Raw genomic sequence first — 576,716 nt, forward strand, 5'->3', positions numbered from 1 at the left:
GGCTCGATCGTTTAACCAGCTTCCTCTCTCCACCTCACCTTAGTTTGCCGGCTTTCTTTTTTGGTGACCGGAACACTTTCAAAAGAGCCGCGCATGCACGGCTGCTCAGTATTCAATCTTCTGCTCTGACCCACCGGAAACAGGAAGTTGCAGCAGAGCTGAAGATTGAACTTTGAGCAGCCGCGCATGCGCGGTTCTTTGAAAGCGTGCCAATCGCCAAAAAAGAAAGCCGGCAAACTAAGGAGAGCTGGAGAGAGGAAGCTGGTTAAACGATCGAGCCGGCGTGCGGGTGGGAGCTACGGGGAAGGAGGGGGTGAAAGGGAAAAAGTTTATTTTCCTTGGAAATAGATTCGGAAGTGACCTTATCAAAGAAGACCAGCACCAAATGTACAAGAAATCCCTTAAACAATGTCAAAAGAGCCCAAAATAGAAAACTGCTACTGCCTTGAGACTCCATTATTGAAGGAATCAACTTGAAATCACAGAAGAGACAGGAAAAGGTTAAATGCCTCATGGAATCCTCAGGTACAAAACACAAACCAAATTGTGAATGAAATCAGAGCAGACAATAAGAATTATAAAATTGATGTCATTATCCATCTGGAAAAAAAGGCGTACTAGAAATAATGCCTCAGCAATACAATTTTCAGAAGTTCTATTTGCTCATGGTAAGGGAAAAGAGAGACTGCTAGTGATGGTGGGGGGACTGATAGAAGATATGAAAGAAGGGTGGTAGAAAGGAACAGATGGTAAAGGAGGGAGGGAAGGGTGGTGGTGGAAAGGAATAGAACAGACATTGAAAGAGGGTAGAGAGGAACAGACCCTGAAGGGAAATGTGGAAGGCAGAGTGGGGAGAAGATGCTGGAAAGAAAGAAGACAGATGCCAGACTATGGGGGAGTGGAGGGAAGAAGATGGGTGCTAGACCAATTGTGGGAGGGGGTGAAGGGAGAGGCACAGTAATAGCAAATGGAAGACGCAGAGAGAAGACACACAGTGGATGGAAGGAATTGAATGAGAAGATGTGGAAAGCAGAAACCAGACAACAAAGGTAGGAAAAAAAATTCTATTTATTTATTTATTTTTTGCTTTAGGATAAAGTAGTATATTAGTTGTGTTGATAAAAATTTATAAACAAAGCCCTGCCAGCTGAACATCTCTTTCTCTAGTTCAGCAGCAGGAACTTTGATTTATAAGAAAGGAATAAGCTAAATATTGCAGTACTAAGGCTTATATGGATGCTGCGGGGACGGTGACGGGGCGGTGAATGGGATGGCAGTGGCGGTGACGGGGCGGTGAAAGGGATGGCGGTGACGGTGACGGGATGGTGAAGGGAATGGTGGTGACAGGGCGGTGCAGAGGATGGTGGGCCGGGGACGATGCTGTGACGGGGACAGATTTTTTCCCCGTGTCATTCTCTAGTTCTCAACCCAGTCCTCAGGAAACATCTACCAGTCAGGGTTTCAGGATACCTGCCATAAATATACACGAGAGAGATTTGCATACAATGGAGGTAATGCATGCAAAATTTATCTCATGTATATTAATTGTGGGTATCCTAAAAACCTGACTGGCTAGGTGTGTCCAGGGGACTGGGATGAGAACCCCTGCTCTACAGGAAGACACTACATAAAGGGAGTCTGGTGAAATTGCTACTTGGAGGTAGAGGCAATATGAGTAAATTCTTGGGACTGAGATTAGCCCTCCAGTCAAAAGCCAAAAGACTATACATACTTTTCAGATCACATGTACATCAAGCTACAGGGAAGAGGGATAATGCAGGGTTGGGGAGAAGGGGGCTGTATATAGGAAGGTGTGGCTTCCTTTTGTTTGAGGGGAAGATTCTCAAAACTTTGGCGTGGTCCAGCCAGTTTAGCATTCATATATTTTAGCGGCAGATTATCAAAATGGCTTACCATGGTTTTTTGCTCTTGGCTAAATGCGAACAGAATACTAGGAATGATCAAGAAGGGGATCACGAACAGATCTGAAAAGGTTATCATGACGCTGTACCGGGCCATGGTGCGCCCTCACCTGGAGTACTGCGTCCAGCACTGGTCGCCGTACATGAAAAAGGACACGGTACTACTTGAAAGGGTCCAGAGAAGAGCGACTAAGATGGTTAAGGGGCTGGAGGAGTTGCCGTATAACAAAAGATTAGAGAAAATGGGCTAACTGAATCTTTGCACTTGTGTACAGCGGCAAGACCTCTCTATATTGAACATGTGCATAGACTAGGCCAAAGGAAGGAGATCCAGGGAAAACCACATGTGGTGATCTGCCGCCTTCTTAATTATCACCATAAACTGGACATTCTGCAGGCATTAAGACAGGGTGGCAAGCTGTAGTATGAGAACAAATACTGTGAAATAGTCACTCTGTAAGTCATTTGCAGTAAACTAAATCAAGTATACATCAACTGCTGATAGAACTTATGCTCACATGAAGGCAGATACCACTGCCTCACCATCCAATCATCGCATTGTTCAATACAGTTTCAGATTGGTAATGATGGTAAATATTAAACTTGCTAGTGCCACTCAGGCTATAAGCTCTACATCTTTTGTTAATGGCTTAAAATTGCATTGAAAATTGCAAAACTAGCAGTACAATGCATTGGAATGCTAGGAAGAAGCGAATTTAATGGTGAGAATGGTAGATTTTTGACACTTTATGAGACTACATTACCCAAAGTCTGAAACTTTGTAGAAGTGCATTGTCGGTTCCCTGAAGCAGTTCCGAAATGTGTCACGTCAGAACCAGCGAACTTTAAGCTAAGTTTTGCAATTTTCAATGCGATTTTAAGCCATTAACACAAGATCTAGAGCAGGGGTGTCCAACCTTTTAGCTTCACTGGGCCGCATTGGCCGAAAAAAATGTTTCTGGGGCCGCACAAACTTTCAAACGTTGCTACATGACAGATGAGGGAGCCGGCAAGACAGTAAACACCCGGGGGTAGCAGAGGAAAACACTGCATCGCCCTCGACCAGGGCCGCACAAGATACTTCACGGGACCGCAGGTTGGACACCCCTGATCTAGAGCTTATAGCCTGTGTGGCACTAGCAAGTGTAATATTTACCATCGTTACCAATCTGGAACTGTATAGAACAATGCGATGTTTGGATGGTGAGGTGGTGGTATCTGCCTTCATGTCTCTGAGCAGAAGTTCTATCAGCAGTTGATGTATACTTGATTTAGTTTACTGCAAATGACTTACAGAGTGACTATTTCACAGTATTTGACATATCCACTTTTAATCACTCAACATTTATAATTGGCTGAGTTACCTGCCCTTTCTTTGATTTTTTTTACATAGTATGAGAACAAGCAGACCCTCTGCTTTCAAGATTATTCAGCAGTGGTGTTTCAAGCTCGGCAGCGTTTTTCCCCCTTGTGTTCCTGTCTGGCGCAATGACAGATGTCCTTCACCCTGCTTTATCCAGCGAGACTGAAGGTGATTCACCAGGGGAGACTGCTCCTTTTTGACTTACTTGACCAGGCTCAACAATTTGTGAATGATCATATGCCTGAAGGAGCGGTGTGACCACAGTCTGTGATCATCTGGCACTGCATGGCAGTACTTAGTGCCCCATAGATCTTTTTGGGGCTGGCTCCCTGCTGGCCTGGAGCGTGGAGGACTGCTCTGGAGGGACTTTGAACTCCTTTTTCTTTTTTTCCCTCTCTTCCCTTCTGCGTGGGGTGCCTTTAGTTTTTTGCTCTCCCAGTGGGGATTTGCGTGTGTGGCTTGAGTGAGTCGGGGTGCCATGGTTGAGAGGGTAGAGTGTGTGTTGGTATGGTTGGACATGATTGTTGCTTTTTTTGGTTTTCCTGTTTGCCTCCTCGATGCTGTTTGGTAGGGGCACATGTGTTTAGCCTGTTGGAGCTGCTGTTGGGGTGAATTGGGTCCATAATTGCCTCTGTGGAGGGTGTACTAGTTTCCTGGAAGTTGCGCCACTTATGGTGCAGAGCTATTCTTTGGGGGAGGGGGGTGCAGAGGGATGTTTGGTGGCAGATTTAGTCGGGGGTGGGTTGGGGGCATGGATGGGGTTTTCAAGTGGGCATAGGGCCTGGTAACCCATATGGTAAGGATTGGTCTGGATGGTGCTGGTTGGGACTCCCTCTGGACCCCCCTGTGGTGTTAATTTTCTTTTTCTATTCCTGTGAAGGAGTTCCACCTTAGCTTGTTATGGACTTTAAATTAACATCATGGAATGTGGGGGGCATACACTATCCAATCAAATGTTCTAAGATCTTACAGTTGTTGAACCGCACTCAGACGACCATAGATTTTTTTGCAGGAAACAAGATTAATCTCAGCGGAGCAGGCCAAGTTATAGTGGGTGGGATGTAATTTTGAGGCCCCAACTGTTCATAAGAAAGGGGAAATATTGATTTTGATACGGACAGGGACGCCACTGGAGACCCACTGGGTGGTGTGGGATCCCAATGGGTGCTATGTCATTGCTTCTATTACTCTTAGTAAACCTTTACTCCTCTGTAACATCTGTGCACCTAACAATCCAAGCAACAAGTTCTTTTGGAATCTACAGAATCAGCTTTTGGCCTTTGGAATGGTGCCCATGATCTTGGGAGAGGATTTTAATGAAGTTCCAGACCCCTACTGGACTGCTCATCTGCAGTGGGCAGAGAGACATCTAAGTTAATTATGGGACCTTCTTTGCTTTCTACCAATTTAAACATGATGGATGTATGGCGAGTGCTGCACCCTTTGGAACAGGACTATTCCCATCTCTCCTGAGCACGACACCCTTTCCTGCACAGACCTTATTTTGATCTCCTGCCAGCTGCTCCCGGAGGTGAGGGGGGTGGAGATGAGACCTATAGAGATATCAGACCATGCTTGGGTGCAGTTACACTGGTGCTGGGGGGATTCTAGGGGAGAGCAGAGTACTTGGAGATTTCCTTGATATTTATTTAGAGACACACGATTTCAGGAGTATCATCTTAAGAAATGGAAAGATTATCAATACCATAATTAAATACACTGAGATGATCCTATCCTTTACTGGGAGGTGGCGAAAGCAGTATTAAGGGGGGACATCCTAGCTTATGTGGCTCACCAGAAGTGGGTGAGGCATAATGAAATCTTACAGTTAGAACGTAGGGTAACTAGTTTGCTGCAGCAGTTTGGAGTTTCTGTGATGTTGCACCTTAAGGTGCAATTGCTGGATGTGCAACAAGCGTTAAATTAGATTTAACATCTTTTTTTTTCTTCTTCTAGGTGTAAGTTCTTCCGCACCACAGAATGGCTGGGAAACATCGTGTCACCAAAGCTGCTGCTCAGGTTACAACTTCTGTCTCTATGCAGACAGAAAATATTACCCAGGCAGAGGGAGTAGTTCCATGTACAAGCTATCTTCAGCTTGAATCCCTCATGAAGGAAGTAAAAGAACTGAGAGAAGAGGTAGAAAGATTGAGAAGCATCTGTAAGAATGAGATGTACACTGATGAAATGGTTCATGAGGTGTCAAAGATTTCCAGTAGTGGGGAAGAAAGAGGCTGTGCTGAGGGAAGACAGCTGGACTCAGATTACGGAACACTACAAGATTGGTACTGTGACTACCCCTGCCCTTGAACTGAAAAACCAGTATGCTGTCTTGGAAGTGGAGATGAGAGCAACCCAAAGAAAGGAAGGACCAGAGCTTGATATCCCAAAAAGTACTGGATCCGTAACCACTAGGAGGCGTAAGGTAGTGGTAGTTGGCGATTCCCTTCTGAAGGGTACAGAAGCATCCATCTGCAGACCAGACATGATGTCACGAGAGGTATGCTGTCTACCTGGAGCCAAAATCCAAGATGTTACGGAGAGCATGCTGAGACTCATCAAGCCTGATGACTACATCCGATGCTGCTCATCCACATTGGTACCCCAGTGAACATGTCAAGAGTGATTTTGTGGCTCTGGGAGAGAAGGTGAAGCAGTCAGGTGCGCAGGTGGTATTCTTGTCCATCCTCCCTGTCAAGGGTAAAGGCCAGGGCAGAGAAGCTCATATCCTGGAGATGAATGCTTGGATACAAGGATGATGTCGTCGAGAACATTTTGGCTTCCTAGACCATGGGATGATCTTCTAAGGGCTGCTGAGCAGGGATGGTGTGCATCCATCAAAGAAGGGAAGAAGTGTCTTTGCCAGCAGGCTGGCTAATCTACTAAAGAGGGTTTTAAACTAGAAGTGATGGGGCAGGGTGATCAAAGCTCCTGGGTGATTATAAGCCCTCAGGTAAGTAAATCACTTAATACCTCTACACTGATGGGAAAAGGGGGCAATGTCTGGAAAGCAGAATATACTAATGCTCGAAGTATGGGAAACAAGATTCTGGTTCTAGAAGCTGTGATGAAAGAAGAGGAGTTGGATATAGTGGCGATCACAGAGACATGGTTCATAGAGAACCATGACTGGGATGTAGTTATAATCTGTTCAGGAAAGACAGGGTAGGAAGAAAAGGAAGAGGAGTAGCATTATATGTTAAAGGACATATTAAAGCCACACAATTGCAGGATCTGCAGGGCAAGGATGAGGCACTGTGGATCAATTTGGAAAGAGGGAATGGTGAATATATTTAAATTGGTGTGATATACAGGCCTCCTTCACAGATGGAAGAAGTAGATAGAGATTTAATAGTAGAACATAAGAACATAAGAAGTTGCCTCCACTGGGTCAGACCGAGGTCCATCTCGCCCAGCGGTCCGCTCCCGCGGCGGCCCATCAGGTCTGCGACCTGTGAAGTGGTTTCTGACCACTTCTGTAACCTACCTCAAGTTATATCTGTACCCCTCTATCCCCTTATCCTCTAGGAACCTATCCAAACCCTCCTTGAACCCCTGTACAGAGTTCTGGCCTATCACATTCTCCGGAAGCGCGTTCCATGTGTCCACCACCCTCTGGGTAAAAAAGAACTTCCTAGCATTTGTTCCAAACCTGTCCCCTTTCAATTTCGCCGAGTGACCCCTAGTGCTTGTGGCTCCCCACAGTTTGAAGAATCTGTCCTTATTCACTTTCTCTATGCCCTTAAGGATTTTGAAGGTTTCTATCATGTCCCCTCTAAGTCTCTTCTTCTCCAGGGAGAACAGCCCCAGCATTTTTAACCTGTCAGCGTATGAAAAATGTTCCATACCTTTTATCAGTTTAGTCGCCCTCCTCTGCACTCCCTCGAGTATCGCCATGTCCTTCTTGAGGTACGGCGACCAGTATTGAACACAGTACTCCAGGTGCGGGCGCACCATTGCGCGATACAGCGGCATGATCACCTCCTTCGTCCTGGTTGTAATACCCTTTTTGATGATGCCCAGCATTCTGTTTGCTTTCTTTGAGGCTGTCGCACATTGCGCCGATGGTTTCAGTGATGTGTCGACCATCACCCCCAGGTCCCTTTCAAGGTTACTCACCCCTAGCAGTGTTCCCCCCATTTTGTAGCTGAACATCGGGTTCTTTTTCCCTACATGCATGACCTTGCATTTCTCTACGTTAAAACTCATTTGCCACTTTTTTGCCCAGTCTTCCAGTCTCGTTAGGTCCCTTTGCAGGTCTTCACAGTCTTCCGTGTTCCTAACCCTGCTGCAGAGTTTGGTGTCATCAGCAAATTTGATAACCTCACATTTTGTCCCTGCCTCCAGATCGTTAATAAATATATTGAACAGTAGAGGTCCCAGCACCGACCCCTGTGGAACTCCGCTCGTGACCCATTGCCAGTCTGAGTATTGGTCTTTAGACATTCAGAATATATCTAAAAAAGGGGAAGTCTTGCTAATAGGTGATTTTAACATGCCGGATGTTGATTGGGGTATCCCTATTGCAGGGTCTTCTAGAAGTAGGGAGATTCTGGATTTTCTACAAGGAGAACTGTTCCAGCAGTTGGCAATGGAATCCACACGGGATGGGGTCATACTGGACTTAGTGCTTACAAATGAGGAAAGTGTTTCTGGTGTTACAGTGGGTGATCATCTTCCATCCAGTGATCACTGCATAGTACAGTTTAATATTAAGATGGGTATAGAGAGGGCTCATTCAAAAGCAAAGGTTCTAGACTTTTAAAAAACTAACTTTGTTCGGATGGGGGTTTACATCAAGGAATTATTGTCCGGGTAGGAATGTCTGGAAGGAGTGGAAATGCAGTGGTCAAAACTGAAGGAATGATTGTAGGGGCAACAAACCTTTTGTGAGGCAAGTAAGTAAAAGTAAGAGGAAAAGAAGGCCACTTTGGTTCTCAAAAGTAGTAGCTGAGAAGGTAAAGAATAAGAGGTTAGCTTCCATAAACTATAAAAGATCACAGAAAGAGGAAGACAGGTAAAAATATCTGGAAAAGTTAAGAGAGGCTGGTCTTGCAATCAGGAAAGCAAAGATGTAAATGGAAGAAAAAAATAGCTGACACGGTAAAACGGGGAGACAAGACATTTTTTAGATATATTAGTGATAGGAAGAAGTGCAAAAGTGGCATTTTGAGACTCAAAAGTGATGGAGAGGAATATGTAGAAGCTGATAAAGAAAAGGCTGAATTGCTTAACAGATATTTCTGTTCTGTGTTCACGGCTGAAGCACCAGGAGCATGATAGCAGAAGAAAAACATGAATAGGGATGGAGGAGTGGTACACCCTGATCAATTTTCAGAGGGTTGTGTTCGTGAGGAGCTACCTAAAATAAAGGTAGACAAAATGATGGGTCCGGATGGTGTACATCCGAGGGTGCTGAAGGAACTTAGGGAAGTTTTGGTAGCTCCGCTGACTGACCTTTTCAATGAGTCTCTAGAATCAGGAGTGGTACCGAAGGACTGGCGACGGGTGGATGTGGTCCCTCTCCACAAAAGTGGAAGTAAGGAAGAAGTAGGGAATTACAGGCTAGTAAGTCTGACTTCTGTGGTAAGCAAATTAATGGAAACACTTTTAAAACAGAGAATGGTCAAGTTTCTGGAATACTGTGGATTATAGGACCGGAGGCAACATGAATTCACTAGAGGTAGGTCTTGTCAGACAAATCTGATCAATTTCTTTGACTGGGTGACCAGAGAATTGGATAGAGGATGTATGCTAGGTGTGGTGTATTTAGATTTTAGCAAAGCCTTTGACAGTGTTACACACAGACTTCTAATAAATAAACTGAGTGCCCACGGGATTGGTCCAAAAGTGACGGGCTGGGTCAAGAACTGGTTGAGTGGAAGGCAACAGAGGGTAGTGATCAATGGAGATCGCTCTGAGGAAAGCGATGTTACCAGTGGTGTGCTTCAAGGTTCTGTTCTTGGGCCTGTTCTTTTTAACATTTTTATAAACGATATTGCTGAAGGGGTGTCGGGTAAGATTTGCCTCTTTGTGGATGATACAAAAATCTACAATAGAGTAGACACGCCAGATGGTGTGAATAACATGAAGAAAGACCTGACGAAGCTTGAAGAATGGTCTGAATTTGGCAGCTAAAATTTAATGCTAAGAAATGCAAAGTCATGCATTTGGACTGCAAAAACCCAAGGGAACGGTACAGATTAGGGAGTGAAGAGCTTATGTGCATGACAGAAGAGCTGGACTTGGATGTGATTGTATGTGATGATCTTAAGGTGGCCAAACAGGTTGAAAAGATGACAGCGAAAGCTAGAAGGATGCTAGGTTGCATAGGGAGAGATATTGCCAGTAGGAAAAAGGAGATATTGATGCCCCTGTATAAGACTTTGGTAAGACCTCATTTAGAATATTATGTATAATTCTGGAGGCCGCACCTTCAAAAAATTATAAAAAGGATGGAGTCGGTCCAGAGGAAGGCTACTAAAATGGTATGTGGTCTTCATCATACGGCGTATGGGGACAGACTTATAGATCTCAATCTTTGGAGGAAAGGCAGGAGAGGGGAGATATGTAAACCGCCTAGAAGTCTCACGACTATGGCGGTATAGAAGAATAAAGTTATTATTATTATTATTATATGATAGAGATGTTCAAATACCTACGTAATGTAAATGCGCATGAGTTGAGTCTCTTTAATTTGAAAGGAAACTCTGCAATTAAAGGGCATAGGATGAAGTTAAGAGGAAATAGGCTCCAGAGTAATCTAAGGAAATACTTTTTTACAGAAAGGGTGGTATATGCATGGAACAGACACCCAAAAGAGGTGCTGGAGACAGACTGTGTCTGAATTCATAAGGGCCTGGGACAGGCACGTGGGATCTCTCGGAGAGAGAAAGAGATAGTGGTTACTGCGGATGGGCAGACTAGATGGGCCATTTGGCCTTTATGTGCCATCATGTTTTTATGTTTCTATCAAGGAGCTCTAAAAGCCTCAGCTTACTATAAATTTCAATTATACCATTTTGACAATAAAAGTAGCCACCTAATGGCACAATTGGCCAATCCTAGGGTGGAGCTGATGGGCATTACCACGCTATGTGCCTGATTTTAAAGCTAAATGGGATCGAAAGGTGGGATCTCTTCACAAAGGGAGGTAGGGGAGGGTCATTGGTGTGGGCAGACTTGATGGGCCTTGGCCCTTATCTGCCGTCACTTTCTATGTTTCTATGAGATTCTCAAGGGGTATTGCATCATAAAAGTAAGGACATTTGTGAAATAATGGGCCAATTTTTACGGCTGTGTATGCTTCTGAAGCCCAGTAGAGATCAGACTTTGCCAGAGTCCTATAGGGACATTGGGTCAGGGGTGGTTTGGGCATACTGGATATCCGTTTATATAATCAAGCTTGTCTTTTATGTCATATCCTTGACTGGGTATTGGGTACAGACCTATTTACTGATGTAGTCTTAGAGTGGGATTATTTTTATCCTTTGCACCTGCTATATCTTTTACATGCACAATTTTGGGATGTCTCTTTGCCCATTTGGAACAGTGTGTTGTTCCAACCCCTTTGGGCAATGTGGAAACAAGTTCTTTCTTTTTGGGGGTAAGATCCACATGTTAGTGTGCTAATGCTGTTGGTAGGCAAGGCAACCTTTCCGCCGGGACTCCCACCCTCCATTTTTAGCCAGTGGAGGACAAGGACAATTATGTCACATTCTGCAGGAGAAGGGTACATTACTTTCTTATGAGACCTTGATTGCTAGAGGGATCCCATCCTTGGAGGCGCAGTATGCTTATCAACAAGTCCGACATTATGTGGGATCCCTCCTGGTGGGTTCCCTGTCTTGGGAGTTTGGAGTTAGATTTGAGGAATTCCTCGAGGCGTCAGTGGAGACCAGAATATCAGTTTCCTACTTCCATAAAGGCTTGCTTAAGTTACAGTCTCCTGGGAACTTTTCCAGGGTACTACAGCACTGGCAGAGGGATCTAGACTGGAATTTAACACTGCCAATATTGCTCTAATGGGAATACCATTGGTGGTGGGTAGTGTAGAATTACAAGAGTGTCATTATCGTACTACGATGCAGGCTTATGTCCCTCAAAGCCAAGCTTATTATATGGGAAGTGTTGACACACAGCTTTGTATAAAATATCATTCTGCTGCAAACTTCTATGTGCATAGTCTGTGGGCGTGTTCAATGGAGTGATGTTGCTTCCTTTTTGGGGAAAACTTTAAACACAGCAATTTCTCTCTCTGCGCCTAGTATGCTATTTTGTCATTTCTCTTTTACATATGTATTCAGCTCTGGAAAAATTGTTCTTGAGCATGTGTTATGTTGTGGGAAAGAAATGTATCTTGAATTATTGGTTGTCTGAGCAGCCACCTTCTATCTGGTATTGGAGCAACAAACTACATGCCCTGATGCGGTGGGAAGCGAGAGTTCCCAGAGACGGCGTAAAGCTTTCCTTCAGGTGTGGACTCCCTATCTGAATGTTCTGGCTCTGAGAAGTCAAAGTCTGGTCTTGAACACTTTGTAATTTTTTTTGTTTGTTTAACATATGGGTTGCTGTCTTTTTTGTTAGATGATAGGAGGATTGGGAGGGGGGAGGACCGAAGGGAAATGTGGTCCCATGAGAACTGACAGGCAGCCATTCGGAGTGCAGTGAGGGACCAAGCAGGCACACAAAAACCGCGCACCTGCCTCGTGCACCACTGTGCTGCTGACGCTGCTGGAAGAGAGTAGGGGAACCGAGGCTGGAGCGCAGAAAGTGCGCTGGACCGCTGGGATGGCAAAAAAAGGTACCTGGAAGGGGGAGTGTGCCTGCCTGCCTGCCTTTGCCTTTGGGCTGGCTGGCTCATAAACGTGAACATACCAATGCTGAAGACTTCCATTCCAATATGCTGATCCAGTGTAAGGTAACTATACAAAAACTTCTGCTGTGGGAGGTCCATATGTCAGCTGATATGCAGACTTGTCACAAGTGACAGCTTATTCTGAAGGTCGTTTGTCATTTTACAATACTGGTCCTCAACGTGTCCAGTAAGAGCCTTGTGAGTGAATATGGTATTGCTGGTTTTGAAGACCAGTGACTAACTGAATGAATTCTGGTGACTTGACCACTGAGAAGGCTTGCATGTCCCCAATAACAACATTTGTGATGAGATCATTGACCCTTTTCTGTGACACAATCATGCCTCCATTACTGATCCATGAAGCAGCCAAAGTTTGCTGTCTCCTTGGCAAAGATTTTGATGTATCTGACGAAGAACAGCTTGCTGATCTTTTCAACGAAGGCTGTTTATAATGCGCAGCTGGGTGGACATTTTGCAGGTGCTTCTTAAAATTTGCAGTAATATTGGTTCTATGGGGACAAATATTGTATGTGCATAACACACACATCTGTGCCATTAAAAGAAAAAAAAGTCTTCCTGTCCTGAACAGCTGAGTGGCAGGAGGCTGCTTTGGGACTTCCCCTACTGCTCAGCTGTTAGGGCTTCCTCTGTTGGCTTTTCGCATGTGTGAGAGTCGCTTTCTCGACGACCAATCAGATGGGATTACAGTGAACCTTCATGAAACTCATTTGAATGCAAACTTGTTGGAAAGTTGATTGCTGTTTTAAAATCAGATAAAAAAAATCAGCCCACAACAACCCACATAGTCTTAACAACTATTTTTAGTGCATCCGGGCCACAGTCCTTTGTGCCCACACTCACAGCAGAGCAGACAGTCTCTTCATGTACACACACGCCCAGGATCCCAGGAAGATTGGCCTTAAATACCTCCTTCGGAACTGAACCCTCACCCTTCTCTCACGCTTGCTAACAGAGCAATGCATCAAGGACTTCTGGGGATTTAATGAATCCCCTGATGGCATGCTTCCTTTGCCTGAAATTTGATTGGTGCAACAGGCAGAAGCTACTACTGTAGCTTCTGTCTGCTCAACCAATCAAATTCAAAGTAGTACTGTCAGGGCCTTTGGGGGATTTAGTGAATCCCCAGTGTGCAGCCATATTTTTGTTGTTGTTGTTTACTTTTTGCTTGATGTAATTTGATTGGCTGAGCAGGCAGCCTGTTCAGTCAATCATACCGCATCAAGCAAAATGTACAGTAAATGAAACAAATCAACAAATGAAAATGCATAGCTGTGCAGCTGCGGATTCACTGAATCCCCTGAAGGCACCCCATAGTGTAAGTTGCATGTGTAAGTGGCAGTCCCACCATGTTCCACCCTCTTGACATTTAAATGTGCTCTTACACAATAGCACTTTGCTGCCACTTACATACGAAAGTTTATATTTAACTCCAAATTTGGCACATACATGCAGGCATCCAGTTATCGAACTTCCCTTTTAACCTATTGCCATAAGTACCAACTTAGATTGTAAAACATCTGGAGACAGGAAAATATTTATTCCAACTCTACTACTGAAAAAAAAAGCAAGACCTAAATCCAAAACCTTTAGCCTGATGCATGCATTTAAATGAATATAGTCATGGAAGAAGACAGATGACAATATCTAAGTCTTAATGCTAAAAAACGCAGGGTAACGTATTTAGGCTTCAGTAACCCGAGGAAATGGTACAGTTTAGATGAAGAACCTTTGCACATATAAGAGGAGAAGGACTTGGGTGTGATTGTATGTGATGGTCTTAAGGTGACCAAACAGCTAGAAAGGGCATGGTGAAAACTAGATGCATGCTTGGGTGCATAGAGAGAAGAATGGCCAGTAGGAAAAAAGGAGATGATGATGATGATGTCCTTATAAGACTCTGGTGAAACTTCATTTAGAATATTGTGTACAATTCTGGAGATTGCACTTTAAAGAAGATATAAAAAGGATGGAGTGGGTTCAGAGGGTGGCTACTATAAAATGATCAGTGGTTTTCGTCATAAAGCATATGGGGACAGACTTAAAGATCTCAATATTGAAGAAAGGCAGGAGAAGGGAGATATGACAAAGATGTTTAAATACCTACATAGCATAAAAGCATAGGAGGTGAGTTTCTTTCAATTGAAAGGACGCTCTGGAATCAGGGAGCATAGGATGAAGGAGAAAGATTGGAGAGGAAAACAGTGACATAGTTTAAAAAAAAAAAAAGCATGGGATGAACACAGAGGATCTCTAATCAGAAAATAATGTGTACATATTGAAGAACTAAGGCTGGTACTGGGCAGACTTGCACGGTCTGTGTCCCCTGCATGGACATTCAGTTCAGGATAGACTGGGGAGGGCTTCGACGGCTGGGATGGTTTAGATGGGCTCTTTAGTGAGCTTTGAGTTTCAGTCCTAGAAATATCTAAGAAAAGGGGCAATTTAAATTAAATCATTAATTTATAGAGCGCATACGGTTGGGCAGACTGGATGGACCATATGGGTCTTTATCTGCAGTCATTTACTATGTTATTTCCAAATGCTTTCACCCACCCACTTTCCTCTTTGTGTCCTGAGGCAGAGTAGCAGAAAAAAAAGACAATGGGGGCCGCCTTCTTGCACTGAAGGACATTGCTTTAGAGCTTAAACAACTGTGCACCTGAGCACAGAAAATGTGGGAAGGATAAGTGACCCTTTCAAAATAACTCAGCAAAGAAGTAATCATCTCGGTCCTGTGCAGTTGAAATCCTACCACTGGCTCTCCTTTTAACTTAGAGATAGCGACAACTAGCTCTGCAGTACTCGGGGCCTTCCTAAAGGAAAAGTGGAGGGCCAGAAACCCCGGAACTTCGTGAGGTGCAGGTCGCAGCTGTAAACTACAACACCCACAAAGCTCTGGGCTGGCGACTTCCGGCAACTTCGGAAGGCGGTGGAAAGCCTGCCTGGCGGAAGTAGCCGAAGCAGCACAAGGACAGGCGGAACTCCCGGAGGCGGGAAGCTCCTAGAGTCTGGCGGAAGTTGCCGAGGCTTTACGTCAGCACGGACGGGGAGGGTGCGGGGCGGTCCGGGGGTGGCGCTGCGTCGTGTCGGGAGGAGGCGGGAGCGGTGGCGGCGGCGCCATGTTGAGGAGGAAGCGGCTCCTGTTTTGGTCTCGGGCGTTGTGAGAGGAGCGGGGAAAGAGAGACGGGAGCCCGGGGAGAGTCCGGCGGTGCTTCCGCCCCGCCCCCCCCTCCGCGCAGAGGGGCGAGGAGAACAGAGGGGAGCGATGTCCGCCCGCAGTCCGCTGCCTACCGTGAGCGAGAGCGACCAGGTGAGAAACCCTCCTATACCGCTTCCGCCTGCCGGCACCGCGGCCTCAATGTGCTGTTTCCTCCTCGCAATACGTCCACTCCCGTGGTGCATTCTCTCCTCGCCCCCTCCCTCCATGCTAGCGTATGGCACTCTCAGCCCCACTGCCCACGGTGAGACCCTGATATAGCATGACTGACCCCCATCTCCACATACCACTGTGTGAGATCCGTGTATAGCTCCACTAAGGCCCCCTCCACATAGCCCTACATACCACTATGACACCCGTGTTTAGCACTTCTAACTTTCATTCCATCACTGTCCACTGTGAGATCTACGTATAGCACAACTGAGACCCCGCCCAATATATCACCACATACCTGTGTGTGCACTACTTACCCCCTCACATACTTGGCTCTCCCCCACATCCTTACATACCATTTTATAGTGCTACTAACTCCCACATCTTCCACTCTACCATTGCCCACCCAGATATAGTACTACTGATCCCTCCACATACTGCTGCCCACCTTGAGACTTGTGTATAGAATTGCTAACCCTCCTCACTTTGAGACTCGTATACAGCCCTACTGACTCCCCACATACCGCTGTGCATTTCGAGACTTATGTGTAGCACTACTCCTCCTCCACATACTGATGCCTACTTTGACACTCGTGTATAGTACTACCGATCCCCCATATAGTGCTGCCCACCTTGAGAACTGTCTGTAGCACTACTGACCCACCACCTACATTATTGCTGTCCACATTTTGAGACCCCTGTGAAACTACTGACTCTCATCCTTATATACCATTAAGTGTGAGACCCATATAATACCACTGATCCTCCTAAATATAACCTCACATACCATACTGTCCAGTGTGAGATCCAATGTGACACTACATAATACAGATGCTCATTTTCCCTCTATAACACTGTCCACCATGAGACTTGTATTTGTATGGTTGTACTGATTCCCTTCCCTTCATTATACTTCTGCTCACTGTAAAAACCTGTGTATCCCTATTGATCTCCACATGCTTGCCCACCTTAATCCAGTGTGAGACCCATGTACAATATAGAACTACTAACTCAATTCTCCTTCTGCTGTTCCACTGCTAACTATGAGACTTAAGACCTTTTCTCATGTTCCTCAAACCCATCTATGACACTGCCTAGTCTACTCTATACATACACAAAAACACACATTCCCTACTACTAGTAAGGACTTCAGGGTATCTGCAATTAACATGTTTGCATATGCTAGAAATTCAGTGTCTCCAATAAACAGGGACAATGTAACAAAAAGAGTCAGGAAAGTAGCTGAGCTGTAATTAAGAAACTGACTCAAGTCAATTAAACCAACATATGAGAAGAACCCGTTGTACTGTAACGTTGCTCAGAGACATATAACTCTAAAGAGGGGGGGTTACCCCCTCTTGGGTGAAGAGTTTTTCATCCAATCATAGCGTGATATATGGTGTGACTTTTTTGAAAATATCTCACTCTCGGTTGGCGGGGTCTCCTGAAGCAGACGCCGAAACGGGGCCGCCTCGGGACTCTGAGAAGTTGCATTTTTGCACACAAGCTAAGTACATTCTCACACCTCTAGTACAACCTGAATGCAATCATTTTTTGTACTCTTCAAAAGTGTTGAAAGCAATATCGTTTAAAGAGTTGAATACAGTTATTAAGTAACTTACACCTTCAAGAGTTGGACCCGTTTCTACTAAATATCACGCTATGATTGGATGAAAAACTTCACCCAAGAGGGGGTAACCCCCCCCTCTTTAGAGTTAGTTATATGTCTCTGAGCAACATTACAGTACAACGGATTCTTCTCATATGTTGGTTTAATTGACTTGAGTCAGTTTCTTAATTACAGAAATTCAGTGTCAGCAAATTTCTTATGCATGTTCATTGTGGATGTCCTGAAATCTCAATCTTGCCCTAACAGCTCCACAGTCAAGAAGTCCTCTGATCCGCACACTATCCTAGCTAAGTACTTGATTACTTCTCTTTCTCTGGCATAGTTCTTCCTCACTTCTGCTTGTCCTCCACTTCTCTTGTCTTCTTTCCCTTCTGTTCTTATACTCTTCTTCCCTATTTAATGCCATCTGTTTTTTACTTTACCTTTTTATTTCGTTTTTATTTCTGTACCCCCAGACCCTCCCTCATGGATGGGGAAAGGTAGAACAGATTTTGCCTCTGTTAGTTAATATTAATTGTATAAGGTTATTTATAATTGGTCTTAAGAAGTCCTTTGCTGCTGATATGGATAGTCCACTGGATGCCTGTTTGAAGGATTGAATGTAAAAAAAAAATCATATCCTTTTCCTTCTTCCTCAGCACAAGGGCATGGAGACTTGGTTTATATTAGAGGGCATCTTGTATCTGTACAAGTTGCAGGTTAATGTGTATTACATTATGTTAAAGAGCGTGAGGACAGATCTGTGATTTGAACTGGCTGTATTCAGGGCCTGTGTTTTTTGGCCTATTATACATGTCTACACGTGATTGTGTCTTGAGATACTCTTTTAGACTTGAGTTCTTATTTGTATCATCTCTACTTCATGAAAAGGTGTCTGTTCATACCCCTACCTCACCAGCCATTCCTGGGTATTTAGTAAACAGAATGGGTCCTCCTTCATGGGGAGAGGGAACCTTGTCTTGTGTCTGCACATATCTCCTGTCTGAGTATTCATAGAGCTGCGTTAGCCTGACAATGCAACCTCTGGCTCTAAACCAGTCCTTGAGTACCCCCTTACCAGTTAGATTTTCAGGATATCCACATTGAATTTGCATAAACTTGATTTACATACACTGCCTCCATTATATGCAAATGTCTTTTATGCATATTCAGTGTGGATATCTTGAAAACCTGACTGGCAAGGGGGTACTCCAGGACCGAGTTGAGTAACACTGATCTAAACAATCTGTTAAGCGGGACATTTTGAAGCTGTTTATGCCAAGAGTTGTGTTCAGCTGTGATGTACACTGCACCTTGGATGGCTGCTGCAAGGTAGGAGAGTAGAGACTTTGATCACTTAACAGTCAGCCAAGCTAATCTTCTTGCAACTAATAAAAATGTCCTGGAGTGGAGGAATAGTCTAGTTATTAAAGCATAGGGCTGATAATGATGGAAGACAAGTTCAAATCCCATTGCTGTTTCATGTGATCCTGGGCAAGTTACCTAACACTCCATTTTGCCTAAGGTACAAAATTAGATTATAAGCCTTCTGGGGGACAGGAAACTACCTAGTGTATTGGAGTGTAACTCACCTTAAGCTACAGTTGGAAAAAAAGTTGAGCCAAATAAATAATAAAGAATACCTAATAGTCAATGTCCTGGAGGAACTCCTTTGATAGAGACACACCAAGTGAATGCCATGTGGTTTCCTGGATGTTCTTAAAAACAAAAAACTGAATACTGGTGTATTTTCATTCTCATTAACTCAGAATATGTTGAGGTGAGGTTAGTGTGAGTTAACACATACAAACAGGTTTCCTTCCCCTCTCTCTCTCGCAAAATTATTTCCTGAGTAACTACATTCACTTCCTCATTTGTGAAATGAAAAATATATAATGCACTAACCCATAAAAGTAAAAGGGTTTTTTCAATGACCCAGTCTGAAATATTGCACAGAGCAGGGTAGTCCCCAACCTGTCTCCCATGAATATATTGCAGAAAAAATTGTATTTCCTGGTTAAATGATGTGAGTGTATATAGATCAGTCTGTAATCAGTTGGTATTCTCTGGTTGAGGTGATGGAGGTGAGGGTATTAGTTGTTTAGATACACCCACCAAATAAACAAGCACATTAAGAATAGTTGCTAAGATCTGCTACCTTTTATGTTAAGCTGCCTGTGTAGACCTGCTTGTGTGTTATAAAGTCAGACATGTCTAAGGAAATACAGCATCCTAGAACAGTTATTAAGATTATATTACAGTACAGTAATTTTCTCTGGTGCAGAGTTCTTTGCATATTACATATAGGTACTTTCTTTGTCCCTATTGGGCTCAAAATATTTGTGCCTGGGGTTATACAGTATGCAGTTAAATGATTTCCCCTGCGTCACAAGAAGCCACAGTGGGAATCAAATTTGGTGTGTCCCACCCCCCCACTTCTTGTCCCACCATGATAACCATCAAGTTACTCTCCCGCTTATCAGTTCACAGAAAGGAAGGTGGAAGTAGGCCCCTTAGCTCATGCCTGTTGTGAGTAGCTGCATCCAGAGTTGCAGTTGATCATTTTTTTGTTAGCATCCTGTTTGTGGTTAGAACTGCTACAAGGGCTGTGGAGCTAGATCTCAGTATGTCACTTTCTACCAAACGCCCATGGAACTGTTTCCAGCAGACAGGTGGAAGCCGGTTGTAATTTTACCAGTGCAATTTAGTACATGTTGTCAGCTTAATTATTTCCAAGGACTCTGTTAGGGCAATGAAGCAGACGTGATCTACCCACTATGTTCTTCTGTTAATTTTGTGATAGCCTTGATGGCAAAAGAAAAACCTTTGTTGATCTGCTCTTAGTCATAAGAAATCCTAGAGATTTGTAGCAAATGAGGGGCCTGGAAGACCAGTGGGAACTGTTATGTTTTGGACTTGGAAGAGCTACCAGCAATGGTGATAGGAAGTTGGTATCCTATTTTTCTGTGCCTTTTCTGGTAATCTTTTGGTCTTCCTGCTTTGATAAAATGATTTAAACTTCCACAGTTTGTCATACAGAGTCCAAAGCCACTTTACAGCCACAGTACTTTTACTAATAGACTGGTAATGTTATGAAAAGTTCTGTTGTTTGTGAAATGGCATATTGGTGGTTCAGTTGAGACTGTTTAGTACACACAAATCGGGGTCCAAGGATTAGAGGCCACATATAAATGAGCCTGTGAGATAAATGAAATTATTAATTTACTTCTAGTAATATCAAAGGTTACCTCTTCAGAAGGCCTGTTGCATGACGAGAGGCTTTATGGCAAGATGTGTATAGGATTACTATGCAAACCCCCAAAGCAACCAATATAAACAATGATTAAACTATCACCCATTGTCTATCTTTTGCAAAAACTATAATGAATGCAGAGATTAACAAAACTTAAACCAAACGAGGCCCTAGTTAAAATCTTAAATGGTTTAACACTTTTACATAAAATATGAAGTCAGTTTTTCACTACTATTATGTCTTATTTCTGTAGTGCTACTATTCATATGCAACACTGTACTCAGCTTATTCCTAATATTCACTATAAGTTGAATATTAATGTCTATGCTTTCAGTATTCTTTATCATCCATGTCATAAACCTTTCAATTGCTTGCAGGACTTTGGAATCTATAACGTAGGGTTCACAAATTGCATAATCGCATTCCTTGCTAGCAGTATAGTTGGTTGTGGCACCTCACAAATTTTGAAGGATTTCTTTATTTGTGAAATGCTGAGCCACTGGGTCTGCTTTGACTAACTCTAGCTATTCCTTAATTCTTGGGCTTGAGGAGTTGCCGTATGGGGCTGGAGGAGTTGCCGTACAGCGAAAGATTAGAGAAACTGGGCCTCTTCTTCCTCAAACAGAGGAGATTGAGAGGGGACATGATCAAAACATTCAAGGTACTGAAGGGAATAGACTTAGTAGATAAGGACAGGTTGTTCACCCTCTCCAAGGTAGATAGAACGAGAGGGCATTCTCTAAAGTTAAAAGTGGATAGATTCCGTACGAACATAAGGAAGTTCTTCTTCACCCAGAGAATGGTAGAAAACTGGAAAGCTTTCCTGAAGTCCGTCATAGGGGAAAACACCCTCCAGGGATTCAAGACAAAGTTAGACAAGTTCCTGCTGAGCCAGAACATACACAGGTAGGGCTAGTCTCAGTTAGGGCGCTGGTCTTTGACCAGAGGGCTGCCGCGTGAGCGGACTGCTGGGCACAATGGACCACGGGTCTGACCCAGCAGCAGCAATTCTTATGTTCTTACAGTTGCTACAATTTCTCTCCTTTGTTTCCAGGATGATTGCTTGACTTCTGTGTAAACTCTTCAAAGCTGTAGTCTGATATGTCCTCATTAGATGAGGTGTCATCTTCTGTGGCTGGAGAATTGAAAGCTTCACCAAGACCTTTAACCCAACAATTCTCAATAGATTTGCTCTTAACCACATCCCACGTGGTTTTAACTAAATGAATGATTTCTTTCATGTTTAATTCCTCCAAGAAGCTGCTAATCAGTGATCTCCAGTGCATCTGATATAATTAGTTCTCACCTGTAGCTAGTCTTAAAATTATTTTATTCTTTGGTCCAGGGGCTGAAATTGAGAGATTGCATTCTTCGGCAGGAACATCATGTGGATTAACTAGCTTGGGAAACAAGCGAGTTAGCAGGAATATGAGTACAGCAGTGATCAAAGAGCAGTTGGGCCTTGGTTTCCAGCTTTTTTGCATTCATACTTGCATACTTCTGGGGCATAATATTTATTAAACTATGATCAAAGATATCCATGGTCATCCAGGCAGTTTTACATCATTGACAAGGATGTTCCATTTATAAGGTGAAAATATCTAGGTTTGCTAAATTTCCCGATAAGTAGAGAGGTAAGTTTGACTATCAATGTTATTGATGCAAAATAGTAATGTTACCCGATCTTCTTAAAGCCAGCGGACTTCATTTCATCATATTAGAAGCTCAGAGTTCTATCAGCTAGGCGTTTGGCAAACAAAGCACTTTCATCCTAGTGGTAAATTTGTTTCTTTATATTGACTGCTTTTGCTAACATTTTTCAGTTGTGCTGGAAATGCGCTTGTAGCCACGTCATCTGTAGACTGACTGTCCCTGGAAATCATCATTGCAGTTATACCAAATGGCTTCTTGAACAACCCAGTCATCTTTACTGGCCTGAAAAGATTCATCTCCATTCAAATGGTTAAACGTTTTAGGTTTGGCCTGCACATTTGGGCCGCAGATCAGTATTCCTTCTTCTCACTGTTGAGTGAACTGTGTGCTCATGGCTGCATCCAAATCAGCAATAGTGTGAAATGTGGACTTATATTTGCCCAGTTCTCAAGGCACAGAAGCTTGCATTTGCCATGATTTACGGTACTTTTTTGTAGCAGCCAACTTCTCTTCAATTGAATACACTCATAAGTGCTTTTGACTTGCCATTTTAACTAGCTTCACTATTACTTTATACACCAGCCTATTTGAAGTCACACTCAGAAAGGAAATAGAATCTTGCTTCATGCATTTGTTTCCATGCAAGGCCACAATTTTATATATCTTTTTCTTTGGTGTTGATAGTTAAATGTTTTGTTCAAGATGATTCTCTTAATACTTACGCCCTTGTACTAATTAGAACTGTGCCTTACTCTCTTAAATCTGAGATTTACAGTCATGCCTTGGCTTAAGCAATACTGTGAATTGATGGATCACGTACTGTTGAATCTTGACTGTACAATTGGCTGGGAAAGCTTATTCATTACATAGGTGGCTAATGATATTCATCCAGTGATTAAAAAGGCTACCATTGGCAATTGTTGCTGTAGAAATTGCATTATCCCAGGACAAGCAGGCATGATATTCTCATTGTGGGTGACGTCATCTACGGAGCCCCGATGCGGACAGCATTTCAAGCAAACTTGATTGAAGATTCAAGCTTGCTGGCTGCACCACGCATGTGTGCCTCCTGCTCCACTAGAGGGCGCATCCCCTCCAGTTCGATTTTTTCCGCTGTGCTAAGAAGACACGTTTTTCTTAGCGCTGCCCTAGTGCCTTCTTTGCACCGCGATTTACTACCTTTTTTTTTTGTTTCCTTTCTTCGTAAAAGTCGCTGTGCATAACGAAAAATTTTTTCTTCCTGCTCATTGTGCTTTTCGCACCTTTTTCTCGCGATCCAGGGGCTCCCGGATCGCCGCGACTGCGAGGCCTGATTGGCCGCGGCTGCCCGGAGCGCTTTCACAGCACGTCTCCGGTATCGGACCGAGGATCCGAGCGAGAGCCCCGCTATTCGAGGGAGGCTTCTCCTTCATTCTCAGCCAAAGGGCGGTCTCGGTCACCGTCCCCGCAAGGGGCCACGGGACCCCATCGACCATCCTTCACGAGGTTCGTCTAGGACATGGGACGTGCCCTTGACTTGGACCTACAATCTGACTCAAGGTACTCCAAGGAATACCTGGCGGAGCTGGATATGCCTTCCCCACCCCGAGAGTCCCTCAGGCTACCACTGAACCCGGTACTCGGGCAGACCCTTATCAGGAACCTCGAGACTCCTTACATGGTGACGGCGGTCCCATCCAAAATGGAGTCTAAGTACCGGACGGTTTGAGCAACTACAGCTGTCCCACCAATCCCTGTTGGTGGAATCATCTCTGAAAAAAGCTCACCCCTCGAGGGTGTCCGCGGCGGTCCCCCCTGGACGCGAAGGCCGGACACTGGACAAATTCGGACGCCGGTTGTACCAGAACTCTGATGACCGCCAGAGTCCTGAACTACACCTTCACTTTTTCCTCCTACCTGAAGCACCTCATTGGGCGGCTCGCCTCCTTCTCGGAGAGCTTACCCAGCCCTCGCCAGACAGAGTTCAGCCTCCTCCTCGAGGATTTTTCCAACCTCAGGCTACACTTGTTCCATGCCGCTTACGACGGCTTCGAACTATCTTCCAGGGTCGCAGCCTTCGCGGTGGCCATGCGCCGGCTGGCATGGCTATGACTCGTCGATATGGACCCCAACCTGATTAAAAAGGCTACCATTGGCAATTGTTGCTGTAGAAATTGCATTACCGTATTTTCTCGCATATAACGCGCGCGTTATACGTGGTTTTTATGTACCGCGCATACCCTTGCACGTTATACGCGTGAGCGCGTTGTACAAATTTTTTTTTACATAGTTCCCCCCGACGTCCGATTCACCCCCCCCCCCGCAGGATCGCTTGCACCCCCACCCGAAGGACCGCTCGCACGCACTCCCACCCGCACCCCCCCCCTGAAGGACCGCCCGCACCCCCACAGCCCTCCCGCCCCCCCCCCATCATGTAGAAGCTCCTACCGGTGTCCTGCTGCTTCTTCTTGGCGGTCCCGACACCCGACACGATTGGGGCAAGAAGGAGCTCAAGCCCTCTTGCCCCAGCCAACCGCGGCACCCCCGACACGATCGGGGTAAGCTCCCTTGCCCCCCTGACTCCCCGACACGATCGGGACAAAAGGGAGCCCAAGCCCTCTTGCCCCGCCGACTCCCCAACTCCCCCGACAATATCGGGCCAGGAGGGAGCCCAAGTCCTCCTGGCCCTGGCGACCCCCCCCCCCGCTAGTTGTTCGGGCCAGGAGGGAGCCCAAACCCTCCTGGCCACGGCGACCCCCTACCCCCACCCCGCACTACATTACGGGCAGGACGGATCCCAGGCCCTCCTGCCCTCGACGCAAACCCCCCTCCCCCAACGACCGCCCCCCCCCAAGAACCTCCGACCGCTCCCCCAGCCGACCCGTGACCCCCCTGGTCGACCCCCACGACACCTCCACCCCCCTTCCCCTTACCTTTGTGTAGTTGGCCGGACAGACGGGAGTCAAACTCGCCTGTCCGGCAGGCAGCCAACGACGGAATGAGGCCGGATTGGCCCCTCCGTCCCAAAGCTCCGCCTACTGGTGGGGCCTAAGGCGCCTGGGCCAATCAGAATAGGCCCGGGAGCCTTAGGTCCCACCTGGGGGCGGGGCCTGAGGCACATGAGCCCAACCCGACCATGTGCCCAAGGCCCCGCCCCCAGGAGGGACCTAAGGCTCCCGGGCCTATTCTGATTGGTCCAGGCGCCTTAGGCCCCACCAGTAGGCAGAGCTTTGGGACGGATGGGCCAATCCGGCCTCATTCCGTTGTTGGCTGCCTGCCGGACAGGCGGGTTTGACTCCCGTCTGTCCGGCCAACTACACAAAGGTACGGGGAAGGGGGTGGGGGGTCGTGGGGGTAGGCCAGGGGGGTCGGGGTCGGCTGGGGGGGGCGGTCGGAGGTTCTGGGGGGGGGGCAGTCATTGGGGGGAGGTGGGTTTGCGTCGAGAGCAGGAGGGCCTGGGATTCCTCCTGCCCGTAATGTAGTGCGGGGTGGGGTAGGAGGTCGCCGTGACCAGGAGGGTTTGGGCTCCCTCCTGGCCCGAACAACTAGGGGGGGTCGCCAGGGCCAGGAGGACTTGGGCTCCCTCCTGGCCCGATATTGTCGGGGAGTTGGGGAGTTGGCGGGGCAAGAGGGCTTGGGCTCCCTTTTGCCCCGATCGTGTCGGGGAGTCGGGGGAGCAAGAGGGCTTGAGCTCCCTCTTGCCCCAATCGTGTTGGGGGTGCCGCGGTTGGCTGGGGCAAGAGGGCTTGAGCTCCCTCTTGCCCCGATCGTGTCGGGGAGTTGAGACCGCCAAAAGGAAGCAGCAGGACATCGGTAGGAGCTTCTACATGATGGGGGGTCGGGAGGCTGTGGGGGTGCGAGCGGTCCTTCAGGGTGGGGGTGCGGGTGCGGGTGGGAGTGCGTGCGAGCGGTCCTTCGGGGTGGGGGTGCGGGTGCGTGCGAGCGGGTCCTTCGGGGTGGGGGTGCGAGCGGTCCTGGCGGGGTGTGAATCGGACGTCGGGGGGGGGGCATCAGGCTTTCAGGGTGGGGACAGGACTTCAAGGGGGAGAGGAGAGTCGGGGCGGGCGAAAGGATTGTCGGGATGGCCAGAGGAGAGTCGGGGCTGGCTAAAGGAGAGTCGGGCAGCATGTGCGGTATACAAAAATTTCTGTACATAAATTTGTGGTTTTCGCGTGCTATACCCGTGTGTGCGTTTTACACAGGTGCGCGTTATCTACGTGAAAATACGGTACTGTGTGTTTGCTAGTTGTATAGAAACCTTGGGAGAAGATGATGTCTCAGGTCACATGTCTTTTGGTTCAGGGTTTTAAAATTATTTCTTCCATCCTCCACAGTCATCTAATTCTGGGGAAGGAAGTGGTGGTAGTAGTTTGCTCACTGGGGCACCCAATAGGAGAGTGGGCAGAAGAAATCCTAAAATCAGTATCATCATGTAGTCAGAGCTGAGATGCAGGGTTGTTAAGTGTCCTGGCTGTGGTCACAGGTGTGTTTCAGAAGCAAAGCACTTACATTTGAATGTAAAACATGTATAATATATTTATCTTGTTTACATGCCTTCACAAATCAGTGAAGACACAGAACAATAAAAATCACATACAATATAATAAAAAAATTAAATGCATTTGTTAAATCATGTTTATTAAATAATGTAACTTTAAATAATAGGCGTATAGAGTCTATATTACCGGTGTTCTTTATAACTAATGTAAATTGATTACCAGGTTCTTTAGTTAATTCATCCAGAACTCTTAATTTTTATATTCTCTAATCTTAATGTTGTTCTTTCTAATAAATATATAGATAAATATATGAATATATAAGTGCTCGGTGTCTTAGCTCCTGCATGTGAGCCACAGCGAGATCATTTCGGGACCATCATTGCATTTATGGGTCCCTTATTACACAGTGTCTGATCTCAAAACAAAAAATCATCCTGCTTGTGCTTATATATTTTGCTATATTAATCAACCATTAAAGTTTTGCACTTATCTTGTTCGGCATGGATGGTCAAAACTCGTGGCTCTGCAGTCTTGCTTTTCCAATGTGATTTAGTAGATAAATATGTGCAATCTGTGCAAATATGCAAACTAGTGAACTTTCTCTGCTCCCCTATTATCTATATATTTATTTATTAGAAAGAACAACATTAAGATTAGAGAATATAAAATTAGAGTTTTGGATGAATTAACTAAAGAAGCTGGTAATCAATTTACATTATTAAATAATGTAGCCATCTTTAATAATATAATTTAAAAAATAAATATCAAATACATTTTTAATACAGCCTTCCTTCCTCCCACATTCATAACCTAATACTTTCTTTAAAACTTAACCAACAACTTATTTCTTATCCATGAAACTTAAAGATGTTATAATCACTTTGTAAAAAGCCAAGTTTTAACCATCTTTCAACATTTCATATAATTTTCTTCAAATTGGATGATTGGTGGCAAAGAATTGTACAAAGGAAGATCAAAAGTAAGTAAAGACTCCTTGTCTTATACACTGTAAATGGATGAAATCGGATATAGTAATGTTAAAGTTGATATTTTTATTTTGCTTTATACTCTAAATTGGGGGTTCTCAGCTCAGTCCTTGGGACATACCTAGCTTCACCAAGTCTGGTTTTCAGAATATCCCCAGTGAATATGTATGAGCTAGATTTGCACATAATGAAGGCAGTGTATACAAATCTAGCTCATATGTATTCATTAAAAATATTTTGAAAACCAGACTGTCTAGGTGTGTTTCAAGGACTGGGATGACGACTCCTGCCCTAAATGCATTCTATTACATTGGGAGTGGGTTTTTTTTTTTTTTTTTGTTACGTCCAAAGAAAAGGTTCAGTTTTCTTTTAGTTCTTATTGAATATGGTTTGGTTATTTTTATTATTTTGATCTTTTATTAGCCTTGTTTTGCTTCTTCTCAATTATATTGCTCTTAGAGTTTTTCCCCTACACTCCAGCCCTTTGTAGTTAAAGAAAATGTAATGCAGGCTTTGCTTAACCTCCATGCTCCACCCTGTGTTTTAGAGAGTGATGACCAAAAGGAGGATGCTGTATCCTTGGGTCTGCCAGAGAGACACTCATTCCTTAATAAGGTGAACAGTAATAAATATTGTTTGCTAGTTTAGTAATATTATTATTCTTTTATTTCTTATATACCGCCAAAGCCGTAGAAGTTTGAAGCGGTTCACAACAAAGAAGGGCTGGACAATCAGCGAATAGTTACAGTCAGTGAATACAGATACAACAAAGAATCAGCAAATATGGTTTACAACAAGAGGGCTGGACAATCAGCGAATAGTTACAGTCAGTGAATACAGATACAACAAAGAATCAGCAAATATGGTTTACAACAAAGAGGGCTGGACAATCAGCGAATAGTTACAATCAGCGAGTACAGGTACAATAAATATGTGTGTGCGGGGAACAGGTTAAATAAGAGGGGACAAATGTAAGGTGGGCAGGGTGAAGAGGTAAGACAAAAGAGAACTTGAGGAGCAGGGGTAGGGAGAAAGGACCTGGGTTATGATTCGGTTGAATAGGTTAGTTTTTAATAATTTCCTGAAGTTTAGGTAGGATGAGGAGCGCGAGATAATTCCGCTCAGCCAGTTATTTAGATGACCTGCTTGGAAGACAAGTGTTCTGTTCAAGTGTCTTTTGTATCGGCAGGCCTTTAGAGTTGGGTGGTTGAAGAGGTGGGTTCTCGCGGGCGGGCCTGGAAGGGGCAGTAGTTAAGGAAAAATGGGGAACCAAGTATAAGGGGGCCATACCAAGAATGGATTTGAAGCAGAGATAGGCAAACTTGAACTGGATTCTTGCTTCCATGGGTAGCCAGTGGAGTTTTTGATAATAGGGAGTTATGTATTCCTATTTTTTCAGCCCAAAGATCAGTCGGATTGCCGAATTTTGGATGATGCGGAGTCTTTGAATGGTTTTTTTGAAGGACCCCAGGTAGATAATGTTGCAATAGTCGAGTAGGCATAGGATGTAGGATTGTACCAGTAATCGGAATGAGGTTGCATCGAAGTACTTTCTGATGGTTCTCAGTTTCATAAGGCGGAGAATGCCTTTTTCTGACCAGTAAGTCCGGTGTGAGTTTCAAGGGTGAGGTTGCGGTCCAGTGTCACTCCCAGAATTTTTATGGAATCTGTGATAGGGAAGACTTGACCGTTTAAGGAGATTGTTGAATCTTTGATTTTGTCGTTTGGACTCGCCAGGAAGAATTTGATTTTTTCAGAGTTGAGTTTTAATTTGAAATGATCATCCATATGTTTCGATTTGTTTTAGGATGGATGCCAGGTGATTTGTTATCTCAGGAGTTATGATGGTTAGAGGAAAAACTAAGGTAATGTCAGCGTAGATGTAGAACTTGATTTTCAAGCTTTGAAAATAGGTTCCAAAGTGCAGCCAGGTAGATGTTGAATAGTGTGGAGGAGAGGGGAGAGCCTTGTGGGACTCCACATGCATTTACCCAGCTGAAGGAGTGTGTATTGTCATTGTAAACTTGGTATGATCGTTTACTTAGAAAACCCTGGAACCAATTTTTAAAACATTGCCCGAGATGCCGATTGACTCCAAACAGTCTAAGAGGATGGTATGATCAACTAGGTCAAAGGCGCTACTTAGATCAAACTGAAGGACTAGTGTTCCCTGGCTAACAGGTGGTGGAGGGGAGTCTAATAGAGAAGCTATAATGGTTTCTGTGCTGTGTCCAGGACGGAAACCCAGACTGGTTATCATTTAGAATGCCTGAATTTGTCCAGATAGGTCACTAAGTCTTGGTTGACCAGCCCCTCCATCAATTTAGCAAAGAAGGGGATGTTAGCGATGGGTTTTGTAGTTGATGTCAGGTTGATGGGTTACTTTGGGGTTTTTTAAATCTGAGAGATTAGGATCTTGGCCTTGGTCCTCAGGAAACTGCGTGCCAGAGAGTAAAAGGGAAGAGATCCAGGTGTGTAGTTTGGCCTTTGAAGGTGGCCCGGGGCAACTTTCATTACATAGGTGGGCAATGTCAGTATGCAGTAGGAATTAGGTATTTTGAGTAAAGCTTGCAGAATTGTTGCCAGTTAGGATTGCAAAGGTGTTTCAGAACAGATCAGCCCTGGGTTCGTCGAAGGTGTTGAGCTACTGGGTAATTTAATGGTTGGTTGTGTGGATCGATAGACGACTTGAAGATTTTGGTGTAAAAAAAGTCAGCCAGGGCATTGGCTGGTGATGGGGAGTCAGAGGTAGTATGGGTTAGGGTCTGAGTGTCATAAAGGTTATTGACTATTTTGAAGAGGTTTTTGATGTCGGGGTTAGGGGAACCGATTTTTTGCGCGAAGAAGTTAGTGCGTTTGGTAGTTATGAGTTTTTTTGTATTCTTTTAATTTTGTTCTCCAGTTGGTTCTCTCTTTACTGTCACCAGATTTTAGCCATAGTCTTTCTAGCTTCCGTAATTCCTGTTTCACTGATCCTATATTTGGCGGTCAAACCAGCCATCTGAGTTTATGTTTCTCTCATTTTTCCTGTTTTAATGGGGGCCATTTTGTTTAGGATCTGAGTGCTTGTGCTGGTCCAGGCTTCGCCATGAATGAGTTGGGGCCCGGGTTGGAGGAGATGTCGTAGTGAGACCAGAATTCCATTGGGTTGATAAGGCCTCTGGTGGTTATCATTTTCTTGGCTCTTTTTGCCAGTTTGGGGTTGGGTGGATGATGTTTTGCTTGCCAGTTAAGTCGGTGGTCATACCATAGGGAGTCAGTCCAAGTGGCTAGCTCCCAGAGAATCTTGAGGTGGAGTTGTTCTATTGGAGGAGAATGTTGCTAGGTCTAGATGGTGACCTTTGTGATGGATTATTTCATGGGGCCGGTACGAAGAAGTCTAGAGAGGTGATGAGGGAATAATAGGTCTTTGGTGTCACTCCGTTCGGCCTGTTCTAGGTGAATGTTCAGGTCACCGATCAGTAGGTTGTAGGGACCTGTAATTGAGTTAGTGAGGAGAAATTTGGAGAAGTTGTCTTTAGCGGTGGGCCATTTCTTAGGAGGGATGTAAAATAGAGTGATGATTAGGCTATCTTCTAGTTTTTCTTGAGGTTGAGAGGCATATGCTAGATCTTTGCTTGTTAGGTTATGTGTACCATTTGGCTTGGGAGATAAGAGGGTTGTAATTTTTACTTTGCAAGGTTGTTGGGCATTTCTGAGAGAACTGTCATTTGTCTTCAGATTTTTCTAATCCACTTCAAAGACCAAATGCTTCTGAGATGGGATGTGACTCTTCATAGGGCAACTTATAAATACAACTGAACAACCCTCATTATGGGCTCTAAAGTGACTGACTGGGTTAGAAACTAGTTGAGTGGAAGGCAGCAAAGGTTAGTGGTAGATGGAGAACAAGCAAGAGACGAACAACAGAAATCTGTTGACCAACAAGAAGGGCAAATAGATAAAATTAGAGGAACAGGAGAGATTGGGAAAACAGGTTGCAGATCGAAAAAGATGCACCAAAAAATGAGGAAGAAAGGAACAGAAATCAGGGACTGGCAAGCCCAGATAAGGGATGGCAAGAGGAGCAAAAACACATGTAAAACCAGCTGAGAAAGAAAAAAACCGGGACTTAAATTGCTTGTACGCAAATGCAAGGAGCCTAAAGTCTAAAATGGGAGAATTAGAAGTCATAGCCAAAAAAGAAGACCTAGACATCATTGGAATAACGGAAACATGGTGGAACGAGGATAACCAATGGGACGTAGTACTGCCAGGGTACAAACTCTATAGAAGAGACAGGACCCACAAGAAGGGTGGAGGAATAGCACTATACATAAAAGACACCATTCCCTCGTCCGCAGTGGATATAGAACCAAAGGCGGAAGGATTGGAGTCATTATGGGCTAAATTACCATGAAAAAAATGGTCTTGAACATAAGATTGGGTCTATACTATCGTCCACCTGGACAAACGGAATGCAAACGACAAAGATCTGGCAGCAGAATTGAGGCGGGAAGGCAACAACAGGAACGTGACAGTAATGGGAGATTTTAACTACCCCGGGATAAACTGGAATATTGGAAACTCGAACTGTGCGAGGGAAACAGAATTCTTAGAGGCTGTGAGATACTGCTTTATGGATCAGCTTGTCAAAGAACCAGCAAGAGGAAATGCCACTCTTGACCTAATCCTCAACGGAATTGGGGGACCTGCAAAAGAAGTGGAATGTAGTAGGACCACTAGGAAACAGCGATCACAACATGATTCAGTACAAATTAGGAGTAGGTACAGCAAAAGGGAAGAGAACCACAGTGACAACGTTCAACTTCAAGAAAGGGAACTATGATGCTATGAGAGCAATGGTAAGGAAAAAACTCACAAATAGCTCAAGGAAAAGAGAAACTGTAGAGCAAGCCTGGTCTCTATTCAAGGGCACAGTGCAAGAAGCACAAACATATGTACATCCAGCAGATTTAGAAGAGGGTACAAAAAAAACCGAACAAAAGACCCCCGCCATGGATAAACAATGAGTGTGAAGAAAGCGATAGGAGACAAGAAAATTCATTCCGGAAATGGAAAAAAGGATAAAACTGGGGAAAACTGGAAGGAACACCAGAAAACGCCAAAGAGAATGTCACCAAATGGTTAGGAGGGCGAAAAGAGAATACGAAGAGAGGCTGGCCAGGGAGGCAAAAAACTTCACATTGTTCTTCAGATATGTTAAGGGGAAGCAAACCGGCGAGGGAGAGGAAGTAGGACCGTTGGATGATGGAGACAAAAAGGGAGTGATAAAGGAGCAAAAAGAGGTAGCCGACAAGTTAAACAAATTCTTCTCGTCAGTCATCACAAGCGAGGACACATCCAGTGTACCAGAACCCCGACGTGATCTTCCATGGTGATCAAGAAGAAAAACTGTCAAACAATAGAGGTGAGCCATGAGGATGTCTCCAACAGATTGATAGATTGAAAAGCGACAAATCACCAGGCCCGGACGGAATCCAACCCTAGGGTACTAAAAGAACTAAGAAATGAGATAGCGGGAATACTCCAACGAGTTTGCAGCCTATCCTTGAAAACTGGAGAGATCCCAGAGGACTGGAAGATTAACAAATGTTACACCTATCTTTAAAAAGGGGTCAAGAGGAGACCTGGGAAACTACAGGCCGGTAAGTTTGACATCGGTTCCGGGCAAGATAGGTAGAAGCACTGATAAAGGACTGTATCTGTGAGCATATCGAAAAAAATGGGCTGATGAAAGCAAGCCAACATGGCTTCTGCAAGGGAAGATCGTGCCAAACAAACTTACTGCACTTCTTTGAGGGGGGTGAACAGCCAGTTGGGACAAAGGGGAACCCGTAGACATAATTTACCTTGACTTCCAAAAGGCATTTGACAAGGTACCCCATGAGCGGCTACTTAGGAAGCTGTGGAACCATGGGGTGGAAGGGGACATACACAGATGGGTCAAACACTGGTTGGCAGGCAGAAGACAGAGGGTTGGAGTGAAAGGGTCCACTACTCGGGCTGGAGGAAGGTCACGAGCGGAGTTCCGCAGGGGTCTGTACTGGGACTGCTGCTGTTTAATGTATTTATTAATGACTGGAAACGGGGACGAAATGTGAAGTTATAAAATTTGCGGATGACACTAAACTCTGTAGAAGGGTTAGAACTACGGAAGAGTGTGAGGACCTACAAAGGGACCTAACAAACTGGAGGAGTGGGCGAATAAATGGCAGATGAACTTCAATGTAGGGAAATGTAAGGTCATGTATATAGGGAGAAAGAACCCGATGTTCAGCTACCAAATAGGGGGATTAGTATTAGAGGGAAGTAACCTTGAAAGAGATTTGGGTGTATTGGTGGATACAACAATGAAGTCAACGGCACAATGTGCAGCAGCCCGCGAAGAAGGCAAACAGAATGTTGGGTATTATTAAGAAGGGTATTACGACCAGAACAAAAGAAGTCATCCTGCAGTTGTATCGGGCAATGGTGTGCCCGCACCTGGAGTACTGTGTTCAGTATTGGTCACCGCACCTTAAGAAGGATATGGCAATACTTGAGAGGGTCCAGAGGAGAGCTACACGAATGATTAAGGGCATGGAAAACCTTACATACACTGAAAGATTGAAGAGGCTGGGGCTCTTCTCCCTGGAAAAGCGAAGACTCAGAGGAGACATGATAGAGACCTACAAGATCATGAAGGGCATAGAGAAAGTAGAGTGGGATAGATTCTTCAAACTTTCAAAACATATAAGAACAAGAGGGCACTCGGAAAAATTGGAAGGGGACAGATTCAAAACAAATGCTAGGAAGTTTTTCTTTACCCAGCGTGTGGTGGATACCTGGAATGCGCTTCCAGAGGATGTAATAGGACAGAGTTCGGTACTGGAGTTCAAGAAAGGATTGGACAATTTCCTGCTGGAAAAAGGGATAGAGGGGTATAGATAGGGAGCTACTGGCAGGTCCTGGACCTGTTGGGCCGCCGCGTGAGCGGACTGCTGGGCACGATGGACCTCGGGTCTGACCCAGTGGAGGCATTGCTTATGTGCTTAAAAGGGTGTTATCAGTGGTGTGTTGCAGGGATTGGTTCTTAGTCCATTTCTTTTTAACACCAGTAAAACAGGAGTTCTGTATCTTGTCAGCATAGCAAGTTTCAGATTGGGCTCTGGTGTCGTTCACCTTGGCCTCTTCACTGGAGACTAGCTCTACTCTCACTTCTTTCTTTTATAGGGCAGTAGACCCCCCTGTTACACCCCCCCAACCTGATTGTAGGCCCTTTTGATCTATAAATTCTATTGGAAACGTCAGAAGACTTGCCTCAAATTGTATTTATTTTTTAAATTTCTATCCACCTATAACCTAGGTGGGTCACAAATCTAAAACATACATAATACAAATGTAATCTGATCTCCCTGTTATAGCTGTTTCCCTGGGGATTGATTTTGTGGTTCACAAGGCTGGTGAGTTCTATTTTCCCTTGCAGGATGAAACTGTTTTTTTAATGTTGTCCCTGCCTTCACCTTTTTCTCCTGGCCCTAGGTTTTCTTATGGGATGGAACATGGATCTCGTCACATATGTTTAAAAAACACACACACACTCACTCATGTGAAAAATTAGGACACCCCATGAAATATTCAGTTCTTTCTTAAGAAATGTTCACATATTGATGTCAAATCTTTTTTTTTAATTTTTGGAAAAGAAAGTGATGTAATTGTAAGCAAACAACAAAAATTGTCCTTGATTTATTCATGAAACAAAAGATATCCACAAAAATGTGTATTCTAACTGAGGAATAAATTAGGACACCCCCACAGATCCTCCCACTTAAAGTTGCTCAATTCACACACAGGTGTAGCACATCAGATGCACATAATTAGAACATCATTACTCAGCATTTTGAAGGAGGTTTGCCCTACTTAAACCTCAGACATTTAGTTTGGTATGCTCATGACTGCTGCGATGAAAGTGAACGCCATGGTGAGATCAAAATAGTTGTCTGAGGCCTTCAGAAAGAGATTGTAGCAGCTTATAAATCTGGTAAGGAATTTAAAAAGATCTCGAAAGAATACTGGACCACAGTGAGACCTGAATTTGAAAACTTCATCTACCAAAACTCACTAACAGCTGAATATAACCTCATCCTAGGAGACCTAAACCTACACCTAGAAGACACAACCTCCACACCAGCAAATAACTGTCTATCCTTCCTCAATGCCTTATCCTTCCAGATCCTATAACCCACAAACCACCCATGAAAAAGGTCATCAACTGGACATTGCTGCATTCATGGTCTCACCAACCATCCAATCCAGCAATCCAAACTCCTAACGGAACATGGTCCCCATCCCTATGGTCAGACCACTACACTTATAACTTCAACATCAATTGGACCAAGATCAAACACACACCTCAATCAAAAAAACCACATATACCTCACGAAAACATATCGACCCAACCATTTTCTGGTCAAATGTAGACGAAACTATCCAAGACTGCGACCCAAAAAACTTCATCTCCCACTGGAAAAATGTAATCCACCAACATCCTTGATGATCGGCACCCCTACAAACCAAAACCAGAACCAGCAGGAAATCAGACCAATGGTTTGATAATGAATTACTCCAACTCAAAAGACAGTGTAGAAGATTAGAAAGAAATGGAGAAAAAAGAACCAAGATCAAACAAAAACCGACTGGAAAAAAATCAACAAACAATACAAAAATCTACTAAGAGATAAGAGGAAAAGCTACTATACTAATCTCATAGGCACGGAAACCCAAGATTCCAAAAAAATATTCCAAATCCTGAAAGAATTAACAGACACCAAACCATACACTACCACCACGAACACCCCTCCACCATCACCCACCCTCTTAGCAGAACACTTCAAGAACAAAATTACCAACACCAGAGCCACTCTCATCCTTAACCCATCCCATCAAAACCCAATCACAATCCACCCTACAGGAAAAGAGGCAACCGCAGCAGACAGAATTTGGACACAATTCCCTAACATACAATGGTCAGAATTCAACAAATTCTACAAAAAATACAGCCATGCCTCCTGTGACCTCAACCATTGCCCCTCATATCTCCTTACCACCTCTAGTGTAAAATTCCGCACCATAACTCTACAATGGATCCAATTCACGCTCACAGAAGGCACATTCCCTGCTGACCTCAGCGAAATTGTCATCACCCCAATCCAAAAAGACCCAAAAGCACCACAAAACCTCCCATCTAACTTTAGACCTATAGCCTCAATTCCGCTATATGTCAAAATTATAGAAGGCCTAGTAGGCCCAAACTCCTCACCGATTACATAGATGACCAACAACCTACTCCCACCCCATGCAATCAGGCCTTCAGAACAAACTTCAGTACAGAGACACTACTAGGCTCCCTTATGGATACCGTCAGACAACAACTTAGTTAAAGGGAAAAAAATGCTTCTCATACAACTGGACCTAACGGCGGCATTCGACTTAGTAGACCACAACATCCTTCTACAGATCTTAGATGCAATAGGCATCCTCAGATAAAGTATACTCTTGGTTTGAAGGATTCCCTAAAAACTCATGAACCTACAGTGTAAAATCAACAAAGAAAAGTCAGAATCCTGGTCAAACCCCTGCGGCGTACCACAAGGATCTCCACTTCCCCTACCCTCTTCAATCCTCTACACTGCCTCTCTAGGAACGCATCTGGACAATCTGGGCATAACCAACCTATAGTTATGCGGATGACACTCACCATCCTCATCCCATACGATCATTCTAAACCCCCCATGACAGACAAACTTCACCAAACACTTGAAACAGTCACAACCTGGATGAAAAATCACAAACTTAAACTCAACCAAGACAAAACCAAATTCATCCTCCTCGAAAATGACAAGATCCAAACCACAATCAACCTAGATATAAACGCAATCAAATATCCCATCCAAACCACCATAAAACTACTTGGCATGACCATAGACAGATGCTGCACTATGCAACCGCAAATAAATAAAACAATTCAAAAATCATTCGCAGTCATGAGAAATCTGAGACAAGTCCGAAAATTCTTTGAAAGAACACAATTCCAACTTATAGTACAATCCCTAATACTAGGTATATTGGACTACTGTAACATCCTCTTCCTTCCATGCCCTGCAACTATGATAAGACAACTCCAAACAATCCAAAATACAGCTTTGAGACTCATCTACTCATTGAAAAAACATGACCACATCACCTGAAGCCTTCATCAACTCACATTGGCTCCCAATCCAAGAAAGAATCCAATTCAAATTCTACTGCATATTATTTAAAACCCTACACGGAGACAGCCCATCATACCTGAACAATCGCATCATCCAAGCACCCACTACCAGACACAGAAAAACGCACTCCCCATTCATACCCCCCCAAATCAAGGAAGTAAAAAGAACAAACAACACGACGGCCTCCTAGCCACTCAAGCCGCAAGGCTGGACAACCAGATCTCCAACCTTCTGATGACCACCCCAGACTATAGGACGTTCAGAAAAGAAATAAAAACCACACTTTTCAAGAAATTCCTGAAACAGCAATAACCCACAGACCTCTTAGTAACTTTAAAAACTGACATTTGATCTACCCATTACTGCACTAATAATAACAAAAGAATCTCCAATATGACCACCTATTAACTCTCTTACAAACCACCCCACCCTCAACAACCCGCTAAATGTTCATAAGATCTACAACTTACCTCTCTAGCTAATCATTGTAACTCTGTTTTTTTAAATTAACCTTTTGTAATCCGCCTTGAACCGCAAGGTAATGGCGGAATAGAAATCCCTAATGTAATGTAATGTAATGTAATGTAATTTAACTAGCCATTCCACGGTCCGGAAAATAGTGTACAAGTGGAGGCCTTTCCAAACAACTGCCAACATGCCTAGGTCTGGCTGTCCAAGCAAGCTGATCCCCAGAGAAGGCCGCAAGATGCTAAAAGAAGTCTCCAAAAACCCTAAAATGTCATCACGGGACCTACAACAGGCTCTTGCTACTGTTGATGTGAAAGTGCATGCCTCTACAATCAAAAAGAGACTGCACAAATTTAACTTGCATGGGAGGTGTGCAAGGAGGAAACCTTTGCTCTCTAAGAGAAGCATCAAGGCCAGACTGAAGTTTGCCAGAGAGAATGTAGACAAACACCAGGACTTCTGGAATAGTGTTCTATGGACAGATGAGTCTAAAATTGAATTATTTGGACACCAGAAAGATGGACATGTTTGGCGTACACCAAATACAGCTTTTCCAGGAAAAGAACCTCATACCAATTGTAAAGCAAGGAAGTAGAAGTGTCATGGTTTGGGGATGCTTTGCTGCAGCAGGACCTGGCCAGCTCACCATCATAGAATCCAGCATGAATTCTACCGTGTATCAGAGGGTACTTGAGAACATATGAGATCATCTGTAAGAAAATTAAAGCTGAAGCGGAACTGGACCCTGCAACAGGACAGTGACCCAAAACATACCAGTAAATCCACCAAGGACTGGCTGAAAACTAAGAAATTGAGAGTCCTGGAGTGGCCGAGTCAAAACCATGATCTTAATCCCATTGAGATGCTGTAGGTGATTTGATATGGGCTGTACATGTAAGAAACCCCTCAAACATCTCACAGCTCAAATAATTCTGCAATGAGGAGTGGGACAAACTTTCCTCAGACCGATGTCAGAGACTGGTAGATGGCTACAAGAAGCATCTCACTGCAGTTATTTCAGTCAAAGGGGGGTAACACTAGCTATTAGGGTGTCCTAATTTATTCCTCAATTAGAATACACATTTTTGTGGATATCTTTTGTTTCATGAGTAAATCGAGGAAAATTTTGGTGGTTTACCTGCAATTACATCACTTTCTTTTCCAGAGATAAATAAAAAAAAAAAAGATTTGACATCGATATGTGAACATTTTTTAAAGAAAGAACTGAATATTTCATGGGGTGTCCTAATTTTTTTACATGACTATGTATGTGTGTTTATATGTATCCTGTTTTTATCAGTGACCAATCCATGTTACAAGAACCCAGCAGAAACCCAAATAGGAACATTTCATGCTATTGATGCCAGGAATTTCTCAAAACTTTTTTTGTTTTTGTTTTGTTTTAAGCTAATTGTTTATGAATGGTTATGTTATGCATGCTTTTCTGTAAGCCGCTTAGTTTTAGGCAGGGTACAAATGTTACAAACAAATAAACCCAGACATGCTAACTGCTATTACAACATCTCAGGCAATGAGCTCCAGTGCTTAACTATTATTTGAGTGACAAAATATTTCCTCCTCTTTGTTTTAAAAGTATTTCCATGTAATTTGAGTGTCCCCTGGTCTTTGTACTTTTTCAGAGTGAAAAATCGATTCTATATCACTCAAGATTTTGTAGACCTCCATCATATCCAAGATGAAGAGCCCTAACCTTTTTAGCCTTTTCTCATATAAGAAAAATTTCATCCCATTCATAATTTTGATTGCTGCTCTTTGAACCTTTTCTAATTCTGTTATATATTTTTTGAGATATGACAACCAGAATTGAATGCAGTAGTCAAGGTGAGGTCACACCATGGAACGATACTGAGGCATTTAATATTCTTGGTCTTATTTACCATCTCTTTCCTAGTAATTCCTAGCATTCTGTTTGCTTTTTGGCTGCTTTTTCTGGTGGTGACTCCCAGTGTGGAACCCAGTATAATATACCTATTAGGATTATTTGTTCTTATGTGCATTATTTTACATATTTTCACATTAACCATCACCCCCTTTTACAAAACCATGATAGTGGTTTTTAGTTCAGGCCAGTGTGCTGAATGCTCTGCACTTCTCCCGACACTCAGAGAGTTCCTATGAGTGTCAGGAGCAGCGCAGAGCATTCAGCGCACCGGCCTGCGCTAAAAACTGCTATTGCAGTTTTGTAATGGAGGGGTGGGGTGGGGGCAAAATTCCATCTGGCATTTAGATGCCCAGTCTCACCAAGTCCACATACAGTTACTCATGATCTGCTAGTGATTTATTTTTATTTATTGGAATTTATTAACTGCCTTTATGAAAGTTCACCTAAAGTGATGGACGACAGGCTTAGCTTGACATAAACAGTTTACATTGTGTTAACAGTATGACAATAGTAAAATATAAGCAATGATATAATCTTGGAGGTAGGCAAATTAAATCCTAGTAATAGTAATGACACAAAATAGTATCAGAAATACACATATTAAAGTAGAACAATAAAACAGAAATAGAGAAAATGATGACATATAAGGATAAGGGACATATGGCCTATATAGACTGCCCATCCATATCATCTACTATCTCTTCCTTTCTCCTTAAGAGATTCCACATGCCTGTCCCATGTTATATGTTGACAGAAAATAAATAATCATAATAGGCAACATGGAAGAATATTCATATGATACTCAAGATGTCAGCATAATGCAGATTAAATACCTGAATAAGCAACAGAAAGAGGAGAGTGTGGTGCAGTGGTTAAATCTACAGCCTCAGCACCCTAGGGTTGTGGGTTCAAACCCATGCTGCTTCTTGTGACCCTGGGCAAGTCACTTAATCGCCTAATTGCTCCAGGTACATTTGATAGATTGTGAACCCACCAGGGCAGACAGGGAAAAATGCTTGAGTACCTAAATAAATTTATGTAATCTGTTCTGAGCTCCCCTGGGAGAATGGTATAGAAAATTGCATAAATAAATATAATTGAGACATATAAATAGACAAGATGGGTGGGAAAAGGCATTGGGATAAATAAATGGCTGGCTAATATTGTCAAATTATATGGACAGTTGACTGGAGGGGAAAGCATGCAGTCCATGAGGAATTATTTTCAACCCCTCAGCATGTAAATGCATGTGTGCATATTTTGGGAGGGGGTTGGAATGTGTGTGTGTGTTCCTACTTGCTTGTATGTATATATGTGTATGTGTGGGTGTTTGTGTAAATGCTTGTGTGTGTATGCTTTCTCTTTGTCTGTGGTTTGGAGAAAAGATGAGAGAGAAACGCAATTTGAAAGGTGTAATTCCTTAATCACAGTGTTACAGTAATTCAGTATATGCGTACTGCAGCTGTTGAAGCTGCTTCTTCCATAGAAATGGATTGTGGCATTTTGGAGGGTGTCAGGTCAAAAGCGCGCTGGGACAAAGGCTCGTGCAGACAATTGAGCGCAGTGCAGAGGTGCGCGCCGAAGAAAATTACTGTTTTTACGGCTCCGACGGGGGGGCGTAGGGGGAACCCCCCTACTTTACTTAATAGAGATCGCGCCGCGTTGTGGGGGGTGTGAGGGGTTGTAACCCCCCACATTTTACTGAAAACTTAACTTTTTCCCTGTTTTTAGGGAAAAAGTTAAGTTTACAGTAAAATGTGGAGGGTTACAGCCCCCCAAACCCCCCACAACGCCAGCGCGATATCTATTAAGTAAACTGGGGGGGCCCCAACAAAAACCCCCCTCGGAACCCCTAAAAACTGTAATTTTCTTCGGCGCGGGCCTTTGTCTTTCGCCGAGTTGTCTATGAACCTTTTGGAGGGAATTCATTTATATTCTGCCTTTCACCAGATGCAGAAACTTCACTTGTATAATACAGAAACTTCCTCAAGATCACTTCCTTCCTGTGGCTAGAGTTGCCTTTCAGTCTTCCATCTTCACTGGCTGGATCCTACTTGCATTCTCTGCTGCTAGTTATAAAGGATGCAGCCAAGGCAGGCTGGGAGTGGAGGAAGATAGATAAGTAGTAGTAGTAGTTTAAATTTGGGTAATATATTTCAGGGTAGATATGATTTAAATTAAATCAATTTAAATCACTAGTCAGAAAGGCTTGATTCAAATCATGGTTTTCTCATTGTATTCACTGCTATCCAGTACTGCCCAAAAAAGGAATATTTGCTTGTTACAACTCTTTATTTCTTCATAACAACTGTATCAAAATGACAGTAACATGCAATAATAATAACAAATATATATTTATTCAGATATGACAATTCCTTAAGGCAATCTTTAAGAAATATGATAAAATCAAAACATTTACCAACCTGAAAATCCTGCCTGTTCAAACATGTTCCTTTTGTTATCTTCATCAAAGCACGTCTCATGATGTTTCATTTGGGCCACCTGGCCTTGCATTTCTTTGTTGCAATATTTGCATTTTGCAAGTATTCCTGCATTACCCATAGATAGAAGAATTAAAATATTCCCAAACTGGATCTCTCTTATGGTGTGCTCCAAGAAGAGAATAATATGATAAACCTCAGGCTTTACATGCAAAGATTCCAAGACTTGTGGAATATTCTGCTCAAAAGGTTTCACTTTAATTTTTACTGCTTACTCCTACCTTCTTACACAGCTTCTTGTGCAGACATATAAACTTAGCATTTAAGGGGTTGATTCTGTGTACATCAGTTTGCAAAGGAACAATGGGGGTCTTTTTCTCAACTGTGTATTTTATAATATTTTTGCTGTAATAAAGCAGCATGTTATCTCTGCAGACACAAATTCACAGTTTTGAGAAATACAAAACCAAGCATCTGTGATATCTTCTAGGTAGAAAAATTGCCTGTGACATTATGAATGGATTAATGGAATAAATTTATCAAAAAATTTAAATGTTGTTTGAATATACAACCTCATGCTACGCAGTTAAAAACTAATCCTTATTTCATGCTGAATAACTTTTGGACTAATATCTTAAATAGAAAACTATTATAGAGAAAGTTTTCCTCAAAAAATAATTTTATTAAAAAAAAAATGTTTTATATAAACTGATTTTTTAATTATTTTGAAATAATTGATTTTTATCCACCCTGATATATCTGAACATATTTCTGTCCTTCATTCTGGGCATTAATGTAAAATTCTGCTGACTTCTGAATAAGGCCAGAAAATTAGAAATCCTAAACTCCTGAATCTTAAGCACATCTCATAAGGTACCCCTAAATACATGGATGTAATGTATGTGTAAAATTTTGTGGGGCCAGTGTGCGGGGTGGTGAAAAAGTTGCAAGGGGTAGTTTGTGGGTGTTAGGTGGTTTATAGTTTTTGTTTTTGGGCGGGGGACAGTTTTCAGGGTGGAGGATATTTTTTTAAAGGTGATATGGGGATAATATTTAGGAGTGGTGCCGTTTACAGGTAGTAACTTTAGTGCATGGGAACAGTTCAATGCTAGTGTAGTAGTTGCAGGGGATATATTTTGGGTGTGGGGGCAGTATATAGGGTGGTGTGGCAGTTGTATGGGGAGTTTACACAATAGTGTGGCAGATTTGGGGGCAGTTTGGAAGCTGGGGCAGTTTGTGAGGGGTATGTTTTCAGAGGATGGGCAGTTTTGGGTTTAGAAAAGTAGGGAATTCTGCTTTTTAAACTGCCTTGTTCCGTGGTCTAACTTCTACATTTCATTGTTTTTTATGCCACAGAAGCTGTAACTCCTTTACCCATAGAAATACATTGTGCCGTTTCTTTTTTTAGGTGGGGGGGAGGAGGGCTCATTTCTCTGGAACTGTTGGTCCAGTTTGGCCCATTTTAGAACTCTGTATGTTTTGATTTTCCCCTACATGCAAAGTTTCATCCCATTCCATTAATTTTCTACTACAGAAACTGGAACATCCTTCTATAGGAATGCATTGAGTCATTTTTATGTTTTCTTTTTTATGGGGGGGAATACATCTTTGGAACCCCCCAGTTCAATTTGTCCTATTATCACCTTTTTTTTCTTTTTTACCAGTTTTTCCCTCATAGTAAGTTGCAATCCCATTCTTTTAAATCTTCTGAGACTTATTTTGCCCCAGATGGACACATTCTTGACCCCCCTTTGTATAATTTTTTTCTGATTTCTATTGGGTTGGAAAGAATAAGGTATGTGGAACTGTCGTAGAAGATATGGAATGAGTGGATAGTCACTACAGTCATTAAAGGCTTGGAAAAAAAGCCAGGCTTTTCACCTACTTCCTGAAGTAGAATCTTTTTAGATGTAGCCCCTCCGGGAAAGAGATCTAGAAGAGCAGTGTTTCTCAACTCAGTCCTGGAGTACCCCCTTGCCAGTCAGATTTTCAGGATATGAATATTCATAAGCTTGATTTGTTAGACTGCTTCCATTAGATACAAATTTCTTTTATGCATATTTCAATTGTAGATATCCTGAAAACCTGACTGGCAAGGGGGTACTCCAGGACCGAGTTGAGAAATGCTGATTTAGAATGTAGGGGCTATTCTGAGTAGGCTCATATGGGTGTCAAATCATAGTTTCCTTTAAGGGTACAGACAGTGGTGCTTTTAGATGCCTCAAAGGTATCTAGAGGTCTAACTTATTCTTTATGTTCTCTGGCCCATTTTTTCTGAGGGCCTTGAATATCAAAGATTTGTTTTTATTTAAACTGACCCTGTAAAGTACTAGTAGCCAATGCAGTTTGTGCAGGATTTGACATTACTTTGAACAACTTTCTCATCTGAAAATTACTTCACTCATTGTTCCTTTTTCCAGATAATTTATAATGTTAAAAAAAAAATACTGGTCTCAGGACAGATCTCTGGGACCACTCCACTATTTACCTCTCTCCATTGAGCATTTATCCTTGATTGCTATCTTCTAGCCCAGGGCTGCCCAAGTCTAGTCCTCGAGATCTACTGGCAGGCCAGGTTTTCAGGATATCCACAATGAATATTCATGAGAGAGATTTGCCTGCATTGCCTTTCTCTCATGCATATTCATTGTGGATATCCTGAAAACCTGGCCTGCCAGTAGATTTTGAGGACCAGACTTGGGCAGCTCTGTTCTAGCCAGTTCCTAATACACAAAAGGACATTGCCTTCCATTCCATGACTCTTTCATTTCCTCAGGAATCTTATGAGAGATGTTGTCATATGCTTTCTGAAAATCCAAATATACTGTAGAGCCCTATCACTAAAGTGTGGTAGTTTTTACAGTTAATGGTTGGTTATGATTTGCTTTATTTGACATATTGCTTCTCCTTCAGACAGTAACAAGGTAGTCCAAAATAAAATTCAAATTGAAAAGGGAAAGGAACATCAATATTTTATAGGAAAGAAAAAAAGCAATAGCAGTAGGGGTAAGGGAGGAAAGGTATAGGGGGAGCTACAGAAAGGATACCTAAAGGATTTATTTCAAAATTAGTCATAAGAAGAGAAAAAAAGAAGAGACTGTGGATTCTAGTAAAAACCTGTTAGCAACGCTGTTGCTCATCTGTATAGCAAAGGTTGTTTTGGGGTTTTTTTTTTTTTTTTTTCCCAAATAAATGAGTTTTCAGTAAAGATCTGAATCTTAGGTAGTAGAGTTCAAGTTCCAGAGAGGGTGCCATGCGAAGGAAAACTATTTCTTGTAGACTCATAGGGCCATTTTTACAAAACCGCAGTAGCAATTCTGCCTAGGTAAATGCACTGAAGCCCATAGGAATTGAATAGCTTTGGTGCATTGCATCTCTACTGTGGATTTGTAAAATGGGCCCATAGAGTACCTGTCAAATGGTAGGAATATTTGAGATTCTGATTGTTCAGAGCGAAGGATAGGTAGATTTGCTTAAATGCAATACTATATGAGTAAAGATAATAACTTTAAGCCAATGATGGTAAATGAACATAGGTGTGATCTGATTGAACTGGTTGACATGAGAGAGAGAATACGGATTGAACATAAGAAAATCTGTCTTGCTACTTGGGACCTGGGTTGGCCACTGTTGGAAACAGGATATTAGGCTTGATGGACCTTCGGATTGTCCCAGTATGGCAATTCTTATGTTCAATCTGTATTCTCTAGCTTGCTACTTGGGACCTGGGTTGGCCACTGTTGGAAACAGGATATTAGGCTTGATGGACCTTCGGACTGTCCCAGTATGGAAAATATGCTGCTTATCCTAAGAATAAGCAGTGATTTCTCCAAGCCATCTCAATAATGGCCTATGGACTTTATTTTAGGAAATTATCCAAACCTTTTTTAAACCCTGCTAAGCTAACTGATTTCACCACATTCTCTGGCAAAGAATTCTAGAGTTTATACATTGTGTGAAGAAATATTTTCTCTGGTTTGTTTTAAATCTACTACTTAGTAGCTTCATCACATGTCCCCTAGTCTTAGTATTTTTGGTTAGAGTGAACAAGCGATTCACATCTACCCTTTCTACTCCACTCATTGTTTTATAGACCTCTATCATTTCACTCCTTAGCTGTCTCTTCTCCGTGCTGAAGAGCCCTAGCCATTTAGCCTCTCATAGGGAAGTCGACCCATCCCTGTTATCATTTTTGTTGCCCTTCTCTGTACCTTTTCTAATTCTGCTATATCATTTTTGAGATACGGCGACCAGAATTGCACACAGTATTTGAGGTGCGACCAAACCGTAGAGCGATACAAGGGCATTATAACATTTTCATCTTTGTTTTCCATTCCTTTCCTGATAATTCCTAACATTCTATTTGCTTTCTTAGCAGCCACCGCACATTGAGCTGAGGGTTTCAACGTATCCTCAACAATGACACCTAGATCCTTTTCCTGGGCAGTGACTCCTAACATAGAACCCAGCCTCAAATAGCTATAGTTTGGATTCCTCTTTCCCACATGCATCACTTTGTACTTGCTCACATTAAACGATATCTGCCATTTTGACACTCAGTCTTCCAGTTTCACAAGGTCCTCTTGCAATTTTTTTACAATCCTCTTGCAATTTAACAACTTTTACATTTGCTGATGACACAAAGTTGTTTATCTCACTAATTATTCCCATCTCTAGATCATTGGTAAATATGTTAAAAAGCATTGATCCCAGCACAGACCCGAATTGTTTGACGATGGCGAAGTTGAGATTGGGGAAGAGCAGTGTAAATGATGTTGAAGTAATCCTGACAGGATATCAGAAGTGCATTCAGTCAGATTTTCTGGGAGGCTTCATCTAAGAAGGAGTGAATTATTCTGAACTATCTAAGCAAACAAACAAACAAAAAAGTTATGGCAGAGCAGCAATGAGATGGTCAAAAGAATTTCTGTTGAGAGAAACAGTTTGTATCTGTAGTGAGACATAAGGGAAATAGGGGTATTGTGTAATTTTGAGGAGAGTGAAGGAGCTTTTCAGTAGCCTGTAATCCAACAGGTGATGTTTTTTGATGGGTTGAGAAGATTCTTGTGAAGTCAGGAGATTTCTATTAAAGCAGAGTCATTTGGTCAAGTCATAAGAACATAAGAATTGCCGCTGCTGGGTCAGACTAGCGGTCCATCATGCCCAGCAGTCCGCTCATGCGGCGGCCCTCTGGTCAAAGACCAGTGCCCTAACTGAGACTAGCCCTACCAGCGCACGCTCTTGTTCAGCAGGAACTTGTCTAACGTTGTCTTGAATCCCTGGAGGGTGTTTTCCCCTATGACAGCCTCCGGAAGAGTGTTCGTTTTCCACCACTCTGGGTGAAGAAGAACTTTCTTACGTTCGTACGGAATCTATCCCCTTTCAACTTTAGAGAGTGCCTCTTGTTCTCCCTACCCTGGAGAGGGTGAAGAACCTGTCCTTGACTACTAAGTCTGTCCCCTTCAGAACCTTGAATGTTTCAATCATGTCCCCTCTCATGCAAGAACTATCAAGTGCATAATGAAATGCATGAAGGCCCAGGTTCTGTATTAGGATAGGGGTCTCAAAACGTTGTTTAAAAAGAAGGGGGGGGCAGTATAGCACCCTGAGAAACACCGCAGAGACCAAAAGCATTTCAGAGTAAGAAGAAAAATGAGATATGCTAAAAGTGTGGTTGTTGAGGAAAGACATAAACCAAAAAAGAATAGAACTTGAGAGACTGATGTCATGGGAGTCGTAGGAGTAGAATGCATGTTTTAATGCAAGAATTAATGTGCAGCTATTTGCAGAGTGTGCGTATGTAGCATCTGTCCTGCATTTACTGTACAGGCCAGAAGCCTACCGCATCACATGGCACTGTGTTGCATACAGTTGCAAATAGTGTGGCTGTATTCATGCTTTCTGCCCTTGCACGTAACATGGTGTGGGACCATATATATACGTTACTGTTTACTGCATGGTAAACTCTGTGTTAGCTGCTTAATGCAGTTTAGGATAAGGGTTCCAGTGTTAATCAACTCACCTTTTTAAAAAATATTAACACTTTCAAACCATTTGGATTGTTAGGTTAGTTTTTCTTTTCTAAATCTGTAAGCTCTGCTTGTTAAGCCCTTATGGCCATTAATTTTGTTTTTCAGAAGGCTTTTATCATGTTGCTTTGTACTGATCTTAACCGCCAAGCTGTAGTTTCCCATATTTGTCTACTCTCTAATCCAAAAGTGTCATAACTGCCTTTAATTAATACATTACAGTACAGTACAGATTATCTGCTGCAGGTTTGCATTTTCATATTTGAGGTCATTTAGAACTCTTGGGTGTATAACACCTGGTCCTTGTGATTTGTTAGGCTTTAGTTTCAGTTTGCTCTATTACATTTTCCAGGTTCATTGGGATTTGCTTTAGTTCTATTAGAGTGTCTCCTGGTATGTGTATCTTCCCAACATTTGTGTTCAGTGAAGATCAAAGCAATGATTTAGTTTAGTTTATCCTACTGTAGTCTGGTGTTCCCTATGTGCCCTCTATTAATAATCTAATGGTATAATATAGTTTTCTTTCAATGAACTTGTAAAAGATTTTTCTCCTTAGAGAAAAAAAGAGTTTTATCAGTAACCTCACTGGTATTAGCTGGTGGCCATAGTGGGAGTGATATTTATTTTATGGGCGATTCTCAGCATAATGGCATGCAAATTAAATGCATGCTATTTGTGCAGAGAACCGCCAGTAAAGAGTGGGAGGAACTGTGCCTGGCACTTACTCAGAAGAGAATTGCTAAGCACAGCATCTCCCTTCTGTCAAAGCTGCTCTCCCTGCCCTGGTCAACTGTCTCCTTGAGTCCTACCAGCGCAGCTGATTGACACCATCCCTCCTCATCTGCTGCTGCCCACCTCCCCCATACAAGATTGGCAGGAGAGATGCCCACTTCCTCCTGCTGCCTTGGTCTCCAGACCCCCCTGACTGGAGGGATGCCTACTCCCTTTGGCTGGCAGGCTTGCCTCTTCAAAATGGTAGGCCTTCCCCTTCCCGTTGCATCCTGGGATGAACCAGGGAGGGGCCTAAGGCCTTGATTGGCCCAGGCGCCTAAGGCACCGCCTATGGTAGATACCTTCAGCATCTTGGCCAATCAGCCTTAGGCCTCTCCCTGGCTTACCCAGAAAGCACAGGGGAGGGGAAGGCCTGCCATTTGAAGAGGCGGGCCTGCCAACCGGAGTGGGTAGGCATCCCTCAGGCCAGCCTTCGTTGCAAAGGTATGGGGGTAGAGGGTTGTTGGGGGGAGCGTGGGGAACCCCAGCATCGGGAGTGAGTGGGCATCCCTCTTGCTGTCCTTGAATTTAAAAGTGTGCGGGTGGAGTGGGGGACCCAAGTGGCAGTGGGAGGGAATAATGGGCATCCCTCCTGTCATCCTTCAGTTTAAAAGTGTGGAGGGTATCGAGGTTGTAGGAGTGGTCTGAGCTGTCAAGCCTTACTTTCCTGTCAGTGCCTGAACCAATCAGCGCTCAGACACTGACCAGAAAATAAGGCTACGACAGCTCAGACCCTGCTGGAGTGAAGGGTGTCAGGAGAGTGGGCATCCCTTTAGCCGTTCTTGAATTTAAAGGTTTGGGGGTGTTGGGTGGTTATTGAGGGAGCAGGGGACCCCTGCAGCGGGAGGTGTGGGCATCCCTCCTGCTGTCCTTCAATTTTAAAGGTGCAAGGATTGTTGGGTGGTTGTGGGGGAGTTCTGAGCTCTCGAGCCTTACATTCCTGTCAATACCTGAGCCAATCAGCGCTCAGACACTGACCAGAAAGTAAGGCTATGACAGCTCAGACCCTTGCAGAAAATTTTGCCCACAAATGTGGCCGAACAAGGTTAGGGAATCACCAGGCGATGATACAGAATCACTTGGCGTGCTCCTTTAAATATTGAGTCTATTTTACTACCATTTTAATATTAGCTCATTTTGAATTCAACACCTTCCCTCCGGAACAAACCCACAAGGGTGATTGTAGTCTTAATGTAATTGCTGTCCTGTCAGCAGGATCAAGCCATCCCCGGATTTGACCAAGCCAACTGGGAACCTGCCATCTGATCCGACCACTTTCACCTCCACCCTGCTATTAACCCAGACAATGCCAACAATAACCAAATCCCAATGACAGAATACTGGGAAGAAATCACAACCCACTTGGAGCCAGCAAGAGAAGATGCTGAACAGATAATAGCCTCCTTGGAACGACTTTCCTCCTCAGACCTCGACAAGCTAGCTCCAATCAAGCACATACAGTTGAAAAAGAAACAACCCATGGTACCTGAAGGAACTACAATCCCAAAGACTGCAAGTTTGCAAGCTGGAACGGGCATGGAAAAAGAAGCAAGAGAAAGAACATTACATCAGCTGGTGAAAGGAGATAAAGCAATACAAGCTAGCGGTGGCTGAAGCCAAAAGAAAATACTATGACACACTAATCAGCCAATCCGAAAATTCAACCAAAAGTCTTTACAAAATCTTCAATATACTGATCTCTACCGAAGAACTAACCAGAAACCCATTCATGCAATGCCCAGGTGAAGATGACCTCGTACATTACTTCCAGAACAAAATCAGGTCTATAAGGGAATCATTTAATCACACTCCAGAAGCCTACACAGCATCAGACCTAAGGCAAGCTGAAGGGCCAATGGGAGTACCAGCAGACAGAAATTGCTTGCCTACTAAAAAGACTGGCAAAGAAACGCTGCTATCTCGACCTCTGTCTAGATAACCTACTAGACCACGTACCTAGAAAATTTATACATTGGCTGACTGATCTCACCAACCTATGCCTGATGAAAGGGATCTACCCTACAACACTGTCTGCCATCTCCCTGACATCCATCCTCAAGGCCACAGGACTTGACCCAAGCAAGGCAGAGAATTACAGACCTATAGCTGGAATACCATGGCCAGAAAGCTGATAGAATTCAGCATCAACGCACAACTATTCAAATTCCTCCACCAGATAGATGGCTTCCACGTACCCAACACGACTTCAGACCATGTCACAGCACTGAATCACTCCTTGAACTGTGGGAGTGTGTGGTGTAGTGGTTAGAGCTACAGCCTTGGCACCCTGAGGTTGTGGGTTCAAATCCCGCACTGCTCCTTGTGACCCTGGGCAAGTCACTTAATCCCCATTGCCCCAGGTACATTAGATAGAGTGGGAGCCTGCCGGGAAAGTTAGAGAATAATGCTTGAGCCTGAATAATTTGTAATCCTTATAGAATTGTAGGATATGTGGAATATAAAATATAGAAATAAAAAGGATAAGTGTCCGAGGCTTGTGCAGTTAAGGCAGAGCTTACAGGAATGGGGCAGGGACAAGATCAGTGACAAAACTTGCGGGGATGGGGAAATTGAGTTCTTGCAAAGACAAATTTGTTCCCATGCTATTCTATAGTATATTCCTTCCCTTCACACATGCAATTTCTATGCATATGAATTCCACGCTGTTACCCATGTAATGCAGAATGTTCATTTTGTTTGATTCAATTCCCTTTTTAACATATAGCGCAACCCCCTCCAATTTGATCTACTTTATCATTGTGATATAATTGTATTCCTCTCAGAAGATTGGGTGGAGAAGCGTTGGATGCAGTAGCATAGATTGTGCAGGCTCCCGGTTTCCATATTATACATCCACTTACAGCTGCTTAGTTCTATGGCTGTAACCCTGAAGGTGGTGCTTGGGTGAGATCTTATATATAGCCCTTGCAGTTGGTTCTGTTGCTTCAGTGGAATCTTGACCTCTCAGGACTTCCTCTATCCTCTGCCTCTTTTGCTGTAGGAGTGATTCAGTCTGTTGCCATGGATGCAAATCTCATCTATGTTGTGTAGCACAGGGACTTGGTTCATCAATCACCTGTAGACTCTGTTAGTTTGCGTGGCTCTGCTTGAGTTCCTGGAACTCGCTTTAGGAAAGATGGTCACGGTGATGTCTGACAATGCCACTATGATGGCCTATCAGCAAGCAGGGAGGCAGCAGGAGTTGGATAGTAAGTAGCCTTGGAAGCAGCATGTCTCTGTTGGGTGGTTAGAGAGAAACCTGCAGGCCCTCTCAATGGTCCATATTAGGGGGCATGAATAATGTGCAAGGGACTTCCTCTGTCCCTTTCTCCTGGATCTGGGAGAATGGGTTCTGAGGCAACAGGTCTTTCAGCTCATTCGGGACTGCTGCCCCCCCTTGCTGATTGAGATGATGGCTTCTGGAGCCAATGTAGTGTAGTGTTTCTTTAGTCATTGAAGGGAGCTGGCCTCTCAGGTTAGATGCCCTAGTCCAGCCATGACCGTTAAAGGACTCTCTCTGTATGTTTTCCCTCCATGGTTTCTGATGGGCCATCTTTTGCACAGAATTGCATGTCATCTTCATTTGGTCTTGTTAGTGGCTCTGGATTGGTCAGACCTTAAGTGCCTGTTGGAGGACAGCCATCTCCCATTGCCCAGAGGTCAGGGCTTTCTCCAGCAAGGTCCACTAGAAATGGAAGATCCGTATCTCTTCTGGCTTATGGTCTTGCCCTTGAGGGGAGACTCTTAGAGAAGAGTGGGTTTTTCCCCCACAGTGGTTTCTATGCTTTCAGAAGTCTTCCACATCCCTGGCCTATGTTAGGGTTTGGAAAATCTTTGAGTCTTGGTGTTTAGGTCTGCCCTCATGGAGAGCAGGTCCCTGATATTTTGTCATTCTTATAGCAAGGCCTGGACGAGTTTGAGTCAAAACCTGAACATTTTAAAGCAATTGGCTCACAAGGGATACTGTTATTGAATTGATTACCTGTTCCTATATTCAGCATATATAAAAAAAAATTGTGGAGGAAAAAAGTTTGTGTTTTTACATTTGCAGCATATAGATGCAAGCAAGCCTTGACAGTATCCTAATTGAACTAACTGACTTTTAGATTTTTAAGTAACTGAAAACTATTCTGCTGCTTACTGTTGCCTCCCTTTTTTGCTATATCTCATTTCTGGTCCATGCCTCCTGTATACAATGGTCATTTTTGCTTGAATTTGTGTTTGTTGCTACTTTTTCCATGTTGTTAAGTCCTAGTTAAGGCATTTTCTTTGTGGTGGTGTATGACAGTTGCCTGAATCACAGCTACCTCTTCCAGAAATGTCATTTAACTTCCTGTTATTCCACACCTAAAAGAATGGAGGCTGGTATCTTTCATTCTCCAAGTTTAAATGATTAAAACTTTTTAATGGAAGAAGCTTTTCAGTGTTTTTTGTTAGTATGTTTATTTGTGTGTGTTAACTCAGTAGTTATCAGCCCAGTCCTTGCAGCACACTAGGCAAATTGGGTTTTTAGGATTTCCACAATAAATATGCATGAGGGAGATTGCATGTCCTGCTTCCTTAGTATGCAGATCTCTCTTGTGCCTATTTACTGTGGATAGTCTAAAAACGTGACTGGTTACATGTGCCTTGAGGACTAGGTTGAGAAGCAGTGTTATACAGTAACTGTATTTTATGTATGCGCTATTATACTGTACATCACTAAGATTAGATAGACGATTCAAATATTAATACCTGTAAATGAAGATTTAAAAAAATAACCTGAAGTAATTTGTAGGAAAAGCAGAAGAGATCCGTTCATTTACTAAGCAGCTTCCTTTATAAGAGTTGCTGTTTGGTATCATGGTGGAATTTGACAGGCCTCCTGCCACACACTTCAGTGAAACAGAAGTGTGGAGGTAGAGGCCTGTTTTGCAGAGCCAAAATAACTTCTATACTTAGAGCCGCCTGCACTTGTAGCACAGAGAATGGATTTAGCTGTCACAATTCTGTATTTTCAGCAAGAAGAAAGATGTCGAGCTTCTCTTTGTGAGATTTTTGGGAGCTGGGCATGTAAAATGCTCCCAGATTGTGAAAGGGCTGCGATCCTGGAGCAGGAAGAGAATCAATAGCTCTCCCATTCACACTAAGATTCTGTCAAGCACTAGCAACCCATTAAATCTTCCTTTGTATTGACTGCTCCTGTGCTTCAAGTTAAAAATTAATTCCAGCTGATGCACGAGCCATTGATGAGTAGGGATAATGGTATGGCTTGAGTAGTTGCGGAGCTTAGCTATGCTATCTTTTCAAATGCCTTACTCAACAGAATCTTGCCAAGCTCAGAAAGTGTGTGTGTGTATAATCACATGTACGCATGTGCTTAACCCATTCCGTGGGACACATCTTGCCAGTCAGATTTCAGGATACCCACAATGAATATTCTGAGAGATTTGCATCCATCTGTATATGTAAACAGCTTAGATAATTTTGATAGGCAGTATATAAATACCTAAAATAAACAAATAAAATTATAAAAATTAATTGTGGGTATCCTTTAAATACTGGCTAGGTTTGTTTTTGAGAGCTGGGTTGAGAACCCCTGGTATATAGATGTACATACACCCAAATATATAACTTTTTTTCTATAGATACTGTTTCCTAGTAGCTTTGTAGATAGTGGTTTTCAGTTTCGTTATTTGTTGCTCCTTTTAAAGATGGAGCCTTTGTACAGCAAATTGAATAAAGAGCTCTGCATATCTTCTGTCCTCACAGGTTAGCATTTGGTTGTAAAATCCTGTTGGGCACAATGGCATCTCCAAGCTGAAGCTCTTGTTTCTTGTTTTGGGAAATTGGGTTTTGCTCCTGGGGAACAGGTGAGCTTCCAAGGGCATTGGCTTGGCAGTGTCTGTAAGAAGCCTTGTTCTTCCACACCAGTCTATTGTAATAATTCTGGCTGTTTTTATAGTTGATAGCTTTTATTGTGGCCCTCATCTGCAGCAACAGAAGGTTTGTATGTACGAGGGCTGTTCAAAATGTATCAGACCTTAATTTTTCTTGCGTAAACAAATAAAGCTATGGAGGTGTGGTTTGGTGCACATATGTAGGCGACCCTAATGCTCATGCTTGAATTTTTTCCCGCCTACAGAAGCTGTCAGTCACCAGCAGACCGCCGATGAGTGAGGAAGTGTTAAGTGAGCGCTGTCCGATTTTCATTTTTGATAGAATGACAGAAAAAGTTGAACGCTACTGCATTAAATTTTGTGTAAAGCTTGGCAATTCCCAAGTGGAAACGATCCGCAAGATTCAACAGACTTTTGGGGACGAAGCAACGGGCACCACACAGATAAAGGAGTGGTACAACCGCTTCATAGATGGCCGCACATCAGTGGAGAGTGAGGCATGTTCTGGTAGGCCCTCAACATCCAGAAATGAGATTGTCATTGACCAAGTGAGGACCCTGGTGATGCAGGATCGTCGAATCACCAAGGGGTACAACCAAGAGGTTCTGCGTTGCCTTCGTAATGCTGTGAGACACAAACAGCTGAACCTATGGACAGTGGGCAATTGGCAGCTCCTTCACGATAACACACCTGCCCATTCTTCACATTTGATACGGAGTTTCCTGGCCAAACACAACACACCTGTGATTCCTCAGGCTCCCCACTCTCCCGACATGGCTCCGTGTGACTTCTGGCTTTTCCCCAAGCTGAAAACGCTCCTAAAAGGGACCAGATTTCAGTCAAGAGAAGACGACATGCAGAATGCGACGGACCAGTTGCGAGCAATCTCAAAAGAGGTGTTCCAGCGCTGTTTCTGACAGTGGCAGAACCGTTGGAAGAAGTGTGTGGCAGCCCAAGGGGACTACTTTGAAGGAGATATTAGTATAAGATTGCTGTATCTGAATACGAGTATTTTTTATGAATAAAGGTCTGATACTTTTTGAACAGCCCTCGTATATATATGTTGTGTGTATATATTTTTAATAAGTCAATTATGAGTGTAACAAGGCACTTCTCCATGCCTCCTCATGAAAGGATTCCTGGGGGCTAGGTCTTGTGCATCTGGAGTAACCTGGGCTTATGTGCTGCTGACATACGAGTATGCTGGGGAGATCTGTATAAAAAAAAGAAGACAAAAGAGGCGACCTGTGATGTTCAATCTGTTTATTCACTGTTAAGAGATGTGTATGACATATTGGTTTGGTATCTTCTGGACAAGAGTGGCTTTACCCAATAGGCAGTGTAATGATGGATATTGTATGAGCAAAAGGTGACTAAAAATCATCACACATGGTGAGTAGATAGTGCAGAAATAGTTGGAGTTGTTTGTGCCCTGTGTGCTGGTATTAACTTTATCTAGCAGCGCTCTCTAACCTCTCTCTGTGCTGCTTTCAATTTTGGTTAGAGTAATTGCATGGCTTAGAAATTAACTGTGGTATGTGATGTAGCCTATCAGTGTGGTTACTAGGGGATATGTTGCTTAAAGGCTTGTATATTCTGTATGAATATATGGAGTTTTTGCTAAAAGCTTTTCGTCATTCTTGCTGTTTGAGACTAAGTGTTAAAGTTGGCAGTGGAAGTGAGGCAGTGCAGGTGAATATGGCACCTCATTAAGTTTAATATTTATTTCCAATCCAAATGTTGGCTTTTCTCATAGTCTACCCCTGTAAACAACAGTGCTGATAGTATCCCATGAGTAGTGCCTGGCTGCCTTTACATGACAGCAGGGGGATACCTTTTTATTCCTAGCCACTCAGGCCCTGGAATCCCATCAGTCTGAGATCCATTCAGAGTCTGTCTAGCAGAGAAAGGGTATATGGCAGGAGAAGGGACTCATAGTTTCTATTCACATGGCATTGCAAGCTTGTGTGGCCACCATTGACCTTGTACAAGTGTGACTGTCTTCTGGAAAGGTTGAGTAATCCTTTCACCAAAGATGCTTAATGTGTAGCTTGGAAAGTGTCGGAAAACTTTATAGGGAACATCTTAGTGTTGGCAATAGCTCCCTGGGTACTTCCTCTGTATGTAAGGATCTGGGAGCCATTAATGATGGGCTTTGAACACTCTCTTGCTTTTCATTGAGAAATAGTGAGGTCGGATTACATAGCCTGGCAAAACCAGTCAGGCTGGTTCCTGCTGACTACCTGTTTTCTTGCTGGCCCATCCTGTAGGGAGAGTTCAGGCCCATGAGGTCATATTTACAGTGACGCTGTGGGCTGAGCGCCTTTCACTGCTTTCAAAGTTACTAGGAGATGGAGAGACCTCTGCTTTTCTACCTGGATGCATTTCCCAGAAGCAAAAGTACTCTGAGGACTTCTTTCAACAAAGGTTTGAATCTTTTATACTGTTTATATTCAATAGCATAATGTGGTTTGCATTTTTGTTACTTTAATAAATCCCTTTGGCATATTTAGATAGACTGTGAGCCCACAGGACAGTCAGGGAATTATGCTTGAGGACTTGAATAAATTCATGTAAACTGTTCTGAGCTCACCTGGGAGAAAAGTATAGAAAATTGAATGAATAAATACATATATTGTACAAGTGGATTCTAAGGAATTCCTTCAGATTCTCTTTGGGGCAGTATCTCCAAATTGGTTGGTTTTACACATAGCATGATGGTAATGGACCATACGCCCAAGCTAGGGTATGTGAAATATGATTTCAGTTTCTCAAATATGCTGCCAGTAAACTCTCTAATTCTTACATCATGCTAAAGAGCTTCCTGTGGAATAATGCAATACATATAGGCAATTTATTAAGGTATGCATAAAATTTATTTTAGTTAGACCTGTGAAGCTTAGCATGATGAGAAATATTTGTGTATCTTTGTGTCACATTTTCTGGTCTTCTAGTGTGGTTTTCTTTGTCTCCCATTTTTCTTGTTCATTGCAACATGATTTTATCAAACAAGAATCTCTGCCAGTCTGGTTTGATATGTTATTTTTTTATGTTGGATTTAGCTCGTGTCTTGTTTCAGTAGTAGGTCAAGATGAGTTATATTCAAGTACACTAAGTAAGTTTCCATCTGAGGAAATGGAGGTCTTAGTGATGTGTCTAACATCACAAAGAGCAGCACCAGGATTTGAATTGGCTTCTCTGGTTGTCATCCCAGTGCAACTACTAAGTTACTCATAGTGGCTTAGGAATAGTTTTTCTTCTGTCCTCTGGACAGGAGGCTTGTCACAAGCTACAGTAAAGTGGCTCAACTCATCCACTGGCTCAGTCCTTAGTTACTTGCTCTTCAGATCTGAGTCTTTCCTGGCCACTCCTTTTCCAGTGTAAGTAATTAACTGATCCTGGAACATCTGAGCTGTTGTGCTGAGGCAGACCAAAGGTTAGTGTCACTTATGAGAGTGAAATCAAGGAGTGGAGTGATACATGGTTCCAGAGAGCAGGAGAGGTGCATTGGTGGAGTTGTGTGTGTTGAGTTGGAGGGGGTTGTGGAAGTGAGTGCATTTCAGTACTGGAATAGCAGGAAATCCTGCAGGTTGGAGTGTGATGCATTAGAAAATCTGAGTTTGGTGAAATATCTTTTATAGGAATAACAGGTTTCTGCACAGCTGAAGTGAGGTCAGGGCCAGGTTTTGCATTGTTCAGCTGCATAGGGAACCAGTGCCCAAGGATATACCACTCAACACCTTTGAACAACATGTGGGCAAGAGCAAAAAGATGGGGTAGAGGAGGAAGAAGCAGCAGCAAAAAGTAGGAAATGCTGGGTAAGGGGAGCAGCAGAAAGGGGCATGCTGTGCTAGATATGTTGGCAACTACCAAAAAGGAAGAGGCAATGTGCTGGAACATCAACAAGTTGAAGGGCTGGATACTAAATTCAGTTTTCACCAAGGAAATCAGTTAGCATAGAGCCAACTGAGGGGCCAATGCAGAAATGGTACGACTTGTTTCAGGGTTATGGCAAGAAAGTGCGTTTAGTTACCTGCGCTACTACAGAATCCACCTTAGGCTGATCAAACATCTGCTGACACACCTGTGCCAAGGATATAGCCTAGTCACTATCTTGGCTATCTTTAGTTAGTCTTCAGGAACATCCCAGTGCTTCATGACTAAAACCTTATATCAGGATTTCAGGGAAAAGAAGAGGATTGAGCTCTCACTATACTGAGGATAGAGCACAGAGCCTGCTGGGAGTGCAGCTGTAACTCCCGCAGTGAGTCAGAAATGAGCTTCACAAGAGCTGAGGACTTGAACAGCCGGCATATCATGGGGTCATCCCCCTGGTCGAGGGCTGCCACCATATCTTGCACACTCGCTACTGCTTGTCTTGTGCTGCGACAGCAAAGGCATACAGATAGACCCTTCATCCTCTGAGAGTCTGTCCGAAAGGTCCACCAGATCTTGGCCAGCCTCTGATACTGAGACAGGCACGTCCTGGAAGCCCAAGCTCCTTCACGCACTTCCTGGCTCATTGTCAGACTCCCATGGGAATCCTGGCCATCCAGATAAGCTCTCCACATCAGACTGACAAATTTAGTAAAGAATGCTGTACTAGGCAGCGCTGAGTCCCTTCTAGGTGACTCCATCTTCTCTTAGGCTCGGCAGCTTACATGCTCTTTTGTTTATTAAGCTGCTATTCTGGAGCTCTGGAAGGAATTTTCTTCCAGCAGACAGGTCCTCTAATGTCTCCTCAGCCCTAGAGACCTGAGGGGAGACTAAGTCCAAAGCTCTCGCCCTTCCTTCACACACCACATGGCGCAAGGGCACTCTACTGGCAACCACCCAGTGCAAATTTGACTTGAATTATAGGTTAAAAATAGCCTGGGAACTCCTTCCCTACAGGTTTTGAGATGATCTGAAGGTTCTGGAGAACTTTGAAAAAAAATTGGGAAATCCAAGATGGTCACCGTGGTAGCATTTTGGCACCAGAAATGGCCTTAAAAGGCTTAGCAGAAAAAAAAAAAATGCAGAAAATAGGATTTTAGTGGTGGGAGACCCTATAGGAAGTGGCAGAAACCCATAAAAACAGGATTTACAGACCTGCCACCCCCCCCCCACACACACACATACACACAATTTTGCCCATAGGTTGTAAAAGCCTTACTCACTATGACCTGTGCTGTGGATTTGCTGCAGCCTGCCTAGCACTCTTTAAAAGTAGCTGGATCTGGAAAAGAAATCACTGCCTCCCTGGAACTGTCCTCCAGTGCTGAAGGATCGGTTCCGGATGCTAGGAAAGAAGCTGAAGACAAGAATGCAGAGGCTAGCATTCTCGGAGATCCTGCCAGTACCCAGGGCCAACAAGAAGAGGCAGATGGAGCTGCAAGCAGTCAACGCGTGGATGTGGCGCTGGTGTGAGGAAGAAAGATTCCACTTCGTACACAACTGGACGACGTTCTGGGGGAAGAGCAAGCTATACAGGAAGAAGGACGGACTCCACCTAAGCAGAGACGGAACGAGGCTTCTGGCAAGCAACATCAAGAGAGAAGTTGAGAAGTTTTTAAACTAGGAAGAAGGGGGAAACCGACAGTTGACTGAGAGAGAGTCAACAGTTTGGGAACCAGTATACCCGGAGGATACCGTGCAGGAAGATAGAGGGGATGACTCACCGGATCACAGGCAAGACAGATCGAAAGGGACACAAGAGGGAAGGAAATGCAAGAAAGGAGCAGGCCCGCAAACTCAAGTGTATGTACACGAATGCAAGGAGCCTAAGGAATAAGATGGGTGAATTAGAAGCTATGGCACAAAAAGATAACGTGGACATCATCGGCATCATGGAAACATGGTAGACTGAGGAAAACGTCTGGGACACTGTGCTACCGGGATACAAACTATACCGCAGAGACAGAGTGGCTCAAAAAGGTGAGGCATTGCCATATACGTCAAAGAGGGAATTGAATCTACTGGAGAAAACACACCACAACCAACGGATAAGTTAGAATCTCTATGGGTCAAAATTCTGGAAACAAATGGACTGGAAACGAGGATCTGCATCTAATACCAACCCCCAGGGCAGTCTGAAGAAATTGATGGAGAAATGACGGACGAGATTAAACGCAATGGCAAAGGAGGCAATGCAGTTATCATGGGTGACTTCAATTATCCGGGTATAGACTGGAACCTAGGCACCTCCGGCTGCGCTAGGGAGACCAAGTTCCTGGATGCTTTAGGCATGCCAAACCTTTTAAAAAAAAAAAAAAAGGGCACAAATGTGTGCATTACACACCAGCGCAGGGGATACCCAGGCATAAACAAATACTACAAAAATCAAGAGATCCAAGCAGAAAAAGAGAAATTTAAAAAAAGGGACCTTGGCAGCCCTATAGAGACGTATCCCCTAACGTGTTCAAAAGATGACTGTGCACTCTCTGGGACAGGGATCATAAATATGGATCCCAGATAGTTTAAAAAAAACGTCCTTCATTTATATGTATGTTGCGCATGTTGCACTTCCCAAGCAATCAATCTAGCAATAGGAGCTCACCAAGCCCAATAAGAAGGGGCAGAGGAAGTGGTTCATGCCTGCAAAATTGTTTTGCAGCCCAAGAGACAGACTTTTTGAATCCAAGAGAGAGGGTGCCCCGCCGAGAGAGAGTAAAAGCCCCTGAAAAGCCCAATAAAAAAAGAATGGGATCGCAAGGTATCACCCGCCTTAACACACGGCATATATATGCACAAACTCTTTTCCAAAAAACATGGACCACAGGGCAGGTCCAAGAAACATGAATATAATTAGTGCTGGCCAAAGAACACTTAGCACAAACATCGCTATTTAGAGAGCCCATACGATGGAGCTGCGCTGGAGTGATATAAGCCCAATTAAGGAAACGATAATGACATTCACAGAGAGAAGCGCTGTAAACAAGATGAGGAATACCACGCAAACTGGCCCCAACATCCCAAGCTTGAAGAGAGAGCCCAAAATCCTGTTCCAAGTTGCTTTTAAAGATGAAAAATTCAGGGGCGAGCCCAAAAAAAGCAAGGCTCTATGGATCCTGGCAATAGAAGGACGATCTGGGTCCACATCATGAAAGTACTTGCGAAGCTTACAACCCACCGAAAAGGTCACGGGATCAACGGCTAGAGAACCAAAATAGTGTTTGTTGATGGAAAGCAAAGCAAGGCCCCCATCCTGCTAGCTCTCCCTGGAAAAACTCTTGATAAGAAGGGAAAGCACCACCAGGGTGAACAATGTGCTCAAAAAAAGTAAGTCAAAACTGCTTTAGTGATGATCATTAGACGATTGCTGACTTTAGTTTTCATCCAGGGCACTAGTTAGCATAGAGCCAACTGAGGAGTCAATGCAGAAATCTGAAGCATGCCTATGCCTAACATGACTATTTATTTTTTTCATCAAAACAGGACATCTATTAATATTCAGACACCCCCCCCAATCCCACCCTAGCCCCACCCCCAATTTCTTCCATTCATTTTTCATGTACACACAATATCTTATTAATTCATAATGGTAAACATAAAATTAAAAAAAAACAACACAAAGCACACTGTACGCAGAGAAAATGTTAATTATAATTTACGAGTTTTGGATTTTTTTCAAAGATGTCAAGGCAGATGACTTTAAAATATGCAGTGTCACCTCAGTAACTATAGAAGAATAGACAAATATAGTGCAAAATATAGACAGCAGATCTAAATTCTCAAAACGGACACATTTTGATCATTAAATTTAAAATAAAATCATTTTTCCTACCTTTGTTGTCTGATGATTTCATGAGTCTCTGGTTGCACTTCTTTCTGACTGTGCATCCAATCTTTCTTTCTTTCGCATCCAACATTTCTTTCACAATCCAGCCCCATCCCCTTTGGGCCCAGGTCTCTCTCTCTTTTCCCTCTTACCCTCCCCAGATCCAGTGTCAGTTCTCATTTGTACCTTTGTTCCAAGTCTCCCTCTCTCTCCCTCCTCTGTTATGATCTTAAATCTCCCTGTTCTTACCCAGGGTTTCTCCCGCTGGGTCGCTCCACCTCTGTCTGAACTTCCCATAGTCCTGCATCTGCTTCCTGTCTTTCCCCTGTGGTCCAGGCCTTTCTCTCTCTAGTCTTTCTAATCTGCTTACAACCCCACTCCCCTTTCTCTGCCTCTTTCTCACCTTCTTTCCTCCCTCCTTCCCTCCCAGCAGATTTTAGCTTATCTCTCTCCTCCTTTTCTTCTTTCAGATCTGGTATCCGTCTCCTCCCCTTCCCCTCTGCTCAGGCATCTCTCTCTCTGCTCCCTTCCTTCTGTTCTTCCTTCTCAATTTATTTTCTGCCTCTGTCTAAATTCTTTCTTACTATTCAGTCCTCAATTTCCCTCTTTCATTGTGTACCTTTAGCTTGCCACCTCTTTCCCTCACCCCTTCCAGTATCTAACTCTATCCTCTTCCCTTAATCCAGCATGTGCCCTTTTTTCTTTCTCCTCCCCACTTCCTTTCAGCGTCTGCTCCCCCTCTCCCCCACTTCCATTCAGTCTGCCCCCTCTCCCCCACACTTCCATTCAGCATCTGTCCCTCCTCTCCCCTACACTTCCATTCAGCATCTGTCCCTCCTCTCTTCCACACTTCCATTCAGTGTCTATCTCCCTCTCTTTACCCCTTCCATCTACTGTTCACCCTCTGTCTCGCCCCTTCCATTCTCTGCCCTTTCCATCCAGTGTCCATCCTCTCAACTTAGCCAGCTGGCAAGTAAGCAGGAGTGCAGGAAATCTGGCTAGGGGCATTTATGATTCTTTTGACAAGGTGTCTAAATTCTGTATTTTGAGTATTGAATATGGAGACTCCTGGCTCTTTGCATCAAACTTAAGAACTGGCAGTTCAGGAGCAGCTAGCCAGCATTGCTTTTCCAGGATAATAAATTTTTGGAGATAAGGTGGAAGGGGTTGTGGTACTCATCAAAAAGCATACTGACACTATCAAGTCTCCTCACCTCTTGCTCCTTATGTACTCTTTACCTCTTGGAGGAGTTCTTACTGCTTTGAGAAAAAGGTACACTCCTGCTTCCTGATCTCAGTAGCAGGCCTCAGCTTGCTCACTCATCTCAGTAGCAGGCCTCAGTTTGCTCACTCACGGCAACAATGGGCTCAGAAGTCCAAACAGGCTCCCCATTCTAAGCAGGGGATGAGCTTTTGACTGGTTCCCAGGAGAACATACCTTCTATAAACGTGGTTGTACTGGATAAACCTATTGGTAAGAGAGAGACTGAGTTTTTCCCAGAACTGATGGGTTATTCAAATTGTCTGGGTGGCATACTCAGTTGGCATCAGATTTCTCCAAATTGCCCACTGAGGGTGTCAAACTTTGGTTTTTAGCACCAGGTGTGCATGCAGTGGAACTCTCCTCCCTTCTCATGACCCATGCAGTGGAACATATTCTACCAGGGAAAGAAGGAATGGCAGTCTATTCAAGTACTTCCTCATGCCCAAGAAAACTGAGGTGGGGGGAATAGTGTCCCATCTTAAACCTAAGGGATCTGAACAAATATCTCATCAAGGCAAACAATTGGATAAGCTCTCTGGACTTAAAGGATGGTTGCACCCACATTCAAATACTCCCAGCTCTCCGGAAGTATCTCAGATTTTGATTAGGGAGATACCACTACCAGTACTGTGTCCTGCCATTTGGCCCAGCGTCTTCTTCCTGGGTTGTCACAAAATGTATTGTCAGAGGGTCGCTGCACAGACTGGAAGTTCATGTATTCCCTTCTTGGATGATTGGCTGGTTAAGAGCATATCCAGGGAAGGTGATGTGTATCAGTGTAGAAAACTGGGGTGTTGGAGCTACTAGGATCTGTTGTCAACTACCCAAAGTCACAGCGACTCCCTGTTTTGTGATTGGAGTTCATTGGAGCCACGCTAGGTATGGTGCATGCTAAGGCATTCCTGCCTCTGGCACATACAGAGGCCCTAGTAATCACTGTCACTCAGGTTCAGGACAGCCACCAAATGCTGAGGTTGCTGGGCCACAAGGCTTCCACTGTTCATGTCACGCTTCCATTTGAGAGGTGCCTAATGGACCCTAGCTTCTCAGTGGTTTCAGGCCTTAGTGAACCTAATGGATGTCATTTCAGTAACTTCACCCATTTACTCCACTGATGGATAATTCAGTTCAGTGTGACCCTGGGACTTTCATTACAGATTTCTCCACCCCAGACAATTCTGACTATGGATACATCTGTTCTGGTGTGGGGAGCCTATGTAGATAGACTTCATGCTTATGGAGTCTGGTCTGCTGAGGAGTCCAGTTATCAGATCAACCTCTTAGATCTACAAGTGATTGGAATGCTCTAAAGCAGGGGTACCCACACTTTTTTGACTCACGAGCTACTTTTAAAATGGCCAAGTCAAAATGATCTACCAACAATAAAATTAAAAAAAACACAACGCACACTGTACGCATAGAAAATGTTAATTATCATTCCTATTCCGGGGTTTTTTCAAAGAGGTCAAAGCAGATGACTCTATGCACTGTCGCCTCAGTAACAACCATACAAAAATAGACAAATACCCCCCTCCCTTTTTACTAAACCACAATAGCAGTTTTAAGCATAGGGAGCTGCGCTGAATGCCCAGCGCTCTCTCGACGCTCATAGGCTCCCTGCGCTACAAACCACTATTGCAAAATATAGACAGCAGATATAAATTCAGACACATTTTGATCACTAAATTTAAAATAAAATCATTTTATCCCAGGACAAGCAGGCAGCATATTCTTTACGCATGGGTGACGTCACCGACGGAGCCCTCGGTACGGACCTTTTTAACTAGAAAGTTCTAGTTGGCCGCACCGCGTGTGCGCGAGTGCCTTCCCGCCCGACGGAGGAGTGCGTGGTCCCCAGTTTCTTCGTTTCCGCGGAGCGAAGAAGACGCGTGTGTTTTTCAACGGCCGTTGAACTCACTTTTTTGCCTTCCTGCTCGCGAAATTTTTTCCATTTTCTTTCCTTTTTACCTTTGGGTTTCTTTTTCTTTGATTTATCAAAAAAAAAAAAAAAAACACTTTATTTTTTTTAACCTTTTTTCGTCTTTGCCCCGGCGGGGCCTGTTGCCATTATACAGGCCTCGGGGTTCGATTTTGCGGAGGCTGTTTTTCCCTTCATGCCCCCGCAAGCCGGTTTTAAGAAGTGCCAGCGGTGTGCACGCCCGATCTCCCTCACTGACCCACACAATTGGTGTTTGCAGTGTTTGGGTCCGGAGCATCGGGCGGACTCCTGCACCCGCTGTGCCACTCTTAAAAAGCGAACACTCAAGAATCGTCAAATCCAACAAAATCTTTTGTTCGGCACCGGGTCGACGATGGACTCCTCGGCATCGACAGCGGTACCATCAAAATCGGCACCGCCTACTTCGACACCACCCGACCCCACATCGGCGCCGCTGGCGCCAGGTAAGCCGGCTAAGAAGCCTCCCTCTTCCCTCGAGCGTCCACCAGCCACAGTGGCGACACCGACCTTGCCGGCCTCGCGCCGACCCCGAAAACGCTCCGCCCCGATTTCGGTGAGTGCCTCGTCATCGGCCTCCTCATCGCCGGGGCGTGGAGCGGCACCTAAGGAACCGAAACAAAAGAAAGCGGTTCCGGTGCCACCCCTGGATGACCAAATTGTGGCCATCCTCCAATCTCAACTACAGGAACAGCTGCAACGTCAACTCCAGCACCTGTTACCTACTATCCTGGCTCCGCTCCTTTCGGTACCAGACCGGCCCGAGCCCCGTACCGAGCCACCGGTATCCACCCCATCGGTACCAATTAATACCTCCATGCCGATTCTTTCGGCTGAGCAACTTCATGCCCATCCTGTGGTTCACTCCCATACCACTACGGATCCGCCTCGGGACCGGGCGGGGCACCATTCTTCCCGGGACCGGGATCGACGCCGGTCCTCTTCTCCCGGTACCGTTTCGGTGCGCTCTGGGAAATCTTTATCCAAGACTCACCATACCGAACCTTCCACCCCGGTGTCTCGACATGCGCACCCAGAGATCCGGGACCCAGATTTATGGGAAGAGTCCCCCCCCGGTACCGAGGAGGATCTCTCCTCATCCGATGAGGATCCCTCAGCACCCGATACCACCTCCAAACCTGAGCAATCCTCCTTCTCCAAGTTCCTCAGGGAGATGTCAGCAGCTTTATCCCTCCCTCTGGAGTCAGACTCCAAAAAATCCCAAGTCTTTCTGGAGGCTCTGGATTTTGAACAACCTCCTAAGGAGTTTCTTAAGTTGCCCGTACACGACATCCTATGGGAGACTTTCTACAAAAATTGGGAGAACCCCCTTACAGTACCTGGGGCCCCCCGCAAGTTGGATAACCTCTATCGCGTTATCCCAATTCCAGGGTTCGATAAGTCCCAATTGCCCCATGAGTCTCTTCTTGTTGAATCCACCTTAAAGAAGATTCAGGGCTCCAGTGTCTATGCCTCAACCCCTCCTGGCAGAGAGGGTAAAACCATGGACAAGTTTGGCAAGAGGCTCTATCAGAATGCCATGCTGGCCAACAGGGCGAACAATTATTCATTCCATTTTTCATTTTACATGAAACACTTGGTTCAACAGCTGTCCGCCCTCCAAAAGTACCTTCCGGAGAGAAAGGTTCCACTTTTTCAACAGCATATCTCTGGTCTCCTTCAGTTAAGAAAATTTATGGTCCGCTCTATCTATGATTCCTTCGAGCTCACCTCCCGTGCCTCTGCCATGGCTGTAGCCATGCGCCGCCTGGCCTGGCTGAGAGTCTCAGATTTGGACATTAACCACCAAGATCGTCTGGCCAACGCCCCCTGTCTTGGGGATGAACTTTTTGGAGAGTCCCTGGATTCCACCACCCAGAAACTCTCTGCACATGAAACCAGGTGGGACACCCTGATTAAACCCAAGAAAAAGGCTCCGCCTGCCCGACCTTACAGGCCTCAATCCTCCTATCAACGTAGGTTCTCAGCCAGGCCACTCAACCCGCCTTCCCAACAACCTCGGCGGCCCCGGCAGCACCAACACCAGGCACAGGCTCGTTCTCAGTCCAATCAACCCAACAAGCCTCTTCCTCCTGCTAAACCTTCTCAGCCCTTTTGACTCTTCTCTCCAGGGCATAGCCAGTCTTCCACCTTCGCTACCTCTCCCACAACCAATCGGAGGTCGTCTCCTCATATTCTTCAGCCGTTGGGAGGTCATCACATCGGACCAGTGGGTCCTCAACATCATCCACCACGGCTACTCTCTCAACTTCCAGACTCTTCCACCGGACAACCCTCCCGTAGAGTCTGCTTCTCACTCCTCCCAAACCCCCCTCCTCCTGAGGGAGGTTCAATCCCTCCTTCTTCTCAATGCCATCGAAGAAGTACCTCCGGAACAAAGGGGTCAGGGATTCTACTCCCGCTACTTCCTGGTACCCAAGAAGACGGGAGACCTCCGTCCCATTCTCGATCTCAGGGACCTCAACAAGTATCTCGTCAAGGAGAAATTCAGAATGCTCTCCCTTGCCACGCTTTATCCTCTTCTTTCTCAACACGACTGGCTATGTTCCCTGGACCTCAAGGAGGCCTACACTCACATCCCAATCAATCCGAATTCACGCCGCTACCTGCGGTTCCAGGTACAACACCACCACTATCAGTACAAAGTGCTACCCTTTGGCCTCGCTTCATCACCCAGGGTATTCACCAAGTGCCTTATTGTGGTAGCGGCCTTCCTCAGGTCTCACAATCTCCAAGTGTTCCCCTACTTGGACGATTGGTTGGTGAAAGCACCTACGTCTCAGCTTGTGCTACAAGCTACTCATCACACCATCTCTCTCCTCCACCTTCTGGGGTTCGAGATCAACTACCCCAAGTCGCATCTGCTTCCCACCCAGCGACTTCAATTCATCGGAGCAGTTCTGGACACCACACTAATGAGGGCGTTTCTCCCCTCCGATCGTCAGCGGATCCTGCTCCATCTCTGTCGTCAGGTGCTCATGTATCCCTCCATTCCTGCCCGACAGATGATGGTCCTCCTGGGTCACATGGCCTCGACAGTACATGTCCTTCCTCTGGCACGTCTCCACCTCAGAACACCTCAATGGACTCTCGCCAACCAATGGTCACAGACTACGGATCTTCTTTCTCATCCCATCTCTGTGACATCGTCTCTTCAGCAATCTCTCCAATGGTGGTTGAACTCCTCAAATCTTTCCAGGGGTCTGCTCTTTCATCTACCCCCTCACTCCATGATCATCACCACAGATGCCTCCCCCTAAGCGTGGGGAGCTCACCTAGGAGATCTACGCACCCAGGGACTTTGGACCCCACAGGAGCGTCAACATCACATCAATTTCCTGGAACTCAGAGCCATGTTCTACGCTCTCAAGGCCTTCCAGCACCTTCTCTGCCCTCAGGTTCTTCTCCTGTGCACAGACAATCAAGTTGCCATGTACTACATAAACAAGCAAGGCGGCACCGGATCTCGCCTCCTTTGTCTGGAGGTTCTACGCATCTGGACCTGGGCCACGGCCCGCAATCTCTTCCTCAAGGCTGTCTATATCCAGGGCGAACAGAACTCCCTGGCCGACAATCTCAGCCGCATCCTTCAACCTCACGAGTGGACGCTGGACCCTTCAACACTCCACTCCATCTTTGCTCGCTGGGGCACTCCGCAGGTGGACCTCTTTGCAGCACCTCACAACCATCAGCTGCCCCACTTCTGTTCCAGACTCTTCTCTCCTCATCGTCTGGCCCCAGATGCATTCCTGCTCGACTGGAGAGACCGGTTCCTTTATGCCTTCCCTCCACTTCCTCTGATGTTGCGGACCTTGTCCAAACTCCGCAGGGACAGGGCCACCATGATTCTCATCGCTCCTCGGTGGCCTCGACAACACTGGTTCTCCCTCCTGCTCCAGCTCAGCTCCAGGGAGCCCATTCCTCTTCCTGTGTTTCCTACTCTTCTTACACAGCAGCATCAATCTCTACTACATCCCAATCTGTCTTCCCTCCACCTGACAGCTTGGTTTCTCTCGGGCTGACCTCTCCTGAGAATCTAACTCAGCCTGTCCGTCTCATTTTGGACGCCTCCAGGAAACCGGCCACCCTCCAATGTTACCATCAGAAGTGGACCAGGTTCTCCTCTTGGTGTCTACGGCATCATCACGATCCCACCTCTTTAGCGGTGGAAACTGTACTGGAATATTTGCTCTCGCTGTCCAATGCTGGCCTCAAATCTACCTCCATCAGAATCCACCTCAGTGCCATCACTGCGTTTCATGAGCCTATCCTCGGAAAACCTCTCATGGCCCATCCACTGGTTTCCCGGTTCATGAGAGGCCTCTTCAATGTCAAACCACCTCTGAAGCCTCCTCCTGTCGTCTGGGACCTGAATGTGGTTTTATCAGCGCTCATGAAACCTCCGTTTGAGCCTCTTGCCACAACTTCGCTCAAATTTCTTACCTGGAAGGTGCTTTTCCTCATTGCCATCACCTCTGCCAGGAGGGTTAGTGAGCTGCATGCACTGGTCGCCGATCCACCATTCACTGTTTTTCACCATGACAAGGTGGTTCTGCGTACCCATCCCAAATTCCTTCCCAAGGTGGTCTCAGCTTTTCACCTCAACCAGTCCATTGTGTTGCCTGTCTTTTTCCCTAAACCCCATTCTCATCCTGGGGAACAGGCGCTGCACACGCTGGATTGTAAGCGTGCCCTTGCCTACTACCTTGACCGTACCAGGGCTCACCGCTCATCTCCTCAGCTCTTTTTGTCCTTCGACCCTAACCGTCTAGGTCGTCCTGTCTCCAAACAGACGCTTTCCAATTGGCTTGCTGCCTGTATTGCGTTCTGCTATGCTCGGGCCGGTCTCTCACTGGAAGGTGCTGTCACGGCCCACAGAGTCAGAGCTATGGCTGCTTCCGTGGCTTTCCTCCGTTCCACGCCCATCGAGGAAATCTGCAAGGCGGCCACTTGGTCCTCAGTTCACACGTTCACTACTCACTACTGTCTGGATGCCTTCTCCAGACGGGATGGACACTTCGGCCAATCTGTGTTACAAAATTATTTTCCTAATGGCCAACCATCCCTCCTCCCTCTCTGTTAGCTTGGAGGTCACCCATGCGTAAAGAATATGCTGCCTGCTTGTCCTGGGATAAAGCACAGTTACTTACCGTAACAGGTGTTATCCAGGGACAGCAGGCAGATATTCTTACGTCCCACCCTCCTCCCCGGGTTGGCTTCTTAGCTGGCTTATCCTAACTGGGGACCACGCACTCCTCCGTCGGGCGGGAAGGCACTCGCGCATGCGCGGTGCGGCCAACTAGAAATTTCTAGTTAAAAAGGTCCGTACCGAGGGCTCCGTCGGTGACGTCACCCATGCGTAAAGAATATCTGCCTGCTGTCCCTGGATAACACCTGTTACGGTAAGTAACTGTGCTTTTCCTTGTCTGGTGAATTCATGAGTCTCTGGTTGCATTTTCATCTTCTGACTGTGCATCCAATCTTTCTTTCAGCCTGTATGCTTCCTCTCCTCCAAACCTCATTCCCTCCCCCAACTTTTCCTTCCTCTCTCCCTGCCCTTTCTTTCTTTCTCTCTTCATGCCCCCTTTCTTTTTTTCCTGTTTCTCTTCTTTCCTTCTGTCTCCCTGCCTGCGCCCCTTTCTTTCTTTCTCCCTGCCCTTCCCCAAGCCACTGCCACTGCCATCGGGGAACAGGACCCAAACTGCCACCAATGGATAACAGGCCCCAAAGCCGACGCCGACGCCATCCCAAGCTCTCCCTGCTTCGGGCTGACCAGCATTCCTTTCCCCGACGTCAATTCTGCCGTCGGAGAGGAAGTTCCGCCCAGCTAGGCAGCGATTGGCTGGCCCGAACTTCCTCTCCGACGGCAGAATTGATGTTGAGGAGAGGAAGACTGATCGGCCCGAGAGATCGCCAAGACAAAGTGAGTCCTGGGCGATTGACTCACTTTGCCTTGACGAGCTACCGGTCGATCGCGATCGACCTATTGGGCACCCCTGCTCTAAAGGCTTTCAGAGATTGACTGATGAGCCAAATTGAGATAATCTGGTTGCCATGTATTAGGTGAACAAGCAGAAGGGTATAGGATCCTATCCTTTTTTTTGAGGAGGCTGTTGGAATGTGTCATTGGACTACCAGATACAGCATAGTGCTATGAGCCACATAGCTAGAGGAGAAAGACAACAGTGTAACACAGCGGTCTCAAACACGCGGCCTGCGGGCCACATGTGGCTCTCCAAGTTTTTTTTGCGGCCTGCGGTCTGGACTGGATCATTCCCTTCCTTTTGGAGCAGCAGCGGGTCTGGCCGGTTCGTTCCGTTCAAAGCCGCGGGTTGGCGGCTCCTTGCACTATTCGCTCCTGCATCAGAAGCCTCTCTGACATCACAACATCAGAGAGGCTTCAGACGCAGGCGAGGATCTCGCAAGGAGCCGCCACCCGCGGCTTTGAATGGAATGAGCCGGCCAGACACGCTGCTGCTCCAGTGGCGTACCAGGGGGGGGGGGCGGTCTGCACAGCTGATCACCCTCCACTGTTCTTCCTAGTGCGGCTCGCGGCCCGTCTAGGGCAGGGGTGCCCAACTGCTTCCCTTACCTTCTCACCGCCGGCACCATGCTCTTTAAGCTCCCTGCTTCTCTCGCCACCCGACCTCAATTCTGACGTCGAGAGGACGTTCTGGCTAGCCAATCGCTGCCTGGCTGCCCGAAACGTCCTTTCCGACGTTAGAATTGACGTCGGGTGGCGAGAGTTGGTCGGCCCCGTGGAGATCTCGGCCTGTTCCCAATGGCGGCAGCAGCAGCCTATTCCCCGGTGGCGGTGGCATGGGGAGGGCAGGAAGGAAGAAAGAAAGAAGGGGGGGGGGGCAGGGAGCCAGAAGGAAAAAAGAAAGAAGGGGGGGGGGGACAAGGAGACAGAAACAAAGCAAAAAATGGGACAAGGAATCAGAGAAAGACAGACATAGAAAAAGTTAGGGGAGGGAATGAGGTCTGGAGGAGAGGAAGCATACAGGAGGCTGAAAGAAGAGAAGAAATATTGGATGCACAGTCAGAAGAATAAAGTGCAACCAGAGACTGATGAAATTACCAAACAAAGGTAGGAAAATGATTTTATTTTCAATTTAGTAATAGAAATGTGCCAGTTTTGAGAAAGAAAAGATATTAAACTTTAAATGTGAGTGCTGCAGAAAAAATAGAGTACTTGGAGGGCCGCAGAAAAAATAGTTAATGTCTTATTAAAGAAATGACAATTTTGCATAAGGTAAAACTGTTAAAGGAAAGTTTTTTAAACTATAAAGAGTTTAACCTCATGCAAAATTGTCATTTCTTTAATAAGACATTAACTATTTTTTTCTGCAGCCCTCCAAGTACCTACAAATCCAAAATGTGGCCCCGCAAGGGGTTTGAGTTTGAGACCACTGGTGTAACAAGATAGGCTGAGCAGGGTCATACAACCATATGAGTGTTTTCTTAACATGGGTGTTGCCCAGAAGATCTTCTGAGAGTGAGACATCCCCTCAGTGGATCTCTTTGCCACTTATCTCAACAACAAAGTCCTTCAGTTGTGCTCCAGATTCGGGTCACAGAGCACACTAGCATCACATGTCTTCCTCCTCACTTGGGGGAAAGATGATCTGTATTCATAACCTACCATTCCTCTGATCAGGAAGACTGCTAAAACTCAAGCAGGATCAGGGGACCATGAGCCTCATCATGCCTTAACTGGCCAAGGCAGATATAGTTCCCTCTACTTCTGGAATTGTCCTCCAAAGAACCATGGAGGCTGTCTTGCTTTCTGACCCTTATCACACAGAACGAGGGGACTCTTCTGCACCTTTACCTCTAGTCTATGATCCTCATATCCTGGATGTTGAAAAGCATAGAATTTGTCTCCTTGCAACTGCCTGAGAGCGTCTCCAGGATTCTGCTAGTTTTCAGGAAAGATTCCACTAATATGCATTAAATGGAGACTCTAAAGAAAGTGCTGCTTATCCTTGGAAAAAGTAAAGTTCCTCTCCGAGGACAGCAGGACTAATATTCTCACATACCCTTTCACTTTCTCTTGGAGTTGTTGTATTTTCTATATGTTATTGGATCAGTCTGATGGTTATCCCAGGACAAGCAGGCAGCATATTCTTAACGCATGGGTGACGTCACCGACGGAGCCCCGGTACGGACACTTTTAACTAGAAAGTTCTAGTTGGCCGCACCGCGCATGCGCGAGTGCCTTCCTGCCCGACGGAGGAGTGCGTGGTCCCCAGTTTCTTCGTTTCTGCGAAGCGAAGAAGACGCATGTGTTTTCAACGGCTGTTGAAAAATCTGATTTTTGCCTTCCCGCTCGCGAAATTTTCTTCTTTTTTTTTGTTCTTTTCCCTTCGGGTTTCTTTTCCGTTCTAAAAACAAACAAACAAAAAAAAACTTTGCTTTTTCTTTTTTTTTTTATTTTTCAGGCCGGCCCCGGCGGGGCCTGTTGCCACCATACAGGCCTCCGGTTTTGATTTTGCGGAGGCCGTGTTTCCCTTCATGCCCCCTCAGCCGGGTTTTAAGAAGTGCCAGCGGTGTGCACGCCCGATCTCTCTCACTGACCCGCACAATTGGTGCCTACAGTGCCTGGGTCCAGAGCATCGGGCTGACACCTGCACCCGCTGTGCTACTCTTAAAAAACGTACATTAAAAAATAGACAGATCCAACAGAATATCCTTTTCGGTACCGGATCTGCCATGGAATCGGCCGCGCTGTCGACGGCACCGACTACTTCGACGATGCCTGATCCTTCCTCGGGGTCGCTGGCACCAGGTAAGCCGGCTAAGAAGCCTTCCACTTCCCTTGAGCGCCCTCCTGCCACAGCGGCGACGCCGGTCCTCCCGGCATCACGCCGACCCTGAAAACGCTCCGCCCCGATTTCGGTGAGTGCCTCGTCATCGGCCTCCTCATCGCCGGGGCATGGAGCCGAAAAAGAAAAAAGCGGTACCGGTGCCTCCTCTGGACGACCGCATTGCGGCCATACTCCAAAGCCAATTGCAGGAGCAACTACAGCAACAACTCCAACACTTGTTGACAGCAATGTTGGCCCCACTCCTTCCGGTACCGGACCGGCCCGAGCCTCGCACCATACCACTGGTGTCGACACCATCGGTACCATTGAACACAGTCCATGCTGGTGCTTGCGGCTGAACCACTCAATCCCCCCGTGCAACCACGCTCTGACGCCGACCCTCCCCGACGTCAAGACCGACACCGGTCCCCCCGAGACCAGGACCGGCACTGGTCTTCCTCCCCCGGTACCGTCTCGATGCGCTCTGGCAAATCTCTCTCTAAGACTCGCCTCACTGAGCCATCCACACCACCGTCCCGTCCTGCGCACACCGACGTCAGGGACCCGGACTTATGGGAAGAATCCCCACCCGGTACCGATGATGTGGCTTCATCAACGGACGAGGAACCCTCGATGGTCGATACCAGTTCCAAACCTGAACAGTCCTCATTCACTAAATTTCTAAGGGAAATGTCGGCGGCTCTTTCTATCCCGTTGGAATCCGACTCTAAGAAGTCCCAGGCTTTTCTTGACGCCTTAGACTTCGAACAACCCCCCAAAGAATTTTTGAAGTTACCCGTCCACGACATCTTAAGGGAAACTTTTTACAAAAATTGGGAAAACCCTCTCACGGTACTGGGAGCCCCTCGAAAACTGGATAGTTTATACAGGGTCATTCCTATCCCGGGGTTCGAGAAACCTCAACTACCCCATGAATCCCTTCTAGTGGAGTCCACCTTAAAGAAAACCCAGGGCTCCAGTGTTTATGCCTCCACCCCTCCTGGCAGAGAGGGCAGAACGATGGATAAATTTGGCAAGCGCCTTTATCAGAATTCCATGCTTGCCAACAGGGCTAATAATTACACCTTCCACTTCTCCTTCTACATGAAGCATTTGGTGCAACAACTCTCCTCCTTACAAAAGTACATCCCTGCGTTTCATGAGCCTATCCTTGGAAAACCTCTTACGGCTCATCCCCTGGTTTCCCGGTTCATGAGAGGCCTCTTCAATGTCAAACCACCTCTGAAGCCTCCTCCAGTCGTCTGGGACCTGAATGTGGTTCTATCAGCCCTCATGAAACCTCCGTTTGAGCCTCTTGCCACAACTTCACTCAAATTTCTTACAGGGAAGGTGCTTTTCCTCATTGCCATCACCTCTGCCAGGAGGGTTAGTGAGCTGCATGCACTGGTTGCCGACCCACCTTTCACTGTTTTTCACCATGACAAGGTGGTTCTGCGTACCCATCCTAAATTCCTTCCCAAGGTGGTCTCGGACTTTCATCTTAACCAGTCCATTGTGTTGCCTGTCTTTTTCCCTAAACCCCATTCTCATCCTGGGGAACAGGCATTGCACACGCTGGACTGTAAGCGTGCCCTTGCTTACTACCTTGACCGTACCGGAGCTCACCGCTCGTCTCCTCAGCTCTTTTTGTCCTTCGACCCTAACCGTCTAGGTCGTCCTGTCTCCAAACGAACACTTTCCAACTGGCTTGCTGCCTGCATTGCGTTCTGTTATGCTCGGGCCGGTCTCTCACTGGAAGGTGCTGTCACGACCCACAGGGTCAGAGCTATGGCTGCTTCTGTGGCTTTCCTCCGTTCCACGCCCATCGAGGAAATCTGCAAGGCTGCCACTTGGTCCTCAGTTCACACATTCACTACTCACTACTGTCTGGATACCTTCTCCAGACGGGATGGGCACTTCGGCCAATCTGTGTTACACAATTTATTTTCCTAATGGCCAACCATCCCTCCTCCCTCTCTGTTAGCTTGGAGGTCACCCATACATTAAGAATATGCTGCCTGCTTGTCCTGGGATAAAGCACAGTTACTTACCGTAACAGGTGTTATCCAGGGACAGCAGGCAGATATTCTTACGTCCCACCCACCTCCCCGGGTTGGCTTCTTAGCTGGCTTATCTTAACTGGGGACCACGCACTCCTCCGTCGGGCGGGAAGTCACTCGCGCATGCACGGTGCGGTCAACTAGAACTTTCTAGTAAAAAGTGTCCGTACCGGGGCTCCGTCGGTGACGTCACCCATACGTTAAGAATATCTGCCTGCTGTCCCTGGATAACACCTGTTACGGTAAGTAACTGTGCTTTATTTTTATTTTTATAAATCATCTTTATTCATTTTCCATCAAATAAGGACATACTATCACATACATCAAGCAAAAAACCACCAAGTCATAAAGAACAATACAAACCAAACTCATGCATAATGTAAGTAGACAATAAACAGAGTATGTTCAGGAGCAAATAGGTCATAGCTATTATTAACTGCACTTCCCTCCCCATTGCTCATGGATGACTTCCATTTTCCGTATGAATATTTGATTCTGTCCTGATGGCTCTCTTCTTTTACACCCTCTGCTAATTTTGCAAAACAGGTAAGGCTGTAATCATGCAGTCTGTTAGCTACAGACAGTGCACTTAAAGGCCGCCTTGTGTGCTGTTCTACTTCACATGCTGTGTTGTTTTTAGGGAAATCAAGCAAAGCTTCTTTGGGTGAGGCTGCAGTGCACAGTCTTTTTGTGTCCCTGTGTCCTGCCCTGCCTTGCACTGTTTTTGGGTGTCTTGAAAAAAGAAAACCAACAACTCTTTAGAAAGAGACTTCTGTTTCCCTTCTATCCTGGCCATATACCAAGAAACAGTGAAGAACACAATCCTTGTTTGAAATACAAATGCACAGAGCATGGGTGCAGCATGACCCCCACAGTACACTCAAAAGTCCATCGATCATATATGAGCTTGAAGATTAGAGCCAGATTGAGAAGAGCAGTGACTGCTTTTCTCCTCTTCCAATTTATAACCACAATAATATGTAAAAATATTTTTCTTCTTTAATACTCCCATTTAGAATTACTTGTTTGTCTCCCAGCTTATCTTTGACTGTTGATTTTCTGTACTTATGCTTGAATGATGTTTTTCAAGCAAGTGAGTAGGGTGAAAGGGGTAGACTTGGGTGTAATCTAGGAAATATTTATTTGTAGAAAGGGTGGTAGAAGTCTGGAACTGTCTCCCAGTGAAGTGGTGAAGACGAGGAGGGTATCTTGAATTCAAAGAAGCATGGAAAAAGCAAAGAATCTAAGGGAAAAGAAAAGGTGGTGTCATTTTTCTGTTTCTAATTTGGCAGAAGGTGAGCCGGCAGAGTACTTACCCCTCTCTTTGGAGATGATTTGATGAATGCTCTCTCTCTCTAAAATCTCAGAATTTTGAGCAAGTGTGTTTAAGGGCCTGCATTGCGCATGTGACAATAATGGGATTTGAGCTAGCAGTGTTACTTTCTTTTCTAGTAATATTGGTTTGTTGGTATGACTAATCAAACTTCACATTGCTCACTGTAATCTCAGAATCAAGTAGGGCTGTGGATTATTCACATTAACTAATGTGATTAATGCAGCATTTTTTTCCCATAATTTTAAATTTGTTTTGATTACATTAACTTTGCTGGGCAGATCTCTGCCTTTCCTTCTTTTCTCCAGCTTCTGTGGGTCTGACATTGTGACGCACACTGATAACTGCCTTCCTCCACTCCCCCCAACCTTTCTACAGCTGCCTGCTGATGCAACGTTCTGTTTCTGTGAGGGCTGAAACATGGTTGCAAGAAGACTATAGGGAGAATAGTAAGGCAGGTAATGGTATGCATTGTGATATTGGATCCATGAGAGGTAGGGAAGGCAAGGCTGTGGGGACTGGTTGAGGAAAGCAGGTATGTTTTGCGCTTACTGCAGTAGCAAGCTCACAATTCGCTGCATGTATTTCCCCTTCTAACAGGGAGAGAAGATGGCAGCTGTAGCAGCAATGGCAGGAGCACTGGTACTGTAGCTCTGCCTTTGTTCCAGCCCTGCCCCCATATTCTCTCTTAATTGCTGATGGCTGTGTTAGGTGAAATATTGGTCCAATCCTGGACCAGTTAATTCATGATCAAAAATTTGTAATTGTGATTAAATTTTTTAATCGTCCAACATGTCTGTTGCTACGCCACTAGGATGATAGCCACCTCTGCCCCCAAGCTTCATAAATTGGAAAATCTCTACCCTCAAGCAAAAAAAAAAAAAAAAAAAAAAAAAGAAAATAGGAACCTGTAGGAACCTCTTCTATATCTCCTTCTCTAGCTTGTTCATAAATTCTGTTAAAGAAGAATATGAATACGGGAAAGGTAAAGGGAATATTCCTTGTCATCAGCAGCAGATGAATCCAGAGACAAGTTGGTTATGACTATCCACCAGTAGGTGGCGATAGAGAACACTTAACTGAGCTCTGTTATATATGGGATGGTAAGCCAGTATTTTTTGTCTCTAGCAGGTGTATGGATGGTCTTTCGCAAGCTCCTGGTCTTCTTTGCTACTTTGCTCCTGTTCTGAGTTTCTCAGTTCAGTGAAGCTGGGTGTGTTTAGGCTAAGCATTGCCTACTTTAGGAGGTAACCTGGCGGTGCCAGGTCCCTCCCCCACCCTCCTTCCATGTCGCTGCTTCATTCTAGGGCAGTGGTGTCAAAGTCGATCCTCGAGGGCCGCAATCCAGTCGGGTTTTCAAGATTTCCCCAATGAATATGCATGAGATCTATGTGCATGCACTGCTTTCAATGCATATTCATTGGGGAAATTCTGAAAACCCGACTGGATTGCGGCCCTCGAGGACCGACTTCGACACCTGTGTTCTAGGGGGTTCATAAAACTATGGTAAAAATTCAACCTTATCAGAACATGCCTCTACAAGTCTGAATATGTTAGAACTACCTCATGTAGATAAGATATGGTTAAAATGTGAAGTAGTTTGGGACAAATTCAGAGGTCACTCATGGTCCTACATTATCCTCATAATACGGCTGGCTGTTCATAACAATGTGGTTAGTAATGGTTGGATACTATATAGCTTTTCTTTGAAGCTGTTATTGACAACAGTTTTATTGTTATTTGAATAATAGCAACTTAGTACTACAGTATAATCTCGTTATAATGGACTCACTTATAACGGAACCTTGTCTATAGCAGACGAGGTCCACTGGTCCTGGCTGAGCGCCTTTATAAACATGCAGAAAATCATTGCATATAGTGGACTTGCATATAACGGACATTCGGATATAACGGACAACTAATTTGGTCCTCAGAGCCGCTTTTAGCTGTAGTTTTATTCGGCTATAACGGACATGCAGGCTCCGCCTACAAGGTGTGTGGCATGCCGGTGATATAGTATCAAAATGCAGCCCAGAAGAAAATGACAGACTAGAAGCAGTGCTGAAATATTGCTGCTAGGGAAGGACACTGATGAACTGTCCAGTTCATATCTTTCAACCAATGGGGATGTTCTTTGATTGATGATGTACTTGCATACTAACAAAAAGGCTGCTTTGTAAGAGGCAACTCCTCTGACCTTTGGAATTTTGACAGCACGCAAAAATACCACATCAGCGACTAAACTAGAGGTCTGCACGGGAACGGGGATAGCGGGAATCCCTCGGGAATCCCCCCTAACCCATGGGACTCCCACAGGGACCCCCCTCTAGCCAATGGGACTCCCACGGGGACAGAAGGCTTTGGAAGCAGGGTACATCCATATAATATAATGGACACGTCAGCCTTAGTAAAAGAGGTGGTTTATAAGTTAATTACCTGAACAGAAAACAAAAAAAGGGTTCCACCAAAGAGATTCCACAAGGAAAACAGCAGCGCAAACACAAAAGAAACTGTGGAATTGATGATCCTATCAGAAGTAATTGCTGCTTTTTATGGGCGGGGATGGAGGTAATTCCTTGTGGGAATGGATGGGGACAAAGAGGATCCTGACGGGGACAGGTGGGGACAGAGGATCCTGGCGGGGACGGGTGGGGACGGAGAGGATCCTGGTGGGGACGGGCAGGGATGGGTGGGATTTCTGTCCCCGCGCAACTCTCTAGACTAGACTCAGGGATTCGCACTGAGAATATGTTTGAGGTTATGGTGGATGATCATTCGGCATCTAGTGATCGCTGAACAGTGAGGTTCAATATTAAAATGCGGGAAGAAAGAATTTGCTCAAGTTGAAGGTTCTATACTTCAAAAGAACTAACTTTGTCAAGACTGGGGAATACCTCAAGGAAGAGTTAGTTAGATGGGAACAGGTGAATGAAGTAGAAAAGCAGTGGACAAAACTGAAAGAAGCTATTCTATAGGTGACAAACCTTTTATGTTAGGAAAGTACATAAAGGTAAAAGGAAAAGAAGTCCGCTTTGGTTCTCAAATGTAGTGGAAAGGTTAGAGAAAAAAGGTTAGCTTTCATAAATTTCACTGAAAGAATGGCAAAAATATGTGGAAAAGCTACAAGAAGCAGGAAAAGCTATTAGAAAAGGAAAAAGCAAATGGAAGAAAAGATAGCTGATATGGTAAAATGGGGGGGGGGGGGGAACGACAAAACATTTAGATATGTAAGTGATAGGAAGACATGTCAAAATGGCATAGCGAGGCTCGAGGAAGAAGGGAACAAATATGCAGAAACTGGTAAGGATAAGGTTGACCTGCATAACAATTATTTCTGTTCTGTATTCACGGATGAAAGACCGGAGAAAGGTCCACAGAAAACAAATGTGGTAGGCCAGGAGAGATTCACAGAAGACTGTGTTTGTGTGGAGCTAGCTAAATTAAAAATAGAAATAGAGATGGGGCCTGAAGGGATACATCCAAGGGTACTTAAAGAACTCAGAGAGGTTCTGGCGGCTCCTTTGTCTCATCTTTTCAACGCTTCATTAGAGTCTGGTGTGGTCCCAGAGGACTAGAGCGGATGTGGGCCCTCTGCACGAGTGGAAATAAGGAGGAGTTTGGGAATCACAGGTTGGTTAGTCTGGCCTCGGTAGTGAGTAAACTAATGGAAACGCTTCTTAAGTGGAGGATAATGAGATTTCTAGAATTGAATGGCATACAGGACCTGAGGCAGCATATTTTTACGAGAGGCAGGTCTTGTCAGACAAATCTGATTAATTTATTTGACCGGGTGACAAAACAGTTGGATGTGGGAGGGGCGCTAGATGTAGTGTGCTTGGACTTTAGCAAAGCTTTTGACATGGTGAAGCATAGACGATTAATAAACAAACTTGAATATATTTGTTGTTGGCCCTAAAGTGACAAACTGGATTAAAAGCTGGGCAGCAGTAATGGAGTTTCTGTTTTGTCACAGTAGTCATCCTTCAAAGTGGCTGCCTCCTCACAGTTCTTGCACTGTGAACGTCGGAGTGATCTTCTTGACAATGCAATTTCATTTACATCATGGCCAAGTGCTTTGCCAACAGCACTAATGTCAAAAGTGGTACCCCTGTCTGGCAAATTAACATGATCTAATGCTTTAAATTTTGATTTTCCAAGGTTGCGTCAACAATATTCACCAGACATCTGTGGTACTTGACAAAAATTTTGACTGGTCTGGCCTTTTATGATGACAGACTAAATAAGTAATGAAGTAAAGTCCAAGATGGTGGCAAACCTTCAGATTCCACAATCCACAAGTTCAGAGAAACATCTCAATGCCCTCCTGAGTCACTCTGTTTCATTGGCCTGACATCATGCATAACAAAGAAAACTTATGTCTACTTTGGTGTACTTGACACAAAAGAACAAGAAAAGGCTTAATAATTTCTGGTTAAAGATCCTGCAAATTGGAGCGATGATCTACCAGTATTTGAAGCAGTCTGTATCAATTACAGTAGTCAACGACTCTACTGAAAGAGCAGTTGCTTTAATGCAGCAGTATAATTCAAGTCTTACAAAAGCAGCTTCTCCTTCGTCTTCCTGTTCGCCACAGAAAGACCTATCCAACTTGCTCCAAAGCCAAACTGATAAATACTGACTGAATGTAGGACTACAGTTCAGTGTTCGCACATAAACATTTTGTATTTACTGTGGAATAATGACAGGGTAAAGGGGATGGGACTTGATATACCACTTTTTCTGTGAGGTTTACACAGAGTGGGTTTACATGTGACAATGAAATGTTAAGTGATTTGCCCATAGTCACAAGGAGTTGCAATGGGAATCGAACTCGCAACCTCAGGGTGCTGAGACAGCTACTTTAACCATTAGGCCACTCCAGTCATTACTGAACATTGAACAGTGCATAATAAATCATGAGGCCAACAAGCCTATTTTCAGCTGTAAGTAATACAGTATGTATTTTAACTTCTTTCCATATACATTTGCTCACAATTCAGGTTTAGATGGAAAATTAATATAAATTCTGTAATTGCATTTTATTTCTTAAATTAAAAATCATGAGTGACTTCTAAATGTTCACCAAAAGTCTTATAATTTGGTATAGTTAACAGCAGCCAAACTGAGAACAAAAATAGACTTGTGGAGGTCATGTCCCATGAACTTGATTTTTTTTTTGGACCACCCTATTGTGGCCACAGTTTGGAAGGAGCTGAATTAGTTCTGAGCCACTGCATACTCTTCAGGCCTGTCCCTTTACAGTGGTGAGTACACCTTTTAATTTTTTTTTCCTTTTTATCTTGGCTGGGACTATAAAGTGCTGTTCTCTTGCTGGAAAGTGCAGCAACATGGCATGGTTTGGGATGTCCCTAAAGATCAGAGCCTTCAGATTTGGCATTTGTGGTGGCAGGGCTATTGGGTTCCCACACAGTCTTGTAGCTCAGTCACTGGCACCCATGACCAGTTTGAAAACCCGTGTTTCAAGCTTTGTACACTTCCCCCTCCCCATTCGCGGTTTCGGCAATTGCGATTTCACACATTTGTGATTTTTGGGGGAGGGGAAAAAAACATAGTTTAGCCTTCCCCCCGGCGTCCCAGCCTTACCTGATGGTCTAGCGGGCTTTCAGGGCAGGAGCGATCTTTCTACCCTCCTGCCCAGTGTAGATCGCCAATAGGAAATGGCTGTGGGGAGTTCCCGTAGTCTCTCAAGACTATGACAGGAACTCCCCACAGCCATTTCCTATTGGCGATCTGCACGGGGCAGGAGCATAGGAAGATCGCTTCTGCCCCGAAAGCCCGCTAGACCACCAGGTAAGGCCGGGATGCCGAGGGGAGGGAGGGAGGAGTGGATGGGTCAGAGCTGGACCAGAAGATATTCGCGGTATTTCACCATTCGCGGTCCGGCTCTGCCCCTATCCCCTGCGAATCCGGAGGGAGAACTGTAGGTGAAAACTCTCCCTGCTATTTTATCAGCCAGCTAATTTCAATGTCTGCACAGCTTGTGGTGCCTTTTTCTCCTATGGCTTCAAGTTTATTTTTACTCAGACACTTCTGCCCTCAGACTCTTTGGGTTTATCTTGGGCATCTTTTAAGGTCTCCTCCTCCAAGAAGACACCTGGACTCTATTCTTGAGCCCAAGCTTTTGCTTCTTCTTTCCAGAGCTTTCTGAAGGGGCATTCTGTGATTTCTCTTGGGCTTTTTTATCAGCTGGTGTTTCTGCATCCAGTTATGCTGCCTGACTCTAACTCTGGACCTTTTGTAATAATAATGAAATCCCCTGAGAGAGGGGTTATTGAATTGGGGTTACAAAAAAAATCACACATAGTATATAGACATACTAAAACTACAGATCTCACAACAATGTAATCAAGTAGTATAACCCCTCTCCCAACTCTACAAACCCATACCAACATTACTTCAGAAATCCCCCATAAAACATTTAAAATTTGGCTTCAACTGTGTGAGGACAAGGATTACATTATATTCTACATTTGCTACCTGCCTATACCAGACTAGATCAGGCAGTTTCCAAAGAGATGGAATGATCAGTACAGCATGATTACACTGAATACAATCTAAAATAGTCATCTCTAATACATTTTACTGTCTACTGAATTACATTACATTACATTACATTAGTAATTTATATTCCGCCATTACCTTGTGGTTCAAGGCGGATTACATCCAAATTAAAACAAGAATTACATTCAAAATTTGAAGGAATAGAATAAGCGATGACATACAATTTTTAAGGTAATAAAAACGTTGAGTAAAGAGTTACCAACGGGAAATAGAAGTCTTTAGGAGATAAGAATAGGGTGAATTATGGGGTTTTAGATAACGTTTGGTAAATAGAAGAATATTAGAGAGTACTATGGGTATAGAGAGTGTTGGATGTTGGGTTGGGATTGGTCGTGCTGAATAAACAAAAAGACAAAAAATGGAATACTTATCATAAAATCCAAGTGAATAGTTTGTAAAAAATTATAGTAATTCATAAATCACTGTGAACAATTAAAACATCTCTAATAATTTCAAACCATTTATCAAATAGGCAAGAAAAGAATATAAAATACTCCTAGTAATAACTTGATCTAGAGCAGTTGTTCCCAAACCCTGATCCTGAAGGCACTCCTGCCAGTCAGGTTTCCAGGATCTCCACAATGAATATTCATGGGAGAGATTTGCATGCACTGCCTCCACTGCACACATATATCTCTCATGAATATTCATTATGGATATTCTGAAAACCTGACTGGCTGGAGTGCCTTCAGGATCAGGTTTGGGATAACAAACAACAAATGTTGTTTTACAGTTAGTGTATATAATTAAAATTATAAGTTAGGGTGACAGATGAAAAAAAACCCGCACAAACATACAGAAACGAATGGTATGATGGTATAGAAATTCAATTCAAAGAGGATAGCAAACCATAAAGGGATAGCACGATGAGGAGGGATCCTGGCTGTAAGTGGGTTTATGAGAAAATAAATTATAGATTATAGGCATCTTTAAATAGAAATGTTTTAAATTTGCCTTTGAATCTGTCTAAAACGGTTTCTTCCTGAAGTTCTGGGGGCATTGCATTCCAGAGTGTGGGTACTGTAACAGAAAAAATTGTTTTTCATGTTGAGCTGAATAGTCTGATTGATGGAATGGTTAAGAGGCGTTGAGAGTGTGTTCTAAGGGTTCTCAATGGTTTATAAGGGATTAGGACACTGTTCAGGAAGTCTGAAAGATTAGAGTTATGTGTTTTGAATGTTAGGAGTAGAATTTTGTATGTTATTCTATGGTTTATGGGTAACCAATGCGCCTTTAAGAGAAGTGTAGTTACATGATCATATTTTTTTGCATTTTCGATGAGCTTTATTGCAGTATTTCGAATGATCTGTAGATGCATGATCTCTTTTTTGGTGATACCTTTGTACAAGGCGTTACAATAATCCAAATGTGATATGACAAGAGAGTGTATTCAGTGCAATGGAGTCTAGAATTTTGGAGAGTGAATGTGTATGTCAAAGCCTGTGGATACAACATTTTTGTACAATGGAGCTAATCTATGATAATTTATTGTTCAGAATGACTCCCAATAGTTTCATGGATGATGTGTGAAACATGATAGTATTTAGGCAGATGGGGGATTGTAAGTGAATTCCTTCTTTGAATGGGAATAACATTGTAGTGGTCTAGTGGTTAAGATTTGGCGCTCTCACTGCCAAGGCCTGGGTTCGATTCCTGGCCAGGGAAGCCACCTTGCTCTCTATCTGTTCTCTATACAGTGCTGCGTATGCCTTTCAGCACTATAGAAATAATAAATAGTAGTAGTAATTTTGCGATGATAAGTGCCAGCATATTTTCCCGCAACCATTGATTTATTTTTTTCCATTTTAAGGTTGTTGATTTTGACTCTGGTTGTCATTGGTGTCTAGAGGATGAAGGAGCTGGATGTTGTTGGTGTGTGCAAATGTAGTAAAGCCTGTTGAATGACAAAGTTGAGCAGCGATTCCAGAAAAATATTGAATAGTACCTTGAGGGAGTAAGCAGTTGTTTCCTAAGTCTGTTTAGTTTTGGGGTCATTCAGTGGTATTGCTTATTCTAAACTTTCCATGCCCTTTCATTATTTTTTTTTCACATTCATTCTTAGCACATTTGAATGTTTCTGAAAGCTTTACCTAATTTGTCATTTCCCAGCTGAAGAGGTACCGTATATACTCAAATATAAACCGAGGTAATCTTTCACCCCCAAAAAGGAGATAAAAAAAGTTGACTGGAATATAAATCGGGGGGAGGGGAGTTTATAGTCAAGTGGCCTGCTAACATAGTAACATAGTAACATAGTAGATGACGGCAGATAAAGACCCGAATGGTCCATCCAGTCTGCCCAACCTGATTCAATTTAAATTTTTTTTTATTTTTTTTTTCTTCTTAGCTATTTCTGGGCGAGAATCCAAAGCTTTTCCCGGTACTGTGCTTGGGTTCCAACTACCGAAATCTCTGTTAAGACTTACTCCAGCCCATCTACACCCTCCCAGCCATTGAAGCCCTCCCCTGCCCATCCTCCTCCAAACGGCCATGCACAGACACAGACCGTACAAGTCTGCCCAGTAACTGGCCTAGTTCAATCTTTAATATTATTTTCTGATTCTAAATCTTCTGTGTTCATCCCACGCTTCTTTGAACTCAGTCACAGTTTTACTCTCCACCACCTCTCTCGGGAGCGCATTCCAGGCATCCACCACCCTCTCCGTAAAGTAGAATTTCCTAACATTGCCCCTGAATCTACCACCCCTCAACCTCAAATTATGTCCTCTGGTTTTACCATTTTCCTTTCTCTGGAAAATATTTTGTTCTACGTTAATACCCTTTAAGTATTTGAACGTCTGAATCATATCTCCCCTGTCTCTCCTTTCCTCTAGGGTATACATATTCAGGGCTTCCAGTCTCTCCTCATACGTCTTCTGGCGCAAGCCTCCTATCATTTTCGTCGCCCTCCTCTGGACCGCCTCAAGTCTTCTTACGTCTTTCGCCAGATACGGTCTCCAAAACTGAACACAATACTCCAAGTGGGGCCTCACCAATGACCTGTACAGGGGCATCAACACCTTCTTCCTTCTACTGACTACGCCTCTCTTTATACAGCCCAGAATCCTTCTGGCAGCAGCCACTGCCTTGTCACACTGTTTTTTCGCCTTTAGATCTTCGGACACTATCACCCCAAGGTCCCTCTCCCCGTCCGTGCATATCAGCTTCTCTCCTCCCAGCATATACGGTTCCTTCCTATTATTAATCCCCAAATGCATTACTCTGCATTTCTTTGCATTGAATTTTAGTTGCCAGGCATTAGACCATTCCTCTAACTTTTGCAGATCCTTTTTCATATTTTCCACTCCCTCTACGGTGTCTACTCTGTTACAAATCTTGGTATCATCTGCAAAAAGGCACACTTTTCCTTCTAACCCTTCAGCAATGTCACTTACATACATATTGAACAGGATTGGCCCCAGCACCGAACCCTGAGGGACTCCACTAGTCACCTTTCCTTCCTTCGAGCGACTTCCATTAACCACCACCCTCTGGCGTCTGTCCGACAGCCAGTTTCTGACCCAGTTCACCACTTTGGGTCCTAACTTCAGCCCTTCAAGTTTGTTCAACAGCCTCCTATGAGGAACTGTATCAAAGGCTTTGCTGAAATCCAAGTAAATTACATCTAGCATATGTCCTCGATCCAGCTCTCTGGTCACCCAATCAAAAAATTCAATCAGGTTCGTTTGGCACGATTTACCTTTTGTAAAGCCATGTTGCCTCGGATCCTGTAACCCATTAGATTCAAGAAAATATACTATCCTTTCTTTCAGCAACACTTCCATTATTTTTCCAACAACTGAAGTGAGGCTCACCGGCCTGTAGTTTCCTGCTTCATCCTTGTGACCACTTTTATGAATAGGGACCACATCCGCTCTCCTCCAATCCCCAGGAATCACTCCCGTCTCCAGAGATTTGTTGAACAAGTCTTTAATAGGACTCGCCAGAACCTCTCTGAGTTCCCTTAGTATCCTGGGATGGATCCCGTCTGGTCCCATCGCTTTGTCCACCTTCAGTTTTTCAAGTTGCTCATAAACACCCTCCTCCGTGAACGGCGCAGAATCTACTCCATTTTCTCGTGTAACTTTGCCGGACAATCTCGGTCCTTCTCCAGGATTTTCTTCTGTGAACACAGAACAGAAGTATTTGTTTAGCACATTTGCTTTCTCCTCATCACTCTCCACATATTTGTTCCCAGCATCTTTTAGCCTAGCAATTCCATTTTTTATCTTCCTCCTTTCACTAATATATCTGAAAAAATTTTTATCTCCCTTTTTTACATTTTTAGCCATTTGTTCTTCCGCCTGTGCCTTCGCCAAACGTATTTCTCTCTTGGCTTCTTTCAATTTCACCCTGTAGTCCTTTCTGCTCTCCTCTTCTTGGTTTTTTTATATTTCATGAACGCCAACTCTTTCGCCTTTATTTTCTCAGCCACTAGGTTGGAGAACCATATCGGCTTCCTTTTTCTCTTGTTTTTATTGATTTTCTTCACATAAAGGTCCGTAGCCATTTTTATCGCTCCTTTCAGCTTAGACCACTGTCTTTCCACTTCTCTTATGTCCTCCCATCCTAACAGCTCTTTCTTCAGGTACTTTCCCATTGCATTAAAGTCCGTACGTTTGAAATCTAGGACTTTAAGTATCGTGCGGCCGCTCTCCACTTTAGCCGTTATATCAAACCAAACCGTTTGATGATCGCTACTACCCAGGTGAGCACCCACTCGAACATTAGAGATACTCTCTCCATTTGTGAGGACCAGATCCAATATCGCTTTTTCCCTTGTGGGTTCCGTCACCATTTGTCTGAGCAGAGCCTCTTGAAAGGCATCCACAATCTCCCTACTTCTTTCCGATTCCGCAGACGGAACATTCCAGTCCGCATCCGGCAGGTTGAAATCTCCCAACAGCAGAACCTCCTCTTTCCTTCCAAACTTTTGGATATCCACAATCAGATCCTTATCAATTTGCTGCGATTGAGTCGGAGGTCTGTAGACTACACCCACGTAGATAGAAGTTCCATCTTCTCTTTTCAGAGCAATCCATATTGCTTCTTCCTCTCCCCAGGTCCCTTGCATTTCGGTCGCTTGGATATTGATCTTTACATAGAGAGCTACTCCTCCACCTTTATGACCATCTCTGTCCTTCCTAAAAAGATTATATCCCGGTATGTTTGCATCCCATCCATGTGATTCACTGAACCATGTCTCTGTGATAGCAACAATATCTAGATCTGCCTCTAATATCAGGGCTTGCAGATCATGAACTTTGTTGCTTAGACTGCGAGCATTTGTGGTCATCGCTTTCCAGCTATTTTTCAGCGATAATCTCCTTTTTCGTATGGATTTTTGTGTCGTTTCACTTTCCGTTGCAATACTAAGAAATGAGTTGCTGATATTGCTTATGTTGCAACCTTTACTACTATCACATCTTTTCTTTTGCCGGGGGTGGTCTCTATAATTGTCCTTCGTACATACACCACCCCCACCTTCTAGTTTAAATGCCTAGAAAAATATTGTCTAAATTTCTCTGCAAGGTTTCTTTTTCCTGCTGTAGTAATATGTAGCCCATCAGTGCAATATAGCTTCTTGTCCTTCCATGTATTTCCCCATCCTCCTATGTACCTGAAGCCTTCTTGATGGCACCAGGCTCTGAGCCATCTATTAAAGTCCTCTGTGTTTTTCATTCTTTGCTCTCCTTTTCCATATGCAGGCAGTATTTCAGAAAAAGCTAAAGTCTTTACAAAAGGTTTCACGCCCTCACCAAGCTCCCGAAAAGCTTTCTGTGCTGCAAGTGTGGAGTTGTTGGCCAGGTCATTTGTTCCCAGATGGATAACAACATCAGTGTTAAAATCCTTAGTTTCTTCCTTAATTATAGTCAGTATTTGCCTGGAACTCCTGGTAGCTGAGGATCCTGGAAGACATTTCACTATTTTGGACTCCTCGCCCTGTGTTCCAAGGTTAATGCCTCTGATGATGGAATCCCCCAACAGTAATAGTTTTCTGTTTTTGGCTTTTTTATTTGTACTTAGGGTGTTCTTGTTCTCTTGAGTTTCCTTCATTGGTTCCAGTCCCACCTCCCTTCTGTTTTCCTGAGTATCGCAGTGCACTAGTGGAGCGAAGGAATTCTGTAGAGGTAATATTAGTGAAGGTGGATGTTTCTGTGTTACATGTCGCAGTCTTCCTGAGCCTACTGTGACCCATTTATTCCTGGGCTGTTTTATTCTTTGAGGTAGAGGTGGTAAGTTGGTATGATTTTGTGGAGTGATGGAAGCTGCTTTAATTGTATTCAATTCCTGTTTAAGTTTGCAGAGCTCCTCCTTAATACTGGCAAGTTGAAGACAGATGGGGCAAGCCTTAAGCCTCCAAATAGTATGTCTTGGAATTAAAGCACCACAGTGATTGCATAGAATAAAGGTCATCTTGATTGGTTGTGAAGTCCTGATTATATGGGTCTCTATATATGAATAGTGGTCCCTGGGGTTGGTGGGACTATAAGTAAGACTACTAGTAAGGCAGAAATATAGGCTCTATACCACCTAAAACACAGTATTTTAAACAAAACTGCAGGAAGAGGAAATAAGATTTAACAGAGGAAAGAGAAGGATTTTTTTGTTCTTTTTTATATTTTTTTTAGTAAGAAACAGGGAGGAGAAGAGAAATTAAGCAGATATAATGCTGAAAACCAGTGAAAAGAGCAGAATATGAAATGTTGAGTAACTTAGCTTTTAGAAGTTCACAGGGCAGCCTTGTTTCAGCAATGTCCCAAAGATAATGCAATTAACCTTAGAAGTAAAACAGAGCCCCTCCCTTCTCCACCTAATCAGTCACAATGGCTAAAAACTAGTGAGTCAGAAATATAGGCTCTATACCACCTAAAACACAGTATTTTAAACAAAACTGCAGGTTCTATCAGTGCTACCCTAAAACACAGGATTTATAACAGGATTTTCCCTACTTTAGTCACCCTGAGCCACAGACACCAGAAATATAGGCTCTATACCACCTAAAACACAGTATTTTAAACAAAAACGCAGGTTCTATCAGTGCTACCCTAAAACACAGGATTTTATAACAGGATTTTCCCTACTTTAGTCCCCCTGAGCCACAGACACCAGAAATATAGGCTCTATACCACCTAAAACACAGTATTTTAAACAAAAACGCAGGTTCTATCAGTGCTACCCTAAAACACAGGATTTATAACAGGATTTTCCCTACTTTAGTCACCCTGAGCCACAGGCACCAGAAATATAGGCTCTATACCACCTAAAACACAGTATTTTAAACAAAACTGCAGGAAGAGGAAATAAGATTTAACAGAGGAAAGAGAAGGATTTTTTTTGTGCTTTTTTATATTTTTTTTAGTAAGAAACAGGGAGGAGAAGAGAAATTAAGCAGATATAATGCTGAAAACCAGTGAAAAGAGCAGAATATGAAATGTTGAGTAACTTAGCTTTTAGAAGTTCACAGGGCAGCCTTGTTTCAGCCTTGCACCTAGCCCTCCTTTCCTCCCTCCTTCCCTTCCTACTCAGCCCCAGATGCCCACTACAGGCCTTCCTGAAGCCCTGGTGATCCAGTGGACATCCTATCCTGGCTGACTGTAAACCACCCCACCTCCTTGACTCCTGCAGACCTTACCTTTTAAAGCCCTGGTGATCTAGCAGTGAAACGGGACAGGAATGATCTTCCTACACTTCTGCCCCATGAGCGCCACGATCAAAAATGCCTGCCGTGAGTTCCTGTTGCAGTCTCATGGGAACTCACGGCAGGCATTTTTGATCATGACTCTCATGGGGCAGGAGCGTAAGAAGATCGCTCTGGCCCTGCTTCACTGCTAGATCACCAGAGCTATAAAGGTAAGGCCTGCAGGGGTCAGGGAGGTGGGGTGGTTTAGAGTTTGATGAGATAGGATGCGGGAAGGATCGCTCCTGTTCTGGCTCACTGCTGGACCACCAGAACTTCAGGCAGGCCCATGGGAGGCCTGCAACAGGTCCGAGTAGGGTGGAGGGCAGGCACAGACCCAAATATAAACAGACCCCTATTTTTGATACTCTTTTTTGGCCCCAAAATCTTGGTTTATATTCAAGTATATATAATGTAAATAAATTGAGCATCACCAACGTTTATCCTGCCTGAAAGCTCCAAGACAGTTTGAATCACAAGGCTGGCAGGTGTTCATGGCTGGTTTAGTTTTTTCATTGTGTGTTTCTTGCTCATCCTAAGGAAAGAATCTGTTAATGTACAGGTGTGGCTGGAAGGCTAGTGCACTTTTTTAAAGACACACCCCTTGATGCAAATATATTCCTGGGGAGCAAAGAACTGCAAAAACTTGAACCAACTTTCAGAAGCTGACATTTCTTCTTGTGTACATTCCAGAACCCAACTAAACCATTTTTTTTTTTTAAATTCCTGCATACTGTTCTGACAGCTGACTTACACACAGCTGCTGAAATAAGCACATTCCCACCTTGATATTCTTACTTTATTTTGTGATTCTGAATTTGTGTTTTAAAATGAATCAACATTCAGTGGCCATATATGTTAAGGGATGATAAGCCTTGAAAAAAACCTTCTGTGGGTGAAACATGTTGGCTCCTATTTCCCTCAAAAGAAGACCACAATTAAAAGCTAAGTACCCTTGAAATATGCTAGAAGGGTTGTTCAATCAAAATTAATAAATAAAGTTTGTGAGTAAAAATTGATAATGGCTCCAGTGAGGAGGTAGTACATAAAGCCTAGGGCTGTGAAAGCTTTTGAGTCCAGGTGGTACTTCTGAGGAGCTAAGGATTATACATTAGAGGTGAGGAGTTTGAGGTATATATTGAGCTTGATATATATCTTGGTAAGAGTTCGATTGGTGATCCTCACAAGAAACATTTATATATAAAATTGAAGACCGTTGGATAAATTTAAAATGATGTGAGCATGTGCAATTTGGAAGATGGCCTTGGAAAATAAATCTTCAGCAGCCTGTTTGACACCATAGTTGATAACTGTGCCAGTGTGTAATGCAAAACTGAAATTATGATTATTGAATGGAATTTTGTTGGCAAAGCCCTTAAATATCGATAGTCTGATACATGAATGAGCATTGCATGTATGCAAATCTCACGCATAAACTCTTCTGAGCTGGGGCTGTATATTGCATGTTAAATGAACATGCTGTGTACGCCTTTCAGTGCTATAGAAATGATAAATAGTAGCAATATTAGAGATGTCCTGAAAATTTGACCCATGTAGCCCTCAAGGAATGTAAGTGAATATCATAATGTTAGGGTAATCAGAAGGCTAACAGTCAGTTCAAATGTTCATTGTGTCGAGAAACCCAGATCCTTATTTATCTTTTGTGTCAAAATAAAAAAGGAGGCGGCCTAGCTGTTATTTATCACAATCCCATTTCCCTCCAACCAAATTTCTCTAACCAAACTACATACTCACACCTTGAAATTCTTCAATTCACTATAAAATATTCCCTCTCCTTTAATTTCCTTCTTATCTACCTCCCCCCTCCAATAACAAAAACAATACTCTCATCTCTCATCTCTACTATATCAGATTTTAATATCGCCTACCCTAATTCCATAATATTAGGAGACTTAACATTCATTTTAACTCCCCTAATCATCCTAATACATCTGAATTTTTTAACACTGATCTCTGACCTATCACTATCTCCCCTCATCTCAATGCCTACCCATCTTGCAGGAAATACTCTAGATATGGTTCTTTGCCCCACACTGAACAAACATCTCTTCCAAAACTTCCAATTCTATACTATACCATGGTCTGACCACACCTTGATTACATGGCACCAAGATTTCCAGCATCAACCAATCAACACAACAACAGAATAAATATTATACCCGCAAGACCAATGATTTAACTCAATCTGCAATCCTAGCTTCTTTTGATCTAAATATTGAAGACTTCTCTACTCTTTCTATTTTAGAACAGTTTTTCAGTTTGGGAAACCTCACCAAATCACTATTAGACTCCTTGGCACCCCAAGTCGAAATACACCTAAATTCAAAACAAAATCATAAAAAACAACAACCCTGGTTCAACCAAAATCTCGCCTTACTCCGTAGACAACTTCATTCTATTGAAAACAAATGGCGCACATCCCGACTCAATAATTTGCTTATTACATATAAAGAAAAAGCCTTTCAGTACAAAAAAACTATACAACAAACAAAAATAGAATATTTTTCAAAATTGATTACTTCTACTCGTAACTCTTCTAATCTCTTTAACATAGCTCAATCACTTTCTAAATACTCCAGGAAAAAAATCCTATCTCCCTCTACCCAACCTAACGCTGACGAACTATCACATTTCTTTGACAATAAAATTAAAAATATTAGATCTCATCTCGGACCTTTACTTCCCGATTCCTCTTCTCAAAACTCTAACGACTCTTTACAACTTTCCTTCAGCACCCTCTCAAATTTCAAAATGCCTTCATTAACAAATCTCCATCTTATCTTACAATCATTAAACACATCCAACAATCCCATGGAAAGTATCCCACCTTCCATTCTCATCAAATTTTTTTCTTTCTTTGGCCCATTCATTTCAGCAATGATATCCAAATCTTTTTCTGATTATACCGTACCAAAAGCATGGAAAACAGCCCTTATTTTTCCCAAACTCAAACAATACAATTTAGATCCCTCATTACCCAAAAATTTACCGCCCCATCGCTAATCTGCCTACGATCTCTAAATTAACAGAAAAAATCATTCATTCCCAACTCTCTGAATTTATCGAAAAAAACCCATGCTCTACATCCTTGCCAAACAGGATTCCGCTCATCCCATTCTACAGAACTATCGCTATTAGGCCTTATTTTCTACCATTCAATACTATCATGACCATCAAAAATCTGTGGTTCTTATTTCCCTAGGATTTAGCAGCTGCCTTTGACACCATCGATCACTCTCTTCTGATCAATAGACTTAAGATTGCGGTATTTCAGGTTCAGCTCTCTTATGGTTTACATCCTTCTTTAATGAACGTCACAATATAGTACATTATAAACAATACTTCCTCTGCAGCCACAACTCACTCCTATGGTGTCCCTCAAGGTTCTATCCTATCCACCACTACTATTTTAATATTTTCTTATCTCCTCTCCTTACATTAGCTCAATCCATCGGATTTTACTATTTTTGCATACGCCGATGACATAACAACTCCTCCACCCAATTAATACTTTAAACATTTCAGACATCAAAGACATTAATAACAAACTAAACACCATATATGATTGGTTGTACACAAACAAGCTTTCCCTCAATCTAAGGACAAATCCCGAAGTTTGTTACTTCCTATCAAATCCACAGAATTTTTATTGGACATATCTCTATTAAATCTACACCAATCCAAATGGACACTAAGATAACACTTTTAGGTGTAATCATTGACAGGGATCTTACCTTTCATGATCATATAAGTTCAGTGGTTAAAACTTGTTTCTATAAATTACGCATCATCCGATCTCTAACTTCTATCCTTGAAACTAACTCAATCACTATCCTGATACATTCATTAGTAATTTCTCATCTCGATTACTGTAACTCTCTTCTAAATGGCCTCCCTCAAAAAGAAATTCGTCGTTTACAACTAATACAAAATACTGCAATAAAACTTATCCATAAAGTAGGCAGATACGACCATATCACCCCTCTTTTAAAAGAAGCACACTGGCTCCCTATTACTCACCGCATCACCCTTTAAAATTATCTTACTATCCTTTAAAATAAAACTTTCTCATCTGCCCTCTTTCCTTGACAAACTTCTCATTCCCTACTGTTCTTCACGCACTCTGAGATCAACTGATCAAAAACTTCTTTTTATCCCCTCTATCAAAGACTTCTACAATACACGTAAAGTAAATTTCGCAGTAACTGCCCCTACCCTCTGGAATTCCCTGCCACAGCAACTCCGCGACGAATCACGACTTGACAAATTTAAGACAGATTTAAAAACTTTTTTATTTCGTGATGCTTTCGCTAACACTTAGAGCCATCATTCCATTATTTATTTATTTTTATTTTTTTATTCTATTTATCAATAATAACCGCTTTCTTTAAAGCGTCCCTCTCCATTATGTTTTACCCCTAACCCCACTATCTCCATTTTTCTTCTCAAATATGTAACTTCACCCTCCCTTCCCTTCTATCCTCACTGTCTAGTTCGTCTGGTAATGTTATTTGTATATACACAATACCTTTTTTTTTTAGTTTCTTTTAGTTTCTCTTTCTTTTAAATATATTGTTAACCGGCCAGATATTAACTTGATGGTTGGTATATCAAAATTAATAAAACTTGAAACTTGAAACTTGTCATTCAAAATTGTATGATTATTTTTTTTCCTTTCAATATCTTGATCATTAAAATCATTGATGCAGTGGTCTGGTCCTTAAAAGTGCTCTCCCATGGAGGTATCACTTTGGTTTTATCTGTTGTGCCTAATCTTGTGTCTGTTCTAGTTGATTCTTCAGCAACATTTGGTCTGTCTTACCAGCATAGCATCCTTCTGCACATTTTCTGCACTGAATAATATGTACTACAATAGAGGGGGAATGAGAGTTGGATGTCTTTCTAATGTGGTTAATTAGGGTCTTGTGTCCCGGCAGAATTGCCATGCAGTATATTGAAGGGACTTGAGCCATTCTCTTCTGAGTTATTGCTAGGAGTTCACTTATTTTTGTTTCAGATTAAGTTGATTCTCCGCAGACAAGCAGTGGGAGATGTTGACTTACTAGTGGGCTTTTCCCATTGTAGGTGACAGGTGATGCCAATGTGTGGAATTTTAGAGAAAGCCAGCACTGGTAGAACAGGGAAGATCTTTCAGTGACTCGTCTTCAGGAATAGGGGTTAAGACTTTTCTCTGTTTTCCAGTTCTGGATTGTATGTTACTAACAAAGTTACTCCTTTCTTATTTTTTCCTTTTTGTACTGCAGTAGGTTTGCCCTGAGTATGTTAAATAAAATGGCAGTCTTTCTGGAGATAACTTTGTGATTTATTACTTTTTGTTTGAAGGATTCATATAGGGCTTTGAAGTTTTCATCCTTGTCTAATTGGTCACAGTATCTACAGTACCTTGATATTGTATGGCTTTGTGGTAAATAAAGGACTTCTCTGTTGTGAGGGTTGTAAGCTGGAATTGTGAAGGTAGCTACTGCTGCAATGTCCTTTTATAGAGGTTTATAGATGGCCATTGTTGACAAACTGTGGTGTTGAAACTTAACACTTTTTGTGAAGTAGTTCTGTTCAGTCTGAATCTGATTGAAGAATGGAATGCTTTAGAAGTTGTGAAATTTACAGTCTTAGGAGTTCAGTAAATTTATGAACCAGAGGTTCTGAAAGTCTTCCCAATTTGTGGTTTGACTTAATCATTCTTGTACGGAGACATTGAGCAGTTTTGCTAACATATAATTTAGGGCATGGGCATTGGATAACAAACAACAAATGTCGTTTTGCAGTTAGTGAACTGACGTAAATGGTATTATTTTCCATCTACTGGATTGATGAACGATTTGATTTGCATAGTTTGATCACAAATACTACAAGAAAGACATTTGTAATGACCAAGTATAGCATTAGGGCTGACTTTTATTGGTATTCTTGGTGAAGACGGTCTCAACAGATCTTTCAAATTCAGCTGTCTTGAAAATGCTATTCTCAAATTATTTTCTTCAAAGACTGGATTGGATTGGATGACTGTCCAATATTTTCTAATAATATTTGATACTTCTGTGCCTTGTGAGCAGAAGTGTAAAACACAGGTCTGAATCAGATCATCGTTAGTCTTCTGCCTTGGGGACAATAAAAAGTCCCGATTGTAGTACAGTGCTCTCTTATATACTTTTTTTTTACAATGTTGTTAGGATATCCTCTTCATATGAATTTCTTATGTAACTCTTTAGCTTGGTGTTTGAAAGAAGAAATGGATGAACAATTATGCCTAATGCATAAGAATTGTGAAAAAAGTAAGCTATTTTTTAATCTTGATGGATGGCAACTCTCATACTGTAGGAGAGTATTCCTATCAGTAAGGTTTCATGAATGTTGATGTCGTAAAATGATCGCTTCGCTGAGTGATTTTCAGATCCAAAAAATTTAACTCAACTGATGAATAATTCAAAGTAAAGGTCAAATGTTCATCACAAGAATTCAGCCAGTTATTAAAACTTAACAGCTGGGTCTCATCGTCTTTCCACAACAAAATAATGTCATCAATATAGCGTTTCCAGCTATGGATCAGGTGATGAAATGGTGAGCTTGAAACCCAAAATTTTTCAAACTTGCCTATATACAGATTTGACATGGAGGTGGGCTAATGTCGCTCCCATGGTCACTCTGTTGATTTGTAAATAGTATTGATGATCATATATGAAAAAGCCAATTACTTTAGCAGGCAGACCCTAGACCCTGGAGAGTGGACATTATTTTCAGCAGTGTTTCCGGTCCATTGTTTTTCGATGGGGTCAGCCAGCCTTTGATCTGAGGGCTATGGTGAGGAACAGGAAAGTGGATCAGTTCTTCAGTTGAAGAGCTGAGCCTGGAAGTGAAGGCCTAGATGCCTTATTCCAGAGATGTCCAACCTTTTGGCTTCCCTGGGCCGCATTGGCCGAAAAAAATGTTTCTGGGGCCACACAAACGTGCAAACACTGCAGCAAGACAGAAGAGGGAGCCGGCAAGATGGTAAACACCCGGGGGCAGCTTAAGAAAACACTGCATTGTCCTCGACCGGGGCCGCACAAAATACTTCATGGGGCCGCAGGTTGGACACCCCTGCAAGTCCAACCATGGCCAAAGAGCGAGCTCTTGTATGTGTTTCCTCCATGATACATGATAGGGCGAATACTTCAGAGGATAGCAAACTGCCCAGGGAGAGTGGTACTCATAGCACCCGATTGGCCATGCAGTCCTTGGTTTACAGACCTAGTGCGTCTTCAGAGGGACAAGTGTCTCGGACTGCAGGTGCAGCCCAATCTTCTATCTCAGGGCTCAGTTGTCATAGAAGATCTGGATCACTTTGGTCTTACTGCATGGCTCTTGAGTGTGCAGGATTGGAATGCAAAGGATACTCGGATGTAGTCACTGCTTCCCTCTTCAGAGCCAAGAAGCCTATAGTGGTCTCCGCTTATGCTAAGGCATGGGAGACGTTTCAACACTGGTACATGAAGGAATAGGTGGAGCCATTTAGTGCTCCGATCTCAGTGCTGCTAGCATTCTTCCAAGCAGGTTTCAACGATTGGCATCTCTTGGGGTCCAAGTGGTAGGCCTCTCATGCTTTAGATCCTGTGAATGTAAAGCTCCTCTGGCTTCGCATCCAGACATAGCCAGATTCATAAAGGGGGGTCACTGAGGCTCAGACCACCAGTAAAACAACTGTTTCTGTTGAAGAGCCTTGCCTCAGTCAGGCTCCATATGAGCCTATTCAGGAGGCATTCTTATTGGATCTTACCATCAAGGCTGTTTTCCTTGTGGCCATTACATCAGCAAGACAAAGTCTCAGAGCTGCAAACCTTGTCATGCAGAGAGCCCTTCCTCAGGATCACGGAGGCGGTAGTGTCCTTACGGTTTTGTCCTTTTTGCTGAAAGTCGTTTTGGCGTTTCATGTCAATCAGGAGGTAAGATTACCAGCATTCCATACCACAAAGTCAAAGAAAAAGAACGGGATTCTGAGAGAGCTGGATATGAGGAGAGTCATCCTATGTTATTTAAAGGTCACCAATGAGTTCTGACTGTCGGATCATCTATTTGTGCTCACCAGTCAAGCTAGATGTGCTAGACCAGCTATTTTAAGATGGATACGGAATGGATGGCTATCTCATCAGCATATATTGGCTTTGGCAAACAATCATCAGTCTCCTTGAAAGCACATTCCACAAGAAGAATAGCCTCTTCATGGGTAGAAGCTTGAGTGATTGCGCCCAGAGAGGTTTGCAGGCCAGCAACCTGGTCCATTCTACACATGTTCTCCAAGTTCTACAGAGTGGACGTAGCAGCATGGGAGGACACACCGTCTTTGGGCATTCAGTGTTATGAGCAGGCGCAGAGGTCCCAACCTACATTTTTTGGACTGATTTTGTATGGCCCTACTGTCCAGAATGACATCCCTATTGCACTAGAAAAAGAGATTAGTGTCTTAGCTTGCTAATATCTTTTCTAGTAGATAGGGCAAAGTTCCAGAATGACACAGCTATCAATTATCTCTCTGCCTGCCTACTGTCTCAATCAGAAGTTCAAGTCAAAACTAAGATTTTGATGTCAATCAGACCTTAAGGGTATAAATCATTGGGGGAATGTTTGAGTTCCATAAATGTTTCTGATTGGTATGGTTATTTCGATGTTTCGATTTGTTCATTTAAAATGTTTAGATCACTATATTGAAATATATTGGGAACTACAATTTATTATATTAGGCATTCAAATCTAACACTCCACCTAATATCAATGCCACTTTCATTTTATTTATTTTGTTTTTTCATCTCTGCTCTGCATAATTTATCACATTTACCCTGTGATTATGTGATAAATACACTAATATATAAATAAATACACTAATATATAAATAAATAATTATAAATGTAAAATGCTCAGTGCCTCCACCTTGCTAATGCAATTCTGATCACGATAGTTTAGGAACCGTCATTGCGCTTTACTGTTCCTTTCCTTCCCTTCCATTAATCATATACACAATGATTCACACGTTACTCAAACAAGCCAATGCTAATATTAATCTTGCAATTCTTAGTGCAAACTTGAAACATTCAAAACGTTTCCAAAGCAGTACTTATCTTATTGTTGAAATCCTGTTTGTGTGTGTTCAAATCTTTTACTATCGCGTCTCACTAACTGCATCAATATCCATTCATGATAAAGTGCCTATCCAGTGGTTAATTAAAATAACGTCATGATTGCAATGGATTCTCTGAAATCAGTTTTAGTCTTTTACTGCCCTCCAAACGTTCTGCTAATTGTTCTTTTTGTAAATTATGCGGAACAGAGATATAGAAATCCAAAATAAATACTGTAAAATGAAAGTGGCATTGATATTAGGTGTTTAATATGTTTGTTATACTTTCAGAGCAGAACAGTTATCCCAGGACAAGCAGGCAGCATATTCTTAACGCATGGGTGACGTCACCGACGGAGCCCCGGTACGGACACTTTTAACTAGAAAGTTCTAGTTGGCCGCACCGCGCATGCGCGGGTGCCTTCCCGCTCGACGGAGGAGAGCATGGTCCCCAGTTTCTTCGTTTCCGCGGAGCGAAGAAGACGCATGTATTTTTCAACGGCCGTTGAAATATCGGATTTTGCCTTCCCGCTCGCGTTTTTGTCTTCCTTTTTCTTCTTTTACCTTCGGGTTTCTTTTTCGTTTTAAATTCCAAAAAAAAAAAACAACAAAACTTTGTTTTCTCTTTATTTTTCGAACTGGCCCCGGCGGGGCCTGTTGTCACCATACAGGCCTCCGGTTTTGATTTTGCGGAGGCCGTGTTTCCCTTCATGCCCCCTCAGCCGGGCTTTAAGAAGTGCCAGCGGTGTGCACGCCCGATATCTCTCACTGACCCGCACAATTGGTGCCTACAGTACCTGGGTTCAGAGCATCGGGCTGACACCTGCACCCGCTGTGCTACTCTTAAAAAACGTACATTAAAAAATAGACAGATCCAACAAAATATTCTTTTCGGCACCGGATCTGCCATGGAATCAGCCGCGCCGTTAACGGCATCGCAAAAGTCGGCACCGACTACTTCGACACCGCCTGATCCTTCCTTGGGGTCGCTGGCACCAGGTAAGCCGGCTAAGAAGCCTTCCACTTCCCTTGAGCGCCCTCCTGCCACATCGGCGACGCCGGTCCTCCCGGCATCACGCCGACCCTGTAAACGCTCCGCCCCGATTTCGGTGAGTGCCTCGTCATCGGCCTCCTCATCGCCGGGGCATGGAGCGGCACCTATGGTACCGAAAAAGAAAAAAGCGGTACCGGTGCCCCCTCTGGACGACCGCATTGCGGCCATACTCCAAACCCAACTGCAGGAGCAACTACAACAACAACTCCAGCACTTGTTGCCCACACTGTTGGCCCCACTCCTTTCGGTGCCGGACCGGCACGAGCCTCGCACCACACCACCGGTGTCGACACCATCGGTACCGTTGAACACCTCCATGCCGGTACTCGCAGCTGAACCACTTCATCCTCCGGTGCAACCACGCTCTGATGCCGACCCTCCCCGACATCGAGACCGACACCAGTTCCCCCGAGACCAGGACCGGCACCGATCTTCCTCCCCCGGTACCGTCTCGATGCGCTCTGGCAAATCTCTCTCTAATACTCGCCATACTGAGCCATCCGCACCACCGTCCCATCCCGCGCATACCGACGTCAGGGACCCGGACTTATGGGAAGAATCCCCACCCGGTACCGATGATGAGGCTTCATCAACGGACGAGGAACCATCGATGGTCGATACCAGTTCCAAACCTGAACAGTCCTCATTCACAAAATTTCTACGAGAAATGTCGGCAGCTCTGTATATCCCTTTGGAGTCCGACTCTAAGAAGTCCCAGGCTTTCCTTGACGCCCTGGACTTCGAACAACCCCCCCAAAGAATTTTTAAAGTTACCCGTCCACGACATCTTATGGGAAACTTTTTACAAAAATTGGGAAAACCCTCTCACGGTACCGGGTGCACCTCGAAAACTGGATAGTTTATATAGGGTCATTCCTATCCCGGGGTTTGACAAACCTCAACTACCCCATGAATCCCTTCTAATGGAGTCCACTTTAAAGAAAACCCAGGGCTCCAGTGTTTATGCCTCTACTCCTCCTGGCAGAGAGGGCAGAACGATGGATAAATTTGGCAAGCGCCTTTATCAGAACTCCATGCTTGCCAACAGAGCTAATAATTACACCTTCCACTTCTCCTTCTATATGAAGCATTTGGTGCAACAACTCTCCTCCTTCCAAAAGTACATCCCTGAATGTAAGGTCCCGGTTTTTCAACAACAACTTTCCAGTTTGCTCCAACTCAGGAAATTTATGGTGCGCTCCATTTATGACTCTTTTGAACTGACCTCTTGAGCATCTGCCATGGCTGTTGCCATGAGGCGCTTGGCCTGGCTGAGAGTTTCTGACCTCGATATTAATCACCAAGACCGCCTGCCAACGCACCTTGTCTTGGTGATGAACTCTTTGGGGAGTCCCTGGACTCAACTACCCAGAAACTCTCGGCACACGAGACCAGGTGGGATACCCTGATCAAACCTAAGAAGAAAACTCCTCCTGCTCGCCCCTACAAACAGCAGTCTTCCTATCAACGCAGGTTCTCGGCCAGACCTCTCAACCCGCCTCAACAACAACAGTCTCGCCGGCCTCGTCAGCAGCACCAGACTCAGGCACGTTCACAGTCTCACCCACCGACCAAGTCTCTCCCGCAGTCAAAACCATCTCAGCCCTTTTGACTCTTTTCTCCAGGGCATAGCCAGTCTCCCACCATCCTTGCCTCTTCCTCAGCCGATAGGAGGACGTCTTCAACTCTTCCTCAACCGTTGGGAGGTCATCACATCAGACCTGTGGGTCCTCAACATCATTCGCCACGGCTACTCTATCAATTTCCAGACTCTTCCACCGGACAATCCTCCCATAGAGTCTGTTTCTCACTCCTCTCAATCCCCCCTCCTCCTGAGGGAGGTCCAATCCCTCCTTCTTCTCAATGCCATCGAAGAGGTACCCCCAGACCAAAGGGGTCGGGGATTCTACTCCCTCTACTTCCTGGTTCCCAAGAAGACAGGAGACCTCCGTCCCATCCTCGATCTCTGGAACCTCAACAAGTGTCTGGTCAAGGAAAAGTTCAGAATGCTCTCCCTTGCCACGCTTTACCCGCTTCTCTCTCAACACGACTGACTATGTTCCCTAGACCTCAAAGAGGCCTACACTCACATTCCAATCCATCTGACTTCACGTCGCTACCTCCGATTTCAGGTACAGCACCGCCACTATCAGTACAAAGTGCTACCCTTTGGCCTCGCATCATCACCCAGGGTGTTCACCAAGTGCCTTATTGTGGTGGCGGCCTTCCTCAGGTCTCACAACCTCCAGGTGTTCCCGTACTTGGACGATTGGTTGGTGAAAGCTCCTATGTCTCCGCTTGTGCTACAAGCCACACAACACACCATCTCTTTCCTCCATCTCCTGGGGTTCGAGATCAACTACCCCAAGTCGCATCTGCTTCCCACACAGCGACTTCAATTCATTGGAGCAGTTCTGGACACCACTCTGATGAGGGCGTTTCTTCCCGCCGACCGACAACGGACCCTGCTCCATTTCTGTCGTGAGGTGTTCCTTCATCACTCCATCCCAGCTCGGCAGATGATGGTCCTCCTGGGCCACATGGCCTCGACGGTCCATGTACTTCCTCTGGCATGACTCCACCTCAGGACACCTCAGTGGACTCTAGCCAACCAATGGTCACAGACCTCGGATCCTCTTTCTCATCCCATCTCTGTGACATCGTCTCTTCAGCAATCTCTTCAATGGTGGTTGAACTCCTCAAATCTTTCCAGGGGTCTACTCTTTCATCTGCCCCCTCCATGACCATCACCACGTATGCCTCCCCCTATGCGTGGGGAGCTCACCTGGGAGATCTTCGCACTCAGGGTCTCTGGACCCCTCAGGAGCATCTACATCACATCAATTTCCTGGAACTCAGAGCCATGTTCTATGCTCTCAAAGCCTTCCAGCACCTTCTCTACCCTCAGGTCCTTCTTCTGTGCACAGACAACCAGGTCGCCATGTACTACATAAACAAGCAAGGCGGCACCGGATCTCCCCTCCTCTGTCAGGAGGCCATCCGCATCTGGTCCTGGGCCACGGCCCACAGTCTCTTCCTCAAGGCTGTATATATCCAGGGCGAACAGAACTCCCTGGCCGACAATCTCAGCCGCATCCTTCAACCTCACGAGTGGACTCTGGATCCTCCCACACTCCGCTCCATCTTTGCGCGCTGGGGCACTCCGCAAGTGGACCTCTTTGCAGCCCCTCACAACCATCAGCTGCCCCAGTTCTGTTCCAGACTCTTCTCTCCTCACCGTCTGGCCCCGGATGCATTCCTGCTCGACTGGACGAATCGGTTCCTCTATGCCTTTCCTCCACTACCTCTGATGTTGCTGACATTGTTCAAACTCCTCAGGGACAGAGCCACCATGATTCTCATCGCTCCTCGGTGGCCTCGCCAACACTGGTTCTCCCTCCTGCTCCAGCTCAGCTCCAGGGAGCCCATTCCTCTTCCTGTGTTTCCTACTCTACTTACACAGCAGCATCAGTCTCTACTGCATCCCAATCTGTCCTCGCTCCACCTGACAGCTTGGTTTCTCTCGGGCTGACCTCTCCAGAGAACCTGTCTCAGCCTGTCCGTCGTATTTTGGATGCCTCCAGGAAACCGGCCACCCTCCAATGTTACCATCAGAAGTGGACCCGGTTCTCCTCTTGGTGTCTACTTCATCATCACGATCCCGCCTCATTGGCGGTAGAAACTATACTGGACTATTTGCTTTCTCTCTTCGACGCTGGCCTCAAGTCTACCTCAATCAAAGTCCACCTCAGTGCCATCACTGCGTTTCATGAGCCTATCCTCGGAAAACCTCTCACGGCTCATCCCCTGGTTTCCCGGTTCATGAGAGGCCTCTCCAATGTCAAACCACCGCTGAAGCCTCCTCCAGTCATCTGGGACCTGAACGTGGTTCTCTCAGCCCTCATGAAACCTCCATTTGAGCCTCTTGCCACAACTTCACTCAAATTTCTGACATGGAAGGTGCTTTTCCTCATTGCCATCACCTCTGCCAGGAGGGTTAGTGAGCTACATGCACTGGTCGCTGACCCACCTTTCACTGTTTTTCACCATGACAAGGTAGTTCTGCGTACCCATCCTAAATTTCTTCCCAAGGTGGTTTCGGACTTCCACCTCAACCAATCCATTGTGTTACCTGTCTTTTTCCCTAAGCCCCATTCTCATCCTGGGGAACAGGCATTACACACGCTGGACTGTAAGCGTGCCCTTGCATACTACCTTGACCGTACCAGGGCTCACCGCTCGTCCCCTCAGCTCTTTTTGTCCTTCGACCCTAACCGTCTAGGTCGCCCTGTCTCTAAACGGACGCTTTCTAACTGGCTTGCTGCCTGCATTGCGTTCTGTTATGCTCGGGCCGGTCTCTCACTGGAAGGTGCTGTCACGGCCCACAGGGTCAGAGCTATGGCTGCTTCTGTGGCTTTCCTCCGCTCCACGCCCATCGAGGAGATCTGCAAAGCTGCCACTTGGTCCTCAGTTCACACATTCACTTCTCACTACTGTCTGGATGCCTTCTCCAGACGGGATGGGCACTTCGGCCAATCTGTGTTACAAAATTTGTTTTCCTAATGGCCAACCATCCCTCTTCCCTCTCTGTTAGCTTGGAGGTCACCCATGCGTTAAGAATATGCTGCCTGCTTGTCCTGGGATAAAGCACAGTTACTTACCGTAACAGGTGTTATCCAGGGACAGCAGGCAGATATTCTTACGACCCACCCTCCTCCCCGGGTTGGCTTCTTAGCTGGCTTATCTTAACTGGGGACCACGCTCTCCTCCGTCGAGCGGGAAGGCACCCGCACATGCGCGGTGCGGCCAACTAGAACTTTCTAGTTAAAAGTGTCCGTACCGGGGCTCCGTCGGTGACGTCACCCATGCGTTAAGAATATCTGCCTGCTGTCCCTGGATAACACCTGTTACGGTAAGTAACTGTGCTATTTGTAGTTTGGGGAGCCTTTCTGTACCTCTTCTTATCTGTTCCTATATAGGGCTATTGCCTGCTTTGGTACAAACTGAAGGAAGCAGCAGAGCCTTCTGGAGAAGGTGCAGTTGAAAACCTGGAGTGGATTCCTTCTGCATTACTCGCAGGCCTGGGGAGAATACCCTACTGTCCAGAATGACACACACCTATCAACTAGAAAAGGTATTAGCAAGGTAAAAACCTAATCTTTTTCATGAGAGATGTTTGCATGTACTGCCTTCCGTTAGAGAATTTTCAAATAATCCAGGCACAAACTTTATCAAAGAATATTTTATGTTGTGTGGCAAACACTAATTCACATATAATGCCCCACAATCATACATACAGAAGTCTAAACAAAGCAGACTTCAGCAGCTTCGCTCATAACTCTCACTTCCAGCATATTATGAACATTTTCAAAGCCAGCCTCTTCATCAGTCAGTAAATGTTTTCACAAGCTCTTCAATATCAAAACATCAAAAAACTATTTAAATAATAGCTTTAAATAGTACAAAAATATTACTCATCTCATGGAAATTTTCGGGGGCTCCGACATGAATCCACGTTTCGCATATCGCTGTCTCAAGGAACTTCCCCTATAAAACACCCAAAATTAACAATCTTTTCAACACCTACTTACGTCAGAATAATAATAGACATAAATATAACTTAAAAATAAATACTATCGGCTCATAAGCGATACCCGGACTCTCTGACCATGGATCAGTTACGCATAGTAAGGGGAGAGTTAAGTCAACTTCAAATGGAAGAGTACAATCATGTGAGAGATTTCAGTCATGTCTTTATGAGCATAGTAATAAGTGTAGTGCTCAGCTGGCTCGCTATATCAAAATTAAGCAGGCCCGGAGCTCTATCACAGCAATTCGGGGTGAGAGCGGTAATCTGCAGGTTATGGATAAAGCTATTGGTCGCTCCTTTTTGGATTACTATAGGAGCCTTTACAGTGCTGGAGGGGACGAGGGAGATGGGGCAGTTTCCCGCTTTTTGGATAAGGTGTGTATGCCTGAGCTATCCCCTGATGATCGAGCACTGCTAAATGAACCGGTCAAGTTGAGGGAGGTGATGGGTGTTATTCGGATGGCTAAACTGGGGAAATTGCCCGGATTGGACGGGTATACGAGTCGTTTTTGTAAGAAATTTGTGGAACAGGTGGGTCCTTTGTTGGTGAGAGTGGTGAACAGGGTGCAGACGAGGGTTCTTTTACCGGGCACAATGGAGGAGGCAGGGATCGTGACTCTTTTGATGCCAGGGAGGGACCCGTTGAATTGTGGTTCATATAGACCTATCTCCCTATTGAATGTCAATGCAAAACTTATTGCAAAGGTTCTTGCTTTGCACTTGGGAAAGCTGCTTCCCAGTTTGATTCATATGGCTCAGTCTGGTTTTATACAACGGAGACAGGTATGTGATAATATCCGGCGCACTCTACATTTAATGTGGAAAGTCAAGAAGGGATGGGAACACGCGGTTTTGATGGTGGTTGACGCTGAGAAAGCTTTTGATTGAGTGTTTTGGGAATTTTGTGGGCGGTGATGGGAAAATTGGGCATGGGGGGGTACATTTTGTGTATGGGTCCGAGCGTTATACTGAGCACCCAGAGCTTGTCTTTGGATTAATCAGGCCTACACTGATTTTTTTTTTCTATAGCACACGGCGCTAGGCAGGGTTGTCTGCTTTCCCCTTTACTATTTGCTCTATCAATAGAACTGTTGGCCATTATGATACGGAACAATCCGTTGTTGAAGTGGATTTTGGTAGAAGGCATTGAGCACTGTATAGCCCTGTTCGCTGATGATATACTCTTGTATCTGGTAGACCCAGAACAAACAGTGCCTCAGTTGTTACATATTTTTGAGGACTATGGGAGCATTTCTCGCTTTAACATAAATTTAGACAAGACTTAAATGATGAATCTCACCCTGGGGGAGCCCTGGATTCATGCTCTTCAACATCAATCCCCTTTCAAATGGGTTTCCAAGGGTCTTAAATATTTGGGTATTTACCTGCCCAGGGATCTATCTCATTTATATGAGGTTAATTATGGGCCAATTTTCCTTTTGTTCCGATCTCCAACGCTGGCATGGGCTTTGGCTCTCCTGGGGGGGTGGGGGCATAGCGGTTTTTCAAATGAATGTACTTCCCAGATTATTATTTTTGTTTCAGACTTTACCGATCCCCATACCCACTTGGACGTTTAAGATCTTACAGGCAGAATTTCGGAAATTTATCTGGCAGAATAGAGCACCCCGGATTTCTCAGGTAAAGATGTGGGTGGATAGAGCACCTTGGGGGGAAGGGGTTCAACTTATTACTCTAAATCCAAACCTCATATGGAAATAGATGTCCCCTCTGCAACACTGACAGGCCTTAATCACATACATCGACCAAACACACAGCATGTAGCAACAGGGAAAGCACAAAAAAAGAAAAAGAGGTGGAGAAAAAAACCTCAGTTCAGCTTCATCTGGCAAAAAAAACTCCACCTCTCAGAACAAACCCTGCACTCAAAACCAAAATGTAGAAAAAAGCACTATGGTAGCCTCCAGAGGGATGTCAAATAGCACGCCGGGACACACAGCCCACAACCGTGATAATGTGGTTAGATGAGCACTATAGCAATACAGTCCAGGATCTTGCGTAGAAAACAGGAAGAAAAACAACTTAGTTGCTTCGGCATCCAGGATTCAATCAGTCCCACACTTCACCTCCTGGGCCCCACAGCCGCTGATCCCGACGGGGAACCCTCCGTTTCGCTTCGGTCGCTGCGTCAGGGGTCTCAATTTCACTGCTGTTCTTACACACTTTCCAGACCCACCATGCTTTACAGTGACAATAAAATATCCTTTAGTTGGGTTAACTCTTGCGGAGTCCTGCAGGGCTCTCCCCTTTCCCCCACATTGTTCAACATCTACCTTGCCTCATTGGGGAACCTACTACATAGCTTAAAGGTTAAATTTTATATCTATGCTGACGATATCACCATTGTTATTCCCTTTACTTCTCTGACCTCTGAGATAAAGATTCATCTATCATCCATTCTAAATAAAATCGAACGATTGGATGACCGAATTCAAATTGAAGCTCAACACCGACAAAACTAAATTTTTCCTGGCAAGCCCTAATGACAAAATCAAAGACTTCTTGATCTCCCTGAATGGTCAGGACTTCCCTGTTGACCACTCCATTAAAATCCTGGGAGTCACCTTGGACCGCCACCTTACTCTAAATGCACACACAGACTTACTAGTTAAAAAATGCTTTTCGGTTCTTTGGAAACTCAGAACCATCAGCAAATACTTTGATGCACCACCCTTCCGCTTACTGGTTCAATCATCCATCCTGAGCTTGCTCGATTATTGCAATATTATTTACTTGGGTTCCTTCAAAAAAAAACATTCTAAGACACAGAGTTATTCAAAATTCGGCAGTTCGACTGATCTTTAGGCTGAAAAAATGGGAACACATAAGCCCCTACTATAAAAGACTCCGTTGGCTGCCCCTAGAGGCGCGAATCCTATTTAAGTTTGCTTGTCTATGTTATAAATCAATATTTGGTCTGGCTCCCACTTACCTGGTTTCCCACTTAAATCTGGCAAATTATCTTAGGCCCACACGAAGAATTCATCTGTTCACCTATCCGACAATAAAAGCTTAGGCTTTTATTATATTAGATATATATTTTTAAATACTATCTAGTCTAGACACCCTGATAATGCTTTTCTCTATTCTTTAAGGTGGCAGCATCTTTAACCAACTTTCTATATACTCATTCAAATCGCGTGCTCAGCCTCACCAACCACAGACTCATTACAAGTATTCAGAAACTAACCAATCATAGCAATGGCATCCATTCAACCCAAATGGAGTAACTAAATTTAAATTAAAGATCCAACTTTGCTCTTTGTACTGTAGGTCCAAAATTTCTCATAATATAGGAGATTTAGTGAAGCGTGATATTTCTGAACAAAGGATCTCTGTGGAATTTTTGGTTTAACTTTCAAAATTAGTTATTAAAAGAAATTACTTCTAGTTTGAAAACATTGTTAGCCCCCTCAGCTTCTCTCTATATGTCTAGATTTGAATCTATGATTGCATATCCTTCACAATTTTTTCAATCAATACATTTCTGGAATAGGTTTCTGTATATTTTTTTGTTTGGTGTGGCCCTCTGGATGGTTTAATGGATTTTGTTAGATGGCTTAACTCCCAAGATACAAACTTGAAATTTTCAGTGAAATATCATAGTCAATTTACTTTTTGAATTTGAAAATTTTTAAACAACAAAATATGCTATTTACTACTCTTTTTAGGAAGCCAGTGGATAGAAATAACTACCTTACATTATACAGTTTTCACCCCTATCATCTTAAATTCAATTTTCCTATTAGTTTCTATGGCTTAGGCGAGTGTGTACCACTTTGAAAGATTTTAAAGAGCAAGTTCAGATTTTGGAGCAAAGATTTGTAGAACGGGGATACCCTAGATCCTCTGTTAAAAGAGCTTATTTGAGAGCGAGATTTGCTCAGCATCATCTTTTTATTGAAGCCTGCAGGGCTACTCATGTTTGAGGGTGGAACGGGCTGGGCCTTAGTGTCGATTTAAGACAGCAGTGGGCCAAAACTGAGTGGTGAATTTCAACTGCAAATTCACTTTCAGCTGAAGCTGAAAAAATGGTTTGTTGCTCTCTCGTGATGTGTGCAAAAATCCAACTGTCTGGAGGTCATAGCAGTTTTAAAAGATTGCAAAAAAGAACTTAAAGATAAATGAAAAGGTCTTGTGAAAAATGCAGGGAATATATGTTGGGGCTGGGTCATTCCAAGTCAAGTGGTCCAATTTCCCTTGAGGTGCTGGAATAGTTTGGTCAAAAACACGTGAACTGGAATTGTATCATGCCTCAGTCACTAATAACACAGAAACTGAAACTTTTAACCACCAGTATTTGACTGAGAATTGATGAAGGGTAGATTGATTGTTTCCCAATGGAACCCCTGAACTGGATCCTGCACAATAAATGAGTAGTTTTCGGTAAAATCTATCAAAATAGCCAGGTTTTCTTTGACCGATTTTAGGATAATGAGAACCTGTAATCAGACATACAGTATACAGTAAAACCTTGGTTTGTGAGCATAATTCGTTCCAGAACAATGCTTGTAATCCAAAGCACTCATATATCAAAGTGAATTTCCCCACAGGAAATAATGTAAACTCAGACGATTCGTTCCACAACCCAAAACTTTTAATACAAAATACATGTACTGTATTATATAAAGTAAAACAAATAACCTGCACTTTACTTTTGAATAGAATCGTGGCTAGTGTGAAAGAGAAGAGAGAATGAGGGTTACTGTGTAGGACGACTTTCACTATAACTAACAGAATCATTGCTATCTTTTGGCTCACTGGAATCTGTTTCTTTCTGTGTGACTTTAACAAGGAACCTATCCAATGACAGTTGCTTTTGCCTTCTTTTGAGGATTTCACGGAAATGTGACATTGCATTGTCGTTAAACAGATTCATCACTCGCACTGCTATAGCCTTATTCGGGTGGTGCTTTTCTACCAAATTTTGCACTCTTTCCCACATTTTAAACATCTCCCTAATCTCATTTGAAGTGAGAGATGTTTGTTTACCAACCATCAAGATCATTGCGTTCCGAAAATTCAGCACTGTTGAAAACAAAGGCCAATCCTAAATACTGTTGACTCCACCTAAGTGCACATTGGTTAAGTGCACACTTCGGTTATCCTCAGCCTACCACCACGGTCCTGTTTTTTTACATTAATGTCAATGGATGTAAACTCTGGCTAATTGCAATTCTGATAGCACACAATCCGCTTATGTGCACTGATGTTATAGGTCCCACCTCTATGCGTTCACGTTACATTCACTACGGTTAAAAGCAATCATGGTCTCACATGGATGAGCCATGTGTTTCGGTTCAGAAGTCTAGCCCTGGCCAGGTTTTCGAACTTTCAGAACTGCACCATGGCGTCGCGTGGAGAAAAATCTTTGTCTTTGACTGAACATGTCCAACATGCTGGCCAAAAATCATTGTCTTTGCTGAACGTGTCAATGTCTTAAAGAGACTTGCCCAATGGGAGAGTCAAGTCTATTGCAAAACATTACAGTGTTCATCCTAGCCAGATTTCTCAGATTCACAAAAAAAAGCAAGCCATATTGAAAGACTGGCAAAACAACAGCAATCCTACCAGAAAATGGAAGAAATCTGGGAAGACTGGAGACATTGCACAGGCGTTTCTGCAATGGTTTGCTGAAGCTAGAAGTTGTCAACTGCCAATCAGTGGGCTTCTGCTGATGAAGAAAGCAGCACAGCTATCCAAAGAACTGGGCATAGAAGACTTCAAAGCAACAAATGGATGGCTAGAGAGCTGTAAAGTTCGTAACGCATAAAATTTAAGAAGTAGTATGGCGAAAAATAAGATGTGGATGAGTTTGGTGCAGAAAGATGGGTCATGGAAGTGTTGCCATCAGTCATTGGTGGATATGAACCATGCAATGTTTTCAATGCTGATGAGATGCACCTGTACTGGCGTGCCATCCCTGATGGAACATTGGCTTTCAAACGCAGCAAAACTATTGGCTTCAAGGTGCCAAAGAAACGATTGACATTGCTGCTCATTTGCAATATGGATGATAGTGAAAAGCTCAAGCCACTGGTGATTGGGAAGAATCAAAATCCTTGGTGCTTCAAAAACATTTAAACGCCTGCCTGTTAAATATGAAAGCAACAAAATCACATGGATGACGGCGACACTGTGGATTGAATGGTTGCAGAAGCTTGACAATCTGATGAGAAGGCATAGGAGGCACATTGTAATGATGTGTGATAACTGCGCAGCATACAGCAATGACGTAAGACTAACCAACATCAAACTCGTGTTTCTGCCACCAAACACGACCTCTTTGATCCAGGGTATAATTGCCAACTTCAAACGTCATTATAGGTCGCTTGTCTTAAGATATGTGATGGCAGTGTTTGATGCAAGCACGGAATCCAGCCACCGAGCTGCTGAGCTCGTGAGAAAAATGACGGTGCTTGAATCTCTTCACATGGTACGGGAGGCGTGGAGTCAAGTCTCATCAACGATTTCAAATTGCTGTCGATGGGCGAGCTTTGTTCACACATCTGATGAGACAACTGAAGCTGACACTTTTTCCATTGAACTCCCAGTTGGACTCTCGCCACAAGAGTTTGAGCTATATGTTGCCATTGACAATGATGTTCCCACATCTGACAGCACTAATTCCGATATCTGTACAGAAATAAAGGACACTGCAGATAACCGAGTGTCTGATGAGGATGGAGGACAGGATGTGACCAAATTTTGCAAATCCTGCCCCGTCTGCCAAAAACTGTCCTTAAGTAAACCTGCCCGGGCCCCGCTCATTCCCATTCCCAAGGTGGAGGAACCGCTAGCCAGGTTGGCCATGGACATAGTAGGTCCGCTGGAGAAAACTCCACGGGGACATGGTTTTATCCTGGTGGTCATGGATGTGGCCACCAGATATCCGTGGGCTTTCCCGTTGCGGAAGACGTCTTCGCCTGCCATCATGAGGGAGTTAAGAGGACTGTTTTGTACAGTAGGGTTTCCAAGAGAGGTCTTGACGGATCAGGGCAGTAATTTCCTCTCAAAGGAGATGGAAAGTTTTTGGCAAGGGTTTGGTATTCTTCATATAAAGACATCGGCCTACCATCCCCAGGCCAACGGAATGGTTGAACGTTTTAACCAAACGCTCAAACAAATGCTAAAGAAGACCTTAGGACAGGAGAGGAAATATTGGGATCTTTTCGTCCCCTTGGTGCTGTTCGCAGCCAGGGAAAAGAACATAAGAACATAAGTGTTGCCTCTGCCGGGTCAGACCAGGGGTCCATCGTGCCCGGCAGTCCGCTCCCGCGGCGGCCCCCCAGGTCCACGACCTGAAAGTGTTCCCTACCTAACCTAAAATATCCATACCCTATTCGCTCAATGTACGGTAAACCTCTATCTGTACCCTGTTATCCCCTTTGCTTCCAGGAAGTCATCCAGTCCCTTTTTGAACCCCAGAATTGTACTCTGTCTTATTACCTCTCCGGGAAGCGCGTTCCAGGTGTCCACCACCCTCTGAGTGAAGAAGAACCGCCTTGCATTCGTTGTGAATCTGTCTCCCTTTGAGATGTTGTATGGTAGAACTCCCCGAGGTATACTGGACATTGTAAAGGATCAGTGGGGGTCACCGGAAGGGGCAGAAGCCAATGTTATTTCATACTTAGACCAGTTGAGGAAACGGCTAACGCGGGTGGCCCAGATAGGTAAGGGTAACTTAGAATGGGGTCAACAAAGGCAGAAGTTTTATTATGACAGGAAATCCAAAACCCGTCACTTAAAGGTGGGGGATAGAGTGTTGATTTTGGTTCCCTCGGATCCACATAAGTTTCTGGCCGAGTGGAAAGGTCCAGCCACTATTGTGGAGAAAGTAAATCAAGTGGATTATCGGGTCCGGGATGAAAAAAACAGGATCCAGACATACCATATCAACCTCTTAAAACCCTGGCGGGACAGAGAGACTGTGGCCCTGATGGTTGAACAAAATCAGGACGATGACTTAGGACCCCAAATAGCAGACCTAGACCAATCGGAGGGTGTCAACATAGGGACTGATCTGACAGATAGGCAGGCAGACCAATTGAAAGCCCTAGTCCAGAAGTTCCAGGATGTGTTTTCCCCCATTCCTGGGCGTACCGAGTTAGTCAAACATGAGATAATCACTACCCTGGGCAAGATAGTAAGGGTGAAGCCTTATAGATTATCCGAAGGGAAGAAGGACTTAGTGCAAAAACTGGTGGACGAAATGCTGGCCTTGGGGGTGATCGAACCATCACAAAGCCCTTGGTGTAGCCCTATCGTTATAGTGCCCAAGGCTGATGGTACCCCCAGGTTTTGCATAGACTTTAGACAGCTCAATGAAATTTCACAGTTTGATGCCTTCCCTATGCCGCGGGTAGATGAATTAGTGGACCGATTGGGGCAAGCACAATATCTCTCTACCCTAGATCTAACCAAAGGCTATTGGCAGATCCCCCTTGCATCTAATGCCAAACCTAAGACAGCCTTCAGTACCCCTCATGGTTTATATCAATTCAAACGTATGCCGTTTGGACTTCATGGTGCCGCGGCTAATTGCCAAAGAGGAATCACAGAGGTGCTAAGGGGGCATCACCAGTATGCTGAGGCCTACTTAGATGATATTGTGATATACTCTTAAAGTTGGCCTCAGCACCTGGAACAGGTAAAGGCTGTTTTGGAATCGTTGAGGAAGGCGGGATTCACGATTAACCCAAAGAAATGCTATTTGGGACAGAGGGAAGTTAAGTACCTGGGGTATGTCGTAGGGAGAGGTCAGGTTAAGCCCCTGGTTGACAAAGTGCGATGTATAAAGGACTACCCTTTGCCAAACACTAAAAAGCAACTCCGGGGGTTCCTAGGACTAGTCGGGTACTACCGACGGTTTATACCCGCATTTGCCACCAGGGCTTCAGCCCTCACGGATATGTTAAAAAAGAGTAGTCCGGATGCCCTCTGGTGGGAGGCTATGGGTAGGGCTGCAGTGGAGGACCTCAAAAAGGCCTTATGCACGAACCCGGTGCTTAAGGCCATGGACTTTACGAAACCTCTAATCCTGCAGACGGATGCCTCTGGGACAGGATTAGGGGCAGTACTTAGTCAGGAAGTGCAAGGGATGGAGCATCCGGTATTATATTTAAGTCGGAAGCTACACCCCAACGAGAGGAACTATGCCACAGTGGAGCTAGAATGCTTGGCCGCCCGGTGGGCGATGCAAACCCTTGAGCATTATTTGCAAGAACGTGAATTCACTTTGGTGACGGATCACGCAGCGTTGAAGTGGCTTAACACTATGAGGAATAATAACGCTCGCCTCACCCGATGGTATTTGGCCCTTCAAACCTTTCGATTTAGGGTTGTGCATCGACCAGGGAGGCTAAGTACAAACGTGGATAGTTTATCGAGAATACAGGAGAACCCTGAGTCCCCGTTAAAGCACAAGGACAGCCAACAACCAAAGGTGGGGGTATGTCACAAACCCGATACTGAGGTCAGGTTTGTGCCTATGAGAATACAAAAACCCCTAATCTTTAAAAGGGCTGATCAATGTGGCAGCAGTTCTAACAGTGGAGAACAGGATTCTAGCCCTGATGAGAGTGCCCAAGAACAGGAGCCCTGGGGGGAGGGGAAGCAGGATGAGTTTGATAACTTCCCTGAACCTAAAACAGTCCCTGGTAAAAAGCACTCTGGTAGGCAGTCTCTCAATCAATCTAGCACTCAGCTGCTGAGACTAATTGAGCAACACCAGAAGGCTCAGCAAAAGCCAACCCATTCCCCTTTCAGGATAGGGCGTGGCTTTCTCAGGTCTGGTCATAACCAGCAGTCCAAGCTGGGAAGATTCAGTCTGGATCCAACCTTGGAAGGAGACTCATGGCCAGGTGCTGCTCCCATGGCTCAGCAAGGGAATGAGATTGAAATGAAGGACCTGAGTGATTTTCCTCTGACAAACCTGCCTGAGGAAGCAATGGATTTTACCTGTGAGCCTGGAGAAGACTGCATGGAAGAAAGTTAAGTTGTTTTTCTTTTGTGTTTGTTTTTCCCTGACAAAACTGATTGGTGTTTTGAGGCACCTGGAACTTGTGCTGGCTGGGACTGTGTGTGTGTGAGCATTTTTGTTTAGACTCCCCCTAAAGAAATTCTTCTATTCCTGGAAGGACTGTGAACTCTGTTTTGTGTTTTTGTTTTTCTTTTTTTCTTTGGTGATAAGGACAAGTTATCTATTGATTGTTTTCCAGTGGGAGTTGTGGGGTCTGAATCCATAAAGATCCTAGGTTGGGATAGAGGGGCCATTTTCTGGCAAGTTAATTAAGTGGATTCAACAACTCCCCGCCCCTGCCAGCTTGTCTGGTTTACAAGGGGGAGAAGCCTGTAGCAAACTCAGGCTAACACAGTGTGATGACTGCAATAGACTGACTTTAAGTTTCAATAACAAGGACTACTTACCCTGAGGAAAGGGCTGCTCATGTTTGGCTATTGTACCTGCTGGACTTCTGAGCTTCCCTTTTGTTTTTTTTTACTTTTTGTTTGGACATTAACACAGTGACTGTATTACCACGCTGTGGTTAAATAAAGTATTGCTATCTTTAAAAGCTCAGGTATCCTGATCATTTTTGTGTTTCCTGACATTATCACCACCAGCAGGGCCTTTCAATTCGCGAAGGCACGTCCAGGACTATGTTTGTGCGCAGCACCCGGTAGCCATTCTGACTAGCCAGTACCGGGTGTGCGACAATATTTAGCATTCCAAGTCATCATGACTAATGAAACACCTGCAGAGATTGTTTCCTTCTCAGATGTGCTGAAGTCCCTACACTTGCTGCGTTGTTATCTGGAGATAAATGGATGTCACGACTATGGACAGTTTTACAGCATCAGTAGTCAGATACACATCCTGAATCGTGCAATCTGCGTGCAGAAAACAATGACTGATTATTTCAGTAGAATGTTGGTTTAAAAAAAGGTTTACAGTGTATTGCATTAAACGAACATGTGCTGTTTCTAAAACTGAACCATGTTAAATTGTATTTGATGAATAAATGTTAAATTGTATTGCTGAATAAAAGTTTTATTGCATTTGACTACAGCATACTGTGATTTTTTATTACTAAAAAGCGGTACTCCGATTAAGCGCACATTCCGTGGCGGTCCGGTCTGAGGCCTTGCACTTAAGTTGAGTTTGATTGTATGTGGAAACGAATGCTATGACCTTTTCATGTGCAGGAGTAAAATTGTGGAATAGCCTTGTTGGCCAAATTCGAAAATGTAGTGATAGGAGTTCATTTAGGAAACTGTTGAAAACACAACTATTTGTTGATGCATTTCTTGAGGATTTGACCTTTGTAAGGATTGAATCTTTATGCTTTTGCTTCTATTTGTTCTGACCTGTTTTAATATTTTATGTATGTAACCTTTTTTGTAAACCGTTTTGGAACAAAATGGAAAAGACATTTAAAAAAATAAATAACCTCTTGTTGGTGTGATGCAGATCCATTAGTTCATCGGTGGTCAGCTCCTGGCCATGTTCCTCCACCAGCTCTTGGATGTCATCCTCATTCATCTCCAGTCCCATGGTTGTCCCCAAGGACACATTTTCATTGAGCAAACCCCTCCAAGTCATAATCGAGGACACAATCAGACCAGAGTTTTCTCCAAGCAGAATTGAGGATTTTCTCGGTGACCCCATCCCAAGCTTTATTGATGATCTTGAGGCAGTTAACGATTTGGAAATGGTTTTTCCCAAACTCTTGAGGGTAAGGTTTGTTCCATTGATTACCTCAAAGCATCGCTGAAATAGTGCTTTGGTGTAAAGCTTTTTAAAGTTCAAAATGACTTGCTGGTCTATGGGCTGGAGTAGTGGAGTCGTGTTGGGAGGAAGGAACTTGACCTTAATGAACTCAAATTCCTCCAGTAAGTCATTCTCAAGGCCTGGAGGATGAGCAGGAGCATTATCCATAATCAGCAAGACTTTGAGTGGCAGATTCTTTTCTAAAAGGTATTTCTTCACTGCAGGACTGAAGACTCGTTGATCCACTCAAAGAACCATCTCTTTTGACTACACCGATTCCTTTATTATTAGGCCTGAAGTTTGACACTCCTCTTGAAATAGAGTGTGCACATCATGTGCCTTCTTGAATATCTGCAAACCAGAAGACTCCTAGACCTGTGGTAGCTAAAATCTTGTGATTTCAACAATCTTGCAGGTTTTAACCATAGCAAAAGCGCATCAGCAACTGCTTTATCAAGGAAAGAAATTCCTATTTGCTCCTGATCTTGCAAACACTACTACTGCTCACCAAAAGCAACTTTTTACAACTGTGTCAAGACTTAAAAGATATTGGCGCCAAGTTTGGCCTCATGTATTTTGCACATATGAAGATCAGATATTACAGCATGTACTACTACCTATAACGATCCTGCTGAATTTCAGAAATTTATTGACTTTATCAAGATGCAGTAAATGTCTCTTTTAAAATAAGCCCATAGATCCATGGATAATTACTGTGAGTACATATATCCATGTTATGAAAACTTCATTCTTATCTTTGGATGCTGTTTGGCATTGGCCCTTATTTCACTGCAATCTCGGACCACAAATATAAGCACACCCATATTCCTGGGACATTTTCAGAGATGTGCTTTTTTGGTTTATTCTCTATCTCAGGAATATCTGTATACATTTACAATACTTTCTTTAGGTCTGTTCACTTGTATACATTTAAATTACTAATTCTCTATGGTTTTCTAGTTTATCCCAGGACAAGCAGGCAGCATATTCTCTACATGTGGGTGACGTCACTGACGGAGCCCCCTAACGGACGTTTTCCCAAGCAGACTTGCTTGAAGACCTTCAAGCTTGCGATTGGCCCACGCATGCGCGCGTGCCCCTCCCGACCTAGGGCATGTGTCTCCTCAGCGTTGCCTCAGTTCTATGTTTTACATGGAGCCAGAAGCACTGCTCCCTTGCAGCTCGCGATCTCGTTGTTCCTCTTGCACCGCGGCTTTCTTTGTTATTTTCGTTTGAGTCGCTGTGCTCGCGTCTTTATTTCTTATTTTCTTTCGTGTTTTGTTTTTTTTGACCGGATCTCCGGTCTTGCTCTGGCCGCTTGGCCTCGCGGGGCTGCGGCCGCGTTTTTTCTTATGTCCCAGCCTCACACCGGGTTCAAGAACTGCACTAGGTGCAACCGGGTTATCTCCATCACCGATCCTCGTCATTGGTGTGTGGAGTGCCTAGGTGCGGAGCACCGCGCTGAGTCGTGTCCGCGTTGTGTGACTTTGCAGCCACGGGTTCTCCGTCGGAGGGTGGCCAAGATTCTTCAGCTTTTTGGCCTGATGGATCCTGAGGGACAGGCCTTGAGCTCGGCCTCGGTACCGGTGTTAAGTGCCTCAGCCTCAAAGTCCACCTCAACCGCCAAGGCTCTGGCCTTGGCTCCTCCTGCTACTCTGGCCTCAGGTAAGTCTCTTCTTTCCTCCTCAGGTGTGCCGGCAAAGAAGCCTACCTCTGAGTCTCATGCAAGTGCCGCCTCGTCGGCCTCTTCGAGGACTCATTCTAAGCGTGCCTCCTCACATCGGGAATACTTTTCCTCGAGGTCGCCCCCAAAGGAGCGCACTGCTGCATCTGTGACCCAACATCATTTGGTCTCGGTGCCTATGTTCGAGGACATGCTTAAGGCTATCCTTACATCGCAGCTTTCCTCGGTGGTGAGCCAACTGGTCCGACCTTGACGTCTCTGACCTCGGTCTCAACCCAGCCCTGGTCTGACCAGCCTGAGCGTCCTTCTCTTGTATCTCGGGGTCATGCCCACAAGACTCACAAGGGTTCCCTTGAGTGATTCTTCGTCCCCGGAATCGGAGCCTGTGATTTTCAGGGGGCCCGTACAAGGGATCCATTTTTCATTCGCTACTTTACCGAGGTTTGCCCCTTCTAAACGGCTGCGGTCTTCTCCTCCCCTTCGGGGCAGATCTCCGACCTTAAAACCTTCCAGGCACACTCTTGTCCTCGAGTTGGACTCTTATCCCAGGACAAGCAGGCAGGTATTCTCACTAATGGGTGATGTCATCCGACAGAGCCCCGATACGGACGTCTCACAAGCATATTTTGCTTGAAGAAACTCAGAAGTTTCGAGATGCCCGCACCGCGCATGCGCCAGTGCCTTCCCGCCCGATGGTCCGGGCGTGTCTCCTCAGTTCTTTTCTTTCCGCGGAGCTGAGAAGTTTTACTTCGATTCTGCGCTGACTGAATTCCCGTTCTTTTGCCTTCTATAGCCGCGGTTTTGAGTTTATTTTACTCTTTATCGTGTGTTTTATTTCTTTTTAAAAAAAAAATTTCTTCTGGCGATTCGACCGGGTCGTGCGCGTGGCTCAGGCCCCGCTCCTTTGATCTTGTGGCGGAGCTTTTTCGGCCTATGTCCCAGCCAATTACCGGTTTTAAAAAATGTAGCAAGTGCAAGCGCGCGATTTCGCTGACGGACCCGCATCGACGCTGCCTGCAGTGTCTTGGTCCGGAACATTTCCCGAAATCGTGCCGGCCTTGTTCCACACTCACAGCGCGGGCGTTTAAGCGTCGCTGTTTCTTTTGGGAGTCGATGTTCAAGATGGAAGCTGCGAAGGAACCTTCAGCTTCGACTTCGGCTGGCGCTTCGCCTGCACATAAGAAGTCCGCTGCCACTCCTGCTACACCGGGTCTCCTGAAGCCGGCTTCGTTTGTCCCGGTTTCGACCCCGACTTCGGCGCCGGTGCCTTCCTCCGTCTCCTCGGATCTGGTACCGCCTTCTCCCATTCCACCCGTGGTTATTAAAGTGCCGAAGGCTTCAAAGCAAAAGCACTCGACCACGAAGGAGCACGAAGACAGTGCAGGAGGGCCCCCTTTTGGTGCGGATCCCTCCATATCGGCTTCGTTGCAGTCCCTTTTGGAGGTTCAGTTTGTCGAGCTCATGCAAACCATGGGACCCAAGCTGATTGCCACGATCCAGGGTGACCTCCCGGTTCCGATTCCGGGGGGCGGACCGCCCCCTCCTCCTCGCCGGTCGTTCTCGCTGCTTGGCAAGGAGGAGCGGCGGTTGGCGGCTGGCCTTAGTGACATGCCTCCTTTAGAGCCCATTACGCCTCCGGACGAAGAGGTGTGGAATCCCTCTTCGGGTAATCGAAGCCCTGGGCATCGCAAATCACAGGAAGAGTTCTTCCGCACTCCTTACCAGGCCTGGACTGCATCTCGAGAGGCGTCGAATCTTCCGCCTCTTCGCTCCACGGCCTTGAGTCCCATCTACTCGCTAGAGGCGTCGGGGAACTATGCTAAGCATCGTCATTCTAGATCCCCCTCCAGACACCGAGAGGGGCATCGGTCCAGACATTCATCACGGCACTCCTCGCGGCACTCTACAGTTTCACCGCAGAAGAAGCTGCCGCGCCTGGGGTACTCTTCGTCAGACATGTCTCCTCCGCAGGGGCCGGAGTATGAGGAACCGTATGTCTCTTATTCCCCCTGTCGATCCCAGATCTCTCTGTGGATCCCGAGGCCTCGACTTCGTCCAGTCCTTCTCGGAGGCCTGTGCTGGCGGATCAATTGTCTTTTTCTTCTTTCCTCAGGCAGATGGCGGATGACCTGGACATTACCTTGGACTCCGGTTCTCGGTACTCCAAGGAATACCTCGACACCATGCATTTGCCTAATCCTCCCGCGGAGTCTCTCCGCCTGCCTCTGCACAAACTTCTCGATCAAACGTTCATGAGATGTTTTGAAACGCCATATTCCATTCCTGCGGTCCCTGGCAAGTTGGATGCACGATACCGCACGGTTCATCACAAAGGGTTCGAGGGCTCTCAACTCTCTCACCAATCCCTGCTGGTCGAATCCTTCCTCAAGCGGTCTCATCTGTCTCAGGTGTATGCCTCGGTGCCTCCGGGTCGCGAAGGCAGGACAATGAATAAGTTTGGGAGGAGAATATACCAGAACTCGATGATGGCTTCCCGAGTTCTGAATTATACTTTTCATTTTGCAACTTATTTGGAGTTCTTCCTGACTGTGCTTCAGAAGTTCACACCTTACATTGAGTCTCAGGCTCGCTTCGAATTTGAGGAAGTAGTGGCCTCGCTGTCCCAGCTACGTCTCCAGTTGATGCAATCCTCTTATGATGCCTTTGAGCTTTCGGCACGGGCTGCCGCCTGTTCCGTGGCTATGCGTCGATTGGCATGGCTTCGGACCATTGACATGGACCCGAACCTCCAGGACAGACTTGCCAATATTCCTTGTGCGGGAGTGGATTTATTTGACGAGTCCATCGAGACTGTGACGAAGAAGTTATCTGACCATGAAAAATCCTTTCAGTCCATTCTTTGGCCCAAGCCTAAGCCTCAACAGTCTTGTCCTGCTAGACCGCCCTTGATTTATCAGCGGCGTTATACTCCCGAGGCAAGCTCCGTCTGCGAGACAACCGGCGAAGAGACAGCCTCCACAGAAGGCTCAACAAAAGCCTCAACCGTCTACTGTCCCCAAGGCTCCTCAGCCTTTTTGACTCTCTCTTAGGGAGCATAACCAGCTTCGTTCTGCCACCCCTTGTTTTTCCTATTGGGGGTCGCCTCCATCATTTTTTCCATCGATGGACGGCTATCTCCACCGACCTCTGGGTCCTTACCATCATCAAGGAAGGGTACTCTCTTCAGTTCCATTGGGTCCCCCCGGACCATCCTCCAAGAGAGTATCCTTCCAACTTGACACAGACCGCCCTTCTTCTTCAGGAAGCTCAGGCTTTGCTCCGGCTCAGGGGCGTCGAGCCGGTCCCTGTGGACCAGCAAAACCGGGGGTTTTACTCCCGGTACTTCCTTGTTCCGAAGAAGACGGGCGACCTGCGACCTATTCTGGACCTCAGGGTCCTCAACAAATTCTTGGTCAAAGAGAGATTTCGCATGCTGACCCTCGCTTCTCTCTACCCTCTCGAGCAGAACGACTGGTTATGCTCTCTGGATCTCAAGGAGGCCTACACTCACATCCCCATTCATCCGGCCTCTCGCAAGTTCCTCAGATTTCGGGTGGGACATCTACATTTGCAGTATCGAGTGCTTCCATTCGGCCTGTCCTCGTCTCCCAGAGTCTTCATGAAGTGTCTGGTGGTAGTGGCCGCTGCACTCCGGAACAGGGGTCTTCAGGTCTTTCCCTACCTCGACGACTGGCTCATCAAGGCCCCCTCGGCTCCAGGGGTCATATCGGCGACCCTGACCACTATTTGCTTCCTGCAGAGTTTGGGCTTCGAGATCAACTTCCCCAAATCTCATCTACAGCCTTCCCAGTCTCTCCCCTTCATCGGGGCGGTCCTGGATACCATTCGACTCAGAGCGTTCCTTCCTCCTCAGCGCATGGATGCTCTTCTTCATCTATGCCAGTCTGTGTCTTCTCGCCAATCCATCTCAGCGAGACACATGATGGTCCTCCTGGGCCACATGGCCTCTACAGTTCATGTGACGCCTTTTGCCAGACTTCATCTCAGGATTCTTCAGTGGACCCTGGCTTCTCAATGGACTCAGGTGTCAGACCCGTTGACTCGACACATCATAGTCACTCCTGCTCTTTGGCAGTCTCTGCTTTGGTGGATGACCTCTTCGAATCTATCCAGAGGTTTGCTGTTTCACACTCCTCCCCACCAGAAGGTTCTCACAACAGATTCTTCGACCTATGCATGGGGAGCTCATCTGGATGGTCTTCGCACTCAGGGATTCTGGACCAGTGCGGACCGACTCCATCAAATCAATCTTCTGGAGCTCAGAGCCATCTTCAATGCTCTTCAAGCTTTTCAACATCTGCTTCACGACATGGTGGTCCTCATTCGCACAGACAATCAGGTCGCCATGTATTATGTCAACAAGCAGGGGGGTACGGGCTCGGCCTCCCTCTGCCAGGAAGCTCTCAGAGTCTGGGATTGGGCGGTTCGCCACAACGCCTTCCTCAAAGCTGTCTACATTCAGGGGAAGGACAATGTCTTGGCGGACAACTTAAGTTGTCTCCTCCAGCCTCACGAATGGACACTCCATTCCCAGCACCTTTAACAGATCTTTGCACAGTGGGGGACTCTCAGATAGACCTCTTTGCGGCTATCCACAACTTCAAACTGCCTCAGTTTTGCTCCAGGATTTACACTCCTCATCGCCTCGAGGCAGATGCCTTTCTGCTGGATTGGGGAACTCGCTTTCTGTATGCGTTTCCTCCATTTCCTCTCATTCAAAAGACTCTGGTCAAGCTGAAGTCCGACCATGCCACCATGATTCTAATAGCTCCTCGGTGGCCCAGACAACCTTGATGCTCCCTTCTACTTCAACTCAGCAGCAGAGAGCCATTCCTTTTTCCAGTGTTTCCTTCACTGCTTACTCAGCATCAGGGATCTCTACTTCATCCCAACCTGCAGTCTCTCCACCTGACAGCTTGGTTCCTCTCAATGTAACTCCTCACCAGTTTTCCCAGGCGGTGAGGGATGTCTTGGAGGCTTCCAGGAAGCCTGCTACTCGTTAATGCTACTCCCAAAAATGGACTAGATTTTCTTCATGGTGTGTTTCCAATTCTAAGGAGCCTCAGCGAGCCTCTCTATCTTCTGTATTGGACTATCTTCTACACCTGTCTCAGTCTGGTCTCAAGTCTACATCTATACGAGTCCACCTGAGTGCTATTGCGGCTTTCCATCAGCCTCTACAAGGGAAACCTCTCTCTGCTCATCCTGTGGTTTCCAGATTTATGAAAGGACTTTTCCATGTCAGTCCTCCTCTCAGACCTCTTCCAGTGGTTTGGGATCTCAATGTTGTCCTTTCTCAGCTTATGAAACCTCCTTTTGAGCTTCTCAACAAGGCTCCACTAAAGTTTCTCACTTGGAAAGTGGTTTTTCTAGTGGCCCTCACGTCTGCTCGCAGGGTCAGTGAGCTTCAGGCCTTAGTGGCGGATCCACCTTTCACAGTATTCCATCATGACAAGGTTGTCCTCCGCACTCATCCGAAATTCCTGCCAAAAGTGGTCTCTGAGTTTCATCTCAACCAGTCGATTGTACTTCCAGTGTTTTTTCCAAAGCCTCATTCTCATCCTGGAGAGTCAGCTCTTCATACTCTGGACTGTAAACGTGCTTTGGCTTTCTACCTGGATCGCACCAAACCACACAGAACTGCTCCTCAACTTTTCATCTCCTTTGATCCAAACAAGTTGGGACGACCTGTATCGAAGCGCACCATCTCCAACTAGATGGCGGCTTGTATCTGTTTCTGCTATGCACAGGCTGGATTACCCCTTCCCTGTAAGGTCACAGCCCATAAGGTCAGAGCAATGGCAGCCTCTGTAGCCTTCCTCAGATCGACACCGATTGAGGAGATTTTTAAGGCTGCCACTTGGTCCTCGGTTCATACTTTCACCTCTCATTATTGTCTGGATACTTTCTCCAGAAGGGATGGACAGTTTGGCCAAACAGTGTTACAAAATTTATTCTCTTAAGTTGCCAACTCTCCCACCATCCCATTGAGGTTAGCTTGGAGGTCACCTACTAGTGAGAATACCTGCCTGCTTGTCCTGGGATAAAGCAATGTTACTTACCGTAACAGTTGTTATCCAGGGACAGCAGGCAGCTATTCTCATGTCCCACGCACCTCCCCTGGGTTGGCTTCTCTGCTAGCTACCTGAACTGAGGAGACACGCCCGGACCATCGGGCGGGAAGGCACTGGCGCATGCGCGGTGCGGGCATCTCGAAACTTCTGAGTTAATTCAAGCAAAATATGCTTGTGAGACGTCCATATCGGGGCTCTGTCGGATGACATCACCCACTAGTGAGAATAGCTGCCTGCTGTCCCTGGATAACAACTGTTACGGTAAGTAACATTGCTTTCTGTGCATTCCCCCTCAAGGTGGATGACCACCTCTCAGGGGCCTTCTTTGAAGATGGTGGAGGAATTTTCCTTTGCCCTGTCTTCTCCGGGGCTCCGCCAGGTGGCCCCTCGGACTCCGGGGTCCTCCTCAACCCCCATGATGTGGGGTTGTTCCTCGACACCCCCGAGGCACTTTAGTCGAGCCTCCTCGATTTCCCATTCGCGGGACTCCGAGGCTCCAGCATGCTATTTGAGGGAAATTTCTCCTCCTTTCTCTGCTGCCCTCAGATCTCGATTGGGGTCTCCTCAGGAGGATGAGTCTTCTTCTCGAAACTTCTCCTTCACTCATTTCATTTCTGACAAGGGCAAGGCCCTCAACCTGGACCTCCAATCTGAGTCTCGTTATACCCAGGAATTTCTGGTGGAAATGGGTGCTGCTCATCCGCCCCATGAGGCGCTTAGCTTGCCATTGCACCAGGTTCTCCAGCAAACATTTCTCCGGAACCTGGAGACCCCTTATGCAGTCCCGGCTATTCCCTCCAAATTGGAGTCCCATTACCGGACAATCCCGGTCAAAGGGTTCGAGAGTTCTCACCAATCCTTGGTGGTTGAATCTTCCTTGAAGAAATCCAACCCCTCTAAGGTATACTCAGCCGTCCCTCCAGGCTGGGAGGGCCGTACGATGGACAAGTTTGATCGTCGTCTTTATCAAAACTCAATGATGGCGAACTGTGTCCTCATCTATAACTTTATCTTCATGTCCTATCTCCGGTTCTGTGTGGAAGCCCGCCACTCGTTCCGGGCCGATGTGCCGGATTCTCGTCGTCAGGAGTTTCATCTCCTCGAGGAAACCCTCTCCCAGCTCCGCCTCTATATGTTTCAGGCGGCCTATGACGCCTTCGAGTGTGCTCGAGGGTCATGGCTTTTGCGATCGCCAAGCGTTGCCTCGCTTGGCTCAGGATTGTGGATATGGATTTGAATCTCCAGGATCGTCTAGCCATTCTCCCTTGCGTGGGTAATGAGCTGTTTGATGATTCCATAGAGGCGGCCACCAAGCGCCTCTCAGAACACGAACGGTCCTTCACCTCTCTGGTGAGGCTTAAGCCGAAGACCCCTCCGGCTCGGCAATACAAAATCCCTCTCTGGAGGTATCTGCAGAAATCTACTCCTGCGTTCTCTCTTTTTCCTTCGAAGCGGCCGCAGCAACAACAGCAGCGTCAAGCTAAGGCCCAGCCGCCAGCTCCAGCGAAGCCTGGGCCGTCTTTTTGACATTTCCGGTCTGAGCCTTCAGGCTCCCTTCCTCCTGGAGCCTTCTCCCCTCCCCATCGAGGGTCGTCTCCATCATTTCTATACCCAGTGGGAAAGTCTTACCACCGATAGTTGGGTGTTTTCCATTATCCGGGAGGGGTATTCCCTTCACTTCAGTCACGTACCCCCAGATCTTCCTCCAAGAGAGTTTCCTTCTGCCCGGTCTCAGCTGCCTATCCTTCTGCGGGAAGCTCAGGCCCTTCTTCGCCTTCGGGCGGTCGAGGAGGTTCCTCCGAACCAGTGGAATATGGGATTTTATTCCCGGTACTTTCTGGTACCCAAGAAGACGGTGGATCTGCGTCCGATTCTGAATCTCTGTGCTCTGAACAAGTTTCTTGTCAGGGAAAGGTTTAGAGTGCTTACCCTTCCAACGTTGTACCCCCTCTTGGACGAGGGGGACTGGCTGTGCTCACTGGACCTCAAAGAGGCGTACACGCACATTCCGATACACCCGGCCTCTCGCCAGTATCTGAGATTCCGGGTGGGGGATCTCCATCTCCAGTATCGTGTTTTTCCCTTCGGCCTGGCAGCCTTTCCGAGGGTTTTCATAAAATGTCTCGTTGTGGTAGCTGTGGCCCTGCGTCTCCGCGGCCTGCAGGTGTTTCCCTACCTCGACAAGTGGTTGATCAAAGCGTCCTCTCGTCATGAAGTTCTGCGAGTGATGAATCAAACCATCTTGCTCCTTTAGAGTCTCGGCTTCGAGGTGAACTTCCCCCAAGTCTCACCTCTGTCCGTCTCAGTCTCTAGAGTTCATCGGAGCGGTCCTGGACATGGTTCGTCTCCATTCCTTTTTGCCTCGGCCTCGCCAGGAGGCCCTTGTTCGTTTATGCCAGCGGGTGGCCCATCTATCCTTGGCCCCGGCTCGGCTCATGATGGTCCTCCTAGGTCACATAGCCTCCACGGTTTACGTGACTCCTTTTGCCAGGCTTCACCGCCGTATTTCTCAATGGACTCTAGTGTCCCAATGGAACCAGGATCGGGATCCTGTCTCTTGACTCATTGTCGTGACTCCTTTGTTGAAAAAGTCTCTCCGTTGGTAGATGCTCTCTTCCAATCTTTCCAGATATTTTCTGTTTCATGCTCCTCCGCAGAAGGTCCTCACGACGGACTCGTTGGCCTATGCTTGGGGGGCTCATCTGGACGGTCTTCGCACTCGGGGTCTTTGGTCCAGTGCCGACTGCCTTTGTCACATCAATCTGCTGGAGCTTCGAGCAATTTTCCTTGCCCTGAAAGCTTTTTGTCATCTGCTTTGCGACCGAGTGGTACTGGTCCGCACGGACAGCCAGATCGCCATGTATTATATCAACAAGAAGGGGGCACGGGGTTCCTGTCCCTGTGCCAAGAGGCGATGCAGCTCTGGAATTGGGCCATCCGCCGCAACATATTCCTTTGAGCGATCTACATTCAGGGCCAGCACAATTGTCTGGTGGACAAGTTGAGTCGTCTTCTGCAGCCTCACGAGTGGTCCATCCATTCCTTGACCCTGCATCAAGTGTTTGCTCATTGAGGGACTACGGACATCGATCTGTTCGCGTCCCCCCTCAATCACAAGTTGCCCCGCTTCTGCTCCAGAGTTTACACCCCTCTCAGGCTCGAGGCGGATGCTTTTCTGCTGGATTGGATGAACCTGTTTCTGTATGCGTTCCCTCCATTCTCGCTGATCCTGAAGACTCTAGTCAGGCTCAAATCCACGAGTGCCACCATGATTCTGATAGCTCCTTGGTGGCCCCGACAGCCGTGGTTCTCCCTTCTGTTGCAACTCAGTTCCAGGGAGCCTCTTCTTCTGCCTGTTTTTCCTTCTCTGCTTACGCAGAGTCAAGGTTCTCTACTTCATCCCAACCTACAGTCTCTGCACTTAACGGCTTGGTTCCTTGAGACTTAATGCCCCTGTTTCAGTTCTCCCAACCTGTCCTGGAGGCATCTCGGAAGGAGTCCACTTGCCAATGTTACTATCAGAAGTGGACCCGTTCTTCTTCCTGGTGTGCTACTCGGCAGCAGGAGCCACTATCGGCCTCCTTAAGGAATTCAGGTAATTAGATATTTTTGACATTTGATACTGTGGTTTAACTCAATAACATTTAAGGAGATAACATGTAAATCCAGTATTTAGGATATCAATAATAAAATCAGTATGATATAGCACAGTTACTTACCGTAACAGATGTTATCCAGGGACAGCAGGCAGATATTCTCGCAACCCACCCACCTCCCCATGGTTGGCTTCTTTGCTTGTTATCTGAACTGAGGCCACGCTGAGGAGACGCATGCCCTAGGTTGGGCGGGAGGAGCATGCACGCATGCGCGGGCCAATCACAAGCTTGAAGGTCTTCAAGTAAGTCTGTTTGCGAAAACGTCCACTGGAAGCTCCGTCGGTGACGTCACCCACATGTAGAGAATATCTGCCTGCTGTCCCTGGATAACACCTGTTACGGTAAATAACTGTGCTATATCATACTGATTTTATTATTGATATTCTAAATACTGGATGTATATGTTATCTCCTTAAATGTTATTGAGTTAAACCACAGTATCAAATGTCAAAAATATCTAATTACCTGAATTTCTTTCATCCGGATGTTATATTTCTACAAGAGACCCTTTTATCTTCAGCAAGTTGTGCTAAGACCTCTATCAAAGGATTATCTAATCACTTTTTCTCACCTGCAATTCATAAGAAAAATGGTGTATCTATTTACATTAAATCCACCTTACCAACATCAATAATTGCACATAACAGCTGATACTGAAGGTAGAGGTTTCTAGTATATGTCAAAACTCTTGCTTTCCAGGCAGGTCAACAGAACGGTTGGCTGGGTAACATCATTAAGCACTTCTCATCCTATCTTAGCTTTAGAAAACTAGTTAAAACAAACCTGTTTAACCAATTTGTAACCAAGAACTCTTAAAGCCTTATCCCTGTATTCTACTTACATGTACTCGATGTCCCTACATTGTGACTATTACTCTGACTTTCTCACTTTGTACATGTAGTCTCCCACTCTACATGTATTCGATGACTTCATTGTAATTATTTTTGCTGATTGTCCAGCTCTTCTTGTTGTAAACCGCCTCGAACTACTATGGCTTTGGCGGTATATAAGAATAAAATTATTATTATTATTATTTTTTTCCAATTCTTTATTCATTTTAAAAAACTTACAATAAGTGTAACATCATTTACATCATTTCAAACTCCACTTACTCTTTCAAGATTTCTCTGCTGCTGTTTCCACGCGCCATAGAACTATGGCACCCTTTTGTAACAAATTGTACTAGGGTACGATATGTATCAATCTCATCTATCCTGCTAGGGTCCGAGTGCTTTATAATAATAAGATGCTCTATATGGACTTTCCTAAGGAATTAGAGCTTTTTGTCAACAGCTTAAATAAGGATCTTCAGATAGTGGACTGAGACCCCTATTGTAAAGTAATTTCCCCACAAAATGCTTAATAAGTAATATTAACTAAAGAAAAAAGTCCTCCATCGCTTTCTTCAAGAGCTGGCTGGGGAGTTGGACTATGTTGCTTTGGCCAGTGCCTGGTCTCTGGACTTACAAGTGACAGTGTCAGCATCCATGTTAAAGCGGAGTTTTAAATTGGGGTCCTCTGTCATGGTCGCAGCGATGGAGAGGGAACGTTATTACAAATTTCTGGTGCGTGCCTACTTTGCCCCTGTGCGCGCCTATAGAGCACGTCTTAGCCCTTCTACGTGCTGTTCCAAGTGTAATGCTCCTAGGGCAACCCTTGGGCACATGTTTTGGTTATGCCCTGGTATTCGGGCTTATTGGAGGCGCATAGGCCTCTTGATCCAGTCCCTCTGGAAGTGCTCTTGGACACCTACAGTGACTTTTCTTTTTACTTTAAAGTTCTCTCTGGTCCCGGTTAGACCAGGCATGAATGCTTTTGTTCAACGGGCCATAATTGTAGGTATAAAGACCATCTTACAATGCTGGTTATCGCCACAAACACCTACTGTATCTCACTGGCGGATTCATATGATTCATATGGTGGGATATGAGCGCCAGGCCATTCCTGATTTACATTCTAAGCAGGGTACTTTGTTCCTTCATTGCTGGAGGCCATTTTGTTCTACTTTAACACCCATTGTGAGGGCACGTTTGCTTGATTGAATACTCACCTGATTGTTTCTTACAATGACTGTTCCTAGGGCGGGGGAGAAGGGGGGGAGGGTTTGGTTGATGAGGTTTTTTGTACATTGCTATTGTCTGGCTTCTACTTTGTATTCACATGTTCTTTAGAAAAATTTTAATAAAACAGATTTAAACATAAAATAGAGTAAAACTGAGCCCAGATGTGGTGACTGACTGTGTATAAGCAAACTGAGCTGTATCCTTCTAATTTTGTTTGAATAAAATGTATTGCTGATTCAAAAAAAAAAAAAAATAGTATGAAGAGTTTCAGCCTCTGATAACCAGAGCTGGGATTGTGATATCATAATGCCTCATTCCACCAATAAAAGCCAACCTCAAAAAAAAAAAAAAAAAGTCCTAATAGTGTCACTGAAGAACAGAGTGCATGGAGCAGCAACGGGAAAATAATGAGTGAACAATAAATTATTAATTTGTGTATGAAGACCTCAGTGTGGATTGTGAAGTCAGATAATCAAATCAACATTCAATATTACAATCCGTGTGAGGGCACCAGCCCAACACACCACACCATCATGGAGTCTTCATGTGTGTGATGAACAAATCAACGTTCAATATTACAATTCGTGTGAGGGCACACCAGCCCAACACACCACACCATAAGAACATAAGCAGTGCCTCCGCCGGGTCAGACCATAGGTCCATCCTGCCCGGCAGTCCGCTCCCGCGGCGGCCCAAACAGGTCACGACCTATCTGAATCACCAGAAGGGGCTCCCTTGCCACCTTGGTTTCTCATTGAAGTCCTATCTTCCCATCGTAGTCCTAACCCTCCAGTCTTGCACATGCACGACCTGTTGGGTTTCTATACTTATTACCTGGTTAGCTTTCTATACCTGTGTTACATCCCAGCACCTCTCTCAGTATCCCACGATCCCTTTATCCCTCAGGAATCCGTCCAATCCCTGTTTGAATCCCTGTACCGTACTCTGCCTGATCACTTCCTCCGATAGCGCATTCCAAGTGTCCACGACCCTTTGGGTGAAAAAAAACTTCCTTGCATTTGTTTTGAACCTATCTCCCTTCAGTTTCTCCGAATGCCCCCTCGTACTTGTTGTCCCCTTCAGTCTGAAGAATCTGTCCCTATCCACCCTCTCTATGCCCCTCATGATCTTGAAGGTCTCTATCATATCTCCCCTGAGCCTCCTTTTTTCCAGAGAGAAGAGCCCCAGCCTATCCAACGGCGTATGGGCAGTGTTCCAGCCCTTTTACCAGTTTCGTTGCTCTCCTTTGGACTCTCTCAAGTACCGCCATGTCCTTCTTGAGGTGTGGCGACCAATACTGAACGCAGTATTCCAGATGTGGACGCACCATCGCTCGATACAATGGCATGATGACTTCCCGCGTCCTGGTTGTTATGCCCCTCTTTATGATGCCCAGCATCCTGTTGGCTTTTTTCGAGGCTGCTGCACACTGTGCAGATGGCTTCAGTGATGCATCCACCAGCACACCCAAGTCTCTCTCAAGTCTGCTGTCTCCCAACAATGCCCCCCCCCAATTTGTAGTTGAACAACGGGTTCTTTTTCCCTATATGCATGACCTTGCATTTTTCCACGTTAAAGCGCATTTGCCATTTGTTTGCCCAGTCTTCCAGCTTGTCCAGGTCCCTTTGCAGGTCCTCACACTCCTCCCTGGACCTAACTCTACCGCACAGTTTGGTATCGTCTGCAAATTTTATAACCTCGCACTTTGCCTCCTTTTCCAGGTCATTGATAAATATGTTGAAGAGTAATGGCCCCAGCACCGATCCCTGTGGCACACCGCTCGTGACTCCCCGCCAGTCAGAATATTGGCCCTTCACTCCGACCCTCTGCAGTCTACCCGACAACCAGTGCTTGATCCATCTGTGCACATCCCCTCCCACCCACCATCATAGAGTCTTCATGTGTGTGATATTAAATAATAAAAAAGTGTAATGACACCAGTGTTTAACAAAAGTAATTATCCTTCCTGGACCATAAAACGAGCTTACCACCGAGCCCTATATGCAAATCCTGCTCTATTACTTCAAAATCAATCTAGAGCTCCCTTGGAAAAACAAGTTTTTGTATTAACACACACTGATAGATCAGCGAGGCTGGCAGCAAGCATCCGCCAACATTGGCATGTATTATCTGTTCATCCAACTTTCAGCAGGGGTCCTTGAATTGCTTACAAAAGAACAAAAAATTTGGGTAACTTATTAAATTATAAGAAGTCCAACGTTCAGTCACAGGAAGTTCCTAGACATGGTCATTATCCCTGTGGTTCTTGCACTATGTGCGATACTTCTTTACATTGTGTTACCTGGAGCAATCCTCAAACCAACAAAACATATACTCTCAAGCAACAAACCTCTTGTGCTACCTCTTGGGCTGTTTATGTAATCATTTGCCCTTGTCAGATGCTATATGTGGGCCATACCTTTATATGCATCAAGACCCCTTTCATAAAACATAAGAGCAATCTCCATACTGCCACTACTACAGCCCCCATGATTCCCCACTGTTTGCAATTTAATCACACGTTTGAACAGCTCAGATGGTTCATTATTGAAACTCTTCCATCTAATTTCTCTGGTAACAAAAAACGATATATCCAATATCGTGAACAATATTGGATCTTTGAACTCAATTCCATTTTTCCATTATTTAAATTTTGACCTATGACCTTTTGTGATGTTTTTCTGACACTTTGTTCATAAGCCGTGCACCCAGTTTGGCCTCTCAACTGCCTCCGCCGAGTGTTCTTCCCTGCGATCTGCTGTTGCGTTGTTTTGAGCTCGCAAAATCTAAAGGTTCCTGAAGAAGGATGTTTATCCGAAACTGAAGCTCAGTTGAACCCTTTACTTTGGAGTGGCCTCTTTCTATTTGCAGCTTCTCCATGGGCTTTCTCTGCCCTGCTATGCTTTGGGAGCCCTGATGTTTTTCATTGAGCCCCGATTGAGATAAGTGATTTCTCTTTATGTTTGTGCAGTACTCCTGTTTTACTGACGGTGTTGGAGCAGCTCCGGTAAATGTACACTAATGAGTTATTATTACGTTTGTTAAACACTGGTGTCATTATACTTTTTTATTATTTAATATCACACACATGAAGACTCTATGATGGTGTGGTGTGTTGGGCTGGTGCCTCTCACGCATTGTAATATTGAATGTTGATTCGTTCATCTGACTTCACAATCCACACTGAGGTCTTCATACACAAATTAATAATTTATTGTTTATTGTTCACTCATTATGTTCCCATTGCTGCTCCTCGCACTCTGTTCTTCAGTGACACTATTAGGACTTTTTTCTTTAGTTGATGTGGATGTTCTAGAATATTTGGGTTTTGGCAAAATTAATAAGTAATAAATACTAAGAAAAGAACTGAAATGCATACTTGTCAAATACAGATATATAAAAGTCACAAACACTAACAACCAGTAGCCAACATATGAAAATAATGTTGCAAATATATGCATATATACAAAGGCACAAACACATATATTTGCACATCTAAAATAAAAGATACTATTGTGATATTATATAAAAGTGTCATAGAAAAGGAACAAATTCTAGATCCTGCTTCAAGCCATATGGTTAAGAAGTATACAAAGATGGTTCTTTGTTCTGCACAAAGTAATAATTGATCAAAATCCCCTCCTCTCCAATGTTTCATAGTTTTGAAGGAAACGAATATCATCTACTGTATGTTGTTTACCCTATCCAGTGTTCAACTAGGGGTGCCAATTTTTCTTGTCTAAAGACGCAACTTCTATGTTAAATGATTCTTGTCCAGATCATTCTTTGTGTTTCCTGCATATAAAAAGGTTACATGGACACGTAAGCCCAGATTCTGTATAGGATGCCCGATTTCAGAAGCCAACGGGTGTCCTATACAGAATTGTGCCTAAGCCCGCCGAAAAAGAACGCAATTCTCTAACTGAAGTCCATGTTACAGACGCCGGTTAGAAAATCGGGTCACTGCTGAGCTTATCGTAGGTAGGGATCTCCCTGCTGCAATACGTTTAGTAGCCATGGCCGCCCGTCCATCCCAAACAATTGTCGGCATAAGGGATCGCAGCAGGAGGGTTAGGGTGCTGTCACTAAATCATATCAGTAATAATACCCATAGCATAAGTTATTCTCAGAATTTGTGCAGTGCACATAAGATCTATGTGGTGATTTGCAGAGACACATAATCACATTTCCTGGTTCTTGGTGTTTACAGACTAATCAAAACATAAGGTTCAGTGAATGATTTTGATTGAAATGTGATATAGGCACTGTTAAATATTTAAGAATTTGTTTTTGTAGTGTAGGGATGGAGGAACTTTATTTCTTGGTTTTGTAGTTCCTGTGTCTGGACAGAGGGGTATGGTGAAGGAGGCAGGTTGCAGTGATACTCTGAAAGTCCCCTCCACCTTTTCCTGAAGACTATGATTTAAATATAATTTTTGGGGGGTTGAAATGTAATTTCATATCACCCAGATTTGCCTGGGCACACAGCTGCTTGGTGCTCCATGCCGCTGGCTGCAGGGAGTGATCTTGGGCAAGATCCCAAGCTTGCTCGTAATGAGGAGGAGCTTAAGCTAGTGAGCTCCCACCCCAGGGACAGGGAAGTAACTCCTTGTGAGAGCCTGTACTGTGCATAGCTTATACCAGACCTGCTAACACCGAACTCCACCGCTCCCCATGACGGCAGCACTATGGAAACGAGTTAAGTTACTTGTGAGTACTTGCAAAGGTTTTGGAGGTTTTTTGTGACAAATTAGTGTCTCGCTTACTCTGCCCTTGACCTGCTTTTCTCGGTCACACCTGTTTGACTTCAGGGGAGACAATAGCAAGCCCTGTGTGTGTGTGTGTGTGTGTGTGTGTGTGAGTAAAAGAGGTATTTTTCATTTCCAGGTCTGGCTTTTTTTTTTTTTTTTAATTCCATTTTGTCTGGAATTAGATTGATTTTAGGGTGGTGATGCTCCCAGGAAACCTGGCTGTGCTGATATTCTTAGATATGTAAACAAAAAGAGTAAGCTGACTTTCAAAATTTATTTTCTGGTAAGGAATTTTGTTCAAGATCCTTTGCATCACATATCCTCCTTGTTTTCCCCCTTCTCTTCCCCCTCTCTCTGCTTGGAAGAATAGTTAATTAGTAGGTGTCATGAAATAGTAAGGCTAAGTCTCATAAGAATGTCATCTGAATAATGTTACTTGGAAAGCTGAACTTTTTTCACCAGGTTTCTGCCTTCCTGTACTTGGCCCCCTGGATGCCCATCAGTACTGGGCGGGTTTCTCTGTACTAAGCTGTATATGAAATATTAGAAGGTTGGAACAGACTGACATGCTTAGGGAATGCAGGGACATGTAGAGGCACTGCAAAAGTTTTCTCCCTTGAGTAACAGTGCAGTCAGTAACAAGCTGAGTGTTTCACAGCTGGCCAAATGTGAAATCTTTGTCAGAAAGAGAATAAATATATATGGTCAAATTAATTATATAGAATTGTTTTTGAGCTTGGGAGGTGAGGGAAATAAGGGGGCAAGTCCAGGCAATATCCATTGGTTCCATGCTTGAAACAGGCAATAAAAAAATTAAATTACTGGAAAGAAACAGGTCTTGAGGAATTGTTTTTACCTTAACAGTTAGAGAATCAATGGCTCACTGGTAGTCTTTTGTACCTCCATGATGTGTATTAGTTTCCAAGTGAGGTGGAAAAGGGAAATGAAATCTCTACTAGTCATGGCCTGTCTCAACAGTGTGAGTCTATCATCTTGATTGGAGTCTTTATCCGTATATGCTTAATATTGATGACAGTGGTGGTAGTCATGTATACCTTACTAAATAGTGGATGTTGGCAGATAAAGATCATTTGATTCTTTCTTTTAGTCTTTGTAGTTGCTTTTTGTTTCCACTACTCTAGCTAAGTTCATTTCCCATCTGTCAGCTATATAACTTAACCTACTGCCCCTTCTTTTTGTACTTACAGTAGTTGGGAGGTCAGTCAAATAAATTTGCCTCTGGTGCTTGGTTTTTATTAGATGCATTGCCTGTTTCCTTAATCCAATTGTAATGCTTATAAAATAGCTTATGCACTTGGAAAATATATCTGTATGACTGCAGAAAGGTCCAAAGCAAATGTGTTGTAGTGTTCCTCCCAACCTCCACCAAGTTGTACTATAGGTTTAAAAAAATGCTCTGCCCTGTTATTTTGTCAGTGGAAATGAAGGATGTCTTGGATGAGAGGTGTGTACTTTAAGACTGCCCATATTTTCCTCTCTGAAATATAGAAAACTTCCAGATATTTGAATTTCAGTGAATCAAGCTTTCACTTTGTTTGCTGGAATTGGACTGTGAATGATAGGCTCAGATTTAGACAGAGACAATGTTTAGGGTAGGCTTTGACAACTTTCTCTGTATGTAGGAGCTAGTGGATGAGAGATATTGACTTTCTGGTCATCCCCAGAGAGGCTGAAAGAGTGGGTGGAAGGGAGTCTGTGACAAAGCTAAGTAGCTCTCCAGCAGTTTATAGGGGTTTCCTTTCCAAAGTTGGCTGCATTTGCTTCAAAGCCTGATTTACTAAGACTGCTTCTTGTACAATCCCACTTTATTCCGGGACCAGTGGGTTGTTTACCTCCTCCTGCCAGGGATCTGTAGGAAGCCTCAAACATTTGAAGCTTTTACCTCCTCCCTCTCACACCTTACCACTGAGCATGCTCCTCTGGACTCCAGTCAATTCCTACAGGCCAGATTTTAGGAGCTTATCTTTTCTGCTCATGTTTCTTTTGCTTTTTTCCCCAATAATTTCAAAACTTTTCGGTCGCAGTTTCGCCCTTATGCTGTGGAGGTTCCCTTCTTGGACATCCTTGTGGCAGGAGATTGCAGACTATTGGAGAACGTCTGCTTCTAGAGGGTTCCCTGCTCAGCATTAAGCCCCCCTGCACATCAAATTGGAGCTCAGGGACCGTTCCCTCTGGAGCTTGCTTACCCCAGGTTCGTCCGCTAGTGGGTAGAGTGCAGGTTGAACGGTGCCATGGAGGTATGACCGAGATCAGAGACAGACTGTGTTCTTCCACCAGATGTCTGCGACGTGTGCACAGGTGGCGGAGGTCTCCAGCCATGGTGGTCTGGCCAGTGGGGCAGTCAGAAGACTTGAAATCCAGATTTCCAGTTTCCTGAGGTTCAGGATCTCCCTGTATGCTGTGTTCAGCTTTGCTTGCAGCTTCTATCAGACAGCACATGTAACAATAAGTAAGAGGATGACAGCCTGAATCAGCAATTTTTTTTTGGGGGGGGGGGTCTTCAAAAGGGTTTTTTGGGTAGTTTCCCTGCATGCCCTACCCCTCTCTACTTCTAAAATCCCCAAATCGCTATTTTCTGAGGGTTCCTGTTCATTTCCCGAGCTATTTTTCTTCAAAATAGGCACCCGTGGCAGCCATCTTGGATTTTTCCTGATTTGAATTAAAGTATATTTTTCATACTTCTAAGTTTCCTTTTTGCAAGAAAACTTCATAGATGGCCTCCCCAGGACAGGATGGGATAGATTCATACCTCGTTTGCGGTGGATGTCTGTCAGATGCGCAACCGTGCTCCACGTGTGCTGCGGCCCGTGAGAGGGGCGAGGCTTGCATGGATGCGGTGCCTTCTACCTCCGGGAGGTCCTTCAAGTGCCTTCTGCCTCGACTCCTGTGAAATTGGCGCCTGGGGCCCTGGGGAGTGCAATGGCAGCATTTTGGCGAAATGCAAATATGGATTTAGTGAAAAACTTCACAAGTCTTCCAAGCATTCCAAATCTGGGAAGCTGAAATTGGCGCCTGCCACAGGGGAACTTTTTTACCTGGATTTTTTGAATATGAATTATCAGGCATACTTAGTTCAGAAGTCTCTGCCTGTTTCCCTTCCTCCGGCTTCTGGGCTGGTCATAGGGACTCCTGCTCCACTGGACCTGGGTTTTCCCCCCTTGTCTTCCCCCCTTGTCTTCCTGCGAAGGCGTCAGAGTATAAGACGGTGGTACCCGCAGTTGTGGCAAGCACTCTTTCGATTCCTCTGATTTCGCTGGGTGGTACTGCGGCGGTTGCGGATGTTGCAAATCTTGTGGATCTCCATGTTCCAAATTCATGTGGGACCCGTGATTTGGGGGTGATCTCACAGTGTGCAGATTTTTCAGGCCCGCACACCTTATGGATTTAATTTCTGAATCTCTGCAGGAATTGAAGCTGCAGTCAGATCATCCAGTTACTGCTGAATGTTCTCTCATGAGTGATCAGAGGCCACAATCTGCCTCTTTTCCTGATAATCCTGATGTGGTTTGTATCCTTTCAGATATCTGGGTCAATCCGGAAGGTCCCCTGAAATGCGCTCGGGCCATAGCGAGGCTTTCTCCCATGGTGGATGGTTTTAACAAACGCTTTGTTTTTCTGAAGGTGGATTCCTCAGTGGCTCAGGTCACCAAGCACACATCCCTTTCCATAGATGGAGAGGTATTCCTGAAGGATGTTCAGGACCAATGCATGTATTTCATCCTTAAGCGTCTGTTTGACTCGGTTGTGGCTAGTGTCAAAGCGGTGACAGCCTCATCTTTTGTTGCTTGGGCATGTCATTCCAAGCTGCATCATGATCCTGACACTGGTGCTGCATGATTTGGATTTTCTCATCTCTGGAGTGGATTACATGGCTGATGCCTTGTACAACATCTTGAAAGTTTTGCCAAGTTTGGCACCTACTCTTTTTCGGCTTGCAGAATGCTCTGGATCAAGCAATGGTCTTGTGATTCATCTTCTAAAGCTACTTTGAGCTGGTTGCCCTTAGGGTCAGCTCCTGTTTGGCCTAGGTCTGGATGACCTTATGGCCAGTGTACAGGATCGCAAACCCAAAGCATTACCTGGGAGCAGGCCCTGACCTTCCAGGAGTTCAGGGCATTCTAATTTTCGTCCCTTTTGGTGTTCCCGTCCGTACTCAAGTTCTTCCTCAGGACAGAGATCCTCTTTGTCTGCCAGAATATGCTTCAGCATGACTAACCATTAGCAGTCTGCGACAAGATGGCTGGTGGCTTTCGCAAAAAAAAAAAACAGTTCTGACGTGAGGCCGCCGTCTCCACACATCTGGGGGGAGGTTATTGGCCTTTCTGGCGGAATGGGAGTCCATCACTTCCGACTGCTGGGTCCTCCGCTATGGCCACAAATTGGAGTTTCTCTGTCCTCTAATCGAGTATTTTCTGGATTCCCCTGCAGGCTGCCCCGAGAAAGTGGTTCGGGTGCAGGCCACGGTCTGCAGACTTTTGGATCTTGCGGCAATCGAACTCATGCCAGAGCGAGACTTGGGCTCTGGGAGATACTCGATATGCTTCATCATTCCAAAGAAAGGATCCGACGACTAGAGACTGATTCTGGACCTCAAGGCGGTCAGTGTGGCTCTGAAAGTGCCATGCCCTCCGCATGGAGATGGTGCGCTCAGTGATAGCATCAGTGGCACAGGGGAGTTTCTGTCCTCACTAGATCTGACGGAGGCATATCTCCACATTCCCATTTTCCCGGACCACCGGATGTTTCTGCGGTTCCATGTCTTGGGGCAGAATTTTCAGTTTGCAGCTCTCCCCTTTGGATTGGTGATGGCACCCTGGACCTTCACCAAAGTGATGGAGGTGGTGGCGGCGACCCATCTTTGCTCCCTGGGTGTCCTGATTCACCCATATCTGGATGACTGGTTGATCAGAGCTCCCTTTCTGTCTGAGGGGCATCAGGCGGTGTGTCAGGTGGTACAGTTGCTGTAATGTCTGGGCTGAGTGATCAACATCCAGAAGTCACATCGAGCCCTCCCAGGATTTGGAGTACCTGGTATTTTGGGACAGAACAAAGTGTTTCTACCCGTGTCCTGTCAGTAGAAGCTTCTCCAGGTCATCAGAACCTTCCTTGGTGACAATCAATGTGGTCCCATGGGCAAGAGCTAGGCTTCATCCGCTGCAGGAGGCTCTACTGTCGCGCTGGAATCTGCAGCAGGACCCTTACTTGCGCCCCTGTCTTGGTCGGCAGTGGTGCGCAACAGTCTGGAGTAGTGGTTGCATCCTCTCTCGCTGTGCAGGGGCCTCCCACTCCGGAGCTCAGATTATGTGATCGTGCCGACGAATGAGAGTCTCAAGGGCTGATGCAGGGCTGGTGGTGCTCTTGAAGCGCAAGTGGTCGATCAATCGCTTGGAACTGCGGGTGATTCGACTGGCCCTTCTCCATTTCCAGGATTGTTTCTATCATTGAGGTGTACGGGTGTTCTTGGACAATGCCAAGGTTGGTGGCTTATGTCAATCGTCAGGGGGGCACATAGAGTCCCTCTGTGAGCGTGGAGACTCAGCTGCTCTTTTGGTGGGCAGAGAGGCACCTTGTGGCACTGTCTGTGGCAGGTGTGGACAGTGGTCAAGCAGACTTTCTCAGTCGTCAGACGCTGGACCCCGGAGAGTCGTCTCTCTCTTGAAGAGCATTCGATTTTATAGTGCACTAGTGGGGATACCCCAGGTTTGATCTCTTGGCGACTGTGGCGAACAAGAAGGCCAATCGATTCTACAGTTGTTGTTGAGAGGCTGGCAGCGAAAGCTGAACGCTCTGGTTCAGCCCTGGACCTGGGAGGTTTTTCTTTATGTTTCCCCTCCTTGGCCCATGATAGGGTGGCTCCCGATTGGCTGAGGTGACCTGGTTTAGCTCCAGGAGGATCGGGGGCTCTGGTTGCCTTGTCATTCTCGCCTCGTTACATAGGGCCAGTTGCGCTGCAGGATCCGGACCGCTTTGGTTTTATGGCATGGCTCTTGAGCGTGCGACCTTGATGGGCTAGGGCTATTCGTCAGCAGTGATTGCCATGTTGCTTCACAGTAAACGGAAGTTCACGGTAGTGACCTATGCGAAGGTTTGACGGTGAAACCAAGTATGGTGCGCACTTTGACGGGAGGACCGTTCTCTTCCATCGATTCCTCGGGTCCTGGAGTTTCTGCAGGATGGCCTGAAGAAGGGCCTTGTAGTGGCTTCGTTCTGTGTTCAGATTGCAGGTCTTTCATGTATGGGCCCTCTTGCTTTGAGGAGCTCATTGACTAACTAGCTTCTAAGTGACCTTTTAATAATCATGAGAATCTCTTAAAGTTATTCTTTCAAGTCTCACTTTCAATTTTTATCCTCCTTTTAAATTTTATCTTATTAAAATTATTATCATTACCCTCCCCTTATGTGCCTTCCCTATATGTTTATTTAACCTTTATTTAAATTGTAACTTCTTCCCTATATTTTCCTTTTGTTTCCAGTTTTGTCAAATTTGTCATTAACCTTGTTAGTATTATCTTCTATGATTTTGTTTTTACATTGTAATTTTATCATAATGTACATCGCTTCGAATTTAGATGAAGCGATTAATCAAATCTGTATTAAACTTGAAACTTGAAACTTGTACATCCGGATGTGGTACTTTTCTGCGGGGTGTGGTTTGGCTGTGGCCTCCTTTGAGCTTTCCTTGTCCGACATGGAATTTAAATCTGGTTCTGCGCTCTCTGGCTCATCCGCCGTATGAGCCTTTGGAGCAGGAGTCTTAGATGGGTCTCACGATCATGACAGTCTTCCTTGTGTCTATAACTTCAGCCTGGAGAATTTTGGAGCTTCAGGCTCTTTCCTGTGTATTACGGATTCCGTGGTGATGCTGAATACTGTTCCTTCCTTTCTTCTGAAGGTGGTTTCCGCTTTCCATGTGAATCAGGAAGTCCGGCTTACTGCATTTGCTTCCTCTGGTTCGAAGGACCAGGATCGATAGTGCAGTTCCTAGATGTGCTCAGACTTTTTTGTTGCGGCATTTGGAAGTTACCGAGTTTCATTTCTCTAACCACCTGTTTGTTCTGGTGGGTCCTTCCCGTAAAGGTAGTCCAGTCTCTAAGTCTACCATTGCCAGTTGTATTCGCTTTGCCATTTCAGTGGCTTACATGGCGGCTGGGAATAAGCCTCCCCTCCTCGGGGTGCGGGCTCATTCAACCAGAGGAGTGTCCTTCTTTTGGGCTGAGTCGTCTGTTGTGTCTCTGGATGAGATTTGTAGGGTGATTACGTGGCCCTCCTTACACACCTTCAACAAGTTTTATAGAATTGATGTGGCGGCCAAGCAGGATGCCTCTTTTGGTTCCTCTGTGTTGGCAGCAGGCTTATCAATCCCACCCTGACTTTTCAGGACTGCTCTGTTATGTCACACTGGTCCCAAAATAAAGTTGGATTGTACAAGAACTAAAGATTAAGTTCTTGAATTTGCTAATCTTTCTTGTAAATCCTCATTTTATTCTGGAAACCCGCCCTGTGTCTTCTGATTCGCTGACTGTCTGCTTTACAGGTACTGGTAAGCTGGATTTATGTTTCTGACCAGCCTTTTTAAGAGTGCCATATGACTGTGTTTAACACTTAAATTGGGGGGTTCCCTAGTTCAAGCACCCCCTTCTGACAGTGCAAGCTGTGTCTCCTCTTTGCATTGCTTTGTCATTCAGGTTTCAATGTTTCATAACCTGTTTTTTCGTTTTGCATTGTTGCATATGTTTATATGAGCAGAATTGATTTGCTTGTCGGGAGTTCCCCGTTTCTCTCTCGTTTGTCACCTGCTATGTTTGGCCTTTATCATTTAATAAACTGTTTTGAAAAAACACACCAAAAAACGCGGGCTTACACTGCGAGGAAGGGTGGGAGAGTCGGGGCAGGCAGGCGATTAAAAAAAAAAAAAAAATTTGATCACCTAATCATATATTCAAGGCGATGCACAATTTAAAAACAGTTTATAACAATATACAGGGGAACAAAAGTTCATATAGCAAATACATGACTTTCAAGACAGACAGGACCAGTATGGGAAGTGGGATAGAAATAGAATAATTGGAGGCAAATGAGATAATCAAGGAAAATCACAAAAGGAGGGTTTTTTTGTTTTTACAAAAGGAGGGATTTTTGGTTTTGTTTTGTTGTTTTTATGATGTCTAGCAGTCAAAAGCATCCTGGCTGCTTAAAGACTGACTGGAGTCCAGATGAGCATGTTTAGTGGGTAAGCTGTGAGAGGGAGGGGGTAAAAGTTTCAAATGTTTGAAGCTTCCTATAGATCCCTGGAATAAAGTGAGGATTTACAAGAAAGATTAGGTAAAAACTTAATCTTTCATTTCCCATTCTGTAATAATATGGAGTAAAAGCTTACCAAATCAAGCCTTTACTATGTTGTTGCTCCCCTTTTCTCATCCTCTCAACCTTCCCCTGATAGCCTCCCTATCTCAAGTCTCCCTATTTCTGCTATCATAGTTTCCTCTAGTCTTCCACTCTGAAATGCCAATCTTCAACCCCATCAGTCTCAACCCTTCCACCTAGACATTTCTCCCCTCTTAATCATTCCTTCATGCAGTCACCTGCCAATCACCCCCACTGTAGCCCCCTCTAGGATCTTCTTTTCTTTTTACGTCCACCTCCATTACCTATATAGATATAGCGGTTGTGGCCACCTGTTCCTCACCCCCCTCCCCTCAACGATCGGCGGCAGGAGAGTGTCCAACCCCTCCTGCCAGAGGATGCCCCCCGATCACCGGCAGGAGGTTACCCAACTCTCCTGCCGGAAGGCCATCCACCCGCACGATCGCTGGCAGGAGGGTGCCCCCCTTCCAGATCCCACCGCGCTTTCTCCTCCCCCACCAGCCTTTAATCGTTGGCTGGCCGGGTCTTGCTACCGTCCATCCGGTAGGCCCGCCTTGTCGAAATGAGGCGGGCCTGCGCCTTTCCGGCCCATTCCCGATAAGCCTAAGGCCTGATTGGCCCAGGCTCTAGGAAGCCTTAGGCTTATCGGGGATGGGCCGGAAAGGGGTGGGCCTGCCTCATTTTGACGAGGCAGGCCAGCCGGCCGGTAACAAGATCTGTCCGTCTGGCCAACGATTAAAGGTTAGTAAGGGGGGGAGGTTGGGAGGTCCTCAGGGGAGGTCCTGGGGGGGGCATCCTCCGGCAGGAGGGGTTGGACACCCTCCTGCTGGTGATTGGGGGGGGGGGGGGACAGGCGGCCGTGGCCGCTATACTTATCACAGCAGGGATGCAATAACTATAGCAGCCGCGTCTACTAGGGAGACGCCTTAGGCGAGCTTAGTCGGCCTTTCTAGGCTCCCGGAGGCGCCTTCAATATAGGCGGCCTGCCTGGGAAGCATTTTATTTTTAAAAGTGCGTCCCGGTTGGCTGATTAGACAGCTGTAGGATGCCTACAGCTGCCTAAAATTGGGACGCACTTTGCAGAATCTGTGCCCAAATGTGCAAAGAAACAAGGGGTTAAGGACTGTACTGGTGAGCTGTTGTGATTAGAATGTATAAAACAACAATTAATCTGTGTTTACAACTGTAGTGAAGAGAACGTGATTTTCAAACTTAAGACATGAAAGCAGCCGGATCAATGTTAAAAATGAGGTAGCATTTAGGGACACACAATAGGCACCATTAAGTACGTGAACGAACAAACACCATGAAGGGGGCACCCAAACAAGAGTAAAAAGCGACAAAGTAAAAGCATAAACTGCAGCATAGATTCAGTACCTTTCTAGAGCACTCAATGGTATGCTTGAAGTAAAAGCACTCTTAAGAACGAAACCATAAAAAAGTTTATAGTTTATTGATTTATGCTTTGGAAGAAAGGTGAGAGGGGAGCTATGTTAGAGATGTTTAAGTACTCTACGGCATAAATGCATAGGAAGCGAGTCTGAATTGAAAGGAAACTCTGAAATGAGGGATCATAGGATGAAGGTGAAAGGGGACTCAGAAATAACTCAGATTCAGAAATAACCTAAGGAACTACTACTTCATGGAGTGGGTGGTGAGTTTGTGGAATAGCCTTCTGATGGAGCTGATAGAGATGAAAACTGTATCTGAATTTAAGAAGGCTTGGAACAAATGCATAGGATCTCTAAGGGAGAGGAAGAGATTGTAGCATGGATAAGGTTATATGGTTTTTATATGCCTTCATTTTCTATGTTTTTGTTTTTCAACTGTCATTAGATCTAAATGACCCTTCATCCTTGGATCCACCAGCATTGCTGCCAGTTGTGTCTCTAAACTGTAAAATAGCAATCCAGGTGATCTCCAAGAAAATTCTTTAAGGATGCTATCACATGGCTAGCTGACCTTCTAGTTGTCACATGCCATTTCAACTAATATTTTGTTGGGACCACCAGATGTAGTGAAGGTTTAGCATCCACTGATAGTAATTTTGTAGCCCTTTTAAATGGTTTTGACACCATAACAACTTCCTCCAGCAAGTCAACTAGACAATGTGTGATTAGGAACTGCTTATTTGTACCTAATTCAGTGTCAATTACACACAGCTCCTCCATATTTTCTGCCACAGATTTCAATGTCAGTAGAATGCTGTTCCTACCAAGTTGACATACACTGGACGTTATGTTCGTGTACAGTTGACTTTTGTTTGTGCAAGAAGGTGGTTGCATCTGCTAAGTTGGTTGTAATCCACTGGTTACTGTAGATGGGCAGACTAGATGGGTCATTTGGCCGTTATCTGCTGTCATGTTTCTATGTCTACGTTATTAGCTCGCTTACCTCACTGAGGAGTTCATTCAGATCAGTTTCAGTTTTTTTGAGGATTTTTTTTTTTAAATCTTCATTTTGAAGCCAAAAATAAGTGCAACAATATTATATTATCATATTACACTATAATAGCACCTAAATTCAATCAAAATTGTAATCCATGACAAATACATAAATCACCCCATCTTCATATTCAAAAATTGCACTCAAATTAAATATTAAAAAATTTTTTCAGCCCCCCCCTCCCACCCACCCAACCCTGGACGTGCATGATCAAGGGCCAAATTCAACAATCACTTTTTGCAAAATTTTGTCAATGGCTCCTAAATATCCAGAAACTTCTTATAATGCCGCTGTTGTATAGCCATAATACGTTCCATTTTAAAGATTTTTAATGTCTGGAGTTCATGTGAGAGTATGAGATTTAGATAATGACCTGTGCAATCTATCCAGACCTCATCTTGAAAAGCTGCTTTCTTATTAACACACACAATAACACCTTTCCAACAGTTAGGTATAATAAATCTATGCAGAAAGAAATACTTTAAATATATTTTTGTGACCACCAACAGCTAAATACAAAGCTTATGGCTAGCCCAGTATGTTTCATCATTGGTCACTCAGTTATATAGAAAAATATTTTAGACTGCAGAGTGTGAAAAAGGTTGTGAAGATATTTATAAATAATTGAAATCAAGTTGAGGAGGATATTGCTTCCACCTGCTTTTAAAGGCTGTGTGCATGTAGCAGTGCAAAGGGGTTTCACTCTGGCTCCTCTTAACAAGTATCCAACCCCTCTTACAAGTATCCAGCCCTACTACTATTTATTATTTCTAAAGCGCTGAAAGGCGTACGCAGTGCTGTACTTTTTAACATACAATAGACGGTCCCTGCTCAGAAGAGCTTACAATCTAATTTATACAGGACATTTCGGGGTTGGGGAGATTATGGTAGAGGAAATGATACAGTGGATATAGGTATCTGGCAGCAGTGAGTGGGAGTTAAGAGTTGAAAACAGATTTTAAAAAAGTGGGCTTTTAGCTTGGGTTTGAATGCTGCTAGGGAGGGAGCACTATGTATTGATTCAGGCAGCTTGTTCTAGGCATACAGCGCTGCAAGAAAGAAGGGACGGAGTCTGGAGTTGGCAGTGGAAGAGAAGGGTACAGATAAGAGGGGCTTGCCCGATGAATGGAGATCACGGGGAGGAGCATAGGGGGAGATAAGAGAGATATTGGGGGGCTTCAGAGCGAATGCACTTGTAAGTCAGCAAGAGGAGTTTAAATTGTATTTGAAGAGGGACGGGGAGCCAATGAAGTGACTTGAGGAGAGGTCATGCCTCACAAACTTATTGTACTTCTTTGAGGGGGTAAACAGACAGGTGGATAAAGGGGAATCCATTGACATCATTTACCTTGACTTTCAAAAAGCCTTCGACAAGGTACCGCACGAAAGACTGCTTAAAAAGCTGTGGAAACAAGGGGTTGCAAGGGGAGGTCCCACCGATGGATCAAAAACTGGCTGGCAGGACAGGAAACAGAGGGTTGGAGTAATGGGCCATTACTCAGACTGGCATTGGGTCACGAGCGGAGTTCCGCAGGGATCGGTGCTGGGGACCGCTCCTGTTCAATATATTTATAAATGACCTGGAGGCGGGAACAAATTGCGAAGTTATTAATTTGCGGATGACACCAAACTCTACCGCAGGGTTGAAACCATGGAAGACTGCGAAGATTCTGCAAAGGGACTAACGATTGCTAGAAGAATGGGCCAAAAAATGGCAAATGAAACTTTAACGTAGGGAAATGCAAGGTCATGCATGTAGGGAAAAAGAACCCGATGTTCAGCTACAAAATGGGGGGATCACTGCTAGGGGTAAGTAACCTTGAAAGAGACCTGGGAGTGATGGTAGACACATCTTTGAAGGCGTCGGCACAGTGCGCCACAGCCTCAAGAAAAGCAAACAGAATGTTGGGTATCATTAAGAAGGGTATCATGACCAGGACAAAGGAGGTCATCCTGCCACTGTATCGTGCAATGGTGCGACCTCATCTGGAGTACTGTGTCCAGTACTGGTCGCCGTACCTCAAGAAGGACATGGCGGTACTTGAGGGAGTCCAGAGAAGAGCAACTAAACTAATAAGGGGTATGGAAAACCTCTCGTATACTGACAGACTGAAAAAGCTGGGGCTGTTCTCCCTGGAAAAGCGGAGACTTAGAGGAGACATGATAGAAACCTTCAAGATCCTGAAGGGTATAGAAAAGGTAAACAGGGACAGATTTTTCAGATTATGGGGAACCACAAGTACAAGGGGGCACTCGGAGAAATTAAAAGGGGACAGGTTTAAAACAAATGTCAGAAAGTTCTTTTTCACCCAGAGGATGGTGGATACATGGAACGCGCTTCCGGAGGCTGTGATAGGCCGGAGCACGTTACAAGGCTTCAAAGAAGGTTTGGATAGGTTCCTAGAGGATAAAGGGATTGAGGGGTACAGATAGGAGTAGCGGTAGGTTATAGGGATAGTCTGGGACCATTGCTCAGGCAATGGGCCTGATGGGCCGCCGCGGGAGCGGACCGCTGGGTGAGATGGACCTCTGGTCTGCCTCAGCGGAGGCAACTTCTTATGTTCTTATGTTCTTAGGAGTAATATGAGAATAGTATATCTCATGGAATATGAGTTGCGCAGCAGAATTTTGAACGGATTGAAGAGGTGAGAGATGGGCACGTGGGGCCTGCTTATGGGCATCAAAATTTTGAATCCAGATTTCAGGACAACTTAACCATTGCACAAACTTGGGCAGTCACCTAGAACATACATTTTTAGCTTGTACAAAAGAGCAGCACTATCAAACATTTCAGGGAATATAAATACCCTCTAAAATCACAGGTCAGGAATTTTGGAATACTGCTAGATTCATCACTTAACTTTGATCCTGCAAATTCAAACAACCTTTAAAACCAAGTTGACACAAGCTGCTGGTTCCTGAGTTCTTGTTCAGAGCCTGTGGAATTGTTAACCTACCCTGTGAAGGATGGGGAAAAGGAGAGCAAAGGTGCAGGAGCCTCCCCCGGCTTCTTCTACTCATGTGATGAGACAGGTAACACTCGATAGCTTTCGAACTGCAGCAGGACAGAATCCCTTTCTCTTTGGTTGAGTCCATTTTCTGATTTTTTTAAAGGTCCTCAGACAGAATGGGCTAACTTATTCTTTGTTAGCCTTCTACACACCTTTGAGACTTATCTCCCATCACTCTAACCACCATCCAATGAGTTTCCCAATCAACGCCTTTGGAAACACCCACCTATAGTATCTCTTTGTCTGTGATCTAGAATTACTGTAACTCTTTTACACCCCACCCGATTTAACTTGTTTCAGTTGATATGTATTATCTTCTGTGATACGTATTATCTTCTGTGATATGTATTATCTACGGTGATATATATTATCTTCTGTGATATGTATTATCTTCTGTGATAGGTATTATCTTCCGTGAAATTGAAGTATCTTAATTCTTTACTTTTCCTGTAACTTACTCTTATCCTGTAATGTAATTCTACTGGAAATGCCCAGATATCTTCTATATTGTAATCCGCCTAGAACCGCAAGGCACAGGCGGAATAGAAATCCCTAATGTAATGTAATCTAAGGTCCTCTCAAGGAGCATCACTAACTGTACTCTCATCAAAAGAAATTGCTTTCTCAAAAGTAGCCTCCACGTGGAGGATCACATGATGCTCTAGGCTTAGTTCATGGCCCTCACCAAAGCTCCGGGGCATTTTGCTCAATATCATTAAATACCTTACTTATCAATGCTAAATTTGCAGATTATCTAGCACCCTCTTATGGAACTTTTCTCCCCCTAACTGGACATATTACTTTGCTTGGCTGGTTATGGTCCAGAAACATCCATGACAAATCGAAGGTACAGGAAGTTAAAATGTCTGACTACAACGCAGGCCCAATATTCACCTTGCATGAGGCAGTGGTTCAAGAACTTACAAAAAACCTTACTGCTGTGATGGACAATAAGCTTTCTAAGAGTCATGCTGCCATTGAAGATCTGAAGGAGAGTTTTGAGAATCAAGCGGGCAGGATCCAGAGGGTGGAGGATCACATTGCAAAGCAAGAAGATAGTGCTCACAACTTTGAGGAGTGTCTCTGGAGTTTGGAGTCATCTGCCAAAAGCTTACTAGATCGAATGGGAGATACTGAGAACTGAAGCAGAAGATATAATGCTCGATTCATTGGATTGTCTGACTCCATAAAGGACGATGAACTGCTTTGGAGAAGTGGCTTATAGGCCTATTAAACACCGCTGCGCCATCCACTCCAATCTTACTGGAGAGGGCACACAGATTGGGTCCTGTTAGAGAGGGTGACCAGAAACCTCGACTAGTTATAGCACGCTTTTTGAATCATGTTAATAGAGCGAGTTTTTCAATGCTTTCGCAAGTCTCAGGGTCTGAAATATGACCACAACATCTTGCTATTCTAGGACTTCACAGCGCAGGTGGAGGCCAAAAGGCAAGCAATAGCTCCTTTTTGTACTGAACTTTACAAATGCCACATTAAATTCACACTGCTATTCCTGTCTAGAGCACACATCTAACATGCCAGCCGAGTTCTTTTCATTGATTCTGTGCAGAAAATGGAGTGTTTTATCAAGTACTTGCCACCTGCTTCAGTTCGGAGAGAGGGGAAAGTACTGGCCAGTGGCAGTCTTCATCCTAAGGACCTTTTATCTCCTTTTCTCTGCTTGTTCTGGACATATATTAATGGGACATAGTACTTGTTTCATATACAGTATATCATGCTTTGAACTGTTTCTTGAGAATGAGCCTTGTAAGTTTTTTTTCTTGAATTATCTTGATGAACCCTCTTTCGTTACTATACAATGAATTACTTTCCTAGCTGTGTGAGGTGCACCTTGGCCTTGGCTTTTTATCTAGCAGTGGGTTTTGCACAGCACGTAGTCTATGATCTGAGGTTTTTCTTCCCTGAATTATGTGCAGAGGGTTGCTGATTTTCTTTCCTGCTTTACTTGGGGGGGGGGGGGAAGAGGGGGACTGAGGGGATGTTTTATGTTCCCTATTTATTGTTCATTGACATGCACTGTGTTGATTAGCTCTATGCCCCGGAGCTGGATACTTTATTTTGTATGGGGATAGACTTTATAGTCTTTTGATGGGGAGTTTGGATGGAAAAGGGGATTGTGTGAATGCTGAATGTCAGGGGGGCTGTTTGTATGTGTTGGAGAGAGGGGTTATTTTTCTTTTTAACTCTTTTCCTCTTTTGTTTTTGGGTTTTTTCACCAGCAAAGTTATCAGGGCTTTGTTGCTTTTGGAACTCCTGGAATTCTGTGGAGGGTCATAAGAGGGGATGGGAGCTCAGCTGGGAGGCTCCTTTTGTCCCTGTTCATGAGAATTTTTCAATCTGCTTATATTTTATCTTTGCTTTTGATACTGGTTGATCTAAAGGTAGCAACTTTAAACGTTGATGGTCAAGAGATCTAAGGTGCGTGCACACCTTAGGAGATCTCGCAATGATGTTGCTTTTCTTTAAGAAACCCACCTTAATAATACAGAACATCTCAAGCTGAAGCGTGATTGGGTAGGACAGGTGGGATTTTCCTCCTTCTCTGACAAAAGAGGGGTGGCTACGTTGATTCATAAAATATTCCCCTTTAACATTCACTGACAGGTGCATGATCCTGAGGTGAGATATCTATTTACTGCTGGTGAACTTTGTGGCTGCAAACTTGTATTAGGAAATATTTATGCTCTGAACTTCTATGACCACAAGTTTTTCTCCTTAGTCTTGTTCAGGCTGCTACCATTTGACAGCTATTGGCTCATTTTGGGTAGAGATTTTAACATCACAGCTAATTCTGTGATAGATTGTAAACCACCGAAACGAGGCATGAGAATGGCTGCACATAGAGGAGTGAACTTTCTGACCAAGGAGCTGGCCCTGGTGGATATGTGGAGAGCTCTGCACCCAGATGAAGTTGATTTCACCTTCTTCTCTCATCCCCACCAGGTCTATGCACCTCTAGTCTATCTGCTTTTGTCCGAATCTCTATTCCCACTGTTGACCCAAACGACTATTGTGGAGCTTGCTTTTTCTGATCATGCAATTTGCTAATATTGAAGGGGACATAATATGGCGTATGCCTGCCCACCTTTGCAATGACCTGGACTTCCATGCCTTTCTCCAGGAACAACGGAAGGAGTATCTGGAACATGACACTGGTGATATTGATTTGGTGATGCCTATGGGATGCAGCAAAGGCGGTAATGAGAGGCCACATTTTAGAGTATGTAGCCTCACAAAAGAAGCGCAGAGAAGGTGAACTACTTTTTTTAACTACTCAACTGAATGCCCTTCACCGGCCGTATGTCTCCCAACTAACTCCAACACTGTGAACGACCATACAGCAAATTAAAGAGCAAATCAAGATGTTGCTTAACCAAAGAGCAGAATAAACTCTTAAATCCCATCAATATAACCTTTACCACTGGGGCAATAAGGCAAGACGTTTACTGACTCGCCTCATTCGCCCTCATAAATCTAAACACTTAATTACTAACATAGTGGGCAGAGATGGACGCCGGTATGTTGCTCACTCTGACATCATGCAGCAATTTGTTTCCTTTTATCAGACACTGTATAACATTGACAGTGAAGATTTGGAAGCTAGAGATAATTTCATTCACGATCTGCTATTGCCCATCATATCTCAGGAGCATAAACAGATGTTGCATTCTCTCATCACACCAGTGGAGATTTCTAGGGCCATTAAAAAGTTAAAACTGGCAAGGTTCCCGGGACCTGATGGCCTGGGTCCTGAGTTTAAATTTTTCAGACTTTTTTTAATTTTTTTTTTTTTTTTTTTTTAGAACTTTTGGTGAAAGACTCCATTGAACCATTGTGTAACAGGGCCCATGTGGTAATCTTCCAAAGCCAAGGAGGGCTGCACACCAATTAGGCTCCTACTACCCAATTTTGCTTCTGAACCAGGATAATAAATTACTGACAATGATGCTTGCTGCTCCCTGTGCTCATCCATCCTGACCAGGTGGACTTTGTTCCTGGCCGTTATGCTTTTATGAACCTGTTGAAGGTGCTCTCTCGGTCCTCCAGTCTAAGCACAAGCTTGAGGATAGATCTTTTATAGCTCGCTTGGACGTTGAGAAGGCGTTTGATATGGTTTTCTGGAACCACTTATTTTGGACCATGCAGAAATACGGCATTGAAGGGCAATTTGTCACCTGGATACAAGGATTATACTCTGCTCCCACAGCCCAGAGTGAGTAGCTGGAGACTCGGACCTGGAAGGACGAGGCAAGGAGTCACTGGAGGACAATGGTCGAGACCGACAAGGATTGTCTTGAGGTGCCTTGATAGAATGCTCAAGCTAGCTCGCAGTAGGCAGGGTCGTGGCAGGAGCAAGCCAAGACCGAGGCTGGGCCAAGACCGAGGCAATCTGTGTGATCACTATGGCTTTCAGCATGTCCTTGAAGAAATGCACCAAGACCAATGGATCTGGTCTAGATGGTGCAGCAGTGCGCTCCATTGAGGGCGACCTCGAAGATGAGTATTCCCTATGTTTGGAGGCATGCTTGGAAGAAGGTCTCATAGAGGCCGGCATGACTGCACTCGTTGCCTGGATTGCCCGAGACTCAGCTGGAGGCTTCTTAGTAGCGTACCTGTGGAGGGAAGAGGAGACTCCGTTTACAATTAATACAAAATACTGCAATAAAACTCATTTATAAAATAGGCAAATATGATCATGTTACTCCACTTTTGAAAGATGCACACTGGCTACCAATCGCGCACCGCATAACCTATAAAGTCATCCTACTTACTTTCAAAATAAATCTCACAAACCAGCCTCTATTTCTTCATAAACTACTTATCCCCCATAGCTCTCCACGAATTCTGAGGTCTACTGACCAAAAACTATTACGAATCCCTTCTATCAAAGAATTCTATAATACTCGAAAAATAAATTTTACAGTTGTTGCCCCTACATTATGGAATGCTTTACCTCAACAACTTAGAGAAGAACAACATCTAGATAAATTCAAGATCAATTTAAAGACATTTCTATTTCAAGATGCATTTTCCTTTTCTTAGTTTTTTTTTTTTTTTTCTTCCCTTTTCTTCCCATTTACTTTATTCATAAACTCTTCCGATTCCAATTCATGCAACCAACCGCTTTAAAAAAGCGATCCTACCCAATATGTTTTTTCCCATCCCTACTTCTCCCTTTCTTCTCTAAAATATGTAACTTTCCCCCTCCCTTTCCCTCCTATCCTCACGTTCATGTTAGTCAAATTATGTTTTAATGTTCACTCACAATTCCGAGTTTTTTCTTGCTATATATTTAGGAGTTTGGTTTAATGGCCTCCCACGGTTGGCAGACTGGGTTTGGATTTACTACAGATTTTGTTTCAGATCTGTTACAGCGTCCTTCTGTATTTCAGTTTCCTGAGTCATCAAGTATTAATGTCACATGGGTCGACTATACTAACCTGGCAAAGAAACTAGTCAGAGCCACGTTACATGGAGCTACGTTATTAGAGTACTGCAAAAAAGAATTCATCCCTAGAGGTTTGAGAATTGTAAAAGCACCTACCTTATTTACAGATGATTCTACTTTTTTGACACAATGGGCAGGGATCTTAAATAAATGCTCTCTAGATCTTATGGTACTCATTATTGAAAAGACCCGAGTAGCTACTGAATCTATACAGTTTGATCTTGACACTAAACTAGGAGAGTTGAAAAGCAGTTTAGACATTGACACATTTAACACAGAACTTACGGACACTCAGAAGAAAATCGATTTATTTAAAGCGAATCTACAGAAAAATAAAATTAAAAAATTTAAACGAGATGAAGATGATTATGCCAAAAAACGAGTTTATCCCTGGTTAACTAATCCCTCTAAACAGCAAAAAAGAGGAGATTTTGATTCCTCTGATCCTTCAGAAGGGGGTTCTTTATCTAATTCTGAGGAGGATTTTTTAGATCAGGACAGCACAGGAGGGGCAGGTCAAAACCGAACACGAGGGAGACAAAGAGGACGGGGCACAAAACAACCAACGTCACGACCACAACGAAACAAATCAAAGAAGGCTCAGAACAAGTAGTGTTTAATCTCTCTTCATACAGTTTGAGTCCCATTGAAACATCGGTTTTGTCCAGGGGACTTACATTTGTCCCTGTTCAACCTTTAAAAGAATTCCAATTACGGGTGGACATTGAAAAGTTCTTTAGGAAACTACATTTAAATGAATTTTTCACTCAACACTCCTTTACTAACATTGATAGTTCTATAGTTAGTTTGAAATCTACATGGACTCCTCCTACTCCTCCTAGTGCACATTTACAGCTCTATAAAGAATTAGTAATTAATAACATCAAAAAAGTTACCAAAACTAAGAAATACCAACCCTACAATCTTTCACGGGAAGAGTATATGGCCTTAAAACAACTTAGGTCAAATCGTACAATTAGGATTTGCAGGGCAGATAAGGGTGGAGCAGTGGTAGTTCTGGACATGGCAAAATATAAAACTGAGGTTTCTAGGTTATTGAGTATAACTACAGATTATAAAGAGTTGACAACCGATCCAGTGTCCGATCTAGCCTCTGAAATACAGCAATTGACATCTTCAGCGGTAGAGGAAGGCTTTCTGACTTTAAAAGAACATGCCTATTTAAACAATCAAAATCCCAGAACTCCTGTCTTTTATATCTTGCCTAAGATACATAAAAGTTTGATTGACCCTCCAGGTCGTCCCATTGTATCCAGCAGAGGTTCCATTCTGGAACCCTTATCATCCTTTGTTGATTTATTTCTCCGTCCCATTGTATCACAAGGTTTCTCCTATTTAAGGGACTCTTCTCAATTTTTGACTAAACTCTCTGACATTAACAACCCTGAAGACATTACATTTTTTGTCACGTTAGACGTGAAATCCCTTTATACTGTAATTCCTCAGGATGAGGCTCTCATTGTTGTTGAGGAATTTCTCCTCAACAACGCAAGTAATGATAGGATTCCTGTCCAGTTTATAATAAAACTATTATCTTTAGCCATGAAGAGAAATTATTTTAGATTCATGGATAGGTTTTTTCAGCAGATATCGGGGGTAGCCATGGGGGCAACCATGGCTCCCTCGGTAGCAAACCTTTTCATGCAAAAATTTGAAAATACCTGGATTATTAATAATCCTTTCTCAGATAAAATTGCTATATGGCTACGTTTTATTGATGACGTGTTTGTGGCCTGGAAAGGTTCTAAAAGTGATTTGGATGAATTTTTTGAATGGCTGAACTCCAGACATTGTGATATCGAATTTAGCATGACTTACCACTCCAGTCACATTTCTTTTCTTGATGTTTTTGTTATCAAAGAAACTGGTTCCATTAAAACCACAGTATATAGAAAAGACACTGATAGGAATACTTTCTTGGATTTTTCAAGTAACCATCCGAATCCTCTGAAGCGAAGTTTACCTACTTCTCAGTTCTTTCGTTATCGTCGGTTATGTTCCGACATGGAAGATTACAAAACAAAATGCAAACAACTATACTCCCGTTTAAAAAGCAGAGGATATCCTACCGGTGTTCTGAAAAAAGCATACAAAAGAGCGAAATTCATCAATAGAGACCTTCTTTTCCTACCTCGTGAATCTGAATCTAGTGATAACATTGTTACATGCATTTTAGAATATTCTCCCAACATTAACATCATTTCCAAGATACTCAGACGTCACTGGACTATAATGGATTTTCATCCTTCATTGAGAGACACTCATTTCAGAATAGCGTACTCACGCCAGAAAAACTTCAAAGAACTTTTAAGTCCATCTGATATAAGAGATCCTTGTCTACCCGCCACTCTTTCAACTGGTCATTTCAAATGTGGTAAATGTTCTATTTGCACCATTACTAAAGAACTGTCCAACGTCTTCATTCATCCATCCACCAATCAGAGTTTTTATCTGAAACATAGAACGTCCTGCACATCCACTTTTGTGGTTTATGTGTTCATGTGTTCATGTCCTTTAATTTATGTGGGTCAGACTACTCGCCCTTTTAAAACTCGAGTTATTGAACACAAGAGTTGTCTGAAGAATAATAGACTACAGGCACCTATGGTCACACATTGTTTGGAATTTAATCATCAGTTTACAGACTTAAAATGTTGTGTGATTGACCATATCCAGGAGGGCGTTCCGGACAGACAGCAGCGTTTACTAAGAGCGGAACAACAATGGATCCATAGACTGAAGAGTGAAGACCCGGATGGATTAAATTCGAGACTGGAATGGAGTGCGTTCTACTGATTACTTTCTACTTTCATGTATACTCATTTTTATTTTTCTGTTTCCCCGGACATAAAACTTTAAAACATTAAAATATTTAAACATGCGAGTTTAACACAAAGATTTTCTTCATTTACATACATACAAAATCAAATCAAAGAAAGAAAAAGTTTCTTTATCATAACATAATCTGTTCTGTAAGAGCTGGTTTTTCAACAGTAATAACCTTTTGTCTACTGTCACTTCCGGGTTCACTACCCGGTAGTGCTATATAAATCCCAGCTCTGCCATGGCACGGCCATCTTATGATCCTGAGATGCTGTTGCGTCCTATCTTAAGGTATGTCATTAAGGCTTCTTTTAGTTCTTTGGAAGCTGTGCATTTTTACCAGTTTACTGATTGAATTTTTGTTCTGATTCTGGTTCTTAGTTCTGATCGGATTTCTTTACACCCTGAGGCAGCAGACGAGTGAAACGCTGGCCATCGTCGGTGTACCGATCTACTAATCTAGATAAGTGGAGCGTTATCCTCTATCTTTTGCACCGCCGCCCTGCTTTAAGTTCTTCACTACGGGGAGCCGGTCTGGAGGTTTTTTGCCAGTGAGGTGCTACGTCCAACCACCTTGGACCACCATTGTGGTGGTGGAAGGGCTCCTATCTGAGGCTTTTTCCTCCAGTTAACTGTAACTCCCCTTTCAGAACGATAGCAGTGCTGCTTTTCTTTTGTTTATGACATCTTTTCATTTCAGTGAAAGTGTTTGTTTATAATATTAATGTTCACTCACTACATTTTATATTTAAAATTTTTATAAATCTTATTGTAAACCGGCCAGATACTTTGTGATGGTCGGTATATTAAAAAGTCAATAAACTTGAAACTTGAAACTTCCTGAGGACGGGACCTTAAGAGACGCAGCAGACGAGGCCTTCGAGGTCAAGGGCGACTTGCTAGGGGTCTTGGAAGACGAGGCCACCACGGGGGTCGAGGCTTTCTCTGCAGACTACTCCTTAGGGCCAAAGAGCTCCAAAATTTTGGCACGACATCTGCAAAGGGCTTGTGTCTGAAGAGTAGCACAGCACGGGCAGGACTCAGGACAATGTTCGGGTCCTAAGCACTAACGATGTGGGTCGGTTAAAGAAATAGCCCGGCCCCACTGGCTACACTTTTTAAAACCGGTAAGAGGCCGAGACATAGAAGTAAAAATAAAGCCGCAGCCGAATGAAGGCCGGTGGCAGGGCCTAGGTCCAAGACCCTCTGGATGAGAACCGACGAACGAAGAAAAAAAATGGGGTTTTTTGTTGGTTTTTTTTTTTAGATACACTGCACAGCGACTAATGTTAGGCTGAGGGAGGCAGGAAGGGAGTGGTGAAGGAGGAAGAAGAGGTGGCAGACAGACTAAACACATTCTTCTCGTCAGTCTTTACAACATGCCGGAACCGGAAAAAATCTTCAAGGAGGATCAAGAGGAAAAATTATCATGCATGGAGGTAAGCCGCAAAGACATATTCAAACAGATAGATTAAAAACTGACAAATCTCCGGGCCTAGACGAAATCCACCCAAGAATACTGAAAGAGCTCAGAATCGAAACAGCGGAGTTACTGCAGCAGATTTGTAACCTATCCTTGAAAACAGGAGTAATCCCTATCTTCAAAAAAGGATCGAGAGGTGACTCGGGGAACTACAGACAAGTGAGCTTGACCTCAGTTCCAGGGAAGATAGGCGAAGCATTGATCAGGACAGTATCAATGAGCATATGGAAAAAAATAAACTGATGAGAACAAGCCAGCATGGTTTCTGTAAAGGAAGATCATGCCAAACGAACCTACTGCACTTCTTTGAGGGGATAGTGAACAATTGGACAAAGGTGACCCCATAGACATCGTATATCTGGACTTCCAAAAAGCCTTCGACAAGGTACCCCATGAGCGCCTACTAAGGAAACTGTGGAGCCACGGGGTGGAAGGGGACGTGCACAGATGGATCAAAAATTGGCTGGCGGACAGGAAACAGAGGGTAGTAGTAAAGGGACTGACTGGAAAGGGGTCACGAGTGGCATCCCACAGGGGTCAGTGCTGGGACCGCTGCTGTTCAACATATTCATTAATGACCTGGAACCGGGGTCGAAGTGCGAGGTTATAAAATTTGCGGACGACACAAAACTCTCCAGTAGGGTTAGAACTGTTGAGGAATGTAAAGCACTACAAAGGGACCTGAACAAACTGAGTGAGTGGGCAAATAAATGGCAGATGAGCTTCAATGTAGAGAAATGTAAAGTCTTGCACATAGGGAAAGGGAACCCGATGTATAATTATATGATGGGAGGGATGGTACTGGGGGAAGGCAACCTAGAAAAGGACTTGGGGGTTTTGGTGGATAAAACGATGAAGCCGGCAGCACAATGCGCAGTGGCCTCAAAGGAGGCGAACAGAATGTTGGGCATTATCAAAAAAGGTATCACTACCAGAACGAAGAAAGTTATCCTGCCACTGTATCAGGCGATGGTGCGCCCGCATCTGGAGTACTGCGTCCAATACTGGTCGCCGTACCTTAAGAAGGATATGGCGATGCTCGAGAGGGTCCAGAAAAGAGCAACAAGGATGATAAAAGGCATGGAAAACCTTTCATATGCTGAAAGGCTAGAGAAGTTAGGGCTCTTTTCCCTGGAAAAACGGAGACTTAGAGGGGACATGATAGAGATTTATAAGATCATGAAAGGCATAGAGAAGGTGGAGAGGGACAGATTTTTCAGACTAGCGGGGAAAACAAAAACAAGAGGGCATTCAGAAAAATTGAAAGGAGACAGATTCAGAACAAATGCTAGGAAGTTCTTCTTCACTCAGAGGATGGTGAACACCTGGAATGCGCTTCCAGAGGAGGTGGTAGGACAGAGTACGATATTGTGTTTCAAAAAGGGTTTGGATGATTTCCTGAAGGAGAAGGGGATTGAAGGGTATAGATAGAGGGTTACTATACAGAATATTAAATGATTAGAGATAAAAGGTTTAGGTAAAGGATCACTTACAGGTCATGGATCTGGGGGGCCGCCGCGGGAGCGGATTGCTGGGTACGATGGACCCTTGGTCTGACCCCTGTCATAATCAATAAAAGTTTATTGTTTGATGAAATCTGACTCCTTGTTCTTTTTTTTTTTTAAATTGTCTTTATTAACAATTGCAAAGAGAACATACAACCAGGATCAGAGTAAGCATAAAAACATAGCAGGCAGAAAAAACAGCACTTGAAAACTATGACAGCAAATGTTGCACAGTACAAGAACCCAATGGGTGGATGCCCATCACAATTGACATTTTGAAATACCAAACCCCCCCAATCAAACTCACACAAACCCCAAGCACTTGTTCTAATTGATGTACTAAATAGAATCTCTTTGAAAGTTCTATAAGCAAGTCTGCTTGCGAGGCTGTCCACTAAGGGGCTCCGTAGATGACATCACCCACATGTTGAGAATATGCTGCGTGCTTATCCTGGGATAAAGAGTTTTACCTCATGCAAAATTGTAATTTCTATAATAAGACATTAACTATTTTTTTCTGAGGCCCTCCAAGTACCTACAAATCCAAAATGGGTTTGAGTTTGAGACCACTGGTTTAGACTGTTGTCAGCTTAAAGAACCCTTAGATTTGATTGTGTGAGCAGAAAGCCTGAGATTTGGCAGGCTGTTCAGTGTTATAGTAGGAATGGGCAGACTGTTTTTGTATTGTGATCCTTAGCTATAGTAATCTTCTCTATCTAAGATGCTGCTTGTTTCTACTGCTGCAATGTAATCAGCCTCCCTATGCTGTTCTCTCCAGAATGGATGCTATTCTTTTTGTAGTTAATGGATTATTAGCATTCATTTGTGCTCACTGGTTGGGCTGCTGCCTCTGCAGAGGAAGGGCCATGGCTCACTGGTTGGGCTGCTACCTCTGTGAGATCAAATCCTGGCGCTGCTCCTTGTGACCCTGGGCAAGTCAATCCGCCAGTGCCCACCGCTTTGAATTGCCAAAGCGACACAGGCAGTATACCAGTCCCCTTTCCCTCTGTAGGGAGGCTGTTCCTCCTGATTGACTCCTTGGTAAGTGATATACAGAGTATGAAGATAGATGAGGCCTGGTCTCTGGTTTCCTATACCACTAAGGATTTTCTATGCTTTTTCCAGGTCTACTTCAGTTATAGTTTTCTTGTACTCACTTCTCATTACTGCTGAGTTTGGTGCCTTACACTGCCTGTGAGTTTATATCTCATTCCCTATCCCAGCCTGTAGTTTTACGGCATCTTTTGCAGTGAACGCTGCTGAACCTTTGTACACTCTGAATAGACCATGAAGCATCTGAGCCTGCATGGTTAGACCCCTAAGTATAGCAACATAGTGCTTATGATGTGGACCTTCTAGAGTAGGAGCCAGTGCATATACCCACTTCCATCTCTACTCCCTTACACAGTGTAGAACATAAGAACATAAGCAGTGCCACTGCTGGGTCAGACCACAGGTCCATCCCGCCCAGCAGTCCACTCCCGCGGCGGCCCAACAGGTCACGACCTGTCTGAATCACCCCTTGGTTTCAGTACCCTACGATTCCTTTGTCCCTCAGGAATCCGTCCAATCCCTGTTTGAATCCCTGTACTGTATTCTGCCTGATCACTTCCTCCGGGAGCGCATTCCATGTGTTCACGACCCTTTGGGTGAAGAAAAACTTCCTTGCATTTGTCTTGAACCTATCCCCCTTCAGTTTCTCCGAGTGCCCCCTCGTACCTGTTGTCCCTCTCAGTCTGAAGAACCTGTCCCTATCCCTATGCCTCTCAGGATCTTGAAGGTCTCTATCATATCTCCCCTGAGCCTCCTTTTTTCCAGAGAGAAGAGACCCAGCTTATCCAGCCTCTCGGCGTATGGGCAGTTTTCCAGCCCTCTTACAAGCTTCGTTGCTCTCCTTTGGACTCTCTCAAGTACCGCCATGTCCTTCTTGAGGTGCAGCGACCAATACTGAACGCAGTATTCCAGGTGCGGGCGCACCATCGCCCGATATAGTGGCATGATGACTTCCCGCGTCCTGGTTGTGATACCCTTCTTAATGATGCCCAGCATCCTGTTGGCTTTTTTCGACGCTGCTGTAGCACTGCAAGTGATGTAAAACAGGTGGCTTATACAGCTGGGCTCATGCCCTTAGGCACTTGCCCACTTTGCCTATTGCTAAATTTTTCAGACTGGACTCAACACCTTTGATCAGGCTCTAGGTTTTCCTGCCTGCACTGGGTGTTGTCATGCCAGTTCAGTGATTTGCATTTCTGGAACAAGCTGGATAAATGCTGAGATGGCAACAGTGGCAGGTTCATGAGTGTCAGGCAGTTTGGTTTGGTCTCCTTCTGAGCTCCTTTGTCTTTTTCACGGTTCCCATGAAAACGAGGTATTTTTATCTCCTGCAAAAATCTTGAAAGCCTTGTATCAGAGTCTCTTAATTCTGCAGGGGAATGCACACACAGTGTGGTTGCTCGCTGGGGTGCCCTTGGCTTGCCTGTTTAGCTCTGCTGGTCGAAACAGGACAACTGGGTTGCTGCAAAAGATCATGGCTAATTAATCTCTGCCTATTACTCTGCATTCATTAGGACTATAATAGAGAATCTGGAGATCTGTGGCAGATTGAAGCCGTAAATGAAGAACAGTAGTGTGTTTTTTGTGTTGTAGTTGAGGACTGGATGTTTACATCTTTGAAATGTCTGTTCTTTAACTGAAGTAATTTTAAACAGGTGTTTTACCTGACAGAAAATACCTGACAGAAAAACTCATCTTGACCTTCATGATAATATTTAACTTTGCAGTAAGTGAATGTCTTGTAAGGAAATTTGAGGGGTAGGTGTGTATGTATACAGTATATATATATGTATGTATATACAATATATCCTTTTTGGGCCAACAGGCTAGAAACAACTAGTCTGCAGCACCTAGTCAAATGTAGCTAAGCAGATGAGAGAGCTTTTAAATGGCTAGCCAGTTACAGATGACTTCAACTTTATTAGCAAAGAGAGATTAAAAAGAAAGGGACTCTAGCTTTGAGAAGTATAATTGTGGCAAACAGTGACAGCATTTGAACCTTTTAGTGGGACAATATTAGATTTGGGTGAGAAGTAAGGGTGACTGTTAATGTTATAGCTTTAGCTAATGTTCCATCTTTAGGAGCAAGAGCCACTTAAACCCCATCCCCTTTCTCATAGTACTCAGCACTGGCAGTTGCTTAAAGGCTCTCTCAATACATCCTACTTTCCAATAGTAGATGATAGATAGTGAATCTCTTGCAGCCTGTATGTTCTGGGATTCCTGTGTCTGAACTACAGTATTTACCCTCCTCGCTGACTCAGCATTGCAGAGACTCAAGTGTCTGCTGTGACTCCCCTCCCCCAAACAAGGCACCTGTGAAATGCAGGGTAACTGGCTTATGGAGATCCTTCAGGGGTCAAAACTGTCTGGGGTCAGGGTGCTCCTTGATGTAGTCAAGCCCATTCAGCAGAGAAAATAGAAATTTTGTTTTATCATTGGTAGAATATGTTTTTACCAGATTTTTTTTGTGCAGAGCTCACATGCATACACCTACGCTGCTTCTCAAGCACTCTCTCTTGCATATGGGCCCACACATTTTTCCTTTCTCATACTCGGATGCTGTGAATTTCTCAGATGGTGTTGGGAGTCCCCTTTAGGTTCGAATTCTGGAGAGGAGAGGGGAGGGTGGGCTGAAGACTGCAGTGGGTGATGGGAGGCTTGCTTTCTATTACTAATTTGTGAGAGGTATATAAAAAAAGAGGAGATGCAGTGCTGCAGTGTTCTCCCCAGAATTTTTTTCCAGTCGGGTGGCATGAAAAAGTAGCCGGGTGGGGCGAGACGGGGAAATTTGGTGGTGGGTAAAATTAAGGGCTCCTTTTACTAAGCTGCAATAGCATTTATAGCGCGTGCAGAATTGCCGCGCTACACGGCTAGAACTAACGCCAGCTCAATGCTGGCGTTAGCGTCTAGCACGTGTGGCAATTCTGCGCGAGCTAAACGCATGGTAAAACTGCTATCGCAGCTTAGTAAAAGGAGCCCTAAATGTGTACTATTTGTATTAGTTAATTATTATTAGTTATTTTCCAGTGCTCAATATGACTGCCTTTCTTAAGGTTTGACACTTGTTCCATAATTTTTTATCAAATTTAAGAAGTATCCAATTCTAGAAGTGAATAATAAGATATTTGCCCTCTTTCAAATGGTATAGAGCAGCGTCTCTCAAACTTTTAAAACTCCGGCACACTAAACGCAGCAAATGTTTTTCATGGCTGGAAAACATTTCTGGGGAGAACACTGTTGCCGTTAGTTTTCAAGGTCCAATCACGTCAAAGAATGATGCTTATCTGGGCAGTTGTATAATAAAAAGAATGGATAAGATAACATGAGAAGTGAAATTTTCATGAATCAGAGGGATACATACCCTGAAGGTCCTAAAAGCAGGCTTGTGGATTAGATATAAACTATGAAGTCAGTGGTATACCTAGCATATGTGACACCCGAGGCCCATCATTTTTTGACACCCCCCATCTGTATGAAAAACATGATTTTTAGTAACAATCCACACATCACACAAGAGTGTACCTAGGAAAAGGCAGCATCTTACATACTGCAGTGAGCAGTACATCAATACACCAATTGTAAAACTATAAACAAGCCAGACTAGTACAGATCAATCCTACACAGTCAATCCTAACTGAAAACCATGTCTTTCGAACACACAGAACACAGAAAACACCTTCGCCTAGTATGGAATATGTAATCTCAAACTAACCCCTCTCCCTTTTACAAAACTGTAATGTGGTTTTTAGCCATGGTGGTAACAGCTCAGACTCTCATAGAATTCTGAGCAATAACCACCATGGCTGGTGCTAAAAAAACGCTCTACATTTTTGTAAAAGGGGGGATAAAATAGAAAAATGTAGACAAAGGTTAAATTGAACCACCAAGAAGCTGGACTCTGCAAACAATGCAACACCACAGAAAGAGCAATGCATCTCCCCTAAAGCAAAAAAATAAATAAATATAATTTTTTTATACATTGTCTTCTCTGGTTTCTGCTTTCCTCATAGTCTTGTCACTCTCTTCCTTTCATCCACTGTCTACCCTCTCTCTGCCCCTTCTATATGGCATCTTCTCTCCTTGTATTCCACTTCCATCTCTCCCTTCACCCCTATTATTCTGGCGTCCATCTTCTTCCCTTCCCTCCTCCAATGGTCTGGCATCTCTCTCCTCTTCTTCCCTTCCCTCTCCCACACCCCCATGGTCTGGCATTTCACTCTTTCCTCTCCCTTCCCCCCACTTCCATCAGCATCTGCCCCCTTTCTTTCCCTCCAACCCAGTTCCATCCAGTATCCTTCCCCCTTATGTCTCTTTCTCCTTTCCCTGCACACCAATTCCATCAGCATCTGCCCCCTTTCTCTCCCTCCACCACCCTTCCATACCACCCTAACCCCCCCTTTTTCTCCCTCCACCACCCTTCTATGCTCCTTTCTCCCTCCAAACCAGCAAGGTCCCATGATGACTGCTTCTGTTGCCTCTGCCTCTGGAAGATGTAAGTGACGTTGGAAGGGGTGGGCCGGCAGATGCAGGGAGTTGTGGCAAGGTTCCGCAATGACTGTAGCTGCCAGTCCACCCCTTCCGCCGTCACTTACATGTTCCGGAGGCAGAGGCGGCAAATGCAGTCATCGCAGGACCTTCCTGCACTTCAGTGCGGCTGCCGACTCTGCTTCGGATTAAGTACGGCAGCCGCGCTGAGGTGCAGGTGCCATTTAGAGCAGCTCAGAAGGTTCTGAATCCAGCCGGCTGTGTACCCCCTAGGGCTGGCACCTGAGGCGGTTTGCCACTGTATGAGGGGACAAAAAATAATAAAAAGAATGGATAACTTGACCGATTTAGACATGTCATACAATTATAACCACAAAAATATGTCATAAAATGTAATTCTAAACTCAAAAGACTCCAGACGAAAAGCAGACTATAGAAAGGAAACCAGAAAAGACCAAACCCATAGTACTAAGATCCAAATGCTAAAATCGGACATGTCCATTATGAAGAGATGTGTGGATCACCGCTAATTATAATGTAATTTATTTCTTATATACCGCTACATCCGTTAAGTTCTAAGCGGTTTACAGAAAATATACATTAAAATTATAAATAAGAAAGGTACTTAGAAATTCCCTTACTGTCCTGAAGGCTCACAATCTATGAGTGAGTCTTTAAAATATGAGACGGTAACGGATAGCCAGACCTTGTGGATTGAAGTAACAAATACTGGAGCCAAAACCAGAGTACCGTGATGAAACTTGAATGGAAATATGGATACCTATTTATACTTTTGAGTAAAATTGCGATGCGAACATGTCATACAAAAGAATAAATAATGTGTAAACTAAAAACCAAGAACAATATATTGTAACACCGAACTCAGAATTAATGAAATAACAGGCTAAAAGAACTTACCCCCCCCCCCTAAAATAGGGCATATACATACTTAAAATGATGGCTGGTTACAAACAGTATGCCTAGACTATATAATAATAATAATAACTTTATTTTTGTATACCGCAATACCACAAAACAGTTCAGAGCGGTTTACAGGAGAAGAGACTGTACATTTACAGTGAAGATGCAGAGTCTGATTAACCAGGGTAAAGTAACCAGTAACAGTAACAATTAAAATTAAAAAGTAAGATAGGTACTTAGAAATTCCCTTACTGTCCCAAAGGCTCACAATCTAACTAAAGTACCTGGAGAATAACAAAGAAGTGAAAAATAGAGATAAGAGTAAAAATAAGAAATAAACATTCTAACAAGACTACATTGATCTAAAATACTTTGGAAGGATGAAGAGAGGAGAGAAAGGAATATATACAGTTACAAGGGAGTGCAGGATGAGGATAGTAAGATCCGGGGAAGAAGAGGTATATAGGTGAGGAAGGAAAGGAAGGAAGGATGGGGTTAGAGAAATTTATATAGACCTAAACAGGGCAAAAGTAAACGTATGAGAAATGAACAGCTGATAATAGTGTATCTTGAAAACATAAGCCGATAGTAGCTCAAAGACAAGCCGACCGGGTAGATGAAAAGTGAAACCTGGGAAAGATCTAAATTATTGTTCAAATGAGCTACTATTAAAACCAAAGAATAAAACCACAGCACTTGGGAAAGTAAAAAAGGGAGAGTAAAATGGACTTACCGAATAGGTCTCTGCACTGATGAGATAAACTCGTACGCAGAATAAATGTGAACACGCGACAGTGGGGCTATGATATTTGATCCGTTGAAAGAGGCGCCAAAAACAGTGGATTGGATGCACACTGATAGGGGAGGGGCATCGGGCTGTTAAAAAAGGCTGCTTTAACCCTTTCAGGACCATAAGGATCGTAGGCCAATTTTTGTGGTTTTGACGACATTTTTATGGTAAAAAGGGCTTGCAGATGCCAAAAAATTGATTTTTTTTGTGAAATATCATTATTTTTTTTTTTTTTAAATCACACTTCTGGCTTATGGACAGTGTGGCAAGTGAATCTTCTCGTCAATCTGGCAACGACGCTAATGAATGAATGTCGGAACCAGTTTGTTTACATAAAGGCAGTATCATATGGAATCCGTACATATCAAATTTAGAACTGTAGACTATCCCAATCAAAATTTATAGGATTTTAAAGTTATGGGACAAATATGTCCCTTGGTCCTGAAAGGGTTAATAAATAAATGAAAATACTGGTGAAAAACTAAATAAAAAACCAAAACCATGATAAAATGCCAAACCTGACTGCAAGTGGTAGTGAAAGTAGCATAAGGCACCTGTAGTACTGTTAGTGCCAGAGCTGCTTAGAATAAAGAACCGTGCTGTACATGAAGAGATAAGATGTAAAGTGCTGGCCCCTCACTGCACCACTTGATAAAACTAAGGAGTGATGTTCTAGAGCAGGGGTGCCCACACTTTTTGGGCTTGCGAGCTACTTTAAAAATGACCAAGTCAAATGATCTACCAACAATAAAATTAAAAAAAAAACCAAACCCCCACAAAGCACACTGTACGCATAGAAAATGTTAATTATCATTCCTATTCTGGGGTTTTTTCAAAGAGATCAAGGCAGATGACTCTATGCACTGTCACCTCAGTAACAACCATACAAAAATAGACAAATATACCCCCTCCTTTTTACTAAAGCACGATGGCAGTTTTTAGCGCAGGAAGCTGTGGGTTTGTTTGTTTTTTTGTGTGTGTGTTGAGCAGCACCAGCGGCAGCAGCAGAATTCACAGCGGATGATAGCCGGGCGGTCATCTAAATTTCCCGGGCGGACCGCCCGGCTAAAAGGCCCTAGGGAGAACACTGTGCTGTCTATCACTTTGCTACCTCCTCCTTCCTTCCCCATTACCACCATCACCATATCATTGCTCTGTTTTAGAATCCAGTTCATCAGTTTCAGATATACCTCCCTGCCTCATGATAAGGCAGGGACTATATTTAGGGCTTCTGATTTCAAGTTTTAATTTATAAAACATCTATAAACACCTGATTCACAAACTTAATAGGTGTTTATTGGATAAACACCTTAAAAGTTCCACTCCCCTTAACTCTCTCACCCCTTATTAGCCTTGGATTCTCCATTCTTATATGTTTCTCTACTGATGACTCCTCAACTACAAAAATAATAACATGTGGGGGAGAGGGGGTTGGACTTAGAAGTAAGGTCAGGAAGTCCTCACAGAGAAGTTGGTGGATGCCTGAAATGTTTTGCTATGTTGTGTTTTCATAACCTGCTTTATCCCCAGAAGGGTCCAGAGAAAGGTAACAAAGGGAATAATACTTAACAAAAATGAAAACCATAAAAATAAAAAAGATGCCCAAATTATAAAACGTATTTATAAAACAAATATATCTTCAAAAGCTTATGAAATAGATTAGAAGTTTCATATATTTCTTGCAATAAAGAATTCCATATTTCTACTGATTGATTTAAAGAATTTCTCATGAAAACATTTACACTTTAGAGCTTTACAGAAGAAAAGCTCAAGTATGATGATAAATAGAACCAGAACTTAACAATTGCAAAGAGGGAAAATAAATCTTAGGAAAAACATCATTTAAAGTTTTAAACAAATTTTAATGAAACTTGGAATAGCAGATCTTAAACAAAACAAGAGATTTTAAAAGCAACCAATGAAGTCACATCAATAGAGGCAATATGTGATCATATTTTATCTTCCAGAAGCTATATTTTGTTTGTGTTGAATTTTACTTGCTAAGACGCTTTTGGATACTAACTGTCCTTTTAAGGGCAAAATTTAAAACAATTGTTGTTGGGTTTTTTTTACCCTAACCTATTGTTTTTTTCCTTTTATGTCTCTCCTTTTCTATAACAATTGTAGTTCCTCCCCATTACCCTATTGTTTGAGGTAGTTCCGTACGTTTCATCGAAACCTTTTGCTTTGTGAAGTAGCTGAATAAACAGTTATCCAGATGCAAAACAATCAGTAGTTGGACAACCACATAAAAATGATCAGAGAAATATGAAAAAATCAAATGAAGTTGCTTAAGTTTGAAAAAAAGTCTTTTTGATTAAATTATTATTCTGGGGCTCCATACTTGAAAAGTCCATTAGTATCCCCAAGACTCTAGAAACCTTGTCCACTATCAAGGGAACTAGAATCACATCAGCATTCAAAATAATTTCTCCTCCCCTCCAGTGGGAGACAAAAACAGTAAAAAGAGTCCAAGAATGTGTGGGTTAAAAAGGTAGGGTTAACCAGATTTTTAGTTAAAATAACGAGGATGTTGGGCCTGGCCCACAGCCCTGCCCCTTTTCACTTTCCAACCCTGGCCCCACACAAACCTCAACTCTTCAGGGCTGTGTCTGGAGGGTGTCTGCACATGTGTATGTGACACAATGATGTCATATGCATGCACACATGTGTGACGTCATTGCGTTGCATCCACGCACAAGCAGGGGCCCTCCAGACGCAGCACAGAAGAGACGAGGTTTTCAAAACATGGACAGACTGCCGGGTTTTGAAAACCTGTGGACACTCGGACAATCCTCTGAAAAGAGTGCATGTCTGGGTAAATCCAGACATCTGGCAACCCTAGTTAAAGGATTCCTATAAGGAAAAGAATAGAATCAAAATAAATCTTTAATGGTGCTTCAATGGCAACGCCAGTAGTTGGGAAGTAAGTCCAGTGCCAGGCAAGCTTCTGTGGTCTGTGTCCCAATTATGGCTGGATAGATCTGGATGGGTTGGATGAGCTTCAACATTAACTCCAGTAGTGTGTGCCTTAAAAAAGGCAAGACTGGGATGGTGGTGGTGGGTGTGTCATGTGATAGATACTTCCCGAGTAGATGACTTGTAGCTCATCTCTGCTCCTGTTCCCGCTTAAATCTCTTTATTTTTATGGAAACAGGAAATGTAATGACATATAATTTACCTACCTTTTGTTGCCATTCTTCGAGGAGTGATTTGGGAGGTCTCTAATAGCAAGATGAGACAAAAAATGTCAGTTAAAGTATGGCTGGGAAAGGCAGAACTGCATGCACTCTGAAGAACATAGTAACATAGTAACATGACAGCAGATAAAGACCCGAATGGTCCATCCAGTCTACCCAACCTAATTCAATTTAAATTTTTTCTTCTTAGCTATTTCTGGGCAAGAATCCAAAGCTTTACCCGGTACTGAACTTGGTTTCCAACTACCGAAATCTCCATCAAAACCTACTCCAGCCCATCTACACCCTCCCAGCCATTGAAGCCCTCTGCAGCCCATCCTCCCCCAAACGGCCATATACAAACACAGACCGTGCAAGTCTGCCCAGTACTGGCCTTAGTTCAATATTTAATATTATTTTCTGATTCTAGATCCTCTGTGTTCATCCCACGCTTCTTTGAACTCAGTCACCATTTTCCTCTCCACCACCTCTCTTGGGAGCGCATTCCAGGCATCCACCACCCTCTCCGTAAAGTAGAATTTCCTAACATTGCTCTTGAATCTACCACCCCTCAACCGCAAATTATGTCCTCTAGTTTTACCATTTTCCTTTATCTGGAAAAGATTTTGTTCTACGTTAATACCCTTCAAGTATTTGAACTTCTGAATCATATCTCCCCTGTCCCTCCTTTCCTCTAGGGTATACATATTCAGGGCTTCCAGTCTCTCCTCATACGTCTTCTGGCGCAAGCCTCCTATCGTTTTCGTCGCCCTCCTCTGGACCGCTTCAAGTCTTCTTACATCCTTTGCCAGATACGGTCTCCAAAACTGAACACAATACTCCAAGTGGGACCTCACCAATGACCTGTACAGGGGCATCAACACCTACTGGCTACGCCTCTCTTTATACAACCCAGCATCCTTCTGGCAGCAGCCACTGCCTTGTCACACTGTTGTTTTCGCCTTTAGATCTTCGGACACTATCACCCCAAGGTCCCTCTCCCTGTCCGTGCATATCAGCTTCTCACCTCCCAGCATATACGGTTCCTTCCGATTATTAATCCCCAAATGCATTACTCTGCATTTCTTTGCATTGAATTTTAGTTGCCAAGCATTAGACCATTCCTCTAACTTTTGCAGATCCTTTTTCATATTTTCCACTCCCTCTTCGGTGTCTACTCTGTTACAAATCTTGGTATCATCTGGAAAAAGGCACACTTTTCCTTCTAACCCTTCATCAATGTCACTCACAAACATATTGAACAGGATCGGTCCCAACACCGAACCCTGAGGGACTCCACTACTCACCTTTCCTTCCTCCGAACGACTTCCATTAACCAACACCCTCTGGCGTCTGTCGGACAGCCAGTTTCTAACCCAGTTCACAACTTTGGATCCTAACTTCAGCTCTTCAAGTTTGTTCAATAGCCTCCTATGAGGAACTGTATCAAAGGCTTTGCTGAAATCTAAGTAAATTACATCTAGCTTATGTTCTCGATCCAGCTCTCCGGTCACCCAATCAAAAAATTCAATCAGGTTCGTTTGGCATGGTTTACCTTTTGTAAAGCCATGTTGCTTCAGATCCTGTAATCCATTAGATTCAGGGAAGTACATTATCCTTTCTTTCAGCAACACTTCCGTTATTTTTACAACAACCGAAGTGAGGCTCACTCGTTACCACTTAGACTGTGGAGTAGAGAATGACACGGTGACTGTTTGCCGTGGTAAACCCACAGGAACAGGGAAAAATTTGACCCGTTACCTACAGGTTTGGGAACAAGGCTTTTCACTGCCCTTTGAGAGGAATAAAAGGCCTTAGTGCCACAATAAAGGATGGCTGCCACGAGTTGACTGCCACAAGTTGCCTCCCTCCCCACCTCCCCTCCCGGCCAGCAGCCCTTTTCCCTCATGATCGTAGGTCCTGCAAAACTAGCAAACCCTGCGCCCTTTAAAAGCAGCAAAAAAAAAATAAACAAATCCAGCAACTCTTTGCGCCTCCTGCCCTGGGCCTACCAGCGTTTAAGTTACATCAGAAGTTACATCTGAAGGAGGGACTTGGCCAGAAGAAGGCCCTGGAGCAGGCCTGCAATGTTGCCTCTTCGGTCGCTGAAGCTTCTTAAACGCTGGTAGACCCAAGGCAGGAGGCACAAAGGGGCTGACTTGGTAGGGGGGGGGGGTCTCAGGGTGGGGTTTTTTTTGCCACTTTTAAAAGGAAAAGCAGTGTTCTCCCCAGAAATTTTTTCCAGCCGGGTGGCAAGAAAAAGTAGCCGGGTGGGGCGGGATGGGGAAATTTGGTGGTGGGGAAAATTAACCCCCTCTTTTACTAAGGTGCGCTAGCATTTTTAGTGCGCACAAACCCCTGCGCTACGTGGCAAAACTAACGCCAACTCAATGCTGGCGTTAGCATCTAGCGCGCATGGCAATTCCTCCGCGCGCTAAGCGCACACTAAAACCACTATCGTAACTTAGTAAATGGAGCCCTAAATGTGTACTATTTTTATTAGTTAATTATTATTATTATTTTCCAATGCTCAATATGACTTCCTTTTTTAAGGTTTGACACTTGTGCCAGAATATTTTTACTAAATTTAAGAAGTATTTGTCCTCTTTCAAATGGTATAGAGGTTTAAAAAAGGGAAAGGCATTAATTGAAGTCATTAGGTTCAATCTAGCCATTTATTTCTGCATGAATTTAAACAACTAAAAAAAAAGATAAATATAGCTCATCCAGTCATACAAGAAATGGCTCTACAGCAGGGGAGCCCACACTTTTTGGGCTTGCGAGCTACTTTTAAAATGACCAAGTCAAAATGATCTACCATCAATAAAATTTTTTAAAAAACACAAAGCACACTGTAGGCAGAGAAAATGTTCATTATCATTTATATTCTGCGGGTTTTCAAAGAGGTCAAGGCAGACGATTCTATGCAATGTCACCTCAGGAACAACTATACAAAAATAGATAAATATACCCCCTCCCTTTTTACTAAATCACAATACTGGTTTTTAGAGCAGGGGGATGCACTGAATGCCCTGCACTGAATGCCCTGCGCTGCTCTCGATGCTCTCGATGCTCATAGACTCCCTGCGCTAAAAACCGCTATTGCGGTTTAGTAAAAGGGGGCCATAGTGCAAAATATAGACAGCAGATATAAATTCTTAAAACAGACACATTTTGATTGTCTAGTGATTTCATGAGTCTCTGTTTGCACTTCCTTCTTCTGACTATAAATCCAATATTTTTTTTCTTTCTGCCCCTCCCCTTTTCTTTCTGTCTCTCTCTCTTTCTCTCTCCCCCTGCCTCCCCAAGCCATCGCACCAATTTCTCCACTTCCCCGATTCTTTCCCTACCCCCTAAGCCACAATGCCAATTTCTCCCTGCTTCCACGAGCCAGGCCAGGAATGTTCAAGCGCCGGACTCACAAGACTTCACCTCTGATGTCAATTCTTACGTCGGAGAGGAAGTTCCAGGCCAGCTAGGCAGCGATTGGCTAACCCAAAACTTCCTCTCTGACGTCAGAATTGACGTCGGAGGTTAAGTCTTGTGAGTCCGGCGCTTGTACGTGCCTGGCCTGGCTCCGGGAGGCAGGAAGAAAAAGATTGCCAAGGCAACGCGATCGACTCACATTGCCTTTGCGATCTACTGGTCGATCGCGCTCAACCATTTGGGCACCCCTGCTGTTATGGTATCCTGTCCTGACCTGAGGAAAGGGATTTAGTCCCCAAAAAACTGCCTTATTTCCATTTCCTATTTATAAACTTGAATCAATAGATAGAATACTACTTGATTCTACATAAAGCAACAACAAATTTTTTTTTCTACCTTTTGTCTTTTCTGCTTTAATCATCTTGTTTTCACTCTTCTTTCTAGCCAGCATCTGTCCGCTCTGTCTTCCATGCAGCATCAGCCCCTTCCATCCACTGTCCGCCTTCTCCCCGTTCCATATGGCATCTTCCCTCTTTTTATGCTCCTTCAATAAACTGTCTATCCTGTGCCCCTTCTTTTCTCCTTTGTACATGTTTGATTTCAGCTCTGCCACCTCTCCATTTTTCTCTCTCTGTCAACACCCCATCCCCTATGCTCTGGCAACTCTCTCTTCTCCTTTCTTTCCTTCGCACCCCACAGTCTGGTGTCTTCCCTTCTCTGATTCTCTGGCATCTCACTCATTTCCTTTTCTTCCATCTCTCACTCCCCCTCCATGCTCTGACATCTTCTCCTTCCTTTCCCCTTCCTTTTCCCTTGGTCTGGCATACTTTCCTCCTTCCCTCCAATCCCTGGTATCTCGTTTCATTCCCTCCCTCATCTTCTTTCTCCCTCCAGTTGGGTGCAGCAAGTCTCTCCCCCTCTGCTCCCTTTCCTCCTTCTGTCACCCAAGGTCTGGCGTCATGAACTTCTTCAGGCAGCAGCATTCACAATTCGCTGCTGTTGCCAGCTTCGGGCCTTCTTCTCTGTCGGGTCCTGCCTTCATGGAAACAGAAGTAGGCAGGACCCGGCAGAGAGGAAGGCCTGAAGCTGGCAACAGCAGTGAATTGTAAATGCTGTTGCTAGCCGAAGAAGTTCATGACGCCAGCCCGAGCACCCAGGGCAGACTGCTACTCTCCCCCCCGACCCTCCTATCTCTCCCACCCTCCCATCACGAGACTCTAAACAGCACTGCTCTACTCTAAGCAGGCTGCTTCAGGACTTTCTCCTGCCGTGATTCCCTTTGGCACGTCACTGATGAGGGAAGGAGGGAGAGATAGTAGGGTTGGATCGGGTTGGGGGGGGGGCGCCCGGGATGATGATGAGGCTGCTGTTGCCAGCGAATCCAGCAAGGGTGAGGCCCCAAAGCACAGCACTGGCCCCCTGACCATTTCAGGCCCTAGGCCTGTGCCTACTGGGTCTATCCTTTAATCCGGCCCTGCTTCTCCCCCCCCCCCCCCATATGCCCTGACATCTCTCTCTTCCACTCCATGGTATGGTATCTCCTTTCCCTCCCTCCCATGGTCTTTGCATCTCTTTCCTCCTTTTCCTGATCTTCCTTCTCCTTCCTTCCCTCTCTCTCCCCAGTTGGGTGCAGCAGCATTTCTCTTCCCCCTTCCCAATTCCCTCTCACTCTCCTCCTCCACTACTCTTCCCCCTTCCCCTATCCACTCTCCTCCTCCACTGCTCTCCCCTCAGTCCTGCTGCAGCTTTCCCTCTTCCATTTTAAATCCAGCAGCACTCTCTTATGTTCCCAATCCAGCAGAACCTCTCCCTCTCATCTCCCTCCACCACTCAGCTCCAACAGCACCTCTCCCTCCCCTCTACTTCCGTTTCCCCCACTGACTAGCTGCAGCACCTCTCCTTTTCACCCCCAGGGCCAGCAGCACCTCTCCTCTCTGACTAGCAGGGCTACTCTCCCTTCCCTTACCCACTCACCTCCCAGGTCTAGCAGCACCACTCCCTCCTCTCCTCTTTTCCTCTCCTTCTATCAGTATTCCTCCCTCTTATCTCCCAGGTCCATTGGCACCACTCCCCCCTCCCGATTAACAGGCTCTCTATTGTAGCTTTAGCGAGTAAATTTCCTCCAGCAGCCTCGGGGCCTCCGAGGAAGAGTTACATCATTGGAGGTGGAGCGGCCTAGCAAAATCCCCGAGGCTGCAGAAGGGAATCGATTCGATAACACTACTACAGCTGTCAGGCAAATTACAATAAGGAGAGAGCGGTGCTGCTGCTAGTCAGTACTGCTATAGAGAATAGAAAATGACAGCAGCAGCAGGAAGCATGCCGACGCTGCGTTTCCCCAAAGCAATTTTTTACCTCCCCAGGCCTGTCTTCCTGATCGGAAAGCCGCCCATCGCATACACACACCAAATACAAATTGCAGGCTAGTGCCACCTTAGCCCATAGTGAACGCATACTCCGGGGCTCTAACATGTGCATGCCAGCTTCCCTTCTCTTCCCCCCGGGACATAACTTCCGGTTTCGGAGGGAAGAGAAAGGAAGCCGGCACGCACACTTTAAGAGCCCCAGAGCATAAGTTCGCTATGGGCTAAGGCGTCGAATCTCCAAGCTGGTTTTTTTTGTTTTTGTTGGTTTTTTTAATGTTGAGCAGCAGAATTCACCAGCGGATGATAGCTGGGCGGTCATCTAAATTAGCTGGGCGGACCGCCCAGCTAAAAGGCCCTAGGGAGAACACTGGAAAAGAGTTTGCTGGTGTTGCAGGACCCGCAATTGTGAGGGAGGCTGCTTGACCCGAAATCAGGAGGGTGGGGGCTGCTGAAACTGTGATTGTGGGGGAGGGGGGTTGCTTGGGCTGCTGGACCCATGGCTGGCTGTAGTTGAAGGGAATAATAATAATAATTTTAGTTGAAGGGAAGGGAAGGGAGACAGGTACTGGATTTGGTCTGAGGGTTGGGGGGAAGGGAAATAGGTGCTGGGCCCATGTGGGGGGGAGTGGAGCTGGAGGGAAGAGAGAGGTGATAGACCCACATTTGGGTACTGAAGGGATGTGATGAGGTGTACAACCTGCAGGGAGGAGGAGGGAGAAGGGAAAAAGAAAAGTTGAACCAAGAAGATGAAGAAAGAGTGAGTGAAATATTGAACATAACTGAGGGAGGATAGAGAGGGTGAGAGACACATTGGTGTAAGGGAGCAAGAGAGGGGAGAAACTGGACACAGGGAGATATACAAAAAGAGGGGAGATGGTGGGCATGGATGGGAGCATAGGAACAGGGACAAAAAGGGGAATGCTGTATGGGGTGGTATATGGACACAGAATATTGCTAGACATGGGGGAGAATAAGAACGCAGAAGGAAGATACTGGACTTAGGGGCATAGGGATATAGCGGAGTGATACTAAATTCAAGGGGAGGGGATCATAGAATGGTGAGATGATGAAGGCAGGGAGAGGGGCACAAGGGAAATACAGAGAGAAGGGAGATGCTGAATATGGGTCCAACGCTCCCAGCGAACTAGGTCCTTAAGGTTTTTATGTGGATTGCTATGTTGACTTTTATATATATTTTAATAATAAAGTCCATTTCAGGAATATCGTCTCTCCACAGTGGGGGGGTTTTTTGTTGTTGTTTCTCTTGAACATGGGGAACAATACATGCACAGAGATAGAATAAATGTCAAATGGTCAGGAGACCCTGGCAAGTGAGAAGACAAAAGAAAACAGAGACCAGAGCCTGAGACTAACATGATTTGAAGAATAAAATTATGAGACAGCAAAAAGTAGAAGAAAATACTTTTATTTTTTATTTTGTGATTAGAATATATCAGATTTGAAATATGTGTCCTGCTAGAGTTATACATAGTTTGGGACTGCAAAGTCCAGTTCATGCTTCTTTAGTTTCCAGCTGGCTTAGGGCTCTCTCTGACTAGGGGGCAGTTGCCCTAGTTGCACTCCCCTAACACTAATCCTGCCAAGTGCGACTGAAGTATTCTGTTAGCTTGATTTTGCTATGTAGCATTCTGTCGTAATTTGACTTGTTCAGATTTCTTTATAGTGGAGGGGATATTTGTGATGGGGAGAGGAGACGGGGGTTTTGTTGATCCTTGCTCTGTATTATTTGTGATTTATAAAATTACAGTTGTACAGAATATTGTTTCTTTTTATACTTTAATAAAATAAGTTCAATATAAAATCATAACTATTTGAGGCTTGTGTGGATTGGATCAGACAGTTTGTGGGAATGGGGACCGAGCTCCCAGGGGTGGGGACAGGGATACATTTTTTTACCCTTGTCATTCTTTACTATGGAGCCCTTGGTGGCTCCACTGGAGCATACATACTATGCAAGTTTCTTTATGTCATTTCTCTCAATTACTGGATGACAAACTGGCTAAACTGCCTGCTTCGATGGAGGAATTTAAAAATTGCATAGTGGGGCATGTGGTTCAACTTCAACAGGTGGAGGACTGCAGGGCGACTACAGAGGGCAGGCTGAGCTCTATGAAAGACCCTTATGGAGTGAGTTGAAGATCAGGAAAACCATGCACAATAGAAGAACATCTAGATCATGGGTGTACATGAGGACAGCGAGCTTATCCACATGGTAGAAATTTTAATCCCTCAGGCCCTGGGAACCTGTGACTGTGGAGTGGGTGCATTGTATTGGCCAGTGGAGAGATAAGGATGGAAGGCCGAGGCCTGTTCTTGCTTGTTTTCTCAAATTATGCTGTAAAAGCCCGATTCTTGGACTTAACTAAAAAGCACCGCAGTTTGGAATATAAACAGCTACAGAATCCTGTTTCAAGATTTCTTGGCATAAAATGGCTGAGCAGTGTTAATTGAGCTTTGGCATCCTTCCTGCAATACCCTGCCAAGGCGTCAATCACCCAGGACAATCAGGTAATGACTTTGACAACAGCTGTGAAGCTTAGTGCATTTTTTAGAGTAACATCCATGCTAGTATCTTTAAGGGACAATGGTGGACAACTGCTACTGATCATTGAGTCCGCTAGCAAAGTATCGTTGGCCATCTACTTGTTTACTTATTTGACCCTCCAGATGCTGGATACTTTATATACGGCCTTGGAAGTAGAGAGTTGTGTGGGGACAGAAATCAAACCCATCCCCGCTGGAATCGAATCTGTCTCCATCTTTCCCTGCAAGTAATCCCTTCCTTCCCTGCCCATCCCCATAAACTTCAGAAGTAGTTATTTGATTTAATTATGCTAATTAATTAGAGGCTATGGTAGAGACCAATTTACAAATAAGCAAAACACTTTATTAATTGGGAAAATCATACTTTGCAAATGGGTCTTTCCCAGAGCCTCTTACGTAAATATAAAATATACATATTGGAGATGCTAGAGTTTCATTTTTATTCTGCGAGTAAGGCATACATCTAGTTTTTGAGATATTGAGGGAAAGAAGATTTTGGCAGAGCCAGTCATGCACAAGATGTAATTTTTGATTAATTTCCATAATTTCAGCTTGATTATGGTCCTGGACTGATTGGACTAGTTGGATATCATCCACATAGGCATAAACTGTGAATCCAACAGACTGAGCAATGATTAACAAAATTAAATAACATGGGTGAAAGAATGGATCCTTGCGGAATCCCTGAGTCTTGGAAATACAGCTTTGAGGAAGAGTTTTGAAAATGAACTTGATGTTGTCTGTCAGAGAAGTATGAGATGAACCATTTAAGAATGACTCCCAAAATTTCTAGCGCCTCAAGGCGATTTAAGAGGATTGTATGATCTATTTTATCAAAGGCTGCCTATAAATATAAATTACACCATTGGGGCAATAAAATAGGGAAATTATTAGCCACTATGATAAAAGCAAAGGGAGGCCAAGCAGAGGGCCACTCTCATTAAGTCACTTGGAGGTACATTTGTCTCTAAAGTGGAGGAGATTTAAGTAGTCTTTATATACTTCAATCAGTCCTTATATGACAAAGGACAATGTGAGGTTGCTAAGCGAGCTGAATTTTTCCAAGGACTGTAGTTGCCATCTCTCACATAGGAGCAGAGAACCATGCTGACCAACTAATCAAAAAGTTAAAGTAGCTAAAACATTGGGTCCTCATGAGCTAGGTCCGGAATATTATAAAATTTTAGGACATAAGTTGATGGATCCCTTCCAAATGCTTTGCCAATATTTATATATAGCAGATTTGGACCAAGGTATGCTTATCAATGCCACTGTTGTGACATTACCAAAACCAAGGAGAGATAAGGAACAATTAGGGCTGCATCATCCAATTTAATTGTTAAATCAGGATAGTAATCTTTTCTTATCATGTGTCCCGGATGACAGAATATTCAAAAAATGACATAGACAGTGAATAAACAATCTGTATGGACTAATAAAGAGCCAGGAACACAAAATATTTGAATTTACAGACTTATGACTTATTTACATTATGTTTACAATAGCTGTAAATGATAACGGTGAATAATACAAAATTTTGCTAAACTAATTACGATTGGAACCAGTGTAACGTAAAATTTATTACGAGAGGAAAAGGTTAAGCTATTTGCCACAATTCTTGTAGCTTGCTTGGGCATGGTTCTTCCTTCTCTGATTCACACAGACCAATATGGTTTTGTGCTGAGTTAGATATGGTCTACTAATATTCTTCAAACATTGGCAGTATTGCAGTTCAAGAGGTCACATCAGGATGATGCCATTATAGCCAACTTAGATGCAGAAAAAGTTTTCGGTAAGATCTGTTCTGAGTTGCCCCAATTTGGCATTATGGGAGAATTCTTAACGGGAGTGAGGTTTTTTTTTAATAATATATAAGAATCCCACAGTCTAAATTTTTGTAACACCTTGCTTACCCAGATGCTGAGAAGGGGCACACAAAGTTTATTTTAGGACCAGAGCTCGGACCTGCTCATAAGCTAGAGTCCCACAGCAAGCAAAGCATCAGATAGTCTACACTTTCTTTTCACTCAGAAATAAAGAAAGTCTAGTCCACACCAGCGTTATAATGCCAAACATGTACTTTACTCTTCACAAGGTGAAAAGAGGCACATTTCTTGAACAGTAAAACAGGTACTTGAATTTGCATAGTCCAAACTATTTGCACTCCTCCTCCTCCTCTCCAGAAGGTGATATTATAGTTCTTTTCTCTCTCGCCCGCAGCTGCCCAGACCCCCCACCACACTGACCCAAGATTGACAGGAGGGATGCCAATCAGTGCTCATGCACTGATCGGAAAGTAAGGCTACGACAGCTCACACTCTGTTGGAAAATGTGGTACATTTAGGTTACAGAATCACCCGATAATGATAGAAAATTGCCTGGAGTGCTCCTTTTACTACTATTTTAATATTAATGACCTTGTACTACAGTTGCAAGGCAGAGTCATAGATGGCTAGGAAGCTCAGAAAAGGCCATTTCGATAATCAGCTGGTAAAATTACTGGCATGCTAAACTGGCTGGAACTGGTTTAGCGACCATGTTAAGGGCATGGTAACTTTTGAGATGTCTCCCTTGAAATTAATTCAAAATTTTTTTTGAAAAAATCAGAGGCATTAGCGGTTTCACCACAGTGTAAATGCCAACATGACTCCTTTTTTCTTTTGTCATGGTCCAAGTCTCTTCTTCAAGAAGTAGAAGTTCTGCTTCAATTAAATGCTATAGAAGTAGTGCCCCCTTCCTAGAAGAATCAGGGCTTTTATGCAAGGTATTTTCTCGTTCCAAAGAAGATGGGATGTCTGTGACCGATCCTCGACCTCCGACACCTCAACAAGTTCTAGCAAAAGAAAAGTTTTGAATGTTGTCTCTAGGAACTCTGTATCCCCTGTTAGAGCAAAACGATTGGCTATGTTCTCTACATAAGAACATAAGAACATAAGCAATGCCTCTCCTGGGTCAGACCTGAGGTCCATCATGCCCAGAAGTCCGCTCACGCGGCGGCACAACAGGTCCAGGACCTGTGCAGTAATCCTCTATTTATACCCTTCTATCCCCTTTTCCAGCAGGAAATTGTCCAATCCTTTCTTAAACCCCAGTACTGTACTCTGCCCTATTACGCCCTCTGGAAGCGCATTCCAGTAGTCCACCACTCTTTGGGTAAAGAAGAACTTCCTAGCATTCGTTTTGAATCTGTCCCCTTTCAACTTTTCCGAGTTCCCTCTAGTTCTCAAAAAGGCTTATACTCGCATACCAATTCATCCAGCTCACAGAAAATTTCTGCGATTTCGAATTGCCCATCAACATTTTCAGTACAAGGTTTTACCCTTCAGCCTAGCCTCTTTTCCAGGGGTGTTTGCCAAGTGCCTGATGGTTATCGCAGCAGCGTTACTAGATCAAGTGTTTCAAGTTTTCCCCTATCTTGACGATTGGCTCATAAAAGACATTTCTTCCCATTGCGTACACTTGGCAAATCAATCAACAGTTCTGTTTCTCCAACATTTAGGGTTAGAGATAAATTTTCCCAAATCTCAACTTCAATCTTCTCAAACGCTACAGTTCATAGGAGCCTTATTCGACGCCATTCAACTCAGGGCATTTCTACCACAGCAAAGACAGGACAACCTCATTCAACTTTGCAATCAAGTCTATCATCTTCCATTTATCTCAGCCAGACAGATGATGACTGTTAGGTCATATGGCCTCTACAGTCCATGTCATCCCCTTCGCCAGAGTTCATCTCAGGACAGCTCAGTGGTCTCTGTTGTTTCAATAGTCTCAGGCTCTCGATCCATTTTCACAGAAGATTACGATCACATCACTGCGTCAGTCTCTTCAGTGCTGGATGAATTCCTCAAATCTTTCCAGAGGGCTGTTGTTTCAAGTACCTCTTCATCAAAAGGTTCTGACCACAGACTTGTCAATGTATGTTTGGGGTGCTCACCTGGATGGACTCCATACACAGGGTCTCTGGTCTGGTCAGGAACAGAAGCTCCAGATCAATCAATTGGAGCTCAGAGCAGTTTGGAATGCTTTGAAGACATTTCAACACAGCATTTCCAATCACATACTCCTTGTTTGCACAGACAATCAGGTTTCTATGCGTTACATGGAGGCACGGATTCTCTGACTCTCTGTCCAGAGGCCCAGAAGATTTGGAACTGGGCAATTGCTTGAAACATATTCCTAAAAACAGTCTATGTTCAAGGAGCACAAAATATTCTGGCCGTCAAACTCAGCACATTTCTTCGGCCATACGAGTGGACGCTTCACCTGAAGGTCGTGCATCTGATTTTTTCTCAGTGGGGGGCTCCTCAGATTATTATTTATTATTATTATTATGTTCTTGTATACCGCCATACCCAATGAATTCTAGGTGGTTCACATCAATTAATTAAGATCCGATCTGAACACGGATTTACAACATTTTGTCGGAGTTACAAGCAACGAGGAAGGAAATGTTGGAACATTTTAGCAGAAATTTATCAGAGTTACAAGCAACGACAAAGGTTGGATTGGAAGGTAAGAGGGAGAGAGAGAGAACCAAAGGAGGGGGGGGGGGCAGGGGAAGAGTAAGGAGGGGGGAGAGGGCGGGAGTTAGTTTATTGCAGGGGAATGAGGGTTAAGGGTCCTGTTCGTGGAATAGGTACGTTTTGAGTAGTTTTCTGAAGTCGAGGTAGATTGGTGCCTCGAGCATCATTTGGGCTAGCCAAGGGTTCAGCTTAGCCACCTGGAAGGTGAAGGTTTTGTCAAGGAATCTTTTGAGTTGACATAATTTTAGGGAGGGGAAGGCAAACAGCTGAATTCTGCCGGATTTCTTATTGGTGCAATTCATAGTGAAGTGGGGAAAGAGGTATCTTGGTGATAGACCAAATACTGTTTTGTAGCAGAAGCAGGCGAATTTGAAAAGGACTCTGGATTCGAAAGGTAGCCAATGTAGTTGGTGGTAGAAAGAAGTGATGTGTTCCCATTTGTTCAGGCCGAAAATGAGGCGGACGGCTGTGTTTTGAATCAATTTTAGTCTTCTGGTGGTTTTCTTCATGGAGCTCAGGTAAATGATATTGCAGTAATCCAGTATGCTAAGAATAGAGGATTGTACTAGTAGGCGGAATGCGGTGTCATCGAAGTATTTTTTTTATGGTGCGAAGTTTCCAGAGCACCGAGAAGCTTTTCTTGACAGTGAGATCAGTGTGATTTTCTAGGGATAGATGTTTGTCTAGCGTGACTCCCAGTATTTTTAATGTTTGTTCGAGTGGGAAAACCAATCCTTTCACTTGGATTGTGGCGTCTCTGATTTTGTCTTTGGGGGTGGCCAGGAAGAATTTTGTTTTGTCAGGGTTTAGTTTTAGTCTGAAGGAAAGCATCCAGAGTTCTATCTGAATGAGTATGCTTGTGATGTAGGCGAGAAGTTCCTGGGATAGACTAGTTAGATAGATGACTATTGTGATGTCATCTGCATAGATGAAAAATTTGAGCTTGAGTTTATGTAGGAGGTTACTAAGGGAGGCGAGGTAGATATTAAACAGGGTGGGGGACAGGGGGGAGCCCTGCGGAACACCGCAGGAGTTATCCCAGCTGTAGGAGAAAGAGTCATTATCCCAGGACAAGCAGGCAGCATATTCTTAACACATGGGTGACGTCACCGACGGAGCCCTCGGTACGGACCTTTTTAACTAGAAGTTTCTAGTTGGCCGCACCGCGCGTGCGCGAGTGCCTTCCCGCCCGACGGAGGAGTGCGTGGTCCCCAGTTTCTTCGTTTCCGCGGAGCGAAGAAGACGCGTGTATTTTTTCAACGGCCGTTGAAATCACTTTTTCGCCTTCCCGCTCGCGTTTTTTTCCTAATTTTTTCTCTCTTTACCTTCGGGTTTACTTTTTCTTTGATTTGCAAAAAAAAAAAAAAAAAAAAACTTTCATTTTTTCCTTTTTCTTTCGTTTTTGCCCCAGCGGGGCCTGTTGCCATTATACAGGCCTCGGACTTCGATTTTGCGGAGGCTATCTTCCCCTTCATGCCCCCGCAGGTCGGTTTTAAGAAGTGCCAGCGGTGTGCACGCCCGATCTCCGTTTCTGACCCACACAATTGGTGTTTGCAGTGTCTGGGTCCGGAGCATCGGGCAGACTCCTGCACCCGCTGTGCCACTCTGCAAAAACGAACGCTTAAAAACCGAAGAATCCAACAAACTCTTCTTTTCGGCACCGAGTCGGCGATGGACTCCTCGACATCGACAGCGGTACCACAGAAATCGGCACCGTCTACTTCGACACCGCCCGACCCCACATCGGCGTCTCTGGCGCCAGGTAAGCCGGCTAAGAAGCCTTCCTCTTCCCTCGAGCGCCCTCCAGCTACGGTGGCGACACCGTCCCTACCGGCATCGCACCGGTCCCGCAAACGCTCCGCCCCGATATCGGTGAGTGCCTCGTCATCGGCCTCCTCATCGCCGGGGCGTGGAGCGGCATCCAAGGAACCGAAGAAAAAGAAAGCGGTTCCGATGCCACCCCTAGATGACCGTATCTCGGTCATTCTCAAAGCTCAGCTTCAGGAACAGTTGAAGAAACAACTTGAACAGCTGTTACCCTCTATCCTGGCACCGCTCCTTCCGGTACCAGACCAGCCCGAGCCCCGCACCGAGCCCCCGGTGTCCACTCCTTCGGTACCGGTAAACACCTCTATGCCGATCCTTTCGGCTCAACAACTTCACGCCGATCCGGTGGTTCATTCTCAGACCAATGTGGATCCTTCTCGGCACCAGGTGGTACGGCATTCTTCTCGGGACCGAGAACGACGCCGATCGTCCTCCCCTGGTACCGTTTCAGTGCGCTCTGGTAAGTCTTTGTCCAAGACTCGCCACACCGCGCCCTCCACCCCGGTGTCTCGACATGCACCAGAGGTCAGAGACCCTGATTTGTGGGAGGAGACTCCCCTCGGTACCGAGGAGGATCCCTCCTCATCTGATGAGGAACCATCGGCACCCGATGCCACCTCTAAACCGGAGCAGTCCTCATTCACTAAATTTCTGAGAGAAATGTCTGCTGCCCTATCCCTTCCACTAGAATCTGACTCGAAAAAGTCTCAAGCCTTTCTAGAGGCTTTAGATTTTGAGCAACCTCCTAAGGAGTTCCTCAAGCTTCCCGTACATGACATCCTACGGGAAACGTTCTACAAGAACTTGGAAACTCCCCTCACGGTACCGGGAGCCCCCCGTAAGCTGGACAACCTTTACCGGGTCATCCCTATACCTGGATTTGACAAATCTCAATTGCCCCATGAGTCCCTTTTAGTGGAATCCACTTTGAAAAAGACCCAGGGCTCCAGTGTCTATGCCTCTACCCCTCCTGGCAGAGAAGGTAAGACCATGGACAAATTTGGCAAGAGGCTTTACCAAAATGCCATGCTGGCCAACAGGGCAAACAACTACTCCTTCCATTTTTCTTTCTACCTAAAACACTTGGTCCAACAACTGTCTACCCTTCAGAAGTACCTTCCTGAGCGCAAGGTCCCGCTATTCCAACAACACATCTCTGGTCTTCTCCAGATGCGAAAATACATGGTCCGCTCAATATATGACTCCTTCGAGCTCACCTCTCGGGCCTCTGCCATGGCTGTAGCCATGCGTCGACTAGCCTGGCTCAGAGTCTCCGACCTGGACGTCAACCACCAGGATCGTTTGGCCAACGCCCCCTGTCTCGGGGATGAACTCTTTGGAGAGTCCCTGGATTCCACCACCCAGAAACTCTCGGCCCATGAGACCAGGTGGGACACCTTGATCAAGCCAAAAAAGAAGGCTCCGCCTGCTCGACCCTATCGGCCTCAATCTTCTTACCAGCGGAGGTTCTCAGCCAGGCCACTCAATCCGCCCCCCCAACAATCTCGGCGACCTCGTCAACAGCAGCACCATGCCCAGGCTCGATCTCAGGCCACTCAACCCTCTAAGCCGCCTCAGCCTGCTAAACAGTCTCAGCCCTTTTGACTCTTCTCTCCAGGGCATAGCCAGTCATCCTCCCTCACTGCCTCTTCCACAGCCTATCGGGGGTCGTCTCACCATTTTCTCCAGCCGTTGGGAAGTCATCACGTCGGACCAGTGGGTCCTCAACATCATCCGCCACGGCTACTCTCTCAACTTCCAGACTCTTCCACCAGACAACCTTCCCGTAGAGTCTGCTTCACACTCATCTCAAACCCCCCTCCTCCTGAGGGAAGTTCAATCCCTCCTCCTTCTCAATGCCATCGAAGAAGTACCTCCAGATCAAAGGGGTCAGGGATTCTACTCCCGCTACTTCCTGGTTCCCAAAAAGACGGGAGACCTCCGTCCCATTCTCGATCTAAGGGATCTCAACAAGTGTCTGGTCAAGGAGAAGTTCAGAATGCTCTCCCTTGCCACGCTTTACCCTCTTCTTTCTCAACACGACTGGCTATGTTCCCTGGACCTCAAAGAGGCCTACACTCACATCTCCATCAATCAGAGTTCTCGCCGCTACCTGCGGTTCCAGGTACTGCACCACCACTATCAGTACAAGGTGCTACCGTTCGGCCTCGCTTCCTCCCCCAGGGTCTTCACCAAGTGCCTTATAGTGGTAGCGGCCTTCCTCAGGTCTCACAACCTCCAGGTGTTCCCCTACTTGGACGATTGGTTGGTGAAAGCACCTTCATCTCAACTCGTGCTACAAGCTACTCATCACACCATCTCTCTCCTCCACCTCCTGGGGTTCGAGATCAACTACCCCAAGTCGCATCTGCTTCCCACCCAGCGACTTCAATTCATTGGAGCAGTCCTGGACACCACGCTGATGAGGGCCTTTCTCCCCTCCGATCGCCAGCGGACCCTGCTCCACCTCTGTCGTCAGGTGCTTCTGCATCCCTCCATTCCTGCCCGTCAGATGATGGTCCTCCTGGGTCACATGGCCTCGACGGTGCATGTCCTTCCTCTGGCACGTCTCCACCTTCGCACACCTCAGTGGACCCTCGCCAACCAATGGTCACAGACTACGGATCTTCTTTCTCATCCCATCTCTGTGACATCATCTCTTCAGCAATCTCTCCAATGGTGGTTGAACTCCTCAAATCTTTCCAGGGGTCTACTTTTTCATCTACCCCCTCACTCTATGATCATCACCACGGATGCGTCCCCCTATGCGTGGGGAGCTCACCTAGGAGATCTACGCACCCAGGGACTTTGGACCCCACAGGAGCGTCGTCATCACATCAATTTCCTGGAACTCAGAGCCATGTTCTACGCCCTCAAGGCTTTCCAACATCTTCTCTGCCCTCAAGTCCTCCTCCTGTGCACAGACAATCAAGTCGCCATGTACTACATAAACAAGCAAGGCGGCACCGGATCTCGCCCCCTTTGTTTGGAGGCTCTGCGCATCTGGACCTGGGCCACGGACCGCAATCTCTTTCTCAGGGCGGTCTATATCCAGGGCGAACAGAACTCTCTGGCCGACAATCTCAGCCGCATCCTTCAACCTCACGAGTGGACGTTGGACCCTCCGACTCTGCTATCCATCTTTGCTCGATGGGGCACTCCGCAGGTGGACCTCTTTGCAGCACCTCACAATCATCAGCTGCCCCAATTCTGTTCCAGACTCTTCTCTCCTCACCGTCTGGCTCCGGATGCATTCCTGCTCGATTGGAGGGATCGGTTCCTGTATGCCTTCCCTCCACTTCCTCTGATGTTGCGGACCTTGTCCAAACTCCGCAAGGATCACGCCACCATGATTCTTATCGCCCCTCGGTGGCCTCGCCAACACTGGTTCTCACTCCTGCTCCAACTCAGCTCCAGGGAACCCATTCTACTTCCTGTGTTTCCTACTCTACTTACGCAGCAGCATCAGTCTCTACTGCATCCCAATCTGTCTTCGCTCCACCTGACAGCTTGGTTTCTCTCGGGCTGACCTCTCCAGAGAATCTATCTCAACCGGTCCGCCTCATTTTGGACGCCTCCAGGAAACCGGCCACTCTCCAATGTTACCATCAGAAGTGGACCAGATTCTCCTCGTGGTGTCTCCGGCATCGTCAGGAACCCACCTCCTTAGCGGTGGAAACTGTCTTGGAATATTTGCTCTCACTGTCCAATGCTGGCCTCAAAACTACCTCCATCAGAGTCCACCTCAGTGCCATCACTGCGTTTCATGAGCCTATTCTCGGAAAACCCCTCACGGCTCATCCTCTGGTTTCCAGATTTATGAGAGGGCTCTTCAATCTCAAACCGCCTCTCAAACCTCCTCCTGTCGTCTGGGACCTGAATGTGGTTCTCTCAGCCCTCATGAAACCTCCGTTTGAGCCTCTTGCCACAACTTCGCTCAGGCTTCTTACCTGGAAGGTGCTTTTCCTAATTGCCATCACCTCTGCCAGGAGGGTTAGCGAACTGCATGCACTGGTTGCCGACCCACCTTTCACTGTTTTTCACCATGACAAGGTTGTTCTGCGTACCCACCCTAAATTCCTTCCCAAGGTGGTCTCGGCTTTTCACCTTAACCAGTCCATTGTGCTGCCCGTCTTCTTCCCTAAGCCTCACTCGCATCCTGGGGAACAGGCGTTGCACACGCTGGATTGTAAGCGTGCCCTTGCTTACTATCTTGATCGTACCAGAGCTCACCGGACATCCCCTCAGCTCTTTTTGTCTTTCGATCCCAACCGTTTGGGTCGTCCTGTCTCCAAACGGACACTTTCCAATTGGCTTGCTGCCTGTATTGCTTTCTGCTACGCTCGGGCCGGTCTCTCACTGGATGGAACTGTCACGGCCCACAGGGTCCGAGCTATGGCTGCTTCTGTAGCTTTCCTCCGCTCCACGCCCATCGAGGAAATCTGCAAGGCGGCCACTTGGTCCTCAGTTCACACATTCACTACTCACTACTGTCTGGACGCATTCTCCAGACGGGATGGACACTTCGGCCAATCTGTGTTACAAAATTTATTTTCCTAATGGCCAACCATCCCACCTCCCTCTTTGTTAGCTTGGAGGTCACCCATGTGTTAAGAATATGCTGCCTGCTTGTCCTGGGATAAAGCACAGTTACTTACCGTAACAGGTGTTATCCAGGGACAGCAGGCAGATATTCTTACGTCCCACCCTCCTCCCCGGGTTGGCTTCTTAGCTGGCTTATACTAACTGGGGACCACGCACTCCTCCGTCGGGCGGGAAGGCACTCGCGCACGCGCGGTGCGGCCAACTAGAAACTTCTAGTTAAAAAGGTCCGTACCGAGGGCTCCGTCGGTGACGTCACCCATGTGTTAAGAATATCTGCCTGCTGTCCCTGGATAACACCTGTTACGGTAAGTAACTGTGCTTTTTTGAGTACCCTGTAGGATCTGTTTCGTAGGAACCCTTGGAACCTATTTGCATCTGCCATCAATCACAAACTGTCTCAATTCTGTTCCAAGCAATACTCTCCTCATCGGATGGAGGCAGATGCTTTTCTCCTCAATTGGATGGACAAGTTTCTCTATGCTTTTCCTCCAATTCCTCTTATTCTCAAGATGCTGGTCAAGCTCAAACAAGAGTCAGCCACCGTGATCTTAATAGCTCCTCTGTTGCCCAGACAACTGTGGTTCTCCCTTCTACTTCAATTCACATCAGAGATCCGATGACTCTGCAGATTTTTCCATCTCTTCTCACTCAGAGTCAAGGGTCTTTTTTGCATCCCATCCTACAGTCCCTACACCTGACAGCTTGGTACCTTTCGGCATGACCTCAACAATTGATATCTTTCTAATCCTGTCGGAGCCATTTTGGATGCATCCCGAAAGCCTTCCACACAGCAATGTTATCAACAGAAGTGGACAAGTTTTTCAGTGTGGTGTGGTCTTCATCATCAAGATGCTTCATCCTCCTCTGTTTTCAGTGTTTTAATACCTTCTGCATCTGTCCAACTCAAGTCTTCCGTCAGAGTTCATCTTAATGCTATCAGTGCTTTTCATGTTCAAGTTGATAATAAATCTCTGGCTGCACATCCTCTTATCTCCAGATTTATGAAAGGTCTTTTCTACATCAAACTGCCTTCGGTAATTTGGGGTCTTAATGTTTTCAAGACTGATGAAGCCTCCGTTTGAACCAATGTCATTGGCTCATCTTATATTCCGTACTTGGAAAGTGGTATTTTTAATCTCCATCACTTCTGCACAGCAAGTGAGTGATCATCAAGCACTAGTGTCTGACTCACTTTTTACAGTTTTTCACCAGTTTTGCACTCATCCTAAATTCCTACCAAAAATTGTATCTAAGTTTCATCTGAATCAATTCATAGTGTTACCAGTTTTCTTCCCGAAACCTCATTCTCATCCTGGCGAAACAGCTCTTCAAAAAAAATAAAATCAATCTAAAACTTATTGCATGATCAGTTTAGTAGAAGGGCTTCATTCATACCACATCAAAAAGATCACAGACACAAAAAATAAATACAAAACCGGAGAAAAACAAACCTCATACACAGGCAGCCAGGACTTCACAAGTACTCTAAGCCACCTGTATCATCACTGGTTTGAAAAAAAAACCTCTGTACAGATATATAAATATACTTTCATTTCATTTCATTCATTTAAAAAAATTCATTTTTCCAAATTCACTTAGTCTCGTGCATCACAATGTGTGAATAGAAATCCAATCTATCTAAGAAGCTGCCTCTTATGCTGCTTTCAGAAAACAATTGAAGACACATCTGTTTGACAAGTTTCAATCCTAAATCATGTCTATGGCCATAACTTATTGAATTTCTACGGCCTTAATTTACTACGATTTTATCAGTGGCCCTTCTTTATTTACCACTGTTTCATTTAAACTATGTTATTATCTTAACTTTTGATTTTAAAAGATGTATTTTTATAGACTTTATTACACTTAAGATTGTAAACTTCTCTTCAGTTTGTATTTTAAATTAATTGCATGTACTTTTGTTGTAAACCACTTTGAACTTCTGGTATAGCGGTATATAAGAAATAAATTATTATTATTATTAAAACAGTTGTAAAGGCAACAGCTTGGTCTCAAAAGAGTTCTTGATATCGTGGAACAAGAAAAATTGTCAGATATAAAGAAGAGACTTATCTCAAACTGAAATAGCAATCATTTTTCGTCCAATATCTGGCTTCCCGACAGAAAGTCCTTCTGTTTTGCCTCAACAGGTTTGTTTTTCTCCGTTTTTGTATTTATTTTTTGTGTCCGTGATCTTTTTGATGTGGTATGAATGAAGCCCTTCTACTAAACTGATCATACAATACGTTTTAGATTGATTTTTTTTGGACATATATGATTGTATCCCTTTAAGTATTAGGTTTGAGACAGCTCTTCATACATTAAGACGGCATACAAGCCTTGGCTTATTATTTAGAAAGGACTCAGTCTCACAGAAAGTCTCATCAACTTTTGATCTCCTTTGACCCAAATAAACTGGGCAACCCTGTCGCCAAGAGAACCATTTCCACATGGCTTGCAGCTTGTATTTCTTTTTGCTATGCTCAGGCTGGATTGCACGCAGGGTCCAAGCTATGGCAGTTTCAGTTGCATTCTTACACTCCACTCCAATTGCTGAAATCTGTAAAGCAGCTAATTGGTCCTCAGTGCATACGTTTACTTTTCACTGTTGTCTGGAATCTTTTTCCAGACAAGATGCTCACTTTGGCCAAGCAGTTTTACAAAATTTTATTTTCTTAATTTGGCCAACTCTCCCTCCATCCCATTGCAGTAAGCTAGGACATCCCTCCCAAATGTGAGAATATGCTGTCTGCTTGTCCTAGGATAAAGCACAGTTACTTACCATTAACAGGTGTTATCTGGGAACAGCAGGCAGATATTCTCACATCCTACCCACCTCCCCTGGTTGTCTTCTTAGCTTGCTTACGGAACTGAAGGGCACAAGCTGATGTCGGGCGGGAAGGCACTTGCGCATGCACTGTATGGGCAGTCGCAAAGTTTGTTGAACTTAAAGTGACAGTTCACTTGTCAAACTGTCTGTACTATGCTCCATGGATGACGTCACCCATATGTGAGAATATCTGCCTGCTGTCCCCGGATAACACCTGTTACGGTAAGTAACTGTGCTTAATGGAACTTCCAAGATTAGTACTGAAATCTCAGTTCATTCTCATTATATTCCCTTCCTGACTCAGGCTTAAAAAAAACCAAAACTGTTGTGCACTGTCTATACTTCCACAGGATTGCAGTTACCCTACTACACCGATTGGTGTCTACTATGCGTATACCCCATTTGCATGCTTTTACCATAATGGATTTTGCTCTTGCAATGGTCTCAGGTTATAAAGATGTATTCTACTATGCATCTTTCACAAGCTGCTCATACAGAATTCATCAATGTATGCGTACGAGCCTTCTCAATAGTATGGGACTTCCCATGCATGCAGTGGGTATTTGGCATCCATCTTCCAGAGTTCCAGCTTATCCTCCTTTCAGGTTTTTTCTTTTGGACTTTTGCGTTCGTTGTACTGTGTTATATCACTGTACAACAATATCAGCAGTCTCTTCTACCATGTCATGAGACCACACATAGCGGGCAGTGAACGATCTTGCCCTGCTTCTTTCTCATGGCTGTATTTCTACAAGTGTGACAAAACAGTAAATCCCACTTAGCAATTGAAGGGTCATTCAGTATCAAGTTTAATCAAGTTTAAAGGGAAAAAAGCCACTTGATCAGACATTTTTTTGTTTATTGCTTTTGTATTTCTACAAGCTCAGTACTTTTTCCATCGTGCTAGTAAACTTTCCATTCTGCCACCTGTTGCCAGATCCTCTCCTCTTGGAAAATTCCTTCTACAGATCTCTGAGTTTCCTAAAGGTCTCACAATGCTTCAGTTCTCGTCCACATTATTTTCCCCACAGCTAGTGGAGGATGATTTTCTTCTAGGTTGCATAAATACATACTGGTATTCATTTCTGCAAATGGGCAGAAAGTTTCTCCAGCAGTTGTTAGCCTTATCTAAGTGTTTACTACCATGGGTATAAACCCAACTTGTGACTTCGACAACTACTTTTTCACCCTCTAGTCGCAAGGTTGTTCCTCGCACTCAACTAACATCTATCCACTATCATTCTTCCACCTTTCTGGTGGCCCTGGCAAATTTGTGTCTTGTTTCTACTTCACAAACAAAACTGAGAGCAAAATCAAAAAACTAATGAGGATTCAAAACACAATATATCTCAAAAAAAGAATCCCCTGCACAGATATATACTCAATCAAAAGCAATACAACGTTAGTGCAGTACTAAACAAACTACTTCATAAAGAATATATACACATTTTATTAATCTTATTCATATTATCAACATTTCAACATTTCAGCAAGGTTAAAAACACTTAAGACTATAAACATACATAAACAGACAAACACATAACGAGTAGGACATATCAAATAAATATCAGGACGACCAAAATGACCAACTCTCTGAATGTAACAGCCAGAAAGACTTCCCCTTCTATGTCCACTTTCTACTTTCATACCCAATGCTGGAAGCCATCCAATATTTAATGATTTTCCTTCCGTTGGTTTTGTTTCACTGCCTGGTATAATCTCTCAGCAGTTGCATCTAGATTCCTGGTCACTCTCTTCGTAGTTGACCTCCTACTATTCCTGTTTAACTAAGGAGAGGTTCTATGTTGTCATGTTTAGCGCTCACAGCTCTCAGTCCAGCGATCTGATACCATATCTGAGAACCTGAGGTTAAATTTTTTGACTCGCACTTCAACTCACTGCTATCAGTTCCTCTGATACTTACTTTCAACCATTCCCTCTCCCTGAGCATCCATTCATTTCTACAATAATGGATGCATTCAGGGATTCCAACTTCTGCTCTTTTTGTCTTTCTTTTCCTGTTTTGGAAAGTTGCACTTCTACTCTACATTAATTTTCCTAGTTTAATCAGTGAACCTAGAGCACTGATCTCTATTCACCTTAAAAAAGAGCTACCAGAGCTCTCGAGGTAATCCCTAGGGGAATGCTGCTGGCGACTTCCTAGCCCCCAGTAAGCCTAATCAGCCCGTTCCCTATCATCAACGTTCTAAGCCACACAGGGCTTCACATAACCTGTTGTTTCTTTTTCATCCCTAAACATTCCACACTCCAGAACCTAACTAGACATTCTACCTTGGTCTTCATAACATCTCACTGTCCTATTTTGCATTTAGCTACTACTATGAGGTCAGGTTACATTTAACAACAGTGATGGCTTTACAGGATTTCAGTATTTGCCTTTTACTCTTATTGAGTACACTTTTATAGGAATTACTAGTTCACCAAATTCCTTCTCCTACCATTACTTTATATATACTCATATCAGATGGTATGTCCGAGTTCATTTGATTGTACTGCACAATTTATTTATTTTTTTTTTAGGGACCAACTCTCCCTCCATCCATTTCAGTTAAGCTATGGAGTCCCATTTGTGAGAATATGCTGCCTGCTTGTCCTGGGATAAAGCACAGTTATTTACCCGTAACGGGTGTTATCCAGGGACAGCAGGCAGATATTCTTACAGCCTGCCCACCTCTCCTAGTTGGTGTCTTCACTTGGGCATAGAACTGATGACCTTGTGAGCTGGTGTCGGGTGAGAAGGCACTTGTGCATGCGCGGTGTGGGCAGTCTCAAAGCTTCGTTGAACCTTAAAGTGACAGTACACATTTCACTGTCCATACTGGGCTCCATGGATGACATCACCAATCTGTTAGAATATCTGCCTGCTGTCCCTGATTAACACCTATTACAGGTAAGCAACTGTGCTTTCTTGCTTCCATTTTTTCTAGTTACCCTCATCTCTACCTGGCTTCCTTTTCCCTGCTTTCACTTCCGCCATCTTCCCCCCTCTCCCTTTTTTTATCATCCAGACGGAGCTACAATCAATTAATGCATGGATGAGAAGATGGTGTGAGGAAGAGGGTTTTCTTTTCATAAGGAACTGGACAACATTCTGGGGAAAGAACAAGCTTTTCAAGAAGGATGGTCTACACCTGAGCAAGGCGGGAACTAGACAACTAGCAAATAACGTCAGAAGAGCGATAGAACAAGCTTTAAACTAAGTAGAAGGGGAAAGCCGACAGTCGACCTGGTATCGACGGTTCGGGAAACAGTATCCAGTGAAGGTACTGAGGGGGAAGATTGCGGGGAAGACACAAGTGGCAAGCAACTGACTATGAACATTCAAGGGAGTCAGACGAAGCGAGAGGGGAACAGGATGAACATACTACAAGGGGAAGTCAAAATGGGACTGGATAATGAGAAGGAACAAGAGGAGGACAATAGGAACACGACAAAAGGGGAAGGCAATAGGAATCTACCACAAAGAAGACAAAAGAGACAATACTCAGGAGTTGACAGGTCAGGAAGGGGACAGAATGAAGAATGGAATGCAAGGGAAAATAGCGAGGAAGGGAAAATGCCAGGACTTGAACTGCATGTATACTAATGCAAGGAGCCTGAAGAACAAAATGGGGGAGCTAGAAGTCATGGCCAACAAGGAGAGACTAGACATCATAGGGATCACGGAAACTTGGTGGAACGAGGAAAACAAATGGGACATAGTACTGCCAGGATACAAACTCTACCGAAAAGACAGGACTTACCAGAAAGGAGGAGGAATAGCACTATACATAAGGGACACCATTCACTCATCAACTCTGGACACAGCAGTAACAAATGCCCAACTGGAGTCATTGTGGGTCAAAGTACCAGGAAGCAACGGATCCGAGATAAAGATGGGACTGTTCTACCGTCCACCTGGGCAAACCGAAGCCGAGGATACAGAAATGGTAGCCGAGCTGAGAAGGGAATGCAAAAACCCAAACACCATAGTTATGGGAGATTTCAACTACCCTGGGATAGACTGGTGTCTTGGAAATTCAAAATGTACAAGGAAAATGGAGTTCCTGGAAGCTGTTCAGGACAGCTTCATGGAACAACTTGTCGAGGCACCAACGAGAGGATCAGCGATTCTGGATCTGATCCTCAATGGGCTGAAAGGACCCGCAAAGGGAGTGGTGGTCGTGGGACCACTAGGAACCAGTGACCACAACATGATTCAGTTCAAAGTGCAAATAGGATTATCTAAGGGAAAGAGAACCAAGGCAACAACGTTTAACTTCAAGAAAGGGAACTATGATGCCATGAGACAAATGGTGAGAAAGAAGCTCAGAAACAGCTCCAAGGAAACGTGGACTGTGGAGCAAGCCTGGTCCCTATTCAAGGACACAGTAAACAAGGCGCAAAACCTATATATACCAAGATTTAGGAAAGGATCCAAAAAGAATCGGATGAAGGACCCTGCATGGATAACCAGTGAAGTAAAGAAAGTGATAGGAGACAAGAAAAAATCATTTCGGAAGTGGAAAAAAGACAAAACCGAGGGAAATTGGAGAGAGCACAGGCAGTATCAAAAACAATGTCACCAAGTAGTCAGGAAAGCCAAGAAATAGTATGAGGAGAGACTGGCCAACGAAGCAAGAAATTTCAAACCGTTTTTCCGATATGTGAAAGGGAAACAGCCAGCGAGGGAGGAGGTGGGACCCCTGGATGAGGGTGACCGGAAGGGAGTGGTGAAAGAGGAAAAAGAGGTGGCCGGTAGGCTAAACGAGTTCTTCTCGTCGGTCTTTACAATAGAAGACACATCCAGTGTGCCAGAACCAGAAAAAATCTTCAGGGGAGATCAAGAGGGGAAATTATCATGCATGGAGGTAAGCCTCGAAGACGTTCTCAGGCAGATAGATAGATTAAAAACTGACAAAGCTCCGGGCCCAGACGGGATCCACCCGAGAATACTGAAAGAGCTCAGAGATGAAACAGCAGAGTTACTGCGGCATATTTGCAACCTGTCCTTGAGAACAGGGGTAATCCCGGAGGACTGGAAGATAGCGAATGTTACACCGATCTTCAAGAAAGGATCGAGAGGCGACCCGGGAAACTACAGACCGGTGAGCTTAACCTCTGTTCCGGGGAAGATGGCCGAATCACTGATCAGGGAAGGTATCAATGAGCATATAGAAAAAAATAATCTGATGAGATCAAGCCAGCATGGTTTCTGTAAAGGCCGATCATGCCAGACGAATCTACTGCATTTCTTTGAGGGGATAAGTAAACAATTGGACCAAGGTGACCCCGTAGACATCGTATATCTAGATTTCCAAAAAGCCTTCGACAAGGTGCCCCATGAACGCCTACTGAAGAAACTGTGGAGTCACGGGGTGGAAGGGGACGTGCACAGATGGATCAAAAATTGGCTGGCGGACAGGAAGCAGAGGGTAGGAGTAAAGGGGCACTACTCTGACTGGATAAGGGTCACAAGTGGTGTTCCGCAGGGGTCAGTGCTGGGACCACTGTTGTTCAATATATTTATTAATGATCTAGAAACGGGGACAAAGTGCGAAGTTATCAAGTTCGCGGATGACACAAAACTCTCCAGAATGGTCAGAACTGTTGAGGAATGCAAAGACCTGCAGAGCGACCTGAACAAACTGAGTGAGTGGGCAAATAAATGGCAGATGAGCTTCAATGTGGAGAAATGTAAGGTCTTGCACATAGGGAAGGGGAACTCCAGGTACAGCTATACGATGGGAGGGAGGGTACTCGGGGAAGGCAGCCAAGAAAAAGATCTGGGGGTATTGGTGGATAACACAATGAAGCCGGAGGCGCAATGTGCAGCGGCCTCAAAAAAAGCGAGCAGAATGCTGGGCATTATCAAAAAGGGTATCACTACCAGAACGAAGGAAGTTATCCTGCCACTGTATCGAGCAATGGTGCGCCCACATCTGGAATACTGCGTCCAATACTGGTCGCCATACCTCAGGAAGGACATGGCAATACTCGAGAGGGTCCAGAGGAGAGCAACGAGGATGATAAAGGGTATGGAGAACCTCTCATATGCCGAACGGTTAGACAGGCTGGGGCTCTTTACCCTGGAAAAGCGGAGATTGAGAGGGGACATGATACAGACTTATAAAATCATGAAAGGCATAGAGAAGGTGGAGAGGGACAGATTCTTTAAACTAGCGGGGGCAACTAAAACAAGAGGTCACTCAGAAAAACTGAGAGGAGACAGATTCAAAACGAATGCAAGAAAGTTCTTCTTCACTCAACGGGTGGTAGACACGTGGAACGCGCTTCCCGGAGAGGTGATAAGCCAGAGTACAATTCTGGGGTTCAAAAAGGGACTGGATGACTTCCTGGAAGCGAAGGGAATAACGGGGTACAGATAGAGGTTTACCTCACAGGACACTGAGCAAATAGGGTATGGACTTTTTAGGTTAGGTAGGGAACATTTTCAGGTCATGGACCTGGAGGGCCGCCGCGGGAGCGGACTGCCGGGCGCGATGGATCCCTGGTCTGACCTGGCAGAGGCAATGCTTATGTTCTTATGTTCTTCTCAGATGCTTCTGACTCATCCAACCGGCTTCATTAGCATTCCTAAGTGAATGAGTAGGAAAGCTGTCAGCTCCTGAAAAGTCTGTTGCTTTAGGAGTGGGGATGTACAGAGGGGTGTGGTGTCAACTCTATTTTAGGCTTAGGTTATTATGATGACCTAATAAATTTTGTCTTTGGAGAGAGAGAGCTTGCTGTGAAATCACAATGCAGACAGTTTCTGTACTTGGGAGAAAAAGGAGTAGCAATTTATACAGATCATTTTAGCAATACAGGTTCCCTTGTCTGATGTGTGTAGGCTTATCTGTGATGAAAAAGTGCCCCAAAATTTTGTGCAAGTTGCATGACTGCTGTGTGAGTATAGGGTGTCAGTCAGTGGGAGAACTGGGATTAAGGAGAAAGTGTAGTAACATTATAGATAATAGAAAAAAAATGGGTCCATCCATGCTGCTCAGTTGTACATGCTCATCTGCCTAAGTATTAGGATATTTCCCATAACGTAACTAAGTGCCATCTCTGCCCTTACTATCATGCCTTACTATCTACCTTCTCAAGAAAGGAATTAGCAAAGCTTGAAGAAAGGTCCAGAAATTGGCAACTAAGATTCAATGCTAAAAAATGCAGGGTCATGAACTTGGCTGCAGAAATCCACAGGAACAATATAATATATAGTAATATAGTAAATGATGGCAGATAAAGACCTGAACGGTCCATCCAGTCTGCCAATTAGTTGTTCTCATTAAAAATATATGATTAAATTAACTTCTCTTCTTTGATATTTCTGGGCCATAGACTAAAGTCCACCTAGTATTGTCCTAGGTTCCAACTGCTGAAGTTGCCATCTAAGCTCTTTCCAGCCTATCCAACCATACCGTTGTTTGCAGGATATCTACTGTAAAGTCTGACCAGTAGCGTTCTCATGTTCCAAGTTAGTGGAGTTCCCATTGATGCCCTCCCCAGCCCAACCTTCACCAAATCACAATATATGGGACACAAATCGTACAAGTCTGTCCAATACTGGCCTTAGTTCTTTAATTTATACCCTGTTTTCTAATTAGAGACCCTCTGTGTTTTATCCCATGCATTTTTTAATTCCATCACTGTTTTCTTTTCCACCATCTTCCTTGGGGGAGGGTGCATTCCAAGCATCCACCACCCACTCCATGAAAAAGAATTTCCTCAAGTTATGCCCTCTAGTTTTACCATTTTCCCTTCTCTGGAAAAGATTTGAGTCTATATTAATACCTATCTATATTAATATATATTTGATTCTATATTAATACCTGTCTGTATCATATCTCCCCTGTCCCTCCTCTCCTCTAGAGCTGTGTTATTCAACCTTTTTACATCCATGGACCAGCGGAAATAAAATAATTATTTTGTGGACCAGCAAACTATTAAGACTGAAATTTAAAAAAAACATCTCCACCCCGCCCCGGTGAACTTGGTCCACGTCCCGCCCCTGTGAACTCAGTCCCCGTCTCCATCCCATGTACAGGGAGTGGGAAAAGAGAGAGCGAGATCCATGTGCATCTCTCCCACTCCCTCTACTGCCATGTCCAAAATTTTCCTCTCTCTCATCCTCAGCCCACCAGCCCCATGCCCAACATTTCTCCTTCTATCACCCCTCTCCAGCACCATGCCACACCTCTCACTCCATCACTATGTCCAACATTCCTCCCCATTGCATCCCCTTCAATCTGTCACTCGATCCCCTTTCCACCACCATATCCAACATTTCTCCCTCTCCTTCTCTTCCCCTCCCCATGTATCTCTTCCTCACTCCTCTCTCTATGCCCAACAATTTTCGTCTTTCTTCCTTTCCACATGTGCATAATCTTTCTCTCTCACTTAACACACTCATCCCCAGCAATTCTCCCTTTCTATCCCCTCCTTTGTGTCCCAAGTTCATTCCTCCTCCCTTCCTTCTGCGTCCTGAGTTCGTGTCCCCCTCTCTGCCTTCCAACATTTATCCCAAATTCATGCCCCTCCCATGTCCCAACATGCTCCCCCCCCTCTTCTCTCCCTTACTTGTTCAGGGCTGTCCAGCCTCTGCCAAAGCTGGATCAGTGTCCCTTGCAAGCGCATGTCCGTCTTCCTTCCGGCTTGGCTGCTCCTTATCATCAGCGCCAATTGCACTTGTTTGCTGCGACAGTATACAGCGGCTCTTGCACGCTGCATGCTGCTGCCCCAGTTCTGGTTCCAGGTCAGCCATGTGCAGCGTGTAAGAGCCACTGTGCGCTGTACCGGCAAACAACTGCAGCTGGCGCTGAAGATAAGGAGCAGTCAAGCAGTCAAGGAAGATGAACACATGCATGCAGGGGACACTAATTCTTCACAGACCAGCAGGAAATTTTTGTGGACTGCCACCGGTCCACGGACCGACGGTTGAAGAACACTGCTCTAGAGTATACATGTTTAGGTCTTTCAGTCTCTTCTCATACTTCTTTTGGTTCATACCCCTTAACCATTTTGTCACCTTCCTCTGGACCGCTTCAAGTCTTTTTATTTCCTTCGGCAGATATGGTCTCCAAAACTGAACACAATTCCGTGTGGCCTCACCAATGACCTATATAGGGGCATCAACACCCCTCTTCTTTTGCTGGTTATTTCTCTTTCTACATAGTCTAGCATCCTTCTGGCTACAGCCACCACCTTATCACACTGTTTAGATGCCTTTAGATCCTCATATACAATCACCCCAAGGTCCCTCTCTCTGTCTGTGCCTCTCACCTCCCAGCACGTGTGGTTCCCTCGGATTTCTATCCCCCATATGCATCACTCTGCACTTCTTTGCATTGAATTTTAGTTGCCAGACTTTAGACCATTCTTCTAACTTGCAGATCCTTCTTCTTGTTTTCCGCTCCCTCTGGTGCATCCACTCTGTTACAAATGGTGGTATCATCCGCGAAAAGGCTGACCTTACCTTCTAACCCTTCAGCAGTATCATTCAAAAACAAATTGAACAGAATCAGTCCCAGCACCAATTCTTGAGGCACTCCATTACTCACCTTACCCCTCCTCTGAATAAATTCCATTAACCACCATCCTCTGGCATCTGTCCGTCAACCAGTTTCTAATCCAGTTCACCACTTTGGGTCCTAACTTCAGCCCATGGAGTTTATTCAAGAGCCTCCTATGAGGAACCATGTCAAAGGCTTTGCTAAAATCTAAGTATATTACATCTAGCACACATCCTTGATCCAGTTTTCTGGTCACCTAATCAAAGAATTTAATCAGATTCGTTTGCCTTTAGTATACCCCATGTTGCCTCGGATCTTGTAAAACATTAGTTTCTAAGAATTTCACTACTTTCCTTCAGCAACGTTTCCATTATTTTTCCAATAACCGAAGTACTTCTGTGCATGAAAGAAGAACAGGACTTGGGGGTGATCATATCTGATCATCTTACAGTGGTGTGCAAAAGTCTGGAACAACTTGTGAATTTTGCATTCTTTCAACTTTCTGACCTTTTAATTTCTTTTGACCCAATAGATTTGTCTGTGTAAACACATTATAAGGGATACATTTGGCTATTAGAATCAACTTTTTATTTTAGCTTGGTCTTAAATTTCTGAGTTTTTGTTAAAGTTACCATGTTAATCATTTTTCTATGTAAATTGAGTAATGTACTATGCTGGCCAAAAAGTAGCCTTGAAAAATGCTGTTTTTGTGTGTTAGTGATGACTCAGTATTTGATGAACCATCTTCTGTTCTTGATCACCTGTCTGCACCATGTGAAAATTGAATGAACCAGTTTGATGAAGTGATTATGGGTGACAATGTGGTTCCAGACTGCAATGAGTGATTCAATCAATTCAACATTTTGATATTGGTTCTTTGATATCTCCCAGGCCACCTTGTGCCACAAGTTCTTAATCTGATTCAGATCCAGGGATTGGGTAAGCCAGTCGATTGACTCGATTTTGTTCTGACACTTCTACTTGTTCACTTATTTGGAGCAATGGCAAGGTGTGTTGTCATCTTGGAACAGGAACTGGCCTGGAAACAGCTGCTGAGCTGATGGTACCATGCACATTTTCAGTATTGTGATGTACTTGATCCCGTTGACCATTCCATAGATGATGTGCAAACATCCAACGTCACTGGCAATTGTGCAGCCCCAGACCATGACCTTCAAAGGATGCTTCACAGTGAAGTTGAGGCACTCAGGCTTGAACTCGTCTCTGGGAGACCTCCTCAAATAGGTGTGGGTGGGCCTGGTTGTCAAACAGGCAGAAGATGCTTTCATCGCTGAAAAGCACCTCTTCCCACATTTCATATGTTCAGCTTGAGTGCTTCCATGCCCACTCAATCTGGTTGTGTCTTTGGATGTCAGTCATCAGTGGCTTCTTGTGTTCTCACAGACCAAACTGCAGGTAACATCAATAAACTTGATGAACTGACACTGGCATACACATCTGACCATTCACAGAGTAGCTGAGGTGAGGTCAACTTATGATTAGTCAATGAAATACATTGAAGTTGCATGGTCTTGGCGTGATGTTGATGCATGTGGATGACCGGACCGAGGCTTGTCTATCACTGAACCCGTTGCTTTCTTCTTTTGTACAATCTTTACTATCACACTGTAATTGTAGCCAACTTTGCTGACTGCAATCAAGATCTGTCAGCACGAAAATTCCTCCTTGCTCATCACAGACACACACATCCAGGAAAGGTATCTCTCTTTCATGCCCCATTCAGATCAAATCAACTCCAGTACAGATAGTTTCTTCAATGAAACTTCTAGGGGTTACTCTTGATTCTAACTTGTCATATCATGAACACATCAATACAGTGGTCCGTAAATTTTTCTACCAGTTAAGAATGATTTGCTCACTGTCAAAAAATTTGGATTTATCTTTCCTTAACATTCTAATACACTCTCTGGTCATTTCATGCCTCAATTATTGTAATTCCCTTTATAAGGGCATTACCCCAAAAGAACTGAGAAAGTTACAAATCATTCAAAATACTTCCATCAAAATCATAACCAACTCTAAAAAATACGATCATGTGACCCCACTTTTAATAAAAGCTCATTGGTTACCTATTAGATACAGATCACTTACAAAATTCTTCTGTTAACCTTTAAAACTCACACCTCTGAAAGGCCAGAATTTATAAATAAGTATTTCATTTCCTATACTCCTTTGAGATCATTAAGATCCACCTCACAGCACTTTCTATCTATACCATCCTTAAATTATATTAACACCTTGTGTACATCAATTTTTTCGGTAACAGCTCCTTCACTGTGGAATGCCACTCCAAGCACCCCAAGAGAAGAAATGTCAATGACACAGTTCAAATCAAAATTAAAAGCATTTATTATTTAAAGATGCTTTCAATATCTAAATGTCTTAGGATTTTATCAATATTTTTATTCTTTTATTTATGTTTAATTTTTTTTTTAAATGAGATCTCTTGTACGAGAGATCGCTTTCCTATTTTTATATCATACCTTTTGTTCTTGCCCTAATTGATTCTTTTCTACTTAATATTGTAGTAATCCCCTCCTATCTTATTCAAGTAAGTCTTGTGTCTACTGTCCTTAAATGTATTGGTTATTGTAAAACTACCCATTAATTTTAGCTGTTTACTGCCTAGAAACTAAGTACAGTGGTACCTTGGTTTACGAGAATAATCCGTTCCAGGATCATGCTCGTAATCCAAAACTCTCATTTATCAAAGCAAAGTTCCCCATAGGCCTGCGTCCTGCGTGTTTATACGTGGTGAGCGTGTTGTTGGGGCAGTGGCTGACTTAGGAGAGGAGAGGCGAAGCAGCGCGCATGCTTAGATGGGAGCCGGGAGGTGCTGACCGACGGCAGAGGCATCAGCTGAAGCAGGAGGGCAGCCGCACGGGGACCCCGAGGGAAGGAAGGCACCACTTTGGAATCGCTGCAGCACCCTGAGGCAGGTACTCACCCCTGGGCCACCATTGCTGAGTGCTTGTTTATCAGGTCAGTGCTCGGTTTACGAGACAAAATTTGCTGAGTGTTTTGCTCGCCTTGCAAAACACTCGCAAACCGGTGCACTCGTAAACCGAGGTACCACTGTATAGGTGATTTATCAAATTTTAAATAAACTTGTAAACAAACAAGCGCCTTCAAAGTCAGGTTCCATGTCTTGTTCATGGTTGATGCAGAAAGTGTATGAAACCTAAAAAGCCTTCGCTTTTTATAGCTGCCCTGTTACCTAGATGTCTGGACTGTGATTGGCTGATGAAAGCAGCCTTCTTATTGGATAGAAATAATGCATGCTGATTGGACAGTCATGATCCAGTTTTGAAGCATGATCTGTAAAAGTTATAACAGCTATGTTCCAGTATCAACAAAATTGTAAAATTAGAAACAAGTTATCTTAAAAAGTTAATTCTAATAGTCAAATATATCTTATAATGCGGTACACAGACAAATCTATCGGGTCAACAAAGAAATTAAAAGGTCAGAAAGTTGAATGAAGGCAAAATTTGCAAGTGGTTCCTGACTTTACACACTACTGTAGAGTGGCAAAACAGGTAGAAAAGGCAATGGACAAAAACAGAAGGATGCTCACATGCCTAGCGAGAGGAATGGTCAGGAAAAAAGAAGTGGTATTGCCATTGTATGAGTTTCTGGTAAGGTCTCATTTAGAATATTGTGTGCAATTCTAGATATTGTACCTTCAAAAAGATATAAATAAGATGGAGTCAGTCCGGAGGGTGGCTATAAAAATGGTCAGTGGTCTCTGTCATAAAATGTATGGGGAAAGACTTAGAGATCTCAGTATGTATACTCTGGGTGAGAGGGGATATGATTGAGATTTTTAAATATTAATGTATAGGAGGTTAGCCTTTTTCAAATGAAGGAAAATTCCAGAATAAGAAGACATAATATGAAGTTAAGAGGTTATAGGATCAGGAGTAATCTAAGAAAATATTTTTTTTACAGGAAAGGTGGTAGATGCATGGAATAGTCTCCTAGTAGAGATGGTGGAGACAAAGACTGTTTGAATTTAAGAAAGTGTTATATAGGCATATGGGATTTCTCAGGGAGAAGGAGAATAGTGTATGCTGTGGATGGGTTATTTGTTTCTATGCTTCTAAACTTTTTACCCACCACTGCCCTCTATACCTGTTCCAAACATGGCCAAAATGTATTAAAAGTGCTGTTTACTACCACCTCTGCTGGTAGACCATTTTAGAGCCTTGTCATCTTTGATTTATTTAAAAACTGTACTTAATCTAGCATCTAGTCCACCTTTCATGTCTTATTACCAAGTTTTGTAATTATACTCTTCAGACACCTTCCCTGTGCTTAGTGATGTCTGGGTTTTACTTCTAATTCTTCCAGGCAGGTTATACAAGCCATCTTGGAATAGGGATGCAGCCACTACTGTTTGCAGTTGTAACTGCTTTACCATGTACCAGGTTACTCTTGATGCTTTGAGATAAACTGGCCAGTTCACAGGCTGATATACAGATACTAATTGACAGAGTTGTGTATTAGAATGGCAGTATAAGGAAGATAGCAACTCAGTCCATGCAGTTAGGGGCACAGCTGAAATCTCAGTGGCATCTTGTGTTCACTGAATATATGATTTAGCCTAGTAGTTAGATTAGTAGTCTGAGAATCAGGGAACATAGTAAATGACAGCAGATAAAGACCTGAACAGTCCATCCATTCTGCCCTATAATTACATGCATTACAATTCTATGATTAAAGTGTCTTTTTTTCTTTATTATTTCTGGGCCATAGACCTTAGAAGTCCGCCCAGTATTGTCTCTAGATTCCAACTAGTGGAGTTGCTGTTTAAACTCATTCCAGCCTATCCAAACCATCTCATCGATTGTGGGATTCAGACCCTGAAAGTCTGCCAGCACCATCCTCATGTTACAAATTGCTGTGACTCCCATCGAAGCCCTCCCAAACCCATCCTGAACCGAATTGCCATATTCAGGACACAGATTGCACAAGGCTGCCCAGTATTGGCCTTGGTTCTTCAATTTATACCATTCATATTCTAATTAGGGATACTCTGTGTTCATCCCACACTTTTTTGAATTCTGTCACTATATGCCTCTCCACCACCTCCTTCAGGAAGTTAGCTAGGATTCAATTCCTGCTTCTGCTACTGACTCTTTGTGACCTTGGACAAGTCAACTTATCTCCCAGGTACCCACTTAGATTTTAAGCTTATTGGGAAAGGGGCAAATTGTACTTGATACTTAACACTATACAGTGCTCTGTGAATGTCCAATGGTGCTATAAAAATAAGTGTCAAACCTGAAAATCCCACTAAGTGAATTGGTTCTTCCCTCTTCCTCTGGAACTCTTTACTCACTTGTGGACTGGAGGGCCTTGTTGAACCTTGAGTTGAATATATGGCCAAGTGTACCCTTAATTTAGGCTCTGTCTTCTTTCTTTGCAGCCAGTGCTGGGGCACATGGAGCCAAAGTCAAGCAAGGCCAACATGCTGCGATGTCGAAACTCTATTGCTACCTCTGCCGACGAGCAGCCACATATTGGAAATTACCGACTGCTGAAGACCATTGGCAAGGGCAACTTTGCCAAGGTCAAACTGGCCCGACATGTCCTGACTGGTAAAGAGGTAAGGGCAACAAAGATTTCATTACTTGGGTTTCTGAGGAGGGTTGGAGAAGGAACAAATCCCAATGGTTTTGACAAGTGGCTTTACTTCATAGGACATAAGAGGTAAAGACCTGCCATATAGCATCAGATAATAGGTCCATCAAGGCTTCCATCTGACAGTGGTCAATCCAGGTTTACAAGTACAAAGCAGGACTCCAGAGATATGATGGCTTTCTCAAACCTGCCTAATAGTGGTTTATGAACATTTCCTGTGGGAACTTGTCTAATCTTCTGATGACTATGGTAATTCTACAGCTTAATTGTACATTGAATGAAAAATCGTCATCTACAGTTCAGTTGAAGTATGCTATTTATTAGTTTCATACAGTGTCCCTTAGCCTTTATACTATTTGAAAGGTTAAGCAGTTATTCTCAATTTACTTGGTTTATTGGAGCCTTGATGTGTCTTTCCAGGGACACATCAAGGCAGTGTATAGTCTATATAAAGACTGAAAGGAATGCCCATGAAAATAAGACAGATAACCCCATTCATTCAGAGAGGAGAGCCACAAATGCAGCTAGATAGTGTTGTGTGAAAAGAATGTGGTGGGTTTTTTGTCGCTCAACAAAATTCCAGTTGAGTGATTGTTAATTGAAAGATTCTACAAAAAAAAGTGCCTTGAATTTCTTAAATGAGGGGCCCCCATTTAATAAATAGGGGGAAGGTTCCAATGTTTTAGGTTCAAAAAGTAAAAAAGCTGAGTAAATTCAATGTATGCTTGTAAATGTGCAAGAAGAGCCATATATTGAGAGTAAAGAATAAAGGGTTTGGAAAGAGGTATAGGCAGGGTAAGATCAGAGATTACCTGAGTGAAGGGTCTTATGTGACAGACATAAAATCTTAAACTGGATACTGTATTGGATTGCAGTGTTTTCAGTAAAGGAGAGCAGTGGTCAAGTTTACAGGTATTACAGAGAAAATATTCAGCAGAATTTTGTATTGCTTGTAATGCAGTAGTTTAGTTCTGATTGGGGAAGACCTGTGTATGTCGATTTGCAATAGTCCAATCGTAAGGTCAAGAATATGTGATGTGTGTAAGATTTGGGTAGGAAATGAAAGAGGAGGCATCCAGTGTTACTACCAGATAGTAAAAGGATTCTACTACAGCAGCAGGGAAGTCAAAGAGAACTGGAACCACAAAATTTACTCATCTTACCCCATCTCCACCTGCTTGCCGTTTCTTGAGGCTTGTAAATCCTGGGAATAAATTGCATTATAGATGAGCATAAGAGTGGTAGATGGCTGGTCCAGGAGTAAAAGGGGCTCTCAGGGAAGACAAGGTCCTAGCAGAGCGATTAAATGAATTCTTTGCTTTGGTCTTCATTGAGGAAGATGTGGAGGAGATACTAGTTCCAGAAATGGTATTCAGTGCTGATGATTCAGAGAAACTGAAACAAAGTCTCATTAACACTAAATGCAATGATGCAATTTGACAAATTGAAGAATAGCAAATTGTCTGGACCTGATTCCAGAGTACTGTTAGAATTAAAAAATGAATTTATAGAGTTATTAGTAATTATCATTAAAATCCAGTGTGGTACCAGATGATTAGAGGGTGGCCAATGTAATGCCAGTTTTTAAAAAGGGTTCCAGAAGGGATCTGGGAAATTATAGACTACACATGTCCCTCCGTATTCGTGGTTTCAGCACTCGCAGTTTCACTTATTCATGATTTTTCGCATGCTGACTCCGCCCTCATAAATTACATCACTCTGAAAATCGCTGCTTCCATGCCCTGCCTTCTTTCTTCCTTGCACTGAGAATTTCGTGTTTTGTGTGTTATTTTTTTGGAAGGGAGTGTGTGTGTGTGTGGGGGGGGGGGCGGGAATGAGAAGGGTAGAGTGAAACAATTACCCCTCAGAGGACACCCTCTGTATAGTTCGAGTTGATTGGCTGGATTTAGGCAGGTGCGAGCCGCCCATTGCTGCAGTGTCTTGTCAGTCGCAGGGCTTCAGTGCTCTGGATCATTGTCATTGCCTCCCAATCCTTGCCAGAGGCATGTGTGTGTGCCCCCCACCTCTTCTTTCTCCTGTGTGTAAAATTGGAGCGGACAGTGAATGGAGCCAGCCGCAGATTAGTGCAGAGCAGGGGTCCCCAAAGTCCCTCCTTGAGGGCCGAATCCAGTCGGGGTTTCAGAATTTCCCCAATGAATATGCATGAGATCTATGTGCATGCACTGCTTTCAATGCATATTCATTGGGGAAATCCTGAAAACCCGACTGGATTTGGCCCTCAAGGAGGGACTTTGGGGACTCCTGGTGCAGAGCATGGATCGGGGGGCTCCCACCACCGGCCTGGAGAAGAGAGAGCAGAGCCGTCCCTTTCTAGTGCATTCATGTGCAGCTGCAAGGGGGAGTGCCACGGGGCTTCATGTTGAAAGGGGACCTGGAGCACAGGGAGCCGCTAATCGTGTCCAAGATAAGCAAGGGGCAGGGAGGCGATTGTTGGTGCCGGCCTGCCATGCATTCAACAGTGTGTACTTTCCCCCTGCTCAGAAGCTCTTTTAAATCCCTGTAGTAGTAAAGAACAGGGGAACGGGTTTTAAAGAGCCCCCTCGCCCTGTACCTTGTTGCAAACACCTCATAATTTATTTTTTTTTTACCTTGAGATTATTACTGTACACTACTGTATTCGTGATTTCAATAGTAAAAATGCTGACTTTTTCAAAAAACTGTGAATAACTATTGAAATGTTGTTTGCGTTTTTTCCATATTCGCGGCTATGTTCCGCCCGCATCCACCGCGAATATGGAGGGAGAAGTGTAGTTTGACATCTGTGTCAGGCAAAGTGGTAGAGACTATTATAAAGAATAGAATTAAAGAACTTATACATAAGCAAAGATTAAAGAGACAAAGTCAACATGGATTTAGTCAAGGGAAATCTTGCTTCACTAATCTACTACATTTCTTCAAAGGGGTAAATAAACGTGTGGATAAAGGTGAGCCGGTCAATATTGTATATTTAGATTTTCCAAAATGATTTGATACTCGTACCTCATGAAATGTTCTATAATGGATTAAGAACTGGTTAATAGAAAACAAGAGAGTAAGGTTAAATGGTCAAACACCAGGTCCCAAGGCAGCATGGCATTTTGTTTGTGAGGTTTTGTTTTTATTCCTTCTCCTTCAGTACTGCAGGTGCAATGGAAGTCTGAGAGCAGGGGATTATGACTAGGGTTACCAGTCGTCTGGATTTACCCTTTTTAGAGGACATGTCCGTACGGCTTTTCAAAACCCGGCTTCCACCTTGGAACAGCATCGGGAGGGCATCTGCGCATGGGCAGATGCTCTCTCGATGCGGTTCTGAGGACGAAACGGTTGAGGGAAGCGGGGCTGGGATGGGGAAAGCCTGAGGGTAGGAACTATGGGTCTAGATTTTACAGGAGTAAAATCTGGAAACCCTGATTATGACTCTTCAAGTTCTTGGCTAGTACATAGAAGAACTCCCGCTTTATCCAGACTTCATGTTGGGTGTGGGGTGTGTGAAAGGGACGATTTAAATGAAAACATAACTTCAGAACCTTATACAAGTTGTATATTTTTGCACACATTCCTTATTCAGCCTTAGGACTTACCATTATGTATATCCCCATACTGCTAATTTTCCTCCACTTCCACATCTCTCTCCTTTTTAGGTCGCTGTGAAAATAATTGACAAAACTCAGCTGAACTCCTCCAGTCTGCAGAAGGTAAGAACCTGATCTCTGTCTCCATTATTTGGGTATTAATGGGTTAGAATGCATCAGGGAGAAACATCTTGTGCCCTTTGCAAACTTCATAATCAGGCTGGTACAGATGGAGAGTTATGGGAAATTGTAAGAAGTTTGTTTATTCAAATTTGATATCCTGCAAATTTCAACAAATCAATATGGCTTACAAAACACAAGAAAATCAGTTAAAATAAAAAAGGACACCATTATCAATAGGAAAGACCTAATCTAAATATTAGATAACCCCCCCCAAAAAAAACAAACAAACCTCTTTTTGTTGCGGTCTCTGGGGTTTTGCAGCCCAAAATATGGTAACCCTAAACATAGGGAGGGAATAGAAAGGCTTCTGGAGTAGCCGCAACACCTTCATACTCTTTTATATCTTATGTAGTGTTTTCTCTGTATGTAGGAAAAGAGAAAGCAGATCAGACACAGGAAGTGAGGAGCAGGGCACACCCAGGGCTGTGTTTGAGGCACCTGCTGCTCAGCCCTACCTTACCTTCTTGGGACCTTGCCTCTAGTACATTTTCTCAGTCTCTTTACTGTTTATATCATGCCTTCTGCTTACGGTACTGATTGCTGTTTCAGCAAACTACAGCTTTCTGAGTTTGTAAAGTGCTGGGGAAATGGTTTACAAGAAAAGTGCTCTGACACATCAAGGATGCTTTGGGTCCAGTTATGGGGCCACCCACGTTTATACTTAACCCTTAATTTGGCTTTATGTGGGCCCCTCTTATAGGTTTGGATACTACACAGATGTCCCCATCTGCCTCCTGCTATCCCGTTAATCAGTCCCTGTTCCCTCTCTGTGCCTTGCTTTGACAAATATGCTCCCATGTGGGGCTCATGACTGGCGGCATTAATCTCATTCAGTGAAACACTTGGGAGTAGAAACTGGATAAAAGGTGCATTGCCTGTGTACAGGGAGGACAGTTATTTTTTAATTGTTTGAGTTGCATGCTATACTGCCTAACTAGGGGATGGATGCACAAGATAGTTTACAAATTAAAATAGAAGGAAAGGAGTGGCATCAATCACAAGACAGAGGGAAGAAAATCTTCAGGACTAACTTCATATTTCCAGGGAGCAGAAACTTTTTCCAAATTTACGTATGTGTGGGACAGACATGAGAGCACATACAGGGTTAGAGGGCACAGACAAAGGGGTCTTTTACGTACTATTTTTTTGTTTGTGTTTGTAAAATCCTTATAAGTGAGAGGGGCCAGATGCACCCATCTCAGTATCCTCAGGGCTTCATGCCAATCAGTGCCAGTAGTTTGTGAATTCTCTGCTCATTTGATCTGTAGAGCATAGTTTGACACGACTGACTGTGTAGCTCTTTACATGCATCTGCTTCTAGATCAGGCTGATAAAGGGATTTTTTTTTTCCAGCTGTTCCGTGAAGTACGAATAATGAAGGTTTTAAATCATCCTAACATAGGTGAGTAAATCATCCCCCAAAAGAGAATTATAGCAGCAGCTCATACTTGTTGAAGGGGCTTGAACCATTTCTGCCTGTGACTACATCCCTATCTTCCGGTTATGAAAAACCTATTTCTCCAGCAATTGAGAGAGCTTATATTATCCCAGGACAAGCAGGCAGCCTATTCTCAACATATGGGTGATGTCATTCACGGAGCCCAGAAGCGGACAGCCTCGTAAGCAGACTTGCTTGTAGAAATGTAGAAGTTTTGAGTCTGCCGCACCGCGCATGCGCGAGTGCCTTCCTGCCCAGCACAGGGCGAGTCTCCTCAGTTCTCAGTTTTTCACGGAGCCGAGAAGTCTGTACTTTGACACTCTGCGTTGAACTTCATTCGCTTCATGCCTTCTCTCACTGCAGTTTATGTTCTTTTTAGTCGCAAATCTCTGTGTTACTTTCTTTCTTTTCCTTTTAAAAAAAAAAAAAAAAAGATAAATTTTGATTATTTTCTTCATTGACTGACTGGCGGGCCAGGCTGTGCAGCCGCAGCCGGCGGGCTTTGACTTCGCAGTGGCTATCTTCCCTCCTATGTCCTGGCCGGTCACGGGCTTCAAGAAGTGTAGCCAGTGCCAGTGTGCGATTTCTCTCATGGACCCACACCGCTGGTGCCTCAAGTGCCTTGGGCCTGACCATAATCCGAAGTCGTGCGAGCACGGTGCTACTGTTCAACCTCGAGCTCTTAAACATCGTGGAGTTTGAGTGGAAAAACTCTTCAGCATGGACTCTTCAGCATGGACCTCGAGTGCTGCCTTGGTCCCCCATTCCAGCGAAGGTCTTCCTGCTTCCACGACTCAGACTGTCCTCATTTGGATCGTCTTTAGCCTCGAGTACACCTGCTTTATCTTCCCCTGATATCCCCTCAGGTCAGATACCTAAGCAGAAGGTTCCTGTGGTGGTTCTCAAGCTTTCTAAGATCTCCAAGTCCAAGCACATCTCCACTGCCACCTTGGAGCCTTTAGCCTCAGCAAGTGGTCCGGTTTCAGACACAGATCCATCTTTGCAGGCTTCTCTCCAGACCATGTTGGAGCAGCAATTTGTTCAGTTATTGAGCAAATATGCTTCTGCATCAACGCTGCCTCCTGTAATCCAGCCTAGGCAATAAGCAATCTCCCGCGAGGTCGAGTCCCTGCATGTACCTCGAGCTGAAGTTTCACACTCTATGCAAGGAGCAGAGTCTTTGCGAGTATCTGGTCTGGCATCTACACACTATGCAAGGAGTAGATTCTTTGCAAGTGTCTCGACAGGAATCCTCACACTCTATACAAGGAGCAGAGTCTTTGGGAGTGCTTCGAGATTCCCCGATCCAATCCACTGTGTTTCAATCTATAGCTTCTAGCCCTATCCATTCACCAGCAACATTGCCTGTTTCCATTCTCGAGACCTGCTTCCAGGCACCACTCTCATTGCCGATCGAGGCCTTCATCAAGACATCCATCGAGGCGCAGATCTTCTTCTAAAGAGCAGCCTTCTTCGTCTGGGCCTCATTCCAGACCTTCCAGCTCTTCGAAGCCTCCAACTCCTCGCTCGAGGTCACCGCTTCCAGACCCTGAGGAATCAGCTGCTTCCATTGCCTCCTCCAAGTCTCCATATTCTTTGGATTGCCACTTCTTCAGAGAGGCTTCACCTTCGTTCTCGAGGTCATCGAGTCCCTCACGAGGCAGGGCCTTGGTGGATCAGCTATCTTTCTCTTCCTTCGTCAGATGGCTGATGACCTGGAAATTCAGTTAGATGCTGGTTCTAAATACTCTAAGGAGTATCTCGAGGTCATGCATCTACCTCAACCTCCTGCAGAGTCACATAAGCTTCCTCTTAACAAGCTTTTGTTTCAAACTTTCAAACGTTGTCTGGAGACGACTCCTTATGCTATACCTGCTGTTCCAGGCAAATTGGACTCAAGGTATAGAGCTCTTCATTGCAAAGGGTTTGAGAATTCACAATTATCTCATCAATCCCTCCTTGTGGAGTCCTCTTTGAAAAGAACCCATCCTTCCAGGGTCTATGCTACAGTTCCTTCTGGAAGAGAGGGTAAGACCATGGACAAATTTAGATGCCATAGAAACATAGAATATGACGGCAGAAAAGGGCCTTCTGCCCAACAAGTCTGCCCACTCAAATAACCCTCCCCCCTAAGTTCTTCTTTGAAGTGAACCCACATGTTGATCCCATTTTTTTTTTAAAGTCAGTCACTTTATTGGCCTCAACTACCTGAAGTGGAAGATCATTCCAACGGTCAACCACCCTTTCGGTGAAGAAGTAGTTACTAGTGTCACCATGAAATCTCCCGCCCCTGATTTTTAGTGGATGCCCTCTTGTCGCCCTAGGTCCTGTAAGGAAAAAGATGTCTTCTTCGACCTCAATACGGCCAGTATGCCGTCTATATCAAAATGCTATGATGTCCTCCAAAGTCCTCAATTACAATTTTGTCTTCGTTACTTATCTCAAATTCCTTATTGATTTTCTTCCAGGTTTTCTGAAGAACCTGGATCAACATAGACATTTCGAGTTCCAAGAAGTCACTGCTACTCTGTCACAACTCAGATTGCATCTTCTCCAGTCATCTTATGATGCCTTTGAGCTGTCGGCTAGGGCCACTGCTTTCTCTGTAGCAATGCGCCGCTTGGCCTGGTTTCGCACCATTGACATGGATCCTAATCTTCAGGACCGTCTGGCTAACACTCCGTGTCAGGGCAATAACCTCTTTGATGAATCCATAGAGGCTGCCACTAAGAAGTTGTCTGAGCATGAAAAATCTTTTGCTTCCATTGTCAGACCAAAGCCAAAGTGAGCTCCTGCAAAACCTTCACGCCCTACTCCGGTTTTCCAGAAGTGTTATACTCCAAGGGTGGCTCCTTACACTCGAGCTCCTTCCAAGAAACCGCAGCAACAGAAGCAACAGAAACCTCAGCCTTCTGCTGCACCTACAAAGCTTGGGATTCAAAATCAACTTTCCCAAATCCCAACTTCAGCCCTCTCAGAATCTATAGTTCATCGGAGCTGTTCTGGACACTAGCCAATTAAGAGCATTCCTTCCGCAACTCTTCTTCAACTCTGTCATGCAGTGTCTTCCCGCTCTTCAATCTCAGCGAGACACATGATGATACTCCTAGGTCACATGGCCTCCACAGTACATGTGACTCCTTTTGCCAGACTTCACCTCAGAATTCCTCAGTAGACCCTGGCATCTCAGTGGACACAGGCTTGCGACCCACTCTCTTGACACATTACAGTCACTCCTTTGTTGAGACAGTCTCTCCGCTGGTGGATGCTCTCTTCCATTCTCTCCAGAGGCTTGCCGTTTCAAACGCCACCTCATCAGAAGTTCCTCACAACAGATTCCTCGACCTACGCTTAGGGGCTCATCTCAATGGTCTCCATACTCAAGGTCACTGGACCAGTACGGAACGTCAGTGTCGCATCAATCTGTTGGAACTCAGAGCGATCTTCAATGCTCTCAAAGCTTTTCAACATCTTCACAACCAGGTAGTCTCCATGTACTATGTCAACAAACGGGGGGGGGGGGGGGGAAGGGACGGGATCTCCCTCCCTTTGTCTGAAGGTTTGGGACTGGGCAATCCTCCACAACACCTTCCTCAAAGCTGTCTACATCCAAGGGGCGAAAAACTGTTTGGCGGACAAATTGAGTCATCTGCAATCTAACGAATGGACATTCTATTCCTCGCCTCTTCATTACATTTTTTCGCATTGAGGAATGCCTCAGATAGATCTCTTTGCAGCTCCCCACAACCCCACAAACTGCCTCAATTCTGCTCCAGGATATATTCTCCTCATTGCCTCGAGGCAGATGCTTTTCTACTGGAATGGACGAATCGTTTTCTGTACGTTTTCCCTCCATTCCCTCTCATTCTCAAGACTCTTGTTAAGTTGAAAAACGATCATGCCACCATGATTCTGATAGCTTCTCGGTGGCCGAGACAACCTTGGTACTCCCTTCTACTTCAGCTCAGCAGCTGGGAGCCATACCTTCTACCAGTTTTTCCTTCTCTGCTTAGACAGAGTCAAGGATCTCTACACCTGACAGCTTGGTACCTCTCACCATAACTCCTCTTCAGTTTTCTCAACCTGTAAGAGACATTTTAGAGGTTTCTAGAAAGCCTGCCACTAGACGATGCTACCACCAAAAATGGACTAGATTTTCTACGTGGTGCATCTCTCATGTTAAGGAGCCTCAAGATTCCTCCTTATCTTCTGTTCTAGATTATCATTTGCACTTATCCACCTCTGGCCTCAAGTCTACATCGATTTGAGTCCATTTTAGTGCAATTGCTTTCCATCAGCCTATTGAAGGGAAACCCCTCTCTGCTCATCCGGTGGTTTCCAGATTTATGAAAGGACTTTTCAATGTCAAACCTCCTCTCAAACCACCTCCAGTGGTTTGGGATCTCAATGTTGTTTTTGCTCAATTGCTGAAACCTCCATTTGAACCAATGTCTATGGCTCATCTTAAGTATCTTACTTGGAAAGTGGTTTTTCTCATTGCCCTCACATCTGCTCGAAGAGTCAGTTTGCTGCAAGCATTAGTTGCTGATCCACCTTTCACAGTTTTCCATTATGACAAGGTGGTCCTCTGTACTCATCCTAAATTCTTACCTAAAGTAGTTTCAGAATTTCTTCTCAACCAATCTATTGTACTTCCAGTGTTTTTTCCAAGACCTCATTCTCATCCTGGAGAATCAGCTCTTCATACTCTGGACAGTAAGTGTGCTTTGGCCTTCTACTTGGAACGCACAAACCACACAGAACTGCTGTTCAACTTTTTATCTCCTTCGATCCAAACAAGTTGGGACTTCCAATCTCTAAGCGTACCATCTCCAACTAGATGGCTGCTTGTATCTCTTTCTACTATGCTCAGGCTGGACTACAACTACAGAGTCGAGTCACAGCCCACAAAGTCAGAGCCATGGCAGCTTCAGTAGCTTTCCTCAGATCTACACCTATTGAGGAAATTTGCAAAGCTGCTACCTGGTCCTCAGTTCATACTTTCACCTCTCACTATTGTCTGGATGTTTTCTCCAGACGGGATGGCCATTTTGGCCAGAGAGTATTACAAAATTTATTCTCCTATGTTGCCAACGCTCCCACAATCCCATTCTGGTTAGCTTGGAGGTCACCCATATGTTGAGAATAGGCTGCCTGCTTGTCCTGGGATAAAGCACAGTTACTTACCGTAACAGTTGTTATTCAGGGCCAGCAGGCAGCTATTCTCACAGCTCACCCACCTCCCCTGGTTGGGTTCTCTGCTAGCTATCTGAACTGAGGAGACTCGCCCTTTGCTGGGTGGGAAGGCACTCGCGCATGCGCGGTGCAGCTGACTCAAAACTTCTATGTTTTTACAAGCAAGTCTGCTTGTGAGGCTGTCCGCATCCGGGCTCTGTGGATGACATCACCCATTTGTTGAGAATAGCTGCCTGCTTCCCTGGTTAACAACTGTTACGGTAAGTAACTGTGCTTTTACTGCTCACGAATATATTTACACATTGTTATCTGGGTTTATAGTTGCAGATTTTGAATCAGAGCAGATGTTCCAGTACAATAGGAATGGTATGCTGAATCTTAGGGTACTCTGTTCATTCTCGTGAGCATACTGCAGAAAGTTGTCAATCACAGTTTTTAAAACCTCCTCCTCCCAGAAGTCTGCTTCCCTTTTTTAATTTCTCTTTGTGCAAGCAAGTATGAAAGGTGTCTTCTGATCTGCTCGGTTTATTTTTATTTTGTGATAGCTTTGTGGTTTTTCGCTCTAGTCGTACTCTTTTTTGTGAAATCAGAGATCCCTTTTGATAAAGGTCTACTCTGCCTGAGTGGAGAGGAGCAGATTTTAAATCTGCAGCTGGCAGGTGTATCCTTCGGGGACCTGTTTCAGCCAGTCTCCTGAAGATTAGTGGAACCCAGGGTCCGTTCCCCTGGTGTTTGCTTGCCCTTTGACTTGGTCAGGGGCCTAATAGGGTCACCAATAGTGTTCCTCCAGGGCACTCATGGTGCCAGCTGCATTTCATGAGAGATCTGAGAGGGTTGCGGGTTGGTCTGTGGAGGTCCAACTGGCAGTCTGAAGATTCCAGCGAAGTGGCTGAATGACTGGAAGCAGAGAGCCTTTCCTAGAATAGCTACACCTGAAAGGAGCTGAAGCAGGCAGCATCAGCACCATTTTTCCATCACATGGTCTCTGAGTAAGGCTGTGACAACCTGCAGAAAAAAATCTGTGAGGGGGGGAGGTTGTTCAAAAGTTGTTTTTAACTATTTCTACAACTAGGGCCTTGGTCCCCCTCCCTAAAATCCTGTTCTGTTACATCCCTTCTGGATTCCATACGCTAGGTGTTCAATCCCAACCCACAGTCCAGTTATTGCAGAAATTCACAACTTTTATGAGCACATTCTCCACCCCCCCTTACCCTGAGAGTTAGTGAACAATCCCAGTTTCAATTTCTGCAAGCAGTCCGTGCAGAAGTTTTTTGCAGATGCTCAGCTTCTATTTCTTATTTTTTGGGGGTTCAGATCCTTGAGACCCCTCCCCGGTGATCCTCTGGAGAAAAGGACACAGTCCTTTGATGCTGGACTCCAGCTTCACAGAGAAGCTCTGATGGATCTGTGGAGCCAGCCTTCTATGTGCCACCTTCTTGAAGTACCTGGGGTCCTTCCTGTGGGAGTATGCTGGCCGGTAACCCTGTCACAGGTTTCTAGCATAGGCTATGTGCATCTGGATGGAAACCCACCCCGAGTTTCAAGGCGCAGGCTGTCTTTCTCGCCTCTAACCGCGTGGCAGAGGATCTGTGGGTGTGGAGGTTGTGGTTGGTATCTGGCTGGCTGGCAGTCTGAAAATCTTACATTATCCTAGGACAAACAGGCAGCATATTCTCACGTATGGGTGATGTCATCCATGGAGCCCGGTACGGACAGTTGGAAAAGTGAACTGTCACTTTAAAAAACTTTTGAAGTGTTCGCGACTACCTGGACCACGTATGCGCGACTGCCTTCCTGTCTGAAGAGGCTCGCAGTACCTCAGTTCTTTGTTTTCCACGGAGTGAAGAAGTATCTTTTTGACTAAACTCCCTTCAGTCAGCGTTGCCTTCCCACTTTGTGTATTTTTTTTCTTTTCTTTTTCCATGTTAAAATCTTTGGGTTTTAAGAAGTGCGATAGATGTCAGCAGTCTGGTGACTTCAGTGTTTAGGCCCAGAACACCACATCCTAAAGAACATTTTGCACAATATCAGCAACTTGTGAGAACTGTCTCACAAACTAGACAGCAAGATCAGCCTATGATGCTTTTGAAATGTCATCTAGAGCATCGGTTATGTCTGTTGCTATGAGATGCTTGGCTTAGCTAAGAGTTTCTGACTTGGATATTAATCTTCAGGACAGATTAGACAATATTCCATGCTTAGGAGATGATCTCTTCGGGAATTCCATTGAAAGAGCCACACAAAAATTAATGTTGCGTGAGATGAGTTGGAATTCTTTGGTCAATACAAAGGCTAAACCTTCGACTTCAAGGCAGCCTGCTAAATCTTCTTATTCATATCAGTGGCAATATTCTACTAAACCATCTGTTTCTAGACCATCACCTCAGAGACAGCAGAAGCAACAATGATCTCAGAAACCTCAGACGACAGCTCCTCAAAAGCCTACTCAGTCTTTTTGACGCACTTCTTGAGGGCATAGCCGCTGTTGCCCTATCTCAGCCTCTTCCTCAATCAATTGGAGGTCTATAAATATACCATCAATGTTGAACTCTGATAACAACCGATCTGTGGGTCCTCAAAGAAGGTTGTGCTCTTCATTTTCTTACCAAACCTCCAAATCATCATCCAAGAGAGTCTTATTTTAACCCTCAGCAGACTACCCTTCTTCTTCAGGAAATAGAGATTTTGCTTCAACTAGATGACATAGAAGTAGTGCCTCTCCTCAGAGAAATCAGGGATTCTACTCCAGATATTTTCTCATCCTGAAGAAGATGGGAGATCTTCGTCCATTTCTCAACTTCCATCACCTCAACAAGTTCCTAGTCAAAGAAAAGTTTTGAATGTTGTCCCTAGGGTCTTGGGGTAAGAGGGTCCAAGTTTGATTCCTTTACTGTCCCAAAGTGAGGTTTCCCTTGTGGGAAAAGCAGTCTCTCATATGTAGGGTGAGGAGACAATATTGGCCATAGACCAGGGAGGGACCCCTTTGTTCGCCACCTTGTTAGGTCCTCTGCATTGCTTGAGATCATTACTGAACCCCTTTGAGTGCTGAAGATAGACTCTCCACAAACTCTATACTCTCAGTGTTCTCATATAAGCAGGATTCGGGCTCAGCCTGTGTATTTTCCATGGCACCCGGACATAAGGGTCCTAGTCACAGAGCCCTAGGAGACCCCTGAAGGCTCTCTTAAGGTGGCTGAAACCATGACTAAGTTGTATCCCATGGATCAGGAATTTCAGCCAATGTTTGCTTTTTCCAAAGGTAGATTCCCTGGTAGCCCAGGTGAACAAATGCCCTTCCCTGCCAAGCAAGGGAGATGTAGTTTTGAAGGATCCTCAGGACTACAGAGTGGATATCGTCCTTAGGAGGCAGTTTGAGACTCTAGCCTTAGGGATTAAGGCTGCAGCCGCAATCTCTTTCATGGCATGCGCTGTCATTCCAGGCTACACAATCAGGACCTAGTGGAGGTTAAGCCTCTGCCACAGCTTGTGTTAGCTGGAGTAGACTACATAACGGATGCACTCTATGATATAATCAGAGTCATGGGGAAAGTTTAAGCATATTCTATCTCCGTCCATCATATGCTTTGAATCGTATGACTCGACCTCTAAAACAACGCTGAGCAGGCTCCTGTTCAGGGGACAGATGCTGTTTGACAAAGACCTAGATAATCTTATGGCCCATGTACAAGATTGCCTGTCAAGATCTTTACCAGACAGCAGACCCTGAGGAGCCAGAGCCGGGGGTCCTATCATGAGTCACGGTGCTCTTGCCAGTACTCCACAAGGGCCACTACCCAGAGAGCCTTTTAAGGTGCCAATCAGAAATTCTCTGGGAACCGGAGGAACCAAGGTTCAGGTTCCCACCCCACAGTGATGCCAACCTTCTGGCTGCTCCTCTGAAGATTGGAGGTCTGCTCTCAGACTATCTGGAGGCCTGAGAACAGATAGCCATCGATCGCTGGGTCCTGGAGACTATCGGAGAGAATTACAAGATAAGAATTCATGCACACTCTGACTGGTTTGTGGATTCACTGGCAGGCCAGCCAGAGAGGGCAGTAAAGGTCTGAGCAAATTTACAAAGGTACTAGATATTCAAGCTATAGAATCAGTCCCTCCAGAAGACTCGGGCTCTAGCATATATTCCATATATTTTGTCATGCCCAAGAAAGGCTCAGAAAAGCAGAGACCCATCCTGGATCTCAAACATGTCAACGTGGCCCTGAGAATTCCTTGGTTCTGGATGGAGACTGTTTAGTCCACCATTGGAGCCAGGATAAATTTTGCCACCCTAGATTTGATGGAAGCTTACCTTCACTTCCCAAGCTTCCTGGAACACAGAAAGTTCCTAAAATTCCATGTGGTGGAGGATCACTATCAATTCTCAGTGCTTCCCTTTGGGCTGGCAGCAGCATCCCAAATTTTCACCAAGGTTGTGGTGGTGGTGACTGCTTATCTCCATAGAGCGAATTGGCAAGTACTTGGACGATTGGCTCATCAGTGCACCATCCCACACAGAAGGAGAAAAAGTAGTAGAGGCAGTTGTGGAGACACTGCAGAGTCTGGGATGGATTGTGAACTTTTGAAAGAGCCACATAATTTTGACACAGTCCCTGAAATATCTGGGGGTTTTATTCAGCAAGGCAGAAAGCAGAGTTTTTCTTTAGAAGCATGCAAACAGAAGCTTTGTAATCAAATTACAGGCCTGTTGCCCAAGCCAATGCCTATTGCGTGGCATTACCTTCAAGTCCTGGGATCAATGGTAGCCACGATAGAGGTGATTCCCTGGGTGAAGGAACACATGCACCCCTTACAGAAAGAGTCCCTACAAATTCTAGTCCCTTGGATAGCGGCTGCCAGAAGCAGCATGAGCTGGTGGCTTTGCCCACAATCTCTAGTGAAGGAAATCCCACTCCAGATCGGTTCCTGGGACATTCTAACAACAGATGCCAGCTTGTTCAGCTGGGGGGCTTATTGCAGTAGTCACTCAGTTCAAGGACAGTGAACTCCGTCTCAGCAGAAGAGGTCTTTCAACAGGCTAGAACTGCAAGCTGTTCGTGTGGCGCTGCACAGATGTCAGTCTTTACAGGAGAGCAAAGTAGTCAGAGTCTTCTCCGACAATGCCACTTTAGTGGCCTGTGACAACAGGGAGGCACCAGGAGCATTCCGCTCTGGCAGGAGGCAAAAACATTGCTCTTTTGGGCAGAAGCACACTTGCAGGCGATCTCTGTGGCACAAGTGGCCGAAATAAACAATATTCAAGTGGAGTATCTCAGCAGACAAACATTAGACCTTGGACTCGGGAGAGGGTTGTTGTTCCTGAAAGCATTCTGGGCCATTGTAAGATGAAGGGGTCATCCAACATTTAATCTCATGTTGACTGCAAAGAACAAAAAGGTGACTCTGTTCTTCAGCTGATGATGTGAACCTGGAAGTGCAGGGTTAGATGCTCTGGTTCAATCATGGCCAGAGAGCGGACTAGTGTACACATTCCTCCCCACCCCTCACTACTCTTGGCCCAGGATCCATCAAATAGTAAATCACCTGGGAAAGATAGTCCTTGTGGCTCCAGATTGGCCCAGGCGCCTATGGTGCACAGACCTTGTGTGCCTACAGAAGGCGTAAAGTCTCAGACTCCAGATGCATCCAGACTTGCTCTATTAGGGGTTGATTGTCCTAGAAGACCTGGGAGGCTTTGGTCTTATGGCATGTCTCTTGAGTTCACAGCACTAGTCAAAAAAGGATATTCAGAAGTAGTCATTGCTCCTCTCCTTAGATCCAAAAATCCATTGACAGTTTCAGCATATGCTAAGGCAGAGATGTTTCAACGCTGGTGTAGAGAAAACTTAGTCAGTTAACACCCCAATCTCGTCGGTACTGGTGATCCTCCAAGAGGGCCTTGACAAGATGTTGTTGGTGGCATCCCTTAATGTTTAAGTAGCAGGGCTCTCATGCTTCATGGGCTAAGAAAAGAGAGCTTCGCTAGCAGCCCATCCAGACATGTGAAGGGTACCCTGAGACTACAGCCACTGATTCGAGATCTATGTCCATTTTGGAATCTTATAGTCTTAGAAGGACTTGGCAGAGCTCTGTATGAGCCCTTAGAGCAGTGTTCTGCAACCTTTTGATACCTATGGATCGGCAGAAATAAAAGAATTATTTTGTGGACCAGCAGTTGAAGAACACTGGGCTAAGTTGTGGACCCATCTCCGCCCCAGACCCTACCCCCATAATAGTACTAATTGTAACATCATTTTTCCATTCATTTTTCATACACACACACAATATAATCTTATTAACAACACATAATGGTTAACCACAAAATTAAACTACACAAAGCATATATTATGTTTCTCAACATTCATTCCTACCAGAAAACAGATAACCCCATGGAAGTACAGGACCAAAAACTAAAAGTACTCATATATACAAATGAAATCCTAAAATTCAAGACTCAGCATGCAGTACAACCCCAGAGAAAAAGAAACAAATGCATTTCTTCCTGAACAATATATAGACAGCAGATGAAAATTCTCAAAATTGACACAGTTCAATCACTAAATTTAAAACTAAAATCATTCCCCCTCTTTGTTATCTCCCTCCCTCCATGCTGTGCCTTACCTTCTGGCCTGCTCCCGCCTGGCCATTTTATGCCGCCCCCGGTATTATCTTCAGGCCGGCTCCCTCTTCCTCACTGATGCAGTGCACAAAGACTCGGGCAGCGGCTCCTCGCGCATCCCACGCCTCATTCGGAAGCCTTCCCTCTGACATTGCGACATCAGAGAGAAGGCTTCCAGTTCAGGTGCAGGATGCATGTAGGAGCCGCTGCCCACTGCTTTATGCACTGCAGCACTGAGGAAGAGGGAGCCGGCCCGAAGATAATGCCACATTGATTGCACCGCGGACTAGCGGCTGAAGAACACTGTGTCGGGCCTGATGCACGTGCCAGCCCTGTGGATCGGCAGGAATTTTCTGCGGACTGGCACCGGTGCACAGACCGGTGGTTGAAGAACACTGCCTTAGAGGAAGCCTCTCTCTTGGATCTATCGGTTAAAGCAGTCTTCTTGGTGGCAGTTACATCTGGCAGGAGAGTTTCAGAGTTGCAGGCACTGTCATGCAGTGAGCCATTCCTCAGGATCACAGAAGTGGGAGTAACCTTGAATATAGTTCCCTCCTTACCAAAGGTCGTTTTGGCATTTCATGTCAACCAAGAGCAGTGTTCTCCCTAGGGCCTTTTAGCTGGGCGGTCCGCCCAGCTAATTTAGACAAGCACCCGGCTATCATCTGCTGCTGCCGCCGCTGCTGAACATAAAAAAAAAAAAATACCGGCTTGGAGATTTCAGCCCGTACCGAGCTTATGCTCCGGGGCTCTATTGGGGGAAATGCTGCTGGGTCCTGCCTTCGCGGAAACAGAAAGTAGGCAGGACCTGGCAGCAAGAAGAGCAAATGCTTCACTAACCTGTCTCCTGCCTTAGCCCGTAGCGAACGCTTGCTTCAGGGCTCTCAACATGTGCGTGCCGGCTTCCCTTCTCTTCCCTCCGAAACTGGAAGTTATGTCCGGGGCGGGGAGGGGGGAAGAGAAGGGAAACCGGCACACACACGTCAGAACCCTGGAGCAGGAGTTCGCTATGGGCTAAGGCGGGAAACTTACAATTTGCTGCTCTTGCTGCTGGGTCCTGCCTACTTTCTGTTTCCGCGAAGGCAGGACCCAGCAGCACTTCTCTACATCGCTCCTTAGTTTTTATGTAGTGGTGCAGTGAGGGGCCATCGGCTGTGGTTACCACAGCCAGCACTTTACTGGCGCAGGCAGTAGCAGCAGGAGGATGATGGTGGCCTTATGTAATCAATGAGGCGAGCCCAGCGGTGGCGCTGCAGTGCCTGCGGGACGCGTGCGAGAGTGTGACAGCCGCCCTGGAGCCGCTGCACTTCAACAAACTGGACTTTGGTGAGACCGGCGTGCTCAATCACTTCTACAACGCAGGTGCACGGGAAGCGCGAGAGTGGGGGTAGAAAGTGGCCAGAGTGAGAAGGTATCAGGCCCCGTGGGGTTGTTGGGGGTGTATATGGGGTTTTTATTACTTATAACCAGCTGAATTTCAAAATAAAAGTGTGAGCAGAGTGGCTGTACTGCTATAAATAATTCATTTAAAAAGTGCACTAACGAATTGCCATCTTAATGGAAATTATTGCAAGCCCCCTTGTTAATACTGCTGTTTTCTTGGTAGTTATTTCAGCTGGGTGTTTTGTTTTTTTTGGCAGCTCAGAAGAGCCAAACTGAACAGTCTTTTACCTCTCCTTTACTGTCACTACAGAATTTGCTTTTTCTTCATTGTCATTTTCAGAGCCCCCCACTCCCTTTTTCCTGCTCCTCCTTTTCACAGCTGGGCCTTCCTCCCACAAAAGGACAAACGGTGAGTGAGAAGTGTAACCATCACATTGTCCTGTCCAGAAGGCTGAGCCAATCTTCCATGTCTGCTTTCAAAGGCTGTTCAGAAAAATCTAAAGTTGGAAAAACTGAATTGAAGTTTTCCCCATGAATTTGATTGTACTTGATCAGAAAATAATTTTTTTTTTAAATTTGAAAGCCCTTCCTGGGGTCCCTCAAAGTCACTGATTACAAAGCTCCATTTTTCTTAAAATTTGCTATTATTTTTTATTAATGAAGCAATTTTCTTGGTATTATAGCTATAACTTTAGATTGCTGCAGCTGCCAATGCTCCTGGAGGGAGGTTTGTCGGTCATCTCACGGTGGGGTTCGCATGGAAGGGAGAGATAGGAGGGTCAGCGGGGTGGGGGGGGGGGGAGAAGTGGGCTGCTCTGGTTGCTCCAAGGCCTAGCATCATTAACTTCTTTGGGCAGTGTTTACAATTTTCTGCTGTTGCCAGCTTCAGGCCTTCCTCTCTGCCGAGTCCTGCCTAATTCCTGTTTCCATGAAGGTAGAATCATAGAAACATAGAAATAGACGGCAGATAAGGGCCCACGGCCCATCTAGTCTGCCCACCTTAATGTCCCTCCCCTACCTTTGCCCTGTGAATAGATCCCATGTGCCGATCCCATTTGGCCTTAAAATCAGGCACGCTGCTGGCCTCAATCACCTGTAGTGGAAGACTATTCCAGCGATCAACCACTCTTTCAGTGAAAAAGAATTTCCTGGTGTCACCTCGTAGTTTCCCGCCCCTGATTTTCAATGGATGCCCTCTTGTTGTCGTGGGACCCTTGAAAAAGAAGATATCTTCCTCCGCCTCGATGCGGCCCGTAAGATACTTGAACGTCTCGATCATGTCCCCCCTTTCTCTGCGCTCCTCGAGCGAGTATAGCTGTAATTTGTCAAGCCGTTTTTGTATGGTAGATCCTTGAGTCCCGAGACCATCCGGGTGGCCATTCTTTGCACCGACTCCAGTCTCAGCACATCCTTGCGATAATGCGGCCTCCAGAATTGCACACAGTATTCCAGGTGGGGCCTCACCATGGATCTATACAATGGCATAATGACTTCCGCCTTACGACTGACGAAACCCCTTCGTATGCAGCCCATGATTTGTCTTGCCTTGGACGAAGCCTGCTCCACTTGATTGGCAGACTTCATGTCCTCACTGACGATTACCCCCAAGTCTCGTTCTGCTACCGTTTTTGCTAGGATCTCGCCATTAAGGGTATAAGACTTGCATGGATTCTGGCTGCCCAGGTGCATAACTTTGCATTTTTTGGCATTGAAGTTGAGTTGCCATGTCCTAGACCATCGCTCCAGTAGGAGTAGGTCGTGCATCATGTTGTCGGGCACTGAATCTTCGTCTGTTGTGCATTTGCCCACTACATTACTCAGTTTGGCGTCATCGGCGAATAATGTTATTTTACCTCGAAGCCCTTCTGCCAAGTCTCTTATAAAGATGTTGAATAGGATTGGGCCCAAGACTGAGCCCTGTGGTACTCCACTAATCACCTCCGTCATTTCGGAGGGGGTGCCGTTCACCACCACCCTTTGGAGCCTACCTCCAAGCCAGCTCCCAACCCATTTCGTCAATGTGTTACCTAATCCTATAGAACTCATCTTGCTCAGTAACCTGCGGTGTGGTACGCTATCGAATGCTTTGCTAAAGTCCAGGTACACGATGTCCAGGGACTCCCCAATATCCAGCTTCCCCGTTACCCAGTCAAAGAAGCTGATCAGGTTGGATTGGCAGGATCTCCCCTTAGTAAATCCATGTTGTCGGGGATCCCGTAGATTCTCCTCATCCAGGATCTTATCTAATTGGTGTTTGATTAGAGTTTCCATTAGTTTGCTCACTATCGATGTTAGACTCACTGGTCTGTAGTTTGCTGTCTCCATCTTTGAGCCTTTCTTGTGGAGTGGAATGACATTAGCCGTCCTCCAGTCCAACGGGACGCTGCCTGTACTAAGGGAAAGGTTGAAGAGCGCGGACAGTGGCTCCGCCAAGACATCACTCAGCTCCCTAAGCACCCTGGGGTGCAGGTTGTCCGGCCCCATTGCTTTGTTAACCTTGAGCTTTGACAGCTCACCGTAGACACTGCTGGGCGTAAACTCAAAGTTACTAAACGGGTCAACTGAGCCAACCCTTGTCTGTAGCTGAGGGCCGAGCCCTGGCGCTTCTCGGGTGAAGACTGAGCAGAAGTATTCATTTAATAGTTGGGCTTTTTCCGAATCCTTTTCCACATAGTCTCCGTCTGGTTTCCTAAGACGTACAATCCCGCCTGAGTTTTTTCTTCTATCACTGATATACCTGAAGAAGGATTTATCTCCCTTCTGGATGTTCTTTGCTAGAGACTCCTCCATGAGGAATTTAGCCTCCCTGACTGCTGTTTTGACGGCTTTCGATTTGGCCAGGTAGTCTGCTCTAGAGTCCTGCTTCCCTGATTGTTTGTAAGAGATGAATGCTTTTTTCTTCTCCTTGATCAGGTCTGAGATCTCCGCAGTAAACCACTGTGGCTTATTGTTCCTTCGCCGTTTACTTACTGATTTTACATAGCGGTTTGTTGCTTCTTGTATGGTTGCTTTCAAAGTCGACCACATGTCTTCCACGTTATCGGTTTCTTCTTGGCTTTGTAGCGCCTGGTGAACGAAGTCTCCCATTTCTTTGAAATTTGTGTCCTTGAATTTGAGGACTTTGGTTAGTGTAGTAGATTTAGTGAAACCTTTCCTGATATTGAACCATACCATGTTGTGGTCACTGGAGGCCAATGTGTCGCCCACCGAGACCTCTGTGACACTTTCTCCATTGGTAAGTATCAGGTCCAGTATTGCCTGATCCCTTGTCGGTTCCAACACCAGTTGCCTGAGGCTTGCTCCTTTCATAGAGTTTAATAGCCTCCTGCTGCTGCCGGAAGCAGAGGTAAGTGTAACCCAATCCACATCAGGCATGTTGAAGTCACCTAGCAATACTGTGTCCCCACGCAAGGTGATATTTTCTATATCTTCGATTATTTCCATATCCAGGTCATCCTGTTGTCTTGGGGGTCTGTAAATTACGCCAAGATACAAGCATTTGTCCTTTCCTCTGGCCAAATTAACCCAAAGGGATTCCCCAGTATACTGGACATCTGAGATTCTCGTGACCTTAATGTCATCTTTAGTATATAATGCTACACCCCCTCCCTTCCTACCCTCTCTGTCCCGGCGAAGCAAGTTGTAACCCGGTATGACCATGTCCCACCCGTGGGAGTCTGTGAGCCAGGTTTCGGATATCGCCACCACATCCAGGTCGGCATTCCTTATTTCTGTTTCCAATTCCAGGATCTTGTTTCCTAAACTGTGTGCGTTGACGTACATAGCCCTCCATGTTATATTTTTGTTATGTCTCAGTGAGGATATTCCTGTTTGAGCTATTTGAACACCTTTAGCATTGTTTGTGTTATTTGTGCTTTCCTGAGGCTCAGAACCACAATGTGTACTCCCCATATACCCAGAACTACAGTGTGTACTCCCCCTAGACCCGGAATTACAATGTGACCCATAAATATGATGTGACCCTACTCCCGACTCAAAAGTGTGTGCACTCACTCCTGACCCAGAATTTCGGTGTCTACTTTCCTCAGCCTCATAAATGTATTGGCATTTTAGTTCGCCTGGTATGTTGTTTGTGCCTGTACCCTCCCCCGACTTACCTAGTTTAAAGCCCTGTGGAGTAGGCGGGCTAGGCGGTGTCCAAGGACATTCTTCCCTCTTCTGGTTAGGTGTAGCCCGTCGTGTCCCTGTAGTCCTTGCAATGCTTCTCCATGGTGCAGAAACCCGAAGTTCATCTCCTTGCACCATCCTCGCAGCCAGTCGTTCGCCCTTTGTATTCGATCCTCTCTGGCTCTGCCCTTGCCCCTCACTGGGAGAATCGAGGAGAAGACTACCTGCGCATCCATCCTCCTCAGCTTCTCCCCCAGGGCCCTGAAGTCTTCAGGTATGCTGTCCGGGCTGCTCCTTGCGGTGTCGTTGGTTCCGACGTGGATTAGAACCATGGGGAAGTGGTCTCGGGGCTTGATGAGTCTTGATGAATCCAACAGAGAAGGCCCGAAGCCGGCAACAGCAGCAAATTGTGAATGCTGCTGCTGCCCGAAGAAGTTCATGACCGGGGATGGGGTGACAGAAGGAGGAAAGGGAGCAGAGAGTGGAGAGAATTGCTGCACGCAACTGGAGGGAGAAAGAAAGGGAGAAGGAAGATGGGGGAGGGTGGGAAAGGAAGGAATGAAATGAGATGCCAGGGCATGGAGGGGGAGGGAAAGATGGAAGAAAAGGAGAGATATGCCAGGGAATCAGGGAAGAGAAGGAGACAGAGATGCCAGCCTGTGGGGTGGGAAGGAAAGAAAAGAAAAGAGAAGAGAGAGATGCCAGAGGAGGTGGTGACAGAGAGAGAAAAATGGAGAGCTGGCAGAGCTGAAATCAATCATGTACAAAGGAGAGACGGGGCACAGGATAGACAGTTTATGGAAGGAGCATAGAAAGAGGGAAAGATACCATATGGAACAGGGAGAGGGCAGACAGTGAATGGAAAGGGCTGATGCTGCATGGAAGACAGAGAGTGAAGACAAGATGATTAAAGCAGAAACGACAAAAGATAGAAAAAAGATTTTTTGTTGCTTTAGAATAAAATAATATTGTAGTTGTATTGATAAAACTTTTAGAAACAGAAAATAAGGTAATCTTTTTACTGGACTTATTTTAATACATTTTTTACTAACTTTTAGAGACCAAAACCCCTTTTCTCAGGTCAGGACAGTATAATGTAACAGCAGTATACTATATTGACCTGAAGAAGGAGGCTGTGGCCTTTGAAAGTTAATTGAAAAATTGATTAGCCCAATAAAATAGTATATTCTTATCTTCAATTTATGTTTTATTGTAAAGTGGTGATTGTTATGTATCAGTTTTTTCAAATTTACATTTACTGTCTTTATATTGTGCACAGTATTAGGGGACAAGTGTCACTGTTTCTGTGGTGGCAGATTCTGGTTTCTTGGTGGTTCAGTTTAATTTTTTTCTACATATTTTTATTTTGTGATTATTCCATATTGGGCAAGGGTGTATCTGTGTTCTGTGTGTATGAAAAGGACATGGTTTTCTGTTAGCATCGACTATACAGGATTAATTGATTGTGCAGGATCTGGTTTGTTTAGTTTTACAGTGTGTGTGTTGGTGTTCTAGTGCTCACTGCAGTGTTTAAGATGCTGCCTTGTCCTAGGTGTACCCTTGTTGTGTGACTCATGAATTATTACTAAAAAATAACTTTTTTATATAGAGGAGAGGGTTGTTAAAAATGATTAGCACTGGCTGTCATATATATTAGGTATGCCACTGTATTTAATGACCCTATTCTAACCACCAAATTTCCCCGTCCCACCCCACCCGGCGACTTTTTCATGCCACCCGGCTGAAAAAAATTTCTGGGGAGAACACTGAAGAGGTTAGGTTGTCAGCATTTCATCCCACAGGGTCCAAGAAGAAAGGCAAGGCCTTAAAAGATTTTGGATGTCTGGAGAGTCTTATTGCATTACCTGTAGTTGACTGAGTTTCGTCTCTCAGATCATCTTTTCATATTAACCAATCAGGCAAGACAAGGCAGACCTGGTTCCAAGGCCACCATTTCTAGATGGATTCATAGAGTGATCTCCTCTGCCTGTATTGGCTGTGGCAAACAACTGCCTGTTTTGTTGAAGGCACATTTGACAAGCGGAGTGGCCTCCTCTTGGACTGAATCGCCACCCGAGGAGATTTGCAGATAAGTAATCTGGTCCTCCCTTCATATCTTCACCAAATTCTACAGGGTGGGCAGTGCAGCGAAGGAGGATGCCGCTTTTGAGTTCTCAGTACTATGAGCAGGTTCATCTGTCCACACCTAGTGTTTGAGGACTGCTTAGGTACGTCCCTACTGTTGAGCATACCATCCCTATTGCACTGGGTTCTTACCTTGATAATATCTTTTATAGTAGGTAGGGATGGTATGCTGAACACTCCCCCCCCCAGCAATTTATCTGATGCACCTGCTTTGTCTCAAGCTTAATGGTCAGCTCCATAGCTAAGAATTCACTGTCAGTTGGGCTATTGGTTTATGAAGAGACTGTATATAGGATAAGGGAAGAATGGTTGAGCTCCATAAATGTTCAAGCTGTTTAAGTTTTATGCTTGACTTGTATTTTATTGAATTATTTGTTTCTCTCAGAGGCTTGTTAATGTGTTAACTACATTACTGTTTCTGCAGTGATTGTTTTAACTTTATCTGAGCAGACCAGACACTTGTTTTTGGGGACTTCCCCACACTTCTCCTTCTCCTGTCTTCTGTAGGGCTGTCGCCAGCTTTGGTACGAACTGAAGGGGGCAGCAGAGATTGTGGAGGAGGAGTTGAAAAGCTGTGATTGACATCTTCTGCAGTATGTGTGTGAGTACAGAAGGATAACCCTGCTATTCAGCATACCATCTCTATCTACTGGAAGAGATATTTTCTCATGCTCTGCTTTTGCTCTAATCCCTGGACTTGTTTCTGGCTCTTTATGTGATTTCAAAACAAATCAGTTTATTTCCCTTTTACTCTGTTATTGAAAGTGTGTAGCCTATAAACTGAACTTTTTCTAAGCATTAAGTTCCCACCTCTGACTAATGGTTTTGCTGATTTTTTTTTTTTTTTTATGTCCAATCTGTTTTGCAGTTAAATTATTTGAAGTTATAGAGACAGAGAAAACGTTGTACTTAGTCATGGAATACGCTAGTGGAGGTAAGTCATGACTGCACACTAATTCTTTGTTCCGTGGAGGGAGAACTGACCAGAGATTTGAATTCTGGAAGTTGCTCTTTCTCCTGATTTAACAAGCCTGAAGCAGACTATCCTCAATCATGTTTTTAGTAAACCCAAGGATGTTCCATTAATTGGGACCAACATTAGTTTGCCCATCTATGAACAAGAGCCACTGATCTTGAAATTAGATGATAGATCTTTATCCCTGAATAGGTCTCTGGGTTTACAGGAGGTTGTCACAAAGATCTTGGTTTGGTCTGTGGTTTTATTTCACTAACAGACTTTACCTATTCTTCCTGCTGATATTTCTCTGCTCCTGTCATCCTTGTCTGCCTTGCTTTCTGTTCACTTGTGTTTTCTTTGTCAGGTGAAGTTTTTGACTACCTGGTAGCACATGGAAGAATGAAAGAGAAAGAAGCCCGGGCAAAGTTTCGGCAGGTTAGTTTGATTTTTAACTTACTTTCAAAGGGTAAGAGGCTTATATGATCACCTGTTTCCATGTCTAATCCTCAGCACATTTTTCTGTCATGTCCTGTTGACACCAGATTTTCAAAACATTTCAAAGGAGCCAAAAAAGGTCAGACTTTGTGGAATATGTGGGCCTGAGATGTCAATTATGTGCACATAATGGTTGTGTACTAATTAACTTTTTAGTCTTTCCAACCAAAAATATATTGACAAGAAATTATACATAAGGGATCCAAAATGTCTGTCTGAGGAAAAAATAACTGAAAATTTAATGAAATTGGGCCACCTTTGGCTTGGGGAAAACCAGGGAACAGAGACACATTTGAGTTTGAAATTGGGTTGGGCAGATTAGACTGGAGATTCAATACAAATAAAGTCTCCCCTCTCCCTCCAAATTAATAAAGGTCCAGTGTATTTGTATGGGAGAAACAGTTCAGGTTCTGCAGCATAGAAAATTTGATACTGGCATGATAGCAGTTCAGGAATTGTTCTTTCAAACTGCATCGCTCCTCTATCAATCAATAATTTACCTTCTGTTTTTTTGTACAATAGTAATAAATATTCAGATTCACATGTCTCTACCTCAAGAAGTTTACAATGTGAATACCTGAGGCAATGAGAAAGAGTGATAGTCCCAAGGTCATAGGGAGTGTCAGAAGCAGGAGTAGGATTTTAATCCTGGCTTCCCTGCTTCTCAGTCCACTGCTCTAAACTAGAGAATGACACGATAACTGTTTCTTGCGGCTAGCCACAGGTAACCCTCAAGAACAGGGGAAGAAATTCGACTGGTTGCTGTGGGTATGGGGACAAGGCCATTCACCACCTCATAGAGCAGTGATGGTTTTGTCCCGTAGTAAAGGATCCGCTGTGAGTTGCCTCCCTTTCCACCCTTCCTGGTCAGTAGCCCCATCTCGTGATCATGAGTGCTGTATCCCCCCTTGCGAGTCCAGCAGCCCCCACTCCCTCCCTTGTGGGTCCAACAGCCCTCACACCCTCCCTCTCTGGCTCCCCAAACGCCAGCGGCATAAAAGAACCCTCCCTCCCCCCAACAAACTCGTGACTCTCCTGGGTCGGCCCCTTGGTCTGACTCAGTAATGTTATGTTAATTTTTTGGTGATTCCATGGAGTTGGCCACACAAAAATTAACACAAAATGAAAAGAATTAGAATTATTTTGTCAGAACAAAGATTAAGCCTCCAACTTCACAGCAGTCTAAGCCTTCCTATTCATATCAGAGGCGATATACTTCTAAACCTTCTGCTTTTAGGCCACCACTGCAAAAGAAGCAAAAACAGCAGCCTCAGAAAGCTCAAGCGGCAGCTCTTCAGAAACCTGCTCAGTCCTTTTGACGTGCTTATGTAGAGATATCCGCTGTTACCCTATCTCAGCCTCTTCCTCAACCAATTGGAGGTTGTCTATAATTCTACCATCAACGTTGAACTCTGATAACAACCAACCTATGGATTCTCAAAGTCATCAAGGAATGTTACTCTCTTCATTTTGTCACTGTACCTCCAAATCATCCTCCAACAGAATCCTCTTTCAGCAGATGTCACTTCTTCTTCAGGAAATAGAGGCTCTACTTCAACTAAATGCCATAGAGGTATTACCCCCTTCTTAGAAAAATCAGGGGTTCTACTCCAGGTATTTTCTCATCCCAAAGAAGACAGGAGGTCTATGTCCAATTCTCGACCTCTGAGATTTAAACAAATTCCTAGTCAGAGAAAAGTTTTGGATGTTATCTCTGGGAACTTTATATCCACTATTAGATCAAAACGATTGGCTATGCTCTCTAGATCTAAAACAGGCTTATACCAATTCATCCTACTCACAGAACGATTCTGCATTTCGGATAGCCCATCAACATTTTCAATACAAAGTTCTGCCCTTCGGCCGAGCCTCCTCTCCTAGAGTGTTCACCAAGTGCTTGGTAGTAGTGACAGCAGCATTAAGAGCTTATGGGTTCCAGGTTTTTCCATATCTCGATGATTGGCTCATAAAAGACACTTCTCCTCAAGGGGTGCTCTCAGCAACACAGTCAACAATCCTGTTTCTTCAGCAGTTGGGGTTTGAAGTCAACTTCCCAAAATCTCAACTTCAACCCTCAAACTCTACAATTCATAGGGGCCCTGCTCGACACCATTCAGCTCAGGGCGTTCCTACCTCAGCAAAGACTAGACAATTTGGTTCAACTTGCACTCAATATCATCTTCCATCCATCTCAGCCAGACAAATGATGATACTATTGGGGCACATGACATCTACAGTCCACGTTACCCCCTTTGCGAGACTTCATCTTGAAACAGCTCTGTGGTCCCTGATGTCTCAGTGGTCTTAAGCTTTTGATCCATTCTCACAGAAAATTACAGTAACATCATTACTTCATCAATTTCTTCAGTGGTGGATGAATTCTTCAAATCTTTCCAAAGTGCTGCTGTTTCAAATGCCTCCACATCAGAAAGTTCTGACCACAGACTCGTCCAAGTATTCTTGGGGAGCTCACCTGGACAGTCTTCACACACAATGTCACTGGTCTACTAAGGAACAGAAGCTCCACATAAACCTCTTGAAACTCAGAGCGATTTGCAATGCTCTGAAGACTTTTCAAAACAGTGTATCCAATCCAGTTCTCCTAATATGCACGGACAATCAAGTTGCGATGTATTACATAAACAAGCAAGGAGATACAGGTTCTCTCTCTGTCAAGAGGCTGAGAAGATTTGGAACTGGGCAATTGCTTGAAACATATTTCTAAAAACTGTATAAGTTCAAAGAGCACAAAATACTCTTGCCGACAAACTCACAGATTTTTTTGGCATCACGAGTGGGTGCTCAACTCCACTGTCTTGCATCAGATATTCTCTCTTTGGGGGACTCCTCAGATAGACTTATTTGCATCCCCCCACAATCACAAGCTGCCTCATTTCTGTGCCAGGTAATACTCATCGTCCAGAGCAAGGGTAAGCAATTCTGGTCCTCGAGAGCCACAGGCAGGTCAGATTTTCAGGATATCCACAATAAATATGCATGAGATAGATTTGCATCTCAAGGAGGCAGTGCATGCATCTATCCCATACATATGCATTGTGGATATTCTGAAAACCTGACCTGACCGTGGCTCTTGAGGACCAGAATTGCCTATCCCTGGTCTGGAGGCAGATGCCTTTCTCCTGGATTGGGCGGACAAATTCTTTTATGTGTTTCCTCCAATTTCTCAAGACGCTAGTTAAATTCAAGAATCAGCCACCATGATCCTTATAGCCCCTCAGTGGCCCAAACAACCGTGACTGCCCCTTTTACTTCAGCTCAATGTCAAGGATCCAGTACCCCTGCAGATCATTCCATCTCTTCTCACGCAGAGTCAAGGATCTCCTTTACATCTCAATCTACATTCGTTGTACCTGACAGCTTGGTACCTCTCGGGATGACCTCATCAGACGCTGATCTTTCTGATCTTGTCAGTCATTTTGGATGCATCCAGAAAACCTTCTATACAGCAGTTCTACCAACAGAAGTGGACACTGTTTTCAGCATGGTGTACTCTTCATCAAGATGATTCATCCACCTCCATATCTTCAGTGTTGGATTACCTCCTTCACTTAAACAATTCAGATCTTAAAACCACTTCAGTCAGAGTTCACCTTAGTGCTATCAGTGCTTCCCATGTTCCAGTCCACAATAAATCTCTAACTGCTCATCCTCTTGTTTCCAGGTTTATGAAAGGACTTTTCAAGATCAAACCACCTCTCAAACCGCCTCCATTGGTTTGGGATCTTAATGTTGTTCTCACCAGACTGATGAAACCTCCATTTGAGCCAATGTCTTCTACTCGTCTTAAATACCTCACTTGGAAAGTAGTATTTTTAATCTCATTCACTTCTGCACGCCGAGTGAGTGAGCTTCAAGCGTTGGTGTCAGACCCACCCTTTACAGTTTTCTACCATGATAAAGTATTTCTCCACACCCATTCTAAATTCTTACTGAAAGTAGTCATGGAATTCTATCTAAATCAATTGATTGTGCTTCCAGTTTTCTTTCCAATGCCTTATTCTCACCGGGACAGATAGGGAAAATGCTTGCGTACCTGACTGTAAAACACTTAGATAAACCTTGATAGGCGGTATATAAAATACTTAATAAACTTAAAACTTGGAGAAACAGCTCTTCATACCTTAGACCGTAAATGAGCCTTGGCTTATTACTTATAAAGGACCAAACTACATAGAGCCTCTCCTCAACTGTTCATCTCCTTTGAGCCTAACAGGTTGGGTCGGCCTGTATTTCCTTCTGCTATGCTCAGGCTAGGTTGCAGCTCGGGGGTCGTATAACAGCACATAAGGTCCGAGCTATGGCTGCTTCAGTTGCATTCTTACGTTCCACTCCCATAGATGACATCTGTAAAGCAGCTACTTGGTCCTCAGTTCACATGTTCATGTCTCACTACTGGATGGTCACTTCGGCCAAGCAGTATTATAAAATTTATTCTCTTAATGGCCAACTCTTCCTCCATCCCATTGCAGTAAGCAAGAAAGTCCCACATGTAAGAATATGCTGCTTGGTTGCCCTAGGATAAAGCAGTTACCATAACAGGTGTTATCTGGGGACAGCTGGCAGATATTCTCATATCCCACCCACCTCCCCTGGTTGGCTTCTTGGCCTGCTTATGGAACTGAGGTGCCGTCAGCGGGCATCAGGCAGGAAGGCACTCATGCATGTAAATTTTAGGCAGTCTCAAAGTTTCTCAAAATTTAGTGACAGTACACTTTTTAAACAGTCCATACCGGGCTCTGTGGATGACGTCACCCACATGAGAGAAGGTATGCCTCTATGAATCTAACTAGGGCACTGATGGTACAGCACTCTGGGAGTGGACACTTTAGTCCAACCATGGCTGGAGAAAAAGCTCCTGTACAAGTTTCCCCCGTGGCCCATATTATGTCAAGTCATTTGCTGGATTTCGAGTCATCCAGGGTTGGTAGTCCAGTTGGCCCTGTAGACCATGGTATGTGGACCTAGTTCGCTTTTAGAGGGACGAAGGCCTCAGGCTGCCAGCCCAGGTGTATTTTCTCACTCAGGGGCCAGTCCTATTGAGAATCTGGAACATTTTGGGCTTATGGCATGGCTCTTGAGCTGGTGGCCCTGATGAGCAAGGGTTACTCAAAAATGAGTGTCTCCACTTTGCTTAGAGTTAAGAAGCTATCAACAGTAACAGCCTATGCCAAGGTCTGGAAGATCTTTCAGCAGTAGGGTGCTTTGGATGATGAGGAGTCCTTATGAACTCCGATTTCAGTAGTCCTGGACTTTTTGCAAGAGGGATGTCAAGGTCTGTCAATCGGATCACTCTGGGGAAAAGACGCTTTCTGGCCTCTCACCCAGATGTTGCCCGGTTCATTAAAAGGGGGGGAGGGGGCAGAGCTGCCATTGTAGGCCTTGACATGGAAAAGGCCTTTGACAGTATATCATGGCAATATCTATTCTGGGTTCTATGCAAGATGGGCTGGACGGGAGAATTCAAGAATGGGTCCGTAGCCTATATTTATGCCCACAGGCTTGTCTTTGGCCAACTCAGTACCCCATTCACCCTTGCGCGTGAGACTCAACAGGGTTGCCTTCTGTCCCCTCTCCTTTTTCTGTTTGCTATTGAGCCGTTAGCCATCAAGATTAGGGAGGACCCGCACATAGAGGGCATTAGAATAAGGAATAGAGAGTCACATAAATCTTTTTGCTGATGATATTTTGCTATACTTAGAGCACTCTCATTTCCATTTGGATAGGACCTTGGAACTAGTTTGGCATTTCGGATGGATATCGGGCTTGCCAGTTAATTGTGACAAGTCTGAACTTTTACCTTTGGACTCTAATAGACAGGAGTCTTGGCAGACGCTGTTCCTCCAGTGAGGAAACCAATGAGGTACCTAAGGGTATATCTGAGCTGCAGCCCTAAACTTACGTACCAATACAATGTTCAGCATCTTATTGAGACCATTTGTGCCTTATGCATTAAGTGGAAGGAGTTACCACTAGGCTTGTGGGGGAGGATAGCTTTAACTAAAATGATACTCCTACCCAAGATATTGCATCTGATAAAAACTATTCCCCTTTGGATAGTCAATAAGGACGAAAGAACCCTCCACTCTATTATAACTTCATTTATTTGGCATAACAAACCTGCTTGAATTAATTATTCCAAATTGGTTCTTGACAAATGGATGGGGGGTCTGATTGACCTTAGATTTTACAATGTAGCAGCTATACTGCGTTTCATCCATGAGAGATTTATAGGTCACTTCAAATTCTCCCCAGCAGATTGGTTGACCACATGGTGTTTGCTGCATTCCTTTATGAACCTGTTGCATCTGAAATTCTCAGCTACCCCTGGGGTGTCTTCTAAGTACAGTTCTTAAAACCTAATAGATTGGCTTGGAGATGGTGGCAAAAATGTCAGCTGAAGACTCAGGAGGCTTCTTTATTGCTACAGGTGGTTGGGAATGTGGCGTTTCCACTGGGGGTCAGCCGATCTTGGTTTCAGCTTTGGGAGCAGAGAGGTTGCAGGACTTGGAAAGACCTATGGGATCCGGGAGGTGGGGTCTTCCCAACATTTGGTCAAGTGCAGTCCAACTGGGCACTACCTTTGAATCATTTTTGGGCCTATCTTCAGGTTTGACATTACTACTTTTCTTTGCAACAGAGATGAGGAGATTCTTTGCTATGTGGTCCACTGGACACTTAATCTCTCAAGATTCCTACAGAAATGAATACATTTTCTACCAGGTATAAATTGCTGAAAATACATGCAATGTGCAACCTGTGGATAAGATAGCTGCCATGTGGCAGAGACTTTTGGGGTTAATTACATGTGACAGTAGTTTTTGGAACTATTTGACCACACTCACACCTTAGTGGACTCGGTCAATCTCAGGAAAATACAATATAAGATATTACACTGGGCATACATCTCTAGAGACCAAGGGGAGTCTGTGGGCCTTTGGGAAGGGAACTTATGCACCAAATGTAACCGCTCCCCAGGTACCCTTATTCACCTTTTTCTGGAATGTCCCACCACAGAATTGGCTTAGTGTTCTCTCTCTTTTAGAACAGATTGTGAAGTGCTCTATCTCTTGGGATTACAACTTGCTACTAATGGGTGATCAGAGGGCTTCATTGAGTGAAGATTTCTCCCTCCCCCATAGGAAGTTTATTTACTTAGCCATTCTTACAGTTGAGAAACTTTTGTTGCAGTACTGGGTCTCGGATTGGGCAGCAACCTTTTCTCAATGGCTTACTAGAATGCAGGAGATTGCCCGATTTGAAGTTCAAACCTTTCACACCTCTATCAGACTGGAGAAACTAAGTTAAGTGTCCCTTTGGCGGGAAATATTGGCCTTTTCCTTGGGAAGCCACCAAGTTTAACCTTGGCTTTAGACTGCACATTCTTTAACCACAATTTTCTGATCTGGCATAGCGAGTATGCATGGGGGGCATTTGTGTATTGTGCATGTTGAGTCTTTGAATGTTGAGTTTTTGGGTATGACCAATATTGTTTGTTTGGTAGGTATACCTGAAGGAGGGGAGGGATAAATGGTTAAAAATGAGTGATGCAGCCCAGAAGTTGGTTCTCAAGATGTATATTGTTAGAGCCCTGCAGATGTCACCTTGTACTTTGGCTGTGAATGCTTGTTATTGACATTTACACTATGTATATTGCTGCATTTCATAATAAACATTTAAAAAAAAAAAGGAAGAAGAGATGATTCTTAGGTGCCCAAGGGGACATGGACAGAGCCCACATGATCAAACTTTGTACCCGTGTCATTCTCTAAAACTTGAAACTAGTATTAATATGTAAAAACATAACGCATCTTAGACAATTGGCATCTGTATTCAATGATTTAAAGCAAACTTGATAAGGTGCTTTTGTATTTCAAGTTTGATATACCGCCTATCATACTTCTAGGCAGTTTTACATTGTAAAATAATTACATCAAGTAAATCACTAAAAAGGAGGGTAGCAAACATGAGACTAACAAAACTAACTGGAACAAGATGATTGTAGGTAAGAAATCCATCTTAAAAAAGTAAAGTAATTCAAAGAAGGGAAAAAATGAGGAGAGGTAATCTCATCTGAAAACCGGAGCAAGGAGGAGTCAGGATGCGGAAGCAGGAAAGATTTAAAGATTAAAGGTATCCTTAAAGAAGAATGTTTTTAGTTTTCCTTTAAATTTTTCAAAAGAGATTTCATTGCGTAGTTCGATAAGTAATGAGTTCCAAATGGTCGGTGCAGTAACTTCAAAATTCGAAGAGATGGAATGGTTAGTAGATTTTGTGACTGGGATCTGAATATTCTGGACGGGGTATATGGAATTAAAATGTTGTTTTTTTGTTTTTTGTTTTTATTTATGAATTTAAAAGTTTACAATATCAAAGATACCGAGGTAACTTACATCGAATTTTACAATCATGTACAAACACAAACATTCCTTTTCAAGCCCACAATAAATGGAGAGGCATACCACTATCTAACCAACAAAAATTGAAGAAAACTAAAAAATGGGCTTGATTCCAAAATAATCTTAACCATTCCTTTATTTGGGAATCTGATATCCACCTATATTCTCAGTGTTGAGTCATTTTTAAACATTAAGGAAAAAATCATTTCTGTTCTCGAGATATTAAAAATTGTTGCAATTGAATTGGATCCCAAAAAACATATTCAATGTCTTGTAATTTAACAAGACATTTACATGGGAATTTCAGGTAAAAAGATGCCTCAAGAGCTAAGACTCTTGCTCTTAGTTTCAAAAATTCTTTCCTTCTTAATTGCATAGCTCTTGAGACATCAGGAAAAATTCTGACAACGTCTCCACTAAATTTTGTCAACCTGTTTTTAAAGTAAAGTTTCATAATTAACATTTTATCTATCTCACTCATGCATGTTAATACCATAGTGGACCTACTCTGGATAACATCCTGGGTATCTTCCAAAAACTGTCAGGTTTATTTCACTTGCTACCAGGTGATCCACTTCCTGGTCGGATTTTATTTTCTTTTGCGGAATATAATAACAGTTATTAATTGGGAAATTCTCCGGATTGGGTAATCCCAGTATTTCTTTGAAATATTTCCTTAACAAGATTTCAGAAGATAGTAAATGAGTCACTGGGAAATTAACCAAGCGAAGATTCCTCGCTCTATGCATATTTTCCAACATTTCTATTTTAGAATGTAACATCGTAGAATCCTTAACCGCAGATACTGAGACAGCTTGCAATGTATTACTTTGAGATTCAACCACAGTTAGTCTTTTATCCAAAATACTTAAGTTGGAATCCATATTCTCAAACTTTTGAGATACAGAATGTGAATAACCCACAGATTGTTTCACTGACTCTCTGAGAAACCCTTCAATTCTAGAAATACCTAGCCATAAATTCTTAAGTGGTAATATCTTGTTTTTCCACTGCTAGTTTTTCTACTACACCTGAAAATTCAAGTGGTTTAGGTACTTCAGAAAAATCTAGTTTACTTATCTGAGTAGAAGGTACCACTAATTCAGTGGATGTAGCGGGCGTAATATTCCCGCTAACACAGGATATTGGATGAAGAGGGGTGGTCCTTTCGAAGGGGCTTATCGATGCTCCTGAAATGGGAGAGTTCATGTCCGGTAGGGGTCGTGAGGTAATTTCTGTAAAAGTTGTCAAATGTCTGTCCATGGGACCCAAAACAGCAGGTGTTGAGCTTTTAGGCTTAATTTTCCTTTTGCCCTTGGTAACAGAATAATGTTAAGAACCAATACTCCATCTCCCCGGCTCCTCGTTGCTCCAAGGGCCTCCCAAGGGGCAGGACCTGCCCCTTAGGGCACGCCCTTTCGGCCACGCCCTGCGGCCGTGTTTCAGATTTAAAGGCAAATCCACGAGCAGGAAGACGGACCCGATGATGTCAGGGGTCCGTCTACCTCGATGCCTGCCCGATTCTCCTCTGAAGCCAAGTACTGCTGCAGGAGCACAGGGCAGCGTTCTAAGTCTTCTCTGAGTGTCCCAACAGGTATATGAATGCACTCCCAAAGACTCTGCGGCAGCGTTTTAGATTTAAAGGCAAATCCACGAGCAGGAAGACGAACCCGATGACGTCGGGGGTCCGTCTACCTCGATACCTGCCCGATTCTCCTTCGAAGCCAAGCACTGCTGCAGGAGCACAGGGCAGCGTTCTAAGTCTCCTCTGAGTGTCCCAACAGGTATATGAATGCACTCCCAAAGACTCAGCGGCAGCATTTCAGATTTAAAGGCAAATCCACGAGCAGGAAGACGGACCCGATGACGTCAGGGGTCCGTCTACCTCGATGCCTGCCCGATTCTCCTCCGAAGCCAAGCACTGCTGCAGGAGCACAGGGCAGCGTTCTAAGTCTCCTCTGTGTCCCAACAGGTATATGAATGCACTCCCCTAAAATGTTGTTAAGGAAATCATTTGTGTCTTAACTGCCATCTGTAACATCCTTCCATCATGTCCCCAACTGCTCAAACATCTTACTATTACTGCAACAAATTTATCCATTGTTGCTGGCATCAAGGAACATTTCTAACGTTTAGTAGACACTTATTTTCCTGTTCATCCACTGCACAGTTTAGGTTCTCTTCTACACCATGTTTGAAAGACAATCCAATTACCTTCCCAGATAATATAAAACATAGGCAACTGAATCTTTGGGAAGGTTGTACCAAAACAGATTGAATTGGAAGGCTCTATGTGTGATTTATAAACAGTTGTACAGTTATACTTTAATAAAAATATTTAAATATAAAATCATAAATATTCAAGGCTTGTGCAAATGAGGACAGAGTCGGTGGGGATGAGGACCAGGGACAGGGCGGGGATGGGGATGGAGTCTGTGGGGTCAGAGACAGTATCCACAGGGACGGGATGGGGCAGGGACAGTTACAAACTTTGTCCCCGTATCATTCTCTAGTGTTTTGTTTTGGCTGTGCCATGTCCTACAGATATCATACACTAGCCTAAGAATTTTTTCAATTACTGCTATGGAATAGCAAAATACCAATAAACAATACCAAGCAGTGAGACAAATTTTATGACTCTCTATATATTTTTGTAGCAGTTTCTTCAGCTATGCCACCTCCAACCCATTGTTATTTAAACCTGGTTGAATGATTTCTCCTTGGCATAAAATCTCATCATTGAATCTGCTTTTTTTCAATTATTTCTTCAATAAAGTGCTCTTGTGCTTAATATGCATAGTGATTCCATAAAAACTTTTTTCATCAATAATTTAACATAAATATATTAATTGCTAAGAAAGCCTCCAAACATTTGCTTTATTTTACTTAGCTTATGGCGCCGAGAAGGGATTGGTCAACAAGTTTTGCCAACTACAGGTGGCTGCTCTTAATAAAGCCATGGGCGAAGCATGTTGACCAGACCCTTCCTGGCGCAGATGGAAAATTCAATTGAAAACTAAAAGCCCACAGCACAGCAGCTATAAGCTATGGAGGCTTTCTTAGCAATTAAGATATTAAATTATTGATGAAAAAATTTTTATGAAGTCACAATGCATGTTAAGCACAAGAACACTTTATTGAAGAAATAATAATAAAAAAAAAAAGCAGATTCAATGATGAGATTTTATGCCGAGGAGAAATCATTCAACCAGGTTTAAATAACAATGGGCTGGAGGTGGCATACCTGAAGAAACTGCTACAAAAATATAAATACAGTATTCCCCCGCGAATTTGTGGTTCGCGGACTCACTTCCGATTTTCTCCGACCGCCTCTTCCTGTAGTAAAGTCAGGCTACACCAATCGGGAGCTGCGTGTCAAAGCAGCTTCTCATTGGTGTAGCCCGACTTTACTACAGGAAGAGGCAGTCAGAGCAGACCGTGAGTGATTTTCTTCACCCACTGGCGGTCCAGCTGCCCTCTCCTGCCTCCCCACGAATATAGGGGGAGTACTGTATATATATATAGGGAGAGAGTCATAAAATTTGTCTCACTGCTTGGTATTGTTTATTGGTATGTCCTACATATAAGCATTCCAATCTTGGTACAATCCCAGTTGATCTCTGGCCTTCTCTTTGTTTCTCCAGAACTAGAACTCCTCTTTACTTAGCCTAGGCTTTCCTAAATTATGTTGCTGGTTTTGCCTCCACCACCTTCTCTGGGAAAGGATTGTTCATGTGTTTTCCAATGTTACTTTCCAGCCTTCGGGGCTTTCAGTTCAGTTTGAACCAGAGCCTGTTGGACTACAGTGTTGTGAAATAGAGAATGACAGGGGAAAAATATTTCTCCCCGTCTCCGCCCCATCCCCGCGAGCTTGTCACCTTCCCCGTGAGCTCAGTCCCCGTCACCGTCCCTTCCCCATGAGCTCAGTCCCCATCACCGCAAACCATCTGATCCTATCCACAAAAGCCTTGAATAGTTTTATACTGAACTTATTTTATTAAAGTATAAAAAGAAACTATATTCTGTATAATTATTTTATAAATCAAAGTTCTGGCTGCTGAACTAGAGAAAGAGATGTTCAGCTGGCATGGCTTAGTTTATAAATGTTATCAACACAACTAATATACTACTTTATCCTAAAGCAAAAAAAGAAAATAAATAGAATTTTTTTTCTACCTTTGTTGTCTGGTTTCTGCTTTCCTAATCTTCTCATTCAATTCCTTCCATCCACTGTCCACCTTCTCTCTCCCTTCCATCTCTCCCTCCACCCCCCCCACCCCCACCGGTCTGGCACCCATCTTCTTCCCCAGTTCCCTTCATTGTCTTCTCCCCTCTCTCTCTTACTTAGTTCCCTTCAGCGTCTTCTCCCCTCTCTCTTTTCACCAATTCCCTTCAGCGTCTGTTCCTCTCCACCCACCTTTCCTCCCTCTCTCCTTCCCTTCCCCTTACTTTCGTGGCGGGGTGATTTTTAAATTTTCTTTCTAGGAGCAGCCGCAGCCTTGAAGTCGTGTGTGGCTGCTGGAAAGGTCTCCTCTGACGCAACCGGAAACCAGAGGAGACCTTTCCAGCAGCCACACGCGACTTCAAGGCTAAGGCTCAGATGTGAAATGATGGACACTGCTGTCCACCTGCAATGTCCAAACCACTGATCTGCACAGTTACTCTCATCCGTCTGAGCTCACATAGAGGCTGCCCAGATCCTACCAGTCCTTGAAGTGAGGGCAATGGTCATAAGTAGTGACCTCTCTATATCCAAACACAGAACTTACACTATGCCAAAATAACTCACAATTAATTAGTAAAAGGGAGCCCTCAGTTATTAGCATACAGCAGTACGTATATTTGTTACTATGTCCAATGTTTGTATGGAACTTTAAAGCTTCCGCTTAATAACATCCCTGGGTGACCTTTATTTGTTGTGAAAAAGTGAAAAATCTGGCATTAACACATAATAAGTGCGGATATAAAGTCGCTTATTACGAGAAGCACCAAAAGAGCTCTACTTGTTCTCAGGCTTTCGCTTCTGCTCAGAAATCAACTCCGGGGTGCAATTCAAACACTGCTCTAGGGCTTGACTAGGTGCCCCCACACAACTTCAAAGCTCTGGCTGCTCCTAGAGAGAAAATTTAAAAATCGCCCGCCATGAAGGTAAGGGGAAGGGAGGGCGAGAGGGAGATGCCCGGACGTACGACGGCGACGATCGGACAGACCACACCTTTCCTCCCTCTCTCCCTCCCTTCCCCTTACCTTCATGGCGGACGATTTCTAAATTTTCTTTCTAGGAGCAGCCAGAGCCTTGGAAGTCGCGTGTGGCTGCTGGAAAGGTCTCCTCTGATGCAACTTCCGGTTTCCAGTTGCGTCAGAGGAGACCTTTCCGGCAGCCACACACGACATTAAGACTCCAGCTGCTCTTAAAAAGAAAATTTAGAAATTGCCTGCCACGAAGGTAAGGGAAAGGGAGGGAGAGAGGGAGATGCCCAGAGGGAGGGAGCGCAATCGGTGACTGCGCACATCCTCTCCTTAACTGTGGAGACAAGGCCATTCACCGCTCCACGGGGCGGTGAATGGCCTTGTCCCAGTAGCCACGGTGAACACTGTTTTCCCCCCACCGTTTCGGCGGGTTACCCGTGGCTTACCGCAGGTAACAGCCATCGTGTCATTCTCTATTGTGAACCTTTATTCTCAACTATCGTAATCTTACCAAGTCCAGCAGTTTTATGATGACTTTAAGTTAATGGCCAGTTCTGATAGTCACAGAGCCTTTTGTTACTATTACAAGGCAGGTAAGGTGAGGGTGCAATTAAGAGAGGCACTCCAGTAACAGATCTTCCTAACTATATGTTGGTGGGGGGGTGAGTGGTCTTGCAGTACTGTTTTAATCAATTTGGCTCCCTGCAAGCACTGACTGTTTTTTATTTATGTTTAATCTTTTAATTGACTGCATTCTTTTTCTTCGCGAAACATTTGGATTCAGTAGACTTTTGAGTTGTTTTAACATTTATTACGTGACCCAGATGCACTCTTTAAATCTTCTGCTATTAATTCATTCTGGGACATGCAATTCTGTGGTGTTCTGAGAGTAATAGGATTGTGTTACTTCACTGTATTCTCTAATGATGCTGCTTTGTCTCACAGATCGTGTCTGCAGTGCAGTACTGCCATCAAAAATCAATTGTACATCGAGACTTGAAGGTAAGATGGGTTGAGGTAGAATGAGGGCGATCAGGAGGTGCTCTAGAACAGCTTCTTATTGACCCTTGTGTCTGGGGCCGTCACAAACCTTTCTTCTCAGTGATGAGTTTAGAAATCTAACACCAGAAAACAAACTTGGCTGCCTTTTAAGTAGCTTTCATTGTCCATCTTCGCTTCTTGTCCTTCCACCTTCTCCAGGGCTACATCATGATACTGCCATTTGGAAGGTTCCTAGGGCTTGAACATTTAGATAATAGCTGCCATCAACAGATTTTCATTGCCTCAAAGATGGTGTTTGCTATAGCACTGAGATATATTAGGACCTCTTGTAATAGAAATCATTTTCACTGGGATCTTTTTGGCCCTGCTTATTTTTCCATAAGTCCTAGAGAAGTATTGGTCATGGTTCAAGCTTGACTGATTTAGACTGTGTCTCCACAGGCTGAGAACCTGCTGCTGGATGCCGACATGAACATCAAGATTGCCGATTTTGGCTTTAGCAATGAGTTCATCTTTGGAAACAAGCTGGACACGTTCTGTGGAAGCCCACCCTATGCTGCACCTGAGCTCTTCCAGGGCAAGAAGTATGATGGGCCTGAGGTGGATGTCTGGAGCCTGGGGGTCATCCTATATACGCTGGTTAGCGGTTCCTTGCCCTTCGATGGCCAGAACTTAAAGGTATAGGTATACCATGCTATTCCCTACAAAGGCAGATATCTTCTTTTGCCCTCATACAGGATTATTCTCCTCAGCCTGCCATGCTTGAAATGATCAGCATCAGCTACTTAGCAATCGATCAACTACAAGAAGCTGGTGTCTAAGTAGTGTTGCTCAACGGCACACAGTGGGCAGGGGAAAGCATAGACCAAAAGGCTATTAATGTACACTTTATTTCTAGAGCCTTTCAAAGCAGTAGTACTTTGAGGGTCAGGAAAGGTAAAATGAAAGCCGGTGCTTGCTGGGCTTATATAACATAAGACAGAAGTATGAATCTCCAGGGTTTTTAACAGAGCCATGCTTGAAACTCCTGTCTCATGCTAACATCAAGTTCATTCTCTCTGTATCAACGGTTTCTGCCCTTCCTATTCTTTCTCTTCCCCATAACTCAAGAGTATTGTCAGATAAGTGTATGTGTGTGTGTGCATATATATATATATAGATAGATAGATATAGAGATAGTTAGATAGATATATATATAAACACCCAGCCGTGAATGGCTCCATCTGCATAGGTGGGGGAGTGTGTGATATGCAGCCAGCCTGCCACAGCCTTTTTATTGAATCAAGGCACAGGGAACTATAGAGGGAGGAGATATAGAAATCCATACATATGCTTCAGGTTTGAGGAGTGAAGATACTTTGTTGGAAAATGTACAGATACAATATTAGCTCATGTACTTATTTATTTAATTTATTTAAATTTTTCTATACTGTCTAAATCCTAAATGGTTTACATGACAATATATTCATAAATTTATAAAACAAAATAAAAACTCACAAACAAAATAGACCAGTCCTCGGAGAATCAATCATCAATAGAGAAATCAGTGCCAAATAGGCCTATACAGATGATTGCTGATTTTTGAGAATCTGTCTGTAATCATAAGAAATCAGTACCTAGAAAAAGGCATTTACAAACAATTGTGTTTTAAGTAATTTCCTACTTACTGCCAGTAGGTTTTAAAGTGTTTATGTGGGGAAGGTATGAAAGAGACTGGAACTTCATCAAGGCTTCTATTGTAGTGACAAAAGCTGGGGGTCTCTCATTGCCAGGAATGTCTGCCCTGTGTTCAAAGGCAGCCTGAACAATGAAGAACCTTTTCTTCAGTGTGGCTGCCTTATCCATGTTTTCCTGTGTGCCAGAACCCTGTTACTGTGCTGCATGAATAAATGTTCAACCATGTAACATGGCTGTGCTTGGACATGTAACATGTTTCTCAATATCAGCCTCTTGACTTGTACTGTCATTTCTAGGAATTGCGGGAACGGGTATTGAGAGGGAAATACCGTATCCCATTCTACATGTCAACAGACTGCGAAAACCTGCTAAAAAAGTTCCTTATTCTGAACCCCAGCAAGAGGGGTACTTTAGAGGTGAGTAGCAGGGCACACATGCATAGACTCCCCAACTGTGGGTGTTTCTGGGTGCTAGGGAATTCAGAAAATACCACTTTTCTTGTAGATATGGTCCTTAGATCCCCAAATGCCACTGAGTTAACACTGTATGCCCTGGTTAGGGAGATAAGGTGGAAATGACAGGTAGTTTTCCTAGAAGATAGCTAAAAAATAGCTCTGTCAATCTGATAAGTATTTGGTTCTGTTAACTGGAGAAATGTTTCGGTTATGGAGTTGATCTTCCCTGCTTATGAATTAAGCTGTGACATTTGAATATTGTGTTCAAGGCCCATTCTAATGCAATGTGTCTAATGGTCCTGAACACTAGAGTTATACATCTGAATCTGCAAGTTGCTTGCAGAATACTATCAGTCATCTTTTGTACTCCACCTCCTTCCCAGGGAGCTGCTCATGCCCCCTCAGTTTTTTTTCTGGAAGCAAGTTGCTCAGAAGTGTTTCTGCTCTGCTTTTTTATTATTTTGGGGAATTTTTTCAAAGTGTTCAGTTGGAGGCTTGGTCCCCAGAGGTTCCTACTTGTTGCCTGCCTGGGAGGAGACGCAGACTCACGCTGTGGAAGTCTGCTGCTAGCCCTTAGGGATACCTAGCCAGCCTGCTTTTTTATGTTTTGGAGCTAAGGGGCTGTCCCCTGCATATCTGCTTGCATCCCTGATTTATTAGGAGCTTGAGTGCAAGCTGTTTAGCTCCTACCTAGCTTGGTCGAGCTTAATATTGGGCTGACTGCATGGTCCTCCCCCACTTCACGGCAACGAGATTTTCTAGAGGTTGAGGCTCAGTCCGACTTTGGTCCAACTGGCAGCCTGAAGACCAAGTTCATCCTGTGAACCTGTGAGGCAGAGTTTTTGATTTGTCCCTAAGGTGAAGCAGGCAGGCACATGGAACAGTGAGTAAAGCCTATGGAAAACATCAAGAGGGTGGGGGCAGGGACAGTCACCAAAAATGAAATTTAAAGGTTTCTGCAGCCAGAGCCAAGATCCCCTACCTCTAAAACCACCCTTTCCTTGCAATTTTTGTATTTCAGGGAAATCCCCACAGGCCATTTTTGGTGCAATTTAACTGGCGGTGGCCCCTACTACAGACTGCTGCACTGGCTGCCAGTCGAGGCACGAATAATATTCAAGTTCTCTTACATATGCTTCAAGCTAGTCTGGGGACTAGCTCCTACATACTTGCTATCTCACTTCATGTTATACAGTCCCATAAGACAAACCAGAAACTGCAAACTATTTGCATATCCAAACATTACTGGCTGTAAATACAAAACCTTTCTGGACAGAACTTTTATGTACCAAGCAAACAAACAACAACACTGGCTAGACAACTACATTAATGGAGCTAGATTGACCTACGTCGCTTTTAGAAAAATCATAAAAACTGCCTTATTCGACAGACATATCAACTAAACATTAACTACTCCAAACTCCACCTCCATTTCTTTTTCCCACGATGCCCCCTCTGAAAATTCTTAATAAATTGTATTCTGTAATTTGCTACTTTTTCTAAAAGGGCCCCTCTGAAATTCTAAACAAACTGTATATTGTAATACACTGCATTTTTATTGTAATACGCTGCATTTTTAAGATTCTGTATACTGTAAATTCACTGTCTATCTACATGTTATAACTCGCTGATTGTCCAGCTCTCTTTGTTGTGAACCGCCTAGAAGTTGCACGATTGTGGCGGTATAGAAGAATAAAGTTATTATTATTATTATCTTAGATTTTAAACAATCTTTTTTTATAAAGTCTCCATCTGCCTCAAAACCCCTTGATTTTACTTAAAATAGACAGGAATAGATCCCTCAGGCTTTCTTACCTCCTATCTCATACCAGGTTTGCATTGGATGAATGGCCAAGGAGTATCCATGTCCCGTACATGGGGGAGGGGCAGAAGCTTTTGGCTTAATCTCCTGCGAGTCCCCCAGTGCTGGGGATTTCCAGGAGATGAATTTTCAAAAGAAGGGACCCTTTCCAGAGCCCTCTGCAGGTGTATTGGCCAAGCACAGACACACACGTCCCTGCTGGGATCCTTGAAACCCCCAGTTCAAGGCTTCACCCTGGATTTTGTGAGTCTTATGTGAAATGCCTGTTTTTGTTTTGTCCCTTCTGGATTCCTTATTCTAGATGTTCAATCTCAACCCGCAGTCTGGGTATTGCAGGTATTCACATCTTTTCATAACACATGTGCATTCCCCCTAGTGGTAAAATCAGTTTCAATTTCTGCAAGCAGTCTGGGAAGAAGTCTTTTGCTGTTGCTCTGCTTCTGTTTTATTTTTTCACTTAAACTTTGTTTCTCAGTGACTTCAGTGCCTTGAGACCCCTCCCTGGTGATCCGCTGTTGGAGAAAAGTATGCACCCCATTATGCCTAGAAGCTCAACTTCTCTTTTGGTGGGCAGAAGCTCATTTCCAGGCTTTCTCAGCTGCACATGTAGTAAGAGTAGAAAATGTGCAGGCCAACTTAGTCACAGACTCATCTGGGGGAATGGTCTCTGTGTCCCCCCCCCCCCCGGCGTTCACCTCCAAAGTAAAGCAGAGGGGGCGTTCACAGATGGATCTGATGGCCTCAGCTGCAAACATAAAGGCAGATCACTTTTACAGAAGAAGATATGAGCCCTGAAGCGCAGGAGTGGACACATTAGTCCAACCATGGCCAGAGAAAAGGCTCCTGTACATGTATTCCCGTGGCCCATATTATGTTAAGTCATTCGCTGAATTTCAAGTCATCCAGGGTTGGTAGCACTAGTGGTGCCCAGTTGGCCCTGTAGACCATGGCATGTGAACCTAGTTCGCCTCTAGAGGGACAAAGGTCTCAGACTGCCGGTCCAGGTGGATTTTCTTACTCAGGGACCAATCCCTATTGAGAATCTGGAACATTTTGGGCTTACAGCATGGCTCTTGAGCTGGCGCCTCTGATGAGCAAGGTTTATTCAAATATGGTTGTCTCCACTTTGTTTAGAGCTAAGAAGCTATCAACAACAGCAGCCTATGCCAAGGTCTGGAAGATCTTTCAGCACTGGTGTGCTTTGGATGATGTAGCCTTGGACTTTTTGCAAGAGGAATGTCAATAGGGTCTGTCAATTGGATCGCTGAAAGTGCAGATTGCAGGCCTTTCCTGTTTCCAAGCTCTGGGGAAAATATGCTTTCTGTCCTCTTTCCCAAATGTTACCCGGTTCATTAAAGGGGCTCTTTGTGCATCTTCCTTTCCCTTCCTGGAATCTTAACACCATATTACAAGTCTCAGTAGAGCTCCATATGAGCCCTTATGGAAGGCTTCCTTTCTGGATCTTACAGTCAAGACAGTATTTCTGGTGGCGATTTTTTCAGCAAGACAATTTTCCGAGTTACAAGCTGTCCTGCAGGGAACTGTTCCTTTAGATTATGGAAGCAGAGCTTTCCTTATGCATGGTTTCATCCTTCTTATCAAAAGTAGTCTCTGCCTTCCACATCAATCAGGAATTCCTTTTGCCTGCTTTTCACCTTACGGGGGGGGGGGGGGGGGTCTAAGAAAAAAGTTAAAGCATTGCATATACTAGATGTCAAGTGGGTGCTTCTCCAGAACCTCTTAAGTTACCAATGAGTTTTGTGTATTGGATCACCTTTTTGTTCTGACCAGTCATGTTAAGAAAAGGAGGCCAGTGTCTAAAGCCTCAGTTTCCAGATGGATTAAAACGGCCACTAGAGGAGTTGCTATCTCTTGGGCGGAGACTGTGTTTCACATGATGAAATCTGTAGAGCAGCTATTTGGTCTATCCTTCATACCTTTACCAGGTTCTATAGGGTGAACATAGCAGCCAGGAAAGAAGCCGCTTCCAGATCCTCTGTTTTGAAAACAGTCCTTTGAGGACTGCTTTATGTCCCTAGCATTCAGAACCAGTAGACACATTGCACTAGAAAGTGTCTAGTGGTCCAGAAGCCCCGCCCTGTCAGTGGGCTTTGCCTTAAAATCAGTCTGCATTTGGAGAATTCTCTGTCTCACAGATGAACTGAGAAAATATTTAAAAGGAAAACAGTCATGAACTTGGTCGGTTTAAGTCTCTACTTGACAGCAGGACATGCGAATAGCTATGAGCTCTATATAAGATTAGTGCTGGTTGCACATGTTTTTGTATCTGGTTTGAGTAGTTACTTGAATGTTATGGTTTTTGTTTTCTTTTTTTATTTATTTATAAATTTTCAAATATACATAGTCAAGATTAACTTGTACAGAAAGCAAAATTCATGACATGGAAAAACAAAATTTTACACTATTATAATCAAAGAAAAACCATAGCTTAAACCCAGCTCAAGTCCTCAGATAGGATCCAAAATATATATATAGCAGTGGAAACAAGAAAATTATTTAAAGAAAAAAGCAGTAAGAGGATAAGGGCATCTATCTATCTTTCATTGAGCACTCTCCAGCCTCGACAGTGACAGAAATATTGTCATTTGTGAGGGTTCAAAGAAAACAAATTTATGCGATTTATAATGTATTATACATTTACATGGATAACGAAGAAAAAATGTAGCCCCCAAGTTTCAACAGAAGAAATTATTTCCTACGCCTCTGTGTGTCCCGTGCCAAATCTGGAAACATTTGAACTTTAAGTCCCAAAAATTCTTTTTGCTTATTTTTAAAATGCAATCTCATTGGACCTGCCCCGCAATCCAGCAGTTTTGGAGACATCTTGGCCTATATACTACATCGCTTTGGGGAAGGCGATGACTTCTGCAACCGAGGGCGTTATTTGGATTTTATAATATAGCCTCGCCCAAACCCAGGGGAATGTCAGCATTTATCTCCAGAGCCCTTTTATGGGGAAAAAAAGCCATCCTCACCAACTGGCTCTCCCGTGATCCCCCGTCATATGCACAATGGAGATCCCTAATGATAGTGCACGCAAAACTGGAGAGACGCATGGTGGGAGACTTGACTCTTGGCCCGGGTCGCAAATTTTGTCAGGGGTGGGAGCACTTCTGGCAGGACCTCACACCGCATGCTCGCAGTAGACTTTTGAATCTTTAAGATTTTATTCCCACTCTCAGCTGTTGGACTGGCCATGGACTCTTGGGGAGGGGAGGGGGGGATGGGAGGGGAACTGATTATATTGTTGAAAATGTTATTTCCTGAATAGTACTACTGTTTGTATTTGCTTCTTACTGCTGGAATAATAAAAATCATTTAAATATTTAAAAAAAAAAAAAATGCAATCTCAAGAGCCATGTCTTATCTAGCGTAAGAGCAACTGAGAGAAGTAAAGTAGCAGGAGTAGCTACTTCCCTATCTGAGACTTCTAACAAGGCTGATAAATTCAATGGCTCTTGAATCACTTCTTGCTGATTATTTTGCTCTTTACTTGGGAGGTAATAAACCTGTGTGAATGGAGATAATGATGCCTCAGGGACCTCCAATATTTCCATCAAATAATGTTTCAGCATTTCCCTAGGAGTTGTAGCAATCCTAGGGAAATTAATCAATCTAAGGTTATTATTTCTAGAAACATTTTCAAGTGATTCAAGTTTTCTTCTTAAGTTTGTGTTGTCCTTAATTAGTGTCTTTTGTATTCATTTTGAAGACTTTGTTTCTTGTTGTTGTTTTTCTACTAACGATTTAAAATCACCAGTTATTTTTTTAAATCAGAAATATCTTTATCATGCTCTTTTAGTCATCCTTCTATTTGTTGAAATTGAGGAGCAATGGTTTTAGGTATATTGGCCACCAGGTCCCACAGAGCGTCTAATGTTACTTCGTGGGGTTTTTGAAATTGGGGAAATTATAAATGTAAGGATTTTTGCTCACCCACTGGCAAGCCTTCCTGTTGCTGTTCTGGCTGGGCAAATCCAGTCCCTGATGTTGTCGAATCCTCCATGTCCATATTCAGGTTCCCTTGTTGAAGCTGAGAGCCCGAATCCCTGTTCCCCATAACGATCTCTATGCAACCTCCGAAGGAAGTTGCATTCCTACTCCCGGAAGCTCTTCCACCCACGAGGAACTGGTAGTCTGGGGATGTGGGGGTAGTGATCTCATGTCAGGACTGAGAGTTGTTTCCACCCAAGGGGAGAACTGTTGTGTTCCGCTTCTTTGCAGCGTTTCTAACGGAGGAATCTCTGACGCTGTCGGCATGCCCTGCATGCGCCTCAAGAGTTCCTCTATATTTCCGAAGAGGGCAGTCCCGGAGCGTTGCGAGGCATTAGCGTCACTTATTCCTCTCCTCTTTGGCATTTTTCCCAGATAGGAAATATCAATAAAGTGATGAATATCTAGTTTCCAGAGCAAACCCACAGGAGCAGTTCACTCGGCCATCCTAAACTGCAGCCATCTTGGATTGTAGTCTTCTTGAATGTTATATTAATTAGTAATGTTTGTTACAGAGCAGAACACATCTGTAGTGTTGGGGATTTTTCCATTTCCCTCCTTCCGGTTATGTCTTTCATTACAGTGATGCTTGATTGCTTTTGTACAAACTGAGGGGGCAGGAGCTGCTCCCTAGAAAGGAGGCGGGGTTCAAAAGATGATTGACAGCATTCTGCAAATAACTTGTGGATTCAGATGCATAACCCTTGTTTTTTCAGGACCGCTAGACACATCTACAAGAAAGAGAATTATCAATAACCTAATTTTTCTTTTCTCTACCTAGTGAAATTTAAATCACTGCAGGCTGATGTAGCTAGCATGGGCCAGGCCTACCATTATAAAAACCTTTGCATAGATACAACATAGTAAATCTTAAAGAAAATAAGTCCAGAGTAGCCAATGTAAAATCAATTCAGAACCCAACCCACCCAGTTGGGTTTTTATTTTCTTATGATTTTCCAATAGAAGTTCAACAAGTTATAGTCAGATACAATAACTATTTATCTGTCTCAGGGGGGCTTAGTCTAGGTTTGTATCTGAGACAGTTGAAGGTTGAGTGAATTACCAAAGTCATTTGTGACCTGGATTGGTCACTGTTGGAAACAGCATTCTGGGCTTGATGGACTTTTTGTCTGATCTAGTATGGCAATTTTTAGTTACATTCTTTTTCCTTTCAAAAACAAAATAATTTTTTTTTTAAAGTCCCCTACCTGCTTCACCGGGGCTGAGAGCCACTTTATAGTGGTCTCTTCTCTTAGCAATATTGGCCCAGCCTGGTGAGCAGAGGACCCATGTGATTTTTTTCCTCACCTTTTCTTGTTTTTACCTTCACCAGCAAATAATGCGAGACCGCTGGATGAATGTAGGTCACGAGGATGATGAGCTGAAGCCCTATGTGGAGCCAATTCCAGATTACAAAGACCCCAGGAGAACAGGTGAAGTTCCCTGTCAGATTCTTTCTTCTAGCAGCTTCTCTTTTGGTATCATTTAAAATGATTTTTCTTCCCTTTGTCCCTGCCTCTTCTGCTGAATCTGGTTGCCTTGTACTAGACCCTTATGTAAATATGATGTTGGTCTGGAGTCCCCCTACAATATAATTAGATAATGATGAGTAAGGCCACCCTCCTCATGACTAGAATCTCTGTAGAGAGCTCTTGTCAGGAAACAGCTTTGTAGTAGCTTATGGACAATAAATTTTGGTGGTGTGGAATTGTGTGTATCTGGCACAGTATCCTGTTCCCTACCTACATAAGGTATGAAGTACTCAAGCCTTTGGTCTCTTTTCCTCCTTCTGTAGAGTTGATGGTCTCTATGGGTTACACTCGTGAAGAAATCCAGGACTCGCTGGTTAGCCAGAAATACAACGAGGTTATGGCCACGTATCTGCTACTAGGGTACAAGAACTCTGAGGTAGTATTTTTTATCATCACATTTGTAACTTGCCTTTCTAAAAAATTAACATTACAAAATGCAATTTGATCAGCATTAGAAATATATAAAAATTGTATTTTTGTATGTATGTTTATACTTAGTTTGGGCTAGTTAACGTGCTTAATTTTTTTTTTTTTCATAAATATTTTATTGAAATTTTGAAGAAAACATCACAAAAAATACTAACTCAATATTGGAAAAAGAAAAATAGGTCCCAATTAGATAAGTTAATGGCTCTGATATAGAAAGCAAGGTTGAAATTATTAACCAAATTTTACTCCAATAATAAGCCACATAAGGACATTTAAACAGCATATGTTCCATTGTTCCAAATGTATCCTTACATGACTAACAGAATTTTTCGTTGTGTGTATCTATTTTTGATATTTTAATCGGAGTCCATAGTGCCTTATGTATTAAGAAGAAGGAAGATTGCATTAAACTTGCTGAGTGTAATGAAGTAGTAATTGATTTCCAACCTAGTTTCCATTGAGACTCATCCAGATGTTTATTCAGATCAAACTCCCCAAGTTCCCTGTATCCCCTTAGATGCCTTACATACATTCAATTTCAAATGCTTGTACCACTGGTCAGCTGTACCTTTACAGTTTAATAATGTAAAACAAAGTGATATACAGTCTGGTTCCTCCTCTTGTATTTTGATTTGAGGGTGAGCTGATTTAATACAGCTCACCCTCAAATAAAAAGCTGACTCCACCTATAATATTGGTGTTATCCCAGGATGAGCAGGCAGCATATTCTCACATGTGGGTGACGTCATCAATGGAGCCTCGGTACGGTCAGCTTTAAAAGTGCGTCGCTACTTAGGAACTTGAGAAAGTTTGCAAACTGCCCACACCGCACGTGAGTGTCTTCCTGTCCGACACCGCTCATGGCTCCTCAGTTCTTAGTTTTCCGCGGCACTAATAAGTCATGTTTTTTGAATGTTGTTCAATTTTTGCCTTCCCACTCATGCGTATATTTTAGTCGTATTTTTTCTTCGTAATTTAGATACAGGTTTTATTTGTGTTTAAAAAATAAATATTCAAAAAATAATCACCTTATTTCCACATAAATAAACAAATATATGGTTGTTTATTTATGTGGAAATAAGGTGATTATTTTTTGAATTGTTATATGGTTATCACCTTTGAAGAAACAAGGTCCCTTATATTTTATGTAAAAAAATAAATAGTATAGGATATTTTTTTCCTCGTTGTTCTCACCTCATGGGCTTCGCCCATTGAGACTTCATTGTATTCCTTGGTCATTGAATTCAATTTGGCTGAAGCAGTTTTTCCGTCAATGTCCCGGTTTAAAAAAGTGTTGAAGGTGTCAACAGCAAATTTCTGTCACTGACCCATATAGTTGGTGCTTACAGTGCCTTGGTCCGGAACACTGTGTCGAATCTTGCGCACGGTGTTCTACCCTGCAAAAACGTACAATTAAGAGTTGAAAGCTCCAACAAGAAAAGTTGTTCAGCACTAGTATGGACACCGAAATGATATCGCAGCCTTCAACATCAAAAGTATCGACATCGTTGTTGGCGTCGGGGGACATCGCTACATCGGGTAAACCAGCTAAAAAGCGCCAGCTTTCCAACAGGTCTCACAGGTCACCATTGCATTGAGTCCCTTGATGACGACCATCCTTACATCTGGCCTCTCCTACATCGATGTGTGCATCCTCTTCATGGTCACGTTTGCCAAGGCCAGACAAAAGCACTGATGGTACCAGCAGAACGCCAAATGGTACTGGTGCTCTCGTACCATGAGAAGCTCAAAGCGCTTTTCCAAGTCAGTGACATGTTCAAGCTTCTTGTTCCGACACTGACTCCCATCGGTACCGGCCCAGATTGAGCATAAGGCCACCAGCTCCTGCAGTACCGGTACTGGATCTCCAATACCACGCCGATGTTCCACACATAAAAACAGCGTGTCTCATCGCAGATCCCGTTCTCCATCACGGTGTCAATCTAGTACTTCCAGACATCGGCGTTCTTCTTCATTCTCTCGACGATCCAAGTCTGACAGCATCGTTCAGCTTCTTTGAAGCATAACCACTGCTCTCCTTCCCGCTCTTCCAAGCATAAGAGGAAGTCATATACATCATCATCTTCATTGGACCAACACCATCGGTCCCGATGCACTCATCCGCCAAAAGACTTTTTTGACTTGGACTTACAGTCTGACTCAGTGGATGATGTCCCTGAGTCTACTACAGAGGCTTATGACACTATTTCTGACAAGTCTCCTCACAGAACTAAGTCTCCAATCAAAAGACTTTCTTTCACAAAATTCATTCGGCAATTGGGCAAAGAGCTTCCAGTCAAATTAGAAGCAGATTCTACTCATAGTGTTGAATATATAGAGGCACTGGAATATGATGAGCCTCTTAAGGAACTTCTGCGACTATCATTACATGGTATTCTCAAAAAGACTCTGCATAAGAACTGGGAGACCCCCCTTTACCATTACTGTAGCTCCCAAAAAATTGGACTCCAATTACAAAATTATCTCTTCCCCTGGTTTTGACAATCCACAACTTCAGCATCAGTCCCTGGTGGTAGTTGACTTTGAAAAAATCTACCCCATCCAGGGTTTATGCCTCAGTGCTACCGGGACATGAAGGGCGCACTATGGACAAGTTTGGCCATCGCCTATACCAAAACTCCATGTTGGCTAACAGAGTCCTAAACTACAATTTCTATATTTCCTGCTATGTCAAACATCTGGTTAAGAAATTGTCCTCTTTTGATAGGTACATTCCTTCACAGTAATTACAAGATTTTCGTCACATCTCTCACACCCTTACCCTGGCTAGATGGTATATGGTGAGATCGACTTATGATGCCTTTGAATTGTCTTTCAGAGCCTCATCTATGTCAGGGGCAATGAGATGTCTAGCATGACTCAGAATCTCCGATATGGATGTCAACCTCCAGGATAGATTAGTTAACATTCCATGCTTGGGTGCTGAGCTATTTGGTGATTCTATTGAAAATGCTACCCAAAAGCTCACTGATCATGAGAAACATTGGGATGCTTTGGTAGTTTCCAGTCCTTTCAAGTCTTCTTATCAGAAGCATTTTTTCCAAACCTGCTGCTCCTACTAGACCACAGAAGAAGAAACAGTAACAAGAGCATCCTCAAAAAAACCCAGCGGCAGCTCCACAGAAGCCTCATCAGTCTTTTTGACATGTTTCTCGAGAGCATAGCCACTGTGACTTTATCCCAGCCTTTCCTTCAACCCATCAGAGGACGTCTTCAACTTTATTATCCTTGCTGGGAACTGATTACCACAGACCTCTGGGTACTAACAGTTATTTGAGAGGTATACTCTCTTCACTTTATCGACATTCCTCTGGATCATCCTCCAAGAGAATCTTCTTTTCACCCTCAGCAGACATACCTTCTTCTTTGGGAGATAGAATTCGTTCTCCTTCCCAATGCCATTGAGAAGGTTTCTCCAGGACAGAGGAACTGGGGGTTTTACTCCCGGTATTTTCTTGTTCCGAAGAAGACGGGAGGTCTTTGTCCAATCTTGGACCTCAGGGGTCTCAACAAGTTTCTAGTGAAGAAAAAGTTTTGGATGTTATGCCTGGCAACTTTATATCCCCTCTTAGATTGCAACAATTGGCTATGCTCTCTGGATCTGAAAGAAGCCTACACTCTCATTCCAGTGCATCCGGCCTCCAGGGGATTCCTCTGTTTCCAGGTGAATCATCACCATTATCAATACAAAGAACTAATGTTTGGCCTTGCATCCTCTCCCAGAGTATTCACCAAGTGCCTGGTAAAAGTGGCAGCAGCACTACAATCTCAGGGCCTTCAAGTTTTTCCTTACCTGGATGACTGGCTGATCAAAGACCTTACCTCGCTAGGGATGACAGTAGCGACTTACATGACAATTCTCTTCCTTCAACAGTTGGGTTTCGAAATCAATTTTCCCAAATCCCAACTTCAACTATCTCAGGGTCTATATTTTATAGGAGCTCTGCTCAACACCATTCATCTTAGGGCATTTCTATCACAACAAAGACAAGACAATTTGATTCAGCTTTGCACTCAGACTTATCATCTGCCATCAATCTCAGCCAGACCGATGGTACTCCTGGTTCACATGGCTTCCACAGTACATGTTACTCCATTTGCAAGACTTCATCTCAGGATACTTCAATGGATTCTCGCATCTCAGTGGTCTTAAGCGTTCAACCCACTCTCTCAACAAATTACAGTCACTCTTTTGCTTCAACAATAACTCCAGTGGTGGATGAACTCTTCCAATCTGTCCAGAAGATTTTTGTTCCATACCCTTCCTCATCAGAAAGTTCTGGCACAGACTTGTCCACTTACGCTTGGGGAGCTCATCTGGACAATCTTCGTATGCAAGGTCACTGGTCTGCCTAGGACTGCCTTTATCATATAAATCTGTTGAAACACAGAGCGATCTACAATGCTTTCAGAGCTTTTCAGCACATTGTGACCAATGCCATCCTTCTTATCTGCACAGACAATCTGGTCGTGATGTGTTACATAAACAAACAAGAAGGCACAGAGTTCCTCCGTCTTAGTCAGGAGGCCCAGAAGATTTGGACCTGGGCCATTGCTCGCAATATATTCCTGAAAGCATTATATATTCAAAGGGAACAGAATTCTCTTGCAGACACTCAGCAGGTTTTTTCAACCACATGAGTAGTCACTCAGTTCTGCAGCCCCGCATCACATTTTCTCTCAGTGGGGACTCCTCAGATAGACCTGTGTTCGTCCCCCCTACCCCCCCCCTACAAGCTGCCCCAGTTTAGCTCCCAGCAGTACTCTCCTCACTATCTGGAAGCAGATACTTTTCTATTGGATTTGGCTCACAAGTTTCTCTATGCTTTTCCTCCAATCCCTCTCATTCTCAATATGTTTGTCAAGCTCAAGCATGAGTCCGCCACCATGATCCTTATAGCCCCTCAGTAGCCCAGACAGCCCTGGTTTTCCCTGCTACTTCAGTTCAGTGTGAAGGATCCAATACCTCTTCAGATTTTTCCTCTCTTCACACACAGAATCACGGATCTCTTCTGCATCCCAATCTTTCAGCATTGCACCTGACAGCTTGGTACCTCTCAGCCTAACATCAGCTGACCTTCATCTTTCTCAGCCTGTCAGACTACTCTTGAAAGCATCCAGAAAACTGTCCATGCAGCATTGTTATCAGCAAAATGGGCACGGTTTTCTACCTGGTGTGCTCTTCATCATCATGAGGTCAAATCCACCTCTCTCTCTTCAGTATTGAAATATCTTTCAGGGCTGTGGAGTCGGTAGATAAATCCTTCGACTTTGACTCCTCAGTTTTTGGTACCTATGACTCCAACTCCAGTACTCAAAATTGTCTCCAACTCCACAGCCCTGCTGTCGTCTACATTTATCTGTATAAATTCAGGTCTCAAAACAGTTACAGTTATTTTATTTGATATACCGCCAATATTTTTTTTAAAAAGTCAAATCAAAGCTGTTAACAAAAGATAAAAATCAAAGGGAAATAATTAAACAACACAACAGGGAAATGTATACTGTACAATTAACAATACTAGACACAAAATGACAATCAAGGACAGGAAAGGTTTATAAAACCACTTCAATTAGAGTTCATCTCAGTTCTATCAATGCTTTCCACGAGCCAGTCAATAGAAAACTCTCACTATTCATCCTCTTGTGTCCAGATTCATGAAAGGACTTATCAATGTCAAACCTCCTCTCAAACCACCTTCAGTGGTTTGGGATCTTAATGTGGTCCTTGCTGCTTTGATGAAGCCTTCTTTTGAACTAATGTCTGCAGCTCATCTTAAGTACCTTACTTGGAAAGTGGTCTTTCTCATCTCCCTTACTCATGCTCAACGAGTCAATGAACATCAAGCACTGGTGGCAGATCCTCCTTTCACAGTGTTCACCATGACAAAGTGGTGCTTCGCACCCATCCTAAGTTTCTTCCAAAGGTTGTCACGGAATTTTACCTTAATCAATCTATTGTACTTCCAGTATTCTTTCCTAAGCCTCACTCTCATCCTGGGGAAATGGTTCTTCACACTCTGGACTGCAAACGAGTATTGACCTACTATTTGCAGAAAACTCAACAGCAAAGAACATCTCCTCAACTTTGTCTCCTTTGATCCTAACAAGTTGCGATGTCCAGTATCCAAGAGAACGATTTCCACATGGTTGGTTTCTTGTATCTCTTTTTGTTATGCCAAGGCTAGGCTACAACTGGGGAGTCGTGTCATAGCCCACAAAGTCCGAGCTATGGCAGCTTCAGTTGCTTTTCTTCACTCCACTCCTACTGATGAAATCTATACTACTTGGTCCTCAGTTCACACATTAAAGGAATGCCTTGGTCTTATGGCACAGCTCTTGAGCATGCAGAGGTAGAGCGCAGGGGATTTTTGAAGGTGGTTATTGCTACCTTCTTTAGAGCCAAGAAGCCATCTACAGTCTCAGCTTATGCTAAGGCTTGAGAGATACTTCAGCAATGGTGTATTAAGGAATAGGTGGAACCGCGAGCTCCAATTTCAGTTGTGCTAGCTTTTCTCCAAGCAGGACTTGAAAAGAGGACTTGACAGTAAGTTTTCTTAGAGTATAAGTGGCTGGCATTTCATATTTCAGAGCCTGAGGGAAAGAAGTCTCATTAGCCTCTCACTCAGATGTAAGTAGGTTCCTGAAGGGGGTGCTCAGGTTGTGTCTACCTGTTCGCCAGCCGGTTCCATCTTGGAACCTTAAAATTGTCCTACAGAGACTGACCAAGGTTGCGTATGAACACTTAACAGCAGACATCTTTGATGAATCTCTCTGTGAAGACAGCCTTCTTAGTAGCTATCACTTTGGCAAGAAGGGTCTCGGAGTTGCAGTCATTTGCCTGCAGAGATCCCTTCTTAAGATTTCAGATGCAGGAGTTTCCCTGCACATGATGTCTTCCTTCTTGCTGAACATAGTTTCAGCTTTCCATGTCAACAAGGAAGTGCGCCTGCCTGCATTCATCTCCACGGAGTCAAAGAAGAAAGACAAAGTTCTCCAGTTGCAGGATATGTGGAGAGTGTTGCTCTGGTATCTTGAGGTCACTAACAAATTTTGTATCTCCAAACATTGATTCGTGCTTACCAGTCAGGCTAAACTGGGCAAGCCAGCATCTAAGGCTGCTATCTTCAGATGGATTTGCAGGGTCATTGAGTCAGCTTACATTATCTGCGGAAACAGCCATTGATAGCTTTAAGAACTCATTTAATCAAAAGTGTTGCTTCTTCATGGGCAGTTCTGCCTGATGAGATCTGTAGGGAGAATACATGATCCACCCTTCATAAGTTTCCAGAGTTCTACAGAGTAGACGTAGCAGCAAGAACAGATGCAGCCATTGTGTCCTCAGTGTTGAATGTAGGCTCCTCAATTCCACCTTAGGCTACAGGAACTCCTTTAGTACATCCCACTTGTCTAGAATGACACACCTATTGCACTGGAAAGAAAGATTAGGTTCTTACCCCGATAATCTTCTTTCTTGGGGTGACCCGGGAAACCTTGGGGTGACCCGGGAAACTACAGACCGGTGAGTCTGACCTCAGTTCCGGGGAAAATGGTGGAAGCACTTATAAAAGACAACATCGACGAACATTTTGAAAGAAACAAACTTCTGACAACCAGCCAACATGGTTTCAGCAAGGGGAGATCGTGCCTAACAAACTTATTGCACTTCTTTGAAGGAATTAACAAACAGATGGACAGAGGTGACCCCATAGACATCATATATCTAGACTTCCAAAAAGCCTTTGACAAAGTACCCCACGAACGCCTACTTCGGAAACTGAAGAACCATGGGGTGGAAGGAGATGTACATAGATGGATCAGAAATTGGTTGGCGGGTAGGAAACAGAGGGTGGGAGTGAAGGGCCACTACTCGGACTGGAGGAGGGTCACGAGTGGTGTCCCGCAGGGCTCAGTGCTTGGGCCGTTGCTATTTAATATATTCCTAAATGATCTAGAAACAGGGACGAAGTGTGAGATAATAAAATTTGCGGACGACACCAAACTATTTAGAGGAGCTCGGACTAAAGAGGACTGCGAAGAATTGCAAAGAGACTTGAACAAACTAGAGGAATGGGCGACGAGATGGCAGATGAAGTTCAACGTTGAGAAATGTAAAGTACTACATGTGGGAAGCAGAAATCCGAGGTGCAGCTATACGATGGGAGGGATAATATTGAAGGAGAGCACCCAAGAAAGGGGCTTGGGGGTAATGGTGGACATGACAATGAAGCCGACGGCACAGTGCGCAGCGGCCACTAAGAAGGCAAATAGAATGCTAGGCATAATCAAGAAGGGTATTACAACCAGAACGAAAGAAGTTATCCTGCCGTTGTATCGGGCGATGGTGCGTCCGCATCTGGAGTACTGCGTCCAAAATTGGTCGCCGTACCTTAAGAAAGATATGGCGTTACTTGAGAGGGTTCAGAGAAGAGCGACACGTCTGATAAAAGGGATAGAAAACCTTTCATACGCTGAGAGATTAGAAAAACTGGGACTCTTTTCCCTGAAGAAGAGGAGACTTAGAGGGGATATGATAGAGACTTACAAGATCATGAAAGGCATAGAGAGAGTAGAGAGGGACAGATTCTTCAAACTTTCGAATAATAAAAGAACAAGAGGGCACTCGGAAAAGTTGAAAGGGGACAGATTCAAAACGAATGCTAGGAAGTTCTTCTTTACCCAACGTGTGGTGGACACCTGGAATGCGCTTCCAGAGGACATAATAGGGCAGAGTACAGTACTGGGGTTCAAGAAAGGATTGGACAATTTCCTGCTGGAAAAGGGGATAGAGGGATATAGATAGAGGATTACTGCACAGGTCCTGGACCTGTTGGGCCACCGCGTGTGCGGACTGCTGGGCACGATGGACCTCTGGTCTGATCCAGTGGAAGCACTGCTTATGTTCTTATGTTATGTTCTTGTAAATAGGTGTGTCATCCTGGAGCTCCGCCCTGTAGCTTCTAAGACTTACCTGCCTACTGCATACTGTCTCAAAGAGAAATGGTTCCTTGGATGTTAAGCTTCTGACTGTTTTTATACTGTCGTCTTTTTTAATTAGTTGATTCACATTGTTCATATCTTGTGTTTAGTATACTTCTTGCAGAGAACAGAACTGTGTTATCGGGGAGTGTCCCTTTACATCTCCTCCTTGTATTTGTTATAGGGCTATCGACTGCTTTGGTACAAAATGATGGGGGCAGTACACGCCACTGAGAGACTGGGCATCAAAATGGCAGATGAAGTTTAATGTGAACAAGTGCAAAGTGATGCATGTGGGAAAGAGGAACCCAAACTATAGCTACATGATGCAGGGTTCCCACATTAGGAGTCAAAGCACAGGAAAAGGATCTAGGCATCATTGTTGGTGATACATTGAAGCCCTCAGTTCAATGTGCAGTGGCAACTAAGAAAGCAAATAGAATGTTAGGAATTATTAGGAAAGGAATGAAAAACAAAGATAAAAATGTTATAATGCCCTTGTATCGCTCTATGGTATGGACACACCTCAAATACTGTGTGCATTTCTAGTCGCCATATCTCAAAAAAGATATAGCTGTTTTAGAAAAGGTACAGAGAAGGGTGACAAAAATGATAAAAAGATGGGATGACTTCCCTATGAGAAAAGGCTAAAGTGACTAGGGCTCTTCAGCTTGGAGAAGAGACGGTTCAGGGGTGATATGATAGAGGTGTATAAAATAATGAGAAGATTGGGGAGGGTAGATGGGAATTGCTTGTTTACTCTTTCCAAAAATAATAGGACTAGGGGGCATGCAATGAAGCTACTAAGTGGTAGATTTAAAACAAACCAGAGAAAATATTTCTTCACAGAACATGTAATTAAACTCTGGAATTCATTTTTGGATTGGATTTATTATATTCATTGTCGGAGAATGTGGTGAAATCAGTTAGCTTAGCAGTGTTTAAAAAGGATTGGATAATATCCTAAAAAAGAAGTCTCATTACTGATGATCTCCATCCTCAGCTTCATCAGGTTGGTACCGTCATCACAGAGACTCTCCAAATTTCGATCAGGACTCTGATTTACTTTCTGATCATAGTGATTCAAAATGGGAGGCTAATTTATCAGCTCCTGAGTCATATGGAATCCCCTCAGAGCTGTTCCTTCCACCACCTAGAAGATCCCCTCCTGAGGTACTCTTTCACCAAATACATTAGGCAGTTGGGTTAAAAAGCAGTAATAAGCTTCTGTAAAATTAGAAGCAGACATTGAACCCAGGGCTGAACTGCTGGAGGCATTAGATTTTTATGAGCTTTTAAAATTGGAGAGGGCAAAGGTTGGTGGGGTAGGTGAAGAGGCTACAAAATAAACCCACCAGGCCATTAAAAATAAATTGGCAGGAAAAGTGAATCGAATCGAAAAATCAATTCAGAAGGCCAAATCGAATCAAATTATTTTTCTTGAATCGGTCAGCACTAGTCCCCACCACAGAACCAGCATGCATCCTATTTCAGTCTGTTGCATCCATCCTGCCCAATGGATGGGTTTTCCTGCTTTCTGGTTAAGAAGAAGGTTGCTTAAATCTCAGTTCCCATTCTTGTTGACTAAATCCCATGCTGCTTCTGTGCTTACAATCAAGGATGACAGAACTAAAGCCATCTTCAAAAAAATGCCCAGGTTGTAGCAAGAAGATGAGTGCCTCAGGTACCAACGAGGTCTATTTTCTACCTTGGATCTGCACACCATGTGGATGTTTGTTTGCTTAGTTGCTGCTTGTCCCTATGGGTTAGAAAGCACAGAAATGCTGTGTAAAGTTTCTCATAGAACAAACTGCAACCACAGAGGCTCTGATAAGAATTGCCTCTCCATCTACCTTATTCCCCTCTTCCAGTCTTATTCTAGATCTAACCAGCCATAGTGCTATTCCAGTATGATTGAGCTTGACCATGCCTCCCAGTCTCTATGGCACGTCTCCAGATGGACAGCCCAAAGTACCCACTCTGCTCTGTTCTCTGCTTCTCCCTATACAGCCAGGGAACCCCTATGAGTGCTTCCCTTTACATCAGCAACATTGACATGCACAAGCCATGCCCACCATCTGGAACTTGCTCCCCTTCTCACAGTTTGCACTGCTCTGATATATTACCACTTTTCCATACAGAGGATCAAAGACCTCTTGCAGCCAGCTCTGGTCCGACAATACATATTATCAAGGAAGGGGGGGGACCTCAAGCTCTTCACTACAGATGTTCTAGTCACAGATAAAATTCCTCCCCATTACTCCAGGAGACACAACATATCTGGACCCTTTAGACACTGCCCTTCCCCCTACAAAACATTGCAAGGATGCCCAGATCAAGACCTTCATGGCAGCTCTGCCAAAGCCATGCCTTTTTATCTGCCATTCCTGGACTTCTTGAACTGGTTCATGGCACAGCACCTCCCAGCACAGGGTCCTGCTTCATTTATCTTACAGTTGAAACCCAGAGCCCCACAAGGAAGGGCTCCTAGCAATCGGTCAGTAGAGGTGGCTGCTACACCCCCCCAAAAAAAACCTTCTCCTCCACGCCCCTCTCTATCAGATGAAATCTGTGAGTCTTTCAGCTCTCATAAATCCAACTCTATGGGACTTCAACGCTGCTTAAAGTTCTTTCATTGATATAGGCGCCTCAAGAGTTCCTTTTATATGCTCAGGAATTTTAGGCTCCTTGATTAACTTCAAAAACTCTAAACCCTCAAGTTCTTTATTTGAATAAAGCTCAGAAGAATATAAAGCTGAGAATGAGTTTCACCCATCTCATCTATAATAGCCACAATTTTTACTTTTCTTTTTTTTTTTTTTTTTTTTTTGCTTTAAGGTAATTAGCCAATAATCTTCCCACGTTATTCGAATTTCCATAATACAGAGCCTGTTGAGAAAACAACTCTTTCCTAGCCAATTGAGATAAAATATCATTGTATTTATATTTAGCTTTTAAGAGGGCCTGTAAAGTAATTTGTTCCCAATTCAAGGCCAATTGTGACTCCAAATCCTTAATATTTTGTTCCAAATTAGAAAATTCCTTTTTAAGTTGTTTCCTAATATGCGCCAAATATGAGATTATTTGTGCCCTCATGGTAGCTTTAAAAGCATCCCACAATGTTTCTAAAGAGATTTCATCTGGGGCATTGAGTTGGAAATATTCATTCATTTTTAACTGAAATTCCTCAAGAAAAATGGAATCTGCAAGCAATGTATTATTAAATCTCCAAACAGGTCTACTACAATCTTGTTCAATAATTTTAAATTCAGTACAAACTCCACCATGATTTGACAAAATAATTGGATCAATGGTGGCTTTAATGACCTGCTGTACTAATTTATCTAATACAAAAACATAATCTATTCATGAAAATGATTTATGGACATGGGAGCAGAAAGAAAATTCCCTATCATTAAAATGGAGAATCCACCACATATCTTTCAATCCACAGGATTATACCAAGTTATCTAACCCTAACGATTTTATTATTTTACTAGGTTTTTTGTCCAACAATGGATCCATAATAGCATTAAAGTCCCCCACCACTACTAAATTAGAAGCAGCCAGTGGTAGAATCAACTTGCAGATTTTTTAAAAATGTGGCCTGATTTGAATTGGGGGCATCTTTTCCCAAGTTCATATCTACATGGATCCATCTTCCCGAGGGATCTGCAGAAATCAGATTAAATGTAGCTAAACATTTCCTATGTACTAAGATGGCCACCCCAGCCTTCTTACCCTCAGCAGAAGTGTAAAAACAATGCCTAACCCAACCCCCTTCTAACTTCCTTGATTCTATAACGGATAAATGAGTTTCTTGGAAATAATATATATCCGCCTTCTGCTGTTTTAGAAAATTTAGTGGTTTTTTTCTCGATTGAGCCCATTGACATTTAATGATAACTACAGATGCATTGTAAATTTTTAACTAAAAGGGATCGTAACAAATGAACTAAAATAACATTTACCCTAAGCAATATTTTATATCCTTTACACATTACACATCCAGAGGCCTTCCCCAAAGAGTCCCTGCACCCCTTCCTCCACCCTACCCCATAAATAGTACAATTGCTTGAGAACGCTCATCTAGACCAGCAATCAGAAGCTCCTTCCAGGCAATTCACAATTTCCCTAGCAAAATGCAACCCCATTGTAGCCCCAGAGTATACTAATAAATTAGTAATAGCACCAGAGTGTAATAATAAATTGATTGCAAAAAGAGGCTAAATAATAAAATATATAAATAGACATTTTAGATAATTAACTTAAATATAAAACTATATAGAAACCTTAAAATAATAAGATTAGTTATTTATATTTTCATTAATTAATTAAATTGATAGTAATCCATATAATTCAAAAAGAAGAAAAACCCCTTTCTGTTCCAGCACACTTAAGATAATAAGTAATTAATCATGCCTCATCCAAACATCCATCAAACATATATTCCCTTTTTAACTATCCAAATCAATTCCCTCAAAAGAACCATATAATGACATAAAATAAGATAACATGAAATGCATAAAACAAATAAACTTCCAAATATCCAGATCCAAAAACTTGTATTCAGTAACCTCACCTGAAATAAAATCTGATAAATAACAATTTACCATACAAACATGAATATACCCAATAAATGCTTCCCAACATAAATGTGAAAAGTATAATAGAAAACAGGTAAAATATTTAATTATTAAAAGAAACACAAACCATTATCTGCATCGGTAAAACTTCATGACCTAAAGCCAACAGATAAAATGCCTAACATATGAATTATGTGAAATTAATATATAGTTTTACAATATTACTTATCAAGTAAAAAGAAACATATAGATAATTAAAAATCTCTAATATCAAGTTCAAAATGTTCATGAAATCACCTCCTTTCTTCAGTATTTATATTACATTGCGATTGTACATCCAAAAACCCTTGGGTAAGCTGGCGACGCAGGTCACAAAGGCATCGAGCCAAGTCATGCAGACCTTGCACAAGTCCCGAAAGCTACTGGTTCCTTTATTGAGGAGTGTTTCAACATCGGCATCATCATCGCCGGAACGTGTTGCAGTACCTAAGGTACCAGCAACCAAGCCTATGGTACCGGTACTCTATAGCAAAAATTTGATGCTGTGCTTCGAGAGGAGCTCAGGGATCAGTTTCACATATTGCTCCCAACACTGACTTCTCCAGTGCAGGTCCAGCCTGAGCATACCGCAGCCATGACCACCAAAACTGTCGATGCTCCATCGGTGCATTCTGCGGCAGCAGCTCATCGATCAACGTCCAGGCACCGTTCTCCTCGACATCGGTCATCATTTTCCAGGCACTCGGACCGATGTCCTGCTAAGGCCACTAAAGTGTCTCAGAAAAGGAAGCACTCACAGGCTTCAACATTGGAGCGACACCGGTCAAGCAAGATATCTAACAAAAAGAAACATTCTCATTCCCCAACACCGAACCAGCACCGATCAAAGACAAAATCTTCATCTTTGCTTCAAGATTCTGATTTGTTTGAGAACTCCAACCCAGATCTATCTCCATCGTCTACTGAGGCTGAAGACTCCCCAGCATCTGACTCTTCTAGATGTTCCCCAGCTCGAGAAGCATCTCCAACAGAAAAACTGTTTTTTTCAAAATTTATCGGGAAGATAGGAAAAGACCTGTTGGTACCCTTGGAGGCTGATTCCAAATAACAGCAGAGTACCTTGAGACTGAATTACGATCAGCCTCCTAAAAAAATGCTGAAGCTCCCACTACATGACATTTTGCGTGAAACCTTCTACAAAAACTTAGAATCACCACTCTCTGTGCTGGTGGCTCCCAGAAAACTGAACTCCCTCTACAAAGTTCAAAGTTATCTCGCTTCCAGGGTTTGATAAGCCATAACTTCCCCATCGATCCCTAGTGGTGGAATCTACCTTAAAGAAATCAGCTTCAGCAAATGTCTATGCGTCCATTCCTCCAGGGAGGGAGGGCCGCACTATGGATAAGTTCAGCAGGAGACTTTATCAAAACTCTATGTTGGCCAAAGTGCGGTCAATTATAATTTTTACTTCTGCTATTTGAAGCATCTCGTCAAACAATTTCCTCCTTACCAGAAGTATATTCCTGCCCACAAGGCGAAGAGTTTTCAGCAGCTGGTGTCCACTGTCTTGCAGTTGCAAAAGTATCTAGGGCATTCAGCCTATGCTACTTTTGAACTTACTTCTAGAGCCTCTTCCACATTGGTGGCCATGAGGAGGCTGGCTTGGCTAAGGGTCTCTGACATGGACGTCAATCATCAGGACCGGCTTGCTAATGTTCCTTGCTTGGGTGACAAGCTTTTTGGGGAGTTTACAAACACTGCCACCCAAAAGCTTTCAGCCCAAGAGATTCGTTGGGACACGCTAGTCAAACCAAAGAAAAAACCAGCCCCATCGAGACCCTTCAAGCCAGTCTCGTCTTACCAGAGGAGATTTTCAGCTAAATCCTCTGCTCCACCACGGCCTCAACAGAGGAAGCAGAAACACAGCAGCGCCCTGCCAAACCTCAGCCTGCTGTTCCAACCAAGTCAACACAGTCCTTTTGACCTGTTACTAGAGAGCATAGCTGCAATCTCCATTTGTCATCCTCTCCCTCAGCCAATAGGAGGACGTCTTCAGCTTTACATCTGTCATTGGGAGCTTATTACCTCAGACCTTTGGGTCTTGAAAATAATTTGGGAGGGCTACTATCTCCATTTCTCCGTCCTCCTTCCAGATCATCCTCCAAGAGAGTATGCTTTCAACCCTCGCCAGTCCTCTCTTCTGCAGGAGGTTCAATCCCTTCTCAATGCCATCGAAGAAGTTCCTGTGGACCAACAATATCACAGGTCTGCTCCCGCTATTTTCTGGTGCCAGAGAAGATAGGGGGGGTTACGACCAATCTTAGATCTCCAAGCTCTCAACAAATTTCTAGTCAGAGAAAAATTTTGGATGTTTTCTCTAGCTACTCTCTATCCCCTCTTGGCTCATAATGATTGGCTAAGCTCTCTAGATCTCAAGGAAGCCTACACTCATATCCCAATTCACCAGGCTTTCCAGAAATATCTCAGGTTCCAAGTGGCTTCTCATTACTACCAGTACAAAGTCCTGCAATTCGGTCTGTCATCTTCTCCCAGAGTCTTCACGAATAGCCTGATTATGGTGGAAGCGGCCTTGAGGTCTCGAGGTCTTCAGTTGTTTCCGTATCTAGACGACTGGCTCATCAAAGACCCGTCCTATCAGCATGTTGTGCTAGCGACAAATCATACCATCTTATTTCTCCAGCACTTGGGAGCAGACCGCTGGGCGCGATGGACCTCTGGTCTGACCCAGTGGAGGCAACTTCTTATGTTCTTAAGTCGCAGCTTCTTCCATCTTAAAGGCTTCAATTTATAGGAGCAATTCTCAACACTATGCTAATAAGAGCATTCCTTCCCCAGAATTGTCAGGATGTTCTGATTCAGCTTTGTCATCAAGTGGATCAGCCAGGCGAATGATGATTCTTCTGGGCCATATTGCATGTGACTGCTCTGGCGAGGCTCCATTTCAGAACACCTTAATGGGCTCTAGCCTCTCAGTGGTTCCAAGCAACAGATCCTCTCCCACAACATATTTCTGTGAACGTCATCTCTTCAACAATCGCTGCAGTGGTGAATGATTTCATCCAATCTTTCCTAAGAACTCCTGTTTCACATGCCTCATCATCACAAAGTTTTGACCACAGATGCATCAACTTTTGCCTGGGGGCGCATCTGGATAGTCTACAAACTCAAGGTCATTGGTCCTCCAAAGAACAGAAGTTCCACAACAATCTACTGGAACTCAGGGTGATTTACTACGCTCTCAAGGCTTTTCAGCATCTTGTCGACAATCAAGTACTCTTATTTCGCACAGACAATCGAGTAGTGATGTACTATATCAACAAGCAAGGAGGCACAGGATCTTCTATGCCAGGAAGCTCAAAAGATTTGGCTTTGGGCGACCGCTTGAAACATCTACGTGAAAGCAGGCTACATTCAAGGGGAGCAGAATTGCTTAGCAGACAAGCTCAGCAGAATTCTTCAGCCTCACAAATGGACTCTCAATTCTGTAGCTCTCCATCCCATCTTTGTTCAGTGGGGCATTCCTCAAGTGGACTTGTTTACATCTCCCCACAACAAGTTGCCCCAGTTCTGCTCCAGACTTTACTCACCTCATTGTCTGGAGGCAGATGTGTTTCTGTTGGATTGGACATGCAGGTTTCTCTACACGTTTCCACTCATTCTAAAGACTATTTTCAAAGTCAAGCAAGAGTCAGCCACCATGATTCTCATAGCTGCTTGGTGGGCCTTGGTTCTCCCTTCTACTTCAGCTCAGTTCCAGAGAACCCATGCCTCTGCCGATATTTTCATCTCTTACGCAGAGTCAGGGTGTGCTGCTACATCCCAACCTTCAATCTCTACACCTGACAGCTTAGTATCTCTCAGGCTGAGTGCAGCTGAGCTTCATCTCTCTCAGCCGGTGCAAGTTATTCTAGAAGCCTCCAGGAAATCAGCCACTCAACAATGTTATCAGCAGAAGTGGACGCATTTCTCCTCCTGGTGTCTTCGTCATCATTATGATCCATAATCCATTTCAGTGTCACTACTCCTGGATTACCTTCTTCATCTGTCTGATTCGGGTCTCAAGTCTACATCTATCAGAGTCCATCTCAGTGCTATTACAGCTTTTCACCAACCAGTGGAGGGTAAACCTCTCACTGCTCATCCTTTGGTCTCCAGATTTATGAAAGGACTTTTCGATGTGAAACCACCTCTCAAACCTCCTCCAATAGTCTGGGACCTTAATGTAGTTCTTGCCAAATTGATGAAGCCTCCATTTGAACCAATGTCTACGGCTCATCTCAAGTATCTCATCTCACTCACTTCTGCCAGAAGAGTAAGTGATCAAGCATTGGTGGCAAACCCACCTTTCACTGTGTTCCACCATGACAAAGTGGTTCTACGCACATATCCAAAGTTTCTGCTTCTAGTGTTTTCCCTAAGCTTCACTCTTCATTCTGGGAAAGCGGCTCTTCATACTCTGGATTGTAAGTGGGCTTTGGCTTACTATCTTGACAGAACAAAGCCGCATAGAGCATCTCCTCAACTTTTCGTCTCCTATGATCCTAATAAGTTGGGGCATCCTATTTGTGAGAGAACAATTTCCAACTGGTTGGCTTGCTGTATATCGTTCTGTTACGCTCAGGCTGGACTTCAACTGGAGAGTCATGTCACAGCCCATAAAGTTAAAGCTATGGCAGCTTCAGTAGCCTTCCTTAGATCCACTTCTATTGATGAAAAGTGCGAAGCTGCCACCTGTTCCTCGGTTCACACATTCACCTCACATTACTGTCTGGAATCATTCTCCAGACGAGATGGGCACTTCGGCCAGTCAGTGTTGCAAAATTTATTTTCCTAAAAGGCCAACTCTCCCCCCATCCCATTTTGGTTAGCTTGGAGGTCACCCACATGTAAGAATATGCTGCCTGCTTGTCCTGGGATAAAGCACAGTTACTTACCGTAACAGATGTTATCCAGGGACAGCAGGCATATATTCTCACAACCCACCCACCTCCCTGGATTGGCTTCTTAGCTGGCTTACTAAATTGAGGGACCACAAACCTATGTTGGGCAGGAAGGCACTCGCACATGCGCAGTGTAGGCTATCGCAAACTTTCTGAAAGTCTTAAAGTGGCGATGCACTTTTAGTGTCCGTACTGGGGCTCTGTCAGTGACGTCACCAACATGTGAGAATATCTGCCTGCTGTCCCTGGATAACATCTGTTACGGTAAGTAACTGTGCTTCCTGGATTAGCCTCTGTTGGAAACTGAATACTAGGCTAGATGGACCATTGATCTGAGTATGGCTATTCTTATGTTCTTATTTTAGTTGGGTATGATGCACAATTTATGAGTACTGGTTGCTGTTATTCTCCTGCACCACCTGTATCATTGGGTGTGTGTAGTTTCTGAGATATCATGTGAAAAATAACTGCAGCAAAACTGAAAACTATTAGTTTAAAAATGTACTAACTGATGCCTCAAATCTACAAAGATCATAGCCACCAAAATTAAGTTGTAAAATACAAAAAGAGAACCAAACCTAGGACTTTCTAAGAGGAAAAAACTCATCTGAACAGCTAAATCAGACAAACATGAGGATGATGTCATCTGACAGTCCCTCAGAGCTCAGAACCAGAAGAATGTAAGCATGTTTGTACCTTCCCACACATCACGCACCTCAGTTAGTATGCAGCTTAAAATCAACTCCCTGGGAAGTGAGAACGACAGTGTCTCTGATTTATCTTATGATCTACAGAGAACATCTGTTACAGTCAAACCACACTATACTTCCTCAGGGAACAAGCAGGATAATCAGCCACAAGTGGATTCTCCCCAGCTAAGGGTTATTATAATGTATGCATTTTTGGGGGGAATAAAAGTTGTTTACAACTTGAGTATTTTTAGAGGTGACACACATTAGGATTGGCAGATTAACAACCAAGATTTCTTTAGATTTAAAATGCTATGGAATTCACTACATCTGTCTTGGTGGGGGAGAGTTCAAACTATTAAAATGATGATATTACCTGTGGTTTGTTATCAGATGAGAATGTTACCAGTTTTTTTAAGGGGTCCTTTTATAAAAAGTTAAACAGTATTCTTACAAAATTTAATTGGCTGAGCAAAACTCCTAGAATTGCTTTAGTATCTTTACAAAAACCAATTGCGGAGGGTGGGGTAAATTTTCCCAATTTCTATAGGTATCTTCAAGCGTATATATTGCGCCAGGGTATGTATTGGGTCCACCCAGAGCTCATTGATAATACCCCAGATTAGTTATGGTTGGAATGGCGACTCATGTTCCCTCTACGTTTATGTCATGTTCTTGGTATTAAAATGCCTAGATTGTATAAAGAAAACAGAATATTTATGGATACATGGAAAACTCTGCGATATGTTAGTAATTTAACATCTATTCCAGTCTATAAATCGACAAATCAAACTATATGGTTAAACTCCAAGATTCAAATTGGCGGATTTAAGGTCATCTGGAAGCATTGGATGATAGCAGGTATACGGATTTTAGGTGATGTTATTTCAAATGGTAAACTGCTTGACTTTTCACAGTTGCAACATAAATATGGCCTTAATAAATCACAAAGCTTTAGATGGTTGCAACTGAAGCAGGCCATTCAGGCAGGGTTCCCTGAATGGAAGAATCTTAATATGCAATATAGTTTAGAATTTTTATGCTTTCAGGTGGATTTCTTGGGACACCAGGCCGCACAGTGGTATAAATTGATAAACAGATTTGTAAATAAATAACCTAAAAATGGACTTAGGGACATTTGGAGCATTGAGATCAAGCATCAAATTACTGCGTCTCAATGGCCACGAATTTGGTCTTGGAGAATGAGATGTACGGTGTCTGCATCTATGAGACAAACTTGGTTTTTCCTTTTACATAGAACATTTTGGACCCCAGTTAGATTACAGAAGTTAAATAGCTCTAAGTCTAATAGATTCTAGCATTGTAATCTTGAGATTGGGACATTAGATCATTTGTTATACTATTGTCCCTTTATTTTGGCCTTTTGGAAATCAGTCTGGACCCAAATTAATTGTTTATTAGAGAATCCTGTGGCTTTGTCATATGACACGATTCTATTTGGTATGTCAATGAGAACAAAGAGCCAAATTTCATCAAACAATAACAAGCTTTTATTGATTATGACAGGAGTCACCATGCAACATATCACGCATAATTGGAAAAACTGGAGCAGGCTTAATAACAGTTTTTGGTGGAACTCATTGTGTCACATCTATAAGATGGAGAGAACAATAGCCATACAAAAAGGGAATTATAAAAAATTTGAAGAGATATGGGGGCCGTTGACAAATTATTGTAATGAATATTACCATTTTTCCATTATATAGTACAATACAAGTGAAGAGATAAGAGGGAGGGAATTCTGAATTTTATTAGATGTTTAGATCAGTAAAAAAGAATATTTCATAAGATATATTTGATTACATATGTTATGGTAGGGGTGGGAGGGAAGGAATTAAATTTTATGTATTATTGTTAAAGATGACAGAAATTCAAGTGATGTATTTAATTTCAATTGTCAATTTATTGATACACTTGTAAGATGTAAAAATGAATAAAGATTTTTTTTTAAAGATTTAAAATGCTATCTATAGAAAAATTTAATTAAAAACTACATGCCCTACTGTGCTGATCATAACACATGATCCATGTAGTTTTTTATGTCATGTAAATTTGTGCAATGAGGACAAGGTGACAACAATACAATGTAATACAGATACAATAGAAACATGATGGCAGATAAAGGCCAAATGGCCCCATCCAGTCTGCCCATCCGGAGTACATCCTTCCTGCCTCCCCCATGTACCTTTTTGAATCCCTGGTGGTCCAGCAGTGTACTGGGCAGGAGTGAGCTTTCTGTGCTCCTGCCCCACACTGAGCCCCTCCCTGAAAAACTGCCTCAAATTCTTATGGCCGAGTGGTGTACTAGGCAGGAGTGAACTTTTTGCATTCCTGCCCGGCCCTGAGCTGCTCCCTGAATAGCTGCCACCAGTTCTCATGAGTCCTGCAAGAACTGGTGGCAGCCATTCAGCGAGCGGCTAAGTGCCGGGCAGGAGCATAAAATGCTCACTCCTGCCTGGTACACCGCTGGACCGCAAGAACTCACAGCAGTCATTCAGAGGGGCTCAGCGTGGTGCAGGAGAATGGAAAACTCGCTCCTGCCCGATACACTGCTGAACCACCAGGGATTCAAAAAGGTACAAGGGGAGGTAAAAAATAGAATTTTCAGAGTCAGCTGGGACAGGAGGGATCCCATCTGTCCTGGCCCACCAGGTCATAAGGCAAGCTGGCGGAGACCTGCAACAAGTCCGGGATGGGGGCGGAGGGCACTGACCCAAATATCAGATGAGACCCCCCCCATTTGTGGGCCATTTTTGGAGCCCAAAAATCTCATCTTATATTCGAGTATATATGGTAATTAAAATAGAGAGAAGACTTGATAAATGCTTGGCAGTTGTTTTATTGCAAAGAACTATGGAATATCGTAGAAGGGATGGGAAGAGACCAGGAGAGAGACATTGAGGTAATAGTATCTTCACAATCTCAATGTGGCAGAGTGGTGGGGTAAGATAATATGCAGTGCAAAAAGGATGCTAGACTGCACAGAGAGGCATGATGCAGAAAGGAAGAGGAGATAATGTTCCTGCTTAGGTCTTTGGTAAGGCCTCATTTGGTTCAATTTTGGACAGCCATATCAATAAAGGCATAAAAAAGCTATAAATGGTGGAAAGAAAAGCAACCAAGATGGTACAGTATCTGCATTGAAAGGCTTGAGGACCTAATACCTTAAAATGATAAGGAGATAACATAATATATATGTCTGAATACTTGAAAGGACTTAATTCACAAGAAAAGAGCCCTTTCTAAAGGAAAGGTAGCTGTAGAACTAGGGTTATGATGTGAAGCTGCAAGGAAGGGAGAATGAGAAGCAACATCAGAAAATATTTCTTCATGGAAAGGGTAGTGAATACCTTATGGTCTTCATGTCCTTTTTTTGTGGCTCTGTGAGCTCTTGCTGATGTTGCTGAAGTCTGTTGAGGTCTTAGCAGCTTTGGGGCCATTAGAATATATGACGGACTGGACTGAGTCTCCAGCAAGAGCAGGAACGGACCTGGACTATTTGATACTGTTAGATGCTGTGTTTTAGTGGCTAGAAGGTAGCATACCTCAAACTGCCCTTGAGGGGTGGGGGATTAGAAGAGATGCTGAGGTTCCTTTTTTTGTGACCTGATGTATTCTCTATTTTTGTTTTTCTGATCTGATGCCTCCTGCTCTTAAGGTCTGTATTGCAGGTTGAGAATGTGTGCTTGCCTGTCTCATGGGTCCTTGACCGAACCCATTGGGTAGGAGTTTCAGGGTCTTCTACTTACAGATACCTCAAATTGTCTGTTGGGGAGGAAAAGAGAAAGGCCATAAAGTTGACAAATGTAACTTTATATTTAAACAGTACAGTGGTTCCTTTAGTTTCTCCCCCCCCTTCCCCTGTGTGGAGTAGGGAGTACAATTAAGACTGAGAGGGAGGAGTGATGTAGGAGTATAAGAACTCTCATTCATATGTAGAAGTCACTGTCACATCGGAGGAGCAACTGTGTCTTCTTATTTTATCATGTAACTTCATTACTCTCCTTTCCTTGGGACATCAAGGCAAATCGAGTCACAAATTTTTCAAGTAATAGATAGAAATCACAGAAATGACAATGTTAATTCACCCACAACTCTTCTCCTAGTGCCTCAATTCCACACCTCTAATAGCCTAAGCAACTAGAAAAGTCTGAATAAATAGCCATGCTTATATTATTTGAGGTGCAGGAAATTAATTTCAGTCCTCAGATCACCAGCAATAGACTGCCAAAGCAACAGTGCAGAATACCTGTATGCTGCAAGCCAGGTTTACTTTCTTAATAATGTGACCACATATATCTGTGTATGGAGAAGCAAGCAACCTTTTTTGACAAGTTGCTTAAATCATTAGTTTAATTGTTGGAAATCTTTTGTAGTGTTCAGGATCACACCTAACAGATTGTGACTCCCAAACAGATAAATCTCTTTGGTTTATCATTTTGGTCATGACTTTCTATATCATCCCTATCGTGATGTCCGTAGGAGTTAATCCAATTTTTTGGAGGCCCTTATCAATGTTAGGAAACTCCTAACAAGTAAAACACACCATCAAGTCTGCTTCCCTACATTGGCTCTTAAAAATTGTTGAAACCCCATGTGGTCATAACACAGGGCTTGAGGGATGGGTTTAGGACCAGAGAAATTGTACTTTAAGCAGCATGTTGTGAAAGGAGAAAATGGCCCCTGCACCACTCACACGGCTTTTTTGCCTTTCAGCTGGACAATGATAATATCACCATAAAACAGAGACCAGCACAAGACCTGACAAATAGTTCAGCTCCCTCCCCCTCACACAAGGTACAGCGCAGTGTGTCAGCGAACCCAAAGCAGCGAAGGTTCAGCGATCAGGGTGAGTAATACAGCTCGGGGAATATCAAACATCAAGAAGAAGCAAGTCTGAAGTGGTGGTGAGTGGAGGCTAATTGTCCTAGTTAGGAAATCTGTTGAGCCCCAGCCACTCTCCCCTGCAACATGAGCAATTGCAATACTGCCTGGGGTATTAGGTTAAAGTACAAGCATTACTTCATATGTATATCTGCATATTGTGTTTCGCTGAATGTCCAGCTCTCTTGATTGTAAACCGCCTAGAAGTCGCAAGATTATGGCGGTATAGAAGAATAAAGTTATTATTATTATTATTATTATTATTATAAATCTACATATGATCACTCACTGATATAGTCTATGTTTGGCAGATAATAGCAAATATTATGCTGCTTAAGTGAAGCCCTGATGCTCTAAAGCTTTCCATGGCAGTTAGAGTCATTAAAACAGGGTTTTCTGTGGCTGCAACCTCATCGTAATAGCCACTGAGAATCCTATGCTAATACGTTACAAGGAGCTCATTAATATTCTAATGAGCTCTCATTGTGATGCACTAAAGGGAACAATGAAGAATCGAACCTGAAATTTTCCGGCAGTTCTGGTACTGCCAGTAGCTGCTGAGCATGTGTTGTGTGAGCACATAACACGCACAGCAGCTGCACCCCATAAAAATAATATAAAACAGGGCTGTGGCTCCCCCTGTTGCCATGACCCCCAACCAATGACCCCCATACCTTCTATTGAGGTCAGAAGGAGGAATTCCCAGTCCCTCCTGCTCCCGCCCCCATTGACCCTTTCTACAACCCCGGCCGACCCCTCTCCCCCCCCACACACACACACCTTTTCATTTAAAATGTGGCATGAGGGATGCCCTCTCCCTCCTACTTTGGACCACCTCTTCAAAATATCAGGCTTTCCCTTTGCCTGGTACATCTTGGCCTTGGGTAGCTGAGTCAATCGGGGCTGTAGGCCCCTCCCAATGCTTTCCTGGATGCAACTGAGAAGGTCTGCCATTTTGAAGAGGTGGGCCTGCCAGCAGGAAGAAGTGAGCATCCCTCCTGTCCTGTTTAAGATACGGGGTGTAGTGGGTGTCAGCCATAAGGCCAGGTGGGGGGTGTCAGCCGTACGGCCAGCCTACTGGACCACCAGGCTTTTATAGAGGGGGTAGAGCTTGGCGGCAGTGGGAGGGAGAACAGGGGTTGGAATTGGGTAGTTCCTGCTCTCCCTGTCGGCTTAGCTGATGGCAGGGGAATCCCAAATCAGCTGAGCCAGCAGGAATCCCCAAAGCTGCTGATCATGTCTTTTAGTCAGGATGAATGTAGGTGCAGTAACCAAAGAACTAAGTTTGTGTGTGTGTGTCTTGTTACAGCTGGCCCAAACCTTCCAACCTCCAATTCCTACTCCAAGAAAACACAAACTAACAATGCAGAGAATAAGCGCCCTGATGAGGAACGGGAGTCCAGTCGCAAATCCAGCAGTACCGCCAAAGTTCCAGCAAGCCCTCTTTCTGGGCTAGACAGGAAGAGGGGTACCCCCACACCCTCCACAGTGAGTCCATAGTTTTTTTTTCTTTGAAGGGAAAATCTCTGGCAAAGTCCTGGCCATTTACTCTAAGAATAACCCTGCTTGGTCATTTTCTGTGTCCATGCTTTCACAGCTAGAGAAGGTCCTGCAAGCATTTTTTTAAAAAAAAATTTTGACAGTAGGCACATGCAAAGGAGATAGTAAGGAAGTAATATGGTTTTTCATTGAGAGGGGGAAAGCATTTCTGTACATTTACACCCCATTTTTTGAAGACAATACCCTCTTATGCTGTTATCCTTCTATTGTCTTTGTTTTCCCTCTTAAATATCAGCATCATTAAGTTCCTGTTACACTTTATCATAGGACACCCCCCAATCTTTATTGAAAAATTTGGATTGAGTGGAATGTGTTGGTCCTTTTGCATATGTAGCCATGGTCCATGTGTTTCCTCTCCTCTCTCCCTTACAGAACAGTGTTCTCTCCACTGGCACAAACCGCAGCCGAAATTCACCCATGGTGGAACGGGCAAGCCTTGGGCCAGGCTCTGTGCAGAATGGCAAAGACAGGTAGGATGTTAATGCAACGTGCAGTAGCAGAGACCAGCGGGGTTTGCAGAGCCCAGGTATGTCCAATGGCTGCTCTGTAAATTCCTGTTAGGGAGTTTTAGTACAGGGAGCAGGAATAGTCAAAACCTGAAAGGTACTTTGGATCAACAGCTGGCAAAGTTATAGGGAGGGAAAGGGGTTTTTTTCCCTCTTTAAGTCAGTTAAAATCATCTTGTGTTCCCATTGATAGACTGCTTTTGCTGGATCTGGGATGTCATAATGACTCATGTTTGTATTTTATGAAAGAATATTGTCAATATGTTAGTTTCTTTGTATTATACTCTATTTTTTTTTTTTAATTTCTTTATTCTTTTTCAAACTTACATCAAGTGCACAAAAAGAACAACATGAAATACTATCTTACAACACTTGAACATCATACATTATATTCTTAATATGTAAATTAATTAAAAACCCTCCCCCTCCCATCTTTCTATACAATCATTAAAACTATCATATTCCTTCAAAATTTCAATTTTGCTACATCTTATCTTCCAATCTCCCCACCCCCCTATGTATATTATCAAAGAAAAATGATGCCTATTCACTACAAAAATCAACCATCAATCTCCATATCTTTAAAAAATTTTTATAACTTCCTTTCTGTATTGCAATTGCTCTTTCCATCTTGTAAATATGACACAGGGAATTCCACCAAAACGTATAATTGAGATTACTATAATTTTTCCAGTTGTTAGTAATATGTTGCATAGCAACACCCGTCATTATCATCAAAAGCTTATTGTTATGTGCTGATAATTGACTTTTTTTCCTCATAGACATACCGAACAGAACAGTATCATATGATATTTCCACATGATTTTCCAATAAGCAATTTATTTGAGACCAAATTGAATTCCAAAAATTCCTAATGCAGGGGCAATAAAAAATTAGATGATCCAATGTCCCCTCTTCTAGATTACAGTGCCAGCATCTATTAGATTTAGAGCTATCCAACTTTTGTAAACGAACTGGGGTCCAAAAAGCTCTATGTAATAAAAAGAACCAAGTTTGTCTCATAGATGCTGACACTGTACATCTCATTCTCCAAGACCAAATTCGTGGCCATTGAGAAGCAAAAATATTATGCTTAATCTCAATGCTCCAAATGTCTCTCAGACCAGTTTTTGGCTTTTTATTTAAAAATCCAGATAATAATTTATACCACTGTGCGGCTAGGTGTCCCATGAAATCAGCCTGGAAACATAGGAACTCCAAACTATATTGAGTATTAAGAGTTTTCCATTCAGGGAACCCCACCTGAATAGCATGCTTCAGCTGCAACCATTTAAAACTTTGTGATTTATCAAGACCAAATCTAATTTGCAACTGTGAAAAGTCAAGCAGTTTACCATTTAAAATAACATCATTTAAAGTTCTTATGCCTGCTATAATCCAGTGTTTCCATAAGATTTGAGCTCTTCCAATTCGAATCTTGGAGTTTATCCATAAAGATTGATTTGTTGATTTGCTTATTGGAATAGATGTTAGATTACTAATGTATCTCAAAGTTTTCCATGTATCAATCAAAATTCTGTTCTGTTTATATCTTCTAGGCATTTTTATACTAACAACATGAACTAAATGTAAAGGAAACATAAGACGCCACTCCAAATATAACCAATCTGGAGCATTATCATAGAGTTCTGAGAGGATCCAATACATACCCTGGCTTAAAATATAGGCTTGATGGTACCTATAAAAGTTTGGAAATTTAACCCCTCCCTCCTCAATTGGCTTTTGTAGAGATACTAGAGCAATCCTAGGTCTTTTACCCAGCCAAATAAATTTCGTAAGAATACCATTAAGTTTTTTATAAAATGACCCCTGAAAAAATATTGGTATCATACTCATTTGGTAACAAACTACAGGCAGAATCATCATTTTAATTGTTTGCACTCTCCCCCACCATGAAAGATGTAACGGATTCCAATGCTCACATACTTCTGTTATTTTTTTTAATAAAAGTTTTTCATTCTCCTTCAAAGTGTCTTCCAACGTCTTTTTTATCATTATACCTAAATATTTTAATCCCTCTTCTTTCCAGGTAAATGGAAAAGCATCAAATAAACCTTTAGTACAATGTACATTAAGAGGAAGAATCTCAGACTTATTCCAATTGATTTTATATCCTGAAAATTTTCTAAATGTATCAATCAATTCCAATAAACATGGAATGGTAGATTCAGGATTCCTAAAATACAGCAATATGTCATCCGCATATGCTGAAACTTTATATTCTCTATCAGAAAAGAGAATACCCTGTATCCCCCTTGCTTGTTGAATGGCCAATAACAAGGGTTCTAATACAATATCAAAAAGCAAAGGAGATAACGGACAACCATGTCTAAGACCCCTCTGCAAAGTAAACCGATCAGAGAAACTATTATTAATGTACAATCTTGCAGAAGGGGAGCTATACAAAGCTTGAATCATTTGAATAAATTCCGGACCAATACCAAACCAACCAAGTGCTTGATACATAAAAGACCATTCAACTCTGTCAAACGCTTTTTCCGCATCTAAAGAAATGGAAAAAACCGGATCTGCAATTTCTTTAGATAAATTTAACATATGAAAAGCCAATCTAGTATTATCAGAGGAGTGTTTTTTTGCCACGAAACCAGTTTGATGCATATCAATGATAAAAGGGAGAGCCTTAGCTAATCGTAAAGCCAAAATCTTGGCCAAAAGTTTACCATCCACATTTATTAATGAAATGGGCCTGTAATTTGCAACCAAAGTAGGATCTCTATTTGGCTTTGGCAAAACAATTGTTACTGATTCCGCCATAGTACCTGTAATACATCCCTTAGACAATTGGGATTTAAATAAATTTAATAATTGAGGTAATAGAGAAACTTGAAATGATTTGTAAAATTCCACTGTAAATCCATCCCCACCTGGAGCGGATCCAACTCTAAGAGATTTCAATGCCGTTTCTAATTCTTTTAATGATATAGGCTCATCTAAACTCCTTTTTATATGATCTGGAACTTTCGGACCAATAATTAAATTTAAAAAATCTATACCATCCTTCTCTTTACCCTCATAAGATTCAGAAGAGTATAGTTCTTTATAAAACTTTAAAAATTTACTTAAAATGCTCTCAATTTGAGAATGCATCTCACCTTTCTCATCTTTAATTGCAATAACTTTTGTTCTTCTTTTCTTTGCTTTAAGGTAATTAGCCAATAACCTACCCGCCTTATTTGAATTTCCATAATACAAAGTTTGTTGATAAAAAAGGTCCTTCCTTATCAATTTTGACGCTAATTCATTATAATTACCTTTTGCTTTTAATAAATCTTGTAAAGTGTCATGTTCCCATTTATTTATCAATTTATCTTCCAAAACTTTAATTTCTCTTTCTAACTTAGAATATTGATTCTTAATTTGTTTCCTAATGTAAGCAGAGTAAGAAATAATATTACCTCTTAAAGTAGCCTTAAAAGCATCCCAAATATTTTCCATTGAAATTTCTTCTGATAAATTATCTTGAAAATATTCATTAATTTTTAATTTTAATTCATCTAAAAATTTTGTATCAACAAGCAATGTGTTATCAAATCTCCAAATAGGTCTACTATACTCTTGCTGATCTATTTGAAGCTCAATCCATACACCCCCATGATCAGATATAATAATTGGGTCTATAGAAGCTTTTAACACTTGTTGAACTAAATGAGTTGAAACAAAAATATAATCAATTCTAGAAAAAGACTTATGAACTTGTGAACAAAAGGAAAATTCCCGATCATTAAAATGAAGAATACGCCATATATCTTTTAAATCACATGAATGTACCAAATTGTCTAACCCTAATGATTTTATATCTCTACAAGGTTTTTTATCTAATAATGGATCCATAACAGCATTAAAATCTCCAGCCACAACCAATTTGGAAGCAGCCAGTGGGAGTAACAATCTCTGTACTATCTTAAAGAATTCATTTTGATTCGAATTAGGGGCGTACAAATTAAACAAAGCCAGGGTATTATTTCCCATTCTCATCTCTACATGGACCCATCTTCCCTTTGGATCTGAACCTACCATTTTAAAATTAGCAGTACATTTCTTATTAATAAGAATAGCTACCCCTGCCTTTTTCCCATCAGCAGGAGCAAAAAAACAATTTTTCACCCAATTTTTTTGATTCTAATATAGACAAGTGAGTCTCTTGGATGTAATAAATATCCGCATTCTACTTTTTTAAGAATGCTAATATTTTATTCCTTTTAACCTGATGGTTGAGTCCATTCATATTTAAAGAAAAAATTTTAAAGTTACTCATAACCTTTTTTATAAGAATAATCTAACAAAAATAAGTAAATCAAATTGTTCCACAGTTCCTGAATATGCATCATTTTCCAAAATTCTAATTTTTTATACAAAACCTTATACCTGTAACCCCAACCCTCCCTATCCCACCCCCCACCCTTATTCATCATTGAGAACTTGAAAACGCACATTTGATGGTAAGTTCTGAGATGTACCCCACAAGCTTAAACATTGCAAATAATTATATCAATATAATAAACCAAAAAAGAATTGAGTGCATATATCATTCATTAATCAGCGATTATTACATATCCTTAAACAAGACATAAAAATCATTATACTACATCTCATACATTTTAATTTCATTCAAATGAAATGACATATATATATTAGATTATTAAAGACTCATCTCTCAAATTAACTCTTCTTAAAACTACAAAGATAAGTTAAATTAATTAATTTCATTTGAAATAAGGAAACCTATTTCTCTCAATTCATTTCCTCCCTAATATAATACCATCTTTTGCATCTTATTTTAATTAACTAATATGTGTTATCTTCTTTTAAACTCTTACCACAAAATGATATCATCTTCCCATCCATAACATAGATTCCTCAATATAATGAACAGAATAATTATATAATACACATCTCTCAAAAAAACAAATATGTTATCAGAATTCTCATCTAACTCTTCATAAAATGCTGTCCAAAGAACAAACATGCAGTGTTCTTAATATATTTCAAATTCTAATGCACTTGTAATACTTCCTTGTTTTCTGTGACCCGGAAGTAAAGAAGCAATCCTTGGACTAAACCATTATCTCATATAAACCCTATTGAGACTATAAGCTAAAAATAAAACAAAAGAAAGCAAAGCAGCAAATGATACTAAAACAACTAAACACTTTCCATATCATTGTATTTTCCCCCACTTTTTCATCTCAAAAACTGAGAGATACTCAGAACATTCCTTGTTTGTTGCTGTAGTTCCATCTTATTTTTCACCGATCATTTGGGCTCTTCCAGCACTGCTGCAACATAGCATTATGAAGACGGATTGCCAGGAACCATTCTCCAAGTAAGAAGCACAATGTAAAGTTTTTCTTTGTATATTCCTAAGAATGTTCCTATATGCCCCTAAATAAATCTTCAGCGTTTTTATTAAAAACATGGCACACCATATGGCACATTTAGAACAAGATGATATAATAGAATCTGCACAGAAAGAAATTCTCTAATTTACATATCTTCCTCCTTCTTTCCAAGTATTCCAAATAGAATGTTAACTAATATTACTGTGTGTTTGAGGACAGTTAATTCAGTTGAATTCAAAAAGGATTCCATTTCTCCAAACATAAAATAAACATATCTTAACTTTATCTTTTTACTTCCTTTTTTCTTCTTTTCTTTTCAATCCTTCAAATAAAAAAGTACAAGTCCATCGGAACTTTTTATCTTCATCTTATGATATCATCAAATGCTCACAATCATCTAAAAAGTCTTTCAATTTGTCAGGACAATCAAAATTCATGGTTTTATTGGCATAGGTTACCCTCATTATAGCAGGGTATAATAAGCCAAACTTAGCTCCTAATTGCCTCATTTGTGGCCGTAAATCCAACATTTTTTTCCTCTTATCAGCAGTGGCCTTAGCAAAATCTGGAACTATGTGAATTTTTGCGTCCTGACATTTTAAGTTCTTATTTTCTTTTGCAAGCTTTATGATTTCCATCACCTGTTGGTGCCTTAACAGCTTAAAAATCAAAGGACGTGGTCTTAAATCCTTGCCAACTCTTCTAACAGGAATCCTGTGAGCTCTTTCAAACTCTAAAGGAAATTTTAATTTGAGTGGTAAAATCTTAGGAAGAAACTGTTCAAGAAAGGTGATGGCATCATTATTTTCAACACCTTCAGGGAGACCAATAATTCTCAAATTATTCCGTTTTTCCCTGTTAATAATATCTTCCATTTCTTTAGAGAGAAATTCCACTTTTTCTTTATACATTTTACATTTCTTTAACTCAGCTTCATTTGCTGACATTCTTTTTTCCATCTAGTCCGTTTTTAGTTCAAATCTTTCCATTCTTGCTGTGAGACTTTTCATTTCTTCTTTCACCTCCTTCAGATTTTTAGCATTGTCAGAAACAATCTCAGTTATTAGTTTCAGTTGAGCAGAAATGTCACCATTATCCTCTTTTGGCAACGGCACTTTCGCAGGATCCAGCTTTGATCTTTTACCACCTCCACCACTTGTGCTAGCTCCTTCATTCTTCATCTGTTTATTTGTAGCCATAACCAGACTTGAAATCACTCAAAATCACTAAAATAAAACTAAATTAGTGACTTATTATTTCCTTCAGAAAGCTTGTGATATCAGAGCTCACTCAGCACTCAACCATCCAGCTGCGCTTCCAAGCCACGCCCCATTATACTCTATTTTTAATTTTGTTCATCTCTTAGTAATTTTAATAGGCGATTCATCAAACATATTAATAAACTTGAAACTTAAACTTGAAACTATTAGAAACACTGCCATCTCTTCAGGCATTGTTTAGGGCCTGATGTTCTTTTTATTTATTTCTCTTTATGAATTTATGGTTGGTTCTTACTTAATTCTGTTACGTCTCTTCCGGATTCCATACTCTAGGTCAGGGGTGCCCAAAATGTTGATCGCGATCTACCGGTCGATCGCAAAGGCAACACTAGTAGATCGCAGAGCCATTGTTCTCCCTAGCATTTCCCCGGTCACTGTCTCACCTTTAAAGTAGTGGAATTACGGCAGCCTGCAGAGTGAGCGTAGAAAACTGCTGTCAGCCTCTGTAGCACATTCCCTCTGCTGCTGTCCTGCCCGTGACATCAGAGGAGATGCGGGACCATGCTACTGAAGCCGACGGCAGCCTGCTACATTCGCTCTACAGACTGCCGTAATGAACTTTCAACTGTGGTAGGCCCAGAGGGAAGAACAGAGGTAAGGGATCCAGTCTAAGCGAAGCAACAGAGGTAAGGGAAGCAGTGGAAATAAGGCCCTGCACGTCGAGGTAAAATTGTGCCCTTCGCAAGGGCCCCGGTGGGAGGGGGATTGCCTTAGAGACGATGGATTGGAGGGAGGGAAGAAGAAATAAAAGGACCTTGAGGAGGGGTGGGAAAGCAGCCTTGAACCAAAAGGGAATGGGAAGAAAAGGCAGATAAGGCAGATCCTGAACTACTAGAGGGGTTAGAGAGGTTGAAACACTCTGAACCGAGGAGAGAGAGATGCCAGGCCCTGGGGAAGGGGTAGGCAAAGAGAATGAGAGACAAAGACCTGGACCAAAGGTGGGAGGACTCAAAATGTTAGCAGAAGGAAGATAGAAAGAGGGAGAAACCTGAAACAAAGGGGAGGCAGAAGAGGGGGGCAGATGTTGGACTATGGAAGGCCAAATACAAACACCAATTCAGTGGGTGACTTATTTACCGGCATGTTTAGTATGAAGTTAAACTATGACTCCCCAGCCTTGACACAAAGATAAGCGAAACGCGTTGGCAAGGGGGAATATTATCTTAATGCTTGGACAGCACTGGCGAACCATGCAGATCACAGATTGCATATTCTTAAATGAAGTTAAGTGGTTTAAATATTTAATTTATTAAAAAGATAAGTGAAAAGAATTAGAATGATGATAGTCTATAGAACAATATAAAAACAAAAATACAAAAAAATATATAAACATTTGAAATATGAGAGTGCCAGCAGGGATTAATGACGAATTGACAGACCGGATGAGTATCTTAAACTCTAAGGTCAATATCTGATATCCCGTTGCTACAATTCTTTTGTTGCATTTTTTATGAACACTCCTTAAGTCACCCACTGAATTGGTGTTTGTATTTGGATGAAAATATACTCTTAAATCAGTATATGTGAAGAGGAGGACTATGGAAGGTGCAGACAGAAGAGACAGAGGGGGAGAGATCCTGAGGAAGAACAGAGAGATTCAAGATCAGAACAGAGGAGGGAGACATGTTGCCAATAGGAGTGGAGGAGAGAGGAAGAAAAACTGGACTCCTAGAAGGACAGAGGTCTGGAGGTCTTTTACTAAGGTGCGCTAGCCCATTTAGCGCGCACTAAATGCTAACACATCTGTAGAATATAATGGTTGCATTAGCACTTAGCGTGCGCTAAATCGGCTAGCGCACCATATTAAAAAGGGAGTTGTTTAGTATTTTTATTGTTGGTAGAACATTTTGACTTGGTCATTATAAAAGTAGCTCGCAAGCCAAAAAGGTGTGGGCACCCCTGCTGTAGGTGTTCAATCCCTTCCCGCAATCAGGAAGTTGCAGAAACCTGAACACTTTTCTGAGCATGTGCTCCTCCTACTTTAGAGAGTGAGTTAGAGCCCCCTACCATTTTCAATTTCTGCAAGCAATCCATGCAGAAGTCTTTTGATCTGCTGTTCATATTTTTCTTTTTTCTTTTTTTTTTTGCTTAAAAGTTCATTTTTATCGGTAGCTTCAGTGTCTTGAGACCCCTTGCAGTGTCTTATGCTATGGAACCGGGCTGCTGCTTCACAGAGAAACTTTGCTGGATCTGTGAAATCAGCCTACTTGTGCCACCCTTCTCAAACTCAGGGTCCATTTCCCTTAGAGTTCACTTGCCCTCTGACCCTGTGAGGGGTTTAAGCGCAGGCTTTATGTGTGCTGAGTAAAAGTCCCTCCGGGTTTCAGGGTGCAGACTGCGTTTCCCGGTCATGTGGAGAGGTTCCGTAGGGGCGGAGGTTACAGTTGGAGTTCATTTGACTGGCAGTCCAAAGATCTTCATGTTTGGTCATATGAAGCAGTTGGTCATGTCAAGCAGTTTCTGAGGCAGAAAATATTTTTCCTCCATTCAGCTGCAGTGTAACAGAGCTGGCAGACAGGCACTTCACAGACTGTAAGTACACCTCCATTATGTCTTATGGGAGCTTCGGGGGTGGTTTGTGGAACTCTGTGAAACTCATTATTCAGAGTTTCTGAGGGTAGGGTTCAGGTCTCCCAAACCCCAATTAGCTATTTTATATTTTTGGATTTTCTTTATTTTGGTCGTTATTGATGCTAATTTGCTGGCAGTGGCCATCTTGGATTTTAATTGATCTTTTTTCTAAGCTTGATTCTGCCTCAAAACTCTTCAATTTTGTTGCAAATCGATTGGGATGGACTCCTCAGCCCCTAATCTGTTGACTGCATGTATGAATTGTGCTGAATTGGCACCAGAACAGTGTTTGTGTACTGCGTGCTGCAGCATACTGAGGGGAGGGGTGGGAGCTTCAGGCCTCGCCTCCTTTGGGTTCTCCAGGGCTGAGGAGTCTCACATCGATTGTGAATAAACTTATGGAAACACTAATCAAATGCCAATTGGATATGATCCTGAACGAGGAGAATCTATGAGATCCCCATCAACATGGTTTTACGAATAGGAAGGGAAGGTCCTGCCAGTCGAATCTGATCAGCTTCTTTGACTGGGTAACAAGAAAGCTGGATATAGGGGAGTCCCTGGACGTCGTGTACTTGGACTTCAGCAAAGCGTTTGATAGCGTCCCACACCGCAGGTTATTGAGAAAGATGGGTTCGATGGGACTGGGTGAAACATTAACCGCATGGGTTAGGGACTGGCTTAGAGGTAGACTTCAGAGGGTAGTGGTAAACGGTACCCTCTCCGATACGACGGAGGGCTCGGTCTTGGGCCCGATCCTATTTAACATCTTCGTAAGAGACTTGGCTGAGGGGCTTCGAGGTAAAATTACATTATTCGCCGATGACGCCAAACTATGCAACTTAGTAGGCAACCGCACAACAGATGAAAGCATGGTGCCCGACAAAAGCTCAATGCCCGACAGTATGACGCAGGACCTACTCCTGCTGGAGCATTGGTCAAAGACTTGGCAACTAAGTTTCAATGCCAAAAAATTCAAGGTCATGCACCTTGGCGGCAAAAATCCATGCAGGACTTACCCCTAAATGGTGAGATCCTAACAAGGACTGTAGCAGAACGTGACTTGGGGGTGATCATTAGCGAAGACATGAAGACTGCCAATCAAGTGGAGAAAGCTTCATCCAGGGCTAGACAAATCATGGGCTGTATCCGTAGAAGTTTCGTCAGCCATAAGCCCGAGGTCATAATGCCGTTGTACAGATCCATGGTGAGACCCCATTTGGAATACTGTGTACAATTCTGGAGGCCGCATTATCAAAAAGATGTGCGGAGAGTTGAGTCGGTTCAGCGAATGGCCACCAATATGGTCTCAGGTCTCAAGGATCTCCTGTATGAGGAACGACTGGGTAAGTTGCAGCTGTACTCACTCGAGGAACGCAGAGAGAGGGGAGACATGATCGAGACGTTCAAATATGTCACAGGCCGTATCGAGGTGGAAGAGGATCTCTTTTTCCTTAAAGGACCCACGGCAACAAGAGGGCATCCGTTGAAAATCAGGGGTGGGAAATTTCATGGCAACACCAGAAAATATTTCTTCACCGAAAGGGTAGTTGATCGCTGGAATAATCTTCCACAACAGGTAATTGAGGCCAGCAGCGTGCCAGATTTTAAGAAAAGATGGGATTGGCATGTGGGATCTCTTCATGGAGGTAGTTAGGGGGTGGGCCATTAGTGTGGGCAGACTAGATGGGTAGTGGCCCTTTTCTGCCGTCATATTCTATGTTTCTATGAGGAGTCAGCCTGGGTCCATGTTTTGGACTAAAGGTTTCGCCCATTGGCTCTTCTGGACACTGGCACCAAACGTCTGCGTTCCAAGTCTGGGGATTCTTTTGGCATGGCCTGTGCGTCTCAGCTTGACTCCACAGTGACCATGGGGTGTGAATTTTTCCCGCATTTCCTTCAGCTCCTTTAGAGAGCATGTTCTTTGGATCTGGCTCATTTGACACGGCAGGCAGGCACCTTCTTCCAGGCTGGTCACTCTGGTGCTGGAGGTCCCTGCGCTGGAGCCCTCTCATCCGGCTATGACAGTTCTTGATTGTATTAGTTGTTGTAGATATTATACCTATCCTGTTTCCTGACACTATGTCTCTTTTGGATGCTGCTGATACCCTTGCTGGTACTAGTCAGTGCGATACCTTGGAGTGTCCAGATTTGGGTAAGGACTAGAGTGTGACATGAGGAAGAGATCCCGCAGCAAACCACGGTTAGTCCACAGGGACGGGAAAAAATATAGCCGATTTACAGTGTGAGCAGGAACAAGGCCTTCTATCCTGCAGGAGCAATAAATGACCTTGTTCCTGCAGCAAAAAAATTGCATCATGGTCAGCGCAGCAACCCCCCCTCTCCCCACAGCTCAACATCTACTCCCCTACCTTACCCGAACTAGTCAGCCACAGCCACGCTGAAAAATCTTCAGAGGCCTACTCCAAGGCGTTCCTTTAGCCGATGAGCCCGTCCTTGATGTAACGTAGCTTAAATTTGTAGAGGTGGTTGTTGAACTTATTCCAAAAGATAGAAAAATTTTGCTGTGCCGTTTAGAACTCTGCTTTCGCAATGTTAGCACTAAATGCAATCCAACGGGACCCGTTTTACCAATATGGTTTCTTCAAAGTTTCTGCGTAAGATAGCAAACTCAGAATTAAAAATGAACACTGCAGCATTCACTCTTTGAAAAGCTATAACATTGAAAAATTAGAGATGCCACGAGTAAACAGAACAACAAAACTTACTCAAATATCATAAGATTTTCTTGAACTGAATCGGCAATGAGAAAGTTTGAAAAACGGCGCTTTAAAATGAAAGACATCAACGCAAGCACACAACGTTTAATCTCTAATCGTCACTTTGCAGTGTACGTGCAAGAAGATTTAATTCTGATGTTGGTTTTAGTTACAGTTTTAAACTTTTCATTATGTATTATGAAAACTTTCCCTAAATACAACAATAAAATATATTATGAAGGTGTTCTAAATGCTCCTGCAAATGAATTTAATTTGTGCACAATAATCAATGCAAAAAAAGGGGGGAGGGATTACTACAATAACCATCTACTGGCCACAGTGGGGCAATGCCAGACATAGGAGGGTATATGGACACAGAAGATGGCTAGAGATGAGAGAGAAAAGGATAAAATCATAAGTATTTGATGCTTGTGCGAATGGGATGAGATGTTTTTCGGAGATGAGGGACAAATTTTTTTCCACCCACGTCATTCTCTAGTAAGGACCCCACTATCTGCAGACCTTTTAGGTCTGTGTCTGAACACCATTTCATGCTGCTGTCCTGAAAGAGCTTAATTTGGATTCTTAGCCTTCTATGTCTCAGTGTTCTAATGTGCTGGCCTCTTTTTTTCCATTTCACTCACACGATCTAGTGATGGAGCAGTAGGATAAAACGGAAAGCTCTTTCCGGCTCTGTGAAGCTCTGGCTACACTTTATCCCTGCTCCTGCTTTTCAGATGTTTTGAGCAGCCCCAGGTGGATTCCGCCGTGGGGCAAGTTACCCAGCATACAGCTCTCCCTAGCAATGGAGGGGTGTAATGCTTAATATCTCCCAGAATCGCAGCGTGGACATTACCTTGAACAACCTTTTAAGGTGGCTTCTTCAAGTATCACAGCAGCTTGTCACTCGAGATTGCGCTGTGTTCCCTCTGTGTAGGTGAATGCCTGCCCCCACATGGTGCTGGACAGTGTGGATCATGTGGTGGACACCTTTTATGATCTAATTAATCTAATCTAAACCTTAAGTTTATATACCGCATCATCTCCATGAGTATGGAGCTCGACACGGTTTACAAGAACTTAAAATAGTGGGTAGAGAAGAAGAAAAAGGATTACATGAACTTATGTGTAGAAGGGGGGAGAGAAAGGGGGGAAGGATAGAGTTACAATTTGCTGAAAAGCCAGGTTTTCAGTTGTTTGCGGAATAACTGAAGGGAGCTCAGGTTCCGCAACGGGGTGGTGAGGTCGTTCCACAGACCTGTGATTTTGAAGAGAAGGGATTTTCCCAGTTTGCCTGCATAGTGAATGCCGCGTGGAGAGGGGAAGGCTAGTTTATGCCTTTGGGCAGTTCTGGAGGAGTCGGGACTGGAGGAGTTGAAAGACAGTGGGATAAGAGGAGGGAGGATTCCGTGAATGATCTTGAAAGCCAGGCAGGAACATTTGAAATGGATTCTGGAGATTATTGGGAGCCAGTGAAGTTTGGCAAGGAGTGGGGAGGCATGGTCAGATTTGCGTTTTGAGAAGATCAGTTTGGCTGCAATGTTCTCAGTGAGGTCTCGGCGTACGTGGTGTCAGCACACCAGACTCTTTGGATTCGTCATTGAGGATGGGGACTCTGCCTCCAAAGTCTCTTTAAGCAGATTTCTTTTCTAGGGTCAGTTTCATTTTGGAAAAGATCTAGATGACCTCATGGCCAATGTTGCTGACCAGACTTTGGGAGGGGACCTTAGTACTTTTCGTCCCTCCCGCAGGTTTCGTCGGGGATCTTCAGGCTCTTCTTCCCAAAGATATTCCCAGGGATAACATCCCCATTACCACACTTCCAATTCAAGATGTCCTCAGGCATCCGTATCCCATGCCGCTACTGCCCCTAAAAAGCCTCAATGATGCCAGATGTCAAGTAAGGGCTTCCTCATATCAGGGGCTGGCTTAACATGTTTTCTGGGCCGGTTCAATGTCACCGCAATGCTGAAAAATCTGCCAGCCTAAGGAGTGATTCAGCAACATTGTCCGTGGCTCCCCTTCCTGCTTTCCGTCTGCCATGGTCCACCTGGGCAGAAACAGGAAGTTGCATCATTGGAGACAGACCACGGCAGACGGAAAACAGGAAGGGGAGTCACAGACAATGTTGCTGAATCGCTGCTGAGGCTGGCAGATTTTTCAGCATGACGGTGACATCGGACTGATGCAGGAGGGAAGACATGCTGAGAAGGGGAAGTTCTGGGAGCACTGCCACGGGCCATATTTTCAGCATGACGGTGACATTGGACCGCGCAGAGAAAAGGAGGAGGTCATGCTGGGCCGAGGAATCCTCCTGGACTAATTGGTTTTTTATTTTGTTTTTCTAAGTAGGAAGGGGGGAGGGTATTAAAAGCAGTGCCAGATTGGGCGTGGTGCCAGAAACAAAGGACAGAGAGAGAGATGGTGGGCAATGTTCTGAAGGGAGAGAAGTTGGACCTGGGGTGGTGTGGAGGAAGAAGGAAAGAGATACTTGAAGGGAGAACTGTTGGGAAGAGAAAGGGAAAGAAGTTGGATCTGAAGATGGAAGGGAGAGAGAGATATGCAACATCTCTTTTTCCCCCCCCCCCCTTCCATCTCATTGTTCAGCATCAAGGAGAGAGTGAAGAATAACAGAAAAGAGAAGGAACAAAATGTTGGACAAGGAGAGAGAGGAGGAGAGATGTGGTAATGGAGAGTAGATAGAAGGAAATAGGAAGCTGGGAAAGGAGTAAGATGGGAAATGGGAGAGCTAGGGAATGAGAGGAGATGGAGAATTGAGAGGTAGATGAAAATTTAAAAAGAAGGGTGAGAAAGAGTGCAAGATTTGAGTGAACAGAGGCAAAAAAGAAAAGAAAAAGTTAAGAAAGCTGAATGGGAAAAATCAATATGTTGGAGGAGGTATAAGGAGGGAATGGAACGAGAGAAGAGGAGAAAAATGGACAGCAGACACTGGAAAGAAAATGAGTAATTTTATGCTTCACAGAACATTGTGGACACCAGGTAAATTACAAAAATTGGATGCTACCAGATCTAATGCATGTTGAAATTGTAAGAAGAAGATGGGTACATTGGACCATCTCTTGTTTTATTGCCCGCTGGTTCAAATATTCTGGCAAGAAGTTTGGAATAAAATACAATATACAGTAAAACCTTGTATTGCAAGTAACTTGATTTGCAAGTGTTTTGCAAGACAAGCAAAACATTTGATTAAATTTTAATTTGATATACAAGCAATGTCTTGCAATACAAGTACATACAGTATACACACATCACAGCTGAGCCGATGGTTCTTCTCACTCTCACTGCAAGAGTGTAGTGACTGTTCTAAATGAGCAAAGTCTGGCAATACGAGTACATAGAGTATACACGCATCACATCTGAGCCAATGGTTCTTTTCGCTCTTACACTGCAGGAGTGTAGTGACTGTTCTAAACGAGCGGGGTTTGCAATACAAGAACATATAGTATTTTGTATTAAAGTTTTTGGGTTGTGGAACGAATCGTCTGAGTTTCCAGTATTTCTTATGGGGAAATTCGCTTTGCTATTCAAGTGCTTTGGATTACAAGCATGCTTCTGGAACGAATTATGCTCGCAAACCAAGGTTTTACTGTATATTGGAAGTTCGTATACCTTTCTCATATAGCATGGTGATATGTGGAACACGTGCTACTTCAGTAACCTTATTGACGGTAAACAAAAATAAGTTGTTCCTGATATTGTCTGGAGTGTCAAAACAATTAATAGTCAAAAACTGGAAAGACTTCACTCTTTTGAACTTCCATTTCTGGTGTATGCCTCTTTTATCGATATGAAACTAATTTAGCTGAAAGATCTGGGAATATGGCCTCCTTTGTAAGAGGTGCGGGGCCCTTTAAAGGGTTTTGTTAAGCATTGTGTGTGAGTGTATGAATGACTTGCCAGACAAATGAGAGGGTGGTAGAGTGGGGGGTTTGGGTGAGGGAGGAATTGGAGGATAGATATTGATGTGCATTATTTTGTAAGATGTTAAAATTGTAATAAAGATTGAACTAAAAAAGAAAATTAGTAGAAGATAGACAAAAAACAGAAAGAGAATCTGGAACCAAGATGATGGAAAAACAAACTGACCAGATAACAAAACGTAGAAAAAGCACAGTTACTTACCGTAACAGGTGTTATCCAGGGACAGCAGGCAGATATTCTTGACTGATGGGTGACGGCACCGACGGAGCCCCGGTACGGACAATTTTAGAGTGATTGCACTCTAAGAACTTGGAAAGTTCTAGTAGGCCGCACCGCGCACGCGCGAGTGCCTTCCCGTCCGTCAGAGGCGCGCGGTCCCCAGTTAGGATAAGCCAGCTAAGAAGCCAACCCGGGGAGGTGGGTGGGACGCAAGAATATCTGCCTGCTGTCCCTGGATAACACCTGTTACGGTAAGTAACTGTGCTTTATCCCAGGACAAGCAGGCAGCATATTCTTGACTGATGGGTGACCTCCAAGCTAACAAAAAGAGGGATGGAGGGAAGGTTGGCCATTAGGAAAACAAATTTTGCAAAACAGATTGGCCGAAGTGTCCATCCCGTCTAGAGAATGCATCCAGACAATAGTGAGATGTAAAAGTATGAACTGAGGACCAAGTAGCAGCCTTGCAGATTTCCTCAATAGGAGTGGAACGGAGGAAAGCTACAGATGCTGCCATAGCTTGAATTCTATGGGCCGTGACAGAACCTTCCAGTGTCAGTCCGGTCTGAGCATAACAGAATGAAATGCACGCTGCAAGCCAATTAAGACAACGTACGTTTAGAAACAGGACGTCCCAATTTATTCGGATCAAAGGACAGAAAGAGTTGGGGAGTTGATCTGTGGGGCTTAGTACGCTCTAAATAGTAAGCGAGAGCCCGCTTACAGTCCAAAGTATGCAGAGCCTGTTCTCCAGAATGAGAGTGAGGTTTCGGAAAGAAGACAGGCAGAACAATGGATTGGTTGAGATGGAATTCAAAGACAACCTTAGGGAGAAACTTTGGATGTGTACGCAGAACCACCTTGTCATGATGAAAGATTGTAAAAGGTGGATCCGCAACTAGTGCATGTAGCTCACTGACCCTCCTGGCAGAGGTTAGAGCAATAAGGAAGACCACTTTCCAAATGAGAAACTTGAAAGGAGTCGTAGCCAAAGGTTCAAACGGAGGCTTCATTAAGGCGGAGAGAACCACATTGAGATCCCAGACTACAGGGGGTGCTTTAAGAGGTGGTTTCACATTGAAAAGACCCCGCATGAATCTGGAAACCAAGGGATGAGCTGAAAGGAGTTTCTCATGAACTGGCTCATGAAAAGCAGCAATAGCACTGAGGTGGACTCTGATGGAAGTAGACTTGAGACCAGAGTCAGACAAAGAAAGAAGGTAATCCAACAAGGTCTCCACTGCAAGGGAAGAGGGATCATGATGATGAAGAAGACACCAGGAAGAAAATCTTGTCCACTTCTGATGGTAACATTGCAGAGTTGCAGGTTTCCTGGAGGCATCCAGAATAGAACGAACGGGCTGAGACAACAAAGTATCATTCGAAGTCAGCCCGAGAGATACCAAGCTGTCAGGTGCAGAGACTGGAGGTTGGGATGCAGAAGGGTCTCCTGATGCTGTGTGAGCAGAGAAGGAAACAATGGAAGAAGAATAGGCTCCCTGGAACTGAGTTGAAGTAGAAGGGAGAACCAATGTTGCCTGGGCCATCATGGAGCGATGAGAATCATGGTGGCCTGTTCCCTTTTGAGCTTGAACAAGGTTCGTAACATGAGAGGTAGCGGAGGGAAAGCATACAGGAACAGATTGGACCAATCCAGGAGAAATGCATCCGCTGCCAGACGGTGAGGATAGTAGAGTCTGGAGCAGAAGAGGGGCAGCTGGTGATTGTGAGGAGCTGCAAAGAGGTCTATCTGAGGAGTGCCCCACTGAGCGAAGATAGACTGTAGAGTTAAAGGATCGAGAGTCCACTCGTGAGGCTGGAGAATTCTGCTGAGTTTGTCCGCCAAGGAATTCTGTTCTCCCTGAATGTAGATCGCCTTCAGGAAGAGTTGGTGATCTGTGGCCCAAGCCCAAATCTTCTGGGCTTCCTGGCACAAGAGGCGAGAGCCTGTCCCACCCTGCTTGTTGATGTAGTACATTGCAACTTGATTGTCTGTGCACAGCAGGAGGACTTGAGGAAAGAGAAGATGTTGGAAGGCCTTGAGGGCATAAAACATCGCTCTGAGTTCCAGGAAATTAATGTGATGTTTCATTTCCTGGACTGTCCAAAGACCTTGAGTTTGGAACTCGTTCAAATGAGCTCCTCAGGCGTAAGGGGAGGCGTCGGTGGTGATGATAAGTTGATGAGGAGGTAGATGAAACAGAAGACCTCTGGAGAGATTTGAGGATATCAACCACCATTGCAGAGACTGACGAAGAGACGATGTCACAGATATGTGTCGTGAGCAGGGATCCGTCGCTTGGGACCACTGAGTAGCTAGGGTCCATTGAGGAGTGCGCAGGTGAAGACGTTCGAAGGGTGTGACATGAACTGTGGAGGCCATGTGACCCAAGAGTATCATCATTTGCTTGGCAGAGATGGAACGTTGTGGAAGTACCTGCTGACATAGAGACTGAAGAGTTTGAAGACGGTTAGACGGCAGGAACGCTCTCATGAGGACTGTGTCCAGCACCGCTCCAATGAATTGAAGTCTCTGAGTGGGGATGAGATGAGATTTGGGTAGATTGATCTCGAACCCCAGAAGTCGTAGAAACAGGATTTAATTAATTAATTAATTAGGATTTTATATACCGCCTATCAAGGTTATCTAAGCGGTTTTTACAATCAGGTACTCAAACATTTTTCCCTCTCTGTCCCGGTGGGCTCACAATCTATCTAACGTACCTGGGGCTATGGTTTGGTTGGTGGCCAGAAGTACTGTCTGAGATGAATTGGCCTTGATTAACCAATCGTCCAGGTAAGGAAAGACTTGAAGGTGGTGAGAACGTAGAAAGGCAGCCACCACAATCAGACATTTGGTGAATACTCTTGGAGAGGAGGCAAGACCGAAGGGCAGCACCTTGTATTGGTAATGACAATGATGGATCATGAAGCGGAGGTACTGTCTGGAGGCCAGATTGACCGGTATGTGAGTATATGCCTCTTTGAGATTGAGGGAGCATAGCCAGTCACCCTGATTGAGAAGAGGGTAAAGAGTGGCCAGAGAAAGCATTCTGAATTTCTCTTTGACCAAGCATTTGTTGAGATTGCGAAGATCTAGGATGGATCTGAGATCTCCTGTTTTTTTGGGGACTAGAAAATAACGAGAGTAGAATCCCTGTCCCTGCTGATCTAGAGGAATCTCCTCTATGGCGTTCAGAAGGAGGAGGGATTGAACCTCTTGAAGGAGGGAAGACTGAGGAGTGTTCAAAGCAGACTCTTTTGGCAGACTTTGGGTAGGCAGAGTCTGAAAGTTGAGAGAGTTGCCGTGGCGGATGATGTTGAGGACCCACTGATCCGAAGTGATATTTTCCCAACGGCTTATGTAATGAGCAAGGCGTCCTCCTATGGGCTGCGGAAGATGGGCAGATGGTAGAATACTGGCTATGTCCTGGAGAACCAAGTCAAAAGGGTTGGGAGGACTTTTGTGGAGGAGGAGGCTTCACTTGTTGTTGCTGTTGTGCTGGTCTAGGGTTTTGCCTCTGTTGTTGCCGCTGACGCCGGGGCTGTTGAGAGGCCGGTGGCAAAGGACGAGCCACAAATCGGCGTTGGTAGGCTGATTGCTGCCGAAAAGGCCTGGTAGGTGGGGTCTTCTTTTTTGTTTTGCGGAGAGTATCCCACCTAGTCTCATGAGCTGAGAGCTTTTGGGTAGTGGAGTCCATGGATTCTCCAAACAGCTCATCACCCAGGCAAGGCGCATTAGCCAGTCGATCTTGATGATTGACATCAAGTTCTGAAACCCTGAGCCATGCTAGACGACGCATGGCCACCGACATAGCCGTGGCTCGAGAGGTCAGCTCAAAGGTGTCATAGATCGACCTGACCATGAATTTACGAAGTTGTAAAAGTGATGAAGAAGTTTGGCGAAAGGCAGATCTTTTGCGATCAGGGAGGTACTTTTCAAAAGCTGACAAATTCTGAATGAGATGCTTAAGATAGAATGAAAAATGGAAAGCATAATTCCCTGATCTATTAGCTAGCATCGCATTCTGATACAACCTCTTGCCAAACTTATCCATGGCCTTACCTTCTCTGCCAGGAGGGACCGAGGCGTACACACTAGCTCCCGTGGATTTCTTTAAAGTGGATTCCACCAAGAGAGACTCGTGAGGGAGTTGTGGTTTGTCAAAGCCAGGAATGGGGATGACCTTATATAAGGAGTCCAGATTGCGAGGGGCTCCTGGGATGGTCAAAGGCGTCTCCAGATTTTTGTAAAAAGTCTCTCTTAATATATCATGGAGAGGCAATTTTAGAAATTCCCTTGGAGGCTGTTCAAAATCCAGTGCATCGAGAAACGCCTTGGATTTTTTGGATTCAGCCTCCAAGGGAATAGAGAGAGAGTCACACATCTCTTTGAGAAAAGAGGTGAAAGAGGTTGCATCAGGCTTAGAGGACGGATCTAAAACAGAAGGATCCTCGTCTGCCGATGAACACTCCCCCTCAGAGAGAAGAGGCTCTTCGGAGTCACCCCACAGATCAGGATCCCTTACTTGGAAGCTGCGGTCTCGGGACTCCGGTGTGGAGGGTTCCAGGTGTCGAGTTTTGTGTGTCGACTTACCCGACCTCTGGGAAACGGTACCGGGAGATGTTATGGGTTGTGCCGGTGCCGAAGTTTGCACAGCCTGGTGTAAGGACCTCGGTTCCGGAGCTAAGATCGGCATGGATACCGATGAAGCCGAATGTAATGGTACCGACAGAGTGGATGCAGATAAAAGAGGTTGCTCCACTGCCGGTACCTGTGGCTCAGACCGGACCGGGACTGAAAGGCTCGGTTTCAAAAGAGCAGGAAGGAGCTGCTGTAATTGCTCCTTGAGCTGCACCTGCAGGACGGCGGCAATTCGCTCGTCCAGCGAAGGCACCGGCACTGCTTTTTTCTTCTGCGGTACCTTCGGTGCCGCTCTACAGTCCGAAGAGGAACCCGAGGTCGAGGGGCTCACCTCAATCTGTGCGGAGCGCTTCCGCGGGCGCCTCGAGGTCGGCAGGACTGGGCTCGCTGCTACTGAGACCGGAGGACGCTCCAGTGGGGAAGGCTTCTTAGCCGGCTTACCTGGAGGATGCGACGCCGGCGCGGTGTCGCGCGGTGTCGATGAGGTAGGTGCCGACTGCGTCGGGGCCGATGTCGGGGCCGGTGCCGCCAAATCCGACATATTGGTACCAAACAATAACCGCTGCTGGATCTGTCGGTTTTTTAAGGTTCTCTTTTTTAGAGTGGCACAGCGGGTGCAGGTGGACGCCCGATGGTCAGGACCCAGGCACTGTAAGCACCAGTTGTGCGGGTCGGTGAGAGAAATGGGCCTCGCGCACCGCTGACACTTCTTAAACCCGGGTTGGGGGGGCATGAACGTAAAAACGGCTTCTGCCAAATCGAAGGCCGAGGCCTCGATGGTGGCAGCAGGCCCCGCCGGGGCAAAACTGAAAAAAGAAGAAAAAAAGAAAATTCTTTTTTTTTTTTTTTTTTTTAAATAAGAAAAAAGAAAAAAAGGAAATACAATTTCCAGAAAGGTTTACACGAGCGGGAAGGCGAATGAGGAAAAAATTTTCAACAGCCGTTGAAAGTGCGTCTTCTTAGCTCCGCGGAAACTAAGAAACTGGGGACCGCGCGCCTCTGTCGGGCGGGAAGGCACTTGCGCGTGCCCGGTGCGGCCTACTAGAACTTTCCAAGTTCTTAGAATGCAATCACTCTAAAATTGTCCGTACCGGGGCTCCGTCGGTGCCGTCACCCATCAGTCAAGAATATGCTGCCTGCTTGTCCTGGGATAAAATAATTTTATTTTCTATTTTGTAATTATAATATGTCAGATTTGAAATATGAGCTGGTGTTAGACAGCAAACGTGAACTTGGACCTAAAAGAGAGAGGAAAAGTCTTTTTATTTATTTTGTTTACACCACAGAGCCGACATGGGGTTGGAGAAGTTGTAACCCTATACTTTTACTAAGACTAAGGGGTGCTTTTATTAAGGTGTGCTAACCAATTTAGCGCACGGTAAATATTAGCGCGCTAAATGCTAAGATGCCCATAGGAATATAATAGATACCTTAGTATTTAGCATGTGCTAATCTTTATCGCATGCTAAATCGGTTAGTGCACCTTAATAAAAGGCCCCATAAGTACCTTAATAAAAAATTTGGCCTGCTGTGTTTTAGATCACAGTTCTTCAACCGCCGGTCCGCGGACCGGTGCCCGTCTGCAGAAAATTCCTGCCGGTCCGCACAGGACCGGCGAGATCAACTTCTTCAATTTCCTGCCGGTCCGCGCAGGACCGGCAAGATCGAGGAGCGCAGGGCCGGAGAGATAATGGGGAGCCTCAGACTGTGCTTTCTTCCCTCCCAGCGGCTCTTCTTACAAGCGCAGCGATTCAGGAAGGAAGCCTTGGAGCTTTTGCTGAGTCGGGCCGCCTCTGATGATGCAACTTCCGCTTTCCTCAGAGGCGGTGCGACCCAACAAAGGTCCCGAGGCTGCCTTACTGAATCGCAGCGCTGGCAAGTAAGGAGAGTTGCTGGGAGGGGAGAAAGCTGCTGGGCATGGTGAAAAAAAAAAAGGGACAGCTGCTACTGGACCTGGAGAGGGAGAAGGAGAGATGCTGCTGGGAGGGGAGGAGGGAAAGGAGTCTGGGAAGCTGCTGGGCAAGGGGAAAAAGGGACAGCTGCTACTGGACCTGGAGTGGGAGAAGGAGAGATGGTGCTGGGAGGGGAGGAGGGAGAGGAGTCTGGGAAGCTGCTGGGCAAGGAGAAAAAGGGACAGCTGCTACTGGACCTGGATAGGGAGAAGGAGAGATGCTGCTGGGAGGGGAGGAGGGAAAGGAGTCTGGGAAGCTGCTGGGTAAGGGGGAAAAAGGGACAGCTGCTACTGGACCTGGAGAGGGAGAAGGAGAGATGCTGCTGGGAGGGGGAGAGAAAGGAGTCTGGGAAGCTGCTGGACAAGGGGGGAAAAGGGACAGTTGCTACTGGACCTGGAGAGGGAGAAGAAGAGATGCTGCTGGGAGGGGAGGAGGGAAAGGAGTCTGGGAAGCTGCTGGGCAAGGGGAGAAAAGGGACAGCTGCTACTGGAACTGGAGGGAGGGAGAAGGAGAGATGCTGCTGGGAGGGGAGGAGGGAAAGGAAAAGGAAGAGAGTTACTGCTGGACAGGGGGAGGAGGGAAGGGAGAAGAAAAAAGGAAGGAAACAGCTTGCAGGGAGATTAGAGGAAGGGAAGGGGAGAGATAGGAATGAGATGGGAAGGGGGGTCAGCAGAGAAATTGAGAGGGACAAAGATGCTAGATCTGGTGTAGGAGAGATAAAAATGAAGAGAGCAGTGAAGCTGAAGTGAATTGTGTAAAAAGGAGAGAGGGGCATAGGCTGGATGGAAAGGGGAGGGGGGCATAGAAAGAAGACAAATACCATATGGAAGGGGGAGAGGTCAGACAGTAGATGGAAGGGGCAGATGCTGGATTGAAGAGATAGAGAGGGAAGATGCTGGAAGGAAGAGAGTGAAAAGAAGATGAAAGCAGAAACCAGAGACAACAAAAGGTAGAAACAAATAATTTTATTTCTATTTTGTGATTAGAATATATCAGATTTGAAATATATATCCTGCTAGAGACATAACTGGGGACTGCAGTATTCTGTTAGCATGATATTTCTATGAACTTGGCTTGTTCAGTTTTCTTAATAGTAGAGGGGAAATATGTGAAGGGGAGGGAAGACAGGGGTTTTGTTGGTCCGTGCTCTGTATATTTGTATTTATAAAATCACAATTGTTCAGAATATTGTTTCTTTTTATACTTTAATAAAATACGTTCAATATAAAATCATAATTGCGGCTTGTGCAGATGGGATCAGATGGTTTGCGGGGACTGAGCTCGTGGAGATGGAGCGTAAACGGGGTTTTTAAATTTTAGTCCTATTAGTTTGCCGGTCCACAAAATAATTCTTTTATTTCTGCCGGTCCACGGGTGTAAAAAGGTTGAAGAACACTGTTTTAGATTTCAGCCCCTTATGTGATTGAGTTTGACACCCTTGACCTAGAGTATGGAATCTAGAGAATGACACGGGGAAAAAATCTGTCCCCGTCACTGCCCCGTCCCCGGCCCACCATCCTCTGCACCGCCCCGTCACCGCCATTCCATTCACCGCCCCGTCACCGTCACTGCCATCCCTTTCACCGCCCCGTCACCGCCACTGCCATCCCATTCACCGCCCCGTCACCGTCCCCGCAGCATCCATATAAGCCTTAGTACTCTAATATTTAGCGTATTCCATTCTTATAAATCAAAGTTCCTGCTGCTGAACTAGAGAAAGAGATGTTCAGCAGCAGGGCTTTGTTTATAAATTTTTATTAACACAACTAATATACCACCATAATGTTTGCGACAGAGGACAAGTATGCAATAAATGCATTTTGCTGTTTCAATGCCAGTGCTCAGCAGAACAACAGACAGCAATATGGACATTCACCTTATGTAGTACTTTTTTAATATATAAAAATAGGCAAAATTAGTTGCTGTTTTATCATTATATTTTCTTGCCATTATAGTATTCTTCATTGATCATTTTTCTTTTTAAATTCAAAACAAATTCAACCTATCTTGTGTCCCAGCATGAATTCATGTTTCACTCAATTGGCTGTTTCAAGGGAATTAACCCTCCAACTTCCATTTGCAAAAATACCCAATGTTGTTCCTTCTATGAGCAATATTTAAATTATGAGGAACAACATTGGGTATTTTTGCTGAATTGTGTGACACCATTTGGGCTGAACATGAAGATTGAAAATGCCTGGTTAGCCCTGGACAGATGATTTGAACAGCCAGGAGCCTGTCCTGGCCATTTAAATCATTTTGAATATCTAATCCAATGATAACAGAATTAGGGTGATTATAGAAACATAAAACTTTGTTGATCACTAAAAACAGTGGAGACTAAGGGTCTATCAAGCTCAGCATCCTGTCTTTGACACTGGCCAGTCTTGGTCTTTGGAACTGCCCATTGTGTCAGAAGCAATAGGGATTAAGTGACTTGCCCAGGGTCACAAGGAGTGTAGTGTAGCTCTAACCACTGGATTTAGAAGTTGGCTTCTTTTGGGATCTTTAACTCATCATCGCTAGGACTCGAATCTGAGTCCGTGGCACCTAACATAGAATGGAATTAGTATGGCAAAGTAATGAAGAATGGTCCAGCAGCCCCCACCCTCCCTCCACCTCACCTTATATTCGTTCCGAGTTTGCCGGCTTCCTTTTTCCCTAGCCGCACGCGTTCAAAAGCCGTGCATTTAGCCAGCTCCCTCCCTCCACCTCACCTTAAATTTCGAGTTTTCCGGCTTCCTTTTTTCCGAGCCGCACGTGTTCAAAAATCTGTGCACGCGCGGCTGCGCGAGTCAATCAAACTTCTCCTCTCCTGCAACTTCCTGTTTCCGGTTGCGTCAGAGGAGAAGATTGATTGACTCGCGCAGCCGTGCGTGCACGGATTTTTGAACACGTGCGGCTCGGAAAAAAGGAAGCCGGAAAACTCGAAATTTAAGGTGAGGTGGAGGGAGGGAGCTGGCTAAATGCTACGGGCGGGCGGGCGGTGGCTGCGGGGACCACGCGATCCTTGATACCTCACTGCGGAGACAAGACCATTCACCGCCCCGCGGGCGGTGAATGGCCTTGTCCCCATCACCGCAGCGACTGCTAGTTTTCTTCCCCGTTTTCGGCGGGTGACCCGCGGCTAAAATGCGGTGGCCGCGGGTAAACCGCCACCGTGTCATTCTCTAATGGAATCCTACAGGGACTAACAGAAAGAAGATTATCGAAGGTAAAAACCTAATCTTCCATTGTGATCTCCCAGTTTGGGAGGTGGACTGAGGGGCCAATGTATTCCTCCTCCCTTCCAGTACATTAAAAATGATACCTTTGCTGGCAAGATTGCTAAAGCCTTCAGCTAAAGAAATTTCTTGCTGAGCCACTCCCCTGCTTGCACTGCTGCAGTAACCCAGAAGTCTGTGGGGTGTCTCCAGCTGCCAATGCCAGGGCTCCCTGACCATACTCAGTTCTTGCATGAACTGAGCATGCACAAGGAGTCCCAGTGTCTATGGCTGGAGGCACCCCACTGACTTCTGGATTACTGCAGCAGTGTAAGGAGAGGAGTTGCTCAACAGGGAATTTCATTAACTGGTGGAGCTTCAGCATCTTTGCCAGCCATTAAACGTGTGCAGTGCAGGTTTGGCAGGAGCCTGAGCCCAAAGTATGTATGGGGGGGGGGGGGTAGGCCAGACCTCTAAGGCCCATAGTGAACACATCATTGATCCTGAGAATTAAAGGTTTTCCCCAATTTGTGTCTATGGGAAAAATGCTTAGTGATTTAGGCCTTAGTGACTTGGTGGGCTACTGATGCAACCTTAAGCAGGCTTGCAAATAATGGTCAAGCTGCTTGCCTTGTATGTATGTCATAAAGCATCCTGGAATTTATAGTTTTCATGTTGCTTCCATGGACTTGCTACTTCTGCTCCTAGCCTGCTATCATGTCGAGCAATGTGTGATTCTCTTCTCTACTAGCAATGTATTAGTCATGCAGGCTGGCTACCTGGTAGACTGTGCAGGTAAGTTTTGGAGAAGGAGGAAGGAGTCCTCACAGGTCACTTATTCCCTCTGTATAGGGGTTTTTCCTTCACTCAGCTGCTGTGTGACCAATAGAGTTTGAAATCTGATATGAAAGTGCAAGCACGGGCAAAATAGAGAAATACACCCTTCCTTTTTCTGTTCTCTTCAGCCCTATGTTCCACCTCCCTGGGGAAGAACTGCTGATCCACTCTCTCCTTTTCTTCCACCTGCCCCTTGTGTTCTCTCCTTACAACCTTTGCATTAATACATTTGCTTTCAATACAGTTAATTTTGTTTGGATTTCTACATTGTAACTTCATTTCATATACATATATACATGTATGTATATTGTATACCACCCCTGCTTTCCATACCTGGCTCCTCCAGAGAGGGGGAGGCTGTATTCATAGGTTGTCTAGCACAGGCCCATCTGAGTTCCCTCCAGGCTGGCCACCTCTCTTATCACACGCTGTAACAAGATTCAGGACAAATTAGGGAGGGCAGGGAAATTCATACTCATTTTAAGTCCCATTTGCTACAGCCTATTATACGTATATCAATAGGGTCAGTGTACCACAATATCATTATAACCCAGTTACAGGTGAATACTGACACATGACAGAGCCAGAATTAACCCAAAAGTTTCTTGCTTCTCAGGCTAAACTATAATACAGTTGCAGTTTTGTTTCAATGATGATTTTACTCCCATAGGCCCATAATTTGTTCCTACTGTTTTAAAATGGTGACACATTGTGGGGCATAGTTTCTTAATTCAGGTCATAAGGTAGGTTCGGGGTCAAAGACAGAAGATTAGTGATGCGATATATTGCATACCCATGAATACAGCCTCCCTTCCCCCACCCCTTAAAACTCTGCTTCCATGCTTTTGTTTCCTAGTTTAACCACGCCTGGGTCCCGTGCCTCCACTGCTTCCACCACTTCCTCGGTGACGTCAGCGCGGCCCCGCCAGCACCAGAAATCTATGTCCACATCCGTACACCCCAGCAAAACCTCTCTTCCCCATGCCGAGACTAACTGCGATGTGCAGCGGCCCAGGCAAGTTGGGATGGGTAATGGGTTTGGTTCTAAGTTGCTGTGAAAACAAACAGTTGAAGTCTGCATGCTAGTCACAAATTATTTCTTTGCCCTTCATTACTGTGCAAAAAAAGAGCACAGTTCAATCCATTCCTTTTCTTGTTTTCACAGAGCTGGCATTAAGATAGCAGGTCATTCTATGTCTAGAATCACCCCAGGAAAATGCAAATTCCAAGCTGACCCGTACAATTCTTCCTCCACAATAACTGATCCCTAGAGCTGTTAATCACTAGCTTTTACCTCTGTTAAGTTAAATCAATTTGTACCATCTTTTAATCTTTGTAAACTGCATAGAACTTCACGATCCTGCGGTATATAAACTGTTATTATTATTATTACCCAAGTCAGATTTTGAGACCTCTTAAAATGAAAGTGAGGAGCCACTGTATTTCACAGGGACTGCCCCGGGGTCTCTGATATTAGTCTGGCGTTATAGCACAGTCATGAAGTTGGGCCTCCAAAAAATAAGGGTTTCTGGCTGAGGGTTCCTGGTGACTGCTTCATCTTCTCCCTTCTCATTAGCCATCCTCAGCACTCTTGTCCCTTCTCCTCTTCCCTTTCTTTTGTTGGACAACTCTCGTGTGACACCCTGGGAGTGATGGAAGGCAACAAAGTACAATATGAAATGTGGGCTAAGAATAGCTTGCTTCCAAAAGATAAGTGATGAAATGGATTGGTTGTGAGAGTGTTACCTTCTCTTTAGTACTTGGTGTTTGCTAAAATGTATTTACCAGCCCTATTCTGTTTTTCATATTTGCAGCACTGCTCCTCAAAGAGTCCCCGTGGCCTCCCCCTCAGCACACAACATCAGCAGCGCCATTCCTGAGCGCACCAACTTCCCACGTGGTGTCTCTAGCCGGAGCACATTCCATGCTGGTCAGTTACGGCAGGTGCGTGACCAGCAGAACCTACAATATAATGCCTCACCAGCCTCACCCTCTGGCAACAGCCAAGGACGGCGTGGCGGCGCCTCTGGCAGCATCTTCAGCAAGTTCACATCCAAATTTGTGCGAAGGTAAGAGCACAGAAAAAGGCTGTAAATCTTTTATTTTGTGTAGCACAGTTTGCTTTTTTGAAAGACACCTTCCATTGGTGGCAGGGATGAGGCAATAGATTATCTAAATGTTTCCAACACCCTGACAGCTTGATTCACTTGTCATAGTCTAGTGAAAGTGAGGGATGTTTGACCGAGGAGCAAAAAATTAATGCAGGTGCTGGTGACTGAATGAATTCCAAAAACTGTAGTTAACTAAGTTTTATGGTCAGTCTTGTTATTAGTATTATTCTAATTATTTATTAGAGCACTTGCCAAAAATCATGCCTGTTGCTGCAAGGGAAATGACTTTAAAGTTATTTCCTTCCATGTACATATTGGCTTACTGGTATTCTGCCAGTTATCCTTTGTGTCTTCCTCTACACCTTACCAGTTGTGCTCTATTAGAGGAGCTCTTGAAGAGCAGGTTTCTACCCCTTCTCTCCCCCCAATATGATCAAAGCCCCAAGGAACATTAAAGCTATATAAGAACAGGATTGGGATCTTTTGTAGGTAAGTAGATGAAATTGTTCAGTAGAGTGAGGTTATAGTTTTCATTGATGGGTAGGGTGGGGAGTGGCAGCTCAGTGTGATGGGGTTAAGGCTTTGGTTGATGAGAGGGATGGTAGCTATATGTGACAGAGTTAAGAAGTAGTAGCTCAATGAGAAGAATATTGTTGTAATTAGAGTATCAGGGCTTAGATTTCCCTGTCACATGACAGTCCTCTAGTGCATAACTGACTTAATTCAGGCATGATGAAGACCATAGCCCTGCAACAGTGCCTTCCCCTTTTGGGCAGGGATAGATAGAAAGGGTAGATAATCTCTAGTTTGCTTTTCATAATGGACCCTGGCAATGAATGAGAAGGGTGGATTAGTTTGATGTATCTCCCAGAATTGTAAGGTGGAGTTGGAGGGGACAGTGTCTTTCTCTTGTTCTCATTGTAAGAGAGGGTTGGGAGCAGGCAATGCTTCCTGCCCCCCCATGATACTCTCTCCCTGCCCCATTCCATCAAGCCTCATATCAAAACTTCAAAGTGGGGTGGGAATGAGTCTATTAAACATTTCTAGTGCAATAGGGGGTGTAATTCTAGATGAACGGGAATATCCCTATGCTGGAGAGCCATGCAGAAGGAATCCGCTCAGCCTTTGAATCCTTCCTCCTTCACTAGAGGGCTCTGCCTAGGCCCCCTTTCAATTTTTCCTTGTGCACACGAGCCAGAAGCAGTCTTTCTGATCTGCTCTTTTTATTTCTTTTTTTGAGGGGAGGAGGATTTGCAGTATTTTGATGGATTTTGGTGCTCAGAGCTCCCCATAGTTGAGGGTCCAGCTAAGCCTCTGCGTGGAGGAGAAGCAGAGAGTTCTGCAGCTGTCAGGTCATTCCTTCTGTGGTACATGTTGGCCAGTCTGAAGAAACCTTTTGGAGCTTGGGGTCCATTCTCCTTGTAGCATTGCTCAGATTTCTGCATTTGCAGGGGCTTGAGTGCAGACTGTCAAGACAAGCCATAGGGGGTTCAGCAGAGTCCCATAGGGTGCTGGCTACATTTTGCCTTCCCCCCTTTCGTGTCCGTGGGGGTTTGAGGCTCAGTCAGACACAGGTCAGACTGGCAGGCTGTTACAGCCTATGAGGAAAATTTTTTGGGGGGGAGGTGTATCAAAACCATTTTTTAAGGTTTCTGTCATTTCCCTTAGGTTTTCCCACCTCCCAAATCCTATAATTGCTGCTGTTTTATTTTAGTTAAATCATTTCAGCACCGTTTTTTGGTGCCAAAATGCTGCCATGGAGGGCATCTTGGATTTCCCAATTTTTTATTTTAAAGATCTCTAGAAGCTTCAAATTACCTTGTTTTGCCTCAAAACTGGCAAGGCTAGAGTCTTTACTCCTAATTCATGCAATGTTTGTGCTGGATGGGGTGCCCGGAGAACCCCCTTGCACCACATGCCACGCAGCATGTGAAGGGTGGACAGAAGTGGTCGACTTAGCCTCCCTTTTGCTCTCTAGGGCTGAGGAACGGTCGGCGGGTTCCATTGGCTGCGAGTAAATTCTTTCCAGAGCCCCAAAATGGTGATCATCCTCCTAAACACAGTGGCATAGAGGCCACAGAGCCCAAGAGATGCAAGCTGGAGTCATCTAAAGAAGATTTCACACTGCCTAATACGGCAGTTTCTCATGAATTTGTCAATCTAATGTGGAGAGATTATCTGGATGGCCAAAATCCCCAAGGGATGCCTGGCAGCACACCGGGATAATCATGAAGGGGCTGGGTCTCCCAAGGCACGTCTACCTCAGTTTCAGAGACGTCCAGGATCTGGTGGGCTTTTCTGAGGGAGACTCAGAGGATGAGGGGTCTATTTCTATGTCCTTACTGTCACAGAGTGAGCCCTCCCTGTCAGGAGATGCAGGATCGCAGACAAATCGTTGTATGCTAGAAACCGTGGTGGCCCTCGAAGAAGGGGTTGACCCCACAGTCCACCAGTTGTTCAGACTCTTGGCTTTGTTAGAGCCTATCGCTGACTCTGCGGGAGTTAAACTTGGGCCGTGGAGTGAGAGCCCAGTCTTCTTCATTTCCCTAGCAACCTGATATCAATGTATTGGTCACATAGCATTGGAGGAGGTCCCTTAAAGTAGCCAAGACAATGCCTCGCTGTATCCGATGGAACAGGAGTATCAGCAGCTGTTCGCTCAGGCCTAGGGTAGATTTCCTTGGTAGGGCAGGTAACCAAGCGCACATCCCTACCAAGTGAGAGAGGCTTGCTATTAAAGGATATGCAGGATTGGCAGAGTGGATGTGATTCTTAAAAGACAATTTGAAAGTACTGGCCTTGGGAATCAAAAGCAACTGCAGCAGCTTCCTTTGTGACCCGCGCCCTGTCTACATACCAGGTTGCGGAGTCTTGAGCAAAGTTTCAGCTTATTCGATCTCAGCCCACAGAATGCTCTGGATCAGGCAAAGGGCAGGAGATTCCACCTCTTAAGGTTACCTTCTGCAGACTTCTTTTCAAGGGACAAATGTTTGGAAAGGACTGAAAGATTGCATGACCAGTATGGCAGATCATCAGCCGAAATTTCTACCCGAGAACAGAACTGCGAATCTCTAGAGGATTCTGGGCGGTCTAGTTTATGTGGCCTGCATCCACTTTTGGCAGTTCTCAGGAGGAGCCTACTCTCACAGATCCTTCCATGGAGCTAGACAGAGATTTTCAGGTTCCAGGCAGAGCCAAGCCGCCAGTTCTCATTCTGCTACAACCTCTAAGAAAGCACAATGACGCCAGGTCCAGAGTGGTTCCCCTGAAGATAGGAAGACAGCTCTCAGACTGTGCGAAGGCCTGGGCTCAGATCTCATCAGACCATTGGGTATTGGAGATCATTCAGAGTGGCTGCCAGCTCGAATTCACCCAGCATTTAACGGACTGATTTGTGGACTCCACAGTGGGGCATCCAGAGAAAGCAAGCAAGGTCGCAGCTACAATTCAGAGGCTGTTAGATATTCAGGCCATAGAAACATAGAAACAGACGGCAGATAAGGGCCATGGCCCATCTAGTCTGCCCACCCCAATGACCCTCCCCTACCTTTCTCTGTGAATAGATCCCACGTGTCTATCCCATTTGGCCTTAAAATCAGGCACGCTGCTGGCCTCAATAACCTGAAGTGGAAGACTATTCCAGCGATCAACCACCCTTTCAGTGAAAAAGAATTTCCTGGTGTCCCCGTGCAGTTTCCCGCCCCTGATTTTCACGGATGCCCCCTTGTTGCCGCGGGACCCTTGAAAAAGAAGATATCTTCTTCCACCTCGATGCGGCCCGTGAGATACTTGAATGTCTCGATCATGTCACCCCTCTCTCTGCGTTCCTCGTACGGGAGATCCTTGAGTCCCGAGACGATCTGGGTGGCCATTCTCTGGACCGACTCCAGTCTCAGCACATCCTTACGGTAATGCGGCCTCCAGAATTGCACACAGTATTCCAGGTGGGGCCTCACCATGGATCTATACAATGGCATAATGGCTTCAGGCTTACGACTGACGAAACTCCTGCATATGCAACCTATGATTTGCCTTGCCTTGGATGAAGCTTGCTCCACTTGATTGGCAGTCTTCATGTTCTCACTGACGATCACCCCTAAGTCTCGTTCTGCTTCAATTCTTGTTAGGATCTCGCCATTAAGAGTGTAAGTCTTGCATGGATTTTGGCTGACCGGGTGCATGACTTTGCATTTTTTGGCATTGAAGCTGAGTTGCCAGGACCTAGACCAGCGCTCCAGTAGGAGTAAGTCGTGCATCATGTTGTCGGACATTGAATTTATGTCTGTTGTGCTTTTGCCCACTACATAGAGTCTGTGCCGCCTGAAGATTTGGTTCGGGCAGATGCTCCATATACTTTGTTGTGCCCAAGAAAGGCTCAGACAATTGGAGACCCATTCTGGATCTTACGCACATCCATGCCTCGCTGAAAGTTTCATGCTTTCGCATGGAAATAGTACGATCAGTCATAGCAGCGATGGCACCAGGGGAATTTCTGGCTTCTCTGGATTTGACAGAGGCCTACCTGCACATTCCCATATTTCTGGACCACAAAAAGTTCCTGAGATTTCATGTCTTGGGAAACCATTACCAGTTCTTGGCCCTTCCCTTTGCATGGCAACAGAACCTTGCATGTTTACCAAGGTGATGCTGGTGGTAGTTGCCCTTCTATGCAAGATGGACTTGCAGGTTCATCCATACCTGGATTACTGGCTGATCAGAGCTCCATTGTTCCCAGAAGGATAACAAGTGGTGGATCACTTGGTCTGGGTCCTGCAGAACCTGGGTTGGATAGTGAATTTCCAAAAGAGCTAACTAGTTCCCACCCAATCAATGGAATACCTAGGAGTCATCTTCAAAATGACAGAAAGTCATGTCTGTCTTCCAGAAGCACACAGACAGAAGCTTTGCACCCAGATAATGAGCTTGTTGGCCAAACCAGCTCTGTCCATGTGGCACTACCTCCAAGTGCTAGATTCTATGGCAGTCACGATAGATATGATGCCCTGGGCGAAGGTTCACATGCATCCTCTCCAGAACACATTGCTATCGTGGTGGTCACCTTAATCAGACTCCCTGTATATGTCTCTGCCATGGATACTGGAATCCCGGGCCAGTATGGCTCAGTCTCAGAGCTACAGGCTCTTTCTTGGAGAGAGCCATTCCTCAAGTTCACAGAGGCTTGAGTTTCTTTGCACACTGTTCCATCCTTTTTGCCGAAGGTTGTTTTGGTTTTCCATGCCAATTAAAAAGTCAAATTACCGGTGTTCCAGTCCACAGGTTTTAAGAAGAACCAGATTCTGAAAAGTTTATTTTAAAAAAATTTCTTACTCGCTGACATCCTACAATTCTAAGAGAATTACAGGAAAATACTCATAATTTAAAACATATAATCAACACTGAACATCAAACATACAAAGTACTATAAGACATCAAATTGTCTAAAACAAAGCTTCAGTACATCAACTCAACCTTCCCACTTACATGAAAAATATCTCAAGTTGGATGTGAGAAGGGTGCTTCTCCAATATCCTGAGATCACCAAGTTAAGGCTATCTGACCATCTTTTTGTGCTCACTACTCGGGCTGGATATGGTGCATAGGCTTCAAAGGCCACAATCTCCAGATGGATCCATAGGAACATTTTCTCAGCATATATTGTCTGTGGAAAACAGTTTCCATAAAGGCACATTCAACTAGAAGTGTGGCTTCTTCATGGGCAGAAGCTCAGGCAATCTCCCCCGAGGGATTTGTAGAGCATCCCCCGAGGAAATTTGTAGAGCATCGACTTGGTCCGCTCTACATACATTTTCTAAGTTTTACAGAAAGGATGTAGCAGCAAGGGAGGATTCCACCTTTGGGTCTTCAGTGTTAAGAACCAGTACAGTGATCCCGCCTTAGATTTCTGGGACTGCTTTTGTATACCCCATCCATCCAGAATGACACTACTATTGCAGTAGAAAAAGAGATTAGGTTCTTACCTTGCTAATTTTCTAGTAGATAGATGTTATTCTGGAGCCCCTCCCTGTCTGTTATCTGCTGTGCTTGCCTACTGTCTCAATCAAAAAGTCTGAGTCCAAAACTGACATTTTGGATGTCAGTCAGACCTTAAGGGAATGAAGAATATCTATTGCTATAACACATTTGGGTATTAGTTGAGCTCCATAAAGGTTTCTGTTTGGCATATTTGACTGATCAATGGCAATGTTTAACATGTATGTTGTGTTTTCAGAGCAGCAAAAGAAACTCGGATATGTGAAATATCAATGAATATACTGCGCCACACTTTCACAAAAAATGATGATGTCACAAATAAGTGAAGGCAGTGCTGCTTTAGTTTAAAGGGGTGTATATTTCAAAAACGGAGGAAAAAGCCTCAGACAAATGCCCTCCCACCACCACAATGGTGGATAAAGGTGGTTGGGTGGTAACCTCATTGGCAGAAAACCTCCATTGCACTCCCTATTATGTAAACTATAAGCAGGGCTGTCTATGCAAATAATAGATGAAAAAAACTTTCAACTTATCTATGATCGGTGTACCGATCATAGATAAGTTGAAAGTTTTTTTCATCTATTATTTGCATAGACAGCCCTGCTTATAGTTTACATAATAGGGAGTGCAATGGAGGTTTTCTGCCAATGAGGTTACCACCCAACCACCTTTATCCACCATTGTGGTGGTGGGAGGGCATTTGTCTGAGGCTTTTTCCTCCGTTTTTGAAATATACACCCCTTTAAACTAAAGCAGCACTGCCTTCACTTATTTGTGACATCATCATTTTTTGTGAAAGTGTGGCGCAGTGTTTTCAGAGCAGAACAGAATTGTAGCTTGGGGAGTTTCCTTGTACCCCTCCTTCTCACCTGCTTTGTTACAAACTGAAAGGAGCAGCAGAGCCCTCTAGTGAAGCAGGAGGGATTCAAAAGCTGGAGTAGATTCCTTCTGCACAGCTCATGAGTACGGGGATATTACCTGTCCATCCAGAATGACACACCTATCTACTAGAAAATATATTAGCAAGGTAAAAACCTAATCTCTTTTTATCCCTACACATTTTTCCCTTTTTTATTTTTATAGAAATCTGTCTTTCAGGTTTCCGAGAAGGTAGGCATTGATCCTGTTATTATGTGGTTTTTGTGTCTGTGTGTTGACTACTAACCCAACCACCCTCAGATTACCTCCCATCCCATGCATCTTCTGCAACTGTGTATCTTCTTTTGTTTTCCCTCTCTGTGTCTGATGTCTATTTGTCTATCTGTGATGAGATAACAGAAGATAAGAGGCAGTGGCTGTTGGATACCCTTTTGGAAGACGGTCATGACATTTTCTCCCAACACAACCTTCAGTTCCCTTCCAAAACCCATTTCCTTTGGGTGAATGGAAGGTCATCTTCTGTCAGAGTTGCTTTTATTGCCCAAGTGTGGAAGAAGTGAAGGGATAAGAAGTTAAATGAGAGAGCAGCCAAGTAAAAAGGGAGGCCAAGCAAAGCCGTTCCCAGATGAGTTTGGAAAGAAGTAAGGAAAGCTAGCTATGTGTTTGTAGGCAGAGATACAATACATGATGCCCTCCTGCAGACAGCAAGTTGATTGGTTGTAGGTTGTGGCATGGTGTATACAAGCTCAGTTTTGCTTCAGGCATTGGTAGGAAGGCCACAGTTATCTGAAATTATTTTGATGGGATGAAAGTATGTGCCCCTAAACCCCAGAGGGGTCTTCCAAGCATCACTGTCTCTATAAACATCCAGGAGCTCCCTCTGCTTTCCATCCTGGTTACAAAGGCTAGGGGTCTCTTCTAACCATGAAACCTACACTTGATCTGCTTTCTCCTTACTCACTTGCTCTCTTCCCTCAAGAGTTGGAGAGAGACTTCCTGACTAATCCTTTCTTCATGCATCATGGGTGTACTGGGAATTCACTGCTTTCAAAATTGCTTTTTAAATAATTCTCTCATTTTAAGCACAAACCCAATCAAGCCTTTGTTAACCCTCAAGTTTTATGGGATGTTGCTTTATTTTTGGTGGGGGGTCATTAAATTGGCATTTAAAAAATTTTTTTTGTGGTGATTCAAATTTTATGTGCATTTGAAAGCAAAAGATGAGCTCTGAAATAGCAAGGGTGTACCCTGCTAGCACTCAGTCACAAGGTCTTCAGATATGAAAGCATGGCCTTCAGTTCAGTTTAAAGAGATGCTCTGAGTGAACATGAAACACCAAGCTAAGTTGCTTGTGTTGTCTTTGGAAGCAAGCTTGTGTTGTCTTTGGAAGCAAGCTTTCCAGCTGGCAAATGAGTTTTAAGTATCTTCTTCCATATGTGCTAAACATTGATCTCCTAGGTCAGGGGTGCCCACACTTTTTGGGCTTGCGAGCTACTTTTAAAATGACCAAGGCAAAATGATCTACCAACAATAAAATTTTAAAAAAAAAACAACAAAGCACACTGTACGCTGAGAAAATGTTAATTATCATTCCTATTCCGGGTTTTTTTCAAAGAGGTCAAGGCAGATAACTCTATGCACTGTCACTTCAGTAACAACCATACAAAAATAGACAAATATACCCCCTTCCCTTTTTACTAAACCACAAGAGCAGTTTTTAGCGCAGGGAGCTGCGCTGAATGCCCAGCGCTGCTCTCGATGCTCATTGGCTCCCTGCGCTAAAATCCGCTATTGTGGTTTAGTAAAAGGGAAGCCATAGTGCAAAATATAGACAGCAGATATAAATTCAGACAAATTTTGATCACTAAATTTAAAATAAAATCATTTTTCCTACCTTGTTGTCTGGTGATTTCATGAGTCTCTGGTTGCACTTTCTTCTTCTGACTGTGCATCCAATATTTCTTCCCTTCTTTCAGCCTGTATGCTTCCTCTCCTCCAGACCTCATTCCCTCCCTAAACTTTTTCTTGCTCTCTCCCTGCCCTTTCTTTCTCTCTCTCTTCATGCCTCCTTTCCTTCCTACTCAACCCCATGGCCTGGCATCTCTTTCCTTTCCTTCTATTTCTTCCTCCCCTGCCATGCTCTGGCATCTCCTCTCCTTCCTTTCTCTCTGGTCTGGCATCTGTCTTCTTAATTTCCCGTCCCTCCCCCCATGCCCTGGCATCTTTTTCCTCTCCTTCTCTTCTATCTCTCCCTCCCCCCTCCATTATCTGGCATTTTCTCTCCTTCCTTGCCTCTGGTCTGGCATCTGTCTCCTTCCCTTCTCTCTCCTTCAATGGTCTGGTTTCTCTTTTCCTTCCCTTCTCTTGGAAGCCCGTGGCATTTACTGTGCGTCTGCTGCCGCCTCCATGTTTGGTAGACAGGCTGGAGGTAAAGGGCGGCATCACCCCACAGTTATAATGTCCGGTTTGGGCCTCTCAGACTTGCCGGCTAGTGGCCAAGCAATATAGATGCATTATAATATTTTTTGTTTTATTTTTAATCCCTACTTGCCCTGCCTTCTGGAGAAGCCCCAGTGAAGGAACGGACGCAGCCACTTGCCTTCTCTGGCTCTGGGGATGCTGGAGCGGGAGAAGGTGACAGAAAAATATGTGGGGAGAACGGCACTCACCCATTTATGTTCGGCGGTGCTCTCCTCAGGGGCGGACACGAACAGAAACGTTCCACGGGGGAAGGAAGGCAACGCTCAGAGCATGGCTGCCGCGTCCTGCCCCTTCGGCAGTCCAAATACTTGCCGCTTTGGCCGTGCGGGACGCGTCTGCGGCTGCAGCCAGCTATCAGAGTGTCGTGCCCCAAGGCCGGAGTTTGCACGCGTTGTTAGAGGAACTGAACCCAGGCAGGGGGGGACGGGCTCTAACACTGCGCGCGCCGACTTCACTTCTGAAACAGGAATGACATAACTTCCTGTTTCGAAGAAGGGAAGCCAGCGCACGCAGTGTTAAAGCCCTGCAGCCTGAGTTCAATTTGCTTGTGGGCAAGAGGGCAGTGGTGAGTGGAAGGAAGGGAAGCTGTCTTCACCAGGCAATCGGGGAGAGGAAGGCTGATCGGCCGGTAGATTTTGAAGGCAACGCGAGTCTATCACGGAGCCTGGGATGGGCTCTGTGATCGACTCACGTTGCCTTCCTGAGCTACCGGTCGATCGCGATCGACGTATTGGGCACCCCTGTCCTAGGTAATCACAGTTTCCAGCTCTCATGTTTGCTACCGATCCTCATTTGTTCTTCACTCCACTTACTGATCCTCCATTAATGGTTCTTCGGAGGACTTTACAGAAATGAAGATGTCAATGAGGATCTTTAGAATAAGGTTGAAGTCTACTCTTTACCCAGGATGTGATTAAGGGAAAAGAGGAGCTATATTCCCTGTGAATCTCTTTGACAGAAGACTCTCGCCACCTCACACTTTGTTCCTATATTTGTAGACTTTCATGTTTGCAAAGCAAAAAAAAAAAAAAAAGGAAACTGTCCACAAGCTCACCTCCTCAGGGTCACTGAGGGGAAGAAGCTGTGAGACATTTGCATTCTGCAGAAATGTGAACGTCCTGTGTATTGTCTCACTCCCACTTCTGTATTCTGGCATCCGTGCTATCCCATATGTCTGTCTGATGTCCTTATACCATCTCTGAGGGTCAGGTCCATAATCTCCCTGCTCCCTCCTCAGTCCTCCCGGCATTATTGCTCATAGGGGTGAAAACTGGCAGCCTTTCATTGTTAGCTTGTTAAAGGAAGAGTATTGAGCCACTCTAGTTTAAAAACTTGCTCACATTCCTCATTGCACAGCTGTAAGCTCTGCTGCTTAATAACTATCATCCTGTTTTCAGCTGCCAAGTCTTCTCTTAATTCTTGTACAATCCCTCTGGAGGCTGAACTAAAGGGTTCTTGTATGTCTGATAGCTTCAGCTGCAGGGCAACTAAAAGATGATCCTTCCCCTTTGGGCTACCTGCCCGGGAGCTTCATGTCCTGCTCAGTTTGTTCCTTCAGCTTCGCTGTATGGTTGAAGTTATTTAATTCTGCTTATGATTTGTTTTCAATTCCTAGTCTTTTTTAATTTTTTTCGCGGGTTTGCCTATGTGCTGCGGATCAACTCTGTGCGAGTGATCCTTCGGTGGGAGATCGCAAATAATTGAAATTTTGTCTGCTTCTGGACAGCCTGCAGATTGGATCGGGTCTCCAAGATCGGGAGCTATCTCTCCTCTGGTTCATCCGCAGGCTGCTGCGGTTCCGAGGAGGTATGCCAGGATTGGAACCACGCCGCGTGTCTTCCCTGATTTCCCTGAGGGGTCCTGGTGGTCGTGATCTGAGGTGACAGGGAAGGTGAGGCAGCCAGAAGATCTGAAAAATCCAGTTTAATCAGCTCCTGAGGTTCTAATCTCTCTATGCTTGCACTGTGTATTGCTGACTGCCATTGAAATGCTTTGCATCACATGTCTCTGTGGTGTCTGTAAGTCACAGAGTTTGCCGATTTTGGGGAGTGCTCAGATTGGGGTTTTGGAGGGTTTCCCTACATGCCCTTCCCCCTCCCCCACACCTGTAAAATCCTAAAATCACCGTTTTTCTCATTTTCCTGCGTTTTTAACGGGCATTTTTTAGGCAAAATCGGCACCCGCGGTGGCCATCTTGGATTTTCTTTAAACTTTTTAAAACAATATTTTTTGGACTTAGAAGCTTCGTTTTTGCTCCAGACTTCACAGATGGCCACCTCAGGTCAGGTTGGCATGGATTCATGCTGTAAATGCGGTGGATGGCTTGTGGTTTCAAAGCCATATAATCTGTGTGCTGCAGCCCGCAAGGAGTAAACCGTGCATGAATTCTGCACTATCCTCCTTCAGAGAGGCCCTGCTTTCCTCCAATTCCACCGGAGACGTGATTCCAGCATCCGGGACGCCAGAATTGGGTGCAGAGGGTGCTTTCGCGAAATGCAAGTGCAGTTCCGGGGAAAAGTCTCCTAAGTCTCCAAACCATTCCAAATCTGAGTCCCGCAGATTGGCTCTGGTCACTGGGGACTATTTTCTGCTGGAATGTTTGGATATTGTGTATCAGGCTTTCATGTGAAAGCGGGTTATGCCTGTGTCTCCCTCTCAGACTACGGTGCAACAGTCTGTGCAAACTTTGGATTCCAGCATGTCAATCTGCTCCCTTGCTGGTCCGCCTGAAAGCCAGCGGCAACTTCCTGCTATTGCCTCTGTGCCTGCATTAATCTCTAAGCTGTTGCTGTTGCATAGCTCTTCGACAGGCTCCGCTGAAGTGGCTAGCCTGGCGGATCTCGGGGATTCCCAGAACACTGTTACCCACAATGTGGGAGAGGATCAGATGGTATGCAGGCTAAGTCCAGTTGCCTTCCTGATCTTATCTCTGAATCCCTGCAGACATTGGAACTTGATTCAGACTCAGCAGTTCAGGCAGAGTGTTCCGTCATGAATTCTACTCACCCGCTCTCTGCTGCATTTCTAGATCATGCAGATTTGATGGAAATGCTCTTGGAGGTTGGGAGGCCCTGAAGTGCACTAGGGCCATGGCTAAATTGTATCCCCTGGCTTCAGAATTTTCCAAGCACCTAGTCCCGCCGAGGGTGGATTCGGCGGTGGCTCCGGTCACTAAACGTTAGTGCTGCCCGATTCATGATTCAAATCACTTCGGATGAATCGATTCAAATCAATTTACAATGACAAAAAAAATCGGCTTCGCGATTCGGTGACTGACCCTCGCCCCTAAAACAGGAGCGACAGGGGTCCTGCTGTACATCTTTTCCCCGTGGCCCATGATAGGGCGAGTGCTGCACCTGGTGTCCTCTCACAGGGGTCCGGTGATCCTTGGGGTTCCAGACTGGCCCAGAAGTCCTTGGTACGCAAATCTTGTGAGGTTGAGCCCGGAGAGAGGTCTGCATTGTCCTTGCCATCGGAGGTTGCTCACGCAAGGCCCGATTGCATATCAAGATCTGGACTTATTTGGTCTTTCGGCCTGGCGCTTGAGCGAGCGGCCTTGATGGCCAGGGGTTAGTCCTCTGCGGTTATCACCACACTCCTTCAGAGCAAGCAGAAATCAACTATATCGGCCTATGAGAAGGCCTGGAGGTGCTTTCAGGCTTGGTGTGCAGAGGTTCAGGTGGACCCTTTCGTACAGTCGGTGGCTTGTGTCCAGATTGCGGGACTTTCCTGTTTAGGTCCCTCTTCGTTCAGGGGTTTTCTGGTGTCTCACCTGGACGTTGTCCAGTTTTTGAGGGGGAGCAGGGAGGCTGCGGCCTCTCTTGTGATTGCCTTGCCTGTCCTGGAACCTAAATTTGGTCCTATGCTCCCTGACTCATCCGCCCTATGAACTCCTGGATGGGATCTCTGAAGGCTCTTACCATTAGGACTGTCTTCCTTGTGGCGGTCACATTGACGCGGAGAGTGTCGGAGCTTCTGACTTTGTCGTGCAGTGATCCTTTTCTTTGCATCACGGAATCTGCGGTGATTTTGAGGACAGTGTCATTATTTTCTTTAAAAAGTGGTTTCCTCTTTCCACGTCAACCAGTTCAGCTTCCAGTCTTTGTTCCTTGTCTAAGGACAGTGTTGTGCAGTCTCTGGATGTGTGGCGTTTCCTTTTGAGATATCTAGAGGCTCCTGACGACTTCTGTCTGTCGGACCATCTGTTTGTCCTGGCGGGCCCCGCGCGCCGGGGTCAGCTTGCTTCCAAGGCTACCATCTCGTGTTGGTTACGTGCTGCCATTTCCGTGATCTATGTGGCGGCGGGGAAGAAGCCTCCCCTTGGGGTGAAGGCTTACTCTGCCAGAAGAATTTTTTTCCTCATGGGCTGAATCTCATGCGTTCTCGCCTGAGGAGATTTGTCGGACGACCATGTGGGCTTCCCTTCATTTTCCAGTTTTTACCAGCTTGATCGGCGGCTAAGGGTGACGCGGCCTTTGGCTTTCTGTTCTCGCGGCAAGCTCATCGGGGCCTCCCTGAAATTTGGGACTGCTTTGATACGTCCCTCTAATTAATAGCCAGAGAGATTGTACAAGAATGAAAGATTTGGTTTCTTACCTCTGTGAATCTTCCTTCCTGTAAATCTCCTCTGGAGGCTGAACTCCCACCCATCTGTTTTGTCTGATTCGCAGGTTGCCTCGTCAGTAACTGGTAAGCTGCATTTCTGTCTTTGACCAGCCTCACTAAGAATTACATCTGTATTCCCCTTTGTAAGGTTTAAGGTTTGGTGGGGTTCCCGGGTGCACCCCTTCTGATTTTCAGGCTGTCTAAGTTCCATAAATTGCCTATGTTTTGCAGTTTTATAATGTCTACATTATGTGTTTGATGCCAGTTGGCCTTTTTTGGCCATAGTTTTTAGTATAATAATTTCTTGAGCAGAATTTACTGGTAGCGGGAGTTTCCGCGCCCTCTCTTTCTTTTCTTCTGTTTCCTGTTGTCATAGATCTACATGGCTTTTTACAAACCAAGGAGGACAGTAAGCTCCTGGGCAGGTAGCCCAAAGGGGAGGGATCATCTTTTAGCTGCTCTGCAGCTGAAGCTATCAGACATACAAGAACCCTCTAGTTCAGCCTCCAGAGGAGATTTACAAGAAGGAAGATTAGCAGAGGTAAGAAACCTAATATTTCAATCCAGACCAGGTCTGAGAGGGATACACAAGAAGTGTAAGCCAAAATTAAATGGCCTTCCCCACTCCTTTTTTAATTCCCTTATGGCTTCTCTGCGGCAGAAGAAATATAGTTTGACATTGCTGCCTCTCTCCCCCAATCTGAGTCAAGAATTTGTAAACAAGAGCATTGTCTTTTCCAAGCCTCTTGCCCCCTTCCTAGAATCATAAAAATGGTGGTAAATCCTAATAAAAAAAACATAGTGCTCCTCCAGCTGTGGTGACAGCACTTCTCCTGTCCTCCTCTGTTCAATTCACTGATCAGCAATCTGTAATTCTAGTGCAATGTGTCTAGTGGTCCTGAATGCTAGTGTCTTGTATCTGAACTAGCAAGTTGCTTGTAGAAAACTGTCAACTAAACCTGCTTCCAAGGGAGTTGCTTCTACACCCCCCCCCCCCCCTAGTTTTTTTGCAACCAAGTTGCTCAGAAATGTTTTTGATCTGCTGTTTTATTTTCAGGTATTTTTTCTCGGTGTTCTTTGGAGGCTTGGTGCCCGGAGATTCCCACTTTTGCAAGGTGGAAGTCTGATTTTAGCAGGATTAGCCCCTCAAGGACACCTAGCTAGTCAGCCTGTTGGTATTTTTCATAGCTCAAGGGCATCCCCTGTATAGCTGCTCACATCCCTGATTCAATCAGGAGCTTGAGTGCAGGCTGTTTAGGCTCCTTCTTGACTCAGCTGAGACTTAACAGTAGGCCAGCTGCGTGGTCCTCCTCTGTTTTGCGGTGCAGTTTTCCGGCATTTGAGGTTCAGTCCGACCTCGGTCAGACTGTCAGCCAGAAGACCAGGTTCGCCCAGCGAATCTTTGAGGCAGATTTCTTCTCCCTTGATTCCAGCTGAAATCCTATGCTGAAGCAAGCAGGTACCACATGGCAGTGAGTAAGACTATTGAAGCCTATGGGAAAAATTGGGGGTGGGGGGGAGGATCTAAAATTTGAATTTGAGGGTTTCTGACCCTAGAGTCCAGGGCCCGCTCCTCTAAAATCTTTTTCTCTGTGATTTATTTTCTTTTAGGGAGGTTTCCACGAACCATTTTTGGCACAATTTTTCTGGAAGTGGCCATCTTGGATTTAAAATTATATTTTTTTCCTTTTGCCTCAAAACCCCACGATTTTGCTCAAAATTAACTGGGATGGACTCCTAGAGCCTTTTGACATAGTAAATGACAGCAGATAAAGACCTGAATGGTCCATCCAGTCTACCCTATAATTATGTGCTTCACAATTTCATGAATAAATTAAAATATATTTTTTCTTTGTTATTTCTAGGCCATAGAACTTAGAAATTCACCAGGTACTGTCCTTAGGTTCCAACTACTGGAGTTAACTTCGAAGCTCACTCCAGCCTATCCAAATCATCTCATTTGTCGGATTCAGACTGTGAAAATCTGCCCACTGATATTTTAATTAGAGATCCTCTGTGTAGAAATTCAGAATATATCTAAAAAAGGGGAAGTTTTACTAATAGATGATTTTAACATGTCATATGTTGATTGGGGTGTCCCTATTGCAGAGTCTTCTAGATATAGGGAGAGCCTAGATTCTCTGCAATGAGAACTGTTCCAGCAGTTGATAATGGAACCCACACGGGATGGGGTCATACTCGACTTAGTGCTTACAAACGGGGAAAGTGTTTCTAATGTTACAATGGGCATCCAGTGATCACTGCATGTAACGGTTTAATATTAAGATGGGTATAGAAAGGGCTCATTCAAAAGCAGAGGTTCTGGTCTTTTAAAAAACAAACTTTGTTCGGATGGGGGATTACGTCAAGGAATTGTCTGGATGGGAACTTCTGGAACGAGTGGGAAGGAATGGAAATGTAGTGGGCAAAACTGAAAGGAGTAATTGTAAGATCGACAAACTTTTTTGTGAGGCAAGTAAGTAAAGTAAGTGGAAAAGAAGGCTTGTTTGGTTCTCAAAAGTAGCTGAGAAGGTAAGGAATAAAAGGTTAGCTTTCATAAACTACAAAAGATCACAGAAAGAGGAAGACAGGCAAAAATATCTGGAAACGTTAAGAGAGGCTGGTCTTGTAGTCAGGAAAGCAAAATGCAAATGGAAGAAAAAATAGCTAACATGGTAAAACGGGGAGACAAGACATTTTTAAAGATATATTAGTGATAAGAAGAAGTGCAAAAGTGGCATTCTGAGACTCAAAGTGAAGGGGGGGAATATGTAGAAACTGATAAAGAAAAGGCTGGATTGCTTAACAAATATTTCTGTTCTGTGTTCATGGCTGAAGCGCCAGGAGTAGGACAGCAAAAGACAAATGTGAATAGGGATGAAGGAGTAATAGACTCTGATTGATTTTTAGAGGGTTGTATTCATGAGGAGCTAGCTAAAATAAAGATAGATGAAGCGATGTGGCCGGATGGTGTACATCCGAGGGTGCTGAAGGAACTTAGGGAAGTTCTGGTAGCTCTGCTGACTGACCTTTTCAATGAGTCTCTAGCGTCAGGAGTGGTACCAAAGGACTGGAGAAGGGCGGATGTGGTCCCTCTCCACAAAAGTGGAAATAAGGAAGAAGTAGGGAATTACAGGCAAGTAAGTTTGTCTTCTGTGGTAAGCAAATTTAATGGAAATGTTTTTAAAACTTAGAATGGTCAAGTTTCTGGAATACTGTGGATTACAGGACTGGAGACAACATGGATTTACTAGAGGTGGGTCTTGTCAGATAAATTTGATCAATTTCTTTGACTGGGTGACCAGAGAATTGGATGGAGAATGTGCGCTAGATGTGGTGTATTTAGATTTTAGCAAAGCCTTTGACAGTGTTCCACACAGAGGTCTAATAAATAAACTGAGTGCCCTTGGGATGGGTCCCAAAGTGATGGGCTGGGTCAGGAACTGGTTGAGTGGAAGGCGACAGAGGGTAGTGATCAATGGAGATTGCTCTGAGGAAAGGGATGTTACCAGTGGTGTAGCTCAAGGTTCTGTTCTTGGGCCTGTTCTTTTTAACATTCTTATAAATAATATTGCTGAAGACAACCAAAAGGAGCATAAAAGACACCAAAATGAGTATCACCGAGTGGTTAGGAAAGCAAAAAGAGAATATGAAGAAAGACTGGCAGGGGAAGCAACAAACTTCAAATCATTCTTCAGGTATGTCAAGGGGAAGCAACCAGCTAGGGAGGAAGTAGGACCCTTGGATGATGGAGACAGAAAGGGAGTGGTAAAAGAGGAAAAGGAGATAGCGGACAGGTTAAATGGGTTCTTCACGTCAGTTTTCACAATGGAGGACACAACCAACATTCCGGAACCCGAGGAGATCGGAAAAGGAGATCAGGATGATAATCTGGTCCAACTAGAGGTGAGCAAGATGGATGTCCTCAGGCAGATAGACAGGCTAAAGTGCGACAAATCGCCAGGACCGGACGACATTCACCCAAGGGTACTCAAGGAACTAAGGAACGAAATAGCTGAGCCACTTCGACAAATATGCAACCTATCCCTAAAAACTGGAGAGATTCCAGAGGACTGGAAAATAGCAAATATCACGCCCATCTTCAAGAAAGGCTCAAGGGGGGACCCAGGAAACTACAGGCCGGTGAGCTTGACCTCGGTACCGGGAAAGATGATGGAATAAAGACAGCATCTGGGAACACATCGAAAACAATGGGCAGCTAAAGTCGAGCCAGCATGGCTTCTGCAAGGGCAGGTCATGCCTCACAAACTTATTATACTTCTTTGAGGGGGTAAACAGCCAGGTGGATAGAGGGGAATCCATAGACATCATTTACCTTGACTTCCAAAAAGCCTTCGACAAGGTACCACACGAAAGACTGCTGAGGAAGCTATGGAACCACGGGGTGCAAGGGGAGGTCCACCGATGGATCAAAAACTGGCTGGCGGGCAGGAAACAGAGGGTTGGAGTAAAGGGCCATTACTCAGATTGGCAATGGGTCACGAGCGGAGTTCCACAGGGGTCGGTGCTGGGACCGCTCCTGTTCAACATATTTATTAACGACCTGGAGGCGGGAACAAAATATGAGGTTATTAAATTTGCGGATGACACTAAACTATACAGCAGGGTCAAAACCATGGAGGACTGCGAAGACCTCCAAAAAGATCTGACAACGCTGGAAGAGTGGGCCAAAAAGTGGCAAATGAGCTTCAACATAGGGAAATGCAAGGTCATGCATGTTGGAAAAAAGAACCCGATGTCCACTTACAAGATGGGGGGATCACCGCTAGGGGTGAGCAACCTTGAAAGAGACCTGGGAGTGATGGTGGACACAACATTGAAGACGTCGGCGCAGTGCGCCACAGCCTCAAAGCGAACAAAATGTTGGGTATCATTAAGAAAGGTATCACGACCAGGACGAAGGAAGTCATCCTGCCACTGTATCGTGCAATGGTGCGCCCGCACCTGGAGTACTGTGTCCAGTACTGGTCGCCGTACCTCAAAAAAGACATGGCGATACTTGAGAGAGTCCAGAGAAGAGCAACTAAGCTGATAAAGGGTATGGGGGACCTCTCGTATACTGACAGACTGAAAAAGCTGGGGCTTTTCTCCCTGGAAAAGTGACGACTCAGGGGAGACATGATAGAAACCTTCAAGATCATGAAGGGCATAGAAAAAGTGGACAGGGACAGATTTTTCAAACTAAGGGGAACCACAAGTACAAGGGGGCACTCAGAGAAATTGAGAGGGGAAAGGTTCAGAACAAACGCCAGGAAGTTCTTTTTTACCCAGAGGGTGGTGGATACATGGAACGCGCTGCCGGAGGATGTGATAGGCAGAAGCACGCTACAGGGCTTCAAAGAGGGTCTGGACAGGTACCTGGAGGACAAAGGGATTGAGGTACAGGTAGGAGTAGAGGTAAGGTTATAGGGACAGGATTAGAGGTAAATTATAAAACTAGTCAGAGACCACTGTTCAGGCAGTGGGCCTGATGGGCCGCCGCGGGAGCGGACCGCTGGGCAAGATGGACCTCTGTTCTGCCTCAGCGGAGGCAACTTCTTATGTTCTTATGTTGGTTGTCGGGTAAGATTTGCCTCTTTGCGGATGATACCAAAATCTGCAATAGAGTAGACACCCCGGTTGGTGTAAATAACATGAAGAAAGACCTGGCAAAGCTTGAAGAATGATCTGAAATCTGGCAGCTAAAATTTAATGCTAAGAAATGCAAGGTCATGCATTTGGGCTGCAAAAACCCAAGGGAACAGTACAATTTAAGAACTTATGTGTACGACAAAAGAGCAGGACTTGGGTGTGATTGTATATGATGATCTTAAAGTGGCCATACAGGTTGAAAAAGTGACGGTAAAAGCTAGAAGGATGCTAGGTTGCATAGGGAGATGTATGGCCAGTAAGAAAAAGGAGGTATTGATGCCTCTGTATAAGACTCTGGTGAGACCTCATTTAGAATATTGTGTACAATTCTGGAGGCCACACCATCAAAAAGATATAAAAAGGATGGAGTTGATCCAGAGGAAGGCTACTAAAATGGTGTGTGGTTTTCGTGATAAGGTGTATGGGGACAGACTTAAAGATCTCAATATGTATACTTTGGAGGAAAGGTGGGAGAGGGGAGTCATTTAAATACCTACATAATATAAATGTACATGAATCGAATCTCTTTCATTTGAAAGGAAACTCTGCAATGAGAGGGCATAGGATGAAGTTAAGAGGTAATAGACTCCGGAGTAATTTTAGGAAATAAGTTTTATAGAAAGGGTGGTAGATGCATGGAACAGTCTCCCGGAAGAGGTGGTGGAAACAGAGACTGTGTCTGAATTCAAGAGGGCACATGGGATCTCTGAGAGAGAGAGTGAGATAATGGTTACTGTGGATGGGCAGACTAGATGGGCCATTTGGTCTTTATCTGCCGTCATGTTTCTATGTTACTCTTTCTCACCCTTTTTTTAAAATTTTTGCCTACCTCTCAATTCTCCATCTCCTCAGTCCCTAGCGCTCCCATTTCCCATCTCACTCCTTTCCCAGCCTCCTATTTCCTTTTATCTACTCCCCATTACCAAATCTCTCCTCCTATCTCCCCATGGTCCAACATTTTGCTCCCTCTCTTTTCTGTTGTTCTTCCTTCCCCCCTTGATGCTGAACAATGAGATGGATAAAGAAGAGATGCATTTCTCTCTCCCTTCCACCCCGACCTTATATTTCTCTCTCCCTTCCATCACCAGATCCAACTTCTCTCCCTTTCTCTTTCCAACTGCCCCATCCCATTTCTCACCCTGTCTGCAACCCCCCCCCAAAAAAATCTAACTTCTCTTCCCAATTCTCCCTTCAAGTATTTCTTTCCCTCTTCCTCCATACTACCCCAGGTCCAACTTCTCTCCCTTCAGAACATTGCCCACCATCTCTCTGTCTGGCCCCGTAAGCTCTCCCCCCACGCCCAGTCTGGCACTGCTTTTAATACCCTCCCCTTTCCCATTAAAAAAAAACCACAAAAAACAAAGAACCAGTTAGTTCTGTCTGTGCGGTCCAATGTCACCGTCATGCTGAAAAAGTGGCCCGTGGCAGTGCTCCCGGAACTTACCCTTCTCACAGGCCAGCATGTCTTCCGTCCTGCACCAGTCCGATGTCACCTTCAATCTGAAAAATCTGCTGGGCTCATCAGTGATTCAGTAACCTTGTCCGCTGCTCCCCTTCCTGCTTTCCTTCTGCCGTGGTCTGTCTCTAATGACGCAACTTCTGTTTCCACCCGGGTGGACCATGGCAGACGGAAAGCAGGAAAGGGAGCCATGGACAATGTTGCTGAATCACTCCCAAGGCCGGCAGATTTTTCAGCGTGACGGCGACATCGGCCATGAGAAGGGGAAGTTCCAAGAGCATTTCCACGGACCACATAAAACAGCCAGGTTCTGAGCAGTCTAATTTTCATAATTCCAGGCGCTTTTGATAGTACTCAAGAGGAGTCTGTCTTATCAGGAATCAAGGCAAAGATTCATAGTATCTAGGTGAAACCAAGCCTCCGGTCCTCATCCCTCATCAACCTCCAAGAAGGTGCAATAACACCAGGGACGAAGTCTCTGTCATATCTCCCACCTTTCCTCCAAGTGTACATATTGAGATCTTTAAGTATGTCTTTATGTACCTTGTGACGAAGACCACCAACCATATTAGTAACCTTACTCTGAACCAACTACATTCTGTTTACATCTTTTTGAAGGTGCAGTCTCCAGAATTGTATTCAATATTTTAAATGAAGTCTCACCATAGTTTTAAACAGTGGCATCAATACCTCCTTTTTATTACTAGCCATACCTCTCCCATACAGTCTTTCATTGATACTTGATACTGTGGGTTTAGCAGAGGGATACAGATTTCAAGTTCTGGCAGTCCCCATCAGCTCTGACTAGTTCACATTCACACAACCAAATTTGAGTTTTTGATTTCTGCTTCATCTGATACCAGGTGATGAGTTTCAGCTGCTGTTTTGGCCAGAACTGGGGAGGGGGGAGCAGAGTGAGATGTAGCTGAATAGAAATAAAAACACTTGAAGTTGCACACAAGCTGGATGTTCCATGCAATGATTGTTGGGTGCAACATTGTGTTGGAGGCAGGATTTTCACAGCCACTGCATACACATTGAGTTTTTGCCTGCACCTGTAATTGATAAGCACAGAGGTCCTTGGTCCCAGATGTATTCTTTGTTCAATGTAGTGATATAAGCATGATTGTTATTATAATGTGTTAAAGGGCCTGCATATATTTGTAAGCATGTTAAAGTTGTCTTCTGTTTATGTTTATTAAAATCTTTATATACCGCCAATATAGCCAAAAAGGATCAAAGCGGTTTACAGCATAACTTAATCAAATTTGTGAAAATAACTCCATTAAAAATAGAAAAGAAAAAAAGCATAGTAATTACTTTTACACAGTTGTGATTTTTTTTTTTTTTTCTAAAACATTGCTTCGGGTATAAGTGAGATATTTCTTATAAAAACAGTTTTTATCATTGTTGTCATTCTCCATTGTTCTTCAGCATCTTAGATAGTGGGTAAGTGAATACACAGGGGTCTTTCCTGGTCAAAACACAGAGCATTGTAATAATTCAAATTGCAAACTAAGATTTAGGAATATGCAAAATAAGCAACTGCCCCTCACAACATTTTTGGTAGGCACCAGAGTTGCTGCCATTTGCTGTGTTCTGATTGGAACCTGTCACAACTTTATCAAAGATCACCCTGCAGCTGTAGCAATGCTTCTTCTAAAATAGACTTCAGTGAAGACACTTCTTGAACTTGTATACTCAGACATTGTAATGCCTTGTCTCTCCTACTGATTTTTATATTGATGGGAAGCATGATGGCAGATAAAGGCCAAATGGCCCATCTAGTCTATCCATCCGCAGTAACCATGGGCAGAGTAGATGGGCCATTTGGCCTTTATCTGCTATCATGTTTCTATGTTTGATGGGAGGTGCTGTCGAGTCCAATGCTGGAGAAAGCATGGAATGAACCACATTTCTTGATAACTTCTTTTGAATTATTTCCACAAGAGACATTGTTATGGGCTTATTTCAAAGTAAAAGAAGCACTGTTTTGTGGGTACATGGAAACATTTAGTATTGGAAATAGTCTGAATCAGAAAGACACAATACATCCATAAAGTATTTTTTCAATAAAATCTCAGGAGATAACATATGTTTTCTTTAGTGTCCCTCCAGACCAGCAGAGACAGATGGGTTTATTCTCATCTACCAGCAGGTGGAGACTGAGAACACACTGAATTCTATCAGCAGTACAAGTGGGCTGTGCAGCGGCAGCCTTTCTTAGAATCAGTCTGTTCTCAGTCTCCAGCAGGTGGAGGTGGTAAGCCTGTGCAGTCCTGTTAGACCTTTAGGTTATGGCTGTTGGATAGGAGGTTGTCTTTTTTCAGGCTCTGTTCTTGTCCAGACAGAGGAGTCCTGCGGGGGGCCCTTTTTGTCCTCGGGATGGGGTGTCACACTCAGGTGAAGAAGTACTCAGTGTGCTCCTGCTGAGGCCTCAACGATGCCAGTGTGTGTAGATTCTGCTCATGGCCACACGAAGAGGAATCCCTTGTTGGAGTTGGCTTTGTGAGGGAATCCCCGGTAGCTGCAAGGGCAGAGTTGGCCATGGGTGGTGGGAAGGCCCAGGTTTCCCTTACCGCTAACAGCTCTGGGGATTCCCTGGCCATTGTGTTGGCCGGCGGAGGGGAGATCTGGGGTTCCCTTACTGCTGTAAGCAATAGGGATTCTCCTGCTATCACTTCAGGGTTTTCTGGGGGTTCCCTTTCCACGGTTTTAACCTTTTCATGCCTCCTCAGTATGTTCGACCTTGGGTGAACTTTTCTTAGTGGGTTCTTCTTTAGCGGGAAACTCCACCATTTTAGCCAATTCTTCTGCTGAGCTCCTGCCTAGATTGGAGAGATGGGAACAGGTCTTGCAGGCTTCTTCCTTAGTGGTAGAGCGTGATTCCTTCCAGCCATGGGGGATTTCCCAGATTTTATGCTTGCTATGTACAAGGCTTACTGTTTGCACTTGGCTGGTATTTCAGCACACTTTTCAAGGATCTTGGCCAGTCTGGGGGATTGATTACTTTAGCGCCGGCACTTTCTTCACCCCCCTCCACCTTCACCTAATTGTCAGTGTCTTTCATGGGAGGATGAGGTTTGTCTCTTGGATGATTTATCTCCAGATGAGGACCTAGTTCTTTTGATGGATCCTTGGGAGGAGGGGGGACAGTTGAAGCGAGCGATTGGGTGTCAGAGTTGCCCGCGGGGAAGGACTCTTCGGTGGTCCATATATTTCAGTGGGATTTGAAGAAATGTCTTCAGATTTTTGTTTTGAAGATGATCCCTTCTTTGTGGGCAGCTTCACATTCCTTTCCCATGCGTTAAGATATCTGGGGTATTGTGCAAACACAGTGGAAAGTCCAGGATGCTCCTTTTCAGCTGGTGTGGTCTATGACCCCTTTTTATCCTATTCCTGATGTCGATATGGATTCCTTACACCTGCTGGTAGTGGATGCAATGGTCTCAGCCATTGCTAAGAGACATATAATTGTGGTGGAAGGGGGTTCTGCTCTGAGAGACCCCCAGGACCAGAGGATAGAGGCTCTTTACAAACAAAGTTTTGACGTAGCGGCCTTGGCAGTTCAGGTGGCGATTTGTGGTAATATGGTAGCCAGGGCATGTGTCAGGTGGGCTGCGGATGTGTTAGATAGTGATTTCAATCACTGGATATTGGTGGACCAGGAAGTAGTAAAGATTGAATTGGACTCTTATCATCTGTTAGATGCCATGTATGATTTGTTGCAGGCTTCTGCTAAGTCTATGGCTTAGGAGTGGCTACTAGATGTACCTTGTGGCTTCATGGTTGTTCAGTGGACTCAGCCTCGAAATCTAAGCTCAATCGATTTCCCTTTAAGGGTTCTTTTCTCTTTAGAGAGGAATTGGATAAGTTGGTCCACACTTTAGGAGTCTCCAAAGTACCTTGGTTGCCGGAGAACAAACCTTGACAATACAATATGGGAGGTTCTGGCCGATGTCATTTCCGAGAGTTCCACCGATACTGTCCTGGCAGGTTGTCTTTGTGGCCTTTTCTTCCAGGGGTCGTTTCTTCCAGTGTATGCAGTTCTTTCGGGGTGCATACCAGGAAGGCCGTGACTCTTCCAGTCTCTCCTCTTCTGGACAGGCACAATGATGGTCTTTGAGTCCTTTTCCCCGGTTTCTCTGGGAGCACATTTCAGGGAATTTTACTGGGAATGGACCAAGATCACAGTGGATCAGTGGGTCCTGGAGATGATCCGTGATGGGTATGCTCTCAAGTTCAGTTGGCCCCTGCCAGATTTTTTCCGCTCCTTCCCTTGTAAAACTCTAAAGAGGTTGCTCGTTCTCAAGGCAATAATTCCGGTGCTCCTCAGGAGATCCATAACAGGTGATTAGTGTTCTCCCTAGCGTGTTTTAGCCAGGCGCTCCACCCAGCTAATTTAGGTGAGCGCCCGGCTGTCACCTTGGCATTGTATCCCTGCCCGGACTGATGCAGTGACAACAAAAACCATCAGCTATTTTTTTTTGCACATGGGTGTGGCTGGCGACCGCTAAGAGCAGCATCTCGCTGCAGGTGGAGATTGCCACAGGCATGCACCAGTTAATCAGTTGACCCTTAGTGCTGCTCGCCAACAACATGCCCCAATGCTTTTCTTGTCCGGTGACCCGCCCTCCTTTGATGCTAGTTCCTGTTTCCGGCAAGGCGGGATGCCTCAGCAGGAGAGAAATTGTGGCATGGGTGAAGGGCTGCCAGAGGAGGAAAGTTGCGGGATGGTTCCGTAACTAAAAACAGTGTAAACAGCCGCAAGGTCCAGGACAAAAACAGTAGCCACAAGGTCCAGGACAAAAACATAATCCACTGCTGCAAGGTCCGATCTTGCGCACAGTTGTCCTGAGTGGTTTTGTCCTTCCAAAGGAAGGAATTGTCAGTGCAACTTTGTTAGAGCGCTTTTGTCCTGTGCTCAGTTGACATGCCACCTTGCAGGATTGCTCTAGGGTAGCTAGATGAAGATATGGCAGTGTTCCTGGGGAGGGGAGTCTGGTCCCCGAATGAGTATGACTTGGTATCTTTGATAAAATATCTTATATTGTTAATGTTAATCTGAATGTTCTCAGTTGAAACAGAATATGAAGACCTATTTATTCCATTTAATTCTTGATACCGTGCCATAAACGCCAGTTGATTGTCAGTTATCCTATAATTTTGGGAATTTCTGTGCTTGTGGCATACCTTCTTGAATATTTCTATCTTTTGCTGTTTTGTTTTTTTTTGGGGGGGAGGGAATTCAATGGCTCACAGCATTATAGTTTGTTTGTTTGTTTTCTTGGTCTCATATGTTACTAGCTAAGGAAAGTGCCTAGCCTATATGAACTGAGAGAGAGGCCTTAGTCCAATTCTGGGGCTTGTAACAAAGACACAGTGAGACATAATGTTACATTGTCAAAGAGAGTGAGAGAGACAGAAAGACCTGGAACAAAGGTGGGAGGACTCAAAATGTTAGCAGAAGGAAGATAGAGGGTGAAACCTGAAACAAAGGGGAAGCAGAAGAGAGGGGGGGCAGATGTTGAACATAGAGGTGTATAGAGGGAAGAGAGAGAAAGAGACTGCAGAGAGGTGGAAAGATTCTGGACTGAGGAGGAAGGAGAGAGAGGCAGAGAAAGACCTGGAAGAGAGGAGAACAAATGCTGGACATGGGGAGGGGGTGGGGTTGTAAGCAGAAGAAAGACAGAGGCATGGACCAAAGGGGCACACTGGATGGCCATTTAGTCTTTATCTGCCATCATGTTTCTATAACATGAGGCGGATGCTGAACTATGGGAGGTACAGACAGGGGGGGAGACCCTGAGGAAGAAAAGAGAGATGCAAGATCATAACAGAGGAGGGAGTGAAAGGGAGACATGTTGCCAATAGGGATGGAGGAGAGAGAGGAAGAAAAGTTGGACTCATAGAGGGACAGAGAGAGATGGTTGGGGAAGGAATGAGGTCCGGAGGAGAGGAAGCGTGCAGGAGGCAGAAAGTGTTAGGCTCATGGAGAGAGAGAGAGAGAGTGAGATGAATGGGGAGGGAAGGAGAAATGTCACACTCAGGGGAAGGGGGAGAGTGCAGAGAGTAAAAAGTTTGACTCATGGAGGGAGAGAGAGATGTTGGTTGGGGAGGGAATGAGGATTGGAGGAGAGGAAGCATTCAAGAGGCAGAGAGAAAGAGATGTTGGGACTGGTGGAAAGGAGGGAGAAATGTTGGATGTGGCAGTAGGGAGTGGAAGAGATGTATCCTGGATCTCTCTCTCTCTTTCCACTCCCTTTGCAGCAGGGGAGGGAATGAGAGGGAGACATGTTGCCAATGGGGGCGCAGGAGAAAGGAAGAAAACTTGGGCACATGGAGGGGCAAAGAGAGATATTAGTTGGGGGATGGAATGAGGTTTGGAGGAGAAGAAGCATGCAGGAGGAAGAAAGAAGAAAGAAATATTGGATGCACAGTCTGAAGGAAGTGCAACCAGAGACTCATGAAATCACCAGACAACAAAGGTAGGAAAAATGATTTTATTTTCAATTTAGGGATCAAAATGTGTCAGTTTTGAGAATTTATATCCTATCTATTTTGCACTCTATTTGTCTATTTTTCTATAGTTGTTACTAAGGTGACATTGCATATTTAAAAGTCATCTTTCTTTGAAAAATAAAACAAATATAAATGATAATTATTTTCTTTGCATACAGTGTGCTTTGTATTTTTTTTAAATTTTGTGGTTACCATTGTGAAGTAATATGATTATATTGTGTATACATGAAAAATGAATGGAAGAAACTGCATTACAATTAGTACTATTATAAAGGGGGTGTGGTTGTGGCGGAGCTTGGGCTGGGGTACTCAGTTGCTATTTGTTAGACTTATGGGGTTCTTGGCTTGAAGAAGTGGAGAAACACTGGTCTAGGTGACTATGGAGTTCACTCGGTAAGGGCCCCTTTTACAAAGCCACAGTAGCTATTCTCCCATGGCAAATGCACCAAAGTCCATTCAGTTCCTATGGGCTTCATTGTATTTGCTGAGGCAGAATTGCTATGTCTTAAAAACCAGATTGCCGGGGATGCAAAGCATTAACTGATTCAACATGAATTTGAAGTTGGTTCAATACCACTCTCTCAAGTACGGTAGTTTTGAAAGAAATGGAAGGTTTGATACTGGCCAGTAGTTATTCGGATCGGAATGAGGATCTACATTACTTTTTTTCAAGGGTGACTGAAATGCTACTGGAACACTGCCTAAGTGTCAAACCTTAAAAAAGAAAGTCATATTGAGCATTGGAAAATGCATTAATTAATAACAATTAACTAATAAAAATAGTGCATATTTAATTTTCCCCACCACCATATTTCCCCGCCTGGCTACTTTTTCGTGCCACCCAGCTGGAAAAAATTTCTGGGGAGAACACTGGATGATATTCAATTTATTTTATAGTGCCCAAGAAAGAGGGATCCTTTTGCCCCATTTTAGACCTCAAGGGGGTGAACTAGGTGCTTCGGGACCCTCTTTTCGCATGCTATTCAACCTGGGGAGTTTCTCATGTCTCTTGACCTGACTAAGGCATGTCTTCAAATTCCCATTCAGGAGTCTCATCGGCAGTTCCTTTGCTTTGTAATTTTGGGACAGTGCTTTTCAGTTTTGTGCGCTTCCATTTGGTCTGCCCTAGAGAGTTCCATGAGGATAGAAATCCCACCCGTCCCCGCCAGAATCCCCTCCGTTCCCACCCGTCCCTGTGAGGAATCCTCTCCGTCCTCACGAGAAATCCCCTCCGTCCCCGCCCGTCCCCCCATAAAAGTTACCTGTCTCTACAAAAAGCAGCAATTACTTCTGACAGTTTAGATTTTTTTTTAAGTCTGTTTATTTAAACCAACAATAAAATACAATATAAACAAATAACAGTGAATAGAAATGAGACATCACTGGAAGGAATTAGAATACATTAGGTCATGTGACAAAGTAAGCCTGTAGGGTTCCATACTTAAATCGCTATCTTTTTGTGCATTTACCTTTCAAGTCACTCAGTTTCTCAGTGCATATGAAAGGATTATTAATTTATAATTTAAGGACTTGTCTAAACAATGCAGCACCTGAAAAATTCAGATCAATCAGTGCAGAGCTATAATGGTTAACACACAAGCCACACTGATGCATTAGGTAAGAACACCCCTCCCCCCAAGCATAAGCTGGAAGAAAGGGAAACATACATAGTTAAAAAGGAACAAGAGGGGGATGGGGGTGGTGGGACTTGTATATGATATGGTGTGGTTAGCTAATCACAAAACAAACGTGGCGAAATTTAAGAGTCAAATGAGATCTCTGCAAGAACAGTTGTCTTTAGGCTAGTTTTCTGAAACTAGGGGACAGAAGGGAAACTAGGAGTAACATAGTAGATGACTGCAGATAAAGACCCGAATGGTCCATCCAGTCTGCCCCAACCCTGATTCAGTTCTAAGGGGAGGAGTAAGGGGCACAAAAATACTTTGCAGACAAGCCCGAATTATGGAGACAAAAGGGTCAGGCAAGTGTACGAGAGAGCTTTTTTCTGAGAATTCAAAACAAGGGAAACTGGATAAGGAACAACTACATAACTGAAGTTCTGACTCAAGAGAAGATGAGTACAAAATTTTCAGGATTACCTAACATTTTTTTAAACTCGGCCTATGCAGTAGACAACGATCATGCTCTTCCTCATCATAGCCATCACTGCAGAGATTTTTCTCCTGGTCTTCACTGTTTTAATTTCACTTTTGTTGGCGGAGGGGTGGATTTTTACAATATATTAAAGCAATAACCAGGGGCAGACTTTAAAACTATAGTCTGCGTAGAGGTCTGCACGGGAACGGGGATACAGACTCTGGACTCACCATGGTCTCAAATTAAACAGGCTTCCGGTTTCCTCGGGTCTCTCTCGAAAGGCTTCCAGTGTCCAGTCTCCTCCTCGGGTCTGTCTCGAAAGCTTCCTTCCAGTCCAGTCTCTTTTCTTGAGTTTCTCAGTCGGGGCCTTTGGGGAATTGGGCGGCTAACTAAATACAGGCTGTCTTCCCACTCTAAACCTTGCATGTGACCCCTCCCAACCAATCAGCAGCAAGGCTCTGTGTGCGTACATGCTGAGATCACTGCTCAGCATGACTGTTCCTGCTGTGGCGCTGGACCCGGACCGGTCTCTTCATGAAATTTTAATTGTGGATTGACGGAGCATTAGGTAGGCCTCAGGAACCCTGGTTCCATCCCCATGGGAGTCCTGTGGGCCTTTTGGGGGTCCCGTGAGAGTTCCATGGACTTCGGGGGATCCCCGTGGGAGTCCCATTAGCTGGGGGGATCCCCATCACGTGGAGACCTCTAGTCTGGCCAAGGCCCCCGTACATTCTCCAAGATTATGGTACTGGTGGCAGCAGCCTTATGCAAAGAGTATTTTGGTTCACCCGTACCTGGATGACTGGTTGATTCGAGCAAAGTCCTTCCAGGAGAGCATATGCATCATGGCCTGCATAGTGGAGTTGCTACAGTCATTGGGCTGGGTAGTCAACCTCACCAAGAGTCAATTGAACCCATCTCAACACTTGGAGTATCTCGGAGTTCTCTTCAAGACCGGTGTGGGAAGGGTGTTCCTTTCCAAGGCACAGGTGCAGAAATTGCAGTCACAAATTCGATCTCTGATGGGCTGAGACTGTCCCTATGCGCATGAATTTCTTCAGGTCTTGGGCTCGATGGTGGCCTCGTTGGAAGTGGTCAGTGGATGCGTTGATCACATACGTCCCCTTCAGTATGCTCTTCTTCAGATGTGATCCCCACAGTCCTACAATTTGGACACGCTGGTTCCTCTTCACGGTCTAGCTCGCTTCAAATCTGTGTTGGTAGCTCCTGTCCCACAATCTAATCCAGGGAGTGAGTCTGGATCAGCCCAGTGGACAGTTCTTCTCACGGATGCTAGTCTTCTCGGCTGGGGAGGCTAGTGTCTTGGTCGTTCAGCTCAGGGCATCTGGCCACCAGAGGAGGCCTCATGGTCAATCAATGTTCTGGAGAACAGAGCCATTTGGTTGGCGCTTGCGGCCTTCCAGTCCTTCCTTGCAGGCAAAGCTGTTTGGGTTCTCTCCAACAATACCACAGCGGTAGCCTACTTCAATGGACAGGGGAGAACCAAGAGTCATCTGGTGGCACAGGAGACAGCATTTGCTCAACATCTCAGCATCTCATATAGCCGGAGTGGACAATATCCAGGTGGATTTCCTAAGTAGTCATATGCTGGATCCCGGCGAGTGGTGTCTGGGGATGGAAGCCTTTGATCTGATAGTTCGGTCGTGGGGTTGGCTGATGATGAATCTCATGGCCACGCATTTCAACTCCAAGGTGCAGAGATTTTTCGGTCAGCGCAAAGATTCTCAGACCAAGGGGCTGGATGCTCTGGTGCAGTGTTGGCCGATGGACAGGCTGCTGTATGTCTTTCCTCCGTGGGCTCTTGTGGGCATGAGATCTTTGCATTGCGCATCATGCAGGCACATGATTGTAGTGGCTCCAGATTGGCTGCAACACCTGTGGTACAGGGATCTGGTTCGTCTCCTTGTTGCAGAGGCACCTTCATCTACCCCTGTCAGACTCCCTTCTAACTCAGGGTCCCATTTCCATGTTCAATCTGGATCCCTTATGTCTTTCGACTTGAGAGGGAGCGTTTAAGCAAGAAACATTATAGAGATAGAGGATGGTCTTTAATCTTTTAGGATCTTGGAGGTTCTCAACTTCCCTTCTGCATCTGGCGTCTCTTTTAGGACTAGTGTTCTGCGAGGGCATCTGTACCTTGCATCCTGGATTTTTTTTGCAGGATAGTCTTAAAAAGGGCCTTGCCTGGTCCTCTTTGGGGGTTCAGGTGGTGGCCTTGTCGTCCTTTAGAGAGGCCTGGTGCATGGATGGCAGTTGTCTTCTCATTCTAATATGAATCATTTTTTTAGGGCAGCAAAGTTGCTGTGGTGCATCCTTCAGTTCTGGACTGGGATCTCAATCTGGTCCTGTCAGTGCTGGTTCATCCTCCTTTTGAGCCTCTTCTTCAAGTTGAAAGACCTTACCTTGAAGGTGGTGTTTCACGTGGCCATTACTTCAGCGAGATGTATGTTGGAGTTGCAGGCATTCTCTTGTCAGGCTCCCTTCTTGGAGTCTAGGGACCATGTTGTTCTACAGACTGCTCCATCTTTTCTCCCGAAAGTCATTTCCCCTTTTCATGTGAATTAGATGATTTCCCTCCCAATATTGGTTGATTGAGGGTGGGAGTTCTTTCGAGCAGAAGCAGTTGCATAAGTTGGATGTCTGCAGAGTTCTCCATGCCTATCTAAAAAGACCTCAAGAGTTTCGGAAGTCGGATCATCTTTTTGAACTATGAGGAAGCAGTTGTAAGAGGCTGACTATTTTCTGTTTCCATACCTTAAAAAGAGTTTGAAAGGGCAACAGTTTTCAAGTGATTTGGAGGTGATAGCAGCAGTGGAGCAGTATTTCAGTGACCAGACAACAGAGTATTTTTTGGAAGGGTTACAGAAACTTCAGACATGATGTGCCAAGTGTGTTGAATACGTGGAATAACTTGTAAGTTTCATAACTCCACGTCATTCCCTTCTTGGTTGGGCTGAGAACTTTTCAGTACCACCTTGTAAAGGTGTTTTTGTTTATTTATTCCCCCTCCCAGCTCCTTGTGACTCTAGGCAAGTCACTTAACTCTCCACTGACCCAGGTACAAAATAAGTACCTGTATATAATATCTACACTTCTCTGATTGTAACCACAGAAAAGTGGTATATCAAATCCTGTTCAATTTCTCTTCCCTAAAGGACTGATAATCTCCTTCCCTCCCACTCCCAGATCTCCCTTTCCTTTTCTCCCAGGTCCAATATCTCTTTTAGGGTCTGTTATCTCTCCTGCCAAAATTCAAATTGTTGACCAACAGACTTTCCTGCTTCAGTCACCTCAAGCCCCAGCTAGTTGGGTTTGAGGTTCCACTATCTATAAAGACAAACTTCTGACCTCTCAGCATACTCTGAAGAAAGTCACAGCATGGTAGATGAAATGTCAGTTCTACCTACCCAGATGTGGCGAGACACGAAAAACTGCAACAAGCATGATGCTAGCCATGGAAGCCTTAGAGCAGGGATGCTAAAACGTTGATCATGATCTACCGGTCGATCGCAAAGGCAACACCGGTAGATCGCAGAGCCAATGATCACCCTAGCATTTCCCCGGTCACTGTCTCACCTTTAAAGTAGTGGAATTACGTCAGCCTGCAGAGCGAACGTAGCAGATGGCATGCCATCAGCCTCTGTAGCACGTTCCCTCTGCCGCTGTTCCGCCCCCGACGTCAGAGGAGGTGCGGGACCACGGTAGAGGAAACATGCTACAGAAACCGACGGCAGCCTGCTATGTTCACTCTACAGGCTGCCGTAATGAACTTTCAACTGTGGTAGGCCCAGAGGGAAGAACGGAGATGAGGGATCCAGTCTAAGGGAAGCAGCTCGATGATCCAGTCTGAGGAAAGCAGCGGAGATAAGGCCCTGCACGTCAGGATAAAATTGTGCCCGTCACGAGGGCCCCGGTGGGAGGGGGATTGCCTTAGAGACGCTAGATCAGGGGGGGGAAAAGACAAAAGGACCTTGAGGAGGGGTGGGAAAGCAGCCTTGAACCAAATGGAAGGGGAAGACAAGGCAGATCCTGGACTACTAGAGGGGTTAGAGAGGGGAAACATTCTGAACCAAGGAGAGAGAGAGATGGCAGGCCCCGGGGAGGGGGAAGACAAAGAGAGTGAGAGAGACAAAGACCTGAACCAAAGGTGGGAGGACTCAAAATGTTAGCAGAAGGAAGATAGAAAGAGGGAGAAACCTGAAAACAAAGGGGAGGCAGAAGAGGGGGGGCAGATGTTGGACTATGGAAGGTGCAGACAGAAGAGACAGAGGGGGAGAGACCTGAGGAAGAACAGAGAGATTCAAGATCAGAACAAAGGAGGGAGACATGTTGCCAATAGGTGTGGAGGATGAGAGAAAGAAAAACTGGACTCCTAGAAGGACAGAGGTCTGGAGGACAGAAGAGATGCACTCGGTATACATATAAATAAATATGGGGGTCTTTTACTAAGGCGCGCTAGCCCATTTAGCGTGCACTAAATGCTAACACATCCGTAGAATATAATGGGCGCATTAGCACTTAGCACGTGCTAAATCGGCTAGCACACCATAGTAAAAGAGGGGGGTATATGTTTAGTATTTTTATTGTTAGTAGATCATTTTGACTTGGTCATTTTAAAAGCATCTCGCAAGCCAAAATAGTGTGGGCACCCCTGCCTTAGAGAACATATAACCCAGCTTCACAGGAAGAACATCTTTAAACTTGCCAGAGAATTTTCCATTCTATGGGGAAAAAAAGAGATTTTCTCACCAAATTCAAATTTGTGACCAACAGACTTTTCCTGCTTCATTAATCTCAAACATTATATTACATTAGTGACTTCTATTCCACTTATACCTTGCAGTTCTAGGCAGATTACAGAAGAAGATAACTGGACATTTCCAGGAAAGATTACAGGATAAGGTGCTAATTACATGGTTGAGAATTTGCTTGGAAAATTACAAGATTGGGAATAGTTAAGGAGGTGTTTGATAAACATAGTAACATAGTAGATAACAGCAGATAAAGACCCAAATGATCCATCCAGTCTGCCCAACCTGATTCAATTTTAATTTTTTAATTTTTTTCTTAGCTATTTCTGGGCAAGAATCCAAAGTTCTACCCGGTACTGTGCTTGGGTTCCAACTGCCGAAATCTCTGTTAAAACCTACTCCAGCCCATCTACACCCTCCCAGCCACTGAAGTCCTCCCCAGCCCATCCCCACCAAACGTCCATACACAGACACAGGTCATGCAAGTCTGCCCAGTACTAGCCTTAGTTCAATAATTAATATTATTTTCTGAATCTAGATCCTCTGTGTTCATCCCACGCTTCTTTGAACTCAGTCACAGTTTTACTCTCCCCACCTCCTCTTTGGGAGCGCATTCCAGGCATCCACACCCCTCTCCGTAAAGTAGAATTTCCTAACATTGCCTTTGAATCTACCACCCCTCAACCTCAAATTATGTCCTCTGGTTTTACCATTTTCCTTTCTCTGGAAAAGATTTTGTTCTATGTTAATACTCTTCAAGTATTTGAACGTCCTGAATCATATCTCCCCTGTCCTTCCTTTCCTCTAGGGGCTTCAGTCTCTCCTCATACGTCTTCTGGCGCAAGCCTCCTATCATTTTTGTTGCCCTCCTCTGGACCGCTTCAAGTCTTCTTATGTCCTTCGCCAGATATGGTCTCCAAAACTGAACACAATACTCCAAGTGGGGCCTTACCAATGACCAGGGGCATCAACACCTTCTTCCTTCTACTGACTGCGCCTCTCTTTATACAGCCCAGCATCCTTCTGGCAGCAGCCACTGCCTTGTCACACTGTTTTTTCACCCCAAGGTCCCTCTCCCCGTCCATGCATATCAGCTTCTCACCTCCCAGCATATACGGTTCCTTCCGATTATTAATCCCCAAATGCATTACTCTTCATTTCTTTGCATTGAATTTTAGTTGCCAGGCATTAGACCATTCCTCTAACTTTTGCAGATCCTTTTCATATTTTTTACTCCCTCTTCGGTGTCTACTCTGTTACAATCTTGGTATCATCCACAAAAAAGGCACACTTTTCCTTCTATACCCTTCAGCAATGTCACTCGCAAACATATTAAACAGGATCGGCCCTCAATACCGAACCATGAGGTACTCCACTACTCACCTTTCCTTCCTCCAAGCGACAGCCAGTTTCTAACCCAGTTCACCACTTTGGGTCCTAACTTCAGCCCTTCAAGTTTGTTCAACAGCCTCCTATGAGGAATCGTATCAAAGGCTTTGCTGAAATCTAAGTAAATTACATCTAGCAGATTTCCTTGATCCAGCTCTCTGGTCACCCAATCAAAAATTAAATCAGGTTCGTTTGGCACAATTTACCTTTTGTAAAGCCATGTTGCCTTGGATCCTGTAACCCATTAGATTCAAGGAAGTACACTATCCTTTTTTTTCAGCATCACTTTCATTACTTTTCCAACAACCGAAGTAAGGCTTACCGGCATGTAGTTTCCTGCTTAATCCCTGTGACTAGGGACCACATCCACTCTCCTCCAATCCCAGGAACCACTCCCGTCTCCAGAGATTTTTTGAACAAGTCTCTATGTTTAAATATTTTTTATTAAAAGTTTGCAATAAAGTGCCAGCAAATAATACAAATGAACAACAAAATTCTCAAGTATGTGCACAAAAACACACCATTGCCCCAAACCTCCCCCCTCCCACCCCCACCCCACAAATCCACATTACAGTATCAAATGAAGAGCAGGTGCGAGAGAGAGGGAAAAAAAGATAATCATAGATTTAAGAGTCTACTGCGGGCACGCGGAGTAAGGTCCATCCAAAAGAGCAAAAGCGCCTTCCGAGCTTAGAGTCCAGGTCCCCAAGTTGTCTACGCTCCAGGGAGGCATGTACAATCATCAACGATCTCCATTGGGCATATGACGGATCAACAAAACTTTACCTTACAGGGGACAGCCAGTTGAGCAAAATGGCTTTTTTACCAAGGAGTAATGCCCTTACAAGAAAAGCAGTCCTTTAGGTTTTGGTGATGTAATGATATAGTGTCCAAAGAGTGCTCTTGGGGCCAGCGTCCACCTGTTCTGGTCCTATGAGGTTCAGAAGGATAGGAGATAATCTATCCGCTAGGAGTTTGGCCAAGATTTTAAGATCCACATTCAAAAGGGAAATAGGGCAGTAAGAGTCTGATAAAGTCGCCTTCTTTCCAGGCTTTAAAATCAGGCCTCCCCAAAGAACTCCCCCTGTTCTATGATCTGATTATAATAGTCTCGCAAGGGTGTACCAATTTGAGAGGAGAGAAGTTTGTAAAATTCAGCCGTAAAACCATCAGGACCTGGGGCCGAATAGTTACGTTGAGACTGGATTGCCCTCTGTAATTCTCTGATAGTAAGGGGCATATTTAGGGACTCAACGTTCTGCTCTGTCAGGGTAGACATATCTGAATCAGTTATGTAATCGAGGATTGGCGGACCAGAACTCGAGCCCCCGCTCTTATATATATTCCGAAAGTGTTCCAAGAGAATTCCAGCTATCCGAGCAGTCTTATGTTGGAGTCTACCCAATTCATCTTGCAAGCCCGTGATATAGTGCTGTCCTCTGGCGCGTTTGGTCAAATGTGCTAGCAATTTTCGTGACCGATTCCCATATTTATGATATTTAAATTTTTGATAAAACAACATTTTCACTGTACGTTCATGTATATGAGAATTAAGCGCAATCTCAATATACTGCCAATTTTCCTTCGCATCAGGGGAGTATATTGACGTTTGGCAGCCACCAATTCGCTTTCTAATCTAAGGATGCCCTTGGAAAGCCGTCGATTGCACGCGATGACATAAGCTATACAATCCCCCCGCAACACTACTTTCGCTGTGTTCCAAAACAATTCCGGGGTATGACTATGTTGGCCATTGAATTCTAAGTACTCTTCCCACTTAGTATGTAAGTATTTTTGAAAATGATCGTCTTGAAACAGATAGCTGGGGAAGCACCAGTGCACAGGGCCACGCAGCCCAAAGCCCACGTTTACATCTACCCAAATCAACGCATGGTCTGACATTATTGAGGGACCAATGACCGCGGAATCAATAGTTGGAAAAGAATGACTAGTGGTAAGTATATGAGCTCGAGAGCGGTGGGTATAATCTCGCTCGGTAACATGAAGTGTACGCCAGGGATCAACCAGATCCAGGACCGCACACAGATATGGAATTCCACAAGTACCCACTCCTCCCCCCAGAGATCCCCGGATTGGAGCGGTCGAGACTCTGATCAAGAACCTGATTAAAATCCCCCGCTATGTACACTGGTGAGTCCAACCGCTCTATCAATAACGTAGTCAATTGTTCAAAAAAGGAGTGATCATATACGTTAGGGGCATAGACGTTCAAAAGATAAAATGAATAAGTGCCCACTTTGAGACAAAGTAACAGATAACGGCCCTGTGAGTCACTCTCAACCAGAGTTGCTGTGTAAGGTAAAGTTTTGTTGATCAATATTGCCACCCCTGCTTTTTTATGTGGGGAAGAGGCTGCAAATACCGCCCCCACCCAAGAGCAACCTAATTTCAAATGTTCTACATCAGTCAAGCAAGTTTCCTGTATACAGGCAATGTAAACTTTATGATTCTTTAACTGGTTCAAGATTTTAGTTCTCTTAATGGGAGATGTGATGCCCGATACATTCCATGACATAATGCGTAATGTAGTGGCTAGCGGCATGAAATAGTGGGAAGACACAATACTATCATGTCGTTTCATATATGAAAACCATTACCCCGAGTCCCCAGCCTAACCCAAGATGATTGCCAAAGCCGCCTGAGGGTGTAGATGGACTCACCCCTGCCCACAGGCTGCAAAGAACCCTCTCTCTCAACAAGCTTATATCTATGTGTAAAAAAATGCTCATATATATTGGCAGGAAAAAATACCTCATCCCCACCCCCTTCCATCCCCTTCCCCTATATCTCTCCCCACCACTCCCTCCCCTCCCCACAAAATTCTCCATAGAAAACACACGGTACCACACGAAAGACTGCTTAAGAAGCTATGGAACCACGAGGTGCAAGGGGAGGTCCACCGATGGATCAAAAACTGGCTGGCAGACAGGAAACAGAGGGTTGGAGTAAAGGGCCATTACTCAGACTGGCAATGGGTCACGAGCAGAGTTCCGCAGGGGTCGGTGCTGGGACCGCTCCTGTTCAATATATTCATTAACGACCTGGAGGCGGGAACAAAATGTGAGGTCATTAAATTTGCAGATGATACCAAACTATACAGCAGGGTTAAATCCACGGCAGACTGCAAAGATCTCCAAAAGGATCTGACGACACTGGAAGAGTGGGCCAAAAAGTGGCAAATGAGCTTCAACATAGGTAAATGCAAGGTCATGCATGTAGGGAAAAAGAACCCGATGTTCACTTACAAAATGGGGGGATCACTGCTAGGGGTAAGTAACCTTGAAAGAGACCTGGGAGTGATGGTAGACACAACATTGAAGGCGTCGGCACAGTGCGCCACAGCCTCAAGGAAAGCAAACAAAATGTTGGGTATCATTAAGAAGGATATCACTACCAGGACGAAGGAAGTTATCCTGCCACTGTATCGTGCAATGGTGCGCCCGCATCTGGAATACTGTGTCCAGTACTGGTCGCCGTACCTCAAGAAGGACATGGCAGTACTTGAGGGAGTCCAGAGAAGAGCAACTAAGCTGATAAAGGGTATGGAAAATCTCTCATATACTGACAGACTAAAAAAGTTGGGGCTGTTCTCCCTGGAGAAGCGGAGACTTAGAGGAGACATGATAGAAACCTTCAAGATCCTGAAGGGCATAGAAAAAGTAGACAGGGCCAGATTTTTCAAATTATGGGGAACCACAAGTACAAGGGGGCACTCGGAGAAATTGAAAGGGAACAGGTTTAGAACAAACGCTAGGAAGCTCTTTTTCACCCAGAGGGTGGTGGATACATGGAATGCGCTTCCGGAGGCTGTGGTAGGCAGGAGCACGTTACAGGGCTTCAAAGAAGGTTTGGATAGGTTCCTAGAGGACAAAGGGATTGAGGGGTACAGATAGGAGTAGAGGTAGGTTATAGGGATAGGAGTAGAGGTAGGTTATAGAAATAGTCAGGGACCACTGCTCAGGCAATAGGCCTGATGGGCCGCCGCGGGAGCGGACCGCTGGGCGAGATGGACCTCTGGTCTGCCTCAGCGGAGGCAACTTCTTATGTTCTTAAACACAATTACTGGCCCACACAAGTGCAGGCTCAGAAGTGTGTAGGGTCACAGAGAGATGCCCGCCCCGAGCCACAGCATAAATCAACACAGGTAATAACATCCCCCAACCGCTAACTCTAGAAAAAAGAAAAATTAGAAAGTACTAAACCCAAGCGTAGTTTGAGCTCAAACTCGCCTATTAGTAACCAAAAACAACAACTGGTTGCGGAACAGCCCCCCCCAACCAACTAGCAAAGCAGGATAGCAGGAGACAGTTAGAGACACTGTCAATCTCAACAAAGGAACTAAAACTCATGTTCTAGTCCACAATCATAATGGTTCCTGAGGTTGCGGTAGGTGAGTATTAAGATAATTGGCTGCTTCCAGGGAAGAGTCAGACGTATGCCACTGGCCCTGATGATATATGTGCAGGATTGCAGGATACAGGAACATGAAGTGCATCTTTTTATCCACCAGAGTGGAGCAAAGTGGATAAAACAATTTCCTCTTCTCAGTCAGCGCTGCTGAGTAATCCTGAAAAATGCGTACTTCATGGTCCCCGAATTTCAAGGAATCTCTCGATTGCTTATATTGGCGCAGGATTTCAACCTTGTGATTATAATTAAGCAGCTTAGCAATAATCATCCATGGGCAGGCTTCATGGTTTTGTTCCCGACCCAGACGATGCGCCCGTTCTAGGCGCAGTGGGCCCAGGGACTCCCGCAAGGGAAAATTCTGTTGAACAAGGCTTTAATAGAACTCGCCGGAACCTCTCTGAGCTCCCTTAGTATCCTGGGATGGATCCCAGGATACTAAGGGATCCATCCCTTAGTCCCATCGCTTTGTCCACCTTCAGTTTTTCAAGTTGTTCATAAACACTCTCCTCCATGAACGGCGCAGAATCTACTCCATTTTCTCGTGTAACTTTGCGAGACAATCTCGTTCCTTCTCCAAGATTTTCTTCTGTGAACACAGAACAGAAGTATTTGTTTAGCACATTTGCTTTTTCCTCATCACTCTCCATATATCGGTTCCCAGCATCTTTTAGTTTAGCAATTCCATTTTTCATCTTCCTCCTTTCACTAATATATCTGAAAAAAAATTTTGTCTCCCTTTTTTACATTTTTAGCCATTTGTTCTTCCGCCTGTGCTTTCGCCAGACGTATCTCACTCTTGGCTTCTTTCAGTTTCACCCTGTAGTTCTTTCTGCACTCTTCTTGTTTTTTTGTTTTTTTATATTTCACGAACGCCAACTCTTTTGCCTTGATTTTCTCCGCCACTAGTTTGGAGAACCATATCGGCTTCCTTTTTTTCTTGTTTTTATTTATTTTTATTTATTTTCTTCACATAAAGGTCCATAGCCATTTTTATCGCTCCCTTCAGCTTAGACCACTGTCTTTCCACTTCTCTTATGTCCTCCCATCCTAACAGCTCTTTCTTCAGGTACTCTCCCATTTCATTAAAGTCCATACGTTTGAAATCTAGGACCTTAAGTATTGTGCAGCCACTCTCTACTTTAGCCGTTATATCAAACCAAACCGTTTGATGATCACTACTACCCAGGTGAGCACCCACTCGAACATTAGAGATACTCTCTCCATTTGTGAGGACCAGATCCAATATCGCTTTTTCCCTCGTGGGTTCCGTCACCATTTGTCTGAGCAGAGCCTCTTGAAAGGCATCCACAATCTCCCTACTTCTTTCCGATTCTGCAGACGGAACATTCCAGTCCGCATCCGGCAGGTTGAAATCTCCCAACAGCAGCACCTCCTCTTTCCTTCCAAACTGTTGAATATCCACAATCAGATCCTTATCAATGTGCTGCGATTGAGTCGGAGGTCTGTAGACTATATCCACGTAGATAGAAGTTCGATCTTCTCTTTTCAGAGCGATCCATATCGCTTCTTCCTCTTCTCAGGTCCCTTGCATTTCGGTCGCTTGGATATTAATTTTTACATAGAGAGCTACTCCTCCACCTTTTTTCAGAATTTCATCTCAACCAATCCATTGTACTTCCAGTGTTTTTTCCCTCATTGTCATCCTGGAGAATCAGCTCTTCATACCCTGGACTGTAAGCGTGCTTTGGCCTTCTACTTAGAACACACCAAACCACACAGATCTGCTCCTCAGCTTTCTGTCTCCGATCCAAACAATTTGGGACATCTGATTTCTGAGCGAACCATCTCCAACTAAATGGCTGCTTGTATCTCTTTCTGCTATGCTCAGGCTGGACTGCATCTACAGAGTCGAGTCACAGCCCACAAAGTCAGAGCCATGGTGGCTTCAGTAGCTTTCCTCAGAACCACTCCTATTGAGGACATTTGCAAAGTTGCCACCTGGTCCTCAGTTCATACTTTCACCTCTCATTATTGTCTGGATGTTTTCTCCAGACGGGATGGCCATTTTGGCCAGAGAATAATACAAAATTTATTCTCCTAAGTTGCCAACACTTCCTCCATTCCATCCTGGTTAGCTTGGAGGTCACCCACATGTGAGAATAGGCTGCCTGCTTGTCCTGGGATAAAGCACAGTTACTTACCATAACAGGTGTTATCCAGGGACAGCAGGTAGCTATTCTCACAACCCACCCACCTCCCCTGGTTGGCTTCTCTGCTAGCTATCTGAACTGAGGAGATGTGCTCTGTGCTGGGCGGGAAGGCATTTGCGCATGCGCAATGCGGCACTCGAAACTTCTGAGTTGTCTACAAGCAAGTCTGCTTGTGAGGCTGTCCGCATCTGGGCTTTGTGGATGACATCACCCACATGTGAGAATAGCTGCCTGTTGTCCCTGGATAACACTTGTTACGGTAAGTAACTGTGCTTTCTATCCCCCAATCAACCCTCCTTCCTTCTGCCCCTGAGCTGGCACAAATGCTACCAGTCAGTTCTCTCACTGTCTGGATCACTGCAGATAGCAGAAGCCCAGTTATTCTTTCACGCAGAGTCACGTCCTTTGGCTAGGCCACACCATGCCTCTGAGGAAATAGGAAGCTGCATAGAGGAGATGGGGCATGGCATAGCCAAAGGTCATGAGTCTGTCTATAGGAATATCTGGGCTTCCACTATCTGCAGCAATCCAGGACAGTAAGAGAACTGAATGGGAGTGGTGGTGCTAGCTCGGGGTCAGAAAGAAAGAGGGTCTGTTTGTGGGATAGACAGGGGTGTTGCTGGCCCTGAAATAGAAGAAGGATGGGATGCTAGTCCTGGTGATGGGATGAGAGATGCTGTTGGCCTTGGGGACAGGAAAGGGAAGGATTCTGTTGGTCCTGGGAAGGGGAGAGGAGGCAAGAGGGAGGCAGTGCTGCTGGACCTGGGAGGGAAGGTGTGCAGGAAGGGTGCTTCTGGGTGTGAGAGGGGGAGTGCTGTTGGCCCTAGGGAGCAGAAAGAGAGGTGCTGCTGAAGTGGGAGAGGGAAAGGTGCTGATGGATCTGGGTGGGAGGAGCTGAGAAGGAGATGTGTTGCTAGACTGAGGGAGGGAAAGGGAGATGTGCTTCTGGATCTAGGAGGAAGAGGAGAGAGAGAGAGGGTGAGGTGCTGCTAGATCTGGGGAATGGAGAAGGAAAGGTGCTGCTGAACTGTAGGGGGGGGGGGAGAGAGAAAGAGAGACTGAATCGAGGGGCAATGGAGAAGGAAAGAAAGATCTGGATCAGGGTAAGAGAAGTGGAGAGACACTGTCAGAGCAAGGAATAGAGAGGGAAAGATATTAGCCCGGGAGGGGGGGGATGCAGAAGGAAAGAGAGGGAAAAAGAGGCACAGAGAAGATTCTGGGCATTGAGGGAGCATAAAGGCATAAAGACAATATTTACTGATCACAGGGGGAAAGACAGAGGCTGAGGGCAGATTCTGAATTTGGGAAGAAAAGGAACAAGGATACGAGATATGCTGGATAGGGCAGATCAGGAAAGATAGAGAGTGGGCATGAAAATAGAAGACATGTCAAATGGACAGGAGATCCTGTAATGACAGGAAATAAAAACAAAAAAGCTGAAGAAAGACACTGGAATGGAAAAAAAAATGCTTAAACAAAGGTAGAAAAATTTATTAAAGGGAATATGTCAGCTTTTAGAAATGAAATATCCAAATAGGGAATGGAGGGATAACAAAGCAAAAAAGGCTTCACTCCATTAATGATAATACAGCCAACATCTGTGCACCCAATGAAATTCACAAACGAAAGAAAAAGCCTCAGATAATGGGAGAGGTGAACCACACTCTACTACCCAAACATCACAGGCAAAAAAACTTTCATTAATGTGAAAAACAACACATTAACATTAACAAAAGTTTTTTTGCCTGTGATGTTTGGGTGGTAGAGTGTGGTTCACCTCTCCCATTATCTGAGGCTTTGTTTTTCATTTGTGAAATTCATTGGATGCACAGCTGTGTTGGCTGTATTATCATTAATGGAGTAAATTCTTTTTTGCTTTGAGCTTTTAGAAATGCCAATTTGTGTTTCATTTTCTATTTCTCTAGTATTGCTGTACATGAATCTGACTTCTTGAGATTTCCAGTTCAGCTTCTTGCCTTTATATCACTATGACTGATCTGTGATCCCTATTTTCATATTTGTTTTGTATGTGTGACCAGAATGTGGTATTCTTCTAGCATGTAGTTTGTGTAGAGATCTTGTAGCAGTCCCATGTGTGTGTGTGGGGGGGTTTCCATTAGGTGGTGCAGTAGTGTTTTAGGGCCCAGGGATGGGAGTGGGCAGGTCATGGGTTGGGGACCTAATGTACTTGTGTGCCTACGGCCCACTGAAGAATTAATCCTGCCCTGCCCCCAAAAGAGTCTCTTTTCAACTCCCAGCAGAAGACCCTCCTCTGCCAGGAGCTTTCGGCCCTTCCTCCAACTCAATGCCATGGAACAAGTTCCTCTGTAGAAGAGGGGCTGAGGGTTCTTCTCAAAGTATTTTCTCATACCAAAGAAATCCAGAGGTCTCTGTCCAATTCTAGATCTCCGTGCTCTCAACAAATATTTGGTGAAGGAGAATCTTCTGGGCACCTTATTACCACTATTAGAGAAGGACAACTGACTGCTCTCTCGACCTCAAGGAAGCATACACTCCTTTACAACCTACCTGCTCACAGGAAATACCTCTGCTTCCGAATGGGAATATATCACTGTCAGTACAAGGTGCTACCATTTGGTCTGGCATCTGCACCCAGGGTTTTCACGAAGTGCTTAATAATAGTAGCTGCACTCCTTTGCTCATAGAATTTCCATGTGTTCCCTTTTCTAGATGACTGGCTGATCAAGGCTTCCACACCTCAACAGACTCACCAAGCCATAACTGCAATAGTTTATCTTCAGAAGCTCCTAGGATTTGCAGTCAAGTATGAGAGAGCCCATCTAGAACCTACTCAATCTCTCGAGCCCTCTTAAACACAACTCAAACTCATGCATTTCTACCTCAACAAAGACTCAGTACTTTAATTCAAACCTGCCAAGAGATCTCTTCTCGTCACTATATACCTGCACATCAAATGTTGTGACTTCTCGGCTACATGGCCTTTACAGTACATGTAACTCCATTTTCCCTTCTATATCTCAAAGAGCCTCAATGGACACTTTCAACTCAGTGGTCTCAGGCCATCGGACTTCTATCCCATCAACTTGCAGTGACTTCACATCTTCAAAAGTCACTTCAGTAGTGGTTATTGCAGGCCTATCTCTCCAGGGACCTTCTTTTCCAGATGCTACCACATAAAAAGATATTGCCAACCAGTGCCTCTGGAGAGCCCACTTCAGTGACCTTCTCTTGGCTCTTGGAGTCCTCTGGAAAGAGCTCTTCACATCAATCGCCTCAAGCTTCGTGCAATTCGCTTTGCTCTGTTCACATTCCAAGATCATCTCCTCAATCAAGTAGGACTCATCTGCACAGACAACCATAGTAACACAGTAACATATAGTAAATGACAGTAGATAATGACCTGAACGGTCCATCCAGTCTGCCCATAAGTTATACCCATTAAAAAATACATGATTAAATTAACTTGTCTCTCCTTTGATATTTCTGGGCCATAGACTGTAAAGTCTGGTGTTGTCCTAGGTTCCAAATGTTGAAGTTACTGTCTAAGCTCACTCCAGCCTATTTGACCATCCCATTGTTTGTAGGATATCTAACGTAAAGTCTGGCCAATAACAACCTCATGTTCCAAATTAGTGGAGTTCCCATTGATGCCCACCCCAACCCATCCTACACTGAATCACCATATATAGGACACAGATCATGCAGATCTGTCCAATATCCGCCATAGTTCTTTAATTTACATCCTTCATTTTCTAATTAGAGATTGTCTGTTTTTATCCCACGCTTTTTTGAATTCCATCACAGTTTTCCTCTCCACCACTTCCCTTGGGAAGGCATTCCAGGCTTCTACCACCCTCTCTGTGAAGAAGAATTTCCTAACATTGCTCCTAAGTCTTCCTGTAACCTCAAATTATGCCCTCTAGTTTTACCATTTTTTCTTCTCTGGAAAAGATTTGGTATTATATTAATACCTAAGTATTTAAACGTCTGTATCATAACTCCCCTGTCCTTTCTCTCCTCCAGAGTATACATATTTAGGTCTTCCAGTCTCTTCTCATACTTCTTTTTGTTCAAACCCCTTAACATTTTCATCGCCTTCCTCTGGACCGCTTCAAGTCTTTTTATATCCTTTGCCAAATACGGCCTCCAAAACTGAACACAATACTCCAAGTGTGTTCTCACCAACAGCCTATACTGGGGCATCAGCACCTCCCTTCTTCTCCTGGTTTCTCCTCTTTCTATACAGCCTAGCATCCTTCTGGCTACAGCCACCGCCTTATCATACTGTTTAAATGCCTTTAGATCCTCAGACACAATCACCCCCAAGGTCCATCTGTGCTTATCAGATTCTCACCTCCCAGCACATACAGTTCCCTTAGATTTCTACCCCCCAAATGCATCATTCTGCACTTCTTCACATTGAATTTTAGTTGCCAGACGCTAGACCATTCTTCTAACTTTTGTAGATCTCTTTTCATGTTTTCCACTCTCTCTGGGGTGTCCACTCTGTTACAAATCTTGGTATCATCCACAAAAAGGCTAATCTTACCTGCTAACCCTTCAGCAATGTTGCTCACAAACATATTGAACAAAATCGGTCCCAGCACCGATCCTTGAGGCACTCCACTACTTACCTGACCCTGCTCTGAGCAAATTCCATTTACCACCAACTTCTGGTGTCTATCCGTCAACCAATTTCTAATCTAGTTCACCACTTTGGGCCCTAATTTCAGCCCATAAAGTTTATTCAAGAGCCTCCTATGAGTTTGTAACCTTAGACTGGTGGGTTCTCAGAATTGTCCACACAAGCTAAACACATCAATTTGAAAGGTTTCTTCCAAATTACCCCTGAGGCCCCAATGCACAGAAGCTCTCCGAGGAAGTAAGAGTTGTAAAAGCACTCTTACCGACATGGAATGCAGTCCTCCCAAAGCAGAAAAGGTTCTCCGTAGCTGCTACTGATTGTCATAGCAACCATTGAGAACCCTATGCAAGTGCATCCCTGGGAGCTCAGTAGTATTTAAATGAGCTCTCCTAGTGATGCACAAAATGGAATGTCCCCCTCCTATTCCTCCCCCCCCCCCTCCCAGCCACCACACTGAATAGTCGATACAGAAATTTTCTGGAATCTTGGGAGGGGCCTTAGTGACCTGAGTCAATCAGATCCTTAGGCCCCTCCCAGCCTGGGATGCACTGGAAGGGGCCTTAGACGCCCGAGCCAATCATAGCTTTAGACCCCTCCCAGGGCATCGCAGGATGCAGGGGCAGGGCTGCCATTTTGAAGAATCGGGCCTTCAAGCAGAAGGGAAGGAGTACTGGGTCACTCGCTGCGCTTCCTGCTGGCTCATTAGATCGTGGCAGGGGAATCCTTGCTAGCTGAGCCTGCAGGGGAAGCCCCCAAAGCCACCAGTTGGTGGCTTTCGGGAGTCCTGCTGGCTTAGTTATTTGAGGACTTCACTGTCGCGATCAGATGAACCAACAGGGAACAAAAGCGGCAGGCAGAAAAAAAAGATTTTTGACGGGGGTGGAGCTGGGCCTAGCGATTGCTCTTCTAAGGAGGCACCAGGCACGGTTCCTCCCCCTTTTATTGAGGCTGCTCCACAGGAATAGCATGCATCTAATTTTGCATGCTGTTTGTGCACAGCATCACTCGTGGAAAAATCACTCCCACCATAGTATTTTTTACCGTGGTATTGGAGCTTTGTGGATCGGGCCCTGAGAATGTCAAAATCAAACTCTTTAGCACCAGGAATTGCTTATAAATGAATTTTTCCTTTTTATAGAGGAGGGATTTCATCCCATTTTAGACCTAAGGGCCCTGCGCAAATATCTATCAAAACAAAAGTTCAGGGTGGTTTCTCTGGATATTCTACTCACCTGATTGAGGAAAAAGATTAACTAAAGTATGTTGTCTGGACTTAAAAGATGCCTTTACTTACTTACAGATACATACAAATCATCTTTGTAAAAGGGGGGTCTCCGTTTTTTGATGACCAAATTGTTTTGGACTTATCCAAAATTGTTACCAAGATTGGTGTCCAACTTTCAATCAGCCAATTGCAGAGTGATGCATTTGGGGTGTAGAAAGTCAAAGGAGGTATATGTGATAGAGGGCAAGAGATTGATCACAATTCAGCAGAGAGACCTTGAGGATCTCAAGGCAGCGAAACAGTGTGACAAAGTAATGGCTTTAACCAGAAGGATTCTAGACTGCATAGAGACAATATTTCCAGAGATGGGGAAGCAGTAGAACTAGAGGGCATGAATTGAGGTTGCAGGGTGTTTGGCTTGGGAATAACATCGGGAAGTACTTTTTATGGAGAAGGTGATGGGAAGGCCCTCTGGGTGCAGTGGTGGAGATTAAAATGGTGACAGAATTTTTAAAAAATGTATGGGATAAACACAAAGGATACCTATATGAAAGGCAGATGGAATCAAACAAAACTTAGTGGCACTTAGATGGCAATTCCAGTAGTTGGGCAGTAAAGCCATTGCTGTGCAGACTTCTACAGTCTGCATTCCAAATACGGCAAAATAGGGCAGACTTATATGATCTATACCCCAGTTATGGAAAGACTGATCTGGATGGGCTGAAATGAGCTTCAATGGCAACTCCAGCAACTGGGAAGCAAGGCCATTTTGAGGTAGATTTTTATGGTCTTGTGTCCCGAAAATGACAAGCAAGAACAAAACTGGAACTGATGGTCTTGTTGAAAAGTTTAATAAAAGTCTTCACAAATAAAAGCGATGCAAGTGAATAATGAATCTATAAAACACACAGTAAAAAATTGTGGTATGGACCCGACACAGTCCATGTTTCGGTAATGAGTAATATTCTTCTGGGGTTTGATCAGATTATACCATAATGATAAAATATGCTAAAGACCATCCGGAAAACTGCGAGTTAGGAATTCAAGTGCTGATGGCATGAAAAGTGCGTATAGCAACAAAATGCTGTCTGAAACGACAAAAATGACAAGGACAGATCAAGAACAAGTTATGCATATTTATCATAGTCATATCATATATGTGATGAGTGTATTTCAGGTTGATGGCGAGTAAAGTGTAAATTTGCAATGTTGGATTGTTTGTTTAATCAGCTATTGATAATAATGTGAGTAACCATTTGTCCATGATGTTATCAAAACTGCCTGCTTATATATATAGTTGGAAGAGAGTTAGATGTCTTAAAAACTTGGTTATTTTTCCACTTGTAAAACTAAATGGCCCTATTCATTACAGCTAAAGGAAATCAAGGCTTGCTGAATTTTATTTTATTGTAAAAACATATAAATAGTAATAAGTAAGGATTTCTGGAGGTGTGGCAAAGTTGCTAACGTCTAAGAAATCTACAAGTGTTACTGCTACAACACTGGAACCTTTACTCTCCCCCCTTCATGTCAAATCATTTTTAAAAAGCCAGGTACAGTACCCCTCCATTTTTTTCTCAGCTCAGTGCTCTCTGTAAGGAGGACCCCACACCCTTTCACAGTTAGCTCTGTGATTTTAAATATTCTAGTGTGTCCTATGTGGCCCCTTCTCTTTAAGTTTGGGATCCCCTGCTATACAACCCATGTTGCATCATAGTAGTATAGCATAGTGATCCATTGTTATCGTATATACTCAAATATAAACCCGTCTGAATATAAACTGAGATACCATTTTTGCCTCGGAAAAATGGTAACTTGAATATATTCCACTATTCCTCTCCCTGCCTTCCCTGTGGTGTCAGGAATTCCTACCACCTTCCCTCCTGGTAATGTCCCAACTCTGCAATCCCTCCCCTACTGGTAGCACGCCCCCCCTCCCCCCATGGCAGAGTTCTCCTTCAGCGTACCCCCTCCTCCCGAACTGGCAGACTTTTCCAGCCGTTAGTGCTTCCCACAGACCAGCAGACTTCTCTAGCCATCAGCGCCCCCCCCCCCCCCCCCCGCAAAAAAAAAAAATGAACCACAAGCCTTCCTCTGTGCGCCCACCCGAAACAGCAGGATTCCCTTCCTTCCATCTCCTCCCCTCAACCAGGGATGACTAACCCCCTCCCGCAACCCAGCAAAAAGACCCCCCAGGCCTACAATGCAACCCTGGTGGCAGGAGCTATTTCCACTTGCTTGTGTCCGTGCTCCCTGTGGTGAAAGTGGTTGCCCCTGGAAGTCTTTTCAGCCATACAGCACTGCATATGTCTAATAGCACTATAGAAATGATTAGTACTAGTAGAAGTGGACTCAAATATAAACCAATACCCTCATTTTTGGCCCCCAAATCTTTGGCCCATCTAGTCTGTCCATCTGCAGTAACCATTATCTCTTTCTCTCTCCAAGAAATCCCACGTGCCTATCCTAGGCCTTTTGAATTCAGACACAGTCTCTGTCTCCACCACCTCTTCTGGGAGACTGTTCCATGCATCTATCAGCCTTACTATAAAAAAGTATTTTCTTAGATTACTCCGGAGCCTATCATTTGACTATATATGGTATACCTATAACCCATCCCTCCCTACTTCCATGTGATACCCCCTGGTATTCCAGTACAGAGATTCCCCCTCCCCACAACCACAGGCTTGCTAGTGCACGTCTATCCTTCCCTGTAGTAGCCCCCTGTTATTCCAGTATTGGCTGACTTTCCTCTTATGGAGGAATGAACGCACAGTGGATCTACAGATGGGTGGGACACCATGGTGGCTGCTCCTCCTGTAGAAGAATGGAGAGATAGGAGCACTGCTGCTTCTGCAAAGGGGTGAAGGGTGCTGCTACTCATTCTCCTACAGAGGAACAGAAAGGTGGGACGCTGCTGTGGCTGCATGTCCTGCGAAGGAATGGGGGCACAGCTGCTGATTCTTCTGCAGAGAGGTAAGAAATGCTGCTGCTGTTTCTCTTCCTGCAGAGGAACAGAAGGGTGGGGATGCTGCTACTTCAGAGGAATGGGAGCCAAGCTCCTCCTGCTCCTGCACCTCCTATACATTAATGAGAGAAGATGTAGCTGCTGCTCTGCAGAGGAATGGGGAGGGGATTATGCAGATGCACAGCTGCTACTGTTCCTTTATTACCATATGCTAGCAAAGCTTCAGGGCTGTGATATATTAGGCAGTGTGTCAGCTCCCTAGGACTAGATGGTGCTGCTGTTTTGTCATCTGGGCTTCATCCCTTCATCCTCCCCCATGCATTGCCCAAAGCTAATGTTTAAAAAATGGCGTGAAGACAGCACAGCCTAAGATAAATTATATAATGCTTTCATTTTAAAAGGCCAAGTGCAGCCATCTAGTAGTTCCCAGTGACATGGCAAAAGATGTCTCTCTTGCTACGCAGCTTGGCTATCTACAGCAGATACCAGCACATAGTGCACTATAACAGAATGCTGGCACATTAGGGGAGCACTGGCTCAGAAGAAGGGGTGCCCCTAACACTATTCTAAGTAGTACTGGTCCAGAGAGAAACCTACTCCTGGCCCAATACTTTCACCCTGATGAATGGATATTGCACTAGCAGAGTAGCCTGCAGATCCTCAGGATTTGCTGCCCAGTGAAGGACTTTTGCAAAGGTCCCAGAAGAGCAGCATTTTCCCCACTGTTATATGGTGGGAGGGAATTGGTGGGGATGACTGCCTGGTGAATGAGGAAGTGTCAAACTAAAGAAAACCTTTTGAAAATAAACATATATTTGCAAATATAGAAATAACAATGTAAACTTCACAACTCTGTTTTTTGAGGAACCCGAATGAGCCAGAAGGGAAAGATCGAGTGGAGAGTGTCAGGTGAGACTTGGGTCTATGAATGACCTTCCAGCCTTTTTTATGCTTTCATCTGTGGTCTCATCTTTCACCCCAACTCTGCTGTCTTTCCCTGGCACTGCTTCCTCAGGTACTTGGAGAAGCTTATGGGACACAGTCTTACTTTCACTCTGCTCTCTTTCCTTGGCATTGCTGCTCAAACACTGAGGGGATTGCAGTCTGTCCTCTGCACTGCTTCGCTAGTTGCTCAGATGTAGCCACTCCTTGGTTCTGCTGCCTCAGACACTCAGAGACATTGAGGAAATAGTCTCCTTTAGTCTTGCTCTCTTCAGGCACTCGGATGCTGAGGGGCCATCATCTCTTCCTTCCTCTGGTGGTTCATATCTCTGTTTCTGGCACTGCTGCTTCAAGTACTTACAGTAGAGATATTGAAGGGATGTAGTCTCTTGCCTTTCATCTGCTGCAGTCTATCTGGTGCTGCTGCTTCAGGTACCAAGAGAGGCATAGGCTCTTCTCTGCTCTCTCCCCCTAGCATTGCTGCCTTAGATACTCTGAAGCAGTCTCTTTTTACCTTTAGGTTGGTATTATTTATCTTTGACTTCTGGGAGGGGGATCTTAGGTGTTTTATTTCAGGGGGGTTCTTTTGAGGGGGGTATGGGGAATATAGCATAGCTATTTCTTTGGAAAGCAATGACAGTACTAATCTTTGGGTTCTGAGCTGTAGGTGTTGTTTTCTTGTTACCAGTGTCTGAGACATTGCGCTGTCTATATTTTCCTTTCTGACATTCAATCCTTAAGTATCTTGAACAGACTGTTTTCTTCATGCTAACTCCAGTGGTGCATGGTTCTTGCTTTAGACACCATGAAGTCCCTTTAGTCCTGTACGCTTGTGTATGCTGAGACTGAGTCCTTTTCCTTGGGAAGACTCCAGAAGAGACGAGAGAAGACTTCTAGCCGAGGGGAACATAATATTAATACTAACATTGAGGAATTTTAATCTACCAATTCCTGCTTCCCAGGAAATCTTTAAGCTCCAACCTATATACCATGAATTAGATAGCAGGCTGTCAGATTTTATGATATAAATACCTCATCCCAAATGGTCTCCCACCCCATAGCATGGATTATTAGTATAAAATGTTCTTCTAGAGTTCAACATTTAGCCTCTGTAAAAGTTAATATTACAAGTACCCTCTTGAACCATAAGTTATATCACCTTTGCTGTATTTTGCATATTATCAGACTTCTTATACCATATAAAGTATAAGTTGCAGATCCCCTTTTAATTAGCAGACTTATTATCTTCCCTATATGGTTTATAGATTTTTAATACACTCTGTCTCTTCTCCCTCAGACCTCACCTGGGCATGGAGAAGGAGGATCCCCGGGACTCTAAGCCCCGCTCACTGCGTTTTACCTGGAGCATGAAGACCACTAGTTCCATGGAGCCCAACGAGATGATGCGAGAGATCCGTAAGGTGCTGGACGCCAACAACTGTCAGAGTGAGGCGCAGGAGACCTACACACTACTCTGCATGCATGGCCTGCCAGGTCATGACAGTTTTGTGCAGTGGGAGATGGAGGTATGCAAGCTGCCCCGCCTCTCACTCAATGGTGTACGTTTCAAGCGCATCTCAGGCACCTCCATAGCTTTCAAGAACATTGCCTCCAAGATTGCTAATGAGCTGAAACTTTAACCCAGAAGGGGAGACTTATGCCCAGATAAAAGGACCCGGCTGCAGGCCAGTTTTGTAGGACCTGCTGTTGGGCGCAAACCGCAGGAGCAGGAATGCAGCCCCAATTGCCAAGAAGGGGAAAGGGACTACTTGTGGTTTCCATTTTATGTGAGGGGTGAGGGGACAAAAATGAATGAAACAGAAGAGAAGAGCATTGTAATATAAAGATGAAAAAGTCTATTTTTGATCAACTTAAAAAAAAAAAAAAGGAAAAAAATGTCCTAGCCAGGTAGCATCTGGCCCTGTGTAGAAAGGTGTGGGATGGAGGGGTGATGTGGAGAATGCAAATCCCTGAGCCACATCAGGAATTTTTGGTACTACTTCTTGCCTGATTTTTTTTTTTCTTGTACAGATTTTGTTTCACCAGGGTATTTTTTTGTTTTTAAGAACCATGTTCAGAAATCCAGATGCACATGTGAGAAGGAAGATAGTAATAGATCTCTGCTGTGCCCTCTATGTACTGTACAACCTTCTGCTGCCTGATCTCTGTAATGGTGAAGGAGATCGGAAGAGGGTATGTGCAGCTGAGAATGCCACTACTGCTTTATGCCTCTAAGGTGTGTGTGGGGCGGGGGCTGTGCCAGCCTTCCTCTCTTTCCCCACTTAACATCTCTTTCTCTGGGGCAGATATGTGGCTGTCCTTCTTTCCTTTCCCCTTTAGGGTTGCTACAGTTGAACGTCATAAAGGACAGGCTGGTTTTACCTCCTTGCTTACCTGCTTATTGTAGTTTCCTTAAGAAAAGCAGGGACTACATATCCCTGCATGCAACAGAGTAATTTCATAAGTGAATCAGTCTGTGTATCTTGTGACATAAGACTGCTGGCAGCCTTTTTCTCTTGCTCTCCCTTTGGCCTGCAGGGATCTCAAAGGCTGTGTGGGGCTGGGCCCTTGAAGATCAGATGGAATGAGGGGGAAGGAGAGAAGAATGTGTTCAGTGGCATTGCACTCCCTCTTGAGGCATGATGAGAAGTGTAGTTAACAGTCTTGTATTCTTCACTACATGGATGTTAGCTGTCCCTTCCCTGCACAGCTATTTTTCCTTTGCATTTAGTATATGTAGTGTTGGGGTATGGTAACTCTCTCTAGGAGTTTGTGGGCCATGTTAGAGCCAGCTAATTAATGCCTTTGCTTCTAGAAATCTCAAACAAAAACATGCAACTAATTTACCTAGCTTTTTTTTTCTCACTTCTGAAATTTCAAAATCTAAAATGTGATAGCACTCTGAGACCTATGTCCTCCCTCTCCCCTCCATTATTGGCACAATGCATTCTGTAATGACTCTGTCCTCTGCCTTAGCCCTTTTCTTTACTGTACCTCCTGTAAAGTGACAATGCCTCCCCCCCCTCACACACCAAAAAAAGAAAAAAAAAACTTTTCCTTATTGGCTTGCCACCATCAACTGGGGAGTGGTACGCTGCTTCCTCCATTGTTATGCTGCAGGGATTGAGCTGTGTTTAAGGAGATGTCATCCATACAGGGTGTTTTATAGTGGTAGCAAGCACATTTATTATGTAGCTACTGTCTTTATGGCAGAAAGCTTTGGGTGGTGCTCATGGAGGAAACAGGTTTAAAGTATGGTGTCAACATATTTTTAGATGGTGGAAGTCATAGTTCTGTCATATATACTTTTTTCTTCATTTTTTTTGTAAAGAATGATGGAGCCTTTTGCTCAGTGCCATTCTTGGTGACTCCCTCTTCTCTCTCCCCACACACAGATGGTACCAGCTGCTTAGGGTATACGACTGATCCTGCTTCTCTGTAAGCAGTTGGCTTTGTGGCCTTGAAGGTGATAAGAGTTCTGTGCTCTGCCCCTCTTAACACAGGCTGAATCAGAGATCGGGTATAATGCTGTTAGGTTACTAGCTTACTTCCTTGCCTCCTCCCATGTTTAAAGATGTACATTTACTTTGTTTTACTTTTGTGGGAGGGAGGGTAGGTTTTATGTTTTCCATGTTTAATTGGTGGTGCCTAGTGTAGTCTTGATTTTGTCTTTGAAGTGGGGACCTGCATCTCTAGAAAACTTTCCCATGCTGTTTCCTGGCTAATTTGCAGGCAGGTTTTCTCCTCCTTCAGGGTATGGTGTGGTGAGATCTGTGAGGAAGCAGAATAGAAAAGGAAACAAGAGATGTGTCCATGCTTTATTTGAATACATCCCCTTTCCCTCTCTTTTGGCCATACCATCTTAAATCAATGTATGATGATATCTCTTGTGCGATCAGAAATGTGCTTGTTCAGTTCCTGCCCTAACATATATGAAGAGTGCAGATGATTCACTGTCTTCTGAAGGTTTCCATTTTGGCCAACAGGAATGCAGAGGCTGATTTTCAGTATGAAGATGTTCAGATTCTCTTGCATATACCAGTCAGGGTAATATTTCCAACTGTGTTAATTTTGTGCACACAGTGACAGAAATTACTTTTGCTTCTGGGTCTCTCTGTCTTCTGGTAATAGGTGAGTTGTTTGTATTGCTATACATGAGTAAGTCTAATTGCCTGGGAGTGAATTACAGGGAGATGCCCCCTTGCTAGTGATGTAGAGGGTAGACATATGTTGTGTTGTAGTGCAAGTTTAAATTACAGCACAAATTGGGTGCTAATTAGTGTGTGTGAAAAAATCTCTTCCTCCTCATACACCACCTTCTTGGTACACTAGTCCCATTTTATCCATAAAGAGCTTAATCAGCTTGGAGGATCTACTTTAACTCTGCTTCCTCGAGAATTTGTGATTTGTAGTAATGTGTGACCCTCAGCCATTGCTCATCAGTAACTGGTGAGCAAGTCTGTTATGAGTATTGGGCTGATGCCAAAGCATGTGCTTGCAGAGTGACCATATTAACATACTTGAGGAAAACTTATAGTTAATGGAGAGGATCTGAGCCAGAATTAACTACCAAACAGAACAACGTGTGGTCAGTTAAAGAGAGATCATATGTATAAAAGGATGGCAAGAGGGCCTGGGGTGTTGAAGTGATCCATAGTCGAGGTATGTGGAGTTGGAAATATAGCCAAACAATGACAACCATGCTTTTAGCTTTCATTTTAAAGGGTGAAGCTGGTGGCTGAGAAGAACTAAAGTCTTTCCTTAGCTCTTAGAGTTGTCATGCCCAAGAAGAGACAGCAGTTCATGTTTCCCCCTAAGGCAAAAGTGATTAGTAGCTGGAAGAATGAACACAAGGTCCTTTACAAGATAGCAAAGTAGTCCTGAGTGATATGACAGTGCATTTGATATACTGCAACACAGAGAAGCCTGGGATCAGCTCCTGGCTCAGGTTTCTTGCTCTCTGGTTCTGGGAATCCCCATTGTTACAAAGGTGATACCTGGTGTCCAGATACAAGTACCATGACTGCAGGGTTTTGGAAGAAACCTGATACACAGTCTCTGGCTGAAGACTCTTACAATCAGGACTGGATTAAAGACAGGCAGGAAGGGATATAAAATAGGGAGGTAATAGCCCTGAATCTGTATGCAAGAAAGCTTGTAACATGGATCTTAGCTCTGGAAACCCAAAGGAGCTGGAGGAAAAGCTATGTCATAAATTTAAAATACAAATCTATAAATTAAACATTAAAAAGAGAATTAAACAGACTAAAGGTATATCAAAGTACTTTGCTGCTCTGTCAACTTTCTATGTAGGAAATAATATTTGTGTTCCACACCCAAGAAAGCTTATTGGGGAGCTGAGGTTTTATCTTGAAATAGATCTATGTGACAGACTATGCTTTCTGTGGGTCATGTGTCCTCTTTCTGGAATAGGCACTCTGGCACCTTCTGTGCATCTCTTAACTGAGAATTTCCCAGGAGCCATTTGGGTGACAAGAGCCTTTTCAGATCTGTGTGGCAGAAGACCCTCGCCACGTCTCACTGTTTTCACTCCAGGGCTCATGGTTTTCAAGTTTTTATTTATTTATACATATATATATAAATATATATATATATATACATATTGAGAGAGAAGGGTTTTTTATGTTAAGCAAATATATATCTGGGAGTGGCATTATCTTTTTATATGATAAAAAAAATGTGAAACTCCAGGAGGATATGATTGTGTAAAGCTTAATAGTTTGAGATGTGGTGGTCCTCTTGTATTTAGAACATCTTTCATTCTTTCAACCTTGCAATGTTTGTTTTCAGTCCTGCATGGCTATCTCACAAGAACATGGTTTCTGGGGACTTTGGGATACTTGTTCAGCAGCAGATCTTGAGGAACAATCAAGCCAGACCTGGATTTCCAGATCCTGCTGTAATGTCCATCCTGGCCTGTTCCTCAAGGCCTGAAGCTGCATTGTTTAAGCCATGGAAAATGAAAATCCCCAGTCCCCCCTCCTCCCCACACCAGACTTCAATTGTTACAAAGTGTGTGAATAAGGTAGTTCAGAGTTTTTATTTTATTTTTGAATGGACAAACCGAGCCAGTCCTCCGTTGACCCCCATTGCATGCATGGATTTATAGCTGTTTCCTGTAGAAAAGCAGGCATGCAACGGGGTTAAGAGCTTTGTTGGCCAGAGGTGTAGCTACTGAGGGATTCCCTACTGCATTACTTTCCATACATGTGATGGGTGAGACATGGAGCTTTTCTTTAAGGACTCCTGGATAGAACGCTAACCTGCATCTCGCCTCCCCATACATAGGGGAAGATTGATGTGGTCCTACTGAGGGGCAGAAGCAATGAATCTGCAGGCACATCCAAAAGCACAAAGTAAAAAGACTCAGCCCAAGCCTTCACATGCTGTGGGTATTCTGTAAAATACAAACAGGAGGCTCCTTCCCTTGCCCCTTCTGTAACTTTACTAGCACTCATTAAGGAAACGAATGTATCAAGAGAGAAGCTGTAGGGGGTTGATTTTTCTCTGGAGATGTTTATAAATATGAGCTGTATATAGTTATATTGATACCTCAGTTTTGTGATTTTGCTTGGATTTTTTTTTTCTTTTTAAATCATGTCATTTCCCTCCCTCCCTCTCCCTGAATACGATTACTGTGGGATAAGAAACAATGCCATTGACTGTAGATTACAGGTCTAGATTAAACTTTCCAGAAAGTGTGGAGCTGAATGTCTGCGTCTTTGTCTGTCCACTTGCAACCCACCATGTCATGAGGGACATGTTACACTCTTCTGCCTCCAATGGGAAACAATGCCATTTGCAGGAGCCACTATTTGTGGTCCTTTAGCTTACGTTTGCAATTCTGAGGCTTATTAGGCAGTCATTGTTCCTTTTGAGCTTTTCTCAGAGATCCATCAAGCACAGTCTATAATTTAGCACATGTTTTATCTATGCCAGTTTATATGCTGTGGTATCCTCCTTTAAGCTGAGAGAAAAATGTAACTCCCCAAACTTCCTTTGCGTTGCCTTTTGATTCCCACTTGAGTCACAAAAGGCATGAGTACTACTCCTAGTTCAGTGGTTTCAAACTCAAACCCTTTGCAGGGCCACATTTTGGATTTGTAGGTAGTTGGAGGGCCTCAGAAAAAATAGGTAATGTCGTTAAAGAAATGACAATTTTGCATGAGGTAAAACTCTGAATAGTTTATAAATCTTTCCTTTTGGCTAAGCCTTAATAATAATGTAATTTATAGCTAAAGAGACATATGATCAATAAACTGTTTTATTTTACTTTTGTGATTATGATAAACATACCGAGGACCTCAAAATAGTACATGGCGGGCCGCGAGTTTGAGACTACTGTCCTAGTTTGAGCAATGGGTAACAGAAAAAGCAGGAGTAAACTTTGCTTTCCTAGAAATAGAAAGCATCTGTTTACCCCAGAAGCACTTTGTATTCTAGGTCAGTGGTTCCCAGCCCTGTCCTGGAGGACCACCAGCCAGTCAGGTTTTCAGGATAGTCCTAATGAATATGCATGGAACAGATTTGCATGCACACCACCTCCATGATATGCAAATCTCTCTTATGCATATTTATTAGGGCTGTTGTAGGTGCTCTTTTGTCAACATGAGAGTAGTGATTATCAGCCCAGTCTTCTGGCACACCTAGCCTGTCTGATTTTCTGAATACCCACAATGAATATACTTGAGCAAGATCTACACGCACCTCCATTTTATGTAAATCTATCTTATGCATATTTATTGTGGGTAACCTGAAAACCTAACTAACTGGCTGGATGTGTCCGGGGGGCAGTGATGGCGCAGTGGCTAAAGCTGCACCTTGTGACCCTGGGTAAGTCACGTAATCCCCCCATTGCCCCAGGGACATTAGATAGATTGTGATCCCGCTGGGACAGAAAGGGGAAAATAAAGTTTGAGTACCTGAATAAATTCATGTAAATTGTTCTCAGCTCCCCTGGGAGAATGGCATAGAAAATTGAATAAATAAACAAATAGGGTCTTATGTCACTGATCCTCTCCTGTTGAGCTGCTTTGGTGGACTGGAATTACAGTAGAAACTCTAAGTTGACCACCCAAGGGACTGTAACAAACTGGTCAACATACAGAAGTAGTCAACGGAATTAGGCCTACTGTACTGATATGTACATATACTTTTTTGTACAGCTTTTATTAGAGAATATCATACAAAATCAAAACACAGTAAAATCATACATACAGTGTCATACAGAATTGATACATTTACTGTTTTCTCAAGGTTTAATTATTCTTTCTGAAAAAGAGAGTCAGTCTTGGTCTGTTTCTTATTACTAAAGTAAGTGGAGAAAACACTCAATGCTGGCTATACCAAGCAGCACACCTGGGCATTTTTCCACAGCAAATTACATCAACTGCATTATCAGATGCCTGACATCCTTCTTCTTTTGCAATGTCTGTGTCATCCATACTTATTTCTTCAAGTTTCAAGTTGTTATAAAATTGTTATACCACCTAATCGGACTTCAAGGCAGTTTGCAAAGGTAAAATACATAATCAAATGAACAGGAGACAATATCATAATAGAATACAATAATACACAGATGCAACAGAAACCATAGGATAAGGGGAAGAACTACAATGTTTTACACTAGTCTGTAATTCAGTCAATATCGCTTGGAAAATTGCTTCTGGGTCAGGTTCATTACAGGTTGCCACATCATCCATTGCAACAAAACTTACAAAATCTACTCCTTCGAATTCTGCCATGAGAGATGGACTGTCTGATGGAACCAAAACATTGGGTTGTAACAAATCCAGCTTTCTTGAATCACTTCTGTATCGTTTCGGACTGAACTTTATTCCAGGCAGAATTGATCCAGAGGACAGCATCCAGAGCGTTAACTGATGCAGCGGATAAAGTTGCTTCCACAGGCAGACCACAGGTTTGTGTTTTAGTAATGACCTGCTGCGTAGTGCATTTTAAATGTTTTGATGATGCTTTGGTCAAGAAGTTGAATTTTTTAGGTCGTGTTTGGAGGCAGAAATTCAGTGATGATTTCACTTGTGGTTGGCCAGGAAAGTTGTCTACTGTCAGTAGACTAGGCCATTTCTTCTTTATTTCTTGGTCAATACCCCTTGCCCACTCCTTGCCCTCTCCTCTGTGCATTTGTTTGATCTCTAAGTGATGGTGAGGTCTTCCAGCTTCAGGTTTGTGAATGTGTGTGGCTTTGCCAATTTACCAATCACCAAGGACTTTAGTTTCTCTCCAGCTGAGCTAGCTAGCTAGAACTGGTATGTTTGTATGGGATTCACTGAAACATGCCTGTGTTAGCAACAATATCTGCCTCTAATTAATCAGGGTTCAAAAATTGGCTAAGTGAGTTGTTAATATTGTTTTACATCGTTATCTTTACCATCACATCTTGTCTTTTGTTGGGGGTGGCTTTCAAAATTGTCCATACATATGAAACCCCCATCTTCTAGTTTAAATGCCTAGAAACATATTGTCTAAATTTTTCAGCAAGGATTCTTTTTCCTGCTATAGTAAGATGTAGCCCATCATTACCATATAGTCTCTTGTCTTTCCATGTATTTCCCCATCCTCCTATATACCGAAAGCCTTCTTGATGACACCAGGCTTTGAGCCACCTATTGAAATCTTCTGTGTTTTTAACTCTTCTCCCTTTCCATATACACTTCCCCCTCCGTATTTGCGGGGGTTAGGGGCAAGCCGGCCCGAGAATATGGAAATACCGTGAATAATATTTGGGCCGGTTCTGCCCTTACCCCCGGTTATTTTTAGCCATGCAAGCCCCCCCTTAAGCCTTACCTGGTAGTCTAGCGGGTTTTCAGGCAGGAGCGATCTTCCCACGCTCCTGCCCCGTGCAGATCGCTCACAGGAAATGGCTGCCTTGAGCTCCCGTAGTCTCTCGAGCCACTTTCTGTGAGCGATCTGCACAGAGCAGGAGCGTGGGAAGATCGCTCCTGCCTGAAAACCTGCTAGACCACCAGGTAAGGCTTAAGGGGGGGGTGCTAACAGGGCTAAAAAAAAAGCCCGAAAAATTAAAATTTATTTTTTGGTCAAAAATTGCAAATAACCGAATCCATAGATACGGAATTCGCAAATACAGAGGGGGAAATGTATAGGCAGTACTTCTGAAAAAGCTACAGTCTTTTTAAAAAAGGTTTTAAACCTGGAAAAACCTGGACATAGCCCAGACGGACTTTCCAAAACCCGGTAGTTTGTCTGGGTTTTGGAAAGCCCTGTCCTTTAGCCACGTCTGGAAGGCCTCTTTGCATGTGCAGATGATGCCACACGCATCCGCACATGCTCGGAGGCCCTCCAGACGGCCTGGAGGTCATAGAAATGATATATAATAGAAGAAAGATGAGGCTTTGTGGGGTTGAGGCTGGGAGCATTAAGGGATAGGGCTGGAGGCAGAATGGGGCAGGGGCAGGGCCATGTGTCTGGGTTACTACATTGGAAAATCTGGCAACCCTATTCCTAGTCCCACTTCTAGGAATGCTTCTTCGTTCAAATAAAGATACACTTGAACAAGATGTAGGCATGCAACTTTACATGCATTTGAGATGTGCCCAGTAAGCATCTGGGCAGGTCAGTATAAGAATTTTTTAGACTGTTTTGTGAGGCCAGGATCTACAAGCAAGGAGGCTGAAAGGAACTATAAATCCACTCATTCAGCAATAAGTCAGTCCAGTATAGTCAAACACCCCTCCTCCCATTTTGCTTAATTGTGAAGTGGCCAGGGGAGCAAAATGCCAGACACCTTTCCCCTGAGCTTGGTATTTATACCAGTGATTCCCAACCCTGTCCTGGAGGAACACCAGGCCAATCGGGTTTTCAGGCTAGCTCTAATGAATATGCATGAGAGAGATTTGCATATGATGGAAGTGATAGGCATGCAAATTTGCTTCATGCATATTCATTAGGTCTAGCCTGAAAACCCAATTGGCCTGGTGTTCCTCCAGGACAGGGTTGGGAACCACTGATTTATACAATCTTAGAGCATGACAAGGTGAGAGAATTCATCGTTCCAGTCCTCCGCAGATAACGGCGGGAAACCATTCTGTGTCATTCTTTAGTGTCTATCTCAACCTCTGTCCTATACCAGCATTCTTTAATGCAAGGCATGAGGGGCAGTGGTTGTGCCCATTCATACTTTGATTCTTTCCTCTCTCCTTAAAGAATGACATGGGAATGGTTTCCCGCGATTATCCATGGGAATGGTTACAATGATGAATTTCTGTCACTGTGTTATTTAGTTTCACCTCAGGGATGTAACTTCCATTGAGCAAGCCTGACAAAATGCCTAGTACCGCCTGATAGTAGGGTCCACCTGAAGCTGCACATACCTGATTTCTCCACACAATACAACTTCATATATACCATAATTTTCAACGGAATCCTGGCTTACAGCAAGATGGATAACATTTGTAGTAAAGTGTTATTGAGAAGTAAGATTAATATTGCCAGATTAATTTAAGGGATGGCACTCTGTGAGATGAAGAGGGCTGGGAAAAAGTTGAAGTCTACTGGGAGAAGCGAGATATTTTTAGTCTTCCTGAAGAGGCAATGTGTAGGTAGTCATCGCTGATGAGGCAAGTAGACTAATGCAGATATGTGATCCTAAGAACTCAGGTAAAGTTGAACATCTCAGCCATACTCCTTGAGAGGATGGAAATGGTATTTTAAAATGCACACTGGTCTCCATATGCTGCAGTAGGGACAGCCTGAAAACTGCTGAACTGGTTGGCAGGGCCTTTCCTCTGCGGTGTCTCACCTCTCTGATGCAACTTCCTGTGGGCGGAATGCAGCAGAGGAAACTCCAGCTGGTGTGGCAGCTTTCAGGCTGTTTCTGCTGTGATTTCTGTTGCAATGTGGGCTGGGGGTGGGGGCAGCTAAACTGATATCTGTCCAGATGCAGAAAGGATGAGTTCTGGATATTGAAACAGCAAAAAGACACAAACATTGGAGAAAGTTAAGAAGAAAAGCAGAAGAGAGACACCAGGACCAAAGGAATGCTCAGACAACAGAGGTAGAAGAAAGTACATTTTCTGAATTTATTGATTGTAATATGTCAGTTTAGGAAATGTGCATCTTCGTGCCCCTCCTCCAGTCTTCACTATCTTGGGTACAATGGTTCTACAGAGGGGGAGCTATCTCATTTTTTCCCTCTGGGGCCCATTCAGTCCTAGCTACGCCACTGCTCCAAATGGTTTCTTCTCCCACTACTGATAGGCAAGAGAGTTGGCTCTTCTGGAAACAGCTTTTTAAGTAAAATGTTCATATTTCTAATACTGGTAGAAGCACTAGAGGCCACTGCTGAGCTGTTTTTTTAACAAAAGTAGAAACAACATGTCCCCAAAATAAGCATATAGTAAGTGGAGTAGCCATAGGTGAACCCAGGGACATGGTCCACCCACTTTGGGCTCAGGTCCAAGTTTAAGTTTTACTACCCTGCACCTTGGGCAAGCCTTCTGAGCGGCTTATAATCTAATATTCTGGGAAGGGAGCAGGGATTTGTAGATCAATTCATTGCCACAAACTTGAAACATGTCCCTTGCATAAATCAAAAAAACAAGCTGCCCCATATCTACAGCTTTTGAAGCCTCATGGCACTAGATAAGTTGCTTGTTTTTTGATTTATGTAAGGGACATTCTTTCAAGTTTGTGGCAATGAATTGTTGATCTACAAATTCTAAGGTGTTACCTGAATATCAACTGGATCCCTTGGGTAGTCCCTACTAAGTAATTGAGGCACATGAGTGCTTGTTGATTCATTTGTGTTATTTAATACATAACTGATAAAAATGGAATAATAATTTGACTAAAGCAAAAATAGTTATAAAAAGCTTAAAATAAGTTTTTAGAAAAGTTAAATGAATTAATAAACGGATAGGGTAGAGGTTTTTAGATCAATGAAAGAGACCCATCACCACTTAAAAACTATAGGAGAATGATATATGTTCCCAATGTCGTGTTCTGAGATTTTTCTCCACTTAAGCAGTATATTATCAACCCACTGTGGTACTAAAGATAAGAGTGACCCATGAAAACGAGACTGTTGTTTACAACCCGGGAGGAACTATGTAAGTTTATCAATCTGCTGGGCTGATAAGCCCCAGAGCCATTGGAGGCCACGTGGCGGATGAATCTGCATGCAATACTGGAATGTGGGAGTTAATGATCTCTGGGTTTGTTTTCTCTCTTATTTACTATGGATAACTTGTTAAGTTCTGGAGCTTAGCATTTTCTGAATGATAGACTATTTTTCCTATAGAAACAGCTGCTGCTCAATATTAATCTACATGAGCCTTAAAAGCCTGCTTGATGAATTATTGACTGTGAACGGAGGATGGGCTACTGCTCCCATTTTTCTATGGGGTGAAAGGATTCATCAGACTCGGGCTGGGTTGACCAAGGTTGACAGATGCTAACAGTACTATAAACGGAATTGACAATGATAACCCTCTTCACCATACACTGGGATCTGACTCAATATGGATTCATTTTTCAGCTTCTCTTGCAGTTTAGTTTAATTGGTTTACTCTTCATATATTTTATATATTGCAACTGTATGTGGGGGTGGGGCCTGGCAATGTGACTGGGAGAGAATCCTGTAGTCGGGAGGTGAGATACAGGATGTTGTCTCTTTGGATTGGGGGCAGGGAGGGGTGGGTGGGGCAGTTTATAGAGATATATATATATATATACTGTACATTGTGTAAAAGTTGGGTTCTGAAGGGAAAAAGGGAACATGTATGGACCAAGTATGATGAATCTAGCTGGGGGGCTTGGGTAATTTTTTCATTGTGCCTGCAGTTACATCAAATGGGTTTCTGGGAGTATGATTAAGCTGAACATATTTACACTTAATGTAGATGGCATCCATTCTCCCATAAAATGGACAAAGATTTTATCTTGGTGCCGAAAAGAAAAAGCCATCATAGTTTATCTGCAGGAAACCCATTTAAATGTGAGTGAACATATAAAACTGAAGAGGAGCTGGGTAGGCAAAATGGGGTTTTCTGCATATAATGGGAGACAAAGGGGAGCTGCAGTTTTGATTCATAAGTGTTTGCCCTTTTACATACTGAAAACAATCACAGACAGGGAAGGTAGATATGTTTTTTTGGTGGAGTTGTGGGGACAGTCTCTGTTACTGGGCAATGTTTATGCACCAAATATCTATAACCATAAGTTTTACTCTGATCTGATAGCATTATTGTCTCCTTACTCGGGTTATACATTTTTAATAGGAGGAGATTTTAATATCACTGCTGACCCTACAATAGACCAAGCCCCCTTGCGCTGCACATTCCAATCGTGGGGCTAAGGGAATAAACCTTATGTACCACAGTTTGGAGTGGACTTACTGGATATATGGCAAATCCTACACACTAGTGAATTTACATTCTATTCTAAGCCCCATCGAGTGTATACACGATTAGACTTTTATGATAGATCCTTATTTTCTCAGGTGGTGGCTGTGACCATAAAGGACTGTACCTTATTTGACCATTCTTCAGTGGTACTTACTTTGAATATTATGTCCAAACTACAGGAGAGGGTTTGGAGGTTTGCCCCTTCCTCCTATGGGAACTCGGAATTCCATGCATACCTGCATAACAAGTGGCATGGAGTACCAACAAACCAATGATACCCTGGACATAAGCCCCAAATTTATTGGGATGCCTCAAAGGTAGTAATGAAAGGACATGACATATATCATATGTTGCCTGGAAAATGGAAGAGCAGGTGCAGGCTCTTTTGGACTTATCTAGGGAACTACAGGTCCTGAGGTGGCACTGGACTACTAGGGACAGGTTACAAACAGAAACTACTCGAAGTTAGAAAGCAGTAGACAACATTTTGAATAAAAAAAGCAAAACAGGATATTTATTTCCAGAGATTTTGACTTTATAAATGGAGCAGCAAGGCAGGGAAACTGTTGGTGAAATTGGTTCAACTAGTCAGGAGACAAGTGATGTCCCATAAAGGATGCCTAAGGGGAATATCATACTGAAGAAGGTAAAATTAAGGCTCAATTTGTTAAATTTGACCAGGAACTTTAGAGGGAGAGGGATGGGCAGACGAGGGACTCCTTTTTTTAGACATTACCCTACCTCAGTTCAGTGCAGAGCAGCTACCGTACAAGTGTTGAATGTCCCTATAACGTTAGAAATAATATGGGCTGTTAAGAACTTGCAACTCACAAAAGCACCAGGTCCATATGGGTTGGGCACAGAGTACTAGAAAGTTCTGGTAGACTTAATCTCAGGGCTGCTCAGCCAAACCTATTGGGATATCCTGAGATAATCTTGATTTAGGAGGAGCAATGTGGCTCAAGTCACATTGCTGCCCAAACCGGGAAAAGATCCTGATTAGGTAGGATCTTAGAGACCTATTTCCCTCTTAGATCACGATGCTAAGCTGTTAGCAACTAAACTAGCATATTAACTCAATGAGTTTCTACCCAACATTATCCATAGTGTCCAAGTGGGCTTTGTACCTGGGAAATAGGCTTCTATGAACCTTACCAAAGCACAGACTGGTTTACATTAACACAAAGGGAGAGGGGGGCACATCACCTATAGTTGGCCTTGACAAGGAGAAGGCTTTTGATAGCATTTCATGGCAATATTTATTTTGGATTCTAGAGAAATATGGCATACAGGGAACCTTTCTACAATGGGTGAAAGGCCTCTATGAAAATCTCACAGCAAGATTATTAGTGAATGAACACATGACTAAAGCCTTCCAATTACAGAGGGGAACTAGACTGGGGTGCCCAATATCTCCTCTTTTTTTAAATTAGTTATGGAGCTTCCGGCCATAAAAATCAGAAATAATGTCGGTATGAGAGGGATACAAATAGGGGGGAGTTTAACATCGCATGAGTATGTTTGCAGATGGTATTTTACTAAACTTAGACCAAATGCTGCAACATCTTCTACTGGTGGCATTGTCCCTGGTGCGAGATTTTGGGAAGAAGTCAGGACTCCAGGTCAACTGGACTAAAAGCACAGTTACTTATATAACAGGTGTTATCCAGGGACAGCAAGCAGCTATTCTCACATATGGGTGACGTCATCCACGGAGCCCGGATGTGGACAGCTTCGCAAGCAGACTTGCTTGTAGAACTTTAGAAAGTTTGCAACTGCCACACCATGCATGCGTGAGTGCCTTCCCGCCCAGTGCAGGGCACGCATCTCAGTTCAGATAGCTAGCAGAGAAGCCAACCAGGGGAGGTGGGTGGGTTGTGAGAAGAGCTGCCTGCTGTCCCTGGATAACACCTGTTACGGTAAGTAACTGTGCTTTTTATTCCAGGACAAGCAGGCAGCCTATTCTCACATATGGGTGACCTCCAAACTAACCAAAAACGGATGGTGGGAGTGTTGGCAATTTAGGAGAATAAATTTTATAAAACTGCCTGACCAAAATGGCCATCCCATCTGGAAAAAGTCTCCAGACAATAATGAGAAGTGAATGTATGAACCAAAGACCAAGTGGCAGCTTTGCAGATTTCCTCAATGGGAGTAGATCTGAGGAAAGTCACTGATGCCACCATGGCTCTGACTTTGTGGGCTGCAACTCGACTCTGTAGATGCAGCCCAGCCTGAGCATAGCAAAATGAGATGCAAGCAGCTAACCAGTTGAAGATGGTGTGCTTGGAAATCAGATGTCCCAACTTGTTGGATCAAAGGTGCAAATCTATGTGGCTTAGTTCTTTGCAAGTAGAAAGCCAAAGCATGCTTACAGTCCAGAGTATGAAGAGCTGTTTCTCCAGGATGAGAATGAGGCTTTGGAAAAAATACTGGAAATACAATGGACTGAATGAGATGAAATTCTGAAACCACGTTAGGTAAGAATTTAGGGTGAGTACGGAGGACCACCTTGTCATGATGGAATACTGTGAAAGGTGGGTCTGCAACTAAAGTTTGTAGTTCGCTGACCCTGCGAGCAGACGTGAAAGCATTGAGAAAGCCCACTTTCCAAGTGAGATATTTGAGATGAGCCGAAGCCATTGGTTCAAAAGGAGGCTTCATCAATTGAGCAAGAACAACATTGAGATCCCAAACCACTGGAGGAGGTTTAAGAGGTGGTTTGACATTGAAAAGACCTTTCATAAATCTACAAACCACAGGATGAGCAGAAAGGAGTTTCCCTTCGATAGGCTGATGAAAAGCAGCAATAACACTGAGATCAACTCAAATGGATGTGGATGTGGATTTGAGGCCTGATTGAGACAAATGGAACAGGTAATCCAAAACTGAAGACAAGGAGGTAGTTTGAGGCTCCTTGTGATGAATGATGCACCAAGTAGAAAATCTAGTCCAGTCTAATAGAGACTGCATGTTGGGATGAAGTAGAGACCCCTGACTCTGTGTAAGCAGAGAGGGAAAAACTGGTAGAAGTATTGGCTCCCTGTTGCTGAGTTGAAGTAGAAGGGAGTACTACAGTTGTCTGGGCTACCAAGGAGCTATCAGAATCATGGTGGCATGTTCTTGTTTGAGTTTGACAGGTGTCTTGAGAATGAGAGGAAATAGAGGGAATGCATAGAGAAATATTCATCCATTCTAGAAGGAAAGCATCTGCCTCGAGGCAGAGAGGAGAGTATATCCTGGAGCAGAACTGAGGCAGTTTGTTGTTGCGGGGAGAAGCAAAGAGATCTATCTGAGGAGTTCCCCACTGAGAAAAAATGTGATGGAGAGGCGAGGAATTGAGTGTCCATTTGTGAGGTTGCAGAAGATGACTCAATTTGTCCGCCAGACAGTTTTTCTTTCCTTGAATGTAGATGTTGGTGTTGTGATGGATTGCCCAGTTCCACAACTTTTGAGCTTCCTGACAAAGAGGAAGAGATCCTGCTCCTCCCTGCTTGTTGACGTAGTACATGGCTACTTGGTTGTCTGTCCGAATGAGGACTACCTGGTCGTGAAGAAGATGCAGAAAAGCTTTGAGAGCATTGAAGATCGCTCTAAGTTCCAACAGATTGATATGACACTGACGATCTGTGCTGGACCAATGGCCTTGAGTATGGAGACCGTCGAGATGAGCTCCCCAAGCATAGGTCGAGGAATCTGTCGTGAGGATCTTCTGATGAGGGGGCGTTTGAAACAGTAAATCTCTGGAGAGATTGGAAGAGAGCATCTACCAGTGGAGAGACTGTCTCAATGAAGAGTTACGGTAATATGTTGAGAGAGTGGGTTGCAAGCCTGCATCCACTGAGATGCCAGAGTCCACTGAGGAATTCTGAGGTGAAGTCTGGCAAAAGAAGTCACGTGAACTGTAGAGGCCATCATGTGTCTTGCAGAAATTGTAGCCAAGAAAGACACTTTGTGGCAGAGATGAATGAGAGCATCCTGACGTTGTTGAGGAAGGAATGCTCTGAGTCAGACAGTGTCCAGGACAGCTCCGATGAACTGTAAAGTCTGAGGGCTATAGTTGGGATTTGGGAAAGTTGATTTCGAATCCCAAACTTTGTAGAAACCACGTAGTCCATAGGGTCGCTACAATAACCCCTTGAGATGTTGAATCCTTGATGAACCAGTCGTCCAGATACGGAAACACCTGGAGCCCATGGTTCCTCAGGCATTTGGTGAACACTCTTGGAGATGAAGCCAGGCCGAAAGGTAGCACACTGTACTGAAAATGTAGATTTCCCACCCAAAATCTGAGGAACTGTCGAGAGGCTGGATGAATGGGAATGTGAGTGTAAGCCTCTTTGAGATCTAGAGAACATAACCAATCATTCTTTTCTAGAAGGGGTTATTATGCCAGAGACAGCATCCAAAATTTCTCTCTGACAAGAAATTTGTTGAGGGCTCTGAGATCCAAAATGGGTCGCAGATCGCCCATCTTCTTTGGAACTAGGAAGTAACGGGAGTAAAAACCCCTGCTCTGCTGTTCTGGGGGAACTTCCTCGATGGCACGGAGATGGAGCAAAGCTTGAACTTCCTGAAGAAGAAGGGCGGTCTGGGATGGATTGGAGGATATTCTCTTGGAGGCAGATCTGGAGGAACCTGGATGAAATTAAGAGAGTATCCTTCCCTGATGATGGACAGCACCCAGAGGTCTGATGTAATGATCTCCCAGCATTGGTAAAAATGATGGAGATGACCTCCAATGGGAAGGGGAGAGGACAGAGGCACAACGATGGAGGTTATGCTCTGTATTAGATGATCAAAAAGGCTCAGAGGCCTTAGGTGCAGCAGGAGTCTGAGGTTTCTGCTGCCTCTGTTGCTGTTGTGGTTGTTTCTTAGGAGGTGCTCTTGTATAAGGAGCTACTCTGTGGAAAATACCTCTGGTAAGATGGAAGAGGTCTGAAGCCTTTAGAGGTCGAAGGCTTAGGCTTAGGACGAGTGATGGAAGCAAATGATTTTTCATGTTCAGACAATTGCTTAGTAGCTGCCTCGATAGAGTCATCAAACAATTCATTGCCTTGACAAGGGATGTTGGCCAGCCGATCTTGAAGATTGGGGTCCATGTTTATAGTGCAGAGCCAGTCAAGCCTGCACATCTCCACTGAAAAGGCAGCAACCCTCGAGGAAAGTTCAAATGCATCATAGGAAAATTGAAGGAGATGCATGCGGAGTTGAGTCAGAGTGGTGATCATCTGATGAAACCCTGGAAGACTATGTTGAGGAATATATTTGAAATATTCAGGCAGTGTGTCAACCAAATGCTTGAAATAAGAAATTAAAACAAAATTGAAATTCAAAACTCTAGTTGCCATGAGAGAATTTTGATACAAACGGCGACCAAACTTGTCCATGGTCCTGCCCTCTCTTCCAGGATGGACAGTGGCATAAACTTTGGCAGGATTGGTCTTTTTCAGAGAAAACTCCACAAGAAGGGAATGATGGGATAACTGAGATTTCTCAAAGCCCTTGCCGTGGACCATCCTGTAACAAGATTCCAGTTTTCCTGGGTCAGCAGGAATGGAATAAGGTGTCTCAAGATTTCTCTTAAAGGTTTGAGAAAGAAGTCTATGGACAATTTGAGAGACTCCGCAGGAGGACGAGACATACCCATTTCTTCTAAATATTCCTAAGAGTATTTGGAATCAGAGTCCAAAGTAAACTGAGGTCCTTACTCATTTGACGTAGGAAAGAAGAAAAAGATATCTGCTCCAAGGAAAGTTGACCTCGAGGGGAAGAAGGTGACCTCGAGGCACCTCGCAAGGCAGAGAAAGAAGGTGAAGCTTCTCTAGAGTACTGATACCTGAGGTCTGAATATGCAGGTATAGATGACTCACTGAGAGAATGGATAGAATCCCTCGCAGGAGAAGCAGAGGTATGTGGTGTCGACTTCGGAGTTGGAGGCCTCAAAGAGTCTCGAGGTCTGGAGAGATGAGGCCTGTCTCAAGAAGAGGGTCTGTGCCTCAATGGATACCCCTATTGATGCTTAGAACTGTGCCTCGAACCAGGCAGGTCTGGCTGAGAAGAAAGTCAAGGAGTCTTTGCTCTATGCCTCGGGAAGGGCGATGCCTTATACGAGGAGGGGGGCTGGAGATCGAGTTTGAGACACCAAAAGGGAATGAACTTCTGGTGTCGAGGTATCTCGAGGCACTGACAAGGACTCGGCTCCTTGGGTAGCATGCTTATGCTCCAGAAGAGACACTCACAAAGACTTGACTCCTTGCATACAGTGTGTAGAATCCTCTCAACGCACTCCCAAGGACTCGACTCCATGTATAGAGTGAGGAGGATCAGCTCAAAGCACAGCCAAGGACTCAACTCCTTATGATGCTGCTAAGTGCTCAGGCTGGACTGCAGTGTCGAGGCAGGAGTATGTTTGGCAAGCATATTACCAAACTGGCGATCCAAGATGGTCTGGATCATAGCCTCCAAATGTGACACCGAGACTTGAGGATCTGGTACATTTGGTGTGGCTAAAGTCTCTGAAGAAGAGGAGGAAGAATGACTCTTCCACCTGAAGACATGCTTCATGGGCAGCTTGATAACCACTGCTGGTACCTGATCTGAGGGAGGCAGCGAGGCAAGCATCTCGTTAGGAGAAGACTTACCAGATTTGCTCGAGAACCCGCCAAATGAGGATGGCTTGATTAAAGTTGAAGCCGAGGTCGAGGCAGAAGGCAGAACCCCTGTGAGCTTCACCAGATTCGAGGTCACGGTCGAGACCGGAGCAAGTAGAACCATACCTCCAAAGAGTTTTTCCACCTGAACTCAACAACATTTGCGGGCACGAGGTTGAAGGGTAGCGCACGACTCCGGACGATGGTCAGGTCCCAAACACTGAATACACCACCTATGTGGGTCAGTGAGGGAGATCGCGCTGGCAACGGCTACACTTCTTGAAGCCTATGACCAGCCGGGACATAAACGGGAAAATAGCCGCAGCTAGGTCGAAGCCCGCAGGCTTAGGCCATGAGGCAGGCCCCGCCGTGACAGAAAGAAAAAATTCAAAGTCTTTAAAATTTTTTTTATAAAACGTGCAAGAAAAACAACGACCCTGAAAAGAAATAAAACACGAACTGCGGTGAGAGAAGGCACGAAGTAGAACTGAGTCTAGTGCAGAGCGTCCAAATAGAACTTATCGGCTCCGCAGGAAACTGAGAACTGAGGAGACACACACCCTGCATTGGGCGGGAAGGCACTTGTGCATGCGCAGTGCGGCAGTCGTGAACTTTCTAAAGTTCTACAAGCTGTCTGCATCTGGGCTCCGTGAGAATAGGCTGCCTGCTTGCCCTGGGATAATCTGAATTACTAAGGACAACTTGCCTTCCTCAGGGGTAAGTAAGTTATTGAAACAAACAGCAATAAATGGAATACACGAGTGCCGCTTAGACTCCAATATCGAGTGTCTAAGCGGCACTCGTGTATTCCATTTATTGCTGTTTGTTTCAATAACTTACTTACCACGGACCCCTTGAAGTAGGCAGCTGTCCAGGCTTACCTCAAAGGCGACCTCACACGCTATATACTGGTTTCAATAAGTATATATATTTATTTAGTCAATCAATAACAGCTTACAGAAATAAAGTATTTAGCATATAGCGTAACAGAAGGTGATCTCCAGGCCTGAAGATCCTCCGAGGTCTGTTCTGATCTCCTCCTTCTAAAGGCCTGTTTTTTATACATTTCTTAGTGGCCAACACCACGTTGGCCTAAATCACATGATACAATTTTATTGGCTATTTTCCTATGCACTACTGCCTAACTACATTCATTTATTGGCTAGTTTACCTGCGTTATGTTATATGTTCACTCTGTTTTCCGTAAGACCTAACCTTTTCCCAGAAATGTCTCTTTCTATACCATATAAGCATTTCCGAGTATCAAACCCCCTCCCAACTGTAACATATTTCTGACACTTGCTATTAGGTGCTAATTCTTGAGAATTCTATCTTCTGAGAATTCTATCTTCGGACCATGGTCTGTTTTTATCTCTTCATGGTATCTGGCTGGGTGGGCCCTAGTGCTAAACCGCAGCATCAGGACTTTATGCTTTTTTCTCAAGTTTCACTGATACAGTAGCCAACTTAACTTAAAAACAGGGCATTTCCCCATCTTTGCATGCTCTTTGGTAAATGGTGTGAAATATATTTTCACAGTTAATCTACTGTTTTTATTAGCTGCAGAAATGAGATACCAGTTGCAGGGAGAGAGAGAAGTTTCTGGTTTTTCCTTATCCCACTTCACCTGGTTTTATGTCAGGACTTACAGGGATCTTTCAGAACTTCCATGCTTTCCATCTTCCTCCTCCTCTCACCCTGAGGAAGGCAAGTTGTCCGAAACACGGATCGTGTCGGGTCCCTTGGTTGGTAATAAGGATTTATACTACTAATGTTGCAATAAACAGTGCCTGCATCTTGTACATGATCTGCAGTTTTTGTTTTGTCCTTGCTCGTTCTTGGTTCACTGCAGTCTTTGTTGGATTCTTTTTTGTGTCCTACATAATCTGAATTACTGCCACTGGCGGAGACCACTATAGATGGAAAGGGACGATTCAGCACTGCCCTTTCAGAGTGTTCCTTTCAGCATGGGACAGTTCATTGCAATCATTTCATCACAGCTCTTTCAGCATGGACTATTACATCTCTTAATATTAAGACACCCTCTCAAAGTCAATCTTTTACCCCAGAAGTCTTCTCTCTGAACAACTTTCTGTTCCAGTATTAAGGGAAACCTTACGATGTGCCTGATTGATCTGTGATGATGCCGCCACCCCCATTCAAACCTTGAAGTCACTAGATGATGCAGAGGAAGGAGAAGAAGACCGCGAGTGGGGGAAAGGAAAGGAAAGAAGCACTAGTGGGGAGGCAAGGGGGATCTATGCCCCCCCCTCTTTCAAACCCTGAAGTCACCAGATGATACAGAGGCAGATGAAGATGGCCACGGGTGGGTGAAGGGAAAGGAAAGAAGCACCAATGGGGAGAGGGGGGTCTATTCCCCCTCTTTTTTAAACCTCTCAGCTTCAGCAAGGTAAGTGCTCGTTATTAAATGGCTGTATAAAACAGCTGCAGTTAAAAGGCCATGTTGAACTGGGTGAGCAAGCCAGTGAGATATCTTGGTGTCTGTCTCAGTACCAACCTGAGAGTAATTTATAAAAGTAATATTCGTGACCCAATAAAACAAAATCTAGGCCCTTTGTAAGCAGTGGAAGGATTTGCCTTTATCTCTCATGGGCCCAGTGACTTTAGTTAAAATGATTATGCTACCTCCTCCTATTTGGATTTATAAAAAGGATGAAAGACAATTTAAATCCATTATCAGATCCTTTATTTGGAGGAATAAAAAACTGAGAATTGGCTGTAATACCCTTAAGCTGGAGAAATTCAGAGGGGACTTGGAGTTACCGGATCTTAGCCCAAATGCAGTTTATTCACAAAGGGATTACTGGGCAAGTTAGATTCAGTCCAGCCAGCTGGATGACCGCTTGGTGTGCACCTTTCACTTTTATCAACTTAATCCACGTGGCAGCAAGGAAAGTGATGGTGCACTCCTCCAAGCTATGTTGTTTACGGCCATTTCGGTTGGCATGGGCATGGTGGAGATACAAACCTGAGAAGCTGTCAGGAGTGTCTCTTTTTTTTTTTTTTTTTTTTCACTTTAGTTGGCAATGTGGACTTTCCACCAGGCATAGGGTATTCTAGATTTTGAGATTGGGCAGAGAGAGGGGGCTGGAACTTTGCCAAGATTCTGGAGGTTGGTGAGAGACATTTTACATTTTTTCAACAACTTAAAAATAAACGGGGGCTTGCAAATATACATCTAATGGTTTACCTTCAATCTATGTAAATTATTTAGTCAAGAAAGTCTATTTAGATGGGAAATATGTATCAACAGAAATTATGAAAGGTTGGTCAATGTTGAGACCTCCTTGTAATTTTCCCAACTATTGTAATTTTCCCAACTATTGTAATTTTCCCAACTTATTTATATATAGTATCTTATAACAGACCCTCAGAAATGCCACCAGCCACTCAAATGCATATCATAGTGGTTGGATTTATACATTAATTCCTCACCGGGTCAATCCAACTATTTTTTAAATTTTGAAATCTTGGGAGTGGTCGCGTTGTGGGAAACCAACTCTAACTGAGGTAATATTTTTACTAAACTTGAAGTAAATGGTTTTCATAATTTGAATGAGTTTAGTCCTTACACAGATTTAGGGTTTAATGTGGGTTTTAATGTTTTAGGAATTACAACCCTGATGAAACCCGAGCAGGGTGAAACATGTCGGTGACAGGATCCCTTAGAATGGACCACCTAAGCTAAGCTAAGTATTAGCTTTATATTTATAAAAAGTTTTATCTATGCACTGATGCACTTTTTGAAAATCATCAATATCAAAAATTTTTAAAATAGTTGGATTGACCCGGTGAGGAATTAATGTATAAATCCAACCACTATGATATGCATTTGAGTGGCTGGTGGCATTTCTGAGGGTCTGTTAAAAGTTACCTTCAATCTAGGCATTATTGATCCTCTATATCAAGGGATCCTGGCAATAACTGTAATGAGGGTCCTATGGCAAGATATTCTTCTAAAGATCCTCCCCCTGCCTTAAATAAATTATGGCTGTTCACATAACTTGATTTTTCTTACTTATTATATACTTTCAAACATTTGAATTCAAAACCGCCCTCAGAAACATCACTACACTACCCATAAGAATTTTCACTGCGGCAAGCTTTAAGTGTCAAATCCTCACTGGCCTGTCTCTCTTTCAGATAACTTATTAATTTACTAAATTTGTTTGTTTTAAAATCGAAATTAATTCATATACTCTCACAAACATTTATATTGTATATGTTCGTGCTCCCATGGGGGTGTGTGGGGGGAACCCTAAAACTGTGGGGGTGTGGGGGCACTAAAAACTGCCGAATACCTAAAAAACTAAGTAAAACAGCAGTTTTCCATGCAGTGTGTCTGTGTGTGTGTGTGGGGGGTGTTCCCCCCTCACTCCCCCCAACAGAAGTACAAACACTTGTAAGTTTACTGGGGGGGGGGTTTCCCCCTCCACATACACCCTCACAGTGCTAACAGTAACTTTTAAGCCGGCACGCATGAGTCCTGTGCGAGATTGTCGGTGCGCTTTGGTCCAGCATGTTTCTGTTACAGTACTTTAAATACAGTTGAACCAGGGGGTCTGAATGTGGAAGTGGAGTGGGCTACATTGATTTAAAGTTTCAACCAATGGCTGGCAGGGTATTTCAGCTGTTAGTAAGGTAAGGTATTTGCATATATAAAGAGCCAGAAGGACGCCACTGTAATGAAATGTAAATGCGCATGAGTCGAGTCTCTTTCATTTGAAAGGAAACTGCAATGATAGGGCATAGGATGAAGTTAAGAGGTGATAGGCTCCGGAGTAATCTAAGGAAATACTTTTTTACAGAAAGGGTGGGTAGATTCATGGAACAGTCTCCCAGAAGAGGTGGTGGAGACTGTGTCTGAATTCAAAAGGCATGTGGGATCTCTCGGAGACAGAAAGAGATAATGGTTATCCCAGGACAAGCAGGCAGCATATTCTTAACACATGGGTGACGTCACCGACGGAGCCCTCGGTACGGACCTTTTTAACTAGAAGTTTCTAGTTGGCCGCACCGCGCGTGCGCGAGTGCCTTCCCGCCCGACGGAGGAGTGCGTGGTCCCCAGTTTCTTCGTTTCCGCGGAGCGAAGAAGACGCGTGTGTTTTTTCAACGGCCGTTGAAACCACTTTTTTGCCTTCCCGCTCGCGCTTTTTTTCCAAATTTTTCTTCTTTTGCCTTCGGGTATCTTTTTCTTTTGCTTTGTAAAAAAAAAAAAAAAAAACTTGCTTTTTTTCGACTTTTTTCGATTTTGCCCCGGCGGGGCCTGTTGCCATTATACAGGCCTCGGGGTTCGATTTTGCGGAGGCCGTTTTCCCCTTCATGCCCCCGCAGGTCGGTTTTAAAAAGTGCCAGCGGTGTGCACGCCCGATCTCCATCACTGACCCACACAATTGGTGTTTACAGTGTTTGGGTCCGGAGCATCGGGCGGACTTCTGCACCCGCTGTGCCACTCTTCAAAAGAGAACCCTTAAAAACCGAAGAATTCAACAAACTCTTCTCTTCGGCTCCGGGTCGGCGATGGACTCCTCGATATCGACAGCGGTACCACAGAAATCGGCACCGTCTACTTCGACACCGCCCGACCCCACATCGGCGTCTCTGGCGCCAGGTAAGCCGGCTAAGAAGCCTTCCTCTTCCCTCGAGCGCCCTCCAACTACGGTGGCGACGCCGACCTTACCGGCATCGCACCGGTCCCGCAAGCGCTCCGCCCCGATCTCGGTGAGTGCCTCGTCATCGGCCTCCTCATCGCCGGGGCGTGGAGCGGCATCTAAGGAACCGAAGAAAAAGAAAGCGGTTCCGATGCCACCCCTAGATGACCGTATCTCGGCCATCTTAAAAGTTCAACTCCAGGAACAGTTACAGCAACAACTCGAGCACCTGTTGCCCACTATCCTGGCACCGCTCCTTCCGGTACCAGACCGGCCCGAGCACCGTACCGAACCCCCGGTATCCACCCCTTCGGTACCTATCAACACCTCCATGCCGATTCTTTCGGCTGAGCAGCTTCATACCCATCCAGTGGTTCACTCCCATACCACATCGGATCCTCCTCGGCACCAAGCAGTGCGTCATTCTTCCCGGGACCGGGATCGACGCCGGTCTTCCTCTCCTGGTACCGTTTCGGTGCGCTCTGGGAAATCTTTATCCAAGACCCGCCATACCGCACCTTCCACCCCGGTGTCTCGACATGCACCAGAAGTCCGAGACCCTGACTTATGGGAGGAATCCCCTCTCGGTACCGAGGAGGATCCCTCCTCATCTGATGAGGACCCGTCGGCACCCGATGCCACCTCCAAACCGGAGCAGTCCTCCTTTTCGAAATTCCTCAGGGAGATGTCTGCAGCCTTGTCCCTTCCTCTGGAATCGGACTCTAAAAAATCTCAAGCCTTCCTGGAGGCTTTAGATTTTGAACAACCTCCTAAGGAGTTCCTCAAGCTCCCCGTACATGACATCCTACGGGAGACTTTTTATAAAAATTGGGAGAACCCCCTTACGGTACCGGGGGCCCCCCGTAAACTGGACAATCTCTATCGAGTAATACCTATTCCAGGGTTCGACAAGTCTCAATTGCCCCATGAGTCCCTTCTTGTCGAATCCACCTTAAAAAAGACTCAGGGCTCCAGTGTCTATGCCTCTACCCCTCCTGGCAGAGAGGGTAAGACCATGGACAAGTTTGGCAAGAGGCTCTACCAGAATGCCATGCTGGCCAACAGGGCAAATAATTATTCATTCCATTTTTCATTTTACATGAAACATTTGGTCCAACAGCTGTCTGCCCTTCAAAAGTACCTGCCGGAGCGCAAGGTCCCACTGTTCCAGCAGCACATCTCTGGCCTTCTTCAGTTGCGCAAGTTTATGGTCCGCTCGATATACGACTCAATCGAGCTCACCTCCCGTGCCTCTGCCATGGCCGTAGCCATGCGCCGCCTGGCCTGGCTGAGAGTCTCCGACCTGGACATCAACCACCAGGATCGTCTAGCCAACGCCCCCTGTCTCGGGGATGAACTTTTTGGAGAGTCACTGGATTCCACCACCCAGAAACTCTCCGCCCATGAAACCAGGTGGGACACCCTAATAAAACCAAAGAAGAAGGCTCCACCTGCCCGTCCTTATCGACCTCAGTCGTCTTATCAGCGCAGGTTCTCAGCCAGGCCACTCAATCCGCCTCCTCAACAACCTCGGCGGCCCCGTCAACAACAGCACCATACCCAGGCTCGTTCTCAGGCCACTCAACCCTCCAAGCCTCTCCAACCTGCTAAGCAATCCCAGCCCTTTTGACTCTTCTCTCCAGGGCATAGCCAGTCATCCACCCTCGCTACCTCTTCCACAACCAATCGGAGGTCGTCTCACCATATTCTCCAGCCGTTGGGAGGTCATCACATCGGACCAGTGGGTCCTCAACATCATCCGCCACGGCTACTCTCTCAACTTCCAAACTCTTCCATCAGACAACCCTCCCGTAGAGTCTGCTTCACACTCATCTCAAGCCCCCCTCCTCCTGAGGGAGGTTCAATCCCTCCTCCTTCTCAATGCCATCGAAGAAGTACCTCCAGATCAAAGGGGTCAGGGATTCTACTCCCGCTACTTCCTGGTACCCAAAAAGACGGGAGACCTTCGTCCCATTCTCGATCTCAGGGACCTCAACAAGTGTCTGGTCAAGGAGAAGTTCAGAATGCTCTCCCTTGCCACGCTCTACCCTCTTCTTTCTCGACACGACTGGCTATGTTCCCTGGACCTCAAAGAGGCCTACACTCACATCTCCATCAATCAGAATTCTCGCCGCTACCTGCGGTTCCAGGTGCTGCACCACCACTATCAGTACAAGGTACTACCGTTCGGCCTCGCTTCCTCACCCAGGGTCTTCACCAAGTGCCTCATAGTGGTAGCGGCCTTCCTCAGGTCTCACAACCTCCAGGTGTTCCCCTACTTGGACGATTGGTTGGTGAAAGCACCTTCGTCTCAACTTGTGCTACAGGCTACTCATCACACCATCTCTCTCCTCCACCTCCTGGGGTTCGAGATCAACTACCCCAAGTCGCATCTGCTTCCCACCCAGCGACTTCAATTCATTGGAGCCGTTCTGGACACCACACTAATGAGGGCTTTTCTCCCCTCCGATCGTCAGCAGACCCTGCTCCACCTCTGTCGTCAGGTGCTCATGCATCCCTCCATTCCTGCCCGACAGATGATGGTCCTCCTGGGTCACATGGCCTCGACGGTGCATGTCCTTCCTCTGGCACGTCTCCACCTTCGCACGCCTCAGTGGACTCTCGCCAACCAATGGTCACAGACTACGGATCTTCTTTCTCATCCCATCTCTGTGACATCATCTCTTCAGCAATCTCTCCAATGGTGGTTGAACTCCTCAAATCTTTCCAGGGGTCTACTTTTTCATCTACCCCCTCACTCTATGATCATCACCACGGATGCGTCCCCCTATGCGTGGGGAGCTCACCTAGGAGATCTACGCACCCAGGGACTTTGGACCCCACAGGAGCGTCGTCATCACATCAATTTCCTGGAACTCAGAGCCATGTTCTACGCCCTCAAGGCTTTCCAACATCTCCTCTGCCCTCAAGTCCTCCTCCTGTGCACAGACAATCAAGTCGCCATGTACTACATAAACAAGCAAGGCGGCACCGGATCTCGCCCCCTTTGTTTGGAGGCTCTACGCATCTGGACCTGGGCCACGGACCGCAATCTCTTTCTCAGGGCGGTCTATATCCAGGGCGAACAGAACTCCCTGGCCGACAATCTCAGCCGCATTCTTCAACCTCACGAGTGGACGTTGGACCCTCCGACTCTGCTCTCCATCTTTGCTCGATGGGGCACTCCGCAGGTGGACCTCTTTGCAGCACCTCACAATCATCAACTGCCCCTCTTCTGTTCCAGACTCTTCTCTCCTCACCGTCTGGCCCCGGATGCATTCCTGCTCGATTGGAGGGATCGGTTCCTGTATGCATTCCCTCCACTTCCTCTGATGTTGCGGACCTTGTCCAAACTCCGCAAGGACAACGCCACCATGATTCTCATCGCTCCTCGGTGGCCTCGCCAACACTGGTTCTCCCTCCTGCTCCAACTCAGCTCCAGGGAGCCCATTCCTCTTCCTGTGTTTCCTACTCTACTTACGCAGCGGCATCAGTCTCTACTGCATCCCAATCTGTCTTCGCTCCACCTGACAGCTTGGTTTCTCTCGGGCTGACCTCTCCAGAGAATCTATCTCAACCGGTCCGCCTCATATTGGACGCCTCCAGGAAACCGGCCACCCTCCAATGTTACCATCAGAAGTGGACCAGATTCTCCTCGTGGTGTCTCCGGCATCATCAGGAACCCACCTCTCTAGCGGTGGAACTTGTATTGGATTATCTGCTCTCGCTGTCCAATGCTGGCCTCAAGTCTACCTCCATCAGAGTCCACCTCAGTGCCATCACTGCGTTTCATGAGCCTATTCTCGGAAAACCCCTCACGGCTCATCCTCTGGTTTCCAGATTTATGAGAGGGCTCTTCAATATCAAACCGCCTCTCAAGCCTCCTCCTGTCGTCTGGGACCTAAATGTGGTTCTCTCAGCACTCATGAAACCTCCATTTGAGCCTCTTGCCACAACTTCGCTCAGGCTCCTTACCTGGAAGGTGCTTTTCCTAATTGCCATCACCTCTGCCAGGAGGGTTAGCGAACTGCATGCACTGGTTGCCGACCCACCGTTCACTGTTTTTCACCATGACAAGGTTGTTCTGCGTACCCACCCTAAATTCCTTCCCAAGGTGGTCTCGGCTTTTCACCTTAACCAGTCCATTGTGCTGCCCGTCTTCTTCCCTAAGCCTCACTCGCACCCTGGAGAACAGGCGTTGCACACGCTGGACTGTAAGCGTGCCCTTGCTTACTACCTTGATCGTACCAGAGCTCACCGTACATCCCCTCAGCTATTTTTGTCTTTCGATCCCAACCGTTTGGGTCGTCCTGTCTCCAAACGGACACTTTCAAATTGGCTTGCTGCCTGTATTGCATTCTGCTATGCTCGGGCCGGTCTCTCACTGGAAGGTGCTGTCACGGCCCACAGAGTCCGAGCTATGGCTGCTTCTGTAGCTTTCCTCCGTTCCACGCCCATCGAGGAAATCTGCAAGGCTGCCACTTGGTCCTCAGTTCACACGTTCACTACTCACTACTGTCTGGATGCCTTTTCCAGACGGGATGGTCACTTCGGCCAATCGGTGTTACAGAATTTATTTTCATGATGGCCAACCATCCCCCCTCCCTCTTTGTTAGCTTGGAGGTCACCCATGTGTTAAGAATATGCTGCCTGCTTGTCCTGGGATAAAGCACAGTTACTTACCGTAACAGGTGTTATCCAGGGACAGCAGGCAGATATTCTTACGTCCCACCCACCTCCCCGGGTTGGCTTCTTAGCTGGCTTATCCTAACTGGGGACCACGCACTCCTCCGTCGGGCGGGAAGGCACTCGCGCACGCGCGGTGCGGCCAACTAGAAACTTCTAGTTAAAAAGGTCCGTACCGAGGGCTCCGTCGGTGACGTCACCCATGTGTTAAGAATATCTGCCTGCTGTCCCTGGATAACACCTGTTACGGTAAGTCACTGTGCTTTACTGTGGATGGGCAGACTAGATGGGCCTTTTGGCCTTTATCTGCCATCATGTTTCTATGCTACCATCTTGCTCTGAAAAGTTAAGGAGAGTCAGACGACAACGGTTACTCTGATAAGAATATTGATTGGTTTTGTTTTTAGGATTTGACAAGGGGAAGTTTATAAAGAGTTAGAGTAGGAGATTAACATAGGCATTATTCTATTTCGTTCTAGGGGGATCCTCGATAAAGCTTCAGTGAAACATGTCAGATCCAGCCCTCCCAAGTCACTAAGTGCAAAGAATACCAATTTAAGTTTTTTGATATATTGGTAAAGATATATAATATAAATGTTCATGAGAGTACGGTATATGAATTAATTTCGATCTTAAAACAAACAAATTTAGTAAATTAATAAGTTATTTGAAAGAGAGACAGGCCAGTGAGAATTTAACATGTAAAGCTTGCCACTGTGAAAATTCTTATGGGCAGTGTAGTGATGTTTCTGAGGGCGGTTTTGAATTCAAATGTTTGAAAGTATATACTAAGTAAGAAACATCAAGTTATGTGAAACCATAAATAATATATAGTCAATACTCCATTTGGATTATTTCCAAGTAATAATATTTATTAAATATTACCATCTCAAGATTAAATAAATTATGCACATGATATAAGTTGCTCATAGGGACATTGGACCCTATTGCATTAGATAGACTGGCAGATAAATGGAGGGATGAAATTGGAAGGGACTATACTGGTCCTCAAATGATAGATTTATTTCTTACCCTTTACACGCTTGTCCAATCTGCTGAATTACAAGAAATTAAATTTAACCCTTTAATTGGCAGATGATGAAATGGCTGCTTTTAGTAAGTTGATGTTGAATGAGAGCAACAGTGCCAGGTAACAGGCATTTGGAGATGCAGATCTCCCATAAGAGCCATAGAAAACACATTTTAATGCCGCTTAGGAATAGGCGGTTGATAAATTTTTTAAATAAATAAGTGTTACTTCTTAGCAACAATGCCAAATAAAGGGCTACAGTTCTCCATAGATTGTATATATCAAGGACACAAGGTATGCATATGGAATTATGGGAGGGGGCAACTGCCTGACATGTAAAATCGCAGATACGCACACTGGTGCACTCTTTTATGGTATATCTCAACTTGGTAATTTGGAACCAAAATTTTCAGGTACTGGAGCAAATAATAGGCAAATCAATGGTGCAGGATTATAGTACACTATTACTGGGGGATCATCCCAGAGTCTCTTAGCTCCTCAGAGAAAATGTATCTGCATTGCTCTTTTATTGGTGAGGAAGTTCATACTTCAATACTGGCCAAAAGAGGAAACAGCTTCTCTATAGGTCTGGGTAGAAAAAAAATTAAGGAAATAGCTCGGTTTGAGCTGCAGCCCTCTATTAAAACTGCTAAACCTGAAGAGATAGTTTATCAAGCCCTATGGCAGGCTTTTCAGAGATTGCTTTCCTGAGCTCTCACACCATGCAGTAACCTTCATTTATATTATTCTTACAGAAATGAATGATAGGGAAAGGGTGAGAGAGGGGGAATGAGATTGAGTGCATGTGTGCGAGTATGTTGGTTAGAGGGAATTTAAAGATTAAAAAAAGCATTGTCAGGGTACAGAGTTTAGTATTAGTAGTCAGCCATGGAGATTCTTTTCATTGCCCATCTACAATTGCGCCCTAACAGAGTTTGGGATGTTGATATTACAATTAGATGTTCATTGGATGTTGTTGTCTTTTTCATTATTGTACAAGACTGTGGCTTTATTTGTACTCTGGTAGTGCTGTTTCAAAATAAAGATTAAAAAAAAAAACCCCAACAAAAGACATGACTGGACACTCCAACGCTGAAGTCATGGCGCCTGCCTCACCAGTGCTGCCTCCTTCAGGGGAACCGCTAGGATAGCTAGGAAGCAGAAGCATGTTTCTCCCTCTGGACCTGCGTCAGATGGGTTCTTCTTCCTTGCCACCATCAGTGTCACCCCTGAAGTGCACCTCCTTAGCGAGGTTACCAATGCTTCAATATCCAATGCAACATGAACCCTCTTTATCCTTATCTAAAGAGGTAACAGCGCCATCGCCGCTTGACAAGCTTAGAGAGCTGTTGAAGCATGACTTGGTGTCAAAGCTGAGGCACACCTCCACAGTGGTAAGTCTATTCCTAATGCACCATGAGCCTGCCATGTCTCTACCACCTATGGGGTCAGTGCCATTATTACAAGACTAGCAGACAGAGCTACTATAGAAAGAACTGGTGTCCATTCTGAAGCACACTTCCACAGCAGGTATACCAGCACTTCAATTCCACTCGCACCCCCTGTACCTTCATCAACAGCAGTACCAGCCTCTCACTGCAGGAGCAGCTGTTGCAAGGAGAATTAGCTGGACTGTTCCAGATGTACACTGTACTAACTCTTGCTTCTAAGCCCCCAGCTTGCATAGCTAACTGGGATGGGATGGAACAGATAGAAAGAGAGAGTTTTTAATAGAGAATGGAACTGTTTCCAGAGTTATCAATGATGGGATATTCAGTTTTAAGAACCCATTGATGGCGGGTGTGTTTCTGTAAATGTGTTTGTGCATTTGCATGTTTAGTTATGTTTATTCAAGTACTTGCTATAACTCCTTTCTCAGGAAACAAATCAGAGCAGCTTACAGTATCAAAAAGAATAAAAGAATAGCCAAAGAGGCTCAAAAAATAAAAGAAAGGGGGGAGGGGGAGAGTCCAATAATAATATGTACATCAGTAGTCACTGTCCACTCAATCTAGCCCAACACAGGCTAGTCTTTGGGAAACACTAATGAAAAAAAGTACATTTTCAACCTTTTTTTACATTTATTTATTGGAATTGATTCTGCCTGAAGGAAGAAGAGGAAAGCATTCCAGAAAACTGTAAGCAGGTAGAAGAAAGCCACCTGCCCAGTCTAAGGATAGTCAAAGGTGGAACAACAAGACAATTTTGATCTTCAGAGCACAAGCACCTGGTAAGAACATAAAGAATCAAGGGACTATAAATGTAGCAAGGGCCATAATCAATAAATTAAACTTGATATGATAGCAAACCAGGAGTCACTGTGTGCCTTTAAGAAGAGGTGAAACATGATCAAATTTCAGTACATAAGTAATTAATTTAATTAGCATGTTCTGAACCATTTGCTGACAGTGTACAGGTGTAAAAGGAAGACAATTCTTAATGGAATTATAGTAGTCAAGCCTACTAATAAGACTGAAAAGCAAAAGAAGGAGAATAAAATTCTGTCCAAAAAAAGAAAGATAGCTCATATGGACCTTAAGACAGTGGTCTCAAACTCAAATCCTTTGCAGGGCCACATTTTGGATTTGTAGGTACTTGGAGGGCCTCAAAAAAAATAGTTAATGTCTTATTAAATAAATGACAATTTTGCATGAAGTAAAACTCTATAGTTTATAAATCTTCCCACCCCCTCCCCCCGAAAGCCTGCATGTTCCCCCTCTTTTTTGCAGCATCCTCCAACTCCTTCCCCCCCAGCCTCACGGTCTTAGTTTTAGCTAATTACTGCAGCCTGCAGAGAGGATCGCCGCAGCACGTTCCCTCTGCTGTGGTCCCGCCCCTCCTCTGACGTCAGGGGCGTGATTGCAGCAGAGGGAATGTGTTGCTGAAGACAGCGGCAGCCTGCAAGGATCGCTACAGCACCAGCAATCCTCTCTGCAGACCGTGGGCCACAAAATAGTTCCTGGCGGGCCGCGAGTTTGAGACCATTGCCTTAAGACCATAAAACACTTCTGTAGCAATGTGTAAAGCAAAATGGGGCTGAAGATTAAAGAAAAAAGTCTACTAATTTTGTTTTCACAGGTTTAGCAATGATCACTGCTAACTGACCAGATTCACAAACTGGCCCACCGCGTGTTTTCCCCCTCAATCGCTCATTTTCCGATCCGGCCATGCAAATTTATAAAACCTCATGCAAAATAGCCAAGCGATCGATTCACTAAACATTTGCATAGCTATTTTACATTGGGTTTTACAATCCTAAAACCCGACTGCTATAGGCCTGTCAATAACTGTGTTGTTACCAATCAAAAAAAGGGGTATTTCGGATAATCCACAATTCCTTACATACTAGTGTCGCAATTTTATGTATAACTGATTGTAGATTAAAGGATGGGAAGGTGGTTTGAAAAAATGATTATATCGCATGTGCACTAATCCAGGATAAGGACCTGAAATAACATAAATGTTATAAGAGGTTCCATGTACTGAGTTTACAGCTTTTATATGAAACTTCAACCTCTTAGTTTATTTTTTACTTGGGAGAGTTTGTTGATGAAATGAGGCACTGTATGGACAGTCTCAATTGAAACAGGAGTTGTATGGTACAATCAGTTACAGTATACATAAAATTGTGACACTAGTGTGTAAGGAATTTTCAGAAACTTTTTGTGGATTATCCGAAATACCCCCTGTGGGTTGGATACATTGTGAAGTGATCAAACCGGATTCAGAGCAAATCATTCAACTGAACATTCAATGATTGGACTTACAACTAATATACAATACCATTTAGATCACCATAAATCAATAATTCTAATCTCACTTGATTTATCGGCAGCATTTGATACTATAGATCATCATTTACTAATTAATAGACTCTCTTCAATCGGCATTTCAGGACAAGTTCTCAATTGGCTTAAATCATATTTTCAAGATCGCTCAGCAAAAGTAGTGTTTAATAATTCAACATCTAATAATTTTACCAATTCATTTGGAATTCCACAAGGCTCGATTCTTTCACCACTCTTATTTAATATCTTTTTAGCCCCTCTACTGACACTTAGTCAATCTATTGGATTTTCAACATTTGCAAATGCAGATGACATACAACTGCTTCATCCTTTAAATCCATTAGATTCAAACGAAATAACAATCATAAATAACAAGTTAATGCAAATAAGTCAGTGGCTCAAAGATAATATGTTAATGCTAAATCCAACAAAATCTTCAGTGATATTTTTCCCTTGGAAAAAGGATTTAAAAGAACAATTTTCATCTCAGATACTATTAAATAATAACCCCCTTCAACATGTAGATAAAACAAAAATATTGGGAGTAACCTTGGACCAAGAACTAAATTATCATAATCAAATCAGTACAGTTGTCAAAAACTGTTTCAATAAACTGCGACTTATTAGATCAATTGCAAAAGTTCTCAAACCAGAAGCACTTAATATTCTCATCCACTCTCTGATCATTTCTAGGCTAGATTATTGTAACTCTTTATACTGTGGAATAACTCATAAAGAAATAAGAAGACTACAAATAATACAAAATACAGCCATTAAAATTATAACAAACTCAAAGAAATATGACCATGTTACTCCGCTTTTACAGGATGCACACTGGTTACCAATTATACATAGAATTACATTTAAAATTGCATTACTAACATTTAAAATCCAACAAGTACACGCGCCATTATTTCTAGATAGACTATTAATCCCTTATTCTTCGTTAAGGACGCTAAGATCAACACAACAAAATTTACTAACTATCCCTTCATTAAAAATAATTGGGACAAGAAGAACAACTATATTTTCAGTGCAAGCACCTCAACTGTGGAATAATCTACCTATTTATTTACGTAACGAAACATCACTAGACAAATTTAAACATGGTTTGAAAAGCATTCTTTATAGAGATGCATTCAATACATAAATAGATAATGACAATAAACACAATATTTATCCTCTAGGAATCAAATATGCAGAACATCAAAGGAATCAAATATTTAGAACATCAACATAGAAATTATAAGAGTTCTTTTAATCTTACATTTCTTTCTTTTCTATCAAAACATCTTTTTTTTTTTTTTCTTTCTCTCTTTCTTTCCTTCATTACTTTTCTCACCTACCCTACCCTTATGTATAAACCTTAATTGTTAAAAAAATTTTTTTTTTTTTAAAATTGTAATTCCATTTTTTTTTACCCACTTGTTTCAGTTTGTATTAATAATACATAATGATTAGTTTGTATAATTTTGTCTTATTTGTATTTGTATTTGTCACCCTAGTTTTTTTATTGTACATTTCAATTATGTAATACGCATTGAAATATTTGATATTGCGTAAAATCAAAATTTAATAAACTTGAACTTGAACTTGAACTTAAACTTGATCCGTGTGTGCTTTTCTGATAACTGTGTTGCCGAGAGGTCTGCCTAGGTTTTTTTTTTCATTTTTTAAAAATGGCACTGATATTATGCCCAATGCGCCTGAGCTAATCAGGGCCTTAGGCCCCTCCCTGTGCATCACATGATGCACCGGGGCAGGGCCTAAGGCCCGCATTGATGATGATGGCCAGCGGAGGAGCAGGAGGGACCGAGTACCCCTCCTGCTCTCGACTTAAAGGTACGGGGGGTACAATGGGGGTGTGTGTGACCAGGGCAGGATTAACCAATAGGCCAAGTAGGCACATGCCTAGGGCCCGAAATGGTCAGGGGGGCCCGATGAAGGAAGGTATCAACATTGTTTTTTCCAAACAGCGATGGGCCCCTCCAACATCGATCGGCAACGTGCCCCCCCCCCCGATCGGCAACGCTGGCCCCACCCTGATCGGCAGTGCGGCTCCCCCATCAACGGAAAGTAAGACAAGCAAACAACGCAGGTAAAAAAGGCAATGGGAACTGTAATTGTGCAAGCGGTGCTGCTTGCCCAAAGCTTCCCTCTAATGTAGCTTCCTGTTTCCGCCTGGGCGCATGATGGGGTGGGGCGGGGCAGGGGGCCCAGTGTACTTGTGTGCCTAGGGGCCCTTGATGAATTAATCCTGCCCTGGGTATGACCCGACCGCAGGAGGGAGTGGACATCCCTCCTGCCATATTCGCGTGGGGGGACTGTTAGGGGCAGCGTCTGGTGGCAGGGGAGTGGGCATTCCTCCTGCCAATTTTATGGGTTCTGAGAGGGAGGGAGCGCTTTGTTGGGGGGAGACTTTTTTTTTTTATTTGGGCAGATATTTTGTGTGTGACAACAGTGACAGGAGGCTGCTTCTCCTGTCACTACTGTCAGGGCTCTGCACCGACTCAATCACTTACTGAGCAATTGAGTCGGTAAGTTTGCATGCAAATCATTTGCATGCAAACTTGATAGTGAATCAATCACTGTTTGAAAATCAGCCAGAGAATTGGCCAACAGTGAGTGAGTCGCTATCTTTAGTGAATCTGAGCCAGAGTTTTCTATCTAGGAAACTACCTCCCAAATGAGTACAGTGCACAGATATGACTCTATGCAATATAAACTCATAGATTCCAGACTTTCAGAAATAATTTCTAACTCCCTGGGTTTGCCTCCCCATTATTTTCTCCCTCCTTTGAACTCATGGGGAATTTCGGTTCTGCTCAGTTCATATTCCCATATTCATTTAAGCCCATAAGTTTTATTTCCACTCATGAAATAATCTCTTAAAATGCATAACATTTCACCCAAGTGTCTGAATGTTCATCCTTCAGTGCAAAATTTGCAAAGGGTGTTAACCAAACTTCTTTGCATACTCAGCTATGTGACTTTCACAAATTGGATACAATTCTCCTGCAACCAGCTAAATGGCAGACAGAACTCCTTTTTTCCAGTTTTAACACAAACAGATAAATGCTGGTTTTAAACTCACTGTTCACAAACACTTCTTTTCAAACTTTCAGAAACCCACCCTCATGGGGGGGGGGGGGGTGTTTCATAAATATAAACACTACAATCTTGCTCCTGTCTAGAAATCCATGGGCCTAAGCAGAACCTTAACTGGATTTGGTGCTATTGAGTTTCCTAAACCTTGATTGCCTACAATAAAGGAGAATTATTTTAGTTACAAAGGGGTCCTTTTATAAAGGTTTGTTATCAGATTTAGCGTGCACGAAATACTGCACAGCCCATTGTATACCTAATGGCTACATGGTGTACCTAATTCGTTAGCATGTGCTATTAGTGTAGTTACTTACTTGTAACGTAGGTTCTCCGTGGACAGCAGGATAGTCAGCCACATATGGGTGTTGTCCCAACAGCTCCCAATTTGCGGATAAGCTCTCCAATAGCTCAGAGAGATTTTTTTTTTTTTTTTTTTTTCTCTGAGCACGTGCAGTGCCCGGGCCCCACTGGGCATGCCCAAGCCCTACCCATTTCCCCCTGCTTCCCCCTAATCCCCAGGATGTTCCTAGCTGTGGCCGGGTCGGCCGTATGGGGAGGCGGGTGGGTTGTGTGGCTGACTATCCTGCTGTCCACGGAGAACCTACGTTACAGGTAAGTAACTACACTTTCTCCTAGGACAAGCAGGATGAGTCAGCCACATATGGGTGACTCCCTAGCCGAGGGATGTACCGACTGGATCTGCGCCTTAGCGCTTTGTGCATCCCTCGCCTGGCTGTGGAGGCCGAGCCGGGCAGGGTAATCAGGCAAAGCAGGTGAAGTTGTAGAAACAAGGTTTTAGATAAAGTGCTGTGTTAACTGAGCAATAATACTCACAGAACAGTGAACTGGTCAATGACAATCAATGAACAGTGAGAAACCAACTGGTCAAAAGTGACAATTCGTACTTGCATGTGAGAATTCATACTTGCCTATTCCACATTCAGTCTAGACAGGAGTGCTGGAAGACCTACTTAACTCACAGAACAGCGAAACTGGTCAATGACAATCAATGAACAGTGAGAAACCAACTGGTCAACAGTGACAATTCGTACTTGCATGTGAGAATTCATACTTGCCTATTCCACATTCAGTCTAGGCAGGAGTGCTGGAAGACCTACTTAATCAATATCTATAACACCCTACTTGATCAGTGTTTGTCAAGGCTGTGCTAGTGGTTGCTGTCCCTCCCGGGAGGGAAGAGCCACTTCCAAGACTGCTCGGCCGAATGCATTTGGAGCGTGGAATGCTATGTTGAGGCAGTAGTGCTTGGTGAAGGTGTGCATGGAGGACCAAGTGGCTGCATCGCAGATGTCCCCTATTGGTGTGTGGTGCAGATGAGTCGTTGTGTTGGCTATGGTTCTGCGCTGGTGGGCGTTGGCTCTTGCGGTTGATGCTGCGCTTTTCTATAGGTGAAGGGGATGCACTCTTATATCCAGCGCGAGCGCCTGCGTTTGGTGGCCGGAAGTCCTGGTCTGTTATGGTCGTAGGAGACGAACAATTGAGGCTTGTCTAATCTGCTGCATAGTCAGGGCCCGCACACAGTCCAGGAGGTGTTGCTGAGGTGGCAGTGTGCCTCCCTGTGGGGAGATGTAGAGTGCCGGGAGGCACGCTGAAGCCACCTTCGGCAAGAATCGGGGGTGGGTTCTGGGTACCACCCTGTTCTCATGGGGGAGTGTGTCGGCCGACACAATGGTCAGGGTTTTCCTGGCCAGGAATACGGGATCTGCCTCCCCCAAAGGTTTGAAGGGGTCGAGGTGAGCTGATGCGGCACCAAGTTGAGGTCCCATCCGGGCGGTGGTGGTCTGACCGGTGGGTGCAGATTGGACAGTCCCTTCATGAAATTTTGTGATTCCTGGATGCCTCGACACTGGTTTGTTGTCTAGGCCAGCGTGGTATGCCGCGATTACACTTAGGTGGACCTTGATGGAAGTGGGTTTTAGGTCCTCCTGAGATAAGCTCAGTATGTACTGCAGGATGTCCGCTATGGGGCAGTTGTAGGGATCTCGCTGCGTGTCTGTGCACTGGTAGCGGAACCTTCTCCCTTTCAACCCATAGCGTTTTCTGGTTGAAGGTCTTCTGGCTGCCATAAGAGTGTGCTCCACGTCTTGTGGTAGGTTCATCCTCTCATCATCCATGCGGTCAGGGCTAAGGAACGCAGGTCGTGGTGGAGGGTAAGGTTCCCGCGTTGTGTTATGAGAACTGCACTGATCAGGAGGGGGGGAGAGGTGGGTGAATCGCTATCCCTTACCGGAACGGGAACCATGGTTGCAGGGGCCCGAACAGGGCAATCATGATCACCGTTGCTCTGTCCTGAAGAATCTTCTGCAGGACTTAGGGTGTGGTGGGTAGGCATATAAGAGTCCGTGGTTCCAACTCACAGACAGACCGTCAGGGCTGAGACGGCGATGGGTTGATCTCTTTGCACAGAAGGTCGAGTATTTTGAGTTCGGTTCGGTTGCAAACAGGTCGATGCTCGGTGTGCCCCAGGTGCTGAAGATCTTCTTCATCGCCGCTGGGTTGAGACACCACTCATCGGGATCCAGCTGGTGGCTGAGTCTTTCTGCCAGGTCGTTCTGCTCCCACGGGAGGTAAGTTGCCTGGATGGGGCATTGAATGGAGTTGGAGAACTCCCACATGTGGCAAGCTTCCTTGCATAGCGAGGTTGACCCTGTCCCTCCCTGTTTGTTGATATAGTGCAAGGCCACCAGGTTTTCTGTTTGGGTGAGGACTGCCCTGCCTGTTTGAAGGTTTCGAGGGCATTCCCTATGGCCCTGAGCTCCAGTAGGTGGGTGGTCAGAGGTTGGGTACACTGGTCCCAGTGACGTCTGAGGTGCCCTTTCAGGGATCTCATGAGTAGTCTGGTGTGCTGTACAACAAAGACCGGAGCGTGCTGATGATAAGCTGCTGGCAGGGATGCACTGGGCCAGGGATGTCATGGCGTCGATCTGGTAGTCCCGTAAGATGGCCTTGGTCTGCGTGGTGTCGATGACTGCCCAGATGAACGATATCCCCTGGGTGGGTAACAGGTGGGATTTCATGTAGTTGATGAGGAACCCCAGTTCTTGGAGGAGGGTTATGGTGGTTGACGGGGCTGCCAGCTGTCGAGATAAGATAGGACGCGCACCCCTTGAAGGCGAGGATGTGCCACTGCCACGCACTTTGTGAACGCTCTTGGAGCCGTTGAGAGTCCAAGGGACAGGACCTTGTATTGGAGGCGTCTGTCTTGGCTTTAGAAGCGACGATGCCTCCTGTGGGCTGGGTGCATGGGATACTAGCCAATACTCGGGCTGTAACAGGGCCAAGACTGTACCCAGAGAGTGCATCTGGACCTTGTGTATGCACCTGTTGAGCTTGCAGAGATCCAGGAACGAGCGTTGTCCTTGTCCATGGTGACGCGGGGGTTCCTGGAGTAGAAACCCCTTGGTGATCGCCTCTGTTCGTCACCGCCTCTATTGATTCTGCCGAAGCAGGTCCTCTCCTTGCTGCAGGAAAATTGGGTCGTCAGATGGAGGGTGCCCCGCCCACTCGGGGGGGGGGGGGCGGGAGTGGAGATGAATTCGGAATCCCTGCTTGATGATGCTGAGGGCCCACTGGTCGATGGTGATCCTGGGCCAAGCCTTCGCAGACAATCTGATCCTGCTGGGCTGGAGGGTGGTCAAGGTTCTGTTTTTGTCTTGGGGAGAGGGCTGCCCTTGGATGCCCCTGCCCCTCGGGCGGTGCTTGTTTGCGTAGCAGTTATGTTACTGTTGCGAGCGCTGGGGCACAGACTGCTGCCAGTGTGGACTGGCTCAGTAGTGAGCTGGAGTCCCTATTTTATTTTATTTATTTATTTCCTCTCACTGGCCTCCTGATAAAGCTGCATCTGGAACTGGAGCGCAGCAATTCGTGCGCTCAGCATTGCGCCCTCAAAGGTCTTTTTCCCCGTGGAAACCAGGGTTTTTCAGGTCCTTCCCTGACGGGGGTTGGAGAGGGGGGTCGTGCTGCCCTGTTTCTCTTAAGCTACCGCAATGTCCATGTATGGCTGCTGCGGGTTGTCGAATCCCTGGGCTGGAAAGATCTGGTACTTCAATCCCAGTCTCCTTGATGTTGGTTGCCCTGAGGAGGGAGTCAGCCAAATCTTGTCTCTGCAGTCCAGGAGGTTCTTGTGGACTGGAATCGCCTCTGCCTGCGTGAAGTACTGGTACTGGTAGTTCAGGTCTTGTAGTACTCTGTCTTGGGTACTTGTTGTCCACCCACGTGGATCTTGAGAAAGGATTTGAGTTTCTGGAGGGACTTGGGGTGAGTCCTCGTTTGTGGGGGGGGTTTTTTTTTTTTTTTTAGTAAATATTTATTTATTTATTTATTTGTGGGTGGTGACTCGGGGCGTGGCTGGAGGCTGATGTGTAGCTTGTTCCTCCGTTGCTTGGGTACATGGCTTGCCGCTGGTACGCGCCATGTTGTTGTGCGTGGCTCCCTCTAAAGGGGGGCATTGTGGGGAGTGTAGCCCGCTGAGAGAGGAGTGGGTCAGCAGGAGGATTAACTGTGGCTGCTGGTCCCACCCCTGGTGGTTCGCAGGTTCATGTGCTGCTCCACTTGACTGGTTGGGTGGCTCCATGTACCCCACCGCCCTTCTCTGTCCTTCTTGAGAGGGGGGGAGAGCCTGCAGAGAGGGGGCAGGATGCACCCCTTCATCTGTGCCAGTGCTCCTGGCTGCGTTTCCCACTGTGCCTGGAGGCAGAGAAAGAGGAGTGATAATGCCTCTTGAGTGGGCTTCTCCTGCTGTACTGCCTATTGTATATTAAACTGTACAGCACTGCATATGCCTTTCAGTGACATAGTAACATAGTAACATAGTAGATGACGGCAGATAAAGACCTGAATGGTCCATCCAGTCTGCCCAACCTGATTCAATTTAATTTTTTTTTTTTTTTTTCTTCTTAGCTATTTCTGGGCGAGAATCCAAAGCTTTACCCGGTACTGTGCTTGGGTTCCAACTGCCGAAATCTCTGTTAAGACTTACTTCAGCCCATCTACACCCTCCCAGCCATTGAAGCCCTCCCCTGCCCATCCTCCTCCAAACGGCCATGCACAGACACAGACCGTACAAGTCTGCCCAGTAACTGGCCTAGTTCAATCTTTAATATTATTTTCTGATTCTAAATCTTCTGTGTTCATCCCACGCTTCTTTGAACTCAGTCACAGTTTTACTCTCCACCACCTCTCTCGGGAGCGCATTCCAGGCATCCACCACCCTCTCCGTAAAGTAGAATTTCCTAACATTGCCCCTGAATCTACCACCCCTCAACCTCAAATTATGTCCTCTGGTTTTACCATTTTCCTTTCTCTGGAAAAGATTTTGTTCTACGTTAATACCCTTTAAGTATTTGAACGTCTGAATCATATCTCCCCTGTCTCTCCTTTCCTCTAGGGTATACATATTCAGGGCTTCCAGTCTCTCCTCATACGTCTTCTGGTGCAAGCCTCCTATCATTTTCGTCGCCCTCTTCTGGACCGCCTCAAGTTTTCTTACGTCTTTCGCCAGATACGGTCTCCAAAACTGAACACAATATCATGAAAGTATCAGAGTCCCTCATGCTAGCTGGAAAAGCACTCTGCCTAGGTATTATGAAGAGCAAACAGCTTTTTAGACTGAGGAGTTTCAAACCCCCACCTTTGGAGAGGCATGGTCTGACATGCCGCATCTCTGATGATATCAGCACCCTGCTGAGAAAGGCAGACTCCTCGTTCCCAACATGAGAGGGGGAGGGGGGGCGGGATGGGAGAGGTGTGAATTGCAGACTCTGCAGGACCCCAAGAGGGAAAGAAATATCGAGTTGGTTGTTTTTTTTGGGGGTTTTTTTTCAGCAAGTCCTTTACAAGCTGAACTCTGGGGCAGCATGTCTCCTACTGGGGGGAGAGGTCTGCAGGTCCCCTCCAAGGGAAAGAAGCATGGGAGATTCTTTCTCCTTAAATTCAGATTGGGAGGAGGGTGGGGCAGAGCCCTCGGGGCTGCAACAGATTATCAGAGGTTTTCCCAAAAACAAGCAGATAGGACTTACCTTTGAACCCCGATTGGCTGCCCTGCAGAGGCTGGCTGTATGTGGCAACATGCAGGGACTCCTGGAGAGATCTCTCGGTCTGGCGAGACTCCTATCGGCTGCCCTGCAGAGGCTGGCTGTAAGCAGCAACATGCAAGGACTCCGGAAGATATTTCTCTACCGGGCCAAGTGCAGGCGGGGGGATTAGCTGAGTCAGGGCATCCTGGAGGCTCCTTGCCACTGTAGCTTGTGGATCCCCTGCTGCTGCATTCCGATGAGAATGGCTGCTGGAGGAAGATTCTTGGGCCTCACTTCTCTTCATGCCCTGCAGAGGCTGGCTGTATGTGGCAACATGCAGTGACTCCTGGAGAGATTTCTCGGTCTGGCGAGACTCCTATCGGCTGCCCTGCAGAGGCTGGCTGTAAGCGGCAACATGCAGGGACTCCGGGAGATATTTCTCTACCGGGCCAAGTGCAGGCGGGGGAATTAGCTGAACCAGGGCATCCTGGAGGCTCCTTGCCGCTGTAGCTTGTGGATCCCCCGCTGCTGCATTCCGATGAGGATGGCTGCTGGAGGAAGATTCTCGGGCCTCATTTCTCTTCATGAAGTCTCTCAGTGCCCTCTTCCTTAGCTTGCGTGCATGTGGTGACATGTGCGCACAATGCAAGCAACACGGAAACCTCGAGCGCTGGATCCAATCAGTGGGCGCACAATTCATGAGGATCCAGTGTGTTCATCCTCCTCCTGCATCCCAGTTGTTTCTTTAGATGATTCAGGCATCTTCAAGTTGATGAGTAGAAAAGTTGTAATGGAGAGCTGTAGAAAATCCGACCGATGGGAACGGGCGGAAACTAAAGACTGGGGATTAGGGGGAAGCAGGGGGAAATGGGTAGGGCTTGGGCATGCCCAGTGGGGCCCGGGCACTGCACGTGCTCAGAGAAAAAAAAAAAAAATCTCTCTGAGCTATTGGAGAGCTTATCCGCAAATTGGGAGCTGTTGGGACAACACCCATATGTGGCTGACTCATCCTGCTTGTCCTAGGAGAACCATTAGTGAACCTTCGTAAAAGGATCTCGGAGTCTCAGTTGAATGAAGGCCACCTATTTCTCTGTCTTGGCTAAGGGCTAGATTCACTAACAACAGCAACTCAATCACTGTTGGCTGATTCTCTGGCCAATTTTCCAACAGCGATTAATTCACTATTAAGTTTGCATGCAAATGATTTGCACGGAGGTGTAAATCATTTGCATGCAAATCCACGGATTCAATTGCTCAGTGAGTGTTTGAGATATGTGCAGAGCCCTAACAATTGTGATAGGGAAAGCAGCCTCCTGTCACTGCTGTCAGGGCTTCTGCCGGGGAGGATTTTTTTCTTTTTTTTTAATAGCACAGATATTTTGCATGTATTACACACACAAAATATCTATCCCATACAAAAAAAAATGTTAAATCCCCCATCGCCGGCCCTCCCCAAACGACTGACCCCAACAAATGCGCACACCCACCCACTCCCCACCACCACAAATACAGCAACCCACAAATGGCAGGAGGGATGCTCACTCCCTCCAGCCACCGGATGCTTGCCCCCTGCCACCACCAAACTTAAATATGGCAGGAGGGATGCCCACTCCCTCTTGCCAGCGGAGGCCACCCTCCATCAGCCCCCCCTCCTCTCTGGAACCTTTAGTCGGGAGCAGGAAGGGTGCTTAATCAGTTTCTGCTGCTCCTCTGCTGGCCACTGTTTGCAATGCAGGCCTTAGGCCCCTCCCTAGTGCATCATCTGATGCGCTGGGAGGGGCCTAAGGCTCTGATTGGCTCAGATGCTTCAAGCCCCTCCCCATCGGCAGAGTCTTAGGTGTCTGAGCCAATCAGGGACTCCCTTAGGCTCCCTCTATCCCGGACACAAGGGGGAGGAGCTATGGCTATGGCTCCTCCCCCTTGTATCCAGGCTTCAGAGGGAGCCTAAGGGAGCCAATCAGGGCTTTAGGCCCCTCCCCATTCATCAGATGATACACCGGGAAGGGGTTTAAGGCTGGTGGAGGAACAGGAGGGACTGACTGAGCACCCCTCCTGTTCCTGACTAAAGGTGCCAGGGAGGAGGGGCTGAGGGCTGTCGGGAGACTTTTTTCTTTTTTTTTTACTGGGCAGGTATTTTGCTTATGTAATACATGCAAAATATTTGTGCCATTGTAAAAAAAAAATTTTTTAAAAAAACCAGGCAGACCTTGTCAGTAACACAGCAGTCGGGTTTTAGAATCGGTAAAACCCGATGCTAAATAGCCAAGCAATGTAAGTGAATCAATCGCTTGGCTATTTTGCATGGGGTTTAACTAATTTGCATGGCCAGATTGGAAAATTGGTAATCGACGGGAAAAACACGCGGTGGGCCGTTTTTTTAATCGGGTCAGTTAGCAGTGATCATTTCTAAACCAGGTTTAACGACGAATGCTGACTTTAGTGAATCTAGTCCTCAGTGTGGTAATGAAGGCCAACTCCCAGATGGCCTCAGACCCTCTATCTGTTGTATTTTTATGTTTAAATAAATTTATTGAATTCCAAAGTGCAGGTATACATGTCAAACAAAGTACAACAATTTTCTTTTATATACGCACATTATGATCCCCTCCCTCCCTCCCTCCCATCCTCCCCACCCCTTGTCCCATACAAATAAACCAACCCAGGAGCACACAAGGCATAAAACAAGCAATGTCACAAATTCAATAATTGACTCCGAGCTTGAGAAGTGAGATCCATCCAAAAGTGTTCCCAAATCAAACAAAAGCAATGTCCAGGACCTGTGTCAAGATCAGCAAATTGCCTATGTTCCAGAGGGGCACATACTATCATCAACGATCTCCACTGACTTTGAGTCGGTGGCTCATAGGACAACCAATTTGGCAAAATGGACTTCTTGCCTAGCAGCATCACTCTAGCCACAAAAGCAGTCAGTCCTTTAGGCTTAGGAGATGCTATATGGTAAAATCCAAAAAGTGCTCTTAGGGGTTGGTATCCACCGCCTGCCCCATAACCAGTGTTCCCGCTAAGCTGCGCTGGCGTGCGCTGGCGCACAAAATATTAGGTCGCAGCGCACAAGTTTCTCGTCACAGCGCAGGACCGGCAAGATTGACTCATTTGAACTTCTGCAAGATCAGCATCGGAAGCGTGCGCTGGGCCGGAGAGATCTTGGGGAGCCTCCGACAGTGGCTTTCTCCCCTCTCTGCAGCTCTCCTTTACTTCCCAGCGCAGCGATTCACGAAGGCAGCCTCGGGGCTTTTGCTGAGTCGTGGCTGCCTCTGATGATGCAACTTCCTCTTTCCTCAGAGGCGGCGCGACACAACAAAGGACCCGAGGCTGCCTTCGTGAATCGCTGCGCTGGGAAGTAAGAAGAGCTGCTGGGAGGGGAGAAAACCACTATCAGTCTGGGAAGCTGCTGGGCAGGGGAAAAAAGGGACAGCTGCTACTGGAAAGGGAGAAGGAGAGATGCTTCTGGGAGGGGAGGAGGGAAAGGAATCTGGGAAGCTGCTGGGCCAGGAAAAAAAAGGGACAGCTGCTACTGGAGAGGGAGAAGGAGAAGGAGAGATGCATCTGGGAGGGGAGGAGGGAAAGGAATCTGGGAAGCTGCTGGGCCAGGAAAAAAAAGGACAGCTGCTACTGGAGAGGGAGAAGAAGGAGAGATGCTTCTGGGAGGGGAGGAGGGAAAGGAATCTGGGAAGCTGCTGGGCAAGGAAAAAAAGGGACAGCTGCTACTGGATAAGGAGAAGAAGGAGAGATGCTTCTGGGAGGGGAGGAGGGAAAGGAATATGGGAAGCTGCTGGGCCAGGAAAAAAAAAGGACAGCTGCTACTGGAGAGGGAGAAGAAGGAGAGATGCTTCTGGGAGGGGAGGAGGGAAAGGAATCTGGGAAGCTGCTGGGCAAGGAAAAAAAGGGACAGCTGCTACTGGATAAGGAGAAGAAGGAGAGATGCTTCTGGGAGGGGAGGAGGGAAAGGAATCTGGGAAGCTGCTGGGCTAGGAAAAAAAGGGACAGCTGCTACTGGAGAGGGAGAAGGAGACGGAGAGATGCTTCTGGGAGGGGAGGAGGGAAAGGAATCTGAGAAGCTGCTGGGCCAGGAAAAAAAAGGACAGCTGCTACTGGAGAGGGAGAAGAAGGAGAGATGCTTCTGGGAGGGGAGGAGGGAAAGGAATCTGGGAAGCTGCTGGGCCAGGAAAAAAAGGGACAGCTGCTACTGGATAAAGAGAAGAAGGAGAGATGCTTCTGGGAGGGGAGGAGGGAAAGGAATCTGGGAAGCTGCTGGGCCAGGAAAAAAAAGGACAGCTGCTACTGGAGAGGGAGAAGAAGGAGAGATGCTTCTGGGAGGGGAGGAGGGAAAGGAATCTGGGAAGCTGCTGGGCAAGGAAAAAAAGGGACAGCTGCTACTGGATAAGGAGAAGAAGGAGAGATGCTTCTGGGAGGGGAGGAGGGAAAGGAATCTGGGAAGCTGCTGGGCTAGGAAAAAAAGGGACAGCTGCTACTGGAGAGGGAGAAGGAGACGGAGAGATGCTTCTGGGAGGGGAGGAGGGAAAGGAATCTGGGAAGCTGCTGGGCAAGGAAAAAAAAGGGACAGCTGCTACTGGAGAGGGAGATGGAGAGATGCTGCTGGGAGGGGAGGAAGGAAAGAGAGTTACTGCTGGACAGGAGGCTGGGAGAAAGAAAGAAAGGGGGCAGGCAGGGAAACAGAAGGAAAGAAGAGAAACAGAAAAAAAGAAAGAAAGGTCAGGGAGAGAGGAAGAAAAAGTTGGGGGAGGGAATGAGGTGTGGAGGAGAGAAAGCATACAGGCTGATAGAAGGGAAGAAAGATTGGATGCACAGTCAGAAGAAGAAAGTGCAACCAGAAATCACCAGACAAGGTAGGAAAAATGATTTTATTTTAAATTTAGCAAAGTGGAGGCAGTATTACCACAGTTTTCAAAGGAATTTGCCCAAATAACTTAATAGTTAACTGGGTAAATTCCCAGAGATGAAAACTTCCCTTCACTTACTATGCACAGTTCTGAATTTATATCTGCTGTCTATATTTTACAATATGGTCCCCTTTTACTAAACCGCAATAGTGGTTTTTAGCGCAGGGAGCCTATGAGCGTCAAGAGCAGTGCTGGGCATTCAGCGCAGCTCCCTGCGCTAAAAACTGCTATTGTGGTTTAATAAAAAGGATGGAGGGTATATTTGTCTATTTTTGTATGCTATAAAAACCAAATACAGAGAGAGACTGAGAGCTGTTGACGAAGAGCTACGTGTGTGTCTTTCTTCCATTCCAGCCAGAATATCAGCTTTGTGTTCAGCCAAACAGGCCCAGGTTTCGCACTGAATAAAGTATTTTATAATTTTTATAATTTTTATTTCATAATAAAGTAATTATAAAATACTTTCTTTGTGTTTATTTGATTCCTATTCAAGAGAATTACTTTATATATAGTCAATATAGGCAGAGAGTTAAATTTTTTAACATTTTCTAATGGTGGTGTGCCTCGTGATTTTTTTCATGAAACAAGTGTGCCTTTGCCCAAAAAAGGTTGAAAAACACTGGTCTAGAAATTGAAAGCATCAAACGTATTGTCTTCTGGACTGTTTTTAATTTACAGTTTACACATATGGATGTAACAGACATAACTACATTTGTTGTAAAACATTTATTAAGATATCATTTCATCCCTACAATTTCTGTGTTCTTAAAAATATTATTTAACGTTATTTAATTTAGCGTGTAGGCCTAAAATTCCTTTGAATACCTCGTCCTCATGTATCAGCAACTTTGACAACATATTTATTTGGCTCATAACTTGCTGGCGCCCGATATTTTTAGCTCACAGTGAAAAAAGTTTGCTCACAACACCCGCCCGCTTAGAGGGAACACTGATACTGACCCAAACGATGCAAAACTGAATGATATGTGGGCAGGACCAAAACATATGACCCAGTGTGGCATGAGCCTGGGCACACTTAGGACAATTATGAACTGGAGTAATACCCATCCAGTATGCTCGCATAGGTGGAATATAAAGACGGAGAATGATCTTAAGTTGTAGTTCCCAACGCAGAATATTGGAGGACACCTTCCTCAAATTTTTCAACATTTGTTGCACTTGTTGAGCAGAAAGTGTACACTGAAGATCCTCCGCCCAGGTTGCTGCCAAAATCTCAAAATTAGTGCCAGGTTGACAATCACGTAATCCCAAATAGTGAAACTGAAGAGGAATCAGTTGTTGAGAAGAGACTAAACATCTCTGATAAGGCCTCTCGGCAGTCCTCTGTTAAATGACATGCAGGCAAGGAGAGAATAAAGTGGCGGACTTGAAAATATGCAAAAATATCCATCTCTGGTAATCCAAACGTGCGTTTTAAGGAAGAAAAGGAGGCAAAATGCCCTTCTTCTGTAGACAATTGGAAGATGTATTGTAATTCTTGGGTTGCCCACATCTTAAAGGGCAAACTCTGTAGAGCAGGCAAGAAATCACAATTGCCCTGAACTGGAAGATATGGAGAAACCACTGGTGACAATTTTAAACCGCAAACCCACCGCCATGTCTGCCTCGCATATCTTTTGTACTTTTAAACCACTGACTTGATGCAGTTGCCAACTGGCTAGCCAATCACAATGCAGCCCTCAAAAATGAAAAACCACTCGTCTTTTCCAGGCACTCTTTATTACTTTATTATCAATCTTTCAACCTCCCCTTATTTGTGGGATCCAAATTACTATATCTTATATATGAGGGGCATTCAACCATTTATCTACCTCTGTAGGAAAGAAGAGTTTTCAATGTTTTTTAGAATCAGAAAATAATATTAAATATTGAACTAGGCCAGTTACTGGGCAGACTTGTACGGTCTGTGTCTGTGTATGGCCGTTTGGTGGAGGATGGGCAGGGGAGGGCTTCAATGGCTGGGAGGGTGTAGATGGGCTGGAGTAAGTCTTAACAGAGATTTCGGCAGTTAGAACCCAAGCATAGTACCGGGTAAAGCTTTGGATTCTCGCCCAGAAATAGCTAAGAAGAAAAAAAAAAAAAAATTTAAATTGAATCAGGTTGGGCAGACTGGATGGACCATTCGGGTCTTTATCTGCCGTCATCTACTATGTTACTATGTTTTTTTTCCAATATAGTCTTCTGAGCTCCATACATTTCATCCACTTTACCTGCAATGACTTCAACCCCTTTGAAAAGAATTCTGTCTGACCTGGAAACCAGGACGTCATAGCTTCCTTGACATCTTCATCACTTGAAAACTGCTGTCCATGGAGAGATTTCTTCAACACATGGAGCACGAAGTAATCCGATGGAGCCAGGTCAGGACTGTTCAGCTGCTGAAACCCACATTCTCGGATGGACCAGGGGAGGACTCGTCCAAATTTTCCTCTTTCAAGATGGGTCTTCTGACTGTAGTTTGACTGTAGTTTTCCATGGAGAAGGAAATTCACCAGAATTGAGACTGGAATTAACCATAGTGAGAACAAAAGAATGGAAGGCCTATAGGGAATTCTTCAAAAGTTTGGAAAGGTAAGGATCTACCTAGATTAGAAATGACAGGACAATATTTTGAGAACTTTTTTTTTTTTTAAAAGGCTGTAACAGGATTAAACATTGACTACAACAATGCATCTATGTTGTTTTATGAGCATGTGTATGTGTTTATGATTCATTTTTCTATGTATGTTTAGTTTGTGTGTTTCTGTGAAATTTTGTATGGGTGAATGTGCTTGTATATGTTTGCACGATTGGGTATGATGGAAGCCAGAAGACAGAGAAGAAAGTCTACATGAACATGAATCTGTTCTGGAAGGTGTTCAAAGTTAGCAACCCTGCCCTCTTGCTGCTTTCTCTCCAACCAGTCAGCATGAGAAGTCATTAATTGCTTGCACTAATTGGTCAAAAAAAACATAATGACATCACAAACCCTCCAGCATGACAATAACCAGCTATGATTTCTCTTTATTTTTTAATATTGAGAAACAATAACAGTGAAATCAAGTTACATAGAAGAACACAACAATAGCCAGGACATGCACACATAGGCTGTTTGCATATGCATGGCACACTCATGTACTTACATATAAAAATATATAGTAACACATATACATACATCTGGAAACAGAGGCACAAAGGCTGCATTAGCAATCTGCTGCATACAGGCACAGTATTAAACATAATTCTGACAAGACAGAAAGAAAAAAAAACAACAACATGCAAATATGGTTTACATTATCCAACTCCCCCAACCCTCCATTATCTGTTTCTGTCCTTTTTCTCCTCCTTTTATTCTGTCTCTCTTTGACCCCTGTCTCTGTTTATCTCCCCTCTCAACCAGTTATTTCTCCTTTCTCCTCATCCTTCTCATTTCTCTCTTCCCTATTTATCTCTGTGCTTCTCTGTTGTACACTTCTAGCACTTTCTGAGAGACTGGCTGAGGTTCTTTCTCTCTCTTTATCTTTGTGGGATCTTGATCTCTTGTTACCTATCTCTGACATAGCCCTGCTTTCTGGGAGGCTGGCCTAGGAGTGTCTGAGAGCAGGCTTAGATTTGTGCAGGAGACTATGGAGCTTTCTCATCTCCTTACACCAATAAGCTTCATAATTTAAAAGGATAACAGAAAAGAACTGCCTCCTACTTACTCACCCACCCACCCAATTATGCATGTGTTCCTGTGCCCTCCAAATTCACATTCTTTTATTTTGGGGGGGGAGGGGAAGGTCGTTTTACAGCATTACTGTAAAAATTAGCTTCTTGAGACAAAAGCCAAGGTGTTATCACCCATCCTTAGGCTAGGGTCTTTGGGTCTAAATCCCAGTTCTTGGAGAAAACAGAGCAAGAAGAAATCAGGGATTAATAAACAAGAGGAACTGCTGAGGGGAGAGAAGGAGAATAGGGACGGGGCAATAACAGAAATACAGAATCTGCTGGGGAAATGCAAAAACTGCCCAGGAGAGCAAGAAGGCGGGGGCTGTATAGAGAAGCAGGGGCAATAACACATTCAGAAACTGCTAAGGGGGTAGTAAGAAAGACAGAGGGGAGGCAATAGGCAATAAACAGAGGTACAGACACTGCTAGGAGCAAGAGAGAAAGGCAACACAATAACAAACATACAGAAACTGTGGGGTGGGGTGAGGTAAGAGGCATATAGGAATTGATGTGAAGATACTGTATATGGACAGATGGGGACAGTGTAAATAAAGCTGAAACAGAAGACATTGAGGATGTCAGTGCATTAATGCAATCATAAAATGCTTGAGTAGAAGCTTTTGGGAACTGAAGGATGGAATCTATTAATCCTTCACTGAAATGCGTTGGACTCGGATGATTTTATTTAAGCGAGGGAGGGATGGGAGAAAATGCCCAGCCCGTCTCCCGAAGAAGTGGGAATCATCAGCTCTGCAGGAGTCTGAGTGAAAACCAAAACGAGAGTTTGTTTAAAAGCATTGTTGGAAAGGGGTGGTAGTTTTTGCGCTCCAACCTAAGCAAGATCTTTTCAGTCTTTTACCTCCCACCGCCTGCTTTCCCCCCCCCCCCCCCCCCCGAACAAATTGCGAGTTGGGGGTCGTTGGGTGGAGGTGGGGGGAGGGGAGCTTGTCCCTTTAAGTGTCTGAGCTTTCAGGGAGCATCTGCCGTAGCCTCTTTGTGAGCTGTGGACAAAAGGATGGAGGGATGGGGAGGGGGGTTGGGGAGAGAAGTAGATTTATTACACCTGAATTGCTTGATTTTGCCATGCGATGTTGAATTCAGCTTCAGCATCTTAAAGGTGGTAGAACTGAAGTCCCCTATTTTCCCTCCTCTTTCAAAACAATTTCCAAAATGTGCCAGCTTTTGGGTCTCTCATCTTTCCAGTGAAAAGAGACAAACAACATAGCCACCCCCGCATTACCCTCTCTGTCAGGCTTCTTCCCACCAGAGGGTTGTGTGTGTACAGAGATGGGAAGGGGTGGACTAATTTCTGCACTTCATTACCACCTGTGCCCCCGTCTTCTTTGACCCCCCTCCCCAGCTGTGTGGGTGACTAGCAGTGATCTTTTGGCATCTCTTCTGTGCCTTGAGGTTGCACTACCTAAAATAACTCCTTTCTAGCTGAGTCCCTGGCGGCCTCCGACAGCTCTCTCACTGCCCTCTGCCTCCCCAAGTATCTCTAATTCTTCTGCTCTCCTGTTCTAATTCCAAATATTTTCATGCCATTCTCTCTCTTTCTGCCTACATTAAAAATATATATATATCACCTGGATTTTATTTAAGAAGGACCTTATTTTGGAAACAGCGTTCCGATTGTAGGTGGCAGTAAACATCCTAGCACCATCCAACGGACCAATTGGGACGCATGTTAAAAAAAAAAATCTCTGCGACGAACGACACCTACAATGTAGGCATCTGACTCACGCCTACGGAGGAATCTAGGCACATCTACAGATGCCTAAGGTTGTCATAGGCGTGGCTTATGCCAGAAGTGGCCTTAGACACCCATAGGCATGCCCAGGCACTTCTATAGGCGTGAGTCATTTACCTTAAATGTAGACCTGTAAAATGCTGGCCTACATTTAAGGCATTTGTCTGAAAAATAGATGTGATTCTGGACGCAACACCTACTGATGATTGGCATGCGGTAGGCGCCATTTCCTGAATCAAGCCCAAAGGCCCAGATTCTGTAAAGTGCATCCCAATTGTAGGCAGCTGTAGGCGTCCTACAGCTGTCTAAGCAATCGGGACACACGTTTAAAAAAAAAAAAATGCTCCCCAGACAGGCCGCCTATATTAAAAGCACCTCCAGGAGCCTAGGGAGGCCCGAAAGCCAGCCTAAGCTCGCCTAAGGCTAGGTGGTAGCCTTAGGAGAACCTAGGCAGCCCTACGTGTCTCCCTGAGCCAGTGGGAGACACGTACAAATGCTGACCTATATTGTAAGTAGACATGGCTGCTATACTTATCGCAGCAGGGATCTCCCTGCTGGAATATGTATAGTGGCCGCGACAGTGGCTGCCAGCCTCCCCCTCCCCGAACGATCGAGGTAGGAGGAAACCCAAGCCCTCCTGCCTGAAGACCCTCCCATCCCTGACGATTGTGGCAGGAGGGAGCCCAACCCTTTCTGCCCGAAGACCCCCCCCACGCACGGCTAACCCCTCCCCCTCCCCCACACACTAACCTTGAAAAGTTGACCAGCCCGACGGATCTTCCTACTGGCAGGCTGGCAGGCCTTCCTCCGTCGAAATGAGGTGGACCCTCCCCTTTTCGGCCCATCCCACAGGAGGCTAAGGCCTGATTTGCCCAGGGGCCTAAGGCCCCCTCCTATGGGTGGGGCCTTAGGCAAATGGGCCAACCAGAATCCGGCCAACTTTTCAAGCTTAGTTGGGGGGAGGGGTTAGCTGGGGCTGGTGGGCTGCCGCGCATGGAGGGTCTTCAGGCAGGAGGGGTTGGGCTCCCTCCTGCCTTGATTTTTATCGTGGGGGGGGTCTTGGGTCTTCAGGCAGGAGAGTTTGAGCTCCCTCCTGCCTCGATCTTCGTCAGGGGGGGTCTTGGGTTTTTGGGCAGGAGGGATTGTGCTCTCAACTGCCTCGATCATTTGGAGGGGGGGCTAGCGGCCGCAGTTGCAGCTGCAATACTTATCATGGCAGGGAGTTCACTTGCCACGATAAGTATAGCGGCCACGTCTACAGTAACCCGGTTCTATAACCAGCGTCTGTAACAGACGTCAGTTACAGAATCGGGTTTATTTTGGGCGGGCGAAGTCCCGATTCGGGCAGCCTATACAGAATCCAGGCCAAAATGTCTAGTAGCACTATATAAATGATTAATACTAGTAGTAGTAAAGACCAGCTAGGCTGATTATTGAAGATTTGTCTGTATAATAATAATAATAATAATTTATTTTCTTGTATACTGCCCTACCAACAGTTCTAGGCGGTTCGCAACAAAGAAACTGAAACATTTCAGCAGAACATACAATTTCAAAAACACACTTCTACATACATCAATCAAATGCAGCAATAGCTAAGATGTGATTTCAACTCATTGCTATCATTAAAACATAGGTTAAAAATAATTATAAAACACCATCATAATATAAAAAAAAAATCAGGATTCTTGTTTATCAAATAGATAAGTTTTTAATAATTTCCTAAATGTAAAGTAAGAATTGGCTTGAGCATTCAACGGGCTCATCCAGGAGCTCATCTTCCCTGCCTGATACTCCAATGTCCTGTCCAAAAAAGTCTTATAACGACAGGCCCTTGGGGTAGGGAAGATGAACATACCTGAGTTTCTGGTACATTTTATTGCATAAGACAATTTCAAGTAAGATACCATATAAGAGGATAATAATCCAAAAAGTGCCTTATAACAAATACACCCAAACTTTAAAAAAAACACTCTGGCCCCAAATGGCAGCCAATGAAGTCTAGCGTAAAAAGGACTAACATGATCATATTTTTTAAGACCGAAAATCAAACGGACTGCAGCATTCTGAACTAATCAGAGTCTTAACAGTCTTTTTTGGTAACCCTAAACGAAGTTTTCTCCTTACAGTTAAAACAAGCTTGTGTTGTAACATCATAGTCTTCTCACCGGCCTTCTGCTTAATTTCTCTGGTGATGTCTGGGTGGGTGCTCACCTTGGTAACAGTGCTCACCTTATGGTATGGTTTGATTTACGAGCTAAAGCAGATTGAAAGTCCTGGATTTCAAGTAAAATGAGAGAATTCCTGAAGAAAGAACTGATGGGATGGGAGGATGTAAGGGAAATAGAAAGACTGGTCCAAGCTGAAAGAAACTATAACAATAGCAACAACTCTATGTAAGGAAAGTTAATATAAACAAGAGGAAAAGAAAACCATTATGGGTTCTTAAAACAGGTGACTGAAAAAATAAAGGCAAAATGAGGTGGTGTTCAAGGAATACAAGAAGAAAGACAGCAAAGAATGCTGGATAAAACTCAAAGAAGAGAAGAAAGAAATACAATTGGCAAAAATGCAGGAAGAAGAAAAAATGGCTAGAGATATAAAACGAGGAGACAACTTTTTTTCAGGTACATTGGAGAAAGGAAGAAGACTAGAAATGGAATTGTGAGACTAAAAGAGTTGATACCCCTGTACAAATCATTGGTGAGACCCCACTTGGAATATTGTGTTCAGTTCTGGAAGCCATACCTTGCTAAGGATGTAAGAAGACTTGAAGTGGTCCAGAGGAAGGTGATGAAAATGATATTGGGATTGCATCGAGAGATGTATGAGAAGATGCTGAGAAGTTCTATGTGGAAAGTGATGAGGGAAAATGTGGACATGGAAGAAAAGTCTGGAGAAGGACCTTGGTTGGCTGACAAAAGTATATATATGGAAATGGAAGAAAGTGTTTGTGAACAACTGGGAAAACTAAAAGTGGACAAAGCCATGAAACTAGATGAGATCCATCCTAGGGTATTGAGGAAACTCAGAGAAGTTCTTGCAGATTGGTTTAATAAATCCCTGGAGACAGGAGAGGTTCCTGGCATTGGAGAATAGTGAATGTGGTTCCTCTTTACAAAAGTGGTAACAGAGAAGAAGTGGGAAACTACAGGCCAGTAAACCTCTCTTCAGTGGTTAGAAAGATAGTGAAAGCTCCGCTGAAGGAAAGAATTATGAACTACCTGGAACCCGACAGGTTACGAGATCTGAAACAACATAGTTTCATGACTGATTTCTTTGACTAGTTGACCGGAGAATTGGATAGCGGATGTGTGTTAGATGTAGTCCACCTGGATTTCAGCAAAACTTTTGACATGGCTCCCCATCCCCCAAAGCCCAACTGGACCCCGCCTTACCTTTATAAGCAGGGCCGGCCGGAGGGATGCCAGACAGACTTCTATTGTCTGTGTTCCGTATATGGCATGATGGATTGGGAGGGGCTGCAGTTAACTTTAATGGTGACTCCAGCAGTGGTTAGTGTAGCTCATGCCAGACTTCTATGGTTTCCATCCCATATGCGACAAGAAGGATCAGGAGCAATTATACCAGAATAGAAAACATTAGAAGAGATCTCTGCGAATCATCTTAGTACAGGTCTTACCCATCTCAGGAGGAAGTGAAATGAATAATTACTGGTTTGTTGCTTCTACATTGCCTTGAGAATGAATGTGACTACTGTTACTACGTCATAAGAACATAAGAAGCGCCATCTCCGGATCAGACCTTCGGTCCATCAAGTCCGGTGATCCGCACACGCGGAGGCCCTGCCAGGTATACACCTGGCTTACCCTATAGCCAACCATATCTCTATATGCCTCTCTCAAGGAGATATGCATCTAGTTTGCCCTTGAAGCCTAGGACTGTCGATTCTGCAATAATCTCCCCTGGGAGAGTATTCCAGATGTCAACCACTCTCTGTGTGAAGCAGAACTTCCTGATATTAGTCCTGAACTTGCCCCCCCCTTAGCTTCATTTTATGTCCTCTTGTCCGTGTCAAATTGGACAATGTAAATAATCTTCTCTGCTCTATTTTGTCGATTCCTTTCAGTATTTTGAAGGTCTCGATCATATCCCCACGCAGTCTCCTTTTCTCAAGGGAGAACAATCCCAGTGTTTTAAGTCGATCCTCATATTCCAGTTTCTCCATACCCTTCACTAGTTTAGTTGCTCGCCTCTGCACCCTCTCCAGCAGTTTTATATCCTTCTTTAGGTAGGGAGACCAATGTTGGACGCAGTATTCCAAGTGTGGTCTGACCATTGCCCTATAAAGCGGCATTATAACTTTCTCCGATCTACTCAAGATTCCTTTCTTTATCATGCCCAACATTCTATTTGCCTTATTTGCCGCTGCCGCGCATTGTGCCAACGGCTTCAGGGTCCTATCTATCAGTACACCCAGATCCCTTTCTTGTTCACTTTTTCCCAGAGTTGCACCTGACATTCTGTACTCGTATTCCTTATTTTTACTGCCTAAATGCATTACCTTGCATTTCTCCACATTGAACTTCATCTGCCATTTCTCCGCCCAGTTTTCTAACCGACACAAATCGCTCTGGAGTTCCTCACTGTCCTCCTGCGATCTGATTGCCCGGCAGAGTTTTGTGTCGTCTGCAAACTTGATGATCTCACTGGATGTTCCGTTTTCCAGGTCATTGATATAAATATTAAAAAGGATCGGCCCAAGTACCGAGCCCTGGGGTACACCACTAGTCACTTTCTCCCAGTCGGAGAACTTCCCATTTATGCCCACTCTCTGCTTCCTATTTTCAAGCCATTTGCCTATCCATCTTTGTATATCTCCCCCTATGCCATGGCTTTGTAGTTTCCTGAGAAGTCTTTCATGTGGAACTTTGTCAAATGCTTTCTGGAAGTCCAAGTATATTATGTCCACCGGCTTTCCACTATCAATTTGCTTGTTCACGGTCTCAAAGAATTGGAGTAAATTCGTCAAACACGTCATAATCATTCTCTATCAGTGTTGTTCAAAGTACTTAAGTAAAAGTAAAAATGTTTATTATTTTTTTTTTATATACTTAACTCCCCTTTTACAAACCTTTAGTGTGGTTTTTTGCGCCAGCCGCAGCAGTAACAGCTCCAACACTCATAGGAATCCTATGAGCATTGGAGATGTGACTGCCATGGCTGGTGTTAAAAAATGTGATAGTTTTGTAAAAGGGGGGGGATAAGTAAAAGAACACTGAAGAAAAATTTACCCCCTCCTTTACAAAGCCACGCTAGCGTTTTTAGCGTCGGCCATGGCTGTAAGAATCCTGATGCTCATAGGAATTCTATGAGCATCGGAGTTCTTAACTGCCACGGCTGGTGCTAAAAAGGCTAGGGTGGCTTTGTAAAGGAGGGGGTTACTTACATAAAAATAAAAAAGTTATTGCCTAATATAATATTTTTGAATAAAAAATCAAAGTATGTAATTGCAATGAATGGAACTACTGTATTGCTAAGGTTTTTACCCAACTATTTTACTGCTCTACAATTCAATCCATTTTGCTTTTCGTAAAACTAAATTTTGAAAATGGATGGTACTTATTCAAGTGTGCTTCTGATATATTACTGCATCAGCACAGCTAAAAAATAAAATATTCAACAACTGCACTGACAGAAAGTGGATTGCTCAGTCTGAGTAAAAGGTTCCTTCAAATCAAGCCAGGCTGCAATATTACTGATGACTGGGTCTGCAGATATTGATTATGGGAATCTCTGTCTGAAACACTTGACTTCCATATGTATAATAAAGAATACTTTATCTTGGTCTAATTCATCATTTACATTTTCATCTTCATTATCGTTGTCATGCTGGCCAGTTACAGAGAAGGCCTTCACAAAGTTGGAATCAGCGTGTTGCCATTCTAACAATTTTTCATTTGATGGCAAACTGAATATTTTTGAGAATACGATGAAACCTTCTGCCCAATGTACGGCAGTTATCAAAAAAGCAAACAGGATGCCAGGAATTATTTTAAAAAGGGATGGTCAAGAAGACTAAGAATGTTATAATGCCCCTGAATTGCTCTATGGTGCGTCCTCACCTGGAGTATTGCGTTCAATTCTGGTCTCCTTATCTCAAGAAAGATATAGCGGCAGTAGAAAAGGTTCAAAGAAGAGCGACCAAGATGAAAAAGGGGATGGAACTCCTCTCGTATGAGGAAAGACTAAAACGGTTAGCACTCTTCAGCTTGGAAAAGAGATGGCTGAGGGGAGATATGATTGAAGTCTACAAAATCCTGAGTGAAGTAGAACGGGTATAAGTGGATCAATTTTTCACTCCGTCAAAAATTACAAAGACTAGGGGGACGCTCGATGAAGTTACAGGGAAATACTTTTAAAACCAATTGGTTTTATGAAAGGTTTGCACAAGTTCCTGGAGGAAAAGTCCATAGTCTGTTATTAAAACAGGGGGGGGGGGAGGAAGCCACTGCTTGCCCTGTATTGGTAGTATGGAATATTGCTACTCCTTGGGTTTTGGCTAGCTACTAGTGACCTGGATTGGCTACCATGAGAACGGGCTACTGGGCTTGATGGACCATTGGCCCGATCCAGTAAGGCTATTCTTATGTTCTTCTTATGAGAACTGAAGCAAGTTTCAAGTTTATTATGACTTGATATACCGCTTTACGTACCAAAATGGTTTACATCTTACAGAATTATAAAAGTTAATTAAAAGTCAGGGGACTGGACAAACAAACTAAAAGCAACTATTAAACAAAACATTGAAACAAAAGTAAAAAGGGTAAGGATACAATATTAAAATAAAAGGGAAAGTTACAGGAAAAAGCATCAAGGAAATGGGGTTATCTGGAATGAATTTATTATTATTATTATTATTATTTTTTCTAAATCTCAAAAGTGTCTATGAGTAAAGTTTTAAGATTGAATTTAAAGTTATTTAAACTGGTTTCCTGTCATAGGGTTATGGGGAGGGCGTTCCATAATGTTGGAGCAATGTCAAATGTGTGGAAATCCTTCAGTCTTTGGGCCAGATAAGCAGGCTTCCTCTCTAAAGACCACCAATCCCAGGGACAGTTACCCCAATTTAAAATTTTCCTTGGGATGACCAGCAGTCTGTTGTAGTAAAGACGGATGTCTGTTCGCCAAGAACTGCTTCCAGCTTCATCTTCGTTTCCAAAGTGACCCAACTCATCACAAATTCAACAAACACAGGCAGCTCCACTGTTCTTATAAGCTATATTCAATGAACAACAACGTTTAAAATGAAATAATCCATCGTTTGTATTGTGAGGTTTTGCTGTTTGATTTGGGTTTACTGAGGAATTGTCATTTACACCTTGCTTCTGCTTTTACATTTTACTTTTCAATGCAAGCATCAGATGTATCTGGGTAAAAGTACAGTAAAAACTTGGTTTGCGAGTATAATTCGTTCCAGAAGCATGCTTGTAATCCAAAGCACTCGTATATTAAGACCTCACTCGTTTAGAACAGTCACTACACTCCCGCAGCGTCAGAGAGAGAAGAACCATCAGCTCAGTTGTGATGATGTGACGCATGTATACTGTATGTACTTGTATATACAGTATAAGACCTTGCTTGTATATCAAGACATTGCGGTTCATAGACAAGTCGGCGAAAGACAAAGGCGCACGCCGACAACTGAGCGCAAGACGGAGGCGCGCGCCGAAGAAAATTACAGTTTTTAGGGGCTCCGACGGGGGTTTTTGTTGGGGAGCCCCCCAGTTTACTTAATAGAGATCGCGCCGGCGTTGTGGGGGGGGGTTTGGGGGGTTGTAACCCTCCACATTTTACTGTAAACAACTTTTTCCCTAAAAACAGGGAAAAAGTGAAGTTTTCAGTAAAATGGGGGGGTTACAACCCCCCTCACCCCCCACAAAGCCCCCACAACGCGGCGCAATCTTTATTAAGTAAAGTGGGGGGGTTCCCCCCCCACGCCGCCCCCATCAGAGCCGTAAAAACAGTAATTTTGTGTGGTGCGCGCCTCCACGCTGCGCTCAATTGTCTGCGCACGCCTTTGTCCCGGCACGCTTTTGACCTGACACCAGACATTGCTTGTATAGCAAGTTAAAATTTAATCAAATACTTTGCTTGTCTTGCAAAACACTTGCAAACCAAGTTACTTGCAATCCAAGGTTTTACTGTAGTGAAAATTGGTGAAATGATTACTTCAATAAAAGTAACAAGTGTTATCCTGTACATCTTTACAAGTCAAAGTAACAAAATATTACTTAGTAATTAGTTACATTTACTTAGTTCCTGTAGAACATGGTGGCAGGTGAAAAGCGTGCCGGGACAAAGGCGTGCCCAGACAATTGAGCGCAGCGCCGCTCAAAATTAATGTTTTTAGGGCTCTGACGGGGGGGGGGGGGCGTTGTGGGGGGTATGGGGGGTTGTAACCCCCCACATTTTGCTGAAAACTTCACTTTTTCCCTGTTTTTAGGGAAAAAGTTAAGTTTATAGTAAAATGTGGAGGGTTACAACCCCCCAAACCGCCCATAATGCCGGCGCGATGTCTATTAAGTAAAGTGGGAGGGGGGGTTCCCCAACAAAACCCCCCGTCAGAGCGCCTAAAAACAGTAATTTTGAGTGGCGCGCACCTCCGTGCTGCGCTCAATTGTCTGGGCACGCCTTTGTCTTTCGCGCCGTTGTCTATGAACCGTAGAACATTGCTCTCTGTTACATCACAGATGGGTCTTCACTGTTACAGTCTCTTGGAGGAAGAGCTGAAGGAATCTGCCGGGATTAGTGCAAAGATTTCTGCTTAGGATGATCTCTTTCTTTTACTACCTGGTACACCTGAGAAATTGGAGGCTAGCGGTGGGGGCAAACAGTGTATATATATTCATAGATATAAAACAGAGGTCAGATCTCATCCTATCCAGCTGTCTGAGGCACAGCTTGCCCAGGAGGTCTAGCCTTAATCAGCAGAAGTCATTTTCTGTATTTAAAAATGTCTGTCATTTCCTGCTGACAAAGGATAGCTGCAGGCATGCTCTCCTGCCTCACATCCTGCCACAGGAGCAACAGACAACAAGCCAATAGGAGCAGCAGAACATATTATTGTATACTGCTCTCCCACCCGAAAATATTTTTCAGGCCTCTCTGGGTGGTGTTTTATTTGCTTGCTTCTTCAAAGGTTATAAATAATGCACAAGAGACACGCCGTTACCAGTGAGAAAGCAAACTCCATGGCACAGGGTCATAATTTTCTGAGTCTAGAAGAGAGCAGGCTGCAGTGGCAAAACAGATTTCTTCACAACAGCAACAAAAAAATGTAGCAGATACATGGAACAGACTCCCAGAGAAAATACTAGAGGCAAAAATTGTAACAGGATAGAAGACAGCCTAAAATAAAAACAGCAGATCCTCAGTACTGGGGGAGTGAGGGATATAGCCTGGAATAAGCACAGAGGATCCTCAGTACTAGAGAGCCTGAGGGGGTAAAGCTTAGCTAAGCACATAAGACCTTCAGTACTGGGGGAGTGAGGGAGAGTCAAGGTAAGCACATAGTAGAGAATGGCACAGGGACCGTTTACCACAGTAAACCGTGGTCACCGCAGTAAATCTGCAGTAATGGGGACATTTGCAACTGGTTTACCGCAGGAATGGGGACAAGACCTTTCACCGCCCCGTGGAAGCAGTGAAAAGTCTTGCTTCTGTGGTAAAAAAAAAAATAAAAAATTGCACCCATGTCAGATTCGGCATCTCCTCCCCAGCTCTTTTTGGGCCTGTTTTACCTTCAGGAGCCAGCCATGCCATGATGAAGACAAAAGGAACCCAAGACTAAGGCCTGAGATCAATGTGATTTGAAGAATAAAATTACCAGCCAACAAAAGGTAGAAAAAAAATTATTTTATATTTTATGATTAGAATATTTCAGATATGAAATATGTATCCTGCTAGAGCTGATATTAGACATAACTGGAAACCGCAAAGCCCAGGCTGTGCTTCTTTAGCTTCAAGTTGGCTTAGGGCTCTCTCTCTGACCAGGGGGCAGTTGCCCTCCCCTAACACTATTCCTGCTATGTGTGACTGAAGTATTCTGTTTGATTTTTCTATGTAGCATTCTGTAGTAATTTGGTTTGCTCAGTTTCAACAATAGTGGAGGGGATATTTGTGAAAGGGAGGGGAGACAGGGGTTTTGCTGATCCTTGTTCTGTATTATTTGTGTTTATAAAATGACAATTGTACAGAATGTTGTCTCTTTTTATACTTTAATAAAATAAGTTCAGTATAAAATCATAACTATTGGAGGCTTGTACGGGTGGGATCAGACAGTTTGCAGGGCGGGACAGGGACTGAGCTCGTGGGGAAGGGGCAGGGACGGGACTGAGCTCAGGGGGACAGGGCAGGGATGGGGACAAGCTCATAGGGGAGTGAGGGGTAAAGCTTATGTTCTTATCCCAGGCTTTACTCCTCACTCCCCCTGAGGGTAAAGCCCGGGATAAGAACAGAAAATTCTTTAGTTATGGGTAAAGCCTTAGTAATGGGGAAAACAGCTACAGTAAAAGCAAACCAACAACCTCGATTGGAGTCTAAAGGAAGAGTCAAAACCAGTCGTCTTATGCCCTATTACTCTTTCTAGTCTTCATACTCTCTCGTTCCTCTCCTCCGGGTGATGCTCAATTCCAACGCGGTGCCTGGCGCCTCTCCCGAGTGAGGAGTTGAACAGTTTCACGCCATATGCTATTCTCCCAGGGGCGAGGGAAGGACTTTTTCGCGGTCTTCCTCGCCCGGTACGCTTCCAATTAACAAGGTGTTTTTTGTTTTTTTTAAGGTTTCAGCTCAGCAGTCTCCGGGCAGTTTCTTACCCTAGGTGGCAGGTCAATTAATTTGACGGCCTCAGCTCAGCGGTGCTATAATAGGGGGCTGGATAGTTTCTAGGCAGGCTATATAAATATACAGCCATACCGCACGGTGGACCGAGGAGTGGGGGAAGGGTAGAGGCAGGAAAAGTTGAAGCAGTAGGCGTATCGGACCGCAGGGAGAACAATATATATTGAAACCAATTTTTTTTTTTTTTGGGGGGGGGGGCAGTGGCTCCCAGATGCATTTAACCCTTGGCAGGAAGCCCAGGAACGACTGAGGCTGAGGGAAACCCCTGCCCTGGGAGAACGTGGTTGTTCCTCCCCCTTCGTCCTTACACCACGCGGTATGCGACCTGAAACCCCTCCCCTGCCCCTGAAAATGGACCCGTTTAGCCCGTATATTACGCTTCTTTTTATCAGCATTTTAGGGGAGAAGCGAGGAATGGGGATATTTTTTTTAACATCCCGGTAACAAAAATGGTAATTTAGGTTAAAAAAAAATTAATTTAAAACTCCCCAAGGAAACCACAAAGCACAATATATCTCCAAGTTGGGGGGGGGGGGAGAAGAAGACATCCCAAGCATAATATTTTAACTGGTTGATGTTAAGAGCTGGTGCTGGGTTCTCTGAGTATTTAAATCTTGCTTACTTTGATTACGGTATGTTTGTATAAGGACCCGCAGCTCTCCATCATCTGTGGCTTATGATATAGTTTTTGTATGAATAAAGCCTTAATAATTGTTTGGGTGAATTTTAGGAATTCTGTTCTCTTTTCGTTGGCCTAGGTCGGGATAAACTTATCCCAGGGTAAAAAAAAAAAAGAGGAAATACCTCTCTTTTCTGCCATTAACAACAACAATAACCTTTTAGATTAATTTTTTATTTTTTAAAGCCAGCAATATTTAGAAGGATGTACAGAAATTAATCCTCTCTCTCCTCAGCAACTCCTCCACCAACATAAAGCATCTTTGAGGCAGAAGGGAGAATTAGCAGGGAAGAGACTTGTGCAGAGAATGAGAAATTAGAAGAGACAAATTACTGGGGCGAGAAATTACTAAGGAGGAACAGAATACTGAGAGAAAGAGACAGACACTATTTGGGAAAGTAGAATTAAAGGGAAGCTTTCCAAGACTTAATGCAGCCAGACTGTGTTCTTTAGGTCTTGGTTTCGGCTGCTTCCGCCAGAAGAAAGAGTGCGTGGGCTGTGCGCATGTCCCTTGTCTTTTGAACGGTCGAGGCTCGCCCCTCTTCCTTTCTGCACCCCCTCCTGAGCCCCATGGCGGAGGAGGAGGAGGAGGAAGACGAGGAAGAGGAGAAGGCATCGGACGCAGGAGCGGAGGGAGTCTCCGAGGCAGATGCTGGTGCTGCGGTTGGAACTGGCACTACTTTGGGTTGCAGCCTGCTCGCTTCCAAGTGCCGGTCTCATTGTGTGGCGAGCCGCGGGAAGAGCAGGAGTTGGAGGCTCTGGGCTGGCACAAGGACACCGCTTCTAGCAGCTGCCCTCGTGGGCCAGGAAGCACCTGAGAAAATTCTCTTTTCCCCTTTCTCCATCACGACCAACAGAGCAGTCTGCTCCCGGGCTTCGGTCAAAAACTCTGCAAACTCGCTCCCAGGGAGCTCAGCCGCTTGGGGATTTGCCCTTTTTTTTTTTTTTTTTTACAAGTTCTTATTTGTGTTTTGAGGCGTTTGGGCTGGTTTTCTCGGCAGAACCCCTTGTTCTAGTTCTCATTGTCCCGGGCAGCTGCCTCTGTCCCATGCACTGGGACCCTCACGCAGCCAGAGATGCTGAGAGGGCTTATGATCTGATCTCTCTTCCCCGCCCCTTCCTCTCACGTTTTGTGGCTATGGCACCATTTTTAAATTCTTTTTAAAATTTATCTGTTTGCAAAGTGTTGGTTTTTTTGTTTCGTTTCTCTCTATGTAAATACGGTTCAGAAAGGGGGGAAAAACTTTCGAGGAATATATTTTGGTGTAAGTGTAGAGCTGAAGCAGCTGCCTGGGATAACTTTGCAGCCTTAATAAGTAACTTGTTGTTTTTACTTACATGTAAAAGACAATGGCAGAATTTGGGCTTTGAGAATTATTTTTGAAGTTGCCAGGTGTGTGCCTTTTTGTTTTTTTCGCAGATTGATTTCTTGGTGGTTGGGGTGGGGGGAGGGGACAGTGCAGCTGCACCTGGTGTTCACCATGCCGTCTGTGGTGGAGAAGCCTGGTCCTGGATCTGGAATCCTGTCCCGGAGCCGAGCTAAACCGGTGTCTAACGAGAACCAGGCGCATGCTTCGGAAGAGGAGAACAGCGAGGAAGAACATCCTCGTGGTAAGGATCTCCTCCTTGCATCACTATCATCCTCCTCTTTACTTAACCACAGCAGCAGCACTTCTCTCTTTAATAGAAGTTTGTGCATAGGGGGGGGGGGGCTGGAGTCAAACGTAGGAATTCTCATCATGCCAGGCTGTCTGCAGTTTTTATGGGAGAGTGACCCTTTGGAATGATAGGCTTTGGATATGATATAAGGGGATTGCCTTATCCCCTTATATCAGCGCCTTATCCCCTGCAAATAATAATACCACAGCTGTCCTAGAGCTGGGCTCAGCAGGTGTTTAGGGCTTGAAGAGAGAGTGTGTTAATGGATTTGTACAAATAAATTACAGATGGCCTAAGAAGTTTGAAAAGTTTTAAGGAAAAGGGTGAGGAGCTGCAACAGAACATGGCTGAAGTGCGTGTAAAATGAGCCCAGTAGCCCCAGATGACCTGGTCTCAGAACAAAGGCCTTTTCCCCTCCCTCCAGGCTGCTCTTGCCATTGTACAGCTTCCAGGAGGGTGAGTGGGAGCCACTGAAAGACGCCCCCAGGACTCAGGAGGGATTGCTGCCTGGGCTCTGAGCTTTGTTCATTGTTGTGTGCAGCTCAGTGCTTGGAGGAGATATTGTGCCCTGGCTGCTCTCTTTATGGTTGTCTCTTCTGCTCCCTTTTGCGAGTCTCTGATGCTCTATTCTGTGTTTACTGTCTCAATCTTTCTGGTGCTACTTCTTTCTCCCTGGCTTTCTGTATTGCTGTTGTCTCCTAAGCTTTTTTTCCCTCTGTCTCCATCTGGCTGGCTCTCTCTAGGGCTGCTCTATGCCATTTACTGTCCTTTGGTTTTTCTCTCTCTAGTCTGTTATCTTGAAGTCCGCCAGCCACCCTGTCTGATCTTTCATGAGCTTATTTTCTTCAGCCTCTGTAATGCCTTCTTGTCTGGAGACAGGCTGTACATGATAACTCCCTGATGAGAGCCTCGGGAGGAAGGATAAAGAGACTGATTGTAGATGATGACTCCCTAATAAGAGCTGGGTGGAGTAGTGAGGGAGATCTTATATGCATTTCCTTGCTCCTCACCCAGTCCTTCAGGGGAGAGCATACCTCCATAATGAAAGCTGAATGAGAAGGGCGTGGTAAGGGTCCAAGAGTGTGTTAGAGCCCTGTTGAATTGGATGAACTGTAAAGGAGAGATGATGACTCCCTGATTAGCGGTGCTGGATAAAGAGAGGCAGTGTAGGGGGAGGGGATAGAGAAGCAGCTTTTGACTGCTTGGCTCTTGGGAAGGATCAGTTGGCACCGATGAGCCCGGCTGAGTATTCTTAAACACTTCCAGATCCCCAGTTTCTAAGCAGCCAAGGTCAGGGATCTCTCGGAGAGCAGACACAGGAGCTGAGTCTGGGAGTCAGAGGGAGCTACCGTCCCAGACAGACCACTCTTGTGCTTTTTATCATTTCCATCTTCTGAGCCACCCCCCCTTGCCCACAGTCCAGACATAATGCAGCTAGGTGCTACATTTGCTTTCTTCATGTAGGCACAGATAGCTCTATATTGAGGTTAAGGTTCTTGGAGCAGGGAGTGCTGCAGAGGTTGGGTGACCTGGGTTCCTTTCCCATCTCCGAGTCTTGCTCTATAATGGTGGGAGTCTTGGGTTCCATTGCTATTCCAGGGTTCTGCTCATTAAACCAGATCCACTGCAGAACCAACACAGACTTTTCCTCAGGTTGGGAGTAGCCAGAAGTTAAGAAATATGGATTCCATTCTTGGACTGGTGGGGGACCTACGGTACTAGGAGACCTGGGCTCTAATCTTGTCTATATAGGACTTATTGATTGCTTCCCCCCCTCCGAATGATTGATTAATTATTATTAAGAGCAAGAGGACCTTGCACTTCTTTTCAGTGTCTTGACTTGCTACTTTTAGTAGCCATTTGCAAGTTCTCACACTAGGTTGGTGGAAACACTCTTTATCTGCTTAAGAGGTTGCCTTTGCTTTCAGACTGGATATTTCCGAGGCTGAACTTGGCATGCATGCAGTATGTGGACTGGGAAGGGGGCTGGCTGGCTGCTGTCTCCCTTGATACCTCCTGACTGTTCTTTTCTTTTTCAGACAGCATGATCCGTGTGGGAGCCGACTATCAGGCCCTGATCCCAGAATGTAAGCCAGGTAGCAGGCATATTTCCTCTTCCTAGGAAGAGGTTTTTCTCTATTGATTTGAACATATTTTGCTGTATGGAGGGGTCCTTTAAGGCACCTGCCAAGAGTACTTCCATGACAGAAAGATGGAGGCTGTGCAGAGAAGTCTGCACCCGACATCTGATGTCACAAAATCCTACAGTGGGGGGTAATCACTGGAAGCATGGGGCACTTGGCTTACAGAATTATGCTGTTCATTCCTTTCCTTAGCTGAGCTGGGATATGAACAGTAGCCTTATAAAGAATATTGTGTCTTTCTTATCAAGATTATGCATGTATAATAATCAATCCGCAGGGTACAGGAAAACTTGGCACAAGTCTTTGTGCTGTACCATGTGATTTGTTGAGAAAACAGAGGCAGAAACACCCGCGGATGATTATTTCTTGCACCCTATGAGACGAAAGAGAGAAATAGGCTTTATTCCTTGTACCATGGGATGTGGTGAGAGAGAAGAGGCTGAAACACCTGGGGATAGTCTTTATGTCCCGTATCATGTGACATGGTGAAGCAGAATGGTGTATGATAACGGTTGCAATAGGAGTCATAGAAATGCTTGGGGATGGTCTTTATTCCCTGCACCATGTGATATAATGAAGCAGAATGGAGAACGATCCTGGGGGCATATTCTGTCTCTGAATTTTCACGGAAGTGTTATCTGCTTAGCTCTGACTTCATCAGCTTTGGCATCTGCCTGCTTCATTCTTGCGTTCTCTTTCTTTTTCATTCACAATACAGACAGTCCAGCACGATACAACAACAAGGAGCTGAAGGGGATGCTAGTGTGGAGCCCCACACACTGTGTGTCTGACACAAAATGTGAGTCTCTTAACACATACTGTGTGTGGTATGTGTGTGTGTGAACACTCTAAACTAGTTCTATTCTGGACTCTACTGGAGAGATGGATCTGGCAAATTCTTTGTTGAGGGAGTCAGACAAGAGTCATGGTTGCTGCTTTTCTGCTGATGTACTGTGTGTATGAGGTACCCCCTCTCCCTTCTGAGAGAGCAGCAGGATATGTGATCAGTGACTACACCCAGCATAGTTTGGGAGGAAGTGCAGCTTTCAGGAGTAGAGCATTAAAGAATGACACGGTGGTTGTTACCAGCGGGTAACCTGCCGAAATGATGGGGGGAAAAACAGTGTTCATCACAGCTATGGGGACAAGGACATTCACCGCCCCGTGGAGCAGTGAATGGCCTGGTCTCCGCAGTTAAGGAAGGGAACGCAAGCGGTCACCGATCGCGCTCTCTCCCTCCTTACTAACGATCACCGCTCTGTCCGAGCATCTCCCTTTCCATAGCAAAGCAGCAGATGAATCCAGAGACTAGTGGGTATAGCTCACATCGACCAGCAGGTGGAGATAGAGAACTGATTAACAGTTGGCCTTAAAGGCTGGTGTTCCTTCAGTTAATTCAGTTTTGCTCTATCTCCCAGCAGGGTGGGAGCTATACTTCTAGCTCCTGGTCTCTGCCTGCTGCAGGATAGATGGAAGTGGTGTTCCGTTAGGATCCCTCTGTTGAGACTAGTTCTCTTCAGTAGGTGGGGGTGCCTGGCTGATTGGTGCCGGCTTTGGGAGGTACACCTGGGCCCTCCCAGGTCCCTGCTCCACCCTCCCCTCCGTTGGATAGAGGGGTTTCTTTCCAGGTGCAGGATATTGGCTGGCTTCTTCATTCCAGTATAAAAAAAAAAAAAAATTTAGAGCCTTCCTGCTAGTACTGAGCCGGGCAGTGGTTAACTCGGCTTCCAGTACATTTACCAACGAGTGCCTGGCTTCGGGGGTAAGCGGCGGACCGGGTGAGTGTTTTCTTTGCCTTTTTGAGTGTGGTCGCGTTTCCCGGGTGCCGGGCGTCTTGGGGGGCGGAGTCGTCTTTTGGCGGCGTTCGCCGCGTGTGTAAAAAAAAAAAAAAAAAATCGCGTCGGAGCTGTTTGGCAGGCCGAGGGGGGATGGCTGAAGAAGTTAGTCAGCGGTGTTCGCGCTGTGGGGAGCGCCGAACACGGTCGGGTCTTTGTTCTGCCGGGTGCTTGGAAGCACAGGCAGACGACCCGTTTTTGGCGGCTTGCGAGGCGGCCATGTCCCGGGTGCGGGAGTCTTGCGCAATGTCCCCGCCGCTCGGAGCCGATGCAGGGTTGCTGCACGACTCGGCCATGGAGGACAAGAGTGAGGCGGCGGGGGAACAGGCGAAAGCGCTGGAGGCCGGCGCGGCCCCTCCCCTCGGCTCGGAGCAGGGCGGGGGAGTCCCTCTTAGCTGGGGTGCATTTTCGCCCGAATTTGTATTGTTGCTCCATCAGGCATTTCAATTGCAGCGCTCGCAGCCTACCCAGCCGGGGCTGGGGGCCGGGCGGTCCCTTGCAGTACCCTCTACCTCTACGGGGGGGGAGGGGGCAGAGGCTAGACCCACGGCAGGGGCAACAGGATCCCCGGGGCAGTCACAGGGGGCTAAGAAGCGCAGGCTAGTGTCTGCGGAGGCAGTGGATATTTTGCCCAGATCTCCTTTCTCCCTGCCTGAGTCATTGGAGGAAGGGGAGCTCTTGGATTGGGACTCGGAGAGTATCCCGGGTAGGGAGGGGGATGACCCTACGGCTATCCGGTTGTTCCATAGAGAGGAGCTTTCTTCTTTTATTACAAAAGCTTTGCAGAGTTTGAACATTGCTCAGGAGGATGCCACGGGGTCTGGTAACCCCTTGATGGCAGGTACCCGTAGGCCGTCTAAGGCCTTTCCGGTCCATGAGGCCATGCAGGAGCTGATCTCGGCGCAATGGGAGGCGCCGGAGGCCAGTTTGCGGGTGGCAAGGGCCATGAGACTCTTATATCCGGTCGTTCCGACCGAACTGGATAGGTTTAGATTGCCTAAGGTGGACGCTCTGGTGGCAGCGGTGACTAAAAGAACTACCTTGCCGGTAGAAGGGGGCGTGACACTTAGGGATGCACAGGATAGAAAGGTTGAGGCATCCCTAAAGATGTCCTTTGAAGTGGCTGCAGTTACCTTACAGGCCGCAATATGCAGTTCTTACGCGGCGCGAGCTTGTCTGCAGTGGTCACAAGGGATGACCGATAATTTGCTGGAGTCTGGAGGTTCTGTCCCTTCGGAACTGGCTGATTTGGAGTCCGGCTTGGCTTATTTGGCGGACTCCTTGTATGATATTATTAGGGCGTCTGCGAAACAGATGTCTCTGTCTGTGGTTTCCCGCAGGTCCTTGTGGCTCCGTCATTGGGCGGCCGATGCAGCATCCAAGCTCCGACTGGTGAGACTCCCATTTAAAGGGGGTTTATTGTTTGGAGCAGAGTTAGATAAACTGGTAAAGGATTTTGGGGATACCAAAACGCAGCGTTTGCCGGAGGACAGGGCTAGGCCCCCGGTAAAGGCCGCATCGTCTAGGCCGCGTTTCCGGGATGTTAGGCGGGCCAGGGCTGGTAAGCCTTTTTCCAGGTCTGCATCTGGCCCGTTTTCTGCTTTGAGACCTCGGTTTCAGCAGAGAAGTTCCTTTCGGACGGCGCGACCCTCTTCAGGGCAGTCAGCCCGTACCCCAGCCAGTCGCCCTCCACAATGACGGGGGCTTGGCTCCCTCCGCCCTGCCCTTAGGGGGTCGGCTTTCGGCATTCCGGGCGGAGTGGGCCAAAGTCACGTCAGACCAATGGGTATTGGACATTGTTCGCGAAGGGTACAAATTAGAATTCGCCGCTCCCGTCGTAGATTCTTTCTTGGTGTCCCCGTGCCGTGGTGCGGCCAAGGGAGCCGAGGTCCGCAGGACACTGCAGGGGCTGCTCGAGCTGGGGGCGGTGGTACCGGTGCCCCCGGAAGAGGTAGGCCGCGGTATTTATTCCCTGTACTTCATTGTTCCAAAGAAGGGGGGGTCCTTCAGACCAGTGCTGGATCTCAAAGGGGTCAACAGATTCCTCAGCGTGCGCCATTTCCGAATGGAAACGGTGCGCTCGGTGATTGCGGCGGTAAGACCAGGAGAGTTCCTCACGTCTCTCGATCTCAAGGAGGCGTACCTCCATATTCCGATATGGCCTCCGCACCAGAGGTATCTGCGGTTTGCGATTCTGGGCCAACATTTCCAGTTTCGGGCTATGCCCTTTGGCCTGGCGACGGCCCCCCGCACTTTTTCCAAGGTCATGGTGGTAGTAGCCGCTTTTCTACGCAAAGAAGGGATTCGGGTACACCCTTACTTGGACGATTGGTTGATACGCGCCTCGTCCCGGCAGGAGAGTTGGGCGGTGACGCAGAGAGTGATCTCTCTCCTTCAGTCTTTGGGGTGGATTGTCAACTTTCCCAAGAGTGTTGTGGCCCCATCGCAGTCTTTGGTGCATCTGGGGGTACGGTTCAATACGGCTCTGGGGAAGGTGTTTCTCCCCCGAGATCGGGGGGAGAAATTGCAGGCTCAAATTCGCCTCCTTCTCGGGTCACCCAGACCTCGGGTTTGGAATTATGTACAGGTGCTGGGCTCCATGGTGGCGACTCTGGAGGTGGTTCCCTGGGCCCGGAGCCACATGAGGCCCTTACAGCAGTCTCTGCTCTCTCGCTGGTCTCCAGCTTCTCTGAACTACAATGTGCGTCTCCAGTGGAGTCCTCGAGCAGCTCACAGCATGCGCTGGTGGCTCCAGGACTTGCATCTTTGGAGGGGCATGCCGTTGGCCACACCGGATTGGGTGGTAGTGACGACGGATGCCAGCCTGCAGGGCTGGGGAGCCCAGTGCATGCAGACGTCGGTGCAGGGAATTTGGTCTTCCCAGGAGGCTCAATGGCCCATAAACTTGCTGGAGTTAAGAGCGATCCGGTTAGCGCTGCGGGCGCTTCAGGCCCTAGTTCACGACAGGCCGACCAGGATCTTTTCGGACAGTGTCACGGCGGTCGCGTATGTCAATCGGCAGGGGGGGACCCGGAGCCCGCAGTTAGCCGAAGAGGCAAGACATTTGTTTCAATGGGCAGAGCTGCATGTTCCGCTTCTGTCGGCGGCACACATTGCAGGGCACGAAAACGTGCAGGCGGACTTCCTCAGCAGAACTCTTCTCGATCCGGGAGAATGGGAGTTGTCGGCTCGAGCGTTCGGCCTGCTAGTCCGTCGTTGGGGGTTGCCAGAGATGGATCTCATGGCCTCTTCCCGCAATGCGAAGGTGCCTCGGTTCTTCAGCCGACGCAAGGATCAGGGATCGGAGGGGGTGGACGCATTAGCTCTCCCGTGGCCTCCGAATTCCCTTCTTTATGTATTCCCACCTTGGCCCATGATAGGGCGGGTGTTGCAACGCATCTCTCGCTTTCGAGGCAGAGTAATCCTGGTGGCTCCGGATTGGCCACGGCGGCCGTGGTACGCAGATCTGATGCTGCTGTCGGTAGGCGAGCAGGTAGAGTTCCAGGTGACTCCGGACTTGCTAACTCAGGGTCCAATATTAATGGAAGATCCGGGCCGCTTTGGTCTTACGGCCTGGCTATTGAAAGGGCAAGGCTGAAAAAGAAGGGCTATTCTGAACGGGTGATTTCTACCCTGCTTAAGGCTAAGAGGATTTCAACGTCAGCCTCCTATGCGAGGGTCTGGAGAGTCTTTGAGGCATGGTGCGGAAGTCACGGAATTGCGCCTTTTCATGCTTCTCTGCCGGCTATTCTTGCGTTCCTGCAGGAGGGCGTAGAGAAAGGGTTAGCATATAACTCTTTAAAGGTTCAAGTATCGGCCATTGCCTGTTACAGGGGCCGGGTGGCTCGCTCGGCTCTCGCATCACAGCCGGACGTGGTGCGATTCCTCAAGGGGGTTCAACATATCAGGCCGCCGGTTAAGCGAATTTGTCCAACTTGGAACCTTAGGCTCGTCCTTGGAAAATTGCAGGGGGCACCTTTTGAGCCCCTGTCAGCGGCCACGTTGAAAGATGTCACACTAAAGACAGTTTTTTTGGTAGCGATGGCTTCAGCAAGGCGAGTATCGGAGCTGCAAGCGCTTTCTTGCAGGGAACCCTTTTTGCGTTTCTCGGAGACTGGGGTGACGGTGCGGACGGTGCCGTCCTTCCTGCCTAAGGTTGTTTCGTCCTTTCATGTGAACCAGAGTTTGTTCCTGCCATCCTTCAGGAAGGATGATTGGGGGAAGCGTTTTTTGTCGGTACGGCTACTGGATGTGCGCCGTATGCTTCTCCATTATTTGGAGGTGACGAATGATTTTCGCCGGTCGGACCATCTCTTTGTCGCGTTCGCGGGTAAAAACAAAGGGATGGCGGCGTCTAAAGCGTCCATTGCGCGTTGGGTCAAGGACGCTATTGCTTCGGCGTATGTGTTATCAGGGAAGAAGGTACCGGAGCAGCTTCATGCTCATTCCACTCGGGCTTTGGCTACATCTTGGGCGGAGTCCGGGGGGATGTCATTAGAGGAGATTTGCCGGGCGGCCACTTGGTCGTCAGGGAATACTTTTTCGAAGCATTATCGGTTAGATGTAGCGGCCCGTTCAGAGGCGAGTTTTGGCGCTGCAGTGCTGGCGGAGGCGGCATTGGCGTCCCACCCAGTTTGAGTTTGCTTTGCTACATCCCACTAGTCTCTGGATTCATCTGCTGCTTTGCTATGGAAGGTAAAATTATGGTCATACCTGTTAATTTTCTTTCCTTTAGAAGCAGCAGATGAATCCAGAGCCCCTCCCCAAGTGCACGGGCTGGGTGTAGGGTGTTTATGTCATTAGGGTAGCCGGGGCTATAGTTGGTAAGTGTATTCTTTCAGGACTGAAAAAAAAAAAAAAAAAAAAAATTTTCAATTAAATTAAAATAAAAAAAGAGGGAAAATATCAATGGTATTCAGAAGAGAAAGACAAATTTGTTACTGGAATGGAGTTTGTGGCTGCTCATTCTCCTTTCGGGATGCTTGGGCAATGTGCATAACTGAATTAACTGAAGGAACACCAGCCTTTAAGGCCAACTGTTAATCAGTTCTCTATCTCCACCTGCTGGTCGATGTGAGCTATACCCACTAGTCTCTGGATTCATCTGCTGCTTCTAAAGGAAAGAAAATTAACAGGTATGACCATAATTTTACCTTCTCCCTTCCTTCACCTTTGTAGCGGGCTATTTCTAAATTTCCTTCCTATGAGCAGCTGGAGCTTTGAAATCGCATGTAGCTGCCGTAAAGGTAATCTCTTGACGCAACTGGAAGTTGCATCAGAGACACCCTTTCCTGCAGCCACACACAACTTCAACACTTCAGCTGCTCGTAGGAAGGAAATTTAAAAATCGCCTGCCATGAAGGTGAAGAGAGGGAGAAAGGGAGAAAAGGTGGGATGGAGAGGAACAGACACTGAAGGGAATGGGGGAAGGTGGGGTGGAGAGGAACAGATGCTGAAGGGAAATGGGGAAGAGAGAGTGGGGAGAAGATGCTGAATGGAACTGGGAAAGGGAGAGAGGGAAGGTGGGGGTGGAGAGGAACAGATGCTGAAGGGAAATGTGAAAGAGAGAGTGGGAAGAAGACGCTGAAGGGAAATGGGGAAGAGAGAGATTCCAGACTATAGGGGGAATGGAGGGAAGAAGATGGGTACCAGACCAATGGGGAGGGATGGAGGGAGAGAGTTAAGGAAGAGACAGAGAGAAGGCAGACAGTGGATGGAAGGAATTGAATGAGGAGAAGATGAGGAAAGCAGAAACCAAACAAAGGTAGAAAAAAAAATTCTATTTTTTTATTTATTTTGCTTTAGGATAAAGTAGTATATTAGTTGTGTTAATAAACATTTATAAACAAAGCCCTGCCAGCTGAACATCTCTTTCTCTAGTTCAGCAGCCAGAACTTTGATTTATAAAATGACAATTGTACAGAATATTGTTTCTTTTTATACTTTAATAAAATAAGTTCAGTATAAAACTATTCGAGGCTTGTGTGGATGGGATCAGTTGGTTTGCGGAAATGGGGACGGGGATAAAGTTTTTCCCCATGTCATTCTCTATTGAGCCTATGCCTTGATCCCATGGATACATCTTGTGAGCACTTACATCTTATCTACTCTTCCTCTTGCTTGTGGGGAAGGCAAGGAATTAGATTATTCTAACTACTGTGAGCTGGAAATAGTGTCTGATTGACAGCTGACCTACATGGACTGATAAAAGCAATTATCCTAGGACAAGCAGGCAGTATATTCTCACATGTGGGCGACGTCATCCATTAAAACTTCCCACCTGATGTTGGCTTGCAGGACCATCAGTTCTTAGTTTTCTGCAGAGCTAAGAAGCTGTATTATTTGAGTTCTTCCAAAAGTGCATCAAATTCGTATTTTTGTATCTTTCCAGTTCTTTTATTCTTATTAGTTACTTTGTTTCATTTTAAAACTTTTTCCTTTGAAAAATTTAATTTTTTCCAAGGTTCGGTTTTTGGGCTTTTGGCCCACCCCAAACCTTCCCTCAGGCCAGGAGCATTGACCCTTTTTTTGAATTAGTTATTATTCAACCTCCCCAGACTATAGAGTTCTTCGATCTCACATTGGTGGTCTTTCCCTCCATGTCAAAGCTTTCTAGTAGATTCAAGCAGTGCACTTGGTGCAGCGGGACCACTTCAATCACTGATCCATATAATTGGCGTGTTCAGTGTCTTGGCTCTGACCACCATGTAGACACTTGTCAGTGCTGCTCTCAACTTCAGAAGCGTTCACTGAAGGCTAAACAGTTCCAGTTCAAAAGATTTTTCAGGACAACATCGAGAGCATTGAGAATGTCTGCCACCTATGATGCCATGCAGATACCAAAGGACTGTCTGAAGCTTCCTGATCACAACTTATTGAAAGACACTGTTTAATAATTGGGATGCACCACTTCTAGTTCTGTGGCTCCAAGGAAACTAGATTCTTTGTATATAATCCATTCTTTCCCAGAATTTGACAAACCATAACTCCAACACCAATCCCTGCTTGTACAATCTGCATTGAAGGCTAGCAGCTCCAAAACCTATGCTAGCACACCTGGCAGAGAAGGATGAACATTGAACATATTTGGCTGTGGACATTTTCAAAATTCAGTGCTAGCTAGTAGAATATTGAGCTACAATTTCTACATGACTTTTTATATGAAGTCCCTGGTTTAGAAATTGTCTCATTATGATCTATATAGTCCTGATGACCAACTACCTGATTTTCAATACATTTCTAATGACTTGTCGGAAACCAGAAAGTTTATGGTGAGATCTGTATTCGATGTCTTTGATGTCACCTCAAGAACATCAGTGTTGTCTATTACCATGAGAAGACAAGCATAACTAAGGATTTCTGATTTGGATGCCAACATCCAGGAGCGCTTGGCCAACATTCTGTGCTTGAGTGATGAGCTCTTATGGAGCAAGATACAGGAGGCCACCCAGAAAATTACGAGACATAAGCAGTCCATAACTACTCTCTCAGCCTCAAGGTCTTTCAAATCTCAACATTCCAAATGATTTTATAATCCTAAGCACTCTTCATATTACCCTATGTGCAGATACGTACCTCTTCTAGAGCTCCTCGTCAAAAATGCTTAAACTACAAAGGACTCAGAAGCTCCAGCCATAGTCTCAGCAAAAATTATAGCAGTCCTTTTGACTTTCTTCTAGGGAGCCTAGCTAGCATATTTCAGCCTTCACCTCACCAGAGATTGCCTATTGAGAGTTGTCTCACTCACTTCTGCCACCGTTGGTCCCTCATAACATCAGACCGCTGGGTACTACAAATAGTGAGACAAAGGTATGCTCTTCATCTAAAACTGCCCCATCAAAAGAGTCTACTTTCAATTCCCATCAGACCACACTTCTTTGCCAAGAGCTCTCAGCCCTTCTCTTCTGCAGGAGAGGGGCTAAAGGTTCTATTCCGAGTATTTCCTAATCCTGAAGAAGACCGGAAGTCTTTGTCCAATCCTAGATCTCTGTCCTCTCAATAAATACTTAGTCAAGGAGAAGTTCAGAATGGTCTCCCTGGGAACCCTGTTACCACTTTTGTAGAAAAATGACTGATTTTGCCCTATAGATCTCAAGGAGGCCTACACTCGCATTCCCATCCTCCCAGCCCACAGGAAATATTTTTGCTTTCAAATGGGTACATGTTACTTCCAATACAGGATGCTTCCATTTGGTCTAGCTTCAGCACCCAGAGTTTTCACAAAATGTTTAGTTGTAGTAGCTGCAACACTCTGCTCTTGCAGCTTTCATGTATTTCCTTATCTAGATGACTGGTTGATCAAGACCCCTTCCCCTAAGCAGCTCAGTTAACCATCAGTTCAACAGTACGTCTCTTCTAGAGCTTCTGGGCTTTGCAGTCAGTTATCAGAAATCTTATCTCTAACCAATTCAAATTCTGGAGTTTATTGGAGTCCTTCTAGACATAACACAAGCTCTTGCATTTCTACCACAACAGACTTGATGCCCTCGTTCAAGTCTGGCACAATGTGTCCACTCTTCAACACATCACAGCACGTCAAATGATGTGTCTTCTATATCAGAAGGCATTGACGGTTCATTGAACTCCATTTGCCCATCTCCATCTCGGAGAACCTTAATTGGCAGTGTTGACTCAATGGTCTTAAGCCTCATTCCCATTATCCCTGAGACTACAAGTGACCATTACTTTGTCAATCTTTTCAATGGTGTTTACAAACCAATCTTTGAAGAGGCCATCTCATCCATACTCCGCCTCATCACAAGATATTAACAACAGATGCTTCCATATTCATCTGGGGAACCCACCTCAGTGGACTCTATATTTAAGGCTGCTGGAATCTTCAAGAAAAATCTCAAGTTGCAAGCAATCTGCAATGCTCTCCAAGCCTTTCAAGATCGCCTTCTCAATCGAGTAGTACTTATCTGAACAGACAACCAAGTAGCCATGTATTACATGAACAAACAGGGAGGGACAGGATCTCGCCTCCTTTGTTAAGAAGCCATACAGATTTGGTCCCAGGTGATCTCTTGCAATATATTCCTCAAAGCTGTTTATCTAGCAGGAAAACAAAACGCTCTAGCAGACAAGTTGAACAGATTCCTACAACCTTGCAAATGGTCTCTCAACTCATTGTGTTAACATCAGATATTTTCCAATTGGGGAACTCCAAAGATAGATCTATTTGCTTCTCACAATCACTAACTTCCAGTGTTCTGTTCCAGAATATACACGTCCAACTGCCTGGAATCAGATGCCTTAATTCTAGACTGGACCAACAGGTTTCTGTATGTTTTCCCTCCAATGTGAAGATCTTGATCAAATTACAAGCTACCATGACTCTTAGAACACCTCGGTGGCCATGACAACTGTGGTTTCCTCTTCTTCAACTTAGTGTCCAGGAACCCTTCCCATTTCAAATCTTTCCAACTTTAATAATACAGAATGAGGGGTCCCTTCTCCATCCCAATCTTCATTTGTTGATACTCTATGGTTTCTCCTAGCGAGTAGATACATTTACACCAGGGTGTCCAACCTGTGGCCCAAGGGCCACATGCGACCCCGTGAAGTATTTTGTGTGGCCCCGGTCGAGGGCAATGCAGTGTTTTCCTCTGCTGCCCCTGGGTGTTTCCCATCTTGCCGGTTCCCTCTGTCTTGCTGCAGCATTTGCGCGTTTGTGCGGTCCCAGAAACATTTTTTTCGGCCAATGCGGCCCTGGGAAGCCAAAATGCTGGACACCCCTGATTTACACTGTCTGCACTGGTATTAACCATCATTGAAGCTTCTAGAAAACCTTTCATGCAACTGTGTTACTGCTTCAAGTGAACTAGATTCATAATCTGATGTAACCAATACTCGTTACATCTGGACACATGTCCTCACCCATTAGTCTTGGACTATCTCCTACACCTCTCCAACTCTAGTCTAAAAACTACTTCAGTCAGAGTTCACCTTGTTGCTATTAGCGCTTTTCATTCACCTCTGGATAAAAAATGACTATCTGTCCATCCTCTGATCTACAGATTCATGACAGCCCTTTTTCATACAAATCAACCAATCAGATCTCTTCCAGTTGCTTGGAATCTTAATATTATACTATCAGCCTTGATGAAGCCTCTTTTTGAGCCAATGCTGTCTTCATTGCTGTCTCAAATATCTCATGTGGAAGTAGTATTCTTAATCTGCATCACTTCAGCATACCAAGTCAGTGAACTGCAAGTGCATGTCTCAGATCCACCATATAAAACATTCTACCATGATAGGGTAGTTCTCTGTACACATACGAAATGTCCTAAGGTCATCTCAGATTTTCATTTGAACCAGTCTATAGTTCCTCCTGTCTTCTTTCCAAGACCTCATTCTCATCCTGGTGAAGCTGCACTCCACACATTGGACTGTAAGCATTTTCTTGCTTACTATTTGGATAGATACCCTACCCCGTCATCCTGTTCGTCTGTCTTGATTGTTTAGGTTGTAAGTTCACTCGAGCAGGGACTGTCTCCTTTGTAACTACAATGCAGCGCACATCTGGTAGTGCTTTAGAAATAATCAGTAGTAGTAGAACCAAACCTCACAGCACTTCTACTCAACTGTTCCTCTCATCTGATCCAAACAAACTTGGAATTCCTATCACTAAGAGAACTATCCCTACATGACTCGCAGACTGTATTTCCTTTTGCTTTGCGCAGACTGGGCTGACATTAGATGATCATGTATAGCACATAAAGTTAGGGCTATGGTAACTTCAGTAGCTCATCTACGTCATCTACTTCAGTAGCTCATCTGTAAAGAACCCACTTGATCCTCAGTTCACATCACACTGCTGTCTGGAGAACCATTCCAGATGGGATAGTCAATTCAGCCAAGCAGTTCTACAAAATTTATGCTCAACTTAAAAGCCAACTACCCTCCAACTCTTGTTTCCAGCTAGGGTGTCCTACATGTGGGAATATATTACCTGCTTGTCCTAGGATAAAGCGCAGTTACTTACCTGTAACAGGTGTTATCCAAGGACAGCAGGTAGACATTCTCACAACCCTCACACCTTTTCTAGTAGGCTTAGCTTTTTTGCTGAGATGACGTCGGGCAGGAAGACACCAGCATGTATGTGGTGCGGGCTGACTCAAGACTTGCAAAATATGTAAAGTGACAGTACACTTTTGCACTGTCTTACCGGGTTCCATGGATGACATCACCCACACGAGAGAATATCTGCCTGCTGGTAAGTAACTGCTTTACTGATCCAGAGGTTTCCAGTCATTTATGGGATGATTTATTAAATTAAGGGAGGAGAGGCTGGGCCAAGGTGAAGCAGCAAGAGGACAAATAAGCAGTGTAGAAAAGGCTGAGGCTCCTAAACATTTTTTTAACGATCAACACTAAACCAGATCAAACTGGTTTAGCGTCAAAAGTATTTTACCTACAATGCACATAATGGCTCACTGCAATCTTTTCCGTGTTTCGTAGCAGCCTTCAACTCTACTATGTTAATGTAGTACAACAAGGTTTATAATATTAAAATAAGCACGCTGAGAGATGCACAGACTGCCTGGTTGGTGATGCACAAACTGAAATGCTGGCCTTTAATTATCAAAAAGGAGAAATATCAGGGTAGTGTTTTAACACTTCACTTCTTAAAAATGAGTCAGGCACTCCAATTGTTCTTACATGGTCCTCTTAATTCTTTATCTTCTACACCAAAATGGTTCCAAAGAAGCAATATTCAAAACGTCTTCTCAGCATCCCATGGATTGGGTGGGTTTTTTAATACATACTTACTGAGATTTCTTTTAAAACCTAAAACTAACCAAGGAGAGGAACATCAGAAATTCAACATGGGAAGGGGATCATGAGGCCTCTTAAAAGCGCACAGCTATTTCAGAACCCACTTCACCAATCCCAGTTCTTCAATCATTTGTTCCTCCCCCCAATTTCCCTATTTCTAAATTTTGTTCACTACACACTTCTTTTAAATTAATTAAATATGAAATAATCCATAAAGCAAAATACACTAATGACGTGTGGAACTGCACTTATCTATCCCACAGGATTCCATTGCTGTCTGTGTTTTCACTTCCAACGCCAGGGCACAGCTAGCATACTGTCCCCTTTGGCATTTCTGTTCTTAAACCTTCATCAGGGGATTCCTTAGTACACACGTTTATCAGCGTCATACTCAGAGAAACTACAAATCTTCCTGCTTACTGCCACTGGCCTATCAAAGTTATATGGCCTTTAATTAACGGCAGGTCAGGAGATGCTGGTAGTGTGTTAAAAACGGCTCAGGCGTGTGTGTTGAATGCGTGTCTCATGCGTGTGCGTCAAAGGCTGCCCAATTGTATGCAAGATAGAAGTTCTAAAAACTACATCATATTTGGGAGAGCTGTCATGCTGATGGCACGAGGGGAGCACTTGTCTCAATTAAGCAGTTTAAAAAAAATATATATTGTTTTCACACTTGCTACTTTTGCTGATAGTTCACCCCATCCTCTCCCCTCACCTTATGATGTGTGCCTATGATTGACACTCATGCATATGTGCACTTTTATGCCTCTTTCCGTGTACTATTCTGTACATGTGTCAGTCACTTTCTCCAATGACTAATCGGATGGGATTTCCGCGGGCCTCCCCAAACCTCATTGTATGCAAAATTCTTCCAGCATCACTCACCCTTTTGAAATGGGACAATTTATTGCCACAATAAATTCATGGCGATTTTTGAGCATTGGGGTCTGAGCCAGGGAGAAGCAACACGAGGTAGGGGCAAAGGAGGGGTAAGAAAAAAACCTGAGCCAGGGAGAAACAGCAGGAGGCCAGGGTTGGGGAGGCCAGGAAGAAGCAAAGGAGGCGGGGGTGAGGGGAAGGAAAAGGCTTACCTAGGGAAAAGCAGCAGGAGGCCATAAAGGAAGGGGGAGTAGAAAGGGTTGAGCCTAGGAAAAGCAGCAGGTGGCAATAGGGTGGGGGAGACGTTGGAAAAGGCTGAGGCCTGGATGCAGAAAAGCAAACACTAATTTAATTTAATTTCCATATTTATCCCGCTTAACCACAAAGTTCCAAGTAGTTTACAATAAAATATAATATAATATCAAAAAATTACAAACCTTTAAATACATCTTAAAATATGATCATAATGTCCGTCCTACTTACGGTAATCAGAAATATTTTTTTAAATAACCATGTTTTTATTGCTTTCCTAAAAAGCTCGATATTAGACAAGTTTCTTATTTCACTGGGCAGAGAATTCCAAAAATCTGCAGCTCTTCCCAAGAGTGTTCTCTTCCTAGAAGAGAGTAATTTACAATCTGCACTAGAACTGCACGTGGATATTTGAGTGTGAGCGTAATACCATGACATATAAGAAATAAATTGCATGCAGATTCTGTGCATGGCAAATATGGGAGGTGTATGCCAGACACATATGCTAGTTTTTGTGGTAAGTGTCTTGCGCATGTTCAAACCAAAAATGAAAATGTCAGTACGTTATCAGTATTTATGTTTGTTAGTATTTATAGACCACACTTCGCTATAACATCAATGCGTTTTTTTTCTGCGCAAACAGGAGCCTTGCAGATTTTTGATATGCTCATATTTGGGCACAGAAGAAAGGTGCCGATGTGTGCTTTCACTTTGGGTTTTTTTTTTTCAGACATGCATGATTGTTACTTACCATATGCCTTTAAAACTTGAATGGGCTACATTCCACTTGCATTACAATTACAAAATCAGCACTTTAATGTGAAAGACAAACAAGAAATCCTTTCTGCAAAGCTTTCTATACTACCATGGACCCTTGCTGAATGTTTTGCATGGTGCATGCATCAGAAAGTGGCAGAAGTACTCTCTTCATTGGACAGAATACCTTTAATTAGCTTATTAGCATATATTTTAATATAACCTGTGCCATGCATGAGCTAACACCTATGCACAATTTCTCTGTGTATCACTTGGTGCATATAATTCATGTTTAGCCTATGGGAACTCTGAAGTTGAGCCCACAGTTGCTTTCTGCATTGGACCCTGAGCTAGGAAGAAGCAGCAGGAGACTGGGGTGGGTGGGGATAGAAAAGGCTGAACTGGAGACAAGCAGCAGAAGGTTGGGGGAGGGGTGGTGACAAGGGAAAAAAAAGCGGAGCCAGGGAGAAGAAACAAGAAGCCAGAAGGGGGAAGGAGAAAAGACAGGGCCAGATTCTCTAAGCTCTAACACCACAGTAAAAAAAAATATTGTGGTGAGAGCGATTTTTGTTTTACTGGTGATTCTCAGCACAATAGCATGCAAATTATATGCATGCTGTGTGTGGAAAATCGTCAGTAAAGGAGGAGGAGCTGTGCACTTCCTGGCTGTCTGCCTGTAAAAAAAAAAAAAAACCACAAAAAAAAACAGCTCCTGCTCTCCCTACCTGAACCAGCAAATAGGGAAAGCTTTTTTCAAATGGGCACAGCTGTTGTGTATGCACAGCACACATACATGAGCTATATATATATATATAAAAAAAAGCCCCCTCCCTGAAAGCAAGCTTCCCTTCCCACTAACATCCCCCACCACACAAGTCTGGTGGTCTAGTGGGCCATCCTCCCAGTACCCACAGGCAGCAGGTGCCCCACAACAGTCCCCCACCACACAATCCTGGTGATCAAGTGGCCGTTCTCCCATGACCCTCCCCCAGTACCTACAGACAGCAAGCTCCCCCCAACAGTCCCCCACCACACAAGCCTGGTGGTCTAATGGGCCGTTCTCCTCCCCCCAGTACCCACCGGTAGCAAGCTTCCCCTCCAAAAAAAGCTACCCACCACTCCGAGCCTGGTAGTCTAGTGGACCCCCCCCCTTCCTCCCTGTATCTTTTTTTAGAAGACTGGTAGGAGGGATTCTAGTGGACCGTCCGTTTCCCCCCCCCACTTTCCTCCCTGTACCTTTTTTTTTTTTTTTTTTTAAGAAGACTGGTAGGAAGGATTTCTGTGCCTTCCTGCCGGCAGGCTCGCCTCTTCAAAATGATGGGTCTTACCCTTCCTGGTGCATCCTGGGATGCACTGGGGAGGGGTCTAAGGCCCCGATTGGACAATTTCAAAAAAGCCTGTGCTAGGAGGGAGTGGGCATCCCTCCTGCCAATCTTCTGTATTGGAGGGGAGCATTGTCTCTGCAGAGTTTTCCCCTTCAGATGCCGTTCTCCTGGATGGTATCGGCTAGCAGCAGCTTCAGCTAGTGGCTTCAGGGGAGGGCTGTCTGCCAGGGCTGGTTTCTTTGGATTTCCAAGTGAATGACTCTTATGTCGGATGCCAGCTTATTGGGTGGAGGTTCACTGCGGGGACCGCTCCATTCAGGGGTAGTGGCCTCCTGGTCCGAAACGTTGGTTAATCAAGCATCTGGAGCTATGGACAATTCTGATGGCGCTACTTGCCTTCCAGCCCCTTCTGAAAGGAACAGCGGTGCAAATTTCTCAGACAACTCCAGAGCGGTGGCATATGTACAGGGGGCACAAGTGCGCTCTCTCTTGGGCCAGAAGGATCATTTGCATTCCGCTGGGTGGAAGCACATCTGTCTTTCTCAGCAGTCATGTGGCCAGAGTAAACAATGTTCCAGCAGATTTCCTAGACCAGGGGTGGGCAACTCCAGTCCTCGAGGGCCAGAAACCAGTCGGGTTTTCAGGATTTCCCCAATGAATATGCATGAGATCTATTTGCACGTACTGCTTTCATTGCATATTCATTGGGGAAATCCTGAAAACCCGACTGGATTCTGGCCCTCGAGGACCGGAGTTGCCCACCTCTGTCCTAGACCCAGGAACATGGCCCCTCTCACAGGAGGCGTTCCGTCTGATCGTACAGCACTGGGGTCAACCTCAAATGGACTTGTTGGTTTGGCAGAGAACTCGAAGGCCAGAAGCTTTTTCAGTCAACCAACAGCAAGGAAGCTATGGCCTTGGTTCAGCCCTGGCTGGCTCGCAAGTTCCTGTATGATGGGCTCTGGTCCATGGAATTGCCTCCAAGGAGGCTGCCAGAGACCCCTGAACTTGCAGATAAAATCAGACCGAGGGAGCCAGATGGTCCAAGAGAATTCTGATCTATTGTTGAAGATTTTGTCTACGTACCTCGAGAAGAAATACGTGACCCTCTTTGGAGACTAAGAGAAAGCAACTCCAGGGACTGGGAGGACGTCAAATGGCCCTTCCTGAACTTGCCAACACTTGCAGCAGAGACACTACCTTCCCACTGTACTTTTGCACTCCTGACGAGATAGAGCCCAGATCAACCAGTTGTCCAAGGAAGGGTAGACTTGGAGCCGCCACAACTGCCATCACCTTGGCAAAAGTGAGGGGCACCATCGCAAGGCTAAAGGGCAGAGCTGCAAACTGGAAATGCTATTGCAGAACATGGAAAATGCAGAAACCGGTGATGCTCCGGGTAGATCGAAATATGGAGGAAGGCCTCTGAGAGATCTAAGGACCCTAGAAACTCTCATGGAGAGACAGAAGCTATTACCATTTGCTCCGCTGCAAAAAGAGGGTGACCAACTTTAGATTCAGAATGAGTCTCCAATCCTCTGAGCCTTTCTGGGGTACAATGAAGTATGAGGAGCCATATTCATGTCGGACCATTCCCCGGTGGTCCGTGGTCCTGGAGTTGTAAGTCACTTCGAACCCCAGGGAATGTAGTTGGCGGTTCCCCAGCTATCTGTATAAAGATGTGGCGTTTCAGAGGTACCTCCAGGAACAATGGCTAGATTATTGTCACAATAATCGGCAAGAGGATACAGATCTAGTAGTGTTCTGGGAGGCTTCCAAGGCGGTAGTCCAAGATAGAGAATGACATGGTGACTGTTAGCTGCGGGTAGCCCGCCGAAATGGGGATTAAAAAAAACCTGGTCACCATGGGTACGGGGACAAGGCCATTATCCCAGCACAAGCAGGCAAGTATTCTCACTAATGGGTGACGCTCTGAGCAAGACCACTTCTACAGGGGAAGATGGAGTCGCGTTGTCCTTCCCGAGACTTGTCCCCGGTTTGTGGTAGAGAAAATAAGTTTAAGAGTGCCTTCCAAGCAAGGGCATAGAGAAAGTGAATAAGGATAGATTCTTCAAACTGTGGGGAGCCACAAGCACTAGGGGTCACTCGGAGAAATTGAAAGGGGACAGGTTTAGAACAAATGCTAGGAAGTTCTTTTTTACCCAGAGGGTGGTGGACACATGGAACGCGCTTCCGGAGGATGTGATAGGCCGGAACTCTGTACAGGGGTTCAAGGAGGGGTTGGATAGGTTCCTGGAGGATAAAGGGATAGAGGGGTACAGATAGAACTTGAGGTAGGTTATAGAAGTGGTCAGAAACCACTTCACAGGTCACGGACCTGATGGGCCGCCGCGGGAGCGGACCGCTGGGCATGATGGACCTCGGTCTGACCCAGTGGAAGCAACTTCTTATGTTCCAAGTCAGTGGACCATCCGCAGGCGCATTTTTCGGCGGCCCTGGGAGCGATGAACCTGAGAAGGAGGTCTCTTAACTTTGTGAATATCCCAACCCTTCTCTCTTTACTGAATTGAGGCCTAATCTCGGTTCACTGTCATGTCGCTTCTTCAAGGCGCCTGCATCGCCTCTTCCCGTCACTTTATTGCCTTAATGGTTAAAACCAACTTGTTAATTGCGTGATCTTTTAAGTAACTAATGTGTTTGTGTTCATGACGCCTTAGCATGGGTTGAACAAACTGTCAAGAGCCCATTTTTTAGGTTTGGATTGGCAACTTGAACTCACAAAAGAAATGTTTGGGAATGATTCAATTTTGTACCATATTGAGGTTGGTGTTTCCTTAAGTTTTGTTTGTGGAGTCCTGTCAATGTTGACTTCTTTGCATGTGCTGAGTTTTCTAGTTACTAGGAAATTAGTTTTTACTGCCGGTGATATTGCTATAAATATGGGCATCTAGGGCTAAAATTAAGATGGGGCCCTTATAGTGCTATATTGCTTGTTATAGAGTGAACACTTTCCTGTTTTCAATGCTTTAGAGAGCGAAAGGGTGTGAGTATGTATGGAACTTGGATATGGGGGAATTTGGAGCAGGAGCATGTGTAGAGGGTATTTAGGATAATGTATGTGGGTTAGTTTGTGAAATGGGGCAGATGGGATGCTATGTACTACTAAGGGATGGAAAGGGATGCTATGTACTACTAAGGAAAGGGATGGCAAATAAGACAAAATATTATAAGGTCTCTGTACTGCTGTATCATGTGACCTCACCTTGAGTATTGCGTTTTGGTCCTGGTTGTCCTATCTTAATAAAGATAAAGCGTAATTAGAAAACGTTCAAAGAATACTCCTAGTGGAATTCTGTGCAACTGCACAGTGCAGAATTTGAACAGAATTCCCCATTCGCATAGAATTCTGCACAGACCTTTTGTTCTGCCCTGACCAACTCTTCGACTGAACCCCCCCCTTCCTTCCTTGAGAGCCGACATACCCGCAAGCCTCCTAAAGAAGCAGCTGTGGTGGTGGTCAAATGGCAGAGGCAGGGCCTTCTGCTGCGTCACTTCTTGTAGATGGGTGAAGTGGCAGAAGGAAGGCCTGGGCAGCTGCAAGCAGCCCCTTCACAGCACTGTCTCTGCCGGCTGGCCACTACTGTTACTGCTGGCTTGGGAGGCCTGCAGGTATGAAAGCTCTCATGGCGGGGGGGGGGGGGGGGTTGATAGGAGAGAGGCCAGACCTGCATGGAGAAGTGGTGGGGACATGGATGCTAGACTGCAGGTGGAGAGGGGGGGGAGAGGAAGGGACATGGATGCTAGGTCCACAGGGAGAGGAGGGAACATAGATGGAAATACTTTTAAAACATAAGAGGAAATATGTTTTTCACTCAAAGAATAATTAAGCTCTGGAATTCATTTTCAGAGGATGTGTTAACAGCAGTTAACGTAGATGGGTTTAGAAAAGGTTTAGACAAGTTCCTGGAGGAAAGGTCTATAGTCTGCTTTAGAGACAGACCTGGGGGAAGCCACTGTTTGCCTTGTGATCAATAGCATAGAATGTTGCTGCTATTTGGGTTTCTGCCAGGTACTTATGACCTGGATGGCCACTGTTGGAAAAAGTATATTGGGCTAGATGGGCCATTGGTTTGACCTAATATGGCTGTTCTTATTTATACATTGGGTTTCTGGGGTTTTTTTGAGATGGGCTACGTAGGTGTTAGGGACAAAAAAGGTGCCAGTGTCCAAACCTTTCTTAAAACCAGCTACGCTATCTGCTCTTACCACAACCTCTGGCAACGCGTTCCAGCGCTGAACTATTCTCTGAGTGAAAAAATGTTTCCTCTTATTGGTTTTAAAAGTATTTCCCTGTAACTTCATCAAATTTTCTCCTAATCTTAATAATTTTTGACAGTGAAAAATTGATCCACTTGTACCCATTCTACTCCATTTAGGATTTTGTAGACTTCAGTCCTATCTCCCCTCAGCTGTCTCTTTTCCAAGCTGAAGAGCCCTTTTAGTCTTTCCTCATATGAGAGGAGTTTCATCCCCTTTACCATCTTGGTCGCTCTTCTTTGAACCTTTTCTAGTGCCGCTATATCTTTCTTGAGATAAGGAGACCAGAACTGAACACAATACTCAGGCGAGGTTGCATCATGGAACGATACAGAGGCATTATAACATTCTTAGTCTTTTTAACCATCCCTTTTTTAATAATTCCTAGCATCTTCTTTGCTTTTTTGCACATTGTGCAGAGGTTTTCATTGTATTGTCTACAATGACACCCAGATCCTTTTCTTGGAGTAGACTAAATTATAATTTTGGGTGGATTTCATTATGTCATATGTATAAAATGGAAAGAGTAATAGCAACACAGCGAGGATATATTAGGAAATTTCAAGATGTGTGGGAGCCGTTAACAAAATTTTGTAATGATTAGTTGTTACTTTTCCCTTAATTCTTAAAGTTCATTTTTCAGGGAGGGGGGGATTTTAAGTATAACATCTTAATTAAAGTAATTTCATTACTTATTATGAAGGGGTGGGAAGGGAGGGAGATAAGATTTTATGATTGGTATTATTGCTGAATATTAAGTGATATTCTCAATGTGCAAATGTGTTTATGTATTATCACACTTATTGTACGTATAAAAATGAATAAAGATTTACAAAAAAACCCCACTAAAAAAACACTTAGCCAAAAGGAAATATTTATAAACTATAAAGAGATACCTCATGCAAAATTGTCATTTCTTTAATAAGACGCTAACTATTTTTTTCTGAGGCCCTCCAAATACCTACAAATCCAAAATGTGGCCCTGCAAAGGGTTTGAGTTTGAGACCACTGATTTAACCCTACCCTCTGTTTTCTATCTGATAACCAATTCCTAATCCACCAATTCCTAATGAACTTTGCAACCTATCCCATGACTCTTTAATTTTCTCAGGAGCCTCTCAACTTTTGAGAAAGCAACCCTTCAAATATACTGGCTCTAGCACACCAGTATACTTCCTGTTGGGAAAACAGGAAAAGGCAGACTAGTGCAAATTCCAGCACAAACAACCCAGTAGCAAAATCTTTCAGCCCTGGTCACACAGCAAGGACAGATCTTCTCTACAAATTAGATATGGAAATGTGCAGACAAAAAATTCGATCATGTCTCCCCATTATTAATTGATGCACATTGGTTGCCAGTTAACCATAGGATCCTCTACAAACTGATGTTCCTAATTTTTAAGTCTCTTACATTCAACGAACCACAATTCATTTTAAAATCACTTATCCCATACAAACCTCAAAGATCTTTGCGTTCATCTAGTCAAAATTTATTAACTGTGCCATCATTAAAAGTTATTGGAACAAGAAGAGCAGAGATGTTTACTGTTGCAGGGCCACAATGGTGGAATTCCCTTCCCCATTACATTAGAATTGAAAGCGATATCCTAGTATTTAAAAAGCTTTTAAAATCTTATTTTTTTAAGGACGCTTTTGACTTATAATTTAACTAATGGATGCCTAAATCAACTTTTACGTAAGAAAAGCTTTGAATAATTTTACCCTACCTCTCGTTCTCTCCTGGTTTTTTGTTTTTTTTCTTCTCCCCCATTGTAACTTTACCCTCTTTCCCTCTTTCTCATGTGAGTCTTTATTGATTTTATTGTAATTATGTCATAGTTTCTATATTATTATGTACATCGCCTAGAATTTCGAAATAGGCGATTCATCAAATGTGAAATAAAACTTGAAACTTGAAACTAGAGAATTAGAAACAGAAATGGCTGTACAGAGCAAGAATGCACATTTCCTAGAACTGATAGGGAAAAATCAGACTTCCCACAAAAGAATGAGCAGGAAAAGAGGAGAGCAGCAGTTAGAGCAACAAAATACATTGTATCCTGCCACCAGGCCAGAAATGTAACATTACCAGAAATAATGCAGACCAACACCAGAACACAAGAGTAGAACTCATTATTGGCTTTTTCCGTATATTGTCATTTCAATTTTATTTTTACTATTATAGATTCTTTTTGAGAATTTACATGGGGCTTTGTTCACTTTCTACTTGTGGGTTTGCAAGCAAACTTTTTAAAGGTAAACTCTTAGTTGAAAATTTGGGTGCTAGCAGTGCTGTCAGTCCCTGCAGGTGTATAGTACACACTCTAAATCAGTGTTCTTCAACCTTTTTACACCCATGGACCGGCAGAAATAAAAGAATTATTTTGTGGACCTGCAAACTACTAGGACTAAAATTTAAAAACCCCGTTTACGCCCCATCTCCGCAAGCTCAGTCCCCGCAAACCATCTGATTCCATCTGCACAAGCCGCAATTATGATTTTATATTGAACGTATTTTATTAAAGTATAAAAAGAAACAATATTCTGAACAACTGTGATTTTATAAATACAAATATACATAGCACGGACCAGCAAAACCCCTGTCTCCCCTCCCATTCACATATATCCCCTCTACTATCAAGAAAACTGAACAAGCCAAGTTATTATAGAATGCTACATAGAAATATCATGCTAACAGAATACTGCAGTCCCCAGTTATGTCTCTAGCAGGATATATAATTCAAATCTGATATATTCTAATGACAAAATAGAAATAAAATTATTTTTTTCTACCTTTTGTTGTCTCTGGTTTCTGCTTTCATCTTCTTTTCACTCTTTTCCTTCCAGCATCTGCCCGTTCCATCCAATGTCTGCCCTCTCCCCCTTCCATATGTATCTGACTTCTTTCTATGCCCCTCTTCCTTGTCCATCCTCCTCTCTCCTTTTTTACATCATTCATTCCAGCTTCACTGCCTTCTTCATTTTTATCTCTCCTACACCAGATCTAGCATCTTTATCCCTCTCTCATTTCTCTGCTGACCCCCTTTCCAGCATCAATGTCTCTCTACTTTCTCATTCCTCTCTCTCCCCTTTCTCTCATCTGATCTCTCCATTCCACCCTGACCCCCTTCCCCTCCTGTAATCTCCCTGCCAGCTGTTTCCTTCCTTTTTTCTTTCTCCCTACCCTCCTTCCTTTTTTTCCTTCTCCCTTCCCTCCTCCCTCTATCCAACATTAACTCTCTTCCCATCCCTTTCCCTCCTCCCCTCCCAGCAGCATCTCCCTTCCCTCCTCCCTCTATCCAACATTAACTCTCTTCCCATCCCTTTCCCTCCTCCCCTCCCAGCAGCATCTCTCCTTCTAACTCCCTTCAAGTCCAGTAACAGCTCTCCCTTTTCCAGCACCTTCCCAGCCTCCTACAGTGGCTTCCTCCCCTTCCAGCAGCTCTCGGTACTTGCCTGCAGGAAGTTGCTGGTAAATCACTGCCCTGGCAAATTGGAGAGCTGGTGGGAGGGGAGACAGACACTGTGAAGGCTCCCCAGGATCTGGTTCGCACATGCTGACCATCTCCCTCCACCTGCACCTGAATCTGCAGCTCTCTCCGGTCTAATCGCAACTTCCCCGCGGACCTCTTCAGCAACTCGGCAGGGGTGGCGATCAAGACACGCTGCCGACGTCGGGACCTTCACTCTCTGAGTCCCGCCTATTTTGTTTCAACTTCCTGTTTCTGAACAGGCGAGACTCACAGAGGGAAGGCCCCGACGTTGGCAGCCTATCTTGATCGCCTGAGGCTGGGAGGAACATTAATCAGCAGAAACCGCAGTCGGGAGGAAATTTAAATGCCGACTTGATCTCGCCGGCCCTGTGGGGACCGGCAGAAATTTTCTGTGGACCGGCACCGGTCTGCGGACTGGCGGTTGAAGAACTGTGCTCTAAATCATGCATAGGGATTTCATAATTAAATCCCCTTTTGTTGCATGCTTTGATCCTTTGCAGGGTGTTGACAGAAAGAGAAGAGTAATTTCTTAGTTGCTTTGGTGAAATATTGTGAAACTTGCTTTCCTTTAGGAATTATTAATCTAGACACGGACTTAAAGGCCCATGGGTATATTGTACTTGAAGGCAAGAAGGAGAACAGGTCCAAGGTGTTCATATATATTTTCACTTACATTGGAGCTGGTACACATGTATCCATGGAACAACCTTCTCTCCTCTAATCTCTCTCCACCCTGACTTGAACTCCTCCTGGATTCAATAACAGTTTGTGTATGGAGGTGGGGGGGAGGTTACAATTTTTGGCAAGCTTTTTCCCACGTGTGAACATGATGATAAAGCTTTGAAAATTGCCCCCTTGGGTAAATAGCCTACAAACTTCCTGCATGGGCTGAAAATTACCTTAATTTGAGCAATAATAGTTTTGTTTTCTTATTAAACTGTCCTCTGGGAATAACTATTAGAACAGTTTACAGTCAATAATGGATGTAAGAAAATAAAAAGGTAGGCAGTAGGGTAGGAAACTAATTATAATTTGAGAGAAACCATGGAAGGTTATTTGAATTGCACTCAATGCAGTGCGCTGTAAGCCCTTTGGAAGAGTCTTGAAGTCTCTCCTATTTAAGGGGCAGTTATATAGATGTATAGGATATCTCAAAGGTAGGGAGCTAGGCAATGAAATGCAGAGTGATGTGTGAGTTTCTAGCTGTATTTTATTTGGTGGTGTCATAGTTAAGAAGCCAACGTGGAATGATCATAAGCATCCAGGTATATGCAGACTACAAATGTTATAATGGCCCTGTATCGCTTCATGGTGCGACTTCATCTGGAGTATTGCGTTCAATTCTGGTCTCCTTATCTCAAGAAAGATATAGTGGCGCTAGAAAAGGTTCAAAGAAGAGCAACCAAGATGGTAAAGGGGATGGAACTCCTCTCATATGAGGAAAGACTAAAAACAGTTAGGGCTCTTCAGCTTAGAAAAGAGACGGTTGATTGAAGTCTACAAAATCCTGAGTGGAGTAGAACGGGTACAAGTGGATTGATTTTTTTCACTGTCAAAAATTACAAAGACCTAGGGGACACTTGATTAAGTTACAGGGAAATACTTTTAAAACCAATTGGAAGAAATTTTTTTTTCACTCAGAGAATAGTTAAGCTCTGGAACGCATTGCCAGAGGATGTGGTAAGAGCAGATAGCGTAGCTGGTTTTAACAAAGGTTTGTATAAGTTCCTGCTATTGAGAAAGACATTGGGAAGCCACTGCTTGCCCTATATTGGTAGCATGAAATATTGCTACTCTTTGGGTTTTGGCCAGGTACCAGCGACCTGGATTGGCCACCGTAAGAACGGACTACTGGGCTTGATGGACCATTGGTCCGACCCAGTAAGGCTATTCTTATGTTCTTTCAGCAAAAGGAGGTGTACTAAGTAATTGAAAAATATTCACAGGGACTGCAAATCATATGCCAGTTTACCATAATAGCAGTAGTGGAAAAAGAGGTGTATTTTATTATTGGAACAAGAAAACAAGTGGTTTATTGGTTCTAAGGCTGATGTGCACATCAGACTTAGAACCAATAAAATTTATTAAATGTCGTCATACATTAAAACATATCACATGTACAAATACAAAGTCCGTTTCCTTTGCTCCTGGTCCAGACACAGTCAGTGTTTCAGCTTCAAGTAGAAAGCCTGCCTCAGGTGTGAAGGAGTAAATCCAGTAGATGGCACTATGGCACTAAAACACCTAGAAGAAATGCTCCGGGTTCATGGTGAAATACAAAACAGCCTGGAAAATGCTTTAAAACATTAAATACTCGCTCAAAAGGCTGGGTGACTGCTGTGTCAATACAGTTTTCAAAGTCTGAATCTGTTTACCTGCATATTGTGTCTGGGACATCTCTAGATACATCAAATGTTTGGGCTGCTGTGGTTGAGATGGGGAGGGGGCAGTAAGGGTTTTTATCCCAGGACAAGCAGGCAGCCTGTTCTCACATATGGGTGATGTCATCCACGGAGCCCGGATGCAGACAGCCTCGCAAGCAGACTTGCTTGTAGAAACTCAGAAGTTTCGAGTCTGCCGCACCACGCATATGCGAGTGCCTTCCCGCCCAGCACAGGGCGAGTCTCCTCAGTTTTCTGCGGAGCCAAGAAGTCTGTCTTTTGACGCTCTGCGCTGAACTTCCGCGGTTTGTGTTCTTTTTGTCACGAATCGCTGTGTTTTCTTTTTCTGGGGTTTTTTATTTTGGGTTTTTTTTAAAAGTTTTATTTTTTCATCGATTGACTGGCGGGGCAGGTCATGCGCCCACAGCCTGTGGGCTTCGACTTTGCAGCGGCTATCTTCCTTTCTATGTCCTGGCCGGTCACGGACCCACACCGCTGGTGTCTTTGTTGTCTTGGGCCCAAACATAGTCCGAAGTTGTGCGAGCGCTTCTGAGTTTCTACAAGCAAGTCTGCTTGCGAGGTTGTTTGCATCCAGGCTGCATGGATGACGTCACCCATATGTGTAAATAACTGCCTGCTGTCCCTGGATAACAATTGTTACGGTATGTAACTGTGCTATCTGTTTCCAAAACTGTGGGAGTTATATAGCAAAGGGGGTCACAGCAGTGGCAACAGTGGAGACTGGGAAAGTAGTAGCCTGTGATATGACTTGTGATCATACAAGGACCTGGTCTGCATAAAACAGGAAAAAAACAAAGGTGCCAAGAAAACAGAAGTGCTTGTAACTTGAGTTCTGTACTTCTACATTCATAAGCTGAATTTTTAAAACATCAGTTGTGTTCTAGGACACTTTTCTCATTATTGTTATCGGACCACTGTATCCCTGATGCAGGCATTTGCCAAAACGTGATCATCATTGTGCAGTTTGGCCTGTTTTGCACCCTGTGATATGATATGACAGATCCACGTTTTTAAAGGCACATGGGGCTTACAAGTAGGTTGGGGTGGAGGAGAGACAGAAATATAGAAACATATGGCAGATAAAGACCAAATGGCCCACCCGCAGCATGCACTATTATCTTCTCTCCCTAAGAGATCCCATGCTTTCTTGAATTCGGACACAGTCTTTGTCTCCACCACCTCTACTGGGAGACTATTCCACACATCTGTAAAAAAGTTTTTCCTTAGGTTACTCCTGAGCCTATCACCTCTTAACTTTATCCTATGCCATCTAATTTTAGTGCTTCCTTTCAAATGAAAGATACTCGACTCATACGAATTTACATTACATAGGTATTTCAACGACTCTGTCACATCTGCCCTCTCCCGCCTTTCTTCCAAAGTGTACTGATTGAGATATTTAAGTCTGTCCTCATACATCTTATGATGACCACTGACCATTTTAGTAACCTTCCTCTGAACCAACACCATCCTGTTTATAATTTTTTGAAGGTACAGTCTCCAGAATTATATACAATATTCTAAATGAGGCCTCACCAGAGTCTTATACAGGGGCATCAGTATCTCTTTTTTTTTACCAATCATATCTCTCCCTATACACCCTAGCATCTAGCTTTTTCCGTTGTCTTTTGTAAGGCTCTTTCAGTTTTCACAGCACTCTTAAATTGAATAAACTGAATGATGACATCAGCTTGGCAGACCTGGAATGCATGTCAGTCTCTCTTCGTTTCAGTGGGTGAGTTTTCTGTTTCCTTCCATGCCTTCTATTAACAAAGAAATGTAAAAGATGAAGGGAAATAAGGGTCATAAGGTCCATCTAGTGTAATCAGTTTAATTCTATGGCACTCCTAGTTCATCTAGGGTCTTCTGTGTGTATCTCCAGGCTTTTTTGAATTTCATTACTGTATTTGCCCCCACTGCCTTCCATAAAATCTGGTTAAATGTATTCATTACCTTTCCATAAAGGCTCGGTGGCAAGGCTGCATATGTACATGTGGACGGATCTAAATTTGATTCCTGTTAAGGTCCTTACTGCCCAGATTGTCTGTGGTTGAGGATTCTTGAGAGATCATACTCAAAGACCTTTGGAAAATAGGGGGGGCTCCAAGTCATCATGCAAAGGTGACCCCCACGTGGCCAGATTTATGATTCTGTGAGTGGATAGAGGAAACATTTTCCAGGTAGTTGCAATGTTGGATGCCAGGTCAGATTTTGACCAAGTTGAAACTGTTGTGCCCCTCTAGCCCCACCCCCTCCATCAGCTAGATTTAGACTGGCTAGTAGTGAAAAGATTTGGGCTGCTGGTGGAGGTGGGTGGGTGGAAGTACCGGTAGGTCCCTTTCCACAGATGTGTGAGTTGAAGGGAAGCTGTATAGCCCAGGATCATATCAGCGACAACAGTGTAGGCTGGAAAAGCACTAGTCTGTAATATGATATATCAGACCCACCCTGTTAAACATGCAGAGGATCCTGGCCCAGGGTGAGGCAGATTAGGTTGCAGCTTTTGGTTGTTGTTTTTTCCCCTGAGTGGGTAGGGGAAGAAGAAGAAGATATTTTGCTTTGAAAGAGATGAATCACTTGGGGTTGGCTTCAGTGATGGGGACTGAGATGGCATTTGTAAGCATTGGGTGACAGGCTGAAGATAAAATGGATATTGTGGTTTAAATTGCCATCTACATCTAACCAGTCAAAATGTGGATGGCTAATTTCAGCCTACATAACATAAAAACTCACTTGTATGCTGCAAATACCATTAAGTTCTATGCGGTTCACAAAAATTAGTAATACAAATAAATAAGGATCCAGATTCTATCTTTTAAAAAATTCCCTAAAAAGATATTTTTTAAGGCACAACAAAATTGTTGGTATGAAATTGGAAATGTAAATATATGAGTTAAATCCATGAGGCTGCCTGAAAAGATAGCAGTCGTGCCTGAAATTTCTTGTATTTACATCCCTTAATTGAGGGGAATGAAAACTGGATGCAATTGTCTAAGATGTTTAGAACTGTAATAATAAAAAATTTCATGAGATACTTAGGAATTGAGCCTGTTAGTGCCTTAAAGCAAATGCAGCCGAGCTTAAACTTAACCTGCGCTTCAACTAGAAGCCAATGCAGTCAACAATAAGAATCAGTAATGTGATCAAACTTCCTCAGTCTGACTGCTGAATTATGCGCAGTCTATGGAGGTTTTTCTGGGTACCAACAAGATGAACAATGTTGCACTAGTTTAACTGACTAAGGATAAGTGATTGAACCAGCAATCGAAAGGAATTGACATCAAAATATGCTCTGATAGTTTTTAGTTTCCACAAAGTTTCCCTTTCGAACCAACAAGTCAACATGATTTTTCATTGTAAGAGTACGATCTAAAATTACGCCAAGTATCTTTATGGTTGACTGGATGCCTACTCTTAGTATGCTCAGTATCAGCATGTTTAAGCTAGCCAGCTAAATACCAGTACTAGCCAGCTAATTCTTTTCTACCTGACATCCAAGCCCTTGAGGCCATTCATTGTTTGCTGAACTCCAAAATAGAGAATGACATGGTGACAAAATTCATCACCGTTCCCGTCCCCGCGGATAACCGCGGGAAATAATCCCATGTCATTTTCTAGTGTCTATTTCAACCTCGGTCCTTCTACACCAGCATTCTTCAAAGCAAAGCTTGCGGGTCAGTGGTTGTGGCCATTCATGCTCTCATTCTTACCTCTCTCCTTAAAGAATGACATGAAGATGGTTTCCCGCGGTTATCCGCGGGGATGGGAACGGTGATGAATTTTGTCACCGTGTCATTCTCTACTCCAAAATATTAGGCTACTAGACCCCCTTGAAAACTGATCCTGATCTGGTTAATAAAATAAAGATAAAAATTGGAGTAATAACAGTGAAATAACAACACAGGACCTGATATTCAGTTGGCGGTGCTCTGTGTTTTGCTGACTTGCCACTGGTGTTATGCCCAGAAATTCAATTACGAGCCATGTCTGGGCTCCTATATCAAATTTCCAGGTTTATGAAGCTGGAAAAAACATAGCTGATTTGTGAGATACTCGGCACTTAACCAGCTATATTAAATTGCATGAAGATAGGACTGACTTTTATGCAGGTCTGTTTTTGTGGTTACCATGGCCAAGTACTGACTTCGCCTCTGGAACCATTCCCAAAATAGCCAGTTTCAGTGGTGCTGTCCAGTTAAATGCCGCTGAATATGACTAGCTTTCCTTGAGCAAGCTATTTAACCAGCCAGGAGCCATTTCTGGCTGATTGAATTGCTTTGAATATCGATACCACAGTTCTAGTCTCATGTCATGTTAGGTTTTTGGCCTGAATTTTGCTTCTGTAGGCTGCTGGTTCTCTTGTTCCACACCCAAATTAGATAAAGATTTTCCTGCTCATTCTCTGAGCATCTCTGATGAGTTCATATCTGTTTCTCCAGCATTGCATTGCAGGCAGAGTCTGGTTTTTGGGGGGTTTCTTCAGTTTTTCTCCTGCATGTTTTCCATACCTAACTTATTCTGAATTTGGTGAGGGTCTGTCTGTGTTTTTGTATCGGTGACTAAGGTGAGGAATTTTGCTAGCATGTGGTTTCTGTAGCCAGGGCCGGATTTAGATGAAAAGAGGCCCTAGGCTATTCCACTTATGAGGCCCTTTCACCTCCCAATTTTAAGTTTGTAAATTACATGAGAGATAATAAAATACATCATTACTGTGATATATATCAATATGTTAAATGAAACATGTTGTTATTGGTACTAACCTTTATTAAAAAAAGTCGAGAACACTTATTTGGACATTTATTCTCAGCACCATATATAGTACTTGTAACAATAACTAATCAAACATAACACACAACATTGCCCATTCCTATGTCCATAGTGCCCCCAGTGCGTCTTTCCTCACCTCACCCCCCCCTCTGATGCCCGCCTGCCTCCCATCCCCCTTCCATTGAACACCCCCCATGCCATCCTGCCTGCCTGCCTTCCATTAAACCCCCCCACCCCCCCCTCCGATGCCAGCCTGCCTGCCTCCCATCCCCCTTCCACTGAAACCTCTCTTTCCCCCCCCCCCCCCCCGATGCCAGTCTGGGCCGCCCTGTCCTGACGGATCCACGCTTTGCCTCTCTCCCCGCGGGGCTGGGCTTTGCTCAGCTGTTTCTGGACTGACGTCTTTCTCTCACCGATCCTCCTCCCAGGGCGAGAAAAAGGGAGAAGCTGAGTCGGCGCCCCGTTGCGGCCGGAGCCGGTTCCGATCTCGAAGCGTAGAATTTCTCCTTATTTTCGGTTCAGTGTTTTAGTGTTCACTGTTTTTAGAATAGTGTAATTTTAATTTTGCTAACAATTTGAATGTAGGCCCCTCTTGATCTTGAGGCCCTAGGCTGAAGCCTAGTTAGCCTATAGGAAAATCCGGCCCTGTCTGTAGCGATCTCGCTTGTTTTGCTTTTCTCGGTGGGAGGTATGTTGTTGATCTAGGGCTGTTATAAAATTTGCAGTGTTGCATTTTCATAGGTATTACTGTTGTTGTTTGTGTCCCGAGAGATAGCTATTGAGTGTGGTTTTTGCATTGTTTTGTTGTTTATTTGTATTTGCTCTTCCACATAAAAAGTATTCACAGTATCACATTTAAGAAAATCGTCAATCTGTTTAAAAGCTTGAGAAAATACTTGCTTTTACTGTCTTATTTACTGCAGAGTTTCATTTGGTGTAACTTTAGTTTCATGATAGACTCCAGACTTCATTTTTTTAAATGTGGATTGTTTGATTTGATTTAAGTTATTTTCATAGTAGTTTTACAGGAGAATTTTAAGTGGCCAAAGATTTCCTTATTATATAGAGAGGCGTTCAAGTTGCTACTCCTTTAGTAGATGAATACATAGCAATGGCTTTGAAAGGATACAGCTGCAGTTCTCCAGGTAGGGCTCCCTACCTGTCCGTGGAGAACATGATGCATCCACTACACTCCGCTCTCCCCACCACTAGAGGATGATGGTATTCTTGCTTGCTCAGGCTGCCAGTTTTTCAGTCAGCCCTGAGGTCAGGGTATGCATACAGGGGTACACTGTACATCTTGATTATTTATATAAAATTTAGATTTTTTTTTCCTTGGGGATTTTTGTCTTTTTCTGGAAAATCATAGTTTCTAAAAAAAAAAAATCTTTCAGATTCACCTATAAATGCTCTGCTTTGAATTAGGTCTCTTTGCAAATCTTCTTTGGATAGAGGATATTATGACTAGATGGTATGTCTTTAGCAAGTGGCATTGGATCTCTGAATTACTTGGTTTCAGTCCTGGAGCTGAGGATATTTCCAGTAGTAGATATGAAGAGGGTAGTGTGGGACTGAAACTGCATTCTTTGTCACTTCTTGAAGCTAGATAGTGGTACTCTATCTTACCTTGCAGCTGATAGATGAATACTTCAAATGAATTATATCAAAGGCATTCTCCTGATTCCAGTTTGCAACAATTTAAGGTTGCCAGATATACATCAGAGCTTTTTTTAACGTCAATAAAACATACTGACATTTACCCCAGTGGGGTGCCTTTCTACACCATGTTAATCAGAGTCTTGGAGGGAATAAATTCAGTTGTTTGGTGCAGATTTTTGTTGTCCCTTCCTCTATCTTTCCTTTGCATCTTTCTCTCTTTCTTGACTCTGTATCCTGTATCCCACACTTTCTCCTATCTTTGGGAGGGGGAAGAGGGATGATAAAAACAGTCTATACTGACATCATTTTCTGAACCTGATTTCTTGTTCTGTTTCCCTCTAGTAGATGAATACATAGCAATGGCAAAGGAGAAGCATGGATACAACATTGAACAGGTAAGTCAAAGTTGAACTAAATGGTGCACTGTGTGTTTTGGGGGGAGGGCTTCTTTCTCTGATACCATGGCCCAGGAGGGGTTCTCCTCTGATGAAGTCCTTACAATGACTCTTAGATAGAAGCATGTAAACTCCCACCCCTCTAGCTCTGTGGCTATCCATAAGTTATTCAGAACCAGAAGATGGGGGAGAGGTAGCCGTACACTGATTTCTTGATATCTCATTACCTACTTCTCTCTGCCACCTTCTGCAGGCCCTGGGGATGCTATTGTGGCACAAGCATGACGTGGAAAAGTCTCTGGCCGACCTCGCTAACTTCACTCCCTTCCCAGATGAGTGGACAGTGGAAGATAAGGTGCTGTTTGAACAAGCCTTCAGCTTCCATGGGAAGTGCTTCCAGAGGATCCAGCAAATGGTAACGGCACCTCCAGCCCATGGGCAAGAAATGAGTCTTAGCATAGCTGTGGAGGGTGTCATTACTGGAATATCAGGGGCTGTTGCAAGGCAAGAGTCAGGTGTACTGATTGGAAACATTCTGGGCTTCCCTCACAGCTACCCGACAAGCTCATCCCCAGTCTGGTAAAGCATTACTACTCCTGGAAAAAGACACGGATGCGTACGAGTGTAATGGATCGGCAGGCACGGAAACTCATTGCGAAGAAAGAAAAGGAAGACAGGTATGTGTCTTAAGGAATGTGTCTCCCTGTATTGCTGCGGTGTAGATCAGGGGCATCCAATCTTGGCCCTAGCCAGGTCGGCTTTTCAGGATTTCCAAAATGAATATGCATGAGATCTATTTGCATACAATGGAAAAAGATCTCATGCAAATTCTTTGGGGAAATCCTGAAAACCTGACTGGATTGCAGCCCTTGAGGATAGACCTTGGACCACCCTGATATAGATGGTGCAGTAGTGCCATCTAGTGGTGCAATGGCAGAATTGCTGCAAGAAATATTACAGGATTGCCCCTACAGTAGGGGACCCCCGTGTCTGCTGATTATGTATTGACGATTTCAATTATCCATGGTTTATCATGACACGAGCACCTAGCACTCCTCCACCCATAGCACCCTCTAGCGTACCTCCTCAAATCTTCACTGGCATTGAGCAGCATCTCCTCTGCCTGCTGCTTGCATTGGCCTCTCTCTGATGTCACTTTCTGTTCTTGTGATTCCATTATAGAATAGGCTCTCCCTATTTGGCCGTGGGGCACCTACCTGGAGATCCAGTTGTAGAATTGCTCTCTCTGTGCCTAGACTTGCCTCCTAAGGGCAAACCTGCATAGACCCAATTGAAGAATACAAAACTGCTCTCAAATGAAACACCAGAAAGTCCAAGCTTACTAGGGCAAAGAAGAAACCAAAGCTGGCAGGGGATGGAGATTTTTCAAAGGTGTTTTTCATTTCTAGAAGGAATGCAATAACTCTCATATAACCCAATGTGTGAAGAGCTTCTACATCTGTATTGTTACATGGCCTTGGAGGGAAAAGAATTGGAATATAATGAAAGCAGAAACTTTGCGTGGATATCAGTACCATGCCATGATGAAGCTTAGCATGAGATGGATAAATTACTAGGTCCTGACCACTGTTAAACCCCCTAAAACAACTTTCAGGTCAAGTACTTTAGCCCACAAGATCCCAGAAAGTTGGGGGTTTTCACCAACAGTGTTAAAACTATGTTGAGGTTTTCTGATGGTATGGTTCACCTTATGGGAGGCCTCAGATGAAGCAAGCCCTGAATGAATCTTACAGCTAAGAGTTGAAAAGAAATTGTTTTCCTTCTCCATTATGATTGACATCAGCTATAATAATATGAATCCTAGAAGCCCATATTTAAAGGTAAGAAGTTTTAGTGTAGGACAGAAGAAGATTTAGAATTTTGCCATAACATATGAGATTCCAGACTTCTTCCATTTACAATCCGAAGTCCACCTTGTGGATATGTTTCTAGATGTCAGATGTGCTTGATACATTGACGGGAATGAGCAAGTTGGATGGACCTGACAGTCTCTGTTTCTATGAATTCAAGATATGAAAGGGATAAATATTTAGCAGCAGTGAGTGTTTTGCTGACCACCAGCGTTATTCCTGGATATTCCATGTCTGGGTTTCAGCATTGAATATCCAGTTTATGCAGCACCCGCTAACATATAACCGGTTAAGTCGATATTTAGAACTTAAGTGGCCACAGGTGGCCACATAAAGATAGGACTGTGGTTTATGCGGTTACAATGGCTGCTTAAGTGCTGACTCTGCCCCTGGAGCATCCCCAAACTAGCTAGGTTTTATTAGCTGCGGAAAATGAACAGATAGCCCAAGCAAATGATTTAATTGGTTAGCAGTCATTTCTGAATGGTTAAAAGCGTTTTGAAAATCGACCAGAAAGAGTAAATCATTTCATGTTGTGAGGTAAATTTAAGCTCATATTTAAGTGCATCAGACTCTGGGCAAAGAACAACACAAAATACAAAGTAATATATTTGTATATTCAGTACATTGAATCACATCATAATAATTTAAAATTAGGTAAGATTGCAGTCAATTGGATCATAAGTTCTTCTGTTCACACCAGGAGCAGAATATACGTACTAACAGGCTTTTGTTAATATACATTTCTGAAATAAACATCTTTACCAACCGTCTAAAAATCATATAAGGGTTCTTTTACTAAGGCGCTCTAGCCGTTTTAGTGCACGCTAAACGCTAACACGTCCATTATATTCTATGGACGCGTTAGCATTTAGCGCACGCTAAAACGGCTAGCACACCTTGGTAAAAGGATCCCATAGTTTGTTTCCTGCATAAGCTGAAAGAAAAGATATTTCTATTCCTATACTGCCTGAAAGTACATTGACTTGCCCAATGTCCTCTTAATTAGAAAACAAATTACTGAAGGCAGTGTTTAGTTAAGGTCAGTGGTGTAGCAAGGGTGGGAGGTGCTTGGGGTGTTGACACACCTGCCGCCTTCTCCATACCCCCATCCCTTCCCTTTCCAAGTACCTCTTTAACTTCGCTGGCATGAGCAGCATCTCCAACCTCCTGCCTGCGCCAACCTCAGCTCTCCCTCTGATATCACTTCCTGGTCCCGTGACCAGGAAGTGATTTCAAAAAGAGAGAGCCAAGGCTAGCGCAAGCAGCAGGTTGGAGCAGCTGCTCACAAAGGTGAAGAGTTAGAGGCATGGAAGGAAGAGAAGGCGCATGCGCGGTGGGGAAGGACCAGAGGGGTGGACAGAAGGAAAGGTGCCGGAATCCCCATTAAGACGGTGCCTGGGGCAGTCCCCCCCCTTGCAATGCCACTGGTTAGGGCTGCAAGTTAATAACAGTTAACTCTGCAATTAATGCATTATTCATCATAATTAAAATAATCACATTGTACAAGAGCATACTGGCCTACCTTAAAGGTAGTCTTTTGTTGGTCCCTAGGAGCAGCATTGCATGTATTGCCTGCGGCCTGGTCTGAAACTTTCCCTCTAACCTGTCCTGACTATGCAGAAACAGGAAGTGATGTCAGAGGAAGCAGGATGGGCTGGAGGGAAAGCTTTGGAGGGACAGAGATTATCAATGCTTTTGGGGAAGGAAAGAGGGATAGAAATTGATATACTGCCTTTCTGTGGTTACAATCAAAATAGTTTATAAATTATACTTATTTTGTACCTGGAGCAATGGAGGGTTTATTTGCCAAGAGTCACAAGGAGTTGCAGTGGAAAATAAATGAATAAATAAAATATATTTAATTGAGTGATTAATCACAATTTAAAATGTTTTTAATCTTGCAATTAAGCGTGTTAAAATATTTTAACTGAAATGCAACCCTAGTTTATATTGATGAACTGTCCTACTGGTCTTAGCAGACAGAGTTAAAGCCATCAAGTTCACCATATCCAGACTAGGGGCACTTCCATGAAGCATCGTGAACAAAACACAAAAGCTTAAGAATAATCAGGATTTGGCTTTGTAACCGGTGAAACTGAATTATAAATGGGGTGGCCCTGTCTTAAGGTTGACTTCTGAAGATATGTTGTTTTGTAGCAATATTTAGTATAAACCTACAGCCGTTTAAATAACCACAGCGGCAAACCCAGATACTGCCATGACTTGATGACTGTAGGTTATAGGGATCACTGCTCAGGCAATAGGCCTGATGGGCCGCCACAGGAACGGACCGCTGGGCGAGATGGACCTCTGGTCTGCCTCAGTGGAGGCAACTTCTTATGTTCTTAATTATAATGGATTGAACTTTTTGATACAAATTTTCAGAGAGCTGATATCTAATTTGTCAAATAAGCCAAAGGTGGAAAAATATCTTCCTAACCAAAGCACTAGTATGAGTGTCTGTATCCAAGGTAATAATAATAGCTTTATTTATATCTCGTCATACCTTTTCAGTTCAAGACGGTATACAACAAGTGGAGCTGTAAGGATAGCGAAGTTACATCAGTTAGATTTGGGAGGGATAGATAGAAAGGTGACTGGGAGAAAAGGGGGAAGGGATGTGTAAGGCATGGTAGGTGTTAAGCAGAATTGAAGGGTTAGATAAATCTGTCGAACAGGTGGGTTTTTAGTGATTTTCTGAATGAACGGTATGTTAGTGAGTTCAGGATGAGGTCACTTAGGGTGTTGTTCCAGATCCCTGCTTGAAAGGAGTGTCCTGTTGAGGAAGCTTTTGAATTTGCATCCTTTGGTGGAAGGAAGAGTCACACCTAAAATCTTCAAAGATTTTGCTAATCGAAGGGCCTTGCCCTAAACTACCAGGTTCAGTTTGGGTAAGATATACTCGCCTTCCCACCAATCCAAAGCAGTTCTTTGGTCATCCACAAATTAATTTCTGTAAAACAAGCAATTGAATAACACATAAACATACTCAAAGGATTTTAAAATGGAGTTTGCTGTACAATAGCAGCAGCATAAGAGTATCAAGAGACCCAACTGATGAAACTCAAAAGAACTTAAAACATGGAATAGAAAAGAGCATGAGGAGAGTAGCCCTAAGAAACTCCACATTCCATTCTCAAGGCAGAGCTAATTTTCTGTCTCCCCTTTACTGTGCAGGTTGGGATAATATATTCCCCAGTTCTGCAATATTAAAGTTGAGAAATATCCAACATGATTGTTTTCTTGATTAAATTCTGGATGATTGGGAATCAAATCTGTCTTGGCCAAGTGAAAGCAAAGAAAATCATAGTTCCCTGATCTCTTCTAACCTTTACTCACGGTTTCAAAGGTCATTTTGCCATTAATACTTATGACAACCAAACTTTTGGGCACCTTGCCAGCAATGTCCAGCATCCTTAGAGGATGTTATCAATCGTGCATCTTCTAAAATGAATCCAACCTGGGCCCTATCCCATTGATGTCTTTTTTGACCTTGGACAAATCATGGTACCCTTGTTGTCTTGGGTACAAACTTAGGGGTCTCTTTATTAAGTTGCTGTAAGCATCTTAAAAAGGTTTATCATGGGACGTGCTCAAGCATCTTGTGGTAATTCCCAAATCTGCCAGTGCTTCCCACGCATTAAAAATTAGTTTTTGGTTAAGGGAGCATGTCTGTGCTAATCAGTACATCTACATGAGTGCACATTAACTGATTAGCACAGGATTACCTCATGAGCCCTTTCCACCTACAAAATGGGTGGCGGTAAATGCTTATGCAGTAATATTATTTAATGGCTGCGCACTAATGGTGACAGCAGTGCATGGCCATTAATACAAAAAATAGAAAATTGGTCATTTTACTGCTATGGTAAAAATAGCTTTAACATGTGAGAAAGACATGTGTAACGGTACACTAAGTCCACTTTTTGTTGTAGCTTAGTAAAAGGACCCCTTAATTGTTTCAAGAAATTTTAATATGCAAATTGGAGCATCAAAGCTTTTGTTGACATCAACTTGAGAGAGGGCCATTTTTGTTAAAAAGAGAAATTTAATGTGCTTTATTCCCCTTGAGATTTATATAAAGAAGATGCTTGTGACTGTTTTAGCCATATTGAACAGGAGCTAATGGTTTGATTCTCAACTTTTTAGTTTTTAAATAGTCTGTAGCTTGGCATCTCTAATTATCAGGCTAGGATACCCTCGGGCTTATTTCCCCTTTATTTACTCTCATTACTTTATCAACTTTCTTATCCATGAGAGCATTCAACCAATTCTCCACCACCTCTACCAGGAGACTATTCCACACATCTACCACCCTTTGTGTTAAAAAAACGTATTTCTTTAGATTACTCATCCCTTCTTAACTTCATCCTATGCCCTCTCATTCTGGAGCTTCTTTTCAAATGAAAGAGACCTGGCTCATGTGCATTTTTGCCACAATAGGTATTTAAACATCTATCATATCTCCCCTCTCCTGCCTTTCCTTCAAAGTATACATATTGAGATATTTAAATTTGTCCCCATACGCCTTATGACGAAGACCATGCACCATTTTAGTAACTTTTCTCTCGATCGACTCCATCCTGTTTACATCTTTTTGAAGGTGCTGTCTCCAGAATTGTATACAGTATTCTAAATGAGGTCTTACCAGAGGCTTTTACACGGGTCAATACCTCCTTTTTCTTACTGGCCATACCTCTACCTATGCATCCTAGCATCCTTCAAGCTTTCACCATCGCCTTTTCAACCTGTTTGGTCAACATAAGATCATCATATACTATCAACCCAAGACCTGCTCCTCTTTCGTGAACAAAAGTTCTTCACCCCTTCAACTGTATGGCTCCCTCAAGTTTTTGCAGTCCAAATGCAAAACCTTGCATTTCTTAGCATTAAGTTTTAACTGCTAAATTTCAGATCATTCTTCAAGCTTCGCTATCTTTTTTTAATTTTTTTTAAAAACAAAGGTTTTTATTTTGCCTTTTTTTCGGCCAGCGGCCTTTGGGCCTAGGCTAGGCCACTGAACCTCGTTCCTTCGCCTGTCTCTCTCTTTTCTTTGTTCCGGCCTCTTACCAGGTTCAAAAAGTGTAGCCAGTGCGGCAGGGTTATTTCAATCACCGACCCTTATCGTTGGTGTATTGTTTGCCTGGGCCCCGAACATTGTCCCGACACTTGTTCGCGTTGTGCTACCCTTCAACCTCGAGCCCTTCACAAACGCCGTGCTACAATTCTTCAACTATTTGGCCCTATGAGCAGTCTGCTGAGAGGGTCTTGACCTCGGCTTCGGGGACAGCCTCGACTTCCTTGACCTCGACACCCATGGTTGCCCCGACCAAGGCCTCGACAACTTCGGCCTCGACTGCAGTCCCTTCTAAGTCTTCATCTGTGGGTAAGTCTCCTGTTTCTCCTTCAGGTACCATTCCTAAGAAGCCTCCAGAGTCTCAGGCATCCCAGGCCGTGCCTACGGTCCTGCCAGCCTCTACGAGACCTCCAGCTAAGCGTGACTCCAAACATAGGGAATACTCATCCTCGAGGTCGCCCTCTTTGGAGTGCACTGCTGCACCTTTGAGACCGGATCCTTTCGTCTCGGTGCCTATGTTCGAGGACATGTTGAAAGCCATTTTGACCACTCAGATTTCCTCGGTCATGGATCAACTTGTCCCGGCCTCGACCCTACTTCCTATGAGCCAGCCTGAGCCTCCTGTCGAAGCACCTCGAGGCAAGCCTCGAAAGTCTCATCGCTTATCAACCAGTGACTCTTCGCCTCCTCCTGGGGCACAGTCTCCTGAACCTTGATCCGAGGCATTACTCGAGGCATTCAATGCATCTTGCTTCCAAGCGGAGTCAGGAGTCTTCTCTCAAGCAAAAGGGCTCTCAGTACTGAGTCTTCTATGCCTCGTTTATCGAGGGCTGTCGAGGCTCCTTCAAAAACTAAACATAAGTCTCGGTCTCGCAAAGCTTCTACACCTGCTGCTTGGTCTCGAAGCCCGTCCAGGTCGAAGACTCCTCCATCGAGACCACCTCCGAGGGAGCTTTCTCAAGTTTCAAGTTTATTCAGTTTTTGATGAATCGCCTATAACAGATTCTAGGCGATGTACATATTACATTTTAAATAGAAGAAACTTACAGAATAAATTCAAATTTTAAAATTAAAACAATACATACATGAGTTTGAGGAATAGGGATAAAAGTTACAATATTCAGGTATTGTTAAAAAAGGAAAAAACAATAGGAAGGGTAATATAAAACCAAAGCACCATGTAAGAGATAAATTTCAAAATATTTAAGAAAAGAAAAGAAGAAAAAAAAAAAACAACAAAACTATATTTTAAAAATCGTAGGCATCTTTAAATAAATAAGTCTTTAAAAGTGTTTTAAATTTTACAATATCTAGTTCCGATCGAATATACTGTGGTAAAGTGTTCCACCATTGAGGGCCCATAACTGTAAAAATATCTAATCTTCTAGTCCCAATAATCTTTAATGAGGGTACCGAAAGGAGATTTTGTTCCGATGATCGCAGTGAGCGTTTTGGTTTATAAGGAATTAATAATTTGGAAATGAACTGTGGTTCATTAGATACTAATGTCTTAAAAATAAGAAACATTATTTTAAACATGATCCTGTGACCAATAGGCAACCAATGCGCATCTATCAAGAGAGGGGAAACATGGTCAAACTTTTTTGCATTATAAATTAATTTTACGGCTGTATTCTGGATTATCTGTAATCTCCTTTTTTCCTTATTAGTAATATTTAGAAATAAAGCGTTACAATAGTCGATTTTTGATATTATAAAAGAATGGATTAATATTCTCCTCCTGCCTCGACCCACTCTGTTCCTCGGACCCCGGGGACTTCACCATCGAGGTTTCTCAAGCGTAAACACTCTCTGACTCCTCCTATCACAGGTAGTGGAGTTTCCTCGGTGACCATGGTGCTGGACTCTGAGCCTCCTTCTCAATATTCCAGAGAGGCTTCTCCATCCTATTCTGTGGCTCCTAGGTCTCGCTCTCCTTCTCCTGAGGAACCGTCTACCTCCAAGTATGCCTCATTTGCGAGATTTGTCTTTGACATGGGGAAAGCTCTTCAGCTGGATCTCCACTCTGACTCTAAGTACACTCCTGAGAACTTGGCCGACATGGAGTTGCCTCATCCACCCAAGAAGACCTTGAGGCTTCCCATGACTCCTGTCTTAAAACAAACTTTCCTTAGGAATATGGAAACTCCTTACTCTATTACGGCCATACCTTCTAAACTGGAATCCAGGTATCGCACCGTCCCTTGTAAGGGGTTTGAGAAATTCCAATTATCTCACCAGTCCTTAGTTGTGGAATATAGAAACATAGAAACATAGAAAGTGACGGCAGAAAAAGGCCGAGGCCCATCGAGTCTGCCCACACCGCTGACCCACCCCCCCTATTTAATCACTCTCTGATGACCTTTGCCTCCTAGAGATCCGACATGAGCATCCCATCTGTTCTTAAAATCCGACACGCTGCTGGCCTCGATCACCTGCTCTGGGAGCTTGTTCCAGCTGTCAACCACTCTTTCGGTGAAGAAGTATTTCCTGGTGTCGCCATGAAACTTCCCGCCCTTTATTTTCAGCGGGTGTCCTCTTGTGGCGGAGGGTCCTTTAAGAAGGAAAATATCATCTTCTCCCTCGATACGACCAGTGACATACTTAAACGTCTCAATCATGTCTCCTCTCTCCCTGCGTTCTTCGAGAGAGTATAGCTGCAATTCGTTCAGTCTTTCTTCGTATGATAGATCTTTAAGCCCCGAGACCATCCTGGTGGCCATCCGCTGTACCGACTCGACTCTCAGTACATCTTTTTGGTAATGTGGCCTCCAGAATTGTACGCAGTACTCCAGATGAGGCCTCACCATGGTTCGGTACAAGGGCATTAGGACGTCGGGCTTCCGACTAACAAAGCTTCTCCGGATACAACCCATTAAAGAAAGCTCATCCATCTAAGATCTACGCTGCAGTCCCTCCAGGCTGGGAGGGCCGTACCATGGACAAGTTTGGCCACAGGCTATATCAGAATTCCATGATGGCCAATAGAACTCTCAACTATAATTACATTTTCACTGCTTATTTTAATCACTTCCTCAAAATAATGCCTAAGTTTTTCCAGGCTCTTGAGGAGCAGTGTCTTCCTGAGTTCAAACAGATTATTCGTACTCTGTCACAACTTTGACTCTTCATGTTATAAGCCACGTACGATGCCTTTGAGCTCTCATCCAGAGTTTCTGCCTTTGCGGTGGCTATGCATCGCCTCGCTTGGCTCCGCGTTGTGGACATGGCCCCTAATTTACAGGATCATCTAGCGAACTTGCCTTGCCAAGGGACTGAACTTTTTGATGATTCCATCGAGGCTGCTACAAAGCGTCTCTCTGAACATGAGTGCTCTTTTGCCTCCTTGATTCAGCCGAAGCCTAAGACTCCTTCTGCTCGGCCTTACAAGCCTCCACCACGTCGTTATCCTCAAAAAACGACGCCAGCTTTCTCCAGTCCCCCGCCTAGACATCCACCACAGCAGCAAAGACAGCAGAAACCTCAGACTCCTGCTGCGGCTAAACCAGCTCAGTCATTTTGACATGCTCAGTCTGAGCATACCAACCTCCCTCCATCAGACTTTTCTCTTCTGTCTATTGGAGATCGACTTCACCATTTTTATCACCAGTGGGAGCTGATCACCTCAGATTTCTGGGTTCTCAACATCCTTCAGGAGGGATTCTTACTTCATTTTCTTCAAGTACCTCCAGATCTCCCTCCAAGACAGTTTCCTTCCAGTTCGTTGCAACTTCCCTTTCTCCTTCAGGAAGCTCAGGCTCTTCGCCTTCGAGCGGTCGAGGAGGTTCCCTTAAACCAATGGGACACAGGGTTTTATTCCCATTATTTTCTAGTCCCAAAGAAGATGGGGGATTTGCGACCCATTCTGGACCTCAGAGCCCTCAACAAATTTCTAGTCAAAGAGAAGTTTTGGATGCTTTCTTCACCAACTTTGTATCCCCTGATGGATCAAGGCGATTGGTTATGCTCTCTGGATCTCAAAGAGGCTTACACTCATATCCCAGTCCATCCAGCCTCTCGTAGATATTTAAGATTTTGGGTGAGGAATCTTCATCTACAATACAGAGTTCTTCCTTTTGGATTCGCCTCATCCCCCAGAGTTTTCACGAAGTGTCTGGTGGTGGTGGCTGCAGCCCCTCCGTACCCAGGGTCTTCAAGTTTTTCCATACCTGGATGACTGGCTCATCAAAGCCCCCTCTCTACAACGGGTTATTGCAGCGACCCGACAGACTATTATGTTCCTCCAATGTCTGGGGTTCGAACTCAATTTTCCAAAATCCCAGTTGCACCCCTCTCAAAATCTTCAATTCATTGGGGCCATTATGGACACTGTCTGGCTCAGAGCGTTCCTCCCTCAACCACGACAAGATGTTCTCATTCGTCTTTGCCATCAAGTGTCCCCTCTCGCATCAATTTCAGCAAGACAAATGATGATTCTACTTGGTCACATGGCCTCTACAGTTCACATGACTCCTTTTGCCAGACTTCACCTTCGTATACCTCAGTGGACCCTGGCATCTCAGTGGCAGTAAGCTACCGACCCACTCTCAACCCATTACAGTAACTCTTTTGTTGAGACAATCTCTCCATTGGTGGATGCTCTCTTCCAATCTTTCCAGAGGTTTGCTTTTCCACTCTCTTCCTCTCGCAACATGGAGCCAATATCTACCTCCTTGTCTTCAGTTTTGGATTATTTACTTCACTTATCACACTTGGGCCTCAAGTCTACATCTCTCCGAGTCCATCTTAGTGCGATTACTGCTTTCCATCAGCCTCTTGAGGGGAAACCTCTGTTTGCACATCCTGTGGTTTCCCGCTTCATGAAAGGACTTTTCAATGTTAACCCACTACTCAAACCGCCTCCAGTGGTCTGGGATCTCAATGTCGTCCTGGCTCATTTGATGAAGCCTCTATTTGAATCAACTGATAAGGCTCATCTCAAGTATCTCACTTGGAAAGTCGTCTTTCTCATTGCCCTCATGCCTGCTCGAAGAGTCAGTGAGTTACAAGCCTTAGTTGCAGATCCACCTTTCACAGTTTTCCACCATAACAAGGTGGTCCTCCACATTCATCCCAAATTCTTGCCTAAAGTTGTCTCAGAATTTCATATTAATCAATCTATGGTTCTTCCAGTATTTTTTCCAAAGCCTCATTCTCACCCTGGAGAAGTTGCGCTTCATACTTTGGACTGTAAACATGCCTTGGCTTTCTACTTGCAACGCACTCAACCTCACAGAACAGCCCCACAACTTTTTATCTCCTTCGATCCAAATAAGTTGGGGCATCCTCGAACCATATCCAACTGGATGGCTGCTTGCATCTCCTTCTGCTACGCTCAGGCTGGTCTCCCTCTGCAGGGTCGAATTACAGGCCACAAAGTTAGAGCAATGGCGGCATCTGTAGCTTTCCTCAGATCAACTCCTATTGAGGAAATCTGCAAGGCTGCCACTTGGTCCTCGGTACATACTTTCACCTCTCATTATTGTCTGGATACTTTCTCTAGAAGGGACGGCCATTTTGGCTAGTCCGTTTTACAAAATTTGTTTTCTTAATTTGCCAACTCTTGCTCCCATTACGCTTAGCTTGGAGGTCACCCACATGTTGAGACTATGCTGCCTGCTTGTCCTGGGATAAAGCACAGTTACTTACCGTAACAGTTGTTATCCAGGGACTGCAGGCAGATATTCTCACAACCCACCCACCTCCCCTGGTTGGCTTCTTAGCTAGTTATCTGAACTGAGGTACCTCACAGGAGACGCGTGCCCTAACTCAGGCGGGAAGGCACTCACGCATGCGCGGTGCAGCACTCATAAGCTCTTGAAAGATCTTCAAGCGAGGCTGTCCTCTGCGGGGCTCTGTTGGTGACGTCACCCACATGTTGAGAATATCTGCCTGCTGTCCCTGGATAATAACTGTTACGGTAAGTAACTGTGCTTTTTGGTATCATCCATAAAGAGGCAAATCTTACCTGACAGCCCTTCAGCAACGTCAGTTAAGAACAGGCCCAAGTACTGAACCTTGAAGCACACACTGGTAACATTCCTTTCCTCAGTGATCTCCATTGACCACTGCCCTCTGTCACCTTCCACTCGACCCAGTCCGTCCCACCTTTCCTGACCCAGTCCATCAGTTTGTGGCCCATACCGAAGGCACTCAGTTTATTTGTTAATTGCCTATCTGGAGAGGAACCTCATCCACCCTTCTTCAGTCCTTCGGCTCTACTCCTGACTCTAGAGAAGCATTGGAAAGGTCAGTTAGCGGATCTGCCAGAACTTTCTAAGTTCCTTCAGTACCATTGGACGTACACCATCTGGCCCCATCGTTTGTCCATGTTTAGCTAGCTCCTCATGAACACAATCCTCTGAAAATCAATCAAGGTCTACCACACCTCCAGTCCTATATATTTTTGTCTTCTGTGGTCACAGTGCCATGGTAAAGTTGAGTGGGGGGGTGGATTGCCCTAGATGCCTTCATCACAGAGGGGCGCCAGTGCCTCTCCTCTTCTCTGCCTCCCTATATATCTCTTTAAATGTTCGCCAGCTCGAGGAGCATCTTCTACTTGCGCCGGCGTTTGCTCCCTTATGATGTTACTTCCTGGTCGTGGGACCAGGACATGATGTTAGAAGGGAGCCGATGCCATTGCAAGCAGTGGGTGGAAGATGCTCGCACTGGCGAACATTTCAAGAGGTTTTCGGAGGGTGTGGAGGTACTGAAAGAGTTGGGGGGGGCAGGAAAGAGTCTGTGTGTGTGTGTGGGGGTGCACTGTGCAGCGTTGCCAAGCACCAATGCTCTGGGCAACAACCTGCCTCGCTATGCCCCTGTGCAGTCCCACTCCCAGTGTTTCAGCTGTGAACAAAGAACAGAAATATTTGTTAAGCAATTCAGCCTTATCTTCACCAACTTCTACATAGTTTTCCCCTTCACTTTTGAGTCTCACAATGCTACTTTTGCACTTCTTCCTATCATTAATATATCTAAAAATGTTTTGTTCCCCCATTTTACAATGTTAGCTATTTTTTTCTTCCATTTGCATCTTTGCTTTCCTGACTACTCAACCAATCTCTTAACTTTTCCAGATATTTTGCCTGTCTTCCTCTTTCTGCAATCTTTTATAGTTTATAAAAGCTAACGTCTTTTTTCTTACCTTCTCAGTTACTACTTTGAGAGCCAAAGCGGCCCTCTTTTCTTCTTCCTCTTCCTTACAAAATGGTTTGTTGTCCATACAATAGCTCCTTTTAGTTTTGCCACTGCATTCCTACTTCCAGATGTTCCCATTCAGACAGTTCCTTGATGTAATCACCTATCAGAACAAAGTTAGATTTGTTTTTTTTTAAAGTCTAGAACAGGGGTGTCAAAGTCCCTCCTCGAGGGCCGCAATCCAGTTGGGTTTTCATGATTTCCCCAATGAATATGCATGAGATCTATTTGCATGCACTGTTTTCATTGTATGCTAATAGATCTCATGCATATTCATTGGGGAAATCCTGAAAACCCGACTGGATTGCAGCCCTCGAGGAGGGACTTTGACACCCCTGGTCTAGAACCTTTACTTTTGAATGAGCCCTTTCTACACCTGTCTTAAACAACACCATGTGGTGATCACTGGATGCCAGATGATCATCCACTGTAACATCAGAAACATTTTCCCCACTTGTAAGTACTATGGCCCCATTTCGCGTGGGTTCCATTATCAACTGCTGGAACAGCTCTCCTTGTAGAGAATCCAGGATCTCCCTACTTCTAGAAGACTCCGCAGTAAATATACCCCAATCAATATTTGGCATGTTAAAATCACCTATTAGTAATACTTCCCCTTTTACAACTATATTCTAAATGTTTATTATTAAATCTTTGCAAAAGAAACTCGGATATGTGAAATATCAATAATATAATGTGCCACACTTTCACAAAAATGATAAAGAGGTCACAGATAAATGTAGGCAGTACTGCTTCAGTTTAAGGGGGTGTACCGATCATTAGAGATAAGTTGAAAGTTTTTCATCTATCAATTGCATAGACAGCCCTGCTTATAGTTTTTCAACAGGGAGTGCAATGGAGGTTTTCTGCCAATGAAGTTACCACCCAACCACCGTTATCCACCATTGTGGTGGTGGGAGGGCATTTGTCTGAGGCTTTTTCCTCCATTATTTGAAATATACACCCTCTTAAACTGAAGCAGTACTGCCTACACTTATCTGTGACCAGTGTTCCCGCTAAGCTGCACTGGGGTGCGCTGGCGCACAAAATATTACCTCGCAGCGCACATGTTTCTCGTCACAGCGCACACAGTGTAGAGCACAGTTCTTCAACCGCCGGTCCGCAAACAAAATCTTGCCGGTCCGCGAAGGATTCGGTCCCCGCCGCAACGAAAGGCCGGCGTCAGCTGACTTGCAACTTCCTGTTGCAGTCGCTGTGCCGGGACTCCTGCCTTCGCCGGGACTCCTGCCTTCCACCGCGTTTGCCTCCTGCCTTGTCTCCGCACCTCCAGACCAGCAGCGGCAGCTGTGTATGCTTTTAACTTCGGCACAGAGCTGCCCCTAATCAATAGTTTAGCGCGGTTTCATAAGGCAGCCTCGGGGCCTTTGCTAGGCCGGCCCACATCGCATCATCGAAGCGGGCCGGCTATCAAAGGCCCCGAGGCTGCCTCATGAAACCGCGCTAAACTATTGATTAGGGGCAGCTCTGTGCCGAAGTTAAAAGCATACAGAGCTGCCGCTGCTGGTCTGAACTCTTGGGCCGCTGAAGGAGGGCAAAAAGCAGCTGTCCTGGAGGTTTCCCTTCCTCTCGCCTTTACAGGTTCCTTTTTTCCACCTTTTTTTTTTTTCCTTCAAACGGCAACGGGCCCCAGCATCGACATCAATCAAGTAAGTTCCACTGTCAATCAAGCGGTTCTGCTCGGCCAAAGCTTCCCCTGTGACATGAGCCACCCTCAGGGGAAAGAAAGTGACCCACAAAGGTGAGGGGAAGGGGGGCAGATGATGGAAGTTGGGGGGGGGGGGAGAGAGAGAGAGAGAGAGAAGGGGCAGATGATGGAATGGAGGAGATGAGAGAGAGAGAGAAGGGGACAGATGATGGAAGTGAGAAGAAGGGAGAGAGAGCAGAAGGCAGATGGATGTCAGTTGAGAAGGGAGAGCAGATGCTGAATGGAAGTGGGGAAAGAACACATACTGGATGGAAGGAGGAGATAAATAAAGGGGGAAGAAAATAGTAAGATAATGGAGGGGTGAGGGAAAGGGGTGACAAGCTGTGTGTAGACACAGTGAAAAGAGGGAAACGGGACTAAATAGTAAGAAAGAATTTAATTTAGATGGAGGCAGAAAATAGAGAAGGAAGACCAGAGAAGAAAAGGGAAGAGAGAGCAGAGAATGATCAGATCTGAGTGGAGGAAATGAGAAGAGAGATATGCTAAAAACCACAGGGGGAGGGAAGGATAGAGATGCCAGACCATGAGGGGAACAGAAGGAAGATGATGGATGCTAGACCAAATTGGGGGGTGGGGGGGGGCAGGAGGAGAGATGGCAGGGAAAGACAGACAGTGAATGGAAGGGGCAGATGCTGGACTGAAGAGACAGAGAAGGTTATCATGCTGCTGTACCGGGCCATGGTACGCCCTCACCTGGAGTACTGCGTCCAGCACTGGTACTTTAAGAAGGACACGGTACTACTCGAAAGGATCCAGAGAAGAGCAACTAAAATGGTTAAGGGGCTGGAGGAGTTGCCGTACAGCGAAAGATTAGAGAAACTGGGCCTCTTCTCCCTTGAGCAGAGGAGATTGAGAGGGGACATGATAGAAACATTCAAGGTACTGAAGGGAATAGACTTAGTAGCTAAGGCAGGGAGAACGAGAGGGCACTCTCTAAAGTTGAAAGGGGATAGATTCCATACAAACGTAAGGAAGTTCTGTGGTAGAAAGCAACATATTTATTTGGCTCATAACTTGCTGGCGCCCGATATTTTTAGCTCACAGTGAAAAAAGTTTGCTCACAACACCCGCCCGCTTAGAGGGAACACTGTCTGTGACCTCTTTATCATTTTTGTGAAAGTGTGGCATATTATTAAATCTTTGTCCAGTTCTGTCTGTGAAGGAGGCTTGTATATCACACCAATGTAAATACATTTTCCATTCCCTCTTTCCAAATTGACCCACAGTGCCTCTTCATTACACTGTAGGTCCTGCAATCGTGTGGCTTTAATATGATCTTTTAACATATAACGCCACTCCCACTCCTTTTCTTCTTACCTGTCTTTCCTGAACAGATTATAGCCCCGTATAACTATATCCCAGTCATGGTTCTCTGTAAACCATGTCTCTGTGATAGCCACTGAATCCAATTCCGCCTCTTCCATCAGAGCCTCTAGGTCCAGAACCTTGTTTCGAGCATTAGTATATATGCTTTCCAGACATTGCCCCGTTTTCCCATTTGTGTAGAGGAATTTAGTGATTCACTTACCTGAAGGCTTTGATCACCCTGCCCTAACAATTCTAGTTTAAAGCCCTCTTCGCTAGGTTAGCCAATCTGCTGCTTAAGATGCTTCTTCCCTTCTTTGATAGATGCATACCATCCCTGCTCCTTAACCTCCATCTCTTAGCTGTATTCTGAATTATCCTTCAAAAAAAATAATAGAGAAGTAAAGGCGATCAGAAGTTGATGAACCCCTGTCACATCTCAAAGACTTAAAAATCATAAAATCCTCCTCCAGACATCAGTAAACCTCAGTTGATTCATGTTTCTATTAATAAGCTTAGTTTGTCCTTTTTCATAAGCATGTTGTAGAGAGACAGGGATCGAGTATTTTTTTAATACATGGGATCTGACTGTAATATAAAATGTAACCTTTTATTTCTACAATATACTATCATACAACAAGCTCCTAGTGTTTAAAAATATATTTTTAATTCAATAAATTATGCTCAGTACCCTCACCACCTGCATTTAAGAAGCATCTTAAACTAACATGTATAGGTGCATCAAAAGTAAAATTTATGGGGAATAAACAGGCCAAGAATAGAGAGGATGTGGCAGTTTGGAGAAATGGGGGGAGCTGCTGTTTGAAGCATTTGAACTGGTGCTGTTTCAGATCTTGTTGTAAACTATTCTCACTTCCTTACAGTGATGGGGAGACGCCGGAGGGACGCCGAGGCAGTGATGGAGAGAGCGAGGCAAAGGATGTGAAAAAAGAGGTGAGGATTTAAGTCCCCTCAGAGTGGGAAAACAGATAAAAACAAATGTTAAGCTAGGTGAGGGTAAAAAGGTAGGACTGTACCTAATATTCGTATTCGATTTGATTTGGCCGTGAACAATGATATTCTGGGGCTCTACTGTGCTATATCCTACTGAAATAAACACTTGATCTCTGATTTCACATCATTTCTTTTTTTTATTATGTTAAAGCTCAATGTCCATTATTTGTATTCAGTTTCATATTCGGCTGAGTAATATTTTTCATTATTTGTATTCGGCCGAATAGTAAAATATGCTACCATATATACTCGAATATAAACAGATTTTTGGGCTAAAAAATGGCCCAAAATGGGGGCCTTGGTTTATATTTGAGCCTCCTTTTTGATGATGCTTTTTTCCTCCTCTCCCCACCCGATGATCAACACTGCTATCATCTATCACCTTCCGATGACTGGCACTGCTATCTCCCACCCCTTCGATGACTGGCACTGCTATCTACACCCTCCTCTGATGACCGGCACTGCTGTCTCTTCCCCCGAACCCCCCTTCGATGACCGGTACTGCTGTCTTCCTCCCCCTTTCAATGACCGGCACTGTGTATCTCATACCCCTCCGATGACTGGCACTGCTGTCTCTCTTACCCCTCCGATGACTGGCAGCAAAGGAACAGTGCAGAGGAGGCTGTGGGCAGTGCAAGAGAATTGCATCCATACCGGTGACCTGAAGTTTTCGTAGTGAAGGATGCTTTGGAACTGGGTGAGGAGATCATTTGGTAGAACCAGGGGTGGGTGGGGAGGGAGGGAGAAAGGAGAGATGCTGAATGGGAGGGGCAGAGGGAAGAAGGAAATGGTGCACATGGACGGAAGAGAGGGGAAGAGCTGAAAAGCACTGTTACTTACCATAAAAGGTGTTATCTGGGGACAGCAGGCAGATATTCTCACATGTGGGTGACTTCATCCACGGAGCATGGTATGGACAGTGTCAAAAGTGCATTGCCACTTTAAGTTTTTAGAAACTTCGTGACTGCCTGCACCACGCATGCGTGAGTGCCTTCCAGCTCAACGTTGGCTCACGGTACCTCAGTTCCATAAGCAAGCTAAGAAGCTAACCAGAGTAGGTGGGAGGGATGTGAGACTATTTGCCTGCTGTTCCCGGATAACACCTGTTACTGAAAGTAACTGTGCTTTATCCTAGGACAAACAGGCAGCATATTCTCACCTGCGGAACTCCCTAGTTTGCTGTAATGGGATGGAAGGAGAGTTGGCTATTAAGAAGAAAATACAATCTGTAATAACTGGAATACGATTCTGTAATCCTGGAATAAGATTCTAGACAGTAGTGAGATGTGAATTGAGGACCAAGTAGCTGCTTTGCAAATATCTTCAATAGTAATGTAACGAAAAAAGGCCATTGATGCTGTAACACATCCCTCGAGCTGCAGCCCAGCCTGAGCATAGCAGAAAGAAATACAAGTCACTAACCATGTGGAAATAGTTTTCTTTGTTATAGGCAAGCCCATCTATTAGGGTCAAAAGAGATTAACAGTTGAGGTGAAGTCCTGTCTGACTTAGGGCTAGATTCACTAAAGATAGCAACTCAATCGCTGTTGGCCGATTCTCTGGCCGATTTTCAAACAGATGCAAATCATTTGCATGCAAACCCACCAACATGCGCAGAGCCCTGACAGTAGTGACAGGAGAAGCAGCCTTCTGTCACTTCTGTTAAGGCTTCTGCTTTTAATGGGACAGACTTAAAACATGCACCATCTGTCCCATTAAAAAAGCTGACAATTGCATTCCCCCCCCCCCGAGCCACCATTCCCCTACCCGATAAAATCACTACCTGATTGTCTATTCAAACAAGGACTTGGTTGGAAAGATGCTCCTGAAAGGTTTTTAGAGCATTGTGACTGCTCACAGCTCTGACAGGAATGTCTTTTCTTGAGCAGACCACCAACCTTATGTCCTGAGACCATCCAGGTGGGCTTCCTAAGCCTACGTGGATGTGTCCCTTGTGAGCACTATCTGTTGTGGGGGGATGTGAAACAAACCTCTGGAGAGGTTTGTCTGATTCATGTACCACGGAGAGATTGGCAAAGAGGCGAGGTGACTGTGATCCATTGGGATAATGGATTGAGGGCTTGAGACCATTAAGAGCTGATCTGAGATGAAGTCATGTGAAGGGGATGATATGAACTGTGGATGCCATGTGACCTATGTGTTGCATCATTTGCCTTGCTGAGATGGTTTGTAGAGTGGAGACATGACTGCAAAGATGAAGTAAGATGTCTTGTCTTTGCTGAGGTAGAAAGGCCTGTAGAAGAGTGGTGTTGAGTAGGGCTGCTATGAATTGCAGCAGTTGAGAATGTTGAAGTTGCGATTTGAGGAAGTTGACTTCAAACCCTAGAAGCTGGAGAAAAATTAGTCATATGTGTTGCCGAGTGCATTGCTTGAAGAGATGGAGCTTGTTCCAGATATGGAAACACTTGAAACCTGTGGGTACGTAGGGTTGCTGCCACCACCACAAGGCACTTGGTGAATACTCTTGGAGAAGAAGCTGGACCAAATGGCAGAACTTTGTACTGGAAGTGCTGATGAAGGGTCCCTAAAGATAACAAGCAAAACTTTTTTCACTAAATATTTTTTTAAGGCTTTGATGTTAAGAATTAGACAAAGACCTCCCGTCTTATTTGGAATTAGGAAATACCTGGAGTAGAACCCTTGATTTCTCTGAGAAGGGGAACTACTTCTATGGCATTTAGTTGAAGTAGATGCACCAGGGTGGGAGCCTAAGGCCGCCATTGCGTCGCGGTCCCAGGGAGGAGCAAGAGGACTTTGCGGTTCCTCCTGCTCCCGAAGACTGGTTGTCGCTGGAGCCATACGGAGCAGGAGGGACTGAGCACCCAAACAGGTACGGGGAGGGGGGAAGAGGAACGGGGAGGGGGCGTTCATTTTTTGGGGGGGAGGCAGTCGGAAGTGGGCCCGATGGCAGGAGGGAGTTGGTATCCCTCTTGCCATTTTTTTTGCAATGGCGGCGGGCATTTTGGTTCAGGGAGGGGGCTTTTTATTTCTTTCTTTTTTTTTTTTTTTTTAATCGGGCAGTTATTTTGCATGTGTAATACATGCAAAATATCTGCCCGATTAACCCACCCCCCCATACACACACACAAAAACGGCAGAAGCCCTGGCAGCAGTGACAGGAGGCTGCTTCTTTTGTCACAACTTTCAGGGCTCTGCTCCAACTCAGTCGCTTACTGAGCGATTGAGTCGGGAGTTTGTATGCAAATGATTTGCACCTCCATGCAAATTATTTGCATGCAAAAACGAGAGTGAATCAATCGCTGTTTTAAAATCAGCCAATAGCGATTGAATTGCTATCTTTAGTGAATCTGGGCCTTAGTGTGCTAAGCTTTAGTAAAAGGACCTCTTATAGTTTATTTAATTTGCTATACTGCTTAACTTTATGCAAGAACACAGTAGTGAACAATACGAAACATTAAAACAGGAAAAGAACTCCAAAACCTTGATAGGAAATCACATAATACACAGAATAAAAATAAAAAAGGAATTAGAGAAATTATTTAAATTCAGTGATGTGTATAATAAATAAAAATGAAAAGGCACTGAAGACCAGTCATCCACTTAGGGAGGATTGACTCCAAATGGTACAATAAAATAGTAGGCTTTTAACAAACATTTTGAAGTACTTTAATGACCCCTCCTCTCACAATGTCTTTGGGAGAGAATTCCACAGGGAAAGGGCCAAATACAAAAATGCTCCTGCCCTTGTAGTCAAATCATTAGAGATAATACTTCTGTAATTTCAGTTTTTTATTTATCTAATTATTCAATTGTGTAAACTGTTGTAGATTGTGTATGATTTTACCTATAGAGTAATGTCTTCAGGGAATTCAGTATATTCTGTTTAGTTGCTGGTAATTTCTAGTAAATTGTTCTTGGTTTCTAGATCCTCCTAATGGTTTGATGTTTTTAACTCATTTAAACTATTAGAGGGTCTAAATGAATTCTTTGGACTTGCTTATCTTGATTGAGGCTTCTAAAGATAAGAAGTTCTACATACTGTTCAGCTAATATTCAATATGAATTAATAATTTACTTCAAAATTGAATTGTATTGTGGTTACAAATTATTATTATAGGATTATAATTCATTGTCTTATCTGAATTTATTATAACATAGCGAGAAGCTTGAAGAATGATCTGAAATTTAGCAGTTAAAATTTAATGCTAAGAAATGCAAGGTTAAGCGGGAAAATTTAGGGAAGGATTTTTGGTGCTTAGGGGGAAGACGGAAATCGCTGGTCTAAATGCGTGCACCCAAGCCTTTTTGTTATTTTAAGGGTCGGAGTATGGGAGGATATGAGGGTAATGTTAGACTGGGGTCCTGGATGTGTGTGGAAGATTTATTTTTAAATTTTGTGGGAATGATATTAAGTTTCCAGTCCCAAATAAATATATATATATATATATATCCTATATAATAAAACCCTAAGCGCACATGCGCACTTAGGATTTCGTGTTCCCTGCCGCTGTGGTGTGTGATCCGTGGCAGCCAACCCAGCGGCAGGGAACATTCTGGCCACTCCCCTCCTCCTGCCCTCACTCACCCTGGAAGCCAGGCAAGCTCTCTCCCTGCCCGCGTCCTCGGCAGCGAACACACCTCGGCCCTCACTCGCCACTGCCGCCGCTGCTGCTGAACCTCCTGTAAAGAGCAGCCTGCGATGTTGGCCGGCTTTAGCAAACCTCGCAGGCCGCTCTCCAACTCGGTAGCACGTTCCCTCTGATGCAATCCCGTGCGTCAGAGAGAACGTGCTACTGAGGCTGGAGAGCGGCCTGCGAGGTTCGCTAAAGCCGGCCAACATCGCAAGCTGCTCTTTACAGGAGGATCAGCATCATGAGAGGAGCTGCTGCCGGCACTTTTAAAACTTGAAACAAAAACCTTCGGCCGCAGCAGGCCAGCCCGCAGGAAGGGAAGGGGGAGGGGCCGAACGGAGCAGGCCAGATCGCATTAAGAGAAGGGAGGGGCCAAATGGAGCAGGACAGCTCACAGTAAGAGAAGGGAATTGCTTCACAGGGACCTGGAGGGGAAGGGAAATACCGCTGCTGCTTCTGCAAAGGAAAGTGGGGGGGGAGAAGGGAGTGGTGGAAAATGCTGCTACTACTTCACAGGGACCTGGAGGGGGAGGGAAATAGCGCTGCTGCTTCTGCAAAGGAAAGTGGGGGGGGGGAGGAGAGACAGAAAGAAATACAGACAGACAAAGGAGGCCAGGGAGAGAGAGAGACAGAAATAAAGACAGACAGGGGACCAGAGAGACAGACAGACAGACAAAGGGTGCCAGGGAGAGAGAGAGAAAAATAGCAGGAGGGAGAGAGACAGAAAGAAAGGAAGAAAGAGACAGGAGCAGGGAGAGAGACATAAATAAAGACAGACAGGCATATATTCTAGCACCCGTTAATGTAACGGGCTTAAACACTAGTATATATATATATATATAAAACAAAATGGCTTTAAAATTTTGTTCATTGAATGTTAATGGGCTCAGTCATCCCATCAAGATGGAAAAAAAATCTTACTTTTCTGAAAAAACAACAAGCTGACATATAAGAACTGCCATCTCCAGATCAGACCTTCGGTCCATCAAGTCCGGTGATCCGCACACGCGGAGTCCCAGCCAAGTGTATATCTGGCGTAATTTTAGTCACCCATATCCCTCTATGCCTCTTTTTTACAAGAGACTCATCTGTCGGCAGTAGAATTTACTAAGCTTGAGGGTGGCTGGCTCGATCAAACATTGTTTTTTTGCTCCAGCAATGGGGAAAAAAGCAGGAGTGGCAATTCTGGTAAATAAGAAGATATCTGCTACTTTTGATGACTTATATATTGATCCAATGGGTAGATGGCTTTATGCTAATATGACTACAGGAAATGAAACCCTGATGCTTTTCAATATTTATGCACCTAATACAAAACAGGCGGACTCCAACAAGTAATTCTTTCACTTGCTATGCCTGATTTAATTGTAGCTGGAGACTTCAATGCTGTAGTGGATTCATATATGGATAAACAACCAAGTAGACAACTGAAATCTTTGGGTTTGGATAATCTTATTAACACTTGTGGTTTAAAAGATGGATTCTTCATCCTAATGCTCAAGAGTTTACATTTTGTTTCCAAGTACATAAGTCATTCTCAAGAATAGATTATTTTTGGCATCAAATCATTTAATTCATCAGGTTGCAAATGCTAACATAGATCCTTTTATTGCCACGGATCATGCAGGTATTTGGATTAATTATCAATTTACTAATGAAGACTCCCAGAGACTTGTTTGGAGATTCAATAATGCACTGCTTGCTGACTCAAAATTTCTTGAGGAAATTCAAATAAAAATAATAGTTTTTTTCAGTTTAATACTTCTGATGAGATATCTTTGGAAACTCTATTGAATGCCTTTAAGGCAACCTTAAGAGGACAGATTATAGCCTATTCAGCTCATATTAGGAAATTACTTAAGACTTGAGTTTTCAAATTTAGAAATGACCATCACTGATTTAGAATCCAAATTAGCTTTACAATGGGATCAAGTAATTTTAAATGCCTTGGTGAAAGCTAAATACAAATATAATTCTATTTGTACACAATTGGCTAGGAAAGATTTTTTCTTCAGCAAGCAGTGTATTATGGAAATTCAAATAAAGTAGGAAGAGTATTGGCGAATTATCTTAAGAAGCGGAGAGAAAAGATTATGGCCATTAAAGATAAAAAAGGCAAAGTTTATACCAATATATCTGATGTTTTATACCAATTTAGGAAATATTATAAAGCTTTATATTCTTCTGAGCTAAATTTCAATAACGAGAATAAAGGATGAGAATTTTTACAGTCTATTCTTGGGCCCAAAATTCCAGAGCGTGTAAAGGAATCTCTTGATGCGCCTATATTTTTTTCAGAACTCCAATCAGCATTGAAGTCTCTTAGAGCAGGATCCGCTCCGGGTGGTGATGGATATACTGTGGAGTTGTTCAAATCCTTTCAAAATATACTGTTGCCTCATAGGTTCTGGATTTATTCGGATGATTCAAGCCTTGTATAGTTCCCCCTCAGCTAGACTTTATATAAATAATACATTTTCTGAGCGATTTTGTTTAGAGAGGGGAGTTCGACAGGGATAACCTTATCTCCTCTGCTCTTTGATATTGCTTTGGAACCCTTGTTAGCTATTCGGCAGGCAGAGGAGATACAGGGAATACCATATGTAGGTCGAAGCTATAAAGTTTCGGCTTATGCAGATGATATATTGCTTCATTTAGTGAATCCTGAATTAACTATCCTGTATTTATTACAATTGATAGACCATTTTGGAAAATTTTCTGGGTACAAGATAAATTGGAGTAAATCAGAGTTTCTTCCTTTGAATGTTCATTCCGTTTCTTTGGAAGGAAGAGGGTAAAAAATATTTAAGAGTAATGATACAAAAAACTCTGGAAGATACCATGTTGGTAAATGAAAGATCCTTACTGTTGAAGGTCAAAGAAATGTGTGAGCAATGGAATCCACTACATTTTTTCTGGTGGGGGAGAGTCCAAACTTTGAAAATGATGATTTTGCCTGTAGTTTGTTACCAAATGAGTATGATACCAATTTATTTTCAATCATCTTTTTACAAAAAATTAAATGGGATTCTTTCAAAATTTGTATGCTTGGTAAAAATCCTAGAATAGCCTTAGTATCGTTACAACAGTCTAAATCGATGGGAGGGGTAAATTTTCCAAATTTTTATAGGTATCATCAAGCTTTTATCTTGCGTCAGGGTATGTATTGGATCCTTCCTGAACTCCCGTTTAAACGCACAAGCAAGGAAAAGCTAAGTTATTTACTAAATCACTCCATGAAAATATCTAAAGTTTAAAAGGTTTACCTAGATGAAAGAGTAGGGGATAGACCAATGAGGAGGCTAGCTATGTTGGAAATTCTGTACAATAGATTTATTCTGTACAGAAGTAGCCGCTGAGGTCTTATCCCATAATATATAAATGAAATGAACGAGATGAGAAATAGTTGTTGAAATGAAGATAAAATACCTACTATGAAATATTGAGGTATATTAAAAGATGTATTCCTAATCTCCTTCATATATTAATAAATGAGGATATTTATATTGATGAATCCACTTCATTTAAAACATATCTTGAGTATCAGGCTTCCTAGAATTTATAAGGACAATATTATTTTTCATTCAACCTGGACTACGTTAAAATTTATTGATCGTTTAACTCCAATCCAGATACAGAAAACAAATTGCCTGTCCCTTTGGTTAAGCTCCAAGATCATGATAGGCAATTCAAAGATCCTTTGGAAACATTGGCTAAAAGCAGGCATTCAAACCTTAAATGATGCCATTACGGATGATAATTTGGCCTCTTTAATTCAATTACAACAATTGTTTAATATTTCAAAAACTCAAGGTTTTAAGTGGATGCAGTTAAAACAAGCCATTCAGAAAGGGTTCCCTTAATGGCGTACTTTGGTAAGTCAACACAGTCTGCCAGCCATATGTTTCTAAGTGGATTTTCAGGGTCATCAGGCTGCCAAATGGTATAAATTAATATGTGAATATCTTACAAAAACACCAAAAACAAGCTTACGAGATATTTGTAGCATAGAAACACAGCTGAATATTTCTGCTATTCAATGGTCACGGATTTGAACCTGATGGATGAGTTGTACAGCTTCAGCATCTATGAGGCAAACTTTGTTTTTTTTTATATAGAAGATTTTGGACTCCAGTTTAATTGCAAAAATTGGACCACCTTGTATTTTATTGTCCGTTGATACTTAACTTCTGGATGTCAATTTGGGGGAAAATTAATTTTGTTCTAGGAGTGAATATTCCGTTGTCATATGATGTAATTCTATTTGGGACATTGTTAACATCTAATAGTCCAATTGATAAACATAAAAGTAGACTTCTTATTATAATGACTGGGGTGGCCATTCAATTGATCACGAGAAATTGGAAAAATTGGGACCGTTTAAATTTTATCTTTTGGTGGGAAACACTTTGCTTATACTATCGTTATGAAAGAATGTTAGCGGAACAATCTGGGAAAATTAAAAACTTTAAAGAAATTTGGAGTCCATTAGAGACCTTTGTTAAACAAATTAATGATTAGTAATTCATTAGATTAAGGGCTCCTTTTATGAAGGTGCACTAGTGTTTTTAGTGCATGCTACAATGCTGCGTGTGCTAACCCCACGCTACACGGAAAATACTAACGCCAGCTCTATGAAGGCTAGCGTCTAGTGCGCGGGGCATTGTAGCGTGCGCTAAAACAGTTAGCGCATCTTTGTAAAAGGAGCCCTAACTTTTCTTTGCACACACATCCAAGGAGGGAGGGAGGTTTGGGTAATTTGTTTTAGTAATTTGCAAATATGTAAGTGCTGGGTTTTTTGAATTCTGTGAATGTATACTGTTTGCACTTTTTATCTGCTTAGAAAATCAATAAAGATTTACCAAAAAAAGTGTTCTGTCTCTTTAAAACTTCTTAAGAAGCTTTGATACTGCCCACAATGCACATGCACGAGTGCCTTCCCACCTGATTTCGGCTTGCAGTTCCTCAGTTCTTCGTTTTTCACAGAATGAAGAAGCTGGTTTTGGACTCTATCCAATTTAGTTGCCTTCCCAGTCAACTTAATTTTGACCTTTTTGGCATTTTTCTTTTGTTTTTATAAACTTTCTTTTCTTCGGTTCTTAAAATATATATAAAAATATATATATATATTCCTCAGTTAGGCCTTCGGGCCCTTTTTCTCTGTTTCATTTTTTTTTCCCCCCCAAAGTACATTTCGTTCTCGGTTTGCAACCAATGTGGGTGTTTTTTTTTACCTTGCCACCGAGATTTTTTCTCTAATGTAGAGGCCTTCTAGCGGGTTCATAAAGTGCACTCACTGCCAGCAGTCTATCTCCATCACTGACCCACACAGCTGGTACATTCAGTGTCTGGGGCCAGAGCACCAAGTAGACACGTGTATCTGCTGTTCTACCTTACAAAAATGCTCTCTTAAGGCTCAATGCATCCAGCAAGAGAAGCTGTTTGGACTGGCCATGGCCTCTGGAGACAAATCAATGGCTGTATCTCCTTCTGGGCGTGCTTCCTCATCGAGGTCCTTCACCCCTCAACACCCTGCCGCACCGATGGTACTGGCGGTTGAGTCAACGGTACTGAGTGCAGTCCTTCTAGGACCAACTTAAGAAGTTTTCCAAAGGGACCTTGCTGGCCTATTTAAGCTGTATGCAGCACCGGTGCTTGCATCAACTTCCTCGGTACAGGTCCAGACTGAGCATGGCACATCAATGTCCCTGGGTACTGAATCCATCACTCCATATAAACATCGATGGACATAGAGATCCTATGGTACCAATGCTCGCTCTTTGAAATCCAAGAGAACATTACATGGTACCGATTCACATTCACCTTTGTGAAGATCTTAACTTGCATCTTCTCGACGTCGACCTTCGTCTTCATCATCATCTGACCGGTACCAATGTCATTGAAGGAGCTCTTCTCAACGTTCTCACAGTCATCATGCTCCTCAGACCAGGAAACATCTCTATTCTCCTTCCTATAGAGAATTTACTGGAGTAGGGGACCATGATTCTGATCTCTAAGTACAAAATATTGATTCTGTTCTTGAGCCCCACGTTATCTGCGCCAGAGTCGTAAGGCTTCACATCAGATCCATCTCCTCCACTGCCAAGACACAGATCTCTTCCAGAAGGACTAACTTTCCCTAAATTCATCAGGCAGATGGGGAAAGCTTTGCCTGTTAAACTGGAGTCAGATATTAAGCCCAGAGCAGAACTCCTTGAGACGCTAGATTTTGACGAAACTCCTAAAGTGCTTCTCAAATTGTCTTAAGGAAGCTATGTTTAAGAACTGGGAGACTCCTCTCACCCTTCCTATAGCTTCAAGAAAAATTGACTCTCTGTACAGAATACAATTATGTCCCAGCTTTGATAAGCCACAATTGTAGCACAAGATTTTGCTGGTTGAATCCACTCTTAAAAATTCCTCCAATACAAGAGTATATGCTACTGTATCACCAGGGCGTGAAGACCACACCATGGATAAGTTTGGGCATCACTTCTTCCAGAACTACATTGACCAGCAGAATTCTCAGCTATAATTTCTTTGTCATTCTATCTTAAAACAACTCATAAAGAGACTGGCTGATTTTGAACAATACATTCCATTTGAATGACTTCCAGAGTTCCAGGAAACTACTCATAGCCTACTTCAAACTAGAAAATTTATGACAAGATCAGCTTTTGATGCCTTTGATGTGACATCTAGAGCATTGGTTATGTCTATTGCTATGAGACGTCTTGCATGGCTGCGAGTCTCTGATATAAATGTTCAAGATTGTTTAGCAAATATTCCCTGTCTAGGTGAAGAGCTATTTGAGAACAAGATTGAGGCTGCAACACAGACTTACTCGATATGAACAGAGCTGTACCACCTTAATGGGGGTCTAAGACTCAACCATCTAAATCTTCCCAGAGACCGCCTTCCTCTTCAAATAAGAGGCTGTGAGGGAGTCGGGGATTCCCCCTCACGAGTGATGTTATGTCAGTGGACAGTAGAGGGCGCTGGCCAATTAGTGGGTAAACTAAAGGGTCCAGAATGCATTGGGCTCTGTAGCTCAGAGCTCAACCCTCATCCAGCAGGTGGCACTGAACTGCATGAACAGGCTACCCTGCTGAGTCATGGGGTGGAACCCAGGCAGGAGGAGCTTCATATGCCCAGTCTGGGATTCAATCTGGGAGGTCCATGTGAGAGGTCCTTAGGAAGGTGAGAGCCTCCACAAAGAGACTTCCTGGAGCAGAGAAGACTCAGAAACAGTGGGTTAAGGAGAACCCTGGGGGAAGCTGAGAAGACTGGAAAGGATTGCTTGGAAGAGCTGATATGGTGATTGGTGTTGTGCTTGGCTGGATGAGAAGCCTGCTGAATGTATTGGAAGCTTAGACAGGTAAAGGTGCTGGCTAAGGTAAGCCAATTATTATTTGGTTGAGGCTATGTGCTGAAGAGCCTAACACTGCTGGGAAGGAACAGCTAATGTCTGGTGTGGCTGAGTTATGCCACGCAGGTTTTGAAATTGCTGAGAGCCGATTAACTGACTAAACACTGAATGTGAATTGATACTGTCTATAAAACAAACAGTTACACTGGACTAAGAGACTGAACTTAAAGTATAGAGTGTTGGTTTCTCTGAGCTTGTGAAGGAACAGACTCAGGTCCTGTATACCAATAAAAGTGTTCATTATAACTTAAAAAGTGTCTAGAAGTGTATATGTGTGTGAATACAGAGAGGGTTGTTAGAAAACCTGGTCGGAGCACTGCAGGTCCTGGCAATGTGATGGGAAAATGACTGCTCGTTTCATCACAGAGGCATTATCCAACAAGCTTGTCCTCTTCCAAACCCTACCACAAAAGAGGCAAAAATCACAGATGCCTCAGACTTCTGCTCCTCAAAAATTAACTCAGGCTTTTTAATCATACCTCCCTGGTACCTTTTTAAATTCCTCCCTTCTTAGATGGCTGCCTCATCTATTTCCCAGCCAGTGGCGCACAGGCCAGAAGTGCAGAGATCAGGAACAAGCCCTCCGCACTCGTGCTTGCACCCATCTCGGAATGGATGCAGTCAGTTCTCACAAGTCCTGCAAGAGCTGACTGCAGCCATTCGGAGATTGACACAGGCCCAGGTGGAAGCGCGGAGGGCTTGCTCCTGATCTCTGTGCTTCTGGCCTGTGCGTCACTGGCTGGGAAATATGCTGGACCACCAGGTACGAAGGCAGCGGGCAGGTTTAAAACATGTGGTGGGGGGGGGAGGTTAAAGGATTCGGCAGTGGGCTTAACAAATTTGTATCTTCGCTTCATAAGATACACTTACATTTCCACCCCCTTTTTGGGAGGTGAAAAAAGTGCGTCTTATGGAGCGAAAAATACAGTATGTGTTTTATATAGGAAACCCATATGTTGCCCTCTAGGGAATATCTTCTCTCCCAGAGTAGATATCAGAGAATATATTTAGCATCTAATAAGTCTTCCAATAGAAAAGTGAATGGGGTGGTATTTTGTTATCTAATGGACTGCCCTGGGAAATTGTGAATGAAGGATAAGGAAGGTAGGTTTATATTATTAATAGTGTGGTATAGAGACTTAGAATATACATTAGTAAACATCTATGCACCCAATGATCATCAAGGAATTTTTTTATGACCACTTGAGTGAGCTTTATTTGCAAAATTCTAGCGGTCATATTTTGCTAGGAGGTGACTTTAACTTAACTTTAGATCCATCTCTTGATAATTCTGTTGGCATGTCTGTGTGGGCCGTCCATTAAAATGCTGGACCTTCCCACATTTAAAGGGCTTGTTTTGGATGTTTTGATTTTCAAAAATGACCCCCCAAAAAGACCTTCCAGTCACATAAAGCAATATTAAACCAGCAACGGTAGGTCTTGTCATACCTATGAGCTAGAATCAGTATGTTAAACAGCATTCTATAATGCACTGGTTACCAATGATAATACTGTATAAGTAAAATTGGTTACATGAGTGAACCTATGTGCCCGCCTCAACAACCTAATCGCAGTATTCTGCAAAGTATGTAACTTTTTTACATGGATACTCACAAGTCCTGCTAAAACAACATTTGCATAGTCAAACTGAGACATAGGGCATGAACAAGTGTATGAAAGATTACATCATCAAAGAAACCTCTGATAGCTCGCAACTCACAAATTGTGAAACAACCCTTACATACTACTGTATAACAGACAAAAGTAAGTTGGAAGTCTGAAGACCCCAAAAACTTAAATTTATCTATCTGTTTATTTTATTTGTTTTCTATCCTGTTTTCCCCAACAAACTCAGAACGGGTTACAAGTTAACATACATAAATAATATACAGTTAATGGCTTATAATTTTCCATAGTTATACTGCAAGATTTTCAATACAAGTTTTTATCCTAAGGTGACACATACTGAGGATCTAGTACCAATATATATTTCTTTGTAATCCACCATCCATAGGCAGGGGAGTTAGGAGAAGAGGTATGTTTAAATTGCTTTCCTAAAGTTCAAGGGATCTGATCTGTAAGGGCAGTTGATTCCAATGGCTCTACAGTCATTACAGGCATGCCAAAAAGCATCCACACCTTGTGGCCTTTTCAATCTATTTTATATGCATAGATATTCCTTGAGAAATGTCTCTAATAACATATTGCATGAGTCTTGGGAGCATGACGTATTGATTCAGGCAGCCTGTTCCAGGCATACAGCGTGATAAGAAAGAAGAGGCGGAGTCTGGAGTTGGCAGTGGAGGAGAAGGTTACAGATAAAAGGGACTTACCTGATGAACGGAGTTCGGGAGGGAGGGGGGAAAGCATAGGATGGAGGTATAACTGAGGCGAGATATTGAGGAGCTATAGAGTGAATGTACTTGTAAATCATTAAAAGGAGTTTGAACTGTATTCGGAAATGGATGGGGAGCCAATGAAGTGACTTGAGGAGAGAGGTAATATGAGAAAAGCAGTTTTCACGGAATATGGGTTGTGCAGCAGCATTTTGAATGGATTGAAGGGGTGAGAGACAGATGCGCGGGAGGCCTAAGAGGAGTACGTTGCAGTAGTCTTAAGCGTGAGGTGATGAGAGCATGGATAAGGGTTTTGGTAGTGTGTTCAGAAAGGAGAGGTTGGATTTTGGTAATACTGTAGAGGAGGAAGTGACAGGTTTTAGCAGTTTATTGGATCGAGCAGAGGAGAGAGAGGAGTCAAAGATTACCCCGAGGTTGCGAGCTGATGAGACAGGTACTTATTTTGTACCCTGGGCAATGGAGGATTAAGTGACTTGCCGGGGTCACAAGGAGCAGCGTTGGGATTCAATCTCACAACATCAGGGTGCTTTCCCATTCTACCACCAGGCCACTCCTCGCCTCCAGATACTGTATATATAAGTTTTAAAATAATAGTAATAACCATAATAATAATCCATTACAGTTTTGGCAAATGGGTCCTAAAAAGATGTGGATAGCAGATGAGGGCATCAAATACACTTCTGTGCTTTAACAGATGCATTTCTGTTTGAAGGTACAAGACAGATGCTGCTGCCTTGTTTCACCATTTCTTAATTTTATCTCTCTTTCTCCCAGCAACCCGTGTATCAGAAACACATCACTTGCAAACCAGGCCCAATCAGAAAAGAACCACAGATCTCGCAGTACCGTCATCACCCTCTGCGTTCCCGCCGACGGCCTCCCAAAGGAATGTACCTAAGCCCAAGTGACATCAATACAGTTACTGCTAGTCCAGACATGTCTCTGATGAGCCTCCGGCACCTGGATGTCCAGCTAGTGTCCCTGAAACGTCAGGTAAAGTCACTAGCACTGGAGTATCAAAAATGGAAAGCCTGCTTGTTCTCCTTCACTTCCCAACTATGTGATGTTTGTATTCTCTTTCTTGCTCTCATGGTATTTCTTCCTTTGTCCATCAGGTGCAAAGCATTAAACAGATTACAAGCAGCTTGAAACATATCCTGGATGGAGGCATTGACAATCTGCGGCCCTTGGAGGTAGGACCTACACCTGGAAGCATGGACTGCATGGTCTGTATTTGGGGGGTAGAGGTGAGGAGTACCACACTCTGGAGCTTAGTTAAAGTGGTGTAGATGTTGGGGGGAGGGAACACCTCTGCCTTAAATCATGACTGAGTTCTATTTCACTCAGTATAGAGACTGCAGTTAGTTCCACCCCAGAAGTGGCTGCATGTTGGATGTAGTTTGTTTGCACAGCTGCTGCTTTTAGCTTCCTCTATGGCTGTTGCTTTTAGCTTCCTCTGTGGCTATAGGCCAAGACTGCGTTACACTCCCCACACCCTCCACCTATTAAATATGGCTCATTTATTGCAGGCAAACATGAAGGTGACCTCACGTTGGACAACAGAAGAACAGCTCCTAGCAGTGCAAGGTAAGTACAGCTCCCCCTACCTACCATAGAACATGGTTTATATTTATTAGAATTTGATATCTTACAATTTACAACAGATAATGCAGCTTACAAAACACAAATCAATTAAAAACAAGAAAAGAATGCCATTATCAATAAAAAAGACCTAACCTATATTTTTTTAAAATTTAAAAAACCTGTTTTTGATGGGGTCTCCTGAATGCAGTCTTCTCATGTCCACCAACAATGTAAGAATTACAACAGATTAAATGCCAAATTTTTTAAAAAAATGTTTTCAATATAGACTTAAATTTAAGAAAAGTTAATTTCAAATAACTTGTGGGATGTCATTCCATAAAAATGGGGATAAAAAGAAAAAATCTGAAATACAAGTTAATTCATAATGATCCATTTTCAGTGAAGGAAATACTAGTCTCTGAGAGTCAACTGACTGTAATGCATGTGTGTGGTGGAGCTGCACAATGTAAAGCTTTAAAAGTCAAAGAATTTTAAATTTAAGTCTATAGTATATAGTCTAATCTAATCTTCTATTTGTGTGTCACACATACCTATTCAGGCGCTAGGTGACATTCAGAGAGGGGTTGAAAGGGGATCAGGAGGAGGGACTAAAAGGGGCCTTGAAAGAGGGGGAGGGTAAGAGAGGGACAAGAAATCATAGTTGTCTAGGAGCTCATCTAGCGAAAGAGGTGGAAAAATTCATTTCTAAGAAGTCAAGTAGGTTTAGCTGTCAAAGAGGAAGGTTTTCAGTTTTTTTCAGAAATGTATGTTTAGTTTCTTTTCTGATCATTTCTGGCAGGTTATTCCATGTTTTTACTCCTATGAATGTAAGCATGGAGTGGAACAAATGTCTATAATGGAGATTTTTTTTGTGGCAGGTAGATTCAACTGTATTCTGTTTGAGTCTCCTGGAGGTAGACCAGGCCGTTGAGAATAGTTGGGTGAGAAGAGTGGCTGAGTATCCGTGGATTATGTGGTGTAGGACGCATGATGTTTTGAAGAATATTCGTGATGAAATTGGTAGCCAGTGTAATTGTTTGAGGTAGGCTGAGATCGAATAGTATTTCTTTAGGATGAAGATAAGTCTAACAGCTGTGTTCTGAATGAGCTGCAGTTTGTGAACTAGAGTGGAGTTGATCCCCAAGTATGCTGAGTTGCAGTAGTCCAGCTGGGGTAGTACCATCAGCTGGATAATCAGAGCAAAATGATGTTGGTGGAAGTATGGCTTAATAAGTCTTAGTTGGCGCATAGTGAAGATGGTCTTTTTCAGGAGGCTGGAGATTTGAGGATCCATTGTGAGTGTGTCATCTAGAATGATGCCAAGTACTTTTGAGGATTTCTCTACTGCGAAGGTGGTACTCGGATTGAAGATTAATGCTTGTCGGGGCATTCTGCTGAGCGGTATGGAAACAGATGGCTTTGGTTTTGGTGGCATTTAGTTTGAGTTTGTTTATGGTTGCCCAGGTGTGGATTTTTTCAATGTTGTTTGAAATTTTCTCATATATGTTTGGTTGATTGTTTGTAATAGGGATGAGGAGAAGAATGTCGTCTGCGTAGGATAGTAAGGTTTCATCTTCTAATGTAATGTTTCCAAGTGAGCTCAGGAAAAGGATGGGGATAATGGGGATCCTTGCAGAACTCCGCAGAATTCTTTCCAGGGGTTGGAGAATACTCCTTCCTCTTTAACTGTGTACTCTCTACTTTGTAAAAAGTCTGTGAATCAGTCTAACACAGCCCCTGTAATTCCGATTTCAGATAGTTTGGTTATGAGCAAATGATGGTCTACAGAGTCAAAGGCAGCGGAAATATCAAACCGGAGTAGTATTGCTTGATGGCTGATGCTTGGTGGTAGTTTTACTTTGGTGATTAGGGTGATGATAAGGAGTTCTGTGCTGTGTTGCTTTCTGAATCCATATTGGGATGAATGAAGGCATGAATATAGCTCAATATGAGAGGTTAATTGTTTGCTTACGTGGGTTTCAAGGATATTTGTTAGAATAGAGATGCCAGCGATGGGCCTGTAGTTTGAAGTTATGGAAAGGTCTGCTGTTGAAGTTTTCGGTATGGGTGTGAGAGCAATTTTGCCCATTTCCTTGGGTAATTTGCCTTGGTTCAGGGAGCTATTTAGGAGGTTAGTGATCCAAGCTATGATTTTTTTTGGGGGGAATGGCCGACAGTAGGTAAGCAGGACAGTTGTCAAGAGGACTACTGCGCGTAGAGAGTTTTGATACAAGTGTTTTGGTATCGTGGTTGGTAAGTTCAGTGAAGGCGGTCCAGATCTGATCTTCTACAATAGGTTCTGTGTGGTGCTCGGCGGTGTTAGGATGGTGGTTGCTTGGGATGGTGGACTTTGCGACTTCTGCTTGGACTGATTTGATTTTGTTGAGGAAATAGTCTGCCAGGTCTTGTGCGGATATTTTGTTGATGTGACAGGTTGATATTTGGTCTGGTGGGGATGTAAGCTGTCATACCAGATGGAACAGCCCTTTATTATTGGTTGTTTTATTTCCTAATTTGCTTGCATAGAAGTTTTTCTTGGCTTCATTTGTGTTGAACTTGTATTTGTTAATAGCTGCATGCCACTGTGCTCTGGCTTTTTGCTTTCTCCATTTCCTCTTCAACCGTCTGCGTTGTTGTTGTCAGTTCTTAGCGAGTCTGTAAACCAGGGTGAGGTTCGATTTGGTTTTATTTTACATGGATGGAGGGGGATAATGGTGTCTAGTGTGTTATGGTTTTGTTCCAGGCAACCAATGTAAACTTATCAACAGTGCCTCCACAAATGGTCATCTGGGACAGAGGTCACAGGACCAGTTTGATCATACCATGCCTAAGATCATGAGGTAGAAATTTATCATGTTTGTTTCTTTATGTTTTATTTGTATTTATAGACCACTCTTACCCTTATATGATCTACATTGAAACCTGCTGATGTCTGCTTGCTCTGCTATCAAATGTCTCTAATCACAGGAGGCTGTATGGTCTCAGCAAAGGTAGCAGAAGGAAAAGAGCAAGCCACAATAGCTAAAAGTTTGAAGGTAGAACTTTATTCTGTAGGCTCATGTTTTTAACTCCTTGAGTGTTACAGAATAAAATTTTATCTACTGATACTTGCGGACTGCATGTCTTACTGTTTATTTGGTCTCAGGAAATCAAACTACTATATGCTTAATATTCAGAGCTATTTAACCAGCCAGAAATAGATCCTGGCTAGTTAAATAGTGCTAAGCCAGCTAACCACTAATATTCAGCATGAGATGACCACTGAATATTAGCGCTTACCAGCTAGCTGGTATCTCTGAAATTTAAAGCGTTAGCTTGACTAAGTTTAGTGGCCAAATCAGGCCATGCATATAGCTGGTTTATCTTTGGCTGCTGTAAACATAGCTGGCCAGCACTGCATATTGATGTAGCTGGCTAAGTTTATAGTGTCCAAAAATAAATCAGATATTTAGTGCCCAGTATTGAATATCCATGCTCAGCACTAATAAAGGGAGTCATTCCAGCTATCTCCTGCAGTCTGAATATCGGCCCCTATATATTATCATACTTTAATCACCTTCTGACCCTTTAAAGAAAATTGATTTAGCTGGTCTGTGCTGCATTCATGCTTAAGGAGAGGAGGGTTCTGGAATTGATGTTTTCCTTACTTATCTCTCATAGCTGTCCGGAAATATGGCAAGGACTTCCAGGCGGTGGCTGAGGTGGTGGGGAACAAGACCCTGGCACAGGTGAAAACCTTTCTTGTCAGCTACCGGCGTCGCTTCAACCTGAAAGAAGTGCTGCAGGAGTGGGAGGCAGAGCAGGAGCTGCAGGGGAATTCAGGGAATGCAGTGGTTTCTGCAGGAGACAGCAGGAGTTCCAGCACCTCGCTGGCTAGCAGCGAGGAAGAGGATGAAGTAAGAAGGAATGATTTTTTTTTTGTTGTACTTTTTTTTTTCCTTCTACCATCCAGGTAGAAGGTAAAAGTAGAAATTTACACATATCTGTTAAATTTCATTCCCAGGGAAAGGGGTGACATGATTGAGACTTTTAAGTACGTCACAGGTCGTGTCGAGGTAGAAAACGATATATTCCTTCCCAAGGGACCCTCAGTCACAAGGGGGCACCCGCTCAAACTCAGGGGAGGGAAATTTAGTGGTGACATCAGGAAGTATTTCTTCACAGAAAGAGTGGTAGATCACTGGAACAAACTTCCGACGCAGGTAATCAAGGCCACAAGCGTGCTCGACTTTAAGAATAAATGGGACATCCACGTGGGATCCCTACGTGGGTCGAGCAGCACTCAGACTTAATGGGGTGGGTCAGTAGAGTGGGCAGACTTGATGGGCTGTAGCCCTTTTCTGCCGTCACCTTTCTATGTTTCTATGTTTATGTTTCTACTAGGACCAGTCCAGGTAAATGGGTTATGTCCCGCAGCTAGCATATGGAGCTAGAGAAGAACAGAAACAAAAACTGTGGATACAGATGTTCTGGAGATAATTTATTAAATACTGACATATAGTCAAATGTAGAGTGCAAACAAGAGTGCAACAAACAACTATTCACATAACAAAACCAGCTCAACAATTTTAGAATACCACCAAAGAACCCCCAACCCCAGCCCCTCTCCCAACCCAAACAACCCCCCCCACCCCCAGGTCCTCCATCCAAATACATAGCAGCAAAAAATTAGAAAGGTGAAAGGGAATGCACCACTTCAGAACAAAGAATCAGAAAACAAGAATCAACAGTTGAGTACCCGGCTTCGAGCCAAAGGAGTCAAGGTAGTCCAAAAGGGTTCCCAAGTATGCTGAAAAATGTGGCCTGGGAGTGACGAAAGATCGTGCACATCCCTCCTCTCCAACATCAGGAGTGAAATCATTCGGCAGCGCCAGAGGGAGTAGTCCGGAGCATCAGCCTCAAGCCATTTCAACAAAATGCATTTCAGAGCAATCAGAACTGTCCACTTGAGAAAGGCAGCAACTCCTTTCGAGCGAGGAAAGTAATGAGGAACAGTCCCAAATAAAAGCAATGGGGAGCGGCGAATGGTAATGTGCCAGATGCTCTCCACAAAAGCAAAGATAGCAGTCCAAATTTGTAGGTACTTGGAGGGCTGCAGAAAAAATAGTTAATGTCTTATTAAAGAAATGACAACTTTGCATGAGGTAAAACTCGTTATAGTTTATAAATCTTTCCTTAATGCTACTGAAAATGGAGTGCACGCAGCTCAGAAACTTGGATTCTATACCGGGACGGAAGTTTATGCATATCTGGGGACCCTTTTGGAATTCCTTTTCCCCAACTGCGAGCAGACTTTTGAACTTTTGAGATATTTGAATGGTTTTACTGAGGTTATATTGCTTGTAATATTGCTTCTTTGTCCCCTTTTTATGTTATTTATTATTTCTTTCCTTTCTTTTCTTCTATTTTCTTGCTGTTGTTGATGACAGGTGAGAGGTTGTTATTGAAAATTGTTTGAGCTGGCGACTTGTTTTTCGTTCCACATTTTGTATTACCAGTTTTGTGCTTGTTCCATCTGCTTATGTTGTGCTTAATATAAAAATAATTTAAACATAAATCTTTCTTTAATTGCTTCTGATAATTTCAGCTATACACAGCTGAAAGCAGTGCAACATGCAGAAAACTAAGTTTAGATAGTTTTTCACTTTCTGCATGTTGCACTGCTTTCAGCTGTGTATAGCTGAAATTATCCCAGGACAAGCAGGCAGCATATTCTCACATGTGGGTGACGTCATCTACGGAGCCCCAGCGCGGACAGCTTTTCAAGCAAACTTGATTGAAGTTTCAAGTTTGCTACACTGCACCACGCATGTGCATGCCTTCTCGCCCACTAGAGGGCGCATCCCACCTCGTGATCCTCAGTTCAGTTTTTTCCGCGGAGCCAGAAGCCCTGTGGAATTTGAGCTCTGCTGTTTTTGCCTTCTGTCGCCGCGCCCGGTGGATTATAATCGGTCGCTGTGCTTTATTTCATCTTTTCTTTTGTTTTTGAAATTATTCTACAAAAAAAAAAAAGTTTCCTTTCCGTTCGGCTCCGGGGGCCCCCGTGAGCCGCGGCCCCGGCCGTCCTTGCTTTCGGCCGGTTCGATTTTCATGTCCCGTCCCTTGACGGGTTTCAAGAAGTGCACCCGGTGTGAGCGGTTACTTTCCATTACCGACCCACACCGGTGGTGCTTGCTCTGCTTAGGGCCCGAGTATCCGACTGACTCTTGCGATCGGTGCTCCACCTTTCAGGCCAGAGCGCTCCGCCGACGCCGTGCCAGGATGGCGGAGCTCTTCGCGGTTGACTCCGCGCCGGGGAAGGCCTCGACGTCGGCCTCGGCTTCGGCCCCGGCCTTGACCTCGGCCTCGGGATCCTCGGCCTCGCCACGTCCCTCGACATCGAAACCTACTCCTTCGACTAAGCCTGCCTCGGGTAAGTCCTCTCTTCCATCCTCGACTCCAGGGTCGACGAAGAAGCCATCTTCGGGCTCCTCAACGGCGGGGGGGGGGGTCGTCCTCGGCCCCGCCCAGAACTACGGCTACTAATGCCCTGAGGGAATACTCGAGACCGAGGTCGCCCTCCAGGGAGCATCCCCCGGCCTCGGACCTGCCGACCATGATGGGGATTCCGGCGTTCCAAGACTTGCTCCGAGCCCTGATTGCCTCGGAGCTGTCTGGGGCCCTCGAGCACTTGCAGCAGGCTTCGACCTCGACTGCTCCGGCCTCGAGGGCTCCGACCTCGGCGGCCTCGGTCTCGACTCCCTCGACCTTGGGTACCGGGGCGGCACCGACCTCGGCCCCGACCTTACCCTCGACTTCGGCCTCGGGGGCCCCGCCTGAGAGAAGCGTAAGGCCCCGGGACAAGGTGCGCAGGGTACGACGGATCTCCTCCTCCTCTTCCTCGAGGTCCTCCCGGGGCTCCTCGCCCTCGGGCCGGCCTCGGGCGAGGCGTCGTCCGAGGAAGCCCAAGCGTTCGCGAGGTTCTCCTCGGCGACGTGATCGCTCCTCGCCGCTTGGGGGCGAGGCCTTGCGGGTCTCGGAGCTCCGCCTCGACAACCCGAGGCTGCTCCATTCCCCCGCGAGAGGGGGTTCCCGTGACTCCTCACCAAAGAGGAGGGGGCGTGCCTCGGTGCCTCGTACACCTGGGACCTCTCCCAGGGGTTCTTCGAGATGTAGACGTTCCCCGACCCCCTCGAGGCCGTTGGATCTGGCCTCTTGGGACTCGGGATCCGGTAGGGAACCGCGCTATTCCCATGAGGCTTCCCCCTTCTGTTCGGCGGAGAGGTCGAGAACCCCATCACTGCCCCCCAGACCGTCCTCCTTCTCCGGTTTTGTGCAGGACATGGCACGTGCCTTGGGTCTGGACCTCATGGCTGGTTCTCAATACACCAAGGAGTTCCTCGAGGAGCAGGACCTTCCCACTCCCCCGAGGGAAACCCCCCGACTTCCTCTGAATAAGGTCCTTCATCAGACCTTCCTTAAAAACCTGTCTTCCCCTCTTACGGTCACAGCGGTGCCGTCTAAGATGGAGTCAAAGTATAGGACTATACCACCCAAGGGATTCGATAAGGCTCAACTCCCTCACCAGTCCTTGCTTGTCGAGTCGGCGCTGAAAAAGACTCAACCCTCCAGGGTTTCTGCGGCGGTCCCGCCCGGCAGGGAGGGTCGGACCCTGGACAAGTTTGGTCATCACCTCTATTCGAATTCCCTCGTGGCAACCAGGGTTCTCAATTATGCCTTTACATTCTCATCCTATTTACGTGGCATGGTGAAGGACCTCCCTCAGTATCGCGAGGCCCTGCTGGATTCCCATAGGGACGGGTTTGCCAGGTTTATGTCCAACCTGTCTCTATTGCGCCTGTACCTGTTTCACGCTGTGTACGACGCGTTCGAGCTTGTCTCGAGGGTGTCGGCATTTGCTGTGGCTATGCGCCGACTAGTGTGGCTACGCACCCTCGAAATGGATTCAAACCTGCAGGAACGCCTAGCGGATTTACCTTGCGTGGGGTCCGAATTATTTGATGAATCCCTTGAAGCGGCGACCAAACGGTTGTCGGAGCAGGAGCGCTCGTTGGCCTCCTTGGTCCGTCCGAAACCTCGGGCCACGCCGCAGAAACCCTTCCGGCCTCCTCCGAGGCGTTACCCTCAGAAGTCGACGCCGGCCTTTTCTAGGCCTCCGCCACGGCGTCCACCCCAACAGGGAAGAGGGGGACAAACAAAACCTCCGGCGCAGGGTCCGTCCAAGCCAGCGCCGTCTTTTTGACGGGCTATGCGGATGGGGCCGGCCCCCCTCCGCGATCGCGCCGGACCCCCTTCCCATAGCGGGTCGACTCCGGTCCTTTTATGCGGCTTGGACCGAGATAACATCCGACGCTTGGGTGCTCCGGACCGTCTCCGAGGGCTATTCTCTCAACTTCTGGTCTGCGTCGCCAGAACAGTCACCGGGGGCTTGCCCATACAATCGGACCCAGCTCCCCATCCTCCTGGCGGAGGCCAGGGCCTTGTTGAGGCTTCGGGCGGTGGAACCTGTACCCCCCAATCAGCGGGGGCGGGGGTTTTACTCCCGTTACTTTTTGGTCCCAAAAAAGACCGGGGACTTGCGCCCCATTCTAGACCTCAGAAAGCTCAACAAGTTCCTGGTTCGGGAGAAGTTCCGTATGTTGTCGCTCCCGGTATTGTATCCTCTCTTGGAGAAAGGGGACTGGATGTGCTCCCTGGACCTGAAGGAAGCGTATACCCATGTTCCGGTGCATCCCGCCTTCCGCAAATTCTTACGGTTCCAGGTGGGCGAGCTACACCTACAGTACCGGGTCCTCCCCTTCGGCCTGGCTTCGTCCCCTCGAGTCTTCACGAAGTGTATGGTGGTAGTCGCTGCAGCCCTGAGGTCTCGGGGGCTTCAGGTCTTCCCCTACCTGGACGATTGGCTAATCAAGGCCCCGACCAGGGAGGGGGTTATCTCAGCGACCCTACAGTCTATCGCCTTCCTTCAACGACTGGGGTTCAAAGTGAACTTTCCCAAGTCACAGTTGTGCCCGACCCAGTCACTTCAGTTTATAGGCGCAGTGCTGGACACTGTTCGCCTCCGTTCGTTCCTCCCCCTTCCTCGTTTGGAGGCTTTGGTTCGGTTGGGTCGTCTGGTTTCTCGGCTACCTGTTGTGTCGGCTCAGCGCATGATGATGCTTCTGGGCCACATGGCGTCTACGGTCCATGTCACTCCGTTCGCCAGACTACACCTGAGAATTCCTCAGTGGACTCTGGCCTCTCAGTGGCGCCAGGATTGCGATCCTGTCTCTCGTCTCATAGCGGTGACTCCTTCTTTGAGACGATCGCTCCGTTGGTGGACCGACTCTTCGAATCTTTCCGGGGGTTTGCTCTTTCTCGTCCCTCCACATCGCAAAGTTCTGACCACGGACTCCTCGGAGTACGCGTGGGGGGCCCACCTCGACGGTCTGCGGACCCAAGGCCTGTGGTCGGCGGAGGACCGACGCTGTCACATCAATGTGTTGGAGCTTCGTGCCATCTTTCTGGCGGCTCAAGCATTCTGCCACCTACTCCGCGATCAGGTAGTCCTCGTGCGAATGGACAACCAGGTGGCCATGTATTACGTGAACAAGCAAGGTGGGACGAGCTCTTGGTCCCTTTGCGGGGAAGCCCTGCGCCTTTGGGAATGGGCAATCTCCCAGAACATCTTCCTGCAGGCGGTCTATATCCAGGGAGAACGGAACTGCTTGGCAGACAAACTCAGTCGGCTTCTCCAGCCGCACGAGTGGTCACTCAACTCTTCGACCGCTGGGGGACTCCGCAGGTGGATCTGTTTGCCTCTCCGGAGACTCACAAACTACCCCTGTATTGTTCTCGGATGTACTCTCTGGACCGTCTCGAAGCAGATGCCTTTCTTCTCGACTGGGGAGGGAGGTTCCTTTATGCGTTTCCTCCTTTTCCTCTGATCTTGAGGACGTTGGTTCGTCTCAAATCATCCAGAGCCACTATGATTCTCATTGCGCCTCGGTGGCCTCGTCAACACTGGTTCTCCCTGCTTCTTCAACTCAGTGTCAGGGAGCCTCTGCTTCTGCCTGTGTTCCCTCTCTGCTATCTCAGAGTCGGGGTTCGCTGTTGCATCCCAATCTTCAGTCGTTACACCTGACCGCTTGGTTCCTTTCCCCTTGACTTCGGTTCCTGTTTCTCAGTCGGTGAGGGAAGTTTTGGAAGCCTCGCGCAAGGTCTCGACCAGGCTTTGTTATTCCCAGAAATGGACCAGGTTTTCCTCCTGGTGTTCCTCGCGTCATCTGGATCCGGATTCGGTCCCGGTGTCGTCGGTGCTGGACTACTTGTTGCATCTGTCTAATTCGGGCCTGAAGACGACATCCGTTCGGGTGCATCTCAGTGCCATTTCTGCGTTCCATCGTCACTTGGAAGGACATTCTCTTTCGCTTCATCCTCTGGTGACTCGTTTCATGAAGGGTCTAGTTAATGTTTGTCCCCCTCTGAAACCTCCTCCCGTGGTCTGGGATTTGAATGTTGTCTTAGCTCAACTGATGAAGCCTCCCTTTGAGCCTATCGACAAGTCTCTCCTGAAATTTCTTACTTGGAAGGTGGTATTTCTGATTGCGCTCACATCTGCTCGACGAATTAGTGAGCTGCAGGCTTTGGTTGCGGACCCTCCCTTTACTGTGTTTCATCATGACAAGGTGGTTCTCCGCACCCATCCTAAATTTTTACTTAAGGTTGTGTCTGATTTCCACCTCAATCAGTCCATTGTTCTTCCTGTGTTCTTTCCTAAGCCCCATTCCCATCCTGGCGAGACGGCGCTCCACATGCTTGACTGTAAGAGGGCGTTGGCATTTTATCTCCAACGTACCAGGTCTCATTGGAATGTTCCTCAATTGTTTTTGTCCTTTGATCCTAATCGGTTAGGACATCCTGTTTCCAAGCGCACCTTGTCCAACTGGTTGGCTGCTTGTATTTCTTTTTGCTACGCTCAGGCTGGTCTTACGCTTCCGGGTCGAGTCACGGGGCATAAGGTCCGGGCGATGGCAGCTTCTGTTGCTTTCCTCCGATCTACTCCTGTGGAGGACATATGTAAAGCTGCCACTTGGTCTTCGGTTCATACGTTCACCTCCCACTACTGTCTGGACACTCTGTCCAGAAGCGACAGCCGGTTTGGCCAGTCGGTGTTATGTAACCTGTTTTCCTAAATTGCCATCTTCCCACCTGCCCTTTTTTGGTTGGCTTGGAGGTCACCCACATGTGAGAATATGCTGCCTGCTTGTCCTGGGATAAAGCACAGTTACTTACCGTAACAGGTGTTATCCAGGGACAGCAGGCAGATATTCTCACAACCCGCCCGCCTCCCCGGGGATGGCTTCTTTGCTAGTTATGGAACTGAGGACCACGAGGTGGGATGCGCCCTCTAGTGGGCGAGAAGGCATTCACATGCGTGGTGCAGTGTAGCAAACTTGAAACTTCAATCAAGTTTGCTTGAAAAGCTGTCCACGCTGGGGCTCCGTAGATGACGTCACCCACATGTGAGAATATCTGCCTGCTGTCCCTGGATAACACCTGTTACGGTAAGTAACTGTGCTTTATCAGAAGCAATTAAGGAAAGATTTATAAATTATAGTTTTACCTCATGCAAAATTGTGATTTAGATTCAAAAGTATCAACTGCAAGAGACAAGATTTTGGTGTTGTCCTCTAGGCTTTTTTTGTGCCTGGAAAACTTGTGCCTTAAGTGTAGGTAGTCGCATCCACAACCGCCTTCAGCTCTCACCTCCTCCAGCACTAGATACAACTGCCATCTTATATCAAGCAGCCACCGCCAGGAGAGGTGCCAAATTTCACAAGAGTTCACAAGATTACATAAACTGCACTGCCTCCAATGGTTACCTTACGTTCTGGAACGTTGCCCGCCTCACTGCTGTAACTTCACGTAAGCGCTTTCCTGCATCTGTACACGATTGTCCTCTCCACTCCACCTCACAATCACATACAGACACAGGAAAGCGCTTGCGTGAGGTTACAGCAGTGAAGCAGGCAACATTCCAGAACAATGGTAACATAATGAGGGCCTCAAAATAGTATCTGGTGGGCTGCATGCGGCTCGTAGTCCGCGAGTTTGAGACAACTGCTGTAGACTGTACGGCTTTTTGGATGTAAATAGCCTTGAAACCTGTTGGTATAGTGCGTTATCCCACGACAAGCAGGCAGCATATTCGCATATGTGGGTGATGTCATCCACAGAGCCCCAGTACGGACACTTTAAAAGTGCATTGCCACTTTAAGAATTTAGAAAGTTCACAATAGCTCACACCGCGTATGCACGAATGCCTTCCCGCCCAACGTAGGCGCGTGGCTCCTCAGTTTCACTTTGAAACTGAGGAGCCATTGAAGTTGTGTTACTTAACGGTCTTCATTTTTGTTGTGTGCCTTCCGGTTCTTGCAGTCTTTTTCTCTTTAATTCTTTTATTTTCTTTAAAAAAAAAACCCCAACCGAAAGTTCTTTTTTTTTGCCGTTCGTCTTTTCCCGGTGGGGCCTTTAGTCACTACTTAGCCATCGAGTTCAATTTGGCTGAGGCAGTGTTCCCATTGATGTCCCACCCATTGACGGGATTTAAAAATTGCAGTTGGTGTTCGTGCATGATTTCTTTGACTGACCCTCATAGTTGGTGCCTCCAGTGTTTGGGTCCAGAACACCGTGTCCAGTCATGTATGCATTGCTCTTCTCTTCAAACGCATACCATTAAAAATCGTATCCTTCAGCAAGAAAAACTCTTTGGTGTAAGCATGGACGGGGATACACCGACGACACTGTCTAAATCAAAATCCCCAATGTCGAAGACAACGACACTGCCAGAGGCACCAGCATAGACTACAGTGTTGCACGTATCTCTATCGGGTAAGCCAGCTAAGAAGCCACCGTCTTCTAGTCAGGGTCGCAGGTCTCGAAGGCATCAAGTCAATTCATGCCGATCAAGCGTAAATCCCTGCAGCGACTGCTTCCAATATCGAGGGGTGCTTCATCATTGGAGTCATCCTCTCCGGAGCGTGACGCAGCACCAGTGGTACAGGCGTTGAAGCCACAAATACCGGTGCTCACTTTGAAGCAGAAGCTCAATGCTTTGCTTCGAGAGAAATTTGGGGGCCATTTCCAATTACTTCTCCCGACGCTGTCCTCTCCTGTACCAGCCCAGCCTGAGTTTAACACTGCCAGGGCTTCTGGTATCGTCGATGCTCCATCGGTGCGTCCTAAGGATTCTCGACACCGCTCCAGTCCGACCACCCATGCATCAAAGCATCGCTCCTCCAAGTAATGATCTCCATCTGCTCAATGTCACTCATTGTCTTCCAGACACACTGAGACAAGCTCGATGAAGTATGGAAAGGTCTCCTGCAAACGCAATCATTCAGTGACCCCGACACTGGACTGCCATAGGTTGAAGCACAAGTCTCCCTCTCTTCTGCAGGACTCTGATCTACAGGATGACTCTAATCCTGACCCGTCACATTCCATTACCGATGCTGATGATTCCCCGGCATTGAAGTCTCTGAGACATTCTCCAGCTAGAGCTGCTTCTCCCACTGAAAAGCTATCCTTTACTCGATTTATTCGACAATTGGGAAAAGACCTGTCTGTGAAGTTGAAAGCTGACTCCAAATACAGTGAAGAATTTCTGGAAACTTTGGATTACGATCAGCCTCCTAGAGAAATGCTCTGGTTCTACAAATCATTTGAGAGGGTTGCTCTCTTCACTTTCTCACTGTTCTACCAGATCATCCACCAAGAGAGTCTGCTTCCAACCCTCAACAATCCTCTCTTCTTCTCCAGGAAGTTCAATCACTCCTTCTCCTCAATGCCATCGAGGAAGTTCCTGTTGATCAACACAACCATGGGTTTTACTCCCGTTACTTTCTAATGTCAAAGAAGACAGGAGGTCTTTGACCGATTTTAGACCTCAGAGCACTCAACAAGTTTCTTATCTCACTAACTCCTGCAAGGAGAGTTAGTGAACTTCAAGCATTAGTGGCGGATCCACCTTTTACAGTATTCCACCATGACAAAGTAGTTCTTCGCACACATTCGAAGTTTCTGCCGAAAGTCGTCACTGAATTTCATCTGAATCAGTTGATTGTGCTTCCAGTTTTTTTCCCTAAGCCTCGTTCTCATGCAGGAGAAACGGTGCTAAACACTAAATTGCAAGTGAGCTTTGGCCTATTATATCGACAAAACAAAGCCTCAAAGAACATCTCAACTTTTTATCTCATTTGATCCTAATAAGCTGGGGCATCCGGTTTCCAAGAGAACCATATCCAACTGCTTGACTGCGTGCATCTCGTTATGTTATAATCAGGCTGGGCTGCAACTGGAGAGTCGGATCACAGCCCATAAAGTTAGAGCTATGGCAACTTCAGTAGCTTTCCTCTGATCTACCCCTATTCAGGAAATCTGTAAAGCTAGTCCTTGGTTCATACATTCACCTATCATTATTGTCTGGAATCTTTTTCTAGACAGGATGGGCACTTCAGCCAGTCAGTATTACAAAATTTATTTTCCAACTCTCCAACCATCCCATTCTAATTAGCTTGGAAAAGGATAGAGTGAGAGGCTGGGAAATAAAAGGAAATGAGGGAGGGAGAGATAGCAAGCTATAGGTAGATAATGTAGGTAGACACAGTAAAAACAAGATAAATTGTAGACTATAGTAGGAAAAAAATAACAAATGAACAGGAAATGTTGGCAAGAAAGTAAGATCAGGAAAGCAGAAGCCAGACAATGGGATCAACACAATTAAAAAACAAAACAAAAAATCACCGGACAACAAAGGTAGAGAAACAAACTTTCTTAGTTTAGGATAAAGTAGTGTGATAGCTGTGTTAATATTAATAAATAGTGGTCCTTTGCTATGGCCTTAGCACACCCTTACACAGATTTTTCCTTTGCACTAAGGCCATTCTTACCACAGCCAGCAAAAGCCAAATTTACGTTTTTTTCTCCATTAATGGCCATGTGATAATGTTGCCATTAGTGCATGGATGAATTACAATGGGAGCACTTAACACTTTTGTAGGCAGTAAGGGTTCACATGGTAACATAGTAACAATCTTGTGATAAGCAATTAAAATGTGGTAATGTTAATGATCGATCTGATTAGCACAAAATCACCTACTCTCTGCCCCTAGACATGTCTCCTTCAACAAAAAATTTTTTTTAACATAAATAGCATGTGGATTTGGAACGTACTGCAGTCCTGTGTCCCACAATAAGCATCCACTACTAGTGCTTACTATAGCTTAGTAAAAAGACCTCATAAACAGAAAATGGAAATAAGTAATATCTTTTTATTAGACTAATTTTATAACTTTTTGACTAACTATTGGAGACTAAACCTCCTTCCTCAGTCAGTATGTTTAAATGTGTTTATTGAGATTTTCCAAGAAAAACAGCTTAAATACAACTATAGTATTCAATATAAGTACAACTGCCCCCCACCCACCCCCCACCTAAATATCCCACAGTATCAAAACAATCCATCTTCCAGAGTACAAGCAGAATCATGGGTTCAACAAATTACTATGAGCTTTATGAGTCAATATGAGCCAAAAAGGCTCCCAAATAGAACAATACAAACATCCCTTAGGTGTGTCCAATGATGTCAAGGAGAGATGCTCCATAGAAGCCTGATGGAGCATGAGAGTATGCCAATGAGACAAAGTCGGTGAGTCCGGTACAATCCAGCAATGTAATATGGTTTTCTTCCCCAACAAGATGGCACGATCCAGAAAACCCCGGAATCCCTTCGGGGACACCCGAGGAAGGTGTTCCAAGGTAAAAAATATCTCAGGGCAGAGAGTGTAGCCATGGTGCCACATGGAGGTAATATGCTGCTGCAATTGGGTCCAGAAACCCTGAACTAAAGGACAGGCCCAAAATTGATGACCTAAGGTTGCCATAGGTTGATTACATTTGAGACAAGTATCCGTGAGACTAAGTTTAGCTCGATGAAGGTAAGCTGGGGATCTATGGAGTCGAAGAAAAAATTTGTAGTTCAGTTCAATCAAAGTCACATGAGGTGTAATAGCAAAAATTTTCTTTAATCCAGTCTGAATATGCAAGCCAGTGACCACACAAGATAAGTCCGCAGACCATTTGGCTGCATAAAAATCATAAGAAATGGTCCTCAGGCTCTCACGAAGAAAGCGGATATGAAATTCTAAGGGCATCTGAGTCTGAGCAGATAAACATAATGCCTCTGAGATAGCCTCTTGACTTTGATTAGTAAGTCCGTCTCGCGGAAGAGATCGCACATAAGAAGCCATCTGGGAGTACGCCAACCAGTCAGCAGGAGTCCAGTTATAATCAGTTTGCATCACTGCAAAGGAAGGCAAATCGCCCAGTGAGGTTACCACCTGAAAAATATAGTGCGTATTGGAGGTTCTCCACACCAAGAGAGGAAACTGGTAGGTCCCAGGTGGAAAGTCCTTGTTGTTCAGAAAGGGCAAGTAGGCCGTTGCTGTGGGCGATATATGCAGAGACTTACATAAGCGCCTCCACACCTGACGGAGAGGTTTAAAAAGCAGGTCACCAACTGGTGGGGGTCCACGGGGAAGACGCTTTGCATGTAGCAAATAACTGAAATGGTACGGGTTACAAAGAACAAGTTCTGAGGCAGTCGCCGAAAAATGACAAGTGCCCCGAAACCAATCGTTTAAATGTCGCATTTGACATGCCTGAGAAAACATCCTAAGACTATGCAGTCCCAACCCTCCCTGGGCTCTAGGAAGCATCAAAACTGATAAGGCTATTCTAGCTCGTTTCCCAGTCCGCAAGTAGGATGTCAAGTATTTCCCCACCTCTTTATCATGTTTAGTGGACAACAAAATTGGGAGCATTTGAAAAACATAAAGCCATTGGGGCACTAACACCATGTTATACAATGCAATTTTACCCATCAGTGATAAAGGAAAGTCCCTCCAGGTTTGCAGTTTTTGTTGAGTAAGAGTCAAGAGTGGCAGGACATTCAATGAATAAAGCATTTAAGATCCATGGGGATCTTAATTCCCAAATAGGTCAAGTAATCGGACGCCCAATGTAATGGGAAATCCCCCCTCCAATGACGAGGGACATCCCGGGACAAGGGTAATACCATCGATTTTTGGAAGTTGAGGACTAAACCAGAATACAAACTAAACTCAACTAAAATAGCCAGCGCCCTAGTCAGAGAGGGCTGTGGATCAGACAAAGTCAACATATCATCTGCAAACGCCAAAACACGCAGTTGGGAATCCCCCTCCGGAAGGCTCCTCAAATTGTCATCCCTCTGTAATGTACACAAAAAGGGATCTAAATAAAGCAAAAATAACAAAGGGGAAAGGGGACCACCCTGTCTCGTTCTCCTCGCTATCGGGAAGGACCGAGTTGTCGTGCCGTTAACTAAGACACTTGCCGTTACAACAATCAAATCATGTCTTGAAACCAACCCGTAATACCCGAATAAGAGAGAACAGTAAAAAGATATTTCCAGTTGACCTGATCAAAGGCCTTAGCCGCATCAAGGCTAACAAGAATGCCAGCAGTATGTATAACTTGAGCTCTATGGATAGCTGTCAGCAACCTGCGGACATTTAAAACAGAGTGTCGCTGTTGTACAAATCCCACCTGTTCGGGTACTATTAATTGTGGGAGTAGGGCGGCTAACCTGTTGGCTAACACTTTATCCAAAATTTTTAAATCTACGTTTATAAGGGATATTGGGCAATATGAATCAATGTCAGTATCCAGTTTCCTGGGTTTTGGAATTAACGTTATGTGTGCATGATTAGAACCCTCCGGAAAAGCGCCCTCTGACTGCGCCGCAGTGTAGTAAGCCTCCAAAGGTCCGCAAAGCTATGGAAACAATAATTTATAAAACTCTGGGGAGAACTCATCGGGACCTGTCGCCGAGCGGTTCTTTAGCTGTTTCTTCCTCATTCAGTATAACAGCAGAATATGTCCTGACCTGGAGCAGGAAGTTTTGCTTCTCTGCTCCTCGCATTAGCAATGCTGTCCCAGATCATGGCATGAAAGGGCACCCGACTGTACTGCATGAGATCTGAAGTATCATAATGTATTTTGTTTGTAGTCACAGGGGGCAAAGTATGGCTAAATGGGACTGTAGCCCCTGAATTATGCCATGCACCTGGAGGTGATTTCTGAGAGCCTATGGGGCTCTTAGGCAGGTTTTTGGATGCCTGGATGTTTTGATTAAGTCGGCACTTGGACACCCTAATTGACAGTACGTACAAGTGCCAAGTTTTGGAACCAACATTCTGGATGTCCAGTAGGACTTCTAAGCCATTGTGCAGCCAGAGCTCAAATGGACTTGGTGGGAGGAGTGTTATGGGCAGCATTTGGTCATGCTCTGGGAAGACTTAGACATCCTGCAGGGATAATTGAATGTTTTGGCTTTCATCCTGGATGGAACTTATACATTTTGAGTTAGACCTGTTTTAAAAGGGTATAAGTGTTAAAAAGGTACCCAAAGTGACCATATAACCACTGCAGAGATAAAGTAAAGATCCACACACACTTCCCAGAGCTCACTGACCCTCTCGCACCCCACATAGATCAGAATACAAAAATACATACCCATCTTCAGAACTGCAGCATCTGGTATAGGAAAACCTAGTAGACCTACACACAGGTATCTCAAGTAGCCTGGTGGGTGGGCTAGTGAACCTTAGAGAGGAGTAGCAAGTCCCATAAGCCACTCTAACCACTACATTGATGGTGGAAAATGTGAGCCCACCAAAACACTACTGTACCACAAAATCTACTGTACTGCCATCTACAGCCATAAGGGCTATTGAGGTGGTAGACAGGTTGATCCTGTAGGTTTTGAGGGAGTTTTGGAGGGTTCACCATACACTAAAAAGGGATTCTGGTGAAATATGTACCTGGCACCCTTTGTGTGAAGTTCACAGCAGTCTCCTCTAAGGTGCCTCACTGCCCTGTTGGGGATGTCTGTGTGCCCAGTCCATGAAGATTCTGGTCCCTCCCACATCCAAATAGACTTGATTTGGACATTTTTTTATTTAAAAATGACCAAAAGAGTTGGACCAAAATGTCCAAATAGGTCATTTTCCAAAAAAACCCCAACCATTTGGACTTTTAGTGATTTCGAAAATGGATGTTCCCCCGCCCCAACCTTTGGACGTCTTGCGGGAAATGTCTAAAGTTGGCTTTAGAGGCACTATCGAAAATGCTCCTCTGTGTGTTTGTGTGCATGCTTTCTCCCTGTGCATGTGAAGCACATATCCCTTAACATGCCTTTTTTTTTTTTTTTTTTGCAGGTGCAAATAACAGCTGTCACCAAGGCTCCAGTTCCTGTGTCAGCAGCAGCAACATTGCTAGCCCCTGCCTCTCTCTCTCAGCCCCCACCACTCCTGCGTCCTGCACTTCCTTCTGCACCAACGCTACTCCGCCAGCCCCCTCCACTGCAGCAGGGTCGCTTTCTACAGCCCCGACCATCCCTTAACCAGCCACCTCCACCTCTCATACGGCCAGCTAATACTCCTTCTGCTCGCCAGAATGCACTTCAAACTCCTCCCTCCCTTCTGGGAGTGCAGATGGATCCCCCTTCCTTGGGGTCACTATGAGGATTAGTTGGACTTAAGGAAATTGTCAGAGCTCTCTGTCTAGGTATGTTTAGCAGCTCTACTTGAAGAAACAATGGAAGGCTGCACTGCTGGAACTCCTCAGGATGTCTCTGCTTTTTAAAGTAGATAACTAGAAGTTGTCAGCAGGGCTGTGGATTTGGTACAAAAAATCTTCTGACTCCTTTATTTATGGTATCTCCACTTTGACTCCGACTCCTTTATTTATATATCTATATAGGAGTTTGTGGGGATAGGGACAGACTGTCATTCTCTCGCTGCCACTTTCACTAATACAGGGTTCTTCAAAAAGTTTTTGCAGGAAATGGGGTGGGAGAAGTGATAAGAGGGTGTGTCATAGAATGCCATGTGACTAGTCAGGCAAGTCGGCTCACTTTGTATGTAGAGATGTAATTTGCTTTTGAGATATTTAATAGTGTTTCAAAAAAATAAGTGCAGAAGCTTTTTAAAGATCCCTTGTATAAATATAAATTATATTACATTTTGTAATAATCAAATAACTTGGTATCATATCCTTAAACAAATGGGTTAACCAAATTATTATCTGTGAGATAAGAAATTATACTATTTACATGACACATTCAATTTAACTCTATTAGGAGTCGTAGTTGGAGTCAACATATTTTCACTGACTCTTGACTCGCAGTCCAAAAATTGCTTCCAACTCTGACTGTGACTCCACAGCCCAAAAATTGCTTCTGACTTCAACTCAGACTCCACAGCCCTGCTTGTCAGTATGCAGATGTCATGGTATGCTGGTGCCCTGATTAACCTCAGAAGATGGGATGAGAATGAATCCAGCTATGTATCCTACCTCTCCCCAGCCTGTGTTTTGCATTACCTTGGTAGTCAGGCTGGAACATTGAGCTTAAAATCTGGCCATTTTTAAATAGGATTTTAATCAACTAGGTCAGGGGTGTCCAACCTGCGGCCCCGGTCAAAGCGATGCAGTGTTATCCTCTGCTGCCCCGGGTTGTTTACCATCTTGCTGGCTCCCTCCTCTGACTTGCTGCAGCGTTTACACGTGTGTGCGGCCCCAGAAAATTTTTTTTCGGCCAATGTGGCCCAGGGAAGCCAAAAGGTTGGACACCCCTGAACTAGATCTTGCTGCATGTAGTGTTGCAATAAGGGCAAGAATGCATATTGCACTCAGTGAAAAATGAGACAAGTATGAGTGATAATGTCCCTTCCATTTGGGCATTCTATTTTGTGTCTCCCATTCGCTATCTGTGTGTGTTCAGCAGAGACCAGCTGAGATGTATAACCTGAAACTTTCAGAAGTATTTTACACTAAGCTTTAACAAAGCAAGTTGGAAACAGCATTCTCTTCACTTTGTATGGCATTTTTGAGCAATAGTTTCTTTCTGGATGAGTTAAAGATAGGCTGCCATCTAAACACATGCAGAGCATGAGTACAGTATAGACAACTGAATTTAGATCTTGGAAAAGGTGAAGATAGCAATTGGAACTACCCAACCAGCTAAAGATACACCTTGGGGATGGGTAAAGAAATAAGTTCCCAGAGACACTCCAAAATATTAGTATAGATATACATATATATTTTACAGGCAACAGCTCACCACAAGGTTAAACTATATGAGGGTGTGAAGAAAATGGGGCTGGAACTTGCTGTTCAGGTATTTCAGCTTTATGCTCTTTGTACTATCTAGATTAACCACTGCTGGTCTTGAACCCTGGGAAAAGAGAGATTATCTACTATCATAACTAAGTTGAGGCGCCTCTGCTTTCCCTTCATCACTCCAAAAAAATGCATTTTGAATTATATAACTTTATTGTTCCCAAGTAATACCCTAATCTCTCAAGGATGAAAATACTTTAATTTTAATTGGGATTTTTTTTTTAAGTGTTAGCCGAGATAAAACAGATTGATTCACTAGGAATGTGCAAGATTTTTATTTTAAATAAAAGGAAGAAATCTGTATGTATAATGTGCACACCCACACGTTTATATATTTGTTCAGGTTTTTGCCTTTTATCGTAAGATATATACTGAAATTTTTAGGTCATTAAGAGGCCAATTCTCATATTTTTTATATTGGGATAAAGACTATGGACCCCGTTTACAAAGCTGCGGTAAACACAATGAAGCCTATTCAATTCCTATGGGCTTTGGTGCATTTACCATAGCAGCATTGCTACTATGGCTTTGTAAAAATAGCCCTACAAAGCTTTGCACCAAGTCTCAAAGCAATAGTACATGTTTATAAGGAGATTATGTACTTACCCTGGTAAGCTCTTTTCCAGTAGATAAGTGAGACGTTCTAGACCATAGGGTTATTCCCCTTACTCGCATATGTTGCAGAAGAGAACTATAAGTTTTTACTCTGCCTCTAGGGTACATCACAGACAAGTTTAGCTCCTCCCATCAGCCTGTACCCAAGCTTAGGAGGTACTATCATCTGTGAAATAGAGACACCTGTAACGACAGGCTAAACAAGAGTTCTGCTCAAACAAATAACAATACTAGCCACTGTCAACCTAGACTTCAAAGAAGCTCTGGAAGTACACCCAGAACATGGAGAAAATAAACACAAAACTCTCCCTAGCCTCAAAGGGATGACAGGTCTCCACAAAACAGATAGAAGCATAGGGAGACAGACATCTGACCTGAAATCTGCAAGTAAGCACAGCAAGGACAGGGCAGGTGTCTAGAATGTATCGCCTATCTATTGGAAAAGAGCTTACCAGGGTAAATATATAATCTCCTTTTCCAGTGTAATAGGTGAGACATTCTAGACCAAAGGGAAGTACAAAAGCAGTCCCCCAGCTAGTCAGGGTAGGCTTGCTGCACCGGCCTTCAAGACTGAGAACCCAAAAATTGAGTTCTAACAGGCAGCACCATCCACTCTGTAGAATTTGGTAAACATGTGAAGAGACAACCACATCATCGCCCTGCAAAATTCCTCAGGAGGAAAAGATCTAGCTTCGAACCATGAAAAGCCACACTCCTTGCAAAATGTGTCTGAACAGAAATAGGGGACTCATTCCCTGCAAGAATGTAGGTTTATGAAACGGCTGTATGGATCCATCTGGAAATCATGGCCGTAGAAGCGGGAACACCACGCTTCAACAAATGAGTTAGCACAAACAGGTCCAGAAAGACGAAACTTGTCAGTGCCTTTCTGAGAATGCAGAAGCCTCCTGTGCATGCCTAGGTTCCTCAGAAGCCAATCTTGATGTTTGGAACTCAGCAACTTAAAACAGGCAAACGCACTTCCTGAAAGACAGGGAAAACTGAAATCACCATCTACAAAAAGGAAGGAACTGTCCGTAGAGAAACTCGTATCTCCAAAACGTGGAGAAAGAACTCCTGACAAGACAGCGCCCACAGATTGGAAACCCTATGGGCATAAGTGATGGTAAGCAGAAAACAGCCATGAGAGCTAAGTCCAGGAGAAACTCACCCAGAAGAGGCTCAAAAGGAGCTCTGGCAAGGCCCAACTGCACCACGTCAAGGTCCCAGACCGGGAACAGATGCTTAACGGGTGGCTGAACTGAAGAGCCCCTGTCAAAAAACAATAACCAGACACAACGTGAATTAGAACTGACTATCTTGAGATGGAAAACAGGACAGATTGAATCCCAGGGCACACAAAAATGCCACCATGAGGACTCTATCCAGACCAGCTCGGAGAAAGGGAAGGTTCAGTGACCCTGGAGCCAAACAAAGGCTCCCCGGAGCCTGGTCACCTCAAAGGAGAAAAGTTTCCCATGTCTTAACATAGGAAGACACCTGGGATGACGTCATAGATTTGAGCAGTGGAGCAAACACAAAATCTGAAGAGCCTCTAGGATGTAAGGCCATGTGCTCAAGTGCCAAGCCAGAAGAGCAAAGTGACCCGGATTCCATGCCAATGGGGCCCAAGCGAGAAGGACCAGGTAGATGCTCAAGTGCCAATTGTGCCGAACCCGCAAATGCATCAGAGCCGCACACCACAGTCCTTGAGGCCAGTCTGGATGACTCTCGAGCCACTGAAGTACCTCGGCCTGGACGAAAAGAAATAATGAAGAATGTCTGGAAGCCCTGGCAATGTCGAGCCTTGAGCCCCACGTTTTTGGGCTCAAATCAGCTGAAGAAGTGTGATGAACCTTTCCCCTGCCCCCCCCGAAGTCATGAAGTTGATGCGGGGCTGACCTCCAGCTCCTCACAAGCACTTGAGTAGACGGTCAACTCTCTAGAGTCTGATGGCAGATGAAGCCCACTTGAATATTGTCCACTCTGGCCACCTGCGCCCCCGTTAGTGGCAGGAGAGAACATTCTGACCAAAGGAAAAGAAAATGGGACTCTGCCAGCCCCTCCAGAGACTTTGGAAAGTCAGGGCTAGACAAATGATGGGCCACTTCCTCTGCCATGGCATCAAGTTGTCCTGACTGCAATGGGGGCAGCAAGCTCCACTAGCCCCAAAGGCTAGCATCTGGGATTACCACCTTCCAGGAGGCAATGTGCAATGAAATGCCCTGACAGTGACTTGAGAGCGAAGCCTCCAAAATCCATGGCAGCTTCAAGGCTAAGACATCTCAGTAAGCTGCCCAGTGAGAGAACCAGGTCTGATGAAAAGGTGCAAGTACGCCCTCGCCCAAGGAATCGCCTCCAGCAAGGCCCCCCATGGAGCCTAGAAACCTGGAGGTAGGCATGAGCCGAAAGCACCGACTTGAGTGGTTTTTGGTTTTGGTTTTGGTTTTTTTTAACTCAGAAATCTGTGAACACAGCTATCGTGGCACGCCCTGCTTCCAATGAGCCATCTAGCTATAGGTGAACTGGCAACTTCAGCTTCCTCAAATAAGCTGCCCCAAACACTAACACAGTAGTAAAGATCTGGGGCACTGTCATCAGACCACATGGCAGGACTAAAAACTGAAACCTCAGAAAGTAGCAGGTATATGGAAAATGGGAATCTGTAAATACACCTCCATATAATTCAGGGAGGCTAGAAAACCCTCTGAACTATTTCTTCAAAGACCGATTTCACAGTCTTCATCTGGACCCGAGTAAGCCTGAGAGCCAGCGGCAGATAATTCAGATCTAGAAGATGTCTCTAATCTACTGATATATTCATTAGTATGCTCAAGTATACAGAGTATCTGCCTGAGCCCGAAAGAGGGGTGGGCACCTGCTCTAGTGCTCGAATATCCAGGAAGTGCTGAAGAGCAGCCTGGATTATGTGCGCTGTGTCCAGTCTCCTGGCAGGAGAAACCACAAACCAAACTAATGGGTTGGGCAAATTCCAGCTTGTAATCTTACCAAAGAAAATTCAAGACCTGCTGGTCTGCCTCAAGGTGCATCTAGGCCTGCAGATGCTCCAAGAGCTGACCCCGTATCCGCATCCTCAACTTCCTGGTGTCAATTTGTTTGGTTTAAAAAAATATATATATATATAAGCAGGTCAGGCAGAGGCAGGTTGATAGTGCCTGTAGTTTTGCACACCGACCCTTAAAAGTATCTCCACGACGAGGAAGGAGAATGTTGTCTATAGGCACAAAAAATCTTTTGGGAGCCCCCCAAAAGGGGGGGGGAGGTGTTATACCATCCAGCCAATTGCCCATTAGCCATTACCCCAAGAAAGGCAGCCGGGCTAAAGGTGCCATGGAGGACCTATCAGCAGCCTACTTCCGAACACAGAGCGTTTAGCAAGCTGATAGAGAATACACTGACCCTAAAGCCAGCCCTCTCAAAAGGTAATAGAACCATCTGTCAGGAAGTCCATTCCAGCCATCAGAAGCTGAGGAGGAGGCTCTACTGCCTCAGTCTCTAGCATACGTTGAAAGCTAGGCAGACGCAGCACGAAGGACATCTCCACAGCAACCTGAACTCAAATTTTAAAATTTGGTAGCTCGCTTAATCAAAATTCTAAGCGATTAAACATAGTTAAAATTTACAACATTTATGGGGAACCATATGACAGACGTACAAAGACAGGTGTCTTACGTTTTCATTGACACTCCCAGGTGTTTTATCATCTGGCCGGCTCCCTCCTCCAATTGCCACAATGTGCACAAAGCCGCAGGCAGCAGCTCCTACGCACATCCTGTGCCTGAACCGGAAACCTCTCTGATGTATTAATGTCAGAGGGAATGCTTCCGGATGAGGCGTGGGATGCATGAGGAGCCGCGGCTTTGTGCATACAGCACAGATGATGATGAGAGTGCCAGCCAGATGATAAAACACCCAGGGGCAGTAATGAAAACGCTGCATCGCACAGTGGACCGGATTTGGCATGCAGGCCAAGCTTGTGTTTGACACCTGTGGTCTAGAATGTTTCACCTATTGCACTGGAAATCTCTTTAAAGATTGCCACAGGTACAACATGCAGAAGGTCACCTGCACTCATTCTGTGCTACTGGAATTTTTCTTGAAATGTGCATATGCTAATTTGAAAAAGCATTAATTTTTTCCTCTGCAGATAAAGGCCAAATGGCCCATCTAGTCAGCTCATCCACAGTAACCATTATCTCTTTCTCTAAGAGATCCCACGTGCCTATCCCAGGCCCTCTTGAATTCAGACACAGTCTCTGTTTCCACCACCTTTTCCAGGAGACTGATCCATGCATCTACCACTCTTTCCGTAAAAAAGTATTTCCTCAGATTACTCCAGAGCCTATCATCTCTTAACTTCATCCTATGCCCTCTCATTGCAGTTTCCTTTCAAATGAAAGACTCGACTCATGCATATTTATATTATGTAGGTATTTAAACGATCTATCATATCTCTCCTCTCCTGCTTTTCCTCCAAAAGCATACAGATTGAGATCTTTAACTCTGTCCCTATATGCCTTATCATGAAGACTAGATATCTTTTTAGTAGCCTTCCTCTGGACCGACTCCATCCTTTTTATATCTTTTTGAAGGTGCGGTCTCACCAGAGGCATCAATACTTCCTTTTTCCTACTGGCAATACCTTTCCCTATGCAACCAAGTATCCTTCTAGCTTTCGCCGTCTTCAACTGGCCACCTTAAGATCATCACATACAATCACACCCAAGTCCTGCTGTTCCGTCATGCACATAAGTTCTTCACCCCCTAAACCAGTGGTCTCCCTATCTTTGCAGGGCTACATTTTGGATTTGTAGGGACTTGGAGGGCCTCAGAAAAAAAAAGTTAATGTCTTATTAAATAAATGACAAGTTTGCATGAGGTAAAACTCTTTATAGTTTATAAATCTTTCCTTTTGGCTAAGTCTTAATAATAATATTGTCATTTATAGCTAGAGAGACATGAGCAAGAAACTGTTTTATTTTACTTTTGTGATTATGTAAACATACCGAGGGCCTCAAAATAGTACCTGGTGGGCCACGAGTTTGAGACCACTGCCCTAAACTGTACCGTTCCCTTGGGTTTTTGCAGCTCAAATGCATGACCTTGTGTTTCTTAGCATTAAATTTTAGATGCCAAATTTCAGACCATTCTTCAAGCTTTGCCAGGTCTTCATGTTATTCACACCATCCAGCGTGTCTACTCTATTGCAGATTTTTGTATCATCCGCAAAGAGGCAAATCTTACCCAACAACCCTTCAACATCCTCTCATTGTTTCTAAAAGTCAACAGGCAGGATGGGCAGTTAAAATCAAATATTATAGGCAGATGGCTGGACAGAGTCTGGGTATCCTCATCCTAAGTGACTCTTCTCAAAGCTTGCTGCTGTGGATTGCCAGATTATGTCTGATAAAGGATTGGAAATGCATGTTTGAAGGGAGAGGTTGGCACATGGCCTCAATTACTGCTACTGCCTGTCCTCTTCTGGTATGATAGCTGTGCTGAACTCATTGAGATGTTTCACAAAATTTAGAGGATGAGGGTTGATGGAGATACCAGGTCCTTTCTAATGTTCTCAGACTGCTGTTTGCTAATGTCTGTTTTGGGGAAGTACCTGGCTATGAAAAGTGCTTTTGCCTGAATTACCATATTTTTCGCACTATAAGATGCACCTGACCATAAGACGCCAAGAAGCACCTAGTTTAGAGGAGGAAAACAAGAAAAAAAATATTCTGAATCAAATATTGTATTAATATATTTAATAAAATATAGCAGAATAATATTTCACTATGTAAAGTCAACAGCGGTATTAAGAACCATCATCACTGTCATTAACAAATGAGGAGAGACTTTAAGGTTCAAGTGCTCTTCTAGTTTTCTGTACCCTGTCCCCCCTCTGGTGGTCTAGTGGTAGGCCGGGACAGGAGGAATTCATCCCATCCAACTAACAAGTTTTATACACACATCCCTCCCAAACCTTTTTTCACCTTTTTTAATCCTGGTGGTCCATTGGTGTATTGGCAGGAGCAAGCTTTATGCATTCCTGCCCCACGCTGAGCCCCTCCCTTGCTGGATGGCTGCCTTAGATCTTGCAGCCAGCGGCACACAAGGCAGGAGCGAGCTTTTTGCGCTCCAGTCTGGGCCCGTGCTGATTCCTGAATGGCTGCCCTCAGTTCTTGAGAGATCTGAGGCAGCCATCCAGCGAATGAGGGGCTCAGGACGGGGTAGGTGCATAGAAAGCTCACTCCTGTCGATACACCACTGGACCACCAGGATTTTAAAAAGGTATAAGTTTCCCTGGCAGACAGCCAGGTGGAGCACCCAGCTAAAAGATGCTAGGGAGAACACTGCACATCATGGTCTGTGATACAATATTCACTCCATAAGACGCCAAGACATTTCCACCCACTGTTTTGGGGGAAAAGTGCGTCTGATGGAGCGAAAAATATGGTAGTACTGAAGCATTCAGTTCTCTCTTAGATGTTTTAAAGGGAAAGAATTATGAGGCCCCAATGCTCTAAACTTACCATGCCTTTAACGTTCATTGCTAAACCAGTTCTAACCGGTTTAGCGTACAAGCATTTTAGCTTCCAATGCACAAAATGGCTCTGTGTGGTCTTTTCTGTGCCCTGTAGTAGCCTCCAAGAAAAGTATGGAAATGAAATACAAGCAGCTCATTAATATTAAAATAATGAGCACTCCAGGCAATGCCCAGACATTGCTAGGTAATGTGTAAAATGAAGTGTCGACCTTTAAAGGTGCATCTCGGGCACATTCATTAAAACTGGGACTGCTGATTACATGGTTAAAAAAACCAAAAACATTTGCATGGTTTGCTAATAGTTCTCCGTCCTCCCCCCAAAATGATGCTTATGATGTGTGCCTACGATGTGCTAAAATATGCCTATGATGTAGCTTTTCCTGGCACAAATGCACACTTATGTCTCTGTGAACTATTTTGCATATGTCAATCGCTTTCTCTAACAACTGATTTGATGGTGTTTCCATAGACCTCATTTGCATGCACAGTTTTTGGAGCATCACTCATCGTTTAGAAATTGGAAAGTTTACTGCCACTACAGAGGCTCACAGGTGATTTTTGAGCATTGGGGCCCAAGATGTTTCACAAAATTTAAAGGATGAAGGTTGATAGAGATGCCAATTCCTTTCTGATGCGACTTAGACTGTGCTGTGTGCTAATGTCTATTCAGGAAGCACCTGGCTGTGAAAAGTGCTTTTGCCTGAATTCGTACTTCAAAACTACACAGGAGGAAAATAACTTCAAAAATCAAAACTGTGTGAAAAAATTTAAGAAAATAAACAAAAAACACGTTAGTGTAATTGCTGTAACTTCTTAAAAGTCCTCTTGAAACTCCATATTCCTTATACTTTAATCAGTGGATAGATTGTGCTCAGAGACATGGAGGAAAAAGGGGACAGAAAGTCCCCAAAAAACCTCACCACCCAATCATTGCAAAACTTCCACCTTAACACACTTTTATATGTGCATGACTTGAAAGATTGTATTATTAAAAAAGCACTCATCTTTTATGTATAGTTCTTTGGCCTCGACGTGCCACGTTTCAAAATATCTTCAGGAAGCCAAATGGTAACAGTGAAAAACTCTTTAAGTCTTCCAGAATGGGTGTCAGTCTCTGGTCTAGCTTGCAATTCAGCTTTCAGTGAACTTCCGATATCTGCTGACAACCATTTAGCACGTTGCGGCCAAAGACTATACATAAAAAATAAGTGCTTTTTCAATAATACAATCTTTCAAATCATGCACATACAAAAGTGTGTTAAGGTGGAAGTTTTGCAATGATTGGGTGGTGAGGTTTTTTGGGGAATTTCTGTCCCCTTTTTCCTCCATGTCTGAGCACAATCTATCCACTAATTAAAGTATAAGGAATATGGAGTTTCAAGAGGACTTTTAAGAAGTTACAGCAATTACACTAGCGTGTTTTTTGTTTATTTTCTTGAATTCGTACTTCAAGCATTCAGTTCTGTCTTAGATGTTTTAAAAGGAAAGAATTATGGAAGGGTTGAAGAATGCACAGCTTGAGGTCTAAGTTGGTTCACAAGAAAAAACACTATTCAGAGGGGAAAACAAAAAATAACCCCCCAGTCAGTGCAGTTTGGGAACCAGCAAAGAGTTTTTATATTTTCTAAATTAATAATATAGCTTAAATCTTTAGAACACATTGTTCTCCCTTGTCCTACAGGCTTCTGTTGTGTAATAGTTTTAGCTGGTTCAACCCAGTTGAGTACAAGCAATAGGACTTGGTTGTATCAGTGGTTCTCCAGGCAGAATTCAGGCTGCCTCAAATGGACTGGTATAGGGTAGAGCCTCTTCGAGCTCTGTTTAGTGGGAGTGTTCCCAGAGTAAGGCCACAGTTGGTTTTTGATCTGACACACAAAAAAAGAGTTTGTATCTCTCTCCTTATATCCCATCCGTAAGCACTGTAAGACGGTAGTATTGTGTTTGGTCAGTGAATGCGGCAGGGAGGAGAGAAGTTTGCATAAGCCCAGATAAGATGGGCTTTTATAAGTGTGCAGTTTATGCTTTCTTTGGCCAGTTTGGAGGCAAGAGTCCAGGCAAACAATGTTAATGCTGTGTGTGTCTTATGTGAGCACCTGACTGATTTCTTTTTTTCCTTCTGTAATTTGAAACACTGAAATTCTTAAATTATATTGTCTTGTACTGTAGATTATCAATGTTTTATTATTAGTTTGGTTTATCTTGCTTCCTTGTCACTATGGGTGCTCCGTTCAAATGTTTCCTTTTTAGCTTGTATTATTATTTTTGCTATGAAATGGTCATGGCATTTTCAATACAAATATTTTTACTACAACTTTGTGTGCTTTAATTTATTACTAGATCAGGAAGTAGAAACATTTTTAACTGCATTGTTTAATTTTTTATAAGTTATTTATTGCATGTCTGAATTTTTTTTTTTTTTTTACAAGGCTCCCTATGTGTGTGGTTTAATTTCAAGCACTGAGAGAGATTAACCCCCCTCCCTTTTACAAAACCCTAGCATGGTTTTTAGTGTCGGCCACGGCGGTTAACAGGTCCAATGCTCATAGAATTGCTATGAGGGTCAGAGTTTCAAGTTCAAGTTTATTAAAATATTTTTTAGACCGCTTATTCTGGTTTCTAAGTGGTTAACAATATAAAATTACATAAAGACAAATAATAAAATGCATAAAACGTATAAAAGTCAAAGACGTACAGACTACGCAACAATGGGATAGTAGGGAAGAACTACAATTTATATAGAAAAGGTGAGACATTGAAGGATAAGACAATAGGTTAGGTAAAAAGTAGCAGAAATTTAAATTTAGCCCTTAAAAGGGCAATTATTATCCGAAAGCATCTTGGAATAGAAATGTTTTCAATTTAGTTTTAAACTGTTTTATATCAGATTCGTAGCGCAGATGAATCGGTAATGAATTCCACAGAGTGGGGGCAGTAACAGCAAAGTTATTGGAGCGCAACGTATTAATAGATTTTAACGAAGGTATAACTAAAAGATTTTGGGAAACTGAGCGGAGAGATTTTGGTGTGCTATACGGGATTAGAAGTCTGTTAATGAAATCAGGTTGATTGTTCAGTTTAGTTGTGAGTGTTAAAAGTAAAGTTTTATAGCTAATTCTGTGTTCAACTGGTAACCAGTGAGCATTGATCAGAGCTGTTTCCGCTGCTAAAAACCACACTACAGTTTTGTAAAAGTGGGGTAAATGCAGAAGTGAGATGGGTGGCATCCTGAAATGCCAGGTCAGAAGGGTGCCAACATTCCCTACTTCACTGTCATTGCTGTCATTGCAGCAGAAGCAGTAAGATCCTTGCAGTTACTTCGATGTAGCAGAGGAGAAGCACCAGGGGTGCTGTTTTGCCCAGCAATGGTCCTAGTTAAGTGGATAACTCCAAGTTGCACAAAGCCTTTTTGTAGGAGATGTTAACTGTTCATTAATACAGGTGGAGGGCCATTTTTGATACGTTGTCTAAATCCGAGTTTAGATGTTTTGTGGAACATGCCCAAAAACCTAGTACCAAACATGCCCATTTTCAAAACTGCAGAACATCTATCTTGTTTTCAAAAATTGATATGTTTGCTCAGTGTGGCTATCTTTTTGAATCATAAAAAAAAACACCCCACCACCACCACCACGTTAAAGAAAAACACACAAAACAAGCCTTTGCGATGTAGGATGGGCCAGCATTTTTAATAGACTGGTCACAAAGTCATTCTAGCAGAGCAGTGGGGCACCAATGCAGTGAACTTCACATAAAAAAGCCCAAGTATATCTCTCACCATAACCTACTTACAGTGTGTATGGTGAGTTCTCCAAAACCTACTGGACCCAACTGTACACAACACTAATAGCCCTTATACCTGCAGGTATCACCTATATGTAGATACATTGGGATAAGGTGGAATATGTGAGCCTTCCAAAATCCACCCTAAAGTGCAATAGTTAGAGTGGGAAATGGGCCAGAGTCTCCATCTCTTTGGTTGCTGCTGTAATAGGATTGGCCATAACATCTGAAGCTATCAGGTATGTACTGTTTGGGGGGGGGGGCGGAAGGGGGGTCAGTGACCACTGGGGGAGTGTGTGTGTGTGTGTGGAGGGGGTCTTGCTTTCATCTCGCCAACAATCATCTGATAAGTATAGCCATCTATTCAACACTTATATTAAAACAGGTCTAGCTGCCCGGGGCTGGGGCTGGGAATGGGGATGGAGGCTGGGGCTTGAGGCCTGTGGCTTGCCATTTTCTTAATCATACCAAATTATGACATTAGAAAGACACTGGAAATTGTTAAGATCAGTACATACCAATAATACATACTATTTTTAGAACTAGATTCCAACCTCTATAAACAAACACAGAACCCCTCTCTCTTAGCTTCTCTCTTATTCCTCTTTAAACTGTTAAACCACCACTCAGACTTTGGGGATGCAAGATGGCCGTGAGCATTGGAAAGCTGAGACACACCTCAGAGTTTTGGGGTTTTTTTCTTGTGGTGTGCACATTTGCTATTTGTGGTGGAGAATTGTACCCAATGCTGAAGAGAAGAGAAGGGGCAGGAAATGTTGCTAGAGCCTCACGATGCCCAGAGGCCACTAACGTGGCAGGATTGATGAGATTCTGAGGCGTCTGCAAGAGGAGTCGGCTGTGTTGGTGGTAAATCCTTAAGTTCCCAGATTCAATTTCTAGAAGGGAAACTTAATGAACACTTAGAGAAATTAAAAGATTTAAAATTGGAATTGTGTTCCTTCAAAGCTAATATTGAAAAAATTGATACAGATTTGATAGGTATTAAGCACATTCAAGATACTTTGATAAAGGATAACATTAATTTGCGAAGAAAAATGGAAACCGTGGAGAATAGTTATCGTGGTAATAATCTACGGTTGTTGAATTTTCCAAAGATGCCAGTAGAGACACCCAGCAAAATTCTTAAGAGATATTTTCTGAAGATCTTGAATATTCCTGAAGAAGCTATTCCTTTTTACGCAGGTTTACTATTTACCAACAAAAGTACAAGATCAACAGATTTCAGATCAAGAGAACCAACAATTGTATTTATCACTTATTTTGGAATCCTCTGATAAAGAGTTAGCTAAACCTGTGACACTATTGCTTATGGTGGCATAATTGCCAGATAAAACTTGGATTATGAAAAAACTTGGATTATGAAAACTTGGATTATTAAAAAAAAAAAGACAAGGACTTCTTGTGATTTAAAATACAAAATATTTCCTGATTTATCTCATGAAACTCAAAAAAGGAGGTGTCAATTCCTGCTTTTGAAAACAGGAATCATATTGATTAGAGGAACTTTCTTTTTGAGATATAATTGTAAATGCATAGTGAAATACCACTCAGTAAAATATCTGTTTTTTGAGCCTTCCCAGTTAGCTAATTTCCTATCTCTGAAACGCCTTGCAGGTAGAAACATAGAAACATGATGGCAAATAAAAGGCCAAATGGCGCATCTAGTCTGCCCATCCGCAGTAACCATTATCTCTTTCTCTGAGAGATCCCAAGTGCCTATCCTTGGCTCTCTTGAATTCAGACAGTCTCTTGTCTCTACCACCTCTTCGGGAGACTGTTCCACACATCTACCACCCTTTCCGTAAAAAAAAGGGTTTCCTCAGATTACTCCAGAGCCTATCACCTCTTAACTTCATCCTATGCCCTCTCATTGCAGAGTTTCCTTTCAAATGAAAGAGACTTGACTCATGCACATTTGTATTACATAGGTATTTAAACATCTCTATCATATCTCCCTCTCCTGCCTTTGCTCCAAAGTATACAGATTGAGATCTTTAAGTCTGTCCCCATACGCCTTATCACGAAGACCACACACACCATTTTGGTAGCCTTCCTCTGGACCGACTCCATCCTTTTTATATCTTTTTGAAGGTGTGGCCTCCAGAATTGTACACAATATTCTAAATGAGGTCTCAGAGTCTTATACAGAGGCATCAATACTTCCTTTATTCCTACTGGCCATACCTCTCCCTATGCAACCTTGCAGCCTTCTAGCTTTCACAGTCACCTTTTCAACCTGTTTGGCTACCTTAAGATCATCACATACAATCACACCCAAGTCCTACTCTTCCGTCGTGCACATAAGTTCTTCACCCCCTAAACAGTACCATTCCCTCAGGTTTTTGCAGTCCAAATGCATGACCTTGCATTTCTTAGCATTAAATTTTAGCTGTTCAAGCTTCACCAGGTCTTTCTTCATGTTATTCACACCAGTGTGTCTACTCTATTGCAGATTTTGGTATCATCCATAAAGAGGCAAATCTTACCCGTCAACCCTTCAGCAATATCATTTATAAAAATGTTAAAAAGAACCGGTAATATCCCTTTCCTCAGAGCGATCTCCATTGATCGCTACCCTTTGTCACCTTCCACTCAACCAGTTCCTGATCCAGCCCGTCACTTTCAGACCCATCCCGTGGGCACTCAGTTTATTTATTAGACATCTGTGTGGAATACTGTCAAATGCTTTGCTAAAATCTAAAATACACCACATCTAGTGTACATCCTCTATCCAATTCTCTGGTCACCCAGTCAAAGAAATTGATCAGATTTGTCTGACAAGACCTACCTCTAGTGAATCCATGTTGCCTCTGGGCCTGTAATGCACAGGATTCCAGAAGCTTGACCATTCTCTCTTAGGCTACTTTGGTTTGAAGAAGTTCAATCATGTAACACCTTCCTATCGACTACACTGGCTGCCGATGGAGGCACATGTGAAATTCAAGTTTGGTTGTTTTTGCTTTAAGGTACTATACAGTTTAGCCCCTAAATATATAAACAGACCTTTTTTCTTTCACAACCAACAGACATAAGAGAAGCTCACATCCGAACTTTGTTTCTCCACCGATTAGAGGTTGTAAATTTAAAAGACATCAACAACATCTTTTCTCACATCAGGCAGCACTATGGGGTAAAGATCTGGAACAACTGCTCATGCCTACTACTTATGGGGAATTCAGAAAACACCTACAAACACATCTGTTCTTGAAGTACTTAGGTAACTGACCTTAGTCCACAACAACTGATCTTTAGAACTGTTAATCACCAACTCGTAACTTTGTTAATTCCACTCAATCTGTAGCATCTTTTAATCATTGTAAACCGCATAGAACTTCACGGTCCTGCGGTATATAAACTGTTATTATTATTATTACTACTTCTTCCCTACTTCCACTTTTGTGAAGAGGGATCTCATCCCCCCTTCTCCAGTCCTCCGGTACCACTCCCAACTCTAGAGACTCATTGAAAAGGTCAGTCAGCGGAGCTACCAGAACTTCCTTAATTTCCTTCCACACCCTTGGATGTACACCATCCGGCCACATCGCTTTGTCTACTTTTATTTTAGCTAGCTCCTCATGAACACAATACTCTGAAAATCGATAAGGGTCTATTACTCCTCTGATCAGGGTCTATTCACGTTTGTCTTCTGCAGTCTTGCTCCCGGCGCTTCAACCGTGAACACAGAAATTTGTTAAGAAATTTAGCCTTTTCTTTATCAGCTTCTACATATTCTTTCCCTTCACCTTTGAGTCTCACAATACCACTTTTGCACTATCTAAAAAAATGTATTGTCTCCCCGTTTTATCGTGTCAGCTATTTTTTCTTCCATTTGCATCTTTGCTTTCCTGACTACACAACCAGCCTCTGTTAACTTTTCCAGATATTTTTGCCTGTCTTCCTTTCTGCGATCTTTTGTAGTTTATGAAAATTAACCTCTTATTCCTTACCTTCTCAGCTACTGCTTTTGAGAACCAAAGCCGCCTTCTTTTCCTCTTACTTACTTGCCTAACAAAAAGGCTTGTCACCCTTACAATCGCCCCTTTCAGTTTTGCCCACCACATTTCCACTTCTTTCAAACGTTCCTACCCAGACAATTCCTTGACGTAAACCCCCATCTGAACAAAGTTAGTTTTTAAAAAATCTAGAACCTTTGCTTTTGAATGAACCCTCTCTATACCCATCTTAATATTAAACTGTATCATGCAGTGATCGCTGGATGGCAGATGATCACCCACTGTAACCACTTTCCCTGTTTGTAAGCACTAAGTCCAATATGACCCCATCCCACATGGGTTCCATTACCAACTGCTGGAACAGTTCTCCTTGTAGAGAATCCAGGATATCCCTACTTCTAGAAGACCCCACAATAGGAATACCCCAATCAACATCCTGCATATTAAAATCACCTATTAGCAAGACTTCCCCTCTTTTAGAGATATTCTGAATGTCTACTATTAAATCTCTATCTACTTCTTCCGTCTGTGAAGGAGGCCTGTATATCATACCAATGTAAATATATTCACCATTTCCTCTTTCCAAATTGATCTACAGTGCCTCTTTCTTGCCCTGCAGATCCTGCAATTGTGCAGCTTTAATATGATCTTTAACATATAACGCTACTCTCCTTCTTTTTCTCCCCACCCTGTCGTTCCTGAACAGATTATAGCCCGGTATAACTAGGTAAGTTGGGGGAGGGTACCCATTTATATACCGGAGCAGTAAGTAACAATCCTGATAAGGTGAACCAAAACTCCACTTCTAAGTCAGAGGTAAGTACCCTTGCTGCAAAAGATTCGCTAGGAGACACTCTAATTCAGATGGGTAACTCTCTAAAGGAGTTTAGACACAAAGAGTGGAGAGCTATGTATGTAAATGCACACAGCCTAGGGAATAAATTTCTAGAACTAGAAACAGAAATAGTAAATGCAGACCTAGACGTGGTAGCAATATCCGAAACATGGTTCACTGACTCTCATGGGTGGGATATAACTATACCAGGATATAACCTGCTTCGCCAAGATAGAGAGGGTAAGTTGGGAGGTGGGGTAGCACTTTACATCAAAGAGAACATCAAGACAACTAGGATCACAGATGTCAAGTACACTGGGGAATCCATCTGGGTAAACCTGGCCAGAGGCGGAGAAAAATGCCTATACCTCGGTGTGGTATACAGACCTCCAAGACAATCGGAGGACAAAGACACAGAATTAATTGAAGACATTGAGAATATCACCTTACGGGGGGACGTTGTCCTGTTAGGGGACTTCAACATGCCTGATGTAGACTGGAACACATTCTCAGCAACAACTTGTAGTAGCAAGAGGATATTAACATCCATGAAGGGAGTACAGCTCAAACATCCTGGACCTGATACTTACGAACGGGGAAAGCGTCACGGAAGTCTTGGTGGGAGAAACGCTGGCAACCAGTGACCATAACATGGTATGGTTCAACCTTAGAAAGGGCTTCCCTAGATCACAAACAAAAACGAAGGTACTCAATTTCCGGGGCACTGACTTCGCAAGCATGGGTGATTTCGTCCATCAGACGCTACAGGCTCAAGAAACAACGGATGATGTGGAAGCTATGTGGTCAACACTGAAAAGGACACTACACGAAGCAACTATCCGCTACATAAAATTGGTAAATAAACAACAAAGAAAGAAGAAACCCCGTTGGTTCACTGATGAGATCTCACACCTAGTCAAGGACAAGAAAAGAGCATTTCTTTCATACAAACGCACCGGGGAGAAAGAAGCTAAAATTGAATACAAGACAAGGTCTGCAGCGGTCAAAACAGCAGTCAGGGAGGCCAAACTTCGAGTGGAAGAAACTCTAGCAAAGAACATTAAGAAAGGGGACAAATCCTTCTTCAGGTATATTAGTGACAGACAGAAGAACACAAACGGGATAGTACGTCTTAGAACAGCAGATGGGATTTATGTGGAAACAGATTCCGAAAAAGCCAAACTACTGAACGATTACTTCTGCTCAGTCTTTACCTGTGAGGCACCTGGACACGGGCCACAGCTGGAAGCAAAGCCAAGCAAGGAAGACCCATTTCAGAATTTTGGGTTCTCACCAGCTGATGTTTACAGAGAACTGTCAAGACTCAAGGTGAGCAAAGCCATGGGACCAGACAAATTGCACCCACGAGTACTCAGGGAGCTGTGCGATGTCCTGGCGGAACCGTTAACCATGCTCTTCAATCTCTCCCTGAGTACAGGGAGAGTCCCCCTGGACTGGAAAACAGCTAACGTCGTTCCTCTGCACAAAAAGGGTTGCAGAGCGGAGGCTGCAAATTACAGACCAGTGAGTCTCACATCAATAGTGTGTAAACTCATGGAAACACTACTTAAATGTAAATTAGACACGATTTTGGATGAGGGGAATCTAAGGGATCCTAGTCAACATGGATTCACTAGGGGTAGGTCATGCCAATCCAATCTTATCAGCTTCTTTGATTGGGTAACAGGAAAGCTGGACTCGGGAGAGTCTCTAGACATAGTGTACTTAGATTTCAGTAAAGCTTTCGACAGCATCCCACACCGTAGACTATTAAACAAGATGAAATCTATGGGGTTAGGTGAGACACTAATTGCATGGGTCAAAGATTGGCTGAGTGGAAGACGTCAGAGGGTGGTGGTCAATGGCACCCTCTCTGAGACATCGGAGGTGACCAGCGGAGTGCCACAGGGCTCGGTCCTGGGTCCACTCCTTTTTAACATATTCATAAGAGACTTGACCCAAGGGCTTCAGGGTAAAGTAACTCTATTCGCTGATGACGCCAAACTATGTAATATAGTAAGTGAAAGCAATCTGCAGGATAGTATGACGCAGGATCTGCTTACGTTGGAAAACTGGTCCTCGACATGGCAGCTGGGCTTCAACGCTAAGAAATGTAAGGTTATGCATCTCGGTAGCAAAAATCCATGCAAACCTTACACCTTAAATGGAGAAACACTAGCTAGGACTTCAGAAGAAAGAGACTTGGGAGTAATCATCAGTGCAGACATGAAGGCCGCCAAACAAGTAGAGAAGGCCTCATCCAAAGCAAGGCAACTTATGGGATGTATCAATAGAAGCTTCGTTAGCCGCAAATCTGAAGTCATAATGCCACTGTACAGAACCATGGTGAGACCTCATCTGGAGTACTGTGTGCAATTCTGGAGGCCACATTACCGTAAAGACGTGCTTAGAGTTGAGTCGGTTCAGCGGATGGCCACTAGGATGATCTCGGGGCTCAAGGGTCTCTCGTATGAAGAAAGACTAAACAAATTGCAGCTCTACACTCTAGAGGAGCGCAGGGAGAGGGGGGACATGATTGAGACATTTAAATACATCACGGGACGTGTCGAGGTGGAGGAAGACATCTTCTTTCTCAGGGGACCCTCGGTCACAAGGGGGCATCCATTCAAACTCAGAGGAGGGAAATTCGATAGTGACATAAGGAAGTATTTCTTCACAGAAAGGGTTGTAGATCACTGGAACAAGCTTCCAGAGCAGGTGATCAAGGCCACCAGCGTTATTGACTTTAAGAATAAATGGGATGCCCTAGTAGGATCCTTACGAAGGTCGAGTTAAGGAACTAGGTCATTAGTACTCAGACTTAATGGGGTGGGTCAGTAGAGTGGGCAGACTTGATGGGCTATAGCCCTTTTCTGCCGTCATCTTTCTATGTTTCTATGTTTCTATCCCAGTCATGGTTCTCCGTGAACCATGTCTCCGTGATCACCACTATATACAACTCCTCTTCTTCCATCATAGCTTCTAGATCCAGAATCTTGTTTCCCATACTTTGAGCTTTAATATATATACTGCTTTCCGGACATTGCCCCCCTTTTCCTATCCGTGTAGAGGTAATCAGTGATTTACTTACCCGAGGGCTTATACTCACTCGGGAGCTTTGATCACCCTGCCTCATCACTTCTATTTTAAAGCCCTCTTCAATAGATTAGCCAGCCTGCTGACAAAGACACTTCTTCCCTTTGATAGATGCACACCATCCCTGCTCAGCAGCCCTTGGAAAATCATCCCATGGTCCAAGAAGCCAAAATGCTCTTGATGACACCATCCACGTAGCCATGCATTCATCTCCAGGATGCGAGCTTCTCTGCCCTGGCCTTTACCCTCAACAGGGAGGATGGATGAGAATACCCCTGCACACCTGACTGCTTCACTTTATCTCCCTGAGCCACAAAGTCACTTTTGACACATTAGTGCCAATGTGGATGAGCAGCATCGGATAGTAGTCATCAGGCTTGATGAGTCTCGGCAAGCTCTCCATAAAATCTTGGATTTTTGCATTAGGTAGACAACATACCTCTCGTGACTTCATGTCTGGTCTGCAGTGGACGCTTCTGTACCCCTCAGAAGGGAATTACTAACTACCATTACCTTATGCCTCCTAGTAGTCATGGATCCAGTAATTTTGGGATCTCAAGCTTTGGTCCTTCCTCTCCTTGGGATGCTTTCATCTCCTCAACTTCCAGGACAGCATACTGGTTCTTCAGTTCAAGGGCGGGGGGAGTCACAGTACCAATCTTGCAGTGTTCCTTAATCTGAGTCCAGCTGCCTTCCCTCAGCACAGCCTCTTCTTCCCCCCTTCTGGAAATCTTTGAAGCCTCATGAAACATTTAATCGATGTACCTCTCATTCTCACGGATGCTTCTTAATCTTGCCATCTCCTCTTTCAGTTTTTACTTCTTTCATGAGAGATTCAACCTGAAGACAGCTTGTACATGGAACTTCTCCCTCTGCCAGGGTAACATTTTCTGTCTGCACAGAGACAGAAGTTGTAACCTGAGCAGCAGCTTTGGCGATACGATGTTTCCCAGCCATACTGTGGTGCAGTAGTACTTACACCTGGAAAAAAAAAAAAGAAAGGGCAGAAATATCCTACCAAAGTAATTCCCTGTTCCTGGTTGGCTGGAGAGTCTATAAATCAAAAAGGTCTGCCATTGGGTGGGAGGGAATTAAACACTAGAGCCTTTCCTCAACAGCTAATCTGATGATATGCAACAGTTGCTGTGCAAACTATCTTTAGTGCAGATCCTCTACAACCTTTCTCTTAGAATCAGGCTTACTGAGGGTTAGGTACTAGGCCAGCATCCCTCCCCTCAAGGGTCACCTATGGAATCTGATCTAAGAAAGTCCTCAGAATTCAGTCAAGTGAAGGAACTTTGAGCTCAAATTAATAGAACTTGAAATCCCGGTTCAGCTTTTCACATGTTTAGTTACCTTAGTTCTCTAAATTTTTCTAAGTGGTTCTTTATACCGCTCACAAGTAATATTGGATCTTATTTGTGGACTTGAGTTTGATCAAGTTAAGGATCTTATTTGTATTTCTTAAATTTTATTTTTTTTTCTTTTTCAATCTTATGTACAAGATAATGCTTGGTAAACATTTGAAATATGTTTAAAAACCCAAAAACCCGCACTCAAGCCCGTCCTGCGGTGTCCCAGAACCAGGGCTGGTGCATCCTGGGACTGGGGCTGGGGTATTCCATCAATCTTAAACCTCCCTGGATGTAGTGAGGGACAACAATTTGTCTAGATTCAGATTCAGCCTAAACCCAGAAATATCACCATATTCAGTAAATATTTCTATCAGGTTCTTTAAAGAAGACTGCAGGTCAGTGAGATGAATATGAAGATTGTCTGCCAAAACCAAAAGTTTAAATTAATTCAACCTTTAACTATTGGTCTTTTAGAAAGGATCTAAAAACTTTGAGATTTAATTCACTATTTTAGATAGAACTTACAATTCTCAAGATGTTATCTTGGTTCTCTTTGCTCTGTAAACCACTTTGAACTTAACGGTGTTAGTAATTTAAAGTGTTACTGTATTGTACCATACCACAAGTTTGGAGGACTGGTGGATGGGAGGCAGGCTGCAGGGGAGAAAGGTAGTAAGAAATGTCAAACTCACTTGGAGGCGAGGGAGATGGAGATATGCTGGGCCTGTTGGGGGGGGGGGAGGAGGAGAAGGAAGAAGAGAGACTAGACCTTGGGGGATGAAAGGGGGAGAGAAAGGGGGAGAGATGGATAAGAGAGAGATCCAGACCAAATGGGGGGGGGGGTTTAGGGAGGAGAGAAGTGTTGGCACTGGGGAGGGGGGAAGAGAGAGAGAGAAAAAAAAAAATTGGACTGGGGGAGAGAGATGCCAGATCATGGGGAGGGAAGGAGGGAACAAGCTGGCCCTAGGATTCAAGGATGGCAGGAGAGAAATACTGGCCCTGGAGTTGGGAGGAGGCAGGAGGAAAGGAAAACAGAGGGGAGGAGCTAGATGTGGGAAGGGACAGGGACACAGAAGAAATGTTGGCATAGTGGCAGCATAGGGACAGGAACACAGTAGACATGTTGGATGGACTAAGATACACTGAAAATGTGTGGATGATAGGGGCACAAGGGAGATGTTGGACAGGATGGATAAAGGACAGAGGAAAGATGGATGAGGTACTTAGAGAAGAAACATCAAAAGGACAGGAAACCCTCAAAAGGGTTAAGAAAAAAAATAGCCAGTGAAAAGCTGAAAAGAGGCAGTGGCACCAAAATAATGCTCAGTCAGCACAAGTAGAAAAAATATTTTTTCCTGAATTTATTGGCAATATGTTAGCTTTGGGAATGTAACAAACACAGCAGATCAAAGAATTGGAGGCAGTACGAATCTTCAAAGCAATTTATTATTGCATACAGCAAAGGTACACTCATAAAAGCCCGACGTGGCCACATTTCATCAAAAAGACTGTCAGGGGAATTCTGAAATAAATCAGCAAATCATATAAAACATATACTACTACTAATTATTTCCATAGTGCTATCAGATGTACAGAGTTTTGTACAGAGTTACAAAGAAGACAGTTCCTGCTCAAAAGAGTTTACAATCTAAACCGATAAGATAGATAAACAATATGTCATGGATACAATTAAGGGGAACAGTTAATTTGCTAGCTGGGTTGGTGAGCAGTGGGGATTAGGGTTATGGATTGAAGGCTATATCAAAAAGGTGGGTTTTCAGTCTGCTTTTAAACAAGGGAAGGGGCTTGACGGACAAACAAAGGTAATTTATTTCAGGCATAGGGGGCAGCTAGATGAAAGGAATGAAGTCTAGAATTGGCAGTGGAGGAGAAGGGTACAGCTAAAAGCAGTTTATCTGAGGAATGGAGTTCTCTGGGAGATGTATAAGAAGAGAGGAGAGATATTGAAGGGCAGCAGAATGAACACACTTGTAGGTCAGTAATAAGAGTCTGAACTGTACACGAAGGCGGATAGGGAGCCAGTGAAGTGATTTAAGGAGACGGGTGACATGAGTGTAGCGAGGTTGGTAGAAGATGAGTCGTGCAGAAGAGTTTTGCACAAATTGGAGGGGGGAGAGTCGGCACTGCAGGAGACCAGTTAGAAGTAGATTGCAGTAATCTAAGAGTGGGGTTACGAGAGTGTGGACTAGGGTCCAGGGTAGTGTGCTCAAGAGAGGAAGAGGTGAGTTTTGGTGATGCTGTAAAGATAGAAGTGACAGGCCTTAGCAGTTTGTTGGATGCGTATAGAAAATGAGAGGTCAGAATCGAAGATGACTCCAAGGTTGTGAGCAGAGGAGACTGGAATGATGACAGTATTATTTACCAAGATGGAGAACAGAGGAGGAGGAGGAGCAGAGGGTTTAGGAGGAAAGAGGAGCAGCTCAGTCTTGGACATATTTAGTTTCAGATGACATCAAGACATCTAGGCAGCAATGTCAGCCAAACAGGCAGAGACTTTTTCTTGGACTTTAGGTGAAATTTGAGGTGTCGAGAGGTAGATCTGGGAGTCATCAACATACAGGTGATACTGGAAGCCATGGGAGGAGATCAAGACACCAAGGGAAGAGATGTAGAGAGAGAAGAGAAGAGGTCCTAAAACAGAACCCTGGGGTATATGCAAATTGCTAGCGGGGTAGCAGCAGAGGAGGACCCACCAAAACTACACTACAATATTATAAATAATAATGCATAAAATAGTAAAAGTCAACCAATAACATAAAATGTAATAATGAATGATGTGAGCGAAAGCCATATGTGATACAAAAAATTTATACATAACAAATCTCAAAAGCAATAATGATATGAGTGATTCCAAATTGGGAAGTAACAGATAACAGCAGGGCTGGTTTTAGACATGTAGGGACCCAGGGCAGAAATTTAAGGCAGGGGCCCCTGATCCCCTCTTCTTTCTGCACCCCCCCCCCCCCGATATCCCTACCTGCCATTACTACCACACATACAACCCCTGATATCCAAACCTCCCATTACATAAAACAACTTTAAAGACAGATCTTTACCAAATACAGAACAAGGGATCACAAATAGAAATTGAACTGGGAACCCCGAGAAATTAAACTCAGCAAACAGCAAAAGAGATTATGTACTTACCCTGGTAACCTCTTTTCCAATACTGTAGATAGGTGAGACATTCTAGACCAGTGGTTCCCAAACTCTGTCCTGGGGGACCCCCAGCCAGTCGGGTTTTCAAGATATCCCTAATGAATATGCATGAGAGAGATTTGCATACCTGTCGCTTCCATTATATGCAAATCTCTCTCATGCATATTCATTAGGGATATCTTGAAAACCCGACTGGCTGGGGGTCCCCCAGGACAGGGTTTGGGAACCACTGTTCTAGACAGATGCGTTATATCCCTATAGCCGCATGCTGCAGAAGGAATCCACTCCAGATTTTTCATTCTGCCTCTGATGTTACTTTACTGGGTTCTTTAGCTCCGCCTACAGTTAGTACCCAAGCATGTAAAGCCACCCAATACACATGAAGTAGAGTGTGACCGGGCGCAGCCAAGCTGGGCTCAGTAAGTGGCCTTACCCAGTGCACACAAAATCTCAGCCGAGCGATTACGTGAGGTTCTATTGGTAGCTTGGTATTGGAATAATAATTAAAAAAAAAAAAAAAAAAGGTCCAATGACAGTGGTGCACTTTCCTAGTATAATTTATTGATCAAAATCAAAACAATCTTTCAAACAGGCTTCTTCAGGTTTGTATCACCTGGTATATCATTGCAGCATTCATAACATAAACAATTGTCAGTTCCAAGCCCAACTATCTCAAAAGAAAAAAAAAAAAAACATCCCAACTGTAAAGTTTTCTTCAAACAAAAATTCAGCCCTCTCTTAATCTAGTACACAGTCCAAATTTTAACCCAGCTTTCTGTAACAGGAAAATATTAGCTTCTTTCCATTCCTTCTATAATGGGCAACTCTGTTTCTTCTATCTCCATAGTATAAGCAAGGTCTTTATCAGCCATCTCAGTATCTTGCCCACAAACTCACCGTGCTCTGTGGCTTCTATCTCACCCACCTCTGCCTGGGCTGGTAGCCTGTGGCTTCCTGATTCCCTAGGCTGGCAATCTGTGGGCTGCAACCTGCTGACTGGCTCTGGCTTGCTGGTGTGTACTCTGGGGCTTGCTCCCCTGTCCTGAGAAAACCACTACCTTTTCTTTCACTGCAGGAAGCTGATTACCGGGTAGTCCTCCCTGCAGGTGTGTTAGGGTAGCCTACCCTCAGAGCCCTTCTCACCCGGCCTAAATCAATTTGAGCCTGATTGGACGTGGCTTGTATTCCAGCCCTGCTCTTTCCTTTCCCTGGCTCTATGCCTGCTGGGAGATGTAGTCTCCCCATCTGTTTTCCTATAACTGGCTTAGGTAAAGCTAAACCAGATCTGCCTGCTCTAGGCAGGGCTTTAGGAGGTTTCACTGCTGGAAGGCTTGGCTTGTAAATATTCCTAGGAGCTGCTTTGGGACTCTCCTTAGCAGGCTTAGGAATACTTTCAAGGGTTTTAACCCCATTTCCCTTTTCTGGCAAGGCTTCCTCACTAGGCACGGAGGCAGCCCTGTGACAAGAGGCACCTGTAGCAACAGGCTTAACCAAACTGTTCTGCTTTAAAGTAACACCATAGTAACGTTAACTGCCAACACAGGTTCCCAAGAAGCTCAGAAATGACTCCCCAATAAATCAAACACAGATACAAATTATTTCCATCCCCCCAAGGACTGACAGGTATGCAAGAATCAGCTTGTAGAAGCATAAACAGACAGAAAATAGTAGACAGGCACAGTAAGGACTGAGTGGGGTCTAGAATGTCTCACCTATCTACTGGAAAATAGCTTACCAGGGTAAGTACATACCATAATCTCTTTTTCCAGTTCAACAGGTGAGACATTCTAGACAGATGGGACGTACAAAAGCAGTCCCCAAAAAGCTAGGGTAGCTTGCTGCGCCGACTCTTAAAACCGAGGACCCAAAACTGGAATCCTGTCTTGCCACCACATCCACTCTGTAGAATTTGGCAAACGTGTGATGAGAAGACCATGTTGCTGCTCTGCAAATCACCTGAAGAAAGACAGATCTAGCTTCGGCCCAAGAAGCTACACTCCTGGTAGAATGCGCCTTGATGAAAACGGGTGACTGTTTCCCTGAAAGAATGCATGCTGACGAAATGGCCATACGGATCCATCTGGAATTCATGGCCATAGAAGCGGAAGCGCCCCGCTTAACTAAATGAGTCAGCACAAACAAATGGTCAGAGAGACAAAACTTGTTAGTGACCTCCAGATAACGCAGAAGAACTCTGCACATATCCAGTTTCTTCAACAGGCGATCTTGTGTCCTGGAACCAGTGGGCTGAAAGGCAGGTAAACGCACTTCCTGATTAACATGGAAAGCCAAAACCACCTTTGGCAGGAAGGAAGAAACTGTCCAAAGGAAAACCCCAGTCTCCAAAATTCAGAGGAATGGTTCTCTGCAAGACAGAGCCTGCAGTTCTGACACAAATTGTGTTGAAGGAATGGCAACCAAAAAAATGTCCTGGAACATCAAGTCCAAGAGGGAAGCATCTCAAAGGGGCTCAAAAGGAGTCTTGGTAAGGCTAGATGGCACCAGGTGAAGTCCCAGGAAGGGAAAGGCTGCTTAACCAGTAGTCTGACACAAAGAGCCCCCTTCAGAAATCTAGTGACATTAGGATGAGATGTCCATAAGGAACAATGCTCCCAGGATCTAAAACCAAGAGAAAGAGCCTGGTCATCTGGACCCGAAGAAAAGCCACAGAGAAGCCTTTATCCAGACCAGCCCAAAGACAGATGAAAATCAGCAAGATCGGAGCCGAATAAGGGTCCACCTGGTCCTGGACTTACCAACATTGGAAGGCCTTCCATGCCTTAGCGCAAGCCAAAAATATGGATGACTTCCTAGGCTTGAGAAGAGCATCAGCAACCATAGCAGAATATCCCCTGTGCTCTAAGGTTGTGTGTTCAAGATGATGTCATGTTGCATCCGGCATGCTCGGAGGCCCTCCTGCCTGGCCCCAAGCTCGATGCCTTCCAAAACCCTGCAAATCTCCTCGGGTCTTCCCAGACATCTTGTAATCCTATCCTGGTCACTCGTGGAAGCCTCTTCCTAGACCCTTCTTTTTGGAGAGCCTATAGAAATCAGGAGCTTACTTCCCTTCCTGTTACCTGTGTTGTAGGCCCTAAACACTATGCGTGCCACTGCCAGCTTCCCATCCTTCCCTGCCTGCCGCTCACTTGCTCTCCCTCCCACCTCCATCACAGCATACAAAAGAAAAAAACCCGTGCTGAAGAGCTCTAATGCTGTACGTGCCTCTAATGGCTTCCTCCTCCTCATGACATAACTTCCTGTTTTGTGGAGGGAAGCCGGCAGTGGCATACACAGCATTAGAGCCCCATGGCATCTGTTAGATTTGTTTGCATACTGCCACAGTGGCAACGGGAGAGAGACGACAGCAAGTGAGTGACAGGCAGGGGAGAGAAGCTCACCTCACCAAGTAGTTGGGAGCCCCTTGTAGATGTGGGGTTCAGGTCAACTTCCCTGTTTGCACCTCCCCCCCCCCTAATGCCTGCACTGGGATATGTTCTGATCAGATTTCTGGGCCTGATCTGGTGCAGAAGTGCCTGCAAAACAAATACAAAAAGTATAATTGGCTTCAATAAATAGCCATTAAATTAAAAGGAGCAATAATCCCATAATTTAAGACAAAAGTATATTCTTCAGCTTAGAATAAGTCTTCATAAGGTGAATTTTGTCACCATCTGTAGAGAATATAGTAACATAGTAGATGACGGCAGATAAAGACCCGAATGGTCCATCCAGTCTGCCCAACCTGATTCAATTTAAATTTTTTTAATTTTTTCTTCTTAGCTATTTCTGGGCAAGAATCCAAAGCTTTACCCTGTACTGTGCTTGGGTTCCAATTGCCGAAATCTCTGTTAAGACATACTCCAGCTCATCTACACCCTCCCAGCCATTGAAGCCCTCCCCAGCCCATACTCCACCAAACGGCCATATACAGACACAAACCATGCAAGTCTGCCCAGTACTGGCCTTAGTTCAATATTTAATCTTATTTTCTGATTCTAGACCCTTTGTGTTCATCCCACGCTTCTTTGAACTCAGTCACAGTTTTACTCTCCACCACCTCTCTCGGGAGCGCATTCCAGGCATCCACCACCCTCTCTGTAAAGTAGAATTTCCTAACATTGCTCTTGAATCTACCACCCCTCAACCTCAAATTATGTCCTCTGGTTTTACCATTTTCCTTTCTCTGGAAAATATTTTGTTCTACTTTAATACCCTTCAAGTATATGAACGTCTGAATCATATCTCCCCTGTCTCTCCTTTCCTCTAGGGTATACATATTCAGGGCTTCCAGTCTCTCCTCATACGTCTTCTGGCGCAAGCCTCCTATCATTTTCGTCGCCCTCCTCTGGACTGCCTCAAGTCTTCTTACGTCCTTCGCCAGATACGGTCTCCAAAATTGAACACAATACTCCAAGTGGGGCCTTACCAATGACCTGTACAGGGGCATCAACACCTTCTTCCTTCTACTGACTACGCCTCTCTTTATACAGCCCAGCATCCTTCTGGCAGCATCCTTCTTGTCACACTGTTTTTTTCACCTTTAGAACTTCGGACACTATCACCCCAAGGTCCCTCTCCCCGTCCGTGCATATCAGCTTCTCTCCTCCCAGTATATACAGTTCCTTCCTATTATTAATCCCCAAATGCATTACTCTGCATTTCTTTGCATTGAATTTTAGTTGCCAGGCATTAGACCATTCCTCTAACTTTTGCAGATCCTTTTTCATCTTTTCCACTCCCTCTTCGGTGTCTACTCTGTTACAAATCTTGGTATCATCTGCAAAAAGGCACACTTTTCCTTCTATCCCTTCAGCAATGTCACTCACAAACATATTGAACAGGATTGGCCCCAGCACTGATCCCTGAGGGACTCCAGTACTCACCTTTCCTTCCTTCGAGCGACTTCCATTAACCACCACCCTCTGGCGTGCTAATAATATAGCACTTGTTTTGCTATTGTCCTGGAACTCTTGGAGAAAGTGTAGTTGTGGATGAAGGATCATGGCACAGAATCTCAGCACTGTTTCTGACCAAGAAAGGAGCAATGAGCAGGTCAAAGCACTGATTTATTGTGCTGATTTCTGCCATTTGAGGTCTGAAAATTAAATTTGCGAACTCATCCTTGAAAAAGTGCTACATATCTCATTGCTAAATAGTACTGTCACCTTTGAAGTACTCCCCTTGGGAAGCTATGCATCGATGCCAGTGCCTAGTCCACCCTTCAAAGCAATTTTGGAACTCTTTTTCTGGAATGTCCATCAGAGCTGTCGTTGTATTACCCTTGATATCCTGAATGCCATCAAAATATCTTCCTTTCAATATTTCCTTTATCTTCAGATAAAGAAAGTCGTCATTGAGGGCTACATCAGATGAGTAGGGAGAATGTTCCAATACAGTTATTTGTTTCCTGGCTAAAAATTCCTTCACAGACAGTGCTGTGTGAGCTGGTGCATTGTCGCAAAAAGTTCAGGTCGTTTTTGTCTATCTTTTTCACGCAACCTTTTCAGCACTTCCAAATAGTAAACTTGGTTAACTTTTTGTCCTGTTGGTACAAATTCATAATGAACAATCCCTCTGATATCAAACAAGGTTAGCAACATCGTTTTGACTCTTGATTTTTAGACTGGCAGAACTTTTTGGGTCATGGAAAATCGGCTGACTTCTATTGTGCACTTTGACACTTTGTTTCAGGGTCGTATTGGTACACCCATGTTTCATCACCATTGATACGGCCCAAAACATTGTCTTGCCTCCCCAAAAGATCTTGGCAAACTTTGACTCTCCCTTTGTTCATCAGTGAGCTCCTTCTGGACCATTTTTGCACATACATAAGAACATAAGAAATGCCTTCACCGGATCAGACCGAGGTCCATCTTGTCCGGCGATCCGCGCATGCGGTGGCCCATTTAAGTACACCTTTTAGGAGACCAGGATTTCCTGTATCCCTCAATATGGTTTTCAAGAAGATGTGCATCCAACTTGCGCTTGAAACTCGGAACAGTAGTCTCCGCCACAACCTCCTCCAGGAGAGCATTCTAAGCGCCAACCACTCGCTGTGTGAAACAGAACTTCCTAACATTTGTCCTAAACCTGCTGCTACTCCGAAAATGTTAGTAATGCTGTTTCCTGATCTATTTTATCAAATCCTTTTAATATTTTAAAAGTCTCTATCAAATCCCCTCGCAATCTTCTCTTCTCGAGGGTGAACAGTCCCAGTTTTCTGAATCGTTCTTTGTAGCTCAAATTTTCCATACCTTTGACAAGTTTTGTTTCCTCTTCAAGGTCATTTATAAAAATATTAAACAAAATAGGCCCAAGAACTGAACCCTGGGGCACGCCGCTAGTCACTTTCTCCCAGTCCGAGAATTGCCCATTTATGCTCACCCTTTGCCTTCTGTTCTCTAGCCATTTACCAATCCATTTGTGCACTTCTTCTCCTATTCCATGGCTCAGTAGTTTTCTCATAAGCCTTTCATGCGGAACCTTGTCGAACGCTTTCTGGAAATACAAGTAAACTATGTCCACTGGATCTCCAAGATTTTCAGTTAAGATTTTCCTGTTTATCAATGTTTACTTGGTCTGCTATGCTTCTCACATTCAGCCGATGATTTTAATACACAATTCGACAAATTTTTGTAATGCTTTCGTCAGTTCTGCTCGTTACTGGCCGCCCTGACCTTTCTTCATCAGTGCCGCTTTCTATCCCTTCAGAAAAACATTTAAACCATTTGTACTCTGCCATTTCTTCATGGCACTATCTCCTTACTAATATGTACCTGATTTCACTTCTACTCTTGCAAAGATTGACAATAAATTTAATGTTTGTTCATTGTTCTAATTCAAGCTCTGATATTCTTGCGATAGCACATAAAAACACACAATAATGAATACTACTAAGCAAGATACGTTGACATGAACACAGCTGTGAGACACTGATATACCAAGGTTATGAAACCTTACCGAATTGTTTGTACAGTGCTGTCAACGTAAGTGCATAGAGGCAGGTTTGCAAACTTAATTGTCAGACCCTAGTACAGGGGTGCCCAATAGGTTGATCGCGATCGACTGGTAGATCGCCAAGGCAAAGTGAGTCGATCGCAAAGCCCATCTTGGGCTCCGTGATAGACTCACTTTGCCTTGGCGATCTACTGGGCCGATCAACCTTCCTCTACCCGATGTCAATTCTGCCGTCAGAGAGGAAGTTCAGGCCAGCCAGTAAAATGTGGAGGGTTACAACCCCCCAAACCCCCCACAACACCGGCGCAATCTCTATTAAGTAAACTGGGGGGGGGGCTCCCCAACAAAAACCCCCATCGGAGCCCCTAAAAACTGTAATTTTCTTCGGCGCGCACCTCCGTCTTGCGCTCAGTTGTCGGCATGCACCTTTGTCTTTCGCGGGGTTGTCTATGAACCGAAAGAAAGGGCAAGGAGAGAGGAAGAAAAAGTTGGGGGAGGGAATGAGGTCTGGAGGAGAGGAAGCATTCAGGCTGAAAGAAGGGAAGAAAGATTTGATGCACAGTCAGAAGAAGAAAGTACAACCAGAGACTCATGAAATCACCAGACAACAAAGGTAGGAAAAATGATTTTAAATTTAGTGATCGAAATGTGTCTGAATTTATATCTGCTGTCTATATTTTGCACTATGGCCCCCCTTTTACTAAACCGCAATAGTGTTTTTTAGCGCAGAGAGCCTATGAGCGTCGAGAGCAGCACTGGGCATTCAGCGCAGCTCCCTGCACTAAAAACTGCTATTGTGGTTTAGTAAAAAGGGAGGGGGGTATATTTGTTTATTTTTGTATGGTTGTTACTGAGGTGACAGTACATAGAGTCATCTGCCTCGACCTCTTTGAAAAAACCCTGGAATAGGAATGATAATTAACATTTTCTCTGCGTATGGTGTGCTTGTAGGTTTTTTTATTTTTATTTTATTGTTGGTAGATTATTTTGACTTGGTCATTTTAAAAGTAGCTCGCAAGCCCAAAAAGTGTGGGCACCCCTGCCCTAGTATATGGTGACCTATTCACTCCACATCTGAACTAGCTTGCTGGACAGCGTTTCTCTCCAGTTATATAGATAATCTGTAGTTCTATATTAAATAATGCCAGTCTGTGTATAACTCTGAAGGATAGATTTTGGAAAGGTGGTAGTGATATAGAAATCACAAGAGAAGTAGCAAATGTTATAAGTGACTCTCTGAAAGAGACCAAAACATGGCATCTGTTATGCCTATGGCCAGGGGGGTAACTGAAACTCAGGATACTACTGACATGTATCCACAAGTCTGCTTATCTGATATCCTGACCTCTTTGACCTGGGGGTTGCCCAAACAACATCAAAAGGACAGTAAAACCAGATGGGAAGCTGGTTTCTGCAACAAGTATCTGCTATCTTGACCTCCTTGACCTGGGTGTTGCCAAAACAAAGAACAAAAGACCAGGACCGGGTGTGCCTGAATCGTAATAAAGGACGCTGGTTACTGCAGGAACAGCTGTTTTTTTATGAACTCAGCAGCTTTCACCCTATATAAAAGACGGGACTCTGCCCCTAACAGAAGAATCCATTTTCGTTGCAACCAAGGGACAGCCCGTGTCTACCCACCTATCAATTGCAGGGATTACCGATTGTGAAGGATGGTGTTGCCCAGGATCACGGTGAAGTTATTCTATTTTTATATTCATCTATATATATAAGTATAATAAAAGGTTATTGTTTATGCTTTATTTTGTCTGTGTGCTTTTCTGAGTGTCACTGATCATCCCATTTGACAGAAATAAGTGGCGGAACATATTGGTACCAGAAGTGGGGTGATCAATGTGGTCAGAAAAGCTACCCAGAAAACAAGGGGTTGAGGAGCAGGCTCCCAATCCCTCCATTCCGAATTGGAATGACAGTATAGGTAAATTAATGGCCACTGAGTGGTCTGTAGAAGCAGGATTATGTGAATCCTGTACTTTTGGAAGTGGGGATCCACATGAATTATGTGCCTCCTTACAAAAGGTGAAAATCTCAAAAGGAGAAGAGCAAGAAGGAATTTCTAGACAAGGAAGGATGGTTTTGTCAGACTGGAGGAATTTGCATGAAGCTAAACATGAATTACAATTGAAATTAGGAGAGCTGGAAAAGAAAAGGTGTAATCAACAGCATGCCATTAAAATGCTACAATGTCAGAATAAGTTGTTAATGGATAAGGTAGACACCTATCAAAATGTAACAGAAAAGGCAGCTGTGCGATGTGCACGATATAAATACAAGAAACGGAGGTGGAAAGTGAGTTACAGAAAAGTTAAAATCTTAATTTATCATCTGCCGGATGATTGGAATCCAAACAAACGGGATGGGGATATTTGGGATTCTAATTCTAATAACAGTGAGGAGGATATATGTGTTGAAGGAGAACAGGCAGAAAGTTTAGAAGCAAAGCCTGTGAGGAGACAAAGATTACAGGGAAATCTGTAGACAGGACAAAATCTGACTAGAAATAATGTTATGGAGGATGTTACTCAACAGGAAGTCATGGATAAGATGGCACGCTTTACACAGCAGCCTGGGGAACCACTAATACAATGGATAATTCGGGTGCAGGAGCTGGGCGCAGCAGGGATTATGTTGGATGCCACAGATGCCCCTAAATTTGTTCAAATTAGTCAAGAAGTAGCAGTACAAAATGCGTTACGGGAGGATCCTTATCCTGCAAAAAATGCCCAATGGTCTTTATTAGAGATAATTAGTAGGGGTGTCACGAGGCGATATCCACTTGAATCTGATTGGCCCTCAAATGATAAAATTTGGTATACATTAAAAGATGCTCAAATGAGAATTAAGGAGGAGGCTATGAAGGTAGCCTTAGTAATAGGTCACACTGACACATATATGTCATTACCTTTTACAGTGTCCATGAGAAATAAAATTATCAAGTATGCTGCACCGGCATACAAACAGGTAATGATAACTTTGTTGATCAATCAAATAGACAGGACTATTTTGGAAGCCTTAGAAGCGGTCCGATAGTTAGGAGATCGGGGGGACTGGGGACCTCAAAATACTTTTGATAAAAAGAGAAAAGGACAATCCAATTCAAACAGGGCTAATCGGGTGTCTCGGAGGAATATGATTTTGGCATTAATAAAAGATGGTGTAAAGAGGGAAGAAATAGATGGGAAAGATACAGGGACGTTATGGGAAATGTACAAAAGTAGAGGACTGGGAAAGAAATCTATGTCTCAAGCACAAGTGAACAAAGGAGAGAGGGAGGATATTTTGGTGCCAACGTCTCCCCCTGAGGAAACTGCTTCCATTCTTTATCCTGATTTAAAAGGGTGGAAGTGTTGGGAGGATCAATGATGTGAATGCCAAGCCTCAGTGTTTGCCTGGACCAAATTAGAACAGCGTCCGCATGTAGAGATAAATATTTAGTGGAAATCTGGGGAGCAAAAGGTACAAGCTGTAGGGGACACTGGGGTGGAGGAATATAAATATCAGGATTGGGGGAAATTATACAAGCGGGAAGAGAAAAAAAAATTTACAGATTTTAAAATTGGACAATTACCAATTTGGGAATATACTGTATTGATCAATGAGATTCCTTAAAATATAATAGGGCTAGATATCCTAAAAGGGTTAACATTACAGCTTTCCGATGGAATCTATAGTTTTGGTAAATTGCCAGACATTCCTATGAGATCAGTAGTGGTGGGGAAATTATCCAAACCAATAGTAGTACCGATCTCCACTAAAATTGTAAACATGAACCAATGCATTTTTTACTATTCCTATAGTGGAGCAATGTCCAGAACAATTTGCATTCACTTGGCAAGGGAGGCAATCAGTGTTCCCGCTAAGCTGCGCTGGGGTGCGCTGGCGCACAAAATATTACCTCGCAGCGCACAAGTTTCTCGTCACAGCGCACACAGTGTAGAGCACAGTTCTTCAACCGCCGGTCCGCAAACAAAATCTTGCCGGTCCGCGAAGGATTCGGTCCCCGCCGCAACGAAAGGCCGGCGTCAGCTGACTTGCAACTTCCTGTTGTAGTCGCTGTGCCGGGACTCCTGCCTTCGCCGGGACTCCTGCCTTCCACCGCGTTTGCCTCCTGCCTTGTCTCCGCACCTCCAGACCAGCAGCGGCAGCTGTGTATGCTTTTAACTTCGGCACAGAGCTGCCCCTAATCAATAGTTTAGCGCGGTTTCATAAGGCAGCCTCGGGGCCTTTGCTAGGCCGGCCCACATCGCATCATCGAAGCGGGCCGGCTATCAAAGGCCCCGAGGCTGCCTCATGAAACCGCGCTAAACTATTGATTAGGGGCAGCTCTGTGCCGAAGTTAAAAGCATACAGAGCTGCCGCTGCTGGTCTGAACTCTTGGGCCGCTGAAGGAGGGCAAAAAGCAGCTGTCCTGGAGGTTTCCCTTCCTCTCGCCTTTACAGGTTCCTTTTTTCCACCTTTTTTTTTTTCCTTCAAACGGCAACGGGCCCCAGCATCGACATCAATCAAGTAAGTTCCACTGTCAATCAAGCGGTTCTGCTCGGCCAAAGCTTCCCCTGTGACATGAGCCACCCTCAGGGGAAAGAAAGTGACCCACAAAGGTGAGGGGAAGGGGGGCAGATGATGGAAGTTGGGGGGGGGAGAGAGAGAGAGAGAGAAGGGGCAGATGATGGAATGGAGGAGATGAGAGAGAGAGAGAAGGGGACAGATGATGGAAGTGAGAAGAAGGGAGAGAGAGCAGAAGGCAGATGGATGTCAGTTGAGAAGGGAGAGCAGATGCTGAATGGAAGTGGGGAAAGAACACATACTGGATGGAAGGAGGAGATAAATAAAGGGGGAAGAAAATAGTAAGATAATGGAGGGGTGAGGGAAAGGGGTGACAAGCTGTGTGTAGACACAGTGAAAAGAGGGAAACGGGACTAAATAGTAAGAAAGAATTTAATTTAGATGGAGGCAGAAAATAGAGAAGGAAGACCAGAGAAGAAAAGGGAAGAGAGAGCAGAGAATGATCAGATCTGAGTGGAGGAAATGAGAAGAGAGATATGCTAAAAACCACAGGGGGGAGGGAAGGATAGAGATGCAGTTATTTTGAAGCTACACTGTTAAGTTAATATGCTGTTGGTAGAGTTGCAGTGGCATCCTAAACATATTTCTGGCAAGCCAACTGTATATGGTGACATTATTAGAAGATGACTGTGTGAAACTTTAGGGAACTTGGATGCCAATCAGTTTTTGGAAGCCAAAGGAAAACATACATTTTTTGTATGCTATACTGTATGTTTGGCTCGTTTCTACTTCAGTTTTGTTCTTGCCTTTTCGTTTTGTCTTCCTTCCACCATCTCTTATCTGCCTTCCTTATCATCCTTTTCAATGTGATTTGGCAGCTCCTGTCAATCATAGGCTGGCTGTGCAAGATTGCTAATTCTAGATGCCTGGGTGACCTAATGCCTGTGCATGTGATTTTCTGTTTTTGTGTTTAAAACATTTTGCTGAAAGCACAACAGTGCAAAAGAGTAAAACAGATTTTATGCTGTTTATTCTAGGAATAAGCAGTGGGCTTTCCTAAGTCCATCTTAATAATGTCATGCAGATTTTTTAAGGAAATTATCCAAATCTTTTTTTAATTACATGTTGAATGAAAAATATTTTCCCAGGTTTGTTTTAAATCTACTACTTAAAAGCTTTATTGCATGCCCCTTTACTCCTAGTATATATTTATTTTTATTTTTTATTTTTTAGTATATATATATTTATCTTTTGGCATGGCCCATCAGTTATAACATTTGCTACATGATGGGCCATGCCAAAAGATAAATGTAGCATTTGCTACATGAATTGATTTTTTGTCACGTATGGTTAAGGGGCTGGAGGAGTTGCCGTACAGCGAAAGATTAGAGAAACTGGGCCTCTTCTCCCTTGAGCAGAGGAGATTGAGAGGGGACATGATAGAAACATTCAAGGTACTGAAGGGAATAGACTTAGTAGCTAAGGCAGGGAGAACGAGAGGGCACTCTCTAAAGTTGAAAGGGGATAGATTCCATACAAACGTAAGGAAGTTCTGTGGTAGAAAGCAACATATTTATTTGGCTCATAACTTGCTGGCGCCCGATATTTTTAGCTCACAGTGAAAAAAGTTTGCTCACAACAACCGCCCGCTTAGAGGGAACACTGGAGGCAATATACATCTACCAGACTATCACAAAAATACTTACATAGTCCCACCTTCTATCACAAGATTATATCAGAATTATACCTTACATGCAGGAGTAGAACTATCACACTATATTGACTAAGTGGGCAAAAGGATGCCGAGAGGTGATAGAGAAAGTTAAACAGAAGATTGTAAACTTCCCTTCTCCCCAAAGAAAAAAAAAACAAACTTGGGCCTTTTCGGATTCTGGAGGCAATATATTTCACATCAGGGGTGACATATGGGGTAGGTTGGACAGTAAAAGAGTAGAAATATTGCTAAGTGACCTTTATAATGTATAAAGTTTTGTTAGATAGTATAAGGAAGTTGCACTCCAAGTGATTTTGCAAATGTGTCTTTTACCTCAAACACTAACATTGTGAACCACTGTACCTGCACGTAAACCTCTCTTGTATGTTTTATAGATTAAAACGTCCCTGCTTGCATTCTCTTATGATTGTATGACAGAGCTTGGAAATGGAAGAAGATAGAAAGGAGACCAGCAAAACTATAGAGCAATTAACTTAAGTTTCTATCTCTCTTTCTTTTAGAAGCTTAGCATCCAGACATGGTCATTAGAACCAATTTCACTGTGCCATATTTAAAATACTTCCAGCACTGTGACCTGATAGTGGGAATCCAATGGATACCAAATTTGTTTATGACTCTTTTGATTAAATAGTGTGCTTATTTACAGATTAAATTCAACCCTGAATCATTGCCGATGGAAGAAAGCATGCCGGAGCTCTGTGTTTGTCTGTTTCTGTTATGTGTTGTCTGTTTAAGCTTATGGGGTACCCCAATAAACATCGCACATTGGCCATTTCCAGAGTTTTTCCACCCCTTCTATTAGTCCAAATGGTACCATATCCCTTTTCAAAAAAGATTCCCCCACATACAAGAAAGTTTCTTATGAAAACCATGCTCACAATGATTTTATGCTATGGTTCATACAGTCCAATTATAATTTAGTTAGGGGTTACATTATAAGAGGATATCTGAAGAGAAAAAATTAGAAAGCTTTATACCTGGTAAAATGGTGCTCATTGGTATTTGATATTTGCTAAATAAAATAAAAAATGGTCTCTCTTTATTTAACTTACCAGGTATAAACAGTGCAGTGCACATCTCTGACATAAGTTATTTTGGTATTACCATCAGTATGTGTTTATGGTCTCTCTTAAGTGACATAATAATTATGTCCAGAACATAAAAAGGTGTATTTTCTGAATGTCCTACAGAATACCTTTAAGTGCATTAGTGTTGTTTCTCTTATCTCAAACAAATACTACCTTACACACAAGTATTGTGTCATATGTTATCACATTCTGTACATAAAGTGGTTTTTCTCCTTTTTCTTTTTCTTATCTTCTCTTTTATCACTAGGGGTGTTTATTGTAACTAAAGCATTGAAGCTAAACAGTCATGATGAAATATTTTCCTTGGAAAATCACATACTGGGAAATGTTATTCCATATAGACTTTCATCCCTTTGTGATAGGATTGGTCAGCTCTGCTCTCTTATTCTTATGATTTGGCTAACATGCTGGGTTAAGAGAAAATTTCACCAGATCGAGAAGATGATGACATGCAACCAGACATACAGTGCCATGCCATGACGCTATTATGTGGCACCGACTTGGGAATAGAAGTGAGCCTATATCCTGCCACTTCACATTAGGGCTGGTCTCTGGGGGTGGTGCACTTGACTCTTACGTGAGTGAAGGCATGTGAGTGGCATAGCAAGCCTATTGAAACTGGAGCATAGCCAGACCCTAACCAAAGCTGCTAAGAAAGCAATGTTACTTACCGTAACAGTTGTTATCCAGGGACAGCAGGCAGCTATTCTCACTAGTGGGTGATGTCATCCGACAGAGCCCCGACACGAACATCTTGAAAGCATGTCTTGCTTGAAGAAACTTAGAAGTTTCGAGATGCCCGCACCGCGCATGCGCCAGTGCCTTCCCGCCCGATGTACCGGGTGTGTCTCCTCAGTTCAGGTAGCTAGCCTGAGAAGCCAACCCAGGGGAGGTGGGTGGGACGTGAGAATAGCTGCCTGCTGTCCCTGGATAACAACTGTTACGGTAAGTAACATTGCTTTATCCCAGGACAAGCAGGCAGGTATTCTCACTAGTGGGTGACCTCCAAGCTAACCCCAATGGGATGGTGGGAGAGTTGGCAATTTCAAGAGAATAAATTTTGTAACACTGTTTGGCCAAACTGTCCATCCCGTCTGGAAAAAGTGTCCAGACAATAATGAGAGGTGAATCGAGTCGTCCCCCTTCACTGCACCGGAGGAGCAACGCGTTCGGCGGTTTGCCCCGCCCCCAGCAGCCACTTCGGCACCTGGCCTGCTTTTCCAGCCCTCTTAAGGGCTTTGCAGACCGGGCCATTCTTCCCTGTTCCAGCACAGTGAAGGGGAAGGGAGATCGAGTCGTCCCCCTTCACTGCACCGGAGGAGCAACGCGTTCGGCGGTTTGCCCCGCCCCCAGCAGCCACTTCGGCACCTGGCCTGCTTTTCCAGCCCTCTTAAGGGCTTTGCAGACCGGGCCATTCTTCCCTGTTCCAGCACAGTGAAGGGGAAGGGAGATCGAGTCGTCCCCCTTCACTGCACCGGAGGAGCAACGCGTTCGGCGGTTTGCCCCGCCCCCAGCAGCCACTTCGGCACCTGGCCTGCTTTTCCAGCCCTCTTAAGGGCTTTGCAGACCGGGCCATTCTTCCCTGTTCCAGCACAGTGAAGGGGAAGGGAGATCGAGTCGTCCCCCTTCACTGCACCGGAGGAGCAACGCGTTCGGCGGTTTGCCCCGCCCCCAGCAGCCACTTCGGCACCTGGCCTGCTTTTCCAGCCCTCTTAAGGGCTTTGCAGACCGGGCCATTCTTCCCTGTTCCAGCACAGTGAAGGGGAAGGGAGATCGAGTCGTCCCCCTTCACTGCACCGGAGGAGCAACGCGTTCGGCGGTTTGCCCCGCCCCCAGCAGCCACTTCGGCACCTGGCCTGCTATCCAGCCCTCTTAACCCTTTCCGCCCCCCCTCGGCGAATACCTTTTCTTCCAGCGAGACACCATTACCACAGCCCAAACCAGAGACAAACCAGAACCAAAGAATCTCCCTCTACACAAACAAAATGGAACATTACATATACAAAACCACACTTGCCATCCTAATACTTTCACTACTCATTTCCAACTGGCAAACCACAGGATATCACCTATCACCCATCCCAATTCTCACAACAACCTACAGGCAACCACAACCACCCAGAAAAATCCACACCACGAGAACCCTAACATCCTGCCCACTGACCAGCCAAGACCACATTCCCACCACCTGGGGAAAAAGACCTCCACCAAAGCACAAGACCACTACTCAAAAACAACTCACATCACCAAAAAATATCCTCTACCTTAACTGCAATCCTAATTCCAACACAAAATATACCTCACTAACCTGTGCCTACATGAATATAAGATCAATTAGCCCAAAAGCAAACCTAATCAAAGACTGGCTGACTGAAGAACAACTAAGCTGTCTATTCCTAGCCGAAACCTGGCTAACATCCAATTCGGACCCATGCATAACCGAATTCTGCCCCAAAGGGTACAAATTAGAGCTGGTTTGTCGAGAAAACAAACGAGGGGGAGGACTAGCTATTCTAGTACAAAACAACCTCAACCTAAAAGTTCTACACAAACACTCAACCCCTCACTTAGACCTTCTTGCATGCCAACTCTCCGACAACACACTCACAGACACCCTGAACTGTCTATTATGCTACATCACTCCAGGAAAATGGAACACCTCAAAACTGGAACTCGAAGAATTCATATTCCAGAACTCTCTAACCTCCACATACAATCTGCTCCTAGGAGACATCAATCTCCACCTCGAGGACCACACATCCAAACAAGTAGACGATATACTCTCATACCTCGACGCCCTATCCTACCAGATCCTCAATCCTGAACCCACACACGAAAAAGGCCACCAACTTGATATAGCAGCATTCACGTCTCATAACCTCCACACCCCAAAAATTCATATCACCAATGGTACCTGGCATCCCTCTCTTTGGTCAGACCACCACAAATACACTTTCACCATCAACTGGCCTCAAAATAACACAAAACCCAAGCCACAAAAAACAACCTTCAAATCTAGACAGAAAATTGAGCCTGCCACATTCTGGGATAAAGTTGACCCTATAATCGCCCCCATCGACCCAACTGACTTCGTAAATCACTGGCGCATCCTAAGTGAAACAACCTTGAACGAGCTAGCCCCTGAAAAAACCAAACATAGAACCTGCAGATCCTCAGACAAGTGGTTCGACTCCGAACTCCTCCTACAAAAAAGGCACTGCAGACAACTTGAAAGATCTTGGAAAAAAAAGAAAAATGATCAAACCAAATCCGCATGGAGAACCCAAATCAAACTATACAACATCAAACTAAAAGAAAAGCGCAAAACATACTACTCTAAACTAATTGGCACAAACACTTCTGACACAAAAACACTCTTCAACTTAGTAAAAAAACTTACGGACACAAACCCACTCCTTGCCACTCAAGGCAATAAACCACCAACAGCTTCTCAACTAGCAGAACACTTCAAACACAAGATCACTACAATCAGAAATACCCTCAACAACTCAACCACCAAACTCTACGAGATAATAACCCCCACAACGGAAGAAACCATATCTGCAGACAGAACATGGACCACATTCCCAACTCTACAATGGTCTGATTTGAACCGACTATACAAAAAATACAGCCACGCCTCATGCGACTTGAACTACTGCCCATCGTACCTGCTAACAAATGCCTCCCTTAAATTCAAAACCAACCTCATGCAATGGATTCAAAGCACTCTCATAGAAGGTCAATTCCCGCAAGAGCTTGGAGAGATCATAATCACACCCCTACTGAAAGATCAAAAAGGCCCTATAGACGCTCCTACCAACTACAGACCTATCGCTTCGATCCCATTATATGTCAAACTGATTGAAGGACTTGTGGCTCAATACCTCACCAACTACCTATTCGACCATAATATACTTCACTCCTCTCAATCAGGATTTAGATCTCACCACAGCACGGAAACACTACTAGCAACACTACTAGACATAGCACGACAACACCTCAGTAAAGGACACAGGATCCTAATTATCCAACTGGATCTATCCGCCGCCTTCGATCTAGTCGATCACACCATATTACTCCAGATACTTGATGCAATCGGGATCTCAGGGGTGGTTTACAATTGGTTCCAAGGATTCCTCAAAACAAGAACGTACAGAGTTAAGACAAACAACACGAAATCTAACTCATGGTCAAATCCATGCGGAGTCCCGCAGGGGTCACCACTATCGCCCATTCTATTTAATCTCTTCATCTCCTCCCTCGGCACCACTCTAGACAACCTAAATGTAACATCATTCAGCTACGCAGATGACATAACTATTATCCTCCCCTTTGAAATCCAAGATCACACCTCAACAGGACACCTGGAAATAATTCTGGATGAAGTAGAAAAATGGATGACAAACCACAAACTGAAACTAAACTCGGACAAAACCAAATTCCTAATGCTAGAAACGGACAAAAACCCATCCATAACAGACCTAGAAATTAAAGCAACCAAATACCCAATCCAGACCTCACTCAGAATCTTGGGAGTGCTGATAGACAGATGCTGCACTATGCAGACCCAGATCAACAAAACTACCCAAAAAGCATTCTTCACAATGCGCAACTTAAGAAAAATAAGGAAATTCTTTGACAAAGAACACTACAGGATAATTGTACAATCCCTGGTACTAGGTCTCGTGGACTACTGCAATATCCTTTATCTCCCATGCCCCACAAACATGATCAAAAAACTTCAAACCGTTCAGAACACAGCCCTTAGACTAATTTACTCACTCGGAAAATTTGACCACATCACCAATGCCTACCTAGACTCACACTGGCTACCGATTCGAGCCAGAATTCAATTCAAACTATACTGTCTACTCTTCAAAGTAATTAACGGTACTGCACCCACCTACCTAAATGACCGCCTAAACCGTAACCTTCCAACCAGAACAAGAAGAACACTGACATCATTCACATACCCACCACTCAAGGGTACTCACCGCAAAAAGCTTTATGATAGCCTCCTGGCAACACATGCTGCAAAACTCGAACCTTCCATCACCAAATTGTTAACCACAACATCAGACCTCAAGACATTCCGTAAAGAAATCAAAACACTGCTGTTCAAAAAATATATACAATCTACCTAACCTCCCTCACCCCTTCCCCCAAGAAACCAAAACACTGCCGTCCAAAACATCTTCCGATGTTATTAAGTCTTTACTATCATTCTGTCATTAAGTCTCAATCCTCAAACTGTATTCTCTATTGTCATGTACCATCCTGGAAATGTCCAGTTCTCTTCTTATGTAATCCGCTTTGAACCGCAAGGTACAAGCGGAATAAAAATCACTAATGTAATGTAATGTAATGTAATGTAATGTATGAACCGAGGACCAAGTGGCAGCCTTACAAATCTCCTCAATCGGTGTCGATCTGAGGAAGGCTATAGAGGCTGCCATTGCTCTGACCTTATGGGCTGTGACCTTACAGGGAAGGGATAATCCAGCCTGGGCATAGCAGGAAGAGATACAAGCCGCCATCCAGTTAGAGATGGTACGCTTCGATACAGGTCGTCCCAACTTGTTTGGATCAAAGGAGACGAAAAGTTGAGGAGCAGTTCTGTGAGGCTTTGTGCACTCCAAGTAGAAAGCTAAAGCACGTTTACAGTCCAGAGTGTGCAAAGCAGCTTCCCCAGGATGAGAATGAGGCTTTGGAAAGAACACTGGAAGCACGATGGATTGGTTGATGTGAAATTCAGAGACCACTTTAGGCAGGAATTTCGGATGAGTACGAAGAACCACCTTGTCATGATGGAATACAGTGAACGGTGGATCCGCCACTAGGGCCTGAAGCTCACTGACGCGGCGAGCAGACGTGAGGGCCACCAGAAAAACCACCTTCCAGGTGAGATACTTAAGTGGAGCCTTGTTGAGAGGTTCAAACGGAGGCTTCATGAGACGAGACAGAACAACATTGAGATCCCAAACCACAGGAGGAGGTTTGATAGGAGGGTTGACATGAAAAAGACCTTTCATAAATTTGGAAACCACAGGATGAGCAGACAAAGGTTTCCCTTGTAGAGGCTGATGGAAAGCCGCAATAGCACTCAGGTGGACTCGTATGGAGGTAGACTTGAGACCAGACTGAGAAAGGTGTAGAAGGTAGTCCAATACAGAAGAAAGGGAAGCTCGCTGAGGTTCCGTGGCATTGGAAATACACCAGGAGGAGAATCTAGTCCATTTTTGGGAGTAGCATTGTCGAGTAGCAGGCTTCCTGGAAGCCTCCAAGACCTCCCTCACTGCTTGAGAAAACTGGTGAGGAGTTATGTTGAAAGGAACCAAGCTGTCAGGTGGAGGGACTGCAGATTGGGATGAAGTAGTGAACCTTGATGTTGAGTGAGTAGTGAAGGAAACACTGGAAGAAGTATGGGCTCCCTGCTGCTGAGTTGAAGTAGAAGGGAGAACCAAGGTTGTCTGGGCCACCGAGGAGCAATTAGGATCATGGTGGCATGGTCTTATCTCAACTTGACCAGAGTCTTTTGAATGAGAGGAAAAGGAGGAAACGCATATAGGAAGCGATTCCCCCAACCCAGCAGAAAAGCGTCTGCCTCGAGGCGGAGAGGAGTGTAGATCCTGGAGCAAAACTGAGGCAGCTTGAAGTTGTGGGGGGCTGCAAAGAGGTCTATCTGAGGCGTCCCCCACTGTGCAAATATCTGATGAAGGGGATTGGAATTGAGCGTCCATTCGTGAGGTTGGAGAAGACGACTCAATTTGTCTGCCAAGACATTGTCCTTCCCCTGAATGTAGACAGCCCTGAGGAAGGTGTTGTGGCGGACCGCCCAATCCCAGACTCGAAGAGCTTCCTGGCAGAGGGAGGCCGAGCCCGTGCCCCCTTGCTTGTTTACATAATACATGGCGACCTGATTGTCGGTGCGAATCAGGACCACCATGTCGTGAAGCAGATGTTGAAAAGCCTGAAGAGCATTGAAGATGGCTCTGAGCTCCAGAAGATTGATTTGATGGAGTCGTTCCGCACTGGTCCAGAACCCCTGAGTGCGAAGACCATCCAGATGAGCTCCCCATGCATAGTTCGATGAATCGGTCGTGAGAACTTTTTGGTGGGGAGGAGAGTGAAACAGCAAACCTCTGGATAGATTCGAAGAGGTCATCCACCAGAGAAGAGACTGCCGTAGAGCAGGAGTGACTACAATGTGGCGGGACAACGGGTCGGACACCTGAGTCCACTGAGATGCCAAGGTCCATTGAGGAATTCTGAGATGTAGTCTGGCAAAAGGCGTCACATGAACTGTGGATGCCATGTGACCCAAGAGGACCATCATGTGTCTCGCTGAGATGGACGGGCGAGAAGACACCGATTGGCAGAGTAGAAGAAGAGCATCCATGCGCTGAGGAGGAAGGAATGCTCGAAGTTGGATGGTATCCAGGACCGCCCCGATGAAGGGGAGAGTCTGGGTGGGCTGAAGATGTGACTTGGGAAAGTTGATCTTGAAGCCCAAGTTCTGCAGAAAACAAATTGTAGTCAAGGTCGCCGAAATGACCTCTGGGGCCGACGGGGCCTTGATGAGCCAGTCGTCGAGGTATGGAAACACCTGGAGACCCATGTTCCGGAGTGCAGCGGCCACCACCACCAGACACTTCGTGAAGACTCTGGGCGAAGAGGAAAGGCCAAATAGAAGCACTCGATACTGCAGATGTAGATGTCCCACCCGAAATCTGAGGAACTTGCGGGAGGCCGGATGAATCGGGATGTGAGTGTAGGCCTCCTTGAGGTCCAGAGAGCATAACCAATCGTTCTGCTCGAGGAGGGGATAGAGAGAGGCAAGGGTCAGCATACGGAACCGCTCCTTGACCAAAAACTTGTTGAGGACTCGAAGGTCCAAAATGGGCCGCAGATCGCCCGTCTTCTTCGGAACCAGGAAATACCGGGAGTAAAACCCTTGGTTTTGCTGATCTAACGGGACCGGCTCGACGGCTCGCAGCCGAAGCAAAGCCTGAGCCTCCTGGAGAAGAAGAGCAGTCTGCGTTAAGTTGGAAGGATACTCTCTTGGAGGGTGGTCCGGGGGGACCTGTTGGAAGTGAAGAGAGTATCCCTCTCTTACGATGGTAAGGACCCAAAGGTCTGTGGTGATTGACTCCCATCGATGACAAAAATGATGGAGACGACCCCCTATGGGAAAAACAGGGGAAGACAGAACGTCGGTTATGCTCCCTGGAAGAGAGTCAAAAAGGCTGAGTAGCCTTGGGTGCAGCCGGCATCTGAGGCTTCTGCTGAGTCTTTTGCGGAGGCTGTCTCTTCGCAGGCTGTCTCGCAGGAGGAGTCTGCCTCGGTTGATAACGCCGCTGGTAAATCTGAGGCGGTCTAGATGGACGAGACTGCTGAGGTTTCGGTTTAGGACATAGAATAGACTGAAAAGACTTTTCATGGTCCGACAGTTTTTTAGTAACAGTTTCGATAGACTCATCAAATAGATCCGCTCCTGCACAAGGTACATTTGCAAGTCTGTCTTGGAGGTTCGGATCCATATCGATGGTTCGAAGCCATGCCAGGCGACGCATGGCAACCGAACATGCCGCCGCTCGAGCCGAGAGCTCAAAGGCATCGTAGGAGGATTGCATCAGTTGAAGGCGTAATTGGGACAGGGTCGCCACCACCTCTTCAAACTGGAAACGAGCCTGAGCATCGATGAAAGGAGTGAACTTGCGGAGCACCGGCAAGAAAAAATCCAAGTATGAAGAGAAGAAAAAGTTGTAGTTGAGCACTCGAGTCGCCATCATCGAGTTCTGATAGATACGTCTACCAAACTTATCCATCGTTCTCCCCTCTCTGCCCGGAGGAACGGAAGCATAGACTTGGGAGGGATGAGAACGTTTGAGAGAGGACTCGACTAGAAGGGACTGATGAGAAAGTTGAGCTCCCTCAAACCCCTTGTGGTGAACGATGCGGTATCGATCATCCAGTTTACTGGGTACTGCAGGTAAGGAATACGGTGTCTCAAAACAGCGCATGAAAGTCTGGTCCAGCAGCTTGTGTAGAGGAAGCCGAAGTGTCTCCGCCGGAGGGTGAGGTAAATGCATGGTGTCCAAATACTCTTTAGAATATTTTGACCCAGTGTCCAAAGTCACATCCAAGTCATCCGCCATTTGTCGGAGAAAGGATGAGAAAGACAGTTGGTCCGCCAAGGCCGGCCGACGAGACGGGCTAGAAGACGTGGAAGCCTCCGGGTCCAGGGAGAGCTGAGATCGGCAAGGAGAATAGGAGGT

The 576,716-nt window shown here is 44.4% G+C and overlaps 2 protein-coding genes across 12 annotated transcripts; both read left to right on the plus strand.

Moving 5' to 3' along the window:
- Positions 1-15,183: 15,183 nt before the first annotated feature.
- Positions 15,184-376,095, plus strand: MARK2 (microtubule affinity regulating kinase 2). Of its 7 annotated transcripts, XM_033954139.1 has the most exons (19): positions 15,186-15,473; positions 211,224-211,403; positions 215,080-215,133; positions 216,547-216,595; positions 236,968-237,033; positions 237,422-237,492; positions 252,105-252,161; positions 252,603-252,839; positions 254,135-254,254; positions 261,463-261,562; positions 261,925-262,037; positions 286,064-286,196; positions 287,541-287,719; positions 288,164-288,261; positions 315,904-316,062; positions 316,862-317,116; positions 324,233-324,259; positions 369,292-369,336; positions 370,667-376,095. In XM_033954139.1, exons 1-19 carry the CDS (start codon positions 15,429-15,431, stop codon positions 371,007-371,009), a joined length of 2,331 nt encoding a protein of 776 aa, XP_033810030.1. In that variant the 5' UTR covers positions 15,186-15,428; the 3' UTR covers positions 371,010-376,095. The 7 variants fall into 7 exon arrangements, with proteins under 7 accessions (XP_033810032.1, XP_033810030.1, XP_033810031.1 ...); XM_033954141.1 differs by lacking the exon at positions 315,904-316,062 and having other exon boundaries at positions 15,184-15,473; XM_033954140.1 differs by lacking the exon at positions 324,233-324,259.
- A 61,105-nt stretch (positions 376,096-437,200) lies between these two features.
- RCOR2 (REST corepressor 2) lies at positions 437,201-532,465 on the plus strand. Of its 5 annotated transcripts, none has more exons than XM_033957018.1 (12): positions 437,201-438,279; positions 440,367-440,423; positions 441,190-441,270; positions 474,245-474,294; positions 474,548-474,709; positions 474,847-474,971; positions 492,358-492,427; positions 507,661-507,879; positions 508,002-508,079; positions 508,416-508,473; positions 512,131-512,366; positions 527,775-532,463. In XM_033957018.1, exons 1-12 carry the CDS (start codon positions 438,150-438,152, stop codon positions 528,078-528,080), a joined length of 1,572 nt encoding a protein of 523 aa, XP_033812909.1. In that variant the 5' UTR covers positions 437,201-438,149; the 3' UTR covers positions 528,081-532,463. The 5 variants fall into 5 exon arrangements, with proteins under 5 accessions (XP_033812909.1, XP_033812911.1, XP_033812910.1 ...); XM_033957020.1 differs by having other exon boundaries at positions 440,367-440,414; XM_033957019.1 differs by having other exon boundaries at positions 437,204-438,279; positions 440,367-440,414; positions 474,242-474,294; positions 527,775-532,462.
- The last annotated feature ends 44,251 nt before the right edge of the window (positions 532,466-576,716 follow it).

The sequence above is a fragment of the Geotrypetes seraphini genome, chromosome 8, assembly GCF_902459505.1.
Source record: "Geotrypetes seraphini chromosome 8, aGeoSer1.1, whole genome shotgun sequence".
NCBI classification, from domain to species: domain Eukaryota; kingdom Metazoa; phylum Chordata; class Amphibia; order Gymnophiona; family Dermophiidae; genus Geotrypetes; species Geotrypetes seraphini.

Bases quoted from the DNA above. Each gene is read 5' to 3' on its own strand.
- RCOR2 (XM_033957017.1), top strand. From the start codon at position 438,150: ATGCCGTCTGTGGTGGAGAAGCCTGGTCCTGGATCTGGAATCCTGTCC. The intron at 492,428-507,660 runs GTGAGGATTTAA...TCTTTCTCCCAG, and splicing joins CAAAGGATGTGAAAAAAGAG to CAACCCGTGTATCAGAAACA. The intron at 507,880-508,001 runs GTAAAGTCACTA...TTTGTCCATCAG, and splicing joins TAGTGTCCCTGAAACGTCAG to GTGCAAAGCATTAAACAGAT.
- MARK2 (XM_033954139.1), top strand. From the start codon at position 15,429: ATGTCCGCCCGCAGTCCGCTGCCTACCGTGAGCGAGAGCGACCAG. The intron at 216,596-236,967 runs GTGAGTAAATCA...TCTGTTTTGCAG, and splicing joins TTTAAATCATCCTAACATAG to TTAAATTATTTGAAGTTATA. The intron at 237,493-252,104 runs GTTAGTTTGATT...TTTGTCTCACAG, and splicing joins CCCGGGCAAAGTTTCGGCAG to ATCGTGTCTGCAGTGCAGTA.